Source organism: Mesoplodon densirostris, chromosome 8, assembly GCF_025265405.1.
Source record: "Mesoplodon densirostris isolate mMesDen1 chromosome 8, mMesDen1 primary haplotype, whole genome shotgun sequence".
NCBI classification, from domain to species: domain Eukaryota; kingdom Metazoa; phylum Chordata; class Mammalia; order Artiodactyla; family Ziphiidae; genus Mesoplodon; species Mesoplodon densirostris.
Window position 1 is genome coordinate 65,330,191 of NC_082668.1, and position 576,716 is coordinate 65,906,906.

The 576,716-nt window shown below is 37.3% G+C and overlaps 1 protein-coding gene and 1 pseudogene across 4 annotated transcripts in view; both read right to left on the reverse strand.

Annotated features, from left to right (window-relative positions):
• ZEB2 (zinc finger E-box binding homeobox 2) overlaps positions 1-10,834 on the reverse strand; it is a 130,073-nt gene extending 119,239 nt beyond the window's left edge. For 2 of the 4 annotated variants that reach the window (XM_060107379.1, XM_060107376.1), the window contains exon 1: positions 7,875-8,138. In XM_060107379.1, coding sequence (XP_059963362.1) covers positions 7,875-7,947 — 73 coding nt within the window. In that variant the 5' untranslated portion in view covers positions 7,948-8,138. Of the gene's footprint in view, positions 1-7,874; positions 8,139-10,590 lie in introns of those variants that run through there. The other 2 variants (XM_060107377.1, XM_060107378.1) reach the window with 2 other exon arrangements.
• Positions 10,835-554,329: 543,495 nt separating this feature from the next.
• Positions 554,330-555,176, reverse strand: LOC132495342 (exosome complex component RRP43-like; annotated as a pseudogene).
• Positions 555,177-576,716: the final 21,540 nt, after the last annotated feature.

Here is a 576,716-nt window from a genome sequence, read left to right on the forward strand (position 1 = left end):
ATATCTCTGCTAGTTTTGCTCTTATAAGTGAAATCTGTCACAATGACTATCGCAAAAGCCCCCCCTCCCCACTTTCCAATTATTCACTCTGCTGTTTGAAGCGACCGCACTTCCAAAGTTGCGTGTGTGTGCGTGTGTGCCCACATTATATGCTTAACCTAATTGTTGAAGAAAAAACTGTTGGTATCTTAAAAGTGGTTTCAGAAAGGAAAAAAAAAAAACAGACAAGACAGTTTAGGAGCAAGATAATGTAGCTGAAAAGTTGTCACGAGAGGTTTCTGCTCTTGCTGTGGTCTCATTCAAATACCATTAACTGCATGTTACTTTTGCATGTTGAAAATGGAGGCAAATAGCAGAGTAAAACCTGACAGGTTCGCCTGCAAGGGTTTAAACAGTTCCCAGTAAGAAGGAGCCCTTTAGGCATAAACTTTCTCTCTCAAGAGAACGTGAATACCACCAACCCCTCCCTACAAATCTTGAAGCATCCAGTTTGAGATACAAAAAGGCTGTCATCTCACAAATGTTAAACATACTAAAAAAATCTGAAAAAAAAGTATGAAGAAGGTGTGAAAAACGTGGCACTTTACAGCCCTCAAAGCTTTTTAAAATAGACCAACTTTTCCCCCTAAAATTCTTTTCAGAGATTTTTTTTTTTTCCTTTTTGGCTCATTTGAGAGTTTCTTTCTTGGCTTTTTTCCCCTTTCATTTGAAAATATGAATTATCATAAAAAGTCAGGGGGAAAAATGGGAAAGTCTTTTCCAGTTTTCCTGAAGATGTATCAGTGCGTTCAGGCTGGGTGTAAGCAACTTCTCCCTTTTTCTCTGGGCCAGACACCCATCATTGAAAGCAGACCAGGGCCTCTGGAGACGCTCCCCCCTTCTCCCCTCCTGAGCTCTCCAGCTCCCCCTCCACCCCCAGGGCCCGCGCCCGCCCTGGCCTGAAGGTAAACAATAAGAGCCAAATACTAGGCAGCACTCCAGAGTGGGAAGTCCACACACCTGACCCAAGTCTAACAGGCTTCTGGGGGAGAATCTGATCCTTCTCTGACACTTTTTACCTCAAGTGTTGAGCGGGTGGCCATGAATAGTACAGACATGCCATCTTGTAACACTATATGCCTGTCAGGAGGGACAGGGCCTGGTTAAGCATCAACTATATAAGGCTGGTAACTAGGGAAAGCCCAACAAACAGCCACAAACACCTCACTTATTTTACTCAGCTACTACCCTCTCTTTCTCTCTCTCTCTCTCTCTCTCTCTCTCTCTCTCTCTCTCTCTCTTTCTTTTCATCTTGGCTTTCTGTGGCAGAATGCAAATGGAGCCTGCCGGCGGTGAAAGGGCTGAATTGTGATTAAGAAGAAGAAGAGCTCCTTTCTTTGTTCTCCCCTCAGGGGATGTTTACTGGGAGAGACACAGCGGATCAGATATGAAAGGCATTCAGGTCAGCATTGATGTGAGCGAAAGTGAAATCATACCTAAGGCATTCAAAAGACCGCCGTGTCAGGGGTTCAGCTAACGGTGCAGCTACTGTGTGTGTCTTCCCGGAGAGGCAAAAATCTTTTCACAGACTGGCGATTTTTTTTTCCTCCCCAATTTCCTTCAAAATTATAAAAGTCCTCCGCCCCCACCCCGTGTTTACCTCCCACCAGATGCCACAAGAGTTAGTATTTTCTCTCCTTATGGACCACACGCGAAATCAGACCAACTTCTAATAGCTGTATTACCTAAATGAACCAGCCAGGCACCATCTGAACTGTGAAATCTTTTTTTTTTTTTAAGCAGGTGTATTCCTGCGTGCTACATACATGCATAATATGTAGGGGAGAACTGCGTGAAGAGAAAAGCCAAAACACACACGCGTGGATGGTTTTTCCTCTCACCTCCCTCAGAGGAAACATAAGACACACACACACACACACACACACACACAGTATAAAAACAGTACAGAACACCTTAAAACGAAATTCTTTATTTACTTTGTAACTAGGAGTTACACTTTTCCTGAGAGCTCTCACTCTGACACGACTGTCACCCAAGATGAAAGTATTCGGCACGCAGCTATTAAGGCAAAGACTTCCACAGAGTCTACTGATTATTAGTGCTTGCCTTTTAGAAAAGGCTTGATGAAGAAATACTTGGATCTTACTTTTTAAAAGTTTACACTCCCCACAGCCCAAATAGTCATTCAATAGATTTTTTCCAACTGGTAAGCTGATGTTGTTGGCATAAACAGAGCTATGTAAATGTATACAAATTCACAAATCACAGCAAACATACAAGGAAGAGGTGCCTAGATGTTTCAAGGCTTAAAAATGAAAAGGAAAATCACATTTCATCTTCTGATTGCTAAAGAAAGAAAAGAAATAGGGAGGGGAAATAGGACTATATTTATTGGTTTTAAATCATCCTTCCCTCTGCTCTGAATTATTTTTCTCAACCTTCACATCTTGCCTAAAAAGCATATTTGGGCTTATGTTAACATCTGCTTTTGTGGTGACATTTAATTCTGTATATTTTCAACTAGTGTTTCTGCATCACAGATTTTCCCCCTTTATCTCTTTGCTCTAAAAAGACAACCAAAGAGCAATCAAAAAGGTGTCTGACTTGGCCATTCAGACAATTGCCCCCTTGTGGGAATGCGGGAATGAATGGTACAGTGGACACCCCAGCACCATTGACGTTATAAACATGTAAATGAAACACATTAGGGCAGACAATCAATTGTCTGTGAGCATTGCAAACCTGCACTCCCTCTCTCTGTGACAGGCACAAAATAGTGTCTACCTTGGGAAGCCACGGTGCTGGAGAGGAAAAGGACAAAGAGTTCTCTTTCACACGGAAGAAAATGCACCTTTAAAAGCCTTGGAAGAATGCAGATGACAAAAACTGTTGTAAGGAAGAGAATCTCCCACATCTTGGAATAAACGCGGCACTGCTTAGAGAGCTAGCAACACCCTCCCTTCCTACCTTCAGGGTAGACACACATTTTTCCCAGGAAAGATTCTTAATACGGCATTAGGGTCTTTGATAACCTCTTGGAATTTTCTTTACTTTGAGTAAATTAAGCAAGCAAGAGAGGAAGCACCTGAAACATATGACATAGCAGTTTACTGGGGAACATTAACCTTGGCTTTATTCGTATTTGGAAATAAATGCTTGAAGATGTGAATTTATCTTTATGTGGCAACAGAGAAATAATGTAAAGTTTAAAATCCTTAGCCCACCCTTACCCCGGGTGGAGAATCACTCTTTGGATGCCAGCAGGCTGCTGGCTCTGTTACGAAGGAAGGCATGTTTCTACCCCAATTGCCTGAATTTTTACAAACCAAAATAAAACAAATAGATCAGTTTGGATACATAGCCCCCAGCCTAGTGTGCGTGCAGCATGACAAAACTTGCAGATGCTCTTCACAGAGAGAAAAGGATGGAGACCGATATCTTTGGAGCGCCCTCAGAGCTGGTACCTGCCACATAAACTGCCTCTGAGTGCTTTGAAAGTCAGCAAAACAGCCTCCTTATAACCTCATCAACTTTATAAGAAAGCTACTTGCAAAAGATTTCCACACTCGCAAGGAACACCAAGTCTGGACCGACTGCAATCCGAAGGAAACTTCCCTGCCTCAGAGTGAACTGAGGGGCTCTGACTCACGGCTGCCCCATGCCAACTTCACCTCTCAGAAAGGAGAGACAGGAGCCACATCCTGAAGAAGGGGCTGCTTGCATTTCTTTTCCTTTTCCTTTAATCATCTCTGAAAAGGGAACAACTTTTCAGTCCTCCACTGCCTCTAAGCATCACCACCAGCGCTTCCACTCCCTTTCAGGAAGTGGTTAAGGGAGTGAGGGCTTATCTTAAACAGGGATAATCATTTCTGCTCATCTGATTGTTTCTCCTCTAGGATCTAAAGCCCTGAAAACATCCAACTTTATCCCTTTTCTTTCCCACTGAAAATCAGAGACCAAAGGCGTTGGTAAAAACCTCCCCCACTCTACCATACAATGCCTAACCCTTTAGCTGAAATTTTGAAGAAAAATCAAATTTAACTTTTCTTTCTTTCTGCCATTTCCTCTTCCCCACCACTCCTAATTCAGTGTTCATTTAAAAGACAACTTCATTCCCTTTTCTGAAACAAGCAGTTTCCGGGTTTGATTTTTGTGAAAACGTGCAATGTGTCTGTGTGAGTTTTTTTCAGAGGCTGATGCTGGGAGGTGATGGACTGGGGAGGAAGGCCCATCTTCCCAGGCTCCACAGGAGGCAGGAGGGTAGCCGGAGCATCCCCAGGAGCCCAAGCCCGAATCAGGGGCTAAAGCAACAAACTTTGCAAGTTACAACCGGGCCGCCCCAGTGGCAGGCAGCCGCCGGGCATCTCCCGCTCCTAAGTGCTCATTTCTGCCTCGAAGGCTGTGTGGAGATAGTGGGGTATAATCAGGGGAGTGAAAAGGGGGGCTGGGTTTTCCCCCTCCTCTCCAGCTTCAGTGAAAGTATTACAAAGTGAGTCAGGCGACTGAAGATCATCTGACTGAACTTTCTTGAAACCGACACACATTCTTGTCTTCGGGCAACTTGCTTTTTGCCTCCTTCCCCCTCACCCCTCTCCCCCTTGCCTCCTGCACATCTTATTTTCTGGGAAGAGATTTCATCCTTTCCATGTGGGGGAAAGGAGACTGTCCGCTATGGATTAACTTGGCGCTGGCACTGTCTTTGCCAGGCATCTTGCTAGCCTGAGAATCTTGAAGGCTGGATTTTAGATTCTTGTTTCTCTCTTTGTATATTTGTTTTCCTTGAACTGCTTCCTTCTCCTTTGCTTTTTAATAATTGCATACAGCATCGTCTTCTAACCCACGTTCTTGACCAGCCTTTCAAACACACACATACTGCTTTACACGTTTTATCTCCTTGTCGCCTTAGTCTATATATACACTGTTGACTTCATTAAAATTATATAAAGTGCCATTCTAGTTTCCTGGATGACCATCTCTCTCTCTCTTTTTTCCCCACGCAGCTTCTACTTCTATGATTAGTAGTACCATTATTCCTTTCCAGGAATTTCTATATGATTTTGATAAGTATCATTATATTTAGTGTTATCAGCAAAGACACAAGCTCAAAAGTGACATCTTTTCCATGAATCCAGGAAAGAAGAAAAATCCACTCAGTTCAGATAAATCCTAGCAATTCCCAAAGGGAAAGGCACTGGATACGTGCTTGATGAGAAAGAAAATGAAAAAAGAGGGGAAAAAACTCTTCTACCTGCTTCTCAAAACCAGGACATTGCTCAGTCAGATTAATCCCAAAACAAAACACTGACAAGTAACCAATACACAGCATGTTTTCCCACAGACTATTGGGAAATAATTATTGCTGTTAAATGTGCAGGGTCTGGGCTAAGTGCCTTTAAAATGTGCAATTCAACTTTCCACTTCGGAGTGCTGAGGCTTCTCCCAAGTTAGTGGCTGGGCGGAGGGGAAATGGTGTCCATTTCTGAGCACCAAGCAGTGTCCACGGCTGAGCACCTCCCTGGCACTCTGTTCCACCTGCGAAGCCCCCAGCAGGCTTCCCCCTCTGCCAGCCCCCGCCCCAGGGCTCCCAGGAAGCCTGGAGCATTCTGTTTTTCCAGACCTGGGCTCTGGCCCGACTTCACTGCAGAGGCCAGGCTGGTCAACAGTGGCAAAATCCCGAAGGGGGCTGGAGGAGGCAGACAAGAAGAAACAAACATTCTAAATAGTCTCTCCTGCAAAAGAACACTTCTGGGAACCTTGCTTTAAGTCTTATTTTCCTTTCTCTCAAAAAATGACTGTTTAACATAAGAAAAAGAAAAAAAGCCTCCTTGACACCAAGCTTTTGTTATCCAGTTGATCAGCAATGTGCTTTAGATACTTGTAAGGGGGGGAAAAAGCCCCACAATAGACATTGATTTTAGAAAATCAATAACCAGCATTTAATAAAAGGAACAGAGGAAACACAAGAGAGAGGGGGGCACTAGGTGTAATTTTAGTGTCTACTAAATTACCCAGAGATGGGGAAGGGGAGGTCTCCAGTGTAAGGACCACCTTAAATAATGCCAGACACTAGAGTGAAGAAAAATTAAATTAAGAGAGAGAGGGAGGGAGAGAGAGAGAGAGAGAGAGAGAGAGAGAGAGAGAGAGAGAGAGAAAGAGACTTAAAAAGAGGCAGCCTGAACTGGATCTTGGGGAAGCAGCTCGGAATATATTATTGTACTTGTTTTTTTGTAATACTAAGCCAAGCAAATAGATCAAAGGCAGCACAAAGGGAAAAGGCAGGATAACATAACGAACACTTTCTGACTAAAATTCCTCTATCACTCCCCCATATGGCTCGACACCTCTACCACAACAAGCAAAAGACACACACACGCGCACACGTACACGCGCGCGCACACACACACACACGAAACCTAGAGAGAGACAGAGAGAAGCATCATTTGTCTCTAATCAAAATTCCCTCGTCTTTGTGTTTTCTCCTTCCAGCGCCCCTCACTGCGCCCCCAGCAGCCCCCTCCCGGGCCGCGCAGCTCAGGGGCAGGCCGGGGGCGCACACAACTGTCTTCCCTAGAGGAAAGTTGCTCCAAGGGAGCCCCGGTGGTCCCCGCGAGGCGCGGGCTGGGCTTGCGGGAGGCCGGAGGCCGGGCCGGCGCCGCGTCCCCGCGTCCAGTTCGGGAGCGTCAACGCGGCCCCGCGCCGGGTGATCAGGCTGAGAGCGAGGGGAGCGAGAAGTTTCCTTTCCCAGTCTGAGCTGGCGCTAGTTCTCTTGTTTGTTTTGGGGGGTTGGTTTAAAAAAAAAAAAAAAAACTCAGTATCCTCCGTCAGCTATCCCCGGCACCCTCTCCGGTCCCCAGCTCTCTCCCCTCCCCCAGGCGCCTTCTGCGCTCTTGCCAATCACTTTTCTCTTTTATTCCCACGATTTTGTTTGGGGGTATTACCTAGGGGGTATCTCTCTCTCTGTGTGTGTCTGTCTCCCTCTCTCACTCTGTTCCTTTTCTGACTCTTTCTAAGGTGGACCTACTAAACTGTCACGCCTTTGATCTCCCATCTCTGCTCTGCGTGTCTCCCTCGCACCCCGCACCTCCTTCCTCCTTCTTGACTCAGCCTGGATAACGGACTCCTGACCATGTCGAAACTGCCCAGAAAAGTCTCCCTGCGCTCTGCGACTCCGCCAGCCCCCGGCGCGGGGCCAGCGCCCGCTGGAGAGGAACCACCCGCCCCTGAGCCCGCGTGGACCTCGCCGGACCCCGCGCGGGGCCGGCCGAGTCCCTCCCACCCCGGGGTCCCGGCGCGCCCGGCCGGGCCCCGCTGCCCGCGGACCGTTACTTGGCGTACCGAGAGGCGGCCGGGCGACTCCGGCAAAGAAACTTTAAGCCTTGCCAGAGGCACAGCCCCGGGCCCCCTCTCCCGCTCTCGCAGTCCCTCTGCCACCCCCGCCCCGCCCCCGCCCCGGGGATCCCGCGCGACCAGTCGCCCGGGCCCCCGCCCTGCCCTCGCCGGACGCTCACGCAGCCCGGCCGGAGAGCCGGCGGGCCGGGCGCTGGTGGAGCTGGAGGCGGAGGCGGAGGGAGGGCGGGCGGGCGGGGGCGCAGAGGGCGGCGAGGGTGGGGGCGCTGGGCCCCGGCCGGACCCCAGCGCTCGCAGCCCCCCGGCGCTCACTTTGCCCGGCACTTCCCCAACTCCCCCCCCCCCCCCGCCCCGTCCAGTCGCCGCGCGCGCCGAGCTCCGGCGCCGGCCGCGGAGAGAGGCTCGCCCGCGAGCCCTGGGCGCCCGCCGCCGCCGCCGCCTCGGTTGCTTTTCCCTTTCCCCCTCCTTCTCCCCGGGTCTGGAGCCGCGGAGCGGCCCGGAAAAGTTTGGTTCGGGCCGCTTCTTACCGTTTTTCCTCCTGGGATTGGCTTGTTTGCGCCTCTTGCACCGGGGGCCATCCGCCATGATCGGCTGCTTCATTGATAAGAGCGGATCAGATGGCAGTTCGCATGGACTCGGCGCCCTGCTTCGGCAGCACGCAGGCTCGATCTAGCAACCAAACACAGCGACAATGTGGGCATCGCCCGCGCCCATTGAGACGCGCGCGGGCCGCCCAGGGGAGCCGGGCCAGGGCCCCGGCGAGCACCCATCCGCGGCCCCCCCCCAACGCCAAAGCGAAACTCCGGCGGCCCCCCTCCCCGCCTCCCACCCCCAGCCTTGGCCCCGAGGCGCTTTGTGTTTGTTACTGTTTGGTGTGTTGCACCCGCGAGGGGATCAGAGAGACAAGAATTACATCTTCAAAATGAGTCATAACTCCTGACCGTATGAGGGAATGCACACGGCGGTACAGTAAGGCTGCTTGGCTCAGGGCTAGGCGGACCTTTTCCTCCGAAAAGTCCTCAGCCCGGCTCGGGAACTTGGGGTGAGGCGAGGCTCTCTGTAGCTCTCATCTTGTCTCCCCCCGCCACTCACCCCCCCCTCCCCATTCCCCCGAGGAAGCAAACAAACAAACAAACAAACAACGCGAAACAACTCCCGGATGAAGCACACTCGGTCAAATTGATAATAGTAATTATAGGAAGCCCACTCGCCCCGCGTCCCCTCCCCTCCCCTGTCGGAGTTGATCGAGGCACTGTCTCTTCCTCCCCCTCACACCCCCGCCCCCAAATTAGGATTTCCCGTTTCACGCCGCAATAAGAAATATAATTATAAGCCTCTTCGGACACTGTCCCTCCCCCCAGCAACCCCCCCCCGCCGCCGCCGCCGCCACCTTCGCCGCTTTGACAATATTTACTTATTTCCCCCCACCTCACTCACACCCATGCTCCCCCGCCCTAGTTCCCTTAAAGAGTTCCAGGAGAAAATTTTCTCCCCTCAAGAAAGGAAAGAGAAAGTCCAACCGCTACACGGCAATACTTTTAAGCTCGACTAAATGATCGTATCCTTTTCTGGCTTCGAAACTTTTGTACCTAAAAATCGAGAGAGGCGCTGCATTTTTTCAGCTGAAACTGTCAAAACTTGGAGAAGGGGAACCTCGGAGGCAGGCAGGAGAGGAGGAGAATCCTGCAACTCGGTGGAGGTTGGGAAGATGCTGTGCCTCGAGGATTAGTTTAAACAGGGGGCTATAAAAGATGTAACAGATGCAAACTGTAACACAAGGGCCATTAACCCCTTCTCTGCCGAACACACTCAGTCCCCACGCCCCGCACCTATTGTCTCCTGTGCTAGAAGCTTTGCGGAAAACCTGGAAAGTGAGTATCAGTTTCCACACATTTGCTGAGAGGGGTGGGGCTGGGGGGCGGCAGAGAGAAGGGGAAGTGGATGATTTAGAAAGCACCTTGAATTTAACCTAGGCATAGTGGGAGACTTTTAAGTTTGACACATTTTGTTATTTCTTGGCTTTCCTATGGATTTGAAATTGTTGGGGAAAATCCTGAAATAAAGCAGTGGTCACACAAGTGTCTGGGAGGAAGCAGCTGGCCTGTCTGTATTCATGCTGAGACTTACACACGATTGCATATAAATACATGTTTAATAAAGTAAGCTGCTAGTTTTATGAGCATGTGTGTGTGTGAGGGACAGGGCATTTGTGCTGTAAACTTTAACTTTGCCTGTTATTTCTAACTCTGGAGTTAGTAATCTTACCTTCATCATTATAGGGGGAGCAATTAAAATATATAAGAAGGTGGGAGATAAACACATTCATGTTAGCCGGGCTCACCACTGCTCCTGGGAACTCCTGCTCTCTTTCTCGACTTTTCAGTGCCAAAGTGTGGAAAGGGATATTTTCGTGTGTCTATGTCTCCGGTGAAATCCATGTCTATATCATTAATACTTTGCCACTTGAAATACAATTTCAAAAGTTATCCTTCATTTACAACCCTAATATCCTGACGGCAGTTTTCTTCCCAGCTGTAGTGACTCCCCCCCTCCCCACTTTGGTAAACGACTCAAGTTCCATGAGGACTTTCACTTCTTTATTTATCATCACAGAAGTGAGGTGTTACTTCACATACATACACACACAAAGAATGAAATAAAGAAATGAAACTCGCTAAGCAGACAAAAACAGGCAACTTTCTACTTAGATAACAGCCTTCTTCAGTGGGAAAGGTTGGACTGCCATATCTAAGAGAAAGACTTGCTCCCGAATTTGGTAGGTTTGTATCCATCAAGTTTTGTAATTATTAACAGGTATTTGCCAAGTTCTAATTGCTGAATACAATGAATTGGAATTAGACATGAAAATAGAGCAGAATCTCTCCCCTTGAAGAGTTTTTATTCCAACCACATAGTTCTCAATAAAACTTTTCCCAGGCTGGGTAGTAAAAGGCACCTTTGGTTACCTGAATGGGCAGGTACAGGGTAAATTATTTGGGGGAGGAAAAAAGGAGAGAAAAGGAAGGAGAGAGAGAGGGAGTGCAAGAGAAATCGAAGAAGTCACTCTTGGGAAAAGCTTTCCATAAAGGAGCTAAACCCACCTGAAATTCCTACCCACAGACACTCCTCCTCACTTCAGACTCACATCCCCACTTAAAAGGAGAAAACCGTAAAAGGAGGGTGGGGGATGACCATGCCGAAAAGGAATAAAAAGAGAGAAAAGGGGGAAAAAAAAAAACCTACCTGCGAAGTCTTGTTTGTAGTTTTGGCCAGAAATGGTGAGAAGAAAAAGCATGAAGAAGCCGCGAAGTGTGGGGGAGAAAAAGGTGGAAGCGAAGAAACAGCTCCCGGAGCAAACTGTACAAAACCTCGCCAAGAGTGTCGGGAGGCAGGACCGTTATTCCTGCGGAGCAGGTTAGAACTGATCTCTTTCGGCCACTCCAGGAAACACAAACCTGGGGACGGACTGACGTGTTACGCCTCTTCTAATGACATTTTTTTCTTTTTCTTTTCTGTAGGAGAGAGAGAGACCCTGAAACACGCGCCACCTATCTTTGTGGGGAGGGATAATTGAAGCGCCCTGAGCGTGAGCATCATGTGAAAACGTGATCGCCAAGTTTCTCTCTGGGAAAGGATCTGGGATAGATTATACCTTGAAGTCTCCGCAAACGCTTTAGTGGAAGAAATGAAATTCCACCTCCCTCCCTTCCTCTCTCCCTCCCTCTCGCCTCCCTCCCTCCCTTCTCCACGCCCCCCCCCCCCGTCAAGCCTTTGGCATCATTATCCTCATCACTAAATCCTACAGAGTACAGGGCGGAAAACGGTGCACACCATTCACAGAACTGGAGAACTCTAAGGGGCGAAAGTTAAAGGGAAAGATCCCGGTTCCTCAATCCAGATCGCCTCTTCTTATACAGATGTCTCTAATGACCGGATTTGAGATGCACATTAAATTGTGTGGATTTCTCAGCACGGCTTCTGGAACTAAATTTTTTGCCCTTTTTCTTAATTTTTTTTTTTTTTATCTTTTAAGATGCCAGAGCCAGGAAAAAAAAAAAAAAAGGTTCATGTGAACTGCATTTTAGGGCGTGTGTGTTGCGGTGTGTGTGTGTGTGATGAATTTCTGGATTGGATCCCAATACTAAAAAGTGGTTTGGCATTTTTTAAAAGGGTCTCTTAAGTAAATTAACATAGAGCGCTGAGTTGCTGAGTTGACCGATCTCTGAATCTCTCCACATCTCACGGAGACCTCACTACAAAGTGAGGGAGTGGGTGTAGGGAGACAAGAGGAAAAGGAGAAAGGCCATAGAGGAACTTAGCAGCGAAGGAAGATCACCATATTAAACAGCATGGGGTCTAAGTTTTGGAGTATATATTTTTTGATATTGCAATTAAAGTAAAATTAAAAAGAAAAGACTCCACCTTTGCTCTGAAGGGATTGGTTATGTAAATATGGAAGGGATTTCCTGGAGAATACAGCTTTCTACTGTATGGTTAATTAAATAATCACTCAAAAGCTTCCAACGTGACGCTTCTGTCGTAATCCAATCAGGTTACATAGGTCCTAAACAAGAAAGATATTTTCCACATCTGGAAGTCAGCAATTTAGCAAGTACTGCACATTATTAACCAATTCAGAGCCCACTTCCCAGGGGAATTTTTTTTGAAGTTTAAGTGTTCTTAACCAATGCTCTGCTGTTTTGTTAATCAAAAAGCTGGTTTACACTGCACATAATTGGAACTAATATAGAAGTAAATAAAGACAGCCAAATTTGAGGATGCTGAGCACAGACATTTATCGGAAAAGGAAGAAATCTCTTAGCCTCCAATGGTTCAGGCTCAATTTCTTAGAGAACTGTGAGGCTTTTTCTTCTTCTTCTTCTTTTTTTTTTTTTTTTTTTCTTTAAGAGTGAAAGTACTTGAGAACCTCAGAGCACAAATAAACTTTCAGTCCCACAGCCTTTGGGCTTCCTTGCAAAGGTAAAGGTGGAGGTGTCAAGAGGACTAAAGAACAGCCTCATGCCATTTTTTTCTGCTTTAATATTGTTAATATGTAACAGCCCCCTGTTTTCAGTCTGATGAAATCTGAAACAAATAAAACCCTGATCCAACATTAGAATTTTACTTATATGAAGATAAACTGCTTTGAACTGTGCTTTGAATGTGTGCCTAAAGCAAGACTTTGAATGCAAGAGTCATTGGCAATTGCACTCAGAGGAGGGAAAAGCCACCCATGGGTTACCACATCCACCCTCCCAGAGGTGCATGGCTTTGTGTTTTGTATGTTTATTGGGGGGGGGGGGAGCAGTAGCCACCCAGCATGACCACAACCAATTCTTCCTTTAGGATGCAAGGAAGTAAATTTTCACTCTTGGTACAGACTCACCTCTTTCCTACCTTAAGTATTTACTACAGTGAGAATCTCCTCCCCCACCCCATTCAGATAAATTACCTATAGAGGAGCATTCAAGACCATCAGTCTAAAATTTAATAATAAAAAAAGAAAATTAAAGATTTCCACCATGGATCAGGCACATTCTCAGTTTTATTCTTTACATTGCTTTAATATTTCTATCTCTATAAATATATGACTTATCAAGTTCCTTCTCTGAGATTTATTTCTATTATTAATATCCTTTTTTTCCTCTTCCTTCTTTTTCCCACTTTTTTATTAAAAAAAAAATTAGAGTCCAGCTTTCTCTAGAAGTTTGCTTTTCAGCATTTCCTCTCCCATTTCCAGGACAAAGGTGTCCCTTGCATGGAGTAATTCCAGGCAAGACCCCACCTCAGGACCCCAGGTAACCACTGGAGCTTACAGTCCAGACACACACTCACTGGCAAAACCTCAGGTCAAAGGATCCAATCAAACGGCTGACAAATCACTTCTCTTTATTATGTATATTATTGTCTGGTTACTTAGGATCTGACTTAAAAAAAAAAAAAAAGACAAGTATTTCCATGAAAAACACCTAATCATCTGATTACTCTGGGCTCAGTAATTGTTCAAGTGTCAGAAGACAGCCTCAACACTTAGCACTGAGAGTGCCGACGTGCAAGTATTTGAATTGGGGTAAAAAGCAATCTTTCAGGGTCCCATCAAGGTGGATATTTGGAGGGTGGCACGCGAAGCGTCCCCGCGAGGGGTGAGCGCGCCGGTGGGTTGCCCTCCGCCCCTGCCTGGCACGCCCCTGGCACTCCCCTCCCCATTTGACCGAGAGAGTTCACACCAAAGCAGAGGCGGTGGGATCGGAGGAAGCCGGAATATAAATTTGTACCGAACACTCTCTTAGTCCGAAGGCCAGGTCGGGGACAATGGGGATCGTGGGGTCAGCGGGATGCACGAGCGCAGGACGCAGGGAAAAGTCGAGAGAGGACTAGGAGCTGCTAGCTTTCGGCTCCTCACACAGCAAAGCAAGTCCTTGCAAATGAATCTCTCCTTCCCGGTCCTTCTTCCCCATTAGTAATCCATTTCGAGATTAGCGCAGACCAAGGGAATTAAAACAACAGATACATGCAAATGTGAAATAATATTGCAATCGACATTGAAGGGAGAAAAATAATTCTTTAGGGTTTCTTTGAGTAAAACAAACTGCCTCCCTCAGGATTCCCTCCACCCAGGCAGCGTGTGAAGATGCACTTTTGTTTTCCAGTTCCCACCAGCCAGGACCTGGTGCCTGTCCCCCCATTCACCTCTCAGTCTGTCAATTTCCTTAACTTTCACAGCCGCTCCCCCTTTCTCCCCTGCCCCCAGCTCCGCTTGCTGGCCCAGATGCCAGAAGAGATACAATGTTTCTGCCCTGAACACACAGCCTGTAGAAGGAATTCGAATTTGGCCACAGCTAATTTTTTTTAAGTAAATTCTGTTTATTCTGTACCATGTGGAGAAAATTTAAAAAAGGAACCTATTCTCTTTTTGAAACGGAATTGATCTTTCATCTAGAGGAATTATTTCGACCCTGTGTTGTTACACAGAAGGTGGGAAACTTCTTTTAGAGTTGCAGGCAAAGGGTGATAAGGGGGACCCCTGCATTGGCGGGGTGTGTGGACGGGGTGGGGGGCGGCAGGGGTCCAAGTCAAGCCAAACGGTTTTCTCACGTGCAAACTCGCAATCCAATCCATTCGGAGTTGAGCCTAGGATAGGAGGGGAAAGTCTATTAAAAAAAAAAAAAAATCAGAAGCATCTCTCTGAGAAGCCCTTTCAAACAAAATCAAAACAGGACCAGAGAATCTCAGACCGTCTCTAATATCCCTACTGCGAGGCCCGCGGGCTGTGGAATCTCGCACGTCACCTGGCCCCAGCAGGGCAGCCAGCTGAGAGGTTCATTTTATTTTATTTTTATTTTATTTTTTGAAGTTAAGGCTGAATCTCGGCTTCAGTGCTTTTTGGCAACGTCTCCACTGACAGGAACCAGGAAACTTCAGGACTCAAATGAGCGTCTTAATTTATTGATGCAAAACAGGTCTGCTTGTCGCCCCCAGTTCTCGGCGCGCTCTGTCCCCCACGCCCCCAGCTTCGGTCCCTTCATTTGATCTCAGGGTAAGGCCTCCGCAGCACAGGCGGAGGAACACGTTGTGGGGGGAGGGGTTCGGCCCCCGCCCCCCACCTCCCCCAGACCTATACCCGCCCGGGAACCCCGCGACCCCCGCCCCGCGGCCGGGTCAGCTGACCTGGCTCGCTCGCCGGCTCCCCGCCCGCCGCCTTGTTTCCGGTCCCCGGGGTCCGCGAGCTGCGCACGGAGCGGGAGCGGCCGCGGCCGCGAGGTGATGCTGGGGGCTGATTACCATGAGAAAGGCTGTGCCTGGAAAAGCCTCTTCCACGCGACTGTCAATCTCACTAAGGGGTGGGATGGGGGGGACGGAAAGGGGCCCTGTAGGAGTCACCAGAAAACTTGGAGTAAGTTGGATGCGACGCAGGCCCGAGGAGGTGGCTTTCGCCTCAACTTGGAAGGCTGTGGCGTTAAGGGCGCGGACGCCAGCAGCGTCGCCAGGGGATTGAAAACCCCAAATCCTTCCTTCCCTCCTTTCCTCCCTCTTGCCCTCCTTTCAGCCCTCCCTGACCTTTATCCTTATTTTCTTGAAATTCTTTCTCAATTGCCTTTCCTACATTGTCCTTTCTTTCTATCTGATATCTCGCTTTTGCAAGCCCTTATTTTGTTTCCTAACATCTCCTCTTCTCTCTCGCCCTGATTCTTTTCTGCCACCTTTATGTGTCCAGATTTATCATTTCGTTTTGAAAACACAATGTTTCATATGTAATTAATCTACCAGCAGGAGGTCAGGGACACCCTGACTAAAGTAACTCCCTTGGGTCATCAGAGGACAAGTTCGCCAGGTGTCAGTGAAAAGTAAAATAATAATAATAATAGTAATAAAATAAATATAAATCTATATCTCAGTAATCATAGTGGCTCCCTATTCTGAATTATCATATCAGCTCAAATTGACTTGCTTTTTTCTTAAAAGATATAATCTTCCTGGAAGAAAAATGAATAATACTTGTTGTAGGGAAATTCTTTAGAATTAAAGCAATGTGAAAATTTTTCTCATTTATGGTAATATTTTAGCAGGGCTTAACAGACTTTAGAAATTACAATAGGTAATTTAAAGAAACTTAAACTGTGCTTTTTCTTTTAATGACTATTTGGAAAGTGTAAAAAATTCCTAAAGCACCCCTGCCCCACACGAATCAATTCAGAGAGAAACATCATGCCCTGTGTTTTGTACATGCTAAGCAAATTCACAGCTTGAGTTGCTGGGTTGTTTTCTTCGCCAGGTTGCCCTATTGCCTAGCAGGTGAGTGAACACGGAGCTGCATATGTCATGAATGTGGCTATGGTTTTAGTTTTCCTTATTTTTTTTTCTGTCTTTCATTCATTTTGAGCATGTTGTTCTCCTATTAAAATTCAGAGTTTGCACTTGTTTGCAATTTGTTTACTTTGTTGGATTTTTAAAATTTGTTAGAAGTCAATTGAACATGTATATTAAGCCCTTTTTAGGCCAAGAAAAATAAAGATGCATTAGAAAGATGCTTTTTATGCTTCATAATTATTAATTGACATTTTATGATGAATAATTAATCATTTGAATAATTTTGGTATCTCTGATCTGAACACATATTTGCATATCTAATGCTTGATTTTAACTGTGGGTTTTTTTTTTAATTCATTCTCTCAGGACGAAGAAACAAAGTAACATTTTAATGTAAAATTTCTCTCTGGCACTTGTAAAAGTTTATTTATTGAGTTGTAATATTCTTTCCAGATATCCATAAAACTTCTTAACAATTTGTGAATCATTTATGCAGCAGTCAGATACAAATATGTGACAGAACTACAGTTAATGAGGAAAAACAATACCCTATGTAAAATCCAGTCACTCTCCTCCCCAAATGCAGAGGTGTGCACTAATTATGCACCATTTTTTCTTATTGGAATTTGATCATTGAACTTTTTGGTTATGTCTATTTACACATGTCAAAAAGTGAAAATTGAGGTAATTGACAAATAATTCATACCTGAATTTAAGCTAATTTTTTACTTTTACTTATTAATATATGGGCTGATTTAAAGTTATTTTTAAATGATCAAGCAAGCCTATCCCTGATATTTGTATACCCCTGTGTCAGTTGACGTCCAAAGAATCTATTTTGAATACTAACCCTGCAGGTTACTACCTGTGTGATTACCGACAATCTACTCTAAATTTGTTTGCTTAGCTATGTTGTGGGTACACTAATAGTGCCCATTCTTTTGAGTTTTCTTGAGAACTAAATAAAGTAGTGCCTGAAACTTCACTATAGTGTAGCTTTATTATTGTAATGAAAGGTTGAAAAAATAACATGGAATATACAGATCAATTGAGGACAATTTAATTAATTTTGACTAGTTAAAAACAGCTATTTACCTTTTAGTATCATTCGTCATTTTTCTGTTGAGAAGTGAGTGCTGTTATTAAAGTGAAGAAATAAAATGGAAAGCATCATAGGATTTTTGGCTGGTTTACAGTTCTTTAGACCTCTTCAAAGAATTCGTAGCCACAGACATGAAAATAAATAGTGTTTTTTTTTATTCTGTTGGTTAAGGAGTTAATTTATTGTATTCAATATGGTCATAATTTGGTTATAAATATCAGATTTCTTTTAGTCCAAATGTATGAACTTGAAGTTTCTCATGTTCTTTAGTAACATATTGTCTTTGACTGTAAGGGTTAAATGTGCAGAAGCTCAGAAGCGGTCTTGAGTAAGACTTGTGAGAAAAAAAAAGGGCAAACTTACAAATTTGGAGACCAGGAATTTGGCTGTCAGAACAGTATTTGTTGTAAGACCATTCATAATGAGCTGAGTGAGCATTTCCTTTTGGAATTGTAGTTATCCTGGGGTTTGCGCTAATTCCAAGTACCTATAGTGGGGGAGAAAATCAGTTTACTAATGGAAAATGAAATTCCTTAGTCTCTTAAACATCCAGAAGGCCAGATTTTCTTTTTGATGCAAAAGCTGAAAAGTCAATGCAAATGCTTATGGGAAAAAACTATTGCAATATTTAATCCCAATACTGACTTCTTTTCCTTGTTGTTTTCCTTAAGACTCCTCAAAACACTTAAAGGGTCCCTTAATTGTTTCCTTTCTCAAAGGATCCATTCCATGCTTCTTTCACGTTGAAACTACCAAAAGGGCCATTTGGACATCAGCCTAGGGGCTCAGAGTGACCTGCGCCTTTTTCTGTTTTTCCTTTGTAAAGGGCAATGGGACCAAAAACTGTTTTCACCTATAGATTGTTTTGTGACCTGGAAATAACTTCATGCTGCTTTGTGGTCTTCTTTAACAGTCCTTATTCTGTTAAAAGGTCAAATTATAAATCTGGAATGTTAGTTCTAATTTTGCACCTTTCTAAAAGTGATTTTTATTTTTATTTTTGCAGTCATGTTTCAGGGACTTAAATATAAAAACCTTACTCTAAAAAATTATTCTTTTCAGGATAATCACAACTATGAAATAATAATAGCTAAGAAAAAAACCTGCTTTTCTAGGCCTGGCAGTGTAGATGTGACCTAGAGAGAATCAACGACTTTCTCCAGAATTCAAGTGTCTGGTTCTTCACGGACCTTTGAATCTGCCAGATCCATCCTCCCGGCAGACGCCACATACAGGTGACACCCAATGTCTTCTCACCTTTCGCAGACATCCTTCTGAACCACTTGTGCCCACCCACTTTGCACACTGCATTGTGACCCACTTCCGAACCTCCTGGATGACTTGGTTAGTACTTGTTTTTCCATGTGTGGCTTATTTTGCCTTTTGGATCTAGCACTTAGGCTCATTTTTCCAGTTACAGTATTGGCTCAGGTAGAATGGTTTCTCTGGCTTTGTTGCTTCTGGCTTCCCAGATAAAGTGTCTTTCCTAGTTCAGTCTTCTCACCAGGACCCTTGACTTAGGGACACTCCCATGGGCAAGTTCCTGCTCGCTCACATTGGCCCCAGTACTGGGCCTAAGCACAGGACAAGTTAGTGATGAAGGAGAGATCATGATACAGGCATATCTGGAAATTGTTTTTTTTCTTGTATAATTTTTAAATTGCTTGTTGACTGGGAGCTGGACCTCAATGTATTTGACACCAGATTCTTTACATTCTCCTCAATTACAGCATATTATAGTGGCAAAGATACAGGCTTTGAAATTAGATGAACTGGATTTGACTCCCTGCTTTGTGAGTGCTAATTGTGTATTGAGGACAAGATATTAAGCCCCTGAGAACTTCATTTTTAAAATGAGTAAAAGAGGACTTAAATTTAAGCTGGCTGTGGTGAAAAAATATGACAATATATGTAAAATGCTACAGGGTAGGCATACCAATAAATAGGAATTCCTTCTCGTGAATTGCCTGGAAAATACATGAAGTTAAATTACAGAAAACCAGAGTGAATGTAGCATGTATCTTAGATGATACTTATTTCATCATTTTTAGTTATTTTAGTGCCATTTATTTAATTATTTTAATTACTTTATGATTTTATTAGGAATTGTTTAACTGGTTCTTGCATTTTACAGAAATCAATGCTTACTGAGAACAAAGTTGGAAGAGTAATATGGAATTTCTTAACTTGTAGTAGAAAAGGTGGAGTGCTCATGATTATAAGCATCACGATTCTAACCTCTGAGGTAAATAAATATACTTTACAATTTCATTATGTATTTCACACTTCTGTTTACAATTGTAAGAAAAAATATCTTTCCACCTAATTCTCCCTATATGACCTGGCATAAGAGGAAGCACTCTGGCAGCCAGTTTGGTGTGGCCAAGAAGTGTCAAAGATCACTCATTCAAGGTAAAAAGAAGAGGCCCTTAATACTGTCCAAAGCTCTATACCTACTCTTAACTCAAACGTCTGAAGTTTGAAGGAACTGGGAATGGGGAGGTAGAAGGGAAGGAATAGCACTGAGAAAGTTTGCCTGCAGGATCTTCTTCCCACCCCCCCAGTAGAGTGCTGAAACATCTGCTTAAAAAAAAAAAAAGGTAAGAATATGTGTATACTAAAGACATTGCTACACTCTGCCGCCTGCAGATTCAGGAGTAGGGTTGTGTCAGCAGCCCCTGGCATGATCTACTGTGTATGTGACTTTTCTACCCTATGCCCTAGAAAGGAGGGTGTCAGGGGAGGACTGGGTGGTGGACACAGGGAGCATATTGTTCCAATGGTTCTGCTACAGTGCAAACCAGGCTTCTTTTTCTCTCTCTGGAAGTAACTTTGCTACACACACACACACACACACACAAAAAAAAAAAAAAAAAAAATCGCTTCCTATTAGGTTTTTCCTTGGCCACTGTGGAACCATAGGTACGGCTCCTGTGAAATGGGGTAATTTTTCTGGGTTGAGGGAAGCTGGCTTACCTATTGTTCCTGGATCATGGCTAGCACCCTTCTAGACAAGAGACACAGAAGAAAGCTGAAAGTTCACAGACAATATGTGGCCTTTTAAAACAGGAATGAAAAACTAAAACCTTGTTCTTCTAAAGTTTAGTCTATCTATCTACTGTGTATTTGGAATTTCATTTTAGAGAAATCAGCATGATCCTGAGCTATATTATTACCTACCATCATTTAGCATTTATCTGGGATATTGAAAACTTATTTACAATAATTTGCTATAGTAGTTCTGTAGAGCTGATCTCTGTTGAAGTTTTGCTTCCGTTGGTGAGGATTCTCGTGTAGTTGTGGAGTTCAAGGCTAGGTGAAATATGCTTGCGAAGGTCATTTGAAATCACATTGGTCTTTGAATTGGGGGCAAAGTAATGCTTTTTACGATATTAAAGAAAAGTAACATCATTTGGAAAATTTTAAACCATTGCCTCATTTAGGATCTCTAAATAGTAATTTATTTGATGAAGGAAGGTGACCTCTCACCAATGTCTCTTTCCCAGTCCCCTGGACTAGTACCTATTATATAGGAAATATTTGTTGTTGTGTGTGGAGTCTGCCATTCATTAAGAAGCTTTAAAGGGATGTAAACTGATCTCCTATTTCGCACTTGTAAAGGCCTGAGATAAGAATGAGGATAGTGGGAATTCCCTGGCAGTCCAGTGGTGCTTTCACTGCAGAGGGTGTGGGTTCAATCCCTGGTCGGGGAACTAAGATCCCGAAAGTCAAGCTGCCCGGCTGAAAAAGATGTGAGGATAGATGAGCCTAGCAGGCAGGGACCATGGAACACTTAGACCGGCACAGCCTCCTTTTTGTCAAGTTATGTACCAGATTACATGATTAACACAAACTGTTTTATTCCCTTTCTTGTGTGTCAATTTTACACACGTTCTGAAAAAAAAAAATGAAGGAGCAAATGCAGAATTGTGTGTATATATTTGTCTTTCTCTTTAAATGGCTCTGATGAGTCTTTTCATGGTTTATTTTTAAGTAAATATATTAAAATTTAATAAGAGGTTTTCTCTGAAAAAGGAAAGAAATCATAAAGAAAAAATGGAGTAGATTAGTAAAAGTATGGTTTGCTTAAGAAGGCAGGTGTGTAGTTGTAATTTAACATAAATGATCCCCTCACCCTCTAATACCACACAATAGGTAAATAAAGAAAACAGAGAAGATGGGGAATTTTGTTTCGTTTTTCCATTTTTTTTGGCCATGCCTCGTGGCTTGTGGGATCTTAGTTCCTCGACCAGGTATTGAACCTGGGCCCTCGGCAGTGAAAGTGCTGAGTCCTAACCACTGGACCGCCGGGGAATTCCATCTCCTTCTTCAAATGGACAGGCTCCATCAGCCAGTGGGCTGGGTGTTTTTCCTGCCAGCAACTTCATTTTCATGTAGACCAGTAACTAGTTGCCCAAAGATACTGAGGCAAAAAGTATTAAGTCCTGATTATAATACTTTCCCCCTTCCTCTCTCTCTTCTTCCCTCTGCTTCACGTCCTATTTCTCACTCAGGGCCCTTACCTCTTCTTATCTTTCTTTCCATGCTTTCTATTCAGAGGAAAAACTACCTTTTAAAGATAGCCTTGTTCGCAACCTTCAAAAGGCTTAGCTTTTAAATAATAAGATATGACCCTAGGATTTGAGATTTCCACTGTGCTGCAGAAAATTACCTGGAGGAAACAGAATGTTTACCTGAAATTCGTTATGAGGAAGGACAGTTCAATACTGTTACTGTCTACCCACTGCCTAGCATAGAGCTTGGAACATGAGAGGCATTGAATAATGAAATGTCTTTTGGATGAATGAATGCATGCATGCATGAATGTCATGTAAAAAAGCCAGACTTAAAACAACAGATGCCATTTGTTCTACATGGCAAATAAGAGTTAAAAGGCTTTAATGTAGGTGCAAAAAGCACCGTGGTCACAAACAGGGTTTTGATATTATTTTTGAATTCTGAGTATAATATTTTACTTCCAAAATGAAATACCTAAATCATTTACCAAGCAATAGAGATATAACAGTCCCTCAGTCACTCACTTGCAAAGGAAATTTTCAATACAAATAAAATCATACATATTTATACTAGGGTAATTCAAAATAACTTCCTCACATAAGCACTGCTACGTTCAAATAAAATCTTGCCAACACTTCTGAGTACATTGCTTTAAAAAAAAATGCTCCCTGTAGCGTCCGAACTATTTAAAAATTTTGCCAGCTTCTTCAACATACATCAGTTATCTCTCTTCAAATCACTGACAAGAATTTAAAAACTGCTTCATCAGAACAACTGTTACCCTTTCTCATACTCTAGTGAGAACCTGATCTTCTAAAAAGGACCATATTTACAGCTTCTTCTGAAATTTTGAAACCATTTGGCTGGTATGTTTTTGCTACATTTTCTTTTTCTGATTTAATTACTGGGGACATTTGCATGAAAACAGGGGGATAGGGACATAAGATTTGTGTCTTATGAGTTCATCTGTTTCTGATGCTTATTCCCCACCTGAGATCAGTATCTATTTTATTACAATTGGGAGGCCAGGAACTAGATTGGAAAAGATGAAGATGTTGTTGGAGGTGAACTAAAGTTCAGAAATAGGGACTTAGGAGCTAAAGGATTGGTGCATGATATGATAATGGATTTTCTTCTAGTTCACTTATTTACCAGCAGTCATCATGTCAGTCACACATGCTGTTCCATTGAAAAGATCAGAAAATTGGGGAACTGCACAGAACTGGCGGGTTGATGCTACCCTAAGAAAATGCCCAGGCAGTTACTACTCTGTCGTAGGGGTCGAGAGGCATCAAAGAAAACAGTTTACGAGCTGAGACGAGGTCATGTATGAACTCTAGAGGCGGCCACTGAAAGTTGTGAAGGAGATAAAGCAAAATGCCCCACTAATTTTGAACCACCTTCACGAGGAGAATCAGAGAAGACTATCGGCGTGAATTCTGAGCATCTTCACTGGGAGATCCATGGGTATGTAGAACTGTACATGCTCAAAACTGAAGCTGTAATCTTCTCCTAACTTCACTTTCTCCCATGTTCGCCAGCTTGCTGAAGGGCATCACTGCCCATCCAGTCTCCTGAGCCCAAACCCTGGGTTGACCTTTGACTCCTGTCTTTCTCTTAACTTCCATAGTGAATCACTAAGTGCTAACGACCTTACTTCCACAAGTTCCTCAAATGTGCTCAGATCCTCCCCACTTACATCCCTACCCTGTTTCAGCTACTCAGCATCTCTTTCCTGAAAGAGGAAATGCCCAGCTCCTAACGGACTTTCCCATTTGTAGTCTTTCTTCCCTCATGTCTGTTCTTCATACCATTATCAGAGTGAGGGATTGATCTAGAACATAAATCTGACTGTGTCACTGCTGAGCATAAAAGCCATCAGCGATTCCCCATTACATACCAGCTGTGAACCTCCAACTCAGGTAACCCTAAGGATGTAACCCTAAGGATGGGTGTTTTAATATTTACAAAGAGTGTTTTGAAATAATACTACTTCAGCTTCAACGTTGTTTCTTTCCCATAGTTTTGGGTAAAATTGAGGAGCCAAGAAGCTGGGCCATGTTAATCTTGCCTGTCCCCAGGGTTTGAGTACCCTAGTGTGAGAAGCACAGTGCCAATGCGATAAACCACAAGTTCTTTAGAAAAGCACATGTGGTCCTCTTAGATGGAATGTTTTCTTTCTTCATCGTCTTCTCCCACCACTCTTCAAATGGCACATTACACTTTTATAATATTGTTTGCATTTTCCCCTGAACAAACCATGCTGTTTCCAATGTTAGGGCCTTTGCCTATACCGTTTACGCTATCAGGAATATTCCTTCCTGCTCCATTTATTTGGCTGACTTCTCTGTTCATCCTTTAACTCAGCACACATGTCATCTCCTCCTGGCCCTTCTGTGTCCTCATAGCATTTAACACTCTGCACTGAGGTCCTTCCTTTATGTCTTCTTTCAACTGGAATAAGGCCTCCATGAGGTCAGGGACACTGTCATCTTTGACTTTATACCCTATGATGGGCTGAATGTTGTGTCCCCCAAAATTAATTTATTAAAGCCCTAACCCCCAATGTGATGGTAATTGGAGGTGGGGCCGTTGGGAGGAAATTAGGTTTAGATGAGGTCATGATGGTGGAGTGCCCATGATGGGATTAATGTTCTTATAAGAAGAGGAACACAGAGATCATGCTCTCTCCTTGGGCATGCACTGAAGAAAGGTTATGTGAGCATACAGCAAGAAGGTGGCTGTCCATAAGCCAGGAAGCCAGTTCTCACTAGGAACTGAATCTGCTGGCACCTTGATCTTAGACTTCCCAGCTTTCAAACCCGTGAGAAATAAGTATCTATTGTTTAAGTCACCCAGTCTATGGTATTTTGTTATAGCAGCCTTAGCTAAGTATCCCCAACTCTTAGTAAGTATCTGGCACATACTGAACACTTAAGAGTACTTTTTAAACTGAATATGAATGTCATGGTACAAACTAATTTTTATTACTGAACGAAGAACTCCAAGCACATGCGTTTTTGTTTTTTTTTCACATGCATGTTTTATTGATAATGCGTTTAGCCACCAGAAGACCTTCCATGCTTCATATTAAGAGGAGACCCAAAAGACGGAAATTTCTCACTGCATTTTTGAATAACTTGCATTAGTTTAAACATGCATTTGCAAAAGTATTAAAATAACAAGACCTTTCACATGTAAACATGTTCAAATTTCGAAGCTTTTACATGTGCATTATTTTACTTGATTCTTATAATAAACTTTCAAGGTTGGCAAATATTTTTATCCCTAATTTGGAAAAGCAGGAAATTAAGATTTTGATGGAGTAAGACAGAATAATCAAACCTATTTTGGGAGTCCCAAGTATATTTCAGATATGGAAACATCTTTGGAAACTGGTAAAGGGCAAATCTTATTATTCTTATGTGACAGATGAGGAAATACGGTGTTGAAAGGACTGGCTCAGAGTCACATGGGACTCCTGTCAAAGTAAAAATTGAACCCAGTGTCCTGTGACTCTGTTTGGTCCTGATACATACATATATATATATATATATATGTATTAGAAAGGAAGCCATGGTCTTAAGAGAGCACTGGAAGGAATTTTTTTCTCCTCTTTTCCGTAACTGGTCTGTTACTTGTCTTTAGCACACAAAGACACCAAATCATAAACACAGTCATTCAAGAGAGTAGTTTGGAAGTGAAATTGGAAAATTAATTTGGCTTATTTGAGATAGGAGAGTAGGGGCAGCAGGGATCATATAGAGACTGAACATTTAAAAAATAATTTGTTCCCTTTGCCTTAAAGTCATAAAGTTCTTAGTTTTAAGTAAACATAATGAAACTATCCAAATATATGTTACCTGCAATTTTCCAGATTTTTTTTCTGATAAATGTGAGTTCTAAGAAAATGTATATTTCTTAGAGTTCTGCTGTTGAATGAAGGGCTGCTTCCAGTGAGAGGCTGTCTTTCACTTCTCTTCACTCAGGATTTTATAAAGCAAATTTAGCAGATATTCTTTTGAAGGGAAAAAAATTTCTCAGAAGTTAAAATGGTAGATAAAAACATATTATTTGATATATTTGTGCTTTACAATATAAGTATGAAATAATGTAAATGTGCTGTCTAATGCATCAGTATTATTAGCCAATTAATAAATTCAAATATGTGATGAATCACCTCATTTCCTAAGCTAATGGATTGCTTGACAGTTGCATACATGTATCATATATGTGTTCATTGCAAATGCTTATTAATTTCTGCTATGTGCTGGGCACCATGCTAGGAATAAGGGTACAACAGTGATCAAGACAGACCTAATCTGGGACTTCCTTGGTGGTCCAGTGGTTAAGACTCTGCACTCCCGATGCAGGGGGCACGGGTTCCATCCCTGGTCGGGGAACTGAGATCCCACATGCCACACAGCATGGCCAAAAAAATAAAAAATAAAAATAATAGTAATAATAATAATAATAAAGAAAAAAAAAGACAGAATCCTTGCAGGCTGGCAGGGAGGACAGACTGTGTGTGATGAATGCTACTGGGAGTATAGAAGTCAGACCCATCTAACCAAACGATGGCTACAAAATAAAGTGAAGGCGAGAGTAGATCTTCCTAATGCACAAAAGGTCAGGTCTTTAAAACCCATCAGCTACCACTGAAATTAGTTTAAATCACCTGTGAACTGTTTTAACCCTTCCAGGCTGAGCTAAATGTATCTTGGGACCTTGGAGCAGGCTGGGAGGAAGAGGGGATAAAGCCTAGTGTCAGAGTTTCAGGGAAGGAGACCGACGTTCCAATGACAATAGCTAGAGCTCTTTGGTGCCCAAAGCTCTCAGGAGACTGACCTCAGCATCCGGGGTTAATTCTGGTGGGGTGGTACTCTTCTTGCCAAGTATGAGGTAGTGTCTCTTCCTTTCTGGGGGTTCTGCTTCGGTTGTAATTGGACCCCAATCAGACCCATGTTGAGTCTCATGGACCAGCTCTGGCCCCTGACAGGAAGACATTATAGCAAGGGCTAGACAGGTTATCAGGGGAGTGGCCTCAAACTGGCGATCAGACCAGGGCACTTGTTTCAGGAGAGAACCAAATACAGGGACCACGTCAGAAGGAACTGGGCGTTTGGAGGCTGCTCCTTAGGGGGCTTTCGGGTTCCTGGATCCTCCCTAGGGGTAAGGCTCTGTGCAGCAGTCTCCCTCTCTCTTTCCTCAATACTCTCTTCCTGCCCCCACTGCCCCCTCTTCATCATCTATTTGTTTATATTCCAGTACTATATCTGTTATGCTCAAATGTTGACTAAGGCTTCTGTTTGCAACAACAGTTAATAGCTTTTGAATGTGGATTTGGCTTTTATTAGGAGAATATTATTTTCAGTAATTGTCAGTTCACTAGAATATAGGTAAGGCTTTGGATTTTTGCTTTGAAAAGTATGATGCTTGAGGTTAAAATGAATATAAACAAATAACGTTAATATTTTGATTTACAAATTGATTTTCATGGTTTTACATTTTTTAACCTAAAACAGAAAAAAGCTAACAAAACTATAAAGAAGTCTTTAGTGAATATATGAATTTGTTTCCTTAAGCGTCTTTACTCTTTACTTAAGATAACTAAGTAGGACACATACATATGCTGTTACCATGTAATGGAATAGGTCTTTAGAAATGGACCCAAGTAGACATAAGCTCATCATTTGTTTATGTTTTTGCTCAACTTTATTTTTAAAAAAATTACATTAAAAATGGAGCTTTATTTTCTGTTTGAATTTAAGTTCTTTCTTTAACCTCTGTTTTAAGTCAACTACTTACCACTTGGGCAAGTGATTTTGGCCAAGTCACTTAACTTCTTTGGGCCTTAGTTTCTACATCGATAAATATCAGATGATATCACCAAGCTAATAGGATCATGAATTAGAGCAAACAAGGCAGTGGGGATCCAAGTGCTTGTTAACTGCAAAGCGCTAATGCATGTGTTTGGTATACGCAGGTTATGCTTGCATCCTATAAATTAAAATTTGTTCTAAAACTCCACCAGTTCCTGAGTCAAGAAATGTGAAATGGCAACGACTAAAAGGGTCAGTGAAACTCTTGGCTTCTAACCAATCCTGTACAAAATCTTTCCTAACCACATATTTTGAAAGATGAGGAAAGATAAAGGAATGAAGAGAACTGCCCTTTTTCTCTAACCCTTAAAACATTTTTTCTTCCTAAGAAACTCAGTTATAGAAGCTTGAACCTAACTCAGTACTAAAGGTGGCCATTCAGAGGACTGTTTAGAATGTTGTATTAATGAAAGTGAGGTGCCATGAACATGTACTCTTATCAGACAGAGGTGGACATGATCAGAACAAGCTTGTTCACAAAGCCATTCCCTGTCCTTGGCCATGAGTCACAAAAATCTGATGTCTGGACGTGAAATGAAATGCTTCCTTGAACCAAAGTTGAAATTTGTGTGTGTGTGTGTGTGTGTGTATGTGTGGTTGTGTATTTAATATGTAAAGGAAGAATGAAATCAAGACATGAAACTCTTTCATTGACTCAAGTTTAGGGCCAAATTTTAATAACACAGCTGTCTGGATGTGAGACACTAATGAGAACATAAGGAATTCCTGGACAGAAAAGGGCTGGTTGGCCCAATGGCCTGTCTCCTTCAAGTTTATTGCAACACACCTCTCCGTGTTGTCAGCAAATCTTCCAACCCCTTTTGCCTACATAAACATGTCCCGCTGTCTCTTAAACTCATTTTTTCTTTATGTTTCACTCAATGGACTTACTTGGTAATTTGCAGTATTCTCCATATGCTGGGGGATCGCTGTATGAAATAGTCTTACATTATCACTACTTCTCAATTAATTACATAAAATATTCAAGAGTAAAATATTTTCAGCAGATAGCACTGGAAATTTGGAAGAAATCAACTGAAAAAACAAACTTACAATGCATTTAGAAAGAAACAACTGTTCTTTTGCTAATCTACGTTTTAATCTTAAAGATGTGAAAGTGGAGAGTGATTAAGGTGGGCAAACATAAACACTTTCTTTTGCTGTATTAGCCTCATTAACAGATTTCTTAGCAAGAAGAAAATGCTAGGCTCAAATGATATAACAAAGAAAAGGACCTGATGCTTTATTTTGGTTGGGTTAAAGCCATATTCCAGATAATATTTTTATTTCCTTAATTATATCAATATTTCAGGCATAAATTTGACTTGAACTATTCAAAACATTGAATCGGTTCTCTGAATCAGTGTAGAAATGATTTTACATCAAAAACTTTTTTTCCCGCAAACTTTCTACATGCCTAAAGACCAATGAGCTTGGGGCAAGTTCTTTGGTTGACTGTGGGACCTTCTGATTGGAAAATATCTTTGAAAACTTCCTTTAAGATTTGATCGGAGGGCAAGGAAGTGGAAATAACTAAAGGGTGCTGAGGAGAATGAATGATTAATGGTTTAGCTGAATATTTTACATTTTCATTTTTGAATGCCATTATTTTAAAATTATTTCAACATAGGTGTGTTGATGTGTGTGTAGAGATTATATGTCGGTTTTAGTCTTTTGTTGATAAACACATAAGGTAGCCATCTTGCCCCGGTTCGCCCTGGCATTTTCTGGTTTTAGCCCTGAAAGTCCCACTTCCTGTGAAATTTCTCAGCACCAAGCAAACAGGTAATTCACAAACACACATGAAAAAAATAAAAATAATTTGCTCCCAAGATTTGCTAAGCTTTTTGGTCTGCATACTCTTCAGACTCTGGGAACTCAAAAAGCAAAGTGCTACATTAGCATTAAGGATTTTGCTCTCTTGTTAAAACAGCCTACGTTAGGGTGTCAGCACCTTGGTGACTATGGTGAAAGATGACCCACTTGATTGTTTCTTTTAAATTGTTTCCAAGCTCAGATGCATGATAGCTTATTTAAAAAAAAAAGAACTGGAAAATATTTAAAAATCAAACCTATTTTCTTCCAAACTTTTCTCTTCCAAGTCCCTTGCTCTCCAGATGCGCTATAAGATACATCCTGCACCTAGCATGTTGAATGATCTCCAAAATCTCTGATGCCTAAGCCATGTCCTATTGTCCAGATTAAGGTAGGAAAAAAATGATCTATGTTGACTTATTTTGATCTTCTGTGCCTCAAACAGAGGAATTCTGTAAGTATTTTGTGTAAGTATGTTGCTGATTTTAAATTTGTGGATGGTGACTTTTGAACTTTCTCAAGAAGGAGGTCTCAGTAAAGAACATGCCCGAATCCCCATCTTAATGATTTTTAGCTTCAGCAAAGCCATTTACTGGATTCCCCTTCCTAACAACTGCTCTGCCAAGCATTGTATAAAATAGCATTCTTCATGGTTAGATGATCCTATGGAAGGTGAGCAAAAGATTTTAAGCACAGAGGAATGCAACCAGCTACTCGTTCAGAATTTCTCCATCTTTCACCTGCATGCTGTGTCTCTGTGGTAGCATCTTGTTGTGTGCATCTGCATGCGTGTGCTTGCATGTGTAAACACATAGCATTTAGCTACAGAACATGTCACAGATTTCTTTCCTGGTCACCATGCTGCATGACTGATCCATTTCATATGATGTGTTTAGTATGGTTCATTGCCCACTGGTCTTATTATTTAACAATTTGCATTAAATTGGATTTTCTATTTACAGGTGTAAATGGAAATTTTGGCTTCTGAGAATTTATTATTTACTGTCTAGAATGTTCTTCCTTGGATTAGCTCTGCCAATATTGGATTGTGTATACCTGGAATAAAGTTTGGGATATTTAATTAGAATATCATCATAATAGGAACTTGTTATTTTTATGGCTAAGCTTGAGCTACTGAGGCCAGATCAGTACCATTAGTCTAGGAGACATTTACCATAATTCTCTAGAGATTTTTTTTTTAAACATGTATTTTTCTTGATGGATCAGAGGAAGTTAAATTAGTGGCAATGTGTATAAGTTAGTCAAAACTCAAAAAGCTTGAAACCTTTATCATTAGCTGTAACATTTTGTTGATAACTGGAAATTTCTCACTTTGAACTCTTTTAGCTTCCCAAAAGCTCAGGGCACTAACACTTATTGACTGCATACTGTTTGCCAGGCTTTGACTATATGCTTTACCTATCTTGCTTCATTAAATCCTCAAAGTACAGTATCTTGTGAGGGGGGCATGGTGTTTATTTCCAATTTACAGGAAATGGACGCTTAAGAAAGATCACAAATTTGCCTGCACACATACCCAGTGAGTGATGGAATCATTCTGAAGCCTGCTTTCCAGGCCACTGCTATATTCTGGGTCAACTACTCTCAACTCCACAATGTTGCTCTCCTGCCACTGTCCTCACGTCCCAGCTCCCGCTCAACATCTCAGTGCTTCAGAACATGCTAGCACCATTCACTGCTTCAGGCTTCGGATGTGTTGTTCCATTCTTACCTTTTCTGCCTGACACACTCTTTTTCTTTTTAATTTTTTTTTTATTTTTGGCTGTGTTGGGTCTTCGTTTCTGTGCAAGGGCTTTCTCCAGTTGCGGTGAGCGGGGGCCACTCTTCATCGTGGTGCGCAGGCCTCTCACTGTCGCGGCCTCTCGATGCAGAGCACAGGCTCCAGACGCGCAGGCTCAGTAGTTGTGGCTCACGGGCCCAGTTGCTCCACGACATGTGGGATCCTCCCAGACCAGGGCTCGAACCCGTGTCCCCTGCATTGGCAGGCAGACTCTCAACAACTGCGCCACCAGGGAAGCCCCTGCCTGACACACTCTTAATTTTGTTTATGTTTTTCTAAATCAGCTCCAGCATTGGAATGGTCACTAATTGAGACTATCCATAATGGATCTGGCAGAGTCTGTCCAAACACCTAGGACAGCGTGTGTGTGTTTTAATATTTAAATTTTTAGCTTCTCTCTCTCTTTTTAAAACAGCCTTATTGAGGTATAGTTCACATAACATATAATTGACCCATTTAAAGCCAAGCCTACAATTCAATGGTTTTTAGTATATTCACAGATATGTGCAGCCATCACCCAAGTCAATTTAGAATCTTTTCATCACTACAAAGAGAAATCTTGTACCCTTTAGCTATCATCCCTTTCCACCCACCCCTCCATTTCCCTCAGCCCTAATCAACCACAAATCTACTTTCTGTCTCCTTGGATTTTCCTCTTCTGGACATTGTATATAAATGGAATCACATCATACATGGTCTTTTGTTACTGGCTTCTTTCACGTAACATAATGTTTTCACAGTTCATCCCTGTTGTAGCATGTATCAGTACTTCATTCCTTACCATGGCTGAATAATATTCCATTATGTGGATAGACCACCTTTGGCTTATCCATTCATCTATTGATGGACACTTAGGTTGTTTCCACCTTCTGGTGACTGTGAATAGTGCTGCTATGAACATTTGTGTATACAAGTTTTTGTTCGAAGACCTGTTTTCTGATCTTTTGGGGATATACCTACAAGTGAAATGGCTGGGTCTCAATTCTATGTCTCACTTTTTGAGGAACTGGCAAACTGTTTTCCATAGCTGTATTGTTTTATATTCCCATGAGCAATGCATGATGGTTCCAATTTCTCCACCTCCTTGCCAACCACACGTTCTTTTCTTTTTTTTTTTAACATCTTTATTGGAGTATAATTGCTTTACAATGGTGTGTTAGTTTCTGCTTTATAACAAAGTGAATCAGTTATACATAGACATATGTTCCCATATCTCTGCCCTCCTGCATCTCCCTCCCCCCCACCCTCCCTATCCCACCCCTCTAGGTGGTCACAAAGCACCGAGCTGATCTCCCTGTGCTATGCAGCTGCTTCCCACTAGCTATCTATTTTACGTTTGGTAGTGTATATATGTCCATGCCTCTCTCTCACTTTGTCACAGCTTACCCTTCCCCCTCCCCATATCCTCAAGTCCATTCTCTAGTAGGTCTGTGTCTTTATTCCCATCTTGCCCCTAGGTTCTTCATGACTGTTTTTTTTTTTCTTGGATTCCATATATATATGTGTTAGCATATGGTATTTGTTTTTCCCTTTCTGACTTACTTCACTCTGTATGACAGACTCTAGGTCCATCCACCTCACTACAAATAACTCAGTTTCATTTCTTTTTATGGCTGAGTAATATTCCATTGCATATATGTGCCCCATCTTCTTTATCCATTCATCTGTCAGTGGACACTTAGATTGCTTACATATCCTGGCTATTGTAAATAGAGCTACAATGAACATTTTGGTACGTGACTCTTTTTGAATTATGGTTTTCTCAGGGTATATGCCCAGTAGTGGGATTGCTGGGTGTTATCGTAGTTCTATTTTTAGTTTTTTAAGGAACCTCCATAATGTTCTCCATAATGGCTGTATCAATTTACATTCCCACCAACAATGCAAGAGGGTTCCCTTTTCTCCACACCCTCTCCAGCATTTATTGTTTATAGATTTTTTGATGATGGCCATTCTGACTGGTGTGAGATGATACCTCATTGTAGTTTTGATTTGCATTTCTCTAATGATTAATGATGTTGAGCATTCTTTCATGTGTTTGTTGGCAATCTGTATATCTTCTTTGGAGAAATGTCTATTTAGGTCTTCTGCCCATTTTTGGATTGGGTTGTTTGTTTTTTTGATATTGAGCTGCATGAGCTGTTTGTAAATTTTGGAGATTAATCCTCTGTCAGTTGCTTCATTTGCAACTATTTTCTCCCATTCTGAGGGTTGTCTTTTCATCTTGTTTATGGTTTCCTTTGCTGTGCAAAAGCTTTTAAATTTCATTAGGTCCCATTTGTTTATTTTTGGTTTTATTTCCATTTCTCTAGGAGGTGGGTCAAAAAGGATCTTGCTGTGATTTATGTCAGACTGTTCTGCCTATACTTTCCTCTAAGAGTTTGATCGTTTCTGGCCTTACATTTAGGTCTTTAATCCATTTTGAGTTTATTTTTGTGTATGGTGTTAGGGGGTGTTCTAATTTCATACTTTTGCATGTACCTGTCCAGTTTTCCCAGCACCACTTCTTGAAGAGGCTGTCTTTTCTTCGCTGTATATTCTTGCCTCCTTTATCAAAGATAAGGTGACCATATGTGCGTGGGTTTATCTCTGGGCTTTCTGTCCTGTTCCATTGACCTATATGTCTGTTTTTGTGCCAGTACCATACTGTCTTGATTACTGTAGCTTTGTAGTATAGTCCGAAGTCAGGGAGCCTGATTCCTCCAGCTCCATTTTTCGTTCTCAAGATTGCTTTGGCTATTCAGGGTCTTTTGTGTTTCCATACAAATTGTGAAATTTTTTGTTCTAGTTCTGTGAAAAATGCCAGTGGTAGTCTGATAGGGATTGCATTGAATCTGTAGATTGCTTTGGGTAGTAGAGTCATTTTCACAATGTTGATTCTTCCAATCCAAGAACATGGTATATGTCTCCATCTATTTGTATCATCTTTAATTTCTTTCATCAGTGTCTTATAATTTTCTGCATACAGGTCTTTTGTCTCCTTAGGTTGGTTTATTCCTAGATATTTTATTCTTTTTGTTGCAGTGGTAAATGAGAGTGTTTTCTTAATTTCACTTTCAGATTTTTCATCATGAGTGTATAGGAATGCCAGAGATTTCTGTGCATTCATTTTGTATCCTGCTACTTTACCAAATTCATTGATTAGCTCTAGTATTTTTCTGGTAGCATCTTTAGGATTCTCTATGTATAGTATCATGTCATCTACAAACAGTGACAGCTTTACTTCTTCTTTTCTGATTTGGAATATTTTTATTTCTTTTTCTTCTCTGATTGCTGTGGCTAAAACTTCCAAAACAGTGTTGAATAATAGTGGTGAGAGTGGGCAACCTTGTTTTGTTCCTGATCTTAGTGGAAATGGTTTCAGTTTTTCACCATTGAGGACAACGTTGGCTGTGGGTTTGTCATATAGGGCCTTTATTATGTTGAGGAAAGTTCCCTCTATGCCTACTTTCTGCAGGGTTTTTATCATAAATGGGTGTCGAATTTTGTTGAAAGCTTTTTCTGCATCTATTGAGATGTTCATATGGTTTTTCTCCTTCAATTTGTGAATATGGTGTATCACATTGATTGATTTGTGTATATTGAAGAATGCTTGCATTCCTGGGATAAACCCCACTTGATCATGGTGTATAATCCTTTTAATGTGCTATTGGATTCTATTTGCTAGTATTTTGTTGAGAATTTTTGCATCTATGTTCATCAGTGATATTGGCCTGTAGTTTTCTTTGTTTGTAACATCTTTGTCTGGTTTTGGAATCAGGGTGATGGTGGCCTCGTAGAATGAGTTTGGGAGTGTTCCTCCCTCTGCTATATTTTGCAAGAGTTTGAGAAGGATAGGTGTTAGCTCTTCTCTAAATATTTGATAGAATTCGCCTGTGAAGCCATCTGGTCCTGGGCTTTTGTTCGTTGGAAGATTTCTAATCACAGTTTCAATTTCAGTGCTTGTGATTGGTCTGTTCATATTTTCTATTTCTTCCTGGTTCAGTCTCGGAAGGTTGTGCATTTCTAAGAACTTGTCCATTTCTTTCAGGTTGTCCATTTTGTTGACATAGTGTTGCTTGTAGTAATCTCTCATGATACTTTGTATTTCTGCAGTGTCAGTTGTTCCTTCTCCTTTTTCATTTCTAATTCTATTGATTTGAGTCTTCTCCCTTTTTTTCTTGATGAGTCTGGCTAATGGTTTATCTATTTTGTTTGTCTTCTCAAAGAACCATGTTTTAGTTTGATTGATCTTTGCTATCATTTCCTTCATTTCTTTTTCATTTATTTCTGATCTGATCTTTTTGATTTCTTTCCTTATGCTAACATTGGGGTTTTTTTGTTCTTCTTTCTCTAATTGCTTTAGGTGTAAGGTTAGGTTGCTTACTTGAGATGTTTCTTGTTTTTTAAGGTGGGATTGTATTGCTATAAACTTCCCTCTTAGAACTGCTTGTGCTGTATCCCATAGGTTTTGGGTCATTGTGTTTTGATTGTCATTTGTTTCTAGGAATTTTTTGATTTCCTCTTTGATTTATTCAGTGATCCCTTGGTTATTAAGTAGTGTATTGTTTAGCCTCCATGTGTTTGTATTTTTTACAGATTTTTTCCTGTAATTGATATCTAGTCTCATCGTGTTGTGGTCGGAAAAGATACTTGATACGATTTCAATTTTCTTAAATTTACCAAGGCTTGATTTGTGACCCAAGATATGATCTATCCTGGAGAATGTTCCATGAGCACTTGAGAAGAATGTGTATTCTGTTGTTTTTGGATGGAATGTCCTATAAATGTCAATTAAGTCCATCTTGTTTAATGTATCATTTAAAGCTTGTGTTTCCTTATTTATTTTCATTTGGGATGATCTGTCCATTGGTGAAAGTGAGTTGTTAAAGTCCCCTACTATGATTATTTTACTGTAGATTTTCCCTTTTATGGCTGTTAGTATTTACCTTATGTATTGAGGTGCTCCTATGTTGGGTGCATAAATATTTACAATTGTTATATCTTCTTCTTGGATCGATCCCTTGATCATTATGTAGTGTCCTTCTTTGTCTCTTATGATAGTCTTTATTTTAAAGTCTCTTTTGTCTGATATGAGAATTGCTACTCCAGCTTTCTTTTGATTTCCATTTGCATGGAATATCTTTTTCCACCCCCTCACTTTCAGTCTGTATGTGTCCCTAGGTCTGAAGTGGGTCTCTCGTTGACAGCATATATACGGGTCTTGATTTTGTATCCATTCAGCCAGTCTATGTCTTTTGGTTGGAGCATTTAATCCATTTACATTTAAGGTAATTATCTATATGTATGTTCCTATTCCCATTTTCTTAATTGTTTAGGTTTGTTATTGTAGGTCTTTTTCTTCTCTTGTGTTTCCTGCCTAGAGAAGTTCCTTTATAATTTGGTGTAAAGCTGGTTTGTTGGTGCTGAATTCTCTTAGCTTTTGCTTGTCTGTAAAGGTTTTAATTTCTCCATCAAATCTGAATGAGATCCTTGCTGGGTAGAGTAATCTTGGTTGTAGGTTTTTCTCCTTCATCACTTTAAATATGTCTTGCCACTCCCTTCTGGTTTGCCGAGTTTCTGCTGAAAGATCAGCTGTTAACCTTATCGGGATTCCCTTGTGTGTTATTTTTTGTTTTTCCCTTGCTGCTTTTAATACTTTTTCTTTGTATTTAATTTTTGATAGTTTGATTAATATGTGTCTTTGTGTGTTTCTCCTTGGATTTATTCTGTATGGGACTCTCTGTGCTTCCTGGACTTGATTAACTATTTCCTTTCCCATATTAGGGAAGTTTTCAACTATAATCTCTTCAAATATTTTCTCAGCCCCTTTCTTTTTCTCTTCTTCTTCTGGGACCCCGATAATTCGAATGTTGGTGCGTTTAATGCTGTCCCAGAGGTCTCTGAGACTGTCCTTAGTTCTTTTCATTCTTTTTTCTTTATTCTGCTCTGCAGTAGTTATTTCCACTATTTTACCTTCCGGGTCACTTATCCATTCTTCTGCCTCAGTTATTCTGCTATTGATCCCTTCTAGAGAATTTGTAATTTCATTTATTGTGTTGTTCATCATTGTCTGTTTGCTCTTTAGTTCTTCTAGGTCCTTTTTAAACGTTTCTTGTATTTTCTCTATTCTATATCCAAGATTTTGGATCATCCTTACTATCATTATTCTGAATTCTTTTTCAGGTAGACTGCATACTTCCTCTTCATTTCTTAGGCCTGGTGGGTTTTTACCTTGCTCCTTCATCTGGTGTGTGTTGTTCTGTGTTCTCATTTTGCTTAACTTACTGTGTGTGGGGTCTCCTTTTTGCAGGCTGCAGTTTCATAGTTCCCGTCGTTTTTGTTGTCTGTCCCCAGTGGCTAAGGTTGGTTCATTGGGTTGTGTAGGCTTGCTGGTTGAGAGGACTAGTGCCTGTGTTCTGGTGGATGAGGCTGGATCTTGTCTTTCTGGTGGGTAGGTCCACGTCTGGTGGTGTGTTTTGGGGTGTCTGTGGCCTTATTATGATTTTAGGCAGCCTCTCTGCTAATGGACGGGGCTGTGTTCCTGTCTTGGTAGTTGTTTGTCATAGGGTGTCCAGCACTGTAGCTTGCTGGTCGTTGAGTGAAGCTGGGTGCTGGTGTTGAGACGGAGATCTCTGGAAGATTTTCGCCGTTTGATATTATGTGGAGCTGGGAGGTCTCTTGTGGACCAGTGTCCTGAAGTTGGCTCTCCCACCTCAGAGGCACAGCAGTGACTCTTGGCTGCAGCACCAAGAGCCTTTCATCCACACAGCTCAGAATAAAAGGGAGAAAAGAAAGAAAGAGAGAAAGAAAGGAAGGAAGAATGGAGGGAGGGAGGGAGGGAAGGAAGGAAGGGACGGAGGAAGGGAAAGCAAGCAAGAAAGAAAGAAGGTAAAATAAAATAAAAAAAGTTTTAAAAATAAAGAATAAAAAAAGTTATTAAGAAAAAAATTTTTTAAGTAAAAAAAAAAAAAAAAAAAAAAAAAAAAAAAAAAAAGATGGACAGAACCCTAGGACAAATGGTAAAAGCAAAGCTATACAAAAAAAATCCCACAGAGAAGCATATTATACACACTCACAAAAAGAGAAAAGGCGGGGAAAAATATATCTTTGCTCCCGAAGTCCACCTCCTCAATTTGGGATTATTCATTGTCTATTCAGGTATTCCACAGATGCAGGGTACATCAAGTTGATTGTGGAGATTTAATCCGCTGCTCCTGAGGCTTCTGGGAGAGATTTCCCTTTCTCTTCTTTGTTTGCACAGCTCCCGGGGTTCAGCTTTGGATTTGGACCCGCCTCTGTGTGTAGGTCGCCTGAGGGCGTCTGTTCTTCACTCAGAGAGGACAGGGTGTAAGGAGCCGCTGATTCGGGGGCTCTGGCTCACTCAGGCCGGGAGGGAGGGAGGGGTATGGATGCGGGGTGAGCCTGCGGCGGCAGCGGCCGGCATGACGTTTCACCAGCCTGAGGCGCGCCGTGCGTTTTCCCGGGGAAGTTGTCCCTGGATGACGGGACCCTGGCAGTGGCGGGCTACACAGGCTCCCCGGAAGGGAGGTGTGGAGAGTGACCTGTGCTCGCACACAGGCTTTTTGGTGGCGGCAGCAGCAGCCTTAGCGTCTCATGCCCGTCTCTGGGGTCCTTGCTGTTTTCCGCAGCTCGCGCCCGTCTCTGGAGCTCGTTTAAGCAGCGCTCTTAATCCCTTCTCTTCGCGCACCAGGAAACAAAGAGGGAAGAAAAAGTCTCTTGCCTCTTCGGCAGCTCCAGACTTTTTCCCGGACTCCCTCCCGGCTAGCTGTGGCGCACTAACCCCTTCGGGCTGTGTTCACGCCGCCAACCCCAGTCCTCTCCCTGCGCTCCAACTGAAGCCCGAGCCTCAGCTCCCAGCCCCGTCCGCCCCGGCGGGCGAGCAGACAAGCCTCTCGGGCTGGTGAGTGCTGGTCGGCACCGATCCTCTGTGCGGGAATCTCTCCGCTTTGCACTCCGCACCCCTGTTGCAGAGCTCTCCTCCGCGGCTCTGAAGCTTCCCCCCTCTGCCACCCGCAGTCTCCGCCCGCGAAGGGGCTTCTAGTGTGTGGAAACCTTTCCTCCTTCACAGCTCCTTCACAGAGATGCAGGTCCCGTCCCTATTCTTTTGTCTCTGTTTTTTCTTTTTTCTTTTACCCTACCCAGGTACGTGGGGAGTTTCTTGCCTTTTGGGAGGTCTGAGGTCTTCTGCCAGCGTTCAGTAGGTGTTCTGTAGGAGTTGTTCCACGTGTAGATGTATTTCTGATGTATCTGTGGGGAGGAAGGTGATCTCCGCGTCTTACTCTTCTGCCGTCTTGAAGCTCCTCCACATGTGTTATTTTCTATTGTTGTTGTTGCTGTTTGTTTGTAGCCATTCTAGTGGGTGTTAAGTGGCCTAACTAATTTTTATTATCGTTTTAAGACTTTTCAAGAAAGCTTTAGGCTTTTCTTGTTTGTGCTCTCAAGCAGCGGTTTACACCTCCCTTAAATTATTTGCCACTACATCCTATAATCTCTTTCTCTGCCCCTTTACCCTCTTCTTGAAACCAGGATGGGCAGTCTTACTCCTTTTGTATTTACAGGCCTCGGTAATGCTTGTGAATGAATGAATAAAGGAATGAAGGGAGTTGTGGGGAGAGAAGTGTTGGGAACTGACATTTCTTTATGATTACTGCTGTTGTGCCAGGTACTACTGCATAGTGCTAACATACTATCTCATTTAATTTTTATAAGGTTAGTAAGAATAAGGTGTTATGGTCTTCATTTTACAGAAGGAGAAATTAAATAAAAGGAAATATCTTGTCACCCAGTCACCAAGCATAGAGCCTGGCTTCAAACCCAATGCTCTCTGAATCCAAAACCTGTGTTGATTACACAACAACATGCCACAATAGAAAAAAAAAAAGACAATAGGGACCATTATATGACTACCTCCACTCATTGGATCCTTCCTGTGTGCCATATACCATGACGGCTATTTTTGAGCTACTATCTAATTTAATCATTTTAAGAATCTAGTTACTCAAACGTTATTATTGTTAGAGACAAGTGAAATAGTCACTGAAAAGTTAAATAATTTGTCCAAGATCAAACACCAGCTAATAAGCGATGAGCTCAAAACTAGGTCTAAGTGTAAAGTGTTTGTACTTCTATCAATGTAGGGAAAAATGCATCAAAGATCTGAAAGTTTACTTGGTTATCTGATGGGATGGGAAGTCAGTCAGGTAACCAGGCAACCAGAATTCCCAACAAATTTTTCCAAGTACTCTTGGTTTTCTTAATTGCCTCCAATCATGATTTTGGTGGTGTCAATATTTGGCTAAATCTATGTATAATGAAAAAAGTACTCTGTAACCCTAAAAGAATCTTCTGTTCACTGACTTACTGTGTTTTAAATCATCTTACCTATAATATATGTAAAGAATAGTACATCTGATTGACAATTTTTTTAGATAGTAACAAATTGGCTACTCCTGCTTTTAACAATTTGGTCATCCATCCATCCATTCAATATATATGCTACATAGTCATTTTTTCTTTTATTGCATAAATTCTACCTTAGAGCTATGTGAAATACTGGTAAGAATTCATGGTAAAGATAAATAAGAAACATTATAACAAGTAGAGAAGATTTTAAAGAAATATACTCTGATTTTATACTGATTTATATACTCTAATTTCAGAGTATCTTTCCAGGATTTATAGTAGATTATTAAATATTGGAAATCCTCTACATGGTCATGTTTTGGAGGCAGGTATAAGTGGAAAAGAAGATGCATCATATGACTTTAAACTTCAACTAATTTTAATCAATGTATTGATTAAAATTCTCAATATCCTATTTTGATGTTTCACCCATTCTTTTTGTGTCATGCTCCTCATTTCTCTTCATGCCTTTTTCAAGGTTTTTTTGTTTGTTTGTTTGTTTTGTTTTAGTTCAATAGAGACCTGTGTTACCATTTGGCATATGTCTCCCTTGTCAGTGACATCTTGGAAATTAAAAAAAATAATACCTCCCTCGCCTGCATCCACTCAGGTTGGCTGCCTGTAACTGCCCCGTGCTTCAAAATATGTCACCTTATTAAATTCTGCAAATTGTTCTGAACATTGTCTCTATAAATGTTTTGGAAGGGCTTTACTGTCAGGTCAGCTTTCTAAGGGCTAGAAATATGTCAGACCTGGCAGCCTTACCTTTATTTAAGAGCCAAAACACAAATAAGTAGATTACAAAGCAATCAATCAATACAGCATTGCAGGATGTTGCAGTTGGCATTGACCTCGAAGTTCGGCACCCTCATTTTACAGATGAGTAAGCTCATCTGTAAACTCTGCAGGAGCTGGGGTTTTGCCTTGACTCCGTTACAGCTGGCTGGGTAACCTTGGACATGCTGCTGTGCCTCAGTTTCCCCATGTGAAAGAGAAGCGCTTTCCCTTTCTTAGATAATCCCCAGGAATTTCCCCACTTCAAGTTTTTATGTGCCATGACAAAGGTGATATATTGTATTTGATACATTTCTAGTTCTCAAAAAGCTTCTGACCTCACACAGAACATTCCTCTCATATTTTATGGGCTCTCCGTATATATTCTTTAAAAATTGGGCACACTATCAATCCATAGTTATAGGCAAAATCATAACTTTTATTCACTGTTGAAAGAGTAAACAGACAAAGATCTTTTCCCCATTCAGAGCATTTCTTCACTTTTTTCCCTTCCTGGTTTGTTGTTGTAGGGTTGCTTGGGGATATTAGGTTACTGACCTTTGTTTTTCTTTCTACAAGAAGCTTTCACTAAAGTATTTGGGGGAGGGGGTGGTCATATAAGAAACAATGACTCTCACATGCAAGTAATTAAATGGATGTAAGGCAAGAAAAAAGTGGCACAAATTTGAATTAATTTTCTTTCTGAAAACTTGTGAAGCCTAATCTGAAAGTTGTGTGCCAGAGTGCACAGGTTTTCTGAGAATATTACCTCTCTTTCGTTACATGGTTACATGGGTAAGTTTAGTAGCCTTGCAAGGCCTGGGCAGACAAGCTTGGCAAGCTTGGCAAACAATCTAATCTGATGTTATGCACGCTTTTCTACTCAACTGTAAAAATCTATTTCATTCAGATACCACCTGCTATTCTTACGGCAAGTCTTTGGAATAGAGATCCTAAATGTGTCTAAAATATGTAATATGTCTGTGATCGAAATAAATAGAGACTGGGGTGACTTAACAAACTTGCTTTTACATGTGCTGACCAGCACGTGCAGAATTCTCAAGTAGGTTATGTTAGCCTTCCCACTTTCAATGCCTTTATGGATGTGGTGTTTATATATCCTAGATTTTCCAGGGCAACCCTGGGTTGTAAATATTCTGTCCTGTTGTTCCCATAAGTACAATCATACTTGTCAAGCTATGTGTCATGAGTTTTGGTTTGGAAAATATGGATGCCGTATGTCCATCAGAGCCTGTTCTTTTCTGGCCTGATACCTTACACTGTTGCTCTACCATGCTCTACCCCTAGCCCATTTCCCATTCTCATCTGAGGCTTGTTTCTGCTTCAGTCCACTTGCTCTCTCTGCCTAGTGTCTAGGGGGCAACGTGAAGAGTAAACTAATCTGTGCTAATGGACAAGCAGGAGAAAACGGGGTCAGGAGAATCTACACATCTAGAGTGTTCTCTCTCCTCCCAGGTAGCATAAGTGACACTCTGGAAATAGTGCCTTGGCTTCGCTTATCTGTAAGACAAAGTTGTTCTTTGGCTGGTTTGTGGGTGCAACTTTCTTGGAGGAGACAGGACCCTCCTCATTTCACTGCAAGGTTGGCTTCCTAACCTGTCAATATCTACTCTGTCCGCCAACTTTGCATATGTGTCCCAGATATGATGAGATCCCTATAACAGAAGGAGAGGGGTAAAAGGCCAATGTGCCAACTTTACTTCTCTGCCCACAATTATTTCTTCGGTATGTGTACACTGCTCACATGCTCTCTTTTATAAAGTTGGAAAGCAAAATTGTTTTATGACAATATTTGCTGAGACAGCAAGACAAATCTATGCCTCTCCATTGTTAAATCCCTGTCCCCACCCAACCCTGACTTAAAAGAAAAATTTTTTTCTTTAATGAGGAGGCTAAGTTTAACATTCATAGAAAGATGTTTAGGATTATTGGAAATATTTTGTAGATTTCATGTTCATTGCCTGCCATTTTCCTTTTAGCATAACCTTGTTATTTCTGTTTATTTTATGTGATTTTATTATGTAAACATAAAGATTTCCACTAACTATCCAAACAGCTTGCTTTTAAAATCTCCGCTAGGGGCTTCCCTGGTGGCGCAGCGGTTGAGAGTCTGCCTGCCGATGCAGGGGACACGGGTTCATGCGCTGGTCCGGGAGGATCCCACATTCCGCGGAGCGGCTGGGCCCGTGAGCCATGGCCGCTGAACCTGCGCGTACCGCAAAAACAAAACAAACAAAAAAAAACAACTCCGCTCAACCACTTTTATTTGTATCACCTTTTTTTTTCTTGTCTTGGTTTGGTACTTAACTGTGATAAATTTCATCTGCATTTCCTTTAACTCTTTAAAAACTAACTTCTCATTCCTCTCTGTTAAGCAGTTTACCTTTCAGAAATTCAATCAGCATTTTGGGGGCACTTTATATTATCTTAAAAAGCAACATTAGTACCTTGACTTTTCAGTGCTGAGAGCATTTGCTGAACCAGATGCTTTCAATATTATCTATTATTTTTAATCATACATGGTTAAGTCTCAAGATCAGTTTCTTCAGTCTGTGGACTATTTAGGAAACTAGAAGAGTGAGCAAGCACACGATGCCTTTAGAAACAAGATACACATTTAGTGTCATTATTATCCTAATCAATATCTGAGTAATTAATCTGCTTTATTATCAAATCCAGGCTTTCCTTACAGTCTATTATCAGTTTGTTGTTCCTGTTTTTTTATATCCACATTCAGCTAATTTAGTGCTGATACTGTAGAGTCACCTGGTCTCTTTTGTTAACTGAAATCTTCTAATAATTTTGTTTAACCGAGGCCTTGGTATGTATCAGATATGTTAACTTCTAAAATCTTAAGAACAAACCTGAAAGATTGGTATAATTATCCCCATTTTACAGATAGGAACATAAGTTTAGAGTGAGTAAATCATAATTTTTCAGTCTCACAGCTAGTGAGAATGAGGCTTAAATTCAAACCAAAGTCTGTCTGACTTAAAAACCCCCATTTCTAACCACTGGGCTGTAGTACTTCCTGTTAACGATGGATAAAGGTGTCTGTTATGTAAATCAACATAGTCACTGACAATGGACTTCCTTCTTTTATACTGAAATATCCATATATGAAAGCATTTAATATTAGCCTTGTCTGGGTTTCTTTTTTTATTTGAAAAATGCCAAAAGCACATCATATATTCATAAAATCATATAAAATAAGAACTGAAAAGACTTCCTCATCCTTCCAAGGTCTTACACTCCTTGGTGTGTATACTTTCAAAGTTCTCCTAGGCATATCTAGAGGTGACTCTATAGATACTTCCTTTTTAATTTTTCAAAGTCTTATCTTGAGGTTTATTACCAAAATTACTGTATCTTATTGCTTTCTGCTTGCAGAGGGAACATATAAAAATTTATTCCTCAGGAAAATACTGTAAAATATCTCATTTTTCTTCTTTTTTTATAAGGATTTTGAGAGTCAGAGTCTGTAAGCTGTGAATCAGTCAGGCAAATAGTTTTAAAATATTGACTTTTTTCTCCTGATATTTGCCCATTGTGAGACCATGGGGTGAGATATTTAGTCAAATACTTAATACTTCATACCATCTTTTTCTCTAAGTGGAGGGTTGGAGATTCTTACAGACCCTTCCCTCTTTTAGATCAGAAACTTCTTTTAAAAACATATTTAATATTGGCTCTTTGATGCTTCCATCCTCTACTAAAAATGGGGGTATTTTCCTAATGACCAAATCTGGGAGGCAAGGATGAAAGGGTAAAGGAAGGGTGGTCATCACTGCAGACATTCCAGGAACACTTCTTTGGCTCCTTTGAATCCTTCATAGTTGGTCTTGGGTAAAACTGCATAGAAGGTAGAGCTTGCCTTTGTCCTTTTCTTAACTAGGGCATTCTCCTTTCTGCCTTTGGGCTCCAAGTGAAGGCTGTAAACCTATTACATTTCCGGTTACATGCCAGGGCCTTTGTTTTCATGTCTTGTTTCTCTCTGCTGGACTATGTAAACCATGCAAGGCAGGGACCTTGTCTTTGTAACCCAGCATCTAGTTAGTTCTGAATCAATGGGTGTTAAATGAAGACAAACCCATATATGGGTGATTGGATGATGACAATTGCTGTTTGGACTCCCTAGAATAAACCACAGGGATTTTCAGTGAGGTGTTAACATTAGCCTGAGAAGCAGAGTGTGCTCCTGGACAGAACACAGGTTTGAAGTCATCACTCTCCCAAGCCCTCCACTTCCCAGGAGTATGATCTTTGCTGAATTCTGAGGTTTTTGGTTTTAGCTGCTCTGTCTGTGACATGGGCATAACATCACTCATGGCCTGTGTTGCTGTCAAGATTCAATGATAAAATGATACAACCTGCCTGGTCCTGATCTTCAGACTACATTGACTTATTTATTTACTTATTTCAATTTTTAAACATACTTACTGATGGTAAAGTACCCATAACATAAAATCAACTATCTTAACCATTTTTAAGTTCACAGGTCAGGATTGTTAAATACATTCACATTGTTGTGCAACCAATCTACTGAACTCTTTTCTTCTTGCAAAACTGAAACTAGATACCCATTAAACTACAACTTCCCATTCTCCCCTACCCCTGGCCCTGGGAACTACCATTCTACTTTCTGTCTTTGTGAATTTGACTAGTCAAGGCACCTCATATAAGTGGAATCTTACAGTGTTTGTCTTTTTGTGACTGGCCTATTGCACATGGAATAATGTCTTCAAGGTTCATCCATGTCATAGTATGTGTCAGAATCTCCTTCGTTTTTAAGGCTGACTAATATTCCGTTGTAAGTACATATAGACCACATTTTGTTCATCATTCATTCATCCCTGGACACTTGGGTTACCTCCACCATTTGGCTATTATGACTAATACTGCTATGAACTTGGGTGTATAAATATCTCTTCAAGACCCTGCTTTCAATTCTTTTGGGCATACACACCCAGAAGTGAAATTGCTGGATCACATGGAAATTCTATTTTTAATGTTTTGAGGAACTGACATGCTGTTTTCCATAGTGACTGCACCATTTTACATTCCCACTAGTGGTGCACAAGTGTTCCAATCTCTCCACAACCTCTTCAATGCTTGTTATTTTCTCTTTTTTTGATAGTATCTATCCTAAAGGGGTTGAAGTGGAATCTCATTGTGGTTTCGCTTTGTATTCTCCTAATATTTAGTTATGTTGAGTACGTTTTTACGTGCTTTTTGGCCATTTGTATTTCTCCTGTGGCGAAATGTCTATTCAAATCTTTTGCAGACAATATAGAATTTAAATTGATAGCAATAATAATATGATTACTACTGCTATGGATGATCATTCATTAATCTGATAATTTTTATGTGGCCTCATCTGTGCCAGAGCCCACTCTAGGAATTAGAGATACAACAGAGGGAAAAATAGACAAAAATTCCTCCTCTCAAGGAGCTTATGTACAAAATAAATGAGTAAAAAATAGAATATATTAGGAAATGATAAGAGTAATGGAAAAACCAAAGTGCAGAAGGAAGATAGGAATTCGGAAGAGATTGGGTTTTAGATAGGGTGGCTAGGAAAAGCTTCCCTAAGAAGGTGCGGACAGTTTTGAAGAAAGTGAGGTAGTGAGTGGTAGCAGTATCCAAGGAAAGAAATTTCTAGACAGGAAACAACCAGCACAAAGCCCCAAGGCAGAAGTATGCCTGGTGTCAGTGTCAGTGCCATTGGGCTGGCATCCAGGGAAAGGAAGGATAACAGAGAGGAGGGCTGAGGTAGGGGTGTGTGTGTGTGTGCATGCGCGCACATATGCCCAGTCAGGTAAATCTTTGTAAGATTTGCCAGATAAAATATAGATGCTCCGTTAAATTTTAATTTCAGTTAAACAACAAATACTTTTTAAAAGTACAAGTATGTCCCAAATATTGTGTGAAACATGCTTGTACTAAACATTATTCATTTAACTGGGCCCTTATATTTTTATTTGCTAAATCTGACTGCTCCTCGTAGGCTATTGTAATGACTAGCTTTTACTCAGGGTAAGATGGGGAGTAACACCATCTGATTTAGCTTTAACAAGGTCACTTGCTGCTGTGTTGAGAATATACCCTAGGGAAGCAATAATAGAAACAGAGAGACCAGAGAGGAGGATGTTGCATTAATCTACACAAGAGATGATAGTAGCTTGGACCAGAGTAGTAGCAGTAGAGGTGGTGATAAGGGGTCAGATTTTGAAGGTCATTATCAATTTTATACATGTGCTTCTCCTTCTAGGAATTTTAAAAGAGAATATCCAAAGCAGGCAATGTTTTGTCTAAAGGAATGACTCTTCATTCATCCAAAAAGACAATTATTTAGCACTTGTATTGTACTAGTACTGACACCGTACTAGATGCACACAGTTAAATAAAAACCCAATCTCAGGACTCAAGGAATTTGTAGTGTAGCTGGCAGAATTCCGACTATGTGCTGTCTGGGTTAGGGGAAATACTTGAGGCAAACATGGTTGGTATCCAGAAGTCCTATCAAGTAGATGGCATCCATTATCTTATAAGAAGGGTGGCCATATAGTTTATCATCCAAACTGGGATACTTCTGAGACTGAAAGGTTGTGTTACTAATAATTACTCCAGGTAAAGAGCTTCAAATCAGCACTGTCCCAGGCGAACTCAGATCTAAGGTCTTTGTACTCTTGAGGTCTGCTCCAATAGTGGTTTTGAGTACAGGTGGTGAGAAAGGGGCATAACATGTCACCGACTTTTAAACTTTTAAATGAATTCTCATGGTTTACCTATCAACCACAAGAAATAAAATATTTATTATCTAAAAAATTAGGAATAACATAGAGGCAAAATAAAGGAATATTGACCACAGAGCAAGATGTTTGTATGTTTATCAGTTGGTTTGCCATAGATTATCTGGATGTGAATCTGTAGTTATCCTTATAACAAATGTTCTGTTCACTGTGTAGGGAAAAAGCATGGTTAAGTGAAATTTGATCTGACTTCTTATAAAGAGTATAGAGAAAGCTCCTTATGCCTTCCTTTCTTTGGATGGTATTATTTTGGCTCGTCATGTCTTGCTTGTTGAAAAGTGCTTGTTATTCTTACTAAGTGACTTAAGGGTTTTTAGACATCACTATTATCCTTAGACCAATGAGGAAAAAGCATGTGAAGTATTTACAGCTTTATTGCAAGTTTTATGTGCTGGAAGTAAGGTATATATATCCTACCTTATGGAAGGAGTCTATTTTCTGCTACTGAATCAGGCCTGGGGGCCTTTTGGTCACTGCAGTGAGAGTGCTCATGAGTAAATGCAGATGCATTTTAGTGCATGGTAATGTGATTTTTAAAATTGTTCAAACAATCAATTTATTGTTGTCATCACATCTCTTCCGATTTTCCAGTGCAAATTTGACACCATTGTTCTTATTAACAATTAAAAAAAAAGTTTTGGCCCTCAAGTTTCCATTATAAGGGATGCATTCTTGAAGTTATCCTTACATTAAAATTCTTACTACAAATGAAGCCAGCTAAAAATGTTTACCAACTTGAATTGAGCTCATCATGTTTTGTTTGCTGAATAGTGTTTTGTGATTTCACCAACATAAGAATGAGTCTCCAAACTATTTTTAAAAGTAGAGCTTTTACTCTAAAGAAGTGCTTGCCTCATTTTCTTCGTGCTACTCCAAACAAGATGTTGTTTATTACTTTGAAACACTATATGTAAACCCCAGGAATATGTTAAATATGATTGAAGTCTTGGCTGTCTTTAACAAATTGAAGTTTCCAGAAATTTAGCTGTGTTTAAAAACCAAAGCCATGTTTTCAGGAAAGATTTCTATTTCCAAATATGTGGTTGCCCAAACCTTTTATATTTTCATGTCAAATTCAGCTGCCAAATAACACACACTGTACCTTAGCTATAATAGAAAAACACACATAGACTTCAGATTTTAAGAAGCACTGCAAGAACAACTATGATCATATTTCTTGAACTTGTGCTATGCATATGCATAGAAGTGTGTTTTAGAGTAAGCTCTGTAAGGCACCGGTCATTTATACTGGTACAGATTGACATGCACAGCACAAGATTTGTACCGTGTGACAACTGGTCTGGGAAAGTACAGGAATTCCTAGCCAGACCAAAATATGAGGTCAAGGAAGTCGCTTTTATAATAATAGTGGTTATCTGTTGAATGTGTGATCTGGCAGTGATATGATATTGACCATAGGCGATTATGCATATTTCTAAACTGGTTGTAATCAAGCCCAGAGTAAGAGAAATCCCCTAGTTTGTGATAAAAGGCTATTTATTGCCCTTTTATTTCCTTTATATGCTTTACTTAATCATTTATAAAAGACAAATTAATAGTGAATACTAATTTCATTTTGTGTTTTATTCTATATTCATTCCTACACGTTAGGGATATCTATTAATACATGCTCTTAATAGTTTTGGCACAAGTTCAATGTCAACGGATGAATGAGGTACTCATTTTATAGTCTTCTTAAGGGACAATAATGTGGTTCAGTGACAATGTGTCTTTATTTCTTTGGGGGCAGGGTTCTCTGATATGAGTCATAAGGGATAGCGACCTATTAGTTATTTTTTTCTCAGCTAGTGCAATGATGCAAAATTTTTGTTCCACTATAATGCATTTTCTTAGAATGGCATTATCAGGAATAGTGTATAGATTAATGCCTGAGAAACTGGTTGATCACACGGGACTATATTTTCCTTTATCCCTTCAATGTGACTGAAAACTCATATTCTATATTTTCATATCAATGACAATGTGATGACACAGCAAAGGAGTTATATTGGCTTGTTGCACACATCAACTGTAGTCTTCTTTGTGGAAAAAATATGTTTATTTTGAACAAGAAAAAAGAAACTTGAGCGTTTTAAGTATCAGGAAGGCTACGTTAGAGAGGATGTTGGCTGTCGTTGGCTGTTGTTTACCTACTCCGTGGGCAGAACAAGGAGAAATGGGATTGAATTTTAGTAAGACGGGTTTAAATTAGCCATGCAGAAGCACTTACATAGCACACCACAATGGGTTGCAATGGCTACCTTCTTTATTCCCAGGGACTCCTTCTGCTGTATCCACCAGGGCTCAGCACGGTGCCTGGCACAGAGAAGGTGCTCAACTAATATCAGATGAATAAAGAGAAAGAAGGAATTAGGGAGATGCTTATGCAAAACATAATAAGGTATTAATTTTAAGGTTTAACAGTGCCATTGTTTTAGAACATCTGCAAGGAAATCAAAATTGTAACTACTGAAGAATCTCCCTGGAATTTTAAAATGATAACAATATGCCATATTTACCTACACAGTTTCCATTTTTTCCTCAGACGTTTTTCCTTGAAAGCAGTACAGTATAAAGGATATGGGGCTGTCATATTCGCAGTAGTGGGCTGGGAGACTTCTGGCCCCAGCACAATTCACTACTTGTGGAGAGCCAGGGCTATTAGCTGCAGTGATTGCCTTCAAGAAGCCTCTGAAGATGGAATATTCTGGAGATGTTAAGAGGTATGCATTTTGTCTATTTCTGAAGGGTTTTTCCACTGAGTGATTTTTTTTTGTGTGTGTGGGTGAGAGGGAATGTGGTCAGTTATATATTATTCTTTCTAACGTTCAGCTGGACCTCAAGAGAGGATTTTATTTGAAAGATGTAAAAAAAACTTCAAGCAAGGAGCCAAGTGTAGCCACCAGACATTGAGTTCTGAGTGCTCAGAGAAGGTACCCCTTCCACCACATGTGGACTACTTGTCAGAGGACCGGCCAGTGTCAGATTCCAACCAGAGAAGGCCAGTCAGCATTGCACAGTGCCCAGCCCTTGGGTTGGGGTTTGGTGGCTCAGTCTCCAGGGACTTCTGTGCTAGGTTTCTGGTGAAGATGGTATCTGGGGCTGATATGGGTGGGGCCATCTCATTCATTAGGAACTGAAGGCACTCCAGAGCTTACAAGTTTCATGGGCCGAGGAAAATATTTAAGGCTTGATCACAATTATATTGGTTGCAAATTACAAGAAATACAAAATCCAGACTAATAAATACAAGCAAAATGCAGCGCTATGTCAGCTTCGAAGAGTATCGTAAAAATATCATTACATTTGAAAACAGTTTTTAGGTTAAACATTTTCACTCTGCAAGCCTTCTTCTATGTGCTTGATGATGGGTTGAAAATAGTTGATTATAAATTTGGCATATCACTTGAGAAACAAAATTATAAAGATTCCTTGAAATAAAATTATAAACATTGCTTCAAAATTTTTACAGCAAAATGATTGTACTTAATGTGGAACGTGAGTATATTTTAATCTGTTTGATATTACTGCTCTCTAGAAGTAATGGTACATGGGGTCTGCAGAGCATTTAAGCAGCCTCAAGTCTGGGAGACTGAGTGGGAAAAAGTATGAGGTTAGGTATACTTTAAAGGGTGCTAAGAGAACATTACATAGATGCCTAGCAATATTTCCTTATAAAGTGAAGTATCCAATGAGCCCCTTGCTTTCAATGAAATATTTTATGGCATGCAGACAGATAACTTTGAAAGCAATGGATCTAATCCTTAAGTATATTCTACTTGATAGCCAACCTGGATGAGGAGAAGGTGAGAATTTGACCTCGTGTAAATAATGCTGTGCAGTGCATCTTGTGATGTGTGCTTTTATGTTAAAATGCTTAAAATTGGTTTAATCTGTACAGCCAGGACAAATGCTCATTGTTTTCTAGTTGACTACACTCCTTTGGCATAGCTTGTGTGTTGGGGAAGGGAGATGACAACTCCAGTTTCAGTTGGAGGAGTTGTCAGTGAATGTACAGCTTTCTCTGGAGTAGAGTTATTTCTTAGCATACCCTGAGCTTTGCCTGATAATGTGAAATGACTATTTTAAAGTGTGTTTTATTCCTTACATAACCACACTGTTTGCACATCAACAGATAAGAGTGCCCGGGTGCTTCCATTCCAGACTGCTCTTAACATCCTAGAAGGGCTATATTTGTAATTCAGTGAGTCCTTCAGTGCAGGCCATTAAATTTTATTAATTAATATAGTTGTCTAGTATTTAGATAGAATAAATTACTCATTTTTTATTTCAGTACCTTGTATTCTTTTTTTTTTTATTTATTATTACTATGTTTTGAGGTATGCGGGCCTCTCACTGTTGTGGCCTCTCCCGTTGCGGAGCACAGGCTCCGGACGCGCAGGCTCAGCGGCCATGGCTCACAGGCCCAGCCGCTCCACGGCATGTGGGATCTCTCCAGACCGGGGCACGAACCCGTGTCCCCTGCATCGGCAGGCGGACTCTCAACCACTGCGCCACCAGGGAAGCCCTATTTCAGTGTCTTGTATTCTTAACACATGCTTCTAGCTGTGACAGACACTCAGGTGTACTTATGTAATAACAGCTTTAACTTTCATTTTATCAATGTGCACACGTTTTTGATGTCCTATTTCTACAGTGTTTTTAGCTTTCACACCTTACTCTTTTTTCCTTTCACAGAACGTTATGAAGTATTTGTTGCAAGTATTAGTTTCATTCTTGATAGATGAGGCAACTGAAGGCATGGACTATTGAAACTAGTTGCAAAGCCACAGTCTTTAGCTAATCCCTAGGGAAGGGCTCTCTCCAGATTTCCAAAGGAATTCTCCCACAGCCTTTGATGAAAAAAGGCAGGATGTAGAGTTTTAGTGATTAATTCTCCAGCTCCACGCTCTTCCCTGGGTTAGCCCAATTCAAAGCGTCTTTAGGTAGAAGCTAACCCACAATCCCCATCAGGAAGGGGCCCCAAATGTTTTGTCCACCTGTGTTTCCTGGGCACAAGATCATAATAATGACTAATAAGCATTCTTTGACTCAGTGAATGATTGAATAAATGAATGGGAGTAAAGGCTCCTAACAGAGGTTTGCCAATGGCACCTGGTACCCTCTGCAAAGCTCAGGAACAGTGGGCCTCTATCTGACCAATGACATGGCACAACCTGTGAGGACACCACCGTCAAAATGGCTCTCTTGGCCTGGGCTTATCTGCTCTGCCCGCTTCACTCGTTCCCCTCAGGGCATCTTGAGACCTGGGTCTGGTGCAGAGGCCACCAAGTTTTGATCTGTTACTCTGCATCAGAAGAGGTTAGGAAGCGTGAATCCTATTCAGATTGGATGAGGTAAGTGGAAGGGGGCTAAATGCCTCCCAGGTGGCGATGGGCTGGGCCTTACAGCAAAGGCATAGAGGGCGTTAGCCCTAGAGCTGTGCCTGTGCGGGACTTCTGCCCCGCATCTGCATGGTTCAGCATGCCTCTGCTTCGGCACCAACCACCCCTTCCTTCTGACCTTTCCCGGAGACAGCTAGCATGCTGTCCCCGCAAAACGGCCTTGGCTGAATTCTGCTGGGTGCAATGCTGCTGCCCTAAGGAAGGTGCAATAAACAGCCCCATGCGGTACCTCGCACTGCATGCTGGGAGCACGTTGCTGAGGTTACTGTTCCCTGGTCTCTACCGAGCCTTCTCAAGGAGGGGCACAGGGACAAATTTCTCCATGGTCTCATAACCAGGAATAATTGCATCTCTCCTGAGCATGGCTTTTTCTTTGTTGTAGGGAGACTGCAATTCATGTAATGGGTCATGTTTCCCTCTTTATGTAGCCTGCCTGAAAGCTCAGGTTCAAATTTACAGCCTACCCCCGGCAAGTATGTAGGCTTCCTTGCAAGAATTTTGTCTCTCTTATTTTCACTGTGTTTTTCCTTAGACTCATTTTATTCACCTATTTTAAATTTAGTTTATCTTATTGTATTGAATGCATTTTTGTCTCTTTGTATTTTGTTTGTTTGCTTCTTTAATAAACCAACTTAAATTCTTTTAAGAAAAAAAAAAAAAAAACAGGGTATAAAGAAAAAAAAATAAAGACCAGTGAGTTCATGGAACACCTTTCAGTTTTTAAAAAAATTCCCCAGGCCTTAATTTCATACCTTTTCCTCCTCTGATCTCAACATCAGTCCATCACTGTCTAGTGTCATAATCCCTTCTGGAATTTTGTTTTTAAGGAATTTGACCATTATATTAAAAGTAAAATGTTAACAGCTTATCCCTACAGCTGCTACTTTCTAGAAATGTGAATTTAGCTAAATTATTTAATCTTTTTCATTTGTAAGAAGAGTAATAATATTTATTTTGTCTGAAGGTTGTGAAGATTATGTGAAATACTGTTTGTAAAGTATCTAGTACCTTATTTGACACATGGTAAGCCTTTTGTTTAAAACAGTCTCATAAGTGGAAAGTGCACTGGACTTGGAATATAACGTCTCTGCTTTTTCACTCATTAGCTTATGACTTTGGGCAAATAAATTTCACTTTGAACCACATTTTAATCATATGTAATTTTATGGCATGGCTTAGAGAGTCCTTACAGTTCTGGCTTTACTATTATTCTTAGAATCTAAGGCTGGCCCTAAGTAACCTGTGAGAGTGTGCCCCCATTCTCTCCTCCCTAGAAATGGCATGGATATATTCACCTGGGCAAAGAAATGTCTGGGGAAAAGGGATCCAGATCTGAAGCAGGGAAACAAAACGGTCCATTGTGCTGGTCTTTATGTTCTTCGCTGGTGCTGATTATGATATTTGCAAGTGTAGTAGAGTCTTCTAGAATACCATGAATTGCTAGTGATTATAGTCCTGAATTCAAGTGGATTTCAAAATACATGCCATTATGGATGCTGCTCTCTGTAGTGAAATGGTGTGTAAACCAGTCGTTTGGTGAATACACGGAGAGGTAGCAGTGGAACAAAGGGAGCTACAGTTGCTGGTCAATGACCATGTTGGCCAATGACCACATTTGGTTCAGTCATGGAGTCAATCAAAACAAGTGTCTGTGTCCAAGATATGGTTTCTATTCAGGAACTAATGGACAATAGGAGATCTCCAAAGCAAGAGGGAACTCATTTATCAAGAAGATAAATAAGAGTTTGTAATAGATAATGTAGAAGAATAATCTACACTGAAATGAAGTTACACTCTTAACAATTCAAGGTGCAGGGGAGCTTTGTGGTTAAGAGCACAGAATTCTTTAGTGTGTGGCTTTGACCAAGTTACTTAATCTCTCAAAGCCTCAGTTTCCTCATATCTCAGAAGAATATTGATACCTCATATGGTTGTTCTAAAGAGATAATATAAGTGCCAAGATATGTTACTCATGGGTAACTATTATTATTAAAACTATAAGTACTATTACAAACCTCAAATTCACACTGAACTTCAAGGTTTTTCTACCCCTAATCTAATAAACTATACACACTACAAGAATAAATGTTAAAAATAAACCATTAGGTGATCCAATGGTTTGTTGGAGTAGAGTGCATATGCAGAGAAAAAAATTCTAATAAATGTTTGAATTAGTATACCATGTCCATTAGTTTTTGTCTCTGGGATCTCACTTTAAAAAGGTCACCATGTAGCCATAAATAAATAAATAAATAAAGAAAGAAATAAAATATTTTAAAGAAAAAGGTCACCATGTACTTTTGCTTTTGGTTGATTTCATTCTGTGTGTATAAGTTGGGATTATAAAGTAAAGACACTAGTTTCCATGAACTTCCCCCACTACTCTATAATCCCGTTTTTTCTACTTCTTTTGAAGCTTTCATGTCCTACCTTTGTGTGGGATAAATGTAAATTAGCTCAGCTTGTTTTAAGAAAGCATTATGACCCTGAATCCTGAAAACTCTTTATTTTGTAACGTAACTTTAAAAATGGTAAAAAAATTAACCCAGAAGAAAGTGAGTGTTAAGAGACTGTGGTACTACTGTTACAAAAACAGAGAAACCACTGAAAACTAGTCTGGTTTGGGTTCAAGTATTTTTGTCTCCATGAGCTTTAACTTTTGCTTGGTCCACTGAAAATTCAGAGAAATTTTGAGATTCTAAGTGGTAACAATGTGTGGTAGTTACAGCCTCAGAACAGAGCACCTGGGAGTGGTGGTTTTCTTGTGTATCACTGTTTGAATCTTTCAGAAGAGAAGTGAAATTCTATAATCTGAGTTTCATTGATTTATTTAATTTTGACCTTCATTTTATGTGCAATCTCTCCTATGTCAAGTCACATGCCGGTCCATTTGGATTTGAAAGTTTATAGATAATTTTGCAGGCAGTATTTTCATAGAAAAGAAATTAGAACTGAAACCTAGGATTCTGGCTGCCTGGCACTTAAAAATCAAGATACCCTTAATTCGGTTTTTAAAAGATGTTCCATATTTATTTATTGATTATTGAATTAATGCACTAGTTTTTACGAGTAATTTCTCTGCATTATTTTTTTATTTAAAAACTTCTGAGTTGTGGTTAAAAAACAGAAGATAAATTTTGCCATCTTAACCATTTTGAGTGTACAGTTCTGTAGTGTTAAGCACATTCACACTGTTGTGCAACAGAGTTCCAGAACTTTTTCATCTTGTAAAACCAAAACTCTAGACCCGTTAAATAATTACTCCCCATCTCCTCCTCCCCAGCCCCGATCAGTTCAGTTCTGAAGTGGGATATATATATGTTTTGTGATTAGGTCATTTAGGTGAATTGCAAACTGTAGGGTACTGTGTGCTTATTTGAAAGTATGGACAAGAGGCAGGCATGAGTGTTCTTAGTGGGTACTGCTATCTCAGAGCCTTCATTTACTTAATTGAAAGTGTTTAAATAATGCTCAGGGTCCTGGCTGGGAAATGAACATCATGGAAGAGGTTTAAGTGAAAGAAAGAACGAGTGAGGTCCTGACACCCTGGTACAAGTCTCCTCCACTTACTTAAAAAGTCAAGATGATGAGATCAAGTCATCTCATTGGCTATCTACCATCACTACCTTCATAGCTACCATGTACTAACATGATGGGTGAAATATGGCAAGATAATAATGATGATGATGGTGTTGATATGATGGTGATCATGAGAATAGTGATCACTCAGACTCATGGATGTTCCATCCTTCTATCAGATCTCTTGCCTGATAATGTTCCAAAGTTTGGAAACTGTGTTTGATGATACTCCTTTAGCCTCCACAAGGTTAAATTCATAGACCTCATGACCTAGAGTCACTTAAGACTTGGTTCTAGAGTGTTTCAGGTACGTTTTACATTAAACAAGTTTTTATGAGTCAATCTGGGAATTTAATGATCATTTATAAACTTGTTCCCTTGCTAAAAATGTATTTGGAGTCCAAAACAAATAAATTAAAAATTTTAAGGAAACGATCCTTTAAAGTAGGAAATTATCTCAACTTGTTCTTGTAATTCTATATCAGCATTTAATAAAATATTTTAATTTGGTTTTGGAATAAAAGCTATAGCTTAATTTTAATAATGGAGGAGAGCAGTAGGATACCTAAAAAAGGAACAGTATTGCATATAAGTTCTTTGAATTAATTAAATACAAAGTCATTTATATTTAGTTATTTGACTTTGAAATATAGGGTAAGTTTTTAAACTGAATTTTTTAACAATGCTTTTCTTATTTTGATGTTAAGATGAAGTTTTACATCTCTCAACTCACATATTTTGCCTACTCTTGGCTAATTCTGAGTGGTAGGGAGAGTTAACCTAAAAGTAAAAGTGTGTTTCAAGCAATCTACAAATTAGTTGACCCAAGCACAGATAATCAAGTACAAATGGTATTAGTACTACTTAGGTAGTGATGGGCTACAGGAAAATAGAATGAGAGGAATATGCAGTTTTGGTGAGCTATTTAACTGAATCTGGGAGCCAATATGCTTCTGAGAGTTTTTTAAGATCTTTCCAGTGGTGGAGTATATAGAGATAACTCCAGTATTAATTATAACATTGGCATATAACATCTCTTACCTCGTTCATTTCTTGTACTGATGAGCTGATTTGGTCTCTAAGCCTGGGTTCTTTTCCTTTCTTGAAGCCCCATCTAATTCTTTCTCTCTTTGTTGATAGGGACACCCTTTCTGGTTGGAGGAAGACCATTTTTAAGACAAAAGAATATGGGTGGCTGCACTCCTCTGCTAGGACCTACACCAGAGTTAATATGGTGAGTGCACTCTGGCCAGACTGTCATCTACAACTTGGGGACATTAACCAATATGGAAAGTGTCCAGGGATAAGTAGAAACGGCACCAGATTAGAAACCTAGGTGACTTGTGGATAGGTTTAAGGAAACAATAATAATTTCATCAATATTTACCAGCAATTGAATGTTTTCCATGTGCCAGGTGCTGTATGTATCATCTTGTTTAACCTTTACAAAACCTTATAAGGTAAATCTTCTGACTAATCCCATTTTGAGATTTAAAAAACCCCAGAGATTTAGAGAAGTTAAATCATGTTCCTCAACCTTATGCAGGTGGTAAAAGATCTGGGATTCACCCAAAGATTGCCAGACCCAAACACAAATATGTCAGTTATCCTGCTAGTGCTGCTACAGTGGTGGTGGGGATTTGAGACTTGGTTGCTGTACTTTGGGTGACCATTTTGCCTAGTTATTGCCAATTAGTTAAATTTGAAGTCCTTTACAAAGTTCTCCTTTGTTCTGCTTCCTTCCTCTTTTTTACGTCTGGTTATTTTCTTCGCTCTTCTCATATCACTCTCAGATTGGACACAAAGGTCATGGTTCCTGCTCATTCTCTTCCCTCACTGCAAAACCTGGATTAATTAAGACAGAGGAGCCAGAAATATGGTGACCAGTCAGTTTATCTTCCTGTGCACTTTAGCCCAGCTATCACGATGAATTTAGATTAGGCATGCTCAAGGATATACATGAGTAATAACTATAAGCTTTCTCATAGATAACTGTATTGGGTGTGTTTAAATGTACAACTCTGTTTTTCTATTATTATGTGATATTTCATGTTGACTTGTCAAACTGAAAAATACCCATATTGATTTTGCAGAAAGCTTCACATGTGAGATAAATGCACTCAAAGACTCCTCACAAGTAGCTCTTTGGAGCTTCAGATGTGAAATGGATCATTCCTCGATCTGTAATAGACCCTTCTGTGAAGCTCTTCAATCAAACCTGAGAATTCAAGGTGAAATTGAGGGGAGGATGGGAAACCCCTACAGGGGGATTTGAGTAAAGTGGCTGAGCGAAAACCTGGGGTACTTGCTGAGTCTTTTCATTTCTTTTCTTGAGCAGAGGAAGACTGTCAATCACTGTGTGACCTTACATGCTGTATGTGTGTAATGCCTGGGTACAACGAGACGAGCTGTAGAGGACTCCCTTTACACATCACCTTTGATTTCTTTCCATTTGTTGTTTTTTCCTGACAACCTTCAGGTTATTTTTAAAGTGGTTGTTTTATACAGATTTATTATTAGAGTTTCTCTTTCCATGAAATTATTTATATTGTTATAGTTGATAGGATGAATTTTTTATCTTTTGAGAAAAGCATTAATAATCTTTTAAGAAAGTTGTGATGTATGATAACTAGTTAGAAAGAATTGTATTTTGTTAAGTGATGATCCTGGTAAGTACATCTTATTTAGAACTCATGTTTGTAGATCATGTAATGACTTTTAATTAGTTTGGTCCCAGTAAAGCAATAAGACAGATTTACCCCTACTAAGGGAAACAGTATTCTTCTGAAATTAGTTTTTATGTCACATTTTTTATTTATTTGGGGGCACATTTTCAATTGGATATCTCTAGGTTAATTAAACGAAACTCTAGAATTTTCAATGGGCTATTTAGTTTGGGGGAGCTGTGAATCCTGACACCAAACTGAGTAATAAGAACTATGCTTTGGAATTTATGCTCAAATATAGAATATGTTTGATAATAGTTTTTTGTGCTGCAGCTGCTGTGAAATGATTGCTCTCCCATATCTGTGTCATAGCTTTTCTAAGCCACAGAGACGGTGTTGTTTGTAAAGTTCGAATATTAGTATAAACTTAAGAGCAGCATATTAATTGCCCGGGAGGTTTACATATTTGTTCTACACACGTGATTAAGGATCACGGCATCTTTTACAGCATGATTTTAGAGATGGAGAAAATGACTATTGTGAATACTTGCTACTCTCAGTTTCCTCTACAGCAATGCCCTTACACCTTTCTTTTTCAGGCATTTTGTAGCATCCTAAACAGAAGGATATTGAAGGGAGCTGATTCTGCTTTGATCCTTGTGCTTGTTGTCAAAGCGCTTGGGATTGAAGAGACTGTTGGCTACAATTGACTGTGACAATTAGGAGATGATCAGAGCCCTAGAGTGGAGCACTTAAAGGGTAATTTACATGTCAGTTTGTCGAATAAAAAAAAAGATATTCAGCTAAGATTTTTTTCCCTTCAGAGCCTTGTAAACTGCAATTTGTGCTCTGGTAAGAAAAACCTGGCAGAGGAGTTAGGATAGCCATTACCATTTGAAAAGAAGCAATCATAAGGCCGCTGCTGAGCCCTTTGTCCACTAAAAATGCTGATTTGCAGGCAGTGAGTGAAAAAGTGGAACCGTCACTAAATCAAACATAGGGCTAGGTAACTACCCCCCACCCCGGTGACTTTTTAATGTTGGTTAAAGGTGCTTTTTAAAAAACATACCTTAAATCCTACACTTACTATCATTATAACATTGTTATTGGTCATGAATGTTCTTGCCTAAAAAAATAATAAAAGGATGCATTGAGGAAGTGGTAGGTGGAACACGCGCCAACAGTCATTTGAAAGGCTAAAGCTGGCTATCAGTTGTATCTTATTCTTTTCCCTTTTGTACACCATCACAATTTCCTAGTCATCCTTTGCGCTATTTTCCCCCTACTGTATCAGTGTGCTCCTAGGTTTTTCCATTTTTATTTATACTCCAATTTTAAAGTAGGAACTGTATTTCTAACCTTCACATATTTAGCCTATTTGGGTGTATTTGGCTAAAAAATAATGTAGTTTCAGTGCATGATTTGCTATCCACATGTGGTCATCTCTATACTTTTCTATTAGGTAATCCATATAAGCAAGTAAACAAAAATAGGTAGAAAGCTAAAAAAAAAAAATGCCAGTAAATATATGCTGATCCATTTAATTGTCAAATAGAATTTTAAAAATTAGTTACTTCAAAAGCTTTTTTGTTTCCCCTCACCCACTGGAAATCATTAATAATAAAAAATAATAACATAGTTGCAAGATTTTCATTTGGATAATTGTCTGAAGAAAAAAGTTAATCTATCAACATAAGCATCCTATCCAGACATTTAAATTTGGTGTGTGTATTTCATTCAGATACGTATTAACTTTCAATGGCAGATACATTTTATATTCCATTTTTTGGATACTTGGCTATGGTGAAGGGCATTTGCAGAAAGACAGCCGAGGGTTAGAAATGAGTTTGTCTTTATTCTAAAACATTAGCCTTTATTGATGAGAGCTAGGAACATGCATGTCCTTCAAAAGCCAGAGTTTCCAGCAGCCAACTGCTGCTCTGGACACTGTATGTTGAGTTTTAAGGGTGCCCTTCCATTAAAGACGTTCACTACTTTCAAATAAGAGGGCTTTATTTCTCTTCATTTAGTCAATACCTTAACAACAACACATTTTTTTTTTTTCCAAGAGATGCCTTACAAAAGGAGTCACATTATACTTTATGGAGTTTATGAAAATCACAATAGTCAATGTGGAGACAGGTTGAAAGAAGTCAATAATTCAGAGGCAGATATGGGGTCTCCTGTCTGCTTTGCAAGGAAGACCCTGAGCTTTTTTGTAAAGTTTTTCAACTCTCTAGTTTTCCTGTGTGCGTGGCTCCCCTTGCAAAGAAGAGCATACAGCAAGAAAAAAAAAAGTGAATAAGTGCATAGGTTATTAAGTACAAAAAGGATAATGAGAGAGGGAGTCAGAGAAAGGCTGGGTTTCCTTAGCATGTGTCTGGAGAAGGCAGGCAATGGTAAATTTGTATCAAAAATCAGGCACAGCAGGAGGTGTTCATCTCCCAGGTAATGGGTAAATGATGAGCAGATGAGCCACCCTTACACTGATGTAAGTATTTTGTTCCAGCCAGTCACAATTAACTTTGATTTGTTTTTACTTTCCTCTTATAGGTTTGCATTTAAAACACTCTTGGAGCACTAATTGTATAAAATTCTGGTAACTGCACATTTTCTTTTTAGAGAGGTAATGAGTGAATGAATGAAAAGGCAGGGATTATTTGCCATTCTAAGCGGGGATTGTCAGAACATTTCTACTTGACTGAAATTGTTTTGGAAGGTGAGCTGGAACAAGAATCTTGCAACGAAAATGAAGTGACTCTGCATGTGGTTCTTGGGTGTTTCTCTTCATCAAAGAATTCCGCAGAACTGCTGAATTACAAGTTGATTTAAATTTTATTTATGAGAGAATATTTAGGTGAATCCAAAGAAAACATTTTAGAGTATGCATATTTGACTCTTAACAAGTAAATAGGAGTCTTTGAGAGCTCATTTGGAACTATTTGAAATGAGTTTTCCTAACACCAACATGGTGTTTTTTTCAATATACAAATTGCCATGTTCTGACAAAATAAATTATTGAAATGCTTTGAAAAGTTTTTGGAAATGTACCCAAGGAAACAATATGTAAATTGTTTGAGTTAATACACATGTCAATTTATCAAAATGCTGCCACTGATGTAGAGAATGTACTTGAGGACACGGGGAGGGGGAAGGGTAAACTGGGACGAAGCCAGAGAGTGTCATGGACTTATATATACTACCAAATGTAAAATAGATAGCTAGTGGGAAGCAGCCGCATAGCACAGGGAGATCAGCTCAGTACTTTGTGACCACCTAGAGGGGTGGGATAGGGAGGAGATATGGGGATATGTGTATATGTATAGCTGATTCAGTTTGTTATAAAGCAGAAACTAACACACCAAACTAACACACCATTGTAAAGCAATTATACTCCAATAAAGATGTTTAAAAAAAAAGAAAAAAAGAAAATGCTGCCACTGAAAAGTCCTAGAACCTTTAGCATAACGTTCCAGAACATTTACTGTCTTGTTTAAAGGAGCAGCTCTTTCTTTGTACTTGTTTGAAGGTGGCAATAGAATTACCAGGTTTAGCAAATAAAATTAAAGAATTCCTAGTTAAATTTGAATTTCTGATGAACAATGAATAATTTTTCAGTATAAATAGGTCCCATTACTCTTTGCATTTTATCTGGCGACCCTAGGTGGCACCCTGATTAGACAGACATTGCAACCATGCATTGAATGGTCAATTTAAATATTTATAAAATATAAAATGTCATTTATAAATCATTTTACCTTTCACTATCAGAATAGGGCAACAAACTTGCCCCTTTAAATAGAAACCACAGGACTTTTAAACTCCTCAATGCTGAGTTTAATATCCCCTGTCATTTTCCTAGGGCAAGCTGTGACTTGTCATTTCAAGCATATAGTCATTTCTGTCTGACTAATATCATGGAGACTTCAGAGAAGGTGGCTGAGGAGTCTGGCTTACCTACATTGATCAGCTCTACAGAGAACTGAATGATGCAGTGGGGACATATTTTTGCGAAGCCACATCTTGTCTTTTGTGGTAGTATTGTGACTGCATATACGCGTACTTATGTTACTGACCCTCCCAAGTTGGTGCCCATCTAGATCCTTCTGCCTGGTGTCAAACAAGCCAATAGAATGAGACTAAGTTTGGTTCAGAAGCAAAGGAAAGCTGTATTCTTGGATCAGAGAATGGAGAGGCGTGAGCTCCCGCTCTAGAGCCCATGCTTTCCCTATCAGGTTGTGGGTGGGGCTGCTTTACAGGCTTCTCGTCAGTGGGAGGGGAGGGGGTTGAGTTCTCCCGGGGCGCGCAGCTGTGCGGCTCACGCTCCAGATGGCAGTGCCGGGCGCAGCGTCTCTGCACACGGCCCTCTGCCGCCATCTTTAATTGAGGGTCGGGCTCCGCGCCTGCGCACGGTCTTGAGCTGAGGCGTCTAGTGCGGCCATTTTGCTCTAGGAACTCTGGTCGGAAGGGCCGGGCGCGAGGCCTCTGCACACAGCCGCATATGAACAAGTGAAACTAGACCAAGGACAAAGAAAAAAAAAAGGTTAGGCTTTATTTTATTATCCTCTATTTTTATTTCTGGGTGACACATATGTATGTAAATATGTATGTATGACCAAGTTTGAAACTCTTGTAATTCTGATCCTGGTAGCATCTTCTGGGAAGGGAAAGATTCAATGCACTGTTATTTCATATAACTTTGTTCACCGTGACCTAGTTGCCATGAAAATAGCCAGGCGGGAACTTTACTCAGTGCTCTGTGGTGACCTAAATGGGAAGGAAATCTAAAAAAGCATGGATATATGTATATGTATAACTGATTCACTTTGCTGTACAGCAGGAAACTAACAACATTATAAAGCAACTATATTCCAATAAAAATTAATAATAAATTAAAAAAACTAAGCTAAAACTTCCAGAAAATGAGATATCTGATTTATCTTTGGGGCCAGCATTTATTTTTGCTAGTATCATTTCTGTCATAGTTCAGGCTGCTGTGACAAACTTCCATAGACTGTGTGGTTTATAAACAACAGACATTTATTTCTCACAGTTCTGGAGGCTGGGGGTCTGAGATCAGAGCGCCAGCATTGCCAGGTTTTGGTGACAGCCCTCTTGCAGGCCGGCAAGGGGCCATCTTCTGCCTGTGTCTTTGCATTTTAGAAGGTGGAGAATTCTGGTCTCTTCAGTCCCTAATAAAGGCACTAATAATCCCATTCATGAGGATGCCACCCTCAGGATACAATCACCTCCCAAAAGTTCTACCTCCTAATATCCTCACATCGGGAGTTAGGATTTCAACATACGAATTTTGGGGGACACAAACATTCAGTCCATAACAATTTCTCACTGTCTTGATGCTTTTTATGGTCTGTCAGAAAGACTTTGTAGCAGAAAAGTTTGGAGCCCTGTTTCCTATCCTCCTAAGGCCCCTTCTAATTTCAATTATAGCTTCAGTGGACAGCTCCTCACAAGCCCAGGCTTCCAGAACATTTTTTTGAGTCTTCCCACTTTCTGCCTCAGAGCCTTCTCCAGAACTGCAGAAGCATGCTGGATGCTTCCTCAAGCTTAGCATGGAAACGTGGGGGAGTTAACACCCTCAAGGGCAGCTCACGGCCGATGGGAGGCAGAAGTCTGTGGAAAAAAGTTCCAGCTTCCTATCTTTTAGACAGGCAGTTCTGAGAGGCACTCGGCATGCTTCTCAGAGGTCCCATCTTCAATAGCAGGATCTTATATCCCCTCATGGCACATTATTTGGCTTTTCCCTCAACCCTGCTTCATCCTCTCCATTTCCTCATCATTTCTAGGGATAACTAATTTGCATCCATTCCTTGTTTCAAGGTCTGCTTTCAGAAGAACTCTAGCTAAGACACCTCTGATGCTCCTTTCCTCCCAGCCACCACAGTTCTCTCCTTGCTCTAGGTTCAGATATTTTGCTTCCTTAGGTTACATCAAGGCTTCCTTTTCTTATTTTCAGAGGAAGAGAGTTCTGCCACTGTACCTACCTCGAAAACTGTCATATCAGTTACCAAGCACACATGCACATTTAACTCACCAGAACTCTCCTTTACAATAAAAACCACTTTTTATCAAACACCCACTACATGTGAGGGCATATGCTAAGGGGTTCTTGAATACTGTTTCATTTAGTCCTCAGCATGTTACCGAGAAAGAATCAGTATTTCTATTTTACAAATGAAGAAACTGAGGTGTGGAAAGAAATTAAGGGATTTCTTTCAAGACCACAAAGAAGCTAGTAAGTGGTAGAATAAACACTGTGTTCTGATCTATCTGACTCCAAAGCCCATTCTTTTTCTTTTTTTTTTTGGCCACACCATGCAGCTTGTGGGATCTTAGTTCCCTGACCAGGGATTGAACCCGGGCCCTCGGCAGTGAAAGTGCTGAGTCCTCACGACTGAATCAACAGGGAACTCCCCTTTTTTTCTTTTAATTGAGGTTTAATTTACTTACAACATTCTATTAGTTTCATTTCATTAGATCATTTCAGGGAAATGATCACCATAAAAAATCTAGTCACTATCAGTCACCATATAAAGTTACAAAAAGTTTTTTTTATGATGAGAATTTTCAAGATCTACTCTCTCAGGAACCTTTGAATATGCAGTACAATACCATTGACTCTAGTCACCACGGTACACACCACATCTCCATGACTTATTCATTTTGCAACTGGAAGTCTGTACCTCCCAACTTCCTTAACCCAGTTTTCCCACCTCCAACAACCTTCCCACGTGGTAGTCTCTACTGTTTTCCATATCTTCGGGTTTTGTTTTATTTTGTTTGTTCATTTGCTTTGTATTTTATATTACACATAAAAGTGAGATCATACAGTATTTGTCTTTCTCCGTTTGACTTATTTCACTTAGTATAATGCCCTCAAGGTCCATTCACATTATTGCAATGGCAAGATTTCATTCTTTTTTTTATGACAGAGTAGTATTCCAGTGTGTGTGTGTGTGTGTGTGTGTCTGTCTGTCTGTCTGTGTGTGTGTGTGTGTCTGTCTGTGTCTGTGTGTGTGTGTCTGTCTGTGTCTGTGTGGGTGTGTGTGTGTCTGTGTGTGTGTATCCCACATCTTCTTTATCCATTCATCCTTTGAAGGACTCTTAGGTTGTTTCCATATCTTGGCTATTGTAAATAAAGCTGCAATGAGTGAATATACCTTTTCTACTTTAAGTAATGATGCAGTGACTATAGGAGTGCTTATATCTTTTCCAATTAGTGTTTTTTAATTCTTTGGATAAATACCCAGAAGGGGAATTGTTGTATTGTGTCATAATTCTATTTTTAATTTTTTGAGGAATGCTTATACTGTTTTCATAATGGCTATACCAATTTATTTTCCCACAACAGTGCACAAGGGTCCCCTTTTCTCCACATCCTTGCCAACATGTGTTATTTCTTTTCTTTTTGAGAATAGTCATTCTAATAGGTGTGAGGTGATATCTCATTGTGGTTTTAATTTGCACTTCCTTGATGATTAGCCATGTTAAATGTATTTTCATGTGTCTGTTGGCCATCTGAATGTCTTCTTTGGGAAAATTTCTATTCAGATTTTCTGACCGTTTTTTAATTGGATTTTTTTTGCTATTGAGTTGTATGAGTGCTTTATACATTTTGATATTAACCCTTTATCAGGTATGATTTGCAAATATTTTCTCTCATTTCAGTAGGTTGCCTTTTTGTTTTGTTGATAATTTTCTTTGCTGTGCAAAATCTTTTTAGTTTGATATGTCCCACTTGTTCATTTTTGCTTTTGTGCCTTTGCTTTTGGAGTCATATCCAAAAAACACTGCTAAGACCTATGTCAAAGAGCCTACCATCTTTTTTTTCTTCTAGAGATTTTGTGGTTTCAGTTTTTGCATTCAAGTCTTCATTTAGAGTTAATTTTTGTGTATGATGTAAAACAGTAGTTTAGTTTTATTCTTTTGCATGTGGCTGTCCAGTTTTCCCAACACCATTTATTAAAGGACTGTCCTTTCCCCATTGTATATTCCTGCCCCCTTTGTCAAAAATTCATTGACTATATATGTTTGGATTTATTTCTGTGCTCTCTATTCTGTTCTATTTATCTATGTGTCTGTTTTTTATGCCAACACCATACTGTCTTGATTACTGTAGCTTTGTAATGTAGTTCAAAATCAGGGACCATGATGCCTTCAGCTTTATTTTTTCTCAAGATTACTTTGGCTATTCAGGGTCTTTTGTGGTTTTATAGAAATTTTTGGATTGTTTGTTCCATTTCTGTGAAAATTGCCATTGGAATTATGACAGGGATTTCATTTAATTTGTAGATTGCTTTGGGTAATATTGATTTTTAACAGTATTAATTCTTCTAATCCATGAGCATAAAATATCTTTTCATTTATTTGTGTCTTTCAGTTTCTTTCATCAATTTCTTGTAGTTTTTACTGCATAGGTCTTTCACCTCCTTGGTTAAATTTGTTCCTAGGTATTTTATTCTTTTTGATGCAGTTGTAATTGGAATTGTTTTCTTAACCTCTTGTTCCGATAGTTTCTTGTTAGTGTATAGAAATGCAACAGATTTTTTTTTTTTTTTTTTTTTTTTCGGTACGCGGGCCTCTCACTGTTGTGGCCTCTCCCGTTGCGGAGCACAGGCTCTGGACACGCAGGCTCAGCGGCCATGGCTCACGGGCCCAGCCACTCCGTGGCATGTGGGATCCTCCCAGACCAGGGCACGAACCCGTGTCCCCTGCATCAGCAGGTGGACTCTCAACCACTGTGCCACCAGGGAAGCCCAACAGATTTTTGTATGTTGATTTTGTACCCTAAAACTTTGCTGAATTTGTTTTATTTGCTGTAACACTTTTTTGGTGAAATCTTTAGGGTTTTCTATCTATAAAATTATGGCGTGTGCAAATAGTGACAGTTTTACTTCCTCCTTTCCAGTTTGGACATCTTTAATTTCTTTTTCTTGCCAAATTGCTCTGGCTAGGACTTCCGATACTATGTTGAATAAAAGAGGCAAGAGTGGGCATCCTCGTCTTGTTCCTGATCTTAGAGGATAGGCTTTCAGCTTTTCACCATTGAGTATGATGTTAGCTGTGGGCCTGTCATATATGACCTTTATTATGTTGAGGTATATTCCCTTTATACCTACTTTATTGAGTTTTTATCATAAATGGATGTTGAATATTGCTGAATGCTTTTTTCTGCATCTATTGAGATGGTCATATAATTTTTATCCTTCATTTTGTTAATACAGTGTATCACTTTGATTGATTTGCTAATATTGAGCCATCCTTGCATCCTGGAATAAATCTCACTTGATCATGGTGTATGATCCATTTAGTGTATTGTTGAATTTGGTTTGCTAATATTTTGTTGAGGATTTCTGCATCTATGTTCATCAGGGATATTGGCCTTTAATTTTCTTTTTTTTTTCTTCCTTTTATTGTGGTGTTTTTGTCTGGTTTTTATGTCAGGGTAATGATAGCTTCATAAAATGAGTTTGGAAGTGTTCCCTTCTCTTCAATTTTTTTGAAGAGTTTGAGAAGGATAGGTATTAAATCTTAAGTGCTTGGTAGGCCTTCACCAGTGAAGGCATCTGGTCCTAGACTTTTGTTTTTGGGGAGGTTTTTAATTACTGATTCAATCTCCTTACTAGAAATTGGTCTATTCAGATTTACTATTTCTTCCTCATTCAGTTTTGGAATATTCTAGGAATTTATTCCTTTTTTTCTAGGTTGTCCAGTTTGTTGGTATATAATTGTTCATAATAGTCTCTTGTGACCCTTTGTATTTCTGTGATATCAGTTGTAATTTCTCCTCTTTCTTTTCTGATTTTATTTATTTGAGCCCTCTCTCTTCTTTCTTGGTGAGTTTAGCTAGAGTGTTGCCAATTTTGTTTACCTTTTCAAAGATCATTTCTATTGTCTTTTTAGTCTCGATCTCATTTATTTCTGCTCTGAGCTTTGTTTTTCCTTCCTTCTACTAAATTTGTGCTTTGTTTATTCTTTTATTTTTAGTTCCTTTAGGTGGAAAATTAGATTGTTTATTTGACATTTTTTTCTTTCTTGAGATAGGCCTGTATTGCTATAAACTTTCTTCTTTGAACTGCTTTTGCTGTATCCCATAGAATTTGGTAAGTTGTATTTCCATTACCATTTGTCTCAAGTATTTTTTAAAAAATTCTCAATTTCTTCATTGACCCATTGGTTTTTTGGTAGCCTGTTGTTTAATCTCCACATATTTGTGATTTTTTTCCAGTTTTCTTCTTGTAATTGATTTCTAGTTTGATATCATTGTGGTCAGAAAAGCTGCTTGATGTGTTTTTAATCTTCTTGAACTTATTGAGACTTGTTTTGTGGCCTAACATATGATCTACCCTGGAGAATGTTCCATGTGCATTTGAGAAGAATGTGTATTCTGCTGCTTTTGGATGGAATGTTCTGCATATATCTATTTCTGTGTATATCTATCAGGCCTGTCTGGTCTAATGTGTTGTTTAAGGCTGATATTTCCTTATTGATTTTTTATTTGGATGATCAGTTCATTGATTTAAGTAGGATATTGAAGTTCTCTGCTATTGTTGTATTCCTGTCAATTTCTCCCTTTAGGTCTCTTAATATTTGCTTTATATATTTAGGTGCTCCCATGTTGGGTGAATAAATATTTACAATTGTTATATCCTCTTGTTGAATTGAACCTTTTATCATTATGTAATGCCCTTCTTGGTCATTTATTACAGACTTTAAGATCTATTTTATCTAAGTATAGCTACTGCAGCTTTCTTTTGGTTTCCATTTGCATGGAAAATCTTTGTCTACTTCTTCACTTTCAGTCTGCGTTCTTATATCTGAAATGAGTCTCTTGTAGGCAGCATATAGATGGGTCTTTTTAAAAAAAATCCATTCAGCCACTCTGTGTCTTTTGAATAGAGAATTTAGTCCATTTGCATTGAAAGTGATTATTGATAGGTATGTACTTATTGCCATTTTGTTAATTGTGTTCTGGCTGTTTTGTATTTCCTCTCTATTCCTTTCTTCTTCTCTTGCTATTTTCCCTTGTGGTTTGATGACTTTCTTTAGTGTTATGCTTAGATATTTTTCTTAATATCTATTGTGTATCTATTTTAGTTTTCTGCTTTGTGGTTACCATGAGGTTCACATATAACTGCTTATATATATAACAGTCCCTTTTAAGTTGGTAGCAAGTTAAGTCTGAACAAATTCTAAAACTCTACACTTTTACCAACCCCCTCCATGTTTTATGTTTTTGATGTTACATTTTACATCTTTTTATTTTGTGTATCCCTTAACTGATTATTGCAGTTATAGTTATTTTTAATCCTTTTGTTTTAACCTCCATACTAGCTTTGTAAGTGCTTAATCTACTACTTTTATGATATGTTTACCTTTGCTAGTGAGATTTACACTTTCATATGTTTTCTTCTTAATAATTAATGCCCTCTATTTTCAGCTTAAAGAAGTCCCTTTAGCATTTCTTATAAGGGCAGTTTAGTGGTGATGAACTCCTTTAGCTTTTGCTTGTCTGGAAAACTCTTTATCTCTTCTTCAATTCTGCATGATAACCTTGCCATGTAGAGTGTTCCTGGTTGGAGTTTATTCCCTTTCAGTATTTTGAATATATCATGTCACTCCCTTCTGGCCTGCAGAGTTTCTGCTGAAAAATCTTGTGATAGTCTTATGGTGATTCCCTTATATGTAACATTTTTTTTCTCTTGTTGCTTTTAAGTTTCTCTTCTTATATTTAACTTTTGACATTTTAGTTGTAATGTGTCTTGGTATGGATCTTTTTAGGTTCATCTTTTTTTAGAATTTTCTTGGCTTCCTGGATCTGGATGTCAGTTTTCCTACCTAGGTTAGGGACGTTTTCAGTCATTATTTCTTCAAAGTTTTCTGCGCCTTTTCCTCACTTCTTCTGAAACTCCTATAACACAAATGTTATTTCACTTGATTTTGTCCCATAGGTCTCTTAAGATATCTTCACTTTGTAAAATTCTTTTTTTCTTTTTGTTGCTCTGTTGGGTGAGTTCCACTGCCTTGTGTTCTAGGTCACTGATTCTTTCTGTTGCTTCATCTAGTCTGCTGTTGAACCTCTCTAGTGTATTTTTCAGGTTAGTTATTATACTCTTCAGCTCTGTGACTTCTATTTGGTACTTTCTGTATCTTTGTTGAAGTTCTTACTGTGTTCATCCATTCTTCTCCCAAGTTTCATGAGCCTTTTTATGACCATTACTGTATACTCTTTAATATGTAAATTACTTATCTCCATTTCATTAAGGTTTTTTCCTCAGGTTTTATCTTGTTCTTTCATTTGGAAAATATTCCTCTGTTTCCTCATTTTGGTTGACTCTGGTTTGTTTCTATGTATTAGTTAAAAGAGGTATCTCTCCCAGTCTTGAAGGAGTGGCCTTGTGGAGGAGATGAAACTTATCTTTCAACCTTGCCCTATCTCTTGGTTGTCTTTTGAACCTTTGTGATTGTCTAAGTAGCCTGATTTGTTTTTGATAGGTCCCAGTTGTTGAAGGTGTGCCAAGACCTGTCAGTGTTCCAAAAAGAGGAATCCCAGTCAGCACCTATTTTCAGGCTGATTGGAAGCCAGACTGCCAGGCAGCAGCATTTAAAGTATGCTAATATATGCACTCCTGTGGGACCACAATCGTAAATCCTCCTGGCCTCTAGTCCACGTGATCAGGTGTTCCCTGGGCAACACTTGCAAAAATTAGGGCTTCAGATGAGCATCTAAGCTCTTTTCTGGGAGGTACCAGCAAGCTGTAGTGAGGCTGAGGGCAAGTACAAAGGTGGTGTTCCCCAGCCTACATTTCCTGAGTGCACTTCTGTGGCCTCTAGATGCATGGCAAATCTGAAGCCTGTGCCTCAGGCTGAAGCTCCAGGACAAGTAAATAAGCCCTTTTTACAGAAGGGATGGGGGTGTGTTTCAGTCTGCTCTCTGTGCAGTGCCCTGGGGGTGGTCGCCTGCCAAGAACTGTCTTCTCTGATTGTTACAGAGAGTCCCGTGGGACCCAGGAATGCAATCCCCCCTGGCCACCAAAGCTAGATGATCAAGGACCATCTCTTATGTGAACTGTGTGTGCCTGACAGCTTTAGCAAGCTAGTGGGAGATCATAGGACCAGGGCATACCTGCTAGCTTTTGCAGGGCTGCTAGAGAGCACAGGGTCAGGATGTGTCTGCTGGCACTACTCAAGGTAGAGGAAGAGCACAAAAATGGTACCTACAAGCTCCTCCATCCCCAGAGAGAGAGTCCCAACAGGGCCCTGCTCCCCTAGAAGATGCTTTAGGATTATCAAATGAATCTCCTTCACGTATAGTCTAGGTGCTTTTCAAACTGTTGCTTTTGTGCTGGTCCCCAAGGCAAGCCCTTCAGGAGAAATATCTCAGTTTCCTACAGCTTTGGTTTTCAAATCCAGGCATTTTGGGGGCTCATCTCTCCGTTGCAGATCCCAGTGGTTGGGGTACCTGGGGTGGGGCATGAACCCCTTGCTCCTCAGAGAGAAGCTCCAGATTTGTGAGATCCCTCCTGACTGTGGGTCGCCAAGCTGGGCATGGGTTTTTTTTTTTTTTTTTTTTTTTTTTTTTTGCGGTACGCGGGCCTCTCACTGTTGTGGCCTCTCCCGTTGCGGAGCACAGGCTCCGGATGCGCAGGCCCAGCGGCCATGACTCATGGGCCCAGCTGCTCCGCGGCACGTGGGGTCTTCCCGGACCGGGGCACGAACCCGTATCCCCTGCATCGGCAGGCGGACTCTCAACCACTGCGCCACCAGGGAAGCCCTGGGCATGGGGTTTTTGGCGAGACTTCGTCTCTGCCTCTCCTACCCATCTCCATGTGGCCCTTTTACTGTTTGTTGTGAAGGAACTGTTTAGCTAGTTTTCAAGTCTTTTCAGTGGGTATTTTTCCATATGTTAGTGTAGATTCATTATGTCCGTGAGAAGAGGTGAGTTCAGGATCTTCCTACGCTGCCATCTTCAAAGCCCATTATTTTAACCATTACACTATAGAGCTCACCATACAAGGCTCTTAGAAGTTAAAATTTCTTTATCATGTACCAATATGAGTGGCTAAAGAGGTAATTGGTTAGGAAGTAGAGATGACAGAGTTGGTTTATATCAAATAAGGCAAAATCTTTTAAAAGCTTCTGCTCTTTTGTTCAGGCTTTTTGTGCTAGCAGGATGAGCCAAGTGTCATGGTTTTTATACTGCCAGGAAGCTCTGGGGCCATGGATGAGATCAGAAGTGTCATGATAAACAGTACAAGAAAGCCCATTTGGGCATAACCGTGAAGGCCAACCCTTTCGGAGGTGCTTTTCATGCAAAGGAAGTTGTCCTGGAAAAAGTAGGAGTTGAAACCAAACAGCCAAATGCTGCCATCAGAAAGTGTTTAAGGGTCCAGCTGATTAAGAATGGCAAGAAAAAAAATCATCTTTTTACCCAATGATGGTTGCTTAAATTTTATTCAGGAAAGTGATTTCTGGTTGCTGGATTTGGTTGCAGAGGTCATGCTCTCCTTGGCGACATGGAGTTCGCATTGTCAAAGTTGCCAATTTCTCTCTTTTGGCCCTCTGTGAAGGCAGAAAGGAAAGACTAAGTTTTGATGGTGAAAACATGGTAGTAATAAATTTTCATATGCCAAAAAACCCCCCAAAAGCTTCATATACCGACATATAATTGAACAAAAATTTTGAAGTACTGGTTCCACTGTGAGACCTGAGGCTCCATAAATTTATGTCTATTTTGATTTACAGTGCTTTGCACATGGTAAGACTTGGTAAATATGCATTAAATTAATTAACTGGAATATTGTAGAATATAGTTTAAATTGACTTCAATGAACTCAAATTCTTAGTGATCCACTTTATTAAACAATTGACTTTAGCATCTTTTAAGATGATTTGTTACTTGAAAAAAATTAAAATTCTAGTAGTATATAATTTAAGACAAATTGTTTAGAACAGTGTTATAACATGGTTCTCAGTGAAATATGGTGACTCCAGTTAATTTAAAACTCTTGGAGGCAAAGGGAAGTGAAAAGATTCTCTCTGATGTTACAATAGGCACATAATTAGAGGTCTGGGAGTGTTAGAGTGCAAAGGTCACATGTAGTAAACATGACTTTCTGTGGAGACAGGAGAGGCCACAGAAAAGCCACACAACATCTATTCTCCACTTGGATAAGGGTGGGAGAGTTAGTAACCCTTTTGTACAACTTAGCTAGAGGGGAATGAGGACCCATGGCAGGTCTTCTGTGTCTGACTACCTATTTGACAAAATAATGTATTTACTAAATATCAGAATTGTGAACTCCTTAGGAGCTGACAACATTTTGGGATCAATTCTATAAACCCCACATATTGATCCTGTTGTGTCCTTTGATGTAGAGGTAGGAGCTTACCCATGCAAATTTTCCCTGACTTTTTATTGATAGAACTCCAAATTCTTTTCCAATTTCCATGCAGTTAGGGATCCAACTGTATGACAGTTTCTAAAACCTTCATGACGTTGTTAGTTTCATAGAATGAGAAAGATGAGCATATGCAAAAGATGAGATTGTGCTTTGCTGGTTACTGTTGGTTTCTTAAGGCAACTATAAAAACTGGTAGCCCCTGAAGAGTGGAAGTAGAAACTAGTGCAGTCCTAGTGTTATCACCACTGGCAGAATTAGCTACACCAAGGAAAAATAACAACATCAGATGTAACTCGGTCTTTCCTTGGTCAGCAATGGGAGCTAGGTAATAAGCAAAAGTAAGTTTTGTCTATTGGATTTCAAGACTGTAAAAAGGAGTCTAATATTCTGCCATACAATATGCTGGACGAGAATACTGTAAGACAAATTCAATATAAACTAAAGGAACTTCAACATGTGTATAAATGTCTAAAATTCTACCCAAAAGATATTTTTAAAGTTCTTTTTACATGAGAACCAAACTTCTCCTTGCCTAAGGTTATGTTACTTTGATTGGCTGAATTTTTTTTTTTTTTTTTGCCATGCCCCCCAGCTTGTGGGATCCTAGTTCCCTAACTAGGGATTGAACCCAGGCGCTCGGCAGTGGAAGTGCAGAGTACTAACCTCTGGACCACCAGGGAATTTCTCTGATTGGCTGAATTTTAATGGATAATTATAATATAAATAACAGAAAAGAACATGATTATTACATATTTAGTTATATAGCAATTACTATGTCTGAATCCTGCTTAGGATTAGGATATATGAATCACTACAGCTAATATATAGATAAACATAAACTAGCCAACTGACCCAGTTAGAAAAATTAGACTCACATACACCTTTACATAACTAATGCTAACAGTGGAAACAGACTCCATCCAGAACATTTCTTAGAACATATTTAGGAAAGTCCAGGGCATCTTCCTTCAAAATGCCTAAAGCCATATCTGATACTCAGTGTCCCTATATTTAAGCTGTTCTTTGGTTAACAACACTCAGCCAGCTTGGAGGTGTTGGATAAATATCTTAAGTTGTAAAGATGTACATGTGAATTAAGAAGTATTCAGTATCATCATTAGGCAGACATCTGAGACTTTTAACTTTCATTGGTGGAAGAATTCCCTTCTTTGTACTAAAGGCAGTCTGTTGAATGCATACCCTTTCATAGCAGAGAGAAACATATTTTCTTCTTACACATATATCACCTGTAATTGTTGGCAGAGTTGTGACTACTGCCAGAAATTAGGGATAAAGGTGACAAGCCATGGATTCCCACCAGCTACTATTCAGATACCCATGATCCCTTTGGGAATTAGTCCAACATGCTTGTGAGATAGCCATGCTTTCTCACATTTAAATCTGGGGCTCAGGAAAACTGCTTCAGCTCTGTGAAGTAAGGATGACTTAACTTGGGAATATTCACTGTTCTCCCCATTTGGAAGCATGTCTGGAAGATAATAGTGGGTAATAAACTTCAAGCTTTAAAAGGTTGCCCTTTGGACTACCTTGCGTATCAATATTGACTTTGATGTGGAAAAGCTCTCTGGTTCTTCCGTATATGAATGTTAAGTGGCATGATCAGGATTACAGTGAGTGTTCTGTCACTGGATCTCTCTGCTAAAGAGACAGGCAGGGACCAGAGTAACATACAAGGTCCCTATATTTAAACTGTTCTTTGGTTAAGTAGCACCCTTACATAACTTCTGCTTGGCAGTGGGGGCCTGATTATATTATCACGTAATTAACTTATTGAGTAATAGTCTAGTGATCTTAAACAGGTGTTGAATTTATATGCAGGCAACAATTTAGGCATTGGGAGAATCTATTTTATTAATTTTATTTTATTATTCACTTATTCTCTAAGCGTGATGTTCTCTAAACACTGTATTATTGTATAATATGCTACTTAATATAGTACTTAGTGAATAAATGACTAATAACATAAAATTAGCCCACTATAATTAAATATTACAAAATGTGCAAACAGAATGGTTTGGTAGAATAAAGCAAGCCTCAGAAAACATGATTTCCAGGAATACTCTAGTTATGTGAACTTGAGTAGTCATAATGCCTCTCGGACCTCCTTTTCCTAATATTTTAAATAAAGAAATTGAAACAAATGATTTTAATTTTTTCCATAGATCTTTATGTTCTATGCATTTGTTGAATGATGATTAGAACATAACTATGTAATAAGTGCTAAAATTGGGAGGATATACTTTCATTTTTCTTGACTGTTCCAAAGTTCTTTAAGTTTAATTTAGATAGAGTACTAAATAAAATTTTCTGTGGAACTCTAAGAATACATTAAGCCTTTGACTAAAACTTTTTTTTGATGGATAGGCAACAAATAATTAAGAATTTATAAAATGTTTTGGCCTTATTCACATGTGTCAAAAATCCAGCAATAAAAATGAAAACTTGCTTTATTTAGAGAAGAGTACACAGGCTTTTGTTAGTTCCAGGATGATAACAAGGTGTTAGAATCACAGAATGTAGAACTGCAGATTTATGTTTGGTACACTGCCAGAAACTACAGGGTTGAAAGAACATGTCGATTTATATATATTCTCAAGATTTTATTATCCAGTCTCAGGCTGTTTGACTGTTTGCTGGGATTCATATTCTATTTCTAATTCTTAACCTCAAACTAATTCTTAGAAGAAAAACATTATTGACTAAAGGTTAGCTGTGGAATTCAGTAGGTTCTGAATATAGATGGTAAGAAAGGTAAAAAATCAGGAAAAGTTAATTTGTCTGACCAAAACTAAGAAAAAATTAATTTCAGTATGTCATATGTTTTCTGGAACACTTAAAAAAACATACTCATTCAAGTCTGAAAATGTGCTCAGAATTTATTTTAAATAATCAAACTATTAGCTTTTATATTTCACATCCATATCTTCTTCATTGTTTTACAGTCTCTGCATCTTTGAGGTGAGTCACTTTTATCAATATTTCTTACCTGAAATGGCAAGTTAATATTATTGATGGTGGCAATAAGTTGAGTTGATTATCCTGATATCTCCTACTGAGCAGATTTACAATGCTATTAATAATGTTCTTTGGTAGTTAAATGTTTTAGATTATCTTCTTATAAATACATTATCTTCTTATAAATACATATCCTATACATATTGTACATTTCCAGGTTATCATAATTTATAACTATAAACTATTTATCACTATAATGTATCAATAATAAGGTAACAACTAGTGTTTATACTATGCTAAGTGTTTGCATTTTCCAGAGGTTCAAATACCTAAGGGATCCAAGGTGGGACCAAAAGAAGGAATAAAGGAGACAATTCTAGACTCTAAGTAGAAAATGTTCAAAAATTGCTCTGCTATCACATTTAAGGAGAAAATATGCCAATAAGAAAATGCATTTTTTTCAGGATTAAATCGGCATTTGTTACTTAATAGCATTTGTCATTTTCTAATTTTTTCATATGTAGCAAATTAATTTCAAATCATTTTGCTCTTCCAAATGCCTTTGTGAATTGTGTTTCTTTTTTCATATTCTTTTGGATAACATTTGAGAAAAAATAAGACTACAACAGTCATTGATTACAGTCAGGATGGAAGACATTTGTAAGACCAACGAACAGGTGGAGTATGTATGATGGGAATATTCACTTTTTGTACCACCATTTTGTAGCTGTTTAAAAAAAATTAGCAAATGGTGGATATTGTTTCTTTACAAAAAATGGTTCTGTACTGGATCCATCTGCGAAGTATAAACATGTCATCAGCACTCATTTTCCATCTCCAAAAAACATTCCCCATGTCCATATTTGATTTTCAAGTGCATCTGTGCACTGATGGAAACCCTCCCAACATGCTGCCACACAATTGCAAAACCCACACGTTTCTGTCTTTGAATCAAGCTTTCACGAGAGCCTGGCCTCCCCTGGGTATAAGCTTGTTTTGAAGTTGCAAAGATCCCTGGGTGACCCCAATGAAAGAAACTTCAATGTCCACGGTAAGGTTAAGTTATTCCTTTTAGGAAGATAATCTTGTCCATGAAGTTTTTTTCAACTTTGTTCCAAAATTTTTTTTGTATCTTAGAATCTCTCTTTTTGTGCCCACACTATACTTACCTAATGATTAGCACTTGCACGAATGAGTTTCTCAATGACTAAATTCACATTTAAGAAAGTAAGTGAAGATCTCAATATTAGTTTGATTATTCAGAAACTTTAGGCAGAACAAGCAGGGAGTTCATCTCAGAAAGTTGAAGGACAAGCATCCTGAATTCTACGAGTTCCTAATGTTATTGATAATCACATAATCTGAAAGAATTTAGAACTTCACTGGAAAAATTTAATCTCTTCATAAACACACATTCAGAAGTGAACTCCTTGATAAAGAAGGAAATTTTATTTTACCTCGTTATTTTCCCAGTGCAGGACCAGAGTTACCTTCGCTATAGAGCAATGGAGTAAGCCTTGCCTGTCATTTTTAATCAGGTTGTTTTAGGTAATTTTTGTTATGCTCCTCATTACTGAATTGTTTATCAATAGGTGCAGCAAGTGTCACTAGCTTTTCTCATCAAACCAGGTCTGACAAAGCAGCACAGTGCATGGGAAAGAGGCAGCTAGGTGAAACTAATGCCATAGATGTTTGATTCATTAGGAGCTTATTGTTAACGGGGATGTCTGATTGTAAAGGCTCAGTCAAGCAAAAGAGTGCAGAGTAATCAGTCGGATTTATAGTTTGCAGGGCTCAGAAAAAAATCAACATAAACCTTGGATATAGTAGAAACAGAAAAATCCCCTTTGGGCAGCCCTAACCTGGAACCAGCCAAATAAGGTCATGCTACATGAAGGTTTCCTGTTAGGTGATGGGAGATAGAGGCGGATTAGAGCCATATGGCATGGCCTATCATACCTTCTGACTTAAGATAACAAAGCCAAGCTTTGTGCTTAGCTGTTTTTGACTGACATCATCAATTTTATTTTATGTTGGTCACCTCCGGTAACAGGAAAAAATGGCCTAGGGTTGATAACACATGCTTTTTTTTTCCCTTTTAGTATTAAGATGCCTAGAAGCTAGTTTTGTGCTGTTAAAAATTTCAAAGAATTAGTAGCTTACTCTTCTATCACCCATCCTCCAGCAACTGTCAGCCCCCTTCCCCCTTGTTTTCAGTTTGTACCTTGCAAATGAGAGTCAGCCTTATTCAGAACCAGATGTAAGGCTCCTAGAGAATGAGCATAAGCTGGTGTACTTTAAGCCTAATGGGAAGTTTTATATGCAAGGGCCTTGAACTGATTAGTATAATTCCCTCTTTAATACAGCTGTCCCTCCAGATTAAGGTAAACCAAATGTTGCAATCAGAGATTAGTGTACCTTGCCAGTTATTAACATCCCCGGTGCTCAGCAAGCACGTCAGACGCTAATACTGTGTATTTATTTGCCACTTCCCCACTGTAACTTGAACTTCTGCACCTGTCAAAGCATTCCAGTGAAGAGAGTGGCATTATTGGAAAGCAGAAGTTTTATACCTGTACACCTGTTTTGTTTTGTCACAGCTTAGATTTTCTTTTGGCTTGCCAAGACTGCCAGGTGCTTTAATCTGCTACTCTTCTGGTTTTGTAAAGAAAGACTTTGTGTGCTAAATCACATTTGTTACTTTCATATGCTTGCTTTTATGCCACTGGAGAGCTGCTCACCTAAACTGGGGGCGTGCGTGTATCTGTGCATGTGCCTGTGTATATGTGTGTGTGTATGCTTTCTTTTACAAAAGAGTAAATGGGTGAGGTTTCTTTCCCAGAAACACACACCTGTGTTTTCTGTGCTCCTCAGCTTCTGCAGTGTCTTAAGTCACAAGGTGGGTCTCATGGCTGTAATATATTTGGCAGGATATCCTGCCTTCTTGCAACCCAGATATCAAGAAAGACAAAGTCCTGCTGTCTCAGAAAGATCTGGCTGTGTTTCTTTCCTCAGCCCGCACCCGGGGCTTGCTTGGACTCTAGGGCCAAGCGTGTACAGTGAAAGCACTAGAGAAGCTTAGGACACTACCCAGCTTGTGTTTTTGGTAAACTTGGTCCAGGCACAGTGCTCCCTGCTCCTTTTTCATCAGTGTGGTAGATGGGCCAGCAAGTAAGGGAAAATCACGGACAACTTGAGGAAGAGCCCTCACACTTGTCAAATAAAAGTGATTTTTATCAGCATCACTTATTACTCAGAGATTGAGAATCAGAAAGTGCTTTCTGTGAAACAAAGCATAGTTTGCTAAGGAGACCCTGGGGTCAGCTCGGGTCTGATTTTTTTTTTTTTTTTTCATCTGTGGGTTTAAAGCACGTAGCTGTGCTCTAACAGAGCAATCACCTGATGCCATCAGCAGGGCAGCCCCAGTCCTCTCCCCCACCCCCAAATTTGTCACAGACAGGAAGGAGCCACAGTTTTCTAGCTAACCCATGACACTGGAAGCAGCTACTGGTTCAGGGTGTTATCAGCACCGGGGGAACATTTCTCTTGCTTGCCCTCCTCTCCCCCAGTTCCATCTTGGTGTTTGCGCGTTGATTGCCGGGTGCAGAGTTTCTACATATTATAGCTTAATTGCAGACTTTTTAAAAAGACAAAAATATGTTCATGTCTTAGGAATTATGTCTTGCAGGCTACTAAATATGCTAATGCAGCACTAAGCAGGGATAAAGTTCTTGCCATACCCCCCAACAGTTGTGTGGAACCCGCTGCCAAGCGATTGTTAATTGTGAAGCACAAGCAGGCTTTGCAATCCATCTTAATTGTCATACTTACTTCAGGTTTCGTGATAAGGCTCGATGTTCTGTTTAAAGTGACAATGTTGACAGGGGGAAAGGGTGTGGGCCTGAGCCTGTGGTTCTGAAGGGGTTGCATGCTCTGACCTGCCGAAGGTTGATATGGACGGTCTGCGAGGGGATTTTAGTTGTCATGGGGTCCCCAGGCGGTTGAATGGAGAGACTGTCTGTCCTGCTTTTTCCTGTTAGGATCCTGACACGTGGAGCATTGATGAACTCAGCACAACGTTGAATGGGAGCTTTTTGGCAGCTGAGACACTGGGGCTAAGCTGCAGGTCAGAGATAACACCAGTGCGGATCTCCTCCAGCACGCAGTTACTGCGCGCTTTCTTCCCTCCTGAGTGCAGGAAATGGCTCACGTTAAATACGCTCACTTTTCAGTTTTCCTTTCTTCTAAAATGGAGCTTGACAGATTGGACTTTTCAGCTCCCCCTCTTTTCACCACCTCTGCTTTCTACCTCAGAAATACTCTTCAGGAAGCAGGAGTTAATCTTGGTGAGGAAACGATAAGGTGATGCTTGATTTTCAGGGGAAAGCAGAAGGATATGGCTGCCTTGTTGCTGCACATAAACTTATAACTTCCCACCTTTGAGGCTTTTCCCTTCAGTACATCTCTTCATTACAGACCAGAAGAGGAACAGAGCGAAGAGCCTACTACTCAGATGGAAGTAAGAGAGCCCTATGTGGCTTTAAATAGCATTAGAGAATAGGAAGGACACATTTGGGAGGGAATGCTGCTTTTTAAAGAGGGGCCTCTCCAGTGCCCATGTGGCCCTCTGCCTGAAGGGTGCATTGCTGCTGGCACCAAAATGCTTCTGCATCGTTTTACATGCAGCTGAGTTGTGCAGGTTTCTGAGATGTGGATAACAAAGGGAAATTGGCAACAAGAGTTATTTAATAATCTTTTGCCAACATGCTGTATTCACAAAAGTGATGTGAAAAAATGCTATCTAGTTTTAACCTCTGCCCTAACCGAGGACCGTCAAAACTCCGTTTCAAGGAAGGGTATTCGAAATTGATTCTTGTATGGCATTGACTAGTGACTGTGACACTAACAAAACTAATAAATTGAAACCACCCCCAAACCAAGTCAGAATTTGACTTGGGGTACATGTGTATAGCCAGTGAGGTCTGAATGTTTCCTTTTTTCTCTGATGAGTACTCAGTGCCCTTTAAAGCAAAAAGGAGGTGTGTGAGGTGTGTGTGTGTGTGTGTGTGTGTGTGTACACGTACGTGTGTACGTGTGTACGTGTAGGTAGAGGGAATAGGATGTGGAAAGGGAGATGAGATAGAGAGTAGGGCATGGGAATGGAGAAAGCTTTCTGGTCAGTGTTCAATATACATCAGAAAATAAAAGGGTTGTGGGTGGAAGTGAGAGTAACAGTAGAGTCCCAGGGCTAACACCTTGGAACAAGCAGGGTGATGCTGCCCTTTGATCTTTGTCACCTTTCACCAACTCTGTGCACCCTTTTTGTCTCATGAGGGCATAGAAACTGAGAGAGAAAAAGAGAGAATGAGTGAGTGAGGTGTATAAGAGCCAAATAGGATGAGTTAATAACCCTAAGGAGAATAATTCAGGTTTGGAACTCCTTCAGAATTTGCTCTGATGCAAGGTAGTGGCATCAGGCCTTCCATAATACAACAGTTTTCCACTCCTCTCCATCCAGTTGTACTATGTAGCCTTCTTTGAGTGACTGGGACTAGGTTAGTCTTGGACTTATTCTAAACACCTCTCTGGCTACTACTGATGGGGGCCTTCCAAGGACCTTTGAATTTCCCCAAATTTAACTTTAGAGAGAGTAGCAAGAACTGGACAGTCTCAGGAACCCAAAGAAATAGTGGATGTAAAATGTTCAGTACAGTTGCCAGCACATAGTAGGTGCTGGGTAAATCCTCACTACTCCTCTTTGAAGAATGAAGCCAGTTGAATTTCTTGTAGAATGCTTCCTTTGGCTGTGTTTTCAGTTGTAGCACTGCCTGAGGAATTGGAGAGCCTGGAAGGGGCTCCTATCCTGAATGGATGGTTTAGGTTGGACTGTGTTTTCTATCTGCTTTGTCCAGATCCGGTGTGAAAGTTTGAATTGACCCAAACCATTTTAATCCTAGATATACCTGGTGATTGTCATTGTTGTGAGGCCAAAGGGAAATTGATACCTATACAATGTGATTTCAAGAGCCTGGAAAACCCGGTATCCTCCAAGTGTCTCTCCAATTAACCATGGCATTTGATAACATTCCTGATATTTCTGCCAGTAGAGCAATTCCTTTGAGTGAGAGCATATTTTCTTGATATCCCTCTTTATGGTACAATTATGACGCCTGAGAGAGGCCACCTTTTGTTATGTGAATACTGTTCATTTCTTATTTACTATCTCTGTGATAACTGGAAAGAAACTGGTTACAAATGACAGCTTTGTTAAGAATAATACAACTCCTTGACCACAGAATGGGTCAAGGAAGTTACTAGGTTTTGGGTTGTATTCTACCAGATAATTTCGAATCAAGATATACAGATACCAGGAAAGCTTCCAGTCAGCTTTGTGAGACAAACTGAGCTTAATTTTGGGTCCTTTCTCATTTCTAATGACCCTACAAGTGAAACTGCCTGTTCCCATGTTGTCTTGGGCTATCCAGACTCCTTCACCTTGCAGATGGTAGGTTAGGAATTCTCAAACATTTTTCTACTCCAGAATGTATGTTCACACATTGGACACTTCCATGGGTATGCCTTGATTGCAGCACAATAGGCATTCTATTTCAAACCCTTTCTTTAAACATGTCTCCTTTTCCTGACATTCTTCAGTGTCCCCTTGGGAAGGCATACTCCTTTACCTTTGTTCATGTTCTCTACCTTCACATCTTATCACTGTATAAGAGTTGCTGCCTTAAATGATATCCTAATTATATAGATGCTTTTTCTTTTTTCACATAGTTTATGTGCCTTTGCCCTTTCTCTAAGAATCTTACTCCCTGTCAGTATGTATGTGTGTGTGTATATGTTGTGTATGTATGTGTATTTATGCATACACATATGTGTGTGTATATATATATATAATTATTTTAACAAGAAATAAGTCCATTCTATATGCTTTGCCGTAGGTTTAGGTTAATGGCTGCTTTAAACAGTGAAGACTGTTAAAATCACCAGTGTGTCTTCTCTTAGTTGGCTATATACAGTTGTCCCTTGGGATCTGCAAGGGATTGGTTCCAGGACACCCCCCCAAAAAAAAAACCCAAAAACTTCCAAGGATGCTCTTGTTCTTTATACAAAACACACAGTACAATGAATAGAGTAGGCCCTCCCAATCCATGGATGCAGAACCCACGGATATGGAGGGCCAACTATAATCTTAATCCTTTAATTTTTCTTCATGTATCACAGGACTTTACCCTTGGTTTTTTTCTTGGTTTAAGAAGTATGTGTATTATTTTCTTTCTGATTCTGCTAGTCTTACATACTTATTGTAGAATGTTTGGAAAATTATGGGTCAGAGTAAACTCACTCAAAGTCCCACCAACCTAGAGTTAACCATTATTACAATTTAGTTTGTATTTTTCTACCTCTTGGCTTATTGTTTTAGGTATTGAGAATGTATGGGTCACTCTATAATTGTTAAATTGTTTTATTCTTTCCTTTTCAGACTTTAAACTCTTCAAGTTCTCTTCATTCCTTTTATGTTGATGGGTCCCAAGTGAGACCAATATAGTACTTTAGTATCTAAAGCTAGATCTGACTTGTATTCTGGGAAGGTTAGCTCACAGCTTCCACATACTGTAATTTGAACTTCTTAATATGCATTTTCCTGCTCTGAATCAGTGATTTATTTTTTGATCTTTGTTAATACTTCTTTTCAAGCTTGAAACAAAAGAAATTATCTAAAAATAACCAAAGACTATTATCCAGGACTTTAAAGGAGCATGAGCCAATAGGTTGACACCTTTGATCCTTAGGTAAAAAGTTACAGTTCTTTTGTTGGCTTTCTGCAAAAGGAGGAAGTAGGGGCAAATTACACAGTTGATGCTATTTTATGCATGAAGGAACCTACTTTTGACAGCTAGTAAACAAGTTTCACCATTTTTTTGGTAAAGTAGCTCATTCATTTAACTTCTATTGAGCTAACCCCTACCATGTGGCAGGCACCTGTTCTAGACATGGGGATTCAGCAGTAAATAAAAAGAGCAAAATCCACCCTGTGGGAGCTTACTACTTAAAAATAAAGTAGTTAAACTGTTTAACTTCCTACTTAAATTCCCACTTAAAAAAGTAATTGCATTCCATTTCCTAAATTCTGAGTCAGTTTTGAAGCGTGTGGGGAAAGAGCTCTATTATTATGATGTTATTATATCAAATAATAATGTCTTTTCCTTCCAGAGCCCTCTCTCACTCATTACTCTCTAAGTCCCAATTTTTCAGTGGCAAAAAGGCAAACAATGCAGTGGCAAAGACCAATTTCGATGAATTAAAATAAATGTCCTCAATTTTAACATAGGTTGTTTTGTTGAGGCTGGAGATTAAAAACAAACAAACAGGAAAGGTAAGAGTGGTTTTCTTACAACGATTTTGAGATGTAAATGTGGGATACAAAATTAGGAGATGTCCTTTACTTTCAGTTAGAGCTGAACAGTTTTGTATTTGAGATTATGGATTTTGCCACTAAGTTAACTTGAATGCTAAAGGAAAATAAATATTAGTAGCTAAGCAGAGAAAAAAATGTAGGAGGCAGAAAGACATAGGCCAAAATTTTATTTAATTCAAATGTGTAATCCAGGGAGGCTCTACTAGGTGCGAATAAAGAAGTGTGTAGAAATTAAGAATCCAAGCAGAGAATGGTTATCTCAGTGGTTTTATTACCCACTTGTTTCAGTTTGAGTGTACTTTAGGTAGTTTGTCAGTCAAACATCAAGAGAGATGAATTTTACAGATAGAATTGGAGAAGTTTTTATCAGAATTCAGGATGTGCCATAGGCAGTTAGATTGTAACATGGAAATACTGAGAGTTTAAATGGATGCTACATGAGAAATTATCCTGGATTCTTGAGTTTGTGTGTAAGAATGGAGTCTTTGTTACTTTTTTTTAGAGGTTGATGGGAAAAGTATGTTTTATAACTCAACCGAGAAAAGAAGAGTGTGTATTGGAGACAAGAACTTGTGCAGTTAAATAACTCAGTCTGTGGAATAGAATATAGCTGCTGACTAGTGGCTGAAGACAGACTGTTAGCTGGAAGGTTGACCAGATTATTCACAAATGCTGAAAAACTCAAAAGAAGAAAGGAAAGAAAAGAAGGAAGAAATTAAGGACAGAAAGGTGAAGAAAGAAAAAAGCAAATGAACCAGAGAAAACTGCAGTGGATTATATTAAAGCATAATTATTCTGGAGTTTTGAAACCAGCTCATCACCAGAGAAAAATGACATTCTTTAGGCAGGGTTGTGTAATTCACATCTATAATTATTGGGATATAAGATAATCTAGGAACAAAGAATATAATAACATTATGTTTACTAGAAACTATGGGAAATCCTTTCTAGCTTAAGTGGTACTTTGTGAAGAAAGATGCAAAGACTCCAAGTTTATCTTTTAATCTAGTTTTTAATGCCTATTTTAGCATGTCGTACTTAGTTAAAAAGAAAGTAAACTACAACTGACCCTTGATTGAGTTTCAAATCCACATTCTTTCCCTTTATTTCTCCACTAGACACTGTCCTTGTCATATTTCAAAGCCTTTCAAGACCTACCTGCTTATTGAAGGTTTTCCTTCTTCTATGAGATGAGATACCTATAGAGATATGTATGTTTTTTATTATTTATTATGGTCATGAGTGTTGTCTTTCTTGACATGTAAGAGAGCAGAGATAGTGTGTTCATATTTCAAAAATGTGTACAAAGCACGCAGCATGGTATGCTGCATCCACGTTTTGTCCAATAAATATTAGTTGATTATTGATGAGAAGGCACATATCACTAATAAGAACCTCCTGCTAACACTAGGTCTTCAGAAGTCTGAAGAGTTTTATGAGTTGGAATGATGCCCCATTGGGATAATTCCTTATGTTTAGGATAAATAAAGAGATAGTATTCCTTTTTAAAATCAGCATCACTGATGGATTTAGTATGATATATACATTACTAGTATTGATTATTTTGGAGTTTCTTAATTCAGAAAATTCAAAACAAATGAAAATATAGACTGTATAATATATATACACAGCATATATAGTGTGTGTATATACATATATATACACACAGTATATGTGCATACTGGCCAATATGCAATTTTAAAATAAGAAGTGAAAAGATAGTATTTCTACTTTAAGAAGAATCAATCTATTTGGGCAAAAGAAATGAAAATCTTTAAAATTGTTTACTTTATGTTCAGCCTTCATTCATCACTAAATATTCATAAAATATCTACTAAATACAAAAATGAAAAAGGCACCACTATATCCTTAGAGAGCTTTTAATCTGATGGGTTAAAGACAACCACACACAAAGTAGATTGTTATTTTTACAGGAGAGCCAAAGAATGCTGAAATGAAAATAGCAAAAGTATCTAACACTGAAGAGCCCTTATTATGTGTCAGACTTTATATGTTTTAGGTGTGTCATCTCAATCCTCAGGCCAATTTTATGAGTTATAGGTACTCTTACTTCCTCCCTCCCCACCCGATAACTTTCCAGATGAAGTAGTAGAGAACTATACATATTAATAAATTACTCAAAGGAACACAGCTAAGACAAGGCCGAGGTGGGCCTGTGAGCTGAGAGAGCCTGACTCCATAGCTGGAAATGTTAGCCATTATACTCCACTGCCTCCTAGGGGATGGGGGGAGAGGAATCACCTCTGACTGGGGAGGGGTCAAAAATGGTTTTTTGAAAAGAGGTCTTTTGATCTGAGTCTTAAAGGATTGGCTGGATTGTGAGGCAGGTAGAAATATTAGGAGGAAATGCCAGTTAGAGAACAGTTGTGGAGGGAGCAGAACTCAGGCTTGGGTAGCACAGAGTTCGGTGGGGCCCTGGGGATACGCAAAGGATGCAGTTGGGAGATGGGGCAGTTGGAGGCTGAAAAAGAAAAGAAGGCCAAGGAATCTGATCTAAATCCAACAGCAAAAATAGAGCAACAGATTTATAATAAAAATGGAAAGAATGGATATTAATAAGAAGTAATCATCATGTGGAGAGTTTCCATCAGCAAAGTTTTCTTAGAGGAGTTGGATTTTAAACTAGGATTTGAAGTTGATGGGAGTGGAGTAGAAAAGCATGCCAGCAACCTAGAATATTGTGATTTAAATAGAACTCTAGAACATAAGAAAAATGAGGAAAGCTGATAAAAGTCCATTTTTCATGCTTTCAAGTACTGCTGCTGGACAAAGCTGAATAGGTGAATTTCCACCTCTCGCACCTAAGAGAGAAGGAATAGAAGTATTCCTCCCAATCATCTCCATCTCAGTTAATGGCTTACCATACACTCAGCTGTTCAAGTAAAAACATGACAGTTATTTCTGATCCCTTTTCTTCCTCTGACTCTAAAATATATCCTGAATCTTCTGTGCTTTGATTCTTCATTAGACTCCCCAGAGAGCTGACACTCTGCTGTTGGAAAGCTTCAATCAGATAAAGTCACTTCTTGTTTAATATTCTCCAAAGGCTGCCTATTGCATTTAGAACAAATTCCAGCCTCCAAGTCCCTTAAATTTCCAGGCGTACCTTATTTTGTTTTTCATTATGCTTCAGCCTTCCTGCCTTCTTTCTGTCTCTTGACTGACCAAGCTCATTCTCACCGTAGGACATTTTTCCTTTTTTTCTTCTTTTTGACTGGCTTTTTCTTCCAGCAGAAAATTAGCTCAAATAAATATCCTAGTCTTAGAGAGCTCTTCCCAGGACAACCAACCTGAAATATTATGTCCATGACTATTTTCTTCCCTCACTTGTTAGGAAGCAGGCCAGTCTCTCCAGGAGAATTTTGGCTCCAGAGGACAGGACTTGCCTTGTCTTATCCAGTGCTGCAAACTCAGTGCTCAGCAAAGTGCTTTGAATGTAGTTGCTCAATAAATATTTGTTAAATGGATGAAGAATGAATGAAAAGAATGGGAGAGAGGATGGCTTGAGTAATGGGTAGAGCTTATGTTTTATCCAATAAATGAATTAAATTGTGTAATAAATCATGTGGATTTAAAAAATATATATTCTGTTTCAACAGTTAACCAGGTTGTTTTCTTCTTTGCATGTCAGCTTATTGATGTTGGGTAGGTGGACTAAAAGCCTCTTGTGTTGCAGGGGGAAAACAATCTTGAGGTTTAAAGGGGGAAAAAAAAGGTCTTAGTTAATCCATAGGGTGGGTGAGAGCTCAGCCAGAACGCTCTTTGGAATCTAGACAATTCAGTGACAGTAACACTCATAGTACAAGTGTTGGGGAGGTCACATGAGATGAGTTTGTGACATGAGCAATCACTCCTGATGTGTTTGATTTTTTGACACTATTTCATGGTGACATTTAAATTTGAATGGGAAATGACCTCCTTGTTCCCAGTTCCTTTCCTAGCCAGTATAGGATTGCTCCTTCAACAAATACTGGTACGTTTTGTCCAGTATAGTCCTCCAGTATCTTAACAGATGAAGTTTATGAATTTATTTTCTACTAGAAATAGTGATTTCAAAACAGGGAAGAGGTTGTAGGAGCTATTTATTTTTGCTTAAAAAAAAAGGAATACCTTCCTGGCAAATAAGCAAGTAAATAAGCAAGCAGTCTCAACAGCTTTCTTGGAAGGAGTCAGCCGCTGCAGGTATGGTAGAATTCCTTTGGCCAACCTTAGCTTCCCCGGGCTTTTCTTACACTTGTGTTGGCACAGTTGGTGGAGTTTATTATTAGTGGTCTGTCCTACAAGCCATTCATTCATGGAATATGGCCCTGGGAGGGGGATCTTCATGTGAAAATAAAATTGTCATTGTTTTTCATTGGCTTAGGAGGCATCTCACATAATGAAAGAACATCCCTAAATAGAAAGACCTCAATTCAGAAGAAAAGAAAGAAAGGTGAGGAGAGAGAGAGATGTCCTCCGTGGAATCGTGGAACTGAGGAATTCAGATTTTGTTTTGTGCAATGCTAGTTGCCTTGCCAGTCTCAAGCTGGCACTGTGGGCTTGCTGTAGCTGCTTGCTGTAGAGCCTGAGCTGAGGAAAGGAGACAGTTTGCTTCGGTTTTATTGCTCAGCCTCACCATGCGTCTCAATATGTTTTTGATTTTTGTATTTTAAAAATAAGGTGAATGATCTCAAAAGGAAATCATTACAGGCGATTTTATTCTTTGCTTTTTCTAATGGACAATTAAAAAGCAATCCTGGTCCTATTCCAGAGATTTTCTCATTTCTTAGTATAAATGTAATTTAGGCACATATAATAGTTCAATGGTATTATTAGATATTATCGTATTTATTTTATTCAGGAAAATGTTTGACACACCTTATTTGTATTCTTTTGGAGGAAATGTCCTGGAATGGGTTTTGTCCTAGTTCCTTTCTGTGCCTCTCATAAGGTGTGTGTTAGAATTCAAGTTCTTAAGAGTAAGAATAGCATTTCTTTTTTTTTTTTTTTTTTTGTTGGGGGGAAGGCATAATGATTTTGAGCTTTGAGGAGTTTCAATGGGCTATTGTTGCTTGTTTTTTTTTTTTAAAAATGTTCCAGCCTACCAAGTCCCACTGTGACACACTCTCTACCTCCAATGGCAGATATTTATATTTCAAATTAAATAAAACAATAATTAATTTTCTTTTGAAAAATTTTTGGAATTTTGCTTTTTCAAGATCTATGAGGTAATTGGAGATACCCCAGGCTATCACAAAACCAGGGCTGGGAATCACTGCTTTAATGATTAGCACTTTGTAAGCCTTCAAAAAATATTAAAACAGGATAGATTGTCTAATTTCTGGTGGGTGGATTCACTTTAATATAATGTAATGTGTTAACAAATGCTCAGAGAGGAGGTTGTGGATCCAGAAAGATGGCTTTTGCAGAAGGCTTTTATACAAATTAATTCAAAGAATAACAGGAACAGTTGTGTAATGGGGCAGAAGGAATAAGGTGACTCAATTAAATGATAGAGAAATCTCCAGGAAAATATTTGGCTCACATCAACCCAAAGTAACAGTAAAATTCTCGTTGTGGAAATCGATAATCTTGCAATAAATGCAAAATAACTTCAAGAAGGGATTTTTTAGTTAATATTTTTATATGATTGGCTGTGTACCAAATATTGAAATCAAGTACTGCTTTTCTTTACTTTAAGAATGATAAAGTTCTCTCCTGGGTCTCTAAAGAGAATCTTAAAGGAGAAGGATCAAAAGAGTAATTTGCAAATAAATTCACCTGTTGAATTTGTGCCTGAACTTACTATATTTACCTAATTCATTTTTGGCTTTTGCTTAACTTGAGCCATGGTGACACACTGAGAAATTAATGCCTAGTTCTCCTGGGTTGCTAGAACATTTGTACAAGGCAGTGGTGAATAAGTAAGGGTAGTGTAAGCCCTAGGGTTTGGGTCCCACTCAGTAGGGGGTCTTAGTCATTGCCCAAAGAACCATTGTGTGGTCTAGCTAATTGGTACTGCTAGCCTATTGTTATTTCATGGATCCAGGAAAGCAGTTTGGTTCCTTTCCACATTCAGAGCTGGGCCCAACATACTAGTAGTTCTGGACAGAGAGAGTTCAGGATCCATCAGTTTGATGCCAAAACCTAGATCAGCTTTGTGGCTTTCGAGATGGATTAAGGACATTTTTGCAGTGTTCACAGATACACGATTCACAGACCTACAATGGTATAGGCAGTTTGAAAAGAGATTTGAGTAAGTAAACAGGTAGACTGAGAGAGGATAAACAGCCCTGAAAACACTTCTGTTTTGTCTTTTGGCAGGGATGTCTGCTTTAGGCTTCCTGAGTTTTTTTACCTGGTGTTCTGCAGGGAAATTTGCATTCCAAAAGATAGGTTAGGCTGCCTTCCTGCTTCTGAAACTTCTAGAAGGTGTTCTGATATAATAGGTGTTTCCCCAGCTTTTTTTCCTGGAGATAATCCTCCATTACCTGGTTTATACAGGTTCTATCTGGTTAACACTCCAGTAGTCTTGCATATATTTTCCTTTTCACTTTTTCTGAGGAATAAGGGTCCTTACTTTCTTTTAAAGAGGATATCTATTATACCTAAATAAAGCAGAGAGAGAGAGAGAAAGAAGTGTGTAACATTATTTTGAAAAGTATCCCTTTCATTTTAACCTTTCCTTAGCTTTACCATCTAGACCTACAGATACAAATACAGGTGAAGAACCACTCAACAATGATACTGAGTTCCTGAAGGTCCCGGACTCTGCACACTTTTCCCTTTTTCATTTTTTTCTTACTATATTTAAATTTTCATTCATGTAGTTTACCTCTTAGCTATCTCTTATTCTTTAATTTATACTTCGCATTTTAGAACTTGCTTGGAGTGTACAATACGTTTCAAACTTGAGAGAACAGAACTAGATAAGTTCATGAAAAATAGCCCCTTCTTTCTTATTCCAGAATTATTTAGAATGGGAGCAGTGGAACTTTTTGGATCAGTCCCGTTCTGCTTTGGGCTACCTAGGCTTTCAGTCTGTGGCTCAGTTCATTGGCACCAGATGCCAATAGTACCAAGGTCAAAGGTTTGATCCTCACTTGGGCTCGTTTGCTGCCAATTTTTCCAACAGGTTGTATGGAGGTTGAGTACAGTCACTATAGAAACACTGGTCTTAAAGGAGATAGGTGAACACATGAGTGACTAGATGAAAATTCAGCCCCATTCCTGGAAAAACAAAGCCTGGGCCCTACTGTCATTTTTGCGTTTGGACAGAATGTGCCACTTAAAATGTGAGCTTGTTACTCAACCTCCCTGAATCTCTGTTTCATCATCTGTAGAATGGAGATAAGATTTGCTCCCTTTCTACCTCACCAGGATCTGTGAAGATTAGATAATGGCTGTAAAGTCCTTATACAAAGGTATAAACATTATTATAAACATGGAGATTAGTCAACAAGTATAAAAAATATTTTAAGGACCCCCCCGAAAGTGTATTGCCTAATAATTTTTGAATCAGTATTAGTAGTTTGCAGTTTAATCCATTCTGAACTTGGCTTAGCTGCAAAAAGTTCGGTGTGAATGTTTCACCTTTTTATTTATAATGTAAAAAAATTGATAGTGAACATTTATATTAATAAAAACAAAGTGGGCTTTGAATCTGAAACAGGTCTTATTTAAAAAGGAAGATGAAGGCGAAGGTCTCTAGCAACATATGTGCCACTGAGGAATATTTGCATATATTTGATGCTTCAGTGATTTTCACGGTATACCTTGGAGTTTAAGCTGTAGCAAAGAGCCAGTGCCATTGCTCAGCACCATAGTTCGCTCTCTCCAGCTTTATTATGGCACACAGCGACAACTTCATTTTTAGCATTAAAAAAATCCTCTTCACTTAATTCAGACAGTGACCTGCAGGCCTCATTCTGACTGAAGGAACCATTCAGAATACTTCCAGACAAAAGCAGGGCTTTTTCCTAGCAACCAGATCAAAGCCAAATCTCCCAGAATAGCTCCCTCCCAGGTTTCCTTTGGCGCATAGGTTCACAAGGATTCTAAGGCTTGTGGTATCCAGTTCAAACTACTCTTTCAAACTGAAATGGAAAGGAAAACTCCTGAGGAATTTTCGCAGACTCTGAGAACTGGCGAGCATTGCAAGAGCACTTAATCTTGGGAGAACACGGTGGTCATTTGGAGCATCCCTAGCTTTGTTATTGCCTGCATCTGCATGTACATTCTGTCGGACTCCCACAGAATGAAGTCTCTGTTTCCTTTCTGCCAGTACCTAATATCAGCTATGCCCAGGAGCCGGCTGATGAAGACTTCCTGTTTGTTTTGAGTCACTGTTAGAGTGATAAATATACTTTAGCTTTCTGCTTAGAGAGGAAAGAAACCAGCTGCCCTGAACTAAAGAGAAAAATGCAGAAATTCCACTGAATGGCCCTGTTATCATGCAGTTTCAAGGGCAGCATCAAAATGAAAACTATAAGCTTGAGCAAAGTAAATAATTTCCATATTAAAGCATCTTGCTGCATGCATAGGCCTAAGTTGTTTGTCTTTAATCATTTAGGCGAACGATGAATTTTTCACTCTTCTAAGACTAACTCAGCAATGTTTAGAAGTTTAAAAAAATGTAAACTTACACTACAGAGTAATGGTGAGCTATATAAATAAACAATTACAGTTGTGGTTTTTTGATCTGACCACAAGCTTTTAATGCCATTTTTACATGAACATATAATGCTTCTGGATAAACAGTAATGTTTACATTGTCCGTGGCATCCACTGTTGTATTGAGTTATTTACATACATGATTATTTGGATATAGAGTAACCCAAGAACAAAAAGAATACTGTAAAATTATTTAAAACAAGAACAACAGGAAATCCTTTATAGCTTAAATAGCACTTCTTAAATAAAGCTGTGGAGTTTTTATGTTTTGATTTCATTTTTGTCCTTTTATTTTAAACAGGCTTTGGATTTGATAATTAAAGTGTCCTTTGAGTGGAATTTGTATTTTAACAGTGAATTAAGGAAGCCTTGCTGATCTGAATGCCTTGACCACTGCATTCTGGCTTTTGTCTTTTTTTAAAGCTCAGTTTAGACTTGACTTCCAGTAGTTATGAATTGGAAAAGATGACAGCCACTTGTGTGTACTTGAAGGGTGTATGACTTGCTTATTTCTTTCCAATAGCTATGGTGTCTTAAAACAATTTCTAGTTGTAAAAGAAGAATTTGCTAATAATCTACAGTTAGTCTCTTTGTCCAGGATAAAGAAAATGTTTAATAAAATTTAAAATAAAGTTAGCATTAACACTTTTATGCTGTCAAATTAATGATGCATATATGGAGGCAGGATGGTGTGCATTGGTCTTATCACAATGCATCTGGTCATATTTGTAATTTGAGACACGAAAATGCACCAAAATATTGTATATAAAAAAGGTTCCCTAATATGTTGCAGTCAATGGCTGGAACATCAACACAGTGGCTTCCTGGGTGAGAGAATTACAGTGCTGAAGGCTTGATGGAGACTGGGTTCTTATCCTTTAACAGCTCACATTAAGAAAAAATTCATGCGATGTTGGCAGCTTGTAAAGGAAGACAGACATTTAGAAATGTCCAGAATATTAGTTAAAACAAAGCCAAATATACTAAATATTGTTTTTACTTTATAAATATGTTGTAATGTGTGTTTTTAAAAAAATATTCTCACTTTACTGACCCAAGGAAGTTGAGAAGAAAGCATTTTTAAATATGAAGGATGGGAGGCTTAAAATACTGAATCATATGACATATTTTCTGTCATAATGGAGACCTGTATGTATATGAACTTAGAAAGAATAGAATCAGAGAGTGGATGGTATTAGGAGAAGAGGGGAAAAAATAATGAACCCAGGATTTTTTGTGGGTAGGAAAGAAGGGTATAAAACAAATTTATCAGATAAATGTATTTACAAAGGTAAGTATGCCAGGGGATAGTTTCAGTGGGTATATCAGCCTCTCTACTTTTTAAAAAAAGAGGTTAAAATTAGATAGAAATACATGAGATAGTGGTTTAGGTGAGTTTTTTTTTTTTTTTTTTTGTAAAATCTGTTATTTAAAATAAATTGGAACTTTAATGGGTGGGACCTATCACTTACCAAGTATAAAAAGGCGTGAATAAAACGCCTTTTACCTTTTCCAGTGCTATTGAATGTCAAATATCTAGTGCTGAAGTGAAACTATTATGGTCAAGTTGGTGTTGCCAATGTCAAGCCACCATTCTTCTCAGCAATAGTAATTGCTTAGATTGTTCAAAACTAGCTTTAGTTGTGATGGCACATTTGTGATCCAGCCTTAAGGAATGGATCTGTAGGGATTCCACTCACTGATCACCAGCATCATTTCCTCATGATTCAATAAGAACATAAGAATCACATCTTGTATTACATATTACACAACCATTTACAAAATGCTTTCTTTTGCAATGTCTTGCATGATCCTTGGTTGTATCTGGTTCTGGTTGTAAGTGGGAACAGTAACAGTGTGTCATCTGTCCTGGGCCAGATGACTCTGGCACCGTAGTTCCTTTTAAGGGGGCAGAAATATTCCTCATGCTGCCTAACAGCATTTCAGGAGCATATGCTTATGAAAGTGTTGCTTCAAACCTGTATTTTCAAGTATAGTAACTTGCGCCAAAGTGAAATGAAACTGTGTTCCGTAGTTAAGCCTGTATCTCTCTGAAATTATCATGACACCACATTCCTGATCCTAGGAGTTTGGGACAGTTCTATTGAAGAAGGTGAAGAATAAGCATGGAGAATAAGGGCTATGGGAATCATTTGTCATCTGAATAAAGGGTTTTTTAAAAGAATGCACTTATTAGAAGAAATGGGGTTGGGAAGGGGGTATGTTTTTCACACCTGTTTTCTCACTTCTGAGGTGATAAGTCCAGCCCTCACAAAATAAAATGGCAGGTTTCACACTAAACCCACCCAGGCATATTCCTCTAGTCTGCTAACCCATTTATTGTTTGAGAATAAAGAGGCAATAAGATCTCTTGCACAAACCAGTGGTTGAAAGAGGTCAAAGCAAAGAGAGAGACCTTTGCTTTGCCTGCCTGTCTTCCAGATGTATGTCATCTTCTGTATAACATGTATGGATCTCCAGGGCAATGTACGAGGTCTCCAATAACTTTGGCTCTAAATCAACAATCTTCTTCTTTGTCCTATTCTTGATCTTAATACTCAGTGAATTAAATGCCTGAGTTCATGATTTTACCAACTGAGCTCTTACACAGTTTATATATGTCTTAGATTCTCTTGGCCACCATTTCTATTTTACCTCAGTCATTCATTGACATGAAGATAATTTTTTTCTCATCATCTCTCATCTCTCAAAATGGCCTATCTGATCACAGCCTGGAGTCACAGAATTTTATAAATGGAATTAACCTCAGAGATCATGTAGGGCACCATCTAATAACCAACTAACAGAACTCTTGATTTACCAACCCTCAACCCTGATCTTCACCATTTTTCTCCAGCTCAGTAAACCTCATCTATGTAGGTGTTGAAAAGAAAAACTTCTGGGACTTATCTTTGATTCCTTATTACCTTTACTACCCTATATACAACCCATTAGTAGATCTTATCTTTTTGCTATCCTGACTATATCCAGTATTTTTCCAAGAGCCACCATCACTTCTTGCTTTGATGTAGTAAGAGCCTGAATTTATCTCCTTGTTGCATATTCTCTCACATTTCCCTGTATTTTCTACATATTGCTTTCTCAGACCTTGTTTACTGATTTGCTCTTTTTGTGATTTTTTGGCTCTGCTATCCCTCACGAGGATGTAAGTTTCAGGAGAGTGGAGACATTGGGTACAGAGTGAGCTCTGTAGCACATATAATTGTGCCTGCTACATCATGTGCTTTCAATGCATATTTGTTGAATAAATTAATCCTCTCCTACACAGATTGGAAATATGGGTCACAATCAAGTTAAGCAAATTTCTTAGGCTCACGAGATTAGTTAGTAAATCTACAACTAAAACTCAGGTCTCTTGACTCAGTCTAAAGCTCTTGTCATTGGACCATATTGTGGTTACTGTAGTTCTTACTGTGTAAGACTGTATAATATAGACTTAAGGAGTGCAGTCTTCCTTGCTCCTGGCTTATAATGTGGGGCTGTCTGGAAAGTTAGTGAAACTAATTATAAGATTAACAGCTAAGTGCCCTGGCTAATGTCCAACACAGACCTGTTGCACCAAAATCTACTCTTCAACAAAGTTTAAGCATACCATCTAGTGAAGGTAATTAGCTTTAAAGACCTGTACAAACTTTAGCTTTCTGGGTGATCATTCAATATCACTTTATTGTAATGTCACCTTCAAATATAGAACCATTTAATTTTTAATGTACTTCATTTTGTCTCTAAGAAGTATGTATGTTTCCACCTTCCAAAGGATGCTTTTCTTCCTATACTTCTGCTTTGAATCCAATTTTTCTAGCTTTTCCTGAAGGCTTGTTTATTCAAACAATTGCAGGCTCTTTCCCACACCCTTAGCTTTTCCCTCTTCATTGCCTTTGAGTGGTAGTATACATGCTTGAGAATCTGTAGACCTCAGTTTGAACAAGACTCTCTCATTTACTCGCTGTTTGACAGTGGACAAATTACTTAATTTCTCTGAACCTTGATTTCCTCACCCTAAAAATGGGGATAAAGAAGGGCAGTTGTGTAGATTAAATTAGAAAATGTATGGAGAGAACTCCCTGAAACAGAGTATTCGCTAAATGGTAGCTACCAATATTATTACAGAGATAATCACACTTCCCTTATCTGAAAAAAAACCTTAACATAAATGAAAACACCACCCCAAAGTCTCTCAGCTCTACTATCCCTAAATAACCCATCTTTGCTCATCATTTATATTCATAGCCAAAATTCTTATAAAATATACTCTATATTTATTCCTTTTCCTTTTTCATAATATTGTTGTATCTGAACAGACTGAGAAATGTGTGTTATGTAGTGTCAAATGTTACACTTTTGATTTTTCTATGCAAACCGTGTTATTATTAGAGATTTTCTATTTCTCATATATCTGTGCTCTTTTATTGCATTAGGAGGGCCAGACTTTCAGAGAATGAGCCAAAGTTCACTAAACTAGGGTTAGTGGCACCAGAGAACTGGGATTTTCTCCTAAATGTCTCACAATCTTCCAAATATTATTGGAAGAACCATGGAGGTGATGAGAGGTGTTGAGTACCCTAACTGGGAGATGGGTTAGTGGACAGAGTTCTAGTCGAGATTCACATAGTTAAGAATAGATGGGGGTGTGCAATTACTTGAGGTAGACCCACATAGAAATTTAGAAAGAGCTAAATTGTTGATATAGGGAATATGTCTCAAGAGGAAATAATCCCAAGGGTGATGTGCCATTTTCTAGAGCTAAGGGTAGTACTGGATGGTGAGTCTGAAGGAGGAGCTTCATAGGAAGTTATCGGACAGTAGTGAGCTAGCCACCATCACGAAGTTACTTCTAGGAAAAGTGACAAGTGAGCTGTCCTCTCCACACTGCCAGAAAACCTTATCATAGATTGGGCAGGTCTGTCTATGGAGAGCGGCTTTATCCAAGGACCATGAGGAACACTGGACAGCTGACTCAGGGGGATAGTAATGATAACTTACTAGGTTTATTTATTTTCTTTCTTTCTTTTTTTTTTTTTTGGCTGCACCTCGCGGCATGCTGGATCTTAGTTCCCTGACCAGGGATTGGACCCAAGAACCCTGTATTGGAAGCGCAGAGTCCTAACCACTGCACCTCCAGGGAAGTCCCTGTTTTCTTTCTTTCTTTTTCTTTTTTTCCCCAGACACGCAGGCTCAGCGGCCATGGCTCACGGGCCCAGCTGCTCTGTGGGATCCTCCTGGACTGGGGCACGAACCCGTGTCCCCTGCATTGGCAGGCGGACCCCCAACCACTGCGCCACCAGGGAAACCCTCTTTCTTTTAATTAAAAGAACAAAGTAGCCCCAATTCCTGCAATTGTAGTTTCCAAGTATCTGCTTTTGGACTCAAAACCAAAGACATGAAAAGCTTCTACAAATTCACCTGGGTTCTCAGTGCCACAGTTGTCTCTGGAAAAAAGGAGGCTCCTCAAAAATAAACTCAAGCAACATCCCAGGCTGTGCTCCAACCTACTGCTCTACCTCCAAATGCTTAATACTCTACTTGGTCAAGGAAGAACCACCAGCTCCATGTTTACTCAACCCATACTTGGTGAATGAAATATCTACCACATCTTTTCTCCTAAAAACAAGTACATTTTTTTGAGAAAAGAGTTTTAAATATTTTATTTTAGTTGGAATACTACAAGAGGCCAGTTACCGAAAATTAAATTGGTTCAATCTTAATCAGACTAGGTTATATCCAAGACTTATGTGAAGTGCCATAGACATTTTGAGGCCTCTGAGGTGCTTGGTATGTATTCCCTCAAGGGTTTTACTTACAACTAGGATGAGTTTGCTTGAATGGAGTATCTATCTCCTTTTATTGTTTTGTATTATATTTATCATCTTCTTATCTTCACTATGCGCCAAGCAGTTTTCCGTGGAATGATTTATTCTAATAATTAGAAGAAGGCAATATTCTTTTGGTGGATGACTGTTTCGTCTGAGTTATAAAATACAATTTGCCTTTTTCTTTGTACCATTGTTCCAGAAGAGATTCATATTTAATTAGTTTGAGGTGTACTGTGGCTTACCTTTGTCTCCAAGTAAAAGATTTTTCTTGTTCAAAATCAGATGGATTCTGAGTTGACAAGGTAAAAAATCTGCAGTAAGAATAAAAATGCTAAGATTTTCCATTAAGAAGTTGCTTCTAAGATGCTATAATTTAGCCCTTCAGATACTGAACACCTATTAAGAAATGCTAGCTTGCATTATGTTAGATGTAAATTAGGTGACTCACTTTCTCCATCTCTTTCTCTATATTTGTTTTTAGTACTGTTCTAAAGCAGGAACTAGGACCAAATGAAATTAAAGTATCTTTTTAGTTTGATTGGACTAATATTCTTCAATGAGCTGAGTATGACTCACAGCCTGTCCCCTTTTTATTAGTAATTAAACTGAGACACTGAAAGATTATGTAAACTTATAACAGCAGATTAAATATCAAGGCTGTAGTCCACTGAATAACATTGCTATGTTTAAACTGATACCTTCAATATTGTCCTCAGATAATTTAAATATTTGACATTATAGGATAGTCCCCCAAAAGCGGGGTAATTAAAAACAACTGTTGTATTTTACTTTCATTTTTGTTGGAAAGGGGTTTTCACTTTGAATGGAAAAGAACTTAAATAATGTGCCTGTAACATTTTTTGTTTTTGCTTCATTGACAATTGCTTCTGTACCATGGTGGTAGCTATTCCTTCCTTATTTAAAAAAAAAAATCTGTTTTGGTTTTCTCTTAACCAAAATAATTCATGTCCATTATAAAAAATTTAGGAGGTATAGAGAATATAAAATGAAGAAAATTGGAAACCACAAACAATCCCACAAGTTAAAAATAACCATTGTTAATGGTGCACATTCGTCCAAACATTTCTTTTATGTATGTTATAGGCACATTTTAAAAATGTAAATCCTACTGTAATTAAAAAAAAAAAGTCATTTCATGTAAGAGTACATATTGACTATATTTATGTCATTAAATATTCTTTCACAACACCTTTTATCTTGGCTGCACCATTATTTAGTTAATTAATCCCCTTTTATTGAGCAATTAGGTTGCTTCCCATCTTTTAAAGACTACAGATATGGTTGGCACAAATATTCCATGTAGCTAAATATTTGTTCATACTCTTGATTATTCTTTTAGAACATACTTCCAGAAGTGGAATTGCCAAGTCAAAATATATATGGATTTTAGGCTTTTAGTTCATGTTAGTGCCCTTTTCTTCAGAAAGATTGTACTAATTTGCATGCTAATTTGGTTGTAGCTTATCACTTTCGTATTTTTAAATCTTACAGCTATTTGTTTTGTGGCAACCAAACATACTGACTGTGTGGTGCTCCAAATTGGTAAAAAGAGGGGTCAAAAATAATTGACTGAATTCTACCATGTCCTGATTATTTCAGTTATATTAATTTGGCATAATCCTTTCCCTTGTCTGTTCTTGGCTAGTTTATGCATCTGGATCCATGATATGTTTTACTATTCTGCAAGAAGCCTCAAATAAATTGAAGAAGGGAGCCTGTCAGTTGCAGTCTAATATGGTGTATTAACACTCAACCCAAATTCAGGCAAATGACATCCATTAATCATTGGCCAATATAAGAAGAAAGAATTGTGATGATATTAACCAGAAAAAGGTTCCAGAATAACTCTGAAGCAGACCATGTAACCTGTTCCCCCAAGAAGCTAACATACAAATAAATTAATGTGCTCACCATTGAAACTGACAAAGCTTCCAAAGCTCAACCAGGTTTGCTGCTCAGATGACATTGGTAGGAAGAAGGCCCAGACATAATTTCAACTTTTAATTTTCTCGTCTCTTCCAAGCTTATTTTTTTTATCTGCAAATTTTATAGGTGGAGTGTGGTAGAGATTATGAATCATTTACATGTTTTAGATTCTAAATTTGTCAAAAAACAAAAATTGATAGTGGTATTTTCTTTAGTGTCTATTAACCTCTCTATAAGGCATAAAGTCTACTCATGACTCGTGTACCAACGGAGAAAAACAATTCAAATATCAGCTGTTCCCCCACTTCCACCCCTAAAAATGTTTCTAGCCTCAAAAAGGAACTTAGTTCTCGGCAATTTTAGCCTAAAATGCTTCTTCAGCTTTTCTTAGACTCTGGCCATCTCAAAATGCAAGTGAAGACAAAATTGTCCCATAAGATTAATTTTTGGTGATTGAACTTACATCTTTAAAACTAAGCTGTTTCACTTCCTTATGAAAGAACAAATTTCTTGAAGATAGGTTTCCATTCCATGTTTGTAATCCATAAAATGCCTAATCTTTTTACTAAATTTTTTACTAAATGTTTTTTTTTTTTTGGCCACGCTGTGCAGCTTAGGGGATCCTAGTTCCCTGATCAGGGATTGAACCCAGGCCCTTGGCAGTGAAAGCTCGGAGTCCTAACCACTGAACCTCCAGGGAATGCCCATAAAGTGCCTAAACTTTGATATGAATTTGTGTGGCGTGAGAATGTCCTATGTTCCCACAAAAGCAAAATATTATTACTACTAGTAACACATTGTAGTGGAGAGAATACCTAGCTATGCAGAGGTCAAAATACCCAGATTCTCCGTCAGGCTGTACCAGCCTACTAGCTGTGTCACCTTCGGCAAGTTAATAAATCTCTCTGAACTTCAGTTTTCATAGTTATAAATTATGATACAAATAAATTTTCTCCTTATAGAACAGGTTGTTTAAAGATCAATGGAAATGAGAGAATAGAATATTGTGTAACCTGACTAGTGCATTTCAAATAAAAATTATTATTAATATTAATATTATTTTGAAGACATATGTTATTGCTTACCTTATTACAATTCTTATTTCCCAGTGTTTGGGTTGAATTGATAACCTTACTTATGTCAGCCCTCTTTGTATGTAGTACTTTATCTTAAAATTTTGTATCTAGAGATTTTTAAAATTGGAAATGATATATATACATATATATATATTTTTTTACTGTATTTAATTATTTTTCTTTCTTTCTTTTTGAATTGCAAGATACTTGCAGAAAAGTGCCCAAATCATAGGTGAAGAAGCACATGTAAGCAGCATCCTAATTTAGGGTCCCCTCACACAGTTTTCAATCTGCTATGCAACTCTCCCTGTCCTAAGGGGACCAGGACCCTGGCTTCCAACACTATTATTTAGTTTCCCATGATGTCATGCTGAAATGGAGTGGAATCAGGGCACCTACTAAGCTGTGTGACATAGCAAATTGCTCAGTCTCTTGGCTTCAGTTTTTATCTTTGAAAATAAAGAGGTTGAACTTTGAAGGTTTTTTTTCCATCTTAACATTTAATGATTCTTTTAAAGGGCACTCTATTTATCTAGGTTAGTACTATTTTTGTACAACATCTTCTGTGGTTTGTTAGCTCAGTTGGAGCTTCACAGACGCCATGTTCTAGATGAGAGGGGGCCAGTTAACTTTTTCCTCTACCGTGAATGTAAGCAAACCCATGACCTAACCCAAAATGGTCCCAGAGGAGTCGGTGAAAGGGAATGATGAACCAAAGGACCTGAGGGAACTCCACCTCTCCTACAGCACTGGAAGAGTTACCTCAAAGCACTCTCCTCTACTTGGTGCTTTGGGCACCATCACAACACATGAAGAGCAGAAAATTCTCTATAATTTGATTGTCTTGGACCCACCATTCAGTTGTGGGATGATTATAGACTTCTGCCACTTAGCAATTAAAATATTGTTTGGGTGGCAATATTTACTTCTTAAGTAATAGGATTAACATTTTTTTGCCTTAGTAATATATCTAGCAGGAACCTGTAGTTCCATGACTTCTGTCCTCAGAAGCTGAGTGAGATGAGGAAGAATGAATTAAAATAACTTCCTTCAAAAGTCAAAACAGTAAGCATTACCACCTTCCTCCACAGTCTTGTGACATGGGCTGTCCCGTGGGTTGAGTGTTCTGTAGTTCTAAGAGTCTCCTAGCATGAAGGATTTATTTAGTTGCTTTTATTTTATAATCTTTCCTGAATGATTTCTTCAAAGGGAAAGATTCATTTTTACAGTAACCAAACAGATGAATGAATGAGAACCTACTTTCCAATAGGCCCAGAATCCCAGGACACTATGCCCTTGATGGAAAGTGCAGAGATCTCCAGGACTCAGGGGACATCTTATCCCAGTACTTCCTGTTCCAGGCTTCAACAGGACCCATGTCTTTACCTGTGACCCACAGTACTCTCTTCCCAAGATGTGTATGTGGTAAAGTGAGAACTCAAATTTCTTTTTTTTTTTTTTTTTTGAGAAACACCAGATAGAACCACATGGCCCAAAGGGACCATAATAACTTAATTGCTCCCAATCACGGTGCCTCCAAATACATTTGCAGTTCATGGTCATGGCTTCCCAGGATAGGGGGCATGGTGAGCCACAGGTTCATGATATATTTTGTGCCACATCTTGATCCAACTTTAGGAAAAGTGGGAGACACTGTTCCTCCTGTAGACTGTTGCCGACTGTGACTTTCAGCTCCTCCTGCAGGGGAAACCCATACTGAAGGGGGGATGGGCATTGTCTTCTCTGCAGCCTTGTAGGATGAGAATACATTCTGCTTACCTTTGTGAAAATTGCTTAAATACAGTTACACTCCCAACATGCATTTCCCCTGCCTCCTCCAATGTTAAACAAGAAACCCAACCCCCAAATCCAAACACCAGACAAGTAGCTTGAAAAATGAAAATAAATTTTCCAATCCAAAAGCCGTGTGCTTCTGTGATTGAAAATCTTTCTCTTAGCGAGTGGGAGTTGCTTTCATCATTGCTGGTCATATGTTTTTGTTTTTCATTTCTGGTGGAGAAGTTTTCTAGGGTATTTTTCAAACTTTCCAGCTTAGCAAAGCATTGGCTAAAATTGAAAAGAGAACTAGGCGTTGGGTCGGAGGCAGCATTAGATTTGTTCTTGGGGGGGTGGGGGGGCAGGTTGCTGACACAGCGAAAATAAGACAAAACATTTGAAACTTCTGGCTTTGTACTTCTCAAATGCCTCTTTTAGAAATCGCTTAAGTCGTTATTAACATCCACCACCCACCTTCCCTTTTTGGTCCTGACATTGGGTAATAATAGATAATGTTGACATATGTTCCCTGCTGGTCAGAAATACTATACTTCTGTGAAAGGTAACATTTTCAAGCTATGACAAAATGTATTTTACTTGGACAGAACATTAGTTATTGGACTAATCTCAGAATGTGGGCTGTGGGGTAAAAGTTTTAACATTTTAGTTGTGGAAGAAAGTTTGTTGGGAGAGTAAAAGCATCAGTATGGGGTGTATTTAGCTTTCACCATTTCTAGAGGTATTGGCTGGATGTCAAACTCTTATGTCCTTAGGAATGTAAAGGAAACATTCCCAGTATGTATGAAGAACAGCTGTCCATGGACACAGCAACTTTTCAAGATGATTAGACCCAATTTTACTGCAGTATGGATTATGGAATCAAAAAATATTTTTCACTGTGTACCAAAGAATTCTGTTTTACGGGCCAGTTTTAAAGCTTTTAACTGCGTGAGACATATGCTGCGGTTCTGTTGTTTGTTCTCCATGTGATGTACTCTGAAATATGTAAAAATAAAAAAAAGTAGAGAGAGAGAGAGAAAAAAAAAAGCATGCAAATTCTTCTGATCAAATGTGGTCCTCAAAACTACTTTTGAAACTCATTTAGGGGATGAGTAAGGAAATGCCCCAGCTGGCTTCCATGCTACTGAAGTCTGAACAGCCCTTTGCAAAACTGGAAAAATTGATTTTGTTTTGAAGGCTCACACAGACTATAGTGTTGTGGAAGTTGGAGAGAGTTTTTTATTGAATCTGGTCCTTTGTGTTTTATGACAGTCTGAATGGGTGTTAAGATCCATGAATAAATCTCTTGCCATTTCTGAAATTTCTGATATAAACATGGGCTCCGTCAATTTGTTTTCTGCACAAATGTCTTTCAGAATGTTAACAAACATGGCGCATTGATGGATGGGCTGGCCAATGGGAAAGCAGTCTGCTTTACTTGGTAGGGCATATTGGTACGATTTCTTTTGTTTCTCAATACTATGGCCATTAAAACAGTAGGGGCTGCTGGGAGGTGAGGTGGTGGTGGTTGAGAGTGAGGACTTCGTGACAAAGAAGAGTCAGTTCAGGCTGTTGGGGAAGTGGTGTTAATGACCTTCAATTGAAAGTCTGGCCAAGACACCACATCAAGGGGATTGTGAGATGGCCCTTAGGAAAGGAATTAGTTATCTTCTTTAGTGCCCCAGGTGAATCACTGGGACGAACATAGGTAGTGAAGACAAGAAGATATTTTTAAAATATTGTTTTCCTATATTCTGCATCAGTTTGTGATTTTTGATTGTCCTTTAAACTCAAATGTTAAGTTGATAATTCCCTAAGATTAGTTTCCAAATAAATACTGTAATTTAAAACAAGCAAGTAAAAAAAAAAAGTCTCCACTTTTATGATAAAAATTAGGTCATGCACTTTATAAACACTTTTGAAGAAACAATCAGGATTGAGTTTCAGGAAATGTTACGTTCCACAATTAATGGTAGTGAAAAATTGCATATTGTATAAAGTTTTCTAATATATAACTATCATTACAGCTATCATTCTGAGCCTAGTGTTGGGTTTTCATTTTGAAACACAAGTCCAAATCTTAGGTCTAAATCTTATTCTTCAGATATTTAATGCCCAGACTAGTGCTGTGATGGCTCCTATTTCTTGCATCAACAAGAATTTATTATGTGGTTAGACTGCCAAACAACATCTAGCCTTTACTTAGTTTGTACATAATTGCCCTTCTAGGGTGGTTATTGGGTATATGGAGCCATTCCCTAGCCATATTCTCCCCTACACACTGCCCTTCATGGAGACTTGGTAAAGGATCTGAGTAGTCATTTTGGTTGAATTTATATTTATGATGAAATCAACGAGCTAATGGGGATGCTTCATGGGAGATTTTAATACACTCTGTTTTTGGCATTATAAATTGGGCCAGTTACTTGATGTGTTTCTCTTTGTGGGCCAAATTCTGCCCTCTGTTTTTTACTTGAGATTCCCACTGAAGTAGTAATTACCAAGTGGAAGAATACTAAAAATGTTCGGCCAAATTCTGTTCTAAGTTGCTATCATGTAACTCCCAATGAAGTTAATTACGACTTAGTAAGAACTAGTGCTACAGAGTCTTAAGGGCTTTGGAACTCTGTGATCTGCCATCCAAGACACCAAGCCAACAATCCGCCTTTAAATATCTCATTTTAAGAGGCGAATTGACTCCGTTGAAGGTAAGAAACGGCTATGCCAGTAACTACATATGTAATGGGCTTTAAATAGTAGAATTTAGCATCTTTGAACTTCAAGAAGTTTGGTCTTCTTTCAGTTTCCCTCTTTGAGGGAGAGTCTGTTTTATAGAACCTTTAATTCTCTCTTGCTTTAGAGTCCATTTGTATGAATTACCTCCTGTCCCATTCTCTGAGCATCCCTTAACTGTAATAATATGTAATTTTTATTTCCATTAATTGTAAAACATTTGTTTAACTCATCACTGCTTAGCTATTATTTCCTGGAGCTAAACATTATCTTCCTTAAATACAGATATTTATATTATGCATAATATAATTCCTGTCATAAGAATTCATTATAACTTTTCAAAATACTTTGGCTCTCATTTAGCATGTGTATCAGTTTAGCCTTTTATTATTTTTTTAAAGGAAAAAAAGGGCCCTGCGACCTATTGTATTTGTAGGCTTTTGTCATTGTGCAAATAGGGTAGAAGGGGTCGGCCATTGCCCATGGTTCAGTGTGAGCAGAACATACCACACTTTGGACCATCTACTGGATTGTCTCAGGTTAAGATTTATATGAAAGTTGATATGTAAAGATGCCTAGCCTCTGGGATCCTCTAGTTTGTACCTGAGGCCCTGGTAGCCCAGAGAGTATCTTGAGGTATGTATAAAGAACCAGGCAGGTCAGGGAAGATGGTGGATAGTGACTAGTTATGTATCCTGTGGGAGCTCAAAATTGAGATTGGATTTACATTAAAAGCCTCTTTAGGATAGAGCCAGGGAAAAATCAACTTATGCTTAGAGTAGCATGTCTTTTTTTTTTTTTTTTTTTTTTTTAGTAGTATGGTTTTGATAAGGATGATTTTAGCCTCCTTCAAGATTATCCACGTTCAAAGCTGTCTTTCTGTATGTTGCTATCAGCGCTCTCTGGGCAAAAGGGACATTGAGAATTCAGTTTCAAAATTAGAAGCACAGGATATTAGGGCTAGAAGGAACTTCCTTTTTCCTCCCTCTTTGTTCTTTTTCTCCCTTCCTTTCTTCCATCCTCTCTTACTCCCTCTTTTTTCCTTCTCTATTTATTGAACTCCTAGTGTTTGGCAGGCATCGTAATGACCACTGGGTATAAACAAGGAAAGCCACAGTTCCTGTTCAGAAAAAATTCACATTCCAGTTGGGGTGATGTTCAAGAAAAGCAACAATTATAGAGGGTATCTTACATATGGGAGCACTAAGGAAGGATACCCAGGGTGTGCCACTGAAAAGATTATGTTGTACTGCTTTGTAATTAAACATAAAAATAATGTTAAACTATAAAACCAGTACAATAAAGACCAGCAAAGTTTTTATTTTACCCAGTGTATTTTATTGCTTTCAAAAAAATCAAATGGTTTCAAATTAATTTTTTTTCTCAGTTTTTTGGTGCCCCTCCTACTTAGTGCCATTAGCATATAATGGGCCTATTAGATCGTTTAGCAATGGAGACTCCTGATCTAGGTTGGGCTTTCATGAAAAGACTCCCAATTGTAGGCAAAACTTGAGTTGAATCTTGAAGAACGTGGAGTTACATTGTGATGGAGTTGGTGAGGTGCCCTGGCTGGGAGTAGGAGAGAGTTTAGGATTTGGGGGATGGTATGTGTTATGGGTAGGTAAATTCTCTGTGAAAATGCATTGAGAAAAAAAAATGGTGCCCACGGTTTGGTGTGGGTGGAGCATAGAGTAGACATTTGTGGGAATTAAGACCTATTATAACATGTTGGTGAGTTTGGAACAATCTGGAAGAAATGAGAGAACACTGAAAATTTTGACTAAGAGAACACTAGATTCATACTTTAAAATGAATAACTCATTTGACAATATTGAGAAGAGCCTTGGAGAAGGGGTTAAGGCTGGTGGTAGAGAGATCAGTTAGGAGGCTATTGTAACATTCCTGGCAAATAATGGAAGACCTAAAATGATATTTCAATGGTTGAATCCCCAGAACATATGAAAATTTAAATAATGAGAATGAGAGAGGGGAAAGCTCTCAGAATGACATTCATGTTTCTGGTTTTTTGACTGGATGGGCAGAGATTTCATTCATTAAGATTTTAAAATTAGGAGGACCTTCTGTATAGCATAAGGAACTATGTAAATATCTTGTAATAACCTATAATGGAAAAGAATCTGAAAAAAAAAATATATATATATTCAGATATATATGTGTGTATACATATATATATAGCTGAATCACTTTGCTATACACATGAAACTAACACAACTTTATAAACCAAATATACTTCAATTTTAAAAAAGATTTAAATATTACGATTAGAAGCATACTGATAAAGGGAAATGATGTATTCTGTTCTACACACCTTGAACCTGATTTCTTTCTGGGACATTGAGAGGAGAGCTCTGCTGATTTGGCCTAAGAGAAAGACCCCATACTTCAGAGCCAGGAAGTTGGGGCTGAAAGGGCTTATGAAGGCTCCACCTGTGCCATATTAAGGTACTTGGACTTTATTTTTGTCGTTTCATTTATTCATGTTTAACTCAATTTACTCAGAGTTGGCAAATATATGTGGTTTGTGAGTTAGTTAGCATTGATTATGAAGTACTCTTATCAGACATCAACACTGAGACTTACGCTGAGCTGACCCAGCAATTTTTTATTTCTGTGGCAATGATCCAAGTCCTCTGCTCTCAGGTAAATATAGAGAAACCCTGCTGTTGCCCATCACCTATGGCCTGATAGATGGTGGGACCGATAGCGGGGTGGGGTGGGGTCCATTGTGGAAATTGGATCAGTAGCAAATGATTACCTTCTGTTCTAATGTAGGTCCAGCTCTGTATAATCTCCACATACTGGTCCTAGATAAATATTTTATTGAAAGAATAGGAGCTTAGGAACAGGCAAACAGACCCATTGTTAGATGAAGGGTGTTTAGTTGGGGTCCATGATCTGCCGGAGCCAGAGAATGGTTAGGAATATGCTCCTTGGGATCAGCTCAGATTTGGAGTCCCAGCTTGAACACACAGCAGCTGTTAAATCAAACAAAAAACCAAAATCAAAAAACAAAACTTTGTGCAATTAAATTTCCTTATAAGCAAACAGGGATGAAAGTATGTACCTCATAAGTTTGTTGCTGGGATGAAATGTGATAGAGCATAATACAGTGCTTAACAAAGTGTCTGGTACTTATTAGCATGCAATAAAATTAGTTAGTATTAGTTAGTTTTATGGATGGATTTCAGGGAATTTGTGGAAACCTGAAATTGTGTGCACTGTTTTGTGATAATGTGTGGAAGTACTGTTTTTTTATGGGGAGAGAATATAGTATGGCTGTCATTGGAGTCTCAAAGGAGTCCATAACTTAACAACAATAATAACCAAGATTAAAAACAAAAAAACAAAGTAAAGATAAAGAAAGGCCATCCTAGACAAAGTTGTTAAACAGTTGCTTTTAAAAAAAATAGAATTATATTTTAGGGCAGTTTTAGGTTTACAGCAAAATTGAGTGGAGAGTACAAAGAGTTCCCATACACTCCTTGCCCCCATACACTCACAGCCAGAATGATACATTTGTTAAAACAAATGGTCCTACACTGACACATTGTTATCACCCCAAGTCCATGGTTTACCTTAGGGTTCACTCTTGGTGTTGTACATTGGGTTTGGACAAATGTTTAATGACATGTATCCATCATGATAGTATTATTTAAGAGTAGTTTGACTTCTCTGTGCTCTGCCTATTCATCCTTCTTTCTACTCCTCTGACCCCTGGCAACCACTGATCTTTTTACCATTTCCACCGTTTTGCCTTTTCCAGAATGTCATATACTTGGAATCACACAGTATGTAACCTTCTCACGTTGACTTCTTTCACTTAGTCATATGCACTTAAGGTTCCTCTATGTCTTTCACGATTTAGTAGCTCATTTCTTTTTGGCATTGAATAATACTCTATAATGCAAATGTACCACAGTTTGTCTGTTTACCTACTGAAGGACATCTTGGTTGATTCCAAATCTGGCATTAATGATTAAAGATGTTGTAAACATCTTTGTGTGGGTTTTTGTGTGGATGTAAGTTTTCAGCTTATTTGGGTAAATAGCAAGGAGTGCAGTTCCTGGAACAGTTCTTTCCCCCTAGTGTTTTATAACCCTTTGCAACCATCTTTTCCCAGCAAACCTTCCTGATACCACCCATCTTGCTCAGAGAAGTCTATTTTATTCTATCATCCTTTCATCTTCTCCCTCCTCATCCAGGTGCTAGGGCCATACCACTATCCAAGGCAGTTCATGGTCTCTACTAGTATCCAGTCTCCCTAAGAAGAATTCCACACTGAATACTTTTTATCCTTTTTTACCAACCCACTGCACTTTCTACCCTGGGTCCTATTCTCTGTCATTCCAGATCTTTGTTAAGGAACTGAGAAACAAATTCCTCCTAATGAGTTGATGGCTGGTATTGTTATTCCCACAAAGTATGATATTTACATTTTAATAGATCAGACTTTTCAAGGCAACACTTCTAGATGAGGTGGGAATGTTGGAGTGTATATGTAGGCCACCTGGCCTATCAACAGTAGAGATGTTTTTGGGTCTGGAGGTCTTTATGGACTGCTGAAATCCCATTTTATGATTGATTATTTCCTCTGTCTTGATTAAGAACCACACCTGTGAATTTTCATCCTTCTGCAGCTACTAAGACTTTGCTAAACCTCAGGAAAGTAATAAATTTACTTTACCTCAGTTATTCTTTCGGCAAAATGGGAATGACTGTAGACTTGCTGCCTAGGAATTGTATATAGTTTGATTCTTTTATTTTCCCTTTTATTTAAGGCACATGGAAGATGGAAAGTGCTAAGTGCTCTGAATTTTAATATGAGATTTAAAGTACAAAATATCACTGCATAATGACAGATCAGATTTTTCAAGAATTCCCTGTGGGGAAGTTAAACTTCCATTTATACAGTGAAAGTAATATTTATCTTGCCCCTTAATGTTATTTTGTAAAATCTACCTTAAAATAATACAAATCAGCAAAGCTTTCTTCCTTAAGAAGAACTTCTTAAAGGGAGTGAAAACATAGTTGTAACATTACTTTTTGTGTGGCATGTGAAAAGAAAATCCTGGAAACACATGTTTATTTTTTTCAGTTCCTGACCACTGTGTTTGGAAAAACTGCCAAGTGTGACTTAAAACTTGCAAATACAGTAACTTGCTTTGAAATTTGGACCCATAACGTCTTGGGCTGTTTTTTGTAGAAGGGGAATTGTTATGTTAACTTTGACTTCTTCTGATCACGTTGCTTCCCAGAAATCAGTTGCATGCAGATTAACAGAACAGATTCCAATGAATGAATACACTAAATATAACTGACAGTACTCAATATACAAATACTGAATGTGGGACATTATCAATTCTCCAAAGAAGTGCTCTTTATGCTTTTATACAAACGCTTAAGAACAGACTTAAAAAGACGTTGAAAACTTGCCAAACTTTCTTTGTGTTTTGAAAGCCCACATCAAGAAGGGGTAGTAAATAGTTGTTGAATATAGGAAAAAGGAAGCTATTAGCATTGTTTTCTTTTAAAGATAAAAAGACAGTCCTAAGGAAAAGCTTCATAATCTTTGAAATATGAATATGTTGTTTAATCAGTTTGAAACAAAAGACAACTTTAAATTTATGCATCTGTATAAATAGACAAAATAGCTCATTACCTGCTAATTAAAAAAAAAAGGTAACTGGCTGTTTTATTGAGGAAGTATTTCAGGACAACCATTTCTACTTTATGGCATTAGACAAGTCTCAGACAGAGTGAGATAGAAATTAGTTTTGAATTTTCAAAGCTAAAAAATAGTATATATATATATTATAATCTAGCTTTGAAAAAATATAGTGTAAATACATCTAAATACATCTGTCTTTGTTTTTTGAAATACAGTAGCTAAACTTTCTTTTTCAGAGATGCAATATACAAATATATTTATTTGTGTGCATGTGTGTAAATAATATTTAAGAAGTATCTGGGGCTTCAGCAGCAATATTTTTAAAGTATAACTGACATACAATATTATATTAGTTTCAGGTGTACAACATAGTGATTTGACATTTATATACATTATGAAAAGATCACCACAATGTCTACTAACCATCTATCATGATACAAAGTAAACACAATGTTATTGACTATATTTCCCATGCTGTACATTGCAATACAATGAGCTATTTATTTTATAACTGGTAAATTGCACCTCTTGATTCCTTTCACCTATTTTGCCCAATACTTAACTCCTCCTCCGCTCTGGCAACCACCAGTCTGTTCGCTGTATCTGTGAGTCTGGTTTTGTTTTGTTTGTTTTGTTTTTTAGATTCTATATATAAGTGAAATCATATGATATTTGACTTTGACTTATTTCATTCAGCATAATACTCTCAAGGTCCTCTCATGTTGTCACAAATGGCAAGAGTTCGGTCTTTTTTTATGACTAACATTCCATTGTATACATGTACCATAATTTCTTTATCCATTCATCCTTCCATGGACACTTAGATTGTTTCCATATCTTGGCTACTGTAAGTAATGCTGCAATGAGCCAATATATCTTTTCAAATTAGTGTTTATGTTTTCTTTGGATAAATAAATACACAGAAGTGGAATTTCTGGATCGTATGATAGTTCTAGTTTTAATTTTTTGAGGAACTTCCATACTGTTTTCCACAATGACTGCACCAATTTACATTCCTATCAACAGTACACAAGTGTTTTGTTTTCTCTACATCTTTGTCAACACTTGTTATGTCTTGCCTTTTTGATAATAGCCATTCTAACAGGTGGGAGGAGATATCTCTGGTTTTGATTTGCATTTCCCTCAGTAGTAATGCTGAGCACCTTTTCATATGTCTGTTGACCATCTTTATGTCTTCTTTGGAAAAATGTCTATTCAGATCTTCTACCCATTTTTTTAATCAGATGTTTTTTTTCTTTCTTTCTTTTTTTTTTTTTGCTATTGAGCTGTATGAGTTATTTATACATTTTGGATATTAACCCCTTATTGAATATATGATTTGCAAATATTTTCTCTCATTTCACTAGGTTTCCTTTTTGTTTTGCTGATAGTTTTCTTTGCTTTGCAGAATCTTTTTAGTGTGATGTAGTCCCACTTGTTTAGTTTTCTTTTGTTGACTTTGCTTTTGGAGTCAAATCCAAAAAATCATCACCAAAACCTATGTCAAGGAGCTTATAACCTACATATTTTTCTAGAAATTTTATAGTTTCAGTTCTTGCATTCAAGTCTTTAATCTATTTTAAGTTAATTTTTGCATATGGTGTAAGATAGTGGTCCAGTTTGATTCTTTTGCATGTAGTTTTCCCAACCCTATGTGTTGAAGAAACTGTCTTTCCCCAGTGTCTATTCTTATCTCCTTTGTCATAAATTAATTAACCATATATGCATAAGTTTATTTCTGAGCTCTCTATTCCATTGATCTCTGTGTCTGTTTTTGTGCCAGTGCCATACTGTTTTGATTATTGTAGCTTTGTAATGTAGTTTAAAACCAGGGCATATGATACCTTTAGAGTAGCCAATCTTCCAACTTCTCCTTCTCAGCTCATCATTTTTATCTCATACAAACTGGCCTAGCAAGTATTAATATATTATAAAATTTTCATTTTATTTGCAGACAAACATGACTGCTGCACATTTTTTACCAGCATGATAATATAAAAATATTTGTAAAATTCTCTATGATTCAACAATGGCATGATATGCTGAATTTCTAAAACCTGAGGGGTTGCTGATTGATGATTTTTCTCTGTGTAACAAGAGAAAACTTAAAAAAAATAATACTTTATAGTTTACTAAACATTTACATGTATTATCTTATTCAAGCTTAAACAACAGCCCATACAGCAGGTATTATTATTATTTTTTAACATCTTTATTGGAGTATAATTGCTTTACAATGGTGTGTTAGTTTCTGCTTTATAACAAAGTGAATCAGCTATATATATACATATAACCCAATATCTCCTCCCTCTTGCATCTCCCTCCCACCCTCCCTATCCCATCCCTCTAGGTGGTCACAAAGCACCGAACTGATCTCCCTGTGCTATGTGGCTGCTTCCTACTAGCTATCTGTTTTACATTTGGTAGTGTATATATGTCCATGCCACTCTGTCACTTCATCCCAGCTTACCCTTCCTCCTCCCCATGTCCTCAAGTCCATTCCCTATGTCTGCATCTTTATTCCTGTCCTGCCCCTAGGTTCTTCAGAACCATTTTTTTTTTTTTTTAGATTCCATATATATGTGTTAGCATACAATATTTGTTTTTCTCTTTCTGACTTACTTCACTCTGTGTGATAGACTCTAGGTCCATCCACCTCACTACAAATAACTCAATTTCGTTTCTTTTTATGGCTAAGTAATATTCCATTGTATATATGTGCCACATCTTCTTTAGCCATTCATCTGTCAGTGGACACTTAGGTTGCTTCCATGTGCTGGCTACTGTAAATAGAGCTGCCATGAACATTGTGGTACATGACTCTTTTTGAATTATGGTTTTCTCAGGGTATATGCCCAGTAGTGGGATTGCTGGGTCATATGGTAGTTCTATTTTTAGATTTTTAAGGAACCTCCATACTGTTCTCCATAGTGGCTGTATCAATTTACATTCCCACCAACAATGCAACAGGGTTTCCTTTTCTCCACACCCTCTCCAGCATTTATTGTTTGTAGATTTTTTGATGATGGCCTTTCTGACTGGTGTGAGGTGATACCTCATTGTAGTTTTGATTTGCATTTTTCTAATGATTAGTGATGTTGAATATCCTTTCGTGTGTTTGTTGGCAATCTGTATATCTTCTCTGGAGAAATGTCTATTTAGGTCTTCTGCCCATTTTTGGATTGGGTTGTTTGTTTTTTTGATATTGAGCTGTGTGAGCTGCTTGCAAATTTTGGAGATTAATCCTTTGTCAGTTGCTTCATTTGCAACTATTTTCTCCCATTCTGAGAGTTGTCTTTTCATCTTGTTTATAATTTCTTTTTCTGTGCAAAGCTTTTAAGTTTCATTAGGTCCCATTTGTTTACTTTTATTTTTATTTTCATTTCTCTAGGAGGTGGGTCAAAAAGGATCTTGCTGTGGTTTATGTCATAGAGTGTTCTGCCTATGTTTTCCTCTAAGAGTTTTATAGTGTCTGGCCTTACATTAAGATCTTTAATCCATTTTGAGTTTATTTTCTGTGTATGGTGTTAGGGAGTGTTCTAATTTCATTCTTTTCCATGTACCTGTCCAGTTTTCCCAGCACCACTTATTGAAGAGGCTGTCTCTTCTCCATTGTATATTCTTGTCTCCTTTATCAGAAAAAGGGTGGCCATATGTGTGTCGGTTTATCTCTGGGCTTTCTATCCTGTTCCATTGATCTATATTTGTTTATGTGCCAGTACCCTACTGTCTTGATTACTGGAGCTTTGTAGTATAGTCTGAAGTCTGGGAGCCTGATTTCTCCTGCTCTGTTTTTCTTTCTCAAGATTGCTTTGGCTATTTGGGCTCTTTTGTGTTTCCATACAAATTATGAAATTTTTTGTTCTAATTCTGTGAAAAATGTCATTGGTAATTTGATAGGGATTGCATTAAATATGTAGATTGCTTTAGGTAGTAGAGTCATTTTCACAATGTTGATTCTTCCAATCCAAGAACATAGTATATCTCTCCATCTGTTTGTATCATCTTTAATTTATTTCATCAGTGTCTTACAGTTTTCTGCATACAGGTCTTTTGTCTCCTTAGGTAGGTTTATTCCTAGGTATTTTATTCTTTTTGTTGCAGTGGTAAATGGGAGTGTTTCCTTAATTTCTCTTTCAGATTTTTCATCATTAGTGTATAGAAATGCAAGAGATTTCTGTGCAGTAATTTTGTATCCTGCTACTTTACCAAATTCATTGATTAGCTCCAGTAGTTTTCTGGTAGTATCTTAAGGATTCTCTATGTATAGTATCATGTCATCTGCAAAGTGACAGCTTTACTTCTTCTTTTCCAATTTGGATTTCTTTTATTTCTTTTTCTTCTCTGATTGCTGTGGCTAAAACTTCCAAAACTATGTTGAATAATCGTGGTGAGAGTGGACAACCTTGTCTTCTTCCTGGTCTTATAGGAAATGGTTTCAGTTTTTCACCATTGAGAACAATGTTGGCTGTGGATTTGTCATATATGACCTTTATTAAGTTGAGGTAAGTTCTCTTTGTGCCTACTTTCTAGAGGGTTTTTTATCAAAAATGGGTGTTGAATTTTGTCAGAAGCTTCTTCTGCATCTATTGAGATGATCATATGGTTTTTCTCTTTCAATTTGTTAATATGGTTTATCACATTGATTGATTTGCATATATTGAAGAATCCTTGTATTCCTGGGATAAACCTCACTTGATCATGGTGTATCATCCTTTTAATGTGCTGTTAGATTCTGTTTGCTAGTATTTTGTTGAGGATTTTTGCATCTATGTTCATCAGTGATGTTGGCCTGTAGTCTTCGTTCTTTGTGACATCTTTGTCTGGTTTTGGTATCAGGGTGATTGTGGCCTTGTAGAATGAGTTTGGGAGTGTTCGTCCCTCTATAGCAGGTATTATTATTCCCTTTTTACAATGAGGAGAAAAGATAGATAGAGAAATTAAGGGTGGAGGTGGAGATTCATTTTCTCTCAATTTTTTCTTTCTCCCCAAGTTCCTGCTGTCTTTTACAAGCTACAAATAAATAAGCAAATAAACTCATATTTTAAAATCACCACCTCTGTCCTCTCTTGGAAGAATTCAGAACGAGGAGGCTGCACTTCCTGTTTATATTATTGGCACTTAATAATAGAAGGAAGAGGGATTTGTCTGATTGCTAATATAACAAGTTCAATACCCACTGGTCCACATATCTTTTGTAGGGTTAGTATGTTAAGCTTTATTTCACACATGTTATTGAAAATTTTAAATGCATATGGATTACCTAGGCATCTTATGAAAATACTGATTCCAACTCAGTAGGTCTAGAGTGGGGCCCGAGTTTGCATTTCTAAGAAGCTTCCAGGAGCTGATGCTGCTGGTCCATGAATCATATTACTTTGAGTAGTGAGGTCCCTAAACTGTCTTGCCTCCTTTCCCTAGAGCTGCTCCCTGCAGGTATACCATGTTCTCCCCTTTTCCTCTGCATGGGAAAGATTTACAGTTTTTCAGGTCTTCTTCCTGTCATAGGTGAATGAGTTTAATTCAGGGGTTGGTGATAAGGAAGGTGCAGAGTTCCTGTTTTTCCTTCGGGAGAAGCAGCGTTCTCCAAGCACTCTACTAGGAATAAAGTGAAAGTATTAGAGCTCCTTCTGTCCTCCTGTCCCAGTTTTCAATTGGTTCAGAACTGGAAGGAAAGAGGACTTTATCATGATCAGACTCGTAGTATATTTTTCAAGAATCTTTTTTTGTGTCCTCAGTAGTTTATATTCTAGGGGAGAGAAACAAATAGTAAACAAACAAACAAACAAATATATATGGTAGATTATATGAGGGTTTCAATTTCTTTGGTAGGGTGGTCAGGCAAAGTGTAACTGAACAGGGGACAGCTGAAGATTAAGTAAGATGATGAGAGTGAAAGAGTCTAGTTTAGTGCCTGATTAAGGGCACGAGCTGAAAAATGTTCCTTTCCCTTCCCTCTGCACACCTGAACATATTTGTCCCCTGTGTTCAAGGCTGGGGAGAGTGTTTCTGTTTATAGGAGGCCACACGTGCCATGTCTCCTAAGTTATACCTTGGAAGTCTAATGGCAGTTGGAAAATCTTTAATTGGGACTTTACCAGGTCCCTTGGCCTTTTAGCTCCTGTATGACACAGGACCTTTCCATAGAAGTCTGTCATCAGTGACTGATGACTGTCCCCCTAAGGAAATTCAATCATTCCACCAAATAATGAAAGGGGAAATATCGATATCTGAAGGTGTACTGTTAAACAAATCAGGAAAAGGCTTCTAGTTCCTTTATTAATCGCTATTCTCCTGAGCTCCTTAGGCTCTCCAAGTTGAGAGGGTGAGTTCTAGAGATTCATGGATGAGTAATTTGATGGAGTGCATTGTACAGTGCCTGGCACATAGGATAATATTTTTCAATAAATAAGAGTGGATGATTGCATGCTAAGTAGACATTAACTGATGAGCCAGGCACGTAAGCTCCCTTTCTCATCCTGGGCCAGTCTGTCTAAGGACACTCTTGGGAAACATGGTGGTGGTGGTGGCAGCAGGCAGTATGTTTCTGGTCTAAATGAGTGACATGCGTTTGTTGTTATGATCATCACTTCTCAGTATCAGCTTACTATCAGTATGCATAACTTGGTCTTCAGGGCAGACTCTATTCCAGTTTTCTGTAATTGTACTGTAAATTAGACTTGCCACACTTCACATGGGAGTTTCACAGAAGTCATCAACTAGTCACCAAAGAACTTATTCTGAAAACCACTGTAATTGCTATTTGTTTTAGGATTGACTCTTAGCTATTTGAATATGTCTTTCATTTTGTTTTCTTTATAAATGTATTACACATATTGCTGGGTCAACATTAAAATCATCTACAACAAACTGAGCTAATTTGGCATACTCACACACAATGTTTTAAAATGGATGAGCTCTGAATTTCTAGTTCCAGATCTGAGATGGTCAACTGAAATTATGTTGACTCCCTCTTTGGCTTCTTCATCTATAAACCAGGCATAGTGTTTTATTCCTACAGAGGAGGCTGCGACCATCAATTACGTATTTGTTGTAAAGGGCTTTGATAGCTTGAAAGAATGACCTTTTATAAGACAGGATACATTGTATTTATCCTTACAGTATTTTCTTGGTTCTAATTATAACTTATTTTTTTCCAACCATAGAAGGAGAACGGAAAAGGGAAAATGTGAGTACAGAGAAAGTGGCACTGATTTCCATCACAAAAAGAGATTCTACAAAGCTCTGGAGGAAAGTCACACCACAGCATAGGCTGATCCTGGGTGAGTCTGGTGTCAAATTTAAATATTGCCTTGAAGTAAGAGAGCAGGGACTTTTTCAGAGCAACTACTTCAGACTAAAAAAAAAAAAAGTCAATAGTTGGTATGTGTTATTTTATATTTGTAAACTTAAAAATTCATAGGATATCACAATTAGAGGAGGCTTTATAGATCTACTTTAACTTAATCTTTTCATAGATAAGGAAATAGAGATTCAAAAAAATATTTATAAACTTTCCCTAAACTACCCAGTGAATTGTTCTCCTGATCTCAGTTCAGTGGTCTTTAGTTTGCATATGACTGGGTTGTAGGATACTATAAGCATTATTTTTCAAAAAACTTAATAATATTGAGATGAATCCAAGTAAACCAAGCTGAGACTTTGCAATCTATTTCACTGCAGCCTGTGAAAATGACTTTGATCTAAGCTTCTCTAAGTGAATTTCTGTCTGTGTTATCAGTGCTTAGGGCCCCTGTATCTTAGTGTTCTGGGGTTTCAGAAGTGGACTCTGGTTAACTTAAAAACAAATAAAGAAAAATAGATAGTAAATAAAGTAAGGATGTTATTGGAAAGATAACACAGAAGAAAAGAAGAGACTGAAGAATCAGGGCTCAGAAAGCTCTGGACAAGCATAGCTGCAGGGATTCAAGTAGTAGCACCTAATGGAGAGTCTGCTTACTGCCCCAGGGGTAGGCAGAGAAGCTCCAATTGCTCCTACATCTTGTCATCCCAGGAAAGCTTCATATCGCAGAGTCAGAGGATCTGACTAGTCTAGCTGAGGTAATGTGTCTGCCCCATGGCTTGGCATGAGGTGGGTTGGTAGGGACTGAGTGGGACATTTTGATGGACAGATTGCCAAGACCTGATGCATAGGAAAAGGGAAGCTCCCAAAAGGGAAACAAAAATGAGCTGTTGTTACCAAAAGAGGGAGGCATGGATTCAGGGCAAGAGAAACATACATATGTGCTGGAATCCATTTCATTACCATAGATAGGAAAGAATGCTGTGTGTACAAATTTTTACTGTGTAAAATGACTTAAAAATATTTTGGATGTTGGCATTCAGTCTTCTTTTTTTAATTTTAATTTTATTTTTGGCTGCGTTGGGTCTTCTTTGCTGTGCGCGGGCTTTCTCTAGTTGCAGTGAGTGGGGGCTACTCTTTGTTGCGGTGCTCAGGCTTTTCACTGCGGTGGCTTCTCTTGTTGTGGAGCATGGGCTCTAGGCGTGTGGGCTTCAATAGTTGTGGCACGTGGGCTCAGTAGTTGTGTCTCGTGGGCTGTAGAGCACAGGCTCAGTAGCTGTGGCACGCAGGCTTAGTTGCTCCACGGCATGTGGGATCTTCCCGGACCAGGGCTCGAACCCATGTCCCCTGCATTGGCATGCAGATTCTTTTTTTTTTTTTTTTTTTTTTTTAGTTTCTGCTTTATAACAAAGTGAATCAGTCATACATATACATCTGTTCCCACATCCCTTCCCTCATGCATCTCCCTCCCTCCCACCCTCCCCATCCCACCCCTCCAGGCGGTCACAAAGCACCGAGCTGATCTCCCTGTGCTCTGCGGCTGCTTCCCACTGTTTATCTACCTTACGTTTGGTAGTGTATATATGTCCATGCCTCTCTTTCGCTTTGTCACAGCTTACCCTTCCCCCTCCCCATATCCTCAAGTCCATTCTCAAGTAGGTCTGTGTCTTTATTCCCGTTTTACCCCTAGGTTCTTCATGACATTTTTTTTTTTTTAAATTCCGTATATATGTGTTAGCATACGGTATTTGTCTTTCTCTTTCTGACTTACTTCACTCTGTATGAGAGACTCTAGGTCTATCCACCTCATTACAAATAGCTCAGTTTCGTTTCTTTTTATGGCTGAGTAATATTCCATTGTATATATGTGCCACATCTTCTTTATCCATTCATCCGATGATGGACACTTAGGTTGTTTCCATCTCCGGGCTATTGTGAATAGAGCTGCAATGAACATTTTGGTACATGTCTCTTTTTGAATTATGGTTTTCTCAGGGTATATGCCTAGTAGTGGGATTGCTGGGTCATATGGTAGTTCTATTTTTAGTTTTTTAAGGAACCTCCATATTGTTCTCCATAGTGGCTGTACCAATTCACATTCCCACCAGCAGTGCAAGAGGGTTCCCTTTTCTCCACACCCTCTCCAGCGTTTATTGTTTCTAGATTTCTTGATCATGGCCATTCTGACTGGTGTGAGATGATATCTCATTGTAGTTTTGATTTGCATTTCTCTAATGATTAATGATGTTGAGCATTCTTTCATGTGTTTGTTGGCAGTCTGTATATCTTCTTTGGAGAAATGCCTATTTAAGTCTTCTGCCCATTTTTAGATTGGGTTGTTTGTTTTTTTGCTATTGAGCTGCATGAGCTGTTTATAAATTTTGGAGATTAATCCTTTGTCAGTTGCTTCATTTGCAAATATTTTCTCCCATTCTGAGGGTTGTCTTTTGGTCTTGTTTATGGTTTCCTTTGCTGTGCAAAAGCTTTGAAGTTTCATTAGGTCCCATTTGTTTATCTTTGTTTTTATTTCCATTTCTCTAGGAGGTGGGTCCAAAAGGATCTTGCTGTGATTTATGTCATAGAGTGTTCTACCTATGTTTTCCTCTAAGAGTTTGATAGTTTCTGGCCTTACATTTAAGTCTTTAATCCATTTTGAGCTTATTTTTGTGTATGGTGTTAGGGAATGATCTAATCTCAAACTTTTACATGTCCCTGTCCAGTTTTCCCAGCACCACTTATTGAAGAGGCTGTCCTTTCTCCACTGTACATTCCTGCCTCCTTTATCAAAGATAAGTTGGCCATATGTGCGTGGGTTTATCTCTGGGCTTTCTATCCTGATCCACTGATCTATCTTTCTGTTTTTATGCCAGTACCACACTGTCTTAATTACTGTAGCTTTGTAGTATAGTCTGAAGTCAGGGAGCCTGATTCCTCCAGCTCCGTTTTTCGTTCTCAAGATTGCTTTGGCTATTCGGGGCCTTTTGTTTTTCCAAACAAATTTTGAAATTTTTTGTTCTAGTTCTGTGAAAAATGCCAGTGGTAGTTTGATAGGGATTGCATTGAATCTGTAGATTGCTTTGGGTAGTAGAGTCATTTTCACAATATTGATTCTTCCAATCCAGGAGCATGGTATATCTCTCCATCTATTTGTATCATCTTTAATTTCTTTCATCAGTGTCTTATAATTTTCTGCATACAGGTCTTTTGTCTCCTTAGGTAGGTTTATTCCTAGATATTTTATTCTTTTTGTTGCGATGGTAAATGGGAGTGTTTTCTTGATTTCATTTTCAGATTTTTCATCATTAGTGTACAGGAATGCCAGAGATTTCTGTACATTAATTTTGTATCCTGCTACTTTACCAAATTCATTGATTAGCTCTAGTAGTTTTTCAGTAGCATCTTTAGGATTCTCTATGTATAGTATCATGTCATCTGGCATGCAGATTCTTTTTTTTTTTTTTTTTTTTTTTTTTTTTTGCTGTACGCGGGCCTCTCACTGCTGCGGCCTCTCCCGTTGCGGAGCACAGGCTCCGGACACACAGGCTCCGCGGCCATGGCTCGCGGGCCCAGCCGCTCCGCGGCATGTGGGATCCTCCGGGATCGGGGCACGAACCCGTGTCCCCCGCATCGGTAGGCGGACTCCCAACCACTGCGCCACCAGGGAAGCCCTGGCATGCAGATTCTTAACCACTGTGCCACTAGGGAAGTCCTGGCATTCAGTCTTAGTTGATACTTTTTACTTGCTCATTTCTCTAATTCCAATTATACTTAGACTTTCATATCCCATTCAAGTCAACTAGAGAAAACATGATAAGTATAATAAGGGTTTTATTTAGTTTGGTTATAAGTATTCATTCACTTGGTCAGTTCATTTATTCAATACATATTTATAATACACTTTGAAAATACAGGATTTAATTTCTGTCGCTGAATTGGCAAGAGGCATAAGCAGAGATTTTCTTTTTATTAAAATAAATTACACAACAGACTGAACTAGTGGCTTTCAAGCAGTGCTCTAGAGTGGCTACAAGTCCCTGGTGGCCTTTGTCGGATGGTGGGTAGAGAGCCAACTGGTTGGACCTCAGTTCCTCTGTGCCTTCACCTCTCCCCATCTGCTCTTGCCTGTTTCTCTCCCAATCCTCTCCACTTACTTCAACCAGAAGAGTTTCAATGTTGTTTGTTGGGTATCTGAACAAGGTTTTCTTTAATGAAGAAAAAAGCTTGAAAATTAGTAAATAATGTTACCATATTAGCTGTTAGCATACTTATTAGATGTATTTAACAAGTAACTTCCTAGTCCTAACCCTTCTTACGGAATACATCTATCTAGTCATGGAGAGCTCATCTTCCTAGTTAAAAAAAAATTTTTTTTTGAACCTATCTGGAATTAAAGAATAAATAGAGAATGTTTGCTGTGGATGAGGCTCTCTACTACACTCTTTGGGGGAATAATAAGATAGATAAAAGACAGCTTCTGGGCTTCCCTGGTGGCGCAGTGGTTGAGAGTCCGCCTGCCGATGCAGGGGACACGGGTTCATGCCCCGGTCCGGGAAGATCCCACATGCCGCGGAGCGGCTGGGCCCGTGAGCTGTGGCCGCTGAGCCCGCGTGTCTGGAGCCTGTGCTCCGCAGCAGGAGAGGCCACAACAGTGGGAGGCCCGCTTACTGCAAAAAAAAAAAAAAAGACAGCTTCTTAGCTTAAGTTAGTTGGGAGGACTAAGCAAACATATAAAATAGTAAAAGGCCAACAGAAGAACTGTTACAGTAGGCAGATTTAATACTCACAAACTGGATCACATCATCTCCATCTAGAGGGAGTTATGGGGGAGAAGGCCTTCTCGATGATGGCATATTCAGTTTCGGTTTAAAGTTCTATGAGTCTAGGGATTTAAAAAATATATCAGAACGTACATTTTTCTTATGGATGATTTCTGCATCTCCAAGTTATCCAAATTCCTGAGTACCTTTTGGATTTTGGGGCAAATATGAAAACAATATTTAAACTAGTCTCATATAACTTCTCTTTCTTTAATCTGATGTTTCTAGATCTGAAATGAAAAGCAAAATCACAATTTTATTTTTGTATATGGAGGGTGGAATGTTTTTATTTGGATTGTTAAGAAGAACAATGTTAAATTAATAAAAATCAAAATTGCACAGAAAATTAGAGTTTTTGTAGCTACAAATTTTACTTTGAATTTGATCTCTGTCACTGCCTGCTGGGTGAAGTCTGACTCTATGGTTTTCCATTATGTCTGTGTTTGAAGGCTTGGTTCTGTCCTTCCTTTATTTAATATATTCCTAAAGCCATTTTCCAGTGAAATCCTACCCAGTGAATTGACTCACATCAGAAGAATTCCAGAAATAAGAACCATCACGCCCTTTCTGTCATTGATGTAATGGTGTTTTTCAGCTTTAATAGTCATGAGCGATATTTTGGCAAGCAACTGAAATAACCCCAGTTATCTGATTGTGTTATTGACCACTACCTTCCAAGGGTTACCTCAGGGGAAGGGACATTATTTTAGGAACATTCTTTATTTTTTAACTTGAGGATGTTATCTGTTAACAAAATACTAGATTAAAAGTCATGAGAACTTTTTCTGTTTTAGAGTGTATCTAAAGAATACTACAACACATATTTAACACACCAAGTTCTAAACATATGGATCTCTTAAAACAGACTGGTATAAACATTTTGATAATTCCTGGAGCTTGTCCTTTTAAGATAGTTTTAAATTGTGGGATTATTAAAATGTTTACCATCTAAAGTGGCAGCATTGTCTTTAAGATTTAAGTTCATAATTCTATATGTGAATTTTTTCTAGAAATTATTCTTTCCTAAAAATTGAGCTAAAATTCTTAATTTCGTTTTCTTTGCTTCATATTAAATATAGTTTGTAAAGCTCTCCCTCTCTTTATTTTGCATATTTTGGAGTTCTTCTAGGAACTCTTTTTTAATCTAGAATTTTCTTCTAGGAAATATGAAACGGCAAATATCTTAGGTTATAAGGTAGTTCTGCACATTTTGCTTAGTTTCTCTCCTCAGGTAAAAACCGTCTTTCTATTGATCTGGCAGTTTGATAAGCTTACCATTTGGCTGGGCCTGAGGTGGGTTTGTGCAAAAGCAGATTGGTGTAGTTAAAATAATCAGTGTACCCCTGTTCTACCTGGATGTCTGGGAGAAGTGCCAAGAGAGTTCCCAATATTTCATTCAGAGGCAGAGTGTATGAAACTGTCAGTTTTTTTTGAAGGCCAATTTGACTGTGCCACGTTTCTAATGCTTTCTTCATTTATCAGGAAATCAACTCTAGTCTTCTGACTTCATATTTTGTTCTAGTTTTAGTTTAAAAAATGTCTTTTCTAGAAGGATTTTTTTCTCTAGGGAAAGAAAGCTTTATATTGTAATTAAGGTTTAACTACAATTGATTAAAACTGTAAATATCCCCATTTTTGGTCAGTGTCTAAGCCAAAGTATTGTATATATTTTATCAGCAATAAGAAAATGAAATATTTATCCTCAAGGGAGGCAGTGAAGATCTGATCAAGAGTTAAAAGATAGTAATCATCTGAATAGTAATTACCATCAGGAATGCTAAACTACCTGAAAAGAATCCTTTGTCTCAACCAAAAGTAAACTACAAGCTCACTCATGGTGGATCATATTCAACTGTTTTTAATGGAGCATAGGGTTTAAAAGCAGAAGCTCCGGAGGTAGAAAATTCTGAATCAAATCTCACACTGCCCCTGATGTGCCCTGTGATACTGAAACAGTTATTTCATCTTTTGAAAACTTCAGTTTTCTCATCTATAACATATTATAATGATACCTACTTCATAGAGGGATTAAAATGTTCAGCACAGTATCTGATTCAAATCAGAGTTCATTAAATGCCAGCTCTTACTATGACTACATTCAATTTATTTTGCATCATTATCTAAATGTATTTCACTGTCACAGAATCTTTTGTCACAAAAATGTTTTGCCTGTCTGTCAACACCAGTTATGAACATGGTGGCCAGTGCCAACTGAATATTTTGATATATTAGGAGTTAACCTGTAAAATCACTTCTAATTCCACAATCAGAAGTTGCTATGATCTGAATGTTTGTGTTCTCCCTCGACTTTATACATTAAAATTTTAAGGCCCAATGTGATGGTATTGAAGGAGGTGCGGCCTTTGGGAGGTGATTAGATCATGAGGGCAGAGCTCATATGAATGGAATTAATGCTTTCATAAAAGAGGCCCCACAGAGCTCCCTAGTCCCTTCTGCCCTAGGAGGATACAATGAGAAGTCTATGACCTGGAAGAGGTCCCTCAGCCTCCCATCCTGTCACCCTGATCTAAGACTTTCAGCTTTCAGAACTGTAAAATATAAATTTCAGTTGTTTATAAGCCACCCAGTCTATGATATTTTGTTATAGCAGCTCAAATGTACTAAGATAGAAGTAATCACCATTAGAATACTTGCAAATTTCATTACCATTTTTTGGTGGCTATATTATGTATTTATTGTTTGAAAAGTGGGCCTTATAATGTGTACCTAGCTTTTAGTGTTCAGCATTGTGTTGTGAGAATGGTTTCCTTAGATAGTCTTCAAAAATCACAATTTCAAGTGACTATATAATATTCTATTATACAGGATAATAAGAATGTAACTTCTTTAAATATTTCTCCATGGTTGAATATTTAGGTTATTTGCAATTTTTGTTCATTATAAATAACACTTCCATAAACATCCTTCTATATACATATTTAAGAGTGTAATAAATGCATTCAAATATATGAATATTTTAAAGGAATTTTAGATATTCTAAATGCTTTCCTGAAAATTTGTAGCAATTTACCTACTGTCAGTATTGCCTCATAAATTTGTGAACCTCAAATCAAGACTTTCTTTTTCATTTTGACCTGTTACTCCTATGTAATAAATGGGCACATTTTCACTAATTTCCCTCATAGTTAACACACATACATAATCTGTCTTGGCTCCTTATGACATTTAACTGCATATCTTGAATCACATTAAAGTTTCAGTAGTCATAATTCATTTCTGAAGAACTTTTAAGTGGCAACAGAAAAAGAAAGGGCTTAAAAAGAATTATGTTATTGGATTTAAGAACTATATGGATTTAAAAACGGCTAATCATACAAAAAATAGAGAAGCCAGGCTATGGTATTTGTATTTTCTGCCCTCATTTCAAAGGTGAAAGACAACCAGAAGGAGAGACTGGGTCGTTGGTATTTATCCAACTACTTGGTCCTTCATGTGGGGTATGTCTTCTCTGCATCATTATTCACAATTATCTTTTCAGCCAAAGTATGTTTACTGGATGTCAGGTTTAATGCACATGCGGCCAGTGGAATTTATGTGAGAGGAGCACATCACACATGTGGCCTGAGTCTAGGATTCAGTCACTCATTCTTTAAATATTTATTGAGGACCAACTGGGTGCTAGGCCCCATTCTAAGCACATCAGTGAGACAAAGAGATGAAAACCCTTACCCTCTTGGAACTTATATTTTGGTAGGGAAAGAGAATAATAACACAAGAAATCCATTTTATGATACATTTGGAAGTAATTAGTGCAACAGAGTGAAATAAGGCAGGAAAGGGGATAAGCTGGGATGGCAATGGAGGTAAACAATTTTTAATGAGTAGTTAGGAAAGGCCTCCCTGACAAGATGACTTTTGAGCCAAGCTTGAAGAGGGTGCAGATGCCTGAGGCAAGTTTTTTCCAGTGTGTCTGCCCCTGGGGATTCAGGCATGTCTGGTCCATTGGGAGACTGGCTCCACAAAAGTCTTTGTGAAGAGGGTTCAAGAAATCTGAGAGAGAACAGATCCTAACTGAAGAAATCTCTGTGCATTATGAGCTTGATCCGTGAGTGACTGAAGATGAGAAGAAAGATTGTACGTGGTGGTTCATATTTAAATCGGGTCTGGACATGTCTAGGAAGAATTTTGCTGCCCAAACAACATTGAGTTATCATGGAGTATATCACAATAGGAGAGACCCCATCTCCCCTTCACCACAGACATCAGAGCAGAAAGGATCATGCTGCTTAGGGTGCAAGACGAGAAGTAGCAGTGGCCATCATGCTATGAAATCCCCTCAGGGAACTTGGCCCCTAGCACTTGAACTGTCGATACTGGTAGGCTTGTTGTGTCTCTTGGGACAAAGATCACCACCTGTAAAGAACTACTGTTTTGCACCAAGAGAGTTGGTGGAGCTAAGTGGTCAGAGGGGCAAGAATCTTAAGTTAGAGACAGAACATAGTTGAACATGGTAGACGTTGAAGGAACGGAGCACATGGGAGACATCCCTTGGGAATTCCCAGAAATATGTGTGTGTTCTTGTGGTTGGGGGTGCTTTATAGGAGGTCAAGGTCTGTCAGAGTAACTTATGTATGAAATTTATTTTAACTTAACTGTCAATTCAGGCAAACATTGGATAATTTCTTGACATTGTTTCAGTATTGAACAAAAGTTTTGGCATAAATGCTTTCTATTAATTTTTTCACTCTTTAGCCCAACAATACTGAAGACCAGCTCATCAAGTTAGCAACAGGAAAGATAAACTGTAAAAGCCAGTACTAATTTCTAGCAGGGAAGTGTGACCAACACCACCAATCTGAATTTAGCAAACTCACCTAGATAAACTGAGTGTGAATGACCACAACTCTTATACACTGTTATTTTTACCTGGTCATTTCAAGGCCAGGTCAGCAAGAGAGACTTAGGTCAGAGACGAAGGATTTTATTATTCACAACTCAGCAAGCAGCATATTTGGTGCCCTAAAGCCCCCTTTCTGACTGAGTAACATAAGAGAGTGAGGTGATAGCTGCATATGCAGTTAAGTTGTAAAAGGATAGAAATCTTTAGGGAATTCTTAGGGATTTCTGAGCACCTAGGGAATCTGAAAGTTTCACACTGGGCAACCAGCTTGCTGGCCCACTGCTTTAAGAGGGAGAGAGTATCTCTAGCTTCCATGTTGTTCACTATACAGATGTCCTTGCACAGATGGTCTGGAACAAAAGAAGTGCTTCTGCTTGCCAGAAATGCAGAAAATGAGAGACCTATGGAGAACTGTCTCCAACAACATCCACCACTGGTTGTTTTTTTTTTTTTTTTTTTTTTTTTTGCGGTACGCGGGCCTCTCACTGTTGTGGCCTCTCCTGTTGCGGAGCACAGGCTCCGGATGCGCACGGGCCCAGCCGCTCTGCAGCATGTAGAATCTTCCCAGACTGGGGCACGAGCCCGTGTCCCCTGCATCGGCAGGCGGACTCTCAACCACTGCGCCACCAGGGAAGCCCCACCACTGGTTTTAAGGAAATAACCCAAGAATTGAACAACAAACCTAACACCTTCTGCTTTTTGAGACTACATCTTGCCTGGAAGAAACTCTGCCACAAGTAATACATTCTCAAATTGCCATGACCTTTGGACTGTTAGCCACATCTTTTGGGGCAGTGTGGCCTTTTCTTTTGTGCTATTGAGGGACAGCCCCTGTGGCATGTATCTCCAGCGTGCTTCAGCCACTGTTACTGTAGGTGAATGCCTTGTAAAGAGTGGCCCTCGCTCGTTATTTTCTTTCACATACTTCATCTCCTGTTCTGCAGGACCAATTGCACTTGGTCACAAATGGGTAGATCTAGCCATCTGGTTACCTAATGTCCTGGGGTAGAATCTGAGATGAAGTAGAGATTGTTGGAAAGGACGTCTGATGCAGTGGCCAAATCATAAACTCTAACTCCATTAAGTCCTATTTTCATATTGAATAGGCAATGAAATTGTATTACCTGTCTCTACAATGGAAAGAAAAATCAATATGTGCTGTTTCTTCATGTAATAAATGTCCTTCTCTCTCCTCCCTGCTGTTGCCATCCAACATTTTACGTTAGCATGATAAGAAACATTGCAAAGTGTGGGATGGGCCTGGATCTTCAGAAGGTGATTTCTCATGCCAGTTAACGAATATAGTGTTTAAAACAGCATTTGTCATTTAGCATTATGGGTGAAAAGAGTACATAATCAGGATAGAATAAAGCAACATTACATTACTGAACAAAATTTTCTTTGACCACTTCCTAGGATGTCTGGGAATTGTAGTCAAGTGTATATTATATAATAGAAAAAGTGCTAGACCTGGAGTTCTTGAAAATTAGCTTTGTGGTCTTGATTAAGCCACTTAACGTCTCTGACTCTCAGATTTTGATATTTCAAATGGGGAGAATAATCTTTGGTCTGTTCTACTCACAGATTCATAATGTTTATTAAAATCAACAATGTACTATATGCATATGAAGGTGCTTTGGTAATCAAGCCTGATCTAATTGTAAAATGGTATGGCAATATTTAAAGTAAAGTAGAACTTTTTTCATAATACTGACATTGAGGAACAGGATTAATATTACCTTGAGTTTCAGTTTTTTTGCAACATAGGGAGTATAATACTGTTGATAAAACAGCAAAATCTCTGCAAGAATCAATGAAATTCTAGAATATATCAGGGCAATCTAAGCAACAACTTTCCTATATTGTTCTTACTTTTCACTAACACATTTTTCTTAGTTGCACAATCTCCAATTATAACCAAACGGTAACCAAATAGTTTATTCAGATTTCTGGAGTGTCCTCTACACTCTCTTCGTCTTGACCTTCTCTGATAATATCACCCTCAGTTTATGACTTTAATAACATAACATCACATCATAATCCTAATGTTTTCTCTTTTCAACAACTGGGAAATTTTAATAGAAATCAACAGACATACTTGGGGTGGGTAGTAGAAAAAAGAGCTTTGTCTCTACATGTGACTGGAGCATTCATGGAAACTGACCTACAAAGCAACCTACAATATCTGCTTTTGTTATAAATTTCAAAATAAAACATGGGTCCACAGTGATTCCATAGATTTTAGCCACCAATTCTGGGAACGAATTCAGTTACCACTAACTCACTTATCACTAACTTATGTAAGTTCTCATCTTGAAACTTATCATGGTTGAGACAAATATTTCTAGGATCAAAATTGAAAGCAGGTAGATGCCGTGGTTATGTAGCTAAGAATATTAAATCTGTCTGAATTGAATACACGTTGAGGTTACTGAGATTTGGTTCATTGAACAACTGAGTGAAATACATATCATAGTTCAGATATGACTGCACACTTGGAATTTCTTTTAGCAACTGAATAGGTGCCATGTATGTGTGTATGTGTGTACATGTGTGTGTGTGTTTGTGGTAGAGCTACTCAGCATGGTTAGTGTAAGACTCATGTGTCAGTTCTTTCCTTGAATACCAAGAACCGATGGTCTAACTGGAGTGGTATCAGACAAATTGGAGGCAACAAAGGAGAATGATATAGAAGGTAAAAGAAAGCTGAGTGGAGGATTAGGTTGAGTCCTGTTTCCTGGATAAATTTAGGTTAGTCAAAAGCATTCCAGGATATCTGTTTGCTAATACCCAACTTGGGCAGGTCTGAGTCATTCTTTTAAACATTATTTAATGCCAAAACTAACTATTCTTGAGGTTACCAACTTTCCTGAGCAATGGAAACCCATGATGGTATATGTGAATGGTTTAAATTGGTGGTTCTCATATTCTAGCTTGCATCAGAATCATCTGGAGAATCGTTAAAGCACAGATTCCAAGATTTTTATTCAGAAGTTCGGGGGCAGAGCCTGAGAATTTGCATTTTTAACACGTTCCCAGGTAATGCAGATACTGCTGACTGGGGCAAACATACTGTGCTTGATCCACTGGAGCCACCCTATTACCATGCATGTGCTTTGTAATTGTCCAGTCAAATGATATATTCAAATCACTATGAGTGAGCTCCCTCCTCACCCCTCCCCTCCCCCTCCCAAATAATAAATGTGTGTGCAGTCAAGTAGAGCTCTTGAAAGTGATCAGTGGAGAATCATGGAAATTAAGTCCATGCCCAGAGGGGCTACTCCTTATTTGATAAATTAGCTGGTTTATTTTAAAACAAGCCGCATTCTAGGGCCTGTGGCAGAGACTGTGAACCACAAGGTCCTGTAATGAGAAAAATGATGATAACTCACCACCAGATGCTTATCTTCACTTTTCAGTATATTATGTGGAATAAGGTGGACTCAGAGAAGGAGTTAAGAAGGATCCTGAGCTCAGAGTGGAAGGCCCCGATGCCACGCAGTGCATATTCCTTCTCATTCTGCAGCACACTCCAGAACTTTTCATTCAATCATTTACTCATCCACTTACATATCAAGCAGTTATTGAGTACCTACTATTGATACATGCCAGGAATTGGCCCAGATGCAGGGATTACAACTGGTAACAAGATAGACATAGTTTCTGCTTTTGTGGGACTAACCTCTTAGTGTGGGTGGGAGGAAGGGGAAGAGAGAGATAGAGAGAGAGAGAGACAGAAAGAGAGAGAGGGAGGAGGGAGGCAGGAAGAGAGACAGAACATGGGCAAATAAAGAATAATTCAGAAAAATATCACATAGCAGTAAGTAAAACAGAGAAATAAAACAGTGATTTGTTATTAAGTGACGGGTTACAGAGTGGCTATTTTGGATTGGATGGTCAAAAAGGTCATTCTGAGATGACATGTAAGCTGTGAGTTGAATGACAAGAAAAAGCCAGGTATGTGAAAGATCAAGGGCTAAGAGTCTTCCAAGCAAGGGAGCAGCTAGTGCAAAAGTCTCAAGGTGGGAGTGAGCTTGGCAAGTTTAAGGAATGGAAGATCAGTGTGGCTGGAGCATCATGGACCAGAGAGTGAGAGATACCAAATGATGTTAAAGGACAGGCAGGGGATATTTGAGAGTCATTGATGTGATTTAGTCATAGGTGTGATGGAAAAAGACATTGGCTATTGGTAATATGGTGTGACTGGTATAAGGATGCAGTGGACAGAACATCCTACAGGATAGGGGAAAAGCAGAAGCAGGAGACTAGTTGGGAATCCATGATAGTACTATAGGGGAAAGATGATGGTGGCGCCGACCAGGTGTTGTGAGTTGGTAAGTCATCAGATTCTGAAGAAATGTGGTCAATTAAGTGTTGCTGACTTTTTGAATATGTGTGTGGGGATGTGCATTAGGGAAACAAGAACTATCTCCAAGGTCCTTGCCATTCAATAACATGATTCGAGGACTAGCAGCATCACATCATTTGGAACTTGTTATAAATGCAGAATCATAGGCTATGACTCAGACCTGCTGAATTAGAAGACCCCTCAGGTGACTCATATACACATTAAAGCTTGAGAAGCCTTGTGTTAGATTATTGTCTTGATCTCCAGGGAGAATAGTGCTATTTACTGAGATGGAGAACCCTGAGGCAGGAGTCAGTTGGGGTGAGGTAAGGGAATCAAAATTTCTCTTTTATGTGTGTGAATTTTGAAACATATATATGACATGCAAGTGGAGACCTCAAGTCACAGTTGGTTACATGTGTCTGGATTTCTTTGGAATGGTCAGGGCTAGAGATAAGGATGTGGGATATGTTAGTATTTGCATGGTGCTCACTATCCAATGAATGAATGGACGAGCTAACTAGTGAGAAGGTGTAGACAGGAGAAATCCAGGAATGAGCTGGGCACTCTAAAGTTTAGAAGTCTATTAAGAGGAAGAGTTAGTAACAGAGACTGAACAGAGGAAAGCCATGAGAGCATAATGTCATGGAAGCCTGGAGAAGAAAATATTTCAAGAAAAAGAGAGCAGTCAACTGCATTGAATAGTGCTGAGAGGCTGAGTAAGAGAACAAGGAAAAGAGCATTGGGTTTGGCAACATGGATGTCAGTGATGACTTTGGCCAAAGCAGTGTTAAAATGGTGGGAATGGATATCTTTTGAAGTACACAGAGGAGAGAATTTGAGATAAGTGAGTAGAGACAGTGCTTACAGATGACTATTTAAAGTAACTGGGAAGTAATATAGTTTTGTTTACTTCATTGGTGCTCTGAAACCAGTGATCACTCTTGGTATCTCCTGCCATAGCTGAACTCCTAACGTGTCCTTCCAGATATGTAGAGCAGAAAGTATAAAAAATCCTGGTCACTGCCTTCAAACAACTCATAATCTAGTGAGAGATAGATGCACACAAGTAATTCAATGCTCTGATAACTTTATATTAGAATTATTAAGATTTATGGGCTGGGAAGAGAGTTAATATTTTTGCTTGCATTCTGCTAGGCACATTGCAGATATTATCTTATTTAATCCTCACTATATTCCTTTGAGGTTATCCCAATTTTACTGATGGGGAGATAAAAATTCAAAGAGGCTCGGGACTTGTTTTTGTGTAACTAGTCAATGGTGAGGCTAAAATTTGAAACTCAGGTCTGCTGACCCCAGAGCTATAATCTTTGCAATGACATGTTACTTTTCACAGTGGAAAAAGAGAAGAAATAAAAATTATGCTTAGCAAAACTGTGAGTGGTCTTTTACAAATTGGAATACAAGGATTCCTTACTGTATTAATACAGTAGAGTTGCATCTTATGCAGTGTTTAGGGGTAAAATTCCAAATGGTGAAAATTATCCTAAAAAATTTCATTATAGCACTCACATGTGCCTGGGAAATGCTCACATTATGAGAACCATTTAGGAATTGAGGTCAGCTGAAGAAATGTCAGACGTTTCCGTTCTCACTCAGGGAAATACCATCATTGAGGAGACTCGCCTGTAATACTATTATTATTATTGGCTGTGTACATATGGCTTCATTAACATCAGTTAAATTCACATATTAGACAAATCTAATGAGTTAGTATTAACTGAAAACTTACTATGTATGGTCAGTGTACTAGAAACGTTTCATGCATTTTCTTTTTTTTAAATTTAATTTAATTAAAAAAATTTTTATTAACGTATAGTTGAGTTACAATGTTGTGTTACTTTCTGCTGTACAGCAAAGTGAATCCATTATACATATAGCCACTCTTTTCTAGATTCTTTTCCCATATAGGCCATTACAGAGTACTGAGTAGAGTTCCCTGTGCTATACAATAGGTCCTTATTAGTTACCTATTTTATGTATAGTAGGGTGTATATGTCGATCCCAATCTCCCATTTATCCCTCCCCCCGCATCCCCCCGGGTAACCATAAGATTGTTTTCTACATTTCTAACTCTATTTCTGTTCTGTAAATAAGTTCATTGTACCATTTTTTAAGGTTCCACATAAAAGTGATATCATGCAATATTTGTCCTTCTCTGTCTGACTTACTTCACTCAGTATGACAATCTCTAGTTCCATCCATATTGCTGCACATGGTATTATTTTGTTCTTTTTTTATGGCTGAGTTATATTCCATTGTGTTTATGTACCACATCTTCTTTATCCATTCCTCTGTTGACGGACACATTTAGGTTGCTTCTGTGTCCTGGCTATTGTAAATAATGCTGCAGTGAACATTGGGGTGCATGTATCTTTTCAAATTATAGTTTTCTCCAGGTATATGCCCAGGAGTGGGATTGCTCTATTGTTAGTTTTTTGAGGAACCTCCATACTATTCTCCATAGTGGCTGTACCAATTTACATTTCCACCAACAGTGCAAGAGGGTTCCCTTTTCTCCATGCCTTCTCCAGCACTTATTGTTTGTAGATTTTTTTTTTTTTTTTTTTGCAGTAAGCGGGCCTCTCACTGTTGTGGCCTCTCCCATTGCGGAGCACAGGCTCCGGACGCACAGGCTCAGCCGCCATGGCTCACGGACCTAGCCGCTCCGTGGCATGTGGGATCTTCCCGGACTGGGGCACGAACCCGTGTCCCCTGCATCGGCAGGTGGACTCTCAACCACTGTGCCACCAGGGAAGCCCTATTGTTTGTAGATTTTTTTGATGATTGCCATTCTGACTGTTGTGAGTTGATACCTCATTGTAGTTTTGATTTGTATTGCTCTAATAATTAGTGACGTTGAACATCTTTTCATGTGCTTTTTGGCCATCTCTATGTCTTCTTTGTAGAAATGTCTACTTAGGTCTTTTGCCCATTTTTTGATTGGGTTGTTTGTTTTTCTGTTATCGAGCTGCATGAGCTGTTTGTCTATTTTGGAGATTAATCCCTTGTTGGATGCTTCATTTGCAAATATTTTCTCCCCTTCTGTGGGTCATACATTTTCTTTTCTTTTTTTAAACATCTTTATTGGAGTATAACTGCTTTACAATGGTGTGTTAGTTTCTGCTGTATAACAAAGTGAATCAGCTATACATATACATATGTTCACATATCCCCTCCCTCTTGCATCTCCCTCCCACCCTCCCTATCCCACCCCTCTAGGTGGTCACAGAGTACTGAGCTGATCTCCCTGTGCTATGTGGCTGCTTCCCATTAGCTATCTATTTTACATTTGGTAGTGTATCTATGTCCAGGTCATGCATTTTCTTATTCAGATTTTAATCCACACACTAACCGTATGAGGTAGGTATTTTTATCTCTTTTTTTGCTGATGGGAAGACTGACTTTCCTAAGATCACAGAGCTAACAAGTTGAAGAATTACTTTCCTAACTCCAAATGACTCCAACATGAGTGTGCCTTCTCCTGTTCACATGGTCTTCCTGGCTTGCAGTCTTCTGTCCCAGCCAAACAGATCCTTACAGTTAGTTAACTCACAGGGCCCCTTAACCATGTGACCTGCTCATTCCTCCCCAGCAGTAGCTTCCCCCTTTATCTCCACCACCTACTTTCACTCCTTTCTTAGTAAAGGCTCCCCTTCCTTCTTAAGCCACTGCTGAAGCTCATTAGTATCTATGGATCAGCTAGGGAATTTGTATTACAGAGTCTGTAAGGAGGAAACAAACTCCTCCTGAAGTCAGAGAGCATTTAGAACCATGTGACCTGATTTAATGTAAACACAATAACCACATTCTTGTTAAAGATTAGTTCTTTGTCTTTCAAAGTTGTCAGAGCAACTGTTTTAAAAGTTTAGATGTTTGCAAGTACCATCTAAAAGACTCAATAAAAATACTGCTCAGCTCAATTCAGATATAACTTAATATTTTTATTAACATAAGCCACCTTTAAAGATTATTTGCAACTTTTGTTCTTCCAGTCCTCTTCCATGGCTCTCTGGATAGTGCCCTATTTCTGTAGCCAGCTAATGGGCATTTGCCACTCCCCTTGCCTGATTGGATAATGCAAACCTGAATTTTAGGGGTTTACCTAAGGGATTTTTCTCCAGCCCTCTTTGACTCTCTCCTGGCTTTGAATGTTAATTCTCTATCTCTGGAAATTGCCCTGAGCATTGTGAACAGCTACTGTCTTCCAAGTCTCTTTCTTGATGGAAAAGAGAAGTCTGTGATGTGACTTAATTCACTTCTTTCAGGATCAAAGTGTAAGACAAAAGGGAATCAAAGGTGAGGAGTGAAATCAGAGCCTGGTGGACAGTCTGGAGTGACTTTTCCATCTTCATTTTTTAATTCTTTTATATTTGAAGCTGGAAGAAGGCAGTGACGACAATTATATGTGGTTGTCCACCTGGTGAGGCTTGGCTTGGAACAATTCTGAGACACTGTATTAGGCTAGATAGGCTAGGTAATGCAGTCACAAACAATGCCAAAATCTTAATGGTTAACAAAAATAGTGTTATTTTCAGTCATTCAAACCTTCTGCTGGTTCAGGTATCTCTACAGGTGTTCTCCATGTGGGGACCAAGCATTCCAGGCTGATCCATCTCATGGCACTTTTCTTAAGATAGGGCTTCGAGGTTTGTCTAAGCAGAGAAAGAGAGCATTGGGAATTGTGCATTGGCTCTTGAGTACTTCCTCCCCAACGTGACTTTTCTATCTCAATCTATTGGCCAAAATTAGTCATAGTTCCACCCAAATGCAAAAGGGGCCGAGAAAAATAGCTTTCTGTGTGACCAGGAAGGGTTGGAAAACCAAGGTGGGCACTAGCAATATCCATTACAGACACCTTTGGATGATGTTTCTCCAAGCTTCATGTTCTTAGACATTCAGATGCTGAGGTATATGAGGTACGGCCTAAGGTGTAAGGGTATGTAGGCAGAGGGGAAAACTTCTGTCTTGAAGACAACACCAATGTCTTTGTCCACAGCCTGAATGATGAAGTTCCAAAAATTTTCTTGTATGCCATCTTGGCACAAAGACTTAAAGAAAAACAGACTAATCCCCTTATAGCCATGAGTAAATAAATACACTTTTATGGGATATTTTACAAGGTAACCAAGGACTTTGAATTGAAGGCCTAGATCTGGATCCCCTTAGGTATAAAATAGGCAACTGTGGATTTTTATATTTTTAATTCTGCTTTTTCCAAGGTTTGTTGTAGGAATTAAAAACTAAAATTGAGTCCAGGCAGCAATAATGAATCAGAAAGGGGATGAAGAAAGTTCGGGTACAGACTCAGTGGATAAACTATAGAGCTGTGAGTCTTCTCTGAGGGGCAGTAATGGAATCTTTCATTTAACACATCTTCTTAGTTTGTTATCCTGGGAGCAAGTTTGATACCAGTTTCTAATTATGGGAATAGTGATCAGGCCCCAATGCCTTACAAACATCGTATGTATGTGTGTACAGTCTCACCTCTAAAATTTCAAGGTAATAGAAAGTAATCTAATTATGTGGATAATTAAAAACAACCAAAGTGCAAGTTTAAAACTTGTACTTTTATGACTGCAAAGCAGGCTATCAAAATGACAGCGTGTCTGGATGGGATCGTTGCACGCACTCAGATTAAATGAGTGCATTAGTTGATTGTTTCTGGTATGAAGATAAGCAGAGAAAAGTATAATAATGTTGGCATTTAAGTGGACCTAATTAGGCTTCAAGTTTAACACTCCATTAAGATGAATGGGAAAGGGTCACTCCCTGTTCAAGCTGTGGTATTGTCTTAGTGTGTCTGGATCTTGCCTCTGAAGACAGCAGTCTGTCAGCGTACGTTCTCACAGTCACCCCTGTAAAGCAGACTAGAAATGTAATTCTCCTAAAATTAAATCTCAGGTTCTGGAGGCCACAGTAAAATCCACAGGGAGATCTTAAATCTTCAAGTTCTACAGCTGTATTAATCATAAACAACAACAATAGCTATGATAATTCTTTCAGTTATCTATAGGAACACTCAAGTGCAGACTTCAGTGTTTCCTGAATATAAACTGGTGAAACTAACAACCTTCAGTTTACCACTGAAGGACCCTGACCATGGGAAGGGTGAGTGACTTGGATAAAGTTACAGAGCATGTCACTGGTAAAGCCAGAAATAACATGGAGGGACTGTTCAGTTTTTGTTGCAGTAGTCTGTCATCCATCAGGGAAGGGGAGTAAGGAACAATGATCTTATCTACTAAACCGAGGGTACATGCATTTGAAAGAAAACCTAAGAATCTAAGGGCAGCACAGCCCAGTAGACGTGTTTATAGGGAGATGACCGGGGAAATTCTGCCATCCTGCCATATGGAAATAGTGTGTAAGTAGGAGAAAAGTTTAGTCATGCCAATGCCCAAGGTGTATGGATGTGGTCTGAAAGTTATGACACTTGGGAACCACATTCACAGTTGTCACCCAAAGAGCCACAGGGTCACTGTATGCCTTTTAGTGATTGGATTCAAAACTAGATGTCTGGAGATTGCATAAGGAGAAGCCACATACGGCTTGAATTGAGTAGTCGGGTAAATGGTTGTCATAATTTTCCGATTCTTTGGAAAGTAGTATGGCTACATCTCCAAGCACAATCTCAGGACTGGTAACTTGTAATTCTGGTTATGCTATAGGCTTGCTGCATGTCATTGGACAAATAATTTTCTCTTGCTTAGTTTCAGTTGTTTATTTTTTGAAATTAGTAAGATGAAATTTGGCCTGCTTATCCAAATTCTAGGTTTTGTAGCTGTGTTATTCACTAAGATTTCAGAAAGGAAGTTCTGCTGTACAGCTGGTGCCTAGATAGACCCATTACTATGTCCAACTTTTTTCTAAATGTGAAATTATTGTAAATTTTGGAACTGTTTAAATGGGTTCAATAATAATAAAATAATGGCAGTATTTTTTTATTAAAAATAAGCCATCTATAAAATCATTGATCTTAGCATTTAGGAGTTGGATGGAAAGAAGTATAGTTCTCTGAGTCAACTTCTTTCAACATGATAGGATCCATTATTTCAGATCCCTGACTCATGATATGCCATTGCTTGAACATTTCTAATAATTGGAGAGTTGAGAATGGGACATTCTTTCCCAGTTCTGGTCATGTTGGGTTATTAGTCCTTCTCACTCCTTGAAATATTCTATACCAATTGATACTAATCTTGACTCTGAGAATACAATGTCTATTCCATCTGCTATTTGATAGCTTTCAGATATCTGAAGCAAGTGATCATGTTAATCCCTTGGTTTTCTCTTCTTTATTCATTATAAGGCATACAGAAGTTTTCATAAACGTCGTTGCTTCAGAAATGTCCCTCAAGCTTTAATATTTCATGAGGATTCAACTTTGCTTATAAATGTTCTATGTTATGTTATTATATTTGATTATTCTCACTCATTGAGAACAAACAAATTAGTATTTGGGATGTATTCTTTTTCACAATATATTTAATTAAATTTTTTTGTTTGTTTTAGGGAAATCTAATTAATTTGGGTTTATCCTAATTAATTTAAACAATTGTTTACTTGTAGCTTGCTTTGCTCCAGAATTAGTCATTTAATGCCATTTCCAATAATGAACTGATAAGATAAAAAACATGGAAATGGCAAAAAATAAAATGTAGAAAAATAAGAAAGAACTGGGTAGAGTTCACTATATAAAATACACTTACAAGGTTATTATATACTTATTTTTGGTGAGTCCAAATGTGATTTTGAACTTGCTAACAGCCAATTCAAAGAGAGAAATAAGACCAGTTACGAGACTAATAACATCTAAAATGTCAAAAAGGCAATTGGAAAAAAACTCAACAATTTCTCATACTGAGTCCTGGGAACATTATCTCCTGAGTTCTTAGAGCGAAGACTGTCTATAATGAAGTAAGAATATCTCCAACAGCATTTTTTTTTTTTTTTTCTTTTTGCAGTATGTGGGCCTCTCACTGTTGTGGCCTCTCCCGTTGCGGAGCACAGGCTCCGGATGCGCAGGCCCAGCGGCCATGGCTCACGGGCCCAGCCGCTCCGCGGCATATGGGATCCTCCCAGACCGGGGCACGAACCCGTATCCCCTGCATCGGCAGGCGGACTCCTAACCACTGCGCCACCAGGGAGGCCCTCCAACAGCATTTTTATAGTGAATTCCACAACAGATTTCATAGGGTTTTTCCATGATAAAGTGATAAAATTTCCAAGTGCAAGTGCCTGGTACTTAGTAAGAGCTTGTAATGGGTGAATTGTGTCCCTCCAAAATATGTTGAAGTCCTAACCCCCCATACCTCTGAGGGTTACTTTATCCGGAAATATGGTCTTTACAGATATAATCAGGATACAGTGAAGTCCTACTGAATTCGGGTGGGCCCAATCCAATATGACTGGTGTCTATAAAAAGAGGAGAAGAGTCACAGACACAGAGGGAAAACGGCCATGTGAAGACAGAAGGAGAGATTGGAGTTGTGCTGCCACATGCCAAGGAATGCCTGTGGCTATCAGGAGCTGGAAGAGACAATGAAGGATCCCGCTTTAGAAGTTTCAGAGGGAATGCAGCCCTGCCAACATGCTGATTTTGGATTTCTAACCTGCAGAACTGAGAGAATGAGTTTCTGTTTTAAGCGACTCAATTTGTGATCCTTTGTTATGTAGATAGCTCTAGGAAACTAATATGGTACTCGGTAAATATTTACTGAATGTATGGATACGTTTTATGGAACAGTTGACTGATGGGAAAGGGCTACTCAGAAATTTAGAGACACTGCTGTGATCAGCTAAGAAAAAAAAGATTGGCACAATTCCACCAGATATATTTATATCCATTTCTATTTTTACTAAAGTTAGAATTACTGCATAGAAGATGTATTTATTGGGGGGGTTATAATTAATAATCCATTATCAGGAGGTTTAATGTGTAGATTTGACCACTACCATGAGCCATTTTATTTCCTATGACATACAACTCTTCTTAGAGCTTTGTGCAGTGTCCAGCCTATAGTAGGTATTTGAAAAATGTATATAGGAATAAGATATATAGTAAATTCTATTATTACTTGATAAATAATGAGGGTAGAGGAGGGTCCTATCCCCAAATGCCATTATTTTAAAGGGGACGTATGGCACATATATTTTAATTAGCTATGTCACAGGAATCCTGTTATCTCCCCTTGTGAATTTTACTAAGCAGGGGTGTTCCTGCTTCTTTTTCATTAGTCCTTTTCTCAAAACACATGCCCGTGACTTCAATCCCTATCATCTCCAACTATCTTCAAGAAATCAAATAAATCAATGACTCCCTAAACATTGAGAAGAAAAGAAAATGAAAAATGATCCAAGAGGAAAAACAATGCCCTGATTCTGGCTGGAACACAGTCTTCCAAAGTTGTTGCAAGACCAGTTTCAGTCTCTTGAGTACTGGCTTCCCCTCCTACTCTCTCCTTAAGGCAGTCAAATGTTGTGATAGGATAAAGGTAGAGAGACTCATGGGTCATAAGCCCACCACAACCTATGAAAGCTCACCAAACACGATGAATAGCACACATGATGAGCTAGTTTAGAAAAAAAAATCCATTTTCTTTTCAATAACCTAATATTTTATTTGAAATGGAAAAACTTGGGAGAATCATTGAACACCTTTGAATTATGATAACCTTCAACTTACAAAACGGAGAGGAAGTTGCTCAAGTTTTAAATACAAGAGGCATCATTCGGGACCTGAAAAGAAGAAGAAAAAAACCCAAACAAACAAATTAAAACAAAACAAAAAAGAAACCCAAAAACGTGGTGGGCAATCTCTAGGGGACCTGTGGAAATGTGGAGCAATTGAATGCTCGCGTGTTTGCAAAAAGTTCTGTTCTATTCATCCTTCCTAGGTTCATCCCACCGGCAGGCAGTTCCACCCCTGTGAGGAATATAATGGAGCACAGTCTCGAAGCTGCTCTGCCTGTAACATTCACAGGTTCTCTCTCCCCCCAAATTTGAGCTGAGGCACTTTTCCTTTCTAAAGAGCAGCATCTGGCCTCTTCGTGTGCTCATTTGCATGCCAATACTGGATTGCTCTCCCAGCGCACAGCTATTTAATAGTGGTGCTGGTGTCCGAGCTCTGGGAACAAACGAAATGGTTTGGGTGTGCTTTTGTGTGCAGTGCGGGTCGTTGCTACAGTGTGCTTATTAAGAATAGTACACATTCATTATAACAAGATTGCTCTTTTGCTCAGGGGCCATCATGGCACATTCTGTAAATGAATTAACAGTAGCATGCATTTGTGTATTATGGGCCCAGAAGATGCATTTGTTTATTAAATAAATCTGCAACACAGAAAGTATGGTTGAAAAAAAAATCTAGAAAATAATCAGCGTGCGCATGTACAGTAGCTATTTGTTTGTGTTTTCTTTTTTTTGAAACCTCAACATCTTGGCGAGTTTTCCTTCTTTGTTTCTTTTAAATAACCAGAGATCACAGGCCACACTATACAGTAACAGCCTGCAAATATTGATGTAAAAAAAAAGGAAACCAAATTTAAGTTACAGAAGCACAAAACATTTCCAGAAGTGGTATTGTAAATAATCATGTACCTTTAAAATGATTAATATTATGGTTCTTTTGCATTTCTTTAAATTCTTTTGTTATTCTTAAAATCGTTTGTCTCTAAAAATCACTATTTTTATTGTTGGCTAAAATTTTGCATGCATCACATATATAATTTTCCCCATTGAGCTTTGATGTCTTTTGAAATACAAACTCTGCTTTTGGGGCATTCAGCTAATATTGATCCATTTATTTTCAACCTTTTAGCTCAGGTATAGCTAGTATAATATATTAATAAACATGAATCAGTCTGTTAGATTTTATTCCTGTTAACTAATGATTTTTTAAAAGCCCAATGGCAGTTCACAATTACACCGAGAACTCAGATTATGTTTTAGATGTGGCTATTCTGTATTTCTCTCTACTTATATTATGTATCTTGCTGTCTTTAATATGTAATCTGATATGTTGTACACTTGAAGTATAATGGAAAGAAAATGGAAATATTTAAAAATATGAAATGCTAAAAGTGTCTAAAGCCACAGCATGGATAGTATGAAATTTATTAAAATGAACTGAGGGAAAAAGGGAAGAAGAAACAGTCATATTCTCAAATTTTTGAAATTCTTATGTTATTCAAAAGATGAATGTCTTTTAAAAGGAAATTGGTTTCATATTTGATTTCTTGAAACTTTTCTTATAAAATCCAGGGGTACTAAGTGAAATTTGCCAGAATATTTTAAAAAGGAAAGCCTGGTAGAATGAGTGGATTAGGACTTCATAGATTTTGGGCTTAGCTAAACATCTGTGACACTATTAAATATACCCAGCTAATTACTACATCTGCAAATAAAAAATGTGTTTTGTAAGAAACATATTTCTTACAAAATATGGACTTCTAAAAGATATTCTATATGCAGCAAAAATACATAGCTGATTGAAGCAGGATAACACTTTTCGCCCACATGGAATCTTAAATACTTAGCATTTTGTCCTTAAAGAAGTAATATTCTGTTCTGCTGTACATTGGGGGGAGAACTCAACCATTGTAACAATTGATTTGATAATTCTGTAAGGGAGAAGAAAATATTTGAAACCTAGTTTCTTTTCTTTCATCTTTTTTTTTTTTTTTTTTTTGGTAAGAAGCTCTATTTTCCAGAGCATTTTATTTATTCCGCTGCAGCTTTTAGAGAGGCCAGCCAATCAGAAAGTCTGTAAGGGCCCAGGCCCAGACTCAGCGCTGAGCTCCAAATGCGATTCCAGTCCTGACAGGGGGATTATAGGAAACAGATGACTTACGCTTCTAATTTGTGGCCTTAAATTGCAAACAGAATTTCAGGAGTCGAGCAGAGTAATAAATGGCAATAGAAAAAGCCACACACAGCCAGATCAGTATGTGGTGGTTGTAGGTTAAACTAAATGGGAAGAGACAGGTTATGATGGTTCAGTGTATTACAGAGAAGAAAGTCTTAAATTACCAGTGCTGAGAGGTATTGCTCCACGGCAGACAGCATTGCATTGTGCAGTCCACAGATATCCCAAGCAGAACAATAAAAAAGCAGGTTTAACATAGAACCTGTTGCTGGAGGAATCATTTTTTTCCCCCCTCTTTTAGAAATAGAAGCGGTGTTTTATGTTTGTTTTGACCTCTGCTGTATACTTGGCCCCATAACATCTGTTTTCTACCATTGCCATTTTTCACACCAAATTAAATGTCGAGGAGTCAGATAAAATAAGTTCAAAATATGTCCAAATTATTTTTGTGGACTTGCAACAAATGTCTCAGTAACTCTTTTCACACGGAACGATACCATTTAAATGCCAATGTAGAAAGTTATTTTCCTTTCAACATTTTAAGAGCTAAAGAAAGGGATTTCGAGGTGTACTTAAACTTGGGAAATATTGCATTGGCCTTTTTGGTAACTTGTATGACTGTTTCAGACTTGCTTTAAGACTATTCCATCATATAAAGTTATGTGCATTTGTTGGATAAAAACAGGAAAATTGTTTAACAACGACATATAATAAAACTATTATTCAGCTCTGCTTGAAACCATAAATACCAGTTAGAAGCAAAAGAGATCCACTTTTTATCATGTGGAAACCAGTAGGTATCTGTTTTCCTTTTTTCTTTCTGTGTGTCTTTGTGTGTGCCTGTGTGTAAGAGTAAGAATTAAGATGAGAATGACGTGAATTTCCACTGTTATAAGAAGTCTGGCTGTCTTAAGTCTGTGATATGAAAATTTAAAAATGGCATTGCATTTGCAACTTCTGATCCAATAAATATATTGATGGAAGTAAACTATCTTTCTTTGAAAAGAATAACACCTTCTTTTAAGATCCAACTTATCTCTGTGTCAGAGATTGGCAACTAATTCATGATAAAGATTGATTAAAAAATAATTACCCCATCCTATATTATTTATTGCCAATATATCAAAGTAACACATTTCTTTCCCTAGTGAATGATAGAAACAAGGCTTACTTTAGTCCACAATGCTGTGCTTGAAGTGAGGCCAAGTAAAATCCAAAGTTTTTCTTCCACTTTCCTTATGAACAAGAAATCTGTCACTCTAAAATTCAGATATTTTAACTGCTATGTTAACTTTAAACTTGAACGTTTTGTTTTATATGCTGAATAAAAACTGTTATCTTGCGAGTAACCTGGGGAAAAACAAAGTATTTTTGTTGTACTATTAAGCAGGTCGGTTGATAATCATTGAAGATGACTGACTAAATAGATTTTGATTAATCACTTGCAGAAACTGTGCTTGTTGGAACCACTTTGTATTCTGTGTCATGGTAATATCAATGTAGGTTATAGCTATTTCTTTGTAGATGATGTGTTTTTTGTTTTTAAATCACCTGGCAAAAAGAGAAAACAAACCTTAGTTGAAAGCTTTTGTCTCTAAGAGAAAACTCTTTTCATGCCTGTCCTTTTTTTTTTTTTTAAAAGAAATGCTCAATTATTATTTGTGTCATAGTGGGAAAACTGGGTCTCTATAGGCCCTGAACCTTTTCAAACAGGAGATAGCTTTTGTTTTTGTACCTCATCAACACCTATCACGTAATTAAATCTGATATTTCTGGCTAAAGCAAAATGATTTGTAATACTTCTTTGGAGTTTACTTAATTAGTTTCAGTGTCTTTTGTGTGGTAAATGTGGTGATATTTTATAAAACAGAGCTGAAAAAGGAGGAGGCAAAATGCAATCTTGCAAAGGATGGGAAAGATGGGAGGTGAGAGGGAGGGCAGACCAGTATGACCAAACCATGAAAGCAAGGTGTAGTTCCAGCGCAAAGGCTTGCAGGCTGGAGTCATTCATTAGTTGAGATCATCAAGCAGATCTGACCTGGAAAAAGGCTTCCTGTCAAATGTAGGCCTGGGCATCTGTCAGGGCCTCAGATTCTACACCTTGATCAGCCCAAGACACTGACACCATTTTCTTTAACAAACACCAACAGCCTTTTTCCTCCTTCATTTTAACATCTCTCCGGGGTTGGATTCCCTTTCTTCTCCCGCTCTGTAGAGAGTAAAGGGAGCTTGTTAACTTGCTTAGGTATTTTGACTGCCGATGCTCTTTGTCCACTTGCCTGTGGTAACAGTGTCAAAGCATAACTTGGTATAATTGCTATATTTGCAGTCAGAAGAGTGTTCTGTATTTATGTTCAAGCTGCTGAATAAAAAGGAAGTGTCATTTTGGAAAATCCTGTAAATTATCCTCAAAGTTCAGGCAAAATATAATGTGTGGTATACCTGGTTTGTCTTGTTTTCATTGCCAAGATACAGAAGAGGAAAATAATGGGGCTTTAACTATGTCAGTTAAATTCCTGTGTTCCTTATGCTCAGATTGGAGAACAATCAAATAAAATTAAACTTAAAAATGAAAGCAAAAGAACTGGGATCTATAATTTAAAAAGTAACTGGAAAGCATTATAATTTTTAATTATCCATTGTGTCACAATTTATACACAGTATGGATTAGAAATGACAATTTGTGATGGACCTTCATTTAATAAAGACATGCATAATTTACAGACATTAGCAGTTCCCATTCTGCAAGTGGAAATTAGGCTTGTAATGGGACTTTATCCTATTGATAGGTAATAATAGATGGCAATCTAAAAACCAAATTTATTATAAGGTGAACTTTTAAAGAGATAGAGTTGTATTCACTCTGTATTTTGTATGTTTTCAAAGAGTCATTATGATAGGAAAAACTGCAAAACGGGATTTGTGGGGGTTTTTTCCCTTAATATATAACTATGTGAAATTTGAGGCAAAGAGTGATGAGTGACAGAAAAGTATGGATATCCCTCTGGCCTTTTCCACACAAGATGCGTGTGTGTACATCTTCAAGGATGATCCTTCCAGAATGAGTGCCAGCTGAACATTACGTAACACCGGGAGGCCCAGGGCTGCCAATGCTGACATTCCTTAGTCTGAGAAAAATCATCCTTCTAGTTAAGTAGACCCTCCCTGTGTCTCACTAACTGTACAAAACTGCATGCTGCTGGCAGATAATGGCTTGTAATTAGTGTGGCAGGCAGGTAATGACTTGAAATCACCTTCCAATTGTTTGAGTGTTTGCTCTGTTTCAAAACCCTGGGTGAGTAGGAAAGTCATGGGGGACTATAAGGATATGCAAACAGAGAAAAAGGGGAAGAACACAACCAGGGAGTCTCTTTCTGAATAGAACTTCTCCCCAATTGTTGCTTATTTTACCCCTAGGTCCTCCCTGAGAGGCTCTAGAAAGGCATCGAGAATTGGCAGGTGACTTTACCTGCCTGCTGCTCCTGCTGGGAGAGATGGTGCCCATTGAGAAACTCATTGCTGTTTTGGAATCAAACCAGCCTTCTTAGTTGCAGCCTCTGCACTAGAAAGTTGGGATGGAGAGAGGAATGGCAGCTCAGCTTGTTAGAATAGAAGCACGATTTACTGAAAGCCAGATTTTGCTTCCCTGTTACAACCTACTTCTCTCTCTTTCATGAGCCTTCCCCAAATTCATGGAGAGCTTTTGCTGTTGAAGCAAGAAAAGCTGAGCCAGGAGCCTGTGCAAAATCGAGACTAGACCACTTCTCTAAGGATCCCGCAAAACATTTAGACCAGTGCTTAAGGCATAAATATGCGTACAAGCTCCAAGAGAGTAACGATTGAACATACTGAGAGGTGAGCTGGACAGTATGTGGCCACAGCCAATTGCTAGAATGTGGGTCCAGGGTGGCTAGATTTCCTAAATTCTTGAGAGAAGCCAGAAATCTGGAATTTTGTGGAAAAATATCCCATTTTTAAAGCATTGAAACTAATTTAAAAGATGTAAACCTTTGTGTGAGTGAAACAAAACAGTGGCCTGATTTTAGGCCACAGCAGCTAGTTGGTAATTTCTGTTTTAAATTAATTCTTCTTGGTGCCTTTTCTTTTTGTCATCTTGTTAGATTAGTAAAAAGGAAAAAAAAAAAAAACCCAAAAAACAAGGGCAGACTCAAACATGCAACAGGTGTTACTTGGCTTTTACAATTTTCTTGTGATCGTTACATGCAAACGCTTGGAAAAGAACTTCTTAGGAAATGGCCCACACAATGTCTGCCTGGCTTTGAGCTTTCCCTGCGCTTTGAGGGCTCCTTTTGGGCCAAACGTGTGGGGCTCTTTCAAACTTACTTTCAGATGAGCCTCTCTGAGCCCTGACTGACTGGTTCTAATAAGTCATTATTAAGGAGAATCCCCTGACTTCTCTCAGGCAGCAGTCCCAAAGGCTCCAAAGAACATAGTTTAGGAGGTGGTAAGGCCTGGATTTCATTTGATCTGGTCTCTGCCTACTTACCACCACCTCAACCCTAAGTAAGCCATCTATCAACTCAGTCTCCATTTCCTAGCTGGTATGGTCAGGATTAGAGAAAAATGCTTAAATTATGCCTTTTATTAATCCTTTATATAACATAGATGAGTAGATTATTGTCATGAGACTCAATAGCCAGATATGTACTTTACACTGGTTAAGATCCAACTCATAAATACCCTTTATATTTACTTGAATTCAAACCCTCTATGCTTTTCTAGAATATTTAAAGAAAACTAGTAAATGTTCTTGATAAAATTCACTTTCAGTTTAAATAGTATCATATAAAATCATGTTACAACATCTAGAACACTGATGTAATTATACGATAAGCTTTTAAAAAGTTGGAAATCTGATTAGAGTAAAAGAAGTCTAGCTTTTCAATGTAATATCTGAAGGGAGAACTTGGTCTGATTTTGGGGCTTGGCCTACTGGGCAAAATGATGAGAGTGATTTTGTTTTAAGCCAGGTTATTATACATTTAAATATGAATAAGAATCATCTAGCAGATCAAGGTTAATAGAGACTAGTCATACAAAGAGAAAATTTATTAGGTTTGTGTCGGAGTGACAGCAATAATGGGTCTGGTCACTCTGAATATGCAAGACTAGACGAGAAAGAACATGCATAGGTGTCTTGTAGTCCAAGTACCAGGTTTTATGGGTGGCCTCAATACAGTCTTAAAAATGATCATGTCCATATTTCAGATTTCTTTTCTACATGCCCTTACTGTACTTTTATAAGAGAGGTTTCTAGCTATATAGTATCAAACTGAAAAATTACTTGCTTCTTTGTTAGGTGGGGTTTTTTTGGGGGCAGAGAGGTAATATAAGTAGTAAAAATGTTATTCTCAAACTGAAAAAGGAAATTGAAACTATATGAAAGCAAAAATGTCACTGGCCTAACTTGTCCTTTTCCAAAATGTTTTTTTTCAATATAGTTGACTAAACAATTTGTGGACACCTTTATCCTCTTTCTACCTGCAATCGATTTTGTATATAGGTTGTCTTTAAAATGAAAATATTAAAATCAGTCTCACATTCAGCTGTTTGGTTCCAGTTTTTAGATTCTGCCTTTTCAGCTGCATAGTAATTAAGATATGTGTCTTAATTTCTTGGAAGTTCTTTGAAGATTCTTTTTTCAAGGTAAAAAATAATCCGGCACCTAAATTGTTTGAAGATCCAGTTTAATTTAGAAAGGACAAAACCAAAACATAGGTATAGAGAACTATAAATATATCTGAATGTATCAGTTGAATTACATGGGCTAAAGATTGGAGAAGTTATGTTTTTTAATATACCATTATTATTTTTGAAACATCTGACTATAACAGAAATGACTTAATAATATACTATGATTTTTGCATAGTCTGATGGCTACAGGTACTGAGATATTACTCGTCTTCCTCATCTGTTTGCTTTTATGCACGTTCATATCAGTATTAAATAGAATATTAAGTGATAGATTTAGTTTTCCATAAAGTAGGACTATAATAGAATTTAACCAGGGAAATCCAAACACACGTTATAAACAATTAAGTATAAAAATCGCGATACTTTGGTGGTTTATCAGCATGAAAATGAAAAGCTAGCTTATCATAACCATGTACAATCATCAGTCCTGTGTTCCATTAGGAAAAAATCCCCTTGAGGTCAGATAAATTATTTTGCTAAATAAACAGAATTTTCTATTTTAATTTGTGAAAACTTAAAAACTAGAGGAATTGATATCACGCTTTCAAAAGAAAAATTTAACTCATTTACATGCAGGTTTTTATGAATCCCTGTCAGAATTTGTGCATTTTTTCAATTAAATTATTTTCTTTTAAAAAGCTAGCTTCAGTGGGGGTTGGGTGGGAGGAAGCAGGCAGAGGGAGAGGGTACCTCAAGAGGCATGAACATAAATTGTCTCAATTTCTAAGAAATGTGGGTCTGACAATCACTTAAGACAATATAGTTGATATGGCTATCAGGCCGAACTCTTTTCAAAAGAATGTTTTTATAGAATATCATTGTGACACTTTGCTCAGATGGATGTCTTTAGCAGTATTTGATTAATGTAATGTAATAAAAGAGATGCACACCAAAGTGTCTGTACATGTCTTGTTAAGTATGTTTGATTCATTATATGTGGTTCTCAGTTCTTTCCTCTTTCCGCAGTTCATTTTTTATCATTTCAATAATATATCTATAAATATGAAAAAGTTGGCACTTTCAAAGTCTTTGACATATATGGCTATTAATTCATAACTCTAAAAAATTGTATCTTTCAACCTGTCATTTTACAGCTTGTAGAGTTTATTACAGTAAGTAACCTGTGTTAGAAATTAGATTTTGAACTTCAGCAAGAAGATAAATAAGCTCATGAACAGAAAAGTGAAAGACACCTAGACATAGTTCTAAGATAGAATCACATGAAAAGATCAGTGATTAAAGATATAATTTTAAGCTCCCTAAAGATAGCGTTGAGGTTTATGTTGGTTACTAGTTTCCAACTTATTTTGTTCTCCAACTCCAGATATCAAATACTGAACAGGTTTGTAATTAACAAAGCTATTTAAATTCAGTTTCACGATCATCTTTGTTGCAGTGAGTTAATGGGTTAAAGTTTGTAGTTTATATATCAATGACACAGATGGTTTAAAGCAAAGATATTCTGAAAGCAAAATAATAGTAGTACTTATTTATACATACATCTCGGTGTTACTATTTTAACGAGAGTAAGCCCTATAAGTTAAATGCTATTTTACTTCCATTTTACTGATGAGGAAATGAGGTGGGGGTAACATGCCCAAGATCGCACATATGCTAAGGGGCAGAGCTGAGCTTGGAACTTGGAACTTGGAAGTCTGGCTCCAGAGCCTTTGACCTCCTATAGGGAAAGCTAAACTCGGAATGTTTTCGCCTTGGTGCCTTTGGTCCTGCTTCACATCCTCTACTGCATAAGTAACAGCTTGGCCCCCTCCTTCCCCATGTTCCTTTCGTGGGTTCAGTTAAAAAAATAATGGCCAAACATTAGGATAGCAAGTCTGAAGTGTTCCACGTAATGAGCTCTGACTCACGGATGATTTGGGAGTTTAGGGTGCCATGTGTGAATAAGCTTGTGGCAGGGACTGAGGGTGAAGTCTGAGGACATGGTTTATGTTGGAGCCTCACCGTATTCTGGTGACTCATGTACACTAAACAGCAGAGTCATGAACATTTACACACACCCAATATCAGGTTTACTGTGAGTCTGTTCTCCCACAGCCGTTTTACAGCCCTCTCTACAAAGCACAGAACTTATTTGGGCCTTTTCACTGAAGGAATAAAGAGGAATTAAAGAACAGACAGCCCCAAGGTCCTGAAAGTCCCTTCCTGGGGAGATCCGTCCTCCTCTGGGCTCTAAAAGACACTCAGATGGTACTCCTGCTGCGTGCAAGGAGTGGGTTTGGGGTCAGTTAGATGGAGGCCTAGTTCTTGGCAATGTCTTCACCACATCTGAGACCTTGGGCAGTTCACTTATTATTCTTGGGTATGATTTTCTTGGAAATCTATAAAACTTATAGAATGGGATAGGAGCATTTTTATGCATTTGTAAGAAATTAGCACAGAAGAAATTTTATTATTTTCAGCTGTCACTTAGGCAATTGCTTCAGCTCAGGGATGACCGATGCCAGAGCATCGATTAAGGATGTTAATTTTATTCATCTTTGTATCTGTTTAATGTCAAGTGAGAGGAAGAGAGGGTTTAAAATGTGCCCTGGCAATTTATTTTTACACAAGGCTTTTCGAAACTAGAAATAAAGTCAAGGAATCTATGCAAGGACTAAAAGAGAGTTAAGAGAAAAGAAGCATTCGATATTGTAGGCTCAGAGCACACGTGGCATCTTCCAGGCCAGGAGAAGGCATGGTCCACCCTACACTGCTCACAGAGTGATCTCTTTGGGGCTCAGAAGCACCTTCAAGCCTCTGAGCTCTTCTGCTGTAGCAGAGACCTGCCGTTGTTTATTATCAATGCCATCACTCCAGGCCAGGAAGAAGAGGTGGCCTTAAGGGAGACAACTAGCTTGCTGAGGATTGTACGTTTGGGGGACACATTGGCTAAAATGAATCATGAAATTATAGTTCTGAGTGATCCTCTGTTCTTGGATGTACAGAATTGGAGAGGAAAGCTGTGTTTGTCATTTTAGGGTGCTCAGATCTGGCACTTCTCTTCAGTATGTGTTTTGGGCAGGTCCCATCACTGTTCAGAGCCTAACTTACTGCCCCCTGGAAATGAGGGGGTTGGACCCAAAGATCTCTAAGACCCCATTTGAGCTTGTGTGCCATTGACTCTGGACTTTTCTATATAAACACTAAGTAAATTAACAGTAACCATGGAGAAAGGCTGTGTCCTTGCTGATAACTGTAAACGTCCATGATGTCAAAATGCAGGATGGTAAAAAGTGAAGTTGAAAAATGAGGAAGAGGTGTGACAGGGTGTAATATAAATATTTTTGAAGGGTGTGCACTTTTTAGGCTGCCTAAGGTCGGGTCTGAAAAATATATGTCTTCTCCTAGCATATTTCGGAGTTGGCCGAACTACATTTTAGTTGAGAACTATCTCAGCCAGAAAGAGAGAGGATGATAATTAAAGCAAAAGTAGCCCCACAGCTCAGATGACCCCTTTCTCTGGTGGAGGAAATCTTTGGATGGTTGTTTTTCTACTGAGCCTTTAAAAGAGAGCTCTAGACTTACAAAAGGAGCTAAGAGCCCTTGTAGAAGTAGGTAGAGAGGAACAAGGGAAAGAGAAATGACTTTTCTTAAAGTTTTAAAACTTATTATTAAATTCATAAATTAGATCAAATTTATTATTGAATTTTATATAAGTCTCAAACATATATAAAATATAACGAACAGTATAATGAATCTCCATGTTCCCATCGACTCAACAATCAATTTATGGCCAAGCTTGTGTCATCTATCTCTTTACTTAATCTTGTTTTAATAAGATTGTTTAGAAGCAAATCCTTAAGTAATTTCATTTGTAAGTATTTCCAAATGTACCTTTAAAAGTTAAGAACTCTTTTTATTAAAAAGGCAATTGCAATATTATTAACACACCTAAAATTTTAACCAAAAATTCCTGAATATTATTCCATATCAACTCAGGGTTCAGATATCTCCAATTATCTCATATTTTTTGTCTAACAATTTATTTGAATCTGGATCCTGATAAGGTCCACAGATAGCTATTGGTGAATATGTCTCTTAAATGTCTTTTAATCTACAGGTTTCCTTCCTTCATTCTTTTTTTGCCCCTTAACATCTATTTGGTGAAGAAACTGGGACACTTTTCCTGTGAATTTTTTGATTTTAATGATTAAATTTTCTGTGTTATCTTTTGACATGTTTCTCAGTTTCTTCTATTTCCTGTAAATTGGTACTTTAAGGCATGATTAGATTCACTTTTTTTTTTTTGGGGCAACTTTACTTCATAGATGTGTAGTGTATTCTTATTAGGAGGCAAACAATGTCTCATTGCCTCCCTTTTCATGATATTAGTAGCCATTATTGATTATTGCCTGGATCTCTTAATTTATTACAGGCGGCAATATGTTAATTCTATTAATATAATTCCTTTAAATCCAGTAGCTTAAAATATTTCTATTAAGAGAAACTTTCCCTATTTGATTACTCTGAGGAAATTTAGTTCATAATTATTTGTATGTGAGACTTAGAATAAATAATGGATTTAACCCTTTACATACTAGATTTCATGTTATTTTCTAGCATTGTTCAAAGGTGACCAACGAGAGCTATGTGTGTGTGTTTTTTAAAATTAATTAATTATTTATTTTTGGCTGCGTTGGGTCTTTGTTGCTGTGTGTGGGCTTTCTCTAGTTGTGGCGAGCGGGGGCTACTCTTCCTTGTGGTGCGCGGGCTTCTCATTGCCGTGGCTTCTCTTGTTGCGGAACACCGTCTCTAGGTGCGTGGGCTTCAGTCGTTGTGGCTCGCGGGCTCAGTAGTTGTGGCTCAAGAGCTCTAGAGCAGTAGTTGTGGTGCACGGACTTAGTTGCTCGTGGAATGTGGGATGTTCCCGAACCAGAGATCGAACCCGCGTCCCGTGTATTGGCAGGTGGATTCTTAACCACTGCACCAGCAGGGAAGGCCCTATGTGTGTGTTTTAAAGTTATATTACTTTGATTCCATAGATTTAAAACTATTTGAATCATAAACTTTTAAGTCATATGGATGTAGGTTTAAATCCTGGCTCTGCCCTATTACACCAGAAAAAAATCTTTCTTCTTTTCTTCCCATGGTTAAATGCTAGTCACTTTGGCTCTCTTCTGCAGTTAGACTTTAACTTTCCTAACAAGGTTAAAAGCTCCCCAATGCACAATTACACACTCATTTGCGTGGATGTTTGTTTAGTGCCAGATTTCTTAATGGACTGTAAGCTTCACGTGGGTAGGGAACATGTTTTATTTTAATTGAGCATCATATTCCCTTCATATGCACAATGCCTTGCAAATTGAGTTTGCCTGTAAATATTTGTTTATTGAATGCTGAAAAATGTGGCAAATTGATCTCCCTGAGCTTCAGTTTTCTCACCTATAAAATCGGGGTAATAACACTAGTGCTATGAAGTTATTGTGAAGATTAAATGAGGCAGGGGGTGCAAGACACCTGATCCATGGTAGGTATTCTCAAGTGGTAGCCAGTTGTATTACTATTTCATATCTAATGACCTTGGATACTTCAACTCCACTTGTGAATTCTTTGCTGATATCTCTGTCTGAAAGCATTGCCTGAGAAACAAGTAAAAAAAAAAATGTCTGCTTCTGTTTGGGACTGCGAAGTCAGATGACAGACTTACAGCATTTATAGAGCTCTACAATGTTCTGAAAGGGGGAAGAGAAAGGAACACCATTCAAGACTCCTGCCTCCAAAGTATTGTGGAGGAGACAAGGTAATAATTGGGAATAATATCAAAATGGTCATGAAGAATTCTGTGAGCCAATTAAGTCTGGTGAATGGATGGAAAAAAGTCTCCAGGAATGTTGGATTATAAAGGAGGTGAAGAACATACTCTGGAGGAGTCTGAGATTGGAAGAGAAATTCTGAAGTTAGGATTGGTCTCATTCTCAGAAAACGAAGTTGCTCCTTTAGGAAGGCTGACTAAATGTTCTCACAATATTCACTCGACTAAAAATATCTCTTCCACTGGCTTGAGATCATTCAGATCAGAGTCTATCCTTATGCAAATGCTAGAACTTGAGATTTTTCACGCTCACACCACACTGTGTCCCAACTGCGTGATTTTGCTCAGGCTGGGCCTTCTCTGGAATGCCCTTCCCACCTTCTTTCTCACTTCCTATTTCTACACCAGGTCAGGTGTCACTTCTGTAGGATGTCTTTCTCAGGCCCTTACCCCAGTCCACTGGGTGGGCTAGGGATTTGCATTTTCACAAGCTCAATATACTAATAGCATGGAAGCCAGGAGACCAATTTGAAGTATCTAGGGAATAGTGATGGACTATGACATGTAGATGATGAGGGCCTGGGGCAGTGAGTTTGGAGAAAAGAGAACAGGTGAGAAGCAGATTTAGTAGGTAGAATTGATAGTGCTCGAGTACAGTATTTTATTTGAGATGGATCTTGAGCATTCACCACATGAGTAAAACAAAATGTTAGCCCATTAGCACAGTGCAGACCTCAGGATTCTTATATTATTTGGTGTTTACAATCGCCCTTACTCCTGTTGCCTTCCATAAAGCTGTGTGACCTTGACTTTTCCTCTATGTTTGCCCAGTACATCCTGTACATATCCCTATGGCCACATTTACCACACTGTTATGTTTGCTGACTATATCGAACTATGAGCACCCAGAGGTAACAACTCTCTTATTTATTTTCATTGTCTCAGCAGAATGCCCAGCATATACTTAGTGCTTAAAAAATAACAACTGGATGATTGGGGTCTTATCTGACGACTTGTACATTTCAATTTGGAAATGATATTTAGTTACCCGGAAGGATAGAGATCGGTAATGTGTTGACATATGAACCTGAGTTAGTATACCCAATTGACCTCTTTTCAGGAGCAGGAACAGAGTGGTGGGGAGTTGGCACAGACAGCAAGCTGATTTTGGGTAGGTCAGCAGTGTAAACTAACTGTCAGCCCCGGCTGAGGGGCAGGGAGAGAGGAAAGATAAACTACCTAGTTTGTATTCTTTTTTCTTCATATGGTCCCTATGTGAAAGGTGGGTAAAGCTAGAAGTGTTTAGAGAATAGTGATCTGCCTTTTAGTCTTTCTTGACTAGATCATGGAAACTGAGCAGAAGCAAACCATATAGAGATTAGGTGGGGTGGGCAATTGTTGGAGAGCTTTAGAACATGGACATATGATAGGGGTACATGTAGAAATGCATAAGTCTTTTCAGAAAAAAAGCCATCTTATCTTCACAGTGTTTTGTATATTTGCACAGACAACTTGCTCCTTTATCTGAGTTCTTAAAACACTCAGTTATGTGCCTAAGAGAGACGCTTTTTGACATAAACAACTATCTACCTGGGGTCAGAATTTCTTAACAGATAAGACGCCCTTGTGCTCAGGAAGGAACTTCTGCAGTCAGATAGTGCACTAAACTTTTATTGTTAATATGGGAAGAAAGGCATGCATCGGAATAACAGGAAGACCCGCTCTGGTGTATCTGAATATGACGTGGGGGAGGGGTTGTCATTTTTATCAGGCAGCAGTTCTTGAAACATGGACTGTCCTAGATTTTATTGCTTTCTGAAATTGTTAGTACCATGGCAGAGATTAAATGAAATCCAGGATTATTTTAGACAGTGTTAGAAATGAACAATAAAATGTTTCTCATTAAGAATCTGACTGATCTTGTTGTATTTCATAGGATTTAGCGCTTGTCGGTGTTTGTCCAATTAAATGTCTTCATACATAACATGTGTTTCTTTCCTGGGTGGAGGGTTGGGCAGGAGTAGATCTTTTTCTGTGAAAAAAATTTTTTTTGTTTTCATGTTTAAACGCATAAAATTTCATAGTTATTTTCCAGTAGCTCTGTATACGCTAAACAAGGTTGTTATATAAAGATTTATAAGTGACATTTTGACTTCTGATTTATATGTAATCTTAAGAAATTATACTAAGTAAACTTTCAAATTATACTGACTAGGAAGTTGGATATTCTTCTCAAAAGGAAGATAAAGATTCTAATTTCTTTTTAAACATAAGTTTTTGTGTTATGCCTCAGTCTTACGGCAGTGAAGAGATAAAATAAAAATGCCAGTTTGAAGTAACTTTTTATATTTTTTATTTTCACATCCTAACAACACAGAGATGATTCCTAGGAAACCTCATTTCCCTGACAAGTCAAAGATTTACCTTTGTGCTTCTTATTTGCTTTTAAAAATGTCAGTGACTTTTATTCTTTTTTTTCCCTTTTATCTCCAAAGTCAATTTAACTGCTTAACCAAATACTTCTTAATAGTGTTGATAAAGTCTCATTATTATTCCCTGTAATAATTATTTCTTTAGGACCGGCAGGAAGTCTGGTATTCAACATGGTTTACAAACTCAGTGAGATGGACGATTCACAGAAATGCCAACTGTGGTTGAGACTAGAACAGTGTTGTTCTGCTCTCTTTGCCTTATTATACATTTTTGTTTCCTTATTCCTGTCAAGCAGACTTCCCCTGAACAGTTTAGATGGAGACTCTAAGGGAGGTGTGTTTTCAGGAAGACTTAGTGGCCACATTGGAAAGAAGTCTTAGTGCGATACGGCAGAGGTCATTATAACATGGCTTTGAGTCTCAGAATTCTGGAGGAAGTAGGTATGAGGTGGTGGCAGAGAAGGAAAGATACTGAGGTGTTTCTAATACAGGCACAGGAACATGTGGCAATAATACAATATTACTAAAGTTTTCCTCTAGAATGAATCATTGCCAAATATAATTTGAAGCTTTATGCAGCCCCAGAAAATACCAATTTCTATGATTTTTATGAACTTGCACTTTGGAAAGGTTGGCAAATTGATTGACTGACAATGAATAAGTGCATTCAGAATTCACAGTTGAAGCTCATATTGTGGCTTGACTTTAGCTAGGTGTGATACACATGGATGTCTTTCCAAAGGTTTGATTTGTTAAAAACAATACTGAAATAAATTGACATATAACTGTAAGTATTCTAGGCTTAGCTAGGAGGCAAATTTTGCATTACAGTTCAAGAATAGGCAGTAGCTTTTTAAACCCAAATCAAGTATCTAACCACCCTAAAGAAATGTTTTGTTGTGAAGCTGGAAAGATTATGTATAATATTCTTTAATTTAATTAGAGACAGATGTACCTCTGGTCTAATAAGCTCCATATTGTTAAATGGCAGTGCTAGCAATCTCCCTTCATCAGCATTATCCAAAATTTAATCTTAATGTTATTTTACTGAATCTATGGTGATATTTGTTATTTTTTGTTTTGTTTTGTTTTGGGTGGTAGCTGGGGTGTGTGGAGGAGTGGATGCTCAGAAGACTGGGGGCCAGTTTGTAAGAATCTCCAAAGATTCAGGAAGCTTTGCAACTTTAAACAAAAATCAGAATAGAGAGACTGATACCTGTTTCCATATGAATTTTTTTCTATCAGTATAAAGTATGATAAAGTATGAAAAAAAGCAAAGTTTGGGATACTTTTGTGAGAGCTTGATATTGTAGGTGGAGATATGTCAGATATTATACTAATTTAGTCTAAGTACTCTAACACTATGAAAGTAGATGCAGATAAGCTATCTTCTCTAAAGAGATCATAGATAAAATAATACTTGGAAATGTCCACATATTAGCTTAACTTTTCACTTTAGAGATACCTTATTGTACAGACAAATAATGGTCTGTACAATAAGGTGTAATGGTGTGTATTTTACTTCTAAGAATTTGGTGACCAAAGTACTTTGCCTTCTCCCTCATGTTCTGATAATAAGATTTCATATTCTGTGAACATTTTACATTTCTCAATCCTCTGAACCTATGAAGAGTCCTCCTCCCTTACCTCTCAACTCCCCTGAGATAATGCTATGAAGGAGAAGTTCAGTTCCTTCCATAGGCACTGCCCATACCATACGGTAACCTTTGTCTCTTCCCACGGGCTCCAATTGGCTGTTTGCAGGAATCTATGGAAGAATCCACCACGTTCAGTGGTTATTTAGTAATACTGAAACACCACTTGTCTATGGCCCATTTCAACTGTCCCATGATTCTTAGGAAGGCCCTGGCCTCCATTTTGAAAACAGAAAATAAAACCACAGATCTATGAAGGTCAAAGGGGAAGTGAAGAAAGCTATAGCGATTGTTAAGACATGGTAACTTCTTGTTTAAATTACATTATCCCCACTTATATTGACTCTCAGGTAGACACTCTAATGACTTGTGATTTTGTTGAGTACTTTATGAAGCAGCAGAAAATGGCAGACCTTGCAAACTCATGAACAGAGAGAAAGCATCAGTATTGGTAATCAGCTCAATAGAATAAATAAATGGGAGTTGGGCTATTTCCTGGAGGTTTGAGTGCAGATTTGACAAGGCCAGGAAAATGGATTGCACTCCAGTGAGAACTAGTTTAAACTTGAATTGAGAAAACTCCACATTTCTTCCTTGTTGAGTCCTGTGAATAGAGAAGAGCCTAAGAAAGGAAAGTAATTCAGAAATAGGGGTTCGGAGAGTAAACTGAAGATTTCCATGGGAATAAGCTGGGTTTTGTTTTTTTGTGACTTTTTTTGTGTATGTGTGTGTGCCACTTTTAAGCTATTGCTTTCAGTTTGCTTCAATGCAGTCACTGAAGTAGCTTAGAAAGAAATCTTTGATATGCCAGATCAGCCAAATGTTTTAAAATATCCTTTTGTGCCTCCATTTATAATGCAAATAGTAAGTTGGCATTTTGGGTTCATTTCACCATCATCTCTGAAGTAGGTTAACATACACAGAGTGAGGAAGTGAAGGGAGTCCCACAAGAGAGCACATCTTTGATAGTTCAATAATAGTAAAAAAAAAAATGTATTTAGGTCTTTTCTAAATACCTTTTACTTCCTAAGAGTATAAAAAATGAGAGGAAGAGATCTAAGAAGAATAAATTGTGGTTGCCCTCTATGTTAGCTGAATGATTAAAGATATCGTTCTATGAATTACCCACTACTTAAATATTCCTAAGTCTAGCCTTTATGAGCTCATAAAAACGACTTTGCTTATGTGTCTAGGAAAGCCAGTATCTTTATATACTGTCAGAACAGAACTAACATACTGTTTCAATATAAGTTTGAAAACCAGCAGATATTTTGTTATATAAAGCAAGCTGGGCAATCACCTTAAACCCACGTTTACATTTTAGTTTTATCATATATAAACATTCCCTCGCTGAAATAGTTTAAAAAAGTGGTAACCTATGTTTGAGAATGATGGAAAGAGACTGAATTCTTGTTGAAATAGTATTACCACTGTAGTGTTTTATTCAGGAGAATCTCCAATCTTTTTCCAGATATACTAAAAAAGCCAAAATTAATTAACGTCAGAAACGAAAATGAAGGTTGGCAATGATCATACATCCATGCTAGCAGAGGGAAGGCTGGGAGTCCTCTATAGTATATAAACCCGATTCCACTTTCCTGTGTGAATTCCTCTGTAAAGCCTCTCATGCATTCTGAAGTTTCAGAATTTCTTCTAGGCAACTGATGTCAAAATACATTTTCTGACAAATATCCCCCAAAAATGCAACCAAAAGCAATAATATTTCAGGAAGCTTCAGCTGAAGTGTGAGTAATAACCTCTGGATAAACAGAAGTTTTACCATCTTCTGTTTCATGATTGAGCTTTTCAAATGTAAACAATTTACAAGGAAAAAAGTGGGCCATGTCAGATTCGAGAAACAGAGAGAAGTTTGACAGGAAAACCAGGGTTGTGCTTTGTCAGGAGAGGTAGTTAGGACATGCCTATGACTCTAAACTGTTTAGATATATTCTCATCTTTGAAATCATCATTCCTACCCTTCCCTCCACCCCCACTCCCCTCTCCTCTCTTCTTGGGCACTGGCTTGGACTTCTTTGCCTTTGCTTCTCTCAGGGACCTGAGTTCTCAGTTCCCTCCCATTTTCCCCCTTCTCCTCTCATTCATCTTTCTGGACCCTTCTCTCTCTCAGGCATGTTGAGGAACCATTTCCTCCCAGGTGCCTTCCTCGCCTCAGCCTTGCTTAAGTATCTCTCATATATATTTCATAATGGTTATATTCTAGTAGAAAAAGTCTCCCAGTGACCCTTTTTCTTTTGTTATCTGACTTGAACTAAGTTTTACAATTCCGATTAGAGACAAATCTTTATTTTTCTACATTGCCACTCTCGCTGCTGTCTCATTTAACACAGCTGGTGTAAAAGTGATCAAATGCTGAAACTGTTAGCATATCAAGACCCATTTGCAGAAATGATGATGAAATACTGTGAGAAAGCATGCTGTATAATGCTGTAGTGGATGCTGTTGGTACCCTGCCTAGATCCCCTTCAGTGACTGGTGCTTGCTCCCCACAGCTGCTTTGGGTGTGGCTGGTAAACTTACAGCTGCCTCCTCTGGAGAATTGCCCCTGGCCAGTGACTGTCAGGAATGGGGGAAGCTTGCAAAGGCCAGCTTCTTGGCCTCAAGGTGCACCGAATGCTGTGGTGTGATTTGTGCTCCAGACTTTCTCTGTGCATCAACTGAAGCTGGTCTCCAGCTGAGCCCACGTTCTTGCCTGGTGTTCTTGCCTTCTTTCTTCCCTCTCCTTCAAACACTCCTCCAAAGAAATCACTTGAACAAGAATTCCTATCCCAGTCTCTGCTTCTAGGGAAACTCACCTAAGACTTACACTTTTAAAATAAAGAAAAATCTTAGAATTATTTGACCAAATCTCCAATATATGAGAAATGACTAGTTTTAAGACGGACATTGATAGAATAAAGCCTTAGATTTGGAAAAATAGAATGAAAACTTAAGATATTTTCGGTTGTGGCAAAACTTAGGAAGTGTAGAGACATTATTTTTTACCTCATAAAAAAAGAGGAAATGCATTTTAAGGAATTGCAAATATTCAAGATGTTATTAGCCTAGAGAAATCCCATGAGTGGGGCTGCGGCAGTCTCCTAAATACTTCCCGGATGACTACTACTTTATAATTTCCAAAGTATTTTCTATTACATGACCTTAAGTCAATCTCATGGCAGGCATGACAGGCAGGGATAATGATTAGCTCCATTTCCCACATGTGAAGACTGTGTCTTAAAGAGGTTAAATGACTTGGCTGTTATCTCACAGGTAGTAAGTACCAGATCTATAGCTGGTGTTCACACCTAGGTATCTGTGTGAAATATGAATAAGATTTACTGATTAATTCAAACCACGTTCTTAGGTTTATCACAGGTTGGAGCTTCATAATTCTGTTATTAAGTCTATTAGGGCTGTCTCAGTGATCCACCTACTAATCTAGAGTTAATCTTGGACAAAGTGGTCAAATTCGTATTAAATGTATTTTAGCTATCCATTGATATGTAACAAATTATTCTAAAAAATAGCAGCTTTAAACAAAGTTATTATTCACAATTTCTGTGGGTCAGGGATCTGAGGGTTGCTTAAGTACTTCTGTCTCAAAGACTTCTCAGAACTACAGTCAAGGTGTTGGCCAGGATTGTGGTCTCATCTAAAGGCTCAGTTGAGGGAGGATTAGTTTCTAAGCTCACTTGGGTAGTTGTTGGCAAGATTCAGCTTCTGGGGAGCTATTGAACTGAGGGCTTGATTTTCTCACTAGCTGTTGGCTGGAGGCCTTCCTCAGTTCCTTATCACATGGCTCTTTCCACTGGGCAGCTCACAATATGGCAGCTGACTTCCCTCAAAGTGAGCAGGGGAGAGAAGGCAAGAAGGCACAAGCAAGGTGGAAGCCAGAGCTTAATCTTGGAAGTGACATTCCATCACTTTTACTGTGTTTTGTTGGTTAGAAGTGAGTTACTAGGTCCAGCCCCCTCTCAGTGGGAGAGAATTACACAAGGATGTGAACGTCAGGAGGCAGGGGCTGTTTGAGAGGCTGTCTACCACAATGGGTCCCTTGGCTTTCTCATGTATGAGACCCTGCAGCTTGATCCAACCCCTTCTTTTCTCTATAGGGAAACATTGGATGATTTTCAATATGTTAATTTCATGGGTGTGAGCATATGTGCCTAGTTCAATGCTCTTCTCACTTGTTCTTCCTCCCACCCACTCTTTAATTTCTCTTCTCCTTTTGCTCTTCCTTTCTTGCTTCCTCTGCCCTCCTGCTTCTATCTCTACTCACTTCTCTTTCAGACTCCCTGTTTTTCTCTCTCCTTCCTTCTCATCCTGTCACAGTTACCTTCTTTCCAAGAATATAAGTTCTTTATATCTTTCATGCTGCTGTGGCCTTTATTGCTTCTCTATCTGCTCATAAGGGCCATGGACAACCAGCAATTTTAGATGCTGGCTTTTCCATTTCTAAATAAACTGGTTTAATTGGACTATTGGGTCTAGTCTTTCTTCTGTCTCCATGGAGTGAGACAACATAAAAGGGCAGGGTGATGGTGGATTTCTTTTCTATTTCTCCATACATAATGTCAGGACTCAATTATATCTAGTGTCCAATCTTGTGTGTTTTACGTTAATTTTTTTTTAAAGTTTTCTTTAGAATTAAAAGTATATATTTATTTATTTAATTTTTTGGGGGGCTATGTCGGGTCTTAGTTGCGGCACACAGGGTCTTCGTTGAGGTGTGCTTCATCTTTCGTTGTGGCACGTGGGCTTCTCTCTAGTTGTGGCTTGTGGGCTCCAGGGCACGTGGGATCTGTAGTTGTGGCATGCAGGGTTCAAAGTGCATGGGCTCTGTAGTTTGAGGCACGTGGCCTCTTGCATTGAGGCGTGCCAGCTCAGTAGTTGTGGCACGTGGGCTTAGTTGCCCCACAGCATGTGGGATTTTAGTTCCCTGACCAGGGATCGAACCCGCCTCCCCTGCTTTGGAAGGTGGATTCTTTATCACTGGACCACCAGGGAAGTCCCTTTATGTTAAATTCTTTAAGCACATAAGATGATGGTGATGATGATGACAATGATGCAGGCCAAAGTACACTATTACATCACTTATCTAAAATGACTTGTTTAGCTCTTGATGGCAGGGACAGCAAACTTTATCTCTATTTCCAGTATCTGGAACTTTTTGAATGAATAAATAAATGTAGTACTATAGCAGAAGTACAGTAGATTGGATAGGTTGGCTATTTCAGTTACTAAAGATAGGGTGGAAAATGTTTTTTCCAAATCTTATATGAAACTCAGAAAAAATGTTAATGGTGTCTTTCTATTTTTCAACAATAGGAATTGCTCTCAATGAAAAGGGACTATTTGACCCAGCAGAGAACATATTTCACACGTGGTGAAGATGTACAGTAATTAGCCTGTTTTGGTCTAGGATGACTGATAGTGATAGTTTTATGATATTAGGCAAAGTTTCTTGGGGCAAAACATGATTAGAATATGTCCAACTTGACGATGTGTATGGTAAGCCTATTGGCACATAGTAACCAATTTCTTTGCATGATCTACTGGCTAGAAACTTCACAAGTAGAAGTCAGATTATTTGGAAAACAGTTGTTTAGTGAGTTAGAATGAATGAAATCTTTAGTGAGCACAGGCATCAAATTCTGTCCTGGTTTGTTGCTTGTCATGCCCTATTCTCCATCTGGGATGCCCAAGGCACTCTTTTTCAGGACACTTGACCTACCAGTTATATTTCAGAAACTACTGATTTGGTGCTTGCTGATGGAGTTTAGACGCTGAGGAGTCCAGCTGCTGGATTACATACAGACTAATGACCCATCAGATGCTAAGGGCAAAAAGCTTAAAGTGCACTAGTGAATTAAACCACAGTATTGTAGGAAAGGAAGAATTTATTACATCATTAAACTTAATTCAGTAAGTTTTGCTTCTTTAGATACACTGCACTGAGGGAAAAGTAAGAAATTAATTTTAAACAAGTGTTATCACTTTCTTCCACTTTCCCAGGTAAAGGATATTCACGTGAAATTAAGAGACAGAGTATTTCATTGGGATTAGAAGAAAGGCATTAGGGCTTCCCTGGTGGCACAGTGGTTGAGAGTCCGCCTGCTGATGCAGGGGACATGGGTTCGTGCCCCGGTCTGGGAAGATCCCACGTGCCACGGAGAGGCTGGGCCTGTGAGCCATGGCCGCTGAGCCTGCGTGTCCGGAGCTTGTGCTCCGCAACGGGAGAGGCCACAACAGTGAGAGGCCTGCGTACCACAAAAAAACCCCAAAAAACCAAAAAAAACAAAAATGTCATCAATAATCAAGATTGATGTTTAGAATTTAATCTGAAAGTTAGAATGGGCACAAAATGAAAATCAAAATGGAGTTGTTTTGCTTCAAATCTAGGAATTATTATGATATGAAGAAAATTCTCAGTTTAAAGATTACTATAAAACATAAAAATGTAACATATTTGATATTTAATCTTTCTACATATACACCTCATGATTGCTTTATAGCAATAGATAAAGTGCTTATAAATAGTACCTTAAAGATTACTGAGGAAATTGCTGAGTGTTTGTACCTTTTGTCATTTGTGAATCAAAGTAATCTGACAGTCCTCCCAGGGGTTCTAAAATGAATTCCAGCATTATAGAGGTAAATGGTTTTTAAAAAATAGATTTATCATATCTATAATGCCAGTTCTAATAATGGAGAGACTCTTAGTATTTGTATTCTAGGTAATAAAATATATTTTCTATTAGTGATTTTTATTTAGTGTTATAAAAGAAAGAGTTCAAATTCTCAAAGAACAGATTTTGATCATTGTTTTAACTGAATAAATTCCATAGCAGATGGCTTATGTCAAAGTAAAGAAAAAAATACTATGAGGTAGGTCTGTGTCCAAGGGACTAAACATTGTAATTTCATTAGAAATCTATCCTATCTCAGGATATGCAATATGCTGTGCTCAAGATGAACATAGAAATAATAACCAAAGCAGCACTTTTTTTCTTTTGTTCATTCATTACTAAAGGTGACACTTTAAAAGAAATTTTAAAGTAGGGTTTTAAAGCCAATATGATTTGGAATTTTCATTTTTCTTTCCTTCCCTCCCTCCCTCCCTCCTCCTCCCTCCCCCTCCTTCCTCTCTCTCTTCCTTCCTTCCTTCCTTCCTTCCTTCCTTTCTTTCTTTCTCACACTGGAGTCACAAGGTTTGTTTTGATTTTATTCCTGAAATTATTTTAATCTTGGAACATTACCAGGAATAACAGACAAGAATTTCCACCTTCTAGTTATTCAGCATGCTTAGTATACAAGTAATTTTTTTTAAGAATAGCTTTCCCTTATGGTGGTCCTAAATTTCAAGGTAAGGCACACACCTTGGGAGGAAAGAAAAGCTGAGAAGGAAAATTCATCTGCCCTTTGTGGAGCTTGCAGTTTTCCCAAAAATATCCCACTCCACAATTCTGGGATGAGTATCTGGCCTGGTTTCTCTGTCAATTGCTTCTTTGCCAAGAATGGAAGTTTATAAAAAAAAGAATGTCAGACCAAGGTAACTTTGGCTGTCCACAGAGCTTTCCTAAAGAACCATTGTGTGACCATTTGTGGAGTGTGCGAAAGGAAACCAATTTCTATTCATACATACTATTTTATACATCTCTCATATATTAGTAAAACTAGGTTTTTGCCTGTAGCTATAAAACCGTGGTGTTTATACCTACTGAATGAGTTTATTGCATGGGTTAATTGCATAAAGGTTTATAAGCTCCTAGAAAGTACATGAAATATAGAAAGACATTCTATATCCTATATTAATTTTTTTGTTAATTTAGTGCTTCTCAAATTTTAATGTTCAAAATATTCATCTGGGGATCTTATTCAAATGCACTGACTCAGTAGGTCTGGGATGGGGCCTAAGATTCTGCCTTTCTTTTTTATTTATTTTTGGCTGCGTTAGGTTTTCGTTGCTGCGTGCAGGCTTTCTCTAATTGTGGCGAGTGGGGGCTACTCTTCGTTGTGGTGTGCGGGCTTCTCATTGCGGTGGCTTCTCTTGTTGAGGAGCACGGGCTCTAGGTATTCAGGCTTCAGTAGTTGTGGCACGTGGGCTCCGTAGTTGTGGCTTATAGACTCTAGAGCGCAGGCTCAGTAGCTGTGGTGCACAGGCTTAGTTGCTCTGTGGCATGTGGGATCTTCCCGGACCAGGGATCGAACCTGTGTTCCCTGCATTGGCAGGTAGATTCTTTTTTTTAAAATAAATTTATTTATTTTATTTTAATTTATTTTTTTGGCTGCATTGGGTCTTTGTTGCTGTGCACGGGCCTTCTCCAGCTGCGATGAGCGGGGGCCACTGTTCACTGCAGTGTGCGGGCGTCTCACTGCGGTGGCCTCTCCTGTTTCGGAGCACGGGCTCCAGGCGTGGGCTTCAGTAGCTGTGATGCACAGGCTCAGTCGCTCCGCAGCATGTGGGATCTTCCCGGACCAGGGCTCGAACCTATGTCCCCTGTGTTGGCAGGCGGATTCCCACCAGCGAAGCCCTGGCAGGTAGATTCTTAACCACTGTGCCACCAGGGAAGTCCCAGTGCTGCCTTTCTAACAAGCAGCTGGATAATGTTCGTGCTGCTGATACACAGATTGCACTCTGAGTAGCAAAGTTGTAGGTAGTGATTTATCTAGTCGTGAAGTGACTATAGCGTCTATGAGGTCTTAGCCATGATTGTCTTTTACTGATATCTAGAAGCCAATGAGAGATGAGCTGTATAACGTCATTTTATATGTATTTCTTGCCCATATACTCTCTTGAGGTCTGAAGGAATATATGATGCATCATAGGAATAGCTGTGACATGTAATCCATAATCTAAAGTTTAATCCATAATCCCACTAACCCTTCAGGTGATTCCCATTTGCATTTTGGCAACCATTAATGCATTTGGGAGAAATGGGTGTTTTGGGGGAGTAAAAATTTGTTTTGTAAATTCAAAAAATCTTTTCTTGTTTAGACTAAAAAGTGTTTTCATAATGAAGCCTACCTGGTAGTCTCTAGGAAATCTCTTAAGAATTCATTTCAGGGAAGGTATTTAGTGAGGTACAGTGCTTGCTATGCTCAGCAACAAGTTGCTGCAGGAACATTGGTTGCACAATTATTCATCCTTTTACGAGGTTTAACCTACTGATGAATGTTGCCTGTACCATTATTGCAGGTATGTTTACATTATGATTGTGAACATTGTACATGAGCCTTTTCTCTCTCTCTAGGATTTTCATCCATTTTTCCTGCTGTTACACATGTCCCCAGATATCAGTAGGATCTTATCTACTTGATTTATCAATAGTATCTTTTCTGGAAGTGTGTTTTCTCTCTCATTCAATTCTCTTTAGCTCCAGCCTGATTGTTCTGGTTGCTAATATAGTAAACCAATAGTAAATCTGGAAAAGTAAACCAAAGAAAACTTGTGAAACAATAATATTTATTAGTCTGATCCTGAGTCTCTAATGATCACTGAATATAAAGAAAATCCAGCTGGGAATTAAGATTTTGGAATGATCACTTTCTAGAAACAAAAACTATCATTGCAAAAGCAAAGGGAAAAAAACCCCCAGCAGCTCTACTACTTTGTTTCTTGACTAATCTTAAATTTACCTTAAATATATTGTTCTATGACCAGCCCCTCCTACCAGTTAACTAGTTCAAATACCATGGTAGAGTTATAGATTTTTCTCTTGTATATTTTGCACATGGTAATAGATGACCTGTTCAGGGATGTGGCTGACGTTCAGAAGACTGTCATGGATAAAGAAGTACTATCATGTATATATGTCATTGTGGTACACTCATGTACCTCATTCATTGGCAGCAGTCTTTGACCCTTACTTATGACCAGTTTAGTCTTCTAGCTCAGGAATCTGGTTTCCTGGCTAACATTATACAAGAAGCAACAAGGTAGAAGGGAGTAGAGATTGCTCTAAGTAGCATGGCAGCTTATGGAAAAGGAGAAGATTTTTTTTCTTTAAAGTCTACAAAATGAGATACAAAAATGGAAAAAGAATTTGTAATCTGAAGTATTTTCTCTGGGGACAAATAGCCCTCCATATGTCAGATTTGTATTACAACATAGTTCAATCATAAATGGTCATAATGGTGGCCTAGAGTAGTCAAGAAAGGCTAAACTTGTTTTTGGTTTACCCTGTCCTAGCAAACCATTTATGATACAATTTAGAAAGATTTCAATGAAAATTATATAAACATTTGATAATGAGGCTTTATTTCTTAAAGAAATATACCTTTTTTCCTTGGTTATGCCAGATAAATCAAGCATTAATTTGATTTTAATTTGAATTTTTTCAATATAAAAAAGAAAATAGATTCTGAGTGAGAAAGAGGGGGTTAGAAATTTGAGTTTCATAGGTGTTATAACTTTTGATATATATTCAAACTTTGTGTGGAAAAGTAAAATTTATTCTTGTCCTGGGAAATGAAGTCAAGTGCAATTAGGGAGTAATTCTGACTAAAAGTCTGAGTTTATAAACTCCAAGTGCTTCAAAACTGACAGACTCTGTGAGTTAATATTTATCCTGCACCTTGCTACCTTCAGATGAAAAGTAGCACACAAATATCAAGAACTGTGAACTCTGTGGAATTTTCAGTTCTTACAGTTGGCTAACAGCAAAACACTCAGTGGCTTATTATAGAAAGTGTTCCTCTTGCAGGCCCACAGCAGTACTGGTTTATGCTGGTGTCTGAATTCATTAGTAAAATCATTTCTTACCTGTTGCCTTTCTCAGAGTCTTTCTGAATTTTAATATGACCAATGAAATGGGCTATCTTTCAGTGTAAAGTATTCTGGCAGAAACTTTATGTCTGAATAGCCAGAGTGAAAAGTGTATTTGAAATCCTATCAGATGAATTTTTTACAGAGAGTATATACCACAAAATTCTGATTACATAAAACTTGAGGTTTTGCCTTGACAGTGTGCCTGACTCTGGTGGTAGCTGCCCCTTGGAGGTAGGTCTCTAAGGCGTGTAATATGCCTTTCTTTATATGTCCAGCACAGGCAGGGAAAGGCAGCTCAAAAGGGTGTTCACTAGCTGGTGTTATTGGGAATGTGGTATTATCCACATTTTTTGTTTAATTGCAAGATAATCCATAATGTACTACACTGCTCTGAAGGCAAGATACTACATAGAAAAGCTTTCTTACTTCTGGAACTTCTGAAATATTTGTATTAGTTATGTTCTATTATTATTTTTAGAAATCTAGCATTTTAATGATCACAAATCTACCATGTAGGAAGGTAGTCAATCCAACACTGAGCCAATGAATTTTGATAGCACTCTCATAAAAATAAGATGTAGAATTATCTGATGAAGTCAGTAATCAGAATAAACTAATAATGTCCTCTCTCTCACCCACACTCACTCATTCCCACAGTTACACACAGGCACATGCACACATTCACACACACTTGCAATCACAAACACACTGATTCTTGCCCCCAAATTCACAGAGAAAACAGAAATTTTAAAATTCTCATGAGAAATGACAAATTTTTTTAAGGTACATACCATATTTTAATTAATTAATTAATTAATTAATTTTTTGATCACAGATCCAAATGATAGTGTTTATTTATTTGTTTATTTTTTGCTAATAAACAACAGAAATTTATTTTTCATAGTTCTGGAGGATGGAAGTCCAGGATCAGGGTACCAGCATGGTTGGGGAGGGCCCTCTTCTGGATAGCAGACATGGCAGAAGGGGCAAAGGGACTCTGTTGGGCCTCTTTTTTTTTCTTATTATTACTTATCTATTTTATACATATTAGTGTGTATACCCAATTCATTCCACCGCCAGCCCCCTCCCCTGCTTTCCCCCCTTGGTGTCCATACGTTTGTTCTCTACATCTGTGTCTGTATTTCTCCCTTGCAAACTGGTTCATCTGTACCATTTTTCTAGATTCCACATATACGTGTTAATATATGATATTTGTTTTTCTCTTTCTGACTTACTTCACTCTCTATGATGGTCTCTAGGTCCTAATTTTTAAGAAAAGTTAGATTAAGACTATAAGAAGCTAATAAGTAATTGATAAGTTGAAAGTGCTTGTATAAATAGAGGTTTAAAGACTAGACCAAAATGTAAATAATTGCTAAGTTAGTAAGTGTAAAAATTAACCTAGCATATATGGCAAATACTGCCTCATTCTCCCCTTCCCACCTCCCTCACGCTGTCCCTCACCCCACCCATGTGGTATCATACACAGAAGTTCAGAGAATTTTTGTTGTCTTTGCTTTAGAGTAATCTGCAGATCATGATCCTTTCTGACTACAACTTTTGACATTAAAAATTTTTTTCTTTCTTCCTGAAGACCTTTCACCAGCAATATTTGAATATAGAGCTGTTGGTCTTCCAAGCTGTACTCTTATCTGTATTTTTGTCTCTGAATCTTTCCAACATTGTCATGCTAGTTCTTGAAGCTTGGAGTTACCCAGGTGGTGGTTATTAACTGACGAGTCATGGTTCATGGTGAACAAGCTAGGTCAACAAACTTGTTTTTCATCATGGCTGGTTGTAATTTGAAAGGGAGCTTGTTACCTATTTGATAATGCTTCACTGAGGTTCACCTATTTCAGGTAGATTAATAGCTTGTTCAGGGATGAGGAGCCTAGGGGCCCTGTTGTAACTGTGTGCTGTTAGGTTCAAGGTTCAAACTTCAGAAAGTATAAAAGTCCTTGTTTTTCTTCTACCTGTTTGGCAGTGCGTGCCTTAGTGAACTTTTATACTTGGTAACACTTGAACAATCACAGGTTTGAGATCTTACCGTAATATTAGGAACTGTGTTATATAATTAAGAAAGAGATGTGCTCTGGTAGTACTTTCCAGATTAGAAGACTTTTCAATTTTGAAGAACATGGGGTTGGTGGAGATTTAAAAATATTCATACAGTTTCCTGATCATTCACCAGGAAAAAAGATTCAAAATCTCTCGAAAATGGAGTATTAAATTTCATGCAAATCCTGATACCACAGGTGGGTATTAGATTGAAGTAAATAGACAAGAAAAGGCTGTTCATGTTTGGACCAATTCATGATGGTGACATATCAGTAATTCCTTAAATGAATGTCTACATAAATACATTTATAATACATTTTAAAATTTGTAGTAAATTATTAACTGAAAAAAACTCTTTTTTAAAATTAACGAGAGGTTTACCACATTTGTTTTCTTTTAGTTATTCATAAGATAGATCCTTGGACACAGGAGGTGTATCAGCTAGCTCTGTCCATATGGAGAAAAAAAAATTCAGGATGCACTTGCTTCATAACACGGTCCTTATGAATCTCAACGTAGCTGAAGTTCCCGCTCAGATTTTGCTCCTGAAACATTTAAATTCAACAGTACTATTTAAAGATTAAACCACTGTGGAAATATTAATGATGTCTCTGTACTGAAAACAGCTTGGCAATCTCTTAAATTGATAGGTTTCTAAAGAAACTCTCCATTTCAAATAAGGATCTGATGTTTGGATCTCCTAACTGGTCTGAAATGTAGTTTACCTTCATAGATTGGCTATCTAGGAGCTTGTAAACAAATTCATAAATTTGTCCTGCTGATTATAGTGTTGGCAAACACAATGGCTGATCATGTTATAAATGTTTATCAACACTCGCACTCACCCACCTGCTAAGAGGTGCTACGCTTTAATGAAATTGTTTGAATATCAAGGCTGGTTGCTAAGATACAATGTTCTTGTTACTAGGGATGTGATGCTTGCAGATTTCTGTTATCAAATAATGATTAGAGATGTGCTAACCTCAAGGTGCTCAGTGCAGTGAAAGGTTTACCGAACTACAAATTAGTAAACTGTCTGCTTGAGCAGGCACTGGCAGAAGAAACATGTGCCTCATCCATACATGACTGGCATTTTAAAAGAAGACAAGAGAGGACAGGGACCATGGCTGTGAATGACGGGTCCTTGAAAGTTTGCCATGGAAGGTTTACGTACTCTATTGCCCAGCGTGATAAATCTTTAGCTAGCTGGGGAATTTGTTGAAATCCATTTCGATAACTCCCTTTCTCATGAAAAGTCGATTCTTTACATTTCCTTTTAATTGGTTGTTTTGGAATTATTAACATTAAACACATCATATCTTTTTGTGAGAAAAGTGTAATCCTGCAGAATGGAGATTTGAACATGAACACATTTCAAAAATAATGCCAGGTTTAAGAGACTTATTGGTGTAAATGTCATAGTTAGTATAATAAATTCTGCAAATAATAATGCACAATTTTTTCTATTGAAAATTAAATCTGCCAGAATAGCTAATATAATATAATATACCATCGTGTAAGTGTTGAAATGTTTCTCTTTATTTTCACATTCCCTCAAACAATACAGTGGAGATGGACAAAGCTGAGCTGTCTATATTAGTCTAATTGTTTATCTTGCTTAAGTAGAATCTGAGTTGCAGTGTGGCATCTATACTGGGGATACTTTGAGCACAGCACTTTCAGGTTGAAAAAATTTCTGTGATTTTATGACAGTCCCTGGAATTCCCAAGTGCTGTGCTCATGACTAGTAATATTTCAAAAATGTGTGGGCAACAGTACTTCTGGTGTCATGTGTAACTTTTACTCTTGTTACTTTATAAGAAATTTCAATTATTAGGATCACAGATCTGATGGATATTTAATTGACTCATGAAATTTCCCTTAATAAAAGTTGAAATTGTAGATATATTTTAATAATGAAATTGTTAAAATAAAATGATAGTCCGATATAACATCTGGCCTTCCTTAGATCATTAATACCATGAGAGCAGAGACTGAGTCTGTTTTTCCTGACCATTGTATAACCATCCTCCAGAAGAGTGCCTACATAAGACAGATACCTTATGAATAAATGAATGATACATAAGTCCAGAAAACTTTGCTAATATCCATAGCAGATACTTAAGAGTTTATAAGTTAAATCTTCCTGACTTTGGTATAGAGTACAAAAAGACCCAAAGAAAAATCTGATAGTATCTTACCTTTGTGAAATAGATTTTATACATCCCAGTTTTACAGATGAGGAACATAAAGTTCAGAGGAAGAAGATAATGAATGAATTTTGCAGTGTCACACAACTAATGTGAAGCAAAGTTGGACCTGAAACTCAGGTCTTTTGTAAGTCTAGTAGTATTTCCAGAACACTAGCTGCCTCTCTGATAGTGTCAGAGCTGATCGGGGAGCTAACAGTTAAGTTGATATGGATGAGAACACATTTAAATGCAGCAAATATAAAATGCCTACTCTGTGCCAAACATACAGGTAGTCATGTGAAGGATAAAAAGAGAGTCCTTGGCCATAGGAAGTTTTCAGTTTATTTGTTGAAATAGGATATGCTCACTTTTAAGAACTTGAGGACTAAATATGAGTTCCAAGGAAAACATTTAGCCTGAGCATGGAGAGAAAATTCTCATTGTGGATGAAGTTAGGAGAGGGCACTGAAGGCATAGGTGTTTCGTTAGGAGATGTGGCTCTGTTACTGGCAAGATCTGGGTTTGAGTTCTTCTGTCATATACTGGCTTCATGAATTTGGACAAATTCTTAACCTAAATATTATTTTGCTGTTGTTATTATTATTTTCTTATGTGGATTAAATTAGTTGGGTAAGGTAATGTGCTTAGCACATACTAAGCAGTCAATAAAAGTTATTTCTGAGATACTCATTGATTGTGTTCCTCAGAATAAAGCTATATTACACTTGTTATAGCCCCCAAATTGTTTCTGAAGCTGAAATTTCACCTTTCTAATGAGGTACTTACCTCATTTTTATACTGTCCAAGTTTGGTTCAATGAAACTGATTCATATTTGTTAATTAATCCAAAAGAGATGTTGCAAAAACCTTCCCATGTTTTTATTTGAAGACTTTTGGGCTTCAAATAGATTTATACGCTAGCACATGGTTAATTATAGTTGTACAGGGACATGTAGAAGTTTCTTGGGCAGGAGTGTGCTGTCATGGTAGGAGTGACCAGTGCTGGGTGGGCTTATCTGGAAGAGATTTTTTCTTTTCCTACTCAAAGGGTTCTTATGAGGCTTAAGTGAGAAACTAAATCTGAATGTCAAAAGTGGTATCCAAAGTCAAGGTAATTCAAATTATAATGTTACACCTTATCCAAGGAGGAAGAAGTAGAAAAACAAAAAAACAAACCTCTTAAAATTTTCAGGACTGTAATACTTGCCAGTGACACCATATGTATTGACTTTTCTTGGAAATTAACTGTTGTGGTATTCAGCAAAGCATCTCTCCATTTTCTGCTACTTCTTTTATCATAATTCAATGCTGCTTTCTTAATTTCTGAGCCTTCTTAATGTCTGCACTTGCAGAGTATTTTATCTTTAGTCTAAATAAGAATACTAAATATTTGGCCTATTGGCTCAGAAGCCAGCTTGTCTAAGCCAAAAATTGTCTCTACTGTCTAATTTTTAAGGCTATATTTTAAAATGCTTCCTATTCACCAGTGAGAAAATTACAAAATGGACTATTAAAAAAACATGAGGTTTATGCCACTTAGAGAATGTATTCTATGCACCCAAACACCCATTGTTCATATTTAGAGATGCCCCTAAATATAGATGTACTAAACTACCTACATATAATTCAGATCATGTCAAAGCACAAACCCCTCTCAGTGTGGGGTAGTATGAGCACTTTGTTATCTACAGCAGCTGTTACCTCTTTTTGAGGAGAAAAAACCTACTCCTGTTTAAATTTATGTTACATTGAGCAAGTTGTATTGCTTGCGATTATATGTGGCTCAGCTGTGTCACGTGGCGTGACCTGCTCTAACCTGACTTAATGCAATCCACATGTTGTACTGAATGACACACATTAAAACATTCCACTTCTCCATGGAACTGTGTGAGCAGGTGATTTCTCTAAATGGCAGACACTCCCATGCTTGTATTTTAAACCTCTACCACTTTAGCTAAAAATATCTTCAAAAGCCCACCCAAAACATTTCCGTGGGTTATTTTTGCAAATTGTTGGGTGACTTAAAAAGAGCAGGGAGGGATGCACAAGGGGAAGTTTTGAATTATTTACATAATTTGATAGGATGGTGCCTCGTTTAAAAAATGCACTTGGTGGAAATCACAAATTTATCTACTTCACATAATCGAGTCGTAGAGAGGGGACCTAATTGTATGATTATTAACTTGCTGCTTCTTGGATTCCAGCAAGTTGACAGTTCTATTTCTCATCAAACTAAAAAAAAATATGAAAATGACTATGTCCCAGCAAACAGCCTTCATAGGAATGCACACTATTTTTACCAATATATTTATTCCTCTTTGACAACAATGAGCACCATCGGTCCTGAATTCAACTTGAAGTGTTTGGTCATCAGTGATACAACTTTATATTGGGCCATTTAGCCATTTTCACCGGGTTCCCTGAATGACCAGTGGAACACATTGGTAGCACATCTGGAGCAGAGTATTCCTTTGTTATTAAGGAAACTGACCAAATGGGGTTTTTCCAGCATTGTTGCTCTAGTTAAGTGAGGCAACTTGCTAGGTGTGTAGCTCAGAAAAGAGATCCTCAGAACGCAGGTCTGGGAAATGGACATGCTGCTCAAATCCCAGTTCCAGCACATACTAGCTGGGTAACCCAGTGAAAGTCACTTAACCTCTCTGAGCCTTTCCCTCTTTGACAAAATGAGATGATAATATGTACACTGAGGCATCTTTTCAAGAGGAAATGAGCTAAATTCTGTGAAGTGCCCTGTAAAATGCTTGGTATTTTAGGAGGCATTCAAAGCAACTGAGCTGTTATTAGCTTTGTTAAGTTCAGTTAGAGAAAGATAACCAACAACTAGCCACAAGTAAAGTGAGTAAAATAAATTGACACGTTTACAAGATACTTCAAGGTCCTTTTTGCTTCTGTTTTTCTAGAAATATTTGGGACCCCAGTGTACTTCACAAATCAATTCTTCTGGACACTAATTTTCTGAGATATTTTGTTATGGGCTTTAGAGCTTTGGCTTCCTTTTCCTTTAACTGATTAAGAAGACTGTTTATCAAAAGTATTTGAAAATATGAAAGACCAGAAGGCTAAATGCTACAGCAAAGGCAAGAAAGAAAACACTTTCTTACCTAAGACTTTAATTTTCATGATATAATGTATACATTTTTAACCTAGTGTTATCAAGATCTCCAACACCGTTTGACTCGATGAAGGCAAAATGTCAGGTTATTTGATCCTGTCAAGAAAGGTAATGATTTCTTGGTAGAGTATCTATTAATGATTGAATAATTTGTCAGCTGTAAAGTGCATTTGTACCCAGATGTGTCTGTATTTGATAGGGCATAGGAGATAATACAGCAAAAACATAAATCTAGTGGGTTAGATTTGGTTGCTATTTGACATAAACATTGAATGGGAAAATGGTTCTACTGTACTGGAAAATTTACTTTTTGCCTGTAAAGAGTAAGATATAACTAACTTAACAACTATGGTTACTTCTTTCAAATAGCGTACACAAGTAAAAGTGATATGTAATGTTCTCCAGTCATCCCGAGGACACGACTTTACTTATCAATCATGATTTTCTCTTCCTGTGTAGATGAAGTTAACATCTTCTCTGTTCTTACTAGTCTTCCATCTTTTCTTCTGACTTTTGGGGGACTTGTTTTCTTTAAGTTAAATATAAGTGTTTTCTGCTTTCCCTCCATTGTTAAGTTTTAAGTTGCTTATTTTTTACATTTATATGGCATGTTCTAGAAACAAAATAATTCTTGCACTTCATCTAATATGACAAAATAGAAACTGAGCATCTGGATCAGTTGCTGACCCATAGTAGATGCTCAGTAACTTCACGTTGGATGCATGAATGGGTGGGTAAATGAAACAGTGAATTAAAGAAAGCAAGTATGAAAGAAAAAATTGGTTTGTAATGAATGCTATATGCCATTATAGTTGTTTTTATACCTCTCACAGTTATTTGTTGTGCTGCCTTAATTTTAAGGTTCACTCATGGCACACCACTTTAAATTAAATATAGGTATTTTCTAAATTAATAATAAACTTCATGAAATTCCCATGCAGAATTTTTTAATCCATCTCCACTGCAATGCACGTGGATGACTTAAGTAAAAGCTGCAATATTAGGAAAGACAGGATGGTTGGCAAGATGGAACTGACTTTGACACAAGTCTTATATGGAAACCTGTTATTGTACTCCTAGGGCATCATGTAGAGGTGGAAGTCTAAGTTTTAGACTAGGGAACACTGTGATTTTTGCTAACAAACCGTGTTTACTGAAACACATGTGTTAAATATATCTGGGTGGACTGGTGGGGGTTTGCTTTGGGAAGCTGGCTATAATTTGAAAGGAGCTTCTGTTAATGTCTGTGTTTTCCACACTGCATCTGCTGGACCTTATCAATGAAGTGGAATACACTGAAGGGAGAATTGTGTCCCAGTGGAGAAAAACTTGAGTAAGCCTGGCTGCAAAAGTACATGGCCACAATCATAATCGTTTTTTTTAGAAACAAAATTTAAAATAATATAAGGGTAAGCATTTTGTTTAGGTAGCATTTAGTCTAAACCCTTTCTTTTACAGATGAAGAAACCGAAATGTACTGAAGTTATATTACTTGCCTAAAATGGCACAACTAGTTTGTTGTATAGAATACCAAATGAGGTCTCTTGACTTCCAGTCCAGTGCAATTTTTGTACATGACATCAACTCTTAATTTATTATAAAAGAGTCAAGTGATACAAATTCAAGAAGATGGAAATGTAATTAGCATGACATAGACAGCATTTTTAACAGTGGTGAAGCATTTGCACTATACTTATGACATACCAACACTGAGGAGAAGAAAGATAGGGAATTCAGGGAAAACTAAAATCCAAGAAGTTATAATGTGATTGGGATTGAAATAATAGTCTACTTAGAAAACGGTTCAAGAAAGGACATACCCCAAACTAACTTACGCTCACAGAAGCCAAGTTGTGCAATTCACATTGAGAGAGGAATGCGCTGGTGGGGAAGTGAGACTTCATGTAGAAAATGGCTTTTGAAGGGAGAGTAATGTTTGCATAGTTAGGGAGGAAGAAGGATATCTAATTAGGGGGGAAAAACCTGATGTGAAAGTGTGTGTAGCGTAAATGGGGCTGTTGCAATGAGATTCACTGTTGGTGGACAGCAGCCAAAAGCTTGGAAAAGGGAAAATAGGTTTTGGTGTGTAGGGATAGGCGAGATTAAACTATGTGGTATGTTGGGAAGAGCATAGACTTCGAAACCAGAGAGACCTGAGTTGGAAGTAGCATCTGTCATTTAATAACTTGACAACTCTGCACAAGTTACTAAACTCTCTGAGCCTTGGTCTCCTCATCTGCATAATGCACAGATTACCCACAGGGTTGTGTCAGTGAGATAACATATAAAGTGTTCAAAGACGCCCCCCCCCAACACACACATAATATTTGTGTGGTAAACATAACCCTTTATCTTCTTTCTCCTTTGGTTCCTCTAAAATGTATGACACACAGTTTTAAGAAAACTGATTCATTCATTTAACAAATATATATTAACTGTAGATGATGAGTCAGTCACTATGTTGGTGCTGAGAATATTGCAGAAACAATGAAGAGAACTGTCTAAGATCAGGAGTATATTCTGTGACAGCACTATAAAGAGTGAATATAACTAGACCACATAGCTAGAGAATACACAACCTTCATCAAATTAACATCCTGTCCAGATGAACTAAGCTAAGTGTTGATATTACTCTGTGGAGAGAAATATTTGATTGATCTTTTATTTTAGTCAAGAATTATGTGCAGAGCATGACACAAGAACTTAGCTGAGAACTATCTGCAGAGCATGACATAAGTACTACATTATACATCCAGGGGTGATATTTAACAGTTCCAAGTATATGGATTACTTTTATGGAACAGTCAGCTTTATGGGCACTTAAACGTCTATGAGGTATATCTTTGAGCATTCTTTGGTTGACACAATTCCACTAAGTCTTGCTTCTTGCTAATTGCAAAAGTGTGCATAAGGAGGTATGACTTGTGAAGGGTCCTATCTACTTTGAAAATTTTCTTTAAGGAACTTGGACAGAAAAACATCAGTTCAAATGGCTTGTGATAATGAGAACAAATCTGATTGAATTTTAAGTTTTCCTAATTCCACAAATTAGCCCAGTCTCTCTCTTTAGGCCAGTTAATATCAGGCTATATTTTATTGTTAATGCTGCCTGTTCTATGGAATACTCACTGTAAGCATGCATTGGCTACATCATTTTGGGATGGCAGTTTAGGGATTTGGAGGATACCTAAAGCTTGTTGATATGGAAAAACACGGAACAGTTTTCTCATGAATTTAGAAATACTAGCTTCAAGGTACTTTCAATTATTTTCATCTATGGCTATGAACCTAGGTTTTCATAAATCAGGGCCTATTATATAATCTTCCTCTTTTCTATTTAGAGTAATGAAAATGTTTGAATGCAATATCATGAAATAGACATTAATGCAATCCTGCCAGAAACCAGCTTCTTTCATCAAAAGGCTAAAACTTAAGTTGTAAATGTGACTTACTTTTAAAAATATGTGAATTAAGAATTTCAAGAAAGGTAAATTAAAACAAATTATAAGATAATTATAATAATTGAGGAAACCTTAAGAGGTCACGTTTCTTTTGTCCATATTATTCAATGTCCCCTGTTTTAATGGTGTAATACCTGGTTACTCAAGGTGAGGCATACCTGTGTGAAGGTCTTTTGGCTCTGCTTTGTGTATAAATTCTGTATTTTTCAGAAGTTGCAATATGATTCTGTGTTTGATAATTTGGTGCAATAGGCATTGTTGTGGTAAGAATCTTGCCCTTGATGGAAAGTAATGAGACCACATTTGTTCCTTTTTCACTTTTCATTTGGAAAATGTAAATGCAGGTGGTGTCTTGGTTCTTGGGGGCTTTAATCTATGGTTCTGTGTGTTGAAGTAGTCATTGTCAGATTTGAGTGTCAAATTTTCAATTTTATTCAAAGATTTTTTTCAGGCACATGGCAGACACTTTTATATCTTGTCTTCCCAGAGTTTGTTTTTAATTGGGGAAGGGCTTGGCTGATGAAAAAAATATTTTAAAGTGCATTAATGGACTAAATATTCAACTTTATTAATTTTTCTTTTAATCTCGAGATTGTGCATGGTGCTAATTCCTGGACTGAGCAGAGAGAAGAATCTCTCCATTTTTTGATTGCATATATTTTTCCTTGCTTACCAGTGTTTTTAAGATATATTTTTCTCATAAAGTTTTTTTTCCTCTTTCTCAAAATTCTCTGTATATATTTTCTCTTCACTTTCTAATGTCTTCTCTACCAGATATCATATAGTTACTTACCGTACTATGGGCGCCTCACTTTTATTCAATCTACCTTTACTGACACATCATTGTAATTAAGAGAAAAATATTTAGGAATTGCCTGTGTCCCTGTAAAAGAAGGATCAGCTAGGTTGTGCTGTGTAACAAAAATCTTTAAAGTTCTAGTGGCTTAAATAACAAAGTTTTATTCTAATTCACACCTTGTCCATCACAGATCAACAGAGTGGTTTTGCTCATTTTACTCAGGAACCCACACTGATGGAGCCACCGCCATCTTGAACATTTCTAGGCTTAATACAAGAAGAAAGAGAGGGTTCTAAAAGGTAGTGAAGTAGAAATTAAATATTACACTCTGTAAGTGACACATCACTTATATTCACAACACATTGGGCAGAACTAGAACTAGTCATATATTTCTATAAAACCAGTGGGGAGGAGGAAGTATAATCCTATCTTATGCCTGGAAGGGGTTGGACTGGAACTACAAGTACTATAGCAGGAAGCTTGCCAGGCTGCCTTTGATCTTAGTTGAAGTTATGAATCACAGATGGAGGGACAGAGAGGTTTGGCTTTGTTCAGCAGTTGTGAAGATTACTGGCACCTGACAATGTCTACCACATAGCCAGTTAAATTACTCTGTACCATGGACAGTCTAATTTGGACTCCAAGTACTTGGCCCCATTCTAGCTTAGTTCCAAGCGTAAACGCAGGATGACCTAATGATGATAAACATAGGCTTTGGAGCTAGAATCCTGGATTTGAATCCTCAGATCTGTCTTTTACAGTCAGTATCTTCTTTGGAGAGTTATTTAATTCTCTGAATATTAGTTACTTCATCTTCAAAGTAAGGATGATTACAACAATAGTAAACAGGTTTATTGTCCACACCTTTACCCACCTGGCTGAAATGTAAGCTCTGTTAGAGCAGGGATATTTGTCTGTTTATGTCAGTGAACAATTTCTAATTCCTTAGAACATTGTCTGATACATAAAAGGTAATTAATACATCCATGTTGAATGATTAAATATATGTATAGGATTTTTATTAGCATCAAATAAGACCATGTATCTGAAGTCTATTATAAAGTGGCTGGTACATATTTAGGGATCAGTAAATGGTAGCTATTACTTTTAAAATTCTGGAAGGAAATTAAGAAATAAGTTGAGGTTTGCAAATAATGGGGAAAATCTTTCCTAGGTCTGTTCATAGTAGAATGTATTTCAAGGAAGTTCCAAAGATAGGGTAAACTCTGGTGGGTTTGGAGGTCCAATTTTATTTTAAACTAAAATTCATTTCTATCCTAGAGAACATCCAAAATATGAAATATTTTTATAACTGGCATTGTTTTTAACTGTCTGACATAATTTTGTAACTTTTCCTGGGGTCAAGACAAACTGTCATAGAGTTGCATCTGTTGGGACTTCTCTGAGGCCTATGGGGTTGACATCTGTAGTGCCAGGTTTCATAATTCTCCCTACAATAATCCATTCATCCATCCATCCGTCCTTCCATCCATCCAATTAGTAAATATTTAATTGAGTGCTACTTCATGCCAGGGAATGAAACTTTCCTGTAAAGTTTCCTCTTATTATTATTTTATTTTCTAATAAGTTAGCAGAGGTTTTAACTTCAGTATTGTTAATGATAATTGAAGACCTATAGTTCAGATTACAATAGGACTCTTCTGGTAACCAGTGTCATATTATATGATAGCACATTCTTGTCCACAGAACGATAATGTATTTGGAACAGTTTTTTAGGTAAACTATACTGAACCAGAGAGCTAGCAAACATTCTAGCAAACACGAGGTAATTATGATACCAATATTCCAGTTAGCATCACCCATAGACAAAGGGCCTGACTTGATTAGCCCCATCACTAAATTTTTGGTGCTACGGGTAGCTAAATGCCATTTCAAGAGTTTAAATTTGAGGAATTCTAGGAATGTATTTTTCCTTTTATTCTGAATATTTTTGGATGTTTTGGCACAAAAAATTTCTCTGCTGTATTTATTTATGATACTTCTCTGTTGGGAAACAATAATCTTTCTGCTTCTTAATCTAAATCGAACTGTAGTATACCAATAAAACAAGTCACAACATACAAAATAAATTTTCTCTGTATAAATAATTAACTCTTTAAGATTTATTGGCCTTTTTCTATTTCCCCCTTTCTCTGAGTGGTGTAATCCAAATAAAATGTTGCATTTATTCTCACCTGACAAAATATTCATAAAAGAGACCACTACCTTTGAATTTGGATTAAGAAACTATGAAGAAAACATGGTTATGAATGTTGACCTTTGTCTGAGTACTACCTAAAGCCTATTAGCTGAAACCAATTGTCTGCAGGGAATCTTCTTTTACTCTACCTTTATTTTTGCTATTTGGTTTTTGTTAAAACTTTCATTGACTTTAAAGTACTACATAATGATTTTGAAACAAACAAAAGTGAGTGATTAGTTGTATTTTCACCATGTATGTGCTATGATAAGTGAACCAGGACTTGACTAGAAAATATTGTTGGATGATATGAGTGGCTTTGGAAACAATGAGGGCAATCCGGGAAGAAGATTCCCTCTGTCCCAGATGAGCAGATTTTGCTGCTGTAGAAGTCAGATTTAGAATTGTGATTTTGATCTTTTATGGTTATTTGTTGCTCTGTGCCTTGTGGAGATGAAATGTATCTGTATCAGTCCTCAGGGTAAACTTGCTGCCATGTCCTTTAGTTTTTCACGTGTCCTAGGACAGTAGGTGTATCTTGGTTTTGGCTTTCATCTAGGCTAGAGTATTCCAGCAATACTAAAGGAATTCTGGTGCCCAGCTAGAACTCTGAGTTTACTGTGAGATGGGTTCTATTGTGAATATTCTAAAAATCCCAAATCCACAATGATGCACAGTAGTGTTCTTAGAAGAGGTAGATCTCTGATGCTCCTTTTACCCTACAGAAAAGTTTTAAAATGGATTATCAAATAAAAGATTGCTTGATGTTTGCTGGAGTGTCACTTGAGGGTGGAAAAATAAATCTTTGTGCCTTGGCTCATTTGATAATAAATTCCTCAGTTCAACAATGAAAACACCTTAGCCTCTGAGGGAAAGCCTCATAGAAATCACCAAACATTAGCTGGTTCAGGAGTTCCCAAAAACCAGTGAAGGATCACCTCCATTTTGTGATAACATTTTCACTGGATGGTGTCACACATACGTTTTAGTGTAAGGCCGACAAATTGTTTTCCTTGAGAAGATCGTAATTTATTTTGAGATCATGCTCTTCTTTCTTTTTTTCATGTAAATATGTGCTTTCTTTTATAAGATGATAATGAGAATAGAAGGTAGAAAAGTAAAATTTTTAACCATTTAGGTCTCTTAATTTTTGCTTAAAATAAGCCAATTCTTAAAATTTAAAAGTCTGGGAACCAGTGAACTGAACAACTTTAGATCTAGAAGGGGCCTCTTTGTTCTAACTGTAGTCATACTACTCTCTTCTAATGTCGGGGGTCGACTGTCTTGGTGAGTCACATATGTCATCACCTGTCCTAGCCCAGCCTAGCCAAACAGTATTGGATGGGTTAGAGTTCATATTTATTGTTTTTAAAAAAACAAGTTAAATTTGACTAGAACAGCAAGCCCCAAAAGGATCCGAACCAACAGGAACTGACATGGCCTTTGCAGTCGAAGTGTCAGCATTTGACTGCCTTGTGGAATTAGATACATTTTAGTGTTAGTGTCAGGGTTTTGAGTAATTCTTATTTTCTAACCTGGATGCGTCCTTGAGTTTTTCAAGGTAATATTCCTTTTGATATTAAACAGTAGTTGAGTATTATTGGAAGTTGTTTCATTCTACTTAAATGATAGCACTTACTAGCTAGACTTACTAAATAAACTCTAGAGAAAGATGTAAAACTCTATTTATTTATTTTATATTTTTAATTGTGTGTCAACTGAGGGAATTTGAGGAAATTTAGAAACAAGTGAATAAGAAAATGAAAAGCATTTACACTCTCATTTCCCAGAAATGACAACTGTTAACATTTTTTATACACCCTTTTGGTCTTCTTTGTGCATATTTTTATTAACTTGGGATCATGTAGTATGTAACATTTTGTGATCTGATTGATTTTTGCTATTTTACAATATACAGTAACTATTTCCTTTATCATGTATCAATCTTCAGCAATATGATTTTTAATGGCTGCATAATATTCTATTTTACAATCCCATCTTATTGGATATTTAGTTTGTTTCCAATGTTTCACACTTGGAGATGATGCTTTAATAACCATCCTGTATCCATTTTGATTTTTTTTTTTTAGTATGGCTTCCAAGAAGTAGAATTACTGGGTTAAAGACTATAAATATTTTCAAGATCTGAAGAAAGATTTAAACATTTTCTGAGAGGGGATAATAAAAATCAGGTACTGTTCTCAGACATATAAATCACAATCCAGATTAAATGTCTGGCAAGCAAATATTCACATTTTCTACAGGAGATTCTGGGAGTCTGAGAGAGGGACAATGTAGGGAAAGAATAAAGAACTGAGTTGTAATGTCAGTGTGACCAAATAGGAATGTGGGAGAGCAGAAGAATATTGGCTAGCTGGTCTTTCAATAAAGTTGGAAAATGTTGACATAGATAATCACCGTTGGCAGTGATATCTATATTAATTGGATCAAGAACTAGCCCAGAATAAATAGTCCAACAAAGTGGACACAGGATTTGTTAGATATTGACTGCCTAACGTTAAACTTATATACTTAAAAAAAATTAATTAATTAATGGCTGCATTGGGTCTCGTAGCTGTGCGTGGGCTTTTCTCTAGTTTCTGTGAGCGGGGGCTACTGTTCGTTGTGGTGTGCAGACTTCTCATTGTGGTGGCTTCTCTTGTTGTGGAGCATGGGCTGTAGGTGCATGGGCTTCAGTAGTTGTGGCACATGGGCTCAGTAGTTGTGGCTCACAGGCTCTAGAGTGCAGGCTTCAGTAGTTGTGGCGCATGGGCTTTGTTGCTCCGTGGCATGTGGGATCTTCCCGGACCAGGGCTCGAACCTGTGTCTCCTGCATTGGCAGGCAGATTCTTAACCACTGTGCCACCAGGGAAGCCCTAAACTTATATACTCTTAAGATTTTTTTTTTTTAACCTGTCGAGTTTTGGTGTTTCACACAAAATATAAACTACAGGTTTGTGGTGTTGATGGAGGGGGGCGGGTAGTAACTGGGTTCAGTTGATAAAGGTTTTATTCAAGAGGTAACTGAAGATAAAGATGGATGTCAAATATTAGTTTTCATGTAATTTATATCTTATTTTGTTGTGAGATTTTAACCTGTAGGTTTTCTACCTACATCTTAACTGGTGAAATATGATAAGAGTGCCACATGCTGACTAAGCAACTCCACCATCCACTGCTCTGTGTGCAATCTGATCACACCTCTGGCTTTGTGAGCTGTAGCCATGGCTTTCATTTAAATTACTAGACTACCATAAATCTGATTTTGGACTGAATTTCATGTGTTTAAAATACTAAACCACTATTTACCACTCCCTAATGAAAAGTCATCATGGCAGTTCAAAAACTTATATTTAACTAAAGGTAGAGTGAAATTAAATAGAAGTATATCATTATGAGAAAACAAGTGCAAACAGAGCTCAAAAATGTTCACTCTGTTCTATTCAATAAACAAAGGGGAAAATTTATCATGAGTTTATTTTAAGCACCTTTATTTGGGATATGTTTGAACTCTAAAACTATATTTATAGCCTAACTGACTCACATTCCCCTCAAATAGAATCTCCTCTTGAAGGTTTCCTAGATCACCAGGAATAAATAGCCACTCATTTCTCCATTCAGCCATAAGACCCGATGCATAATACTATCAGTGTTTATCTTCTATTACTTGTTTTCAGGTGTTCCCTTCCAATTAGGCTGTGAACTTGGCAAGATCTGGCTCTGAGTCTGTTATCTCTGTCTTCCAACGTCCTGGTACAGATAGATATTTGAAACTTGTTTATTGAATGCATGCTACATATGGAGTTTGGCAATTTAGTAAAATACAGAAATCCAAATGCACCTGAATTACAAAAATGTTCTGTGGTTATTTTTCTTTCATTTCCTATCTATTTTCAAAGATGGCAAGTATAATACTCCTCAAAATTTCAATAATGTTCACTACAGTTTACAGGTCCATGTCTAGGAATGGGGGAGGGAAAATGAATAGTACCATTAATAAATATTTATTGGAACCTCTCCATGGTACAGAACACTCCACTATCCCTTTAAGATACAAAAGTAAGAGGAATGTACTTCAGGAATAAAAAATCTAAAAGAAAAAAAGTATGGCATTTCTCAAATTGTGTTAAGGGCTTGTGCTGTTTTTTTCTGACAGCCACAACAGCAGCATCATATGTCTTCCAGGGTTGCTGCAGCACAAAAAGATAGAGCCTGGGGATATCAGAGTCTTACTGCTTTGTTCCAGAAGTGATACATGTCACAGTCACTCACAGCTCATTGGCCAGAAGTAGCCACATGGCTTCAACCAGACTGCAAGGGAGAATGAGAAGTCTGTGCATGTGACAAAGAAGGACAAGTCCTGGGCTTCCCTGGTGGCGCAGTGGTTGGGAGTCCGCCTGCTGATGCAGGGGACGCGGGTTCGTGCCCCGGTTGGGGAGGATCCCACATGCCGCGGAGCGGCTGGGCCCGTGAGCCATGGCTGTTGAGCCTGCGCGTCCGGAGCGTGTGCTCCGCAACGGGAGAGGCCACAACAGTGAGAGGCCCACATACCGCAAAAAAAAAAAAAAAAAACAAAAACAAAAAAAAAGAAGGACAAGTCCTGGAATTGGTAAACACTAACTTCAAAGACTAAAACTGAAACAAAATTTTTTTTTTTTTTTTTTTGCGGTACACGGGCCTCTCACTGCTGTGGCCTCTCCCGTTGTGGAGCACAGGCTCCGGATGCGCAGGCTCAGCGGCCATGGCTCACGGGCCCAGCCGCTCCGCGGCATGTGGGATCCTCCCAGACCAGGGCACGAAACTGTGTCCCCTGCATCGGCAGGCGGACTCTCAACCACTGCGCCACCAGGGAAGCCCTGAAACAAAAATTTTTAATAAATTAAAATTTAGTTATAAAAGTGATAAATACTCATGTTAGAAAATTCAAACAGTATGAAGGAATGCAAAGTGATTAACAAAATCCTTCCCCTAACCCAAGTATCCCCAATTTAGCCACTTTTAACAGTTTTGTGCGTTTTGGAAATTTAAAATTTTATATATATACACATATATTTTACTTTTTTCTCTGTTTATAAATCATACTATAGATGATACTAAAATAGGATTATACCATAGATCATTGACACTTTTTGTGGAACATTTTCTATTCAAATAGTCTGTTGTGAACATCTTTCCATTCGAGCATATATGGATCTATCTCATTACTTTTTGTGGCATCTAATGGCAGGGTTTTCCATTTGTAAAGCTAAAATCATATATAGAGATTGTTTGGTCTAATGCTGATAATGATGATGAGGTGGAATTAGAGGAGAAGAAGAAGAAAGATAGTGATATTTGATATTAGTTAAGTGCTATTCCATGGGTCAGGCTCTGTGATAAGCATTTCACAGGCAGTATCCCTTTTAATCCTCATAGCTTTAGGTGGGATGAGGTAGGCAATATTATAACCATTTCACAGAGGAGGAAACTGAGGCATAATGAGGTTAAGAAACTTGCCCCAAATCATACAGCAAGGAAGTGACAAGACCACACTATGATTCATTTCTTCCTGGATCCAGAGCTTGTGCTCATAACCCTGGGATATATTGTCTCTCCAGGGTATGAGACTTTAAGTCTTGATGTATATTTCAAAGTTACTTTCTGAAATTTTAACACCATATTAAAGTCCCAGCAATAGTGAAGAATACCTGTTTCCCACACCTTCATCAACCCTGAGCTGGTTTAAACTTTGCCATCCTGACATGTAAATACTGTGTTGGTTTTTGAGGACCTCCAGAGCTATGAATTGGAACACAGACAGAAGCAAGAAAGATGCTAGACACTTCTGGGAAATGATACTTGTTTTGCAAGAATCTCTTGCATTCATACTGTCTGAGAGGAAGGACTTGACAAGATGATTAATTGTGCATTTGCTACTCATTTGAAGCAAATTTCCTTTCCAGTGTTAGCATCAGCCAATCCTCAGCCATTCACAGTTACATTTTTGTTTGGAGGATTTAGGGCAAAGAATGAGAAGAAGCATTTTCCTGGTTTCTAAAGGGTATTAATTATGAGTTATGAGAGTGGATATTGAAGGTAATGTGTTGTACTGTGCTATGACTTTGTACTGAAAGTCACATGAAAAAGGTATCAACATGTTCCTTAGTTCCCTGTGTGTGTGTGTGGTATGGAGGCAGGTTCTAGAGAATAGAAATAGGACCATGGCAAAGGTCCATCTAGCCAAGTCTGAGGGCAGTGTTGCATATAGCAGTTACTTATTGAGTACTTACTATATGCCAGATCCTATGCTAAGCACTTGAAATACAATGAGAACCAAAAGAACTACTGTCCCTATCCTCACAGAGTATATAGTTTTCAGGAGAGATCAAAAAAATTAAATTATACAACTAAATATCTGCTGAGTCAAGGGACCACCTAGTACATAATACTATAAGAACCTATGAATAGTCAGGAATGTCCTCCATGAGGAAATGATGTTTGAGTTAAGATCTGAATGAAGATGAGTCATTAAAGTCTTCTCTTTTGGGAAAGATCACATTTGCCATCCTTAGGGGATCTAGTTGAAGACAGATCAGATAGTGCTGGTAGCCTTATTATCATTGTCCAGCAAGAGACAATGATGGCTGAGGTTCAGATGTTGGTGGTGGGGATGGAGAGGAGACACATTCAAGAAATGTTTAATAGAGAAAATCAATAGAGCTTACCGATAGCTTTGATTTGGATGGTAGGGAAAAGAGCAGTGTCAAAAATGAAGCTAGCTTCCTGGCTTGCATACTTGGTGGTGTCTTTCTTAGCTATGGGAGTCACTGGGATAGCACTGAGTTTGGGGGAAGTGCATTATGAGTTTGGTTTTGGACGGATGGAACTCTCAGTGCCTTTGAGACATCGTGAAGACAGGACTCTTATCTTTCTTATTCACTGTTGTATCCCTAGTGCCTAGAATATTGTCCTGCATTTTGATATGTACTAAGTAAATATTTTTGAAGTAATTTCATGATGACATGTCTTTTCAATTATTTAAGTTATTTTACCTTTCTTAATGGCATTTTAACATTTTATTCATGTAGATTTTACACAATTCTTAATGGCTCCTTTTTTCATAATGTTTCATCTGTTTTGTTGCTGTAGTTAACATCAAAAGCAACAGGATTCCTGCCCCCCATGATATTCTCTAAGGTTATTTTTTTCTATAAAAGAATTTTATTTTTTAAATTAATGTAACCAGCTACTTCATTCTCAGATTTTTCTAGTGGATTTTTTAGTCAATTCTCTAGGTTCTTTTAGTTATAGATTTCATTATATGAAAATAAAATAATTTTGCCTCTTTATTACTTCTGAAAAATACTTTTAAACATATATTATGTCATTTATTCCTTCTCATAACCCAAGTTCAAAAATTCTGATGAGCTCGTTTTCCTAGGTAAGCCAGCATGCAACTTCATAGTAGAACAAAGTTATATTCCATTTTGTTAATGGATTCCTCTAAAAAAGACAAGTTTTAAAACATTGTGTCTTTCAAAATTTAGTTATGACACCTCTTTAAGAAAGATTAAACATAAATGATGAGACCTTAAATCCTGTAAATGAAGTCAATGCCTGGAGGCATATTCATTCATTCATAAGTACTTAGTGAATACCTAGTACATACCAGAAACCATTTTGTGTTCTCTAGTTTTTAACCACTGTAAAAAAAAATAAAGGTAAAAATCCCTGCCATGATGGAACTTACATTCTAGTGAGGATTACAGACAATAACTAGGACAAATAAAGAGAACATATTGTTTGTTAGGTAATGAAAGGTACCAAGGATAAAACTATAGTAAAGGAGGAAAATATAAGGTGTCATGGAGGGATGGTGAACTGTTAGATAGGACGTCTAGGGAAGGCCTCACTGAAAAGATCCAGTTTAGACAAGAAGAAAATGAGGGGCACATCATCTAGCCATCTGGGAGGTAATTCCAGGCAAAGGGGCAAACTTAGTGCAATGGCAGGACAGTGTCTGGTTCATTTTAGAAATAGTGCTGTGGCCAGTATGCCTGGAGCAGAGAGATGGGGGAGTAATCAGAGAGTTCAGAGAGGTAATGTGTATGGAGGGGGGTGGAGTGGAGGCAGATTATATAGGACCTCGTAGGTCATAGTAAGGACTTTGGCTTTTCCTCTGAGTAATACAAAAAGCCATAGGTGGGTTCAGATGGAAAAAATAACAGAATGTGGCTTATGACTAAGGAGGGTCACTCTACCTGCTCTGTTAAGACTGGACTGCTGATGGGAAAGGAGACATGTTAAGACCTATTTCAACAATCCACACAAGAGATAATGGTGGTTGGGTGAAGTTTGTAGCAGTGGAGGTCATGAGAAGTTGTTGGATTAGGGACATATTTTGAAGGTGTAATCAATAGGATTTCCTAATTGATTTGACACGGGGTATGAGAGACATAGAGAAGCTGATGATGCACCAAAGTTTTGGTCTGAATAACTTAAGGATAAAATGCTCTTAACTGAGTAGACAGTGGGAGGATTGCTATTTTTATTTTGGAGCAGTTTAGTTATTAGGAGCTCCATAGTGCTATTTGAGCAGTAGGATTTTAAGGATAGGCAGAGGGGTCTTACAGGGGTTTACCACTGCATTCCTTCTTCAGTTCTGACCCTTAAGGCTCCAACCATGGCAATGCACTGATGAATGGGTGGTATTCAGGCAATCAGGCTGAAGAAAATTGGGGAGAAAGAAGATGAGGCCAATCTCACACTGGGCAGGGGAAAGGGAAGAGAACCTGGCTGTTTGCTCCTGTGTTAAGAGATTTAACTATATGTGCTTACCATGTGGCATTTGTTACCAAATTACAAAATGCATTATTATTCATAGATACACCCTTTATAAAGACTGAGATTTATATGCCATTTTATTTATTTAGCAAGTACTTATTAAGCATTTCATCTGTGTCAGTTTCTATGCCAGGATTTGGGGCTACAGGGAAGTATAAGATTTGACCTTTACCCTGAAGCAGCTCACAGTCTGGAGGGCAGATATACATAAATAAACAGTGAGAAGTATTATTACAGAAGGATGGTCCCAAGCTATGAGATAAGAGAACAAGGGATGATGAACTGTTAGGTGAGCTGGGCTGTGTATTTTTCCTTTGCTAATTAATTCTGGGATTCCATTTTATTGGTATTCTTATTTTTCCTTGTGAATCAGGGGTTTAACTATGAAGAGATTGCAGGGTAATGTATCATAAGACTCTTCATTGCCTGAGCTGAATTTCCTTCAGGACTTGCAAAATCTTGGGTCATGGGATTCCAACCTAAGATTTAAAAAAAAGTCCAAGGTTTCTGTTCCTTGTTTGTAATTCTCCTAAACACAATTATCTAACTTCTTCTCCAAGTGCCGTGACAAAGCAAAGTTTTTTCAGTAGGGGTACCTATGTGTAGATTGAATGTGTTGTTTATGGTCTTCATTACCAGGTGCTTGAGAAGAAGCAAGACTAGTGATATTCAGGAGTGAGAAGTTCAAGGAGAATTCTTACTGGTGGTGGAGAGCTGAAGATACCTGTATATTTTGTACTTTTATTGTTCATCCCTTTGAAAGGGCTCTGTGAGCACCATCATTCATTCCATGGTGTTTATTTTCATAGAAATTTCCTTTTCTGTTTTTTGGTGGATACCAGCAGTCCAGTGAGGTTCAGTAGACTTGACTGTTGGTTGCCATAGGACGATCACAACTTTCTCAGCTTCTGTAATAAGATACTACTTGAAAGAGACCATCCAGCTTTCTACCTTTAAATTTATGCAGGTGTAGCAATTGCTTTGAATTCATTAAAAACAACTTGTACAATTGTCTTGTGAGCCTAGAATGGTCTCATCTTTGAATTATTTTCTTTTCAGGGTCTTTTTATTTCTATAGTCAAAAGATAGAGAAAAGAAGCAAAAAATGGGGAAAAATAAAATGATTAAGAGATATTTGTTTATTTAGCTGTTTGACAATTGTTTTTTAAATGCCCAGTTCATATGGGAATCACTTTGCATGGTTGATTTGTGAGGACCAAGAATTAGGTTTGTGCCTGGAGTAGGTTAAGAGGAGACTTCACCCCACTATGTGTTTAGGGAAGTGTGACTTTGCTTCAGTGCTCTACCACCCTTATGGAGCCCACACCCCTGCAACTACCAAGAATTATAGAAGTAGTGGCTTAATGTTCTTCCTACCCAAAGTTCTCCTCCTACCATATCCTCATCTGGCAGCTAGTCTGTGACTTCTGCTATACTTTCCATTCAATCTACCTAGCTTGGCTAGAATCCCTTACTTAAGGTTTGTTTGTGATTACTTCTAATGATATCATTTTGCACTGACAACAGCTAAACTTCTAAAACATTGAATAGGGCAGGAAAGGGCTAGATCAAGAAATCAGGTATTTTAAAATATGTAATAATATTATTTTTTTCTGATTACTGGTGAACCTGGGATATATTATAAACTAAACTGGGTCATGTTGCACATGGATTGTTTTTACAATAAAGTTAATTTAAAATCTTCTACTTTTTATTTCCAATTTTTAATCTTAGATATGTTCAGGATGTATTCAGCCTAGTTCAATAAACAATTATTAAGCTCTACTACGTGCCAGACGCTATGCTAAATGCTGAGTAACAAACATGACAGAGGCATGATACTGGCTCTTCAGGAGCTCATGCCCCAGTAGAGAACATTGGTGTGTAATAATAACAACTGTTACAAAAGTCACCATGTTTTAGACATCTACGTTGTGCCAGACACTCTCCTTGAGATTTTTCATCCATTTAATCCTCACAATATGCATTCAAGGCATATATTTAATTTCCATATATAACAGATGAGAAAAGTGAGGTTCAGTGAGGTCTAATCACTTGCTCCACGTGACAGGAAGTGGTAAACAAGGGTTTATATTTGGATTATCACAATCCATGATCTGTGTTCGTACCATTATGATACACTACTTTCTGGTACGAGAAAACATGCTTTAAAGCAATGTGAAATGGGTTGATGTTCTCTCATGTCTACGTGTTGTCATTAATTAGGAGTAAAATTCCTACAGAGTATTCTTACTGCATTTTGTTGTTATAATTTAAGAGGAAAAAAATAAATTTGAGTTGCTCCATTTTCTAGAAAAAACAAGACGTGAAGGTGAAATATTTAGCAAGCATATAAGATTTACAGGGAAGTCATATTTGGTAGACTATATTTAATTCAGTGGTATTTGCCACTGTTCAGAATGTTTTGTACCTCCTTTTCGAAACTATTTTTAGATTCATTTTAATTCCTCATAAAGAGTTCATTTTATTATTTTTTATCAAAAAAGAAGACTTGATCAATTTGTCAGTAGACTTGGCTCTGGGGATGAACTTTGGATGTTTGCAGAAACCAAACCCACCTTTTAAAGAGGACAATTTGCCACAGTTGAAATTCAAAACAATATGAGAGAGGTTTTGATGGCAACTTCACAGTCATTTCTTAAGCAATCAACAGAATCAATGTAAAGTTTTCCAAGATCATTACTTGAAAGTGGACAATACTTACTTATTGCTATGAGCTGTTATATTTTTAATGAATGATTACTTTATAGTTTTGTATCATACAGGTAGATTCACTGCAACGAAGTAACAATTTAAAGAGTTCTACTTAACTTGTGAATGTGTTTCTTTTAGCTTCACCTTTCCTAGTCCTTGTCCATGAAGAAGAGACTAGCCATTTCAGGCAGCACCTTCCAAAGGATCAAAATTCAGTTTTAAAAAAGAAACAGGGAGGCAGCAAGAGCGCGAACAAGAGATGGAAAGAGAGGGAGAGATCATCAAAATGAGGAAGTGATTCCTCTAGTTATCAGAAACAGGAGCAAAGTAACAATAGCTGAAATTCACCTCCCCATGGGGGAATGAATCATCAAAATAACCGGTGGAAAACAAGGTTGTGCAACCTTGACCAGCGTGTGTCACCGGCTGGTGGAATTTTTAGAAAGGCAGCAGTTTGGGTTCATCACTGCGGTTCATGATTGCACACACCTGTTTTGGGTATGGATTTTGCAACCCCCCAAAAAGGGGAAACTGAACTCACTGCTCCTCCTGAGCTGTGCAAAAAAGCAGAAAACCACAGCTGCTTGAGCAGTTAACAGATATCAGTAAAATACCCATGTTACATAATTAAGGATAACGTTCTTGAAGCATATGGGCCGGAGGTATTCTACTCTCATTAAAACTTTAGGTAGGAAACAATTTAGCATATTCTCACACATTTCTAGGGTTGAATTCTATAATAAATGTTTGTAATTAGGCATGCTGTAAACATTTTATTAAATAATACATGAAGAAAATGGTTGGTGAAATATAGACGGCCCTGCATTTTGTGTACAATGACACGGAGACATCAAGAAGAGACATAAAAGATTTCTTCTCATTGGCTTGATAACTAGTCACTCTGGGCAGCTTAAGTAAGACTGGATGAGGTTTCATTCGTCAGAACAGCCTGTCTGTAATCTTAAAGAAGTAGCAATTGATTCTGTTTTTTTTTCCTCCATTAAAAAAAACCCAACAAAACATTATATGTAGGCTGGTCTTCTTTGAACTCCTGCTCCTGAACAGAAAGAAGTGCTTTTGACCAGAGCAATGGAAAAATCTCTTGCACTTTATTCTGGCAAGAATAGAGGTCAGCTTGATAGGGGATAATAGGGCTGGATAGAGCCAAACAAACCTAAATCAACATTTGAAAACTTCTGCCTTGGCCAACAGGTGCTGTTATTTATAAGTTGGAGAGGAATAAGGGAGGGAAGTCTCCTGAGAATCGCCAAGACAGGTGTTGGGTCCCTGAGGAAGTGGTAGGAAACATGCCCTTGAGATGATATTAGAATCAGGAAAGAGATTCTTTCAGTTCTGCAGCCCTGTTTGATATTCAAGCCAGGTGACTAATGGTCAACAATTCTGATCTAAATGGAAAAGTGTGTGATCTATGGAAAATGAGCTTGTATGATCCCAGGACATTCTCAAGGGAAGAATGACAACTTTCTGAAGTCATTAAGGTCAACTAGGTATTTTGTTTTCTAATGCGCACAAATAAGAAATCTAGCAACAGAATAAACATGAAATTTGGAATGCCTTCTAGAACATACATGGGGAAACTGGGCAAGATTGACATAGATTTTACTGATTTGTCTGCTTAGTAGGTAAATGGGGTTGCCAGTCTGGCAGTTTGCAGTGACAATAAATCACCACTAGACATTTTATTTAAAAATTGACACTGGCTTGAGGGATGTAAGGGATTGTCAATTTGCTTTTATTTGAGGCCAGGCACAATCATAACACACACAGGCTACCTGGAAACTTCAGCCCACATGCAGAAGCATGACTCAGGTCTCTATGGCTATATTTTTGTATGCTTGGAAAGTGCAGAGCTAAATCAGAGTCTCAGGATCCTGACCAGAAAGATCCTGGCAGACTGGCACAGCCTGGAGACATCCCTTTTGGAAACCAGTTTGGTTCTAGAATTATGATGTAGGAAGGATATCATAGATTTAATGTTGGACAGAAAATTTGGTGGTTTCCTCTTTTATTGGTGGTGGTAATGGGGGGGACCAGCAGAGCCCATGCAGAACAGACAACTTGTGCATTCCAAAATCACTCTATTATTAAGGAACTGGGTAGCTCTCTATTTTTTTCAGCCTAATCTTGCTTCAAAGTTTACTTTTAAATTTTGTGGTAAATGGAGTCATAGTTTTCAGACTAAATATACTGAAGTAAGGAATCATGCAACCACTGTTCTCATGTAAGCAATGATAGATGTTCTTTCTTTGAAAATCAGTGTAATTAAAAGATGACAAAAATGGAGAAAAAGGTTACATTGGACCCTTATAGCTACTCTAGTAGAAATGGTGGAGGTGAATTTCCTTCCTTTCATTTGTTTCCTAATTCCCTGAATATTCTTCAGAGCTTCACAGTATTCCTGCACAAATTATTCTGATTTAAGTATGTTTAAGTATTCTGAAAATATGAAAGTTAGTGTGCCAGGACAATTATATTACAAATAAGCTGATTTACAAATTACTAGTCTTTCTTCTCTGTTTACATATGATATTTATCAATCTTAATTGTCCTGCGTATTTTGTATCATGCAAATTATTAGAAAGGATCTGGTTAAGATAGAGATGTATTGACTTAACTTCGGTCTCATGAATAATTCAATTTGTTCACTTTCTGGATATATCCAGTTTGCTGTTGATGCTGCAAATATTTGAATTGGATTCGACTTGTCCATCAGAGATTTCCCCCCTCTCTCATGGACTTCATATATGTAATTCTGATGACATTATCTACCAAAAAGTAAGAAAAATATGTACTTCGGTTTCTGCTTGGTAAAGTTATTCAAAGAGATACAAAATGTCAAAGCAAACAAGGAAGCTACACCAGTGATGTGCGGAAGCAGTTGGCAGTTTTTCTGTATTTGGGACATGGGAGTACTTAGACATTTGTGGCATTAATTACATATAAACAACTGAAGCATCAAATATCTGACCTGATAGGATTTTTCTTTGTTTTAAAATATATAATATTAGCTCCTTTACTAAATATTTACAAAAGTTCTGTTATAAATGCAATAGGATCTGTGTTCCTTAGACCACAGTGTCTTACAAGCTGCCTGCTAGTAAATGACAACATTCATAAAATTAAAAAGAAAAAGAAGAAAAATGAGAAATCCCCCAAAGCAGTAACTTTTATAAAAAGTCCCACAATTCTGCCAGTATCCAATGCCTGTATTAAATGTCATGCCAGTAAATCTTTACTCAAATAGATCAAGATGCAGCATATATAAGACTAAGGAAGAAATAAATTGTCAACATTTCTTGGTTAGCCTCCAAAATGATGTAGGTAATTAGCAGGTGTTTATATTTTTTGTTTTGATTTTCCCACAGGTATTCATTTAACAGTATGTCTTGGAGACAGTCATGTAAAGATTTTCATCTTGGCATGTGTCTGTAACATTTGTTTGACTTTAATATGCATGTTAATTCAGAGTGAAATATTCTGAACTGGATTTTATCATACTTGAGGGCCCTAAAAGCTTAATATGTGAATATTTACAGCACCCTGGGTTTTCCAGCTAAGCTGTTAATTTCAGAGCAGTTAAACTTCAAGTTTTTACCTTTATTTTTTTCTCCTCCTGCTTGAGAGTTATTATGGGACATAAATTGTGTGTGTGTATATTGTGTGTGAAGACAGTGTTAACTCACTTTGTGGAGATCATAGTTCTAATCCTATTTTCACTATTTTGTTCAAAAAAATCCCTTTCTTCTTTCATCCTGAAGTTTTGCGGTGGATAACATAGCTTTAAAAAATTAAGATATGAGACATATTAGAGCTAAAAATAATTCAGGGGAAAATAATATATATATATTTTAAAAGGTATCTTATTCTCCATGAAAATAAAATGTCATTAACATTCATTGAGTTCTCTAAACATAAAAGGGCACATGCATGCACATACATTTTCTCACTTGCTCACTCAATAACTAGCAAAAATAGTCTCTGCGGGAAAGAGCTGTAAGACTGGTGCCAGCTTCCCCAACATATCCAAGAATTTCTTTATTTAGAACCTCCCATGTGCTATTTTTTAAAATCTCTGGAATCTCTGGGATTTTCCCATCCCGCTACATGCTTGAGACGTTTCAGAGCATGGTAACCCCCTCTTGGAATCCTCTAACTCTTCTGTTTTATTTTTAAAGCGTGGGCAACATTAGTGTACAGGGAAGTGACTGTTCCTATGACAAAGAAGGATGAGATTCCCAGTGTGTATAGCAATACCTCTGAAGAGCATTGTTGGGTGGAGAAGCAAACACCATGAGCCACTAAGTCTTCTTTTAAGGGGCCCTTGAAAATCATGAGATTTTAAATCAAGTGCTCTCTCAGAAGGTGAGAAGAGCCATGCATGGCAACATCTATAGAACACCTTGTGTAATCCTTGAATGTTCATTAGGTAACAGTTGATCTGTGCCAAAAGCTCAAGATGTGATTCATGTCTAGTCTTCTCTTTTTCAAATTTTCTTAGATATGGTGGACTTGAATTTTGGTAATGCATTTACTTTCAACACAAGTATGGCAAATTGGCTCTTTTGGGACCAGACCGTGATAATCTCTGACAGAATTATTGTAGTATTGTTCCCTTGCATTATATGGGTAAAACTATTAATGTATATTTAAAAAGCATATCATATTTGCATATGAAGTTTCTGATATAAACACACGACCTCCTTTGCAATAAAGAACAATGTGCAATTGCAGAAAACTCCTTTTCACTTATGAACGTCTCAGTCTGAGATTTACACAAACCACACTTTTGTTTGACTCCAAAATGTGGGTGCCAAATGAATCTACTGCACTAGGCTTATGAACACTACTGCAACTGTGCAGCTACTATTTCTCTGCTGAGAGAATTGTTTCGGCAGATAAACCATCTGGCTTGAAACACAGCCCTCTTTGAAAATATTCCCCATTATGTTAGGTCTGAAACAATGTGTACAACTATGCTCCAGTGGAGGACATGTTAACAGAAATTCAATGTCAAACAATATCTGCTCTGTAATCTTTTGCTAAATGTAAAAAAGAGGTAATCAAAATGCAAGATTTTAATTCTTTAAAGAGTCATTGTGAATGTGACATAAGATGAAGAAAATTCAGGAAAATATTTAATAAGGAACTATAATAAAAGAGTGTTTAACATACTGACTTTTTTCTTTAAGGATCACCCATGGAAAATGTGGCTTCTTTTGTTATAAGTGTCATGAAGATGGCACATTAATGCTTTGTGTTCATTCATTTTCTTTTTATTATTTTTCTGTTTTACTATTTCTTTTCTGTTTTCAAATATGGATTAATTATATATGGTGGGTGAATTGTCGGAAGCCAGTATTTATAGCTAGAGATCCTGAGGTGAAATTGGGTGACTCAATGTGACTTATGAGTCAGGAACACTATGGAAAAACTAAACAAATGATATTGGGTGGAGAAAATTATGCAGTGGGAATAGGTAATATCTATTACCAGCTAGAGGAAATTTGATAGAAGTTTTAAGAATCCAAGCCAACAGTGTTATTATTATGGAAGAAAGCTAGAGGGAAATGAGAGATTTTAAAAAAATGTATTATCGGTTCAATTCTATTTAGGGTGATATTAAAAGAGAAGACTTGAGTGAAGTTATGAGAAAGTTGTAAAAAAGTTAAGCTGCCTGAGTTTATGAGATCAGATAAATCTATGGTGGGTGTATTTGGGCCATTGGTGGGGGTGATTGTAGGAGCAGTCAGCATACTACTGAACTGAAGTGAAACTGAGCTAAGTCCTAGGAATTACTACAGTGTATGTGAAGTGAGAGAAAGTCTTAGGGAACAGAGCTAACTGGTCAATTGATGGGAAAGATTGATGCCATATGACGATATGAGGCTAAAAAAATATGGTACATCGATAGGAAGCATTGACTTTTTCCCCCCTTCATCGCAAAATTCCCTTGTACATTAAAGATAGTCAGTTAAATTTTTTTTAAATTAAATGGAACATAGCTCTGGTTACTTTGTCCTTCCACCTAGCTTCTTCCTTCCCCACTCTGGCTTTAGCTGTGCAAACAAACATGTCTCAACAAAAATCTCAACTTTTGATTTACAAAGAACTGTGCTGCTTATTTTTTCCCAGTACCTCTAAGATGAGAAAACTAAAATCCACAGAGCTTAAGTTACTTTTTCATTTTATAATTGTATTGTACTGGTTAACTAGGAACTTGTGTTAATCAAAGGCTTCCTTACTCATGCTCTGCATCCAAGGTGATTTCTGAGTAATGGGTTCCAGTAAAGAGGTCTGGTAAAGCCACATGAATTGACCAAAGGACCTAGGAGGATCCCCAAGGATCTATGACCTGTTGTTAATAGGTAAACAGAGATCTGTCAGTAAGTGGAGGAAGGCTCTTTCGAGGGTTAGGATGGTGATTTCTCACAATCATCTTAGAAAATCTTACAACTGCCTACTGCATGGGAGCCAATATCAGTGACCTACCAAAAACAGAACTGAGGAAAACTTTTGGTCAAGTCTGATTCTACCACTGTTTCCTTGGGAAAGAGATAGGTTCCCTCTGTATGCTGGGGAATATACTATCCAGTCCTGAAAGTGCTGGGATTTTTCTCAGTCCATTCAGGGCCATTAGCTGTAGCAGTCACTCTATTAAGTTATATTGTGTCTATGTTTATGACTAGGAAGTGAACCCTGGATTATTTCTCTAACAGGAAACGAAACAATCAGCAGATTAATGTATGGACTTCTACGAAGTCTTCTTTGGTAAAGGTTAATTAGCACCCTAATACTAAGGCCTGCTGCTGTGGGGACAGTACTTAACACATGGGCTTCTGTTTGCATTTCCCAACTTTTTTTTTTCTCACCAATGCCAGAGTCACACTGTCACATGGTAAGGACAAATCTTTGTTGGAGAGAAATTGAGGCATTGTTAAACATTAAAAGGCCATTTGATTTTGGGGGGAGGATCTTTAATCTTTCTTTCACAATTTTATAGATTATCTGTGGTGTCTGTATGTGTCTGTGTGCATGTGTGCATGTTAGATTGTCAAGGGTCTGACAAATTTTAAAAGTTCACCGGACACATTTAGATATAGATAGAAGATGAATCTTTAATTTTTAAAAGATGAAATTCAAGTAATTTTCATTGGAAAACAGAATGTGACTTTAAAGAGGATCAGAATTTGAGGAGATAATTATTTGATGGTATATAAAATTGGACTTCTCAGTATTTTTGGTAAGCATTTTAAGTGAAGAATTTATGAACTGAAAAGACAATTATCCCAACAATCATAGTCCCCAGATGGGATTCTGAGGAAATCTGAGGAACTCTAGTCCCCACAGGGTTGGGTAAGGGGACAATGGTGAATGATTTACTTCTTTGTTGCCTTGTACAGTTCTTCAGGTAGAGGGTGTCTCCTGGCCCTTCTAAACTTGACAAAGAAAATCAATGCGACAGGTCCAGGTAGTTTCCTTCCCTGTCCTAGATGAAAAAAACACACCCCAGAAATCCAAATCAGTCTTTTTAATTTAATGGTCATCACCATTTACCCAAGTAAATGAAGTAATAGTTGTGGTTCTAAAAAACATAAAACGAAAACCAGCCCACTGATTGCACTGAGGTGGGCAAGCAACCGGTGCTCATGGCAGGTAAAGTAGATTAATAACAAGCCACCCCTAAGAAGGTTTAGGCTCTTACTGTCAGAGGGTAATAATTAATGATCAAACGTTAATGGAGATACTGAGCTGTTGATGTCATTAATTCAGCTCAGTGGAGCCAGTTCTGCCCAGGACCTGCCACAGCTGTCACTGAATTTGCTTAATTATTCCAGGGCCTTCAGGCTCTTTTTCTTTCATTTTTTTCTTTACCCTTCCCCCCTCCCCCCACCCTGCCCCTACTAACTCTAGGACATTCTGTTTTCACTGACGCAGAATTATGAAGAGTATCCTGCTCCCTGGGCAGTGCCAGCCCCAAAATACGTGAACACCCAAAGGCAACAAAGGAGACCATAACTTTTTACTTAGATGAAAAGATGGAAAATGATGAAGAAAGACCCATCTTTAAATAGCCTGATTGTGCTGATATAATTTTGGGGTTCTTTAAGGATTTGGATGTCGAAAGCGAACTCTGAGCTGAGTAAAATGTCAAAGTGCTCACCCTCTCCCACAATCAAACAAAGAGAATATAGAAAAAGTGGCGCAAGAGTGTTGGTAAAACATAATGTCGTACAATCATTCTTCCAAGAGGGAACCAGAAAGTTAGCTTTGCTGGGCAAATTGAGGCAAGGAAAAACATGGTGAGGGAAATGCCACTATGATTAAAATTCAGTTGTAGGAGTATATGAATTTGCCTGCTGTGCTTTCAGAACCTTTTTGCATTTCCTTAGCTTTGTGTCTCTTTTATCTACTGCGCCGCCTTAAGTTTAAGGAAAACCATTCTTTGTAAATATCATTTGAAGCTTTCTCCCTCTGGCCTGTTCTAATAATCACATTTCTCACTACTGTTTCCTAATTGGAATGGGGTGTTAATTTGGATTTTAAAGACCCCCATCTTGCAAAATTGAAGAAAACTAGTTCCTTGGCTTCTAAGTATACATTCTAGTTGAGATGGGTGTTATGATGTCAAACTAGGCCAATGGTCTTGCGCCTCAATGCTGGAATTCTGCTGGACTCCTCTCCCCACCGAAGCACTTAAAAAAATGTGAGGCACTACAACAATTTCAAATCTTTCTGCACATGGTGATTTTAAATAATTGAAGCTCTTCAAATTTTTATGTGCCATCAAATTTGGAAGTGATCAGTCCTGAGCATGTGCAGTATACTATGATTTAAAATTATTAGAGTCCCTCCAATTTATTGTAAGTGTCTCAACTTGAGAGTGATAGGGGATCCTGGACTTTAGCAGTTCACAGTGGTTTAAAATGATCACTACATTCAGATGGTATAGAGGTAACTGGAATTCTGGGCACTTGTGTACGTTTTAAAACTCATTGTTGAAATGACTTATTTTTTAAATTCAAAAGATATTATTAGGCCACCAGAAGAAGGATTTAAATAAACCACTTAAAATGCACCATAACACAGTTTTACTTTCATTGCCGTGAGTCCCCACTGATGACCTGAATTTGATCATTATCGTAAAGTCAAATGCCCAAATTTGGCAAAGAAAAGAACTGTTCTTTTCTAGCTCATGCACAAAAAAGAAATGTATTCAGTAAAAACAACTGATGTGCCGTGGTGACAACACATAGAGTCTGTAGTCTATTTTTACAAATTATACTGCTTTTGCTTTAAACAACAGGAGCTTTTTGAACTATTGCATAAATTACTACTTATTTTTTTTAACTCTGAAGTGTATTAATTTGAGTTTATATTACAATGCAACAATTCTTATTTTTTTATATTTTATTGAAGTATAGTTGATTTACAACATTTTGTTAGTTTCTGCTGTACAGCAAAGTGATTCAGTTATACATATATATATATATATATATATATATACCCCTTTTCATATTCTTTTCCATTATGGTTTATCACAGGATATTGAATATAGTTCCCTGTGCTACATAGTAGGACCTTGTTGTTTATCCATCCTATATATACTGGTTTGTTTATTACTTCTAATACATGCTCAAATTTGTTTTTTATTTAAATATTTCAAATAAAGTACTTTTATAAAAGTATGTTTGACATGGTCAAATTTGTTTTCTATTTAAATATTTCAAATAAAGTGCTTTTATTAAAGTTTATTTAACTTAGATATTCATAGTATATCATCTCTGAGATGAAATATATGCATTAATTTTAAGCCCTTTGTTTGTTTTAGATATTTGGATACTGAACCAAATGCAAAGGTACATAATTATGAAATGCACATGATGGAATCCTCAGATGATTTACTTGGTCACTTGACAGTTATTAAACATTCCTAAGATCTTTTACCAAAGGATATTATCTAAGTGGGAACATTTAAACATTTGTTGAATGCCCTGATGCCAAGATTCTAAGATGTAAGGTAGATTTATGGTTCAGAAGTTAATAATATATAAGAAGAAATCTAGTCATTAAGAAGTCAGCTAAAATTCTTAACATGTTTTATTTGTACCTTTGAAAGCCACGTGGATGCTCTTTTACTTGATTTAAACGAAAGTGACAAAGGTGAAATTCCAGCATATTCCTCAGTCACTTCCCTTCCTCAGCAAATGTTTTCCTTTTGATAAAAATTAGGGTAAGTTGATTATGAATTTGATTTTTTAAAACAAAAACCTAGAGTTGATATTTGAAATATCCTGGCACATGAAAACTTTCCGATCTTATAAACTAGCTTTACAAATCTCCATATTTTTATTATAGCAGAAATTTAACAGGATTAGAAACAGAAAATTCTAATAATAGAAAATATGTTGTATTTGGGATTTCTGTAACCCTAGGGATTTAGGGTCCTGAACTATGTAAAGTCCTACATTTGGTATAGTAGTCAACTTTTGCCCTCAAATTTATTATTAGTTTCTAAAGTTTGAAATTTTTTCTTATGTTTATATATTTTTAGTCCCCACTATTACATTGCTCTTTGGTGCTATTGATAGGCAGAAAAAAGCTAAGAAAAGTTTGTTCAGTTATTTGTAGCTGGGCTAAATTAAGAATATGTCAGTAGACTAGTATCATTCTATTAAAGAATTGAATTAAGTGCTATTTAGTTCACAGGTAGAATGAGCACAATTATATCAAATTAGCCTATGTTGAGTACATATGAATGCCTAGAATTGCCTAGTCCCAAAGCATAGCTATACCAAAATAAAGTTCTTGCTTTTAGCTATACTAGTTTTGGAGTCCTTAGGAACGGGAAAGTTTATTGAGAAAGACTGAAGTGCTATTTGTGCTTAAACTCTAAATCTTTCAGTAAAACAATTCAAATAAACATCTGATATGTATTGATACACCTTTTAAAATAAAGAGTGCTATTATTCCATGTTTTACTATTGCCTGCAGGGACAGCTGGTGTTGTTTTGGAAACAATAAGGATATTAGTTACCATTTAAAATATAACACACAGAATATACAACTCTTGACCTTGAGAGGTTTGAAGGGAGATTTCTCAGGTTAAAACTCACTGACCTTTTCAATTGTTTTGCATTTTTAGAGAAAGATCAATTTAGTAAATACTTTTCTATTACATACAAAATAAATCCCAGGAGAAAAAAGGGATAATTTAAGAAATATAACCATAAAAGCTTGAGGTGTGATATAAATTATACATATATGCTCTGTAGGTGTAACAGAACTTTTAAAGAAAGTCTAAGGGAAATAAATGATCAATACATTTGACCTCATAAAAATGAAAATAAATAGCTACCTCTGTACATCAAAAATATGAAAATTGAAAATACAAACAACAAATAAGGAATATTTCTATAGGTATCACAGAGGAGATAATATCTGTCATACAAAAACGTTTCACCCAAAAATATGAAAAAAAATTAAATCCTCCATAGATATAGAGGAAAGGGTAAAAAACAGTGAAAATAAATTATAAGTGGTTAACAAATTTATGAAAATGAAATTTGATGAAATAGATTATATTTAATATATCATCAAATATAATAAGTAGATTTAAATTAATATAGTTATAAGAGAAAATATCCTAATTATGAACTGCAAACATTAAAAATACTCATTCATTCATTCAATAAATGTTTTTGAGTATCTACAGGGCACTATAGCAAGTCCTAGAGATATAGTGATAAACAAGGCATTAACAGTCCAGTCTGGAGAAGCTTGCAATCTTGAATGGATTATAGAAAGTAAACAGGCACACACAGGGTGGTGTGACAATCACTTTGCTTTCTAAAGAGCAGGACCATGGACTTGGGGAACCAGGTGAATCTTCTCAAGGGAGTGAGGCTCAGGTTCAAAAGTGTAGTGTAATTCTCCTCTCTTTGCTTTTTCTCGAAATCCTCATTCAAATCCTTCAGCAAACCTGATTTCTACCCTCAAAATACACTGAGAATCTGACTACCCTCCTCCATTTCTATCACTCTGGACTAAACTTCCATCAATCATTTCCTAGAATATTGTAATTACTTCCCAGTTGCTCTACCTACTTCCATTCTTCCACAGTATGTTCTGTTTTCCACCCGGCATCCAGGTACTTCCAACCTGTACTACCCACGACCCTGCAGAGTTTCACATCTCTTTCAGAATAAGACCCAAAGCCTCTATGACCTTCCAGATTTACATGAGCTGCCCCAGGAGTCTGTCTGATCTTAACTCCTCTATTTTTTGCCTCACTGCCTGAAAATCAGCCCTTCCATCCTTCTCTTCCACAAACACACTGAGTGTTTTTGTCCATCACCTCGTGAGCTTTGCACTTGCTATTCTAGAGATGTTTTCCTCTTATATAAAAGTAGAACACTGCTTTCTCACTTCATTCAGGGTTCCGCCCAATGATCATATTATCAAGAATTCTTCCTTGACCTCCTATTTAAGATGGCAGTCTCTGTCTCATCTATGCCTTTACCTTACTTAACTTCTCTTCATATCATTTATCACTTCTTGATATATTTCTTTTTTATTATCTGTGTCCTCACCAGAATGTAAGATTATTGAAGTCATGGACTGTATCAGTCAAGGCTCAACCAAAGAAGAAAAACAAGTAGGACATTTTCTATCTATCACCTATTTACTTATTGTCTGTCTATCTGTCTATCATCTGTCTCTCTCTCTCTAGCTCAAGGAATTGTGTCAGGTGATTGTGGGAGCTGGCTAAGAAAATTTGAAATACATAATGCAGGGCTTCATGAAGAAAAGATCATGGTCAGTATGAAATTCACAGTCACAGGGTTAAATTGCTGTTCACAGGGAGAATTTTAGATTTATTGAGGTATGATTGACAAATAAACATTGTATATATTTAAGGTATACAGCATGATGATTTTCTATACCTATACAATATGAAATGATAACCACAATCAAGCTAATTAACACATTCATCACCTCACATGGTTACCTTCTTTTTTGTGGTGAGAACACTTAAGTTTTATTCTTTTAGCAAATTTCAAGTATCTAGTATAAAATGCAGTATTATTGACTATAGTCTCCACTCAGTACACTAAGTCCCCAGAAATTATTCATCTTATAACTGAAACTTTGTACCCTTTAACCAACACCTCCTCATTTCTCCAACCCAAGCCCTTGGCAAGCACCATTCTATTCTCTGCTTCTGTGACTTTGACTTTTTTAGATTCCATTTATAAGTGATCTCATACAGTATTTGTCTTTGTGTGTCTGGCTTACTGCACTTAACATAATGTCCTCCAGTTTCATCCATGTTGTCACAAATGGTAGGGCAAAGGACCTGAAGAGACATTTTTCCAAAAAAGACACAAATGGCCAACAGTTATATGAAAAGGTGCTCAACATCACCAATCATCAGGAAATGTTAATCAAAACCACAATGAGATATCTCTTCATGCCTGATAGGAGGTCTGCTGTCAAATAGACAAGTTATCAAGTGCTGTGGGATGTGGAGAAAAGGGAACCCTTGTACAGTGTTAGAGGGAATGTAAGTTGGTATAGCCATTATGCAAAACAGCATGTAGATTTCTCAAAAAATTAAAAACAGAATTGCCATATGATCCAGGATTCCCATTTCTAGGTATTTATTTCAGGGAAATAAAATCACTGTCTCAAAGAGATGTCTGCATTCCCATGTCTATTTATTACTCACAATAGCCAAGATACGGAAACAACCTAAGTGTCTGTTGATGGATGAATGGATAAAGAAAATGCAAAAATATAAAATGGCCATAAAATGAAGGAAATTCATTGGTGACTACAGGTCTTCTAATGGATTAAATCAGCCCACCCAGATTATCTGGGATATTTTCCCTTATTTAAATTAACTGATTATGGATCTTACTTATATCTTATATCTTACTTATATACTTATATCTTATACTTCCTTTACATCAGCAACCATATTAGTGTTTGGTTAAATAACAGAGGACTATATCCTTGACAAACCGACACATTAGGAAAACTATCACATTGGAAAGATCGCATGTGGGAACAAATGGGGCAACAGACACAAAGCAAGTTTACAGTCACTCAGAAGATTTTCTCCATGGACCTCAGCAGTTTCCTCATGAGAAAAACTGGGGGAAGGGGAGACAACTGAAAATAGTCCCTCTCAGTGGTTTAGGTGTGAAGGAGATGACTGGCCGCTATTGGGGGAGGGCAGCAAGCACAAATCTGCCTTCCTGCTCCCTTCCTTCCTACGAAGGAAAAGCCTACCAGGATGGAGCAGCAAATCCTCTCTTCTATGTACTAGTATTGCTTCTGGGGGAAAAGTAGAAGCAAAACTTGTCTGTTCCTGGAGGAGGGATAGGAGACAATCTCTTAGGAAGTGAGCAGAAATCTATTGCTGTTGGAGGAAGGGTAGAAGCAAAAACCCCTGACTCCTACGAGGGCTGCTGGAATCTAGCTTGGGCCCAGAATCTTATATTTATAACAAGTAGAGATCTGCTATTTCTGGGGGAGAGGGGAAAACTCCCATCCAAATACAACTACAATTACAAGGCAGAGTTTTGCTGCCATAGGTGGGAGGAGTAGAAATGCTAAGAAGGCCTAGGCATAGAAAGCCTGTCTATGACTGAGGTTGGACCAGGAAAGAGAGAACTTCCCTGTCTTCTCCATGAGCCTGATGTTGAATAAAAAGCAACATCAATTTACTACTAAAGGAGAGACAGGACATGGGAAGAGCTCCCAGGGTAGTGTAGGTTTTATGTTATGCTGAAAGCTGATGGGAAAGCAGGAACACTGAGAAGAACCACTTAGTACTCTAGCCCTCGCTCTGAACCCAAAGTGACATCAGTCTACTGCTAGAGGAATGTGAAAACTGAGGTATACTGAAGTAAATGTTAACTAGCAACAACAAAACCACAAATCAGCTCAACTCCTGACTAGATTGGCTCACAGTCCCATTCTAATCACTTCATAGCAGAAGATGGATGTTCATTTCTAGGCGTAAATACCATTTCCTTCAGTCTCTACTGTTCTTCTACATAATGTCTAACATTTAATAATTAAAAAATTACAGGACATATGTAAAAATAGCAAGAATAGACAACCCTTTGTCAAGAGATAAATCAATCAGCAGAATCAGAATTGAATATGACACAGATGTTCAAACTATCAGAAAATGATTTAAAAATAATGATTATTAGTATGTTAGAAAACTGGTAGAAAATGTGGAAAATATGCATGAATAGTTGGGAAATTTAGTAACATATGGAAACTATAAGAAAAGGTCAAATGGGAATGCTGAAAGGAATCATAATATCAGAGATGAAGAGCTGATTTGATGGACTCATCACTAGACTGGACACAGCTGAGGGAAGACACACTAAAGTTGAAGAGGGGACAACAGAAATTATCCAAGCTGAAAGATGAAGAGAAAAAAAAGAATGAGTAACATAGTTGAACATTAAAAGTCTGTACAACATCAAGTAGTCTAATGTATGTATAATTCCAGAGAGAGGACGGATAGAGAATGGGGCAGAAGATATATCTGAAGTGACCATGGCTGAGAGTTCCCCCTCCCCCCAAAGAAGTAAGAGATGGAACCACAAATTTGAAACCTCAAAGAATGATAAGAAAGATAAATACCAAAATACAACAAAACTAAACCACACCTAGACAGGTCAGAGTGAAAGTAATGGAAACCAAAGACAAAGAGAACATCTTTAAAGAAGCTAGAGAAAAAAACATTGCATACAGAAGGAGAAAAATAAGGATTACACCAGAATATTCATCAAAAACTATGCAATCCAAAAGCCAATAGATTAACATCTTTAAAGTACTTAAAGGAAAAAAAAAAACTGTCAACCCAGCATTCTATACTCAGAGATGTATTTCAGAATGAAAGTGAACTAATGATAAAGCTCAGAGGAAGAGCTCAGAGAATTTATTGCCAACGTGCCAGCACTCTAAGAAATAAAGAGGAAGTTCTCTAGGATTATAAAACCCAATGGAAACTTGTATCTACACACATACACAAATAAAGAGCAGAGGTAATGATATAAACTAGTTAAATTTAAAAGATTTTAGAATTTTTTTTTTTTTTTTTTCGGTATGCAGGCCTCTCACTGCCGTGGCCTCCCCCGTTGCGGAGCACAGGCTCCGGACGCGCAGGCCCAGCGGCCATGGCTCACGGGCCCAGCCGCTCCGCGGCATATGGGATCCTCCCAGACCGGGGCACGAACCCGTATCCCCTGCATCGGCAGGCGGACTCCTAACCACTGCGCCACCAGGGAGGCCCAAGATTTTAGAATATTTAATAATTTTAGAATATAATAGGCTGCCTAAAGCAAAAGAGTAAAAATGTATTTTTGGGAGGTATAAAAGATGTAAAAATAGATGTTTGACAAAAATAACAAAGGATAAGAAGAGGGAATTGGAAGCATATTGCTGTAAGACTTTTATGCTAAACATGAAATGGTATAACATTACTTAATGATAGACTGTGATAAGTTAAAAAAAATGTATATTGTAAATCCTATGGCCAGCCCCCCCAAAAAAGAGGTATGACTAATAATCCAATAGTGGAGATGAAATAAAATTATAAAAAATAATTGGCTAACCAAAGAAAGCAGGGAGAGAGAAAAAGTAAAGAACAACTTGGAAAGAGTACATCTAACAAGATGGTAATTTTAAACCAACCAGATCAATAATTATTTAATAGGATATAAACACATATACTTTTACATTTAAAAGACAAATTGATAAAAACAGCAAGACCCAATTATATGCTACTTATAGGAAATGCACTTTAAATATAAAGATACAAATAGTTTAAAAGTTTAAGGATTTAAAAAGATATAACATGTAAATCCTAATCAAATGAAAACTATAGTGGTATATTAAAATCAGATAAAATGTATTTTGAAGCTAGAAATATTACCAGTGATAAAAATAGACATTAGATAATGAAAGGTTCAAGCTAAGAAGAAAACATCATAATTTTAAATGTACATTCACCTAATAATAGAGCTTTCAAATATGTGAAGCAAAAAATGATAGACTTGAAAGGAAAAATAGACCAATTCTCAATTCATTTGAAGATGTCAACACTCTTCTCTCAGTAATTGGTAGAAAAAACAAATAGGAGATCAGTAAGGAGATGAAGACATCAACAATATTCTGGGCTGTAAAATAAACCTTAACTCATTTTAAAAAATTGAAATTACACAAAGTAGATTCCAGGACCACAATGGAATTAAACTACAAATCGGTAGTGAATGATGTATAGAAAATTCGCCAATACTTGAAAATTAAACAATACTCCTCTAAATAAATCAGGTGTCAAAGAGGAAGTCCCAAAGGAAATTAGAAAATATTCTGAATGAAAATGAACAGAACATATCAATATTTATGAGACAGAGTCAAATCAGTAATTAGAGGGAAATTTATAGCATTAAATTCTTGGATTGGAAACCAAGAACAATTTCAAAACAATAATGTAAGCTTCACCTTAGGAAGGTAGTAAAGAAAGAGCAAAACAAACTGAAACTAAGCAGAAGGAAGAAAATAAGATAAGAAAAGAAAAACAATAGAGAAAGCCAATAAAACCAAAATCTGGTTTTCTGAAAAGGTCAAAAATTGTTATAAACCACTAGGCAAACTGATTAAGAAATTTTAAAAGATACAAATTACCAATATTTGGAATGAGAGGACATCACTACAGAAAATTCAGACCTTAGTAGGACAGTAAGGGGATATTATGAACAACTTTATGCCAATAAATTGATAACTTAGATGAAATGGCTAAATTTTCTCAAAAACATTAACTGTCAATGTTTACTCACGAAGAAATGGACAGCCCTGGTGTGTCTGTACCTATTAAAGAAATTAAATTCATTGTTAATCCAAAAACAAGAATTCCAATTCCTTATTCTTATTCCAATCTCTTATTCCTTTATGGTTTCATAGGTGAAGCCTACTAAACATTTTTGGAAGAAATAATACTAATTCTGTTTTAAATTTTCAAGAAAATAGGCAAGGAGGAAAACTTCCCAACTGATTTTATAAGACTAGCATTATCCTGATACTAATAATTGAAAGAAAAAAAATAAAGCAAAACTACAGAGCACATTCTTTATTGAACATAGGCACACAAATCCTTAACAAAACTTGGAAATTAAACCCATCCATATGTATAAAAGATAATACCTTTTGACCCAAGGGGAAGCAAGTTTACTTCAATATTTGAAAATCAGTCAATGTATTTACCATATTGAAAGACATATTGAAAGACAGAAGCTGTATGATCATCTCAATAGATACAGAAAAAATATTTGACTATATTTAACATCCATTCATGATGAAATTCTCAGGGACTTAGGAATAGAAGAAAGTGTCCTCAATTTCTTTAAAGGAATTTATTAAAAAACTACAGTTAATATGATACTTAATGGTGAAAGCCTGAATTCTTTACCCCTAAGTTCTGGAACAAGTAAAAGATGTCTATTTTCACCACTCCTATTCAAAATGATACTGGAGTTCCTAGCCAGTGTAGTAATACAGTAAGAAATAACAGGCATACAGATTAAACAAGAAGAAATAAAACTATTCCCATCTGAAGACATGATGTCCACATAGAAAGCCCCAAATAATCTACAAGAAAATTATAATAACTAATATGTGAGTTTAGCAAGGTCTCAGGATACAAAACTTTGCTGCATTTCTCTGCTTAGGAAATTAGCAGGGAAAAGTTGGAAATTTAAATTTTAAAAAAAAAGCAGTATCATTTTAAATAACATTGACAAACATGAAACATTTATGGATAAAACTAGAAAGACATTTGCATTATTTGCAAATAATGAAAATTAACAGCACAGTTGAGAAAAATCAAAGACTCAAATAAATGGGGTGCTATACAATGCTCATAGATGAAAGATGTAATATTGTTAAAATGTCAACTCCCCTCAGTTTGATCTAGTGACTCAATCTAGTGACTCAATGTGATCCCAACAAAAACCCTAGCAGGATTTTGTGTAGAGATTAACAGTTTGATATTAAAACGTATATGGAGAAGCAAAGGACCTAGAATAGTAAAAATAGCTTTGAATAAGACAAAGTGGATAACTCACACTTCATTATTTAAAATCTATAATTCTACAGAAACTAGCGAGTATACTTTTGGTGGAAGGTCAGACATATAGATCACTGGAGTAGGATGGAGACTGCAGAAGTAAGAGACATAGATGGCACGATAATTCAATGGAGGAAAGATAGTCTTTTCAATGTGTGGTATTGAATACCCCATAAAGTGCTGGAAATTAATTTCAACCTATTCCTCATGCCATTTAACAATTAACTAGAAATATATATTAGATATAAAGGCATAACCTAAAACTATGAAATTTCTAGAAGGAAACAGGAAAACTCTGTGACCTTGGATGAGGAAAATATTTCTTAGATAATACACAAAAAACAAAAATCATAAAAGAAAAAAACAGATAATTGAGATTTCCTCAATAAAACTTCTCTTGTTCATCATGTTAAGAAAAATGAAAAGATTGGTTTCCAATTGAGAAAAAGACATATACAAAACACATACTTGGTAACGGAATTGTATTTAGAACTATTGTATAAAGAAGTCTTACAACTTAATAATAAGTAAACAACTAACCAAATTTTAAAAAAGGCAAATGAATAGTTTACCAGAGAAGAACTACAGATGGCAAATAAACATATGAATTGATTTTCAACATCATTAGCTAATAGGGAAATGCAAAATAGAACCACAATGAGATACAACTGCACACCTACTAAAGAGATTAAAAACAAACAAACAAAAGACAGTACCAAGTGCTGAAAAGGATATGGAGCAACTGGAACAGTCATACGTTTCTGGTGGGAATGCAAAATTGTGTAGCTACTTTGGAAAACAGTTTTTAAATTTTCTTATAAAATTAAACATATAGTTTTTATTTGACTTAGAAATCCCACTCAAGGCATTTACCCAAGAAAAATTAAAACATGTCTACACAAAGCTGTAGGTGAATATTTATAGTAACTTTATTCATACTCTCTGTAAACAACAGTAAACAACGTTTTCTAAATTTCCATCAACTACTGAAAGTATAAACAAACTGTGATACATCCATACAATGAAACATTACAGCAAAAAATGAGCCAAGTACTATTTTTGTGTGTGTGTGTGTGGTACGTGGGCCTCTCACTGTTGTGGCCTCTCCCATTGCGGAGCACAGGCTCTGGACGTGCAGGCTCAGTGGCCATGGCTCACGGGCCCAGCCGCTCCGTGGCATGAGGGATCCTCCCAGACCGGGGCACAAACCCGTATCCCCTGCATCGGCAGACGGACTCTCAATCATTGCACCACCAGGGAAGCCCGGAGCCAAGTACTTTTGCAACAACATAGATGAATCTCACAAGCCTTATGTCTAGAGAACAAAGCCAGATACAAAAGCAAACATAACTGTATTATTCAATTTATATGATATTCAGAAAAGGAAAAACTGCTGGGACAGATAACAGAGCAGTGGATGCCTAGTCTTGGGAATAGGTGAAGAGATTGATTATACAGGGGGCACAAGGAAATTTATGGAATGATGGAAACATTCTATATTTTGTGTCTGTTGTTGGTTACATAACTGTAACTCACAAAAGTAGGTACCTAAAAACCTGATGTTAAAAAATACAATTAAAATATTAAAAACTACATGAAGCTAAGCAATAGTTTAAAAATACACAAGAAACTCAGCAAGAAAATCTGGAGTTCTTGAAGCAAAAACTAATCAATATTAGAAATTTAGTTTTCTCCATTTGTCAGTGTCCAGATATCTCTGAAATTGTATCTGTTTGGTTCATCCTGCAAAGTTCTTACTTGCTTTGCAGCCATTGGTTTGAAAAAGAGTAATGACAAGAAGCAGAACAGAAAATAACTTATATTTTTACAAGTGATGATTAGAAGTATTTATTCACCAAGTGGGACCCCATGATTCAGTTCTTTCCACTGGAGTATATCTGTTAGGGTGAGAGAGAGGATCATTAAAGACATGTCTGATCATGGTGGGAAATTACAAAACTTCCACATTTTCTTATTCTGTGGTCTCTTATTAATAACAGCTATTATTTATTTATTTATTGCCAGGTATTTTATATGCATTCTTTCATTTATTTCTTATGCATGGCAGGTATTTTTGTGTCTATTTTAAAGATGAAGAAATGAAAAATTTGAAGGGATTATGTGACTTGAATATTGTCATGTAGTTAATAAATAATGAAGTAAAGATTCAAACACAGTCCACAGTCTACACTTTTCTCATTTTACCATGTGTGTGTTTATCTATTAGTCGACTGTGTTGGCCTTTGATGCTTTGGTGACCTTTCTTGCTCCATTAGCTTTGGTGATTGCCAGCACACCATCCTAGTTCTTAATCACCTTATGCTTGTAATTCTGCAATAAGATCCTAGTTCATTTTCCTTCTTCAAATGCCTCTTCAATCCGTTCTATATACTTGTATCTCTATACTTAGGATTCTAAAGCATCCATTCCATCATGACATTTTTGAACTCAAATCTGTAATCTCTCTCCTATTGCATTATGTCCTTTCTTTTCTGCTTAGCTTTAAAGACCTTATATAGTCTTATATTTTATTCACACTTGTATTTCAGTTTCCTCAGAAGCACACCTCACCCTGGTCAGGTGAATCTCTCTGTCCTCAGAAGTCAGTCTTGTGCTCTGATTCTTGTTCTTCACTCCTCATTCTGTGTCTACCTTCTTTTTCACCTTTTTGCCTCTCCCAATTCTGTCCATCTCTCCAGGCCTATTTCAAGTCTCAACTCTTCCAGTACGTTTGTCTTCTCCAAATTATACTCACCTTTTCCTTTAAGAACTCCAAATGCATTTGGTATTTGTTTTCGGAATGGACAGTTAATTGTTTCAAAAGATTTTAATGGTTTTAAATTAGGTAAAATGACAAATTATTAATAAGCATTTTCATAAAGCAATTACTATTGCAGATACATCTTCTGACCTACAAGGTGTTTTGGAGGGATGAAAAATTTGATATCCGAGTGTATTTTAATCAATATTGGAATTGTGTATTCTGAGTCAGTGGTAATGGGAAGCTATTATATCTTCTATGGCTATTTTTTAAAAACAGTTTTTGGTTAATAAACTCCTTGGACCCAATACTTAAGAAAACAGTGCCCATAGTAACTAGCACTTTGTAGAATATGATTGACACGGAAGTAGGCAAAAGTCTGTGGTCTTTTCTTCCTCTATTACTGTTTATAAATTCCTTAAACTATTTCCCAATTATTAAAGGTTATTCTAGCAAGACAGGTGCATTTAAAATCACCTGGACCTTTAGAGAAATAATTCTACTTTGATTATAAATCCAAAGTTCAAGTCATTTCTCTCATACTTATTATTTCTAAGACCATGTCAACTCACGAGAAAAATCCTATCATTATATTACAGTTTTTGCTATGATCTTTCTCCTGCCATCTCTCTATTCCCCAGATTTCCTGTACTTAAGGACACTATGGATGTGGTCCATGGCTGGCACCAGTGTTCTTTCTTGAAAGAGGCTAGTGCTGACACTAGACATGCAGGATATATACCCACCAGGCACTAGTAATAAAAAGTTTACCAATCCAGAAGAAAGATGTGCAAGCATGCCCACATTTTAAGCTCATTAAACATCTCCAATTATTTTACAAATGGCTTGTTTTCAGTAAAATCCCAAGTACTTTCTATCCCAAGTATTTCCCTCCCTTAATTATTTTTAAATGATGTCAAGGAAATTTCATCCATATGTACTTGCTTTCAGTATATTCATTGAGTCAACTATTGTTTGTAAAGATTGATATAATATTGTTCCCTTTCAAAAGTAGGGCCCAGAAATGCTTTTAAAATATGTTTCTTCTGCTATTTAGGAACTTAATTTTTGTTCAGCCTTGCTTGTAACCAAAGGTTTGGGTTACAGTCAAAACTAGCACTTTTGAACCAGCTTTGAATTTCTCCTTCATTCCTGTATGTTATTTCCATGTGGAGATGCATGAAGGATACAACTGGAAACATTTTCAGGTTAGGAATAGCCTTAAGTAACCCACTACTATTTTACTCTCCCACTCAAAATTTACAAGGTCATTTGTAACTGGAGTAAACATTGCTCCTAACATATTCCTTACTGTTGAATACTTTTTCTCTTCATTAATTTTTTGGAACTCTGTGCACAGTTAGGCAAATATATTATATAAAATACACCAGAAACATATGAATGAATAATAAACAAATTAAAGTTATCACTCTAGACTTAGGACTTGAAACTATTTTAATATTTAAACTGCTGTACCATATCTACTAAATAGTTACTGTGTAAAATACAAAGAAGAGATATTTTTACTATGAAATACATTTATTGTAAAATTATCAATTTATATTATTTTAATATATTAAAGGAGAAAAAGTTAAATGGTTCATGTACATGCTAGATAAGGTTTAGATATCCACTTAAATTATTCTAGGTGAATAAAATAATCTGATCTCTTTCATCTTCTAAATAAATGATTGAAAATGCACTTTTCTTTTGACATCATGTTAATATAATGAAGGCCCTGAAATTATACCTGTAGTGATTTTTGCATTTCAAGGTTGTGGAACTTGTCAACGTGGTTAAAATGTGTTATTTAAGCTCTAAACTATCCAGAAGACAACTCACAGCTAATTAGTGCCCTGTAGGGGAACTTACTATTTAAAACTTCTCCAGGGAAGAAAAAGTCCCAAAACATATTTCCATGGATGAAAGAGTTGCCCCCTAGTGACCTGATATTATGGGAAATTAGAGAAAGTTTATTTATGCTAAATATGATGGTGAGTTGCTGAAGGTATATCTGATTTTAAAATTGCAGCTTGAATTCTGTCTGCTCTGAGGAAGAGCTGTGTATAAAGATTTTTGTTGTGCCTCAGATTTTCAAGATTTGTTCTAAATATGAATGTACATACTATAACAGCTTTGGTGGAATTATTATAATCTACTAGGTAAATGGTATTATTTAAAATATTCAATTTTTACTTTAAGGCAGATTCTAATACCCCTAAATAAAATAAGTGTAGTGAGTTGAATCAATAATAATCAGCAGTGTTTCAAAGTACTTGATGGTATTTGCATAATCTGCATTTCAAAAAGTCCCCAAGTATGCTTTAGAACATTTACAGTCTATTATGCCATCTCCTTGCACTTCTATAAAGAATTTCTTCCATTAAAAAAAACTGTTATAAAAGGAAATTAACAACTTTAAATAGTACTCTTAGAGAAGATATCCAAAGCTGGGAAACTCAAAGTGAAGGCTAACACTTAATTCCTCACTTTTTCTGCTTATTCCTACGTGTTGGAGGGATCTCAGATCAGTATGGTACGAGCCATATGCGCTGTAATAATGAGACACAATGGAACAAGTTACGGATGGAGTGTCAGCTTGGCATCCCCCTCCCCAAACTCCATTCTCCCCTGTTTAGTGCAAACACAGAAGAAAAGCACTTTTTAGGTGTATACCTATTATGCTTTTTGGTGCATTGCAGTCCCAGTTGCCTTGGTCATAGTATCAGATGACTTAAAATCTCTATCTAAAAAATGAAATAAAGCTCGGTCATCTGGGAGTTAGCATGTGATTGCATTACCTGGTTAAACATGTTCAGCTGAATTATTAATTTTCTGTCTTGTTAAGTACTGGATTCGTGGCTGGAAGTGAAAATGCATGCAATGTAAAAATATGCTGGAAAACCATTGTAAAACCATCATTAGGTCTCAGTATTGCATGACTTCTTATGAGACAGAGTGACACGTTTCTTAAAACAGGATCAGCTGTCATTTTCACAGGTTTATCCAAATAGTTTATATTGTAAATTATATATTCTAAAAAATTAGATGACAGAAGGGGCATCTAATTTATATACAACAAATGCTGACCAGATAGGGGCACATTGTACCTGTCTTAGAAAAATTGCTCGGTATTAATCATGGACTCTTGGTGCATGTTGGAAAAATCTTTTCTGACACTTAAAAAGTTTACTAACCATTGAGATTTATTTTATATTGATCAGTCATGGCTTCAGTTTATTAGTACTTATTCAGCTTCACTATATGGTAGTTATGCCGTTGAGAGTGATAAAAGGTTTATGAAGGTGAGTATACAAGAAAGGAATAATTATTTGTTGTTTGCTAATATCTTTGGTACATTCCATATTATCACAGTATGTTTTTCAGTTACACTTTTAAAGTTTAGTTTAGAGTAACAAATATGAAAACATTTATTAGAGACATAAAATAGAGTCAAGTGAATAATAAATTTGCTCTTTCTTTCTAGAAGATCTATTAAAGTTTGTATAGTCCTACTTTCTATACTACGAATAGAGTTTCTGTTTTAATGTTATAAAAAGTTAAACTGTCTCCCCTCCCTTTTTATTTTTATTTTTAATAGATCTTTGTTGGAGTATAATTGCTTCACAATACTGTGTTAGTTTCTGTTGTACAACAAAGTGAATCAGCCATATGCATACATATATCCCCATAACCCCTCCCTGTTGAGCCTCCCTCCCACCCTCCCTATTCCACCCCTCTAGGTCATCGCAAAGCACCAAGCTGATCACCCTGTGCTATGCTGCTGCTTCCCACTAGCCGACTATTTTACATATGGTAGTGTATATATGTCGATGCTACTCTCACTTTGCCCCAGCTTCCCCCTCCCACCCTGTGTCCTCAAGTCCATTCTCTGTGTCTACGTCTATTACTGCCCTGCCACTAGGTTCATTAGTACGATTTTTTTTTCTTTTTTTTTTTAGATTCCATATATATGTGTTACCATAAGGTATTTGTTTTTCTCTTTCTGACTTACATCACTCTGTATGACAGACTCTAGGTCCAATCACCTCACTACAAATAATTCAGTTTCATTTCTTTTTATGGATGAGTAATATTCCAATGTATATATGTGCCACATCTTCTTTATCCATTCATCTATTGATGGATATTTAGGTTGGTTCCATGTCCTGGCTATTGTAAATAGTGCTGCAATGAACATTGTGGTACATGTTTCTTGTTGAATTATGGTTTTCTGAGGGTATATGCCTAGTAGTGGGATTGCTGGGTCATATGGTAGTTCTATTTTTAGTTTTTTAACAAACCTCTATACTGTTCTCAACAGTGGTTTTACCAATTTACATTCCCACCAACAGTGCAGGAGGATTCCTTTTTCACCACACCCTTTCCAGCATTTATTGTGTCTAGATTTTTTGATGATGGCCATTCTGACTGGTGTGAGGTGATACCTCATTATAGATTTGATTTGCATTACTCTAATAATTAATGATGTTGAGCATCTTTTCATGTGCCTCTTGGCCATCTGTATGTCTTCTTTGGTGAAATGTCTATTTAGGTCTTCTGCCCATTTTTTAATTGAATTGTTTGTGTTTCTGATATTGAGCCCCATGAGCTGTTTGTATATTTTGGAGATGAATCCTTTGTCCATTGTTTCATTTGCAAATATTTTCTCCCATTCTGAGGGTTGTCTTTTCATCTTGTTTATGGTTTCCTTTGCTGTGCAAAAGCTTTTAAGTTTAAGTAGGTTGCATTTATTTATTTTTGTTTTTACTTCCATTACTCTAGGAGGTGGGTCAAAAAATATCTTGCTGTGATTTATGTCAAAGAGTGTTTTTCTTATGTTTTCCTCTAAGAGTTTGATAGTGTCTGGCCTTACATTTAGGTCTTTAATCCGTTTTGAGTTTATTTTTGTATATGGTGTTAGGTAGTGTTCTGATTTCTCTTTTACATGTAGCTATCCAGTTTTCCCAGCACCACTTATTGAAGAGGTTGTCTTCTCTCCATTGTATGATCTTGCCTCTTTTGTCATAAATTAGGTGACCATATGTGTGTGGGTTTATCTCTGGGCTTTCTATCCTGTACCATTGATCTGTATTTCTGTTTTTGTGCCAGTACCATCCTGTCTTGATTACTGTAGCTTTGTAGTATAGTCTGTCAGGGAGCCTGATTTCTCCTGCTCTGTTTTTCTTTCTCAAGATTCCTTTGGCTATGTGGGGTCTTTTGTTTTTCCATACAAATTGTAAAATTTTTTTTCTAATTCTGTGAAAAATGCCATTGGTAGTTTGATAGGGATTGCATTGAATCTGTAGATTGCTTTGGGTGGTATAGTCATTTTCATAATACCGATTCTTCCAATCCACGAACATGGTATATTTCTCCATCTGTTTATGTCCTCTTTGATTTCTTTCATCAGTGTTTTATAGTTGTCTGAGTACAAGTCTTTTGCCTCCTTAGGTAAGTTTATGCTTAGGTATTTTATTCTTTTTGTTGCGCTAGTACATGTGATTGTTTCCTTAATTTCTCTTTCTGATTTTTCATTCTTAGTGTATAGGAATGCCAGATATTTCTGTACATTAATTTTGTGTCCTTCAACCTTACCAAATTCATTGATTAGTTCTAATAGTTTTCTGGTGGCATCTTTAGGATTTTCTATGTATAGTATCATGTCATCTGAAAACAGTGACAGTTTTACTTCTTCTTTTCCAATTTGGATTCCTTTTATTTCTTTTTCTTTTCTTATTGCCATGGCTAGGCCTTCCAAAACTAAGTTGAATAAGAGTGGGGAGAGTGGACATTCTCGTCTTGTTCCTGATCCTAGTGGAAATGCTTTCAGTTTTTCACCCTTGAATATGATGTTTGCCATGGGTGTGTCATATATGGCCTTTATCATGTTAAGGTAGGTTCCCTCTATGACCATTTTCTGGAGAGTTTTTATCATAAATCGGTGTTGAATTTTGCCAAAAGCTTTTTCTGCATTTATTGAGATGATCATACGGTTTTTATTCCTTAATTTGTTAATATGGTGTATCACATTGATTGATTTGTGTATATTGAAGAATGCTTGCATCCCTGGGATAAATCCCACTTGATCATGGTATATGATCCATTTACTATGTTGTTGGATTCTGTTTGCTGGTATTTTGTTCAGGATTTTTGCATCTATGTTCATCAATGATATTGGTCTATAATTTTCTTTTTTTGTGATATTTTTTTCTGGTTTTGGTATCAGGGTGATGGTGGCTTCGTAGAATGAACTTGGGAGTGTTCTTCCCTCTGCAATTTTTTGGAAGAGTTTGAGAAAGATGGATGTTAGCTCTTCTCTAAATGTTTGATAGAATTCACCTGTGAAGACATCTGGTCCTGGACTTTTTGTTTGTTGGAAGATTTTAATTACAGTTTCAATTTCATTACTTGTGATAAGTCTATTTATATTTTCTAATTTTTCCTGGTTCAGTCTTGGAAAATTGTATCTTTCCAATAATTTATCCATTTCTTCATGGTTGTCCATTTTATTGGCATATAGTTGTTTATAGTAGTCTCTTATAATCCTTCGTATTTCTGAGGTGTCAGTTGTGATTTCTTTTTCATTTCTAATTTTATTGATTCGCGTCCTCTCCCTATTTTTCTTGATGAGTCTGGCTAAGGGTTTATCAATTCTGTTTATCTTCTCAAAGAACCAGCTTTTAGTTTTATTGATCTTTGCTATTGTTTTCTTCATTTCCATTTCATTTATTTCTGCTCTGATCTTTATGATTTCTTTCCTTCTACTGGCTTCAAGTTTTCTTTGTTCTTTTTTCTCTAGTTGCTTTAGGTGTAGTGTCAGATTGTTTATTTGAGATTTTTCTTGTTTTTTGAGGTGAGATTGAATTGCTATAAATTTCCCTGATAGAACTGCTTTTGCTGCATCCCATAGGTTTTGGGTCATTGTGTTTTCGTTGTCATTTGTTTCTGTGTATTTTTAAATTTCTTCTTTGATTTCTTCAGTGATCTCTTGGTTATTTAGTAGTGCACTGTTTAGCCTCCATGTATTTGTGGTTTTTACAATTTTTTTCCTGTAATTGATTTCCAAACTCATAATGTTGTGGTCAGAAAAGATGCTTGATATGATTTCAATTTTCTTAAATTTTCCGAGGCTTGATTTGTGACCCAAGATGTGATCTATCCTGGAGAATGCTCCATGTGCACTTGAGAAGAATGTGTATTCTGCCACTTTCGAGTGGAGTGTTCTATAAATATCAATTAAATCTATCTGGTCTATTGTGTCATTTAAAGGTCCTTATTTATTTTCTGTTTGGATGATCTGTCCATTGGTGAAATGGGGTGTTAAAGTCCCCTACTTTTATTGTGTTACTGTTGATTTCCTTTTCATGTTTGTTAGTATTTGCTGTATGTATTGAGGTGCTCCTACGTTGGGTGCATAAACATTTATAATTGTTATATCGTCTTCTTGGATTGATCCCTTGACCATTATGTAGTGTCCTTCCTTATCTCTTGTAACTTTAAAGTCTATTTTATCTGATATGAGTATTGCTACTCCAGCATTCTTTTGATTTCTATTTGCATGGAATATCTTTTTCCATCCCTTCACTTTCAGTCTGTATGTGTCCCTAGGCCTGAAGTGGGTCTCTTGTACACAGCATATTTATGGGTCTTGTTTTTGTATCCATTCAGCCAGTCTGTGTCTTTTTAGTGGGGGCGTTTAATCCACTTACATTCAAGGTTATTATCGATATGTATGTTCCTATTACCATTTTCTTAATTGTTTTGGGTTTGTTTTTGTCCGTCTTTTTCTTCTGTTGTGTTTTCTGCCTAGAGAGGTTTCTTTAGCATTTGTTGTAAAGCTGGTTTGGTGGTGCTGAATTCTCTTAGTTTTTGCTTGTCTGAAAAGCTTTTGATTTCTCCATTAAATCTGAATGAGATCCTTGCTGGGTAGAGTAATCTTGGCTGTAATTTTTCTCTTTCATCATCTTTTTTTTTTAAAATTCTTATTATTTTTTTATTAGTTTCTGCTTTATAACAAAGTGAATCAGTCATACATATACATCTGTTCCCACATCCCTTCCCTCATGCATCTCCCTCCCTCCCACCCTCCCCATCCCACCTCTCCAGGTGGTCACAAAGCACCGAGCTGATCTCCCTGTGCTCTGCGGCTGCTTCCCGCTATCTATCTACCTTATGTTTGGTAGTGTATATATGTCCATGCCTCTCTTTCGCTTTGTCACAGCTTACCCTTCCCCCTCCCCATATCCTCAAGTCCATTCTCAAGTAGGTCTGTGTCTTTATTCCTGTTTCATTAGGTCCCATTTGTTTATCTTTGTTTTTATTTCCATTTCTCTAGGAGGTGGGTCCAAAAGGATCTTGCTGTGATTTATGTCATAGAGTGTTCTGCCTATGTTTTCCTCTAAGAGTTTGATAGTTTCTGGCCTTACATTTAGGTCTTTAATCCATTTTGAGCTTATTTTTGTGTACGGTGTTAGGGAATGATCTAATCTCATACTTTTACATTTCCTGTCCAGTTTTCCCAGCACCACTTATTGAAGAGGCTGTCCTTTCTCCACTGTACATTCCTGCCTCCTTTATCAAAGATAAGTTGACCATATGTGCGTGGGTTTATCTCTGGGCTTTCTATCCTGTTCCATTGATCTATCTTTCTGTTTTTGTGCCAGTACCACACTGTCTTGATTACTGTAGCTTTGTAGTATAGTCTGAAGTCAGGGAGCCTGATTCCTCCAGCTCCGTTTTTCGTTCTCAAGATTGCTTTGGCTATTCGGGGTCTTTTGTTTTTCCAAACAAATTTTGAAATTTTTTGTTCTAGTTCTGTGAAAAATGCCAGTGGTAGTTTGATAGGGATTGCATTGAATCTGTAGATTGCTTTGGGTAGTAGAGTCATTTTCACAATATTGATTCTTCCAATCCAGGAGCATGGTATATCTCTCCATCTATTTGTATCATCTTTAATTTCTTTCATCAGTGTCTTATAATTTTCTGCATACAGGTCTTTTGTCTCCTTAGGTAGGTTTATTCCTAGATATTTTATTCTTTTTGTTGCAATGGTAAATGGGAGTGTTTTCTTGATTTCATTTTCAGATTTTTCATCATTAGTGTACAGGAATGCCAGAGATTTCTGTGCATTAATTTTGTATCCTGCTACTTTACCAAATTCATTGATTAGCTCTAGTAGTTTTCTGGTAGCATCTTTAGGATTCTCTATGTATAGTATCATGTCATCTGCAAACAGCGACAGCTTTACTTCTTCTTTTCCAATTTGGATTCCTTTTATTTCCTTTTCTTCTCTGATTGCTGTGGCTAAAGCTTCCAAAACTAAGTTGAATAAGAGTGGTGAGAGTGGGCAGCCTTGTCTTGTTCCTGATCTTAGTGGAAATGGTTTCAGTTTTTCACCATTGAGGACAATGTTGGCTGTGGGTTTGTCATATATGGCCTTTATTATGTTGAGGAAAGTTCCCTCTATGCCTACTTTCTGCAGGGTTTTTATCATAAATGGGTGTTGAATTTTGTCGAAAGCTTTCTCTGCATCTATTGAGATGATCATATGGTTTTTCTCCTTCAATTTGTTAATATGGTGTATCACATTGATTGACTTGCGTATATGGAAGAATCCTTGCATTCCTGGAATAAACCCCACTTGATCATGGTGTATGATCCTTTTAATGTGCTGTTGGATTCTGTTTGCTAGTATTTTGTTGAGGATTTTTGCATCTATGTTCATCAGTGATATTGGCCTGTAGTTTTCTTTCTTTGTGACATCCTTGCCTGGTTTTGGTATCAAGGTGATGGTGGCCTCGTAGAATGAGTTTGGGAGTGTTCCTCCCTCTGCTATATTTTGGAAGAGTTTGAGAAGGATAGGTGTTAGCTCTTCTCTAAATGTTTGATAGAATTTGCCTGTGAAGCCATCTGGTCCTGGGCTTTTGTTTGTTGGAAGATTTTTAATCACACTTTCAATTTCAGTGCTTGTGATTGGTCTATTCATATTTTCTATTTCTTCCTGATTCAGTCTTGGCAGGTTGTGCATTTCTAAGAATTTGTCCATTTCTTCCAGGTTGTCCATTTTATTGGCATAGAGTTGCTTGTAGTAATCTCTCATGATCTTTTGTATTTCTGCAGTGTCAGTTGTTACTTCTCCTTTTTCATTTCTAATTCTATTGATTTGAGTCTTCTCCCTTTTTTTTCTTGATGAGTCTGGCTAATGGTTTGTCAATTTTGTTTATCTTCTCAAAGAACCAGCTTTTAGTTTTATTGATCTTTGCTATCGTTTCCTTCATTTCTTTTTCATTTATTTCTGATCTGATCTTTATGATTTCTTTCCTTCTGCTAACTTTGGGGTTTTTTTGTTCTTCTTTCTCTAATTGCTTTAGGTGCAGGGTCAGGTTGTTTACTCGAGATGTTTCCTGTTTCTTAAGGTGGGATTGTATTGCTCTAAACTTCCCCTTTAGAACTGCTTTTGCTGCGTCCCATAGGTTTTGGTTCGTCGTGTCTCCATTGTCATTTGTTTCTAGGTATTTTTTTATTTCCTCTTTGATTTCTTCAGTGATCACTTCGTTATTGAGTAGTGTATTGTTTAGCCTCCATGTGTTTGTATTTTTTACAGATCTTTTCCTGTAATTGATGTCTAGTCTCATAGCATTGTGGTTGGAAAGGATACTTGATACAATTTCAATTTTCTTAAATTTACCAAGGCTTGATTTGTGACCCAAGATATGATCTATCCTGGAGAATGTTCCATGAACACTTGAGAAAAATGTGTATTCTGTTGTTTTTGGTTGGAATGTCCTATAAATATCAATTAAGTCCATCTTGTTTAATGTATCATTTAAAGCTTGTGTTTCCTTATTTATTTTCATTTTGGATGATCTGTCCCTTGGTGAAAGTGGGGTGTTAAAGTCCCCTACTATGAGTGTGTTACTGTCGATTTCCCCTTTTATGGCTGTTAGTATTTGCCTTATGTATTGAGGTGCTCCTATGTTGGGTGCATAAATATTTACAATTGTTATATCTTCTTCTTGGATCGATCCCTTTATCATTATGTAGTGTCCTTCTTTGTCTCTTCTATTAGTCTTTATTTTAAAGTCTATTTTGTCTGATATAAGAATTGCTACTCCAGCTTTCTTTTGATTTCCATTTGCATGGAATATCTTTTTCCATCCCCTTACTTTCAGTCTGTATGTGTCTCTAGGTCTGAAGTGGGTCTCTTGTAGACAGCATATATATGGGTCTTATTTTTGTATCCATTCAGCCAATCTGTGTCTTTTGGTGGGAGCATTTAATCTATTTACATTTAAGGTAATTATTGATATGTATGTTCCTATTCCCATTTCCTTAATTGCTTTGGGTTCATTATTGTAGGTATATTCCTTCTGTTGTGTTTCTTGCCTAGAGAAGTTCCTTTAGCATTTGTTGTAAAGCTGGTTTGGTGGTGCTGAACTCTCAGCTTTTGCTTGTCTGTAAAGGTTTTAATTTCTCCATCAAATCTGAATGAGATCCTTGCTGTGTAGAGTAATCTTGGTTGTAGGTTTCTCTCCTTCATCACTTTAATTATGTCCTGCCACTCCCTTCTGGCTTGTAGAGTTTCTGCTGAGAGATCAGCTGTTAACCTGATGGGGATTCCCTTGTGTGTTATTTGTTGTTTTTCCCTTGCTGATTTTAATATGATTTCTTTGTGTTTAATTTTTGACAGTTTGATTAATATGTGTCTTGGCGTATTTCTCCTTGGATTTATTCTGTATGGGACTCTCTGTGCCTCCTGGACTTGATTAACTATTTCCTTTCCCATATTAGGGAAGTTTTCAACTATAATCTCTTCAAATATTTTCTGTCCCTTTCTTTTTCTCTTCTTCTTCTGGAACCCCTATAATTCGAATGTTGGTGCGTTTAATGTTGTCCCAGAGGTCTCTGAGACTGTCCTCTATTCTTTGCATTCTTTTTTCTTTATTTTGCTCTGCATCAGTTATTTCCACTATTTTATCTTCCACCTCACTTATCTGTTCTTCTGCCTCAGTTATTCTGCTATTGATCCCATCTAGAGTATTTTTCATTTCATTTATTGTGTTTTTAATTGATGCTTGATTCATCTTTAGTTCTTCTAGGTCCTTGTTAACTGTTTCTTGCATTTTGTCTATTCTATTTCCAAGATTTTGGATCTTTGAAGTAGAATCTTGGATCATCTTTACTATCATTATTCTGAATTCTTTTTCAGGTAGACTGCCTATTACCTCTTCATTTTTTAGGTCTGGTAGGTTTTTATCTTGCTCCTTCACCTGCTGTGTGTTTTTCTGTCTTCTCATTTTGCTTATCTTACTGTGTTTGGGGTCTCCTTTTTTCAGGCTGCAGATTCGTAGTTCCCGTTGTTTTTGGTGTCTGTCCCCAGTGGCTAAGGTTGTTTCAGTAGGTTGTGTAGGCTTCCTGGTGGGGGGGACTAGTGCCTGTGTTCTGGTGGTTGAGGCTCGATCTTGTCTTTCTGGTGGACAGGTCCACGTCTGGTGGTGTGTTTTGGGGTGCCTGTGGCCTTATTATGTTTTTAGGCAGCCTCTCTGCTAATGGGTGGGGTTGTGTTCCTGTCTTGCTAGTGGCTTGGCATAGGGGGACAAGCACTGTAGCTTGCTGGTCGTTAACTGAAGCTGGGTGCTGGTGTTGAGATGGAGATCTCTGGGAGATTTTCGCTGCTTGATACTATGTGGAGCTGGGAGGTCTCTTGTGGACCCGTGTCCTGAAGTTGGCTCTTCCACTTCAGAGGCACAGCACTGACTCCTGGCTGCAGCACCAAGAGCCTTTCATCTACCCGGCTCAGAATAAAAGGGAGGAAAAGTAGAAAGAAAGAATTAGTAGAAGAAAGAAAGAGAGAGAGAAAGAAAGGAAGAAGGAAAGAAAGGAAGGAAGGAAGAAAGGAGGGAGGGAGGGAGGAAGGACGGAAAGAAAGAAAGAAAGGAGGGCGGGAGGGAGGAAGGAAAGAAAAAGAAAGAGTGAAAGGAAGAAGGGTGGGAGGGAGGGAGGAAGGAAAGAAAGACAGACGGGAGGGAGGGAGGAAGGAAAGAAAAAGAAAGAGTGAAAGGAAGCACAGTGGGAGGGAGGAAGGAAAGAAAGAGAAAGAAGGAAAGGCGGGGCAGAGGGAGGGAGGGAGGAAGGGAAGGTAGGAAAAAAAGAAAGAGCAGGTAAAGAAATAGAATAAAGTATAAAATATAGTAGTGTTATTAAAATTAAAAAGTAATTATTGAAAAAAAAAAGGGACAGTTAGAACCCTGGGACATATGGTGGAAGCAAAGCTATACAGAGGAAATCTCACATAGAAGCATACACATACACATTCACAAAAAGAGAGCAGGGGGAAAAATCGAAAATCTTGCTCTCAAAGTCCACCTCCTCAATTTGGGATAATTCATTGTAAAAAGAGGAAAAGGGGGAAAAGTCTGAAATCTTGCTCTCAAAGTCCACCTTCTTAATTTGGGATAATTCATTGTACAAAGAGGAAAAGGGGGAAAAGTCTTAAATCTTGCCCTCAAAGTCCACCTCCTCAATTTGGGATGATTCACTGTCCATTCATGCACTCCACAGACGCAGGGCACATCAAGTGGACCGTGGAGCTTTAATCTGCTGCCTCCGAGGCTGCACAGAGAGATTTCCCTGTCTCTTCTCTGCTCTCACAGCTCCAGGGTCTCAGCCTTGGACCTGGCTCCGCCTCTGCGCGTAGGTCGCCGGAGGGCGTCCGTTCTTCACTCAGACAGGATGGGTTTAAAGGAGCCGTTGATTTGGGGGCTCTGATTCACTCAGGCAGAGGGGAGGGAGGGGCGCGCAGTGTGGGGCGGGCCTGCGGCGGCAGAGGCCGGCATGACGTTGCACCAGCCCGAGGCGCTCCGTGTGCTTTCCCGGGAAAGCCGTCCCTGGGTCCCGGGACCCCGGCCGTGGCGGGGTGCACAGGCTCCCCGGGAGGCGGGGTGGACAGTGAGTTGCGCTCGCACACAGGCCTTGTGGCGGCGGCAGCAGCAGCCCAAGCGTCCCACGCCCGTCTCCGGGGTCCGCGCCTTTAGCCGCGGCTTGCGCCCGTCTCTGGTGCTTCTTTAAGCAGCTCTCTTAATGCCCTCTCTCGCGCCCCAGGAAACAAAAGGGAAGAAAAAGCCTCTTGCCTCTTCGGCAGCTCCAGACTTTTCCCCCGGACTCCCTCCGGGCTAGCCGTGGTGCACTAACCCCTTCAGGCTCTCTTCCTTTCGCCAGCCCCAGTCCTCTCCCTGCGCTCCGACTGAAACCCGTTACCCGAGCCTCAGCTCCCAGCCCCGCCTGCCCCGGCGGCCAAGCAGACAAGCCTCTCGGACTGGTGTGTGCCTGAGGGCACCGATCCTCTGTGCCGGAATCTCTCCACTTTGCCCTCCACACCCCTGTTGCTGTGCTCTCCTCCGCTACTCCGAAGCTTTCCCCCTCCACCACCTGCAGTCTCCGCCCGCGAAGGGGCTTGTGGTGTGTGGAAACCTTTCCTCCTTCACGGCTCCCTCCCACTGGTGCAGGTCCCATCCCTATCCTTTTGTCTCTGTTTATTCTTTTTTCTTTTGCCCTATCCAGGTATGTAGGGAGTTTCTTGCCTTTTGGGGGGTCTGAGGTCGTCTGCCAGCGTTCAGTAGGTGTTCTGTAGGAGTTGTTCCACGTGTAGATGAATTTCTGATGTATCTGTGGGGAGGAAGGTGATCTCCGCGTCTTACTCTTCTGCCATCTTCCTCCGCTCCCCCTCTTTCATCATCTTAAGTATATCCTGTCACTTTCTTCTGGCCTGCAGAGTTTCTACTGAAGAATCAGCAGATAACCTTATGGGGATTCCTTCGTATGTTATTTTTTGTTTTTCCCTTGCTGCTTTTAATATTTTTTCTTTGAATTTAATTTTTGTTAGTTTGATTAATATGTGTCTTGCAGTGTTTTCCTAGGGTTTATCCTGTATAGGACTCTCTGTGCTTCCTGGACACTTGTGTGACTATTTCCTTTCTCATGTTAGGGAAGTTTTCCAGTATAATCTCTTCAAATATTTTCTCAGACCCTTTTGTTTTCTCTTCTTCTTCTGAGACCCCTATAATTCGAATGTTGGTGCATTTAGTGTTGTCCCAGTGGTCTCTGAGATTGTCTTTAATTCTTTTCATTCTTTTTCGTTTATTCTGCTCCTCGTAAGTTATTTTCACCATTTTCTTTCCCAGCTCAGTTATTCATTCTTCTACCTCAGTTATTCTGTTATTGATTCCTTCTAGTGTATTTTTTCATTCAGTTATTGTGTTGCTCATCTCTGTTTGTTTGTTCTTTAGTTCTTCTAGATGTTTGTTAAACATTTCTTGTATTTCCTCAGTTCCTGCCTCCATTCTATTTCTGAGATTCTGGATCATCTTTACTAACATTACTCTGAATTCTTTTTTAGGTAGATTGCCTATTTCCTCTTCATTTATTTGGTTTTGTAGGTTTTTACCTTTCTTCTTCATCCATGATATATTTTTTTGCTGTCTCAATTTTTTTTCCTTTTTTTTTTTTTCTGTGAGTGACATTGTGTTCCTGTCTTACTAGTTGTTTGGCCTGAGGCTTCCAATACTGGAGTTTGTAGGCTGTTGGGTAGAGCTAGGTCTTGGTGCTGAGATGAGGACCTCTGGGAGACCTCAGTCCGATGAATATTCCCTGGTGTCTGAGGTTCTCTGTTAGTCTAGTGGTTCGGACTTGGAGCTCCCACTGCAGGAGCTTCGGCCCGACCCCTGGCTCATGAACCAAGATCCCGCAAGCCACGGGGTGTGGCTGAAAAAAAAAAAAGGAGAACAATAACAAATTAAAAAATAAAATTAGACTAGGAAGCTAACATATATGTTAGAAAAAAAATAAAATAAAAATATAGATGATACAACAACCAGAAGGTAAGAAAGAACCACAGTAGTAAAAATGAGGAGGAAAAAAAAAAAATGGTGGAAAAGGCCTTGGCTGTGTAGGCCAGGGCCTAAGCAAGGGAGACGTTTGGGTGGTGGGGAGGGCCTATGCTTAGGACCCACAGGGCTGGAAAAGACCCTTGGGGGTGTGTGGGGTGGGGCTTAGGTTCAACAGAAAAGAAGGGGCCCAGGCATGCCTCCAGCCTCTGGTCTCAGAGGGCGGGGGACCCCACCTTGGAGCCCAGCAGGCTTCCTGGGTTTGAGTAGGTGGGGCAAATGCCTTCAGCTCCTCTCCTGTTCCTCCCAGTCCTGGAGGGTCCCTCCCACCTGCCTGTCCTGATCTCCCTCCTATGTCCCCATGACCCAAACGGCCTGGAGTGGGCTTTGGAGGGCAGGAGATCAGCCTGGGAGCTCAGCAGGCTCCCCATGCCCAAGTGGGTAGGGCAAAGCCCTCCACTCCTTCCCCACTCCTGTAGTCCTTGAGGGCTCCTCCCACCTGCCTCTCCTGTTCTCTCCTTGCCTCCCTCCCAAGTCCCCAGGAGCAACCCGGCCCGGAGGGGACCTCTGAGGGTGTAGGACCTGGCCCGAGACCTGGGCAGACTTCTCTAGCTGATTGGGCAGGGGAAACGCTGGGCCCGCACATTGCTGATCCGAGCCCCCAAGGGTCCCTCCAGGCGTGGGAACCCCTACCCCCTCTCAGCCACCCCTCAGGGGTGCCGGTCCTGTCTGGCCTCCACTTCTCCTCCACCCTCAGTTCCCCCCCATCCTACTGGTTTGCTTGGGGGTTCTTCCCATCTCCTTGGGTGTCTCCCCCACCAGCATCTGGCAGGCACCCTACTTGTGGGGAGATGTGAACTCTGCATCCTCCCACACCACCATCTTCTCCCCTCCCTTTTTAACTTAGGAAGTTGGTCAGGTTTTTAGGGAGAACAGTCTAGTAAGGAAAAAAAAGACAAAAGTCAACTCGCTAGTTAGCTTTCTGGACACATTACATTCTAAATAAATACTTTTTCAGTATCAAAGAGCAGAGTTCCACTTACTAATAATGAACAACAGTACACTTAAATTATTGGTAATGTTTGTGAATAAGCTCATTTTTAAAGGTCAGCAACCTGCCCCCACACCCCCAGGTCATTAAATATATGAAGGTCAGTATTATTGGACTGTAGAGGGAGTTAGAAATACTTTTCTACCTCACAGATAAAAATAGCAGAAACATACTTGAGAGGGTCATCAAATTTTACTAGTAGTGATTGGATAAATCATCTTCATCTTTCTGAATTTCAGTGTCCTCATAAAAAGGAGAAAGCAGTATTTACTTTTAGGGCTGGGAAGAGGATTGCACTGGCACTTTACCCATGTGCGAAATAAAGCTCATTGAGTATTAGCTAATATCGCCATTATGAGCATTATCACTGTCACCACCTTCATTTTAATCATTATCAACATTAGCCTCACCGTTTATGAATGTTGGGTTCTATGGTCACTTAGGTAGTTGTTCTTTGGCTGTTCAATATTTTTAGGGACTATCCATCTTCATTTAATAAGAGTTTCCTGAATTCATAATTCATTAATTAATTTGTTCAACAAATATTGATTTAGCACTTACAATATACTGGAGCAGGGACTACCAGACCCTTCACTGCCCTCATGGAACTTACCGTATATATAAAAATATATACTTGATCATCATGCAGATAATTTCCTTATTATAACTGTACTAAGTGCCACAAAGTACAGGTACGGGGATGTTGTTATAAGAGCATATTATGAGGGGTTTGGTCTAGTCAGGGAAGTCATGGAAGGCTTTTCCAAGGACCTGATATTGAAACCGAGATCTGCAGGAAGAACTGACTGAGATGAGAGGGAAAGAGTGTTCATCAGAGGAGATAGCATTTGAGGCAAGAAGGAACCTAGTACGTTATGGGAACTAGAAAAATGTAGGTATGCCAGAAGCAGACAATATGGGAAGGAGAGTGTAGGCGATGTGCTAATGAGCTATGTAGAGGAGATGGCATTAAGAGCCTTGGTGTCTACCTAAGAACAGTTGGAAACTACTGAGGTGTTCTATTCACTGAGTGACATAATCAAATTTAGTTCTTTATTTACTTCCTTTACTCTAGCTTTAGTGGGGCTTTAGTTTGAATGGGGCAAGATGAGAAGTGGAAAGACCAGTTAGTGAGACTATTTTGATTGTTTACATAAGATATAAGGTAGCTTGAATGAAGGTGGTGGCACCAGAGATGAACAGAAATAGATGACTTCTATGGAAAATTAGAAGGAAATTTTATTGGAGTTTCTGATGGATTGGTGATATGGGGAAGAATTGGTGAAGAGAGCTGTTAAAAGTGGCTCCCAGGTTTCTGACTTGCACAACTGGATCATTGTTGGTGCCATGAGGAAACATTGGGAGAAAACAAAATTTAGATTTGAAAACTACTACAAGATCAGTTCTGAATAATTTACATATGTGATTCTGTAAGAGAGCTGAGTGAGCATGCCAAGGTAGTTGGTTACCTTGAATGGGAGGTCTAGATTGAAGAGTTAAGTTTCTGATTTATCTCCATAAAAATTGTATGGGTTTCAAAAAGACTGTGTGGAAAGAGAGTGTGTAGTGAAAAGATAGGGTAACTTAACACAAACAGTAATGTCCAGGGAGAAGAGAATGGTTCTGCAGAGAGGAATAGTCAGAGTAGAAGGGAAACCAGAATGACATGTTATGGAAGCCAAGGGAAGTGGGTGTTTCAAGAAAAGACTAGTAAAGAGTGGCACATGTTTTTCTAGGGGTTGAGTAAGATGAGGACTAAAATATGTCAATTATATTTACCAATTTTATTTATGTTAATTAGATCTTTATCATTGGTAACTTCAGTGGAAGCTGCTTCCACCTACCTGTGTGTGTGTGTATGTTGTGGGAAGGGAGCTGCAAAACAGTGGGCTGGGCTGATAGCTGAGAGGGAGATGAGAAAAAACTATTTTATACAACTGTTCAGAGAAATTTGGAGCTATTTTCAAGGTGTTTATGGTTTTGTGTCTTTACTATGGACATTTTATAAAAATCTCAGAGGTGAAGTCTGATTAGTTTTTTTCTCTCTTTTAGGAGTGTTCCACAGTGAAGGCCACTGTGATAATTTGTTAGAGCTTTATTTTGTTTTATTAAAAAAATCATCTCTGACAATACATATGTCTCTAGAATTGCCACTGAACTAATCATGTGCAGACTGAATTTTTAATTTTTTCCTATTAATAGCCAATCCCAATTCATGATTAGATCAACTGTATTTCAGGGTAATGAACTATTCCATTTGTGAATCCATTTGGTCATTTTTTAAATAGGGACATAAACTTTATGTCCTGGTGACTCATAGTACTATCACAGAAGTCACAGGCATAAGCTCAAGTTGATCACTTGGAATTGGTCAAATCAATTATTATTATTGGGCACTTACTTTTAGACACACTCCGTGGGCTTTTCTTACACTTTGGTGTATTTTTTGTAGTATATTTTGAAAAAAAAAAAAAAGAAAAAGAGAAAACAAATATAGAAACACCTGAAATGAATGATGAATGTTTCTTAAAATTCTGTAACTTATTTTTTTCAAATTTGGGATTTCATAAAATTGAGATTTTAAGAGTTGAGGTTCATAAAACATGTTCCCCCTTAAATGGAATCATTACTTTCCAAGAGAAAATTTACTTGAAAATATATCTCTTCCTTGACTAAATGGAAACCTAGGTTAGATAAACAATTCAGGTTTCAAGTTTAAAAGTAATTATTTCCCTACTTCTGGGTCTGTCAGGCCTACCAGGGGAATAAAATTCAACAACAACAAGGATTTGTAGCAGCTCAAAATTTCTGTGGTGCCCAGAGCAAACAGAAAGATAGAGTGTAAGCTTCTCTTAAGAGGAGAACCCAAACCATTTTTGGATTTGTTCTCCAGCTCCTTCCTTCCCTGGAAGGAAGCAGCACAGAGATGTGATGCTGCAATTTCTAGCACTGTTAAATCAGCAGGGATATCTGTAGCTAATGGTTATGCCTTTCTGTTCTGCAGTTTGATTAACTGAATGGGCTGTACTTTCAGTGCTAATGACTTGGGAAAAGAGAGGCAGCCTACTGGTCCCCTCATGAAGAATGATGTTAGATCTCACCATATGACACAAATATCTTGATTCCCTGCTTCAAACCGGGGCAGTGCATGCCTACAAAATTCCAGTGACTGATGGAAGTGTCCCACAAATTGTGGGGAATTTCCCATAATGTCCTGCAAATTGCAGCAGAGTTTGTGGGAAAAGTAGGAGGAAATGATCTTCCTGCATAGGGATAGCTCACGTGGGAAGGCTAATACACAGGTTCCCGCAAGAATGGAGAAATACATCTGGTACATTTTTGAAGCACATCATGGAATGGTTATTTTGTATCTCAATTTTACACATTGGAGAAATATTTGGAATGAATGCATTTCTAATACATGACTCTAGATTCTGTGTTTATACATTGCATCTTTTTGCTATTAAGAAAGTTTCTTTCCAAAAGAATGGTCATAGCCTGGGCAATACTTGCATATGGCTATTTCTCCAAACTGTAGATTCTTAAAGCAATTAGCATTGACATCACGAGTAGATGGCAAGCTAGTCCTAAATGCATCAGCTTTTAAAAGGGCGTTCCCCAACAACTTAATTGGTGAAAGTGTTAGTATAAATTAAAACATGTGGGAAGACGGTATGTTTACACTTTCCTCCTAGGCAATAGGAGAATAAAATATGTTAGTAAATAAATGAACTTTCTATTGTCCACTGTTAGTATCCTTCTGTTTACTTCTTCTGTACAAGATGGAAATTAGATTTCTAACAGCAGTTTTATTCCTGTGACTCTACAAAAACTTTGTCATTCCCCAAGTAGGATGAATTTGATAAGTAATCATTTATCCTTTTTGTGCTTGTTCCTTCTGAACAAGGGCAACTGCTCTCCACTGAACACTTTTACCCTCCCAAGCTGAGTTTGACATAATTACTGCACTGGAGCTAAGATTCATAATCTGATTGCCAATGTCAACGGAAATGAAGGCTTTCATGAAAAACAAAACCTGTTAAGTATACTCAAGGCTCAGCATCAATCCCACTCATGAGTAATTAAAACACCAATTTATGATGCATTTGTCTTTTACTGGTAAATCTGGAAATCCTGCAGATTTTTTTCTTCAGACATAATGCTTGAAGGAGAATAAACTCTAAGGACAGTTACACAGTCTCAAATTTTGGATTAGGATTTAATTCTACAAATAATATTTTGAAGTGCCTGCTATGTGTGAGGTAGGCTAAAATAAACTAAAATAGTTTTTTCATATTTAACATTTCCTTAGTCCTAAGTTAGAAGGAATCTTGGTAACTTAAAGTGGTTGAATTCTCTATTGATTCTTTTTGCTTGTATCTGAGGATTTGGTTCAAGGTTGATCCTTAGAGGAGGGAAGAAACTCCAATGTTCTTTGTACTTCTTCTGTCTTAGGCTCTGTGCCAGGAGCTTTATTTATTCCGTTCATCAACCCTATGAAGTAGGTATTGTTACCTTCATTTAAAGATGAGGCTTATATACATGGAGTGACTTGCCTAAGGCCACACAGTCATTTAATAATAGAATAAGGGTACACAGGAGAGCCCAGAAAAAGAAGCACAATGCCTGGCTGAGGAGGAAACAGCTTCAGGACCTTGTCAAGACCTTGTCAAGTTGTACCAGTAGGAGTCTGTGTAGCATACATAAAAGTAGTTTCTAAGGGTTTTAAGCTAAGTTGCCTTTACCTGGATTTTGGGATTCACTGTGTTGGCTCAACCACCTAGGAATGATGTAAATATGGTGAATTGAAGGCTAGACTCAATGGTGGCCTAGAGTCAGTGAGGAAGAAATGCTGGAGTTCCCCTGGAATGTTGTGGTGAAAGGAGTCCAAAGGCTCAGGGAGGTGTGAATGTTGGGATGAATATATTATACACAATCTGCTCAGCTACCCACTCTCCCAAGAGGAAACCTTCTTCACCTGAGCATTCAGAAATGTATTGATAAGGAAAAACTCCTTATAAGTGGCTGTCCTCTGCAGGCTGGTGATCATAGTAGGAGAGGCTGCTAGGCATAGTACGAGAGGCCCTAGACTTCTAGATTTCAATGGAAAAATGGGACCACAGAATAGTAGAGGCCACATGTCAGTGCTTAACTAGCAGACACAATAGGAGTGCAATATCTTGTTAAGCTGCAAAGAGAAAGTGGCAATCAGAGTGTTTGACCCACAGGGACTTGTGGCAATGATTCATCTATCATGGAATCCCTAGGGATGAAGTGGATGTGCAGTTTACTGGATGTGTGTTGCTTCTCCTATGCGGAAAAAGTCTGGTGGGGAGAAATTTGACTCAGGTCACCAAGGTGAGCATTCAAGTCCTCATATCCAATTCCTAGACCTAGCTCACAGATTTGGAACCACGAAGTTTGTGGTAATTTGTTACAGCAGTGATGAGAAACTTATACATGGCAAAATGCAAAGTTACAGAGAAAAACAGGTCAAAAATCTTTCTTGGCTGTGAAAGTTGGTAGAAAAGTGAGCCAACAATTAATTTCTCTGTGGATCAGTACAAGAGCATGTATATAATTTCAAACAACAAAATCTCTTTCTAAGGAGAGAGGAAGAGAGGGAAGATAGAAAGATAGACACTAATCTCAGACACCTGATTGGAGGGAAATGAAGAAATGAAGAAAACTTCTTTAAGAAATGACAGTTGAAGATGAAGTTTGGGTATTTGGTTATAATTAAGGATAGGAATCTGAGAATTGCTGTATGGACACATCTCTGAAAGATGGGGTGTGTTTTAAAAAGGTAAGAAAACACTGGGCCAATTCCTGGAGAGTAGTATGTTTCTCTAGAAGAAGAAAGTCTCTTTGTTGCTTTTATTTCAATCCTTATGTCTCCCAGAGGATTAGTTAGGTTCAAGAATCTAAAACTGATTCTAAGAGGGGGCTGGAGAGTCAGACCTAAGGCCATCCCGGTCAGGTCTCGCTCATTTTACTTCTCACTCCTGCAGTTGCAGTAACTTTTACTTCATTTCTTTGGAAACTCTCTTCTCTTTCCACAAGACAAATAGACCTCAGGCTTTTGTCCTGGCCTAGGAATGCTGGGGCAGGTGGCTTAAGTTTGGGGACAAATACTCTCACTGTTCCTTTCGGAAAAGATGGTCTCAAAACCAGCCCATATTGTAATCTGTGGTAAAATCTAAGATTTTAATGTGGGGTTAGAAGAATTGTAGGCCATTCAGCATGCTTTAGTTTATCCCTCTGTTTAGCTTCTAACTAGGAGAAAGGAGACTTACATTGGTCCAGCCCAGCTGACTAGAGTTCTGGATCTGCTTAGTCACTGGGACCAAAGTCCAAGTTAATAATGATGGTTAATTTGCCTTGCCGTTTTTATTTATACATGTATTTATACATGTATTTATTTATACATGTATTTCCATGGGGACATTGTGAGGATGAGAGGTGGCTGGTACACGACAAGATTTACCCATTTCTGGGTTTCTATATTAACGCCATCCTTTAAAAGCCCCCTCGCCACAACATCTAAAGTGAGGTACAATGTGAAAATTTTACTTTTCCTTTGTCAATGTCTAGCTCTGGAGTATTATGAATTTTACTCTGGTTTGTCCATTTTAAGAAGAACAGGAAAAATGTGCAGAGAAAAATGATGTTTTAAATTTGCATATTGAGTTTTTTATTCATAATAGTCTCATAAACATGAATAGTGCTATAGTATGTTTACCATTTAAATATGCTTTTAAGATTAAAACAATTCATAATGAATAGAGATTTCTAATCTTTATTTGCTTCATATAAAATTATATCATGAGATATAAATGTATAAACACTTAGAAACATTTGATCTGTTTTTATTCATACTTGAGTTAAAACCTTTCTTAAAGTTAAAATTTCTACTCTCAGCGTATTTCAGTTTATTGGAAAAATCTAAGGATATATTTTAAAATTGTGCGTGCAGTTCCCTCTCATAAGGTTGTATTATGCTTCATGCTTCATTTTAATAACACCTAGGTATTTATATCTTGAAAGCTTTTTGAGAGAAGCCTTTCCCTACACTAACCTCCAAAGTTTCCAGGATAAGCATTGTTTTTGCCTTTTTAATTTTGCAAAAAACAAAGTGGCATTCCTAATCCACTTGATGACAAAAACTATATGATGACGAGTATAACTTCTACACACACATTTAGGGAATCTGACTTCCTCACCATGGTCTCTTTCTGAGACAAAGGAAATAATTTGTCATTTCTTTCTTTTTTTTTCTTTAAGATGTTAGGGGTAGGAGTTTATTAATTAATTAATTAATTTTTGCTGTGTTGGGTCTTCATTTCTGTGCGTGGGCTTTCTCTAGTTGTGGCAAGCAGGGGCCACTCTTCATCGCGGTGTGCGGGCCTCTCACTATTGCGGCCTCTCTTGTTGAGGAGCACAGGCTCCAGACGCGCAGGCTCAGTAGTTGTGGCTCATGGGCGTAGTTGCTCCGTGGCATGTGGGATCCTCCCAGACCAGGGCTCAAACCCGTGTCCTGTGCATTAGCAGGCAGATTCTCAACCACTGTGCCACCAGGGAAGCCCAATTTGTCATTTCTTAAAGAAGTTTTCTTCATTTCCCTCCAATCAGGTGTCTGAGATTAATGTCTATCTTTCTATCTTCCCTCTCTTCCTCTCTCCTTATTGGTCTTTCCTCCATCACTCCCTTTCTTTCCTTCCTTTCCTTTCCTTTCCTCCTTCCTTCCTTCCTTTCTTCCTTCTTCCTTTCTCTCTTTCTTTCTTTCTCTCTTTTTCTCTCCCTTCCTTTCTTTCTTTCTTTCTTTCTTTCTTTCTTCCCTTCCTTCCTTCCTCCCTTCCTTCCCTTCTCCCTCCTTCCCTCCCTCTCTAACTTCCTTCCTTCCTCCCTTCCTTCCTTTCCTGTCTCTCTCTCTCTCTCTCTTTTTTGGCTGTGCCACATGACTTGTGGGATCTTAGTTCCCCTACCAGGGATCAAACACCCAGATCCCCTGCAGTAGAAGCACTGAGTTCTAACCACTGGACCACCAGGGGATTCCCATCTCTATCTCTTTCTTTAATATTTTTTCCATAGACAGCCCCTTGATCTAAACTAATTGCAAAGTAACAATTTTTATGAACTTAACTTAAAAAAAAAACTATTCAGGGTTTCCAGTTCTGAGTCAGATGGAGTAATACACTCCAACTTGTCACTCACAGTGAATGTAGCTATAAAACCTGGACAGAATGTATAGAACATCTATTTGAGGATCTTACTATAATTTGAAGTACCACTGACCTGACAGTGAATTTACCAGTTTTTTACCTCCAGTATACCCTAGCCTGGATTCAAGTAGTCCAAGACATGGAAGTAAGTATCAGACTAACAGAGAGAACATGGGGATGAAGTCTTCTAGGTCTGGTTTTAGGAGAAAGAAAGGGATCTTTTGGTAACAACAGTGGTGGCTGCAGGGGCCCACATGTGCTTCAGACCTTGAGGGACATGAACATTTAATACTTTGTTTTCTTTCTCTGTCCTCTTGCTGCTTGGTCCCGAGTGCACATGTAGTCACAGGAAGTTTGTGTCAGGGTGGTTAACTAAAGCCCCAGATTTCTGTTGAACAAAAAAGGGAGTCCCAGTGTATCAGAAAGTATCAGAGAGATCATGGTTATATAAGGATTAGGAAAGCAATCCCGTGAAATTATTTATGAACTCCTTGACTCACTTGAGCTACATATGCATGGATCTAATTGTAAACAATTTACCACGTACTTTGAGAATGGAACTAATTGTTGGGCAATTGCTCAGGTCCTAGACTGGCCACTGGGTGGCAAACACACAAGACAGGTGTAAATAACACTGCAAAGGCATGGAAAACTGGAATGTACTTTGAAACCACAAATGGCTAGTTGGAACATGGGGCCTGAACCCAAGTGGGTTTATTGCCTGCAAAAGCAAAGTATCAACAATTTGCATGGGGTTTAAGCAAGACCTAGAGTCTCAAAAGGTAATGTTCAAAGTGTTTGGAAAATAATGGATAATTAATTGGCAAACAAGAAAGAACCCAGGAGAACACAATTCACATGAGAAAAGACAAAGAACAGACACCAATGCTGAGATAATTAAGATGTTGGATTATCTGACGAAGACAATAAAGCAGCTATTGTAAAAGTGCTCAAAGAAGTAAGAGTGAACACTCTTGAAGCAAATGTACAGAAAGTCTAAGCAAAAAAGATGTAAAGAATTACCAAACGGAAATTTTAGAAATAGAAGTATAACAACCCAGACTCTGCCAAAAAAAATAAATAAACAGAAAACCCCCAAATAAGCAAACAAACAAATGAAAACCTCCATTGTATGGGCTCAAGAGTTGATTGGAGATGAAAGAGGAAATAGTGAACTTGAGGATAAATCCATAGAAATTATGAAATCTAAGGAATAGAGAAAAAAGAAACAGAGCCTCAGGTCAAAAACAACAGGTCTAACATTCTTGTTATAGGAGTCCCAGAAAGTGAGGAGAAATAATGTACTATAGCAAAAAATAGTTGAAGAAATAATAGCTGAAAATTTCCCAAATATGCTGAAAGACAGAAACTTAAAGATTCAAGAAGCTCAGTAAGCTCCAAACAGGATAAACTCAAAGAAATTCAAACTGAGAAACATTGTAATTAAACTGCTAAATACTAACAACAAAGAAAAAATATCTTAAAAGCAGCCAGAGAAAAATAATGTTTTTCTTACAGGAGATTCAAACAAATTGCAGTTTTCTCATCAGAAATCTTGGAGGCCAGAAATAAGTATATGAACATTTTTGAAAGAAATGTTGAAATGCTGAAAGAACCGTCAATCTAGAATTCTATATTCAGAAATAATATAGTTCATGAATGAAAGTGAAATAAGAACATTCTCATATGAAGGATAACTAAGAGAATTTGTGTCCAGAAGATCTGCGCCACAAGAATTGCTTAAGAAAGTTATCAAACAGAAGGGAATTACACCAGAAAGAAGCTTGGAATCAGTGCAATGAAAGAAGAGCAAGAAAAATTGTGAATATTTGGGGAAACATAATAGATATGTCTTTTCTTGAGTTCATTAAAATATTGTTGAGAATCAAAAGCAAAAATTATAACATCATCTGAAGGGGTTAGCAATGAATATAGATGTAATATATAAAGCCACTAAAGCATAAGGGGAGGGGTAAAGGAATCTGGTGATCTACGTTATACTTCAAGTGGTAAAATATTGATTCTAAGTAAGCAGTTAAACGTTAAATATATACTGTAATTCATAGAGCAAACACTAAAAACAAACAAAATATACAAAGAGTAATTTAAAAAATGAATTGAAATGGAATACTAAAAAAATTCAAATAATGAAAAAGAAGGCAGGAAAAGGACAACAAAGTTTGCATTATCTCTTAAAGAGGAGGACACACTTCTCCACCAGGACAATACAAGAAAATAACAGATCAATATCTCTTATGAATATAGATGTCAAATCATAAACAAAATATTAACAAATCAAATCCAGCAATGTATAAAAGAATAGTTTAATATGATCAAGCAGTATTTATTCCATCCATACAAGTTTGGCTTAGTATTTGATAATCAATCAATGAAACCCATCTGTGGTATAATAAGAAATATATATATGTCTTTGTCCCCAGTTCATGGCACAGTGCTCCTAAAACCCTTGGAATCTCTGAAGTAATAACTGTATCTTCAGTATCTTTTGTATGCTAATGAGATGACTGGTGGCTGGAGGCCCCTAGACAGCTTTAGGATGGGGGTTGGTCACCAGACAAAGGCATGATTAGAAGGTTGAGTCTTTATAGGGGCTGGAAATTGAGTTAATCACCAGTGGAGAATGATCTAATCAATTATGTCTAGGTAATGAGACCTCTATGAAAACCTCTAAATGACAGGTGTCAGAGAGCTTCTGGGTGGGTGAACACACTGAGGTGCTGGGAGGATAGTGAGCTCAGAAAGGATGTGGAAGCTCCACACACTTCCCTTCTCCTCCCATACCTTATTATCTCTTCCATTTGTGTATTCTGAATTGTAGCCTTTATAATAAACCAGTAATAGTGAGTAAAGCACTTTCCTGAGTTTGGTGATCCATTCTAGCAATTTATCAAACCTGAAAGGTCAGGGATTGTGAGAACTCTTGACTTTGTAGCCAAGTTGGATAGAAGTGTGGGTACCCTGGGCACCTAATTCTTGTGATTGACATCTGAAGTGAAGGCAGTCTTGTGGGACTGAGCCCTTAAACCAGTGGATTCTGATATTAACTCCAGGTAATTAGTGTCAGAATTGCATTGAATTATAGGACATCTAGTTGGTGTCTGGAATGTTGGAGAATTGGTTGGTGTGAAGAAAAACTCACACACTTAATGCAGAAGTTTTGTGAGTAAAAAAGCTAAAGAGCATTTATTAATAGTCTAAGGAAAAAAATCATATGATCAGATCAGTTAATGCAATAAATGGATTTTTCAATATTTATACCTAGTATTTAAAAGCTCTCAGCAAGTTAGGAATAGAAGGAAACTTCTTCAACCTGATAAAGGACTTCTACAAGCTAATGTCATACTTAATAGTGAAAGACTTGCGCCAGTAAACATTTATTAGAATGGAAAAAATAAAAAACACTGACAATACCAAGTGCTGACAAGGAAGTGGAGCAACTAGAAGCCTCACACATTGCTGGTGGCAATGCAAAATGATACAGTCATTTTGGAAAATAGTTTGGCAGTTTATTATAAAGCTAAATATACATTTATCATATGACACAACAACCCTACTTCCAGGTATTTTTCCTAGAAAAATGAAAACTTATTTTCCCACCAAAAGTTGTACATGAATGTTTATAACAACTTATTCATATTGGCCCCAAACTGGAAATGACCCAAATGTTCTTGAGTGAGTGAATAGAAAAACATTCCATATATTGAATTACTACTCTACAATACAAAGGAGTCAATTATTGATGCCAGACAACTTGGACGAATCTCAAAGGCATTATGCCAGGTAAAATAATTCAGGCTCAAAAGGTTACATACTGTTTGATCCCATGTATATGACATTCTCAAAGTGTAGTAATGGAGAGTAGATCAGTGGTTGTCAGGGGTTAGGAATGGGGGCAGTGACCTCAAAGGGTAACATAAGCGGGATTTTGAGGTGATGGAACTATTCTGTATCCTGATTGTGATGGTGGTTACATCAGTCTGTTCATGTGTTAAAACTCATAGAACTGTACATCTAAAAGTCAATTTTACTTTACGTTAATTTAAAAAATAACATAAAAAGCAAAAAATAAGCACACAAATGACAGGCTTAAAATTAGAGTGATTTTTTTCAACAAGTTGCTGAAATTATCAAAGATGGAAGTTGATTATAAGAAAATGAAAAGTTTTAGAAAATTCTAACCAGAAGGATCAAGATAAAAGTGAGACTTTACCAAATTCTTAAAAAAAAGTTTAAAATCAAATCCCATTACATGAGAGCCAGATGTGTAATAATACTAGATGCTTGGTTGAGAAAAATTGGGAGCGAGTGTAAGGCAGTATAATATTTTTTTAAGAATGTAGTAAACTTATGGTACTCATATTTCAACCATTAGTAAGTCTGAAAAAAATACAAAAAGGCTAAGATCTTTTAGCGATGCTAAACAATACTGACCTTGGGAAAGAAGCAAGAGTTTGGATGTATGCATATATATACAAATTTCTTTAAACTTTTATCAAAGGAATCAATGTAGAGACTCAAATTTAAAACTGTATAGTCAGGCTTATAATAAAATGCAGTAATCCTAAAACCTATCACTTTTCACTCTTAGTTATGATTTTTAAAGGCAAAACCTTTGCATTCTAGTTTTTAAATCTTAGGAATGTTATTTACATATTTCTAAATAGTTCGGTTATATTTCTATTTTTTCCCTATTAACTTTTTGATATAATAGCTAAGGATTTAGACAATTTATATTTTATCCTTCTCCTCTCCCTCCTTGTCTTAGTCTGTTCAGGCTGCTGTAATGAAATACCCTAGACTAGGTAGTTTATAGACAACGGAAATTTATTTCTCACGGTTCTGGAGGCTGGGAAGTCCAAGATCAGGGGCCAGCAGATTCAGCATCTAGTGACACTCCACTTTCTTGTTCATAGATGGCATCTTCTTGTTCTACCACACATGGTGGAAGGGGCTAGGGAGTTCTATGGAGTCTCTTTTTTAAGAGCTTCACCTTCATGAAGGTGAAGGTGCTTCATAAGCACCTCCCGAAGGCCCCATCTCCTAATACCATCATCTTTGGTGGTTAGGATTTCAACATAATAAGTTTTGGGGAGTCATAAACATTCAGACCATTACATTCCTAATATAATTATATTCACAACTCTGCTCATTTCTGTAATTTCAAACAACATATTAAACCTTAATATCTTGTCACATCATTAATAGACAGTATCACTGGCCTTTATTTTGTAAGTTGTGGCACTGTCCTTTTCTTTTACTGCACCTCACCTTCTGCTACCTCTGATTCTATGTCAACCATACTCTTATTTAAAAGATATTTATTTATATTAGCGTAGATTTATGAATTCTTCTTTTGAGTTATAATCCATTAATATTAATTCGATGGTCAAATTTAGCTAATGAGAGCCCCTTGAGTTGTCCTTTTTGATATATATTCATCATTCTTTGAGGACTTCCTATTTTTTGCCATGCTGAAATGTTTCAGGCTCATCTTGCACTTTTCCTGATGCAGCCTGGAATTCTTGGAGCATGATATTTGGAAATAAAGTTCACGATACTAACTCTGCTCATTATTCTTAGTGTGTTATTGTTTCTAGGTTCTCTCAATAGTCATAACTAGAAAATATATGTATGTATCTCCCTATAGATATATATACATGCATACATATATGCACATATATTTATTTTAATATACATGTGTTTATATGTATATGCATATTTGTATAAAGGTATGAAGATATGTATATACATTATAAATAAAACATCTTTATATATAATATATAATTATAAATGCACAGATATATATGTTTTTACATATATATTTAAAACTATATATGTAAAAATATATTTTACATATACATTTAAAACTATCCCAGTTCAACATCATAGATGTTACCTTTACTTTTATATTTTTGTACTTTATAAGATTTGCTTTCTATTCTGTAACCTTTGTAACAGAAGAAGTTGTCTTCTGTGTTGTACATATGTTGATTCTAAAAATTGGAAAACAGTGAACACATTTTAGATTGTTATTGTAGCTTAATTATTCATTGTAGAGACACATAGTACTTGTTAGGATCATTTTTATTTCTTCACATTTACAGATCCAATGCAGTTATCTCTCTACTATTCAAGGGAGGTTTTCAGGGCTAAATTAAACAGGTTTTCTCTTTTACACCCTCCACCAATTAACTTTATTAAATCTTCAGGTTTTCCCCTCGTCAGTGATAATACTGATTACTGCCCATATCCTCTCGCACTCAATTCCCTCTGAGCATCCACTTTTTTTAGCCATTGATCTTCCTGCTCCAATTTGGCCTGGGAGTACACATCAATGCTATTCTGAATTAAATCCACTGTTTCCTGAATCTTTCAGGTGTTTTTTTTGTTTTTTTCATTTTGGTAAATGTATACCCTAAAAAGGACCTAAACATTTTCTGAATGTTTGAATGTTGGGAAAATGTCTTTATTTTTTCCTATGATAAATTGACCTTTTTTGCATGGTTATAAATATTAGATTAAAAATACTCTTCCAGGGGCCTCCCTGGTGGCGCAAGTGGTTGAGAGTCCGCCTGCCGATGCAGGGGATGCGGGTTCGTGCCCCGGTCTGGGAGGATCCCATATGCCGCGGAGCGGCTGGGCCCGTGAGCCATGGCCGCTGAGCCTGCGCGTCCGGAGCCTGCGCGTCCGGAGCCTGCGCGTCCGGAGCCTGTGCTCCGCAACGGGGGAGGCCACAACAGTGAGAGGCCCGCATACCGCAAAAAAAAAAAAAAAAAATACTCTTCCATTGTCTTTTAGCATCTTGTAATGCCAATAAGAAATCTGATACTAACCTGATGGTTGTTTCTTTTTAAGTGACTCTGTGAACATGTTTAGGATCAAATCTTTATTCTTAGTGTTCTAACTTTTCATACTAGTGAGTCTAGGTGGGGCTACCTTTTTATTCACTTTGCTGGGCACATGGCAGGCACTTTCAGTCTTAGTCTTGACAGCTCTAAATAATATTTTCTATTATTTCTTTGATAATTTCCTTCCATCCTTTTCTTCTGTTCTTCCTCTGATCTGTGTTAATCAGATATTGGAATTCCTGGATTAATCCTTTAAAATTCTATGTTTTCCTCTCATATTAACTATGAGAGGACATCTTTTTTTTGTTTGTTTTACATTCCTCTAATTTTTCTGCTAAAACTTCTAGGAACTTTTTTGTTTGAAAAAGTTAAAAAATTTATTTTGAAGAGCTCTAATTATTTACCTGTTTCTTTTTTATATCATTCTATTCTTTTCCTTTTTAAAAAACTAAATCAAGGCCCTCTTAGGCTATTAATTAGTGTTCTAACACACCTGGAATAACTGCCCTCATTCCCTCCAAAGAGATCATTCATTCTCTTTTGAGAAGAACTGTTTGTCTGTCTTTCCTGGGGGATGAAAATGCCCACTGCTGAAAATTCTGTGTGTAGTTATTTTTGGAGAGCATCATTCATCAGTGCCCTCTACCTTCTGGCCTACTATCTTCTCCTCCCTTCCCTTCATCCCACCTACAGTTTCTGAGTTCAGACTTATTGAGATTCTGCTTTGCAGATTGTTTTTCTTCTAGATGGCAGTTCTTTTTGTGCATATTCTAGGGTGTGGTTTATGGCCATATGGCTTGTCACCTATTTTGTTTTTGCAGGTATATTATATTCTGTTGTTATTTACATGTACATGTCCCCCACTTTTTGACATCTGTTGAATCACAATGTCTCACAATTGATGATGTTTTAGAACATATTAAACATGTATATTACTTTTTTTAAAAAAAAGGGGGTCTCAGGTAAATAGGTAATTAACTCACATGCTCTGTGTACTATCTTGAATCAAGTTCCTTTGGTTTCTGTGTTTTGAATTTCCTAGCAAAACAGGTAGCCATGTATTCCCAAGTCACGTTACTTGGTGCTTTTGTCTTGAATAAAGTCTAACACAGTGTAGTATGTTTAGCACTTTTTTATGTTATTATTTATAAAGAAGTTAAGAGATACTAAAATAGAATAATTATAATATATAGAAAGTGATCATGCAGATAATGATAAGGAAACGTTTAAGTAAATGAATTGAAGGAAAAACTTATTTCTCCTCATTAGTATGATTTCTGAAATTTATATTATGAAAAAGAAAAATTCTTGAGAAGTCCCAATCTGGGACAATTATGGGTTATAATTCCCTAGAGTTGCTATATATCTAGATCTAGATCTAATTTCCTTTGTGAAATAAGTTTGAGAAACATGATATGTGCTTCTTTTGGAGGGTAATAAAATTCATTAACATGTTAAAGACTGAAAAGTCTTGTAATTAAGAGGCCCATTAATATTGCTTAATCCAGTATATTCCAACTTTATATTATAGAGGTTTCTTTTTCAATAATTTGTAATCTCACAGTAGAATTCATGTTTCAAGAAACATTTTTGGATTATGCTGGCCTAATGGAATAAATAAAAACTTGGTTTCTAGTCATGATCCTGGCATAAAATAATAGTAAGGTTTTTATTGTCATTCCATATTTTGTTCCTGTCTTCTAAATACTTTGTTAATTCTCTGAATTCCAAGTCTAGAGACTCTCTTAGGAATCTCTTTTTATTTCTAGTTTTTCATCTTTCCTCATATCACTCTAAAATTATTTCCAGAATTCTTTGTGTTCTTTGATACTTAAAAAAATTCTTTGCATTTTCCCACTGAATTCATCAAACATTTCCATTTTATCTTGCTTAAAGTATACTATATTTTGGAAAGTATATAAATATACTAGTTATATGAAATAAATTAGTAGGCAATATTTCTTTGATACATTGGTTGTTTTCTATTAAAAAAAAGAGAAAATGGGTAAAACAGTGCAAACGAGATGCAATTACATGACCCTTGTCATCTCACTGCCTCTAGCAGAGAAAAGTATTCATTTTGTTGCTTTTTATTTTCTGAAAAGGTATTAGGCCTTTGCCTCAAAGGTGTAACATCAGAATAATAAGACATCCTCTTTTGACTTATATCTGACCTCTGCATCCTACTCATTTTTTATTGAGAGTCAGCTAAATAGGTTGCCAGATATTGTGTCTCTTAGGAAATTCTTCCTGGAATCCTGCAGTAAACTTTCAGAGGGAAAAGGCAAATAAAATCAAATTTTCTGGTGGAATGCTTAATACAAGTAATATATTAGTAGCACTTTTGACATTTTTCCAGAAATTTATCAGCTATTGATACAGACACATTATGCTGTCTTTAAATTGTTAACTGTCCTCAATTAGTTCTAGTTAGTTTGGGCTGAAATCATTTTGACCAGACTTCTTCAAAATAGAAAAAGGGAATACTCTCGTATCCTAAAAAGAACTAATTCTAATATAGCTTTAATTTTTTTGTCTTCATATGTGAATGATCAAAGTAATTAGTGATCATAAGTGGTTCAATAGTTTATCATGTGATGTCAACAAACAATAGGTCAGAATGTGACAGAATAACTTATTTGCCATTGAGTAGCAATATTTTTTTGTGCTGTGGTTACATTGTTAAGCAAACTAAAATAAGCAAATCTTCATGCCAGGGTCTTAGTTAATGTCATTTTGCTTGGCTGAGAAAATCTGAAACATCTCTGAGAAGACATATTTTAAGACAGCATTAGGACATGCATATTTTTAGGATGCTAATAAAGCCTATCACCCCCTTTGGTTTTAGCTGCCAGAAATTATGATTCATAGTTCTTGATAGCGAAGAACAGAAAACACTGTAAAGGGAAAGAAATTCTAACAGATTGCTCAGGAATGATTTCTGAGTGTCAGTTAATCAAACATTTCTATTTAATTCCTTCAGAAAAGTGCACATTTCTGTTTTGAAAAATGGATCTAGAAAAATCTTTATTTTTGCTTTCTAATAGCCCACAATTACTGATCAATTCCTAGTACTATTAAGAAAATAGGATTATGAAAGAATATGAAGCCTTATAATTATTTACGTGAACAAAAATGACACAGCTGAAAATTTGCCTATGAAGAACGTTTCAAAAGAACAAAGGATGTGTGTGTGTGTGTTTAAAGATTCTGGAGTCCAGTTATATTATTATATTGTATTATTTCTATTTTTCTTATTCTGAAGAAAATGTTAGCCAATTAAAGAAGTACTTTTAATAAATTTTTTAAACTTATTTTAGAATGTAAAATTTCAAAATATATGACAACATTCTGAATTAGTTGTATTAAGCTAGAAAGCTTTGGAATAATTTAGACTTAGGGGTTGAAAAAGAATTACTTTCTATCATTATAATTGATAGTCAAAGTGTTCTGCATCGAATAACAACTCTTGCAGAAATCCTAAGTTATGCATGGTTTTGATTGTGATAATACATTTCTGGTGCTACTGCTTCTTTATTAATGTTGACTTTACTTATGACATGGTTTTCTCTCAAATTCTAGTTGTGTGAACTATTATTACCTTTTTACCTTAAGAGATTTCTACTCCCCTTTTCTTATTACAACACATTTAGAAATATACAGGGATGTAAAGAGAATTGTCACTGAGAGCCTTGCAGTGTGATGGTTATTTAGCTTTTGAATGGGCTTTTACACAAAAATAACTGTTTTGTTATTTTTCAGGTATGAGAAAGCATCTCACTTATAAAGAAATCCCCTCTTGTTCAATTGATCAGTCAATATTAAAAAAATGCATGTGTTGGATATTGCAGATTGAAGTATGCAAAGCATTTCTGTTTTAATTAAAATTTTGGAGGAAAAACCCATTCACATGAATTAATATCAAGATTTTTAACAGGTTGCATAAATGGTGACAAAATTTAAATATTTGTATTCAGGAAGAATATGGAGTTACTTGGTGAAGATCACTGCATATATTAAATCTTTCAACATATGCTATAAATATTAAAGATCTGTGGCTATTAAATTACGTGAAAGCAAATGACTCATGAGTAATCACAAATACCTGTTCTGCTTCCACTTATCACTTGTTTTTTAAAAAGTAGCATGGAAATGAAATGCAAACATAACATAAAAGAGTATAACTTCCTGTTAAATGATGCTTTATCATATAATGGGATATTATAGCCTAATTCAATACAGGCCTAAACCAACATTTAAATTAAATGAGAATTCCTGAAGCCAGGAACCTCAGTACTCTGAAGTGCATGTTGTTTATATATCTCTCCAAAAGTTTCTGTTTTCTTTTTTAATTGTTCCTGTGGAAGAGCAAAAGACTTTAGATGTAAATTGATTTCACAAATCGTAGAAGTCAAAAGATGCAAGTAAATAGTGTTAAAAAATAGCACAAACTTGTACAAAAACCATCTATAGAGCTGATGAATGAAATGAAATAAAATTTGGCTCTGTTAGAGCTTTCATTACCAATCAAATATATCCTTGGTAATTCTCATCTTTTTGTCTTTTTTTGGGAGGGTCCTCGTCACCTCACCTGTTTGCTTTTTGATCTTTTTTTCATCTGAATCAATGAACAAGGAGTGTGCTTCTTTCAATACACTGTGAAGGGGAAGAACCACTCTCTGGTTCTTTGGCCACATAGATACTTTGTTACTAAGAAGTGAGAGTGTAGCAGCCACAGGGTCATAGAACTTCAGAAAGGAAGAAGCTGTGCTGCTTGGAGTCCTAAGATGCTCTCTGAGGAGCCTCAGAACTCCAGGTCTCCCCAAGGTCACTCAGCTCTAGTGTTTTTCACATATTGGCCTCCAATTCCGATGATGTATGTGAAAGGATTCCACTGTTTAGAAAAAAACTGAAGACCTCCAAGTACAACCTGTCATTTTGTAGGTGAAGAAATAATCCTTGAAGTTCAACTGACTAGGGAAGGGTATTGAGGTGCTAAAGGGCCTCACACTTTTCAAAGTACACAAAAAGGGAAGTGACACTGGCAAACTCTTCAAGAATAAAACTCACATCTTCTGCATTTCTATTTCATTATCATGCTTGATCCCTAGCAGAGATTAGATCACTCCCCAGAACACAGGGCAAATGAGCGGTATGACCAGGAAGGGACTTGCGATCATTTTGAATCTTCGTTTTTGTTCGGTGCTCTTTCTGGTAAGCTAGTGTATGACATATTCACAACTTCTGAAGCAGGAGCAAATGATCTTATTTGAGGGTGACAAGGGTCTGGTCTCCTTTGATACTTGATTCCCAACTGAATGGAGAAAAATAAAAGATGTTAAGCATTGGGGATTCTCTTCCTCGTCTTCCCTCTCTGCCTTGGGCTAGTGCAAGGCAGTGATCTTGGGAAGACTTGTCTGCTTTTCAAACCTACACTTTTCCTCCTTTGAGCTGTCCTAAGGCTAGAATGGGGGATGGCATGTGGATTGTGGGGAGTGTTAGCCGGCTTTTTGACCACAGATCTGAAGCCTAGTTCTCTAATATGCCTTATTGATCTCTGGCTGGTTGTTTTTTGTTTTTGTTTTTTGTGTCTTATTTTTCAATTGGTTTTGAATCCAGGGGGAAATAAAGCAGTTACTTAACTCTCTAAAAAACCCCATATTCATGTTATTCAAACATGATATAAAGGATGGGAAAGATTCCTCAAAGAACTAGACAATACCAATACTACCTCAATCTGTTCTGCAAATGTACTGCATATTTCAGAGAATGCACACCTTAAGAAAAATAGTCTGTATCTATGTTCTTTCTGAAGGTGATGCTTTTTGACTGGTTTTCCCAGAATATCAGTGTGTTTGGATCTATCTAATTGAAGACTTGGATGATGTTCCTCCACCCCTTCCTGGCTCAAGTCCAATACCTGTAAGTCATTCCTGCTACTGCTCCCTTTCTCACTCCTTCACCTAATGAATTACAAATTCCTGTCAATTTAATATTTAAAAGAACTTTGGAACCTATTGATATCTCTGTATCACCTGCCTTTACCTGATGCTAATCCATTATTATCTTTTCTCTTCTGGTGGAGTTAATCTTCACTGTGATAAATTCCTAATTGGTCTTCCTGCTTATTGTGTCCTCACAAATCCATTTCCCACATAGCAGTGACAGTGATGGAATCGTGTTAGTCTACTACTTAAATTTCTTCAGCGGCTTCCCGTCATGCAGAGAATAAAGTCCAAGCCTCTTGCCCTGGCCCCTCAGGCCCTTTGTGCCCTGATGCCTGACCAAATTCTCCCACTGCATTTTGGCCCCTCTCTCCAGCAATGTCTGCACTTCAGTCACTCTGGTTGTCCCTGATGGCCTACACTCAACTCCTTGACTGTGTTGAGTTTTCACTGCCTTAGGACCTTCTTATACCTGTCTTGCCTAGAAATCTGTTTTCCTCCTGCTCTTTCTCTGAGCTCTTTTGAGAGCTCAGCTTAATGATCACTTCTGAGGTCTTTCCTGAACACTCAGTCTAAAGTAATTTCCCCCTTTTCTCCACTGTTCTTTTATAATAATACTCTTTTATTACATAGCGCTCATCAACATCTTACATTTATTTGTGTTTACTTGTTTGCTTTTAACCTGAAGAAAGCTCATCTCAAACTATTGATTAAATAATCATGTCCAGTTAATAACAGGTAAGAATATTTATATATGTATACAGGCATACCTAATTAACTTATGTACAGTTATAGCTAGAGTAAATATCTTGTGGTAAAAGCTCATTCTTCTTGTCTAGAATACTGGTGACAGTCTCAGGAGTGAACAGAGCAAGATCTAGGTTTAGACCACATCCTTTTCTTTGCTTGTCATTTTGGTGAGTGCCTCATCTGCTTCCAAGTCTTGCCCCATCACCGATCAGAGCTGAAGCCATCTACATCCATCAACTTCTACCTACACACAGCCAGAATCAGCGCTGCAGCAGCCACTGCTAGAGAGCTCTCAGGCTTTTTGGCTTCCACTGTGCCAAATGAGTATTTCAAATACAGGGATTTCTGTTATATGTGCATTGTGCTGGACATTATGTTCTTGTTACTAAGTGTAAAAATTACACATTATTGAAAAAGTTAGAGGTGACACGCTCTGCTAGTACCTTCTGCAAAATTCCTATTGTCTGTCCACACCCATGAAAGCTTTAGGTAGAGGAGTTTTACAGTCCTTTCTGACTTTGGGTTATGAAGAAGGACATGTTTCTGGAAAGTTCTCTTTGTCAGTTAAAACCCTTTTCCTGTATGAGTGGTTTAGCTCCTGATAACTGATGTCACTCTGGAAATAACAATTTCCTTACCAGAGCCCACAAATTTAGGATAGGAATTTTCACTTAACTGTTTCTGACCTATATTGTTGATGTATATATTTTTTCCACATTCAGGAACCAATGTTCCAAATTAAGATGAAAACGAAGTGAGAGAGTGGCATGGACATATATACTCTACCAAATGTAAAATAGATAGCTAGTGGGAAGCAGCTGCATCTCATGGGGAGATCGGCTCGGTGCTTTGTGACCACCTAGAGGGGTGGGATAGGGAGGATGGGAGGGAGACGCAAGAGGGAGGGGCTATGGGGATATATGTATACATATAGCTGATGCACTTTGTTACACAGCAGAAACTAACACAACACTGTAAAGCAATTATACTCCAATAAAGATGTTAAAAAAACAAGCTGCCTTGACACACGCAAGTTTGATATGGTCCAAAAGGCTCAATTTCTTTCAGACAGATTCTGAGGCTGGTGAAATGAGGTATCATTTGGCCATTGTTAAAAGCTAGAAATCTCCTTTGTAGAAAAGTGGCAATTTCTTTTTTCTCTTTCTTTTGTTTTAATATTAATTAGTGTCATTTTATTTTTTTTATTATTTATTTATTTATTTAACAACCTAATTGGAGTATAATTGCTTTACAATGGTGTTTTAGTTTCTGCTTTATAACAAAGTGAATCAGCTATACATATACATATATCCCCATATCTCTTCCCTCTTGTGTCTCCCTCCCTCCCACCCTCCCTATCCCACCCTTCTGGTGGTCACAAAGCACCGAGCTGATCTCCCTGTGCTATGTGGCTGATTCCCACTAGCTATCGATTTTACATTTGGTAGTGTATATATGTCCATGCCACTCTCTCACTTTGTCCCAGCTTACCCTGCCCCCTTCCTGTGTCCTCAAGTCCATTCTCTACTAGGTCTGCATGTTTATTCCCATCCTGCCCCTTGGTTCTTAATGACCATTTTTTTTTTTTTTTTTTAGATTCCATATATATGTGTTAGCATATGGTATTTGTTTTCCTCTTTCTGACTTACTTCACCCTGTATGACAGACTCTAGTTCCATCCACCTCACTACAAATAACTCAATTTTGTTTCTTTTTATGGCTGAGTAATATTTCATGGTATATATGTGCCACATCTTCTTTATCCATTCATCTGTTGATGGACACTTAGGTTGCTTCCATGTCCTGGCTATTGAAAATAGAGCTGCAATGAACATTGTGGAACATGACTCGTTTTGAATTATGGTTTTCTAAGGGTATATGCCCAGTAGTGGGATTGCTGGGTGGTATGGTAGTTCTGTTTTTAGTTCTTTAACAAACCTCCATACTGTTCTCCATTGTGGCTGTATCAATTTACAGTCCCACCAGCAGTGCAAGAGGGTTCCCTTTTCTCCACACCCCCTCCAGCATTTATTGTTTGTAGATTTTTTGATGATGACCATTCTAACTGGTGTGAGGTGATACCTCATTGTAGTTTTGATTTGCATTTCTCTAATGATTAGTGATGTTGAGCATTCTTTCATGTGTTTGTTGGCAATCTGTATATCTTCTTTGAAGAAATGTCTATTTAGGTCTTCTGCCCATTTTTTGGATTGGGTTGCTTGTTTTTCTGATATTGAGCTACTTGAGCTGCTTGTAAATTTTGGAGATTAATCCTTTGTCAGTTGCTTCATTTGCAACTATTTACTTCCATTCTGAGGGTTGTCTTTTCGTCTTGTTTATGGTTTCCTTTGCTGTGCAAAAGCTTTAAAGTTTCATTAGGTCCCATTTGCTTATGTTTGTTTTAATTTCCATTACGCTAGGAGGTGGATCAAAAAGGATCTTGCTGTGATGTATGTCATAGAGTGTTCTGCCTATGTTTTCCTCTAACAGTTTTATAGTGTCTGGCCTTACATTTAGGTCTTTAATCCATTTTGAGTTTATTTTTGTGTATGGTGTTAGGGAGTGCTCTAATTTCATTCTTTTACATGTAGCTGTCCAGTTTTCCCAGCACCACTTATTGAAGAGGCTGTCTTTTCTCCATTGTGTATTCTTGCCTCCTTTATCAAAGATAAGGTGAATGTATGTGCGTGGGTTTATCTCTGGGCTTTCTATACTGTTCCATTGATGTATACTTCTGTTTTTGTGACAGTACCATCCTGTCTTGATTACTGTAGCTTTGTAGTATAGTCTGAAGTCCGGGAACCTGATTCCTCCAGCTCCATTTTTCGTTCTCAAGATTGCTTTGGCTATATAGGGTCTTTTGTGTTTCCATACAAATTGTGTAATTTTTTGTTCTAGTTCTGTGAAAAATGCCATTAGTAGTTTGATAGGGATTGCATTGAATCTGTATACTGCTCTGGGTAGTATAGTCATTTTCACAATGTTGATTCTTCCAATCCAAGAATCTCTCCATCTGTTTGTATTGTCTTTAATTTCTTTAAACAGTGTCTTATAGTTTTCTGCATACAGACCTTTTGTCTCCTTAGGTAGGTTTATTTCTAGGTATTTTGTTCTTTTTGTTGCAGTGGTAAATGGAAGTGTTTCCTTAATTTCTCGTTCAGATTTTTCATCATTGGTGTATAGGAATGCCAGAGATTTCTGTGCATTGATTTTATAACCTGCTACTTTACAAAATTCATCGATTAGCTCTAGTAGTTTTCTGGTACCCTCTTTAGGATTCTCTGTGTATAGTATCATGTCATCTGCAAACAGTGACCGCTTTACTTTTTCTTTTCCAATTTAGATTAATTTCTTTTTCTTCTCTGATTGCTGTGGCTAAAACTTCCTAAACAATGTTGAATAATAGTGGTGAGAGTGGGCAACCTTGTCTTGTTCCTGATCTTAGTGGAAATGATTTCAGTTTTTCACCATTGAGGATGATGTTAGCTGTGGGTTTGTCGTAAATGGCCTTTGTTATGTTGAAGTAGGTTCCCTCTGTGTCTACTTTCTGGAGGGTTTTTATCATAAATCGGTGTCGAATTTTGTCGAAAGCTTTCTCTGCATCTATTGAGAGGATCATACTGTTTTTCTCCTTCAGTTTGTTAATATGGTATATCACATTGACTGATTTGGTTATATTGAAGAATCCTTGCATTCCTGGGATAAGCCCCACTTGATCATGGTGTATGATCCTTTTAATGTGGTGTTGGATTCTGTTTGCTAGTATTTTGTTGAGGATTTTTGCATCTATGTTCATTAGTGTTATTGGCCTGTAGTTTTCTTTCTTTGTTACATCTTTGTCTGATTTTGGTATCACAGTGATGGTGACCTCATAGAATGAGTTTGGGAGTGTTCCTCTTTCTGCTATATTTTGGAAGAGTTTGAGAAGGATAGGTGTTAGCTCTTCTCTAAATGTTTGATAGAATTCGCCTGTGAAGCCAACTGGTCCTGGGCTTCTGTTTGTTGGAAGATTTTTAATCACAGCCTCAATTTCAGTGCTTGTGATTGGTCTGTTTATATTTTCTATTTCTTCTGGTTCAATCTCAGAAGGTTGTGCTTTTTTAAGAATTTGTCCATTTCTTCCAGGTTGTCTATTTTATTGGCATATAGTTGCTTGTAGTAATCTCTCGTTATCCATTGTATTTCTGCAGTGTCAGTCGTTACTTATCCTTTTTCATTTCTAATTCTATTGATTTGAGTCTTCTCCCTTTTTTCTTGATGAGTCTGGCTAATGGTTTGTCAATTTCGTTTATCATCTCAAAGAACCAGCTTTTAGTTTTATTCGTCTTTGCTATTGTTTCAGTCATTTCTTTTTCATTTATTTCTGTTCTGGTGTTTATGATTTCTTTCCTTCTGCTAAGTTTGGGTTTTTTTCTTCTTCTTTCTCTAATTGCTTTATGTGTAAGGTTAGGTTGTTTATTTGAAATGTTTCTTGTTTCTTAAGGTAGGATTGTATTGCTATAAACTTCTCCCTTAGAACTGCTTTTGTTGCATCCCATAGGTTTTGCATCGTTGTGTTTTCATTGTCATTTGTGTCTAGGAATTTTTTGATTTCCTCTTTGATTTCTTCAGTGATCTCTTGTTTACTAACTATTGTATTGTTTAGCCTCCATGTGTTTGTATTTTTTACAGATTTTTTGCTGTAATTGATATCTAGTCTCATAGCATTGTGATTGGATAAGATACTTGATATGATTTCACTTTTCTTAAATTTACCAAGGCTTGATTTATGACCCAAGAATGATCTATCCTGGAGAATGTTCCATGAGCACTTGAGAAGAAAGTGTATCCTGTTTTCTTTTGGATGGAATGTCCTTATAAATATCAGCTAGGTCCATCTTGTTTAATGTATCATTTACAGTTTTTGTTTCTTTCTTTATTTTCATTTGGGATGATCTGTCCATTGGTGAAAGTGAGGTGTTAAAGTCCCCTACTATGACTGTGTTACTGTTGATTTCCCCTTTTATGGCTGTCAGCATTTGCCTTATGTATTGAGGTGCTCCTATGTTGGGTGCATAAATATTTGCAATTGTTATATCTTCTTCTTGCGTTGATGCCTTGATAATTATGTAATGTCCTTCTTTGTGTCTTGTAATAGTCTTTGTTTTAAAGTTGCTTTTGTCTGATATGAGAATTGCTACTCCAGCTTTCTTTCGATTTCCATTTGCATGGAATTTTTTTTTTTGTGGTACGCAGGCCACTCACTGTTGTGGCCTCTCCCATTGTGGAGCACAGGCTCTGGACACGCAGGCTCAGCGGCTATGGCTCATGGGCCCAGCCGCTCTGCAGCATGTGGGATCTTCCCGGACCGGGGCATGAACCTGTGTCCCCTGCATCGGCAGGTGGACTCTCAACCACTGCGCCATCAGGGAAGCCCTGCTGAATTAGTTTTTGATAGTTTGATGAATATGTGTCTTGGCGTGTTTCTCCTTGGATTTATCCTGTATGGGACTCTCTGTGCTTCCTGGACTTGGGTAACTATTTCCTTTCCCATATTAGGGAAATTTTCGACTATTATCTCTTCAAATCTTTACTGAGTCCCTTTCTTTTTCTCTTCTTCTTCTGGAACCCCTATAATTAGAATGTTGGGTATTTCATGTTGTCTCAGAGGTCTCTGGGACTGTCCTCAATTCTTTTTTTTTTTTTTTTTTTTTTTCTTTACTCGGCTCTGCAGTAGTTATTTCCACTATTTTATCTTCCAGGTCACTTATCCATTCTTCTGCCTCAGTTATCCTGCTATTGATTCCTTCTAGAGAATTTTTAATTTCCTTTATTGTGTTGTTCATTATTGTCTGTTTGCTCTTTAATTTCTCTAGTTCCTTGTTAAATGTTTCTGTATTTTCTCCATTCTGTTTCCAAGAATTTGGATCATCTGTACTATCATTATTCTGAATTCTTTTTCAGGTAGACTGCCTATTTCCTCTTCATTTGTTTGGTCTGGTGCGTTTTTACCTTGCTCCTTCATCTGCTGTGTGTTTCTGTGTCTTCTCATTTTGCTTTGTTTACTGTGTGTGGTCTCCTTTTCACAGGCTGCAAGTTCGTAGTTCCTGCTGTTTTTGGTGTCTGCCCCCAGTGTGTAAGGTTGGTTCAGTGGGTTGTATAGGCTTCCTGGTGGAGGGGACTAGTGCCTGTGTTCTGGTGGAATAGGCTGGATATTGTCTTTCTGTTGAGCAGGTCCGCATCCAGTGGTGTGTTTTAGCGTGACTGTGACCTTGTTATGATTTTAGGCAGCCTGTCTGCCAGTGGGTGGGGTTGTGTTCCTGTTTTGCTAGTTGTTTGGCTTAGGGTGTTCAGCACTCTAGCTTGCTGGTCATTGAGTGGAACTGGGTCTTGGCATTGAGATGGAGATCTCTGGGAGATTTTCACTGTTTGCTGTTAAGGGGATCTGGGAGGTCTCTGGTGGACCAATGTCCTGAACTTGGCTCTCCCATCTCAGAGGCACAGTCCTGACACCCAGCCAGACCACCAAGATCGTGTTATCCACGAGGTTCAGAATAAAACTGAGAAAAAAGAAGGAAAACAATAAGTAAATAAAATAAAATGAAATAAAGTTATTAAAATAAGATAAAAAATAATTATTAAAAATATAAAAGAATTAAAAAGTAATAAAAAAAGAAGTATATATAGCAAGAAGGGAACAACCAAACCAAATAACAAGTCCCCCAATGATAACAAGTGCTAAAATCTATACTAAAAAAACAACATGGAAAAACAAAAAAAACAGAACCCTAGGACACATAGTAAAAGCAAAGCTATTCAGACAAAATCACATAAAGAAGCATACACATACACATTCACAAAAAGAAAAAGGAAAAAAATATATATATCATTGCTCCCAAAGTCCACCACCTCAATTTGGGATGATTCGTTGTCTATTCAGGTATTCCACAGATGCAGGTACATCAAGTTGATTGTGGAGATTTAATCCTGTGCTCCTGAGGCTGCTGGGAGAGATTTCCCTTTCTCTTCTTTGTTTCCACAGCTCCTGGGGTTCAGCTTTGGATTTGCCCCTGCCTCTGCATGTAGGTCGCTCCAGGGAATCTGTTCCTGCTCAGATGGGATGGGGTTAAAGTAGCAGCTGATTAGGGGGCTCTGGCTCACTCAGGCCAGGGGGAGGGAGGGATACAGATGGGGGGTGAGCCTGTGGCGGCAGAGGCTGGCGTGATGTTGCACCAGCCTGAGGCGCTCAGTGTGTTCTTCCGGGGAAGTTGTCCCTGGATCATGAGACCCTGCAGTGGAGGGCTGCACAGGCTCCCGGGAGGGGTGGTGTGGATAGTGACCTGTACTTGCACACAGGCTTCTTGGTGGCTGCAGCAACAGCCTTAGCGTCTCATGCCCATCTCTGGGGTCTGCGCTGATAGTCGTGGCTCACGCCCATCTCTGGAGTTCGTTAAGGCGGTGCTCTGAATCCCCTCTCTCGCGCACCATGAAACATAGGCAAGAAAAAGTTTCTTGCCTCTTCGGCAGTTCCAGACTTTTTCCCAGACTCCCTCCTGGCTAGCTGTGGCACACTAACCCCCTTCAGGCTGTGTTCTTGCAGCCAACCCCAGTCCTCTCCCTGGGATCTGACCTCTGAAGCCCAACCCTCAACTCACAGACCCCACCCATCCCGGCCGGTGAACAGACAAGCTTCTTGGGCTGGTGAGTGCTGGTCGGCACCGATCTCTGTGCGGGAATCTCTCCACTTTGCCCTCTGCACCCCTGTTGCTGCACTCTGCTCCGTGGCTCTGAAGCTTCCACCCTGGCACCCACCATCTCTGCCTGTGAAGGGGCTTCCTAGGGTGTCAAAACTTTTCCTCCTTCACAGTTCCCTCCCACTGGTGCAGGTCTCATTCCTATTCTTTTGCCTCTGTTTTTCCTTTTTTTCTTTTGCCCTACCCAGGTATGTGGGTATTTTCTTGCCTTTTGGGAGGTCTGAGGTCTTCTGCCAGTGTTCAGTAGGTGTTCTGTAGGAGTTGTTCCACATGTAGATGTATTTTTGATGTATTTGTGGGGAGGGAGGTGATCTCCACGTCTTAGTCTTCAGCCATCTTGAAGGTCTCCAAGTGACAATTTCTTAAGGACCAACTCCATTGTAGACACCATGCTAAACATATAATATATTAAAATGTAATGCCGATGCAAGAAATAAAAAGAAAAATATGGCTGTCCATGTCCTTTGACAAGAGGATAGAGTTGTGCTTTATATTTTAGTGAAACTTCTCTATCTTTGTAAAGTTATATTAAAAGCTTATGTCAGTAAAAGTTTTGAAATGAGGAAAAGCAACGTTCATGGTTAACAGCATGTTTTTCAAGCTGTCTCAACAATGAGTGAGTCATTGTGGAACTGAACAGAGTTCAGTCTGGTCCTCAGCCTCCCAGTCTCAGAAGCCTGATTTCAATTGCATACCAAGAGTGAATCCGTTTTTCAGCATGGCTGATGTGGAGTCAGAATGCTATCTTATCAATTTAGAGTGAAAAATGTAACTCACAAACCAGCTTTATAAGGACACTTACTCACTTTGGGCAATCCTACCTGGGCATCTAATTTATTAACAGTAGTGTGGTTGCTGAGCCTACAAGAAGAAGGAGAAGGGGAAGAAGAAGAAGATGAGGAGGAAGAGGAAGAAGAAAGAATCAAATAATACATAGATTTACATTGGTGTATCCCCTTCCACAACAGGGATGGAATTTTCAAAGTTTTTGGCTAAGTATTTGCCTTTTCTAGACAGAGCTGGATAGCACTGCCAATATATGCCTCTGCAACTTTTTTTTAATGTTTTGGTGACCGACCAACTCAATTTTGAATGCACTTTTTTTTTTTTTTTTTTTTTGCGGTATGTGGGCCTCTCACTGTTGTGGCCTCTCCCGTTGCGGAGCACAGGCTCCGGATGCGCAGGCCCAGCGGCCATGGCTCACGGGCCCAGCCGCTCCGCGGCATATGGGATCCTCCCAGACCGGGGCACGAACCCGTATCCCCTGCATCGGCAGGCGGACTCTTAACCACTGCGCCACCAGGGAGGCCCTGAATGCACATATTTTTAAATCTCTGTTAAAACAGTCAATTCAAGTACAATTAAATATTGCAGAACTTGGAGCCATTACTTCTTTAATGTGGCTATATATGTCTTCTCTGGTACATTGAATACAGATATTAAATTAAATTTCTCAAAATTAAAACTGGGTGTCAAATATTGAAAACACTGTGGTTAAGAATACTGTGCGGATCAGCATTAAATAATCATGTGTAGACTAGCTGTTTAACAGTGTCTTTTAGCCAGTCACAGAAGGGAGGAATGTTGGAAATAAAAACTAAGAAACTAGACAAAGAGGAAGAGGGGTTAAAGATAAGGACTGTTGTTAAAGGGCTGCTTCTTAGATTCCATTTGGCTGGGGCACATTGATGCTCATTTGCCTGCTTCCTGCTTAGCCTGGACAGAAGAGAGGGTCCTTGTTTGCAATAAATCTGTAAAGCTGGGCTGCTGTTTTTCCAGATAAAGTACCTTACTACAAGCTTTTGATCTGAATATTGGATGAGAAATTTTAAAATTGCCTAATTTAATTTAGAATTTTTGTATTTCAGCTAGCTAGCCCCCATTAAATACAAATATTGTTTGGTTGACACTATTTGCTTGATTTATTATTCTCTTTTACCTGTACAGAGGCCCTGTTGGAGATTTCTTTTTAAGCACTGGCTTCTTATTGTGAGTTGTGTCTCTAACACTAGAGGAGGGAAAAATATCCTGCAAGATTTTCTTGCAGCATAAACCATTCTGAGGACCTTTTAGTCTTTGTGGATGATTTCACAGAATTTAAAGTCTGAGATCACTATGGATGCAGGGCACTGGAAAATTGGGAGAAACTCAACTGGGTATTTGCACTGTCATTCCCTGAAATGCACCTGTGGGTTTGAAATCGTTATTGAAAAGAGTGGAAACAGGTCAATTAAGAAAGAAACATTTATTAACAGAACCAATAAAGCTATTTTTGCTCTTTACTGGAGATCAAAGTACTGTTAATAAAAAATCGAAATAAATTAAAAGCTAGACCATTTACAATTAACTTAAAGTCTATAGTTTAAATCTGGAGTATGCTCATTTGCAGGATGTTTTCAAAGTTTTATATTGAATCAGATGGCTGTTTTTTAGACTTTTGAAATGAAGAATGTGCCTTGGAATCAACAATCTGAATGTAATTGTGAAGGCAAAAAACAAGATCATCAGGTAGTTTTATCGATACACTCTTCAGTTTGGTAATATATACTTATCATGTAATAGTAAATTTATTCTGAGATAAATTTCTTTCTTCGTCCTCTTCCTCTTCCTCCTTGTCTTCTTCTTTTTCTCCTTCTCCTTATTCTTGTAGCCTGGCAGATCAGAGGCTTACATAATTATGGATTGTAGAACATGAACAAGACAATTTTTATTCTCATTGCTCTGAATGTCATAATAAATGCTCTCATAAGATAATGGAATCTGCCATTCTTTGGCTAAATATATAAAACCACACACTTTGGCTAATATATAAAATTACAATTGTATATAAATATAAAAATCACACACAATATACCATTTAATTCCCATACAATGTGGAAAAACTTTAGTTTACAAGACTGACTGGCCCCGGATTCTTATTACAGGTTAAAGGTTGCTGCCTGAACTTTTTTTTAAAAGTAAGCACACAAATAAATTTTGTTTAAAACAAAATAGAACAAAATAATAATAAAAAGAACGCTGGCATTACCTAGATGGCAGTCTTTGAGAGATATGACTCTTCTAATGATGCTAACTTTATTGCAAGCTCTGGTAGAACTGTGAGCTCTGAACTGGATGGAGAAATACTCCTTTCAGATTTGTCATGAATATGCTGGTTGCCCTTTAAACAGGCTGGATGGAAAGCTCTGTGCAGTTATCAAAGAGAAGGAAAGCAGAGTTTTCTTGGAAACTAGGCAGGAGACTAAATGAATGCCCTCAGAACAGTGAATCTCAAATACTGGCCAATGGACTCAAGCTGATCTGTGATGACATTTTCACTAGATTGCAGTGAAATTAGATCTTCAAGAAAAAAAATAAGCTTGTCATTAAGTTTATTCTTTTTAAAGAATTATTCTTTATTGAGAGATTCTGTACTTCCTACTTTTTTGTTTATATAATGATGTAATGATGATAGTGGATATAGTTTCATTCCTTTTATTTAATATTTTTCCTTGAAAAAATTAAAAAATATAATGGTAACTATTTGCTTTCTAACATTTTTGGGGATTTTTATTGATTCAAAAAATTTCAGAGTCTAGGGAGTCCAAGATTAGGAGAACGTTAGCCTGCTGTGTAACAGGTTCTTAGCTTTATTCTTCTTTCTTAGCTTTTACTGTGACGTTATGATCATTAAAATTGGTAACTCTGGCCTGATTTTATCTGAGATTAGAAACCAGATACAGGGGCAATTTTAAAGCTATTTAACATTACCCAAAGCTTAAGAATTTTTTGTAAAGTTTGGCCAATATAATTATGGCCTAAGTATTGTTAACAGAGGGCCACTGTCAGATTCTGGAAGTGTCTCATAAACAAATATTACATTTTATACTGGCACAGTTTGTTTGTTTGTACATTATTTATGCTTAACTCTGACAAGTGATAGAAACAAAGTGGATTCTGCACCTTTTGAAAACATGTTGCCCAGTTAACAAGAACATTTTTGGTAGTTTATATGCCAGAGCTAATCTGGGTTTCCGTACCTTGCAAGCATACCTCTGAAGACTAAACCCTTCCATAATTTTGGTAGCTGTTGTACACATAGCACAAGCTCAGGCTAGAGATGGCTTCTAAAACTATGTGAATGTGCTTGGGAACTGTGACATGTACTACTTACTAAAATGGACTAATATTAATATAATAGACATAAAATTCCTGAATATTTAGATAAAAGATACTTTCGAGTTCCTGTAAATCAGCATTACCCAAACTAACTTGTACAGCAAATTGCTAAACAATCTAAATTCTGTACGATAGGCTCCAGATATGGCATAGATGAGAAAAAAGAGGATGTGAGTGGGAGGGGGTAAGCTCAAATAAAAATTTTGTATTATTATTCTGACCCAAACTCCATCTGCTTACCAAGATGGCTATTTTTCTAGGAGGCTCATTTTATAAAGCATTAAAAAATCTTCTCTACTTCAATTATTTTATTTAATAATAGGTTATATTTAAAAATTTAATATCCACCTTTATTTTTAATAGATTTTAAAGGTATATCATATATAATTATCATAAATTCTTAACAATTATCAAAAAAATCACTTAGTTTTATTTTACTAAGGATGTAGGCATGCAACTGATAATTATATGTCTAAATATATATCTATTTCATACAACCATGGCTGCACATTAGTATCAGCTGGGGAGTTTTGAACCACACTGATGCCTGGGCCCACCAGGTATGGCCCTGGGCCCCATAGTTTTTGCAGCTCCCCAGGTGATTCTAGTAGCTTGGAGAAATATAGGTTCTGTCCCTAAGGCAGGTGCTTCTGAAAAAGGTGACTACATAAAGAAAGAGTTTTCTTACATCTTATTTGTCCTTATAAAATTTATTTCCAAAGATTAAATTTAAGATGTTTATTAGTGCATTTCCATGGAAAAAATAGGAAAAAAGGTATTTTTGAAGGGAATCTTGGTACTTAATTTCTTCCACATCCTTATAATATCCTCTTCATATGTCACCTCTTTACTTCCTTCCATCGCTTCTAGAGCTGATTCCCAACTCCCACTACTGTTAACCCTCATCCAGAAAGGAGCTTATGTCTGCCATTCTGAGTGGGCTTTAACATTTTTGCATATATGTTCAATTCTTTAAAATCTGTTGAAATTCAATAAAAGACTAGGAGACATAGGAATGATGCCAGGAGAGTGTGTAGTAGGTGGGAGAGAATCTTTCCCCAAGAGGCTGGAGGTATTTCAGGATTAGACTATGTATATACATATGTATGCATTTATGCATATAGTATATACACATATATGTGCTATAGATGTTCTTTATGTGTATAGTATGTGCTATGTTGTGTTAACAGGCGTGTGGGAAAGGACAGTGTGACAATGTGTCTTTCTCTTTCACTGTACTGTGTGCTGCTCAGGATCAGATATCTTGATTTATTACTTTGTATCCTCAGCCTTGCCCAGTGGCTAGCATATTGGTGCTCTGTAAATGTTGGTGGCATGAATGCATGTTAAAAAGAGAGAAGGAGAGGAAGAAAGAAAGGAATAGGATGCATTTAAGGTGGCATTCAACATGATAGGGCAGAGAATAAATAGTTTTGATGTTTTCAGCTGTACATAGGTAGAAGGCATGCTTGTCAGGTCAGGAAAGGGAGAAAGGAGACTATTCAGCAAAGCCTGGCCCTCGGGCTCACATACATAAAGATCCACAACCTAGGATCCCTTCTGTCTTCAAAGGAGCCTCATCCCTTCACATGGTGGGGCGAGGAAGGAGTGGGTAATGGGTGGAGAATAGAAATCTAGATCTGAAATAGCTTCCCTGTTTGTGGAAATAGCTTTTCAGTATCCCTCATATTCCAGTGACTGGGGAATTGTACTTCTGTTTTTCTAGAAGTCTTCTTCCTAAGATTGCTTAGGAGGTAGGATGGGAACTACCGGTTTGTAGAAGAAAAAGCTTTACCTTTGCAGTGGCCTAAAGAACAATGAGATTTCAGGGGATACTTGGATTCCTGCTTCTTGGAATTAACAAACATTCTGGGGCTGCCCTGTAGGGAAGAAAAAGAAAATGAATAGAACGATGCTTCAATTAATTTTTCTCTTGGTCATCTGTCTTTTCCTGTTTTATTTTTTTGCTTCTTATTCTTTTGCTGTTCCTCATATGTCATAACATTATTTTGAAGCAATATTTAATAAATGATAAGAAATTACTTTCAGTGACTTGACAAAATAAAATAATGTGCTTTCCCTCCCTGAATTAACTAGATAGGTTACATTTCTTAATAACAGACAAACTGAGGCTGGTTGCAGAGTTTTTAAAGTTATCTATAATTTTATACATTCTTATATTTTATTGTCATAATTTTATATTTAAAACATCTTCTGGTTTTATAATTTGACTTCTGTTTTTCTTTTGACAATAATTCAGTGTATGTGTGTGGGTTGGTGTGGGTGTGTGCACATATACCTTTTATCCCTGAGTACTGTCAAATGTTCTTTCTGAAAAAGACATCATGTTTTCCTCCATAAGGTTATTAACATTTTGTATTAACATTAAGAAATGTTTCCTCTCCACAATTAAGTATTAAAAGTCACCTGTGCTGGTTATATTATGACTGTCCTTCCAGGCCACCCTCTCCCAGGGCGGCTGATTGCAAGAGCTACTCTCTGCCTTCTGGTTGGTCTCTGTCAAAGACTGACAACAATGGTGAAGCAGTGGGTGGGAGGAGCATGAGGTCAGAGTATTTTTCCTCCCAACTCCTTCCATGGTGAGTGGCTGTGGTTGCCTGTGACCCTCTAGCAAAGCCACAGGCCCTATCCAGTAAGGGGTCCTTTGCACTCACTGTTCTGTGAGCCCTGGTAACCATCCTTCCTCTTGCCTCTTCAGGCCTCAGGCTGTACAAGTTCTCCAGTGTTGCTGGCCCTGGTGCACCTTACTCCTGAGTAGTCCCCTGCTCACATTTTTATAAAGGGTCCTTTTATTAACATCTCCTCAGTCTCCAGGCTTGCATGTGTCATTTTGCTTGGACTGTGATTTTGCCAAATACACCACCTCAGAGCATTTATCCCAGACCCCCACTAAATGGTCGAGGTGTAGAGAACTAAATGCTGTTTTTCATCCTTGGTGGGTTTGGGGAGAAGTCTGTCTCTTGCTTTTGGTCTTTCACTCTTCCTTTTTCTCCAGGAAGGATTTTAAACTTTTAGCTCCTCTTCAACTTGCCTCAATTGAAAGTGTTTAAATATCAACAGATTTCCAGGGACATGGAGAATATGAAGGAATGTATGCATTCTTAGACCTATCCTGGTATGGGCTTCATGGTATTTTAGGAGAATAGATTGAGATCTGAAGGTCCTGACTTTGTCTTAAAGGCAGACATAAATAAGTTGTTTCTGCTCTGCTGTGTATTCTCTGAGATAATAAAAGTATATGAAATTCATGGGGGAAAAGCCCATTTTTTATTTTTTCAAGTCACTAAAAGTAATTTCTTATCATTTATTAAATATTGCCTCAAAATAATGAGTTTGCTTTTTTCTCTCTCAAACTTGGATATGCCTATCATTTACTTTTCACCTATGATTTTGAATAAGTTTGCATACTTGCGTACATATCATACTGGTGAAAGTAAGTTGTTCGGGCTTCCCTGGTGGCACAGTGGTTAAGAATCCGCCTGCCAATGCAAGGAACACGGGTTCGAGCCCTGGTCTGGGAAGATCCCACATGCCGCAGAGCAACTAAGCCCATGCACCACAACTACTGAGCCTGTGCTCTAGAGCCCGTGAGCCACAACTACTGAGCCCATGAGCCACAACTACTGAAGTCTGTGCACCTAGAGCCAGTGCTTTGCAACAAGAGAAGCCACTGCAATGAGAAGTCCGCGCACCTGAACAAAGAGTAACCCCTGCTTGCTGCAACTAGAGAAAGCCTGAATGCAGCAACGAAGACCCAACACAGCCCCCCGCCCCCCCCAAAATAGTAAGTTGTTCAGTTTTTGTTTTTTTTTCCCTTGTGAGCAGTTTGGATTGACTTTATCAATCTTTAAAAGAAAAAAACAATAAAATCAATTAAATACAAATTTCAGGATATTTCTTTAGTGGAAATTAAATACTTTATTCATATATTGTGTCTTCATTTTATTTGAAAACCTAAAATTGTAGTGAAAGCATGGAAATAAATGCTACCTTTTAATCTATTGTGAGAGATATGTAACACATTGACAGATGAAAACAACTAGGGACTATTTTATAAGCCTCCAATCATCAAATAAGTGACATGTTTGAGTCAATCAATTTAAGAGGTTACTGGTTCACTGATGAAACCATTTGAAGAAAATGTGCTGTTTGATGTTACAGAAGCCAAAAGCTGAATAAATGTGTCATCTGTTTTTCATTTTAATTTACTATTTCAGAAGTATTTACTGTGTATTAAAAAATCTTTTTACCCTTTCGAATCTTTTGGACAACCTGGAAAAATTCGGAACAGTTTAACATATATCTATAAAAGCACATTCTCAGCTATCTTGTTCATATGTGATATTAATCGCATTATATATCAACTTTTTAATTCATGTAAGAAAACTATTTTACATTTAGCTGCTGAGTTTTAAATAGAATATACAAAAAAAGAAAAGATAAAGACTTCTAGTTCAGAACAAAAATTAATAAAAGAAGTTTTTTTTTTTTTAATTGTACATTATAAATCAATCTGAAAAGTGTTTCTAGTTTGGAACAAAAATATCTGGGAGCATGTTACCTTTAAAAAATAAATATGTTTTAAAAGGACAAGCTTTGTGTTAAGAGATTATTATTTTGTGCTGTTGTCCATGAGAAAATGTTGCTAGATTAAGAGATTCTCCTAATTCAATTCTCCCTCCAACCCCTATCCTTCCCTTGCAGTTAACACCCAATGACTGTTTTTCCTTTTCTCATTTTTTTTAACCTCTCTCTTGTCCACAAATTGCTTTTTAAAAATATCCCTCTCTTCTCTCCAGATGCTCTTCTCTCTCCTCTGCTCTCTGCCCCCTCACCCCAGACCACTCCCTCGAGCTGGATCCATCCAGTCCTACCTCTTGACAAAGCTAATTTCTTCTTCTCAGTTTGGCTACTAAATCTTACATTCTGCCCTAAACAGGCTACTTGTGATGCCTCTGGATATCCATTTAAGCATATCCACATGCTCTAAATGCCACCACTCCTTAGTTCACTGATTTTTAGCCAGAAGCAGGGGTGGGGGTGGGGGAGAGGGAAATATCAATGCCTTGCTTTAAAGCTACTGTCTTCTACTGGTTTTCATTAAAGGGATGGGAGAATTAAAAGTAATATTTCTCAGGTTTTCTTGAGTTGGTTTCTAGGAGTGAGTGTCTTTACCCAGCCAGGTTCAGGCAACAGGGATGGAAAGTGATGAGGAAAAGCAACAGGGGTGTTGGAAGTCTCTAAACGGGATCCTTCTAGAAAAGAAATAGTCCTGCAAACAGGAGATGTGATTACATAGGCTTAATTAACAGTTCAAAGTATTGAGGAGGACTTATCATGGTAGGACGCATGTTTCTTGTTCTTCAATGAGTAAATGACCCATTCCAGTGCATGAGCACATATCAGAAGCACATGGCAAAGAAGGAGCATGGTGTTGGTAGATCTGATCAAAGTTTTTCAAAACTGACTCCAAGTATTTGATGAAGAAGATTAACATGGAGAGAACTTACCAAACACATACAGCATAAGAGTCAAGAAACCTTCTAAGGGACTACAAGGCTCCAGCGTGCCCACATAAGGAATATCGTTAAACAGAAAAAAGACAAAGACAAGAATACATATCTAAGTGCTGAGTCTGTAGAATAACTGAACTGCCGATTGATGATTTTTTTGTTCTATTTTTAATATATACACCAGAAGATGTTTTCAGTTTTTAAAAGCAAACAAAGCAATGAGTTTGACCTGGGTTCTAACTGTGTAACTCTCTTAAGTGTTCTGAAAGATGTCTGGACCAGAATTGGTTAATTAGCGCTTTGTGTTGCACTGTTACATATGACCTAACCAGAGGTAAAAAGGTTTAAAGGTCTCTTGTAACCCTGCAATGCCATTTGTAACACAAAAATAACCCCCTTTCATTGCTAGCATGCCACTGTAGCACGCAGGTTATTTTTTCCCTTCACTGCAATAAGGGCAGCTTTCGCATCAGAAGAATTCTTGGCAAATTAATGCGCTACCTCTTGGGCTAATTAAATTAGAAAGGATCAAAAATACAGAGCGGCTTTTGTGGTGGACACAATGTCGTGCTTCATGCATCTTGCTCAGAGAGGAATTTCTGCCATTTAGCCCCCTTTGCCTCTAGCAGTGTTCTGGACTCTCTAACACAGTCAAGTTCCTAATTTGCCTCAATGAGAGAGAATTATTAACTGATAATAAGAAAAGGAGCATTCACAGCTCCAGGCTGGGCTGTGTGGAAAAGGGTGATCTACCCAGCACCTGAAGTGCATGCAATTTTTATTAATTCCTGCCTAAAACAATGCATTCAGGAGTAAAATTGCTGTGCAGATGCTAAAAACAATTACGCCTTTGATTTGTTCATTCTAAAAATGTGAACTACTTTAGCTCAAATATAACCAGATTAAACAACTAAAGCAGTTGCTCACCTCTCATTTAAATCTAGTTTGGATTGCAGCAAGCATGTTTTATGTCGAGAAGTTGCCACTGCCACTTAAACTGATTGTTCCTATTGAAATCGCTGAGTGCACAAGTGATTTTGGCAATAATTAATATTGTTGTCTCTATATTGTGGTCCTTTGTTTGGAGGATGACACTGATGATGGTGTTGCTATCTTTATGGGCGTTAATCCCAGAAAGAGAGATATAGGCTCCTGCAATCAATCCTTGTATGACTACGTGTTTCCTTAGACTTCTGTGTTTTGCTGCTGTTTATAGAGTCTTTTGTTTGCAAGTCTGTCACTTTGCTTCCTAGGCATCATGGTAGCTTTGATCAAAACAAGATACCTTCATTTCTACTTGCTGCAACATCACAAACAGCCTATTGCTTTCCAGATATCATGTCACAACAATTGGAGTTCCTTCAGTTGTTGTTTGCAGAGTTTCTTCTGCTGTTCTTTTGAGGGTGACTGTATGTTAGTGAACTTTGCTGTCTTCCAGGTTCCGCATGTCTACAATTCACAGAGCTTGGGAGAGCCTACATATGTAACAATGTTAAATTGAGTGCATGTCTTTGTATATGAATAAGGAATGTAAATGTGTTTGTTAAAAAAAAGATTGAAAGAAGTGTTGCCAGTTGTGCCAGGACCATTATTCTTATGTAGATCCTTGGCTTGGTCATAATTTTTGTTGATTTAAACCGTTTGTCAAAATGAAAAAGTCTCATCATGCTATTGTTTTGTATGTGTCTTTTATTCATTTTTGAGCCTCCTTCAGATGTAATAGAAATTAGTGATTGTATTTGGCTATGCTGTTTGGATCTTTTACTTTTTAAGAGGTTTTCATAGTATATGCAAATGCATGATCTTGATCTGCTTCAGTACTTCCATGGTGAATTGCTGTCTTTAAACTGTGATCAAAAATTCCCTTCCTTGTGTGTAGCCTGGACTCATCTCCAATTCACTGGTGGAAAATTCAAGAAACATTGGTGATATATGCAGTATGTCAAACCAATGATTTTTCTGAAAGCTAGAGAATATTCTAATGTGATTTTCAAAATTTCCTGTTTGAATCCCCAAACATAATGGGCAGCAAATTTGTTGTATTTGAATCTGTTACCCTGCTTTTTCTTCCCTATCGTTCTTTGAGTGCTAGAAAATTGTTCTAAACTAGGATTATCTATTTTGATCTCATTGGTCATTTAACTTTGTAGTACTAAGAAAATCGAACTTCTTTCACTCTAATTCATGCTTCCTCTTTCACTATTCATCTCAAGCACTACCAATATTCATCTTGGATTATTTTGTGTCACACTCATAACATCTCCCCTTCAATTCATCTAGAATTTAATTCATAGAGTAAAAAGATTTGTAATTGTTATATACTAAAAAAACCTTGGTCTGGTATTTGCAATTTTTATGCATAATATTTTAATTACTTGAGAATTGATATCATGTAGTATGTTTTCTTTTATTGCCCATAACATCTAGCTTGGCATCCTCTAAATATTCAATAAATTCCTTTTTTTTAACCAAATAGTTTCTTTAATGGGTACCAGAGATCAGTTCTATTGGCAATGTTAATAAATGTTTGTGTAAAAAAAAAAAAAGGTGTATAAAGAGTCTTATCTTATTTAGCTAAGAATTAGTTTCTAAACTGAGAATATAAGGAGAAGATTGTGGTAGACAAAATTACCTTAAGAATCCTTTCTTAGGAAGCTGCCGTATTGGAGACCAATGGATCCTATTTCCTCAGTCCAAAACAGCAAGATTTTTCTCCAGTACTGGAATAGATAATATATTGTTTTTTGCTTGAATATAAGTGAGTAGTTGGCTTGTATTTAGGGTCCATATTGTAGAAAATAATGGTTGTTTGAGTCACACTCACTGCTAGAAGCTGTTTAATATATGAAAGGCACATGAGAACTGAGAGTGGCTAAAGGAAGAGTGGCTTCATGTCTCTTATTTCATGCTCATTCTTTGGAAATAGCTGGCAGGATTGTCTTGATACGTAAATACATCTTTCTTCATTTATTTATCTTTTTGGCTAAGTTATGTATAGTTGTAATTCCATTACTTCAGTGTACATTATAATGTTACTCCGTTGTGTAATTTCTCTCATGCCAGACAAAATGCTTCCTGATACATTTTGAAGCTGTGTTCAGTGCATGGACCTGGCTTGTAAATGCAGTCTTGGGGCTCTTTGAATGCTAAATCTACTTTGCCCTCTTTTGTCTTCATTATGACCAGCTTCATATGGTGAACAAGATATAATTGACATATAATCCTTCATATGGAAAGTATGTCACTCTTTTAAATTCCAGTGTTGTTAAGGAAAGTGCAGTTTAGGGAGACATGTATCTGTCAGACCAGAAGAATCTTTAACAAGTTTTCTCACTGTCCTCAAGGAGTCCTGTAGAATTTTCTCATTGTTCTGTGAGAAAAACAAAACAAAACAAAACAGGTATGTGGTCAACCTCCTTGCTTCATGCCGAACTCTAACTTTGTTGTTAATATTTGTCTTAACTCTCACAAAAAGCTGGCATCCTAAAAGTCTGGAAAAGACTCAGGGAGGGAGAGATCACATGTGCTTCCTAGGAGACTCCTTATCTTCAGAAGAGAGATCTTAAGGTGTTGGGTTTTCAGAATTTTATGGCATTCTTTTCCTTGAAGATTATTTTCACTAATTTATGGTTGGCTTTAAAATGACATTATTTTCACTAATTTATAGTTGGCTAAGTTGACATTGATACTGATAAATAGATGTTCTTAGGACAAACTACTTTTATAAAAAGTTTTTTTTTTAGAAAACATATTTTAAAATGGTTCAAATTTATCTAAACCTCTCATCTTCACATAGTGATTGCATGTGAAGCACACACACTTTTACCCATACACACTTTTCACAATGTAATGCATATTCTTTCATAAACGTTAACATTAGGTAGGTGGACTGTATGAAAGATGCCAGTTCTTTTCAAAATGACGCTTGTAACATTTTAAAGCAGTGCTACAATCTAGTCTTGGTCTTCTCTACTTTTAAGCTCTTACTTTCCCTGAACATATATTGGGCCCAGAGAAACAGAACATGCCTATTTTCTTTCTAGTATATGGGAGTGCTGTGTTTGAAAATATCATCTGTATGTGCTTTATTTTTATTTCAACCATACGTGCTTTTATAAGTATTTGAAAAGCAAATATTTTAAAGATTTGAAAAAGAAAGAAGGGAATATATGTGAGTTACAGCAGCCCCAGGGTAACAGTATCTCACACACTAATGATTCATGTGGAGTTTATGTGTCTATTTATGCTGTCATTTATTTGGGGGAGGGGTTGCTAGAGAAAGAAAGCAGGGTATAGCATATTCCTAAATACCAGTGGTTTCTGAGGAAAAAAAAAAAAGAACACCCTGAACATTATCCTTATTTAATTAGGAGCAATCATTACATAATTATTCACATTAATTCAGTTTCTTTCAAATGTCTTACACTTATTGGCACTTGCTCTTTTTTCCCTCTTTGTTCTAAAAGGAAGGCAGGGTGTTGTGTATTAATTGAAAGGGAAAAGGTTTATTTTCTTTTGAAATTATACAAAAATATTCACATTTGGGGCCTGGGGTCATGTGGTGTCTGATTTTATACATGATCCTGGATTTTTCTATAATTATTCCACACTCAGATAAGTAATGATGTCTTTAAAGAAGGCAGAAAACTTGAACTTGGATCTCTCTCCTATATGTAGGATTTAGATCATCAGAGTCTAGATTCTGACTTGGAGGAAATGAGTGCGTCATCTAAGAGCTGTGTATGACGATACAAAACAAAAATTATATGGAGACACTGCTAGTGAAGCCAGAACTATAAATGAGTGAAGGGTGGTAAGAAAGGATGAAACATTGTTAAATCAACATACCGAGGTATTTTTACTTAGTCACAGATTACTTATTCACATTGTTTACCCAGAAAATTAGGTTTCTAAGAGATAATGAAAATAAACAGTTGTTTTTATTTCTATGTATCCTAATAAAATCCAGAAAATAATTACACTAACAAGCCATAGATTAATTTTCAGAACTCACTCCCTTTACTGGGGGTGTGTGAACACTGACATACCTGAAGGACTAAAGGGAGCAAAAGTTAAGGAAATTAATTGAAAAATTATTAGTTCTTACCATGCAGGGGCAAGAATAAATTAAAGCAGATGCACACTGGCAACTTTCCTTTCTACTTTTACCCACACATCCATTTCTTTGCCTTTTGCAGTTAAATAGAAAAGAAGGAGAAAACTATTTCCAGGTGTCTTCACTCAGTCTCTCAGTTTCAGAAATATCAGTATATGACTTTACTACTGACAGGGGACAAAGAAAGAGGATATCATCTCTTCTGATCCTCTGTTACAAATATAGTTACAAAATGGTGTAAAATAGTTCTATTGAGTTCCAGATTTGCGACTACAAAAAATTGGGTATTTCTTTCTTTTTCTCTTTGCTTGAAAATCAAGTCCACCCTGTCTTGACCACATAAATAGAACAATTTTCCTCTGTGAACTGCTTGATGAGGCTGTGGCCAGATTCATATAAATGTCATAAAAACAGAGTACAGAATGGATTATTTTATGATTAAGATCTGTATGGATCTTTGTATGAATGCAACGTGCTTTGGCAGGGTTCTGCTGCACGCACACTACTTTTAGTGTGTGTGGTGGAAAAAATGGTCTGCCACACTGTCACTTTATTGTCTTTCTGAAAAGGAACAAAAATCACTGGGCTCCACCAAAGGTTATAGCAATCATACAAAGGTTTGGTCTGCTAACCAGTACAGTGTGTGTTCTATTTCCCTTTGTGATAATAACGAGAGTAAGATTCAATAAAATGCCACAATATTTCTCAGCACTTTGTCATTAAATGACAGGTTGGCATCCTATTGTAATCACAAGGTAAAACTTTCCTGTTCTCTAACTGATGTAAAAAGATTCATTTTTCTTTCCATACCTTTGATTGTGCCAATGAGATGATATCTTTCTGTATCTTACTTTTTCTCTCTTCTGTTCAAATCTTTTAGGGGAGAGAGAGGCTTCATTCAGATTTAATTTTTTGAAACATCAGACAAGCTGCTATCAGCACGTGGATGCCAAGATGGCCCTTTCATAAAGAATTGTGGTTTAAGAATTTCAACCAAAGGATTAATGTATTAAAGTGAATAATAGCATCCAGGCAGTAGCAAAGATGATGATCAGAGTTGGTGAAAGAGAGATTATTGATCATCTGTCTCTATCAGTCACAAACAGAGAGGAGGAAAGCAAAAGAGGAAAAGGAGATTAAAGAAAATGAAATATAGTTTAGTAATGCCAGTTGATTCTGTTGCTAATTATATATCCTTGGCAAGAAGCCTTTGGTTACACAGTAACGCTCCACTTATCTGGTGGTTAGATTTCCAGCAATCTTTACCACTCAGAACACAACTGAGATCCTGGAATTGTACCTTGCAAAGCTTTGACTATGTAAAAATAACTTTCTTTGTTGGAAATGTTCAGCTATCTCCTGGAAAGTTTACTGAATTACTTTTGGGTATACATTTAAGATTGTTTATTTAATATACGTGGTTGTCTGGATATTTTTAAGGCACTTTAAGTTCTTACCCAGGTTTTCAAGGAAGTAGGTAATAGGGAGGGGCCAGAAAAACTTTGGGAAAGGAGAAGGATGTGCAAGTTGGCATGCTGTAAAACATGAATAACCATTGTTTGAAAGACAACAAAAAGTACTTTAAGACAGAAACTACTAAACTGTCTTGACCACTTAGAAGAGGGAAAGACAACTCTCAACTGTGGAACTCAAGGAAGTCTTCATGGAGAGAGGTCATTGACATAGGGCATGGTGGGATAGCTGGGATTTGAAAAGGTAGGAATTGGAGGATGGAGATTTAGGAAAACATGGAATAATAAGAGGAAGGCAGGAATATTTGAAGTCATTAATGAAGTGCTGAGACTAGCTCAATGTGGTTAAAGTATAACATGAATCTAAGGGAGTTGTAGAAAATAAGTTGAAATGAGAAATAAGGACCAAGCTATGGAGGGTATTGAATGCCAAATTAAGTCACTGTGAATCGTAGCATCGAGGTAGTAGCAAAAATGATGATCAGAATTGATGAAAGAGTGTTTGTCAATCATCCGGCTCTATCAGTCACAAACGAGAAGAAGGAAAACAAAAAAGACTTCACTGTAGGCATTTAGAACTGCTTAAAGTGTTCAGTTAGGGATGATAAGATGTCAGAGTTGTGCTGTAGGAGGTGGGGGTGATCAAGGAAGGTACCCAGACTTCTGGCTTGTTTGTCTCTAGAAGTGGTGGTCTCATTACCAAGTGGGAAACACAAGAGGACAAGCATATTGGAAGAGTGGAGACTGGTATATTTTGTATGGGAAATGCAGTGTTTGAGCTTATGCGCTGCCAGCAGATGGCTAGCCTGCTGTGGGAGATCATGAGACTGGGGAGGCTGGAGAGAGATTTGAAGTCAACTAGGCAGAGGAAAAGGCAATTCAAAGGTAAATGTTATAATTTAAAGATTGGATAGGGTTATTAAGGTGTAGTAGGTAAAGAATGAAACAATAAGGAATATGGATAGATCTTTAGAATCCACATTAATGAGAGAACAGTCATGGGGGAGACTAAGAAGTGACAAAGAGTATAGCTATGAGAAAGGAGGCCGGTCATAGACTGTAGCATCATGGAAAATGGAAAATGAACAGTATAGAGGAAGGGGAAAAAGAATCAACACACTGAGTATCATAATAGATCAGAACTGAATGTACACAATATTGTTTAATCTTCCCAAGCATCCTAATAGAGATATAGTCTTACATTAATTTTACAAAGGAAGAAACTGATGTTCAGAGAGGTAAGGTAGCATGGCCAAGGTTACACAGCTGAGCTGCAGTTTGAGCTCAGGTCTGTTCAACTCAAAGTCCATGCTTTTGCACTGTTCAATGTTGCCAACAGGTTGAAGCCTATAGGAGAGGAGAAATGGCTGTTTGATTTGTTGACCTTCAGAAGAGGTGTGAGAGCAGAGGCCATATTTTAAAAGAATAAGAAATAAGTGGGTAAGAGATTCAATTTAATTCATGTACCATTTATTGGGCACCTGCTGTGTAATGAGGAACTGTTCTAGCTGCTGGAGCCACAAAGACCAGCAGGACCTGGTCCTTGCTGTCAAGGAGCTTGCTGTCTGGAAGGAGCAAAACATACATCTAGATTATTTCAATATGATACTGTATCTGCTTTGAGAACACAGCTTACACTTTCAAAAAGTAGAAAGAAAGTATAATAAAAAGCAAAATGAAGGCTTTTTTCTTTTTATGATAATGTACATGTGAAGATGTTTGTAAATAGACGGAAGGACCCAGTGGTGAAGAGGTCATTGAAGATGTTAAAACAAAAACAAGGGCAGATGAGAGAGGGGTGGGACCAAGGACATAAGAGGTGGGGTATGTGAGTATAGTTGTCTTTTTTAAAAAAATTATACTATAGTTGATTTACAGTGTTGTGTTAATTACTGCTGTACAGCAAAGTGATTCAGTTATACCTATATATATGTATATATATATATGTATGTGTATATATATATGTATGTGTATATATATACATTCCTTTTAAAAATATTCTTTTCCATTATCATTTATCATAGGATATTGAATATAGTTCTCTGTGCTATACAGTAGAACTTTGTTGTTTATCCATTCTATATATAAAAGCTCACATCTGCTAACCCCAACCTCCCAATCCATCTCTTCCCCAAATCCTTTCCCCTTGGCAACCACCGTGTTTCTGTTTCTATTTCATAGATAGGTTCCTTTGTGTCATACTTTAGATTCCACATATAAGTGATATCACATGGTATTTGTCTATGTCTGACTTATTTCACTTAGTATGAAAATGTCCAGTTGCATACATGTTGCTGCAAATGGCATTATTTTGTCTTTCTTATGGCTGAGTAGTAATCCATTGTATATATGTACCACATCTTCTTTATCCATTCATTTGTCGATGGACATTTAAGTTGCTTCCATGTCTTGGTTATTGTGAATAGTGCTATGAACATAGGGGTGCATGTGTCTTTTTGAATTACAGTTTTGTTGGGTATATGCTCAGAAGTGGGATTGCTGGTTCATATGGTAAATCTATTTTTAGTTTTCTGAGGAACCTCCATACTGTCTTCCACAATGGCTGTACCAACTTACATTCCCACCAAGGAGGGTTCCCTTTTCTCTGCATCCTCTCCAGCATTTGTTATTTGTAGGTTTTTTTGTTTTGTTTTGTTTTGTTTTTTGTGGTACACAGGCCTCTCACCGTTGTGGCCTCTCCCATTGCGGAGCACAGGCTCCGGACATGCAGGCTCAGCGTCCATGGCTCACGGGCCCAGCCACTCCGTGGCATGTGGGATCTTCCCAGACTGGGGCACGAACCCATGTCCCCTGCATTGGCAGGCAGACTCTCAACCACTGCGTCACCAGGGAAGCCCTGTAGGTTTTTTTAATAATGGCCATTCTAACTGGTGTGAGGTGGTACCTCATTGTAGTTTTGATTTGTGTTTCTCTAATAATTAGTGATGTTGAGCATCTTTTCATGTGCCTATTGGCCATCTGTATGTCTTCTTTGGGGAAATGTCTGTTTAGGTCTTCTGCCCTGTAGTTGTCTTGAGGAAAAATTTTAAAAAAGAGGGAATAATCTGATATTATCCATGAATATATTTAACAGAAGCCTTTCGTATGCATACTTTATGGAAAAGAACTAGGCCTGAGAACATTAACTTAATATTTTGTGTGTGATTAATATTTCTTGTGAGGTAGACTGCTTTACCATCTTTGGCCACCTTTGACTTTCCATTTGTCGAGGCCATAAACTTTGGGCAGTCAAGACCAAAGTGGAGAAAGACTTTTTCATTCTGGCTTATTTTCAAACAAGAGGCAAACAGACAGATCTATAAATTGTATAGAAAGAAATCCATTTTGTTTAGTCATTACTGTTCTAAGTTTAAGGCATAAATACTTTCAGTACATTTCAATACTGTGATTAGAGGCTACAAAAGCTGTCCCCAAAACAGCAGTGTCTTCCTCATCTTCCTCACCTAAGAGGAAAAGCAAATTTTGTGTTGTTGTGCTGGAATAACTTTAGTGGATTATGTCATCTCATTGTTTAATGGCTGTACAGATCTGTCAGAAATCTTGTCTTCATAGTGTTCTCTATAAGCTGTTCTCCTTCCTAAATTTTGTTTTACTTTCCCCATTCACCCATACATTTACAGTTTTTCTTAATAGGATTCAGGCTATGCTCTATGATAATGTAGCCCCCCCTCTCATTTTAATTTTTTTTGGTACATTACCATTTCTTATTAACATCTCTACTTCTGGAAAAAGAAAGATTCAATATTGTGTTTTGCTAGAGCAATAAATGCTATTGCGGCTTAAAATGGAAAGATATGTGTGAAACTCAATGGTTTCACACCTGGTTATTACTAAAAAGGCGCCTAAAAAGAATGATTTGTTTTTCCTAATTTTTTAAACTTTTTATTTTATATTGGAGTATAGTTGATTAACAATGTTGTGATAGTTTCAGGTGTACAGCAAAGCGATTCAGTTATACATATACATGTATCTATTGTTTTTCAAATTATTTTCCCCTTTAGGTTGTTACATAATACTGAGCAGAGTTCCTTGTGCTATGCAGTAGGTCCTTCTTGGTTATCCATTTTAAATATAGCAGTGTGTACATGTCAATCACACACTCCCTAACTATCCCTTCCCCAGTTTTTGCTAATTTTTGACACATCAAATATTAAATAAATAATTTATACTTCTCATTGGTATGTTTTTATTAGTTTGATCCTAATAACAATGTAAAAATATGTGAACAGTTTATTTTTTAATCATACAGTAATAGTCCTGTGGTCTTCAATACCAATAATCACAGGTTTGTCAACTTACTAGAAATGATAATGATGACTTTATTTAGAGCTATGTTAAGGGGAGTAGGCTCTTGACTTGATGAGCCTAGTGTGGTTGTTCAACTCTTATTAGCACTACTGGCACTCTGTGACTAAATATTCTTACATTGAATTGAGATTAAAAGCACCCACAAATCTGGTGTCAAGAGAAATATATGCTATTTTGTAGAAAATGTAGCAATATCTTTGTTAACCCAATATTTTATGAAGAGTATAATGTTTGGTCATTAACATCATCATCTTTCTTTACCACCAATAGCATTTTAGCAAAATCGACCAATAGTTTATGGATTTGCTTCCAGACATACAGAAAAAGATTCAGAGGCCAACACTGATTTATAAAAGCAACAAAAATCTAACAGTGAATTCCAAAAATAACAATGACATTTTATTTTATTTTCTGACAATGTTTGCTTTATAACCTTTGCCATTTCAACCTCTGATAGGGTTAGACCTCCCCTCACCCAGCCAAAATGACCCGCAACCCACAGGTTATAAAGTTTTACCCCATATTTTGAAACTCACGTTATGATTTTGGCCTTTTTTTTTTTTTTCTGAATCATACAACTGTGGTCCACTCACATTTTATCCTGGTACTATAATGCTATAATTCAACTCAACAGAGTGCTATAATATCTACCATCTTTACCATGTATGATAGTTTTCTTTTTTTCATTCCTTTCTTCTTGGTTTCAGTGCTGTTTAGATCAGGGATGTTTTCCCCCCTGTTTTTCCAGTTTTCTTCACAGTCTTCTCAATTATCTCCTTTTTACTTTTCATTTTTACTATTTCCCTCACCCATGTTTACTCATATTATGTTCTTCAATGCAATTTTATTTAATAACACTCTAACTATATTAGTGCCACATATTCTCACAGAGTTAGGCAATTCTCAAAGTGTGGATTCAAGAGAATACTCATTAAAAAAAAATCAAATGCCTGCTACTGTGTTGGTTGCTGGTGCTAATTTTCCTAACTCCCATTGTTTATAAATATCTGACACTAGATGAAGGCAAATATATTTAAATAACAAATTTCTTCTCAGAATTTTTTAGATTGGAACTCTAAGAAATATTTCAGGACCATACTAAGAGGTTCTAACCATGGACTGTGGTGGATGTATCAGATTGAGGTCCAAGGGCATGACCACATCATCATGGCAATAGTTTAAGTTGTTAAGAAGCTCAAGGACCAACAAGTGAGAAAGTAATTCTCCATCAAGATTGCCAGCTGTTTTTAAGTGTTTGGAGACCAAGATGAAGACCGCAAGAATCAGTTGCAGATTGTCAAAGCAATGATGCAGAAGCCTACCATTACCATTACGAGCCACAAGAGGTGCAATTGTGTTTCCTGTGATGATGGAAAGCTTGGGTATAATTAGCTTGTGGACATTTCTAGAATTCGAAACTTTTTTTAGGACAAGAATTATCTGAATATATAGCAAATGAAATAGTGTCTACATTTGTGAGAGAAAACTGAGATAAAAAATTATTTGCACAGTCGTCTTGCTGGCTCAGTCTTAATTAGATTTGTGGGTTATACAGTAGAATTAGTAAAGGGCATATTGTGAAAAAGAAATTTAGGAAACAGAAACTTCTGCTTCAAAAGGTTTTACTTTGGAGCTGAATATAGATATGTGTTTTTCTATTGGCAAAATTTAACAAGGCAGAAACATCTATCAGAATTCTTGTTTTACTCAATATCGCTAATTATTAGAGAAATGCAAATCAAAACTACAATGAGGCATCACCTCACACCAGTCAGAATGGCCATCATTAAAAAGTCTACAAATAATAAATGCTGGAGAGGGTGTGGAGAAAAGGGAATGCTCTTGCACTGTTGGTGGGAATGTAAATTAATACAGCCACTATGGAAGGTCCTTAAAAAAATAAACTAGAATTATCATATAGTCCTTCAATCCTGCTCTTGGGCATATATCTGAAAAAAACTCTAATTCGAAAAGATGCATGCACCGCAATGTTCATAGCAGCATTGTTTACAATAGCCAAGACGTAGAAGCAACCTAAATGTCCATTGACAGATGAATAGATAAAGAAGATGTGTTATATGTATATATACACAATGGAATATTAGCTTTAAAAAAGAATGAAAGAATGTCATTTGCAGCAACATGGGTGGACGTAGAGATTATCATATTAAGTGACGTCAGACAGAGAAAGACAAATATCACATGATATCACTTATTTGTGGAATCTAAAAAGTGATACAAATGAACTTATTTACAAAGCATAGAAAGACATAGAAAACAAACTTATGGTTACCAAAGAGGATAGCGGGGTAGGGAAGAGAGCTAAATTAGGAGTTTGGGATTAACATATATGCACTACTATATATAAAATAGGTAAATAACAAAGACCTACTGTATAGCACAAGGAACTATAATCAATATCTTGTAATAACCTATGATGGAAAGAACCTGAAAAGGAATATATATATATATATATAAACTGGATCACTTTACTGTACACTTGAAACTAATGCAATGTTATAAATTAACTATACCTCAATAAAAATTTTTTTAAAATTAATGAAAAAGAATTCTTGTTTTAAATCTACCTCCATTCAAGGCAGTTGAAGATTATGACAGTAATCTGAAACTTGAACTATTTGCAAATCTGTCTAACCTTGGAATAGATATATTAATTCTAGAAGAATGATATATCACTTTGATTCATCTTACTTTAGTATCTTTTAATGAATTAGTCCCTTTTTATTAAATGACAAAACTCTTACTTTCAAAATGACAAATAGAATCCTGGCTTAAGGTGGATGGCTATTAACATACCCTTGCCTAAGCAACAGAATTATACATATTCTTCCCAACCATATGCTCCTAAAATAGCCTTTCTGGACTCCACTAGAAGATTCAGAGTATGGTTCCAACAGGAAGGTTATACATAAAGCAGTAGTTAGGAATATAGGTTTTGGACTTGGACAGAAAAATGTTCAAATACTAGCTCTTACATATACCAATAATGCAGCCTTAGAAAAAAAGCCAAGTCATTTTTTCCATATAAAATATGAATAACATTATCTAAAGTTGTTGAGAGGATTACATATGATAATGCCTACAAATTTCTTAACACGCTACCTGACATTTAGTAAGGATTCAAGAAATAATAACTAATACAATTAGAATTGTTGTTAGGTCTTAAGTTAGTCTGGTTTCCTGTGACTCACACAAAGTTTCTTTTTTTTTTTCAGACACAGATTTACCATTTAGTGAGGTCAAGACAATCTGGAATACCTGTGTTTAAAGAGGTTGGTTGAATTTACCATGAATGATTAGACATACTAGGCCCAGGTTGGCTCTCATTGTGTGATGTTAGATAATTATCCATCCATTCATATAGTGTAATTCTGTTTTCCTAAGATATAGGCATCTTTTAGATTTTTAAATAGACTGTGTGTGGTCAATTTTACTATATTTTCGTGGTCAGTGTTTACTGTATTTTGGGAAGCATGGTGTTCTTGGTGGAAAGACATACTGGTCTAAGAATGGCATTGAATATAAGTGGAGAGTTCGATATTTTCACTTGGGACACATAGGACCATCTTGTGTAAACTTCTTATCTAGTAGATGATATAGTTGAGGTACAGAGAAATAAAATACTTTGATAAGATGGCTAGAGCTGTAACTGAAATCCAGGACTCTTGACTTTTGGTCCCATAGTACACTATCTCTTTACAATTCTTATTTACTTGAGGACTGCATGGAACATCTATTTAAATGTGTCCAATGTGAAAATTTCTTATATTGAATACTATTTCCAAAAGACAAATGGTATGTATACTAGTCTTATTTGAGACACTAGAGATAATATCCAGTTATTAGAAAAAAAGTGTTTGACTTTATAAATTCCCATCAAAAGAAGTTTTAATGCTTAGTAATGAAAAGGTCTTCTCCACAGCCTTGATGCTACTATCTGGGTTATTCCTGACTCATTTTTCTCATTCCAGCTTATATTTCAAATCATTCTTGGTTAGTCAGTACTTAGGGAATGCTAAATGTCTTGAAGGTGCCATCAAGCATGGTTCCTTCAGTTTACCTGGAGGTAACCCAATACCCCAGCTCACTGTGAAAATTGCCATGACATCGCTGCCCAAGCTCTATATTCCTAGAATAAGTAGTGAATTTGAGTTTCCATTGCTGTTCATTTAGTGCCTAAAATGAATGAACACAAATTTCTTATTCCTTGAGTTGAATAGTAATGGAAAAAAATACTTAAGTAGACACCTGCTGAAAATAAAAGGTCCATACGTAGGGTGGATACATATTTCTGGGATTTTATTAGAGGTTTGACCAATTTTGACTTCATTTGTATCATTTTCATGTTAACATAATATCAAAAAGATAGTTGAGGGCTTCCCTGGTGGCGCAGTGGTTGAGAGTCCGCCTGCCGATGCAGGGGACACGGGTTCGTGCCCCGGTATGGGAGGATCCCGCATGCCGTGGAGCGGCTGGGCCCGTGAGCCATGGCCACCGGGCCTGCACGTCCGGAGCCTGTGCTCCGCGACAGGAGAGGCCACAACAGTGAGAGGCCCGCGTACTGCAAAAAAAAAAAAAAAAAAAAAAAAAAAAAGATAGTTGAATAAGTGGAAAATATAAATCAGTGTACCTGGCTATTTACACTGTGAGAACAGAAGTGTGATTAATGTGCTGAATAGTGTTGTGTAAAACCAAACTATTGAAATCACAGATGATTTGAGTTGGATTAATATCTTGTGGTTTTTTTTTTTTTTTTTCCTGCGGTACGCGGGCCTCTCACTGCTGTGGCCCCTCCCGTTGTGGAGCACAGGCTCCGGACGCGCAGGCTCAGCGGCCATGGCTCACGGGCCCAGCTGCTCCGTGGCATGTGGGGTCCTCCCAGAGCGGGGCACGAACCCGCATCCCCTGCATCGGCAGGCGGACTCGCAACCACTGTGCCACCAAGGAAGCCCTGGATTAATATCTTGAACCTATATTTTTAGTCACTTATTGGGGGAATGAGTTATTTTGCCCATCTTACTGATTTACAAGGTTATCAAGAACTATGACAATAGAATAGGAAATTTTCTTAAGATTGTAGAAAAATTGAGACAAATTGTTTTAGTCCTATCAAACTTATGTTAATAATTTTTGAGTGCTTATGTATTTTGTAGAGTAGGTTTGCATTTTCAGATTAGTTGTATTATTTAGAATGAGTTTTCAGTGCCATGCAGATTTCATATGGTACATTGCATTCTATAATAATGTCTCCCACTTCATGACTAAGAAATCCACATAAAAGCCCCATAAATCACATGAGAAACTGTTGTAAGCAGTCTCACATTGGATAGGGTATTATTCATAATACTAAATATTGTGACTTGAGGCCCTTCAAGATAGTTCCTCTTCCAAGAAAAGACATTGTCATACATTGTGATCAACACTTCAAATACAAATTCCTTTAATATAATCTTTGTAATAATCTAACAAGGTAGGACTTATGCCCATTTTATAGAAAAAGGAAATTGAGGACTGGAAAGGTGAAGCAAATCAGGAACCATCCCAGGCCAGTCTGATGCCAGAACCTGTTCTTAATCAATGCACCAGATTCTTTGTGTTACAGGTATAAAGTCTTAACTCCTTCTCCTCATTTTTCATAGGCTACTTTTACGCTCTCTTCTACTTAGCACTATAAGTGAGCTCCCATCCTTCATTTAGCTTTCTTGAATTAGCAGGCTAATTTATTACTTTTGAACCTAGCTCTGATCTTATTGCTCTCAGGACACTCAGGAACCTTGGGTTAGAGTTACCCTCTACTTGTGGGGTTTTTTTGTTTGTAGTTTTAGTTTTTTGTTTGTAGTTTTAGTTTGTAGTTTTAGTTTGTGTGTTTTTTTGTTTGTAGTTTTAGAGATATTGATCATTTTACTGATTAATTTACATTTGGGGAGTCAGCATGATAAAGTAGCAAGAGCAGAGATATTAGATTAAGGTCAACCTGGATTCAAATCCAAGGTCCAGTGCTTACAGCATCATCACTTCAGCTGAATTTCAGTCTTTTGGAGCCTTCCTTTCCTAGCATAACAGGATTTCTATAAAGATTTAGTGAAGGAATATATAACAGTATAATCTGGAAGATCAGTTTTATTTCTACCTAACTGGTTTTAGGCAATTATATAATTTTTTTCTTATTACTATTTTAAAAATAATATCTTCTTTATTATTTAACATTTAATACTCATTCTAGCTCTAGATGCATAATCTATATTGTGGTGTGTTTGGGCTAGGGACTTTATCAGAGTTTTTGAGGATGTTAGAAATGTAACTGCCATTAGAACCATGCCCAGTATGACAGAGAAATTTACTGTTCACAGAATTTTCAGGTGTTCTCCATGTTCCCTTCCCCTTCTATAAGTCAACCAGTCCCATCTGATTCCTTCTGGCCAACGAGCTGGGAGGGGAAGTAAAGAGGTAAAAAACATTTACGAGCTGGTGTGTGGTTCTTCAGCTCTCTCTTTCTCTGATGCAGTAACCTAAATATGGAATGTCCCTGTTGACATAGTTACAAGATAGAAGTATCCTGAATCCCGATGGCATCCGTTGGAAGCTACTAGACCCCTAAAGGACTTAGCATGAACAATCACTAAACCCTTATGAATTATGCTGAGATTCTGTGGCATGTTTGTTATTGTAGCATAGCCTAAGCTAACATGACTAATACATACAGCCTTTGGAGGAGTCTGTTTTTTTACATGGTAAGGATACAGGTAACTAGAAAATATTAAGAAGAGTTGCAATAGGTTACCTAAGTAATCCAAGTAGACAATTAACAGAAAAAGTCATTATTACCAGTAACTAAATAACTCTGTGGTTCTATATAGAGAGAAAATTCTTTTTTTTCTAACATTTTAAAAGAAAATGTTTTGTCACTGAATATTTTTCTGTAGGTTTAGAGATTGATTCAGACCATCCTATGCTTGATATAAAACTCTTCAATAATAAAAGAAAAGAACCTCAACTAATCTTGTCATTCCAAGTCAGGTCATTGCTTTGTAATCCAGGATTCACATCTCTTATATTGTCAGAAAAAAATATTTTGAAGCGAGTGGAAACTCAAGAGTAGAACTGTCTGCTACTGAAGATGGTCTACAAAGACAATCAAATTTACAAAAAAAAAAAAAAAAGATTCACGGAAAGTTTCACAATTCAGTTATTTCACTTACCATAATGACAAAATCAGATCAATGACCCAGCAACCCAATCAACATCGTAGCAATTTTCCTATAATTGGTTGACTAACTTGCATGGCTACTATGTCCAGTAGGTCCACTGCATAGTGGAATGATTTAACTCTTCAGACTCTACTTACTTATTTGCCAAAATATTTGTACTTGATAGTGTGGAAACACAGAAAAATTTTGATTTTATGTTCTGTATGATTTGATTTAGAATTGTGGTTGATAAATGGATGACATTTAAAATATATGTGGGATTCTTACTGATTATGTTAATTTGATGAAGTTTTTGTTTTAATTGGAAAGGTCAAAAATGACATTTCACATTATTCTTTAATTACACATTCTATGCCTAAAGGTTCAATAATTGCTGTTTTGTTAGTGATGATATGATAAATGAGCAGGAGAATGGCAGAGTGGAGTACACCAGAGTGACAGTTGGTCTGGAAGTCAGGAGTCCTGTGGTTTGCTCCTGGCTTTCTTAAAATGCATTTTTTTTTTTACCCCAGCGACCTTGGGCTGGTCATGTAACTGTTCTAGGCTTTATTTTCCTTACCTGTAGAGTGAAGATACTTCTACCCTCAATCCTTAAACTCATAGGGTCAGTGTGAGGATCAGAATAGCTGATGCATGTGAAATGACATACAAATGTTATATTTACATTTATTTAAACTTGTGGACAGATATATAAACAAATATTTATTTCACAAGTTAATTCTCTTGGTTCTTTGCCTTCCAACTTGGAACACTAAATCTGTTCTTCAGTCACGTCTTGTGGACATTTCCTGACCTTTCACCCCATATGCAAATCTTGGCCAGATGCTCCTTATCTGTGCTCCAGAGAACCCTCTGCATAACTGTATTATAGCACTTACTGCATTACATTGGCAGGACATCTCTGCTTGTCTCCTCCACTAGACAGTGAACTTCTTGAGAGCTGTGGCAGTACAGTTTTTATTTATGTATCTCCCATTCCCAGCATAAAGCTTGGCACATTGTCGATACTCCTAAATGCTTACCAATCTGATCATAAAGCTTGGAGACACTATGATGACTACTGTATTTTTAAACAAATATTCTTATTTAAAAAATATGATTCCACTTGGCTGGTTGACAATTTACAATAAATATGACTTTGCAATTTTTAATTGGAAGCCTTTTAATTTCTTAATTAGCTTCATACAATTTATGTTACATCTAGTAGACAGCAATAAAAGAGTATTTTTTTCTGCTTCTAATATTACTAGAAATATTTTTTTGTAAAACATGAAAATTCTTTGCAACTTTTTCCTTTCTAAGTTCTATCGAGCAGTTTATGGAATGGCAACCTGCCAAACGGTGATCCATTTTCTCAAAAACATCGTTTGAGACCATGCCAGCCAGGCACACAGAGCTTATCTACTGCATCATAGTACAGTCACATAATTCGTGCAAAATTATGTTTGACATTAAATTATAAACCCTGAGCGTAATAATAAAAAAATAAATAACCCTAAAAGCAAATTAAAAATATGTTTTCACTGGAGCAGGTTATTAGCCCACTGGAAACTTGATCTGTAGTAGTCAATCCATGGGCATGCTTCCATTTCTGGAGGGGTTTGAAGTTCCTCTCTGTCCAGAGAAAAATCCCTAATTCATGAGAGGAAAATTAGCTAATAAAATAATTTTTCCTCCTCAACTGCTCTGTTGATGAAAACATGTCCACTGCAATCATAGAAATGAGTGACTTTTCAAATAAAGTAGTTTGTGTTGCCATAAACAGAAGGATGGTAGGGCCATTGCTGTTCTTTGCCAAAGGAAATGGTAGCCAGCTGTGTCCGGCTTTTTTTTCCTCTACTGCAATATTCACATAAATAGTCTCTTCTTGGGACTGAAGTAGCCCAAATGAGATCCCATCAAAGAGAATGTGGGTTCCTTCTGAGTCTGCGCATTCTAAAGCCTTGCTTGTTAGTTTAAAAAAAAAAAACCTTAAAGTGCTGGAAAAAAATACTTTTATTTGATTACACCTAGTATTTCAACTGTTGTAATTGTTTTTACGTCTCAATTGGTTTCCTTAGTTGTCTGACAGACTGCTAATTATAGACTGAGATGTTGGTGGTGTCTAAATGGTCATTCTTAGATTTCGGTATACAAATCCAGGGATTTATTCACTGGTTAAAGCAATTCACTGCAGTCCGGGCTGCCCTAAAGCTGAGATTAAATTATTATGTAGGTACCTTCCATGATAAACCACAGTAACAACCATGCAATAACAGCAAAGCTTACCTCCAACTTATTTATTTATGAGATTTAATTTTAATTGGTTTTCATATAAGTATAATATTTTTCCTTGCTTATTTGTAGTTAAAAATTAGTATTGTTGTTTTTGTAATTAAATATTTATTTTGCATCTGTATAAATGTTTATAAAAGATAACTTGTATTCCTTTATAAAAACATCAAAAAGGGGTATGTTTTCTTTAATATAATGAGAAAGAAAGCCCACGAATCAGACAGACTGCATCTGTAGGGAAGATGGAAGACTACATTTCACCCAAGATGACATTTCAAAATGACTGCCAGGTAACCCACAAAATTGTAATGCGTCCGCTACCAAATTCATTTTAGTATTGGGAATTAATTTTCCAACATGGTTTTGGAAGTAAGAGGTGAATTAATTATTTCAGGCACTATGATATCACTGAAAGTCTGAAGTTAGAGAATGATTCAGATGAACGTGGAACCAGTAAAATAATTGGACTTAGTTCCTTTATCTTTCAAGGGCTCTTTTACATGACAACACAATATTCACACTGCTCCAAGGGATACCTTTGGCACTTCTACAATTCTAATTTCTTTCCCTGCTTACTAGTTCATTGTTGTTTCTTGGAACTCAAGCAAGATGGGGGCGGGGATGGAGCAGAGCTTGGTGTCTGTCTGCCTTCCTCAAGCAAACCCCAGGTCCCTTGTTAGTGCAGGGAGCATTTGCAAGTTTTCCAGAGAGAGCAATTGCTCTTCTTAGCAAGGAATGCAAAGCTTTGCTAGGAATTCCAGTGGGATTCATCACTCTGGAGGGGTCTGAAGGTGAACTCAGGCTAGCTCACCGGGGCGCTGGGATTGATCATACACAGTCTCCTGGAGGAGCTGCACGGTTAGGCCTGCGATGCAGGTCAGCAATAGACCAGGAACAGAAAAGAGAATCAGGTGGTTTAAATCTTCCCAACAGACAAGTGTGGAATGCCGTCAAGCAATACAAGTTTGCCCTTGATATTAGAGATCCGAGAGACTATTTTAGCAGGGAAAATAAGTCCCAGACCTTCAGAAAGGAATGAAATGACAGCGTGAAAGGCAGCATAATGTCTCTACAAGCAGTTACTTTTCCTCCTTTTTTTCCTCTTTCTCTGAGTTTTCTGATATACGTTGTGTTTGTCTTTTAAAAAAAATTTTCTTTCATTTTTCAGAACAGAACTAGATTTGTAGGCATATTTTATTATTTGATTTATTTGTTTATCTGATAATATTTGTTAAGAGGTTCGCACTCTGTCAGAAATTTTTTTCTTTCCATAATAATGAGTGTAAAAGGAACTTCAGCTGGTAAGGCAGAGATAATTTTTAAAAAAGGTAGTAGCTTAAATAGCACAGATGGTTTTTCTGGGGCCACAGCTTTCCTCAGCTTCAAGTCTACTTGGTCAAAAGATCAGTGGCTATGACTTAGTGGCACTTATATTTGGTCTTTGAGTTCCAGATTGAACATCTCTCCTCTGGCCAGATTTTATTACCATGTAATAAAATAAAATCCAAGGTACTTAAACTCTTTTTAATGAGGACTACCAAAATATTTTTAAAGTTATTCTGTGACTCTCCCTTTCTCCTCTCCATATTTTAATGAGTCTTGGAGGAAAAAAAATGAACATTTAGACCATGTCTATACAACATTAATACAACGATGGGAGCATAAAAATTTAGATCAGCAGTCATGTCAAATATGAAAGGAAGTAACCAAGGTTTTCTCTTCTTTCTTTTTCTTTTTTTTTTCTCTTGCTGAATTGATCAGATTAACTAGGTGTTTGCCCCAGAATTAAGGAAATTTCATAAAAGTAAACAATATCACTTATACACCAATTCTCTTAGTCTCTTTTTCTCTTCAACCTTGACCATTTGTTAATTCTAACCTTGCATCTGGACAACAATGTTCCCTTGAAGAAAACAACAAACAAACAAATGCCAAATTGCCAATTCCAGTATTTTTTTGAAGATTGCTTTTTGTAAACTGGGGAATTGATATGAAACTAAATTTATTTTTTCAATATGAAACAAAATTTATGACTAGAGCACAGGGTTTGGATCCTTTGTTGATACAAGAAGTAAACCTTATATGTACAGAGACACATATATGCTCATTTAAAGAAGACTGTCAGCAGCAAGTTTGTTGTTTTTTAATATCACATTAACTACTTGTCTGCATGGTTATTCTGTTGTAGGCTTCCTCTACACTATAAAAATATAATAAAAAAAAAACTAGGGCGATATCATGGCTAAATCAGGTAAAGGTACTTTAACTGAGTTATTGAATCGAGATGAAAAGTTTTAAAAATGATTCACTCTTGACTTTTTCAATGAGAAGCAATATGGGCTCTTCTTCAGGCATTCTGCATGCAGTTATTTGAAGTTGCACTAATTTTGTATCAGATAAAGAAAATTACACATATCTTCCCAAACCAACACACACAGCAGAGCACACTGGCTGTGTCTCTTGCTAGCATATGGTATTCATCATTAGCAGTAGCGGCAGCAGCCACCTCCTTCAGTTGAATGGTGGAAAATAGAGCTCCAACTCAAATCTCTGTCTGCTTGCCATAGCTTTTTCCAGTTAAATTGGTACCGCAATCTGTATGGTTTCATCACTCCATTGGCAGTTTAATATAAACATCTGTTTCCAGTCTTTTATATCCTATCTGAGATTTATTCAGTCCCTCTGAGTTATCTGTCCTTTTCTCCTTCCCCATTTATTTCCCTTGACTTCTAAATGATGTTATATTTTCCAATATTTCCTTGATCTTTTGCTCAGATGTGTGCATCATTAAATATATTTAATTATCATTTTTTTTTCTTCTGGAGCCTGAACTGTTTGTTTATAATCTGTTCTCTCCTGATGCATTATGAAGCTCTTTACCCTCACAGTGGAATTTTCCTTGGAAATAAAGTAGCATGACTCCAGGTTGCAATGATGGAGGTGATTAGTTCATTGTGATTGGCATCAAGATCAAACTGTGAAGGATTTTATTCCAGTTTTGTCTATTCTCCACCCATATTTTGCATTTACCCTTTTACAATGCAAGGATTTGAAAGTCCTAGTGCTCAGGATTCATATTATTTTGCTTCCTCTTCTGTTAAATTTATAATGTTCTAAAGTAAGGGCATTTCCTGCAAGGTAATAATCTGTGGTAGAAGCAGAGACCCTGAATCAAAGACAGTAGAGTCTTTTAATTTAACTATTGGTTAAATGTCAGGAAATGTCCGGCCCAGAGGTCATTATTATTAAGTCAAACAGAAAGCTTTTATTTTCCTATCTCCTTGTTATTTGGGAAGCTGTTCATAAAGATTGATGCTGTGTAAGTCACTAACCACAGGGAAATGGAGGAATTCTGTAAACAAATGGCAAGCAGAACTTTGTTCTTATTGTCCCATTAAGCTTAATATGAGGTGTTAAATTTAATGAAATGTGGTGAGTGAAGTGTTATTTTCCTATTGGTTACTGTAAGTCATTAACAAGTAAGACATGACTAGTACTGAAAATAGAATACTGTATCCATGACAACACAGAGTTAGGACAGCAATTACTTAATATTTTTTTGATTTATTAATTTCTTTATAAGTGGGAGAAACAAGAAGACTCTTGAGCTGGGCAGTTAATAGTCCAAATTAGCTAACATTTTTAGCTATATCATTTATATAATCATTTAGTCATTCACTCATTCCTATAAACATTTGTTGAGGTTCTACTATATGGTAGACACTAAGCATACAGAAATGGGTGAGACAGTTTCTGCCCACAGTTGTTCATGGTCCAATTAGTGCAGTGGTTCTCAAATGAGGGTCTCTGGACAAGCATCATCTGCCTCACTGGGAACTTGTGAGGAATGCAGATTTTCTAGGCCCTTACCAGACCTATACTGAATCACATACACTGAGGTGAGACCCAGTGATCTGTGTTTTAACCAGCCCTCCAGGTGCTTTTGGTGCTCCCTAAAGCTTGAGAACCACCAGTTGCATGAAGAAATTAAAAACTTTTCAATTAATAATATCTGGTTTTATATCCAAAATGATTACAGAATAACAGAACACTTCCATTTAAGAGAGTTATAATTCCATAGAACTTCAGAGATTCCATAAATATTTATCCTTTAGGTTTATGGCCAAGAAGTATTGGACATAGACTAACTTCACATGATTGATTAAAAATCCTAACAACAAAAAACCTAATGAATATCTCACAGATTCCATGGATCTTGGTACGTCTCTTCAGTGATCCTATTGTTTCATGAATATTGAAAACTATCCTTTAAGAGAGAAACATATATTGTAAGACGCTTGAAGAGTCACTATCATATTTATAATAAAACCTTCAGTTTACCATAATGTTAGACAAATAACTGTTCAATAAATGTCCAGCCCATTTGTGGATTTAAATCTTGAAAAAAAATCACTTAACATTTCACTTACTTCTTCTTTTGCGAAATGAGGGTAGAAGTAGGGCTTGTGACTTACGATGCTCTCTCAGATCTTTTCCAATCTGAATATTTTGTTATTCTTCTTTGGAAGTCTGTGTTTGTTAATATAAGTTCCCCTCAGATGAATATATACACACACACATATATACACTACATATATGTACATCTAATCAATTTTTCTTTGTATATTTATTTATTCTCTCTATTGCTTATTAAGCCTTGATCCTTAGTACAATTATATCTTAGCTTTTCTGTACAACTATGGCCTCAGATCTTTGCCCACTTGGAACTGCATGTGTGTTCTCTCAAACCATCACTCTATACCCAGAACTGCCTTTTCTTGAACAGACACAAGATACCTCACCCTTTCACTCTTAGGAGTCCATCTAATTTTGTGAAGCACTCCAATGAAAATAACACCTACCACTTCGGGCTGTTAAACACTTATCTTTTCCCTCCCTTCATCCTGTTGATCTTGAGTATATTAAGATGAGCACTTTTATTCCTTCCTTGCTTTTAATTATAACTGGTGACATGCTTTATAAACTCACAAAGATAATATTTCATGTAGGGACATCCCACATTTTGGATAGAAACATTTATAACAATTGGACACCAATATGAAGAGTAAGTTGCATTGCAGGTAGGGTAATAGATTAGATCCATGGTTTTATATAATGTCAAGTTATTCATGGTTCAGGTGTGAGACCTGTGGGTCCTGTTACCTTTATTATCTGCTATCGTTGAAAACTGTAGCTCTACAATCATCAGCCATTTCAAGATGAAGATGTTGGTATAGTCAGTATGGCAGAGCCAGAGTGGTATACTGTAAAAACATTATTCAGGCTATCAGACCTGGGTTCAAATTCTATCACCACTGTTCACTTGCTGTGTGATCCTAAACAAATTAAATGACCTCTCTGAATCTATTTTCTCAAATGCAAAGTAATGAAAATAATCCACATGTTGGGTTTGCTGTGAGGGTTAAGTGAAGTAATATTGGGAGAACCTATCGCAGGGCCTACCACAGGCCTGTTCAACATATGTCTATATCTGTGATCCAAACCTCTACCAAGAAATAAAAAACTGCCTATCTATCTCTCCATATGAATTTTACCCCAAGCTCTTGTATTAATATGCTGAAAAATAAACTCATTCCACCCCTCTCCCCATAACCTACTGCTCCTATATTCTATGGATAAATGGTGTTGCTACTCAGACATTGTCCCAAATTGGAAACTCCCTTCTCTCTCACTCCACACATCCAACCAGGCACTAAAAGCAGATGTTTTTCACATCTCATATTCATTCCTACAGCTAATTCCTTAATTAAGACTCAAAACACCTTGCTTGGGTCATAGTATGGTCTCTAAATCAGCCCTCAATTCTCCATCTAGGGTGTTGCAATTCATACTCTTTACACTGCTGCCAGGGAGATCTTTTAAAACAAACATCTTAAACATGTTATTCTCTTGTATAAAATCATTCAATGATTCCCTGTAACTTTTTCGATAAAATTCAAAGTTTTTAACATGACACGCAAAGTTCTCCCTAGTTTGAAAATCAACTATCCTTCTCCATCCACCATGACCCCTCTCATCATTGTTACCCATGTCTCTACAATCACCCTGAATAAGAGATTTTTTTCTCTATTCGGGTTCTACTAAAAGCAGAGCCTGAGGCAAGGACTTGGTAGCAGGGAGTTTATTTGGGTGGCTATATAAGGAAGCAGGTATGAGGGAGGAGGAATAGAGTGTTGGGGTGAGGGTATGTCAGTGAAGTCCCTATAATGGTCAATAGAGCTTCATTCCTTGAAACCTCTGAGAAACCTGTAATACTCCCAGAATTGTGAGAACAACAGGCAGCTGAGTCATTCTTCTACCATCTCCTGTTCCCCACTGTTTGAAGGGTGCCTTTGGGTGTAACACCCCAACCCTTTCAGGCTCCATTTGTGCAGAAGCTAAGTGACTTCCAGAACTTCAGAAAAGTCCCTGAAGTGGGAAATGCTTGAGCGGTATGCTAGCTCTGAGTTTGCACAGAACTGTGTATCACAGCTGTAGCTGAAATCACGGATGGGCTAAGGGGACACGACATCAGGCAACGAAGAGATGGCTCCATCATGCTGCGGTTTTCTGCCTTCACATGAATTGTTCCCATGTGCCTAAATGTCTTCATTCCTCCTTCTTCTTCAAGTCATATAATTAACAAATACTGATCTCTCAAGTTGTAGTTCCAGACTTGGCTCTGCCAGGATCTCAAGTATTAGCTTTCTCTGATCACGAGTATTATCTGGAAGTCTTTCTTCTTAACATCCATAGCATTCAGGGTGGTGCTGCACCATGCCACATATCACAATAAATGTCACTTACTCTTTTGCTTGTGCCTCTAGGATAGAAGCACCTTCAGGGTGGGAAATGTATCCTACTTGTCTTTGCTGCTATTTATAGTACAATGCCTGGGTATTTTAGAGCTCGAATCAATATTTGTTGAATAAACGGAAGCATGAATGAAAACGAATCCCCCAGACTATTCGTCATAAAATATTATTCCTTATCATATCATTTCTCATCAAAAATCATCCCTAACTGTACCCTGCTGACACATAATGACTAAATTCTTTAACTTGACTTTCCCAAACTGCTTTTCTAGCCTGATTTCCCATTACCCCCATTTAATAATTTTGTGATTCAGACATACTACTCATTCACTGTCCTTTAGAAGCCTTCTAGATCTCTTTCCTCATGCCTCTGGGCACACTATTCTGTCTTTTTTTGAGTGTATGTCTTACTCTTACACATATTTTGAGGCCAGTTTAAACCCTGTTTTTCTAAAAAAAAAAAAACAAAAAACAAAAAACCAACCAAACAAACAAACAAAAAAATCCCACTTCTTGACAATTAGCCTGTAGTGGTCATTTTCTCTTCTTTGAATTCTTGCATTTTTAGTTGTCCAGTGATCACTAATAACATTGCCATATGTATGTCGTCTGAGTGTACTGTATCTCTTCAATTGATCTCTATGTTTCTTGAAGTCAGATTCCATTTCTTATACTTAGTTTGGAATGAGATTTAATTCTTGGTATCTAATCCAGTACCTAGAATGGGCCCTCATATATATATTGCAAGCTCAATACTGTTTCTTTATGGATACACAGACTATTCAGACATATACTTACATATCAGTCATTTCAAACACACCTGTGACTCTGGTTAGTCAAATTAGAACTGCATTCTGCTAAAATCAATGGTCTTGAGCTGACTGATGGGGCAAAGCAGATAGAAATTTGATTAAAAATTTAGCAGTGGGAAAGAAAGTATCATTTAAAAGTGTTCAAGAAAAAGAGAGACCATAAAGGGGGATTATCTAACAAGGCAATCAAGAATATCTCCTACAACAATGAAATTTTGCTGAATATAAAAATAAACAGAATATAAGTTTATCTTTGAAAAAAGTTTAAAACAGTACTGAAATTTATTATCTTAACACATTTATTTAGTTTTATAATGTTTTAATGAGGGAAAGTGAGATGTGGTTAAATGATCTAAAAATATAGCCAGTTATATGGCTACTGCATTCTATAAATTATTAATATTTAAAAGATAAGACCTTTTAATTTTGAAAGAACTAAAAACAATTAGGGGGATTTTTTTTTCTTTTTTCTTTTTTGTAGAGGAAAACTGGGAGACTGGGGGTTTATGATTGGTACAGATTTGTACTGTAATACATTTATATACTCATATTTTTTATCACCACTATGTATTATTTAATACAAAATACTAAAATATTGAAAAACATTTTCCTTAATTTTCATCCCTTCACAAAATGGAAGCATGAATATGGATGTGATGATATGGCACTTTAACTTTTTACTCTTTGTGAGTATTATTTAATATTGGACCAATTATAAAATATGGAAATTAAACATTTTAAATAGACATTGGTTAAATCAATCAATAGATCTGAACTAGGAGACTAGGATGAATGATAGCAAAATCATTTGTTAATATTTAATGAATTGAACAGACCAACCTTTGTTTAAATTATATTTTATAAGCTTTAATTATAATTCTGACTTTTCAGCACAATATGGTTTTCAGGTAAATTCTGTGGGGTTACTTGTTTTTCTTTCTTTTTTTTTTTTTAAGATGATAAACTCAAGCAGGAGATTTGCTTGTCATATGTGAGCAAAAGAAAAAGGAAAGGATTAAACAAAAACTGTTTCTTTCCCCACAGGGCTACCTTCCCGCTAATTCTTCCAACATTAATACAATGTAGCTGACTACGTTATGTTGTTACTAGGTTGTGTCAAATCAAGAGAATAATTGGACATTAAGATTCATCTCTGAATACATTAATTAGATGATTTCTTTATTTCTGTCATAAGTTACTAATGATTTCCTCTCCATAACTAGGGAAACTCTGAAGAACTCATTATTCTCTTGGGATTCTATAGCTACCTTAAGATGATTTTCAGTGGATGTGGTTGTTCTGGTAACAGTAGACTCTATATTAAGTTCCAAAATTAAAATTTCAAAAAGAAAGGGTACTATTTAGATTTAAAATGTGCACCCTTTAGGGGGTTATTTCTTTTCAGATGGAATATGTTCCACAACAGTGGTACTTATGGAGAGACATGGGGACCCCATGAATACTAATATGCTCATCAGGATGATCATTGAAAACTCACATTTTCTCTAAATGCTGAGATTCTATAAATACCTCCTCTACATGTAGAAGACATGGGCCATAATTCTACTAAGCTCAGAGGTTTTGTGCCTTGCTGCACTGGGAACTCATTGGGAGCAGATTCTCTTTCTTATTCACCTTTGTGTTCCTAGTGCCTTGCATAGTATAGGAGGCACTCAAATATCTGTTATCAGCTGATTAATAGAATCAATCTTTTTTGAGTCTTAAGTGTATTAAACCAGAAATTATCTGAAGACTTTTCCTGTTGTAATATTCTGTAAACTTTAAGCAGGCATCTTTCTGTAGACAGTAAAAACTTTTCAAAAGTTTTTTCAATAAAAACTTTGCAAAGAATTTACCCTATCATAATATTTCAAATTGCTATAATTTAATGATATTTCCTATAAATAAAATTTCACTTGAAAATGATAAAAAAATGAATCAAATGCTTTACCTTCTTCATTACATCAATACATACAGGTGAAACTCATCAAATCTTAATCCCATGGAACAAAAGATGGGGTGATGAGCTGAAGGGGTACCAACATGGAGTTCAAATCTGATAACATGAGAAAGGAACTCCAAAGACAAACTCAGCCCCAATCACCATTTAGCCTACTTGGACCAGTCCTTGTATGACTATTTTTCCTTCTACCTTTGGCCCATGTACATTGGTGCCATTTTCCACTTAACACAATAAATATTGTCCCAGAAGACATGAGTATAAATTGAATTTTTGTAAATTAGATCACAGCATTCAATAAAGGGTTATTGAACTACAGCACATCCTGTGTTTCAGGGTATGTGGGTAGAACCAGACCTTGACCTCACACATTTATAAACCAGTGAGAGAAACACACAAGCGTGCGGATGATGATAACATGAGACGTGGTACTACTGAAAGGAGCAAAAGACGCATTCCTCCTAGGACTAGCATGGAATGATCTGGGAAACTGTGCCCTTTGAAATGCCTTGGGACCCAACAATAAAAAGAAGTAGGTTATGAATACTCTTCAAAGTTCTTTTGTTTTCAAATAACAGACTCTGAAATTTACCTATAGTAAGTTTGAGTTTTCTATATGTATACTTTTTTCTGTGTAATGGGTTTTGCCAAAGAGCTAAAAATCAAGTGACTCTTAAATTTTTAACAGAACAGGAACTTTTACTGCTTCTGCTTACTGTCTGTTGTCCATATAGAATTGTCTGTGCTCCTGAAAGCTGCCAAATATACTTCCATTTTTTACATAACCATTATAGGTAAAGACGGAATGATGGATTTCTTTCAGTGTCTCCTTTGAATTGACAAGCAGGATCACTCTGTGTCAAGGAGATGTAGTTGTTGCTTTTCTATTAATAGTAAGTTACAGTATTATAGGTGTTGTAGCAATTGGTTAAGCAAACAGAAACAATTATATGAATTTGACAATAATGTTCCTCCACAATTTTATTTTACCTGTTCAGTTCAGGTAATGAAAGTAGCATGCTAAAATAACTCAAAGCAAGTTTAGATTTGACTACTGGATGAATTCTTTTGCTGAGTATTTTTGACCGCATACTACATTCTAAGCATATAGAATGTAGAGCCCTGGAGATAGGGATAAAGAAAACAAATTCAGTCCATGCTCTAAGAATGGGTTTAAAGCCTGTTAGGAAAGACATAGATTAATTAAATAATCACACAATAAATGTGGAAAATAATAAAAGTACTAGTCATGAAATACAGTTGAATGGTTTTAAGGGTGGGTGGGTGTGTATGTGGGTAAGTGTTGTCATGTGATCATATTTGCATTTTTAAGTACTCTGTCTGCAATGTGATTGGTATTGCCAACAGTGGATGTAAGGAGACCAGTTAGAAAGTCCAGAAAAAACATCAATGCTAGTTTAAATTAATGTAATGCCAGTGATTATGAGAGAAGTAGACAGTTGACCCAATTACTACTTCAGTAAAGGATTTAAAGGAATTTAAGCATTACTATTTATCAAGTGTCTATAATGTGTCAAATGCCCTTTTAGGTGCTAGGGATACAAACATGAACATGTTAAAAAAAAATCTCTTCCCTCAAGAAGCTCCCTGTTTGCTGTGACATTTCCAAGTATGATGAACTATGCATTCATATCATAGAAAAAAAATAAAGTAGCTAATGTCAGATAATTCATATTAACCATCATTTACCTTTGCTGTATATTATATAACTTTCACTCTTGAGGATTCTTCAAGAATCAACAGAAATAATGCATTTGAAAACAAAGCATAAATATAAGGTGTTGTTAATTTCCTCTTTATAGCTTCCTAATAATATCTAGCTTAGGCTAATATTTAAATAAATTTTTGTTTCCTGAGAATACAGAAATTGGGCCTTATCTAACAAAATACCATAGACAGGTGGCTGGATGGCTTAAACAACAGACATTTGCTTCTCACAGTTCTGGAGGCTGGGAGGTCCAAGATCAAGGTAATAGCAGATGCTGTTCCTAATGGGATGAGGAAGGAGGCTCTTCCTGGTTTGCAGACTGCCACTTTCTTGCTATGTGTCACATGGCAGAGAGAGAGTTCTGGTCTTCCTTAATCCCGTCATGGGGGCTCCACCCTCATACTTCATCTAAACCTAATTCTCTATCATCATTTTTTGGGGGTTAGGATTTTAACATATGAATTTTGGGGAAACACAAACATTTGGTCTATGTTTGCTAACCAGAGCATGCTAACCAGTAACAAAATAATTTACCCTGGAATTTGTTCCTGGTAACAAAGAAGGTGACAGACAAATGTTTGGATTACTGAATTTCTGCTAGTGGTAGTACCACTGTGGTGCCTGCACTGCTTTCAGTCAATTAAATTAGAAGTAAATTAGAGTCTATGTTATTTTATTTACTTGAATTCCGGGTTTTTCAGGCCATTAAGATTTTCTTTCCTAATGTTTCATTGTATACAATTTTAAACAAAAACAAAAGTAGAGAGAATAGTAATGGTAATGATTCCCTTATTTCCACTACCACCTTCAACAAGTATCAACATTTTAACAATCTGATTCCATCTATTCACTCTATTTTTTGTTTTCTCTGGAGTATTTTTAAACAATTCTAGACAAAATGTGATTTCACCCATGAATACTTTAGTATGTTATTTCATCTGATAAGGCTTTTTTTTTTAACATAACCACCTCTACTTTGCTAATCAACCTAACAAAATTAACAAATATTTCTTAATGTCACTTAATACTGTATTCAAATTCCCCCATTTATTTTCAAGATACATTTTTTATTGTTGGTTTACTCAAATCAGAATTCAACAAGGTTCACATAAATACTGTACTTGGTTGTCATGTAGGTCTTTCTTATTCTGCAGAAGGCGTCTTCCTTCCTCTCTTCCTCCCTTTTTTCCTCCCTCCCCTTCTTCCTTTATTTTCATGCAGTCCATTTGTTGGAAATACCAGTCATCTGTCCTGGGAAAATTGGACATCCCTTGAGCCAACAGTAAGCTTGTTCCTCTGTCTCCTATATTTCCTGTAAATAGGTAATTAGATATAGGTCTCATTAACAACTTAGCTAAAGCTTTTCTGAAAGCATGGCTTGCAAGAAGGACCCCAGTGCCAGTGCAAGTGGTTTATTTGGGAAGTGACTCCACAAGACAGGAGAGAGGGAGTAGGGAGAGTGGGCCAGGCAGGGCAAGACCAGTTAAGGTTTTGTTATCAAGGTGCCTACTGTAGACAACAGGGGTCTATTCAATGGGGACTTCTGGGAAGCTTAGACAGCACCTCCCAAACTTGCCACTGGCTTCCCTTTCCCCTTGGTTGAAGGTTTTCCTGGAAGCTGGGTCTTGCACACAGTGAGTCGGAACTATTCCCCAGAGCTGCAGCTGAGATCAGAGGTGGGCAGAGGGATGAGATGAGCACCAGAGGCTTTTGCTACTCAGTCTAGAATATTTCATATGTGGTTCTGTGTATGCCTTTTGTGTGAGGCATGTAATGACCAGGTGTCCCACTTTAAATAATTCTAAACTTGAAAAGTCATGTCAGCCTTTTAAAGTTCCTCAACAAATTTTCAGTAGTGATTTTATGTTCATTGATGGCCATTGCCTGTATGCATCATTTCTTTCAGAGTTGCGAGCTGGTGATTTTTCTAATTTCATCATTCTTTCTGTATTTACTTGTTGGGATTTTTCTAAAAGAAAAACTTTCTTTTATTAACCATTTAGTTACCTCAGAGTAACTAAAGACAGATAAATTCTTGATACTTTTCTTCCCCACTTCTTTTACAAATCAATTTACAGAGTAATGAGTTTGTGCCCTGACAGCCTCCAATGCAATCCGTTGAATCTTTTTTCTTCCCCGAACAGTAGGGAAGCATTGCCATGCTATTAAAAAAATAGTGGGATGAGGATAGGTTTTTGGGTTTTTCACATGATTAACAAATTATTAGGCTCTCATGCTTAGTAAAGGGAATAGAGGCATAATAGGGTGAATGGATAACTCAGCAGTAGGCAGGAGACAAGGAAGGCAGAATCACTCCTGATCGTAGTGCAAGATAAGTCAATGCGGTAAGGCAAGCAATGGTCTTGGTGTTTGCAAAACTCACAAAGAGTAGCTTGCATAAATTGTGAAGTATGAAACCCCAGATTTCTGCTACTGAGGTGCATTTTGGAGCTCTTGATTCTGAAAATAGAAGCCTGGATCTTTTCAGTCCCGTTTTCCTAAAATGTTTTATAAAGGAATGTTAAAGACTATGAACAGTGCTGCCAAATTAAACTGCAAGTCAGTTTATCTCACAGCTAAGTGGGGTCACCAACTCCCTCAACTTTGCCTGGGATTTTCCCAGTTTCAGCACAGAAAGTTCATCCCAGAAACCCCCTCAAGTCCTAGGCAAACCTGAATTACTGGTCACTCCATCAAAAAAGGATCTTTTTACTGAAAAGATGTTTATAACCTATGACCAGTTTTGAGGAGCATGTATGAGATTTCCTTAGTTTGCTGGCCCATCCTGTTATTTCTCCCTTTCAGAAATTCTCCTTTGTGACCACCAGCACATGTTTATAAGGGACTAAGAAGGAAAGGCTATGTTCTCTATTCAAGGAACAGAGAAAGTGAGGTCACCAGGCCACATGGGGATCAAAACATTGCTGTTAGCATCATTAACACCTGTTTTAAGTTAAGCTGAAAACGAGGACTGGGAATAAAGATTTCTGCGTAATACTTTTGTATTCATATTAGTTGTATTTTGCTGGGAAAAGTAATCTTTTGAAAAATCATTTTCTTTTAGACTTGAAACCCAGTTGACAACATTGCTAAAAACATAAAACTCAGCTATCATCCCACGTTGCATATTTGTGGAATCTATGGTCCTGCACACATTTTTGTACCTTGTCCTGGTAAATATTTCATTTTATAATACTTTTATGTAATCAGTTGGCTCTAATTGGCTAGTGGCAATTATTTTGACATACAAGAATTTTCCTTTCACCATCTGAATACCTATTTATGGGCTCAAAGTATCCTTCTATGACCTTACTATCCTACATCTTATCTAGTTACCATTTTTATGTGTGCTTTTGTCCTACTCTGATGTGGTGCAACCAGACAGATGTATTACTTCCATCTATTGAAATTAGCCAAACATTGGGATTTTATTCTCTTCAGATCAAGCATATTCACAGATGGGATAAAAAGAATGATTCAGTTGCTTCTCAGAATCCCTACCTTAAGGATTTTCAACTGTGGCTGTGACTAGGACAATTTTAGCAAAAGCCATGTGGGAAGCATGTAGGAAATTTTTAGTGCCCAACATGCAGACGATAGGAATCCAAGGTGTAATCTAAAAAGGAAGATAATTAACAGTCACGTGGGTAACTTCAGTTCATATTTTACGGACAACTTTGGGAACATTGACTCATGAAAATGGAGCCTATGTACAACACAAATTACATTTCTGAACATCAGCCAACAAGTATATCAACAATCTGTTCCAGAGGATGAAGAGCTATTGTTGCTTTAGTCTTCACGTTCATTCGTATTCTCTTTTTGATGGTACAAATATAAATAGTGCCCTTAAAAAAAAATTTTTTTTAAATAATACCCTTTTAAAAAACCAGAGTTTAGTTTCAAAATTGGTTGAAGTAGATTTTAGATTCTCGGGGAGCCATGGGAAAACCAGCACACCTCTCTGAACTCAGGTTTCCTCATCTTTAAGTGAGTGATAGAGATGACTGCTCAGCTGGCCTCACAGGCTCTTTATCAGGATCAAATGGGATAATGTAGAAAAGATAGATGGATTTTAAAATAATAAACACCAACCAAATGTTAGTTATATTTATAGAGCTACTATTTCCTAGGATTTGATGGGTACCTTCTATTTGTTGATGTATTCTTCATAAAAACCATGTCAAATTTTGAAAAATACTCAATAACATATTACATAATGACTGTCACAAGGTAAACAGTTAATCTATTTTTAAATTTATTGAATCATATCTCCATGTGTATTTATTTCTAGAAAGAAAATAATCCACAATGATATCATATTTTATTTATCTGGACTTTAGACTCTGGTTGGCATTTTCAAATATTCTATCTATGGATGTTCTCTTCCTTTGTACTGAACTATTTTGGGAGAGGAAAAAGATTTTGTGTATTCCTAATAATACAAATTTTACTGCATAAAATACCACTGAGCTACTGTCTACTGTTTTAAACATTTTCCAAGGAAAAATATTTCATCCTGGATTAAACTAGGTGTCTAAATAGATTGATTCTTACCCTGAAGTCACTGAAATAGCATTTTAATGCCACTTTCAAAATATAAATTTTGATGTGGTTTTTGAAAGGTGAAACGAATAAAATTTTTGAAGCTAAAAATAAAGGAGAGACTGTGACAATCATTTTAATACAAAAAATACAGATACACTCGCTCCATTTGTTATTTTCTAATTTAAATAATATAGTGGTTACTGAGAGACATCAACAATATTTTTGTCAGGTTTCATTATGCACAGATGACAATTATCAGATATTTTGGAATGACAATATAGGGCCTTCGAGTAGATTTCTTTAAATTTGTTATAAGTGCTTCCAGTCCTGTTTGCTTTCTTTAGGTTTTACTGCATCAGGGGAAAACAGACCTCTTTCTCTTGTGACAAAGAGAGAACCCAGGAAGGGGCAGTTTTTTCCCCTCACAGGTGATGGAGTTTGTCTAAAGAATGCAGTGGATAATAGCTGGCTTGTCTTCTGAACAGATGGTGATGGTCTTGTTGCTAGGATAAGGCCTCAAGAATTTAGTTTTTAATTCCACATTTTTTGCCTCAGTGCCATGAATATCCCTAGGTTTCCCAAGGCAAAACAAACAAACAAACAAACAAAAACCTACACAGGAAGAGTGACAGAGAGAGAGATGGGGCAGCATAGCAAAGACTGAAGCCAGGTCAATAGAGGCTTTGGGGAAAATATCTGCTCAGCTGTCTGCAGTCACCTGGGTTTGAAAGGCAGGCAGGAAGGAAGATTGGTTTGGCAGAAGAACTGGGCCTTTTGATGCCTCTGATACCACAGAGAAAAATACCCATTTCTTCCCATTAGAAGTCTGTTGACTTTCCTAATTAAGATAAACATGTTTCTGAAAGAGTTAGCTCTTCCAGCATGACATTTATAAAAGCAACTAGATATACACACAGGAATGTTTGCCAAGAATTTGGGCTAATGGTGGTCTATGAAGCATTTTACAGAAATATTTTTAAATAGTTGCCATATCTAAAAGTGAGCAACTTTCATTCCCTCCAGTCAATTAACCATCTAATTTCAACTCTAGGAGATAATAACTGAAGTATTTTTTTATAAATGAGTGAATAGTTAGAAAACTGTTAAACACATAGCTCCAAAGCATGAAAAATATATTTGTTTTAACAGCTTTGTTCTCTCTTTTTTTAAAAACAACTTTATTGGAGTATAATTGCTTTAAAATGGTGTGTTAGTTTCTGCTTTATAACAAAGTGAATCAGTTATACATACATATATATATATATATCCCCATATCCCTTCCCTCTTGTGTCTCCCTCCCTCCCACCCTCCCTATTCCACCCCTCATGGTGGTCACAAAACACCGAGCTGATCTCCCTGTGCTATGTGGCTGCTTACCACTAGCTATCTATTTTATGTTTAGTAGTGTATATATGTCCATGCCACTCTCTCACTTTGTCTCAGCTTACCCTTCCCCCTCCCATTCTATAGTAGGTCTGTGTCTTTATTCCTGTCTCGCCGCTAGGTTCTTCATGACCAATTTTTCTTTTTTTAGATTCCACATATATGTGTTAGCATATGGTATTTGTTTTTCTGTTTCTGACTTACTTCACTATGTATGACAGACTCTAGGTCCATCCACCTCACTACAAATAACTCAATTTCGTTTCTTTTTATGGCTGAGTAATATTCCATTGTGTATATGTGCCACATCTTCTTTATCCATTCATCTGTTGATGGAGGCTTAGGTTGCTTCCATGTCCTGGCTATGGTAAATAGAGCTGCAATGAACATTGTGGTACATGACTCTTTTTGAATTACGGTTTTCTCAGGGTATATGCCCAGTAGTGGGATTGCGGGGTCATATGGTACTTATATTTTTAGTTCTTTAGGGAACCTCCATACTGTTCTCCATAGTGGCTGTATCAATTTACATTCCCACCAACAGTGCAGGAGGGTTCCCTTTTCTCCACACCCTCTCCAGCATTTATTGTTTCTAGATTTTTTGATGATGGCCATTCTGACTGGTGTGAGATGATATCTCATTGTAGTTTTGATTTGCATTTCTCTAATGATTAATGATGTTGAGCAGTCTTTCATGTGTTCATTGGCAATCTGTATATCTTCTTTGGAGAAATGTCTATTTAGGTCTTCTGCCCATTTTTGGATTGGGTTGTTTGTTTTTTTTGCCATTGAGCTGCAGGAGCAGCTTGTAAATTTTGGAGATTAATCCTTTGTCAGGTGCTTCGTTTGCAAATATTTTTGCCCATGCTGAGGGTTGTCTTTTCGTATTGTTTAAGGTTTCCTTTGCAGTGCCAAAGCTTTTAAGTTTCATTCGGTCCCATTTATGTATTTTTGTTTTCATTTCCCTTTCTCTAGAGGTGGGTCAAAAAGGATCTTGCTGTGATGTATGTCATAGAGAGTTCTGCCTATGTTTTCCTCTAAGAGTTTGATAGTTTCTGGCCTTACATTTAGGTCTTTAATCCATTTTGAGTTTATTTTTGTGTGTGGTGTTTGGGAGTGTTCTAATTTCATTCTTTTACATGTAGCTGTCCAGTTTTCCCAGCACCACTTATTGAACAGGCTGTCTTTTCTCCACTGTATATTCTTGCCTCCTTTATCAAAGATAAGGTGAATGTATGTGCACTGGTTTATCTCTGGGCTTTCTATCCTGTTCCATTGATGTATATTTCTGTTTTTGTGACAGTACCATCTTGTTTTGATTACTGTAGCTTTGTAGTATAGTCTGAAGTACAGGAGCCTGATTACTCCAGCTACGTTTTTCTTTCTCAAGATTGCTTTGGCTATTCGGGGTCTTTTGTGTTTCCATACAAATTGTGAAATTCTTTGTTCTAGCTCTGTGAAAAATGCCACTGATAGTTTGATAGGGATTGCGTTGAATCTGCAGATTGCTTTGGGTAGTATAGTCATTTTCACAATGTTGATACTTCCAATCTAAGAACATGGTATATCTCTCCATCTATTTGTATTTAATATCTTTCATCAGTGTCTTATAGTTTTCTGCATACAGGTCTTTTGTCTCCTTAGGTAGGTTTATTCCTAGATATTTTATTCTTTTTGTTGCAATGGTAAATGGAAGTGTTTTGTTAATTTCACTTTCAGATTTTTCATCACTAGTGTATAGAAATGCAAGAGGTTTCTGTGCATTAATTTTGTATCCTGCAACTTTACCAAATTCATTGATTAGCTCTAGTAGTTTTCTGGTAGCATCTTTAGGATTCCTATGTAAATTACCATGTCATCTGGAAACAGTGACAGCTCTACTGCTTCTTTTCTGACTTGGATTCCTTTCATCTCTTTTTCTTCTCTGATTGCTGTGGATAAAACTTCCAAAACTATGTTGAATACTAGTGGTGAGAGTGGGCAACCTTGTCTTCTTCCTGATCTTAGTGGAAATGGTTTCAGTTTTTCACCCTTGAGGACAATACTGGCTGTGGGTTTGCCATATATGGCCTTTATTATGTTGAGGAAAGTTCCTTCTATGCCTACTTTCTGGAGGGTTTTTATCATAAATGAGTGTTGAATTTTGCTGAAAGCTTTCTCTGCATCTATTGAGCTGATCATATGGATTTTCTCCTTCAATTTGTTAATATGGTGTATTACATTGAATGATTTGCATATATTGAAGAATCCTTGCATTCCTGGGTTAAACCCCACTTGATCATGGTGTATGATCCTTTTAATGTGGTGTTGGATTCTGTTTGCTAGTATTTTGTTGAGGATTTTTGCATCTATGTTCATCAGTGATATTGGCCTGTAGTTTTCTTTCTTTGTGACATCCTTGTCTGGTTTTGGTATCAGGGTGATGGTGACCTCGTAGAATGAGTTTGGGAGTGTTTCTCCCTCTGCTATATTTTGGAAGAGTTTGAGAAGGATAGGTGTTAGCTCTTCTCTAATGTTTGATAGAATTTGCCTGTGAAGCCATCTGGTCCTGGGCTTTTGTTTGTTGGAAGATTTTTAATCACAGTTTCAATTTCAGTGCTTGTGATTGGTGTGTTCATATTTTCTATTTCTTCCTGGTTCAGTCTCGGAAGGTTGTGCATTTCTAAGAATGTGTCCATTTCTTGCAGGTTGTCCATTTTATTGACATATAGTTTCTTGTAGTAATCTCTCATGATCTTTTGTATTTCTGCAGTGTCAGTTGTTACTTCTCCTCTTTCATTTCTAATTCTATTGATTTGAGTCTTCTCCCTTTTTTTCTTGATGAATCTGGCTAATGGTTTATCAATTTTGTTTATCTTCTCAAAGAACCAGCTTTTAGTTTTATTGATCTTTGCTATCATTTCCTTCATTTCTTTTTCATTTATTTCTGATCTAATGTTTATGATTTCTTTCCTTCTGCTAACTTTGGGGATTTTTTGTTCTTCTTTCTCTAATCGCTTTATGTGTAAGGTTAGATTGTATATTTGAGCTGTTTCTTGTTTCTTAAGGTAGGATTGTATTGCTATAAACTTCCCTCTTAGAACTGCTTGTGCTGCATCCCATAGGTTTTGGGTCATCGTGTTTTCATTGTCATTTGTTTCTAGGTATTTTTTGATTTCCTCTTTGTTTTCTTCAGTGATCTCTTGTTTACTAACTATTGTATTGTTTAGCTTCCATGTGTTTGTATTTTTTACAGATTTTTTCCTGTAATTGATATCTAGTCTCATAGCGTTTTGGTTGGAAAAGGATACTTTATATGATTTCAATTTTCTTAAATTTACCAAGGCTTGATTTGTGACCCAAGATATGATCTATCTTTTTTTTTTTTTTTTTTTTTTTTTGCGGTACGCAGGTCTCTCACTGTTGTGGCCTCTCCCATTGCGGAGCACAGGCTCTGGACGTGCAGGCTCAGTGGCCATGGCTCACGGGCCTAGGCGCTCCATGGCATGTGGGATATTCCCAGACCAGGGCATGAACCCATGTCCCCTGCATCAGCAGGCGGACTCTCAACCACTGCGCCACCAGGAAAGCCCATGATCTATCTTTGAGAATGTTCCATGAGCACTTGAGTAGAATGTGCATTCTGTTGTTTTTGTATGGAATGTCTTATAAATAACAATGAAGTCCACATTGTTTAATGTATCATTTAAGGCTTGTGTTTCTTTATTTATTTTCATTTTCAGTGATATGTCCATTGGTGGAAGTGGGGTGTTAAAGTCCCCTACTATGATTGTGTTACTGTCGATTTCCCCTTTACTGCTGTTAGTATTTGCCTTATGTATTGAGGTGCTCCTATGTTGGGTGCATGAATATTTACAATTGTTGTATCTTCTTCATGGATTGATCCCTTGATCATTATGTAATGTCCTTCTTTGTCTCTTGTAATAGTCTTTGTTTTAAAGTCTATTTTGTCTGATATGAGAACTGCTACTCCAGCTTTCTTTTGATTTCCATTTGCATGGACTGTCTTTTTCCATCCCCTCACTTTCAGTCTGTTTGTGTCCCTAGGTCTGAAGTGGGTCACTTGTAGACAGCATATATATGGGTCTTGTTTTTGTATCCATTCAGCCAGTCTAAGTCTTTTGGTTGGAGCATTTAATCCATTTACATTTAAGGTAATTATTGATTTGTATGTTCCTATTACCATTTTTTATAATTGTTTGGGGTTTTTTATTGTTGGTCTTTTCCTTCTCTTTCATTTCCTTCCTAGAGAAGTTCCTTTAGCATTTGTTTTAAAGCTGTTTTGGTGATGCTGAATTCTCTTAGCTTTTGCTTGTCTGTAAAGTTTTCATTTCTCTGTCAAATCTGAATGAGATCCTTGCTGGATAGAGTAATCTTGGTTGTAGGTTTTTCTCCTTCATCACTTTAAATATATCATGCCACTCCCTTCTGGCTTGCAGAGTTTCTGCTGAAAGATCAGCTGTTAACCTTATGGAGATTTCCTTGTGTGTTACTAGCTGTTTTTCCCTTTCTGCTTTTAATAATTTTTCTTTGTATTTAATTTTTGATGGTTTGATTAATATGTGTCTTTGTGTGTTTCTCCTTGGATTTATCCTGTGTGGGACTCTCTATGCTTCCTGGACTTGATTAACTATTTCCTTTCCCATATTAGGGAAGTTTTCAACTATAATCTCTTCAAATATTTTCTCAGTCCCTTTCTTTTTCTCTTCTTTTCCTGGGACCCCTGTAATTCGAATGTTGGTGCGTTTAATGTTGTCCCAGAGGTCTCTGAGACTGTCCTCAATTCTTTTCATTCTTTTTTCTTTATCCTGCTCTGCAGTAGTTATTTCCACTATTTTATCTTCCAGGTCACTTATGCTTTCTTCTGCCTCAATTATTATGCTATTGGTCCCTTGTAGAGATTTTAAAATTTCATTTATTGTGTTGTTCATCACTGTTTGTTTGCTCTTTAGTTCTTCTAGGTCCTTGTTAAACGTTTCTTGTATTTTCTCCATTCTATTTCCAAGATTTTGGATCATCTTTACTGTCATTATTCTGAATACTTTTTCAGGTAGGCTGCCCATTTCCTCTTCATTTGTTAGGTCTGGTGGGTTTTTGCCTTGCTCCTTCATGTGCTGTGTGTTTCTCTGTCTTCTCATTTTGCTTAACTTACTGTGTTTGGGGTCTCCTTTTCACAGGCTGCAGGTTCGTTGTTCCCATTGTTTTTGGTGTCTGTCCCCAGTGGCTAAGGTTTGTTCAGTGGGTTGTGTAGGCTTCCTGGTGGAGGGGACTAGTGCCTGTGTTCTGGTGGATGAGGCTGGATCTTGTCTTTCTGGTGGGCTGATCCACATCTGCTGGTGTGTTTTAGGGGTATCTGTGGCCTTATTATGATTTTAGGCAGCCTCTCTGCTAATGGATGGGGCTGTGTTCCTGTCTTGCTAGTTGTTTGGCATAGGGTGTCCAGCACTGTAACTTGCTGGTCGTTGAGTGGAGCTGGGTCTGGGCGTTGAGACAGAGATCTCAGGGAGATTTTCTCCGTTTGATATTACATGGAGCTGGGAGGTCTCTTGTGGACTAGTGTCCTGAACTTGGCTCTCCTACCTCAGAGGCACAGCCCTGATGCCTGGCTGTAGCACCAAGAGCCTGTCATCCACACGGCTCAGAATAAAAGGGGGGGAAGGAAGAAAGAAAGAAGGAAAGAAAGAAAGAAAGAAAGCAAGCAAGAAAGAAAGAAAGAAAGAAAGGAGGGAGGGAGGAAAGCAGGAAGGAAGGAAAGAAAGAATGGAAGAAAGGAAAAAAGGAGATAAAATAAAGTAAAATAAAATAATTTAAAAAAGTAATTAAAAATTTTTTTAAGTAATAAAAAAAGAAAGAAACAAAAAAGAGAGCAACCAAACCAAAAACAAATCCACCAATTATAACAAGTTCTATAAACTATACAAAAAAAGAAAAGAAAAGAAAAGAACGGACAGACAGTATCCTAGGACAAATGGTAAAAACAAAGCTATACAGACAAAATCACACACAGAAGCATACACATACACACTCACAAAAAGATAAAAAGTTAAAAAAACATATATCGTTTCTCCCAAAGTCCACCTCCTCAATTTGGGATGATTCATTGTCTCTTCATGTATTCCACAGATGCAGGGTACATCAAGTTGCATGTGGAGATTTAATCTGCTGCTCCTGGGGCTGCTGGGAGTAATTTCTCTTTTTCTTCTTTATTCGCACAGCTACTGGGGTTCAGCTTTGGATTTGCCCCTGCCTCTGTGTGTAGATCACCTGAGGTCCTCTGTTCCCGCTCAGACGGGATGTGGTTAAAGTAGCAGCTGATTAGGGGACTGTGGCTCTCTCAGGCCGGGGGGAGGGAGGCGCACGGAATGTGGGGCGAGCCTGGGGCAGCAGAGGCCAGTGTGACTTTGCACCAGCTTGAGGCGTGCAGTGTGTTCTCCTGGGGGAAGTTGTCCCTGGATCACGGGACCCTGGCAGTGGCAGGCTGCACAGGCTCCCGGGAGGGGCGGTGTGGACAGTGACGTGTGCTTGCACACAGGCTTCTTGGTGGCTGCAGTAGCAGCCTGAGCGTCTCATGCCCGTTTCTGGGGTCCACGCTGAAAGCCGTGGCTCACACCCATCTCTGGAGGTCCTTTAAGAGGCACTCTTAATCCCCTCTCCTTGCGCACCAGGAAACAAAGAGGCAAGAAAAAGTCTCTTGCCTCTTCTCCAGCTCCATACTTTTTCCCGGACTCCCGCCCCGCTAGCCGTGGTGCACTAACCCCTTCAGGCTGTGTTCACAGAGCCAACCCCAGTCCTCTCCCTGGGATCTGTCCTCCGAAGCCCGAGCCTCAGCTCCCAGCCCCGACCCGTCCCGGCGGGGGAGCAGACAAGCCTCTCGGGCTGGTGAGTGTTGGTTGGCACAGATCCTCTGTGTGGGAATCTCGCTGCTTTGCCCTCCACACCCCTTTTGCTGTGCTCTCTTCCATGACTCCGAAGCTTTCCCCCTCCACCACCCACAGTCTCCGCCCGCGAAGGGACTTCCTAGTGTGTGGAAACTTTTCCTCCTTCACGGCTCCCTCCCAGAGATGCAGGTCCTGTCCCTATTCTTTTGTCTCTGTTTTTTCTTTTTTCTTTTGCCCTACCCAGGTACGTGGGGAGTTTCTTGCCTTTTGGGAGGTCTGAGGTCTTCTGCCAGCGTTCAGTAGGTGTTCTGTAGGAGTTGTTCCATGTGTAGATGTATTTCTCATGTATTTGTGGAGAGGAAGGTGATTTCCATGTCTTACTCTTCCACCATCTTAAAGCTCCTCTCCAACAGCTTTATTCTTTTATTGCTAATTTACTTCAGAGAATTTCCTCGTGTAATTTTCAATAAAATGCTCTTATTTTGAAGTCTTCTTTATTGAATGCAAGAGCTATGTATATGATTATAGGCCAATAGTCTAAAAGACTTGGGGATGCTGAACACTCAGCTGTGAGTGAGGGTGTCTATGTGTTACGACTGGATTACCTGCCAGGTTTGTCAGATCATATGCCTGATTAGTCAGTTCCATCAAATCCTCCATTTTGTTGCATGTCCTCCCCCAGCCCCCCAATACACACTGTAACTGACGTTAATCACTTGTCTCAGAACTCTCTGGATGTGACTTTAATCATTCAATAGTTGACCATATGATTTTTATGACTAATGTGACTGTTGGCATTGTATGCAAGTCCCCCACTTAATCTGCGTCTCAGCATAAAATGTTAACATGTGTTTGCTGAGTCTCTACACTCATGTTCAGACTAAGATTGGGCACCTGCTAGTGCTGAGAAATCTACACCTCACTCAAAATTGTTATTGGGCGTACTGCATTGAGAGCTGTTGCTGAAGCTTGTATTACTTAGACTGAGAGTAAAAATCACATACTATTATTGTGTTTCAAAAGGGACCAGTCACACTCAGGTTTTATACTAGCTGCTTTGGAGGGAAAGGATGCCATAGGTTCTCCTTTGCATACCTCCTGTAACCTTTGCATTTATGACCCACTGCAATTCTGCGTCCCCTGACAAACCACCCAGTGTTTTAGGGGCTCTTGTTGTAAAATGGCCTAACATTTGTCTTTTTAAAATCCCTACCCTCATCAAAATTACCTGTTTGGTATTATACTCCCTCAGGGCCTTTAAGTAAACTATCTGTATGGTCTGATTGATTTAATTCAAGGTAAGTTGTTAATGACTTATTAATGGCTTCATAGGTAATATCCTTGTTTTCTGGTAAAGATTTTTAACGACAAGCAAAAATAACGACTAGTGATTAGAATTCTAAATGCTACAGGAAAAATGGTAATAAGAACATGGGGCATGGAACAGATATTTTTGGCAGAAATGCTTTTCAGTATTTCTCAACGCATGTCATGTAAATGGCTGCCTTTTCTACTAAATGACTGACCAGCTTTGTTTTAGAGAATTTTTGCCATATTCAACTGTATGTGTGTCTGGAGATGTGGTAGACGCCATAATCTGGCTCTTTATTTCTACTGGCTAAGGCATGCTATAAAATGTGTCCTCCAAAAAAGCAGACTTCATTTAAATAACCGATTGTTTTGGAATTGCCCAATTACTAAACTATTCATTTGGCCAAATTTACTTTAAAAATTTATTTCCAAACTTATTTGCATGGAGACACAGGCATATTTTATCTCAAATTAATTTATCTCAAGTTTCATACTCCAAACATTAGATCTTCACAGAACACATGTCCTTATACAATTTGCATTCATCAAAGAAGTGCATGATTGAGTTTCACCTGATTGTGCAAGTTACAAGTGAATCTGATGTATCTCTCTGTGTTTTCTTATTATTTCCAGTTTTAATAAATAGAGAAACAAAGGCATTAATATTCAATTTTAAATGTAGAAAAAACCACAAGTATTTTCAAATAAAATCCCGTAATTCGCTGTCCTTTAAATTTAAGTAGTTTTTATTTTACGATATTTTTCTCAAAGTATTTCACCTTATGTTTATTTCCAAAATTCCATGGGTGTATGTGTATATCTGTATATGCTTTATATTTGGACAGCCAGATTTTTTTAAAAGACCATCATGTTGTAGAATTATCAGATCCCCAGAAAGCTGGCTTTAACAACTGTGAAGTCCTGTTGAATGTGGCCTTAAATCTCTCGCCACCCCTTTTAAATATACAGAGCTCATGCTGGAAGCAGACTTTAAAATGCTGATTTATGACTATTCCCATTTAACACTTTCATGATTTGAGTGACCACTAAGGCATGTTTGAAACCAAAACGGAAAAGTGAAAGGTCATGGCTGTTGTTACAGAAATCTTGTTGGGTTCTGTGGGACCAGTTATTTCTGATTAAGACATTTCAATTGGCCAAGCTTATCAATGGGCATCAAGTAATGGATTTGCAAACAGGCCTGCTTGGAAGAGGGAAAAATTAAGGCTGGAGAAAATAATCATAGGTTTCTTTTTTTTTTTTTTAAGCACTGTTTTCTCTACATGTATCACTTTATTTCTTGATTTTAATGAAGTGTATATATTTTCTGACAGCCATGAAAACTATGTGATATGAAGAGAAATGCCACTGTTCTCATTGGATAATTTCCTATCAGAGCCCATCAGGGGGTCCAGGCATTTACAATGAAGATCAGTAATTGTACTATCCTGCTTGGTGGTAAGTCATTCAGAAGGGAACAAACTGGGAAAACTGAGCCTGCTATTTTTTGGTGAGCGCGTCGTCAATCTGTTTAAGTAAACTTTGGTATTACCCAGAAGATTGTTCTCTCCTAGTTATATTGCTAACACTGTGTTCAAATTGTGTGAACATTCTGTCTTAAATGAACTCCACTGCATGTAGATTTTGCAGGGATCTCTAAACAGAGGGTGGTTTCATTATATACCACAGTTATGGATATTTTATATACAGCCCAGTAAGTTAAAGACAAAAGTTTTTTTTTTAGCAGTTTAATGAAAGGAGTATAAATTTATGTACAAATATAAAAAGTATAGAGAAAAAATGAGGATATTACTTGATACTGTATGGTTTTATATCTGAGTATAACAGTCACCCTCCTAGTTTATTTCTTGGCAATCCCTAAATAGCTTAGCACTGTACCTAGCATAGGATAAAATAAAAAACTGACTAATATGATGGATAGAAATGGATTATATCTAATTACAGCCTGTTTCAAGTACAAAAAATAAAAAGAGCAGATTTAGAAAAGATGTTTGGGGGAAATTTGGGATTAGAATAAAAACAGGAAGTCCATTGAGAAAGTTAGCATTTTATCCCAAATCAAAATTCTTCTGATTCATGGGATGTGGACTAGCTGGAGGGAAGGAATGACAACGATAAGATAACGGGACAAGTTGCCTTTATAGTCTGCAATTCATTGACTTCATAATTATATATTAGAGAATAGGATTTCAGGGCATAGTGCACTGAACAAAAACTTTTGAGATTATGACTAAGTAAGCTAGATTCTGTGAGTATTTGAAGCTACTCCCTGAAGTTGTGAAAAGGAAGGAATAGTTCTTCCTAGGGTGCTTAACCAAACTGGCAATTGGGTACATGGAGAATCTGACTCAATACAAAAGAGATAACACACACCATATGATATGTTATCTGAACTATATGTTCCCTATTTTCAGTACCATTTTGAAGGTTATGAGATTGATTCACCCTCTATCTTGTATTGCTTTTATCTTTTTCTAGAGAAAGGGGAGATCATTATATATTACTGAATGTATTTGTTAGTATATTCTGCATGTAAAAATCTAAAATCATTCTTAATGCTTTAAGAGGATGGATTATTTTTATTTCACTGCCTACAGATTATTGACATCCTTTCTCTATTTCAACAAATGATTTTGCTCTTTGCTCTAAGTTCAACACTATAGAGATAAGGATGAGAAAACTGGCAAAATAGAGAAAAAATAATAAGCATATACATACCCTCTAGAAGAATACACTTCAGATCCTAAACAATTTTATCCATGATGGTGCAAGAGCTGTTTTACTCAAACAAAATCCAACCTCATTCAGTCATCTTTCTCTAAGCCTTAGAACTTGGCTATGAAGATTATGATATTTGGTAACTCATTTGAACAATACCCAAAGGGCTTCTTTTAACTTTGTAGAGAGCAAAGGTGGAGAGAAGTGAGAAGAACATAACATTCAACACATAGTTATTCGGCAGGCACTGGGCTAAGTACTTTCAAATGCCCTTTAAAAAAAAATTTACTCTTTATAAGAGGTATCCAGAATAGCTAGCTTGATCCCCATTTATCATATGAAAACACAGATTCAGAGAAATTGGATTACTTGCACAAGTTCACAAGGGCAGGGACCATGTCTGTTTTTTCCTCTCTCACTACACTCTCTCTTAGGACCTAGCAGTGGTTGGCACCTCACTAGTACTCATTACACATTTATTTCAACTGACAGTGAATAAAGTTCCAAAGCCTATTCTTTCCTCATTATTGTTATGGCATCCATACTCTGAAATAAACTATATACTATTATTGAATTGTGTTAGCTTTGACTATACATTATACAGAGTTTGCTTTATTTATTATTATTTTTTTGTATACTTCAGTTAACCAGTATGGTTTTGGTGATAGCTATAAGCCACTCCTCATTAGAAAACTGGAGAAACCCTTAGCCAGTAATTGTCTCTGTGGCTCATATTCAAGTCTGGTTCCATCTGTTCAAAATAAATTACCATCCAACGGTAAGCTGCCCCTCAACACCATAGGATCAAAAGAATCTGGTCAGCAGATCAGAAAATACTTTTGGCTGGCTGCTTTGACCCATAATCCATTTCTCTCCCAGCTCCCCATTGTCCAGTGTAAGTCAATGTGGATATCGTCTCCTCAGGTTTCCATAGGAAGAACCAGGCTACCTAGCTTTTCATCATATTCTGGGGTGTCTCGTGTACACAAAGTTTCTCCATTTTTTCTCTCCATTAACCTCTAAGTTTCTTGTAGTCAGAGATCATATCTGAATGTTTTACTACTGAATTAGCAGTATCTAACTCAGCAGCCAGTCTGCAATACTTACTTAATAGCTATATTCTGGTTGAATGAAAAAATTCCTTGCTCATTGGCTACTCTTTACTGTTGGAAGGTTTCAAGCATGCCCTGTTCCTTCTCCTAAACTTAATTATATGCTACCCCTTTCACCATGTGTATTAGTTTGCTGGGGCTTCCACAACAAAATACCACAGACTGGGTGGCTTAAACAGAAGAAATTTATTTCCCCACAGTTCTGGAGGCTAGAAGTCTGAGATCAAGAGGATGGCAGAGTTGGTTTCACCTGAGGGTCCCTGTCTTTGGTTTGCAGCTGGCCACCTTCTTGCTGTGTCCTCATACGGTTTGTGCCTAGGTCTCCATGTTGTCTTTGGCCTATTCTGTTCTTATAAGGACACAAACCATACTGGATTAGGACAACCCCCCATCCCCATATGACATCATTTTACCTTAATTACCTCTATATAGGCCTTATCTCCAGATACAGTCACATTCTAAGGTATTGGGAATTAGAACTTCAACATATAAATTGGGGAGGGGGGCACAATTCAGCCCGTAACACCATGGGGTGGAGTGGGAGCAGAGAGAAGCTTCAAATGCCCCCTTCCCTAATAATTTTCCCTTATAGGTGGTAGAATAGAAATTTCACCCCTATCTGAAAATATGAGAACTGGGGAACCAGTATTTTTCTCCCCAGATCTCTCTCCCACAAATGTGTGAAATGCAAAGGATGTTAGGAAATAAAATTCTCTTTTAATGTTAGCAAGTTCTGTAAGTGCTCCTCTCAACATGCTTGCAAATTACCTCTAAAAAGAACTTTCAACATAATAATGCTTTGTGCCTATAAAGGTCCACAAAAGTCTCTAAGTCTATGATGGAAAGGTTATATAGATTTTCCTACTTTTAAGTAAGATAAAAATGTATTTTAGGTTGTGTGTTGCCTGAAAAATACCCTGCATATCACTCACAAAGTAGTTTCTTTATTTTATAATTTCTATGTTAGTTTGAGTAAGGGTACTGACCTCTTGATGTGATCACCAGCCTAGGACTATTATATGAGCAAGAAATAAATTTCAATCAGGTTTATTTGTTTTACTGGTTTGCCTCATCTAATTAAAACAGAAATTAGTATCTTGAAGTATATTGCTGCCATATCAAAAACTTAAAATACAGGGCACTGACTTATAATAGTTGAGCAGCAGAAAATAGGGAAACAACTATTGGGGAATGGAAAGATATTGGAGGTCTATGTTATGCAGTAGCTAAATATTTGATAAAACTATTGGCTGCAACAACCTGCAAGGCAGATATACTGAGCCTGCTAATCTAGGAAAAGTGGTTAGAAAGAGCAAGAATGTTTGTGTGTTGCTCTTTGCTGCATTTGGCATAGCATTACAAGGATGAGATGAGCTCAGGAAAGGATAGGCTAATTTGTAAGCATAAATGGCCACCTAGGAATGTAAAGGCTAACTGCTTCTGTACTCCAAAATGTAGGCTAAAGACTTTGACTGTCAAAGTCCCAATAATGCTTCTCAGTTAAAAAAAAAAAAAAAAGAAAGACTTATTATAGCAAAGATAAAATTAAGCATGTTGGTAGTTCTACTTCTGGCATGACAACATGAGGAGCTTCTCGGATCTTCTCCCCAGTAAAACTGGAGAAAATTAAAAAAATAAGATTAAGGTCTCTGAAAATGACCCTATGGACATACAGCAAATGAAGAAATATTTATCCAAGAAAATCTACTAAAATTGGTAAGAACTGTGAGATTATGTGGTATTTGAACAAAGACTGGCAGCCTCCCTCTGACTCTCATCTCAGGGAGATAGACACTCTACCTGAGACTGCTATAGCCAAGAGCACACAGCTCCTTTTCTCTTCCAATTCCCAGTTGGAGGGTTATCTTCCTGAGAGGGACAGGTCATCAGCATTTCTTATCCTGTCCCAGCAACCTGTTGTTGAGGCTAAGTGCTGGGCAAGTGTGGCTAAATGAGTCCCCTTCATCTTTCCAGCTTCCACTCATGGGAGGCTCTACCTTGGATGCAGCACCACTGAGAGCACTGTGGTCATGATGGCCTTGCCCTGGCTCATGGGGTGGGAGTTTCCACACTGAGAGAGGCAAGTTAAGGAGATTTGGAACTGTTGCCTTCCACGCTTCTCTACTTAGTGCAAAACTCCTAAAGTAGAGTTGTTGTTCAGAGAGAACATGTCATTGTCTTCCCCACCCCACTGCATGGCTCAGAGGTTTTTCTGGAGATGGGGGCAGAGAAGCAAGCCATGGAACTGTATCTCCAAACTTCCCCCCAGAGTAGTTGCCTTTATTTGTAAAGTGTGGAGTTGTGTGGAGGAGTTCAAGTCTAAGGGCACTCTAAAAAAGAGAGTGGAAGTTGTAGTAAAAGGAGATTGTTAGATTCATTCCAGATGTAAGCTAAATTGTAGGCTGGCTAGTTTACTGGAGAGAAATGGGGAAAGAGACAGCTGGGAAGAGCCCCCCTGGTGTCAGAACAAATCCCAACACTGACCTAGGAACTCTCCCTTCAAAGAGCCTGACTTGATTGGCTTAGCATGTGAAGCAATTTATGCCCCAGAACATTGTTGGAAACAGTAGAACAATCAGCCAGAAATTAGTGGAGCTTAACAGTGTGGTCAGGGAAAAGATAGTCAAAGATAGCTCTGCCAAAACCACTGTTATTACAGGGCATCCTGGGGACATACCCAAGTCTGTGCCCCTTCAGAAGCAACAACAGAAGCTTCACACTATGTGGGGGTGAGGGCAGATAGACTTCACTAAAATAATCCGGCCAGTCACTGAACACCCAAGTAAATAAATTACAATAGTAAGACCCAGGAGAGCCAAATGCTTAAATTTGCTATAATATATGATCTAAAATGTTTAATTTCCAACCAAAAAATTGAGACATGCAGGCAATCAAGAAAGTATAACCTGTACACCAGAAATAAACAGGTAACAGAAACTATTGTGATAAAAACCAGATGTTGGATTTAGCTGTCAAAGATTTCAAAATATCCATTATAAATATGTTCAAAGAATTAAGGAAACCATGATTAAAAATTAAAAGATGACAATGATTCATCAAATGCAGAATATCAAAAAGATCTAGAAATTATAAAAAAAGAACCAAATGGAAATTCTGCGATCAAAAATTTTAATAACTGAAAATTTAAAAATTACTAGAAGGGCTTGATAGTAGAGTTGAAACTGTCAGAAAAAAAACCAACTCACAAACTTTTAGAATGACAGAAATTATGCAATCCAAAGAACAGAGAAAAAGAACGAAGGAAAGTAAACAGTGCCTCAGAGAAATGTAGAACATCATTAGCACAACAACATATACCTACTGGGACTACCAGAAGGAGAAGAGAGAGAGAATAGCAGAATAAATATTTGAAGAAATATTTGCTGAAAATTTCCCATATTTATTGACAGATATTGATATACACATCCAGGAAGCTCCATGAATCTCAAATTAGATAAACACAAAGAAATCTACAAATAGACACATCACAGTAAAAATTCTGAAAGGCAGTGACAAGGAAAACATCTTGAAAGCTGCAAGGGAAAAATGACTTATCATTTACAAGGAAACCCCAATAAGATTTAGAGCTGACTTTTCATGAGAAACAATGAAGGTTGGAAAGCAGTGGGATAACATAGTCTATCCTTTCTCAAAATCAAGTGTTCAAAGAAAAAAAACCTGTCAACCTAGAATCTTATATCTAGCACACTTATCTTTCAGAAATAAAGGCAAAATAAAGACATCCCCAGATAAACAGAAACTGAGAGTATTTAGCAAAACTGACTTGTAAGAAATACTAAACGGATTTCTTCAGGCTGAAAGCAAGTGACCCCAAACAGAAGTTCAAATCTAAAAAAAATAAAGCAAAAATGATCACTGGTAAAGGTAATTATGTAATCTTAATAGACAGTTTAAATGCATATTTATTCTCATTTATTTTCTTGACTGACTAAGGCAATTATATAAAGTCATATGCATATAATGTGTTGTTGGGTCTATAACATAAAGAAATGTAATATATTTGTCAATAATAGCACAAAGAGGTGGGTGAGAGTAAAGCTGTAATGGGCTAAGAAAATGATTCCAGATGGTAACTTAAATTCACAGGAACAAATGAAGAGAACTAGAAATGACAAAGAAGAAGGTTAACAGAGCAAATGCTATTAATATATACTTGCTCTCCTTTTTCCATTTATCTTCTTTAAAATATATAAAATTATATAAAATATAATGGGTTTGTAACATTTATAAATGTAATAGATGTATAAAAATAATACCCCCAAAATGGGGAAAAGAGAATATAGCTATATAGGAGTAACATTTCCATATCTCATGGAAATTAAGTTAGTATAAATCTGTAGCTGTTTCTGATAAGAGGTATACCACAAGCCCTAGAGCAATCATTAAGGAAATAACAGAAAAAATAATTTAAAAAATCATTAAAAAATTAAATGACACCAAAACCATGAGCAGCAACAAAACAAATAAATAAATTAGACTTCATCAAAATTAACTTTACAGAAAGTGAAGACAAACCACAGAATAGAAAAAAAATTTGCAAATCATATATATGATAAGGAATTTGTATCTAGAGTATGTAAAAGACTCTTACAACTCAACAATAAAAAGACCACAACTGAAAAATTGTCAAAGGAGCTGAATAGACATTTCTACAAAGAAAATATGCAATATCAAAAAAAGCTTGATATCATTAGTCATCAGGGAAACACAAATCAAAACCATAATGATCTACCACTTCACGTTCACTAGGATGGCTATAATCAAAAAGTCACATAATAATTGTTGGTGAAGGTGTGCATAAATTGGACATACACTGCCCAGTAGAATACACTGCTCATACATTACTCATGGAAATATAAATTGGTACAGCTATTTTGGAAAACAGTCTGGAAATTCCTCAAATAGTTAAACATAGAGTTACCATATGACCCAATAATTCTACTCAAAAGAAATGAAAACATGTCCACAGAAAAAGGTGTACATGAATATTTATAATAGCATTATTTATTATAGCCAAAATGTAGAAACAGTTCAAATATTCAACAGCTGATGGATGGATAAGTATATGTGACATATCAATGCAGTGGAATATTATTCAGCCATAAAAAGGAATGAATGAAGTACTGATACATACTTCAACGTAGCCTTGAAAATATTATACTAAATGAGAGAAGTCAATCACAAAAGACCACATATACTTTCATTTTTATGAAATGTGCAGAATAGGCAAATCTATAGAGACAGAAAGTAGTAATTTACTTTGAGCCAGAGGGATGGAGGAGTTGGTATATGGTAACTGAAGGGAATGAGATTTCTTTGTGAGGCGGTGGAAATGTTCTAAAATTGACTGTGATGAGGTTGCACATATTTGTAAATATACTAAAAACCATTGAATTGTATACTTTAAATGGGTGAATAGAATGGTATGTGAATTATATCTCAAAATAATTAAGTGGATTACCTTCTCATTTAAGCCTGTTGTTCTGATTTAGATGACCCAAAGTCATTGCCATTAGGTTGAGAGAAAAGCATGAGAGGTAGAAAGCAAAATGAGTTAATAAACACAAAAATTTAAGTAAACAGAACCATTCAAGAGGCCCAAGTCTTAAATCTGAAAGAGAATTTAAGTGGTTATTACTGACTCAGGGAACTGACTGGAAACAAATATATCAGAAGCCAACTAATATTTTGAGTGATCTGTATTGCTAATAAAACAATAACTCCAGCCTTGCAAAACTCTGTGATTGTAAAACAACCCTCAGTTTCCAAAACTTATATTAGCAGGAAATGAGGAGTGATGTTTTGACCTCTGAAAGTGAGTACATTTTTCATTGCTCACTTCAGATATAGGCATGTAGGATAATGGACAAGGAAAAGTATCCCCGATGGTGCAGCGAGGGTTATGGAGAACAATGGGCACAGTAGCTTCTCCCAGGGAGTTAAATCAGGGTCTTGAAACTTGCTGAACTCTCATGAATTGTGGCTTCACCAAGTCTGTCCAGCAGGGTTTCAGCATTGCTATGGATATGTGGTTACTGTCTGTCTACCATTTTCCTCTCTTCACAATTAGAGTCTTTTTTTTTTAATCCTTTATTGCCCCTCCCCACTCCATCCCCACTGGTAACCACTAGTTTGTTCTCTGTATCTGTGAGGCTGCTTCTTCTTCTTCTTCTTCTTTTTTTTTTAACAACTGGAGTCTTTATTGGAGTGATTTCTGCTCTGCCATTGATGCAGAGGTATATATGGGGGAGAGGAAGGATGTGTCTTCTTGTTTCATAGCTCATAGGACCACAAGAAACCACTTCAGGTTTGAATAGAAAGAAATATAATAATGCAGTGGCCCCTGGGCTTTAAGTGGATTGTCTCTTTCCAGTATATTATTGAATGTGTTCTATGTGTAGGGAGAAGGGTAAACATGACTATGGTGACCAGAAGTGCAGACAATGGCAGAAATTGCTAGGTGTTCAAAAAAAGTCCATAGTCTTCTCTTCTTTGTGATCACACAGCTACAACATTTTCCAGCCTCTCTTACGTTTAATTGTGATCATGTGATAAGGTATAACCAATAGAATGTGGGTAGAAGAGAACGTGAATCCTATCCAGGCCTATCCAGTGTTAAAAAACACTGCAAGCTCTTTTCCATTCTTTTCCCCCTTACCTACTGGCTAGAAGGGAGACGATCCTCATGGTGACCTTAGAAGCCATGTATAGAACATTACAGAGCCTCCATCACCCCAGGCCCTTGAATGACTACATGGAGAAGGGCCTTATCAGTTTTTTTACTCAGTACCATTATTTAAATAGCAAAAGTTTTCTTGAGTTTGTACCATTACACAATTTCAGTCTTTTTTTTTTTTTAAAGCAGTTGGCCTCCACTGACTGACTAATATAAATCTCATCATTGAATGCCTTCCCTCTACCTGCTGAGTATAATAAACTGTGCTTATTGGCTATTCCTTTTTTTAAAAAAAAATTGAGTCATGTGTACTCTAAGTGGTGGTTTCAATGACTACTCATACTACTTATATTCTATTCAAGGTGGGTTTTCCCCTCTTAAGTTTTATGTCTTTCTCTCCTTGTATTTGATCTTATTGGTAGTTTTATTCCTGTAACTTTTAGTTGTATGTGTGGTATATCTGTAACATGGTTTTAAATATAATGGGAAACATGAGGAATCTGCTAAGAAGTTAAATCAGAGGTATATAGACTGGGAACATATGCACTATGGCTATTCTATATGTCTTCCCTACTCCATACACTTTGAAAGTTAATTTTTTTTTTTTAATGAATCTACATCAGGGGATGTCTTTGTTCTTTGTGTGTGAAAGGAATAAAATGTATTTAAATCTGTAGTAGTCAATCTGGAGTTTTAGAATTTCTTTTTTTTTTTTTTTTTTTTTTTTTTTGCTGTATGCGGGCCTCTCACTGCTGTGGCCTCTCCCGTCGCGGAGCACAGGCTCCGGACACACAGGCTCCGCGGCCATGGCTCGCGGGCCCAGCCGCTCCGCGGCACGTGGGATCCTCCGGGATCGGGGCACGAACCCGCGTCCCCTGCATCGGCAGGCGGACCCCCAACCACTGCGACACCAGGGAAGCCCAGAATTTCTTAAAGCTAATTTGGATTACCATCCAGTAAAATTGATTGCTAACTGCAGAACCAATGACTGTAAGACCCAACAGTTTGGATTGACCATGATCGTGTAGCCTATACACGGCTTTAATTTGGTCCCTGTATCATCTTGGTAGTAGTGTTTCTTTTATTCTTTTCACCTTGCATGTTGAAAAAATTTTCTAGAAAGCATATTAAAAAAAAACCCGGAGTGTTACTCATTTAAATAATTTATTTTTCAATCAGGGACATCAGTTTGATGATTAATACAATGCATTCATTTTCTCCTTTTAAGAAACCTGGAACAAACATGCTTGCATGGTATATATATATAATTCATTTAGGTGTTGAAGTCTGAGCCTACATTTGTAAGAGAAAATTTCAAACGAGCCATAATTAATATGTCACTTTAGGAGGAGCAGTGGGATGAGGGGGTGGAAGTAAATGGATCTACCTGATGTTCTTGCAGTGTATGCGTGGAAAGGAGAAATTAAAGTTAATGCACAAAGAAAGGACCAGCTTTGCAGAGACCAGCTTTCTTTGAGTTCACGCCAAAGTAAATAGGTATATCTGTGGATATCTCCTTCTGGAGGTGTGGAAAGTGTAGGTTAAGTGTGATGGACTGCAGCCCATTTCATGAGAGGAAGTTTGAAGAGTCCATTAATCTGGAAGGTCAGTCTTGTTTTTCTCAGTTCCACTGCCCTTTACTGGGTGAAATGTAAAAAGTTATTTAGCATTTTTAGCTCTCAATTTCTCTGTTGAATGAGGAGAACCAACAGCAGTCCCCTTCTACCTTGCCTATTAATATGAAGTGATATATTGAAGGCAGAAATGTTATATAAACATATATCATGCTCTATGCTTTAATCTGTGTATCATGATATTGTGACACCATTATCACTGTCATAGGGATTTAGTGTTTCAGTATGAGTAAAAAGGCTCTCTGGGGGTCCTTTCAGACTGATTGTCAAGTCTTTTCAGTGAAATTTGGTGAATTTGGTTCTTTTCCATACACGCAGGATCAGGAAGGGCTTCCATTCTGTCCCTGTGATGAAACTTATCTGAGTGACTCTAAAAAGAAAGCAGTACTTTTTGGACTTCTGGTCAGGACCATCACTAAAGGATCATGAGGGAAGAGTCTCCTTTCTTTCCTGGGCTTGGCTCTGCAGCATTGCCCTCATACATTGCTTTCCTATACAAAGCTATTACTGAACACACATTGGCCCAGTAAATCAATCCAAAAAGAAAAAAAAAAAAAGTATGAGCCCTTTGAGGAATACTATTTGTATACGGTCTGGCAAATGATACATCTTCTAGCTAATCCCATAATCTAATTGCCATGGCTTTTCAGATAATGTGAGGGCTTTGAGGTGAAAAAGATTGGAGCTGAGAATCAGGAGGCTTACTATTCTTGGTGATCACCTCCTTATGGAGGGTTGTGTCCAGTTAAGGTGCCCTTTTAAAGAGAGACATGGAAGAACAGTGGGCCTAAGGGGAAGAGAACAGGTAGTGAGAGAACTTGACAACATATCCTTTCAAGGACTGCTATTACAGTTGAGGATGTTTAGTCTGGAAATGAGATGCGTTATGAAAGCAATAGAAGCACACTGCTAGTGTAATATGTTCCAGAGAAGAAAATGAAAAGACAACAACAAAAAAAAGTGAAGACAATGCAGAACCAGAGGATATATGTTATAGAAGTGGAATTTGGTTGAATACAATGGAAATAAACCCATTAATATCTAGTGTTGCTAAATTATAGTATGGAGGTCAAGATCACAGAAATTATTCTAGATGACATTAGTAGTTGATTTATTAAATAAGTTTGAAAACACTGGGAAGAAAGTTTAATTACTTGAGTTGCTTGAGTAAAATTAAGAGTGCAGACTCAGGAATCAGAGGAACTGGAATTCCATTCTGGGCTCCATCATCTACTAGGTAGATGTCTTTGATATATAATATCTTAAAGTTTTTTTTTATTTTTAATATCTTTATTGGATATACTTGCTTTACAATGGTGTGTGAATTGTGAATCAGCTATATGTATACATATATCCCCATATCCCCTCCCTCTTGCGTCTCCTTCACCCCTCTAGGTGGTCACAAAGTACCAAGCTGATCTCCCTGTGCTATGCGGCTCCTTCCCACTAGCTATCTATTTTACATTTGGTAGTGTATATATGTCCATGGCACTCTCTCCTCGTCCCAGCTCACCCTTCCCCCTCCCCATGTCCTCAAGTCCGTTCTCTATGTCTGTGTCTTATTCCTGTTCTGCCCCTAGGTTCTTCAGAACCTTTTTTTTTTTTAGATTCTATATATATGTGTTACCATATGGTATTTGTTTTCTTCTTTCTGACTTACTTCACTCTGTATGACAGACACTTAGGTCCATCAACCTCACTACAAATAACTCAATTTCATTTCTTTTTATGGCTGAGTAATATTCCATCATATATATGTGCCACATCTTCTTTATCCATTCATCTGTCAGTGGCCACTTAGGTTGCTTCTATATCCTGGCTATTGTAAATAAAGCTGCAATGAACATTTTGGTACATGACTCTTTTTGAACTATGGTTTTCTCAGGGTATATGCCCAGTAGTGGGATTGCTGGGTCGTATGGTAGTTCTATTTTTAGTTTTTTTAAGGAACCTCCAGACTGTTCTCCATAGTGGCTCTATCAATTTACATTCCCACCAGCAGTGCAAGAGGGTTCCCTTTTCTCCTCACCCTCCCCAGCACTTATTGTTTGTAGACTTTTTGATGATGGCCATTCTGACCGGTGTGAAGTGATACCTCATTGTAGTTTTGATTTGCATTTCTCTAATGATTATTGATGTTGAGCATTCTTTCATGTGTTTGTTGGCAATCTGTATATATTCTTTGGAGAAATGTCTATTTAGGTCTTCTGCCCGTTTTTGGATTGGGTTGTTTGTTTTTTTTTGCCAGTGAGCTGCAGGAGCTGTTTATAAATTTTGGAGATTAATCCTTTGTCAGTTGCTTCATTTGCAAATATTTTCTCCCATTCTGAGGGTTGTGTTTCCATCTTGTTTATGGTTTCCTTTGCTGTGCCAAAGCTTTGAAGTTTCATTAGGTCCCACTTGTTTATTTTTGTTTTTATTTCCCTTTCTCTAGGAGGTGGGTCAAAAAGTATCTTGCTGTGATTTATGTCATAGAGTGTTCTGCCTATGTTTTCCTCTAAGAGTTTGATAATGTCTGGCCTTACATTTAGGTCTTTAATCCATTTTGAGTTTACTTTTCTATATGGTGTTAGGGAGTGTTCTAATTTCATTCTTTTACATGTAGCTGTCCAGTTTTCCCAGCACCACTTATTGAACAGGCTGTCTTTTCTCCACTATATATTCTTGCCTCCTTTATCAAAGATAAGGTGACCATATGTGCATGGGTTTATCTCTAGGCTTTCTATCCTGTTCCATTGATCTATATTTCTGTTTTTGTGCCAGTACCATCCTGTCTTGATTTCCATAGCTTTGTAGTGTAGTCTGAAGTCTGGGAGCCTGATTCCTCCAGCTCCATTTTCTGTTCTCAAGATTGCTTTGGCTATTCAGGGTCTTTTATGTTTCCATACAAATTGTGAAATTCTTTGTTCTAGTTCTGTGAAAAATGCCAGTGGTAGTTTGATAGGGATTGCATTGAATCTGTAGATTGCTTTGGGTAGTAGAGTCATTTTCACAGTGTTGATTCTTCCAATCCAAGACCATGGTATATCTCTCCATCTGTTTGTATTGTCTTTAATTTCTTTCATCAGTGTCTTATAGTTTTCTGCATACAGGTCTTTTGTCTCCTTAAGTAGGTTTATTTCTAGGTATTTTGTTCTGTTTGTTGCAGTGGTAAATGAGAGTGTTTCCTTAATTTCTCTTTCAGATTTTTCATCATTAGTGTATAGGAATGCCAGAGATTTCTGTGCATTAATTTTGTATCCTGCTACTTTACCAGATTCATTGATTAGCTCTAGTAGTTTTCTGGTAGCATCTTTAGGATTCTCTGTGTATAGTATCATGTCATCTGGAAACAGTGACAGCTTTACTTCTTTTCTCATTTGGATTCCTTTCACTTCTTTTTCTTCTCTGATTGCTCTGGCTAAAACTTCCAAAACAATGTTGAATAATAGCGGTGAGAGTGGACAACCTTGTCTTGTTCCTGGTCTTATAGGAAATGGTTTCAGTTTTTCACTATTGAGGACAATATTGGCTGTGGGTTAGTCATATATAGCCTTTATTATGTTGAGGAAATTTCCCTCTATGCCTACTTTCTGCAGGGTTTTTATCATAAATGGGTGTTGAATTTTGTTGAGAGCTTTCTCTGCATCTATTGAGCTGATCATATGGATTTTCTCCTTCAATTTGTTAATATGGTGTATCACATTGATTGATTTGCATATATTGAAGAATCCTTGCATTCCTGGGATAAACCCCACTTGATCATGGTGTATGATCCTTTTAATGAGCTGTTGGATTCTGTTTGCTAGTATTTTGTTGAAGATTTTTGCATCTATGTTCATCAGTGATATTGGCCTGTAGTTTTCTTTCTTCGTGACATCTTTGTCTGGTTTTGGTATCAGGGTGATGGTGACCTCGTAGAATGAGTTTGGGAGTGTTTCTCCCTCTGCTATATTTTGGAAGAGTTTGAGAGGGGTAGGTGTCAGCTCTTCTCTCAATGTTTGATAGAATTCGCCTGTGAAGCCATCTGGTCCTGGGCTTTTGTTTGTTGGAAGATTTTTAATCACAGCCTCAATTTCAGTGCTTGTGATTGGTCTGTTTATATTTTCTTTTTCTTCCTGGTTCAGTCTCAGAAGGTTGTGCTTTTCTAAGAATGTGTCCATTTCTTCCAGGTTGTCCATTTTATTGGCATGTAGTTGCTTGTAGTAATCTCCATTGATCCTTTGAATTTCTGCAGTGTCATTTGTTACTTCTCCTTTTTCATTTCTAATTCTGTTGATTTGAGTATTCTTTTTTTTCTTGATGAGTCTGGCTAATGGTTTACCAATTTTGTTTATCTTCTCAAGAACCAGCTTTTAGCTTTATTGGTCTTTGCTATCATTTCCTTCATTTCTTTTTCATTTATTTCTGATCTAATCTTTTTTTTTTTTTTTTTTTGGCGGTACCCGGGCCTCTCACTGTTGTGGCCTCTCCCATTGTGGAGCACAGGCTCCGGACGCGCAGGTTCAGCAGCCATGGCTCACGGACCCAGCCGCTCCGCGGCATGTGGGATCCTCCCGGACCGGGGCACGAACCCATGTCCCCTGCATTGGCAGGCGGACTCTCAACCACTGCGCCACCAGGGAAGCCCTCTGATCTAATCTTTATGAATTCTTTCCTTCTGCTAACTTTGGGCTTTTTTTGTTCTTCTTTCTCTAATAGCTTTAGGTTTAAAATTAGGTTGTTTATTTGAGGTATTTCTTGTTTCTTGAAGTAGGCTTTTATTGCTATAAACTTCTCTCTTAGAACTGCTTTTGCTGAATCCCATAGGTTTTGAGTCATCGTGTTTTCATTGTCATTTGTTTGTAGGTATTTTTTGATTTCCTCTTTGATTTCTTCAGTGACGTCTCGGTTATTTAGTAGTGTATTGTTTAACCTCCATGTGTTTGTATTTTTTACAGTTTTTTTTTCCTGTAATTGATATCTAGTCTTATAGCATTGTGGTCAGAAAAGGTCCTTGTTATGATTTTAATTTTCTTAAATTTACCAAGGCTTGATTTGTGACCCAAGATATGATCTATCTTTGAGAATGTTCCATGAGCACTTGAGAAGAAAGTATATTCTGTTGTTTTTGGATGGAATGTCCTATAAATATCAATTAAGGCCATCTTGTTTAATGTATCATTTAAAGCTCATGTTTCATTATTTATTTTCATTTGGGATGATCTGTCCATTAGTGAAAGTGGGGTGTTAAAGTCACCTAGTATGATTATGTTGCCCTTGTTTTCCCCTTTTATGGCTGTTAGCATTTGCCTTATGTATTGAGGTGCTCCTATGTTGGGTCCATAAATATTTACAATTGTTATATCTTCGTCTTGGATTGATCCCTTGATCATTATGCAGTGTCCTTCTTTGTCTCTTGTAATAGTGTTTATTTTAAAATGCCTTTTGCCTGATATGAGAATTGCTACTCCAGCTTTCTTTTAATTTCCATTTGCATGGAATATCTTTTTCCATTCCCTCACTTTCTGTCTGTATATGTCCCTAGGTCTGAAGTGGGTCTCTTGTAGATAGCATATATATGGGTCTTGTTTTTTTTTCCTTCAGCTCATCTATGTCTTTTGGTTGGAGCATTTATATTTAAGGTAATTATCAATATGTATGTTCCTATTACCATTTTCTTAATTGTTTTGGGTTTGTTATTGTAGGTCTTTTCCTTCTGTTGTGTTTTCCCCCTAGAGAAGTTTCTTTAGCATTTGTTGGAAAGCTGATTTGGTGGTACTGAATTCTCTTAGCTTTTGCTTGTCTGTAAAGCTTTTTAATTTCTCTGTTGAATCTGAATGAGATCCTTGCTGGGTAGAGTAATCTTGGTTGTAGCTTTTTCCCTTTCATCACTTTTAACATATCCTGCCACACCCTTCTGGCTTGCAGAGTTTCTGCTGAATGATTAGCTGTTGACCTTATTGGGATTCCCTTGTATGTTATTTGTTTCTTTTCCTTTGCTGCTTTTAATATTTTTTCTTTTTATATAATTTTTGATCATTTGACTAATATGTGTCTTGTCTGGTTTCTCCTTGGATTTATCCTGTGTGGGACTCTCTGTGCTTCCTGGAGTTGACTGACTATTTCCTTACCCATATTAGGGAAGTTTTCAACTATAATCTCTTCAAATATTTTCTCAGTCCCTTTCTTTTTCTCTTCTTCTTCTGGGACCCCTATAATTTGGATGTTTTTGAGTTTAATGTTGTCCCAGAGGTCTCTGAGACTGTCCTCAATTCTTTTCATTCTTTCTTCTTTATTCTGCTCTGCAGTAGTTATTTCCACTATTTTATCTTCCAGGTCACTTATCCATTCTTCTGCCTCAGTTATTCTGCTATTGATTGCTTCTAGAGAATTTTTAACTTCATTGCTTGTGTTGTTTATCAGTGTTTGTTTGCTCTTTAGTTCTTCTAGTTCCTTTTTAAACACTTCTTGTATTTTCTCCATTCTATTTCCACGTTTTTGGAGCATCTTTACTATCATTACTCTGAATTCTTTTTCAGGTGAACTGCCTATGTCCTCTTTAGTTTTTTAGTCTGGTGGGTTTTTACCTTGCTCCTTCATGTTTTGTTTATTTCTCTGTCTTCCCATTTTGCTTAACTTACTGTGTTTGTGGTCTCCTTTTCACATGCTGCAGGTTTGTAGTTCCCATTGTTTTTGGTGTCTGCACCCAGTGGATACGGTTGGTTCAGTGGGTTGTGTAGGCTTCCTGATGGAGGGGACTGATTCCTGTGTTCTGGTGGATGAAGCTGGGTGTTGTCTTTCTGGTTTGTAGGACCACGTCCAGTGTTGTGTGTTGGGTTGTCTGTGAACTTATGATTTTAGGTAGCATCTCTGCCAATGTGTGTGATCATATTTCTGTCTTGCTAGTTGTTTGGCATGGGGTGTCCAGCACTGTAGCTTGCTGGTTGTTTAGTGGAGCTGGTTCTTAGCGTTGAGATGGAGATCTCTGGAGAGCTCTCACCGATTGATATTACGAGGGGCCAGGTGGTCTCTGGTGGACCAGTGTCCTGAATTCGGTTCTCCCCCCTGAGAGGCTCAGGCTTGAAACCCAGCTGGACCATCAAGACTGTGTTAGCCACATGGCTCAGAAGAAAAGGGAGAAAAGAAGAAAAAGAAAGAAGGAAAAATAAATAAAATAAATGAAGTTATTAAAATAAAAAATATTATTAAAATAAAATAAAAATGTAATTTAAAAAAAAGAAGAGAGCAACCAAACCAATAAATAAATCCACAATTATAACAAGTGCTAAAAACTATACTAAAAAGCACAGACAGAACTGTACGACAAATGGTAAAAGCAAATGTATACAAACAAAATCACACAAAGAAGCATATACATACACACTCACAAAAAGAGAAGAAGGAAAAAAAATTATAAAAAAGGAAGAGAGCACCAAATCAATAAACAAATCCACCAGTGATAATAAGCTGTAAATACTAAACTAAGATAAACATAAAACTAGAAACAAATTAGATGCAGAAAGCAAACCCCAAGTCTACATTTGCTCCCAAAGTCCACGGCCTCAGTTTTTGGATGATTCATTGCCTATTCAAGTATTCCACAGATGCAGGGTACATCTAGTTGATTGTGGAGATTTAATCCACTGCTCCTGAGGCTTCATGGAGAGATTTCCTTTTCTCTTTTTGTTCACCAGCTCCTGGGGTTCAGCTTTGGATTTGGCCCCACCTCTGCACGTAGGTTGCCCCTGGCATCTGTTCTTCTCGCAGACAGGAGGGGGTTAAAGGAGCAGCTGGTTAGGGGACTCTGGCTCACTCAGGCCAGGGATGAGGAAGGGGTACGGTAGTTATACTTGGAATGCGGTGCGAGCCTGAAGTGGCAGAGGCTGGTGTGTCATTGAAACAGCCTGAGGCATGCCATGCGTTCTCCTGGGGAAGTTGTCCCTGAATCACGGGACCCTGGCAGTCACAAGCCGCACAGGCTCCTGGGAGGAGAGGTGTGGGTAGTGACCTGTGCTTGTACACAGGATTTTTGGTAGCTGCAGCAGCAATGTTAGAGTTTCATGCCCGTCTCTGGTGTCCATGCTGATAGCTGTAGCTCGCACTCATCTCTGGAGCTCGTTTAGGTGGTTCTCTGAAACCCCTCTCCTCGCACACCCCAAAACAATGGTCTCTTGCCTCTTAGGCAGTTCCAGAGTTTTTCTCAGACTCCTTCCCTGCTAGCTGTGGCTCACTAGCCCCCTTCAGGCTGTGTTCACACAGCCAACCCCAGTCCTCTCCCTGGGATCTGACCTCTGAAGCTGCATCCTTAGCTCCCAGCCCCCACCTGCTCCGGTGGGTGAGCAGAGAAGGCTCTCAGGCTGGTGAGTGCTGGTCGGCACCAATCCTTTGTGTGGGAATCTCTCCGCTTTGTCCTCTGCGCCCCTCTTGCTGGGCTCCATGGCTCCAAAGCTTCCCCCTGCCCAACCCTGGTCTCTGCCAGTGAAGGGGCTTCCTCCTTCATAGCTCCCTCCCAGGGGTGTAGGCCCCGTTCCTGTTCTTTTGTCTCTGTTTTTTCTTTTTTCTTTTGCCCTACCCAGGTGCATGGGGAGTTTCTTTCCTTTTGGGAAGTCTGAGGTCTTCTGCCAGCATTCAGTAAGTGTTCTGTAGGAGTTGTTCCACATGTAGATGTATTTGTGGGGCAGAAGATGATCTCCACGTCTTACTCCTCCACCATCTTGAAGGTCCGCTGACATTTAATATCTTTAAGCTTAATTTTCTCATCTGTAAAATGTAACTGATAACAGTGTTTACTGGATAGGGTTGCTGAAAGTGTTAAATAAGATAATGCATTGAAAACATTTAGTATTGTCCTGGAATATAGGAGGTGATAAAAAAATAAATAATAGCCATTTATTTTTATTGTTAGTTATTACTATATGACTTTCAACCTGAACAATTGTATATGATGATATTCAAAAAATGTTGCAACAAATTTTTTTCTATAGAACTCCTTCATATAGCTAATACTTTGATTTTTTTTCAGTAGTTAGAAATGTTTCAAAAAGTGGTTATTAATAAATCAATATAGTTTGTATCTTATAAGATATTATTAATATTATGCTACACTTTTTGTTTGTGTCAAAAATACATTTAACCCTTCCTTGAAAAAAAAAGGGGGTATTCACAGAGTAAATGTTAGGGATGAGCATAAAGGAGACTATCTGGTGGAAATTTAATTAACTTTTCTTCCTTTCTATAACATGTCAGGAATTTGTGTGTGCATTGAGACTTCCTTTACCCTTCACTCTTAGTTTTTCTCTGTAGCAAAGTCTATTTTATGACAGTGGATTGTTAGTAATTAATTATGTTGTCAATTACTTGTTCAACATTAACAAGTCACTGAAAGTTTAAGAAATTAAATGAACATAGGATTTTTTTGTTGTTTTTGGTGGTGTGAAGTTTTAAAATCCCACCTTGTCAAAAATTAGAGCAAGTAGCTTGAGAGTTTAAACAAAAAAAAATTATCCAGGGGAAATTCATAATAACTGTAAGTGTCTAATGAATTTAATGCCATTCAGTTTGCATTCACATCAACAGGTTTAATTTTATAGGAGTTTGCAATTTATGATACAGGAGTTGCAATTTCTGTGAGCTCATTGAAAAATCTTTCTATGTTCTGCTTTATTCCCCTCTCTTTACGTAAATTTTGGTGTTACAAAACTGTTAGTCATAAAAAGGCATTTATAGGGCTTCCCTGGTGGCGCAGTGGTTGAGAGTCTGCCTGCCGATGCAGGGGACGTGGGTTCGTGCCCCGGTTCAGGAGGATCCCATGTGCCCTGGGGTGGCTGGGCCCGTGGGCCATGGCCGCTGAGCCTCCGTGTCCGGAGCCTGTGCTCCACAGTGGGAGGGGCCGCAGCAGTGAGAGGCCCACATACCGCAAAAAAAAAAAAAAGCATTTATAGTTCATATAATTTTCCTTTTTCATTTTCTTTAACAATTCAGCTTTAAAAGTAATAAAACCCTCCCTTCTGCAAATCTTCTATCTTTAGTTCCTAAGGGAAGATTAATTTGTAAATATGATAATGGATTTGTATAATATTAAACTTTCCCAAGAAGAATTACATTACTTTATATGAATGAACACATCTATCTCATTCAATTTATAAACTAATGGCTGAAAATCCCAAAACTGTTTCCTACTATGTGTCTTATAACTAAAATGACTGCAGGCACAGCCACCAACTTGGCATTTCACAGCAAATTTATTGGATGCAAAAAAATTTTTAGTCCCTTTATTGAGTTTTCCTCATTTAGCTGTATTTGAATTCTAGCTAATAAAATGCAAGTCTTACAAAAAGGTGAAAAAGTAAACACACTGCTCAAAATAGAAGCAATTTCTAAACAGAAAGTAGACTGAAGAGAACAAATGCTTAGTTTAAATGTGATATAGCAGTAGGGATGCTGTGATGGATATACTCCCATAGCTAACATTAAATCAGCAGGTGACTTGCTAGGTTAGGCAATGAGCTAAGGACTCAGTGGTTCACTTACGTAGCTATTACGGATTCACTCTGATATTATGCGTGAGAAACTTAGCTCCTCCTGATCGTGGTTGTTTCTTTACTGCATATTTTCACCAGCTAGGTAATGCATTGCATAAATTACTTCCTGGAGTGAGGCTAAAACACCTTAGTGTTCTGCCAGTATTGACATTAAGAGTGATCACTGCCTGTTGTTCCTAGGCAATGCCCTAAGTTCTGAGTGAACTTGGTATGACTTGGACGTCTCCCTCTGAGTGACTCAGTGAGAGCTGGTTGGACTCATAGCAGAAATAAGCAGGAGGATAAGGGTCTCTAAATTGAGAATTAATACTGATAGTCCTATAAATAGGCCTAACAAGGAACTTCTTGGAATTCTGATAATTCATCCCAATAATTAGATACTCTTGTTTTCATAAAGGTTCTCTATTAGCAACTTGAAAAAAATCCTAATTCAAGGGAAGATTACAGTGAAGGGCAATTGTGGCAATCGTCTTATTTTCTATTTCCCAGAGGTTATATTAGGAAGGACTTGGGCATTGGGAAGGGAAATGGGACCTGGTTCTCAGTCCCCACAAAGGTAAGAAAACAGCTATAGAAAATACTTTAAAAGAATGTGGTGCTTCAACTTATTTTGTTCTTAAAATCTAGGCCTTTACTTTCTATATTTTTGTTGACCTTTATTATGTGATTTAGGGAAAGTGATTTAAGTTCTTTCTGCATTTATTTTGTTAGCTGAGACCAACTGACTGCCTCAGTGTATGCCAGTGATGTGGATTGAATTTGCTAGGTTGTTTAAATTGCTTGCTGTAGGAATCTGGTTTAAACTAGTTTAAGGTGGGTGGTAGATGGGAAGGAAGAATTTGTTTGGGTAACTGAAAAGTCCAGGAATATAGCTAGAATCAGACATTGCTATATCCCAATGCTAATATATGCCACTAGGGACTGGTCTGTTTCCATCTCTAAGAAAGGAAAGTTCTACTTTCCTTTTCTTTGTGCTTTATCGTTAGCCACCTTCTACCTGTGGCCACCAGCTAGTCCAGTCACACCTTGAGTTTCTCTTTTACCACAGTCCTAGCAAATGCTAAGGCTCATTGCCATTCATTGTACATCATGGATCATGTGCCCACACTTGGAGCTAGATGTGAAGCTCCACCCAATCCCCAAAGACTGAGTGTGGGAGAATGATGAGTACTTAGGAGGAATTTGGATGATAGTTCTAGAAGCAAGAGATGTGTGTGATGTGCAGGCACCACTACAAAAAGAAGAGGCAAGACACGATAGATAGCTAGGAAGATAATCCAAGTAGTAAGATCACAATGGGAGTCATTTTGCTACCTCATAAAGAGTACTCTGGGCATTCTTTGTTGGAGCCTTACCATTCAAAGTAATATGGTTGATTGAAATGTTGTTCATGTGGGTATAGATGTATCTGGAAAAAGAAGAGTATCCTTGGCTTATGAGCAGTTTTGCAATGTTATCTATAAGTTTTATTTCTTTAAACTAGAATGCATTTCTCCAAAAGCAGGCAATGTGTTATAGTCCTTTATTGTACTTCTCTAAGAACACAGCCTAGCACTGGACATAAAACAAACGCTCAGTATATACTTCTGATGGATTCATCTCAGCTGTTTGCAATGCTTATCACACTGAAGGATTTCTGAGATTTTTCTCAAAAACCCATCCTCTCTGAGAGCTCCAGTTGTTTCCCATCTTTCCATATCACTTGAAGAGTCTGAGTATGTCCTTTTAATGTGCCTAGAGGTTTCTGTGCTTTCTATCACACCACCAATGCTCTGTCTGACAGAAGCTTGGACCATGGCTGCTGTCTTTCCTCCATGCCCAAGGGCTGTGCTGTGCAAAGTATTGCTTCATGCTGCTTTCCTGATCTGCTTTGCATGACTGCCTGGAAGAAAGTACTTTTATGGATAATCCAAAAGAGGGAAATATATTGAACATTATTTTGCTATAGCATATTATATGGATTACATCCATTTAAAATACTGTATTATGGTGAAATTGTACATAGAGCAAGAGTTCCTCAAGTCTTAACCAATGGTCAGTTAGTTTCAGAGCATATGTGATACAGTGTAATTAGAAAACAACCAAATAATTAGGATAGTTTCTTTAAAAGATAGGATTTTAGTGTTCTATGAGAGTTCTTGATTTGGTTTGTGGTGAGAGTCTTAGAGAAAAATATAGTCCAAGGATAGAAAATAGATTCATCTTGTGTGCCAAATTTGATCAGTTGGTGGTGGTTGCCTGGAGTGCTGTGTTAAGAAAGAATTTATGGCTAAGTCCAGGCTCAGTGGGGAAAAGTGCCGGGATAGAATTCTTTATTTCTGCCACAGTTAAAGAATGGGATAGTAGCACCATATGTACAGCATATTTGCAGACTCAACCCAGTCTCCCATTTTACAAAATCAATTACTAGAGAAATTAGTCCAAGATCACATTCCTAGTTAGTAGCAGAGCCTCATCTTTTTAGTTCAATCTTTCAATAGTTGGTCAAAGGCTATTTCCATATGGATTAAATGAGATAGGCCTATAAAAGCAGTCAGAATAAAGTCTGATAGATCATCTAACCTCAGTAACCATTAGCTGAATGTGACATTTTAATTAAATTGTACATCTCTTTATTAACCAAGGAATCAGCAAATATTTATCAACTATGTACTATGTGCTAGTAAGCATAGTACTTGGCACAATTGACTTCTCAATTTATTTCTCAGAGGTTGGTCATTCTTCTACCAGAAGGAAGGAGCTGGATTGTGTCGTGATTCATCTCTACAACGTTGTTTTGTTTTTTCATTACCTACCAATTTTGTTCCCTCTTTGAACCCTGAAGTCTATTACCCATACATAGATGAGGGAGAAGTGCACATATTTCCACTAATACCATCCTGTGTGTATTGCCCATTTTCCTAAAAATGCACTACCCTTTGGACTCTATGATAAATCTCATGAAAATGGAATTATATTTAAGGAAATCAGCAGCATATTATGGACCTGGTTTTTAATAACAGGTGTCTAACGTGTGCATGCGACTTGCAAAATATGCTGATGCAAATGGGTGATTGCATGTGCAAAAATACGCAGATTAATGTTCAAACAGATGTTCAAATAATTTCCCATTATTGCATGCCATTAGCTCTTTTGAATGCACAACTGCATATTTGGTATACAGATATGTTTATATTGTTTGTATTTCATGTGTGCAATTTATACACATCTTTTCAAGGACTTGTCTCCATCGTGTCCTTAATTGGGAAGCCTTAACCTTCCAAGGCATTCTCAGTTCTGTGATACAGTTCTCTGCAGGAAGGGGAAAATACTATGGCTTACACTTAGAAAACTCAATATCACCAGAAGATAAATGCTAATTTTTTATGTCTCTTTTTGTTAGAAATGTGGTCCTTTCCTATCAATACGGCTTTTGATGTCAGTGTAATAAAATGTAAAATCTGTGCAGATTCTTAAACTGTCAAAACAACAGTGTGCACTTAACAAAACTTATCTAGCTCTTCGTAAGTGTTTAATTTTTTTGTTTTGCTGGTTTTTCTTACATCTCCATTCCCGCGGTCTTATCAGTGCTCACAGATAACCCCACAAAATATATTCTTGATTTTGAGGTAAGAGAAACCTTGGCTTATGATGAACTCTTTTAGAGATTTTTTTTTTTTCTGGACAATTTTTGATAGCAGATCAAAAAATAGAAAATAAAGTATAGTTAGAAACTCATTTTTATACCAACCATTTTAGATGATTTGCTCCAAGCTGCTGTATTTTATTACTAAGTTGGTTTAGTCCATTTCTAACACAAGAAGTTTGTATATATCATTGAAAAACTAAAATTGAAAAAGCTTGATATAGTTCGCTAATAGTTGTTCCTAACATCACATTTTAATGTACTCCATAACATGCATTTCTAAAATAATATTTCACTATATCGCCATTCCCTCAAGCCAAGTTTTAGCATTATTTTGTTCAAAATCTCCATATATTACTTTAGTAATATGGCATTCTATTCTGACATCAATATTTCCAAATTCTCTCACAAAGAAACATTGAAATGCATACTGAATACCCCTCCTCCTAGAATCAAAAGGTGTCTATATATTCAAATAGAATTTAAATACCACATAGCTCAGAAAGGGGTGAGAGGAGGAAGAAGACACTCAAAGAGATTACTTGTGTGTGTTTTTTTAAAAACATATGGTGAATCGTCTATTTTTTTTCCAAATGGTAAATCTTAAAGTACATAGTTGTATTATACACTGATGCAATTAAAATGGGGGTGATTTTAGTTAGGTTGTTATTACTCTAAATGTAGTTAAACATAGAGGTTATATTGGAAAATAGTATTTGAGATATAGTATTTCCTATGTAATCTCTAAAGAAAAAGTTGTACATGTTTCAGTGCTGAAACCTGAAGCAGAGCACAGATAAGAGTTAAATGTTTCTTCTCCTCTTTTGAGGTCCCCTCCCCTCCAATGCTACTTATTATTAGGACTTCCGAAACATTAAATCTAAGGTTCATCAGCTCACATCTTCCAGCCCGGCCTGTCTGTGGACAGGACCCTGTCTGTCTGTTTCCTCTATTGCACTATTTTGTTTGTACTACTGTAATCATTTTGCTGGCCCAGATCTGTGTGGGTGTGCTGGCAGCTTTACAACAAAGTTACATGGGAACAGAGTTAAGGTTGAATATTTATTAGAAGAAGCCATCTGGCGTCAGGCTGTCTGTACAGGGGGCTGGCTTCTTTAGCAGGCTCTCCTCTTTCTCTGGAGCTCTTCCTCTCTTTCTCTCTCCAGCTCCCTCTCCCCCTGCTTCTCACTTCACAGCTCTGAAAACGTTGACTCTGCCTCTCTAGCCCATTTACTTTGTCCTTTGCATTTGAGTTCTTAAAAAAAAAAAAAAATTGCCAGATCGTTCCGTTTCTTTAAAAATGTTTCTCTTTTCTTGGTGGCAGCTTGTTACTTGTTTCCACAATGACAGTACCCACAGAGGGTCACCAGTAGAAGGCAGCAGGACCGCCACAATGGAACAGCCGCTTCCTATGTGGGCTTGCAAGTTGCCTTAAACATCCATTTCCTGTTGCTGCCTTTCTTTCTTACCAATAGTGGGCAAACTAACATAAAAGCACCTCTCTTTGTAGCCAGGCTACTCTCCACAGAAGCAATCAGATGCATTCTTAGAGACTAAGTAGTTCCCTTAGCCTCCTGCCATTCTAATCCAGTTCAGCTGGCTTTAAATTTTCACTACACTGTGTTTGAGATGCTTAGTTTTTTCATTTACCATTTTTGTGTGAGTCAATTGTTCATTCTCCTCTTCTGTGAATGCCCCTCTTGTCTTTTTCATTGTTGTAGCTACAACTCTCTCTGCCTCTGCCCATGGTCCCCCTCCCCCGGACCCCCACCCACCCAAACACAGACCCTCTGCTGAGAGCCTCCCCCAGTTTACGTAGTTTGTCCTGTAGCTGTAAGTGTGCTGCACAAAATTGCTACGATCACCAGCCTGCTCCAACGATGCTCGTTTTAAAACATGCACGGTATGTAACCGATGAAGCCAGTGGGAAGGAAGCTCATGAGCCAATGATCACCGTTGCACTTGAAAATCCATTCAGACGTGGCAACAAGAATTTTGTGACTGCAAAGGGGGCCCGTTGTTCCTGCTTTGCTTCTTGTGGGATAGCAGCCAAAATCTGAGTTAGCCTCAGTTAAGTCCCCACATGTGAAGTTTCTCCCCCCTACCCTCTGCAATGTGGGAAACTGCCCAGAGAGAGTTACCACAGTGCTATGGAGGGGAGGCCTTCTGTAAGGCTGGGTAAACCTGCGGCAGTGCATGTGTCCTGATATTGGAAGGGTGGTGGTTTGTTTGCTCAGTTCCCTACTTATCCAGAGTACAGGAGTTATCACAGGAATCAGATGGGAGAAATTAAATGATCAGTGCAGCATTTAAAACCTCTAGTGCAGATGGGCTATTAGGAATTTAAAGAGTTTAACAAGCCTGAATCAAAGTCAGTTTAATAACTACTGTCTCTGCTCCACTGTACCATTGTAGGAATGGATTTTTTTTCCCCCTGAACATGATTTTTCTTCATTTTCTCAGGTGGGATGTGGACTAGCCAGTCACTTTAGTAGAGAACCCTTATTTCAGGCAGCTTCAAATGCCTCATCATTTCTGAATGAGTTTCAGCTCCAGGAGATTTCAGTGCTGGAAGAATTGCAATGAGCTCTGAAACTTTATCCCTTCTCAAGACTCTTCCAAGTCACTGGGGAACTCTGGCTTCCACGGGTAATGGTAATCGCTCTACTCACTTATAGAAGGGAAGGTACCACCTCAGGGGTCACACGACAATACCAGAGAGGTTAAATCAACTTCCAGCCGAGGTTTTACAGATACGTTTGGGATCTTGGAATGATATTACCATATTATTGTGCTTTTACTCTTGTTTCTTTTGGCTCAGAGCTGGGGGAATGGTCTTGTGTAATAGATTTACCCAGGAAAGGCTTCACCTGATCTGAGCAATACCGGGTTCTAATGTCACCCCGTTTTGATTTAATATATAAGAAATGTTTCAGAGAGAAATGTTGGTATTCTGAGACTTGTATTTATCTTCAGTTTTTGAAAGACTTATTCAGAAAGAGAATCCAACACAGTATCTCAGGGGAGATGAGCATGGAATGAGAGTAATAGCTATTAAAATAAGAGAGGCACTCAGGGAAATGACTGGTCATTTGATGCTTTTTTTCCTTCAAAAATCTGCCAAATAAAAGAGTTACCTGATTCATATACCATTGGGAGATCTAATTGTGCCTGTGTTTAAGAACATATGCATTTGCCTATGTTTTTCTACAAAGCTTTAATTAGATCAAGAAATAGCTTTAACCTGAATGGTCGCCCTAATAATCAAATTTAATTATGGATTAATCATTGACAAATTATAATGAAAAAATAGCGTTGTATTTCATTTGATGTAACTCCTTCTAATTAGAAAAAAAAGGAAGGGGTAAGAGGTATAACACCTGGTAAAATTGTTATATAACGGTTCCCAAGACTTTCTTTAAAAATGGATTATCTGTTATTAAAGGATAGGTATGATTCCTATTCCCAAGGCTTTAATAATATTACAGAGGAGAACAACAAACCATATACTAACAGAAATACATGAATACAGTGACTAAAAAGTATTAAATATTTTGCTGTCTGTAGATTTATTGATTTGCTCCTCAGTATTTGAGTACTTGCTATATGCAGGATACTGTGCCAGGTGTTGTGGTGTATTCTAAGCTAAATTGATACAATCTTTATCGTTAAGGACATTTCAATATAGCTTGCGAAAAAGGCATTTTCACAGAAAATAATAGATAGAAGTCAGTAATTGTCATAAGAATGATTAAAACAAAGAACTAGTGGGGATGGCCAGGGAGGGCTGCACTGTTATGGTGATACTTATGCTGGGCTTTTAGGAAGGGTGTTATCAGATTCTGAAAGGGCAACTCATACACACAAAGTGGTTCATCTTCGAGCAAAGGGAATCCGTATAGTAGCAGTGAAAAAAAAAGAAGGTAGGACTGGACTGAGAAGATCTTGAATGCCAAGATAAAGAGCATTTAACCTGAGTGACAGTTGAAGTCATTTGAGTAGGTAGTGATAAAATTATAGTGATGTTGCAGGAAGATAAATCTGGCCATGTTTTGGTAGCAGGTAGAAGGAATTTGAGTAACAATGAGAGTATTACTTCTATGGGATCAGGACAAGTCACACTAAGGTAAGGGTAGTTATATCAGAATTCAAAAGAATGAGAAAGGAAATGGAAAGATATAGATAGATAGATAGATAGATAGATAGATAGATAGATACATAGATAGATACAGGGCATGGACAACTGGATGAGTAGGAACAAGACAGAGATGCAGTCTAAGATATTTTGAGCTTGGTATACATAAAATTATGGGAAAGTAAATAGATATAGAGAAGTCATGTGATGAAAAAAAATTTAAGGGCAGGGCAGGGTGAATATTTTGATTTTAGATGTGTTGAGTTTGAGATGCTTGAAGAACATCCAAGTTGCAACTTCTAGCCTGCAGGTGAAAAAAAAGAGGGGATATGATTCAAGGGAGAATCAGAAACTGATCTGTGAATTATATGCATAGAGGTGATAACTGAATATGTGAAAATGGATAACATTTTCAAGAAGAAGAGTATAGAAAGTGAGAAGAGAATAAGGATCAGAATAGAATGTTGAGAAAATCATCTATTTAAAGAGTGGGAGGAGAAAGAAGAACAAATGAAGAACTGATTAGAAAGCTATCAAAAGATGACCAAAATCAACCAATGTAGGTAGACCAAGAAGTAGAACAAAGATGGAGAAAACTGAATTTGGAATGGACTTACCATGATCTGAGATAGAGCTGGCTCAATCAATGTATTGGAATGGGAAGCATTTTGCAAAGGATGTATGGATGGCAACAAAGTGAGAAAAGAAATACTGACTGCTTTTCCAAGAAATCTGGCAGTAATAATAGGTGGGGAAAATATAGGCTAGCTCAAAGGAGTAGGAGAAAGTAATTTTTGAATAGGAGAGATCTGAGTTCATTTGTGGGCCAAGGAAAGATTAAAAATTCAAGAGAGATAATAATAGAACAATGTCTAAAACGTGCCTTTGAGGCCTTCTCATATTTTTAGGTGAAAATACTTATTTCCCTATTATTCCAAAGAATTAAAAACTGCATAATATTTCTTTTGATGTTAAAAGTAATACACGCTCATTATAAGCAATATAGAAAAGTATAAAAAAAGGAAAAACCAACCTATAGTTTTCCATCCAGTGATAACCTCTCTTACCTTTGTTGTATGTGTATCACAAAATTATGATTGTACTATATGCAACTCTCACCTTGTTAATTACCCTTAAGGCTCTTACATTCTTTAAAAAATTGAATTTGTCTAAAGAATATATAAGCAACTGTAGGGAGATAGCAACATTCATTTAATCATTCTTATTGTTGGACTTTTAGGTGTTGCTATTAAAGTTATGATATTTACATGTATAATTTTCTCATCAGGATAGGCTTGCTAGAAGTAATCCCAATAATAAAAAAAGTAAACATTTAAAAACTTTTGATACCAATTTTCCAACTACACAAAACGATTCCTTACAAAGAGTAAACGCTCCACAAATATTTGTTGAATGGATAGATGAATGAACAAATAAAACTGTACATGTACTAGTTAACTCTCCGAACAACAGTGTATTCGTTTGACTACACCATAACAGACATGGACTATTGAATTACTCTTATCTCTTTCTAATTTTGACAGGCAGAAGGAGTATCTTACAGTTCCTTTTCTTTTGTAATAAGAAAGTCTGTACTTTGTTTTTTACATTCTTATTAGCTTTTGTACTACTTTTGTCACCTGATCATGTAATTAGGTTTTAGGTTTTACTTATTGATATGCATGAGGGATTCATATACTAGTACTATAATTGACATGTATAAAATATTTTCACAGCCTATTGTTTGCCTTTTAATTGTGTTATTTGATGTGAGAATTTCTTTTTAATATTTTGTGGTCAATTTTATTAATGGAATAAATATATAATTTAGTTTTAAAATTCCAAATAGTGAATTAATTATTAAATAATATTTTTCCCACTGACAGATTAGGTCACCTTTCTTGAATGTTATGCTTTTACACGTGAATTATGATTTGCTCCTGAGCTATCTATTGTGTTCCATTTTCTGTCTGCTGATTTTGGGGATAGTTCCATTTTTTAGTTATGATGTTTACATAATACCTCTTAACATCTAATAGGAAAAGTGTCCTATCATATGCCTGCATTTTTCAAATTTCCAATTCCATTTTCACCTATCTGTCCTTTCACATGCATTTCAGAATCTTCTTTTATTTCAAGTTCAAAACAAATCTAATTGGGATTTTGTTCTGAATACAGGATATTCTGGCTATTATAATATCCAGGAAGGGGACTATCTTTTAATTTATTCCAAACTTTTATATGCTTTAGCAAACCTTAAGTGTTTTCTTTATTTAGGTCTCGTGTTTTTCATATCAAGTTTTTGTTATATATTTTATATTTTTGTAGTAATTATAAATAAATCATTTTTATTTCTAAGTGGGAATTAAATACTATAGAAATACTGTAAACTTTTTTTTAAACATCTTTATTGGAGTATAATTGCTTTACAACGGTGTGTTAGTTTCTGCTTTATAACAAAGTGAATCAGCTATACATATACATATATCCCCATATCTCCTCCCTCTTGCATCTCCCTCCCACCTTCCCTATCCCACCCCTCTAGGTGGTCACAAAGTACTGAGCTGATCTCCCTGTGCTATGCGGCTGCTTCCCACTGGCTATCCATTTTACATTTGGTAGTGTATATATGTCCATGCCACTCTCTCACTTCGTCCCAGCTTACCCTTCCCCTTCCCCATGTCTTCAAGTCCATTCTCTACGTCTGTGTGTTTATTCCTTTCCTGCCCCTAGGTTCTTCAGAACATTTTTTTTTGTTTTTTTAGATTCCATATATATGTGTTAGCATACAGTATTTGTTTATCTCTTTCTGACTTACTTAACTCTGTATGACAGACTCTAGGTCCACCCACCTCACTACAAATAACTCAATTTCATTTCTTTTTATGGCTGAGTAATATTTATTTGTATTTGGTCTCTCAGCTTATCTCTTTTATTAATCATAATTGGAGATTGATTATAATATTATACTACATATTATATTCCATTTTATATTGCACTACTCAAACTCACACACATACATTCATATATATATATATGTCATATATAGTTGAAAGATGTGACCCCCAAAAGGTACGAAGTCCCTAGGAACACATCTCTCAACTGTATACCCCCAGAAACTAGCATTTTACTTGCTACAAAATTACTATGTACTAAGTGTAGTAAGTGCTTAATCTGCCAGTTCTTATTTCATCTTCATACTAGTACATGAAGAAGGTATTACTCATTTAACAGCTGAGCCGACTGAATGCCAGAGAGATTAAGGAACTTGCCTGTGCTTGTGTAGCTAGAAAATGAACAAACAGGTATGAAAACCCACCTCTGGCTTCAAACTACTGTACTGCATGTGTGCCCAGTAAGTGTTTGTTTACCTAAGTATTGGATGAAGGAGTGATGGAATGAATAGAAGATGTGGGTTCAGATGGGATAAAAAGCACGAGACAGTTGAATTTTGAGAAATATTTTATGCTTTTCCCCATAAAACTGGAGAGATGGAGGCCAGAGAGAAAAGATGACATAGTGATAGTTTTGAGATGGAGGAAATGGAATTTAAGGATACATATCAATCACATGACCTTATTCTTCTCATTAAAGGAAGAAATGGAGTCATGGTAGGAGAATGAAGTGAATTGAAGCAGGGTTGAAGATTAAAGATGGAGAAAATGGTTTGGAACAGCTACTATGTGACTATTATTGGCAGTCCAGAAGAGATGAATGGGAGGGTTTCTGAGCAGCAGAGAGGATCCAAGTGAGGTTTCAGAATGATGTTCAGTTGGTGGGATCAGTTGGTGGCACTTTGTCATTGAACTAGATCGCATGTTGACCAAGGAGCTAGGCAACGTCTCAAAGATACTAAAGAAGGGGATAATATGAAATATGAAGTGTCCTATTTTATACGTCCCTGCTTCTAGCAACCTATGCTTTCTTGCATTTTAAGTACTGGGTATTTCTCTAATTTTTAGCAATGAGAAAAATCTCCTGAATGTACCTTACATACACACATACATACAAACAGACATACATAGTACAAATAATATATGCCCCTAGATATTTAATCTATATTTTATAACCTATCTTTTATTTTTTACCCTTCTCAGGGGAATATAATCTATAACCTTTCTTTATAGTCAGTACGGTAGCTTAATCATTGGCTAGTTTTCTTTCAAAAAGATTATTGCTTAGCTAGCTTGTCTGTAAATCATTACTTAACATCTCTTTCAGTTATCTGGGTTAGATTATAGTTCAGTAAACATGGAAAACATGCTGAAATTAAAGAGTAGTATAAAATTTTACTACTAACCATTTACATTTTTATGGCAATGATAGTATAAAATACCTATTATCTCATCATTAGTATAAATATGTATCTAGCTTCTTATTCAGTGTTTTCACATATACACAGACACACACACCCATATGATTTAACTTTTTATTTTTATGTTATGGCAAGCTACTCAGTACCAGAAATAATAATAGCAACCTCAAATTAAGAAAGGTCAGGGCAAAATGACTTAGTTTTATGGAGCAGCCCAATATAGACCACTGAAAGAGCAGAAGCTACATGCCCAAAGATGCCACATGACAGGATAAAGAATTAGAGGCCAGGCAATATGGACACTGAGAATGTACTTGGGGTATTTCTGAGAGCAGAACATAGTGACTACTTAGAAAACTGAGAATGTGTTAATTAAATGAGTTAGCCATTTATTCCGTCCTCTCACTCCATGTATGCCTAGGAAAAATGGCTCAGAAACTGTCAGCATGATGACTGACCAATTGAGTAAACTACCATGAAATTGCAGTTGAGAAATCTACCAATTAACTCTTTCTTGTTTCAGGAGGTGGAAATGTGTCAATCAAGGAATGTGACCAAGGGTTCCTATACATGTATTCTGCTATTATTTTCAGTTCTCAATTCAGGACAGAGATTATAATTTCCTTCTTAGTTTTGCTGGAATGTTGCACTTACACTCACTTCTAATGCATGTACACATTTTACACAAAACATGCATGTTTTAATTATTTTTTTTCATGTAACTAACATTCTGTTTTACAACAGTCCTTCTATAAAACATTCACTAGTATTGCCAAAAAAGGCATGTTGAAGAAGATATGATACTTGCAATAGAGGGATTTAAATGATTCCCCAGCTCCTCAAAAAAAAGTCCCAGCTGTTTAAATCAGGCAGAATCACACGTAGTTTACGAATTAGTGCATCATTTAAACCAAACCATTTTTGTTGCTTTTTGCTTGGTCAAACAAAATATTTTTGTGTTTTCTTGACTTTTTCTTCTCAGCACTAATTCCTTCAGGCTGTTGTTAGTTCACCAAGAAGAGAAACAACATGCTTTAGCAGAGATTTCAGTAAAGAACTAGCAAGACTTTAATGTCTAACGATGAAAAAGCTCAAGTACTTTATAACGATATTATACATTATTAAGATCATTTGAAAAAACCCTATATACACTTATATAATGAAGCATTTAACATTTTTAAATGGGCTGAAGCATTAAGTTTTGGAAACTAATTTGATATTTGAATTACTTATTCTGCAGGAATTGTATTTAAATTAATTTTTTTCACAAAATATTACAGCTGTATTTTAATAAAATATGGACACCTTGCTGTTTTAGGTTCATACTCAGAATTATAAACTTTTACTATTTCCTTTGAGGCTATGTTACACTTCCACTTAGAAACATTATAAATTATCAAGTATTTGGAAGTAATAATTTTAAAAAAATGGCTTTTTATAGAGTTACAGTTAGCTAAGTAAAATTTGTTACTTTTGCTTTTGGATAATTTTAAATGGATTTACGTTTTTCATATTAGGTGCTGATTCTAATGTGACAACATTTATATATTGAGAGTACATTTATTTCATGCTGATAAACTTCCCCATCTTCGAAAATGTGTTGTTACATTTTAGTAATATTGCAATTTTATTACCTTGGATGAGAGAAAAGTAACTCCTTTAATCGCTTTCAAGATAATATGGGATTTTGTCTGTTTGGATCATATAAAGCAAAAGGAAAAAAAACCAGGGAGGAGGGTTTCTTTGACCTTGAATTTAAAAGTAAATAGGGTAACACCTGATAAAAGACAAAATCTTGGTGTTTCAAAATACATCTCACAAATTTATACTATGACATGTTTGTTTGTGGACTCTAGCATTTGATATAATGTGTGCTCTGGTTGGACTCTGCAGGCTGTTTTTACTTTTGGCTTTTACATTCCACAGAACTAAAAAACCAGCAGGGACAGTGCTAATTAATTTATAATGTTTTGTGTTTCTGAACAGTGTACCTCGGTAATTAAGTGAAATATTTATGATGAATTATAAAACAATGCAAATTCATTTGTTTGCCTGAAAGCTAACTTGTTATTCATTTAGATTGATCTTTGGAAAGATTCTTTAAATTGAATCGTAGTATGAGGAGGAGTGATATTTAGAACAGGGACAGGTGAGATACTATGGATGGCTGTGTTCAAATATATTATGTTACATTATGTCAGAGAAAGGGTAGTCATAAAAACTTTGACCAAATTGATAAAGAAGTTCTTAGTTTCCCCTGAGGAAGAAAATAAATTATAGTGAGAGTGGATCAATAATAAATTGTGAAAAGGAGATGTATGACTCAACTGTTTTCTACAGTACTTGACTGAGTCCCAATTTAAAATCTTGTGTGTGTGTGTGTGTGTGTGTGTGATGATCGAAGTATAAAAAAGTAATAGTCCTATGTGCTGTTTTTATAATAAATATTGTAACCAGTTTTCTTTATACAACACTTAACTTGAATTTATCTCAGTCTATATTAAATGAAAAGTCTGCTTTACTCTTAATGCCAGTGACTACACTTTACTTATTCCCCCAGAGGAAACTGATAAGGTTTATGGTGTATCCTGTGCAAATAAAATACAGTATCTTCATATTCACAGGTAGGAGATTGAAACATTTACTTTCCTTGGGAACAAGGCCACATTTTTCTCATCTTTCAAATAACAGTAACTTCAAATGAACTCTTGCAAACTTTACAAATTTAGTTAAGGCAACTTTCATGGTTTTTTTCATGATGATGATCATCAAAGTTATGACTGACATAGTGCAAAACACCCAACAAAACTTTGATGCAAAACCAAGGAAAGAGAAAGATGTTCCAGCTAATGGCTTGTCTATTTTCAAAGAAAAAACCTTCTGAAGTTATTTTGTAGGAAATACAGTAGTTACACTTGTTACATTATTCTTAATATAATAATAGGATTGTGAAGATTCATTTTATGCACTTATTCACATTAAACTAAGTAATACCTGGTATTGGAGAAAATATGTTCACAAATAGTAACATGGTATTAAAGACTGTAATCATAATTACAGCTAACATTTATCACAATTATTATGTGTCAGGCACTAATCTACTCCACAATCCTATAGGTGTAAGTACTTTTATTTTGCCAATTGAGGAAACTGAGGCAAAGAGCAGTGAAGTACAATTTGTAAGGACAAATCACTTGCAAATGAAGAACCTAAGTTGGAATCCAAATAATTTGACCCTAGAGCTTGATAATTTGTCCTAAGACACCATTTTAAAATTTATGTTTCAGGTCTATGTCAAAACAAAGTAAAAGAATAAATGGTAGTCTAGACCTGCACTGTCCAATATGATAGCTGCCAGCCACATGTAGCTATTTATATTTAAATTTGAATTAATTAAATGAAATAAAATAAAAATTTAGTTCCTCAGTCACATTTCAAGAGCTTGATAGCTCCGTTTGGCTAGTGGCTATCTTCTGGATAACACAAATATAGAATATTTCTTCTTTTAATTGAAGTACAGTTGATTTACAATGTTGTGTTAGTTTCAGGTGTACAACAAAGTGATTCAGTTTTATATGTATATATATTCAGTTATATATATATATATAAAATAATATATATATATATATTCTTTTTCAGATTCTTTTCCCTTATAGCTTATTATAAAATACTGAGTATAGTTCTCTGTGCTATATGGTAGGTCCTTGTTGGTTATCTATTTTATGTATGTAGTGTATATATGTTAATCATTTCTACTGGTGTAGAAAGTTCTGAAGCACAGCACTAGTTGAGGGTAAGGACTTTGAAATTAACTTAAAAAATATGTTTTCTTTGGTGAGTTATTAAAAAAAAGAGTACACCCTACTCATCAGTAACATTGATTGCTGGACAATTTATCACTCATCTGTTGACACTTTTTGCTTATTAAATAATGAAATAATCCAAGTCATTAATTAATTCCTATTAAAATTATTTTTTTTAAGTTATTGAGGGCTTCCCTGGTGGCACAGTGGTTGAGAGTCCGCCCGCCGATGCAGGGGACGCGGGTTCGTGCCCCGGTCTGGGAGGATCCCACGTGCTGCGGAGCACCTGGGCCCGTGAGCCGTGGCCGCTGGGCCTGCGCGTCCGGAGCCTGTGCTCCGCAATGGGAGAGGCCACAGCAGTGAGAGACCCGCGTACCGCAAAAAAAAAACAAAAAAAAAAGTTATTGAAAAATATGATCCTGTTCAAACATAAAGAATATCAAGATAGCATTAGTCTTCCATTGAGTCAATGGTTGAATAGACCATTTTCTACTGCGTAATTTGGAGGTGTCTATGATAGACGGTTTCCAGTACAATCCCCAGTGAGTCCCTCTCCTGGCATTCATGTGTTTGTGCAGTCCCCTGTCACGTTATACCAGGATTGGTCTGTGTGACCGTGGAAGTGGTGGTATAGGACTTTTGAAATTAAGTTATAAAAGACATTGCAATTTCTGCCTTGGTCTTTTTCTCATTCTCTTTTTTTCACTTGGATTGATCACTCTGGGGGGAGTAATTTTCTATGTCATGAGCAGCCCTATGGAGAGGCCCATGTGGCAAGTAACTGAGGCCTCCAGACAACAGCCAGTGAGAAACTCAAGCCTTTGCCTGCAGCCATGTGAGTGAACTTTGATACAAGTCCTCCTGCTCTCATTATGTCTTCAGGTGACTCTAATCCTGCTAACGATCCTCAAGAGAGACCCTGAGTCAGAACCGCCAGTTAAGTTGCTCCCACAATTCAGATTCTCAGAAATTGTGTGAGATAGTAAATGTTTGTGATTTTAAGCCTCTGAGTTTTTAGGAGTGATTTGTTACATATCAATAGATATCTAATACAATGCCTGATTGGAAGTTATAATTGAATTTAATAAATTGTTATTGTCAAATAAGTCATTGGTAAATTTCCAGAGGATATAATAATGAGGGAAAAATAGCCCCTGCCATCAACTTACTCAACAATGACTATAATACATGTATAATAGGGTAAGTAAGGTGAGTGAAGGGCAAAGTTCTCTGAGTAATTCCAATGTGCGTGTAGGGAAGGGGGTTACATCTAGGTGGGTGGATAAGAAAGCCATCCATAGGTGTATGGTAGCTAAACCTTGAAGGATGGGTAGGGATTTTATAGGAAGAGAAAGAGTACAATATGCAAGCATTCCTTATGTTGAGGGCAGTGTATAAAAATGCTGAGAAATTATGGGTGTCTTTGGTTACAGAACATGGTCCAGATGGATAAGTAAAAGGGACATAGGTCCAAAGAAGATAGCTGAGGCCTTTTGGAGAAGAGTTAGATTATCTGGTGAGAAGTTCATGTTTTCTAAGGCCCATTAGGAATTCCAGATTCCTCTGGTAGGATTATGGGCTTCTGGCCTTAGCCGCAGGCAGCTTCCTTTCCCACTTAGTATCCTTCATGGGCAGCACATGATTGGAACCTCTTTCCAAATATATGTGTTAATTTGTTTGTTTATTTGGATAAGTATGTCAGTAAAGCTGTCATGACTATCAAAAAAGTTGCAATTTAAGGACTGGGGAGTCATTGAAGTTTGAACTTTGCCTGGCACCTGAGCAAAGACTGGATTCAAGGAAGAGAGATGGGAGGTCAGGTGATATGGTAGAAGGTTATGCTAGACATCCAGAGATGGTGCAGACCTGAACTGGTGCCAGCATTAGCAGTAGAAAAAAAGACATCCAGTATTAAGGACATTGCAGAGGGAAGGTAGGATTTGACACCACGATTAAATTTAATGGTTTTGGGAGAAAAACCAAAAAGCTAAAACATAGATATGGGCTTATCAACTTTTTACTTAAACAGCTGTCATCACCCTAAAAAATTTCAAAATTCCTTTACCTTTCCTGCAAGGGCCTTCACCTCCACCCCTATATTTTTTGTCTTGTCTCCATTCTTTCTCTGCTCTGAGTATACCAGGACATTTAACAATTCTGGAATGTGTCAACTTTTCTCAGGCTCTGCCTTTAGTTCTTCCACTTTGAATGGTTTCCCCTCCTTGTCTGCTTGGCAAACTCCTCCTCTGCTTGAATGCCCACCCCGAGTATGACCTTTCTTCAAAGTCAAATTTACTGCATCTTCATGTGTTACACACTTTATCCATAACTTCTCTGTCAAGTTTTGCATTGCTTTGCAGTAATTTTATTAAAGCTTACATGACTCCCCAGCAGAGCTCAGAGACCTTAATGCTTAGCACAAAGTGACACTCAATTATTTTTCAACTGCATTGAAATAAGAATAAAAAATAGTTAATGGAGGTTTTAAACCTGAAGATTGAAGGTCAAGGTTGATGATGAATCCCATGGTTGATGTTCCCTGGTGCTGGCTACCTCTTTCATTGCTTTATTGAAATAACCCTCCTGGAGGCCTTGTTCTTAATCTCCCCTTGTGTTTTTTTCTCAAATGCCACACAAGATAACCCAGGGACCACAGGCTTGTCTGAGTTCAAAGCCAGTGTTTGTAACCACCAAACTTCACCACCATATCTCTAGCTGCCACCACTTGATTTGTACTTGGTTGGAACTGACCTATTCTGAGTCTGCTCACCAGCCTATCAGCTATACACACTGAGGGGTGAATACTTGTGATTAAAATGAGGTTATGCTGTGGTTCTCTAGCTACTGCTCATTTGTCTTCTACTTTCTCCTCCGAGATCTTGTATATTACCAAAGTCATTTTGTTCAACTTGACAGTAGTCCTTAGTCATAAAAATGACACTGTGCATCTAAAGAACTGTCCCACATAGGTGAGGCACTGGGCTGGGTCTGTAACACTGAGAAAAGGAAAATGAGATAAAATATTGAAAAAAACCTACAAATAAATCATCTTAAAAAGATTATAGTTCATTTAGAAGATACTTTACAGAGAGGAATGTCTGGAAATGTTTTACAGTGTCAGGAAAGAACAATTCGGATGGTTTATTTTGGATGGCAGGTATAGATGAATAAATTCAAATACCTCATCCATTCAGTAGCCTCCATTTGGTAGTGGAGTAGAGAGGTCTTTGATTTTACTTTATTTTTTTCCTTGTTGTTGTTCTGTCACGTATAGCTAAACAGAAATTTGAGCATCTTGATGCAAATTTGAGAGTAGCTTTGCAATTTAGCAGCTTCTTTGAGCACAACCAGGTACCAATCTTTAGTCCAAGTACTAGCAGGAAGGGGCTACAGGGATGAATAAAATTTGATTTCTACTCTGGCTACACTTACAGCCTGTGGGGGTAGCAGTTCTTCTCCTGAATCTTAAATAATAAAAAATCGTGAGGGCATGCATGCAACTCAAATAAAATCAATATTTATTCTTTAACTTCAGTCCTTACCATATGCTAAAATTTTAAAGAGAGCACACTGTGGGGTGAGGCTGAAGTAATTCGAAACAGGACTTACTACTTGTAAGGGTGCTCGCCAGAGAAGTGAGTTTTGACTTGGAATGCCACAGAATATTCCATGCTTTTTTTGCTGCTGTGGACTAAGAATTTCTTGCCAGCACCCTACAGGTTTAGATTTAGGCAACAGGTATAAAGATGACTGTGAATTTGGGGATGGCAGTTTTGTATGTGCACTGTTCCAAAAAAGCTTTTATTCGTTTGCTTTATGCTTATGGATAGGAACGTCCATCAGTTTTCAATGAGTCAATGTGCGAATCTTGCCAAGTGGGCCAAAGTTCAGCGTGCTCTGATGCAGTCTTACTAGGCAGGCTGGACTCTGCCCACCGTAGGCAGAGGTACCCAGCGTCACGGGAGCCAGAGCCACAGAACAACACTGTATTCTGGGAGAGGTTGCAGCCTGCTTTGCATTCAGAAAATGAAGATTTGCACTTGGGGTTTCAAGAGAAAAAAAAAAAAAAAGGATGTGAAGGAAACAGAATGAAATGGGAGCAAAACGTTGGCAAAACTCAAATTGCATTGGATTTATACTTATTGGATTTTTGAAGTAAGCTGACAAGAAAAATTACCTTCATTGCAAATCACTGAAGGGCTTTTCTATAGAATAAACACACTCACAGAGAAGAGCTAATTCAAAGGAAGCTTCAGTATGTTAATATAATAATTAAGCAGTACAGCACAACAGGCAGCCCATTTCCAAGGAGCTCAGCATGCCTCAGGTGGGGTATAAGGTACAATGCTAAAGGCTAAACAACTTTAACCACCTGAGATTGGCTATAATCATCTTAAAATATGATATGAAGTGAATATTGCCCTCGTTGGAAGGTATTTACTCATGCAACTAAGGGGAAAGGACCAAATTCTCTGTATTTTGTGGGCAGTCTTTAAGAGTTGAATTATTGGAATCAACCTCAAAACTTGGAAACTTCAGTGCTTCTAATTGGAGCCTGTATTTTCCCATGTTCTTGGTGGTCTTTTTCCTTTTCTGACTGTCTCGTCTTCTCATCCTTTTATTTGAACTGTCCACTAGCCAAATTATTTCTGTTTGGAAAACTCATGTACCTCATTTGGTTTATTAGTAATGTGTGTGTGTTTAAGGTGGTTTTGCTAAAGCAGCTAATTAGCCTGGAACCTTCATCTCCCATGAAGCGGATTAGGGCAGTGCTTCTCAAACTCTACCTTACACGAGAGTCATCTCAGTTCTTGTGAAAATATAGATTCTGATTGAGTAGGTTTGGGGTGGAGGCTGAGATTCTGCCTTTCTAAAGAGCTCTCGGGAGATTACAATATAAACAGCAAAATCTATTAGGTCTTTTAAATATCAGAGAGCCATTGTGATGGTAGGAAAATAAAGAAGGTAAAAAGACCAGTGTTTTCAAGGAGTTGACTCTCTTTTCTGGTTGTTGATCATTGTCTGATAATGAAGAAATGGCAGACTAAGAACCATGAACTTACTGGGGCTTATGAATAAACAGATTAGTCTTATTTTGAGGCTGGGTGATATAGCTGAAGACAAGAGAATTCCTTTCTGTTATAAATGACAGAAAAATCTCAAGTCAATGACATATTATTGCTTTGGGGCTTTGCTAACAATTAAAGTTAAGTTCAAGTAAGTGGTGACTAGAAATAGATTAAGACGAGGTGAAGATTCTGGTTTTAACTGAATGGGTGGAATGACTTTTGTACATAGTTAGTATTTACAGGCACTTGATGCTTTCCTCTCCTGTTTTGGCATTCTGTTATACTTGTGGATTTACTTTGCGCCCTAAAGGTAACGTGAACATGAATTCCATAAATCCATAGTAAATGAAACTGGTGAGAAAAATAAGACAAATGCAATTTTGCTGAACTCTCTGTAAATGGAAACGAATGATGTTTTTGTTCGACTGTTTATTTTGTCTTATTTTGTTTTTCCAAACAAGATGTGCCTGGGCGGGAAAGTGCTCCTAAGTGTCCTGAGTAGTCCATGTGAAACACCCTGACTTTCCAGCTTCTCATTTGCTGCAGTGTTTCATTCTGAACATTTATTTATCATTAATGATGGGTTGGTCAACATGAAGTCCTAAGAAGAAATGATTCTTTCCCAAAATGCTTTTAAGATTGAATTGGCTTGTATTTTCAAGTTTGCCCCCAAGTTTCCTAAAAGTATTAACAACTGTCTGAGAAACTGAAGAGAAGTATGGACTCCCATATTTGCTAATTTCCTCTCGGACGTATTTCTTGGTTCTGGTATCTGGTTTTCATCCTTTTTGCATCTGCTTGGTTCAGTTCTTCATGATCCCTCATTGGATCACTGTCCTTTCATGACATATAAAATTCGAAGGAGTGTTGTTCTTACTGTAGTCTATGTGAATGACATGCCCATGGAGTTGTGCAGTGCACAGCCTGTACAGCCTTACACAAGGGCACTTGCCCTGACAGTAGCTTTTACCCTTCTAGAAGTGACCCCTGCACAGCTTCTCCAAGGCTGTTATTATAAAGCTCATAAAAAAAAAAAATCAGTGGTTAATTAGCTCCCCATTTCCCTCAGGCCAAATACTTTACCATGGCAGGCAATTCCATCCCAAACTACCTCTGCAGTTTCATCTCCTGTCATCCTATGTAAGTCCAGGTTACTACCTGCTTGTTTCACTTGGTTGGCACCTGTTCTACACATCTTCCTTTGCACGTCATTCCCCCCCATCTAGAATTTTACTCAGATATCTCTTCCTTTATGAGCCTTCTCTAATGTTGCTGGACAAAATTAATGACCTGCTTTTATTTTGTTTGCACTTCCGTAACTATTTGTTTATATATGTATTTTGCTGATTACAGTACATTGTAATTATATTTGTGATTATTACTACAAACTGGTTCTATCTTCAATTTTTCATTTTTATAGCACCAGAAGACAATGTAGCTCTGACATCTGACTTTCCAAGGTTGACTCTGCTAATCAGGCCAGTAGGTCTGTGGTCCCTTTCCTTACTTGATACTTCTGCATATGACATCTTTTCCTACTCTGTGCTGGGCTGCAGTGGTCAGGGTTCTCAGAAAGAGGAGAAAGAAGAGGAGGTAAGAAGGCTTTGATCCATCATCACAGCCCTTCTCCAAACCTCTGATGTCCTCAAGTGCCATGTGACTTGGTACATGGTAGATAATCACTATTATTGACCACTTTGATAATGACGATAAAAATGGTAACATTTGCTGAAGGTAGGTTCTTATTATCAGGCATTAAGTAGTTCTGTGCATAATCTTCTTCAATCCTCATCCAACCCCAGAAGCTAATAAAGTTTACATTTTCTGGGCTATTCACTTACAACAGCTCCTTCCAAAGCCCTGTTTTTAAATTTATCATTAAAAAATGTATAGTTCTCTTTTACATTCTAAGTAAACGTTACCTTTCATACCTAATATTATATTAATAATTTTGTATACTTTTTTTCTTGAAAAAGGCTTGCAAAATTGTATTAACTTAAGGCCCCACAGAACCTAGACCTGCTTTGCCTTGCCCTATTAGGTAGATACTGTAAAACCTCACCATAACACCAAAAGGGTATTCAGAAAATTTAATCACAGAAATTACAGGTTTGCATTACTGCAAAGTTAATGAACAACAATACTTTTCAGGTGGTCTGTTCTGTGATAAAAAGCACAAAACTTAAGAAAGTGAGACACGTACTGTGCACAAGTGACAACACACTGACCCAAGATAGTCCCAAATGACCACAAGCAATCACTGATGAAATCCCAAGCCTGTCTGGCCCACCTTCGTTTGAGAACAGAGACTTGGTGAAGACTGGCAACCAGTCACTGGCAGTGTGATCAAATGTGAATGTTCATATAATCAGGATTTTACTTAGTTTGTATATTTACTATATGAGAACTAAGGATCAGAGAAGTTAACTAACTTGCCCACAGTTACACAACTAGTAAGTGACTGAGCTGGGTTCCAAACTGAAGTCTGTCTCTATGAATATTTGCTGATTTATTTTAACATCTAAAAGACAAATGGACAGAGAACATTATCACTGACTTCTTTCCAATCCCTTTGGCAGCTCTCTCTGGAATCCCTTTACCCAACCTTCTCCTCATGGCCCCAGGGAGAGGTGAGGTCTGTAGAACATCATGATGGAAAGGTTGATTGATACCTGTCCTAGTTGTTTTCTTACTTCCATTCTCCTGTTTCAGACTGCCAGTCAAACTTTAGAATTGGGCTTGCTCATTTATTTGTTTACTCTAAAGGGTAAGTCAAATTGCTAAAATTTCTTGCAGAATAAGTCTTTGATCTACACATACCCATCTGGTCTGTGAGTCTTGCCACATTGTTTTGCTTGGGGAGGTGGGCTCCTTTATCTCTCTCTGCTGTTCTTTCTCCTACTTTGTACCAGCCTTGTTTTGCAGGCTCTCTCTACATCAAGTTTTGTGATGGTTAATGTTATGTTTCAACCTGACTGGGCCACAGGGTATCTGGTTAAACATTATTCTGGGTATGTCTGTGAGGAAGTTTCTGGATGAGATTAACATTTGAATTTGTAGACTGGGTAAAGCGGATTGCCCTCCCCAACCTGGGTAAGCCTCATCCAAAGTGTCAAAGGCCTGAATAGAGTAAAAGACTGTGTTAAAAAGAACTAACCCTCTTTCTGCCTGTCTTAGAGCTGGGACATGGGTCCTCTCCTGCCTTTGGGCTTAGACTTAGACTGGAACTTACATCATCAGCTCTCCTTTGTCTCTAGGGCCTTTCACTGCATATTTAAAGATTTCTCAGCCTCCATTATCATGTGAGCCAATTCCTTATAGTAAATCTCTTTCCCTATCTTTATATACCTATATATGTATATGTTGTTGGTTCTGTTTCCCTGGAGAATCCAGACTAATACAGATTTCTTTGACCTGGGCTTTGGAAACTGGCTAAGTCTGCCTAAACACACACCTCTCTCTAGCATTCTTGCAGGCATTCCTGACCAGGCAGGAGCTGGCAGCATTCATCTTTGGTAACACCTGTGAGCCAAACTAGGCACACATAATCTAGTAGGATTTTGCCAAGGGATAAGGTGTTCCCTTTATGGGTGGTGTCTCTTTTCTGAACCAGCATTAAGGATCAGCTACAAAAACAAATTCCAAATCAACATTGTCTTGGAAAATCTAAGATACTTATCAACACAAAAGCATTTTCCCCCAATAAACATCAATTGGCCTAAATTTAGGAAAGTTCAATTTTTTGATGGAAATCTTCCTCAAATGTGCTGTATCTTCTTTATTTTCTTTAATGGGGTACACTAAAGAAACTCTAATAATTCCTTAATGATTCAAAATCACTACAGTGAACATAATTTAGATTATTCAGCAATAACTTAGGGATGCTCTCACTGTAGGGCATCTCTATGTTAATGCAGAATGAAATAATTGCTATTCATATTTATTGTAGTGTTGGTCATACTTAGTGTAGTGATCGAAGTTCCTACATAAGTGACTCCAGATTGTTATGCAGAGTTGTAATCATTTTGTCTCATTTCTCAGTCTTTTCCTTCCCTGCAAAGCTGTCAGCTATTACTCCTTGCTTTCTTTAGTGAGCCTGTCTTTAACAAAGGTTATTCCACTCCCTCTAGGACAGCATGTCTCAATGGGGACAATTTTACCCCCAGGGGACATTTGGTGCCATACGGTGACATTTTTGATTATTACAATTTGGAGGGGGATGCTACTGGCATCTAGTGGGTAGAGGTCAGGTTACTAAACCGCTTACAATGTACAGGACAGACTTTTAGAACAAAGAATTGCCTGGGTCAAAATGTCAATAGTGCCCAGGTTTAGAAACATGTTCTAGAATTGTGGGAAAGTGAGTAGGCTCTAAAGGAGGATCCAGAAGTTTTGTCTAATATTTTAAAAAATGGTCTGTATTTGTTCACGGTCATTGGTAAGGTCTGGGGACAGTTTCACTTACTTCCAACAAAAATATTCTCATGGGTTGAAGTCCTTTGACCTCAAGCTGAGTGAGGTATTAATATTTGCCCTTAAATTAAGGTATTCAACACTTGTGTGTGCACACAAACCACTTTCTTTTAAGGAATATTAGCTCACAATTTTTTTCTATTCTGTAGTTGTTTGGCTCAAATGCTACTGCTACCTAAAAAAAATATCACTGTTGTATAAATATTGTAGTATGTAGTATGTTTCTAAGGGATTTTCAAATTTCTATTCAAAACCACTTTTATGCTAATAGCAACCTAATTGTTTAAATCACAAGACATGATTTTCTGCTGTGATTTGATAGAATTAGAAAAATTGGTGGCCAACTGATTCCCTTCCCCCAACTTTTTTTTAACAACGTTCTTTGGGGACACATGATTTTGACCAGAAAAATGGTAAAATGTCTATAGTGGCATAGCTCTTTTTAAAGGATATTCTATTGAAAGTCAATTGACTAGCTGCAATCTTGGCCTTCTTCACCCCCTCTCATAGGTTTTCCAGTAGTTAGAGGTCACTGACCCTGAAGGAAATCTCACTGCCTAAGATTTGGGGCTGCAAATTGCAAAAGTTCTGACCTCTCTTAATGGTCTCTATGTAGGAAATAATTTCTTTCAATTTTAGAATAAAGACAAATCCTGTTTACTGAACTCTAAGCCCAATGACAGTTTATTCTGCTTTACTAGATTAGAGAGAATATTTGCTTAAATAATTTTACATAAAGATATAAATCATTCTTCTATGACTATATAATATATATCCTACTATACATCTTCACATATAGCTATGCAAAAGATAGGGAAATACTTTTTTTCTAACAATGCATATTTGACTGCTTTGACTTAATTCCCATTCATTTTAACAATTATGTACATTTATTTAGTGCATAAAAAGTGTAACAATTAATATTGAAGTGTAAATGAGTTTGCATATTCTACCACTGTTTTATTCAAATGTAATGTGTCAAAATCAATTTGATATGAAATGCAGAGTGATAGATGAGAGTGATAGATCTAAGGTATGTACAGTACAGTATGGGATTCTGTCAATCTCCAAGCAGCATTTCAAAAGAAAAAGTATAATATGATCTTTAATATAGGAGTTTCTTGATGCACATTGAATTGATCAGATACTATTAATTGAGGTAATACATACATTTAGAGAGGAAAACTGACCTATATGACTTGTGCATATAATTATATCACTTCTTTTGTTTGCATGAAAATTAAACAAATCCTGAAGTAAAAATAATGCAATAAAACTGCAAATAATTTTTCAGTACTCTTGCTACTATTTTTAATTTGATATTTTACAATCAACGTTTTCTAGTTTTTATTTTCCTTTGGAAAGTTACTATTTAATTTTGCTCATGTTTAAGATTTTCAAAGGCTGTTCTCGGTGTTTTTATATATTATTTATTGTCATTTTTAAATAAAAAAGTATTCTTTATATGTCTGTTGTGACATTTGCAACTTTAGAATAAGAAAAAAATTACTTTTGATTGTTCAGTTCTCAGAAATCATACTGCTTAATATAATGATTTTATTGTTGAGTCCTCTAAGAAATAAGCAAAAGTAGGTAGGGAAAGAGTAGAAGATTTCTTAGTTTGTTATATCAAATGTGATTGCATATAAATAGAGTATTTTTTAACTTAGAAATTATAAAAATTTTACTTGAAAAGAAAACTGTCATTTTTGTCCATTGAAAGAATTTCCAAAGGTGAACATGCAGGAAAAGATTAAAGGAGAATGGAAATAATTGATGGTCCTTTTGTAAGTTTTTAGAGAAAAAAACACATATATTGTCTCATGAAAAAGTTTTTTCTTAGAAAACTGCCCTTATTACATTTGAAAAAATTATTGTCATATGAACACATTAATCCTATTGAAGTGTTCAGCTAGTTTTCCTGTAGTTGGAGAAACAAATCTATTTTGAATAAATTTTTTTAACACTCTTCCCATCTTTATATACATTTTCTTAGAAGTCATAAATGAAGCATTTTTTTCCTGGAACAAAGCTCTACCAGAACTAACAATAAAGTTTATTTTGTGAATTAAATCTCTTTCTAAAGTGCTAAAGTACAAAGTACTGATATTTTAATGTGAGAGTCAAAACTTTTAGTAATCATTTTGCTTTTATATTCCCTTTTCCTAATGTGTGTCTTTTTAACTACATTTTTTACACAGAAACAAGCAGTCGTTTTTTACTAACTCTCCACTCTCACCAAGTAAGATATACTTAAGTTTAACATGGCTGGAAAGTATTGATATGAAATTAAAATATTGTGTTTGTCAATGACAGAGTCCCTTCTTCTGTTTATTCAAGTGATTTAGAACTTTCCCCTTTTCTCATCATACTTAGATTTCACATCAGATACATAGTGGGAAAAAGCCAATCTCTTTTCATTGTTGCCCTCAGTGCTATGAGACACATTCTCTGTGATGAATCCTGAGCCTGGGTTTCCAAGCAGGGCTTACCAAATTTTAAGATTCAGCCTAAAGAGTACGAATTTAGATGCCCCTATTCATGTTAGCTGAAAACTTCACTGTAAAGTGAGTATATTGCACATCTAGAAAAATCTGCTCTGAGCTTCCCTAAGACGATGCTGAAATGCTGCATTATGAATTCCAAAATGAATTAATGAAGACCAACACTGGAGATGAAATGTATATGTGTGCGTATCACAGCTAACATGGCAACTGGAATACAAAGACTTTTTTTTTTTTTTTCACATTTTGCCAGCCATAGCATAAGCTTCCCACAGAGGAGGGGATTAACAGCCTGTCTCCTTTGGGGTGTGGGGGGGGGAGTATGAGAGGAATAAAATGTAGAATCTGCAAATGGAGCTCTGAAACGATGTAGTTAACGTTACATATGTAGTCTATTATGGTAACTGGGAACATGTGTATCATAATGTTGGGCAAACCAATTCTAAAAATGGGAGAGAAGAACAAAAACTGACCCCCAAATTCTGCTCAAATTGCATGATCCAAACAAGATGCACTGTTGGGAAAGATTTGATAAAATACTATTCTCTCCTGTCTACCACACCCACCCCTACCCTTTGCCCCCGCTCCATGCTCCCTATCCCCCTTATTTTTTTTAGATCTATTTTTCATCTTTCAATTTGGATAACTAGTTTTCCCTATCATGCTGGAGTGCCTGTATGTCTTTCAGACTTTGCTAGGTTTTTCTGAATCCATGGCTAGCTTTAAACATCATAAACTTGAAATATTACCCAAGGGAAAAAATAAAGAAAATCCTTTGACATTAAGACCTGAAAGAATACAGGAGACTGGAAGACATCAAAACTGTTAGTCCTGAGGAGATACTGACCATGCATTTGGCACCTTGATCCCTTACATCACTGGTTAAAGCCGCTGATGCTGTTTGTGTTCAGGTGTTTGTAGTACTATCTGGAATGAGTCATTCAAAAGGGAATATAATAGGGAAAGAGGAATAAGTGTAAATGTGAAAATGATAGCTCAATCCCAGGCTAAGGAGTTAAGTTCAGAGAAGGAACTAAGTGGTAGAAAGTTAGAGCACGTAAAGGAATTAGACCAAGTATTAAGAGAAAGAAGGAACCAAGAGTTTTAAAATGCGAATTGGAGAAAACATGGCAGGTAGTACACATTTAGGGCACAGAGGCGCCGATGGAATAGAGTTCTTTTGAAACATCCAAATTTATTGACTTTTGTGGGGTTTCATATTTTTATTTTCATCTCATTGATTTGATGACTTTTGTTTGTTTAGCCTTTCATTGTCTTCAGCTCATTACTCAGCTTAGGATGTAAGCATGTCTTGATGTAATACACTTCAAAAAATTTGTCATTTAAATCCTTTTTGGTGCCATTGCAAACTGCTGTTGTTTTAACCTCAGCTTATGAGAACCCCACCTCTATTTCCTGGGGGTTCTAGAGCATCAGCACATAAGCAGGGATGTTTTTAAATCAAGGTTAAGGTGGGGGAGAATATAGGTTGTAGTCTGTTTATAGATGAAAAATTAAATGGAGGGTGAGCACTTGATATTATAGAATTGTTCACCTTGTCAAATACTGCTCAGAAAGATGGAGAATAGGTAAATCACAATTCTTCTTTCCTTCCTTCTTCTACTTCTACCCCAATAGCTCTAGCAGATATGGAAATTTACAGGACAAATGCCAGATAATACTTGCCAAAGGGTAAAAAAAAAATAGAATTTCTAACTCTAAATCCAAATGGTTAAAACTGCTTGCCAATCGTCTCTCTAAAATGTCTTTACAACATTCTTTCTCTCTCTCATTCTTGTAGCTAAGTGCAGGCCTCCTTAACTTCCCACTTTGCCAGTTACATTGCATCTTGCTGCTGCAGTGGTTCCCGTTCCTCCCTTCTTTAGCTTTTCCTCATTTTAATTCCTTTTATGAATGTTTGTCAACTTAATATTCCTGTGAAATTTCTTCTACAATGTAATATATGGCATGTACTATATTAGCATTAAAAAGTCTCCAAAGTTTCAAAAATTTTACCAGATATTAGCCAAATATCCTAAATATCCTTGATACTCAATGCCCTCTTATAATATGACTGTACCTTATTTATAAACTTATCTCCAAATATTTACTTTTAGGCTCTCTTACTCTAGTCAAGTGGCCTCACTACTATCTGAACTCAATTCATAATTTCCCATGCTGTGTCTTTGCTTTCATGGTTCTAGGTCTAACAAACCTGTCTTCCCTACTGTTATGTTCAGTGGCACCATGCTCTTCCAAGACCCTGTATTCTAAGATGTTTTCTCTAATCCTTCTAAGTCACCACTTCTGAAATTTTTATGTTTGTATATATTTTGTGTCACACCAATTTCTATCTTATAGTATAATTCTCATACAAAGCTATATTTGAATCTGTATTTTTATCTGCTTCTATATCTGATGTGTCTTTCTCAGCTCCATTATTCAGTGCATAATCCTTATGTGCATGGTCTGGGTAAGATTTACCTTTATATTCCTACTGCTCATTGCCTGATGCATAAAACCCCTCAAATATCTGTTGAGTGACTTAATAAATATGCTTAAGAGTTTAACGCTTGTGTATCTTAAATGCATTCACACCAGTTTTCCAGATGATTCTAGGTGCTTGTTCTTTCTTTATAAACACTGTCATTTGCCCATGGTTCTTGGTCATCTAAACATCCTTTTTAGAAAGCCGTTATCTGGAAAGTCACTTGGAAATTCTGTGTTTTAACTGTTCCAAAGGTGGCATCAGCTTAGTTGTATCTCAATAATTCTACAGAAAAGTTTATTTTTTCATAGAAAATAAGAAACTGATGAGAGCCTTGGAGAGGATTTCACAACTCTGTTTAGTAATCTAGGAGTGTAGAATCTCATAAAAATTATGTCATTAATTGCTAGAAGGGAAATTATTATTCTTAGTTGTGTGTAATAAGAGAAACTGATCATTTTGATATCGTGTAGACAAAAGAAAATTGAAAAAGTTAAGAAAATATCCATACCACTGTGGTCACACAAGATATTTGTACTAGTAGGTACTAATATTTGGACTGAGGAATTTTGGCTTGAGTTAGCTGATTCAAAGCCACTCTACGTATATGAATTGAGACTATAAATTTTGTTAATAATTTTTATAAATAGTACCCATTTTGTTGTATTAAAATACATTTGGGTTTCTGTTGCCAAAATGGATGTTTGAAAAATGCTTTAAAAATTAGGCAGAATTTGAAACAATCAGGGTGTTAGTAACTGGGGGAAAGAATTGTGACCTGTCTCATAAACTAAAGCTTAAAAATTTGGTAAAAATCAGTAGTAAATTAAAATCAGGTATTCCTGTCTATCAGAAGCTGCTAAGGTGAATGTTTTCAATATGGTCTCTTTTTTTTAGAATGTACAATCCTTTTATCTTTATTTTTGTCTTTCCAGCTTGGTTGAGATATAATTGACATAGAGCACTGCATAAGTTTAAGGTGTACAGCATAATGATTTGACTTACATACATCGTGTAATGATTACCACAATAAGTTTCGTGAACAGCATTTTCTCATATAGATACAAAATAAAAGAAAAAGAAAAAAGTAAAAAAAAAAAAAAATTAGGCAATGTTGTCTTTCATATAAATAGATGCCAAGCTACTGATTTGGCCAATTTTGTGATTTATTTCACAGTTTACAAAATATTTTAACTTAAATTTCTCATTTAATTTAATTTTCCAAATAACCTTATGAGATGGGTGAAATTAATTTATTTCACATGTGAGAAAACCACATTGTAATAAAGAATGTAGGTTTTTTGTTTGTTTGTTTGTTTTTTGCGGTATGCGGGCCTCTCACTGTTGTGGCCTCTCCCGTTGCGGAGCACAGGCTCCGGACGCGCAGGCTCAGCGGCCATGGCTCATGGGCCCAGCCGCTCCGTGGCATGTGGGATCTTCCCGGACCGGGGCACGAACCCGTGTCCCCTGCATCGATAGGCGGACTCTCAACCACTGCTCCACCAGGGAAGCCCAGAATGTAGGTTTTGAATACCCAGAGCTAGCTGGGTGCAGAGATATAAGATTTCAGATATTGGATTCTAAGACAGTGTCTTTCAAAACACCGTTCACGTTGGGCTTCCTGGTGGTGCAGCGGTTAAGAATCTGCCTACCAATGCAGGGGACACGGGTTCGAGCCCTGGTCCGGGAAGATCCCACATGCCGCGGAGCAACAAAGCCCGTGCATCACAACTACTGAGCCTGCGCACCACAAGGAAGAGTAGCCCCCACTCACCGCAGCTAGAGAAAAGCCTGCGTGCAGCAACAGAGACCCAACGCAGCCAAAAATAACTAAATAAATAAACCATTCACTTTATAGCAGTACACCATATATACTCAATAAATATTTGTTAATCAATAAATATTATTTAAAGCTAAGTATAATCTTCTAGAATATGAGTATATCCAGCACAAAATTATATTACTGAGTGAATACTAGTGGATTAAATTTATGTAATAATAATTATGCAGATGGTGATTCTTATAGTAAAGTGTATAATTACCTGTTTTACCTCTATATAAATTTTATATGAAATATGACATACCTTTGAATGATTCAGATACAGGCCCTCTTTGGTCCCAGTAATTTCTCTAGATCTTTCACTTCTAATATCAATAATATGTGATCTAGATGATGAGTAGCATTTTTATATGTGTATGATTGATAAACTCATGGATTTTCTAAGACATGATTTTGAATCTGTTTTTGAATATTAGGTAACACTGTATTAATAAGCGATTCCTTATTTACTGCTAATTTTGTGATAATTATTTATTAATTGTCATATCTGAATGCTTCCTTTACTTTTTTGTGTGTGTTTCATTTTATAATAGCAGTGAAACACTCTGGGCCATGCATTTCAGCATGATGATTACACCTCACAGGTGGCTAAATCCATTTTAACTGCCTTTATCTCTGGATTCTGTAGCTCACCCACAGTTTTGACCATGATAACTTTTAAATTGAGAGGTTTTATTGAATTTTAATTAAGGACAATGCTAAGATTGCTGCTCTAAATTTAGCAAACCAGAAAGACATTTTAGTTTTAGCAAAATAAGTAAAAAGGTCTATGGAGGGTAGCACAGAACACAGGTCACAAATTGCACATTTATTTTAAGATATTGGTTAAATTCCTAGTATCTTCCAGGAGCTGAACCCTGAGTGAATAGTCAAGATACAGTTGTTTGTTATGACAATAATTCCTTATTTCTGTTAACACCAAGAAAATTACTCTTTTAGTATTTTAGATCCCATATTTACAAAATGGAAACAACTAAGTAATTTTCAAGCACATGCTGTATTTTATAGTTTTTTCATAACATTTTACAGTTAATGGGCATATGTAACTGCTTTCTCTATGCTTAGAAGTACATTTCATTCATTAAGGCTGTGAAAACTCTCTAGCTCTTATAGGTATTAGCATTTTCGTATATGAAGCTCCCTTTCCAATATAATGTAATTTTCCAGACCCTAACATATTGATAGTTGTATTTTCATTATCTGTTGATTGAAATATTACAAAGTAATAGTAAGGCTAGTATAATTTAACAATAATGAATTTGTATTTTATTAAACAATAAATACTCTACATATTTAAAGAAATAGTTAATACGTGTAAGAGATATACTATTTTGTTAATCCACAGACAGTGTTTTGTTGCCCGTGATCCACTGAAATAATGAGCTTTTCAATGGGGAGTAAAGATGCTGAGAATTGCAGCTATAGAAAATATATTACAGAACTGTCTCTTTTTTTAGTGGTTAAAGCCCTCTTTGTTAGATGCAGCATGGCTTAGAGGTTACATTGGAATCAGACAAACCTGGGTTCTAGTCTTGGCTCAGCATCACTTGCTGCATAATAAAAGATGAATAAGTAATTTAACTTCCCAAGATCAATGTTCTCATCTGTAAATTGGAGAGATTAATGACACCCACTTTAGTGGGTTGCTGTGAAGATTAATTTACGTTATATGTAAAACAATTAGCATATTTCCTGGCACATTCTATGCATGTAGGGATGTTATTGTTATTATCATCATTATTATTGTTCTTGTGGCATTAACCCCCTAAAACCTCACTATAAAATAGTGTATTTCAATAGTTAGGGTTGGTATATATGCTAATTTTTCACTGAGATTGTGTGCCTATAGTATGCAGAAAAAATATGAAAAAGTGAACAATTCAGTTAATTAAATATAATTAACCTTCATTAGTGTTTCCCTTATTATATCCTATTCAAGGTTGTTTTGGAAACAGCAAAACAATTTGCAACATTCACATAACCTAGTAAGTTACAATTCATTCAAATTTTAAAACAATTTTAGGAAAGAGTAATAGTGTGTCTAAAATTACTCTAGCAGTGAAAGACTGGAGTCTCTTCTAAGAATGTAGGAGGGTACTTATTCAAGAATCTAAACAACCTATAGGATCATCTTCCCTCACTAGACTGATTCATTTCTCAAGTGGCTATTGTTTAAACAGTTTCAAGGTTTGTATTTTTAAGATACAGTAAGTTGATCTAAAATTGTATCTGTGCCTCCTCCTTACATACCTAGCTTGCTCATGGAGCTGGAGGTGCCACCAAATAGGTTTCAAACGGAAACAATCAGTTCCACAAACAAGTGTGGAAGTGGCCTAGTTCATTCTGGACCAGGCTCCCTCATTTTAGTGTTGATAAAACTCAGTGTACACAGTGTTCTTGGGATAGCTTTAGTCGTGTGCTTAACGGAGGGCTGGTATATCTGGTGTGCCTTGGCAATGCATACAACAGTAGTAAATCAGGGCTCATATCTCATCTGTTATGGCTATGCTCACATGCATCCGTCAGAAAGAGACAGTAGAGCACAGAGTCTAGCATTTAGGAGAAGCACTGATTTGATGAATTAGGAGGAGTGACTGTAGACATCAAAGTGAGTTACCCATGGAGAAGTTGGAATCCTCATATACTGCTGGTAAGAATGTAAATGGGCAGCCAATATGGAAAAACAATTTGGTAATTTCTCAAAAGGTTAAACATAGCCATTGGTTATATACCACCCCTAGGTATATACCAAAAGAAATGAAAACATATGTCCACATAAAAAATTATAGTCAGATGTTCATAGCAGCATTATTCATGATAGTCAAAAAGTGGAAACAACCCAAATGTCCATCAACTGGTGGATGCACAAATAAAGTGTGATGTATCCATAGAGTGGAATATTATTCAGCAATAAAAAGAAATGAAGTACAATACATGCCACCCCATGGATAAACCTTAAAAGCAGTATTCCAAGTGAAAGAAGCCTGTCACAAAATACCTCATATTGTTGGGTTCTGTTTATATGAAATGTCCAGAATAGGAAAATCCATAGAGACAGAAAGTAGATTAGAGGTTGCCTAGCAAGGAGGTGAGGTAGGAGGAAATGAAGAATGAGTTCTGATGGGTACAAGGCTTCTTTCAGGGGCGATGAAAATATCCTAAAATTAATTGTAGTGCTGGTTGCACAACTCTGTGAATATACTAAAAAAACCATTGTACACTTTAGATAGGTAAATTGTATATGTGAATTATATCTTAATAAAGTTGTTATGTAAAAAAAAGAGTGAGAGGCACATCATGTCCATGTATCCCACAAATATTCGTGGTTAGTTTCATAAACCAGATTATTATGAGAATTTTCAGGTTTCAAGTTTCAAGTAGTTGAAACAGGCATTTTCAAGAACAATATTCATTGAAATGCATCAAAGCATAAGTGTACTCCCTGAAGAAACACTTTAACTCATGAGTTTAAATAATAACCAAATTTAATTCATTCCAGGTACATTCTCATTAAAGAAACTGCCGGCCAAAATGTTGAAAAAAACATTTAGCTACTAAGTGAACAAATTAAACTCCTTTATGATTTAATTGCACCAGTGAGTATTTCTTTCTGGAATGTGTTTCTGCTTTGATACATTTCAATACACATCATGAATTATGTTGAATGATGGCATTTCAGAATGTGTGTGAGTATGTATATGCATATGTATTTTCAAAGTGCATTTAAAATGTTATTTAAAATATGTATGCATGTGTACATGTGAACATTCCAATTTCTATGTTTATGTGTATGTATACAATACAGAAATACATATTCCCATAAGTCCCATGCAATGTAGTAATATTGTGAGATGTATATTTGCCAACTAGTTGCAAGCATTAACAGAAATATTCTCCCTCTGTCTTCTCTCCTTTCCACTCCATATATATATATATATATATATATATATATATATACACACAAATGTGAATGTGCAAATATTTGATAATGTTTATCACGTGTTAGATCTACAGTATTTATATGTGGCTATTATGATCATCATGCATATTTTGAACCACTGAAGCTCTTTTGTGGAATTTTTAGTGCTTTGAAAATACACAGCATTTCAATTTTTGATGCACACAGATTCATGGCAGTGATTATTGAAAAGGAATGACTATAAAAATTAAAAGAAAACAGAATTCAGCCCAAAGCTTTTCATAGTCTTTCAAATCTCAGTGCAATACTTTTCGGTTAATTGTTTCTTTCTCATTTTATTCTCTTACAATGTAAATGTAAAAATTAAAATTTATTCCTCCTACCCTATTGATAATCTAATGAGAAATGAGAATGCTCCCTTCTGAAAGAGAAATTATTTGAAAAATCTCTGAAATTAAAAAAAAATATTTTCTTTGTGGATTCACACATGCAAAAGTCATACCTCTGCTTTGTTTGTACCTGATTTTTGCTCTAGTAAGCTCTGGTTGTGTGTTTGTTAAAAATAGTCTGAAGACTCATATCACCCTCAGATTTTTTCTATAGGTGAATATCACCATTTATATCCTTTTATTCTCTTGTTCCTCCTAGAACATTCCCCTTCCTCTGCCATTCACATCACTCAGAGAAAATTATTATAATTATTTACTTTTCCACAAAACATGTATAAGCATCACTTTCCTATACCTCTAGGTAGGATACATGACTATAGAAGGGAAATGGCAAATTACACTGCTGAAATGTAGCAGACAGGTAGGATTTTTAATAGTATTTAACCAGAAATGAGGAGGCAGCCCTATGTCTGCCAAATGGGAGTTTTGTTTTCAGTTTTTTTTTTTTTTTTTTTTTTTTTTTTTTTTTTTTTGGTATGCGGGCCTCTCACTGTTGTGGCCTCCCCCGTCGCGGAGCACAGGCTCCGGACGCGCAGGCTCCGGACGCGCAGGCTCAGCGGCCATGGCTCACGGGCCCAGCCGCTCCGCGGCATATGGGATCCTCCCAGACCGGGGCACGAACCCGTATCCCCTGCATCGGCAGGCGGACTCTCAACCACTTGCGCCACCAGGGAGGCCCGGGAGTTTTGTTTTCAGTTTAAGTACACATTGTCACATATAGCACCAAGGGACAAAACATATACTAGAAGGAAAAGAGTGCCTTCTCCAGGGGGCGTGCAGAATATTGGCCTGAGCAAATAGATGTAATACACAGACTCAGAGCTGATGAGCCATAGCTGTACAAAAGGAAGGATGCTGTCCTTAGGGCCAAATCATTTACAGAATGTCTTAGAGGAAACCTGACCTCCTTAAATATACCATGGCAGACGTGGTATTTAGTGAAATATGAGCATCACAAAGAATAAGAATTTTCTTACAAATAACAAGAAATGATACACAAGACCAGTGCATATTAGTGAGGGTCAAGGAGAGTGGGAGGCTCAGAAGTAATTGAACAGGTGGAAGCAGAGATGTCCAGCCTGGAACAGGAATAAGTCTTTTAGCATTCATCCCAAACCATTTAGACTATCACTTAGATTGCTGCAGAGGATTATGATTTGGACAATTGTATGTATTTTTCTATTTCCATGAATTTGTTCCAATCATTTTCATCTATTACTTTGTGTCTTCATAAAGTGGATTGATATCTGGCCTTAAGTGAGCCAGATTTAATTATTCCTCATTGAGCGTCTGGTCCTCAGAGTGAACAAAACAAAAAACATGATATTGTCAAACATTGTTTCTGCAGCACCATTTGCACAGAATGTCTTCCCTCCACTTTCTCTACTTGGTGAACTCCTACTCATTTTTGAAGACTCAAGTGAAATACTACTTACTCTCTGAAGTCTTCCTTGATGGTCCAGCTGAATTATAATACCTTCCATCAGGAACCCATAATTCTGACTATATATATATTCTCTTACAGCAGTTAACACTTTCACAGATATTTATTTGGACATGAGATTCTTTAGAGAAGGGGATCTCATATTAATTTGACACCTGTAGTCATTAGCACTGTGCCTGAACATGCCACGTAAAGGTGGAACCAATAAATGTTATCTATTGATTGTCTAGTTTGAGCTTAACATAAAATTCTCCTTCAGAATTTCACTAGATTTACCTAATGTTAAATTTATTTAGTCCTAGCTAATATTCGTTTCTCCATCCTTTCTGAGCTTCATTTAGAATAGAGGAGGAGATGAGGACCTCAAAGCCTAGTAATTCATCCAACAACTTTTGATATCTTAGAGTAAACTAACAATGTCAGAACTCTCCTACATCTTGGACGTGGGTTGGAGAGAATTACTCCTCTGTCCCTTGTGATCCTTCCGTTTCCTTGTCTTGTCTGTTCACAGGGAGAGTTCCATCATACCTTAAAATCAAGGGTTTTGGAGGCATATTTAGCTCATTCTTACCCTTTTGTAGTACACTCTTCATGAGATTGCTTGTCAAGTAGCCCCCACCCTGGCACCTTTTCCAGAAATTTTCCTCCACTGACCCACCCTCTTCCACATGGCTACAGCTTAGTCTAGGGATAAGCACTTGGACTAAGAAATCTCTTTCTAGAAATTTGGATTTGGAACCTCAACCTGGTTGAACCAGGTTCTCTACTGTCATAAAAATAAGCCATATGGCCTAAGAAGCCGAGGAAAGCAGAAAAATAGGGAAGAATTGAACACATGTGCAGAGAAGAGAGATGAGAGAGAAAGACAGAGAAACTTCATACTTGTGAGTCCTTGATTGCATTTTTTCCTTGAGGCTGAGCCACATTTCTAGCCTTTAGTTTCACAAGACAGCCTAGTACCTTTATAATAAATTTTCTTTTTGTATAGGTAGCTAAATTTGGGTTTCTGACAGTTGACTACAAGCATCCTAACTAATTTGCCTTTGCATAACATAATCATTTTGTTGACAAATCATAGTATTTTCCTTTTATAATCTATCTTGTATTCATATCCTTATACCTCTATGGCTGCCATCTTAGTGTAGACACTCATAAGCTCCCTGGAATTCAGTCACCACTTCTCAGTATTCCTGATTACAGGAGCCTTGGACTTCATGACAGTGCTCAGAAGCAGGTGGATCTAGGCATGTATCACGATGTGACAGCATTATTTCAACATTAAAGCGAGTGATATAGATTAGATAGATAGAAAAATAGATAGATAGATGTAGGCATATAGATAGAGATGTCATCCTTTTTATTTACTCTAAGAAGTGGCCGTTGGGAAAACTAGTAACGTCCTCACTAGTGTCATAAACCATGGAAGTGTTATCCCAGGGAGCAGGAGATGTTATTTAGGCCTAGAAGAGCAATGGATGTACCTGAAGGCAGAGGTAAAAGAAAATAAAAAATAAAAAAAGAAGAAGCCAGTGAGGTAGTATGGGCTACAATAAGGAAAGTAGAATATGAGATGGGTGAAGCAGAAGGTCAAAATCACATGAGGCACTAGTTAAGCAGAAGCTGACACACATGTGCTAGACAAGAGTAGACCTTGAATTAAAGCAGAGACACTTAACTGTTTTACACGGCACTGTGGTATAAGTGGGGCTGGAAGTGTCTTTTTATTTCCTGTTACAAGTAAACAGCTATGATCGTTTGTCAGCTAACTCTTGATCACTTTAATCATTTATTTGGTCAATACATTTTAATTGAGTTCTGGTTGTATATCAGGCTCTGTTTTACACTACTGTAGAAACACAGTCCTCACTCCTATGGGGCTCACAGTCTAGAAGGGTAACAATGAATAAGTACTTAGCAAATAAATCTATGATCACATATTATGACGACTGCTGCAAGCACTCTTGAATCCCCTATTGAATTCCTCTATATCATAACGCCATCCACCATTTCCTTTTGAAGTCAAGTATTTCAGGCCAGAGATTAAATGTTATATTTGTAAACAGTCAGATACCAGTTCATAAAATTCAAAGAACAACTTCTAAAGTAAGGCACATTATTTTCCCTAATTAATAAATCAAGTAACTCTTCATGTATTCTCTTGCTTTTGAGTGATTTTGGTTGGAGAGGAGAAGTGATGACATGTGAGCATATGGGATTGACCTGGCTTGGCTAATAGGGAGAGGGCAGGGACTTGACTGTCTGTATCCTAGAAGTGCAGGCATCTCAGCATTGTCCGAAGAGGGAGGGGTATTATGCCTTCTAAGAAACCCATACTAGAAAGTGATGGAATCCATTAATGTGAAGTCTTTTTTTTTTTTTTTTTTTTTTTTTTCTTTTTGCGGTATGCGGGCCTCTCACTGTTGTGGCCTCTCCCGTTGCGGAGCACAGGCTCCGGATGCGCAGGCCCAGCGGCCATGGCTCACGGGCCCAGCCGCTCCGCGGCATATGGGATCCTCCCAGACCGGGGCACGAACCCGTATCCCCTGCATCGGCAGGCGGACTCTCAACCACTGCGCCACCAGGGAGGCCCAAATGTGAAGTCTTAATGCTGAATATTCTTAACAGGGATTCATGGGACTGAAACGTGATTGTTCCTCTGGGTTTAGGGATTTCATAAGGCAGGCAAGGACAGGGTATGCCCAGTTCTACCAGTGCCTCAAGGCTCACCCTCGTTTTTGTCACTAACCCAGCCCTGTGAGTACCATCCTAGGTCTACCTGGATGGACTCTGTTCTGTAAGATGTTTTTCCAAGACAAACTAAATACACAAAATGCCAGGGCACAACAATGCAATTTATCTGTGAAAAATTTCAGATCTGCTCAATGAATAAACTTTGAGTTTTAAAATCAAGGCAACTGGTGTGCTCAAATAATTAAATAATTAATATGAGCCTGGGTAAGGAGCAGAATGAGAGCGAGGCGTGGGAATAGATGTTCCCCAGTCCCCAAAGGCAGATCAAACAGGATGCTGAGCAAGAGATCAGAGAAGCAGCTAAAAGTCCTTACCTGTTGGTGAGGATGAACTGCAATAGTTTTTTGTTGAGTCAGCCTACATGTAACCTGGATTTTTCCAGAAATCTTTAGTTTGGTATCAGTTATGTGGCCCTGTGTCATTTTGGTTTGCCTACTAATTACTACCTCAGGATTACTTTTCCTGTCCTTTATGATTATTTCTAAAATGGGAATTGAAAGTCATGACACAAGCTTGCCTTTATCACATGTGCAGTCTCATCATGTGTTCAGCCTGAGCAGAGACTAATTTCTCACAATTACCTAGTCATTCAACCTTTCAATAAATGTATATTGATTGCCCAGAGTAGGGGTAGGCAAACTATTGCCTACTGGCCAAATTTGGCCCCCTGACTGTATTTGTATGGCCCATAAGCCAAAAATAGTTTTTACATTTTAAAATGGTTGAAAAAACATCAAAACAAGAATACTGTTTTGCATCACATAAAAATTACCTGAAACTCAAATGTTAGTGTGCACTGCACGAATAAAGCTTTATTGGAACACAGCCACACCTACTTACTTATGTATTGTCCATCCCTGTTTTTTCATTACAGCAGCAGAGTTGAATAGTTGCCACAGATATTGTATAGTATTAAAGGCCTGAAATATTTATTATCTGGTCCTTTATAGAAAAAAATTGTTGACCATGGCCTGGATTATGCCCATAACAATATGCCTCCAAAATAGGTTACCAACAAGGACCTACTGTATAGCACAGGGAACTATTCTCAATATTTTGTAGTGACCTATGAGGGAAAAGAATCTGAAAAAGAACATATATATATATATATATATATATATATATATATATATATATATATATATATATATATATATAAACTGAATCACTTTGCTGTATACTTGAAACTAACATGATATTGTAAATCAACTCTACTTCGATAAAACAACAACAACAACAACAATATGTCTCCATCTGGGGATAGAAAGACAAACATCAGGAGCCCTGCACCTCAGGGGTTCACAGGCTAGTGTTCTGATAGGAGTGAATCCAGAGTGCTGGGAGAAACCATGCAGGGACCTGTAACCCAAACTAGAAGAATCATGGGAAACTCTCAGCATCAAAAATGCCATCTCTGAATGATGCGCAGTGCTTTGATATCCATTTGGAAATAAATCTGTTGGTCCCAGAAGAAAAATCTTTTTAACTTCCTTGCCAGTATCTTTGGTATATTTTGGTAGTTTCAATGCAGTCATGGATTGGTGAGTTAATAGGTGGCAATTAGACATGGATTGAACATCTTATATACTTTTTTCCCATTGGGCTGCTATTTAAAACTTTTATTACTGATATTCATAGAAAACGGTAGCAAGGGAAAGCTTGTTCTGATGCAATTCAGTCAGTTTTGGTGGTTCATTTTGAATCAAAATTGAATCAAACAAATAATGATAATAATGAGCAGATGTCAATAGTTTTGGTCACATCAGTCCTAGTAGCATTGATCCTTAACTTGGGCAGCCAACAGAAAAAGGCTTTCAAAACACTCATGGTCATGTTTATGTTTGAATCTCCTAGTATAGAACAGGTTAGGAAATTCACCTTTAGAGTCACACAGACATGGATTCCACTTTTTACTTGTTCATTACTTGCTGTGTGACTGTAGTAAATTACTCCCTAACAAATCATTCCTTCATCTCTGAAGAGGAGAGAGTGATTATCTCTGTTTTATAGGACTGTTGGGTTGCAAGCATGTAAGGTGGTTAGCACAGTCCTTGACATATAGTAACACTCTGTATATGTTAATCATTGTTATCAATAAATATTGCCAACATAAAACAAAAGTCAAAGATGTAAATAGAATATAAAGAATACTTGTCTATCCTAATCTCTAGTTTCCCAACAAGGACTTCCTGTAAAATGTCCACTAATCTGCAGTTTGCCTAAAAATCTCGCTGGTCATAGGAACCATCTAGACATTTTTTCAAAAATATAATTCTTTATGTTTATTCTGATCTTTTGAATAAGATATCTTGGTGATAGCTCTGGGAATTTGCATTAAAACAACAATAAACAAGCACAGACCTCCTCAGGTAGATAAACCACTCAACTCCTTAGAGATGTTAAGGTTGTGAAATTTCTCAATAAATACATAGAACTGTTGTCCTTCAGAGTGAAATGTAATTTTGAAAAATATGGGAAATGTGTAATCTGAACAGAATAAGTCAAAGTATTCATGGTAAACCAACATTTCAAAAAATAGAAAAGTTTTGTGGTTCATATATGTAATTTACGTAAGGCAAGCCTTCCAGTGTATATTTCATATTGTCTTTCTTCTGATTAAAACCAGAATTAGCCTTTTAATATATTACAGTATGTTTCTTTTCAGTTAAAATTATCATTTCTTTTTACTTTTCTCACAAGTGTTACGTTTTTCCCTCATCAAAGCATCCGCTTTTATTCTTTAGACAAAAGCCCCACGTTTCATAGACATGAGCTAAGAACAGTCTTATTGAGAAGAGAGAAACATTTAGAATAATAGGAGTTGTTACATGCACAGTAACAAATGAAATACATCTTTTGTAAATAACTCCCACCAGAAATCTTATATTTCCAGACATCTACGCATATACCTTCATATAACAACTTTTGTGTTCGTAAAACATTCATTGAAGGCAGTTCTGCAGTTTTATAGAAAAACAATGTGCCAGGGATGCAAGAATCTTGCCAGTTCTGTGAAAAATGACACCAATTAAAGCTTAAATTGCTTGTTTTCTCATAAGGTACATATTTTCATAACTTTGAAATCAAATAATTGCTGCTTTTATATTAAATACAATAAAACAAAAAGGATGCTAGTTTAGAGGAACTGCTACAAACATTTTAATATAATTTTCCCACCATTTAAAGTCACAAAATATGGAAAACAAGTCAAGTATGCAAAGTTCCAAGGAGATAGAGAAACTCCTTCAGATTATTACATCATTTGTCTTTTGTGTCAGGAAATGTGTATATGATTTCATTGTTTGATTAAATGCCAGAAAAAGGCACATTGCTCTTATCTAACTGATTACAGATTTTATTCATATGAAAAAGTATTTGTTAATGCTTCACCATTAGGAGAGTTTTTTCTTTTTTCTTTTTTTTTTCAGTTCTAAACATGCATTTCCAAAAAAAATAATCTTCTAACTTCCCAGGCTTTATTTCTTTATTTTACATTAACAATACATGGTACTCAAATTTCCCAAAGTAAAACCCAGTCCCTAATGATTTCATATCTGCAAACTGAGCAAACAATTCCTTTCTGACTGGGTAGAGTGAGTGAGTGTGTCTATGTGTGTATGTGTGCAAGTTCTGAAATATGTCATATCAATTTTCAAAGATGTTAAGGAATATAGTTATTACATGTTGAGATATCTAAAATAAAAGATGTTTGATATATGTCTCTGGGACATTACAAATCACAGAGGAAAATACAGTCTAAAATCTGATTCAAGTATTATAAAAGAATGTTTTATTTAAATACCTTTATATGACAATTCTTATATATAAAGCTGCTACATACATATATAATTAGAATTTATCTGCTTATTCTAATTTTTAGGCACACATAAAATACTGATTAATAAATTTGTGATATTTATAAAAAATGTAAAACTGCTGTCACATTGATGCTTATATTTGTATATGGGGGTGCCTGAGTGACAGCTATAGTTTCAGAGAGAGATACCATGTGCTTTTCATGGTATAAACTAGCTGTCTGCATTAATAATAAGCTTGTGCTGAAGCCAATTTGAGGCTACATCGAGGGATTTCAAGGTCATTTGCCAATGGCCTGGCCTCCATTAACTTCTTCAGTGAAAGTCCCAATGATCCTTATTTTGGCCTCGAGTGTGGGTTATCAGAATCATCCCTCTTAATATTTCCACATAAATAGCTTGTTTCCTTAAATAGTCATTATATTCAGTGGAGACAGTTTCTGAAATCTTCTCAGTTCAATAGAAAAATGCATTTGGAAAAGTCTGTTATTTTAAAATATATCTATATTTGGAAAAAAAGACTTTAAGAATGCTTTGAGTATTTAATTAGAAGACATTAAAGACAGCTAAATGTTCCCCTATCATGGGGAACAGGAAGTGATATAAAACAGTGAGATTTCCAAAATATTGTTTGCTAAAAGATGAGTAAGAAAGGGGAGTAAGTAATTATGCTATGTTCACATACATATGCTAACTTCTTTTTTTTCCAAAATATTGCAACTGCTTAACATGTTAAATAAAAAAAATTGATATTACCCTCTTGAGTTTCTTCCTTTACCATGCTCTTTTGGAAAAGTCCCTCTTCCACTCCACGAAGTTGTTATTTACATTAAAATGTGTAAACAATGAAGCACTTTAACAAAGAGGGCTTGGAAGTGATTGGTGAGAAAGGCTAAAGAGAAATAGATCTTATTTATTGTGTTATTTAAACCTGAGTTACATTATACCATCTTACATTTAAGAGGCAGCCTGCTCATGCAAGCAAGGGTGTCTCCTGCAACGAGACAAAGATTAATGCCATGTGTACTGATGATGCTCCACCACAATTCAGAATTCTGTGGCGCCATGACGCCCCTGTTTTATATGGTGGTTTGCCAGGAGAAAATTACTTAAACCAATTGTGAATGCATTCCTTTTTTACTTTTTATACAACCACATTTATGTAAGTAAATAGTATAATGAATATTTTTGAAATGATCCATCATTTTGAATTCACCTAGTTTGTATAAAATGCAACGTACAGTTTTTCTCTTGTGAGAAAGACTTTCACATGGGAATGTTCAATTTTTTTTCCCCCATGAAAAAGATTTCTCATAGACAACCAACCACAACTGGAATAGATTCTTTTAAACATATTGTAATGCGAGATTTTTCTTCAGCTGGAGGGTGTTTTCTTCTTTAAATTGAAAGCCGTTGTTCCTCAGAACTACTATGACACTGTAATGCATGATGTGCTAGTCACTCTATATGCAGAAATTGATATGCTTAAAATACGTATTAAATATTGAAATGTTATGTGATACGTGAAACTCTTTCAGTGTCTCAAGTTTGCGAACTTGGTAACTGGGGTTACCTGTTGCAGATACACATGGGGATTGCAAAGAACTTAGGGGACTCCACGTTGAGAATCATATCTCTTTCTTCTAGATTCAGCCTAACTCTTTGGTTAAAGATGGCGAATTTAACAACCAATAATTTTGGGCCAGTAATATGTACCATAAAACCATCACTTCTCAAATCCAACAATTAGTCCAATTTATTCATGAACAGCACAACAAGACAGTGAATGTTGAAACTAAAACTTATTTCATTTCTCCTTAGAGAACAGTTTCTTCCCAAACAGAACTGAGATCATTTATAGGAGGCTTTTGGTAAAATGGTTTTCTGGATTTGTTAACTATATTTTTACAAAGCTTACTTTAGTTTTATCATCCAATGGAAATGTGCATTTATGTGCAAACATATTCATACATTTTAAAGTAAGCATTTGCTTATTGTTCTTTTAGTAAAAGTGTTAAAATAACATGTCAACATTTTGAAGGATAATTTAATTTCTTATGTTTTATATTTCTGACTTAACAACAAAAATATAACAACTGTTTCACTTTTCCCTATTTCTCTTGAACGAGTCTGCTTATTATAGTTATTACTCAGTTTTAAAAATTCTATAGAATGAATAATAGTATCTAATTTATAGGAATGTTTAAGAATGAAATAAGACCTTTTGTATAAAGGACTTTGCAAAGTGCTTAACACATAATAAGTCCTCCATGAATTTTATTCTTTTCCCTCATTTGCTTCCTTTCATCACTCATTCTCGTTCTAGATATGGGAATAATGGCTGGGATGACTTCATATTGCTATTTTGAGCCAAACAGATCATGCGATTCCTCTCATGGGATATGGCCTAACTACCTGATATCTCAGGTCCTTTGAGCTCAATATTTTGTCCTAGAGAAACACTAACAATTAATTCATTAACTCATTGAATAAATATTTAAAGGGGGCCACTCTTCAAGGAGCTGGAGACTCAGTGATGTACATATAGACATAGTTCGGGATCTTTGCCTTTCTGTTTCTCAATTTTTAATCAATCTCCCCTTCATGTTCATTAAACTTCTTTGGATTTCCTTTAACATTTTTTCTTGCTTTCATCTTATTAAGATGAAATTGTATTGGAGAATATAGGTTCATGTGAGAGTCCAACACTAGAAAAGGATTTTGAGCATCTAGTATGTTTTATTTTCAGTGCTAAGCACTCTTAACCCATAAGTATATATCTCAGACTTTTGTCTTCTAAGAATTTATAATACAGTTGGGGGTATAAGTCAAAGGAGAAAGAAATTCTAAATGCCATGCCATAATAGCAGTTGACAAGGTTGCGTAGGTGTGTTATTTACTATAAAATTTCAGTCATATTTTACTTCCCCCAGAAGTGGTATGGTCTATACCTCATAGAAATCCAAGTTGATCCTCATTGGAATTACATTTGAATCGGGATAAAAACTTTGCCCTCAGTAAAGGGTCAAGCATATGTGAACAATCAATAAATACAAATCAAGAGAAAAAAAATGTTTAACTTGTACTGTCTTCCATGAGCTCAACACAGGGGGTTTGGATATACAAATCCTTTGTTTTCACTAAGCTTTAAAACTTGGTGATTCCTTACATGTTAATCCTAATGTTTCTCATTCACTAGGTATTAATTTATATTACTGTGACTGGGCTAGAGTCTTTATTGCATGGTGAATTTCTTATACACCTTGGTACCTCTCATCTTCTAGCAAAATGGTTTGTACATAGTAGTAAATAAAATTAAACCAGGGAACTAAGGGAAACAGCTTAAGTATCCTGCATTTCAGAGTAAAATAGGGGATAGACTGAGGCTAGATCTCAAGACTGCTGAATTCCAGACTCTTGCTGTAGTCATTAATTGTGCATGTATTATTTATCTTCATCAATCTAGTCTTGCAAAATGAGGTTTTTATTGACCAAGTAATAATATTTGTGACCATGCAAGATTATCTCAGAACTTCCAGAGGAGTCATACTGATAGGATGGTCTCAGCCATTCCCAACCAGACCTCCGAAATGCAACACAGTTTATTGGGTGTGAGAGACTGGAGTGAGCTCATAATCAATGTTCACTCTCTCTGTCCTTCACGAACAGTAAACATCCCATAGCAGTCAAAGTGGTGTGGACCCTCAGAACATGAACCAAATCTCTCTTAGCTCTAGTGCTGTGCTTTGTTCTCAGTGTTTGTCTTTATCTTTAAGCTGTCTGGCAGTTTGGCTACATTTGTGCAAAGAAAAGGTATGCACAGTTGATTGAGGACAAGGGTTTCTCTATAAATGAAATCTGCATATACAGCATGTTTGCTTTCAAAGTCTTTGAAACATTAACATTTTATTCATTGTGATATACAGTTTAGCAGTTTGGAATATATGACTGTTTGGAGAATGCCTTTAGAAGTTTCATGATTGTGCCATGTATTTTGTAAACATGAATTTCCCAAGATTTGCAAGAAGGTCACGGATTTGATCTATGACCTTGATGTCATGATAATTTTGGCAACTTTTCCATGCCCATCCCTTGAATCTGTCCCTCTGCTCATGTATAACCGCTTCAGTGTTGGCTCATCAAATGTGCACAGCCCTGCCTCTTTCCTGTGAGAGTAAACATTTCGTCAAATAAAAACAGTTTCATGACTAGGGTTTCCTTGGCCAGAGTTAAAATAAAAGCTTTCCCCTTATGTAATTAAGGCAGAGACAATTGTAGACATGTTCTAAATCCTTAAAATGTTCAAACCTTCTACAGTCCCCATGTGCCCCATTGGAGCCAAAGTCATCTTAATTATGTATTCTAGGTGGAAGGCAAAAGACCAAATCCCTCCTCATGCGGACTTCAAAGTCTTTCATATCTCATCCACATCTCCTTGGTTTTTCTTTCATTTAATATTGTGTTCCATCATCATCCTTAAACTTTCTATTGACGTACCACTTTTTATTTAAAGAAATAGAAATTGGCCAAATGAATCAATGATTGATACTATTTCGCCCCAGTGCCCAAGTTCCTCCCTGAGAGCAAAACACTCCATGTTAGTAATAATTTATTGCTTCGTTGCCTTAGTCAAAGATATTTCTAGGGAGAGTGAAAAACCTAAGTTTAGGGCAATCTGATTGTATGCCCAGTGGCCCTGCCCCTCAACAATTCTTATATATGTAATACAATTAAAATAGCATCCAAAGTAGCCTGTAGAAATTAGCTATTAAAAATAACTTGTGAATAATCTTAAAGGTATGTGTGCATGGTGGAGAGAGTATGTGTGGGTGTGTGTATTTGTGTTCGTGAAGAGAAGGGAGTAGGGAGTCGCTGATAAATGGGTGTATAGAATCAGTGAGAGCCTACTGTGTCTGAGACAGAGTTGTGGCACTAGAGATGTGGTAATACAGCCATGATCCCTAATCTCTTGGAGCCTGTAGAAGTGGGTGATAGAAGCTGTATAAAGATAGATTCAGATTTTGATAAATATTAGAAGGAAATGAAGCAGGGCAATTACAAGGAAAGAGAAGGACCTCTTTTATACAGAAAGGGACTCTCTGAAAAGGAAGCTGAAATTATGAGATGGAGCCAATCATGTAAAGAAAAATGGAAAGAGGCCTTCAGATGAGAAAACACTAAGCACAAAGACCTTGAGATGCGAAAATAATAGAACGTAGTAATTTGGGGTGGGGTATGCAGAAGCGGGGTGTGTGTGTGTGTGTGTGTGTGTGTGTGTGTGTGTGTGTGTGTGTGTGATGGCTTAGTTACACTTTGACTCTCACCGGCTCTTGGACCTGTCAGAGTCCTGGCCAAAAAAAAAAAGAGATGTTTCACTCAAACTGATTAATTCAGGATTTTTTACAAAGCTGTGGGCAGTGTTTAAGGAAATGAGCAAAGATTGGGCAGTACCCAGTCACTAGAAAGAAAAGGGAGCCTTTACAACCTATTCCTAAAGAGACATGTAGAAAGAGAGGTTACCAGAGCTCAGAGAGGGTATTTATTTATTTATTTATTTAACATCTTTATTGGAGTATAATTGCTTTACAATGGTGTGTTAGTTTCTGCTGTATAACAAAGTGTATCAGCTATACCTATACCTATACATATATGCCCATATCCCCACCCTCTTGCATCTCCCTCCCACTCTCCCTATCCCACCCCTCTAGGTGGTCACAAAGCACCAAGCTGATCTCCCTGTGCTATGCGGCTGCTTCCCAGTAGCTACCTATTTTACATTTGGTAGTGTATATATGTCCATGCCACTCTCTCACTTCATCCCATCTTACCCTTCCCCCTTCCCATGTCCTCAAGTCCATTCTCTACGTCTGCATCTTTATTCCTGTCCTGCCCCTAGGTTCTTCAAAACAATTTTTTTTTTCTTGGCTGCTGACTGGAGCTGTGATCTGCAATAGAGTAACAAAATCAATACTCAGGGATCTGAAGGGAAGGGAAGGCAAAGAGGGCAGCTAGGGCAATAAATACCTTAGCCCCAGTCTCCTCTAGTCCTTGGATACTCTGCTGGTAAACCCATACAGAAGCTGCAGAGCAAACGTAATTTGTTGATGCCACCCATTCTGGTCACTTCCCAAAGTACAGAGCAGGATTGAAAAGGATAGAGGATAAGTATGGAAAGACTAAGAAGAAACAGTTCAGATCTATTTCCACTTTCCTCTGCAGTGCTAGGCGCTGAGTCAGTTGGGGGTCTTCCAGAATGCAGAGTCTAAGGGGACATCACAGGAACTCATCATGCATTTGGATGACTCTGATATTGGTAGACCACATGGTAACCTAGTGGTCAAGAAGTTGTTCATGTTTCCTCCTAAATAACTGTGTTGCTGGGTGACTTAAGTGAAGAATTACGCCCCATGAGCAGAATAGGTAGCCTCTTTTAGGGTCACTGTCTACCAGTAACTAAATATCTCTCTAATTTGTTTCTAATTTTAGGAGTGAAGCCTTTTAGAAGCCCCAAACCATAGGGTAGTAAAGTATTATATGTAACTTTTTTCTTACTCATTTCTTATTTGAAATATACTTAAAGTTTTAGAAAAACAAACTGACATGATTTTCTTCTGAGATTCCATTTTGAATTTAGCCTCACAGGTAACTACATCATTTAATAATGCAGCAGTAAAACATACAAAGGAAGATACTAATACAGAGATACCAGGGTACTATGATTCTTATACAACTTCTTGCTGTGTCCTCACGTAGCTTTTCCTCTGTGGGAAAAGAGAAATTTCTGGTGTTTATTTATCTTCTTATGATACCAGTTCTTTCAGATTAGGACCTTATCCTTAGGACTTCATTTAAACTTAATTATCTCTGTAAAGGTCCTATCTCCAAATATAGTCACACTGGGGGTTAAAGCTTCAACATATGAATTAAGGGGCAGTGCAAAATTCAGTTCATAATAATGAGGAATGCTGTAATAGATTGCTAGGGTTACCTTACCATAACAAAGTACCACAGACTGGGTGGTTTAAACTACAAAAACATTTTCTCACAGTTCTAGAGGCTACAAGTCCAAGATCAAGGTGTCAGCAAGGTTGTTTATTCTGAGGCCTGTCTCCTTGGCTTGCAAATGGCTGTCTTCTTCTATTGTCTTTCACATGGTGCCTCTGTGTGTTGTTGTCTGTATCTTAATCCCCTGTTCTTATAAGGAGACCAGTCATATTGGATTAGGGTTCACACTAACAACCCATTTTAACCTAATTATCTCATCAAAGGTCTTCTTTTCAAATAGTCACATTCTGAGGTGCTAATGGTGGCTAAGGCTCCACGTAAGAATTTTAGGGGGGAAGCAATTCATCCCACAACAAATGCTATAGGACATCTGTTGAAAGAAGATTTCAAATTGTCTGGCATCTGGGAGGAAAAGTGTTTTGGGCCATCCCACCACCATATTTGCTGAAAATCATATTTGCTCTAAGCAGAGAAAGGAGGTAAGGTATGGGAAAAATAGAATCCTTTTTGTACCAACGTTCCCCCTATACTGTTGCCCCAAAGCAATGGTTCCTAATTCATGACTTGATCATTGAACAGCAGCTGTCCCTCCCCTCCATCTCCCCATCTTCCACACTCTAAATCTTGCAACTTATTTGAATTTTTGGTTTGCTGCAAATAGTGGAGCATGGAAAATAGTCACACTATGATACCTTCTTATAGCTGGCTGTACTCATTCAGCCTACTGAATTCAGCCTCAGTAAGTTGCCACTGAACCCTGGTGATCTTAGTGCAATGGGAGAAGTAAAAAACAAACAAACAAACAAACAAAAATACTCACTACAAAAAGACTGGAATCAGTTTGTACCAGCAAGAAATATGAATGCCTTTCAAAAATAGGGTCCCAATAGTGCCATAAAGTGATTATATATTTAACAGCTCAAGGTCCTGCTTTTGGGGGGTGTCAAATGGTTTTATACCTGGCTCAATATGACTTCTGTGTTTTGGTATCAGTAGGCACTCATTTTCAGTTTTTATTGCAAGTAGGATGCAAATCATCCTGTCAAAATATTTAAGGTTCCTCTTTTATATACTGGTCAGAGAACAGTGCTCCCCAGGAAAGAACATAGTGATAGTTGGGTATGCTGGAAAAATGACTAACGACTGACTTTCTTCAGTGGGGGGAGTTGGCTTTTAGTTTTTACCAGTTTCCATGGTGTAAATATCTGTGCCATGGCCAACTTCAAGCTACCACCATGATGTCACTCGTTTCAGGGCTGGGAGGAGATGGACATTATCAGCTCTGGCAAGTGGTGCAAGCTGACTCCAGCATACCCCTGGCAGTAGGTGGAACCAAGAGACAGAGCCCTCAGGTTAGAGCTATACCTAATCATTCTAGGTGGAAATAGGCATGAACAATCTATAAAGCACAGTCAGGGAAGTTTAGTCCCATATAGAATTTTGCTGATGATTACTCAAATAATGCAATGATAAAAGCCATCCTTTGGGCAAATAAATAAACACTGGAGAAGAATTTTCAAAATTAATTATGTGGACCTTAGAGAAAAGAGCAAACTCTGTGGTATGTAAACTGAGCAACATAATGAAAAGATTTAGACTAGTTTGGTGAAAAAATTTTTCTTGATCACAAAAGATTTTCTTTTTTGGGAGGGGCGGTGGGTAGGTGAAGGGAAGTGCTTGCTTTTTATTTTTTATTTATTTTGTTCTTGAGAACAGACAATGGGATCAGAAGACAGTATCTGTCATTTAAGCATGGAAGTATATAGAGTAAACTATATACATTTTTCATCTCAGATGGTGAGACTAATCATTCTCAGCAAGTCATTTTCTTTTTCAGAAATAAAGAGCCCACCTGGATATTGTTACGTAGGGCTTCCTGGACTGAATTGGCCCTGCCTGCCTATTTAGAGTTAAGGTTCCACATCAAAACCAAAGCCACTCCCTCTTCCCAGTATCCTTATTTGAAAAATTTTTCTTTTCTTGTCAGGATGCAACACACATTGTGTCTGAGAGTTTCATCCTCTATGTTACTAAAACCCAGAGGGGAAAAGAGGCCATCATTTTCTGTTTTGTTATTAGCAGGACCCTTTGCAAGCTTTTGATGGAGAGGCTTGGACACAGGGGTGGCAGTTCAGAATGAATAGAGAGATGGCTGCCTTCTTTGCTTCTTCTGTAGCTCAGGTGCTCCCACAGAGACTCTCTATTGTGTGCCCCACTATGTGAAATGGCTTCAGTGATGGGCATCAGGGAAATGCCTCTGCTTCAGTACCTCGTGGTACCTGCTGCCGCTTCTATCCATCGACATGCCATTTGGAATAATGATTTGTCTACATATTCATCCAGTTTAATTTTAAATAATAATGTTCAAATCAATAAAGTGGAGTTTCATAGACAGTAATAAACTTACTTTAACTTCTACTCTATAAACCCCAAGGCTGCTAGGATGCTGTATAGAGTATCATCATATGCTTAATCTGAATTTCTTATGTTAAAATAAATATATATCTGTTGTGCTTAGATACATAACATATTAAGTAACAATGAACATTTATATAGTTTTTATATATTATGGAGTAGGTTTTATAGACTATGAAGTATTTTCAGATTATATTATTTGATCAAAACAATAACTTGCTGACTTTGACAAGAATTATCTCATTAATTTCATTTGTTAATTAGAAAGCTAAATTTCAGGAAAATTAAGAAATTTCCCTAAGGTCACATGGTTGGTAAGAGAAGGAACTCAAACCTGTGTCTTCTGACTCTAAATCACTATAATCCATGTTCTTTTTAAAAATATACAAGGGCTTAACATACTTAACTTGAAAGATTGCTCAGAATTTAAAAAAAATTTTTGTATTTCAACCAGAGGCCCTTTAAAATCCCATTCCCTCTCTGTGTTTATAGACCTCTGATATTCTTATACATATCTTTTTGCTTTAAAGAAAAGAGATTATTCAGTTTTTTCTCAAAAACCTCTGCTTGAGGTTTGACACAGGCTGTTACTTTATTATCCAAGAAAACAATTTCGCAAGGTTTTGGAATTACACAGAACATATAAAAATACTAAAATGTATATTTGCCTGATAGTTAGAAGTTTGCCCCATCTCAAGGTTCACCTAGGGCTTTAGTCCTCCTTCCCTCCCTCCCCTCCTTCATTCCTCCCTTCCTTCCTTTCTCTCTTTTCTTTTCTTTCTTCCTTGCTTCTCTCTCTCTCTTAATGTTGGTTCATTTTGAATTTACCGGGTGCTTGGAATGTATGAAGTATGGATCCAACATTTCGTTTTAGATGATTATCCAGGTGTCCCAGCAGTATTAATGGAGTAGTTCACATTTACCCATTGATTTGGGATGTCATCTTTATCATAAACTAAATTTCTTTATATATTGAATATTTTGGGATTTATTATAATTTTTTACTGGTCTGTTGATATTCATGTGATCCTAATGTACTAAGTTAATTATTGAGGATTTAGAATATACTTTAACATATTGTAGAGCTAATTTACCTTTATTCTTCTGAATCAGGTTTTTCCTGGATATTCTTATGTATTTGTTTTTCTATTTGGATTTTATAATTATCTTGCCTAGTTTTTAAAACAAAACAAGAAAAACAAAACAAACAAACATAAACAAACACAGGAAAACCCAGTAAGTTATTTTTGGAGGATGGTACATAAAATATATGAGTTAACCTATGGCAAATTGGTGTTTTATGATGTTGGGTCTTCTAGTCCAAGGTAATGGTGCGTCTTTTCATTAGTTAGGGAATTCTTTTTTGTCCTTCAGTAGCATTTATAAGATTTCTTTATATGGGTCCGGCAAACTTTTGGGGTTATGTCTAGGTATGTTTTTGCCTCCATTTTTATTCTCTTTTTCATTTCTGTGTGTCAGTACCATTCATTGAACTTTAATCGTACTGTTGATATTAACCATTCTTCTTTTGTTCCTACATCTGGTGTATTCCAATAAGTATGATGCTAAATTGGGGAAAGAGATATATTTTAAAATGTTGAGGTACTCATGTGTTTTATTGATATTCTAGAAGCCAAATACAGATAAGTAAATTTTTATAAATTTACTTAAAATTTAAAAATCTTTCATGGCCAAAAACAATATATAAAAGTGAAAAGGTAAACAAAACTTGGGGCAAGTACTCTCAAACTCACATTGTAGAAAAGGGACTGGTGTCATAAAGGTATTCTAGATATCAATGATTAGAAATACCAACAATTTAAAAGAAATATAGACAAAGATTATGAAAAGAAAATACATCTTTGGCTCTTTAAATATATGACAATATGCTTGATAACACCCACAACAAGAGAAAAATTAATTAAACTATTTAGAGAACCATAGTTTTTCACTTAGGGTTTTCAAAAGTCTAACAGTTTGTTAAAAGTACCTGCTGGTGAGGCTGTAGGAAAGTGGATATTTGTATGACACTGCAGAAGGCTATTTTGCTGTATCCATTAAAATCATTAATGCAAATATCTCCTAATTCATCAAATTCACTTCTGGTAATTTTTCCTATGGATGTTCTTGCATATAGTCAAAATGATGTATAAACAGATTATTCATCACTATATAGTAATAGTAAAGGAACGAGCTAAGTGTCTGTGTAAATTGTCTCGAATAAAAGACTGGTTAAATAAACTAAGGGACACCTATACAGTAGAATACATACAATAGAATACTTTGCAACTCAAAAAAGAAATGAGAAATCTCTGCACATACTTATATGGAAAAAAAGCAAGGTTCAGAGCAATAAGGAGCTATGTTTTGCTTAGAAAGGGGAGAAATGAGAACATATACCTGTTTGTACTTTTACAAAACTCTGAAGGGATAGCAAGAAATTCATGACAACTGTTACCTTTATGGGCAGTGGTGTGAAACGAAATGCAGGGGGGACTGATCTGGGAAGGAAAACTTCACTGTATATTTTTTAAATGTACTTTTAAAATTGTTGAGCCATATGAATGTATTATCGATTCAAAATTGTATTTAAAAAGACAGTACAAATGTATTTGTATTTTTCAGTGTGTTTCCTAAATTTCTAAGAATACAGGTTTATAATAGTTGTTTTTTTTTTTTTTTACCTGGGTAGACCTTAGGGTCTTTTGGCTCCATCAAAACTGAAAAAGAGAAAAGAAAATAATCTAAGGATTATGACTGAAGTTCCATAAAAGAGGGTGAATGAAGGAAGACCTATCATAGGATGTCATAGGAAAGTATTCCAAGTAGAAATAGGGATTTTCTGTTTATAAGATTCTTTGAAAGAAATCCAGTTGAGTTTGGAATCATTGCATTTTTTTTTCTTATTGATTTTAATTTAATGTAAAAAAATGATTGCTTATATTCAGGGGTTTTCATAAATTCATAAATAATACTCAAAGTTGATCTTTAAAAAATAACCTTACCTGTCTTAAAAGAAAGTGCAGACCATGCCTAAGATGCTTTAGGTAGTGAGTGTGCTCTCCAAAGCAAAGTTCCTATAAAGGCAGAGGAAATCCTCAGTTGCTCTATTCCCACCTCTTGGATTGCTTACCTCTGAGAGTGCCATTCTGTGGAGAGAGAATGCCTCCAAAGGACACAGGGCCTAAGGGAGGACCATGGGTTCAACAGCAGTTCTGGGGCTTGTTCTGATGTGCTAATCCAGTGACTGCTTCTTGGCTCTGCCCATGGCCTTGGCTCTGACTCTTGGCTTGGATATTGGGCCTTGGCTTGGTTAACTCTGTGACTTCTGGTTCTGAACACTGGCTGTGACCCCAGAATAAATACTTGCAGCAACCTCATTAGAACTCCTGGTCTGTGGTTCTGTCCTGGTTTCCTGGCCCCAGGCTGCTTCTCCAGTGCCAGCTCACAGACTTGAGACTTTGTCCAGAGCAGTATGGGAAAGAACTGTAGTAAACTGTGAAGAACTATACAAATGTAAGAGACTAATACAATTATTTTGATTCAACCTTTTGACAATGACACTAATAAGGAACTCAAGTGTATGGTGATAAGACAAAAATGCCCAAAGCCTTTGAAGATGCATATCAAGGACTGGACAAGAGGTTCTTTACTTCTCAATCTATATTGGAAGGAATTAGCTTAATATATGCACAATGTATTTATCCATTAAGAAAAAAAATCTCATCTCTGAAGCTTATCTACTGTACCTGATTCTTTGTTGTGTTTCAGGCTATGTAGCCAACTTCCCCCGGGTGCCTCCATGAAGAAGTCTGTTAGGTAACTCAAATAGAATGTGGTCTAAACTGAACTCATCCTATTCTCTTTCCAGCTTCTGCCCCTCAGCCTTCTGTATTCCTGCTTCTCTTGTGCTCTCTAGCTCAAGGAGTGGTACCATCATCTACTAACTGACCAAGTCAGAAACCGTGGAATCAGCCTTGGGTCTCCCATCCTCATCTCCAACTAACAAACTTTCAATTTCTTCTGTCTCTCTTCTATTGCAAGCCAACTTCACCTCTTCAAGGGACAATTGTAACAGTCTCCTGGCTGGTCTCTTTGCTTCCAATCCTGCCTCCACTGTAGTATTGTATGGAAAAGAGAGTGATATTTTTCTTTTAATACATCTTTATTGGAGTATAATTGCTTCACAATGCTGTGTTAGTTTCTGTTGTATAACAAAGTGAATCAGCCGTAAGCATGCACATGTCCCCATATTCCCTCCCTCTTGAGCCTCCCTCCCACCCTCCCTATCCCACCCCTCTAGGTCATCGCAAAGCACTGGGCTGATCTCCCTGTGCTATGCTGCTGCTTCCACTAGCTATTTTAAAAATACACATCTGATCATGTCACTATTTGGCTGCTGTTTCCACCACTCGGCATAGCCATTATTCTTCCATTGCCCAGAAAGGTAATTTAGGTTAATTCCTCATATTTAAGTCTAGATTTCAAAACCTCTGGCATGTTTTCTCAAGTCTCAACCCCTTTAGGACTGACCTAGTTGCCTCTTCTACATGTTCTCATGGAACTCCACTTCCGCTATCAGAGAGCTTATCACACTGAAATATCATTGCCAGGTTACTTGTCTGTCTTCTCCAAAGACTATAATACACAGTAAGGGTATGGAAAATCTAGTTTTTATTACTTGTCATATTCCAAATTCCAACATAAACCAAGAATACAATAGGTATTCAATAATTATATGTTAAATGATTAAGTGAATGAATGCATAAACATTTAAAATGAAATATAAAATAATTTAATTATGAAAATAAGGAAAACATCTGTTTAGTTTTTAAGAATGGTCAATTGAGTGAAAGAGACATATAGCTACACAACAAAAAAAGACTCAGGGTAAAATGTAATAACAGATTAACAAATACAAAGATGGAGAGATGAGGAGTTTACTAATTCAACCCTAGGTGAGGTAGAAAAGAAAAAAATACAAAGAGAAGGATGTGCCCTGTGTCTGTATTCTCCAAGAAACAGACACACACACACACACACACATACACACACACACACAGACGTGCAAAGGAGAGGGGGAGAGAGAGAGAGAGACAGAAACAGACAACAACACACAAAGATTACTAGGTTTCTTAGGCTTAGGAGCTTTCATGTAAGAAATAGGTGTGATGGATATACTTAAACTTTTTACTACTGTAATTATTTGAGGGTCTGATGGACAGAGAGTTAACACTTTATTGAAGTTTTGCAGTAATAGAAATGAAGGGGCATTACTTTTTGGCAGTTGTACAATAAGGTTAGGTACAATTAGGTTGTGCCCAGGAGGTTCCCCAACTCTAGGCTACCCCTCTAATAGTGAAGATTTTACTGTTAAAAAAATGCAAATTTGCATTAAATTACTGAGCACAGCTTTTTAAATCTGACCTTTGGAGTACTAGCAAGAAAGGTTGCAAAATTCCAATGGTTCTGCCCTATTATGATTCATCTTTACCTGATTAAAAAAAATCTTTGCATATAAACTGGATATTTCTTATTTATTTGAAATATTATTATTGTATTACATATTTTTTATTATATAAGAAATTATTGGACATCATTTTTCTACTCAAGACCCTTGAGTTAAAAGAAGTTGAGCCTTAGCCAATCTTAACTAGATCTCAAGTTGTGGAGTAGCCCTGGCAGTTACCAGGGTATCAGAAATACAATTGGAGTATAAATACAGCTTTTCTAAACTTAACCTTGCCTATTATTATCTTCTTTATTTCTGTTAATGAGGAAATGCTACTTCTAGTCTAAGAAAGTAATGGAAACAACTGTTTATATCTCCATCCTCAAAAGTCTTCTCAATAACAAAAGTCTTCTTAGTAACTCCTTTATATACTTTTTGTCATGTGTCTGCATCTGAATTTATCATAATCAATGTCACATTGTTTAATGAGATACAAATATTGACCTCATTGCCTTTAAGAATAGTGGCGAAAGAAGACATCATTATTAGCAAGTTTGTATTAAAATTGTTTTTCATTATCTGAAAAACATTACACTATACATTACCCATTAAACTATAGGGCACGATCTCAACTTGGGCAAATGGACATTTGGGGCTCGATAATTCTTTCTTGTGGGGGGCTGTCCTTTGCATTGCAAGATGTTTAGCAGCATTCTTCGCCTCTACCGGCTAGATGCCAGCAGCACCCCAGCCTCAACTGTGAAAACCAAAACGATATCCAGACATTGCCAAATATCCCCTAGGAGGCAAAACTGACCCTGATTGAGAACTACTGCTCTGAGGTTTGTAGCTTGTTTTCAGTTGTTTACCAAAACTTTATACAGTCCAGGCTGTGTGGCAGCTGCTTAAAAAAATTTTTTTTTGAATGAAGAAATAGAAGTCCTCTGTCCTCCCTGCATTTTAAATAGATGTCACCAGGACAAAGAAGTTCCGAGGGACTTGCTATGTGCTCAGTACTACTTTAGGTATGGTAGTTGATGCAAAGAAGTGCACAGCTTGGTCTCTGGGCTAAAGAGGTTTTTAATCAAGTTGGAGTGAGACGATCAATATTCAATGAATATGAGACTAACAGAAGGCAGAATATATTGGCAGTGAACCAAAAGACAGAGTGGTTATACTCTAAAATATATGGCACAAACTATGGTGATATTACTGACCTTTTGATTTGATGTTCCCTTGAAGGTTCTGTGACCTATTTTGACATGTGAGCAGTGGTGAAATGCTGGTTTATTAACTCGAAGCTCTCTGCTATGATATATAATAACAAAGAGTACAGTAAGAAAATATTCTGTTTAAACAAACCAGATCACTTTTACATGGGACAGCCAAGCCATGCTGCAGAGGAGGCACAGAGCCTGGTTATGTTAGTAACTGAGTGGTAACTGAAGAAGACAAATCTAACCAGGCATGGCAAGTCCACGGCTGACATGTGAGCTTGAACATTTAGAATGAGGGCATGGTAATGGAGATCATACAGTGTTTTTCCGCTAACATCAGACCTTAGCTATTTAATGATTATAAAACTTTCCTAACATTTACAAGCTTCTAAACATATTTCTTTTCTTTTATCCTGCACAATTCCTGCGACCACTGAAATAATTTAAGTTATGTGTTTTTGTGTTATCTAAGTAACATTCAACACCAAAACAAAAAATCTTTTCTTCACTTTTAACCATTAAAATCCTGGTTGGATAGTTTGTGTCAGGTTTTAATCTCCTGAAATTTTTACTGCGATTCATAATGGATCTTTGAAGGATAAGATATGGTCCATTTCTTTAATATCAATTTCATACTAGAAAATTTTCCAAACTAAATAATCCAACTAATTTCAAAAATCTCATATATTACCTGCAAAGTGCCCTTTTTAAAAATAACCATAGAATTTAATAAAGACAAAGGACTTCAGTGAACATTAAGTTTATGAATGTTACTATGACTTTGCACAAATAATTTAGCATTCTCACCTTCACAACCTCCAGCAGAAGATTAAATTCCGTCCCAACTTGGAACTAGGGGTGGCCACATGACATGTTTCCACCAATGAAATGTGAGCAAAGAAGTGTTATTCCTGGGCAAAAACTTTAAGAGGCGTGATTTTGCCTTGTCATTATGACCAGCTATATTCCAGATAGTGATAGCTCTATTATTTTCAGTCTTGGAGTGAGGTTAATGACAAAGCAGAAAAGTGACCCCAGCTGACTTGCACAGAACTTGTGGAGGAAAGAAAAAATAAATTTGTTGTTTAAGCAACAGCTACAAATACAGCCAACAAATATCAATACAGGAAGTGAGATTTGATTTGTTAATTAACTAAATGATTAACCGAAATAGGTAATATAAAAGGAGCAGCAGATTTTGAAACAATATACTGAGTATGGTTTTGAACAGTGATTCACATATTGGTGGTATTCAATAAACAGTTAATTCTTGTGCAATCCACTGCTGATCTATCCTTAAAGAGTCAAAATAACCAGTGAAACTGTATATCAAAAATATCTATATATCCATTTAACTTGTATCCAGCAGAGAAGCAAAAATATTGTGCTAAATTACTCAATTTTCAAGAGAACCTCAAAATTATGATTTAGTATATTTCAACGTTATGTAGGATCATAGAAATTTAACATCACCTATTTTTTTATTGGATGAGTAGCTGTGGTGTAATTTACTAGATGCATATGTGAGCATATCAATTTTGAGGTCTCAAATGCCAAACTACATTTAAAACCACAATGACCTTACATTGTGTTTTTCTTATACTATAATTTCTATACTTTATCTCTGCTACCTGAGCAGTTAAAGACTACATACTTGGAGTGGTATATTACAATGGTTCTTCTGGCTTTTTCACCAAACAATATTTCTTGAATCCTATTATATTAAAAGCAGTTGGAGAAAGAACTCCTGGATATGCTATTAAGTATCTGTTGCTCTTAAGAAGTTTAAAATGTAGATAAAACAAATTTTATTTAGGGTGTAAAAGTCAAATGCAAACTGTGCTAGCATGGTCCTGTGTTGATTGGGCTGAGATTTATGTTATAGTTTCTCTTTCATTCTGTTGGAAGATGATAGAGGGATTTCTGCTATAACACTCTTTTTGAAAACATGAATTTGTTCCAACATGATTAATATATTAGAGAACAATTTGCATAATGCAAAATTTGAACTTACTTATGCACAATTTTGTCTACAAGAAACACAAGGTGAATGAACGTTGAAAACTGCACACAGTAGAATCGAACTGCATGGAGATACACAAAATACACACACGCACATACCTCAGATATTCACCAGCTACCTTGTTCATCTCATGAGTTATGAGCCACACCTTTCCACACCTAGTATTACAACTTTCTGTCTAATTTCATGTAGCTCTCCTCTCCCCCCTTCACAGTAAGACATGAGCTAAACCCTTCTGAGGCCACCAGCATAAGCAACCTTCAGGTCTTTTTCAAGATAAAGTGACATTTACTGTAGTATTTATGTATTTCTTAAACATATATCATATGTAAAACTATGCTACCATTTTTATTAGGTTTCTTTTTTCTTAATGAGTCACTGACAAAAGTTTCTGAATGTTGTACCCCCAAATCATTTCCCCCATAAGTCCTGTTGTTTTTATTGCATGATTTTTGCATATAACCCATTACAGCAAAACTGATTGTACATATGTCTGCTTATGTTGGTTCAATATCAATAGCAGGAATACTGATAGTGCTAAATCTGTTGGGGGATTTAACACTGGAGGCTGTATAAAAGCTAAAGAATGCAGCACTCTTCAGTATTTCACTCTAGTACAGAAATATTTAGAATTCTTGGAACATTGCACTTATCTCTTATAAAAAGAATTCAGACATGTCTGTAATGATAGTATCTTTCGCAAGGAGCAATTGTTTCCCAAATATATAGTCAACTATCTCATCTGGGAAGGATAAGGTCTTCTTGGACAATCAGCAAGTTCTCAGTTTAACTGGGCCAATTATTGTCACTTTGTATATTTCCTTTTTAGCAATAAAGTGAACAGAGAATGAGGTCCATTTTCCCTACTCATTCATTTATTCATATTTTTGGCAAATATTTATTGAGTAACTGCTGTGTATCATGCACTGTTCTAGATATACTAGACACTGTGATAAGAGAGACCAAATTCTTACCCTTACATTGCTTATGTTAACCATAAAAATTATAAATACACAATAACATGAGTAATCAAAGAGAGTTAACAGTAGATTTCTTCTATGTCTTTGGTTTTGGACTGAGTTTGTGGGTGGCAAGCCTTCAGGATTAACTTTTAGTTTCATTTGTCCCTGACACAACTAGATTTAAGTAGTTGTTCTCTTATAAGGGAATGCCAAAGACAAGTCTTCTGAAGAAAATGTTCTCAAAAAATTGTTTGCTACTGGAATAATAAACAGGTCAACTAGACCAGGTTGTAGATATGTGGCCTGGTGCTGTGTACCCTGGGTGTGTGGTAGAAAACTGCAAGAAAGACTTGTTTGGCTTCTAGTGGTTTCTAAATTGAATTAATCGAGCAAACATGTCAACTATTCACATTAAACTATTAAAAATTTTGATGATGTTTTTGTTCCTGATACAAATTTAGTCAAACTCATTTAGTCTTAGAGAAAGAGGCTTAACTTCTTTTGTTTCTTCTAAATATAAACTTGCTTTCTTAGTTGAGTTATCCAAGATCTTTCCCAGTCCTCCTGGCTCCCCTTTTTCTTCCTGATTTCCTTTTGTTCTGCAGAGGGCTCCATGCCTTGGGTGAGGTTCTGAACTACAATAGAGGAATAGGGGGCCTTTGTGGTCTGTTTTGAGCACTACGAAAATGTACTGAACAAGTTTTACTTTCTTAGAGTGCTATATAGTTGGATTTTTTTTTATGTGTCTAAGAAATGGAAACATTTTGTCTCATATAAAAAAGAAATATTTTTATACTGTGCTCCACTCACAGACCACATCAGAGGTATTCTAAGAATAGAATAGATCAAATATATTTTATGGAAATATAATGAGAAAAGGATGTGTTCCCAAAACTCACTCTGAACAAAGGAATGCAGCATAGTCAGAAATACTTTAATGCTTCTAACAATTTTCTCATGTGAAAGGCTGAGGAACAGCCCTGGTTTGAAGAAATCTCCCACTTCTCCCCAGGCTCCCTGAACTTGAGATCAGAACTAGGAAATCTATACATTGTGAAAAAGAAAATGTATGGAAAAAGTGACTTGGGGCATTAACCAAAAAGGCATTTTTTGAAAGAAGAAAACATCAATATGAAACATTTTGTCATGTTTCATTTCATTGATCATATATTTATTTTATGTATTCCAGAATACTGAAGCTTAGAAGTAACTGAATTTCTGGGGATTCATATTAGATTTGTCATTCTGTGTTTGAGGGAACTTACTGGGAAACCAAATATATTATAATCATTTGCTTTTATCATCCTGTTCTATCACGTATACAAAGAATATTAAGACTAAGTACATTGAACATATATCTTCTCTGAAAAACAAAATACATCATAGGCTGAATTTATATACTCAAATGATAACATTCTTTTCATAATAATAATCTACAGGTATTCAAGTAACTAAACTTACTGGCTTTATTAAAGTCACCTGACCAGAAGTTATATTTTTCTAATCAGACTACATAATGCATTTTAACAATATGTTAGTTTGCTTTAAAATTTTTTCTAGCTGTTACACTAATGCAAAAGTGTGATTTTCTTGCTTTTTCAAGATTCTTTGTTCCATTTTATATATTCATATTGATTCTTCTGCTGGAGTCAGTGTTACCGCCAAATGTCTGTATTGTCTTGCTGAGTTTATTTTGCTTCATAATTTTTCACTTCTGAGATATTCTAAATTGAGCAATAATATTCAGCCCTTTTTCACCCCTACCTTGTGTTTTCTCAAAAAATATATGCATTCTCAATGGATTACTGTTTATTTACTGTACATACTATAGTACAGTCTGAAGGGACTACAGAGTCCCATGAAAGAAAAGTCATCATAATATTTATGCATTAAACACACATATTCATGTACATATATCTATTTTTTTAAACCCAAAATGCATATGCTATCATGCCCCAAGGTAGCAATAACATATGCAGAGAAAATTTATGCGGTTCCAGGCTGTGAACAGGATTTCTAAGAGCTACTTCCAGAAAACATTACCCCCCTCCTCGTTCTTCAATCTGTCCACTTACTTCACTCTGTAGACCTCCTTTCTCTTCCTAAATTGACTAGTGAGCTGGATGAGTTAGTCTAATCATTTAGGTTTGCCGTTTGGTGACTTCTGAGGAGTAATGGAAACATTTTTAGGAGAGGGTGTGTGTGTGTGTGTGTGTGTGTGTGTGTTTCTTTGTATATTGTTTCCCTTATAAAGTATTTGCAGGATGGATGCACTGCTTAAATAAACAGAGTACCTTTATTTTTAAAAAGTAGAATAGTGTACTGTTGAGGTGCATTTTTGTCAACTTAAATTCCTCTAGTTATTTTCCACTAAAAAAAGCAACAAAAATTATGGAGCACTGAAAAATAACAACAAATTTTTAAAGGATAATTTTTAAAATCTCACTTTTAAAAATCTCCTGAATGAGGAAGGAATATGTGCCCCGGAAATCTTACTGTTTTCATTATATAACAGGAAATGCTACAGGATGATAAAAATGGTAAGAAGTAAATTGTGTTGTTTTGAAAGATATACATTCACAATGTTTGTGATATAATGTTTAAAGTATTACATTATATACTAATAGTTCTTTACAGTATTGAATATTTATATAATATATTTATAATTTATATGTACATATATACTTTATATATGCTTGTGTTATAAGCATATGATATATATTTTAATATGATATTTTAAAACATTGTTGTATATTATTTAAAACATGCTAACTGCACTAAAATTCTTTTCTTTGGGGACTTTTCCCTAAGTTCTGATGGACCATGAGAGACCATCTGCATTGGAATGTCATAAAATGAAAATGGAAATAAGATTTATGAGGTCTTACGGGGAGGGGGAAGGGTAAATTGGGAAGAAGCCAGAGAGCGGCATGGACATATATACACTACCAAATGTAAAATAGATAGCTAGTCGGAAGCAGCCACATAGCGCAGGAAGATCAGCTCAGTACTTTGTGACCACCTAGAGGGGTGGGATAGGGAGGGTGGGAGGGAGATGCAAGAGGAAGGAGATATGGGGATATATGTATATGCATAGCTGATTCACTTTGTTCTAAAGCAGAAACTAACACAACATTGTAAAGCAATTATACTCCAATAAAGATGTTTAAAAAATTAAAATAAAACAAAGCAAAACAAACAAAAAGATTTATGAGGCCTTGAACTCTCATATCACTTGTATTTCTTGTCTTCTGTCTCCATTTTTCTATCAATAGAATGGACATGAATTAAAGCATGTACATTCAAGATCCATTTTAATAAAGTGATGAATTAAAAAAATAATTTTGTCCATGATGAGATTGCCCATTCTATTTTTTATGTTAATTCTTAGTAATAATATTAAAATAGAGTTAAATTTTGTCATTTTATAATTTTTCCAGTTTGGTTCATTTTAATATACAGAATTTTATCCAGTCTCATTTGGCTACTCATGTTAGAGTAAACACCAATACCCATGCCATGTCTTTCAAGGCCTTGACCTGGCCTCCTCTGCTTCTCAGGTCGCCTCTCCTGCACTCTTCCACTAACTCACTCTGCCTCAGCCACACTGGCTTGTTATTGTCCCTCCAACATGCCAGGCAATATCCATCTTGAAGTAGGGCGTTCACTTGAGTGGTTTCTCTGCCTCAAATATTTTCCCCCAGACATTCATTTGGGGGCAATATCTTATATCCCTTACTTTCTTCCATTCTTTGATCAAATATCACCACTCAATAAGTCCAACCCTCATTACAGTATTAATGTTTCTGTTAGCTCATTCTCTTTCCACCCTAGCGCCCAGATCCCCTTTAATCATTCAACATTTTTCCCCATAGTGCTTATCACCTTCTAATATACTAGATGATTTACATCTTTATTATATTTATTGTTTATCATTCCTTAAAGACTGTAAGTTACACGAGGCAGGGATCATTGTCTATTTTGCTTGTTCATTCAACTGCCCAGATTTCCTCTTGGTATGATATACTCAATCATATTCATTGAATGAATTAAATGAGTGAATGAATGAATAAGCAAACACAAAATAGCTCTTTTCAGTCATTGTAATGGCTTCCCCATCTCATCATGGCAATTTTTTTCCTCTGAATATGCTCCAATTTATTTGCATTCCTATAAAAATAGTATTCCACAGTTTTCTTGATACAGTTTGATCAATTTGAAGTATAAAGGGAAAATCTATTCTATGATTTTGGGCACTGTCTTCCTAGTGATTCTCTTTTGAGGTAAACATGTCATATTGTTGATTCATAGGGAAATTGTAATTAAGTAGAATACTGAAATATACATTTGTATAATCTGCTCTTAAGTTTCATGCACCTCATTCCATACTTTTGTGGTTGATTTTATGGATATAAATGTTGGAATTTGCATTTATTCACTTTACATTAGATTTTGTTATAGTAGACACAATTGTTACAGGTTATCAAGACGTTCACCTCCTTCATTCAGTCACTGAGTAAATATTAATTAAATATATACCTTGTCCTAGGCATAGATACACAATAGAAAGTGAGAAAACTGAGAAGTTTAGCAGCTCTCTTGGAACTTACAATCTTGGGGGCGGGGGTAGGCATTAAAATGTAATCACAGTGCAAAATAGAAACTGCAACAGGAGGTTCTCCCACAATAAAAACATGAAATAGGTGGTTGGATCTGTCTGTAGAAAATGACAGTTGGTTTAAGATCTGAAAGATGAGTTAACTAATGAAGGGAGAAGGAAGAAGTTTTCTTTCAGAGGTGATAAAGTGGAGAAAGTTTTTGTAGCATAAAGCAGCATGATGTGTATAAAGGCCTGAATGAAGACCAAAGTACCTGAAGTCAAGGCTGTGCAGGGGGGTTGAGTGAAATGGGGTGCAGGTGGGACCAGATCCTGCAGGGTCATGAAAGCTGGGTTAAAGAGTTTGTCTTAGATGGTCTTACCTGTCTGACATTTAGAGGTTCTTGGAAGCAAACGTTTTGTCCACTCTATCTAAAAGTGGTATGGTTGTGTTTAAGCTTCCTTATTGAACTTAGTTATTCCATATAAGCTTTATTTCAGTTAAGACACAATCACAGCCTTCAGGTATATGGACCCAAGGGAATAAGAAGATGGAGGTTAGGAAAAGTCCGGTAATAAACAGCTCTCCTTTATCACCTCTGAGGATAGCACAGTGGGGAGTAATTGTAAAATGCAACAGAAAGTTGAATACAGCCTGAAAGAAGCACATTTTTTTGTTTTGTTTTCTCTTTTTTTTTGGTCTTGATTTATATTTATAAGGTAAGGAAGAAGAGTTGTTATAAACCTCCTTCCATTTAAAATCAGATGTTCCCTTGCAAATTTAGAATTTAAGCATCTTTGTTGTTCCTCTTGTTTAAATTTTCTCATCCTGAATGTTAAGGGCAAATATAAAGAATGTAAAAAAGAATGACAAATATGATTAGATATTAATTTAATTCAACCTGAGTGTACTATTTCAATATCCTGGATATTGTCTGGTAATAATTTTCTTTTTCAGTACATCACTCCACCTCCACACGTGCTTATTAGCAGGAAGTCTACTGTAGGGAGAGGTCTCTTCCTACCACTTGAATTGTTCAAGAAGCTCAGGGTCTTGGCTGATATAGAAGTGATGTGGTTTGGATATCTTGCTTCCCAAAGTTTGTTTCTGAGAAAACTGCAAAGTCTGAGGCTACTACCTGCCATTTGGTTAGGCCCCATTTGTCAAGGCCCCTGCACAGCTCACAGTGGTGATATGTGCTGAGGTTCCAGAGCTATAGTTGTCTTACTTCACATCCCTATAGATACTCAGTAATTGTTTCACAAGATAAATCTCCATGCTTTAGGGGCCAGAACATGATGAGCTTTCAGTCTTCTCTCCACACTGTTAGAACCAGTCCTTCCTGATATCTCCGAGGCCATCTCATAGAGCTAGAACAACCAACCCATACTTCTACTTTGTTCCTGGAGACATCTCCCTTGTGGTTATTGGCATCAATTTCTCTCTATAATCTTTGGTTCCAGTCACCTTGTTCTCTGCTGCCAAATTTCTTTAACTCTGGGTCTTCAGTAATGGGTCAGGATCCCTGAGTTCCATTTACCATTCTTCATTCTTATGCCAGGAGCCTACTGTCTCTAAGCCACCCAAACAAAGCAAATGTTTTCTTAAACCCTTCCCATCTATTTTCAAAATTAATAGAAGCCCTTCAAATGACCTTGAAGAGCTTAAAATCTACTTTTTGTTGACACACTTAGGTCCAGCCTGGTAACTGGGAATGAGCATTCAGGTTTGTCTTGCTTATTTTACCAACTCAAAGGAAACAATTGCAATTAGAGATCAGGATGCATGAGAACCAAGATTTTTATGTTTGGTACACTGCTCTATCTCCAGAATCTGGAACAGAATCTGATATAAAGCAGGTATACCTTTATCTGTGGAGTTAATAACTAAAAAGATGATCATTCTGGATAAACTGATTAGTTATAACAGAATTGTGGTTACAAAGTACCTTACCAAGAAGTACACAGTTATGATTGGCTTAAAGATTTCATTTAAAGCTATTTGATGCAGTTTTGGAACAAGAAATAAATGGAGAGGGTATGATGATGAGAATGGGGTAGGAGCCTGAGACAAAAAACTAGACTGTTTCTCAGAAGTAGATCACAATAAGAATTTCACTTATAAAATATCTAATTCTCTTTCAAATAAATGATGAAAAACAGTTCTCATGTTAACATAAAGCAAACCATTTGTTCTCAATTCTTCATACCCATAAAATAATCTCAAAATATCCTGATATGCCCCCCCACATGCATATATAATGTGCATGTCTTCCACATAAAAGTGTATATTTTAAAAATAAATTAGATTAAAATTAAGGATAAAAAGCAGAATTTGATAGAATAACAGTCAAACAGTTACTTAATTGTTCTTTCTGTAAAAAACAAAGCAATGGAATATTCAGGATAACTATGTACTGCATTGATTTCATATATTTGATTTTATTACATGGACTGTAACACTTAATTAGGTAATTTGTATCTTAACCTCCAAAGAAGGCATACTGGCCTAATGGGTACATAAAAAAAGGATTAAAAAAACCCCTACCTAATCATGTAACTAATGATATACTAAACCAACATATTGGGAACCTAATATAAACCACTAAGATTTCTCATTTAAAAGATAGCATCCTTCAATATTATGTTCTAGTACTTTTATTTCCTTCAGATGAAAACCATTTTTGCTTATGGAACAAAGTGGAAAGGCATAAAAATGTGAATTTACTTACATCTGTCGCATAAATTTAAATTCCATCATGCAATTAACATTGGTACAGATTGAAGAAGAGGGCATTATTTGTTTTTAAATTCAGTATACAGTGACATCTCTTTATCTCAGATCATTGGCTTTTATTTTAATCCTAAAGTAATATTTAATGTTTACCTTAACTTTGAATTTCTCATTTGTTCTCATAGAAATCTGATATTTATTTAAATTAATTTTTATTTATATAATTTATAAGTCTGTCCAGAGAGCAATTCTTGTTTTAATTCCCAATCAAAATTTCTGGTTTTCCCTTGTTTGAACAACATCAGTGTTAATGTCACTTCTGCATAATTCCTAGAGATTTCCTTTCATCTAAATAATTCCCAAGAATAAACTGTGATGTTTCTTAGTAGGAAAAGAAACACAATTATGTTGTTTGTCTTAAGAGTTTCATAATGTAGAAACAGAACAATTTACTGGCTCACAATTTAGGACTACCTAAAAATGAAATTCTGAAAACATCATAGTCACTTAACCCAGAACAGCAGAGGGAATTAAAAATTATATTAGACTATATACAGTATTTGCTTCTGGGCATTTGGGAAAAAAGGTATTCTAAATCTAGTGAGAGATTTATTAAAAGGCCAAGAAAGTAAGGTAGAGATTCTTTTAAAGACCCAGAGAATGTTTTTTTAGAAGTATTTTTGGATACTTTTTTGGATTGCCCATACATGGTTCACCAAGGCAACCAATCTACTTGGCTTACTTAGTGCTACTCATCACAGTGTCAATTTGGAGTTCCTCTTGTCTCAAGATGGTCAGACCCATCACACTTGGTTGAAAATACTTGCTGAATTTGGACTTTGAGTCAATCAAATGTTTAAGTCTCAAGTATCTTTCTATTTTACATTTTGGAAAATGAAAATTGAAACTCAAATCCGAACCATTTTGGGTTATCTTTTAAGGAATATTTGCTTAATCTGCCCAAATAAGTTTTCAGCATTTTGGTGGTGGAGGGGTTTTATACATTGTACACCTTTGGATCCCTTAATAGCAGGGAATACTTTGGTTGAGAACTTCTGTATTAAAGTAGATGCAAAGAGACTTAACCTCTGACCTTGTATCTTACTAGCCATGGGACTATGGGCAAGTTACTCAACCTCTCTAAGCCTCTAAGCCTGTAAAATGGGAATACTAGTAATATTGGGCTATAGGTAGGATTAAGTGAGATATTAAACTTAGAACAGTTCTTGGCATATGGTCAGTAGGAGATATTATTGGTAAAAATAGTAGGTATTGTTATCACTACTACTTTTTTTTCCACTAATACTATACAATACTATCTGTTGCTGGTTCTCCATAAATGTGTAGTTATGTCATAATGATACCTAGGCAAATATGGGATTTGGGGCATAAAGTGAGAAAAGGACGAGATCATGGCCATAATTATACTAAATTATTATGTCTCCATACTCTGGAAACACGGGATTTTACAGAAGTATAATATTATATAAATATAATCCAGATATGGTTGACCTATTCAGTTCTTGCCCTGTGTCCATTTTGAAGGAGGTCTCAGTCCATTAACTCATCCCTCCCAAACCCATTTGAACTTCACAGTGCTTTGGAGGCAATATGGAATTTTACTGAAAATTTCATATGGGGGGGTGTTGAAAAGGTATATTGACAGCACCAACCAACATGGGAAAAAATGCCCATCAGACATCTCTGTTCTTCCGAGAAAGATAGCTCATCTCCTCATCTCCTCTCAGTATGGAATTCTCTTTCTCTCAAATCCACTCTCTTGCCATAAGAAATTCAGCTCTTTTTTCAAGTCCATATGTCCCAATCACTCACAAAGCCTTCAACTGACTGATCCAACCCCCTTTAGAAAATATTTATAGATCACCTGTTGTTTTTCCAAATAAGTTCCCTGTGGATGGGTGCCTCATCCTGATGAGTGCAGCAAAGTATTCCTTAGACAAAGACTAGCTCTTCTTGGGAGGATATTCTGATATTAAGAAAGTTGAAATTTCCTCCATGTCATTACTTATAGAGAATACTGTCTGAAAATATTTTATTTAAATTTATATAATATGTATTGAGCATTTATTCTGTACAAACCACTGGATAAAGTGAGAGGACAGAAAGGAAACTAACAATGTCTGTCTTCTTATCTGAGGAGAGACAGAGATATAACTAAAAAATACCAAAAAAGGGGCAGATTTCAACAAATAGAGTTTTAGCCTGGGACATGGACACAACAGAAGGAAATTAATCTTAACTGGGATGATCCTAGGAAATAATAGTGTTTTGTTTTGTTTTGTTTTGTTTTGTTTTTTTGTGGTACGTGGGCCTCTCACTGCCGTGGCCTCTCCCGCCGCGGAGCACAGGCTCCGGACGCGCAGGCCCAGCGGCCATGGCTCACGGGCCCAGCTGCTCCACGGCATGCGGGATCCTCCCGGACCGGGGCACGAACCCGTGCTCTGCGCATCGGCAGGCGGACTCTCAACCACTGCGCCACCAGGGAAGCCCGGAAATAATAGTTTTGATTGTTTCAAAGTTTCTCTATCCTAAAGGAGTGAGTTGAATTTTGATTTGTGAATGTTGGGGTCAAAATGTGTTAAACAGACGCGCACGCGCACGGTCCTCTCCTCGCCCTCCAGCACCGCGCCGACTACGGCAGCTAAGTTTTCCAGCTTCTGGGACAGACCCCTCTGGTACCAAGGGAAAAACTGTAGTTGCCTGGCCCTTACTCCACCTGCTGGCTCTCCACCCTTAACCCTGTGCCCGGCTCTTGGCTCTTGCGGTCCGTTTGGAAGCCCGGCGCCCGAGGATTCCCTACTCCAGCACCCGGAAGGCCTTCCTGAATTATGGCCTTAACCTTGGTCCTGAACCATGGCTCTTCAGAGAGACCTGGGAGAAGATGAGTCCCTCTTCTACTGAGAAACACATCGAAGTGTTGGACACTGGGTGGATGGGCTAAGCCTGAAGTGAGATTGCCAGATTTATGTCCTTTCTAGATGAAATGTGGATCTTCTAGCAACAGGAGAGTGTTTACCGAGACTTCCGGGTAAGATGGCGGAAGAGTAAGACGCGGAGATCACCTTCCTCCCCACAGATACACCAGAAATACAGCTACACGTGGAACAACCCCTACAGAACACCTACTGAACGCTGGCAGAAGACCCCAGACCTCCCAAAGGCAAGAAACTCCCCACATAACTGGGTAGGGCAAAGCAGAGAGATTCCCGCACAGAGGAGCGCTGCCGAGCGGCACTCACCAGGCCGGGAGGCTTCTCTGCTCCCCCGCCGGGGCGGGCGGCGCTGGAGCTGAGGCTCGGGCTTCGGTCAGAGCGCAGGGAGAGGACTGGGGCTGGCGGCGAGAACTCAGCCTGAAGGGGGCTAATGTGCCACAGCTAGCCGGGAGGGAGTCCGGGAAAACTCTGGAGCTGCCGAAGAGGCAGGAGACTTTTTCTTCCCTCTTGGTTTCCTGGTGCGCGAGGAGAGGGGATTAAGAGCGCCGTGTAAAGGAGCTCCAGAGACGGGCGCGAGTCGCGGCTGAAAGCGCGGAGCCCAGAGACGGGCGTGGGACGCTGGGGCTGCTGCTGCCGCCGCCAAGAAGCCTGTGTGCGAGTGCAGGTCACTGTCCACACCGCCCTTCCGGGAGCCTGTGCAGCCTGCCACTGCCGGGGTCCCGGGATCCAGGGGCGGCTTCCCTGGGAGAACGCACGGCGCGCCTCGGTCTGGTGCAACGTCACGCCGACCTCTGCCGCTGCAGGCTCGCCCCGCACTCCGTGCCCCTCCCTCCCGCCCGGCCTGAGTGAGCCAGAGTCCCCGAAGAGGCTGCTCCTTTAACCCTGTCCTGTCTGAGCGAAGAACAGACGCCCTCCGGCGACCTACACGCAGAGGCGGGGCCAAATCCAAAGCTGAGACCCAGGAGCTGTGAGAACAAAGAAGAGAAAGGGAAACCTCTCCCAGCAGCCTCAGAAGCAGCGGATTAAAGCTCCACAATCAACTTCATGTACCCTGCATCTGTGGAATACATGAATAGACAACAAATCATCCCAAATTGAGGAGCCAGGAGTCAGTGCTGTGCCTCTGAGGTGGGAGAGCGAACTTCAGGACACTGGTCCACAAGAGACCTCCCAGCTCCACATAATATCAAACGGCAAAAATCTTCCAGAGATCTCCATCTCAACACCAGCACCCAGCTTCACTCAACGACCAGCAAGCTACAGTGCTGGACACCCTATGCCAAACAACTAGCAAGACAGGAACACAACACCACCCATTAGCAGAGAGGCTGCCTCAAATCATAAAAAGTCTGCAAACACCCCAAAACACACCACCAGACGTGGACCTGCCCACCAGAAAGACAAGATCCAGCCTCATCCACCAGAACACAGGCAGTAGTCCCCTCCACCAAGAAGCCTACACAACCCACTAAACCAACCTTAGCCACTGGGGACAGACACCAAAAACAACGGGAACTACGAACCTGCAGCCTGCAAAAAGGAGACCCCAAACACAGTAACATAAGCAAAATGAGAAAACAGAAAAACACACAGCAGGAGAAGGAGCAAGATAAAAACCCACCAGACCCAACAAATGAAGAGGTAATAGGCAGTCTATCTGAAAAAGAATTCAGAATAATGATGGTAAAGATGATCCAAAATCTTGGAAATAGAATAGACAAAATGCAAGAAACAGTTAACAAGGACCTAGAAGAACTAAAGACGAATCAAGCATCGATTAAAAACACAATACATGAAATAAAAAATACTCTAGATGGGATCAATAGCAGAATAACTGAGGCAGAAGAACGGATAAGTGAGGTGGAAGATAAAATAGTGGAAATAACTGCTGCACAGCAAAATAAAGAAAAAAGAATGAAAAGAACAGAGGACAGTCTCAGAGACCTCTGGGACAACATTAAACGCACCAACATTCGAATTATAGGGGTTCCAGAAGAAGAAGAGAAAAAGAAAGGGACTGAGAAAATATTTGAAGAGATTATAGTTGAAAACTTCCCTAATATGGGAAAGGAAATAGTTAATCAAGTCCAGGAGGCACAGAGAGTCCCATACAGAATAAATCCAAGGAGAAATACACCAAGACACATATTAATCAAACTGTCAAAAATTAAACACAAAGAAATCATATTAAAAGCAGCAAGGCAAAAACAACAAATAACACACAAGGGAATCCCCATCAGGATAACAGCTGATCTCTCAGCAGAAACTCTACAAGCCAGAAGGGAGTGGCAGGACATACTTAAAGTGATGAAGGAGAAAAACCTGCAACCAAGATTACTCTACCCAGCAAGGATCTCATTCAGATTTGATGGAGAAATTAAAACCTTTACAGACAAGCAAAAGCTGAGAGAGTTCAGCACCACCAAACCAGCTTTACAACAAATGCTAAAGGAACTTCTCTAGGCAAGAAACACAACAGAAGGAAAAGAACTACAATAACGAACCCAAAACAATTAAGAAAATGGGAATAGGAACATACATATCAATAATTACCTTAAATGTAAATGGACTAAATGCTCCCACCAAAAGACACAGAGTGGCTGAATGGATACAAAAACAAGACCCATATATATGCTGTCTACAAGAGACCCACTTCAGACCTAGAGACACATACAGACTGAAAGTAAGGGGATGGAAAAAGATATTCCATGCAAATGGAAACCAAAAGAAAGCTGGAGTAGCAATTCTCATATCAGACAAAATAGACTTTAAAATAAAGACTACTAGAAGAGACAAAGAAGGACACTACATAATGATCAAGGGATCAATCCAAGAAGAAGATATAACAATTGTAAATATTTATGCACCAAACATAGGAGCACCTCAATACATAAGGGAAATATTAACAGCCATAAAAGGAGAAATCGACAGTAACACAATCATAGTAGGGGACTTTAACACCCCACTTTCACCAATGGACAGGTCATCCAAAATGAAAATAAATAAGGAAACACAAGCTTTAAATGATACATTAAACAAGATGGACTTAATTGATATTTATAGGACATTCCATCCAAAAACAACAGAATACACATTTTTCTCAAGTGCTCATGGAACATTCTCCAGGATAGATCATATCTTGAGTCACAAATCAAGCCTTGGTAAATTTAAGAAAATTGAAATTGTATCAAGTATCTTTTCCAACCACAATGCTATGAGACTAGATATCAATTACAGGAAAAGAGCTGTAAAACATACAAACACATGGAGGCTAAACAATACACTACTTAATAACGAAGTGATCACTGAAGAAATCAAAGAGGAAATTAAAAAATACCTAGAAACAAATGACAATGGAGACACGATGACCCAAAACCTATGGGATGCAGCAAAAGCAGTTCTAAGAGGGAAGTTTATGGCAATACAATCCCACCTTAAGAAACAGGAAATATCTCGAATAAACAACCTAACCTTGCACCTAAAGCAATTAGAGAAAGAAGAACAAAAACATCCCAAAGTTAGCAGAAGGAAAGAAATCATAAAAATCAGATCAGAAATAAATGAAAAAGAAATGAAGGAAACGATAGCAAAGATCAATAAAACTAAAAGCTGGTTCTTTGAGAAGATAAACAAAATTGATAAACCATTAGCCAGACTCATCAAGAAAAAAAGGGAGAAGACTCAAATCAATAGAATTAGAAATGAAAAAGGAGAAGTAACAACGGACACTGCAGAAATACAAAAGATCATGAGAGATTACTATAAGCAACTCTATGCCAATAAAATGGACAACCTGGAAGAAATGGACAAATTCTTAGAAATGCACAACCTGCCAAGACTGAATCAGGAAGAAATAGAAAATATGAACAGACCAATCACAAACACTGAAATTGAAACTGTGATTAAAAATCTTCCAACAAACAAAAGCCCAGGACCAGATGGCTTCACAGGCGAATTCTATCAAGCATTTAGAGAAGAGCTAACACCTATCCTTCTCAAACTCTTCCAAAATATAGCAGAGGGAGGAACACTCCCAAACTCATTCTACGAGGCCACCATCACCTTGATACCAAAACCAGACAAGGATGTCACAAAGAAAGAAAACTACACGCCAATATCACTGATGAACATAGATGCAAAAATCCTCAACAAAATACTAGCAAACAGAATCCAACAGCACATTAAAAGGATCATACACCATGATCAAGTGGGGTTTATTCCAGGAATGCAAGGATTCTTCAATATACGCAAATCAATCAATGTGATACACCATATTAACAAACTGAAGGAGAAAAACCATATGATCATCTCAATAGATGCAGAGAAAGCTTTTGACAAAATTCAACACCCATTTATGATAAAAACCCTGCAGAAAGTAGGCATAGAGGGAACTTTCCTCAACATAATAAAGGCCATATATGACAAACCCACAGCCAGCATCGTCCTCAATGGTGAAAAACTGAAAGCATTTCCACTAAGATCAGGAACAAGACAAGGTTGCCCACTCTCACCACTCTTATTCAACCTAGTTTTGGAAGTTTTAGCCACAGCAATCAGAGAAGAAAAGGAAATAAAAGGAATCCAAATGGGAAAAGAAGAAGTAAAGCTGTCACTGTTTGCAGATGACATGATACTATACATAGAGAATCCTAAAGATGCTACCAGAAAACTACTAGAGCTAATCAATGAATTTGGTAAAGTTGCAGGATACAAAATTAATGCACAGAAATCTCTGGCATTCCTATATACTAATGATGAAAAATCTGAAAGTGAAATCAAGAAAACACTCCCATTTACCATTGCAACAAAAAGAATAAAATATCTAGGAATAAACCTACCTAAGGAGACAAAAGACCTGTATGCAGAAAATTATAAGACACTGATGAAAGAAATTAAAGATGATACAAATAGATGGAGAGATGTACCATGTTCTTGGATTGGAAGAATCAACATTGTGAAAATGACTCTACTACCCAAAGCAATCTACAGATTCAATGCAATACCTATCAAACTACCAATGGCATTTTTCACAGAACTAGAACAAAAAATTTCACAATTTGTATGGAAACACAAAAGATCCCGAATAGCCAAAGCAATCTTGAGAACGAAAAACAGAGCTGGAGGAATCAGGCTCCCTGACTTCAGACTATACTACAAAGCTACAGTAATCAAGACAGTATGGTACTGGCACAAAAACAGAAAGATAGATCAATGGAACAGGATAGAAAGCCCAGAGATAAACCCACGGACATATGGTCACCTTATCTTTGATAAAGGAGGCAGGAATGTACAGTGGAGAAAGGACAGTCTCTTCAATAAGTAGTGCTGGGAAAACTGGACAGGGACATGTAAAAGTATGAGATTAGATCACTCCCTAACACCATACACAAAAATTAGCTCAAAATGGATTAAAGACCTAAATGTAAGGCCAGACACTATCAAACTCCTAGAGGAAAACATAGGCAGAACACTCTATGACATAAATCACAGGAAGATCCTTTTTGACCCACCTCCTAGAGAAATGGAAATAAAGACAAAAATAAACACATGGGACCTAATGAAACTTCAAAGCTTTTGCACAGCAAAGGAAACCATAAACAAGACGAAAAGACAACCCTCAGAATGGGAGAAAATATTTGCAAATGAAGCAACTGACAAAGGATTAATCTCCAAAATTTATAAGCAGCTCATGCAGCTCATTAGCAAAAAAACAAACAACCCAATCCAAAAATGGGCAGAAGACCTAAATAGACATTTCTCCACAGAAGATATACAGACAGCCAACAAACACATGAAAGGATGCTCAACATCTTTACTCATTAGAGAAATGCAAATCAAAACTACAATGAGATATCATCTCACACCAGTCAGAATGGCCATCATCAAAAAATCTAGAAACAATAAATGCTGGAGAGGGTGTGGAAAAAAGGGAACACTCTTGCACTGCTGGTGGGAATGTGAATTGGTACAGCCACTATGGAGAACGGTATGGAGGTTCCTTAAAAAACTACAAATAGAACTACCATATGACCCAGCAATCCCACTACTGGGCATATACCCTGAGAAAACCATAATTCAAAAAGAGACATGTACCAAAATGTTCATAGCAGCCCTATTTACAATAGCCCGGAGATGGAAACAACCTAAGTGTCCATCATCGGATGAATGGATAAAGAAGATGTGGCACATATATACAATGGAATATTACTCAGCCATAAAAAGAAATGAAATTGAGCTATTTGTAATGAGGTGGATGGACCTAGAGTCTGTCATACACAGTGAAGTAAGTCAGAAAGAGAAAGACAAATACTGTATGCTGACACATATATATGGAATTTAAGAAAAAAATGTCATCAAGAACATAGGGGTAAGACAGGAATAAAGACACAGACCTACTAGAGCATGGACTTGAGGATATGGGGAGGGGGAAGGGTAAGCTGTGACAAAGTGAAAGAGCGGCATGGACATATATACACTACCAAACGTAAGGTAGATAGCTAGTGGGAAGCAGCCGCATAGCACAGGGAGATCAGCTCGGTTCTTTGTGACCGCCTGGAGGGGTGGGATAGGGAGGGTGGGAGGGAGACGCAAAAGGGAGGGGATATGGGAACATATGTATATGTATAACTGATTAAATTTGTAATAAAAAAATGTGTTAAACAGAGAGAATTATTTAAGAAAATGCAGGGAGAATTATTTAAGGGATGTCATGTAGATGAACTGCAGAGACTTTAGGGAATGGAGAAATGGGAGACAGAAAGAGAGTCTGTAGAAGGCTTGAGATAAAATCATGCAAGCTTAAGGGAACTGAGTCATAAAGAGAAACTATACAAAGTTTTTGAATTACTTTATGACAAGCAGGTTAGAGAAAAATCTGCAGTCAAAAATTCAAGTTAATAATATAATAAAAGCTTTTTTTCTGAATTGTTATTATGTTATTGATCTATGCCTATGATTTTATTTAATCCTCACACACTGTATTATTTCCATTTTACCAAAGGGAAAACTGAGACATAGAAAGGCAATTTGTTCAAGAGCACACAGTAAATGCCCAAGATGTGGTTTGTTCAAATTTAGGAATTTCTGATTCAAAATTTTTGGTTTATATTTTTTCCCTTATCAGAAAGGAATTACAATTAATCACAGAAGTAATGTGATTCTTCACTTGCACAACTGGAAGTGAAAAGAGGGGAAACTGATTTTAAGAATAGTGTAAAGGGAGATTCTATGGATTTGTAAGATAGACTAGATGAAAAGGGTAAGAGAAAGCAAGAGGCTCGTGGGCAGGAAGAGAGAAAGAGGACACTATTGCCACATGTGCCCCAACTCAGGAGGAATGCCTTGGCCAGAAACCTAAACCTGGAATTCATTCTTAGAAGGAGATGATCAAAATGGTATGAAGGGATAATGTGTTGGAGAGGGTGAGAATGCACGGAAGAGTGACTTAAGAGAAGGAAAATGAGGCAGCATCTCCTAGAGCCAGAAGGGAAGTCAGATAGGACAGGGCAAGAGATGAAAGCACATCAAGAAAGAAATGATGGGTTATTAATAAGCATGGAAAATATACAAAATGCTGCAAAGTGACCAAGTGCTTATGAACTGGGCAACTGGGGAAAATCAAGTCAGTTCTTGAAGCTGAAATTTCTCGGAGTAGCTGTTAAAGAACTTGTTAAAGAAAAGGTTGCTGTGAGGATGAATGTGCTAATACACACATGCAAAATGCTTAGCACAGTGCCAGGCACATAGTGTGTGATCAATGAAGTCAGCTACCAGTATCATCATCATCATCATCATCATCACCATTAATAAGAGTTAAAAGAGGCACCTAAATTTGATGACTTACAGGTTTTTGGTGACATTTTAAGTAAGTACTTTCCATACTTTGCGGGGCAGAAACAGATTACAAGAGGATGAGAGTAGTAGAAGAAGTAGAGAAAGAAACCCTAAGCTATTTAAAAAAAACTTGGCAGTAAATGTGAGGGTAGAGGGCAGTGACTCAATGGGGGTTATAACTGAGGATGTGTTTTTCTAGGATTTGAGTGTGTTTTTACTCTGAGAGGAAGGAGGCAATAGAAAGGGAGGAGATGAGAATAACTGAGAAGAATAAGCTTTCAAATAGATATGCAGGAAATGGTCCATTTGAAGGGATGTCAACTTTAGCAACCTCGTAAAATTATTTGACAATGCATGTTTTACATGCACAGGTGGGGTGAGTTACAGAGTAATATGATGGGTGTAGCCTTATTCAGTTATTCATTTGTACAGCTTAATTTCTGATGTGGAAATTATATGGGAGTAAGTTTCATAACTAAAGCATTGACTGAGTTTTTAAAAATTCTTTAAATATCAGTGATGCTAAGGAGAGGTCTCAAAGAATTCAAGATAGACTCCTGATGGATCCTGCAAGAACATCACTGATTTGACTGTCGAGAGAGAGAGAAAAAGAGAGAGAGAGATTGAAAGAGAGAGAAATATCTCATTTCTCCCCTTGTGCCAAAGGACATGAGAGTGAGTAAATCTTCACAGGGTATGAGATTGCAATAAAGACGTGTGCAAATTTAGATGGAAATTAGGCATGTTCCCAGGGCTCCTGGAAAATTGCCAGCATAACGCTCAAGACATTGCCTTTATAGACTATGTATATATTTATTTCTTTGTAAATCCAGTCTATAGTGTTTTCTGTTTATGATTGTTCCCAAGGACATTCTTTCTCCAAGCATTTCTCTAAGCAGATATTCACTCAAAGCCAGTTTTCAAACCATATCAAATGTAATCAGTATTTTCTGTGAATTTCTCTCTCACTGATATTACTGTTTTGTTTCTTATAATTTCTGTTGTACAATAATCATAGTAAAGACCTATCAAAGATGCATAGGCATGTGTATGGGGTAATGTCAAATATGGGAAATTAACAATATTAATTATTTTGCCTGTCCATCAAACACACTTTAAATGTACTCTTGAAATATTTTCTGTTTTACATTACAGTTTAATTCCTCAATGTTCTTTGCATTCTAAATATTTAGAGCTTGAATTGTTTCTGGAGAGCACAATATGATAGTATAAGTTGAAATGTAGGCTATTAATTGTTGAAAAGATCAATGCTATTACTTTCAAAATATATCAATCTATTTTTCTTATGTTTTCATTTTACAAATTTCAAAATCATGCTAAAGTAAAGAATCTTATACAATTCTGCATTAAAGAAGATTGCAATGAATTATAGTTTCCCTGAAAGACACAAATATGCTTAAATCAGTGACTTACATGATTTTTTTTGGATGATTTTCTATCTTTACACATAATTCTAAGTTTCTTTAAAGTAATGCAAGTTCTGAATATAAAGATTTATTATCCAGAAAAAAATAATTCATTTTGAGACTCCGTAATTATAAGACTGGAGAATATTTAGTTTGGGACATATTTAAACTCTCATGACTTTACTAAATACATGAAGTAAAATATTGGGCCCACTTAATCTATGTTTTTGGTCTTCTTTGTAATTCTACAATATTCCTCAGAATGGAATCACTGGATAGAATAGTTATTTATTAATTTATATTATATGTTTATTTTATTAAATATTTATACTACTCCATTAATATTGTAATAGCTTTTCATAAAATAAGATGGGTACCCTCCACATGCATTTTATATTCCTGTTTTCTGAATTTATAGCATATTTTAGAGAATAAAGAAAGCATGTTGGTTAGAGATTTGGAAAAAGGGCCATTTTTTAACCATAGAATCAACTCTGGGCTGGAAGTCAGACCACTGGTTCTTCTGGCTCCCATAACCAGCCAAGGACCTCAGGCAAGGGTGGGAACCCATTTCTAAGTGGGCAGAGGAACATCTGTCTTGCATCCTCTATCTCAGAGGATTGTTTTCAGACTGCAGCAGGAGTTTGTAAAAGTATTTGGAGTAATTTTAAGAACATGCATTTTTTTAACCCAAATAAATAACATTTTATTATATCTTTCTAATTGCTCTGTTGAAATAATGTTGTTACTCTAAATTTCCTAGAATGTTTTAAAATAAAGATTAAGTACTCATATTATACCAGTTCTAGTTTCTGAGATATTGGAGCTATTTTGTACCCTCAAGATTTTGGTTTAAGACTTATATAAATTGAAATGGTAATAAACTGGGCTTATCTTTCATTTATTGGTGCTATTAGTTTAGCACAAGCAATTAGTTATCCATCTTATCCATCTTATCCAGTTGTAATGCAGAAATTTAATGAGGAGTTTAAAAATAGAGTTTTTAAATGGGTGTGTTAGAGTCCATTCTCAGTTCCCGTTTTAGCACAAGGTGGTACACTGAGATTACTTCTGGTGGTAAAGTTACCTTGTTAAGTGATTTGGAAGGTGAGCTGGCAATAAATTTGGGTCAGGTAAAAGTCTAAAACTGAAAAAACGAAGGATCACTGAAAACAGCAACAAAAACAACAAACTAAAAGACTAGATATCAGCAAAGTACTTAGATTAGCATTTTGGCAGTTGGATAGGTGCCCTTCTGCTAGACTGGCCTTCTTTCTTTCATTCCTCATATCTCATCTCAGATCTCATTCCTCTCATCTCATCTGATGTTGAACATCCAAATCAACATCATTCTTCCTGAAAGAGGCTTTCCATTTCTAGGTCTCTTCCTCTCCAGTTTTTATTGCTTTTAGCGATAGATAGGTGTATATAGTTTAAAGCATCAAATAGTTCAAGTTCGTTAAGGTTGCTCTTCACTTTCCCACTTTCTTTTCCTAGAAATAATGAATTTCAACTCTACTATCTCTGTATTCTAAACTATATCTAGTTATTTATTTCTCAAATGTTCAGCTCTAGGTACTTGTTTCCCAATTACCCCTGAAAAATGAGATTTAGCTCTCTTTCTTCCCCATCATTCTTCTCCACCCACATGAAAATCTTGGTTCTTCTTATCCTCCTATTCTCAAATTTTATAATATTTTAAGTCAGATCACTATATAGTGTTTATATTATTATGGTTATGTAAACGCTACCCACATCTGAGCCATATATACATAATATTTACATATATATGATAATTCTTCCTCCCCTTTTTTTCTTCTACTTAGTTTTTCTACTAATAAATTCTTACCACTATTTCTATTCCAAACTCATCTCCAGTTGATGAAGTCTCTTCCTAGTATGTTGAGAGTATCAGGAGTGTTCTTTTTTGTTTTTTAATGTCTTTTTTTTTTAACATCTGTTTTGGAGTATAATTGCTTTACAATGTTGTGTTAGTTTCTGCTGCATAACAAAGTGAATCAGCTATATGTATCCATATATCTCCATATCCACTCCCTCTTGCGTCTCCCTCCCCCTCTCCCTATCCCACCCCTCTAGGTGGTGACAAAACACGGAGCTGATCTCCCTGTGCTATGTGGCTACTTCCCACTAGCTATCTATTTTACATTTGGTAGTGTATATATGTCAATGTTACTCTCTCACTTCGTCCCAGCTTACCCTTCCCCCTCCCCGTGTCCTCAAGTCCATTCTCTACATCTGCGTCTTTATTCCTGTCTTGCCCCTAGGTTCTTTAGAACCATTTTTTTTTATATATTCCATATATATATGTTAGCATACGGTATTCCTTTTTCTCTTTCTGACTTATTCACTCTGTATGACAGACTCTAGGTCCATCCACCCCACTACAAATAGTTCAATTTTGTTCCTTTTTATGGTTGAGTAATATTCCATTGTGTATATGTGCCATATCTTCTTTATCCATTCATCTGTTGATGGACCCTTAGGTTGCTTCCATGTCCTGGCTATTGTAAATTGTGCTGCAATGAACATTATTGTACGTGACTCTTTTTGAATTATGGTTTTCTCAGAGTATATGCCCAGTAGTGGGATTTCTGGGTCATATGGTAGTTCTATTTTTAGTTTTTCAGGGGACCTCCATACTGTTCTCCATAGTGGATGTATCGATTTACATTCCCACCAACAGTACAGGAGGGTTTCCTTTTCTCCACACCCTCTCCAGCATTTTTGGTCCGTAGATTTTTTGATGATGGCCATTCTGATGAGCGTGAGGTGATACTTCATTGTAGTTTTGATTTGCATTTCTCTAATGATTAGTGATGTTGAGCATCCTTTCATGTGTTTGTTGGCAATCTGTATATCTTCTTTGGAGAAATGTCTGTTTAGGCCTTCTGCCCATTTTTGGATTGGGTTGTTTGATTTTTGATATTGAACTTCATGAGCTGCTTGTATATTTTAGAGATAAATCCTTTGTCAGTTGCTTCATTTGCAAATATTTTCTCCCATTCTGAGGGTTGTCTTTTCATCTTGTTTATGATTTCCTTTGCTGTGCAAAAGCCTTTAAGTTTCATTAGGTCCCAGTTTCATTTTGGTTAAGGACATCCTCTAAGAGCTTTCTAAGAAGAAATACATGAAGAAAAATGGTGTTTGAGAGTATTCATGAAAATGTCTTTATTTATGTGAGCAGTATTTTGGAATAAAATTCTAGGTTGGATAAATCACTTTATTTTTGAATTTTGACAGTTTCTTTCTGCTTTCTTTTATTTTTCAGTGTTGCTGTTGATCCAAAGTTATTTAAATTTCTTCTTTGTTTTTTCTTCCTAGAAGCTTGCAAGAGTTTCCCTTTGCTCTCCATATTCTGATATTTCATGGTGGTTTACTTGCTGTGTATTTAATGACATCTTTTATCATAAGCATTTGTCATTCTTTCAATCTGGAAGCTTATGTCTTCCATTGATGAATATTTTCTTGAAATACTTTTTGGATGTTTTCTTCCCCTTTGTTCTCCCTCTCTGTCTGTCTGTCTGTCTGTCTCTCTCTCTTTTAAACTCCAATTATTTGGTCAAGTCCATTGTGGACCACCTGGACTGACTCTCTAGGTTTCTTATTTTTCTTCCTTATTTCCTGTCCTTTTCTTTATTTTCTGAGAGGTTTCCTTAACCTTGTCTTTGATACTTCTTTGAGTTTTAATTTTGGCTTTCATATTTTTAATTTTTAAGAGTACTTTTTCTCTGAATGTTCCTTTATAATAGCTACTTATTCTTGGTTCATAAATGCAGTACCTCCTTTTACCTCTTTGAGAATATTAATTCAAGCTGTTTGGGAAGGATTCTTTTTTCCTCTTGCATAAAATATGTTTTCTCAAATGGTGCTGCCTCCTTTCTGGTTACTTCAGTCTTTCTTTCTCTTGTTTTCACATTTCTTTGGATGCCGAGATATTCTTAATTATCTGAGAATACTTAAGAATGGGACAGTAAAAATTTTCTAGGAGGCTTTGAGTATGTGAATGGGTTGGTTAACTGTGGTTCCCTCTGTCAGGTTACCTGGCTGGGGCATTTCATTGAGGAGCATTTGTTGTCAGAATCTTTGGGTCTTCTTCTCCTGGGTTGGTATATTTCCCAGAAAGATAACTCCTAGTCTCGTGCCTAGAGAATAGAGGAGTGACTGCCAGCATTTGGGGAAGCAGAGGGCCAGCCCGTAATGACACTATAATTCTCCCAGTCATCCAGCCTTAAAACCTTAAAACTCTTCTAAACTATTGTTCTTCCTTTATTCATAAATACAAATTAATAGCTGTATCCTATCTTCCCACTCTATTGCAAGGTATTTGTTAGCAGGACGCAAAAGTTAGAGCAACGTGGTAGAGTGGTTAAGAGCATGTAATGCAGAGCAGGGCTTGAATCTTTTTCTGTCATTTGTTAGCTGTGTGACATCTTTAATAACTTTATCATTTCTAAGTCTCAGTTTTCAGCATCTCTCGGGATTTCTTCCAACCTAAAAATTAAAATGACAGTTTGTTTTTCTGAACAAGGAAACTTTCTGTGTATATTTTACAGTTTTAAGGCTTTAGATTCCTATATTTAAAAAATTAGACAATATTGGGAATTCCCTAGTAGCCCAGTGGTTAGGACTTGGCCCTTTCATTGCCAAGGGCACAGGGTCAGTCTTTGGCCAGGGAACTGCAAGCTGCAAGGCTAAAAAAAAAAAAAAAAATTAGATTATTTAAAAATTCATCTTCCATTTTGATGTACCACAAATCACTTTTCCCTTAATACTTGTGTTAACCATATACAATTTTTAATTTAGAACTGATAGTTTTTCTCACTCCATGAATGACTCAGCCTTTGCTTCTAAATATGCTAGTCATTTATGGATATATCTTTGAGTTTCCAAGGTCTTTATGAACTACTTATCTTTGCTTTCACTTAGGAAGTATTTTTCTTTGGGTTACATTTATCTCCTAGAACTTTTCTTTTACTAGTGACCTGCATAATGGAGTTTTTTACATGGTCAATAGTTATTCATTTTACTCTTCCTTAACAACTCTGAAAACCTTTCTGATGAATGAAATTATAGGAAGTGGTGTCAAGTACGCATATAAAGTTTAGCTGTTCCATTCATCAGCAGTGTGAAGTAACAGTAATTAGAGCGAAATTGCAGTCTATGGGAAAGTGTTAGGTGTGGCCCATCATCAATGGAGGCAGTATAGTGCAGTGTCAAGTGTAAGGGAAGCTGTGCAGAGTGTTTTGTCTTTGAGAAGGATTCAGGAATTGGTTACCATACTCTGTTTCTTTTGTAAATAGGCCATAATGAAAGAAGGTAGCGTGATGTAAAAGCATTTAAGGTTGTTCAAGAATGAATTGAGGCTGAGGGATTGCTTCCACAATAGCACCAGTAAAAAGGCCCTTTTCATTTGAGTCAATGGGAGTTTGAAATATGTGAAGACAGAACTCTTCTTTTTTACTGGCAAGTAGGATACTAAAATATTGTTTGTTTCTTGGTGTTTCACAGCATTGTGAGAATTGTTGGTTTAAAAAACCTCTCTTCAAAGATAAATAAGATGATCTGAATTTGACTGTGGTCAGGGAAAGTTTTCTGAGGTTAGATTGCTATTTAGAGATAGCTTTTCACCTTTATTTATTTATTTTTAAAACTCCCACATGCTTTGTAAATAAACTTTTTTGAAATTATACCTTAAGTGCCTCAAAATTCATTCGCTAATTTATACTATCTATGAAAACACAAGACTTTAGCTCTTATTTTATTTGTGATTAGAATGTGAAGATCTGTGCTTTGCAGTGCAGATAATCTTGGTTTCTCTTACCTGTGATTTAAATGCACTTTACTTTTCTGGAGACAAAGCAACAATTACATATTTGAAAGACCTTCCTTTTGTGTTATCTTTCTTGTTTACCTAACAGAGTAGTACATTTTCCAACTCTAATAATTTTCCTGTATATTAAGTGTGGTTTACTCTAAAAATCATAGAGCCATAAAATGACAAAGGCTATCAGCTCATAAGCCAAACACATTGGAGTGACTTAGCATAAATGAATGTATGAAATTGTGGATAAAAATTGTCTGGTAAAAGGGTAGTGTCCTCAGATCTATGCCTGTGTGCCACAGGTCTCTCACCCATATTACTTGGAGGTGATTCTCCCACTCAGTATGTACTAGCTCTGATGGCATGTCTATGTCTGTCTGTGTGTGATTTATAGTTTGAACTTTCCTGCTTAAGATGGTTACTCACAAGGAAGAGCTACCTTAAAGACACTGTGATAGAAACAGCAACTTTTTCGTTTGTTTCTTTTTAGCTTCTAAGGATCTTGTAAGATTGAAACATTCTTTTTTTTTTTTTTTTTTTTTTTGTGTGTGGTACGTGGGCCTCTCGCTGTTGTGGCCTCCCCCGCTGTGGAGCACAGGCACCGGACGCACAGGCTCAGCGGCCATGGCTCATGGGCCCAGCCGCTCCACGGCATATGGGATCTTCCCGGACTGGGGCACGAACCCATGTCCCCTGCATCGGCAGGTGGACTCTCAACCACTGCGCCACCAGGGGAGCCCAGATTGAAACATTCTGGATTTATTTTTGTCCTTTCATCTATTTCTATATGTATATATACACATTCACACAAATATATGTATAGATAGATATAGATGCATAGATGTCTATCTATCCCTGCATTTAGGTATCTATCTATGTATCTACATATGTATCCATCTTATTGACATATATATGTATATATATATATTTAATAGCTATTTATCTATCATGAGATTTTTTATTTTTTACTTTTTTGGCTTATAAACAACCTGATGTTTACTTCTTAATATATTTCTCTTTTTCTCCATATGTTTTTCCCTTCTGATAAAATTATATATATAAGGTATATATATAATTATATAATTGATCAATCAATAGATATTATTTTTATTTTATACCAATGAAATCACATTATGTTTATTTCTTTGCATAACATTTTACCAAAATCCCTCCAAGACAACTGGTACAGCTCTAACTAGTTATTTTTAAAAGTTACATATTACTCCATGGTAAAGATGAACCACAGTTTATTAATAGGAGCCATTGCTCCTATTAATAGTCATTCATCCCACTCCCAATCAACCTCAGTTTCAGCTATTACAAATAATGCCTTGTCACACATACTTCTAAATACTCTTGATTTTATTTCTACAGGATAGATTAGAAGAAGTGGAATTCCTGTTTGAAGTATATATGTATATTTTAATTTTAATCATAAAAATTAAAATTTCTAGAGGAATTACACTTACTTTTTTAAGAGTTTGCCATTCTGATGGATGCAAAGTGATATCTCATTACTAAATAATATGTATCTCCATAATTGGCAGTTTGAAAAATAAAATGTATATATATATATTTCCATTTGGAATCATTCTTGTGTAAATTGCCTACTAATCCTTTACATGTTTTTTCATAATAGGGGTGGGAGTATCCTCTAAGTTGTCTTCAATAATCCCTGCCTCATGACATTCATGCCCCTGTGTAAACTTTTCACTTTATGCACTGGATTTAGTTATTAGCTTCTAACTGGTAGAATACAGAAGAAACAATGGGACATCACTTCTGAGATAAGGTTTAAAAAAGGCTGCATTCTTTCTTGTTGAGTACTCTCTCTTGCTTACTTTGAGTTGTTTACCCTATGGGAAGTCATCTGCAAAGTCATGAGGCTGCCCTATGGAGAGGCCCATGTGACCAGGGAAGTAAGCCTGCTGAAAACCATGTAAGTAAACTTGAAAGCAGCTCTCTTCTTCCTAATTGAGACTTCATGAATTCATAGTGTCCAACAGCTTAACCACAACTTTATGAGAGATTTAGAATGAAAGAACCTAGCTAAGGCACTCCTCGCTCCCCAACCCACAGAAACTGAGGAAATGAATATTTGTTATTTTAAGTTCCTAAATTTGGGAGACAATTTGTTTTGCAGCAATAGATAACTACTACACATAAGGTTCTTATACTTTTCTCATCAGTTTATAGCTGCTACATTCTGGTTATTTACCTACAACTTTTCATAATCTTTGCAAATATTTTTTTCCAGGTCTAACATGTGCATGTTGGCTTTATTTATGCTACCTTTTGCTGTATTACTTAAGATAAGTTTGCATAGTCAAATATTTTCTCTTTCCCCCCTTTTAATCTTTTGGCCTAACACTAGGTAAAATGCATGACATTCTGAATTTTTTCCTATGATTTTTATTGTTTTATATTTTACTCAAATCTTTAATACATATGGAATTTATTTTATAAAGCATTACTGGTATGTTATATCTCCTGGGGAAGTCCTCTAAGTTTGTTAGCTCTTTATGATTTTTAGGTTTTTGTATTTTTTGTTCTGTATTTTGGGGTATTTCCTCTACTTCATTTTTCAGGAAAATTAGTCAAGTCTCATCAGTAACATATTCATCTTCAATGTATATATTTTACTTCAAAATTTGATAACTATGTTTTCTATTTGGGTTGTTTTCTCTTAATTTTGTAATTGAATCATTTCATGTACACTTAAAGTTCGTTTTGTGGCAGGTAAATTCATCAATCTCCATCTGCAGTTCTGTTTTGCCAGGGACTGCCTAGTCTAAGTGTTCTACTTTTTTCCCTCTAGCTGCTGGTCCCTGAGGACCAGCTTATTGTTCTCCATACCCTGTGGTGCCAGCTTAATTTTTGGTAGCCCTGTGCAATGGCAATCCCCCACATGATGGAAGGTTTTGTAGTCTTACATTTGCAAGCTTGTGGTGTTCTGCTGGTGAATGCTGTTCTCCTTTAGGACAGCAAATCCAAGCGTCTTCATTCCTAGTCTTCTCAGAAGTTCAGACTTGTAGTCTCAGTGGTAGGGAGAACTCAGTTTAGCAACTCTTGGCTTCTCTTTATTCTGGGCAACCAGCCTTCTATAACCACTTTTTCTCCCTGAGGTACATCGATCTTTTATACCTGCAGAAGTGACATGCCTGCTGGGCCCAGCAGCTGCTCAGTTCTGGAATACTAGTTGATATTTTGATTAGAGTTGGGGAGATTATAACAGTAATGCATGTCAGATGTCTTCTTCCCAGCTTTTCTCCTCACTCCAATTCTAACTCACCATGATATGATTTTCATGTAGTCTATATTACTGTTCAAGGTTATAAAATTGACATTGTTCAAGACAACCATAAGAACAAATCAATATATGTCATTTGCGACCACTGAACCTGGTAAATTATAAATGTCAAGTGTATATTCCACTGAAAGGGAGAAGGGAATCCAGACATTTGGGAATTAGAACTGAAAAACTTAGACTTCCTTTTTCAAATTTAAATTATAGTATTTTCTAAAGGAATGTGATGTGGGGGTTGTGGATTTTATTCTTCTTTTAGTCATCTACAAGAGCTTTTAATGGGTATGCTTAAAGAAAAGAAATACTGAAAAAAATAAAGTAACCTGTCCAAGAAGTTTGAGGAAATTGTGATATAATTTCCATGAATCTATTACAAAATGACAAGGAACAATGAAGCAAACTTCAAACTTTAAGTGAAGGTGAACTTCACTGCAAGTAATTTTTACTCAGTTATTCTTTAAATTGACAATTCAATTGAGGTGGAGTATTTCATCAACAACTTAATTATATCCTATAATTTCCATATATGTTTGTTTCAGATTAATTCACTTGTGAGTATTCTACTAATAAATATAAAATAACTTGCTAAATGAGTAATACTAAAAATGTGTGTAGGTTAGTTCTGTGGTTATCAAAGCAATATAAGTGTACAAAGATTACAATTAGTAAATGTGACAAGTATTGTGGTATATTTCCCAATTAAAGTAATTTTAAAACAATCACAAAATCATGAATTAAGGAAAACCCAGACTGTCAAAGTCAATCTATTCTTTTAGGTGGATTACAAATCTAGTAGGTAATCCTCTAGGCTAGAGGATTATGTGCGGCAAGGTGATGCTTCTGCTCATAGAGCAAATTAAGACTTGAGAAACAAAACAAAACAAAGAAGTGTTGCTTCTATAAATGGTCTTCCTCTTGGAAATCTACACAAACAAAAAATATTTTAAAGTGGTTTAAGCTGGCAGTTTAGGGGCTAACATCAGGGAAATGATAGCTAATGTTGTATTTTCAATAGAGAAATGTGCATCTCATACATTCTGCTATATTGTAGCAATGCCCACAGTTGTTTTATCTTCTTGATATACTGGGTTTTTTTATAAATATGTAAAGTGCTTCTTTGTCTCTTGTAACAATCTTTGACTTAAAGTCTACTTTTTCTGATATTAGTATAGATACTCCTCTCTTTTGGTGACGACTTGTATGTAATATGTTTTTCTATCCTTTTACTTTCAACATATTTGTGTCTTTGGATTTAAAGTGAGTCTTCTGTAAGTAACAGATAGGTGGATCACGGATTTTTTCTAATTAATTCATTATGCCAATTCCTGTCATTTAATTAGTGAGTTAATTTCATGTACATTTAAAGTGAATACTTATAAGGAAGTACATGCTTCTGACATTCTTAATTTATCTTTTACATGCCTTATATGTTTTTGTTCCTCAGTACCTCTATTCTGCCTTCTTCTCTGTTTAGCTGTTTTTTTCTAGTATTCTAATTCCCTCCTCACTTCCTTTTCTATATTTCCTTTTGTTATTTTCTTAGTGGCTACTCTTGAGAATACAATTAATCTTCTAAATATCTAACAATTTAGTTTGAATTGATGGCAATTTAGCTTCAATAGTATAAAAAAACTCTTCTTCCTTACAGTTCTATCTCCCAATACCATTTTAGGTTGTTATTGTCACAAGTTATATCTTTTTACATCATATACCCATTAACTTAGAGTTATTATTTTATGCATTTATCTTTTACATCATATAAAAAAAGAAGTTGTAAACCCAAAACAAAATAATGCTGGCCTTTATATTTTCCTATGAAGTTACATTTACTGATGTTATTTCTTTGTATGGCTGTGAGTTGCTGTCTAATGTCTTTTAATTTCAGCCTGAAAAGACCACTTTGACATTTCTTGTAGCTTCTGTTCCCCTCAGCTTCTGTTTATCTAGAAACGTCTTAATTCAGCTTCATTTTTCAAGAATAGTTTTGCCAGACATAAGATTCTTGGTTGACGTGGTTTTCTTTTTCCTTTTAATCACTTTAATATGACATTCTCCTGCCTTGTGGCCTCCATGGTTTCTGATGAGAAATTGGCTGTTAAACTTATTGAAGACCAGTTATACAAGACCAGCCATATCTCTGTCTTGATGCTTTCAAGAGTTTTTCTTTGTCTTTCAACAGTTTGATTATAATGTGTCTCTGTGTGGATCTCTTTGTGTTTCTCCTAGTTAGAGTTAGTAGAGTTTCTTGGATTTGTAGATTAATTTCTTTCACCAAATTCAGGTTTTTTTTTAAACCATTATTTCTTTAAATATTCTCACTGTCCCTTTCTCTCTCCCTCTCTTCTTTTTCTGGGACTACCATATTGTGTATGTTGATGTACTTGATGGTACCCCACTGGTATTTTAGGATCTGATCATTGTCCCTTCATTCTGTTCTGTCTCTGTTCATCAGGCTAGATAAATTCAATTGGCATATCTTCAAGTTTAGTGATTCTTCTGCCTGCTCAAATCTGTGTTGAACCCCTCGAGGGAATATTACATTTCACAATTGCATTTTATAGCCTCAAAATTTCTATTTGAATCCTATTTATGTTCATATCTTTGTTGATTTTCTCTATTTGTTGATCCATTGTTTTCTCTTTAATTATTTGACCATGGGTTTCTTTAACGCTTTGAGCATATTGAAAAAAGTTGATTTAAAGTCTCTCTGTCTAGTATGTTTAAGCTCTGGGGTGTCTCAGGTATGGCTTCTGCCAAATTCTTTTCATCCTGTGAATAAGTCATACTCTTGTACTTCTTTGCATATCTCATAATGTTTTCTTGTAAACTGGGCATTTTGCATATTATAAGGTGATAACTCTGGAAATTAGATTTTTTTAAAAAAAAAATATTTATTTATTTTGGCTGTGCCAAGTCTTAGTTGCAGCACATGGGATCTTTTAGTTGTGGCATGTGGGTTTCTTAGTTGTGGCATGCGGACTCTTAGTTGTGGCATGTGGACTTCTTTGTTGTGGCATGCAAACTCTTAGTTGTGGCATGTGTGGGCTTCTTAGTTGTGGCATGCAGACTCTTAGTTGCAGCATGCAGACTTCTTAGTTGTAGCATGTGAACCCTTAGTTGCGGCATGCATGCAGGATCTAGTTCCCCAACCAGGGATTGAACCTGGGCCCCCTTGGGAGTGTGGAGTTTTACCCGCTGGACCACCAGGGAAGTCCCTGGAAATCAGATTTTAATCCTTCCCCAGAGTTTGCTGTTGTGACTTTTTGTGGACTACAGTTGTCCATTTGTTTAGTAATGTTTCCAAACTACTCTTGCAAAGACTGTATCCTTTGTTATGTGTGGTCACTGAAGTCTCTGTTCCATTATCTCAGTAGTCAGCAGTGACCTGATTGGAATTTCCTTAAATGCTAAAATGTAGTACCTTCTTTGTATATTAATCACTTCTCTGATTGTTGTAAGGTTTTCTATTAGCATGCAGAGTTTCAAAACAGTTAATTCTTTAAGGTTTTGCCAGCTTAATGGTTGCTTCCATGGGGGAAAGGATCCATGGAGCTTCTTTCTTCACCATTTTTGGTGATGTTACTCCTTGCCAACATTATTTTATTCACTTTGGGGGAAAATGAATTAGGTGCTACAATTTCATTTTCTCATATTCTTTGTTTATTACTATATACGTTTTTAGAAACTTTTCTCTTATGATTTCCAAGAACATAGGCTCAAGATGAACATGTAGATGTGAAATGAAAGTCCATGTTTTGGACTCTGTAAAACTATTATTCTTTCCATAGATGTAATATTTAATCTAATTAAAAATAATTTAAAGGAAATTGTCATGTTAAAATTAAGTTTAATAATTTCCTGTCTTATACTAACAAAAACACAATTTGGAATCATCATGGGAATAGCCTTCTGGGTAATTTTTTTTCCTGTTTGTTTTGGGAATTTTATAGTCTTAAAAAGTTTTAGACTAGCTTTATTCAACTCTTCATTCATCTATCAAATGTATTTGTTTCCAATAATTGATTTTAGTAATATGAATTTTATTTGTTGCTGATGTTCTGGTAGTCTTATGGAATTGAAAACTACTTTCTCTCTATAAACTGTAGTTTTATAATGCTATCTATGTAACTAAAGAAATAGACTAGCACATTTGTCAATATTAAAGAAAGTGTTTTGCAAAATATCTCACAGAAGTTATAAATCTTATGATATGAAAATTCTGTTTCTAAAGAAAAATGTTCAAATACAATCCATGATATATATTGATATCATACTGCTTGACAAAAATTGTATAATATTTATAGAAAGTGAGATAAACCTGTATAAGAATATAATTAAATCTTTGTTTATCTCTACCATAAAAGTGCCTTAGGGGGAGCTAATTTAATTTCAAAAAGTTGAACTTTAAAAATTTTTATACACATCAATTTTACTATATTTAAATATGAAATATGATAATGATGAATAAACTGGCATGAAATATTCTGCTGGTGCTTTTGAATAGTGTGTCTTTAATGTGGCAACTCTTAACAGTTAAAGGAACTTTGACAGTTAAATAATCCCTCCACCACTTAAGTAAAACAGGATTTTATTATTAAGTACATTGCCTGGAAATGGTGTGCTTTTTTCATTCACACTATAAACAGTTTTGTTAGATTGGTAATCCTGCTTGTCAGATTTGTTCACTGTTTGATATTAATCAGTAGGTTTATAAAAGGTACAGCACTGGACTGAAATGAACAGAAAATACATTATAAATAATGTTACCATAAATCACGGAGAGTCAGACACCTCTAACTCTGAGGTGTATAGACTATTTTGACATTTCGTGGGTGGTTTGATAGTTTGCTACTAAACCAAAAGTTTAATAGCAAAGCTACTGTCCATTTCATTACACAACTATTAGAATTGGATCTCCCACTATAAATTTGTTAAAATTTCATGGGATATCATTTTTTTGAGTATCTAATGCTTAACTTTTAAAAGTTTGTATTCTTCTAAAATATGCACAATAAAAATGCTGTAATTATATCATAAATTACATAACTTTAAGTCATAAGCAGTTATATCACATATGTCTTTATCTTCTTTAAATTTCTTTCTATAGTTCAGAAAACTTTCAGACCTCACTTTACCTGAATATGCAACTGTGTATTCAAAAGTTTTATTCACCAAAATGTGATTTGTTTAACTTTCAAATGTTGGAATTGATTTGGAGCTGGTTTTATAATTTTTTAGGAACTCCAGGCTTTAGAATATGTACTATCCAAGGGGTTGTTATGAGGAGTCATTAAATTAACAACTAGTTAGCATAAATGATGGAAAATGACTCATGATAATTGTGTATAATCCCTGGGTGAACATATAGGTATCTTTGCTGGTTTGGCAAATAGGTCTTCATTTCCAAAATATGTAGATTACAGAAATGAATATATACATATTGACCAAAAGCTCTTTGGCCTAAAATGTTCTTTGACTTCTCAGTGTTCACTGGCTCTTTCCAAGCCTTCCAGCTTTCCCCATGGCTATCTGTTCCTCGTGCTCACAGTTTCAAGGGGCTGGCAAATTTGAAATGTTTTCCATGCTAAGCTAGTGTTTCCAAGTTGCACAAGAATATTGTTTGATTCTGAATTCTTCTCTCCTAGTCACTCTCTCCTTTCCTTCTGAGGCCCTAAATCTTGATATTTTCCTCCTAGATGAGACTTTGCTCTGCCATGGCATTGGCCAGATTTCACCAAATGCTGGAGGACAGTGGGGAACCCAGAGTGACAAGAAGAAGAAATTATGTCCATTTTTGACAGGAGTCAAAACTAGTTAGTCCTGAGTCTACAATAGGAATGAAGTCCTTAATTTGTTGTTTAATGTCTGCTATAATCCTTAAATTACTAGCATATAAATATAAATGAGATGTAGGCTTTTAAGGCTTCTACACCACTAACCCTTTCACTATCCAGTGACAGAGAACTGAAGAAGTCTTCTTAACAGACCTGATTTACAGTGTATTTTCTTTGGTTTTTCTTTTTATGAGCGTGTGATTGCTGGTAAAATTGCAGCCAAGCAACAGGTATTTCAGAATCTGTTTAGGTGTGGCAGCTGCATGAACATGTGAACTCAGAGTCAGGAGTTGGAGGCCTGCATTACAGTGTGCATTTGGAACATGGCAGTAAAATATATTCTCAGATACATTAGGGAGTTGATCATATGTATGATGAGTTGTGAGCCAGAAAACCTGGCTTCTGCTCAAGGATTCACCATTACCTCTATGTTCTCCATGAGTCTCTAAAACTTGTGGGCCACAATTTCTTTTTTTTTTTTTTTCCTTTTTTTTTTATTAGTTTCTGCTTTATAACAAAGTGAATCAGTCATACATATACATCTGTTCCCACATCCCCTCCCTCATGCATCTCCCTCCCTCCCACCCTCCCCATCCCTCCCCTCCAGGCAGTCACAAAGCACCGAGCTGATCTCCCTGTGCTCTGCGGCTGCTTCCCACTATCTATCTACCCTACGTTTGGTAGTGTATATATGTCCATGCCTCTCTTTCGCTTTGTCACAGCTTACCCTTCCCCCTCCCCATATCCTCAAGTCCATTCTCAAGTAGGTCTGTGTCTTTATTCCCGTTTTACCCCTAGGTTCTTCATGACATTTTTTTTTCTTATATTCCATATATATGTGTTAGCATACGGTATTTGTCTTTCTCTTTCTGACTTACTTCACTCTGTATGACAGACTCTAGGTCTATCCACCTCATTACAAATAGCTCAGTTTCGTTTCTTTTTATGGCTGAGTAATATTCCATTGTATATATGTGCCACATCTTCTTTATCCATTCATCCGATGATGGACACTTAGGTTGTTTCCAGCTCCGGGCTATTGTGAATAGAGCTGCAATGAACATTTTGGTACATGTCTCTTTTTGAATTATGGTTTTCTCAGGGTATATGCCTAGTAGTGGGATTGCTGGATCATATGGTAGTTCTATTTTTAGTTTTTTAAGGAACCTCCATACTGTTCTCCATAGTGGCTGTACCAATTCCCATTCCCACCAGCAGTGCAAGAGTGTTCCCTTTTCTCCACACCCTCTCCAGCATTTATTGTTTCTAGATTTCTTGATGATGGCACAATTTCTTTATAATTAAAAAAGCATTGCACTCTATGGTTTCTCAAGTTCCTTAATACTTTAATAGCTATATGATAATACTGAATATGATATGTCTTCACAGTAAATGCCAATAAAAGCAGAAGCTAAACTATGAAATGGGGAGAGGAGGCAGGAAGCAACTATTCTTTAATTGAAAAAACATATTACATATTATGCATAATGATAGAAAGGGGAATAAAGGAAATAATAGACCAACTACTTTTCTAAATGAGCAAAATGTTTGCAGTTTTTAAGTTTATTCCTAAGTTACAGGACTTCCTTTATAGGATTTATGCATGACATGAAACTTCTAGAAATACACTAATTTAGTTTGCCTTTCTTTGCTCTTATTTTTATAAGATCAAGAATATTTATTATTAATATTAATCCATTAGTGGAGATTTTTATTCAAAGGTTTAAAAAGTACACCAAAGTATTACCTGGGCTAGATTCATTTTAGGAGAAATCATAAACATGGAGAACCATAATCCTGGTGTAATGTAGGAATCTAATTAAGACTAATGAGGCAACATTAAATTTAATGTATGATGCCTTTTATATGTCTCACCATTAGAGCTGCAGCAAGCTGTTTATCAGAGTTGATCTTTGGTGACTACTCCCCTACAGGCATTCTTCAGAAATCTATGTTTAGGCTGGCAGTGCTGGGTTTGCAAAGAAGTCAACACAAAAGTAACCATGAAAAGTCAGTGGACAGTTGGAATCATCTGCTGGTGGACTCAGCTGGCCAATAAATCCAGATATGTTTACGCTGTCGAAAAAGTTCTCTTAGGTTTCAAGGCCTCACTATTGAATTTAGGAACACTGAGATTCACAGTCAATGACCAAAGAACTTAGTCCAATAGAGAAGAGAAGCAGGACAGAGCAGGTAGCAGAGAGGAAGAAGAAGTGATGGTTTAACTGGATTCCTAAGGTTTAGGGCCATTACTGATGTGGAGGAATTGAGGATCTGGGGAGAAGAATCTTTCATGCTAGAATTTGTACAGAGGTTAGCTGATGTGCATATAGGCACAAGAGAAGGGGAACTAGTTCCCAGGAATCTGGAATTAAGAGTTTCACATAATATGATAAACATCTACAGTAATGTCTAGCACAACAAATTACAATAACTGATGTTTATTGGGGTTGCTTTGTGTGTACTAGGCAGTGTGTTAAGTGCTTAATATGTATTTTCTCATTTCGTTCTTACAATAACCCCATGAGGTAGCCATGATTATTGTCCCAATTTTACATGAAGGAACATTGAGGCAAGAGAGATTTAGTACAGACTTACACAGTCAGTCAGTGGCCAAGCAGAATTAGAACACAGGAATCTGAATCATGGCTCAAACCCCTAAGACTAGGGAAATGGGCTTATATTTTCTTATATTTTTATATAAGCCCACATGTGCTAAGATCTGGCCTATACCCCCTGTTGCAAAATGACAATCCCTCTTATTTTAAATTTAAAAATCAAAATATCTATTGTAATTTGGCTCTTTAAATAGAAACCTGAAGTTCTCTGAGCTTGGGTCATGTTGCCCTGAAACTTTTATAAATGGCTTATAAAATTGCAACCTTTCTAGATGTGGGATGATTCTGCTTTATAGAGCAATGGCTTATCCTTCCTAATTGTTTCTGTGTGTTGACATACAGGCTTTGTACAAAGTTTCTGGAAGTTTGAATTCATAGCCTTTTGGATCCTGCTGGTCCCCAGGGGATAGTGATTCAGCTTCATTGATGGTTCAGGCAGAGGCAAACCATGTATATCCACAGAAGACCACGGCCCAAATTCACTAACTGACTAACTAACAATATTAAGTTTGGCATTGTGGGAATTATAAGATTGATGCTCAGAAGGGAAGAAAACCCACTTTTTTGCTGCTTTCAGTCATTCTTTGTCTACCTTAACTCTTTATAGTCTTTCTTTTTCTTCTGGCCCAACATTGCTGTGAAAATTACCACTTTAGAATTAGTAAGTAGCAGAGCTGAGAGTTAAACCCAGGCCTTGTGGCTCCTGCACCCACATGCTTTACTACTCACTGCACTGCCCCTTACCCTGAGAGTTACTTTCTTTTGGTAAACTTGAAGGTTTTCCCTTTTAATTGCTTTGGTAACTATTAAGCTAGAACCTTTTAAACATGCAAGGCAAACTGAAAAACTTGGTTAGCGTGAAGGTGAACGAATCCTCTCTGGACAGAACTACATTGTTGATAGAGTTCTAGGTCACACTTTTCAATGAAGTACATTATACAGAATAAGACCAATGCTTGAGTGGGTATGAATTATAGATTAGCTTAAACATGTATACTTTGATTTAGAAACCATAACAAAAGATCTTTTCTTTATGACGAATGTAGCTTACAGGCATTTGCACACTATGGTGACAAAATGGAAAACTCTAAGTCAGTTGGTTAATTCACTTTCTACATGCTAATGCAAAACTAGAAAGATGAAAAGCACAAGTAATTTCTAAAATATCTCCTCATAATTTGGGATGGGTTACCTGCCTGTCCTTTTAAAACAAATGCTTAAGTAAGTGACTGTCCAGTGGTCCCACTAAGGTTTCTCAAATGACATATATCCCCTCTCCTTTTCTGGACTGATGATTTCTTTAAAAGCCATTCTCCAATAGTTGTTTTGCTTTCTCTGCTTTAATGTGGTCTGTGGAGTTCATTAGATCCAGCGTGTTAATGGCATCAGCTGGGTTTAGGTTTCATTGCAGCTGAACCTCACCATTGCTAATCACTTAGCTAGCATATGCCGATATCATGGTACCTAATGACTCCTTCTGCAGTGACTACTTTATATTCCCATATCTCCCCTTCTGGAAGACCAAAGTAACATTGATTATCAGTGTGAGCTGAAGAGGGTGGGAACACTGATGGCTTCCTCTCTCTTAGACAACACAACATATGTACTTGGTCCAGGGTCTTTCAGCTTTGCTGGGCATTTTCAGTGATCCGTTTTCATCCCCTCCTCATTCCTGTCCAGGTCATATGTTTGTCATATGAGGCAAAAATCAGGGGCTTCCTTTTCCAAAACAGTATAGAAATTTTTCCATTTGCTGCTCAGTTTTTGCATCCAACATTGTCTAGGCTTTGAAGTGGCACAGCTCAGAGTCATGTTAGTTTGCTTTCTGCAGTCTCATTGCTCCCTGGGGACATTGAGTGAGTGGGAAAACGTTGCAGATATATAAGGACAGTATATTTCTCTTCAGAATTTTTGGTATTCGGAGATAATTTTGATCTGTTTATCTTATTTTTGGTTTTCTTTGATATTTGAGACCTGAATAAAAGGCACTGTCCAGTCTTTTTCTCTGTTCCTTTTCTCCTAATGTCATTACAAAGGGAAAGATGAGGGCCTAACATTGAGGGGCTGCTGGCTTTCGGGGGGGGAGGCGGTGGGCAGCAGCACAGTGTGATGGCAGAGAGAAATTCCGCTTCAAGGAAGATACTGCCCAATTTTTTAAACTTAATAGGATTAGTCATGGGAACTATTTTTAGCAGAAGTTCAACTTTATCCATGTATTTTAATGTGGGAAAATTGTGTCCTTTTCCCTCTGCTAATGTTTGATGTATTCCAGCCCTCCTGTGAGCATGTTTGAGTATCTTAGGGGATCTGGAGTGGAGGAGAACTTCCTCTCGGATTCTCTCTGTTTTCTTTCGTGAAAATGACATTCCAAAGCTGTTTCACTTTCTGACAGGAAATGGAGCCTTGCCAAAAATGATTAAAGTCCGAGAAAGCATAACAGTTCCAAAGCTGCAGCCGTGCTTTAGGAGTCCTGAGTTTGACATGGTGTCAAACAAATGTGAAATATTGTTTAATAAATTTGAATAATTCAGAGATAGGAAAAAATCATTCTTGGCTTATAGCAGTAGTGGTTTGAATTAAGTATGTAAAAGACTATCTACATCTAATAAATTGAAATAAATACCTAAATACACTTATGTAAGGTTAGCCTAGCCTATGACTTTATTCCATTATACTAGTTATATGTGTGAGATGAAAGTCTTGTTTAAAATACATGTAAGTTTTAAAGGGTATACATTTCTGCATTGTGTAAGGGAAATGACTTCTGCTTATGTGACCAAACCTGTGCATAAGGGATAATTTTTTTAAGTTATAATTAATTCAAATAAATTCATCCATAAAATCACTTAGACTAAAATAGTTTTGTTTAAATAGACTAAGTAATAATTGAAAACTTTAGTCAATATTTGGAATCATAAGCCCAAAGGCTTTTTATATAATAGCAGCCTCAATTATTTCACTGACAATCCTAGTTAAATTATTTTCCCTTTCCACCAGAGAATTATGCATTTATGTAGTTAACCGTGTGCTCCCCCTTCTCACAAATAAAACTGACCAAGAAAAAAAGCATCTCTCTCAAATCAATAAAAAATACTACTTAAAAAAACTCCTTGATTAAAAAGCTTATAAAACATGATATGTTTTTAGATCCTTTGAAAGACAGTTATTAAAATAAACTAATTTTATTATTTATTCTTTTCACTCTTTTGGGTATATATTTGGAATATATGTTTTTAGTGCAGAAAGTTGAAAGTTTTCTGTATCTACTCACATTCGACGGACACTACAATTCATGACCACTTTTTAGACAAGTTAAATTGATTAGAGAAGTCATTCAATGTCATTGAGTACCATTTGTCACTTCATAAACAGCTACAATCTGCTGCCTACAAATGCAGAAGGACTGCCAAATAAATCACATCAAATGGTGGGAGTAGACAGTATCCCTTCATCTATAATTGGTACAGCCTCTCCTGTCACGTTTGTTCATTCTTGTGATTCTGGTGTGGATTGACACTGACATGGAAAAGGCAGCCACTGTCAAAGACGTTAGAGAGTCCGTGTTACGGTGATGTACCTGCTAATAGATATCCATCATAATATTACATTAATGTCACCCATGTATCAAACGTACAACTTAAACATCTAGATATCAGATGATATGCCCATGTGGTTCTGTACTAACAGGAGATAAACTCTTTGACTTCGAAGGGAAATTGATAGATGCCAGAGGAAATAACATGGTTAACAGATCTATAAGAAAACAGTACAAACATAGCTTGCATGTGCTGTTTCACTGGACATAATTGTAAAGCTCTATCGTTTACTTTCAGTCACATTTTCGTAAAATATGATCAGTAAATATATATGTTTTTGCTAATTTCCAAACAGCTTCATTTTAAGAATTCTTTTTCTTTCCTTGTCAAGCAAAAAAATGGCCCCTATTACAATTAATGCTTTATATTATGTCCCAGGTTTAGGCTTTAATGAAAATCTGCTTTCTTAGGATCAAAACTCTTTCTCCCTGCAGTATCTGCGTGTGTGCAATGTGCACCTGTGTATATAAGCACACGCACACATACACGCAGGCTTCTGTATATATTATACCATACTGCCACACTAACATTAAAAATTAACATAAATTAATGAAGGCAATATACTTCCATAATATCAAGTCTTTAAACACTGTAGACTCTAGGGAGATGGAAATGGACCTCAGTTGTTGCTGAAACATCTCTAATATATTGAATTCCACTATGCAGAGATAATGGCCATGTCCACATGACAAACTGGAAAAGTCAGTATTACATTAGAAAAGCTTTGTCTTATTGGACTTTTACTGTTTGCCAGGAGCTTTGCAGATATTATCTCTTCCCATTTCACAGTAAGTAGGAGAGGTGAGTATTTTTATTCTCATTTTCTAAGTGAGGAAATGGAGGCACCAAGAAAATAAATAAGGTGCACAGTATCATCCAGAAAGAAAAAGAACTAAGATCCTGGGGTTTAGGACCATCTGGATCCAAACCCTTTGACACAATGATATGCCCTCAATCAAACTTTGAGAACTCAAGAAAATCTTTGAGAGATGAACATACAGTAATAATGCCAACAGAGAAAGGAGGCCAATTAGGATTCTCTGAAAAATTTCCCCTGTCTGAAGTACCACGTTACTTGATCTTGGGAGCAGAGGTGTCTGCAGAAATGGAACATTCTCGATGTAAACTCAGGCTTGGGCTTGCAATACCCTTAGCCTCCCTCACTGTAGCATCCAAGATGAAAAGCCTGTCCAGAAGAAAGTGGATAGGTGTGGGACTGCTGGGACTCACAAAGATGCTATTTACTATGTGTATTAAAAGAAGCCAGTCATTCCAACAAAAGATTCTAATTTTACTGTTTAATTGGCCAGAATCTTCCACATTTTTTTTTTTTTTACTTTCTATGAAGAAAATAGCCCTTGGAAAAATGCAGGAACATTTTCCTTAGTAATGAAGGGAATTTACAAATAACTATTGGAAGTTATTTGTAGGGTCTGTAGGGTCTGAAAATGAAGGGTCTGCTTCATTTTCCTGAAGGGGTTTATTCCCTAGAAAAAGTTGGATTCAACTGGAGACCTGGAGAGGAGTACATCATAAGAAAAAAGTTGCTGCAGCTTTTTTGAAAAGATCCATTACTAGAAAGCATGATTTTTCTGTAGGTTGATTCAATTAAATTCTATCAGCCATACTTGTTGACATGGAATTTGTTTTAAAAAGGTATACTAAACTTATTGTTCTTTTCTAATAGATAGTCAAAAGGAAACAGACATGAATTCATTTGAAAATGAGTTTGGACAAATAAATGGCAGAAGTAATTCTGGTTACTTGATCTGAGTTACAAAAAATGGCATTCTCCTATTGATAAACAATGCAGAATTGACCAATATCCAAAGCGGGCAGCTTTCATGGGACTATGCTCATTGTCAACAAATGTTGGGAAAAGGTCAATGGTTAATTAAATAATCCATCACCTCAAGATAGAGAGTAGTTCTCAACTCTGACAATCAGTGACAGGAATATTAAAAGGTCAAGAAATGAGTTACAATATATTCTGTTTTGTTATGTATTTATAAAGATGTGATTCTATTAAAGAAGTAGAGGGTAGAAAAGGTTCATATCCTACTAGAAACATGCTTCCTAAACAAATACATTTTGGATTATTTACTGATACGAATACTGTGAATTCTCCTGGAGCCAGAGGCTTCTTTGAATTTTTGTACTTTTTGAAAAAAAATGTTTTTTATAGAGAGTGTTTTGTCTCAATACTTGAAAAAGTACGTGAGGTGTAGTGGGGGTCAGGAGAAAAGCTTTTTTTTTTTTTTTGAGAATTACTTTCACTGGGGCTTGGTAATTTCAAACCGTTATTTGCTTTGTAAAAGAACATCTTTGCAAACGTGGTAGCTTTTAACTGTGGGCTGCACTTTCTTCCGATGCTGGATAACTCAGTCACTCTCAGAGACTAGTAACATCTCCAATTTCCTTACATCAAGTCCAGAAAAACCCTTTTGTAAGTTAAACATGCTACACAAACCTGATATATCGATTTGACCTAATTTCCTTTTGCCAAGATTGGCTTCCTCATTATCCTTTCCAGACATTCGTTGTTCTTGTTGTTTTACAATGGGAATTCTTAATTAATTTGGGCTGCCTTATCTAGCAAAATTTCTTTCTCCATTATCCTCCCTTATTCCTTCTTCCTGCCCCAGAATGCCATTGATTCATTCCGAGTTTTCAAGCTTCAAGTGTAAGCATTTCTTTTTTCTGTGCTGTAGGTTGACTAAACAAGAGCCTACTCATTTTTGTCTTTCCACCAGCCTTTCTCCTTTACCTCTTGTGGCCAAAATATGGAACACAGACAACTAAAAGAGGTACCCCAGAATAACTGCTTTCCAGGAAGCCATAAATCACGTGTGATTAAAGTAATTGGCAACAATAGAAAGAAAACATGTTCCTGTGCTTTGGCTCTTTAGTTTTGAATGTGAGAGGAAACTGGTCACCAGTTGAGATCACCACAGGTTGACGAGAGATAATGCTTTATTTGAATAGAAAAATGAAGCCTCTTACTTGTCCCTTGAGAAAGTGGGTCTTGTCGAGTAATGGTCTATGGCCACGTCACTGTGCTGAAATGTTCATTTATATGGCTTCTAAATGAGGGGTGCTTCGCCAGGGACTTTGACCCATGACTGTGCATGGCTTTACCCCCTTGCTGTCTGGGTGAGTGCTGCTGTTTCAAATATGGGCAAGTGTTATAAGATTATTTTATCTCTTACTGTAAAGCGTTTTGAGAGATTTTGTATGAGAGGCAATATAAAAATATATTAAATTGAACTATGGCTTCACCTCCCCACTTTTTAGTGCTGAAACCTTTAGAGCAAAAAGTGCAGTGCTGGGCTTCCCTGGTGGCGCAGTGGTTGAGAGTCCGCCTGCCGATGCAGGGGACACGGGTTCGTGCCCCGATCCCGGAGGATCCCACGTGCCGCGGAGCGGCTGGGCCTGCGAGCCATGGCCGCGGAGCCTGTGTGTCCGGAGCCTGTGCTCCGCAACGGGAGAGGCCACAGCAGTGAGAGGCCCGCGTACAGCAAAAAAAAAAAAAAAAAAAAGTGCAGTGCTGTGACAAAGGACAAGATTAAGACGATGTCAGGAAAATGGTCAGCTCTGGAGAACCCTGACCCTCCAGGAGGGGTGTGTGTGTGTGTGTGTGTGTGTGTGTGTGTGTGTGTGTGTGTGTGTGTGTGTGGTGTTAGTTGTCACATTTGCCTATGTGTTAGTTTAAACCCTTTCCACAACTGTGATAAATCATATTTGTGTCCTTAAGTTAGTTATTCTGAGTCATAAGATATCCAGAATCTACTTCCAGTTAATGCATTTCTATGAAGACAAGAAGACTTCTTAATTACACAAATATCTCTTTTACATAACATATCACTGTGCATTAAAAGCCCCCTGGTTAGCCTCCGAAAGGCGAGGTCTGAACCATATCATATTACTTTCAGAATCCACAACTGCAATAATTTTTCTTTTAAAATAAAATAATCTTGGCTTAGGGTAATAGGTTTTTCCTGTAGAAATGTGATTTTGTATTTTATGACACCGAATCAATACATTATTTTAATAAATGGCTCTTGGTTCACCAGAAGTGCTGTATTTTGACAATATCAGCCAACCTTTTCATTTGTTTAAGCAGGAAAAGTAGGGTGCCAAAATAAAGCTACTCCAGAAGAATGTCTCAAGAATGTTTATGAAAACTCGGTTACAGCTACATGTATTAGAGTTAAAGCATAGTACTAATTTGTCATGCAGAATTCCAGGGAAGTGAGTAATTTCTGTATTTCTCTAAATGCCGGTGTTTCATATTCTGAGGTAACAATTTGCTTGTAAATATGAAACTAGCAACATAGACTGTAATGTGACAAAAGGTATCAGAGATTTGTCATTATCTGGCAATAGTTATTGGATATATTTGCTGCCACGCTATGGCATTTCTCATAAAAGTAAGTTGGGGAATGAAAAGATTTATCACACCAGGCTCTATGACAATGGGCCAGAACTTTTAATGAATTAGATGATTTACTAGAGGTTAGAAACGGCTACCCACACCCTGTCTTCACAACACAGAGGTTTCCTTAGCACACCTCACTCTTATCTCCATCAAGGCTCTCTGAGACTGTTTATGGATAAGCAGTTCAGTCCATGGAAGATCAGACTTTTTTCAAAGTTGTGACCACACTGACTATTAAGTTATCAAAATACAGAGAGCAAATCTCTTCCAGGACCCAGAATCTTTCTTGCTTATAAGGTTGCAGAGAGCTCTCCTCTGTAGATTTGTTGTTTATGACTCCTTTTTATCTCAAGCTCTCAACAATATTTTTGCTTAGTGAGTAGATTATCCCAGGTATCCTGGGGATAAGTAGGAATATTATTGTCTCCTGGCAGTACATGGTGCCTCTGGGGCCTGACAAAATGAATACCCTTTCAAAGGTGCTTATTATCTTAGGATGGCACAGAGACACTCATAGTCACTCATTTTTGTGTTCATTCTTTGTGGGACAGTGTGCTCTGGTTCAGAAGGGGCACTTTCCTAACCCAGAGTTAAGGTAACAGAAATATATATATAATATATGCACACAAGAATGCATATATTGGCATTTCTCTTTCAAATGTTTCATTTCATAGAAAATACAATTGTACTTAATAATTTATATGCAGAAGTAGAAACAGATCTCAGGAACAAGACAGGAGGGAGAGATGTATTTTGCAGTTTATCAAGTTACAGGTCCTAATACCATATTTTTACTTCTACCCTGCAGTAGACTGAATGTTTGTATCTCCCCCAAAATTCATATGTCAAAACCCTAATCCCCAGTGTGATGGTATTAGGAGGTGGGGCCTTTGGAAAGTAATTAGGTCATGAGGGTGGAGCCCTCATGAACAGGATTAGTGGCCTTATAAGAAGAGGCATGAGAGAGATGATGTCTCTCTCCACCCTGTGAAGACATAGTGAGAAGGCAATCATTTACAAATCAGGAAGAGGGCTCTCACCAGAACCTGACTGTGCTGGCACTCTGATCTTGGACTTCCAGCTCCCATACTCTGAGAAATAAATTTTTGTTATTTAAACAACCTAGTTTATGGTATGTCATAGTAGCTGAACTGACTGCTTCCCTCCACCTCCACAATTGTACATATTTTCCATTTAGACCATGACTCCATTTCTTTTTTTTAATTTTAATTTAAAAAAAATTAAGTATAGTTGATTTACAATGTTGTGTTAGTTTCAGGTGTACAGCAAAGTAATTCAGTTACATATATACATATATATGCATACATACACACACACACACCTATATATTCTTTTTCAGATTCTTTTACATTATAGGTTATTGCAAGATATTAAACATAGTTCCCTGTGCCATACAGTAGGTCCTTGTTGTTTATCTGTTTTATATATAGTATTGTGTATATGTTAATCCTAAAGTCCTAATTTATCCCTCCATCCCTTTCCCCTTCAGTAACTGTAAGTTTGTTCTTCATGTCTGTGAGTCTGTTTTGTAAATAAGTTCATTGGTATTATATTTTTAGATTCAACATATAAGTGGTACTTCATGATATTTGTCTTTGTCTGACTTACTTTACTTAGTATGAAAATCTCTAGGTCCATCCATGTTGCTTCAAATGGCATTATTCCATTCTTTTTTATGGCTGAGTAGTATTCCATTATATATATATATATATATATATATATATATATATATATATATATATATATATATATATATATATATATATATACCACATCTTCTTTATCTATTAATTTGTTGAAGTGCATTTAGTTTGCTTCCATGTCTTGGCTTTGGTAAATAGTGCTGCTATGAACATTGGGGTGCATGTATCTTTTTGAATTAGAGTTTTTGTCTTTTCTGGGTATATACCCAGGAGTGGGATTGCTGGATCATATGATAACTATATATTTAGTTTTTTAAGGATGATTACTCCATTTCTAAATGGATTAATCAACAGCTAACATTACAGCCTGGGGCTTTACTGTATCACCTTTGTTCTCTTTTTCCCTCTGCTATACTTATGCAATGTCTCTGCAGCTACTGTGCATACATTCGCTGTGCACCAGGACACAAGATCATTTACTTTTGCTCAAATATGCCTAGTGTTTTTATGACTATGAATGGAGATTCATGCTGATCTCTAAGAGTAAAATCTCTTTCACCATCTCTGAGTATTGAAAACCCACTCATCTTCAGTCCTTCCATAATCCAAGTGGCGGAGATTAGCCTCAATTTTCCATCTGTGAAATGAGGAATATATAGCATTCCCTTTTATCATGATTTTGGCAATCAAGTAAAAATGTTTGATACTCTAGTAAAATGCCCTGGTGTTCTTCAATTAATCACTTCTCTGAGAACCAGGAATATGTTGTACTCAAAACACTCAGCCTCTTATTATGCATGCATATGGAAATATCTTTTTCTCTGCCTGTAGGCCTTGAGGAAATGCTGAACATTATTTATATGTATATAAATACCTAATACTTATAATATACTGGGGGCTCTAGACTTAGTGGGAATTTAATAAATATTTTTTAAAATGGCCTGTCCCATATGTTCAATGTCCCAAATCTTCCAACATACATCTTGGACTATTTAGACCAGTACCAAATTGAACTTGGTATTAGTCCAATTCACCAAGTTTATTCTTGCTGCAATGCACCCATTACAATAAATGCTCCTAGTTGCTACCTTTGGACATACTCTGCCAAAGAGACATGATATATGAAATACACCAATGTCACTTTTTAGTTCTTCATGACTTTCTTACAGTAACACCATCCAACTGTCAAGTTGATGAAAGCCTAGAAATGGAACTTCATTTACAGGCTCTCCTGGTGCTTATAGATCATACATTTGCTGCTTCATTTGTAGCAGTGTTTGTGCTGGTTTGTCTGTATTTCAGATAGCAACACCATGAGCAAAATATTCATACTCTGTGGTGTGAGGGATACTTTACTTCAAGTGGCTTCTCTGATGCCAAAGGTACCATTTATGGCACAGAGAATGAAGGAGGCAATTAAAATATGTCACTTTGGTATTGCCACGTGCCAGCTGACATAGCATAATGTGACAGGCACACAAAAGAACTGTAAAATGCAAGACTTCTGAAGATGTGGTGGGCTCCTTTATCAGAATTTTAAGACTGGTTAAGATAAACTGTCTTTGCTTATTAATGGAGAGATTTGACACATTCCAGAAGCTGAGCTGTAGAGTCTCCCTTTTTTCTCCATATCATTTAAGCATCATCTTTGATATCAACTGACCAGCTAGTGGACTAGGAACAACTTTGCCTTTTCAAAAATCTATATAAAAATGCCTCAACGTTTTTTTGGGTATATTTATATATCCACAATGTATTCTTCCCCCTCAGAGGAAGCTGGCCTCTTCAAAATGTGTATGGAGACACAACTTTTGTATTGGCAGCTGAGTGTCCCGCTCAAAACCACACCCTGCAAGGCAGTGAGCAAGAGACCAGAGAATCCGCATGACGCCATCTTTAGATTGAGGTCACATGGCTCTGAATAAGCCTGCTCTAGAGCTAGTAATTTTAGGTTTAAACATTCGCCAAATTGAGTTTCTCCAAACTGCATGTACCTTTCACCTCTGCCAATCAAACACAGAAGTTTAAACTATATGGAAGGAAAAGAGCAGCAGATCCCCCCAAATATCCATTATGCTTATATTTTGAAGAAAGAAATGGAAAAAAAATTTTTTTTTAAAGAAAGGGGTAAAGTTCGCCTCTCAGGCAGGGGCTTTCAAGTTCTCATATGTCTCAATGAAAGCCAACCTAATTAGTATAAATCAGAATTTTGTATTATAGACATTCGAGTATAATGAGTTCTATTATGACAGATTGCAGTAGGTAAGATATATGCTATTCAATGGAAAAAAATAAATATGATTCATTTCTTCATTAGAGGATGCTTATTTATAGTGCAATATATATCTACCTCCACTTTGACATTAAAGTTTTGACGGTTTTTTAACTATGAAATTTGATATTGTTGTGGCAGCTGCACTATTCAAATGATAGCTGCAGTACAGCTGCTATCAATGAGGGAGATTTATTGCTTCCCTACATGGATAAGGATATGTGCATATTTACTTTTAGTTTTATTGCTGATGTCCTGTATTTTAATGACACAAGGTGAGATAAAAGAACATTATAATCAAGAAGCCCTGCAAATACAAATGGCATACTTCTTATGAAACTTTGTTTTAACTGTATACAAATTCCCTGTCTTTTCTTTCAGTGAAACAGCCTAAATTGGTAGAGAGCTTATACTCCTGCAAGTTCCCTTATGCTTGTTTTTGGCATTTCTTTCACCAAAGACTCTGGATAGGAGAAGAAAGGAAAGGAGGGGAGTAGACAAGATAGGACAAACGAGAAAAGAGAAGAGAGGTGAGTGAGTAACGTAAAGTAGTTCAAATAATTTTGTGTGTGTGTGTGTGGTAACTAATTACTGATGGAGGGTGGTTGATTTGAAACTTGGGATTCAACTTCAAGCCAGTTTGGAAGCACATAACTTGCTGCTCAATAGACAATAAAGAAAAGGGATTGAAAGTTGAAAAACTTTTTTTCCAACTGATTTTGTCTCTTACTCTTTTTCTTAATATTGTCTTGAACCAATAACCTAGTGACAGATGGGTAGAATTCACAGTTCTTAGCAGTTTTGATTAGATCCGATAAGCATTCAGGTCTATTTGGTATTGAAACAGAGTTGGAAATCACATGAAGACAGCCTTTCTCAGAAAAGTCCCATTACTTGGTAGTTTCTGATGGGTTGAAAGTACTGCTAGGAGGGTCTTTGGAGTATTTGGGAATTTCTTGATCGATATCAGGCAACACAGAAGTGCCTGATGTGCTTTCAATGGTATTAATGACATTCTTTAAGACAGAGAAAAGTTTTGATGTGTTCTTTCATTATCCCAAATCCTTGAACTTTCCCATATACTCATTTCCTCCTCTCAATTTTTTTTTTTGTTTAGACTTGTGGGTTTAGAATGCTATTTTAATTATTCCTATTTAAACACTAATAAATCTATGAAATTAGCAAATTTATGCACCCTACAGCATATGAGATAAAAGGAGACCTGTTTTGATCTATCAATTACCAGAGAAGTATTTTATAGCTCTCAAAATTTCATCACATACCTATTAGAAAATAAATTGGCAGTTCAAAAGTTGTTGAGTAAGGAGACCAGGTTATTTTACCTGTACTTATAGAAAATGAAAAGGCAGATTCCTGCTGTCTCTTTCCTCTTTTTCTCAGTCATCTGGTAGCATTGTTGGTATTTTAAGCTAATTTGATGTTTTAGGTACTCACTTTTGCACTAGAGTCCTATGTGGGGATTGTTCTTTACTCTTTAGCCATATGTAAACCACATTTCCTTTATATATTTATCAGACTGCAACTCCTAAAAAGTTCATAGGTGTCTTTTTAACAAAGTCCAAATTGCTGCCCTTCTGAATTAGACAGTTTGGGTACATGAATTATTGTTCCTGTAATAATTGCTTGCAACTGAATAACACATGGAGACCATCTTCGATAAATATAGAAATAACTGAGTTTGCTAAATAGTCTTTGCATTATTTCATTATAAAGTTATGCCAGTCAATTAACTCCAGCATGTGAACACATTATGCACCAAATACTGAAATGAAAACATGAGGATCTTACAGCCTTGAATGATTTGATACCTGTTTTGTGGGGGATAGTGGGAGGGGGGTACTCACTTACCTCCTTATTTCCTTATGCATAAATGTCTTTGTTCAAAAATACTTATTAAAAATATGAGCAAAGCTCCAAGATAACTATTTTTTAGTACCAGTCGCCCTACCCTCCATCACTAGCCCCACTTCCCACCATATAACCTGGCAACCAATGATAGATTTTACTCCTAATGGATATTTTACCCAGATCCATTTTAAAGATTATGGACATATGGGTTCTAATTTTCAGGTGTTTTCTAAATAAACCTTTAGTGTGTATGTGTGCTTATGGTAATTCAGTTTTCTCATTGATGTGAAAAAACCTATAAAAATGTAGAATTTCACACATTCCCATTTAGATTTTAATATTAAACATTATAAGTGACAGCACTTATCAAAAGTATGAAATTTTACTTTGAGTTATACAGATGAGAAAACTTCTGGTGAAGAGAAAATCATCACATGAATAAGATTACAAATAAATTTAAATTATTTTTGTCAAGTGCTTAAGCATATTTTATCCTAAAATTAGTCTTGTCCCTTGATTAAAAGTAATGACATCTTTGCTTCAGTAAACTTAACATAATAATAATAATTATTATAATAATGTAAAAGTAATAATTTGCTTTTCATTTATTTATTTTAAATTCCGTAGCCTAAAGATGCTGCAGGAACTTAACTGATTGATGGATTGATTTCAGTTTAATTTATGCTTCCTCAGCACACTTGGATTGATCATTTTTGATAGGATCACCTGATCGCCAGTTATTTAGTAACTGGAAATTTGAGTAAACCATCATATATCCAATTTTAAACTTTGAAGAAGTTTGTAAATGGTCCCTCTCTAAAGTGGGCAGGTAAAGTTGAAGGATTAAAATTTTTCAAATTCATTTTCATTGAGGATGTGGTGTCCCTTTTCTCATGGAGAAGAATGGCTGCATCATCCTTTGCTTCCAAGTAGTGACTGCATTTGGGGTTGGATGGGTGAGAGGGTGGTGGTATGAAGAAGTAATTAAGAAATCTGGTCCTGTATTGGGAATTCGAAAGCATCCTAGCATGTCATTCCTACAGCAAACCTAGAAAATAGTATGATTGGACATGTTAAGTACCTGAGGAATAGAGAAATTAGGTAAGTTGTATAAGGTCACCCAGCTATATGAGGCACAGTCAAAATGCAGGAGCTGCCAGAATAATCACTGAGACTGTAGACAAACGTTCTCCAATAGATATATGCGAGCCACAGATGCAAGCCTCATATATAATTTTAAGTTTTCTAGTTACATGCAAAGAGTAAAAGGAAACAGGTGGAATTAATTACAATAATATATTTTACCAAATGTACCTTTTTTTATTTCAAGATATGATAAAATTACTATTAATATGTTACATTTTTCTCATACTGTACAAAATTCAGTGTGTATTTTCACTTACAACATGTCTCATTTTGAGCTAGTCACATGTCAAGGGCTCAGTAACTCTGTATGGCTGGTGAGTACCATATTGGACAACATAGCATTAGAGTCCTTGAGAAACCAAAAGTGGCACACACAGTATTGTAATTGATTAACTAGTAATCATTGTAATGAAAATGGCCAGAAATTCCAGAGAAAATGATCCTCCTGACATAAGCATTAATTTAGGGCCATGCTGGGGTGGTTTCGTTAGGGAAGAACATATTTCCTAAGGGAAAATGCTACCTTGATAAATAAATTAGAGCACAGAATAGCACAGAGATGTTCAAGTCTGCTAGCTGGTGAAGCTCAAGAGACATGGTTTCCTGGCTTCATAATCTTATTAATTCAATCAACAAAGATTGTTAAGTGCTACTGTTAGGAAAGGATCGCTACCTGAGGTGCACGGAAGCCAATACTATGGCACTGGCTTTTGAGAAAAGAAAGACCTTTATTGTGAGGTCCACTGGCAAGGAGACAGGAGGCAGGGCTCAAATCTGTCTTTCCTATCCAGGGTTCAGGGTAAAATTTAAGGAGTTAGGAGAATTTCATACTTGGAAGCTGACTGGCTGGTCTTGAATCAGTAATCAAGCTACTTGGGCTCCTGAAAGCCAGATTTTTCTTATTGAAGGATTTGCTTTGTAAAGAGCTCTGGTGGCAACATTTCTATTCTTTGAGTTCTGTAGACTGAAGACTCTTGTTCTGAGGTCATCCTGGAGACACATATTCCTATCTTGCTTATGGGTAGTGATGTCTCTGTAAAACAACTCCAGGCTTGATTAATCAACAACCTGTTTTAAAGAAGCAAAACCAGTTTAAAGTGGTCAGTGTTTTATGTGTTATTTCACTACTGTCTCTGAACTGCACTAGGTATTAGAAAATAAAAACATAAATATGATGTCTGTCTAGCCCATTGTTCCAAGAGGTCTGCCTCCTAGCCTGTGATATGCCAACATATACATTCAAAGAGAGAGGACAAGTTTTTTTAAACTGGACATCAACAAATATTCAAAGGGACTGAAGGACCATACCAGCTATACCAGCTAGCTCAATGCCAGAGACATTATCTGTATGTACAAAAGGCAACCAATCTAGCAAAGAAAAGCAGTAAAAAAGTTCATCTAGAAAATGACCAGGTCCAACTGTTAACATTTGGCCTTCGTGGCTGGGAAGATTTTAGAGTCTGCAAAAAGGGATTGGCAGTGAAATAAGTTTACCTAAAAAGAGGATAGAGGATACAGGTGTTTAATGGCTGGTGTAATTAATCAGTAGCTCTGCTTATAATTTAACTATATTGGTTTTTAAGTTCTTTTTAAATAATTGCTTTCTTCCATGTGGATTTCCTCACCCAATAAAATGAGAATAATGTGCATCTACCTCATAAGGCTGCTGTACAAAATAAATTAATTAAGAACATGTCTCTGGTATATCATGGCCTGGGTTCAAACCTTGGATCCTCCTCTTACTCTCTGTGTGATGTGGGATGAGTTACTTACCTTCCCTGTTCCTCAGTTTTATCACTGTGGAAGGAGGTCAATGACCCTTTCACTCACTGGTTTTATTGAAGATTAAATTAATCAATATATGCAAAAAGATTAGAATATTGCCCAGCACCTAATTGCTTAGTGGGTATTAGTAATTATTATCATTATTATTAAAATTACCTGGGGAAATTTAAATAATACACTTTCCAAGGTTCTATTTCATAGCTGCTGATTTGGCTTCTTGGGAATCTCTAGTGCTGCGAAGTTCCTCAGTGGGTCTGAGGACCATGGAGTTTGGAAACCACCCTGATGGATGGAGGAAAAGTATGCCAGAGAAGTCAATCATCCTCAAGGTGAGTTGTCAATCACAACAGCAGTGATTTTGCCTGGGCCCCACCCTAGCATCACCAGGAGATTTTAAACACCTGGACAGCCCCCAGACCAATTAAATCAGAATCCGGAGGTGGGTTCCAAGTATCAGTATTTCAAAAGCTCCCGAAATGGTAGCACTGCATAAAGAGGGTCGAGCACCTATGAACTAAGGTATGTTTAAATTCCACATTCTAAATGTTTTTTTTTTTTTGGAAAAATGCTTCTAAGGTTTAAGATGATGGCAAATTGACATAAAAAATAGCACATTAAGTAGAGCATTGTGTAAAGGGTACTTAACTGACCCAGTGTTATCTTTCGCTGCCCTTTTTTATATGGATGAATAAAGACAGATAGGAGTTAATTGCTCTTCAGTTAGATCGAGGTCAGTCTTTTGTACTAAAGTCTTAGAAGTAGGTTAAATAGGAAGGTATTACTTGCACTACTGTACTTAACCTTGACTTAGGTCATTTAATGCAGTGTTTCTTAAACTTAGTTGAGCATAAGAGTCACCTAAGAAGCAACTTCAAACATAGATATCTCAGCCTCACCTCAAAAGACTTTTATTTGGGCTTCCCTGGTGACGCAGTGGTTGAGAGTCCGCCTGCCAATGCAGGGGACACGGGTTCGTGCCCCAGTCCGGGAAGGTCCCACATGCCGCGGCGCGGCTGGGCCCGTGAGCCATGGCCGCTGAGCCTGTGCGTCCGGAGCCTGTGCTCAGCAACGGGAGAGGCCACAACAGTGAGAGGCCTGCATACCTCAAAAAAAAAAAAAAAAAAGACTTTTATTTGATGGGTTTAAGATAGGACCCAGGAATTTGAGTTCCTTGAAAGCTTCCCAGATAATCCTTCTGATATTATTGTCATTTGCTGTATGTAGTGAATCACGATACTAATGGTGGCAAAATTGATGCTGTTAGTAATCAGAAAATGTTGGCTTAATAAAAGAAAACCAGTAGTTAATTGTTTCCCCTCTGGCATACAGTTAGCTAAATAGACCTGCCCAGGCCATGACTTATCTAGAAAATGACTGTTTCCTATCTCCTGTTTGGTAATTGGTATCCAATAGGATCAAATATTATGAACAACTTATTAATGACAGAGAGCAATTTCTAGGCACTTTGTTATATAATTAATTCTCACCACAGTCCTTTGGGTAAGAAATATTGCCTCCATTTTACAAATTGGGAAACCAAAGCCTCAAATGGTTAAATAATTTAGTTGCAATCATATAACAGGTAAAAGTAATGGGACCTGAATTAGAATCCAGGTCTATGTAACTTCAAACCTATGCTGATAAAATTAGTGAGCATCAATATCCAACGAATGCTGCTCCTAATAAGAATCAGTGGCAGACAAAAATAACCAACCCCCAATGTAAATATTTTGATATGTATTCATTCTAAGACGTAAATTAAAAAATAATTTTCCTGTTATGTATGAAGTCTGAGTGGTGAGAAAATAAAGGTTTTTTTCTTTTTTAATTTCTCTAAGCAGTTGGGCTTAAGAGGCTCTCTATATGCATGCCCCTAATTTCATGTGTTTACAATGAATGTGATCATCACAGTCAACCAAGACAGACCTCTGTGATGAAGAATGGCTGACTCCTTTAATAAGGTGTTTCAAATGACTATTAAGTAAGTCCTTAAGGAGCAGCAATTTACACCCTCAAATAAGCTTTGGAGTCAAATTTAGGAAAAAATAGGAGAGAGTTTTCTAAAAGACCCATAATATTTCCATAACCTTAAGGCAATATAGACTGACCTTGCTCTAACAACGAAATTCAAGGGGCAAAAGATGCTCCAAGTGATAATGAGAAGGAATGATATTGCAAGTTCTGTTATCTGAAAATATATTTTTTAACTTACTCTTTGCTCCTTTGGACATTTTGAGTCTGTTTAGGCACAGGCTTGGTCTGTGGCATTGGGATTTAACCTTCCTGTAGTGAATCAGATGTCCTTCCTTGTGCTCCAGTAGAACCTTGTGTCTAGTATCATTGCCAGCCTAGTATTCAATAGTTCATCTGCTATCTAGGCTTGATCACTTTTGCCAGTGTCTAGCTCACAGTCAGACATCTGGCTGGCTCTCAGTAAATGTCTGTTGGAAGAATGAGTTGATGGGATTTATGGAATGAAGAGCTTGGAAGTTTGCAACTGAGCCATGATTTTTCTAATCAGATTCTTTACTCAGCATAGAGTTCTTTGAGCCTTGTTTCCAATCATCTAGTAGCTCATGGAATGACTACATGCTATTGAAAATTTTTTTAATCCCTCAAAGGAGCAGTTGGTTGGATTCAGGTGTCTATAACTTATGGGTAGGCCTGAAAACACTTTCAATTTAAAAAAGAAAAGTATCTATTATTCTGACTTTTGATAAGAAGTTAAAAACATACCCGAAAAAGACACTGCAGTTGGAGCTACTATAAGGAGTTTAAATAGGTATATACATGGCTTTGCATTAGAGAATAGCACTACTGTTTGACAGGCTAAAAAATGAAGAGCAAGTAGCAACAGTGGCATATGATATATTCAAAAAGACTGAAAAATGTATTCCTTGACCAAATGGTGTAAATTAAAGTAAGCTGTCAAATTGACAGCTCAATCATGCCATCTTCACAGTAACACATACTGTACCGCGGTGGAAATTGTTTCAATTTTATAGAGAAATTAAAGATGAGATCTGAGGAAAAATAGCCTGAAATGCCTTTTTTGCAATTTTAGAATCATCATTAGTTTCTAGAATCCACTCCAAACATAGCCAGAAGAATAACCATAATAAATCATGATAATTTATATCATAGCTTATTTTGGGGAAGTAGCACCAGATACACTTCATACTACTTACTCAAACTATAATTATTTTCATTAAACTATAAAATTGCTTACAGCAGATTTACTCTAAACACATAAAATCATATCCTTAACAATGAGTGCTACTAGACCACAAGTGTTCACAATAACTGAAGTCAAGTGTAAAATAGCGGTCCTTGATTTATCCTTTTTAATTATATATCTTTGTAGACATAATCAATGTACTTTTGTGGGTTTATAATATATTCCTTTTTATTTTGTTGAAACATCCGACAGGCTTATTCGGTCTCTATCCTGTTAATTAAAAGGTAGTATCAAAAGAAACTTACGAGAATGATGTCAGGTGCCTATTAACACAAACTCCCAAATAGTTTTCATCTGTCAAGAGTACAGATTAATCCAGAAATGAGGGATCTGGGGAAAAAGCTGATGGGTTTTGTGCTTTGCAAAATGGGGAGCTGATAAGAAAGGTGGTTGAATAATTGAAAATTGAGGAGATCTAAATATTGCTCTGCTATGAGTGATATATTTCATACAAGATAAGGGAAAAACTAGGATATTGAAAGCAGTACATTTGAAATTGTATACCTTCCAATATTCTTGTTGTTACCAAAATATATATTTACCAGTTACCTCTATGGCTTTTTTTTTTTTTTTTTTTTTTTTTTTTTTGCCGTATGCGGGCCTCTCACTGTTGTGGCCTCCCCCGTTGCGGAGCACAGGCTCCGGACGCGCAGGCTCAGCGGCCATGGCTCACGGGCCCAGCCGCTCCGCGGCATATGGGATCCTCCCAGACCGGGGCACGAACCCGTATCCCCTGCATCGGCAGGCGGACTCTCAACCACTTGCGCCACCAGGGAGGCCCTATGGCTTTTTTTTTTAACTGCTATCTTTGTCAACCCACGAAATGTTTGTCTTTGGAAACTTTGTTCCACCCTATGATATCCAGGAATTTCACTTAATACCTGTGGTATGTTTTTTTGAGTAGAAGAGAATATGATGCTTGATGGTAGGGAAAATGATATTTCTTAGAGAAAAGCTTATCAGTTGGTTCTTTTTGCTGAGAGTCCTACTCACTGCCATCTATATAGATATATATATACATACATATATATGCCTTGATGTGTATATATGTGTGTATATATATATATATATATATATATATATATATATATATATATATAATTTGGAATCATTCATAATAAATCAGTTTGTTCCTTGGTCAAATTGTGTTTCTATTTGAAAACTACTGTCTTGAACACATTTTTTTGAAGAAATAGAAACAAAATTCAGGAAAAAAATCTGTGTTAATATAACTCAAGTGAATGTGTGAAAATTAAATTTAATGTAGCTTAAATATCACAGGGCAGTGCAATTTTCATCATTAGAGGTGGTGATGAAGAAACCTACAAAAGTTTGAATAGGAAACAACAGTATATTTAAGTAAATTTGGTACTTTTTGGGTAGCAATTGGATGATAGGCCTAGTCTTGAAGAGATATTGGCTATTTTGATGTTATAGATTATATTTCACATAATATAATAATTCTAGTTTATTGTGTATTATTTTATCTGCCTTATTTAATTTGGATTTGTATCACTTGAAAATGACTGGTTGTATATAATTTTGTCTTACAAGATACAAAGGATCAGCCTCAATTATGAGTGACTTTCAAATCATATCCATAAAATCAGATTAAAATGCTTAACCCTGTCTCAGATTCTCCAGATAAATTGACTTTCAAAATCAACAATTTAGTGATATTTGAGTATTTTAGTCATAGCTCTCACTTGTAAATTTAAAGATAATTTTAAAAAGGCATTGGTATTGTATCCTTGTATGAAAGATTAATTTATTGTGTATAATTTATAAAATATATGAATAAAATGTTTTCTGCTCTTTCCCTACCCCTCTGGTCTCACCCTCATAGAATAAAGATAATGCTAAATGGATATGACTCAGATTAAACTCATGCAAGTCAGATGTTTTCAGGCATTTGAGTAAAAACAGAATGCTTTGATCTAAAAAATTTCCAGAAGTACATTATAATAGACTTATACTAAATCCCTACTGTGCATACAAATAATACTAGAGTCACTAGGGGTGAATGATTCACAGCTAGTGAATGGTATCTTTTTATATAGTCACCTCAAAATATATATTAGTTAAAACTTTCCACAAGTGACAGAAAATGGAATCTAGTCCTGAGGTGCAGTTGGTTTCAAGCTTAGTTTGATACAGGGATTCAAACTAAGCTCTAGGGACCTAGTCTCTCTTAATCCCTTAGCTGGACCCTGCTTCTCTCCATGTTTTGGTTTCATATTCAGGTTCAATGTGTGTGAGCAAGCTGGCTCTCCAGCTACAGTCTCCCCACCTCACAACTCCATGTTGGGAGTGGTTGCAAGAGTGCTGAGACTGAGTCACTCTGACTAGACAAGCTTCAGCCATGTGTTCACCTCTGAACCAATCATGAGGCCATTGAATGGGTGCTCACCTTGCTTAATGCTAGGTCACATGCCCGTTGTTGGATTCCAGCAAAGAGCATCACCAACATCACATGAAGTGCAGTGTCTCCAAATAATTAGGGAGTATTGCTGGAAGAAGAGGAAGCAAATGCTAAGAAAGCACACACATTAGCATCTGTTTAGGCATTTATGGAATGTTAGCCTTACTCAAGATGTTTCTGGAACTCTTAGTATGGAAAGCATATGAATCATTCCTTCAAAAATGTCTTATTATTCTATATTTCTAGTACATTTTCTATTGAACAAGATTTTATAAAGTTTAATTAGCCATCTCACTCGTTAGCCCTGCTGTGACTATTGATTAGTTCCAAATAGAAACTGTCTACATAGGAAAAGAGTTTGCTCTTGTTGAGTATATTCAAAAGAGAGCACCAGATATTCTCATGTTAATTCCAGAAGCTCAAGTCTGAATATATTCTGGTAAAATATCAGTATCATTGGCATAAATGTGTAATATTCCAAGTTGACTGCCTTGAAAGAGTCCACACTAATTTGGAGATAGATAGATAGATAGACAGATAGATAGTCTGGTTTATTTGGGTACAAAATATCCCTCTAGAGTGGTGTGGTTATAAGCGTAAGCTTTGGAGCTTGATTACCTGGGCTTAAATCCCAGGTTAGCCACTGTGTGATCTTGGAAAAGTTATCTAGGCCCCCTCTATCTCAAAATTTTCATATGTAAAATAATAAAAATAACAATTATAATAATATGTATTTCATTGGATTGTTGGAGATAACTTTGGTCTTGGGCAAACCTCTGCTCATTGCTAGGCTTTAGTTTTTTCACCTATAACATGTTTTCTTGTAGCAATGAAATTGGATTACTTTATAGGTAATGATACAATCCAGAATAAAACAGTGGCCAGAATCGGCTTGGAGTTAATTAAGCAAGACATCCCAGTAGATAAATGTTTGGAACATGGTTTTGAAGTATATCAGGGAAAAAGATTAGTGGAAGAAAGAGAAAATAATAAGAGGGTTTTCCCAGGTGACGCTAAGTGCAGGACAGCAGCAGTTGAGGCATAGAGGTAGAATTCATTAAATAATTTGTTTGGGATGGCTAACTTTGTTTTGGTCAGTGTATTGAAATATATTGTGAAATTATAATACAGTTGACCCTTGAACAACATGGGTCCACTTATACGCAGATCTTTTCAATGGTAAATGCTACAGTAGTATGTGATTGGTGATTGGTTGGATCTGAAACGTGGAACCAAGGATATGGAAGAAGCTTGGCTACTGAGGGTGGACTCTAAGTTACAGTGGGATTTCTGACTTCGTGGGAAATGGGCAACCCTAATCCCTGTGTTGTTCACAGGCCAACTGTAGCTGAATAGAGAAAGGCATGAAGGATTCTTTTACTACACAGTATTGAAGCCCTGGCTTAAGATTTTTTAAGCAATAAGTTTCTCTAAATCTGTGAGTAGGGGAATATGTGGTATTTGAGATGATGACAAACATTTTGAAACAATTTACACATAGCAGCTTTTCTAGAAATGTGTGTTGCTTTGAAATTCACTGAACTTAAAAATAGGTACTCCTAGTGGTGGGGTGATGTGATGAATTGGGAGATTGGGATTGACATATATACACTAAGATGTATAAAATAAATAACTAATAAGAACCTGCTGTATAAAAAATAAATAAATAAATAAAATTCAAACAAACGAAACTGAGCACTGCACCCAGTCCTTTCCAATCTTTTGAGTGACTGGACTTTATCATTAAGGAATCTGGTTTTATTTTTTCCCCGAGTTCACAAGTGTAGTATCTCTGGGGTTTTTTTCTGTTTGAGAATGTCTCTGATGTCTTTACACTTGTAGGTCAACTTGGTCTATGACCTGTCCCACTCCCAGGGGTACAGTTCCTTGGTGTCCTTGAAACTGCTTCCCCAATTCACCCCAGAGGCCCAGATAATGGCAAGCCCCGATTCCTCCTGCCTCCTTGAGAACAGGAGGAAGGAGGGAAGGGTTTCTGTTCCTAGGAATGTTTCCTTGACTTTTCCCTGAGTTTGCCTAATCACCACTTAATCAATTCTCTCCAAATTGAAGAACGAGCTGAAAATATGTTCAGCAAAATGTGAACATGAGTCCAAAGGCAGGCAGAATGGCAGAGTTGTCACAAGCCTGAGCCTAAGCTCTGGAGTCAGACCACCTGGGTGTGCATTTCAGCTCACTCCCTACCAAGGGGCCCCTACCTTTTTTGTGCCATGTGTCCCTTTGGCAGTCTGATGAAGCCTGAAGACCCCTTTTTCAATGTTTCTAAATGTCTAAAATAAAATACATAGCATTACAAAGCAGGCCAATTGTATTAAAATAAAGTTATCAAAATATTTTTAAATGTGATGATATAGTAATATACAAACCATGAGATCTAGAAGCACATCTAATAACTATTGTCATTTCAAAGCAGTGATGAGTGTAAGCAATATTTGGAGAAATTTGTGCAGCAATTGTAATGTGATATGAATATACACGTGATTTCTATTGGTGAAAAAGTCTATGGTACAACAATAATAATGTAGCTCTTTGCATACATTTATGACAAAGAAAGGCTAAATGTCAGCTAGAGGTCAATGAAGTTAAAAAATCTGGGTTTCTTGTCAGGTTTGAAGACGTCCTGAATTCTATATAGGAACCCTTGATGCTACCAGGTCCACAGCCTTGGGCAAAAATTACTTAACTTCTCTCAACCTTAGTTCCCCATCAGCAAAATGGGGGTCACAAGAGTGGATAGTATAACTGGTAGCATTAGAGGTCCTTATATAAACGAAATGGTTCATGTAAATCACCTACTGTAGCTGGCACAGAGAACACTCAATAAATAGCACCATTATTAAGGATGGTAGACTTTTGAGTACTTATATTTCATGTTCTTCATTTAAAAGTATTGGATAAATTATGTATTGCTGAAACACTATATGAACATTTGTTATTTTTATAATCATAAAAAAGTTACTTTCAGTTCAGAAATACATACAGCTAGCAATAAAAAAAGGTACTAAGTTGGATTACTAAGACATCTTGCTTCTCTTGACAAAATGTCATTTTAATCATATACACTGGCCTTTACTTTTTTTTTTTTAAACATCTTTAGTGGATTATAATTGCTTTACAATGGTGTCTGCTTTATAACAAAGTGAATCAGCTATACATATACATATATCCCCATATCTCCTCTCTTTTGCGTCTCCCTCCCACCCTCCCTATCCCACCCCTCTAGGTGGTCATAAAGCACCAAGCTGATCTCCCTGTGCTATGTGGTTGCTTCCCACCAGCTATCGATTTTACGTTTGGTAGTGTATATAAGTACATGACACTCTCTCACTTCGTCCCAGCTTACCCTTCCCCTCGCTGTGTCCTGAAGTCCATTCTCTATGACTGCATCTTTATTACTGTCCTGACCCTAGGTTTTTCAGAACCTTTTTTTTTTTACATTCCATATATATGTGTTAGCATATGGTATTTGTTTTTCTCTTTCTGACTTACTTCATTCTGTATGACAGACTCTAGGTCCATCCACCTCACTACAAATAAGTCAATTTTGTTTCTTTTTATGGCTGAGTAATATTCCATTGTATATATGTGCCACATCTTGTTTATCCATTTATCTGTCAGTAGACACTTAGGCTGCTTCCATGTCCTGGATATTGTAATTAGAGATGCAATGAACATTGTGGTACATGACTCTTTTGGAATTATGGTTTTCTTAGGGAGTATGCCCAGTAGCAGGATTGCTGGGTCATATGGTAGTTCTATTTTTAGTTTTTTAAGGAAGCTCCATACTGTTATCCATAGTGGCTGTATCAATTTACATTTCCACCACCAGTGCAAGAGAGTTCCCTTTTCTCCACACCCTCTCCCGCCTTTTTTGTTTGTAGATTTTTGGTGATGGCCATTCTGAATGGTGTGAGGTGATACCTCATTGTAGTTCTGATGTGTACTTCTCTAATGATTAGGGATGTTGAGCATCCTTTCATGTGTTTGTTGGCAATCTGTATATCTTCTTTGGAGAAATGTGTGCTTAGCTCTTCAGCCCATTTTTGGAATGGGTCGTTTGTTTTTTTGATATTGAGCTGCATGAGCTGCTTGTAAATTTTGGAGATTAATCCTTTGTCTGCTGCTTCATTTGCAAATATTTTCACTCATTCTGAGGGTTGTCTTGTCGTCTTGTTTATGTTTTCATTTGCTGTGCAAAAGCTTTTAAGTTTCATTAGGTCCCATTTGTTTATTTTTGTTTTTATTTCCATTTCTCAGGAGGTGGGTCAAAAAGAATCTTGCTGTGATTTATGTCATAGAGTGTTCTGCCTGTGTTTTCCTCTAAGAGTTTGATAGTATCTGGCCTTACATTTAGGTCTTTAATCCATTTTGAGTTTATTTTTCTGTATGGAGTTAGGGAGTGTTCCAATTTCATTCTTTTACATCTGGCTGTCCAGTTTTCCCAGCACCATTTATTGAAGAGGCTGTCTTTTCTCCATTGTATATACTTGCCTCTTTTATCAAAAATAAGGTGACCATCTGTGTGTGGGTTTATCTCTGTGCTTTCTATCCTGTTCCATTGATCTATATTTCCATTTATGTGCCAGTACCATCCTGTCTTGATTACTGCAGCTTTGTAGTGTAGTCTGAAGTCTGTGAGCTTGATTGCTCCAGCTCCGTTTTTCGTTCTCAAGATTGCTTTGGCTCTTAGGGGTCCTTTGTGTTTCCATACAAATTGTGAAAGTTATTGTTCTAGTTCTGTAACAAATGCCATTAGTAGTTTGATAGGGATTGCATTGAATCTGTAGATTGAGTTGGGTAGTATAGTCATTTTCACAATGTTGATTTTTTCCAATTCAAGAACATGGTATATCTCTCCATCTGTTTGTATCATCTTTAATTTCTTTCATCAGTGTCTTTCAGATTTTTCATCATTAGTGTATAGGAATGCAAGAGATTTCCATGCATTAATTTTGTATCCTGCTACTTTACCAAATTCATTGATTAGCTCTAGTAGTTTTCTGGTAGCATCTTTAGGATTCTCTATGTATAGGATCATTTCACCTGCAAACAGTGACAGCTTTATTTCTTCTTTTCCGATTTGGATTCCTTTTATTTCTTTTTCCTCTCTGATTGCTGTGGGTAAAACTTCCAAAACTATGTTGAATAACAGTGGTGAGAGTGGACAATCTTGTCTTGTTCCCGATCTTAGATGAAATGGTTTCAGTTTTTCACCATTGAGAATGATGTTTGCTGTGGGTTTGTCATATATGGCCTTTATTATGTTCATGTAAGTTCCCTCTATGCCTACTTTCTGGAGGGTTTTATCATAAATGGGTGTTGAATTTTGTCGAAAGCTTTTTCTGCATCTACTGAGATGACCATGTGGTTTTTCTCCTTCAGTTTGTTAAAATGGTTTATCACATTGATTGATTTGCATATATTGAAGAATCCTTGCATTCCTGGGATAAACCCTACTTGATCATAGTATATGATACTTTTAATGAGCTGTTGGATTCTGCTTGCTAGTATTTTGTTGAGGATTTTTGCATCTATGTTCATCAGTGATATTGGCCCGTAGATTTTTTTCTTTGGAACATCTTTTTCTCGTTTTGGTATCAGGTGATGGTGACCTCATAGAATGAGTTTGGGAGTGTTCCTCCCTCTGCTATATTTTGGAAGAGTTTGGGAAGGATAGGTGTTCACTCTTCTCTAAATGTTTGATAGAATTCGCCTGTGAAGACATCTCGTCCTGGGCTTTTGTTTGTCGGAAGATTTTTAATCACAGTCTTAATTACAATGCTTGTGATTGGTGTGTTTATATTTTGTATTTTTTCCTGGTTCAGTCTCAGAATGTTGTGCTTTTGTAAGAATTTGTCCATTTCTTCCAGGTTGTCCATTTTACTGGCATATAGCTGCTTCTAGTAATCTCTCATGATCCTTTGTATTTCTGCAGTGTCAATTGTTACTTCTCCTTTTTCATTTCTAATTCTATTGATTTGAGTCTTCTCCCTTTTTTGCTTGATGAGTCTGGCTAATGGTTTATCAATTTTGTTTATCTTCTCAAAGAACCAGCTTTCAGTTTTTTTGATCTTTACTATTATTTTCTTCATTACTTTTTCATTTATTTCCTATCTGATCTTTATGATTTCTTTCCTTCTGCTAACTGGGTTTTTCTTGTTCTTCTTTCTCTAATTGCTTTAGGTATAAAGTCAGGTTGTTTATTTGAGATGTTTCTTGTCTCTTGAGGTAGGATTGTATTGCCATAAACTTCCCTCTTAGAACTGCCTTTGCTGCATCCCATAGGATTTGGGTTATCGTGTTTTCATTGTCATTTGTTTCTAGGTATTTTTTGATTTCCTCAGTGATCTCTTGTTTATTAACTAGTGTATTGTTTAGCCTCTATGTGTTTGTATTTTTTAAAGATTTTTTTCCTGTAATTGATATCTAGTCTCATAGCATTGTGGTCTAAAAACATACATGATGCAATTTCAATATTCTTAAATTTACCAAGGCTTGATTTGTGATCCAAGATATGATCTACCTTGGAGAATGTTCAATGAGCATTTGAGAAGAAAGTGTATTCTGTTGTTCTGGATGGAATGTCCTATAAATATCAATTGAGTCCATCTTGTTTAATATATCATTTAAAGTTTGTGTTTCCTTATTTATTTTCATTTGGGATGATCTGTCCATTGGTGAAAGTGGGGTGTTAAAGTCCCCTACTATGATTGTGTTGCTGTCGATTTCCCCTTTTATGGCTTTTAACATTTGCCTTGTGTATTGAGGTGCTCCTATGTTGGGTGCATAAATATTTACAATTGTTATATCTTCTTCTTGGATTGATCCCTTGATCATTATGTAGTGTTCTTGTTTGTCTCTTGTAATAGTCTTTATTTTAATGTTTATTTTGTCTGATACGAGAATTGCTACTCCAGCTTTCTTTTGATTTCCATTTGCATGGGATATCTTTCTTCATCCCCTACCTTTCAGTCTGTATATGTCCCTAGGTCTGAAGTGAGTCTCTTGTAGACAGCATATATATGGGTCTTGTTTTTTTTATCCATTCAGCCAGTCTGTGTCTTTTGGTTGGAGCATTTAATCCATTTACATTTAAGGTAGTTATCGATATGTATGTTCTTATTACCATTTTCTTAATCGTTTAGGTTTGTTATTGTAGGCCTTTTACTTCTCTTGTGTTTCCTGCCTAGAGAAGTTCCTTTAGCATTTGTTGTAAAGCTGGTTTGGTGGTGCTGAATTCTCTTAGGTTTTGCTTGTTTGTAAAGGTTTTAATTTCTCTGTTGAATCTGGATGAGATCCTTGCTGGGTAGAGTAATCTTGGTTGTAGGTTTTTGCCTTTCATCACTTTAAAAATGTTCTGCCACTCCCTTCTGGCTTGCAGAGTTCCTGCTCAAAGATCAGCTGTTAACCTATGGGGATTCCCTCTGATGTTATTTGTTGATTTTCCCTTGCTGCTTTTAATACTTCTTCTTTGTATTTAATTTTTGATACTTTGATTGATATGTGTCTTGGTGTGTTTCTCCTTGGATTTATCCTGTAATGGACTCTCTGCACTTCCTGGAGTTGATTGACTATTTCTTTTCCCATGTTAGGGTAGTTTTCAACTATAATCTCTTCAAATATTTCCTCAGTCCCTTTCGTTTTCTCTTCTTCTTTTGTGTCCCCTATAATTTGAATGTTGGTACATTTAATGTTGTCCCAGAGGTCTCTGAGACTGTCCTCAATTCTTTTCATTCTTTTTTCTTTATTCTTCTCTGCAGTAGTTATTTCCACTATTTTATCTTCCAAGTCACTTATCCATTCTTCTGCCTCAGTTATCCTGTTATTGGTTCCTTCTAGAGAATTTTTAATTTCATTTATTGTGTTGTTCATCATTGTTTGTTTGCTTTTTGTTCTTCTGTGTCCTTGTTAAACGTTTCTTGTATTTTCTCCATTCTATTTCCAAGATTTTGGATCATCTTTCCTGTCATTACTCTGAATTCTTTTTCAGGTAGACTGCCTATTTCTTCTTCATTTGTTTGGTCTGGTGGGTTTTTACCTTGCTCCTTCATCTGCTATGTATGTCTCTGTCTTCTCATTTTGTTTAACTTAATGTGTTTGGGATCTTCTTTTTGCAGGCTGCAGGTTCGTAGTTCCCCTTGTTTTTGGTGTCTTCCCCCAGTGGGTAAGGTTGGTTCAGTGGGTTGTATAGGCTTCCTGGTGGAGGGGACTGGTGCCTCTGTTCTGGTGGATGAGGCTGGATCTTGCCTTTCTGGTGTGCAGGACCACGTCCGGTGGTGTGTTTTGGGGTGTTTGTAACCTTATTATGATTTTAGGCAGCCTCTCTGCTAATGGGTGGTGTTGTGTTCCTGTCTTGCTAGTTGTTTGTCATAGGGTGTCCAGCACTGTAGCTTGCTGGTCCTTGCGTGAAGCTGGGTATTGTTTTGAGATGGAGATCTCTGGGAGAGCTTTTGCCATTTGATATTACAGGCAGCTGGGAAGTCTCTGGTGGACCAATGTCCAGAACTCGGCTTTCCCACCTCAGAGGCACAGGCCTGACCTCTGGCTGGAGCACCAAGAATCTGTCAGACACACGGCTCAGAAGAAAAGGGAGGAAAAAAGAAAGAAAGAAAATAAATAAATTAAATAAAATAATTAAAATAAAAAATTTTAAAAATTATTAAAATTATAAAGTAATAAAAAGAGGAAAAAAATACAAAAAGAAGATAGAAAGAAGAGAGCAACAAAACCAAAAAAACGAATCCACCAGTGATAACCAGTGCTAAGAACTATACTAAAAGCAAAAAACAAACAAAAAATGGACAGACAGAACCCTAGGACAAATGGTAAAAGCAAAGCTATACAGACAAAATCACAGAAAGGAGCATACACCTTCACACTCACAAAAAGTGAAAAAGGAAAAGAATATATATATATATATATATATATATATATATATATATATATATATATATATATATATAAAAGGAAGAGAGAAACCAAATCAATAGACATCTACCAATGATAATAAACTCTAAATACTAAACTAAGATAAACATATAATCAAAAACAAATTAGGTGAAGAAAGCAAACCCCAAGTCTACAGTTGCTCCCAAAGTGCACTGCCTCAATTTGGGGATGATTCATTGTCTATTCAGTATTCCACAGATGCAGGGTACATCAAGTTGATTTTGGAGATTTAATCTGCTGCTCCTGGGGCTGCTGGGAGAAATTTCCCTTTCTCTTCTTTGTTCGCACAGCTCCCAGGGTTCAGCTTTGGATTTGGATATGCCTCTACGTATAGATTGCCTGAAGGCATGTGTTCTTCGCTCAGACAGGACGGGGTTAAAGGAGCAGCTGATTCGGGGGTTCTGGCTCACTCAGGTCCAGGGGAGGGAGGGGTATGGATTGTGGGCCGAGCCTGCGGCAGCAGAGGCTAGCATGATGTTTCACCAGCATGAGGCACACTGTGTTTTCTCCCAGGGGTGTTGTCCCTGGATCACGGGACGCTGGCAGTGGCAGGCTGCACAGGCTCCCGGGAGGGGAGGTGTGGGTAGTGACCTGTTATTGCACACAGGCTTCTTGGTGGCTGTAGCAGCAGCCTTAGCCTCTTATCCCCATGTCTGGGGTCCGTGCTGATAGCCACGGCTTCTGCCCATATCTGGAGCTCATTTAGGTGGTGTTCTGAATCCCCTCTCCTCGTGCACCCCGAAACAATGGTCTCTTGCTTCTTTGGCAGTTCCAGACGTTTCCCTGGACTCCCTCCCAGCTATCTGTGGTGCATTAGCCCCCTTCACGCTGTGTTCATGCAGCCAACCCCAGTCCTCTCCCTGGGATCTGTCCTCCGAAGCCCGAGCCTCAGCTCCCAGCCCCCACCTGTCCCGGTGGGTGAGCAGACAAGCCTCTCAGGCTGGTGAGTGTTGGTCGGCACTGATCCTCTGTGTGGGAATCTCTCCGCTTTGCCCTCTGCACCCCTGTTGCTGCGCTCTCCTCCATGGCTCTGAAGCTTTCTCCCCACCCCCACCCCCATCTCCGCCAGGTAAGGGGCTTCCTAGTGTGTGGAAACTTTTCCTCCTTCACAGCTCCCTCCCAGAGGTGCAGGTCCTGTCCCTATTCTTTGTCTCTGTTTATTCTTTTGCCCTACCCAGGTACGTGGGGATTTTCTTGCCTTTTGGGAAGTCTGAGGTCTTCTGCCAGTGTTCAGTAGGTATTCTGTAGGAGTTGTTCCACATGTAGATGTATTTCTGAGGTATTTGTGAGGAGGAAGGTGATCTCCACATCTTACTTCTCCACCATCTTGAAGGTCTCTCCTGCCTTTACTTTTTAAAAGTTGTCGATCTTCCATACTGAAACAGAATTTTAGGAAGCACGTGTACTTCTTTTGCAGTTTTTATCATACTGTTATTCTCTTTACTGTATTCCCTTTTAGAGGATGTTCCCACCTATTAGAGAGGAGCTAACTTAGACATAATTTAATTCTCAATAAGCTTTGGTATAATAACTGCTCAGTAAATATCTGTATAATTAAGGATACCTCTTATTATACCTTGCCCCCATCTAGGACTCTCAAGAGATGAAGTTACTTCTAATTTAACTGAGGTTATTCCCTGAATACTAACTTTCCTGTAGTGCACATATATTTTTTAGACACCTTTTGTTTGTTTTTTTATCCTTTCTCAAAAAAGTAGGTGAACATTACTTCTTCTTATGTTAATTTCCCTATTAGTCTCGTTCCCTGTTCATATCATATGATATCTATGAATTTGGAGTCCAACTTCTGCTCTCTTTACCATAACCTGTTAAAGATCACCACTCCTAAGGAAAACCAAACATTTATGTATGGCATTAATGGTAAGTACAATTAAGATCATAATTGCATGAGACATATAGCTGAAAATAGAGACTAATTTACAGCATAATTTTAAGCAGTTGATAGGATATAAAATGGGAAAGCTATTTCCTTTGAGCACAGGGCTGAAGATAATGTAGAGATGTTTAAGAGGTTTGGAGAATTTAGCCATAGTATACTACTTGGCTCTGTAGTGTAAAATATTTATGTACTCATTACATCAATAGGGAGAGGTAGATACTACAATAACAAATAGCCCCCAAATATCAGGAACCTAAAACAACAAGGTTTCTTACTCTTTTGTGCCGAATATGAATTACAGGGCGGTTAGAATCTGCTTTGTGGTCCTCACTCTGGGTTTAGTCAGTTTGGGCTGCTATAACAAAAATACCATAGACTGGGTGGCTTAAACAGCAAACATTTGTTTCTCACAGTTATGGAGGCTGGGAAATCTAAGATCAAGATATTGATAGATTCAATGCCCTGTGAGAAGCTGCCTCCTAGTTCATAGACTGCAGTCTTACTGCTGTGCCCTAACATGGCAAGGGAGCTCTCTGGGGTCTCTCTTATAAGGGCACTAATACCATTCATGAGGGCTCTACTTTCATGACCTAATCACCACCCTAGAAACCCACCACCAGCTACTATCACATTGGGGATTAGGTTTCAAAATATGAATTTTGGAGGCATACAAACTTTCAGTCTATAGCACCAGGATAAGAAAGCACTGTGGAACACTCCAGTTATTGTGGCAGAAAAACAGAGAGTACATCGTATATTATGCACTGGCTTTGAAAGCTTCCTCATGTCACTTCCATTCACACTTTTTACTTTATTATTTTCATTAAGGCTATTTTTAGGTTCACAGAAAAATTGACAGGAAGGTACAGAGATTTACCATATAGTCCCTGCTCCATACATGAATAACCTCGCCCATTACCAACATCCTCCACCAGAGTGGTACATATGTTACAGCTAATCAACTTATATTGATACATCATAATCACCCGAAGTCCATGTTTACATTATAGTTCACTCTTGGTGTTGTACATTCTATGAGTTTGAACAAATGCTTAATGAAAAATATCCATCATTATAGTATCTCACAGAATATTTTCACTTCTGTAAAAATCTTCTGTGCTCCACATATTCATCCTTCCTCCTCTAACCCCTGGCAACCACCGATCTTTTTACTGTCTCCATAGTTTTGCCTTTTTCCGAATGTCATATAGTTGGAAGCATACAGTGTGTATCCTTTTCAGACTGGCTTCTCTCACTTAACAATGTGCATTTAAGATTCCTCCATGTCTTTTCATGGCTTGATAGCTCATTTTTTTGGTACTGCATAATATTCCATTGTCTGGGTGTACCATAGTTTATAAATCCATTCACCTACTAAAGGACATCTTGGTTTCTTCCAAGCTTTGACAGTTATGAATGATACTTCTATAAACATCCGTGTGGCTGCACCATTTTGCATTCCCAATAAAAATGAAAGAGAGTTCCTATAGCTCCATGTCCTTGACAGCATTTGGTGTTCTCAGTATTCTAGATTTAGGCCATTCTAATAGGTTTGTAGTTGAATCTTATTGATGTTTTAATGTTTCTTTCTCTGATGACATATGATGTGGTATCTCTTACTTGCCACATACTTTTTTTCACATGATTGTTTTCCATCTGCAAATCTTCTTTGGTGAGGTGTCTGCTATAGTTTTTGGCCAATTTTATAACTGGGAGGTTGTTTTCTTATTGTTGCCTTCTAGGAGTTCTTTGTATATTTCAGATAACAGTCATTTATCAGATGAGTCCTTTGTAAATATTTTCTCTCAGTCTTCAACTTGTCTTCTCATTCTCTTGATATGCTCTTTCACAGAACAAAAGTTTTACATTTTAAGGAAGTCCAGTTTCCAGCTCATTAATTATTTCTCTTATGGATTGTGCCTTTGATGTTATATCTAAAACATCATCACCATACCCAATGTCATTTAAGTTTTCTTCTATGTTATCTTTTAGGAGTTTTATAGTTTTGTGCTTTACATTTAGGTGTGTGATTCATTTTGAGTTAATTTTTGTGAAGGGTGTAAACTCTGAGTCTAAGTTTTCCTTTTTTTTCCACATGTGGATGTTCAGTTTTCCTGTCACCATTTGTTGAAAAGACTATCTTTGCTTCATTTTATTGCCTTTGTTCTTTTCCCAAAGATTAATTGACTATATTTATGTGGGTCTATTTCCAGGCTCCGTATTCTGTTCCACTGACCTATTTATCTATTCTTTCATCAATATCACATTGTCTTGATTACTCTAGCTTTATAGTAAGTCTTAAAATCATGTAGTGGGAGACTCCAACTTTGTTCCTTCAATATTGTGTTGGCTTTTCTGTGTCCTTTGCCTCTCCATATAAACTTTAAAATGAGGTTATCAACATCCACAAAATAACTTAGTGGGATTTTGTTTGGGGTTGCACTGAATCTATAGAACAATTTTGGAAGAACTGACATGTTGATAATATTGAGTCTTATCCATGAACATGAAATATCTCTCCATTTATTTAGTTTTTTTTAAATTTTCTTCAGAGTTTTGTAGATTTCCTCATATAGATCTTGCACATATTTTGTTAGATTTATACTTAAATATTTAAGTTTTTTGAGTGCTAATATAAATGGTATTTTGTTTTAATTTCAGATTCTACTTGTTCATTGTGTATATAGGGATGTGATCAACTTTTGTGTATTAATCTTATATCCTCCAACCTTGCTATAACCACTTATTAGTTCCAGGGAGGTTTTTTGTTGTTGTTGATTCTTTTAGATTTTCTACATAGATGAGCACATCATCTGTGAACAAAGACATTTTTATTTCTTCCTTTTCAATCTGAATACCATTTATTTTATTTTCTTGTCCTACTACATTAGCTAGAACTTCCAGTACAACGTTGAGAAGGAGTGGTGAGAGGAGACATCCTTGCCTTGTACCTAATCTTAATGGAAAAACTTTGAGTTTCTCACCATTAAGTATGATATTAGTTGCCATACATTTCATAGTACAAAGTAAGTTGTGTGTTTACATCTGTTCCAAGGTGGCAGCAAAGTGCAGTCTTACCTTCTGCCAAGTAAGAGACTGGACATATTTGGTGAAAAGTAAAAATGACTTGTGCATTCATAAGAGAGCAAAATAATTTTTAAACCATTAAAATTACGATTTTTCAACCTTAAGGATCTACATATTTAAGTGAAGCATGGAAGACTCAATTTTGTAATGCAAATGTTTGCATTACCTTGATCCAAAATTTTTTTTTTCTATTCCATATCATCTTGAATACAATTCCATCTCCATAGAAACTGGTACCTCCCTGCAGACTTTTTATCACTACCCTTTTACATGAGTATTATTGTAAACAGTGTTAAATGGAATGTCTCCAGCTGCTTCAGAATTTTGTATGAGGAACCAAAGCTGAGAGGAATCGGTGGCAATAAGTGGCCTGCCTCATAATCCAAAAAGGACATAGGCAGCACACCCTACCCATCCAGCCCATGTAAGCAGATGACTAGGTATTGAAATGTATTGAATGAGTGGTAAGCTGTAGGCATAGAGGGAGAGTGTTTTGATTTATCTTCTTCTTTTCCTTCTAAACCTGCTGAGAAAGACTATAAGAAAATTGCTCATAGACACTGGAGTATCTATCAAAAAAGGAGACTGACATTTTTCTCTCCTCATGAAAGCTTGCTGAGTCCTAGAAGTTCATGAGGCTCATGCTTAAAGTAAAGGAACATTCTTAAGAGAACCTCACGTGTATATCATGGAATTTGCTTAACGTTATGCAAACACAGAATTCTGAGTGAGAAATACCCGGAGCATCCTCAACACAGAGCAAGAAAAGATAGCAACAGCAAGGCAGCCTGCACCATCAGTGTTTTACATGACAAGGATGTGCAAATATTCCATGGATCAAGTGGAGGCCTCAGAGGCCTCCTGTGTCATGGGAACTGCACCCGTAAAGAAAGTGTTGGGCAGACAGCCAGGAGCAAGAGAAGAGAGAGAAAAATGTCAACCATAGAATGCTTGTCTGTCTTAGGAAACCTCTGGGCAATGGGGGCTCTGCAGAATCCCCAAAAAGTACAAGGATCGTCATTTAAGCAGCTGTCCCTCACACTTTCACCTCACCCCTATTTCCTTGGAGAGCCCAACAATGTTGAGATGCAAGGGAAACCCGAACTAGCAAAATAGCAGAGAGAAAAGCAGAGGGGCAGTGAAAGTGCCAAACAAAATAAAAAGAGCTAACTAGCTGTCTTTCCCTATTGCGGGACCCAAGCCACAAACCAAGATTCAGGTAGGAGGAAAGAATTACTTTAATTTGGATATGAAATTAATATTTTGATCTAGACTAGATTTTAAATACTGAAAGGGATCAGGTGTCTGTGGGATTGGTCTTCAAAGGATAGAGAAGGGAAAGATTATAGACTATGGTGAGATGGAGTGGTTGATGGGAAAAATAAAGAACTTTCTCACTGAGACAATTCCTGAATACATGTATCTATTTCTCATGTCATTCTCTCTTCCACAATATATGAAGAACGTGGTGCTAGGCTGAGGGACTGAAGGATTTGGGCTTGGCATGAATAGGGACTGGACTGGCCTACAGGAAGAGGGACCCAGATGCAAGGTGATCTGACAGACAATGTCCATGTGTGCCATGTGTGGAACTAAAATTGAAAGCCTGTCAGGCAGTGCAGGTGAGGTGTCAAACCAAAGGGGAGAAAGACAGAGCCTAAGCAGAGAGCAATAAGATGAAAAATGGGAGCACCAGATCTGGCAGAGGTTTCAAAGTGAAGATGGGAAATGAGACATTGGGAAGATTTTGGTTACTGGCACATTGTATAAGCACATTTTACACTGAGTCCAGTAGCCTTACCTGTCAAGATTGGGCAAGCAGCTTGGATACCACCAGGAAAATCCTCTTTCTATTTCTGGCAATGAAATTCTACCCATTCCTCTGGGACAGCTATAAAGCTGCCACCTCCACAAATACGTTTGCCTGCATCTTCCCATATTTCCTGGCTGGAAATTATCTCTTTTCCCTTGGACTCCAATAACATGTTGATATTTACACTTACATAATCATGTCCCTATGTTTCCCATGTTCCATGGACAGTCAGGAGGGTCAGCAGTTATTTATACACGGGAAGTATTTAGGAAGTATTTGCTGGGTTAATATTACTGTGAAAATAGAATTCACAATTTAGAATAATTTCGAGCCTCATTTTTTAAACTGCAAAGAAGTTGCAGATGAAGTCAACATCAATAAGTCGTATTTATTAAGCAATCACATTTACATATTGATGTGATAAGCAGCATGCCAAATAAGTTAAATAAATTGTTCCCAATTCTCTGAGAGCAACTTGCAACCTTACGATTTTGTTAGGTCCAGAAATGGATTGACTAGAAATACATGTGGAATGCTGTGTAGTCAAGAAAATAATTTACAAGAGGAGGAAGAATGTTTGACAGTGTCCAACAGTTAGCAAAAGATAAGATGATAGGTAGTAATACAATTTAGTTGTGGGGTAACATAATAAGAAATTATCATTTTTTCCTTTGAGCTACCACAAACAGGCAGCACTGAACTTGCAGGCAGAAGACATACTAACCTTTTTCATATTCTAAATTTGTTCTTGCTGGTAAATGTTGAACATAGGCAAGTCACTTACATCGTTAAGTTTTCTTTTTTTTTTTCCTCCTGTAAAATGAGAGTATTGAACTAGATGAGTTCAGATCTTTTAGCAGTAAACATCTTTTTCCCAAACAAATTCATGTTCAGAATTACACTGTAAAAAATAGGTAAAACTGGATCTGCTATGGCTGAATGGAGTATTGAGTCTAGGGGATACTGGGCTGCAGTTTCTGCTTCCCTGCAGCACCTGTAACTGACTCTAGACCTTTACAGATCCACATAATACAAGTAGAAGACCTCTGGTGCAGACTGCCTGTTCCATTTGTTTCTGCATTCAGATTCTATATTTTGCAATGAACATTTCCTTATCTGCATAGAGTAAAATGTACTTTCCAATCAATTTTCTCAGTTAATATTAAGAAAGCAAGAATGAGATTAAAGAAAGTTTAATTCCTGAGCTAAAGATATAGAACCTGAAGCACAGAAAGGTCACGGACATGTGTTGGCACACTCACCATCCTGGATCTGTAAATATATTTGCTCTTTAGGGTTCACTTTACTTGCTGGAACTTCCTGAAAATTTTGTGAACTTTTCTTTTCCATTTAGTTATATATTTATATAATGGGGAAATCTTGGGACTTTATTGATGTTCTAAAATGGAAACATACCTTATGAGTATATTTGTGTACTCAAGTGTTCATATAAGATGTAAGTAGAACAACCAGCATCTATTGGTAGATCTACACTATAGAGGAGAATAGGAGTTCTTGTACCAAATATTCTTTAATATTAATATGCTGAATTTGATAATTAATATTTCAAAACATGTCTGGTTATCTGAAAGAAAGAAAAAGAGATAGGTGAACAAATCTCATTTGAAAATATGGTCTTATACCTGCATTTGCTCAGGCTCTCAGCCTGGACAATTTTAGAGTAGAAGAGGGATTATGGGAATTAATGTGCCTCCCCCAAAACAACATTTAAAAACTCTTTACTTTTGGTTGACTATTGCCAAAAACCGTGCTCCTTCCTGTACATTCTTTTTGAAATGGGACACACCCCAACATTATGAAACCAAACACAGAAGAATACTGCTTGTTCTCAAACCAATTGGAGGAGGACAGTGTTTAAGTCATCACAAATATTGTTATAACCAGAACAATGACATTGACATTATCATTTGATCTTTGGGCCAAGGGTGAAATTAATGTTGTATGCTTAGTCCAATGGATGACTGGACGGAAGTTTCCACCACGTGCACTTAAAAGCAGTGGTGTCCTCTCTCACTTCCATTTTACCTTCTGATAAGTGAAAGGACTCTCATAAACAATACTGGCTTCTCGAGGACTAGAAATAGCAGAGGAGGTTCAGAAGTTAAAAATTTAGCTTAATTTAGAGATATTTTGTTCTTCCTTGAAAACAAAGAGACAAATACATAAAACCTTCCAATGGTATCAACATTTTCAGTTGATATCGGGCAAACATTGCCTTCATTCTCTCCTAATGTCATGCTCCTTCCATGATCAAATAAGTTCTTTCACATGCCGGGAAAATATATTACAATATGGGTCCTTGGAGATTGGCCAGATACAGCTCTGGCGAATAGTTACTGTTCCCAGTCTGGGTTACTCTGCATTCATTATTTTCTTCATGAAATTTCTCTACTTGTGGCTTGTTACTTTGATAAAGAGGGTAGTACAAAATAAATGTGGATGCCTTCCTAGGTTATACATTTTCACTTTTAACTTGTACCTCCCCAGATCATCCCATGAAAATATGTGAGATGTAGCATACTCTCAGGTTGGATTGACAAAGGCACGCATATATCTGTGCATTGTTTGCACATGCAAGCTTTTGATTTTGTGTTTGCTTCCTGGCCAGGCAGAAGCCAGATTTCGGTGAGGAATCACTCATATTTGTACTCAAGAAAGCATGAGAAAGAGAGGTGCTACTTTGGTATTTCCACCCTCCTGTCTCAAGCTAGGAGCTTTCAAACTGAAAATACATACCTGGAAATTTGTAAGAACCAATGTTGATCAATAAGCAAGTTTTGCTGGTGATTATTATTGAGTTGGGTAGAAGTAGTGCTCTTCTGAGAGGCTTTAGATGGATATTTGTTTATTAGAAAACCAGTTCAATCTGAATTTCAGAAATCAGCATCACTTTTATTTTTAACTATAGTGACTGTAGATGGAATAAATAACATGACTGAGGTTGCATTTTACTTAAAATATGCATTAAGATGAGATTTTTCCTTCCTTTTTGAGGTAGTTTGGTATATTATTCTAAAGTTGGAATAAAATATTGATGTCATAAATTTTGTCATTTTTATAGTTTAATTGTTCACATTATTACAAAGGTAGTCTTGGGGGGAAAAGAACCCACCTTATACCACCTTGGCAGTCAGTAACAGCCAGAACTGATAACCAAGCTTCTTTAATATGGCTCTTCACAAACCTTGGTAGAGATTAGGAAGTTGTTGGAGTTGGAGAAATATCACTGGAGGCTCTGGGAGTTTCTTCTGAAGTCCTTCTGAATTAGCAGCTAATGGGGAGCTTTCTCTGATAACACTATTATAATCAAATGCAGCTGGATGGAAATCAACCACAAAGGAAGCTCTTTTGTTTATCATTACTTCTGACTTTGTTAGCAGATGTTTTCGAAGTACCATAGTAGCCAGCTTAATTTGTCTCTGTGTAATGTGAAGCAGGTAAACTTTGATTAATAAACTGTCAAGTACATTCCTTAATTTCTTTTCCGAAGTTTTCTTCTGTGACTCTTACATAGCACATATGTCAAATCCGGAACACGCACGGATAAACATTCAGTTTCTTTTTATATATGTCAGGCCAGCTGAAATGGAGGTGTCAGTCGGCGGTGAGCTGGCTTGTCAAATGTTCAGCTTGAAAGCTGCTGTAGTGTTATCGCATGTAAGTAGGCTAGTGAAAAAGATAAACACATATGGCATATATGTACCAGGCTATAGAATGACAGCTCTCTCAGTTGTAGTCACTACTGGCTTTCCATAAGGGACTCGATAATTTTCAGTAAATTGGATCTTTTATGGGTTTAAGCATTAATTCATCTATTTAAAAAGGGTAATTTTGACATATCCTTTGCTTATAATAAATGTCTCCTCCACTTCTTAACAGACAGACTTCCTCACCACCCACTTTGTCTGTTCAACACAGTCTAACTCCAGCATCTTTACTCAGAATGTACTTTCTACTTGTCTCCCATACCAATTTTCCACAGTGCCACTGTCCCATCATTTAAAGAACTCTTGAAAATTACATCCTTCCTTCTAAATCTTTCCCACATACCTGGAAAGAATGTGTTGTAGTTTTTTAATTGGCTCAACAAAGTTTAAATATACAGCATTCATGATTTACATTGCATTCATTACTAATACAACAAAATTCATGTGTCCTGTGATTTTGCACTTTCTTTAAAATTAGTAGGTGCTCAAGATAAAGTTCTAATATGTCTGCATGTCCTTTGATTTTTGTGTCCATGTCAGTGTTTTCAGTCGCACATTGTGATATCTACATCTGTTTTTAATTGCCATAATACCTAGCACACTACTGAGTATTTCATATGTACTTGGAAATCACATTTTTTAAAATGCTGATGCTATGCCACCAGTTATTTATTCAGTTATTTATTCTAAAAGTTTATTTCTAGGGATATGTGTGTGAGTGTGCATGTCTATGTATAGGATTGTGTTCTCACCTATTTGCCGCAAAGAATTCATAAGGGCTCAAGTTGGCAGACGAGATGAAAAAAACTATATCTAACTCTGAAGTTCTCTGTAGATAAGGATAGGGAAATGTAATCGTTGGCACCATCCTACTTCCCTCTCTTTAAAGCCATGGTTGAGTTTTAAAAATGTAGGCAGAGGGGAATAGGAGAAGCATGAGACTTGTGACTCAACAGAGCTGAGACTGAATACAGACACTGCACCCTACTAGTCCTCTGATTCTCAACTGTAAACCTCAGAACAATAATATCACCTAGTAAAAATTAAAGATAATTTATCTAAAGATCCTGGCACATACTAGGCCCTCAGTATATACTAACCAATGCTATTAGAAATTAGAAATGAGTAATATACTATTTCAGTAGAAGAGAAAAAAAAGTTAAAAATGGTCACTTTTATATGGAACAGTCTGAGTGGTCCTCTGTTCTGGTCTTCACTAATGATGTTCAAAACGTGTTAGCACACCAATTTAGATATTATTTCATGCAAAACTAACTTAAATATTAAGTTATAACTAAAAAGAAACTGAAATTCATTAATATGTATGCAGTATTTCGTGTGAAAAAATAACATCTTTCCATGACCATGCTGACTGTACATTCAGCTCCTAACCACCAATTGTCATTTGATTAAAAATAATCCATCTCTAGCAGGTACTCTTCTAATTGAGGGACTTTTCATGAAAACTTCATTAAATTCCCACTCTCTACAAAAATTTTTGAAATAATTGTCCATATTAGAAATGTTAGGATAATTAGTTAAATCACAATCTTAGCTTGGTATGTAGTGAGGACCAAATGTGTGTCAGTACCTTTATGTCAGTTTAGAACACTTGAGAATTTTGTCTGGATTTTTTTAGCCTTTTAAGCATTTTCTCTAATGGGATTCTGTCTTTAGATTTCTTCTTTTGGGGTGAGGAGGGCAGGGCTAGAGTCACCGTGTTTTAATAGAACTGCAGATTAGCTAATTTTGAAAAAAATTCTCCTTAAGATGATTGCCCTTGAGGAAAATCCTTCATATGTGAGTAACTAGCTTTATTTTTTCATTTACTCTGCTAGAGAGTAGAATTACCTGACAGCAGTTTGAAGGAGAATCATGTGCTAGCTGTGAAGAAGTGTGGCTTCCAAACAGTGTGGCACATGCTTTCTGGAAAAGTCTGCATGATGACGGGTCAGAGAATTAAGTATTGGGGCCATTCCATGTGATTCTGATTCTTGGCTCTGTACTTTGAGTTATCTCTTAAGATGACAAAATTCATACAACAGATTTAAAAATATCTAGCATAATTTTTGCATCCTTTAGGATGGGGAGTGGGGGTGTCTATGGGGTCCTATTCTTCACTTGAAAATAGGTGAAATTAAATCACATGTGCCTTTCTCAAAGCCGGGGGTCATGGACATCTATTGTGCCAGGGTGTGGATTTACTCTGAGATCTAGAGAAATTATGGTGCATCTTGAAAATCATTCCCAATGGTTTTAGTGTTCATTAAGATGATGTGAATGAATGTTAGTGTTAGGTTATCAGAAAATTTGTGGGTACAACTGGTAAAATAATGCTCTTTGAGCAGCTGACAATAAAATAACATTATTTAAGCAGGATGACTGTATCACTATCACTGGATTGTGCAACTTGATGGGTTGAGAGAGTCAGAATGGATATTGCAGTTTCAGAGACTGTCATTGTCTTGGTATTCGCGGAGTCCTTTAGAGTAATGCTACTTAGAACGTGCTCAGGGAGGCATTTGTAAGTGAAAGAAGAGGAATATCTAAAACTCTTGGTATAAGGAGAACTGAGGCCAGGTATACAGTAGATCTCAAGGATCTTGGGGTAAGTTGCACTCTTTTTGCAATTAGGAAGGTCTTCTACCGGGTGCTACTGAAAATGGATGTCTGATGCTCATGATTTTTATTGTGATGTCTGGAATATGAGGGGTTTGTTGGGTGTGACTCAGGGAGAGCCAGGGGAAGATGGGAGTCGGAGCTAGAAGCCAGGGGTCTGCAAAGGTGATAAGGATTCTGTAAAAGGTGTCTGTATAAATCAGGCAAATCTGGCTAAAGGAAACTGCTGGAATGTGTGCAACTTGTTCCTTGTGTTCAAGAGAAAAAATGTGTCCAGATGTAAGGAGACCAATACGAGAACATAAGTGAGTCAAGTCATGCTAATGGTAATATTTCTGGTGATATGTGTCTGCTTTTAAGTTTCCAGAAGCCCTGACGCTGACTTCGGTCCTGTCAGCTTATCTCTTAAACTGTTTCTGAGCCTTCCTCCTTTTGCTCTCAGCCTGTAGCACTCCAGGAGACTGGGATGAACATGGCAGTAACCTTGTTGATGCCTAAGATTCCAAAGTCTCTGCTTCTGAATGATCTGTCAAAGGACGAACACTTCTAAGAAATGTCCCCCTTCTTGAAATTAAAGGGAGAGGGAGAGCTAATTTGAAGAATTGCTTCCTAGACTTTTATCTATTTCTGATTTTCACCCAGCATCTTTTTGAAAAGTTTCCTCACAAATGTCTGCAAAAGAAAAATAGAACAGATGATGGAAACTGATGACTAGAGTCAGCTGTTCCCTAAAAGCAGCAATAATGTCAAAGTGGTAACTAGATAATCCATTCTGTTTTGAGCTTTGTCTATTTTTCTTGTATCTGAATTGTCACTTGGTTGTCTCTTATTTATACTTCAGTGAATGGTTCACAATGGGTGTATGTGTGTGTGGAGACATGTGAAAAGTAGCTGTACTGTAATATTTATCATTAAAGAGCTGCCTTTGTTTCATTTTACAAGCATCACATTGATGATTTGAATAATAAAGCTGACTGGCTTACTCACTGAAGGTTACTTCCATAATGGAGCAAATTTATGTACCGAGGTTCTCGTTTTCTTTATTAGATAATTGGACAAAATACTGAGAAACTGCTACTAATTGAGCACTCATTCCAGCTTTTGTCTATATTGAGACTAGACAGGTTTTCTGATGTTTGCAAAAGAATTAAATATCCACCCCCTGCAACAGCTTGTCTCATCCCAATATGTTTTCATTAACTTTAACTGAGTCCCTGGGCTTAAATGTGGTTTATCCCAGAATTTTAACACTCACCTTTTATAAGAATCACATATTGGAGGATGTTTTCATTTTAGGAAAAAAGTGTGATCAAAGCCAGGTCATGTGTTTCCTTCTTTGAGGCAGCAGGGGCAAATGGGCAAGGTTCGGATCAAATGTTTTTGCTAGAATGACATTCAATAGGTAACAGTTGCCCTGAAGCAGGGCATGAAAGAGTTAGGGGGAAGAATAATAGAAACTGGAAAACCTTTGAAAATCCATATAATATTAGATATTTTGAGAATCAGCAGTTGAAAAAATTCATTTATAGGAAATGCACAGTAAAGCATAGATATGCTATTTCAGTAGAAGCCCTACTTCCCCTCCCACTGCTGCTATTCAAATTTGGGTCCTCACAGTTGCTCTGTCTTTGTCTTTTAGAGTAGCTACCTTAAAGTACTCTTTGCCTACACACAATGCCTTATACTTCAAGTACATCTTTCACAGGACATCCAGGTTAATTTTCTTGAGGCACATCTGATCTTGTTACTGTTATGTTAAAAAAACAAACAAGGGCTTCCCTGGTGGCACAGTGGTTGAGAGAGAGTCCGCCTGCCAATGCAGGGGACACGGGTTCGTGCCCTGGTCCGGGAAGATCCCACACGCCGTGGAGCGAGCGGCTGGGCCCGCGAGCCATGGCTGCTGAACCTGCGCGTCCAGAACCTGTGCTCCACAATGGGAGAGGCCACAACAGTGAGAGGCCCGCGTACCACAAAAAAACAAACAAACAAACAAAAAAACAATTCCCGAAATTTAAGATAATAAAGCTCTAACTCATAGCATAACATTATTTAACCCTGACCTACTTTGAAGACTTATTTTCTAATACTCCTTATGCATTCAGGTTTTCCACAAACTGGATTAACTACCTGTTCTTCTCAAACAAACCCCTATGTGATCTCACCTTGGCAAATATGCTCATTCTCTTCCTGCAATCTGTAGTCCTCACCTCTTTGCATTTCTACCAGTTGAAATTCTACCTATCCTTCAAGGTGTGCATACTCTGGCATACAACCTCCAAGATGGCCCCAGTGATCTTGCCTTTTAATATTCATGCCTGTGTGATTCCCTCCCCTTGAATGTGGGTGGGACCTAGTGACTCATTTCTAATAAATATAGTATGGCAAATGGATGTCACTCCTGAGATTAGATTACACAAACACTGTGATTTAGTTCTTGCTCATTCTGCACTTTTGTTCATTTACTCTGAGGGTAGCTGTCATCTTGAGAGCCATCCAATGGAATGGCCCAGATGGCAAGGATCTGAGGGAGGCCTTCAGCTAATGACCAATGAGAACTTGAGGGCCCCAATCCAATAGCTAGAGAGGAACTGAATCCTGCCAGCCACCATGTGAATGAGTTAGAGGCAGATCCCCATTAGAGCCTCCAGAAGAAACTGCATCCCAAATGGCACTTTGATGACAAGCTTGTGAGAGATCTTGAGGCATGGGCATCAAGCTAAGCTGCACCAGGATGTGTGACAGAAACTGTTGAGATGACGAATGTTGTGTAAACCATGAAATTCAGGGGGTTATTTGATATATAGTAATAGGTAACTAATACAGATTTTGGTACCAGCAGTGGGTTTAAACTCCTGTAACCTTCTATAATTCTTCCAATAAGCACTACTATCTCTATTTATATGTTCCTAGAATGCATTGTGTGTACTGGTATTTCAGCACATTTCAAATTCTTCCTTCTTTTATTTTCACACATATATGGCTTTTCTCATGCACAAAACTATAAAGTTGCTTGAGGTCAGGGTCTATGACATATTCATCTTTGAACTCCTTTCCCCCAGGGTTTTGGCAACAGATTTTATGTAGTAAGTGCTCAATAAATATTGTTGAATTGAATCGAGTGAATATACTTATTTATACTTTAATGCCAAAGTTAATAGAAAAGGACAATTGACCAATTCATGTCTAAAGATTTTACAGTGCTTGAGTTTTGTCAAGAATTAGTGGGTATGAACTCTAGTGGTTTATTTAGGGACATTTTCCCAAATATTCATTTCATTGAATTATAAGAAAAACATGATTTTGATGAACTTCCTACAAATTTCATTACTATTTTTCTAGGTTAAAATATAAAGAGTCAGATTATGTTATATGACAGCCTCTACTAGACTATCAGGATTGTGAGGATGTTTTAGACAAAAATGGTAGCCACCTGGATAACTTCATAGCATCAATTTCTCTTTAGGAGTTCTATACTCTTTACAAAGTAGTTCATTGTAGACATTGGTTTGCTACCCTATGTACTGATTGAAAACTCACAAATTACTTTTTTTTTTTTTTTTTTTTCTTTTTGCGGTATGTGGGCCTCTCACTGTTGTGGCCTCTCCCGTTGCGGAGCACAGGCTCCGGATGCGCAGGCCCAGCGGCCATGGCTCACGGGCCCAGCCGCTCCGCGGCATATGGGATCCTCCCAGACCGGGGCACGAACCCGTATCCCCTGCATCGGCAGGCGGACTCTTAACCACTGCGCCACCAGGGAGGCCCCACAAATTACTTTTGAGATTTGGTACTGCCATACAGTAGAAACAATGTTGGTTTTGGAGCAAGACAGTTCTGGTTTGAAGTTTAGCTGAACAACTTATTTGCTATTTGACCTTGGGAAATTTACTTAGTCTCTCTGAGTGTTTCACATATGTTGATATTGATAGCACAATATACTACAAGCCATGACTTTTGGGGAATAATTGAGACTACATATATAGATAGATAGATAGATAGAGAGAGAGAGGGGGGGGGGTGTCTATATATTGAGATACTAAAATATGTATAAAATAATTTAGACTATGAATAGAGAGACTGTAAATATCTCTAAAGAATTTACTACAGTATATGACAACTAGAAACTATCTAAAGAATTTACTACAGTATATGACAACTAGAAATTATCAAGTAAATAGTAGCTGAATACCAGACAATCTAGACTATCTTGTTCACAATATTGAATCATTCCTTTCACTTCTGCTTTATATTCTCATAGAGTCCATGGCTCTACTTCCCTTTGTTTATGCTGACCCTTAGACTGAGGAATATCTCCCTCATTCCATCTGTGATTTTACTGACTTACAATTGCTATGTGTGCATTTAATCCTTCCCTTCATTTGGTCATCCATTCAACAAGTAAAACTGGGACCACATCAGAAATAGGAGACTCAGTATTATGACTTCTTTGAATTCTTGGTGCATTTGATTATTTGAAGTAATGACTTGATATGTGCAATCTGCTAACCTATACTGTTAGATATCACTTAATGTGGAGGAAGATTTGTTATAAGCAGTCACTTTGTAGTTATTCAACCTTGATTCAGTTTCCTACTGTTTCTCTTGCTAGTTGTGTGAACTTGAGTGAATCACTTAATTTGATTATCAGTTTCCTCAACCGTAAAATGGGTGGGATAATGGCACCTCATAGGGCTGCTGAATTGATTAAATATCACATTTACTATAACATCCTGGGCACATTGTCTGGCATAGAGTGTTCATCAAAATTCACTTATCATACAAGTGTAACATGCACATATCTTGGTTCACAAGTTTCACGTATTCAAAATAATGCAAATGTGCATTATAAACTGCAAAACTCCTTACAAGTGTGGGGGGTCATTTTTAATAGTATCTAGAATTGAGACTATTTCTAACACCTCATTAAATTCACAGGACTAGGGAAAAGGCCGTGTAATCAATACGTGGTCAATAAAGGTTTCCTGTTGCATATGATAATGTGTTGATAAGACACCAGGCAGACCTCATTTAGCTCTGAACAAGCTGAGTCCTTAAGGTATGGGTCAGCCAATAAAGTGCTCAATCACCCTCTCGGCCAGTGAGCACTAGCATCTCATAGTGTTTACTTTCCTTTGTTTATTCTTTCATGGCCTCTTATATGTCAATAACATCCTACTCTGCCACCAAAGATATTTTGATTCCCAGCAAAGAGTTTGATTCTTTTCCAAAGGACAGACAAACACAGGGTTATTTTCATGGTTTGAACATACGCTGGATATTATGACAGGTTACAGGGGCTAGGCTCAGATGGATGGAAGGATCGTGCTCTCCTTAGAGAAACTGTTGAGTGCGCTGGGAGACTAAAGACATTGTTCTGTGAGCTCTTGTTGCATGTTGATTTTAGAGGTTGCAGTCATGGAGATGCACAGCTCAGACCTTCAACAGAGCCTACTGCCTGGAGCAGAGTTGAGTGGAAGTCCTAGCTGTCCCCTCCATGAGAACACTGAGGCCATGCTTCGCTGGCTGCTCGCACAAATGGCTGGCATGGCCAGTGTTGGCCTGTTTCCTGAGACTCAGGACTTCTCCCTTTTGACGTGGCTGAAACTTTCTCAGAAGTGTTCTGTGGTCTGAGGGCCTTACTATACAATTCTTCCTTTCCTTCCTTTCACAGGTATCAGACCAGACTTATGATCTGAAATCTCTTCCCATCTACTGTTCCCTTCCCTTTTATTCACAAGAAAAGTTTAACTCACTCCCCCTGTCAAATTTTGCATATCAAATCCTTCCTTGGCTTCCTAGGAGTACTGACACAGTTGGTAATATGTTACCATATTGGAAATACAGCTCTATTCAGTATGAATGCCATACTGGCCTAATATGAAGCTCTTCTATCCTGTGTGCTCATGTCTCACAATCTGTGCCCTTGCACTGAACAGAATATGCCTATAGTGTCTGTCATGAAATAACTTGTACATTTAATAGGACTCAGATTTAAAATTTGTATCTTTGTAGATGCATATTTATTTAATATGACTACATGTTTTTACACATTAACCCATCAATTAGCAAGTAATCTCCTTGAAGGCAGTAGTGTATCCAATTTATATCAATTTGTGCTTTCACCTCTGACATTAAATACTTTTGATACATGACAAGAACTATGTACAAAATGAATAATTCCATAATGGATCCAAGAATGATCTGTGAATATTCTGACCAAGGTTCAAATCCCAGCTGTGCTGCTTCCTGTTTGTGTAATCTTGGTCATGCTACTTTTGCCCTCTTTGAGCCTCAATTTTCTCATCTGTAAAGTGAGTTTTGTGAGGATGAAATGAGAAAGTATAACGAACATACAGTCTTTGGTACAGTTAGCCATCTACATATGGTATTAAGAGTTAATAAACTTCAGAGAAAATTAATGTTAAATATTGTTGTACACTGCAAGTTTCCCAATAAGCATATTTAATAGCAACATGTACTTTAACATATACAAATGAATTTACACAACTTTTCAGGATCAAAACTTTGAAGAAAGTTAAGTTAACCTTTATACTAGATTCTGCCTCTTAGTGCTTACTTAATATTTGTTATCCTGCCAAAATATTATTTATTAACATTAATATAATTTTATTTAATTAAGAATTATAAAATTATACTATAGTTTTATTTAATTAAGAATTATAAAATTATAATATAATTAAAAAGAATTAGAGTGGTCTTTAATTATTTCAAAATGCAAACAGGATAGAAGAAAGCTGATTTCCTGTCCTGCCCCTAGGTTCTTCAGAACCAGTTTTTTCTTTTTTTTTTTTTGATTCCATATATACATGTTAGCATACGGTATTTTTCTCTTTCTGACTTACTTCACTCTGTATGACAGGAATAAATACGTAGATGTAGAGAATGGACTTGAGGACATGGGGAGGGGGAAGGGTAAGCTGGGTCGAAGTGAGAGAGTAGCGTTGACATATATACACTACCAAATGTAAAATAGATAGCTAGTGGGAAGCAGCCGCATAGCACAGGGAGATCAGCTTGGTGCTTTGTGACCACCTAGAGGGGTGGGATAGGGAGGGTGGGAGGGAGACGCAAGAGGGAGAGGATATGGGGATATATGTATGCATATAGCTGATTCACTTTGTTGTACAGCAGAAACTAACACAACATTGTAAAGCAATTATACTCCAATAAAGATGTTGAAAAATAAATAAATAAATAAAACATACTGACCCAAGTGAAGAAATTTACTCCATAAAAATAAAAGCACCAAAATACAAAAAAAAGAAAGCTGATTTCTCAGGTGAGTTTCTACTCTACAAACACTCATTTTCATATAGTCTTGCTTATCTTATGGTTTTTGTAGGCTTAGAATATTCGAAGTGAAGAGCTTGCAGTAATTTGCCCAAGGCCTGTTCTGGTGACTGTTATGAAATGGGAGGCAACGATTTTCCTTAGCTTACCTATCCCCCATATCTTATCTTCTCAAGGCTGGGCTCCTATGTCTGCCAAGGTTACAACTGGCTGATCAGAATGAGTTGCCATGTTGATATGTTAAGGGATAAGATTGAGGACAGTTCTCAAGGCCTTTCTTCTCTTTCAGGGTAAAGTACAGTTTAACAGTGACCTCCAGAAGACGAGGGCCTTGGTTTTGTTTTCTAACCTAAATATACTAAGTCTCTAACATTTTTTCACTGTGTAAGAGCAAACCACTGGGGAATGTATTTTGGGTGTGTGACTACTTTTGTTAGCCCTGAATCATAGCAGAGGCAGCCACATCTACTAATCACATCAGGGTGAGCCTGTGGTTTTCACTCTGATGATATCGGAGCGTTTAATATTGCTTGGAAACACATCCTAATTCCTACAGAAACTGGAGTTTTTGATAACTGGATCAAAAGACATGTGTGATTTCTGCAAAATGTCTAGTCCTCTATTCTGTAGTAGTGAAAACATGTTCTTCCTAAGTATCCATAATCTTTTACTTCTTATGGTATATAAGCCTGAATTATCAAAGAATTAATTAAGATGTCCATGAGTGATAAGCTGCAGTAAGGAGGATTCTGATTGAGGGGGTATTAACCTACCATGTAAACTTCTTGACAGCTGAGAAAAACACTGAACCAGGAGAAGATGTTTTGGTGTGTTCTCTGCATGGACACAGGATGAATCTTTAAACCATAGCAAATAGAAGTGATAACTTTCTGTGTTCATACATAGTTTTTTAACAGTGACTACTGACAAAGTTCTTTCTGTTAGCTAACCCAAATATTTTATGCTGCAGTTCAGGAGTATTTTTCTTGCTTCCATATATTTTAAGTACTTTTTGATTTATAGGAGAAAGAATTTTCACATAGTCCTTCGCCATCTGCCTTTAATTTGCTACTAGAATACCTCTGCCTTCCACTGATCTACTTCCTCTTTTATGGAGCTGCTTTACTCTGCCTCACCTCGTAACCCTAAATTCAATTCTAGCTTTGCTCTCTGATTAGCATACAGGAATGTTCATATGAATATACTTGATAACTCTAACCATTATGTGCAAACAGCCATCAAACCCTGATGATATTAGCTTCTGAACTTGCACAATTCTATTTGTATTTCTCCATCAGCAAAATCACCAGCTTAGAACACACTTTTATCACTCTTATCCAGAACAATGGGGTCTCTGAATTTCTGTTTTCCTGCCCCCCCCACTGATAAACACTTTTGAGCCTTTGCCTCCAGTTTATTTCTTTTAAAAATGAACTGTTGTATTAATATGTACATTACAAAATGCATGCCAAAAGTTGACAATTTTTGAAGGAAAAATAAAAATAATTAGATATATATTTCAATCCCTTTTCTCTCCAACTGAATTGTCTTGTATTCTCCTTGAGAGAAATATATCCCATGCACTCCTTTTTGGAGACTATTGTCCTCAGGTATGACAGGAGTATTTTAACATGTGCCCTTCCCTTTTAATTTGTTCCCTTAAATTCATCTTTACTTAGCTGTCAAGGTGATTCATATGAAATGTGTACTTGGCCCTGTCACTCTGCTGTGTAAAGTGGTTCAGGGGCAATCTCTCCCAGGATGAAGTCTAAACCCTCTTGAATGATGCTTTTCACATCCCTTTCCCTGGCTGCCTTCCTATCTTAATCTTTCACTCTTCTTTACTGAAGACTTCCCATTTTAGTAACTTGAAATTGCTTGTACTTTAGGTGTATACATCTTACTTTACATCTCTCAGTGCCTTTGCTCATTCTGTTCCTTTTGCCTAGAATAAGACTCCTATTCTTCTTGACTCATCATTCAGACTCATTCTTTAAAATTCATCCCAAACATATCTGTTTCTAAGAATCCTTCTCAGGGTTATTTTAACCACTACCTATTAGAGGCATAGGCAAATGTCCTTTTGGGTTAACAAAGGCCTACTCTAAATGTTAGCAACCAGAGGGAGAACCGAAAAAAAGCTGCAAAATTGAAATGAATAAATGTTTAATTAAATACTTAAGAACATAACATGTCATTATATCAGCCAATCAACTGCTACTGCAACCCAACTAAATATTTTATAGTGTATAAAAATTACATTCATTGTGATGTGTGGCAGCATTTTAATAGGTTTGCTATGACATGGACTGGGACCTCAAAGACGAGTAGTGCATTGAGACTACTAATATAATAAAATGTCCTTGCCCTTTTTGTGTTAGCATACGGTATGAGAAAATGTCTCTTAGATCACTTAGACTTTATATTGAAATGTTCTCATATGTCTATCTCTTCCATTTTTTCCAGGATATGGTAATCATCATTTTAGCGTAAAAAGACCATATATCAGCATTTTTTTGCTCCTTAGTATTTTATAAAACAAAATGCTGAGCATTCAAAATTTTAAATAAGAAAATAAAATGAAATATTTCATTCATCTCAAGTATAAACATTTATAAACATATTATAAAGCACTAAGTAAAATTCAAATTTATAAAACTATACATACGTTTTTATTCCAATATAGCAAATTAAAGTGATAGCTGAAAATTATTTAAAATAACAAAATATACAAAAGGAGACATATGTATTAAATAAAATTGTGAGAAAATAGTTGATCTTTTAAAAATAATCAGTCTTATAGGATAAGACATTTCAATGCTTGAGTTGAAAATGTGTTCATAAAAACGTTTTTTCAGTGGGTGAATTATTTCTAGATCTACACCACTTGGAGAAATATCAAGGAGATAAATATAAAGCTGAATATATTCCTTTAATTACTTCATCTATAAATAAAATCGTTTTTGTTTGATAATTTTGGAAGAGCACTGTAGGGAATTCCCTGTCGGTCCAGTAGTTAGGACTTGGTGCTTTTACTGCCATGGCTGGGGTTGAATCCCTGCCTGGTCATGGAACTAAGATTCCACAAGCTGCACAGCACAGCCAAAAAAAAAAAAAAAAAAGGGAAAAAAAAGAAAAAAGAACATTGTAAACTTTTCTGCAACTTCATCCAACCCTTTCATTAATAGCCATATGTAGCTTTGTTTCAAAGAAAACATTTCTAGTGCATCTTTATTTCCTTTGTTTTCATTGCATTTAGGTGGAAAATTCAATGCAGGGTTACTTTATCAATATCAATACTGGCATATTTGAGTTCCATTTGCTCAGAAATTCTTCGTGTTAGAGTAAGAATTTGTCAACTCTTATTTTCTAAGTCCTATAGAATGCTATCGAGTGTAATGAAATTTTAGAATAATAATTTTAAGTGAGAGTGCCTTTATAGCATTTGTGATTTTAATGCTGTATATACCTCCTGGGTAGAGAGGATGTTCATTCAGCAAGTGATTTCATCATAAATTGATAAATTTTCATTGATGCTGATCTCGAGAGTTTCTTATATTTGTTCATATATTTACTTTTACCAAAGAACTTGATGTTTTCAAATGGATTTGAATTACTGTCTAGCATCCTTTCATTCCAATTTGAATGATTCCCTTTAGTATTTCCTGCTGGGCAGTTCTAGTAGTAATGAATTCACTCAGCTTTTGTTTATTGGGCACTGTCTTAATTTCTCCATCAGTTTTTCAAGGAAAGTTTTGCTATATATAGAATTCTTGGTTGACATGTTTTTTCTTTCAGTATTTTAAATATGTCATCCCACAGCCTCTGGCCTGCAAATTTTCTGCTAAGAAATCTGACAATTTTATTGAGGATCCCTTGTACATGATGAGTCACCTTCTTCTTTCTGCTTTCAGAATTATTTCTTTGTCTGTTGAAAGTTTGATTAGACCATCTTCATGTGGTCTTTATGAATTTATCTTACTTGAAGTTTATTAAGCTTCTTATATTTGTAAATATATCTATGTCTTTTGTCAAATTTGGGAAATTTGGGCCAGTTACTTCTTTAAATAAGTTCACTGCATGTTTTTCCTCTCTATTCTCCTTCTAGGACTCCTGTAATGTGTATACTGGTCTGTTTGACAGGTCCCATAAGTCCTTTAGACTCTGTTCACTTTCATTCTTTTTCCTCCTCAGATTCAATAATTTCAAATGATTTGTCTTCATGTTCACTGCTTTTTTCTTCTGCTTGATGGACTTAATATTGAACTCCTCTTGTGTATCTTTTGATTCAGTTATTACAGGCATACTAGAAGATATGGGTTTGGTTTCAGACCACAGCAATAAAGCAAATATTGCAGTAAAGTAAGTCACACAATTTTTTTGGTTTCCCAGTGCATATAAAATTTATGCTTATGTTATACTGTAGTCTATTAAGTATGCAATAGCATTATGTCTAAAAGGACAATGTAATACCTTAATTAGAAAATACTTCATTACTAAAAACTACTAACCATAATCTGAGCCATCAGCAAGTCATAATCTTTTTGCCGGTGCAGGGTCTTGCCTTAATATTAAAGACTGCTGGATGATCAGGGTGGTGGTTCGTGAAGGTTGAGGTGGCTGTGACAATTTCTTAAAATAAGACAACAATGAAGTTTGCAGCATAGATTGATTTTTCCTTTTACAAATGATTATTCTGTAGCATGCAATGCTGTTTGATAGCATTTTATCCACAGTAGAATGTCTATAAAAATTAGAGTCAATACTCTCAAACTCTGTCTCTGATTTATCAACTAAGTTAATGTAATAGTCTAAATCTTTTGTTGTTATTTCAACAATCTTAACAGCATCTTTACAAGGAGTAGATTTTATCTCAAGAAACCACTTTCTTTGCTCATTCATAAGAAGCAACTCTTCATTCATCCAAGATTTACCATGAGATTGCATCAATTCAGTCATATCTTCAGGCTCCACTTCTAATTCTGTGAAAATTATCAAAATGCAACACAGAGACAAAAAGTGAGCAAATGCTGCTGGAAAAAAATGGCAGCAGCAAATAGACTTGCTTAATGCAGGGTTGCCGCAAACCTTCAATCTGTAAAAATGCAATATCTTCAAAGTGCAATGTTGTGGAGCACAATAAAATGAAGTATGCTTGTATATTTTTCAGATTCAGAATTTTTGCTTCCTTTGCTCTTAGTCTCTTACCCTCAAGTGTCAGTGGGTCAGTAGTCCCCTTATGGTTTTCACAAGTCATGCCTGTTGCTGCCTGCAGATTTTTCTAGCCTTAGGTCTGTGCCACTTCTGTCCTTCTGTGCTCCAAATTGAGCAAAACATAGACCAGTCCCTCAGGCAGCTTGGAGATAAGTTAGAAAGTTGCAGGTTTGGCCCACTCTGTTCTTTCCAGGTCACTGAATGGGACTGGAGACTGATTAGACTGCTGCTTCCCCCAAACTGGGTGGGGCAAGGGTGAGTTAAAAGACCATGAATTTCCTACCATTTTGTATATGGCCTTTTCTTGACTGGGCATTAGCTTGGTTGCTGTACAACTTTGATTTCCAGATTGCCTATAAAATTATTTTAGTCAGGTTCAAGTTTTTTATTTAGTGTTTTCATAAGAGAATGAGGGCCTGGACCTTCATGGTCCACCATCTTGCTGATGTCACCAATTTTAGAATTTTTAAAATACCATAATAGGGATTTCATTTGGAATAGCCCTGGTCTGAATTATTTGGCATTGACTAGTATAGTTGCTTCCTTGGACTCCAGTTTTATCCTCTGTGGCTGATTTTTTACATGACCTTTGATGTAGTTAGTCCAGTGGGGCTTCAATATCTTCCTGCCATGTTTGATTCCTCTAAAAGAAACTTTCAGAACCGTTAACTCTGGGCAGCAGCTCTCCTCTGGTCAGAGACTATTTTGAAGAATTTTTGTTTATCTTTCTGCCAACTGAAGAATAAAGAACCTGTTTAGGCAGAGACAACTACCTGCTTCAGAGGATTCTTCTCATCAGTTTGCTTTTCTGTGTGGGGAGGTATGGTCAAGTGGAGATAGGATAGGGTAGATGGGGGAGCTGCAAGAACAGATTAGGAAAAGGGCCTAAGTGGACTTTAGGTGAAGGTTTCAGGGATGGGGTTTGGGAAGGTCAGAGAAAGGGGAATAGTGAGCAATGTTATTGACTTATGTCCAAAATAATGTTATCTTCCCCATTCCCCCCTCACATTCTTAATACTACAAAATAATGTGATCTACCAAAAATATTGTATGACAATCTGATTCATCTTTACATTCCCAGTATCGAATAGGCTATATCAAACACTTAATTGGTGTTCAATATATGTTGAACTGAAATGGCAATTATCTAGTTTTAAAAATGGCTCTGAATGGTTCTTTAATATATACCTTTCCCACAAGAAAGTTTTTTATTCCCAAATAGTGTTACGTGAGCCAGCCTGTCCATAAAAATACAACAAATACTTAAGGTTAAAATGCATATAAGATATTTAAAAATGCATGTTACTTTCATCTCTGTGAAGTATGAAGGAGATTATGGGGATGAGAAACACTATTTTTTCTTTGAGATAAAAATTTCTAATTCTTCTCTTTATTTTCTCTCTTAACAAACCAGTCAATCAGTTAAGTAGTTATATTGAGGATGTGTTTGCACAGGATTTTACAAGGTGCTATCAGACATATTAAAAATGTTATAACTCTGGTCCTAGGAGAACAATACATTATGCCTACTCTCATCTCATTAGGCAATGCCTTTATTTTTTCTAAATGGGACTCTATTATCTTAAACTTATTTTAGCTTTTGGTGAGTGAAATACGGAAGAAGGTGGAAGAATAACCAAATTTAATTTTCTTTTGAAAGGTAGCCTTCTGTATAGAAATGAGCCTTGCACTTGACAGCAGAAGATCTAAGTTCTAGTCTTAGCTCTTCTACTCCCCACCGATGTGGCATTATTCAAGGAAATTTGACTCCTCATTTCCTTATCTATAAAATAAGGATAACCACAGTTCCCTTATATACCTAACAGAATTTTTAGGGGATCCAAATGAGAGGATGTGTGAGAAGATACTATAAAACGTGAATTCTTGCAGCAGTCTTTCCTTTGACCCTCCCTTTTGTTCTATTCTCTCTGTTGGAAGAAACAGACACTCAATAGATTGGGGGGCAGAAATTGGCAGCAATGAATGCCCAAGGTTGTAGCCCATGGAGGGCATGGGTTGCCAACAAATTTTTATGCATTGGAAACAGGAATGTTTGGAGACCTTGTGTGTGTGTGTGTGTGTGTGTGTGTGTGTGTGTGATATTACATCATATCCTTACTCTGCTCATAATTGTCCAAGGGTTTTTCAACCTACTTAGCATAAAATCCAGAGTCCTTCCTATGGCCTTCAAGATCCTTTCTTGTGCTTCAAACTTATTTTCCCCTCACTCCTCTCCATTCCTATGTCTTTGTTGTTTCACAAACATTCCAAGCCCATTCCTCCTCAGGGGCTCTGTATCTCTACTCCTCTTTCTGTAAGGCTCTCAATCCTGAGAGTTGCATGACTTAGACTCTCTCTTTATCCAGGTTTCTACTCAAAGATAACCTCTTCCAAGAGACCTTCCCTGATCATCTGTCTAAAATAGTATCCCCTGTCTCTCAAGTCCCATGACCCTACTTTATGTTTTTTTATAGTACTTAATTCTACCTCTCTTTGTTTTATATATACACTTTTTATTACTTGTATTGCCTACTAGAATGTAAACTCCAGGATGGCAGGGGCTTGCCTCTTATTTTTCCAGATCTATATTCAGTGCCCAGCACATTGTAGATGCTCAATGAATAATTATTGAATGAATAAATGACTGGCTGAATTAATGAACAAGTAGGAGTGTACATCCCATGAACACTACATAAGATTTGTTGCCAAGTCTATATTTTTAGAAATGTTAACTCCTGTTGTAAATTAAACACCTGATCACAGTTAATAGCACTTAGCTTTTCCCACTTTTTGTAACAGTCCACTCTTTTGCTCTTACCTCAAAAGCCTGGTTGAATTCTTTTAAGCCATTGCTCTGAAAGCATTTGTATATTTTTCTAAAGCCATTTAAGGGGTCAGAAATAACTGTGCATGAAGCACTTTTAGCATAGCTTACAAAGTTAGCTTTTGCAATTTAGAATTCTTGTTAGATAACTCAATGTAGAAAAATGTATTCATTTATATCAGATTGTTTCTATCACAGATGATTTTTGAAGATACTTTTCAAGTAAGTTAAAATATGAAGTTATAGCAAAGTGACAAGACACAGATCTCTGAAAAACAGAAATCCAAACTGGGCTCATATGGAACTCAGTGGGCAGTTTGGCTGGCAACATCACCTTGTAGGCAGTTAGAGGCAACTCTATATATGAGGCAGTGGTTTGGTTGCTGGCACAGCTGTCGAGGTTGAGGAAAACAAAACTAATTGTAATTAGTGAGATTCCAGATTTTTGTGGTCTAAACACTTATGAGAGTAACTGCCCTAAAAGCAGAGGAAAAATTAGAGAAAATGAGAAATTATAGAGACCTTAGCACAGTTGTGTTGGCTCTGACTTGGCTACTACAGTACTGAGTTTTGTATTACTGCAGTAATTTTTAAGCTATAGGATATGGTAAATTGTGCTGAGATACAAGGGCAAGGATCAAAGGAGAGAAGTCTATAATTCTCTATTAGGTAGACACTGAATGTTCATAAAATATGTAGTTAAACAGATGCAACTGTGTTTATTCCTTAGTTAAAAGTAAAACTATAGCAATGGCATCTGGAGATTTTACAAAGGGAGGAAGTCACCTTCAAAACTTATTTTAAAAGTTTGTAGAATGAAAGGAGAGATATCATGAAAATATATTTCTTTTGTAGTCTGGGTTACTATCTTCTTAAATTTGAGAACAGTTTAATCCCAGGTTTGGCTAGGAAAATATTTACCCTAATTTTCTTTGTTTGATTCCTTCTTGTAACAAAGATAAATAACTTTGAAAGAAACATTAACCTGATATGCTAGGAAGTTACTTTCTGAGCTCTGATATAACAATGGAAAGCATTGCTGTGAGCCAATCAGGTTCTGCCTGTGGAGATGTTTTTGTTTGCAGCACTTCACACATACTTATTCAATAAAGTTTTTGTTTTACTGACATTAGAAAATAGCGTACTGCATTATGCTGTGATTTTGAAGTGACAGTGTCAGTGGGACTAGGGTAAAAGATTTGAAGTGGATTGAGGCTGAAAAATAAAGCTTTTTATTTGCTTATTCAGAAAGGAAAGTTAAATTTACGATTTTTTTACACTTCTGCTCCAACAACTGGAAAAACAAAAACAACCAAAACAACAAGAGAACCACAGCAAAACCAAACTTGTGTCTTCCTTGCACTATTTTTAGTGAGAGAATGTCATTCCAAGTATATTTCTATATTTCTTGAGGAAATAAGAAAATTGTCACAACTTCTTATGCCACAACTTATGACAGGCAATACATATTTAATACTCAATAAATAATATAGCTCAGTCTAGTTACAACTTGACATTCTGAAAATGTAGTATCTATTGAAACAGGATAAAGTGATATCTACCACCCAAAACAGTGTCTGTTATTGTGATAAATCCAAATCACAAAAAAATTTCTTATTCACAGATGAATTTTGTACTTAAAGCTTAGACTTTGAAAGGGTAGGGCAACAGGCATGATAATAAACCTACTACAGTACAAACTAGCTCTAATTCTGCCCCTGGTGTTCTGATTTGGTGTGCCATGGAACATCTGTGGGGCTTCATCTTCTTCATCTAATAGAATGAGGGGATTAACTGCAAAATTTCTAATGTCTTTCTGTTCTAACACTCTGTGAATCACATTGTTTCATAAAATAGGTACAGTAAGTCCCTGACATACAAATGAGTTCTGTTCTGAGAGTGCGTTCATAAGTCCAGTTTGTTTGTAAGTCCAACAAAGTTAGCCTAGGTACCCAAGTGACACAATTGGCTATATATACTGTACTGTAATAGGTTTATAATATTTTTCACACAAATAATACATTAAAAAACAAAAAATAAAACATTTTTAGTCTTATAGTACAGTACCTTGAAAAATACAGTAGTACAGTACAACAGCTGGCATATAGGGGCTGGCATCGAGTGAACAGGCAAGAAGAGTTACTGACTGGAGGAGGGAGAGGAGGTGGGAGATGGTAGAGCTGAAGGGTCATCAGCAATAGGCGATGGAGGGAAAGCTGCAATTTCACTCACTCCTGACGTTGATGGCACAGGTTCTGGTTCCTTGCTGGATTTATCTACCCTTTTGAAAAAATGATCCAGTGATGTCTGGGTAGTAGCTCTTTTTTTCTCATTGTAGATGACACGGTAGCACTGGATTGCATTCTGAATGGCTGCTGCAACCTTTGTGTACCATTCTAGGTTTGGGGCTTGTGCCTCAAAAACTAACAGTGCCTCCTCAAATAAAAAAAATCCCCTTGCCGTTTCCTGTGTCATGCATCTCTTCGGTTCTTCAGTTACTTCTTCTTCCTCTTGTCTCTCTTTGTCCTTTCTCTGGGCCTCCAATTCCATCAGGTCTTCATTAGTAAGCTCCTCGTGTTGCACAGCAAGGAGTTCAATGAAGTCGTCCTCTTGCAGATCTAGTTCCACCTTCTTGTTGAGGGTCACTAAGTTGCTGAAGATCTCATTGGACTCCTCATCCACATCCTCAAATCCATGGAAATCGTGAACAAGCTGCAGGCAAAGGTTCTTCCAAACCCCATTCATGGTGAAGGCCGTATCGTCATGTGGAGCAAAGTCAATGTTTTATGGCCTTGTAGATGTTATAGTCCTTCCAAAATTGTCACAGGGTTGTTCCTGATTCATCACTCACCTTTACTGTCTGATGAAAAGTGTGACGTAAATAATATTTCTTGAAAATCACTATAACTCCCTGGTCCATAGGTTGGATGAGTAATGTATTTGGTGGCAGATGCACTATTTTGATGTTGGGATGAAAGTCGTCCATGTATGGGGGGTGGCCCGGAGCATTGTCGAGCAGCAGAAGAATGTTGAATGGGATGTCCTTCTCCAAGCAGTATTTCTCTACCTCTGGGATAAAGTGGTGGAAAGACCAGTCCTGGAAAATGGCCTGTGTAACCCAGGTTTGGGGTTACTCTTCCACACAACAGGAAGAGAGCCCTTGGCTATGTTTTTAAGGGCCCTTGGGTTCTCTGAATGATAAACTAAGAGAGGCTTCAGCTTCATATCGCCGGAAACATTGCCATCAAACAGCAGAGTTAGCCTATCCTTTGTTGCTTTATAGCCTGCATCAACTTTTCCTCCTTACTGATGTAACTTTGGTCTGGCATCCTTTTCCGGTACTGTCCTGTCTCATCCACATTAAAAACCTACTCAGGTAAATATGTGCTCTCATCAATAATTTCTTGAAGTGTTTCAGGAAATTCCTGGGCAGCTACTGTATCCGCATTTGCTACCTTGCCGCTTATTTTTACATTGTGAATGTTGGCTCTCGCCTTGAACTGATGAAACCAGCCATGGCTGGCATTAAAAGATGCGCCCACTGATTCTTTGCTGTGATTCTTCTTCAAGTTTTCATAAAGTCTTTTAGTATTCTCTTCAATCAGCCTTAAGCTGAGCGGGACTCGACTCTGATGCTGATCTTGCGTCCACACGTTGAGAAGTTTCTCCATCTCTTCCATCACTTCTCCAAGCTTCTTCAATATTATTGTTGACATCATTGGCACAGCAGACTTCACATGTTCCATGATCTTGTCCTTATTCTTTAGAATTGTGTCTATGATTGAACTATTCATATTATAAGAATGAGCGACACCTACCATCTTTTTGCCTTGCTCCACTCTCTCAATTATTTTCACTTTTGTTTCCATCGTTATCGCTTGGTGCTTCTTAGCAGTACCAGCTACATCACCACTGCCTTTACGCTTGCTTCCGGACATCCTGGGCTTAAAATAAAGATACTGTACTACTGTACTCTATACAGTACTGTACAGTAAAGTACACAAAAGCACAACCACTTTTAGAGGATGCATGCACCTGACAATGTAAGCCAGACAAGTGAACTAACTTAGGTAGCTAACGCACGTTCACATCTTTGAAATTTCGCAACTTAAAGGTTTGTATGTAGGGGACTTACTGTAATTCAAACCCCATGGCAGGTCTTTTAATAATATGTCAATAGAATTTTGTTCTTCATGTTTGTGTGTGTGTTTGTGTGTGCGTGCACGCTCATGCATGTGCAAACAGCTTGTAGCCTGAAAGTTATTATTCAGTAAATTTAGAGTTTTTAATAATATGTCAATAGAATTTTGTTCTTCATGTTTGTGTGTGTGTTTGTGTGTGCGTGCATGCTCATGCATGTGCAAACAGCTTGTAGCCTGAAAGTTATTATTCAGTAAATTTAGAGTTAAGATATTATTGACTTTTGCACTCATGGAAGGGTGGATGAATGTAGTTCTTCTAACAATGCTCCCACAGTCTGTTTTTTCTTCTATCATAGCACTCATGTTATTTGGTAGTTATTTTATATGTCCTTGTCCTCTATTAAATTTGGCTGATTCCTTCCATTCATGACATGATACAATTTCTCCTGTTAAAAAACAAAATCCAACCAAGTAAATTTAAAGATCAATTGGCTTTATTCAGTGATTCACGAATCAAACAGCATCCTATCTAGCAAACGGAAGGGAGCTCCAAGGTGCTACAGAAAGAGAATGGTTTGTAAAGGCAGAAAGTGAGTGGGATAAGGAAAAAGAGTATTTCAGGCAAAGTCACCTTCCTTTGGGAGATGAAAGGGAGCTATCTGGCAGATTACCTCAATTGTGCTGACCAGGACATTTCAGACTGACTGGTTAAGATTGCATTCCTGGGGAAGTTTGAAATTGCGATTAGGTCGGGTATTAAGTCTTGATGTGGGATGTGGACTTAGCACAAGTGACTCCATTTTGGGCCTGTTGTCTCTTTTTTAACACTCCCACATTGAAAAATAATTGACCCATGGTAATACTCATCTTATATCATTCTTTCTCTTCAGATCCAAGAGTAATATTTCATACTGTTTCACTACTTACCTTCCTTATTTTTCTCATTACTAATTGAGTCACTAGTCATTTAAAAACAAAAACAAAAAAACAAACCAAAAAACCCTTCTCACTGGCATTTGTCCCTGTCAATTACACCCTACCTTGTTGAACTTAGTTCCAAGGCATTCTCAATATTCTTTGCAGGCTTCCCAACTTGCAGCGAACATGAGACTTTGTTGTTTTCTGGGAGTTGAGTCTTGACCTCTTCTCTAACATTTTCTCCCAGGCTTCTAATTCATACTTGAGTTCCATAACCATTAGCTAACCTCTGTGTTCCAAATTATCCCCTGTAGTCAGGTCATTGATCCTAAACTCTACCTGCCTTCTAGTTAGCTCTACTCAGATACCTCACTATCACTTGACTCAACATGTTCAAATAGAACCAATGGTTTTTCTTCCCCAACATGCCGAATCAGATATCTATAAGCTTACCAGGTTCTTTTCTCCAAACCCATTGATAGTGCTTTAGTTTAGACTTTTATCACTTCACACTAGAGCTAGTATATTTGTGTTTTATCAGTATTCTCTGTTCAGTTTTTCTCCCTTCCCATTCAACCACCACAGTGAAGTCATAGAAATTATTTAAAACTAGAGATATGACCATTATTTTTCCATATTTTACCTATTTAAAACCTTTCACTATTTGCTGTTGCCTTACAGACAAGTCCAAATATCAGGGCATTACAGGCTCTTTCTTTTCTGTACCTACTTTTCCAAATTCATCTATTGGACATTCCCGACTGGCTCTTAGAAGCTGCCCCATAGATGTACATACTACATATAATTCTCCAGACATGAAGTGCTATTTTATATCTATATCCCTACACTGTTTATTTTCCCTGGAGTGTCCTTTACCCATGATGATCAACCTGGTGAACTCCTCTTTATCCTACAAGACCCAATTACATGAACCTTTTGTGATATTCCCCATAAGCACAATTGATGGTTATCTCCTTGAGTTTCCTGTGCCTGTTTCCCCATACCTTGTCCAGACCTCATTTATCTTCTGTTTTTAACCATTTTTAATTTATATCCAAACCCCCTGTACCTAACACTCTTCCTGATAAATAATAATTACTCAATACATGTTGGGTTAAACAATGAACCAAATAAGCATCCCAGCAAATAGAGAAGTATGATTAATAATGCAACAATATTTGCTGAGGATTTTGTGATCTTTTCTTGAGGCCCTTTTCTCCCCATAAAAATAATCTGTGAATAAAAGAATAAGCAGGGGATAGTTGGTATTAAAATCTTGAGGAATAACGTGGCTGTCGATTGGAAAAGATCAAGAGGAGGAAGCTGGAGTATTTGGGGCACTTCTGAAGGGGAGATGGAGACCATCTGGAGAGGAGGATGCTGCAGGAATGAGTGCCAGGACATAGATAAAAGTGAATGGAAAGGAAATGGTGGCTGAACAACATCAAAGAGGCAACTCTACTGCAGAACTGAACAAGTAACTGTGTATTCACTCTGGCAGAGATACAAGTAAGTGGCGTTGGACAATGTATCCTGATGGTTATGACAAGGACTAAAAAATGGGGACATAATTTGGCTTATGACAGCTTCCTTCACTGTGGCTGGGCTTACGTGCTTAGGACAAAATAATACAAAACAACAGGTTATGTTCTGATGTTTTCAATTTATCTTTTTGTGAAAATGTTTCTAAATGTGTGTTTTCTACTTTAAATAACACTGACTTAAACTACTAATTTAAAGTAGCCCCTAGTAACATGTTTAACACTTTTTTCTTTTTAGAGAAATTCATCCAACTATTATAAGTACATTAAGAGTGTTATTTAAGATGATATCTCTCTTTTCTGAAAGCAATCATTTGCATGTTTTGCTATGCATTTTTCTTAGCAGAGCTCAGGTAGACCTGTGTGTGGACAGGAAATTCATTCATGACTAAAACAAGACACTGTATTTGTTTGACTTATGAGAAAAGTCATAAATGCAAACATCTTCTTCAACCATTTGTTTACAATTAATTGCTAATGATAGATAGAAAGCTTTGAGAACAACAGGAAGTAAAAATAATGTAGGAAGAAAAAAGAGAAAAGAATAGTGTTAATAATAACAGTCGCAGATGGTTAGCGTTTTCCCAGGAAAACATTGTTTTAAATTTCTGTTAAATCTTGCCAGATTTCGGGAGATTGTTTGATCTTAAGTAGAACATGTTGCCACTACTTCAGTGATAGTAAATGCTGCTGAAACATTTGCAAAATAAAGATCAATACAATGGAAATGCATGAACTTATATGTTTAGGTGATAAATCCTTAAGTGCCATAAATAAATTACTTTTTTTTTTTTTTTTTTTTTTGCGGTACGCAGGCCTCTCACTATTGTGGCCTCTCCCGTTGCGGAGCATAGGCTCCGGACGCGCAGGCTCAGCGGCCATGGCTCACGGGCCCAGCTGCTCCGCAGCATGTGGGATCTTCCCGGACTGGGGCACGAACCCGTGTCCCCTGCATCAGTAGGTGGACTCTCAACCACTACACCACCAGGGAAGCCCATAAATTACTTTTTGTGTGGTTACATTTCCAGAAAATCATGTTAGATCCTTCAAAGTATTCACGCAACATCCATGATCTGAGTTGTGACATTTCTTGGATGGAATAAGAATTACCCAAAACCCTTTCAAAATGCATATGTACATATGTATTTTCCTTTATATACGTGCAATTAAGTCCTTCCTTGTTTTATAAACAATGAAAACAAAACCAAGTAATAAAAGTCAGTAATTAATATTGGTGGTGATCTAGATACTGAGAGACTTTAATCGTGTAGTTGAAAGGAAATGTTTCAATATGTTCTGGAGATGCTTGGCTGACTCAGTACGTCGTTTCACATAGTGGTGAAATGGTGATCGGTTTACTGTCGTGTTATAGTCGGACATATTTGGCTTTTTATTTAAAGAATTTTAGAAAAAGATGTGATAACTCTCCATCTCCAACTTGAGGAGCTGTTAATCAATGAGAATATGGTACCAAAACTAATTAGTGTTCATGTGTGAGTAGTAACAAATAGCAAATATGGAAAAAAAAAACACAAACTCAGGGGCTTCCCTGGTGGCGCAGTGGTTGAGAGTCCGCCTGCCAATGCAGGACACACGGGTTCGAGCCCTGGTCTGGGAAGATCCCACATGCCACGGAGCAGCTGGCCCCGTGAGCCACAATTACTGAGCCTGCGCGTCTGGAGCCTGTGCTCCGCAACAAGAGAGGCCGCGATAGTGAGAGGCCCGATAGTGAGAGGCCCGCGCACCGTGATGAGGAGTGGCCCCCACTTGCCACAACTAGAGAAAGCCCTCGCACAGAAACGAAGACCCAACACAGCCATAAATAAATAAATAAATAAATAAATAAATAAATAAATAAATAAAAAGAGCTGGTGACACGTACGTGCACCGAGACAGTGCGAATTGGAGAAAAAAAAAAAAAAACCCTCAATACGTTACCAGAGTAATTCAAGGTAAACTACAAATAAAGGATAATTGAGACAGCACCCAATTTAAAAAAAAAAAAAAAACACAAACTCAGCAACAAAAAAACACTGCCCAGTAATCTTTTGGCTATTAGTATAGTGCTTTCTATTGATAGGAGTAGAGGGTGAGTATTTTGTCACCTTTCACTGTAAGACAAATTCTACTTTGGCCTATTTACAAATCCAAATAAAAACAATAGGTTAGTACTGTCTATGGTTTTGGACACTGATTTATTAAAGAGTATGAGGAAGAATCTAAAACAACTTTAAAAGCTGTTTTAGAGTAAGAGGGGTTATTCTACAGAAATTCTTTGGAAGTTGTCCCTCTTGAATTTACAGTCACAAATTTATATTCCCTTTGTGATCTAAGTGGAAATGATCCATCTTCTGTTCAAATTACTGGTCAATATGTCAGTCAGATCAAATGCCACTTCTAAAATGCTAAAAAGTGCTTCTGAGGAACGGGAGATTTCTTTAACAAGACATAAAGTGCTTTTTAATCCATTTCTTACTTGTTAAAAGCATTGTGATTCTTACAGATTGTTCTATCATGATGTGATGATGTGGTTTTAATCCTTTATGAGAAGGGAAAACACATTGTGGAATTCTGAAATAAGTTAAGAACTGAGTCCGGGTAGCCTCCTTAATAGAAGCCCTACCCCAAATCTGGGGTAATAACATAGTCCTTCTGGAAAAACTGTGACCAATGAAATGGGGAAGATTTTAAAGGAAGACTATAAAAATATTTGAGAAATTCTTTTTTTTAATGAATTAAGTTTTTAAAACTTGCTTTTGACTTCGAAAGAATTTGGTTTCTCATATTCTAAATCAAGTCTACCAACTCCAAAATACCAAACCAATGACAGCCATGGGAACACCATGAAAAAGCAAAGATAATATTGCCTCGTGGAAAAGAATGTTTTATTTTTCATGTGAAAGTTAGTTACCTCTGAGAGTAAGAGTGAAATTACCAATCTTTCCATGTTTCCAGTTACCTCATTCATTCCAGTATTTGTTTACCAGTCTTTCTTCCCATTTGAGTATAATGACCACATCTTTGATTAAATTGAATTCAATTCCACTCATAGCTAAATGTTAGAGGTACTACAATGAGCAAAATCCTAATAGTAGTGGGAAGGGATAGAGACTGAGGTTTGAGGTAGTGCCAAGGTCATATGGATCTGCCTGCTGCATGGGGAATGAATTGGAGAAGGGCAAGTAGATTACATACCATACTATTGTACTCGTCTACATATGGCATGATGGTGGCTTGGATGAATGTGGTCGTATTGGTGATGGAATTGGAATTGAAAAAGATTTCATGTGTAAAGTTGTAAGACATGTTGAATTGGATATGGGGGAGGAGGAGAGGGTGTGATAATGAGTGTTGCTTTGTATTACTCAGTAGTTGGGAGAGAATATTGAAAGTGGATGAGGTTGAGGGTGGAGAAAATGGGGATAAGAATAGTAATTTAGCTTGGGGCATTTGGGACATGTTGAATCTTTTTTTTACCTTTATATTAAGACTCCATTCATATAGTCAGGTCTCAGTAAAAGGTAAATAAATGAGTGAATTAGTGAGGATATGACCCACGTTTATATATTTATGACATCATCATGGGAAAAAACAAAACAAAATTCTACTTTTCTCAACATGTCATCACTCCTATTTAAAGCCATAGAGATATTTCATCATGGAGGCTTTCTCAATTAGAATTTATATATGATTCTCTCAACAAAGTAAAAAACTGAATTCTCTTTGCTTCTTGTCTTTAAAAAAATATCTTCTTTACTGTCATTTGATTAATGGCCCATATATGGAGGTTACTTCTTACAATTGCCAATAGTCTAATAGATCACGATAAGCACTTAATTTTGAGTATTTGGGTGCAAGAAGTTCCAAGCATGAGTAGAAAAACTTATATTTTTTAGAATTTCCTTCTTTCTTCCAGGGAATGTGTGGTTTTGCTTTATGAACCTTACAAGAGCCTTCTCTCCTTTATCTCCAAGCCCAGTAACTAATCTAAGAAACTTGACAGCATCCTCCTATCCCCTGTCCTCACCCCCACCCATGAATTCTCTTTTAAACAAAAAATGAATCTAAAAACTACACCAAATATATTTGACCAAGGTTGGAAAAGAATGTTAATTCTTTGGTTCTGTAAATGCTAGCAAAATAACTGAAAATGTGTGGTAATTATTTGAATACTACATTAAAGAAACCTGATTTGAAGATCCAGGTTGTCATTTCCTACTGAATTATGTACAAGTTCCTTGGCATAGCATTTAAAGCTTTCTACAGCATGCCACAGAGTGACTTTTCTAACTTTACCCTTGTCTAATCCTCCCTAAACCTGTGCTCCAGACAAACTAGACTTCTTTTTTTTTTTTTTTTTTTTGCCGTACGCAGGCCTCTCACTGTTGTGGCCTCTCCCGTTGCGGAGCACAGGCTCCGGACGTGCAGGCTCAGCGGCCATGGCTCATGGGCCCAGTCGCTCCGCGGCATGTGGGATCTTCCCGGACCGGGCACGAACCCATGTCCCCTGCATTGGCAGGCGGACTCTCAACCACTGCGCCACCAGGGAAGCCCCCACAAACTAGACTTCTTGTCATTCCCTACCTTTCCTAGTACTGTTCTCTAGACCCAGAATCTTATACCAGGTCACTTCCCTTCTTGCTTTTCATTTCCTGACCATCTCCTATTCAAAGCTCTCAAAATTTTGATTACTTTTTTCTTTTAAGGCATATCTCAAATGCTAGCTTCACCTTATCAGTGCTTTTAAAATTTTTCTTAAAGCATTTTTAATAATTGGCAGGCTTATCTTATACTTTAACCTTGTAAAGTGCCTACTCATCCCAGCCTTTCTTATCATGGTTATTGTAGTGACTAGTGCATATCATGTAACCAATAAATATTTTTTAGTTAAGTTGAATCATCTCCACTGATAGTCCCTTTTTACGTTAGTTAGGCATTGGGAAATTATTCAAATCACGAAATCATCTTGTTTGCATAGACAAAGGTACTGCACCAGGCTCTCCCCATTATATTGCCTCATTAGGCCTCATTCACCAAACATGAGTTGAACACCTACTAATTGCAGTATTCTGTGTTACTCTGTCCTGGAAACAGGACCAAATATAATTACATAATCATGCGTCAGGAAAAATAATTTCTTAAATAAAATAATTAGACTAACTTGATATCAATTAAATCTTGTCCAAGTAAAGAGTGACTATTCAGCTTTGTTCAATCTCGTGTATGCTGATAACGAGAGTTAATCCTTCCACTTGAGAGAAACAAATAACACATATCTAACCCATTTATTCAATAACTTTCTCAACCAAATTTATAAGTGAAGAAAAACTTTTCTTCTCAGCATCTTGGTTGTTTTGCAAAGACACTTCCAAGGACCTGGTTTCAGGGTCCCAGATTTTAGGTATGTTTCTCAGGATTGGTTATAAATAGGGCAGAAGTACAGCTGAAGTCCGGAGGCAGCAAACAATTGTGGAAAATCTGTGAAGTAATGTTGTCCTTGCAACATTTTCCAGCCTACTTTTCAGGACCCATGGGCTGCAGATAAGCATTAGGTACGTGTCCAAAACAAACTAGTGTTTTTAAGACATGGTCCATCCTTGGTGTAACTTTCTCACAAATAACTAACTTAATAAAAATCTGCTCCTTATTCATCATTCAGAAAGTTAGGTGTGCGCGAACAAACTGGGTATGTGTGATCTGACAGTTCACTGTTTTAATTTAAAATTTCCACCCAGCATTGCGTTTACAAAATGACTGCATGATAATATGTAAGCCAAAAAAGTATAAGAAGTGCATTATGGGTAGGAGTTTATTTCTGTTATTCTTTTGAAATATTCAGCTGGTATTAAAAACAGATCTTTTGGGCTAGAACAACAGTGGTACAGGTAGACTTCTTACTTTTGGAAAAGATCTGGTCTTTAGCTTATGGGAACCGAGCCGAAGCAGATGTGAAAAGTTCAACTAAAGGAAGAACAGATTAAACGCACTTTTGTGGTTGAAAAACCAAAACAGATGTTATTATTAAACCACAAAAACCTGGGTGCATTTAAGTAACACTAGGTGTCTGAATTTTAAATATGTATTTGAAATAATTAAAGCATTTAAAGCTACACAGACTTGTGTGCCACTAAACTCTTAATCTTCAAAGCAAGGAGTTTGCATGTTAGAAAAAAAAAACTTTCAGGAACATTAGGTCTCTGTCATTGTGCTTGTCATCTAAAAATGAGAAAGACAGCATCTGACAATGAAAAACAAAGCCTTTTGGTGATTTTAAAATTATTTTTTTCCAAAGCATTTTGAAAACATTTATTTACCTAATCTTTTATTGTCTTTACAGAGAAACTCAAATATCTAGAATACTGTTGTTACAATGTAAATCTTTGAGAAGGGAATCCAGTCACAGAGCAGAATTAGGATGATGCCAATATATGAATTCACAGACCATTGGTCAACTAACTGGAATCCTTCCCCCACATGTGACGGCCTCTATCATGGGATATAAAATGGTGTGAGAAAGAAAATCCAAATAGGAATTGTCCCCAATGGCATGACAACTCTTTGATTTTTAATTTTGGATTTCTTAATAACTTTATGTTCTAATATGCCACCTCATCCTCTTCAACTCAAAGAGGCTAGAAGTCTGAGTCCAGAGGACACAAAGACCAGGTGTTATCCTGTGAAAAATCCTGTGCTAGAGAAAACCCAGCAGAGAGAGAGGGTGGTAAAGGACAGGTAGCAGTGATTTGATTCATAGTTTTATCATTAGTCAAATTTCATAGCCTTTGATCATTAATCTAGATATGTTTCACACATTAGGCCAAAAGGGATGTATTCAGCTAAAATGGACATTAAGGATATAATCTTTCACCTCTATTTGGAAAAATGAGTGTTACTTGATGTGGGATGATTTAGGAGAGAGCTGGGAGAATGCCAAGCTTCTGTATCATGTAATCTTCAAGTGCTGGAAGTGGAAGAGTCTCTATTAATTATCCATTCCCATTGGAAGACCTCTCTTTTCCACTTTGGGTCTCAAGTTGAGAGAAGAAATGAGGTGACTTCTAAATTGTCTGGGGCATTTTTTCAAACCACATATGCTTTTTCTCTCTATTCTCTCTGTGTGAAAATTTCAAAATGTCTTTGAGATGATTCTAACTCCCACCTCTCATTCCCTCACTCTGCACCAACGACCTGACCTGAGCCCCTGTACCCTGCTTGACACCCCACTTCCACCCCGGCACCTTGAGAATCATGCATAGTTTTTTAACTTTCTATGTGGGAATGACCACTGCTTTAGTTTAATGCCCAGAAAGATTCATGATATGGCCAGACTGTTACATCCCCTGCATAGTTTGTGCAAGAACTTGTACCATCATATTGACTACATATTGGGCTCATAACGTTCAGATCTACTGGGTTAAATAAAATATATTATCACAATTAATTTCTTTTCTATTTTTAAATGTGGCTACTAGAAAATTTTAAATGACTTATGTGGCTTACATTTGTGACTTATATTTCTGTTGCATAGCTCCGTTCTATCTGGTAATGAAAGAGAGATAGAGAGAGGGAGAGAGAGAAATACATGACTGCTTAGGGAAAATAACGTAATGCATTTTCTTACTTTCAGCAGTACTCTGTCCTTAGCAGCAACAGTTTTGACTATGTGTGAATTTCACTTAAAAACAGGCTAAGCAGTTAGCAATCAAGAGGGTAAGTAATCAAGAAAGATCCCAGAGCAAGCATCTCTCGGGTGGCTGGGCCAGTAACAATGGAGAGGAGAGATGGCAGCTCAGCAGGATGCATATGACAGGATGTCTCTGCCTGGCCTCTGAGGACCATGTATAAGGAATAGTCAGCTCTGAATGACGTGACACTCTCCAGGAATGTGTATTCCAGGTGAGACCTGGATGTGGATAATCCGATATAAGGAGTTCTTTTGAAAAATTGTGTAAGACAGAACGTGAATAGAGAAATGAGAATACATGGGAGGGATGTAACTATCTAACAATTAGAAATCATTGATTAATTCATTACTTAATTTCATAAATATCCATTGAGCTTCTATTGAGGCCTATTGGAGCCTTTTTTAAGATAGTGGGGAGGAAACCAAAGAAACAAAATCTCTATCTCCATGATTTTTGCATATAAAGGGAAATAGAAAGATGATAAACAAGTAGACAAATGGTGAGTGCATCAGGCTTTTCTATGAACAGAAAGAAAATAGAGCAAGAGGATAAAGAGGGAGGGCGTGTCGATTTAGCAAAGGTATTTAAAGAATCCCTTTTTGAGGAGGTGGCATTTGAGCAGAGATCTGACTGAAGTGAGAGAACAAATCATGTGGGTAACTGTGGGAAGATTATTCCAGGCCAGGATAGTAGACATTCAAAGGCTCTGAGGCAGGTGCTGTGTGGGTTGTATCTGAGGAATAACAAGGGCACCAGTGAGGGTTAGAGAGGACAGACAGAGAACCTTGTAGGAGGTGAGGCTACAGAGGCGATTGGGATCAGATTGTGCTGGACCTCAAAGGATAAGGTAAGGATTCAGAAGTTTATTCTAAGTGAGATGGCGAGCTTCTGTAGAGTTGTGAGCATAGTACTGATATCATATGGCTTCTATTTGGAAGAATTCCTCTGACAGTAAGTGGAACACAGATTCTAGTGAAGCAAGAGGAGAGGTGACTGGTGAGGAAGCTGTCTGCATAGGCTAGATAAAAGTTGGTATTAGTTTATACTTAGATGGCTAGGAGTGGAGGTAGCTAGAAATGGTTGAATTTTGAACATATTTTGAAGTTGAATCAAAGGGCTTCCTGGTGTGTTGTATATGTGGGGGGAAGAAAAGAATCAAAGTTAACTCCAAGGTTTGGGCCTGTGTAGTTATAAAAATGAAACCACCATTTATGAAGACAAGGAAATGTGTAATAGACAGTAATAGGCAAGTTGTAATTTATAAGATATCCACTGAAGGGAAAGCTAGAAATGTACAGCTAGCAAAATAATAGAAGAGAGAAATAAAATGATTAGAATATTTGATTAATCAAAAAGAAACTTCAAGAAAAATGTATAACACAGGTAGATCAACTAGAAAGCTAATAACTTGAGGGCAGACATAAACCCAAATATCAGCAATTTCTTTCTATGAAACTAAGATGACAGTATGTTTAACAATATAAATTGAGAAGAAAACCCTGGAGGAGGAACAGATAGGAAAGAATGAAAATTAGAATTCAGTTTTAGATATGGTAAGTAGAGATGATTAGTTACCACTTGAATATTGAAGTCTGGAGTTCAAGAGAAAGGTCGAGGCTGAAAATGTCAATTTGAATCACCAAAATTTTCCAACAGTTAAGAGTCTGCATCTCAGAGTCATGTTTTAGTAGTGACTAGGTGACCCATTAAATGTGTATGTAGAAGATATGATTTAAAAGAGATTCAAACACCTTACTGATACTTGTATTAATAAACTTATAAGATTTCTTTCCTTCTGGGATTCCATGTACTATCAAGAAAGTATTTCAGTAAGAGGGATTTCAGACTAGACGGTTGCTACAGTCCCTTCCAAATCTACAGTTCTACCTTTATAATGATCATGAATCCATGGTCATTCCAGGTGAACCATTTTATTTCTCCACAATAAAAAGTTCTTTGTTTTATTTCATTTAAATCATATGAAACAACTATGAAAACTACTAGATCTTAAACTCCTTTTAAGCAACTCCAAGTTGCCTTAAGACTCATTCATTTACCTTGATAAATGCCACTGAGGCAATCACTGATAAAATTTATTTTGCTAAAATTTTATTATGTTAAAAATATTTGGAGACTTGGAAAAATTAGAACAGGGAGATTCAGATTTATTTTTTATCTGTAACTTTTATTATCACCTTATCACTACCTTTCTAAATGTATCCTTAAAAATTAAATTTAAAAGTGCATTCCTACTGTGTAGTTGTTTTTTTTTTGGGGGGGGTGGTACGCAGGCCTCTCACTATTATGGCCTCTCCCGTTGCGGAGCACAGCCTCCGGACGCGCAGGCTCAGTGGCCATGGCTCACGGGCCCAGCTGCTCCGCGGCATGTGGGATCTTCCCGGACCGGGGCACGAACCTGCGTCCCCTGCATCGGCAGGAGGACTCTCAACCACTGCGCCACCAGGGAAGTCCTGCATAGTTGTTTTTGATTAGCCTATAGATTATCATTATTCTAACAGAGTTCTTACCATTATAGTTCTTGATTTTGGGTTCATCTTCAACAGGTAGACTTTTTCATGTAAATGTATGTATTTGTCACACTGAAATTAACTGACTGATATTTGGAACTGAAATCCACAAGTTTATATTTTGATCTGTTGTTACAGTTCTTTGCAATTCTAGATTGTTGAGATCTGTTTGTATATTGACTCTGTGTTCCAACATGTTAGTTCTCTTTCAAACTTTGTTATTATTAAAAAAATGAATTCATTTCTTTCTGCATCTCTTAATCTAAACCATACCCAAAAACTTTGAGCAGAGATAAGAGAACAGAAGCCCACATCATAGCATGCCAAATATGCTTCTTAGCTTGATAATGATAAAGTGACTTCAGTTGCATTTCACTAGAGATGAATTTAACTTACATTAATTCAATTGTATTCTCTACACAATACAAATAAGAATGGGGAGGATCCAGAGAGGTAGAGAGAAAGAGACCGCTGTACATAATCGAGACTCTACTTCCCTTCATTCTCCTCAATTGATGTATGCCTGGTAGTTTCAGTTCTCATAGGATTCCTTGTTTTCATGAAGTTCTTTGTTTGATCATTTTGTCAGTCGATTGTGATTCTAGTATTCAAAGATTTCAGGGAGATATACAATGTGGTTTGTAAACATGAGCCAACTACTTCATCTAATGCTCAATCATAGAAAAAATTATTAGTTCCATAGCTAGAGGAAAAACTGGCTGTGTTGTTTTACTAAGGCACGTTAAAAACTATTTCAATGTTAACTACACAGTATTATTATCCTACAAATAAAATATGAAAACTTCAACAAGATACAACTCCCCTTAACTGTACCATGATTTAATTCAAAATCTCCATCTTATCAATGAAGATATGATGTATAAGTTTTGATGGGAGTAAAGATATAATATTATTTTGCTTTTTCCTACTCTCCCAAACTGAAAACATTCCTGTAACATGAAGTTAAGTTATTGAAATGTTATTTATTACCTGTAGATATTTGCTAGCACCTAGCTTTCCCTTTTTATTGTGATTGTGAATTATTTTTTGTGTACATTTAGCTTTCAATATTTTCTAGAATTCCTTTAAAACTGGGTAGATTTTTTTTCACAGATTCAGATATTCTGGCATAAGCATAGACGGTGGTACTAGATACTTCTTAAGAGGAATTTTTAGTTCTCTCACCCTGCAAAATGCTTAGCACTAGCCTTTTCTATCTCCACTCATGCAGTTCTTCTTCTCCACAAGCCATGGTTCATTCTGCCTTCAAGACCCTGGCAAAGATTCATTATTTTCATAAAGCTTTCTCTGAACAATAATGTCCTATGCTAAAAATTTCCTCTCATAACGTTTTCATCACGTAAAATAATCATTCACTGTTAAAAAAAAAGTTGCCTTATAATTATTCATTCAATTATTATTACTATTTGTAAATATGCATTAAACTTACTTTAATTCAGGTGTCATTTTAGGTATTGTGAATACAGCAGTAGCAAAATAAACATTCTTATAGTCTAATATAGTTATAAAGATCCTACATTCAAAAATGTATCCACAATCAAGTGGACTGAGGTTTAAGACAGAGAAGTCCTTGATGCCATAACAACATGCATGTGGGTCCCTTCCCTGGCCACACATTGGAACCACCCATAGACCTTATAGAAAAACAACTATGTTTTGGTCTTGTGCCCATGGTCAAATTTACCTGGTGTAGAGTAGACCTGAGGCATGAGTAGTCTGACAGTTCCCCAGGTGATTCTGATTTACAGCCAGGGTTGAGAACCATTGGTCCCCTAGCTGAATGCCTGCTGGGAAGCCTTAGTTTATAGGGTACTGACACATGTCCCTCTGGTCAACCATCAGTACCTCACTGGACTCTTCAACTTTTCACAGAAGATAGTAATAGTGAAAGAAGTTTGAAAAAAGATCTGGTTCATTTTAGCCTCCGTTTTCTTGTGGGATCTTTGGTGTCAGTAAGTGACAAACCTGTGGATTCTCTGCTATGCAGCTGCTGGGAAGAGCAGACTCTGAAATTTTTTATCTATAACTCAGTTAATAAACTGAAGACCAGGCATCAGTGATCTTCATGCTCATGGAAACTGACTAGCATTAATTTTATTTCCTTCACCCACCCCACATAGAAATGTGATGCTCTTTAGGCTCTATCTCCAGCCTTCCTTCAATTTTAAGGATGTTTTTCTGGGCCCAGGTGCTTTAATTTTTTAAATAAAAAATGAATAAGTTCTGTGTCTACTCTGGGTAAAATAGACAAATAATCTTACTAGTTAGCCAAATATACACTTCTGAAAAAGAAAATAGAGGCATTTACTGTCTTAAGTCAGGCTAAAAATATTATTTAAGGTACATAGGTAATTGACAAAAACAAGTTTTCCCTCCATTCACCTTTTATCTGGATAATTGCCTAATTTTCCAACCCTTCATTATCCTGTCCTCCTAATTTTGCTGCATACACAACCTGGCCTTACTTTTTGTAGTATTAGCTTTTTTTTTTTTTTTAAACTAGGTACCCTTCAAATGTTAAAAAAGAGAGACTGTACAATTTGCATCACAACTTAAAACTATTAGAAAATAGCAATTCAGTAGTTGGGACAATGCATTTCAAAACACCAAAAGATAACAGGTTTAGAGAAATTGGCATATGTTAGTGATTATGCAATCACTCATTTCCCACAGATTTCTTTTTATAGGAAACTTTGGAAAATCCCAGAAGAACTGACCGAGTCATTTAAACCACAACAGGTTCCTTTCAACATCAAAATCATGGGTAGGGGTGGGAGAGGAATAGTTTTCTTTCTTTTTTTTTTTTAAGGCATGGACAGCCTGGTTTTGAGTGTGCAAAGCTGTGGCTTCCCCTCCTGTAGACGCCTTCTGAACAGCAAATCTGACTTCCTCTTCAAACCAAGGCATCCTGAAAACATCCAAGCAAAGGAAGCATTTTTTCACCATGACATGGGAAAGGGCCACAGAGATCCAAGTGGAAACGGACATTTCATGTGAGTGACTGTTTCTATCCCAGCCTGGCTTCCTGCCTAATTCAACAGACACTTAGGTGGCTGAAGGGGGAAATTTTTGTTAAAGTTAATCCAGCTCTGAATTGGACACAGAGCCTTTTGACTGGTGGCCGAGTTCCTTGTGCTAGCTGGCAAAATTAGCAAATTTTTCTTTTAGTTGTTGTTGTTGGGTTTTGAAAATACTTCATTTCCTGGCAATAGTTTTTTTTTTTTTTCTCTAGTAGATAAAGGGAAAGATCTCTTCCATCTACACTTCTATCACCTTAGAAGCTATATTCTCAACCAGGCAGGATCCCCTGAAGACTCACTCTCACTCTCCGTGGCCTCTTGACAGCTGGCTTATAACCAAGTGGTCTCAGAAAAGTCCTCCCTTCCCTGATTGTGTATGTCAGTGGGGGTCTGTTTGCTGTCATAGGAAGGTTCACCTTACATGTATGACCATGACAGCCGTGTGTGTGTGTGTGTAAGAGGTAGGCACAGTGCCTAGTTTTAAGCTTTTAAGAATATTCAAAGACTGATTAAGAAAATTAGAGATTAAGGTGGCACTCCTTCCCCTGTTGCTCTCCAGGAAGCCATAAACATTCTCATGTTATGGGCCACATATCATATTGATGTAACACACACCACTGTGTTGATCAAAAATAGACAGTCTTCTATACTGGTGGCAGAGTGAATTGACACAATTTCTTTGGATGGCATTTTAGTACAAGTCAAGAGCTTTAAAAATGGCACATCTATACTTAAGAACTGATCTCAAGGAAATGTTCATAAATGTACAATAAGATTTATTAGCAATGACTTTTATTGTAAGATGAAAAGTGAAAACAACTTAAGTGTCTAACATTTAGGGAAGGTTAATCAACTAGAATATGTCCATTTAATGGAAGATTTTGTAGTTATGTTTTTAAAGAATATCCACTGATAAGGAGTAAGATTTGTGATATAATGTAGAGTAAAAGAAGAATAAGAAATTAATACAGTTCAGTGACAACTTTATATAAATATATATGTATAATAGCATAGAGTAAACAACTATCAGGAAATATGCCAAATTGTAAAAGTGGTTATCTTTGTAGCTTGGCATTTTAGGTAGAATGGTTGGATGGATGGATGGATAGATAGATAGACAGACAGATAGATAGATAGGTAGAAAAAGCATTTTATTATATATTAAAAATGTTTACCCAATCTGTAAATATTACAAATTATTCACATATCCACATCCAGCTGCATTTAGGAAAACATCATCTTTGTTTCATAAGTCTAATCTCCACAGAATAGAAGTAGCTTAAAAATATATAAAAAATTCTAGCCAGAGAGGTAAGAGACCACTTTCCTCTCTCTACTTTCTCAAGGAGAAAAGATAAGTACAGAGAGGTGATCTTTTTCAGCAAGGTTGAAGTTACTTTGTGATAAAGTCCAAATAAGTCCTAGCCCCAAATTCTTTCTGATATGCAACAGATTGATTTTATTGTTAATGTTGTTCTTTCTTTGTTTACTGTAGGTCATTGATTTTGATTAGCATTTGAATTATTTGGTTGGAATATTTACCTCCCAAATGTTCATCTGTTTCTTGATATCACAAGTGTTTGATGTTCTAAATTCAAAAGGGTTGTCAACAATATTAACAGCAACTTACACAGTGTGTAGATGATGTCTGATAAGTGTTGGTATGCAGCAAGACCTTCTGTCTTAGAACCTGTTGCTATTTATGCATCTGACTTTTAACATGGATAATTTTGAGTTAGAGACTGTCTAATGAAAACTGCAAGGAAAATAAACCAAAGTTAATGATTTCCAGTTCAGTAACTTTAAGTAAGATATATATTTTTTCTGCACCAGGAATAGAACCCTGTAAGAATTCAATAAATACTCATTGATGGAATTAGTAAATGCATGTTTTCAGAAACATTTACCTGATAGTATAGAATTACATGTAGTTAGAATTGGCAGCAATATTTAATAATTCACACAGGTCCTAACTTAAATGGTATGATAAAATAATACTTCCTGAAGCACAAGAGTAGATTTATTTTGGTGTAAACTTTTCCTTTTCCCCATGTATAGCTCTTATGCTGCAGAAATTAACTGTGAAAACATCACATAGTACCTATCTGGTATTATAACCTTCTCACAATTCAGTCAGTGAGTATTCACACTTTCTAAGTAGAGAATGTTTAAGGTAATGAGTTCTGAATAATATTTATTAACTATATTTTAATGACTGAACCTTTTTATCAAAAATGTTAAAATCTTTTAGAAATCACTTTATAAATGTGGTTTTAATTCTTTTACCATATTCATAGGCCACTGGTTTCTAAAGAAAGAAGATTAAATGATTCAGGATTGGGGAAACAAATCACAGTGCTAATCTTCAGTTTCTCTTCTTGACGTGGCCACTAATGTCTAATCATAGAAGCACAGGCCCCATCACAGTACTGTTTTCATTAGTGTGCTACTGAATTATTTGTCAGTGATTGGAAATCTGGTGTAAGAAACACACCAATCTTCAGCACTTTCAGAAGTGGACTGGCTCTTCTAAAATAGTTCACAGAATTGGCTTCATGAAGAGCTACAGAATGCCATCATATAGAAGGAATTCAAATGTAAAACAGGAGCCTTGGGAAGCATGTATAGCCTTATTTTCAGAATTCCTGGAATTAAAGATTCAGGATTCTCTATGACATGGACTATTGAAAACCCAGAGCAGGATTGGTAGACCTGTCCCAAGTGGTAGAAGGGGTTTAGTTTGACCATAAATTCTCTTTAACATTTTAGGAAGTATTACTTAAAAGCCAGGTTTTCAGCTTCCTTTGATAAATTGAAGGATCTGGTAAGATTGAATTTTCTTCCTCTCAAGGCACTAGTCAGCTTGTCCTGGGTAGAGAGAGGCTGCCTGTTTCCATGAGGCAGGTGCCCTTCACTGGCTGCACTCCTCCTCTGACCTTCTGCTTCACTTGTATAATAATATATTTCCTGCTTGATCAGTATGGAAATTTCATTTTTTTAAATTACTGTCAAAGGAATAAAGCATTACTGGTGCTTCCTTCTTCCCCAGATATGTTTTGTAACTTGACTCAACATTGAATCCCATGTTGCATTGGAAAGGATACTGAAATATCAATAGGTAAGTATCTTTTATATCCTTTAAAGTGTGAATTATAGACTGTCTTTATTCATTTCGTCTCTTCTTTTTATTTTTAAGAAAATGATGCAAGGCTTCTTAACCAGTTTTTCATGGCTACTGCAGTTTTTACTTTTCTCTCTTTTTTCCTAAATTCTTAAAACATTTTTTTATCTCTAAGAATTTAGCTCTTAAGTTTGGCACTATTACATTGCTCTAGAATTCAGTTTAATTCAATGTTAGATATTTTTTCCATGAAGGGCAAGGATAATGCCTTTTACTAATATTACACATATTACTGATATTTTTACTAACATAACTAATGGTGTATGTAGGAATATTAATTTGCTGATATTCCTAATATTACAGAACCTACCGAATCTGCTGAGTGCATAGCAGATCTGCAAGTGTATTCATTGACTGAAACAGTATTTCCACTTTACTATTTAACCTAAAACATTCATTTTCTTCAGCATGAAAACAGTATATTGAACTGTAACATATCACCCATAATACCTAGCAAGTCAAATAATACAAATTCCTCTTTCATGTACTCAGGAAAGAGTATTTCTAACAAATGCATAGTACAAAATATAAGTTCCTGCCCTGAATTTCTATTGCCATATACACTTCTTCTTACTACTACTGAGCCAATGTTTTCCTCTTTTAATTTCTCTATTAACTTTAATTAGGCTCATGAGTTTGCTGGCCAGGTGGGTTTTCCCTAAACACTCACAACTCTGTTTTCCAGGCTAGGAGTAGAATTAAGTTAAGCTGCAGATTTGAGGCCGATTCTAACATTATAAGCTGTGGAAGTTTCCAATGCCACAACTCATTTCATCCACTGAGGATTTCAGCAGGCAGCGCTTTTAATAAGCCAGGCTCGACATTTTTCAAGGAATACTTTGGGATCCATTTTTGAAAGCAATATTGGTTATAATTCCACAGCTGGAAGATTTCCGAGGAAATAATGTTTGTCCTCTTGAAAACATGCTTGGTCCATATGGCATAAAGAACATAACAACTCTGAGCCACCAATTCTAAATTTTACTGTAACATATTTCTAATATGTAATTTTCTGACAGCATCATCATGGGCACATGATAGAAGAATAGTAGGATTAATTCCAATTCAGTCTTTTATTTTCTTTCATTTTATTTTGTCTTCTAGGAAAGATAAACTTGCCTATGTTACTTATGTATTTTAGTGAATTAAAATAGATTTCAGTTGTAACTTTCTCATGAAAAATCTTAAAAACAGAAGAGAACAGAGCTGAAAATCTTCCTGCGATCCTATAGGGCATTAGATCGACTCAGGTACTGGCTGCTGGTTTAATAAAAGGATAGGATTTCCATTTACTCCAGGCTGGCTTAATGTATTGATCTTAGAGTGAGACAGTCAGAATGAGTCAGGAGCCAAAGAATACACTTTATAGACACAAATAATCGTAAATTCAGAATGTCACCTTTAGGCAGAGGCATTTTTATTATTGTTAGTGGAGCTGCTGAGTAGGTTTGATGTTTTATTCTCTTGAGGACTCAATGTTCCCGAGTCCTGGAGCCCTGTCTTTATCAGGCTCACAAGGAGGGAGCCCAGCCAAACTTGCTTCCTATACTTCTCTATGATTGATAGCAGATGGCATGCTTTAAAATAAACCTATCCATTAGCAGTCCTCAGTGTTTTTACTCAAGGCATTTACAACTGTCTCAAGCAGAAAACACATTCACTCCATGAGTTAGTTTCAGTCCACAACAGCTGTACAGGTGCAAATCTCTCATTAACTCTTAAATAGTGGTGAAATAAACAATGGCTTTTTCTCTGACTTTATTTAAGGGAGGATACTTCAAAGCTGCTGTGGAATTACTCTCCTCCACAACAGAGCTTCAAAGGACAGTTTTATTAAAACTGAACAATATTATGCAATGATATGCTAGTCCAAGGAATGTACATATCATGTAGTGAATGTTATAGTTTAAAAGTTTGTTTCTATGCACACAGATTTAGTGGTAAATTACCAGGCTCTCAGGAGTGTTTGTGAACAGGGAGAAAAGAATGAAGATCTCATCAAGGGTCCCTGGCAGTGCTCAGGTTCTGCTTACACACACCTCTACTCAGGCACAAAGTGTCCCATCCTCCTCCTCTCCCCCTCCCATTGCAGAGGGAAGGTAGGGCTGAGCTTTCACCAGTAAGCTAAGTTAATGGTTTGTTTTTAGGCAGCCATTTGAATTTCCTTGCCTATTGGTAGTTAGACAATAGCAACATCATTTTTAAAGTTACCCATATTGAACACTTGTGAGATGGTTGGCCTCAGGATTTCGATCTGTGCTCAAGAGGAGAAAAAAAGCTTTGTAGTTTAAAAAGTCTTGTTGTTAACACTGGCAAACACCTAATGACACTTATTTTGTTCCAGGTATGGGTTTCAAATCTTACAAAAATGAATTTCTTAAACCTTATCAACAACTTGAGAAAACTACTATCACTATCCCTAATTTTACAGATAAGGAAGCCACTCTGCTCTGTTATCTTTGTTCCAATTAAGAATGAGACCTTAACCATAGTATTTCCTGAAGGAAGGAATTGAGAGAATGTGTTTTAAAGCACACTGCCTGGGTTCAAATTTTTGCTTCAGCCTTTACTCTCTGTATGACTGTGCACATGTCATTTGATGGTCCTCTGTCTCCCTTTTCTCACTTCTTAGCTTATAACTCTACTTTGGGCTAATAATACCTACCTAATATGGTTGTTATGATGATTGAATAAATAAATGTATGTATAATGCTTAGAACAGCTCCTGGCACTTAGGAAGTGTCATGTAAGTTTTAGCTATTGTGCTGTCAGCACCATCATTACTAAAGTTATTAAATTGACATTGAGCCCTTAATATAAATGAGTCTTCTCTGATTATCTTCTACATCTGGGACTCTGTGTTTTGAAAAATTTTAATATCCAAACAAAACAATTCATTTGTTTTTATTTAACACTTTATTAGTCAAACACATACATAGTTGCCAGTCAGAGACTCTTATCAGCATGAAGTAATAAAAGTTTTCATACAAAGTTGATAAGATTTTGCCCCAAAGTAATTTGACACTCTAGCTTTAGCAGCCTTATTATTGGTGAGTGTGTTATTCCCTTAGGCCTTCTGAAATAATGAAACTGGTTAATGGAGCCCCTCATTACCTTCCATGGGTCCCCATGGGCCTATGCTGCCATGATAGGTAAACCTGAGCGAAAATATCTCTTCAATGGGCAGCTGGAGAAGCCAAGCAGTAAAAGTCATAAGATATACCCTATGACTACCCCATCCCTTGCTACTTTTTAAAAAGTGTTGTCTGCATTAAAGGATTTTCAGAGAAGGCTCACATAATAGAGACTTGCCATCGATTTTCCAATGCACACATAGTACAGAGAGTTCTGACAAATATGGTGGAAGAATCCAAGTGCTCACGAGGCATACATTACAACCCATCCTCTTGGTTTCTGCATGTTTCTTCACCAGGAGCCTTTTGTAGACATTGTTTTCTCGACCTTGTTGAGTGCACTCAAGTTTTAAAATAAGTATATCTGTATACGAGGTGAAAAAACCTAGATTATATGGGGAAATTTAAGTGAAGAGCAACACCTGTTAGTACTGCATTATTTTATGTTTGTATGGATATTAGATATTCAGTTATGAAAATGGCAACAACTATTTGCTTACCTGAAATATTTCATTTGAGTTTCTAAAAAGTAATTCTATATAGGGTGTGGTTATAGAAGGTAAATGATGGGCCAATGGATATTCCATACTGCTTGCTGTAAGCTTTGAGGGACTATGGCTAATAGTTTGAGATTACTCAAGGGCACCATGGTGTGCATTTTCGAGGAATTTGGAATATTAATGGTTCCTCTACACTTCGTTGCTAGTTTTAGTATCACACTGAATGGGATTAAGTCAGTTAGATTTATAAACTCTCTAAACAGAGAGAAAGAAGGCTAAAGAATTTGAAGCCTAGGAAAAACAGTACACTTATCGGATTTAATGTCTTAGAGAAATTAAGTTTTAGTAAGAAATTATTTTTTTTCCAGAAAGATAGATATTAGGGGCTCGAAAACATTTAAGAATATATTTAAGTATTATGATTTTTTTGGTAGAATAAACTAAGACTATATTATTATAGTGTAACTGGATATTTGTCATATCTATTGTTGAATTCCAAATAATCAGAATTTGGAATGCAATTGGTAGAAAGAAAGGGCAGGGAACTTGACATCAGGATACCTGCATTCTGCAAAGAAGACCAACCCAATATCAGTCTACCCTTAGGCCAATCACTCTAGCTCTTTATTCGTAAATGTAACCCCATATCCCACCAATGCCTCAGATTCCTCAGCTGTAAGTGAAGAGGGTTATACTGGATCAGAAAATCAAATAAATAGCAATTGGGCTTGGATTTTCCTCTCCCACAGCCATGACAGGCAGCAATAATTGATTACAGACTCTTCCCACTGAGCCAGGTGAGGCCTCCAAATTCTCAAAGCAGTGATCCAAGCAGCCTTCCTAAGGTCTTCATCACTCAAAGTGAACTTGAAATGAGACTTGTTGGCTATGTTAGTCCCTAAAATGCAAAAATTCTAGATTAATAGTGTTTTTCACCATGAGGTGGTGTCTATGTTTAAATGAGCAGATGTGTTAAATGGAGAAATAGGTATCTTGGTGAGTATGGCATAAATGCTGGTTTTTTTTTTTTTGTTTTGGTTTGGTTTGTTTGCGGTACGCGGGCCTCTCACTATTGTGGCCCCTCCCGTTGCGGAGCACAGGCTCCGGACGCGCAGGATCAGCGGCCATGGCTCACGGGCCCAGCCGCTCCGTGGCATGTGGGATCCTCCCAGACAGGGACACGAACCCGTGTCCCCTGCATCGGCAGGCGGACTCTCAACCACCGCGCCACCAGGGAAGCCCAATGCTGGTGTTTTTATATCGCCTTCAACTGCTGCATTTCTATGCAGAATGCTTTCTTTTAAGGAAATTTTTACATCCTCCCACACTGATTCATTCATTTATCATTAAGGTTTTAAAACTGCTGAACCTGTTGTATTCCTTTTGTTTTTCACTTGGCCCCATATTCAATATAACCTTAAAATACTTTCTGTTAGTTTATACCCATTCTATGTCCTCCTAATCTGATCCAAAAATTGTTCCTAATACTCTCTTCAATAACTATTTATCCTTTGAGCCCCTTTTTTTGTTATTTTGAAAACTTGTTCTAGTTTTGCTGAAAACTTGACATTTGAAATCTCGCAGTGGTGTATATCTGTCTCTATCCCTCTCTGGGGTTTGTTTCGCTGGAAAGTTTTGGAAGTTGAGGTTTATTCCAACTATGGCCCACAATTGGGTTCCTCTGCATTATTATTCCTGTGTCAGATAGACAGCAATTATCCAGAGCTTTCCGATGTGAATAGCAGCTTTTGTAAATTCAGGAAATTATCTTTAGTTTATGAAACTTTGATAAGTATGGAACCTATTATATTATCTTAAATAACAGCAATTTCTTAATAATATGTTGAGTTTAGTACCACTCCTTATAATAATTTTTCTTTTTAATATAGTTTCAGATGGAGAAAAAATACTATCCCAGTTCAGAATTTTATGCCTATTATACATTTTAATAGCATTTTACATTTTGCAGAGTGCTTTGTAGATCCTATTACTAGTGATTCATTAAGAAAATGTGGTCATTTGGATATGAAGATGCATTAGCACTTAGCAGACAGATTTTGGGGCTTCTCTGACTCCACTATGATTTGGGTAACAATGACCAGTGGCCCTGTTTCTCTACAATCAAGCTTTCATCTCTGTAAAATGGGTACAGTAATGCTAATTTTGTTTGTGTGTATGGTAAAAAGAAATATTATCCTAGGCTATTTGCCTTAAGCTCTTCAAGAGAAGAAAGCTTTAAGTAGAATGCAGAGTCCTACTTACTGTGTCATCTAGGACAGTTTCCTACCCTCATGTTCCCTTTCTAACAGGGAAATAATGAAATTGTCTATGAGCCAGAGGAGTGGCTGGATAGTAACCAAGGATTTGGGTTGAATCCCTGGTGGTGTTTGACATTTGTGTTAATCAGCTGGCTTTCTTGTCACCTGGAGTAATAAGTTGGATTTGTATGTTCAGCACAATGAAACAGGCAAACATTTTTAAAATGTTGAACGTTTAGCAAATTAGCAGTTATAAGACTTCATATCCAAAGGCAATAAAGCATTGTTATACGATTAAAAATAAACAGAATTTACATTGATGATAAATATATAATTTAACTTGAGGAAAATGTGAGCAAATATATTAGCAATAATTAACACGTATACTTTAAATATTTTAATTGTTTTCCAAACTATTTTTTATTGCACATTTACAACAGGGCAATCAGGGCTTTAATCAGCTAGGTTCTTAATGGCTGGCTATCAGATTTGATAAAAATCAGGTCAAAGGCTTGCTGGTACAATTTCTTCTTTGAGAAATCTTCTTGTGACTATTCCCAGGAAGATTAACAAACAACAGCAACAAAACCACTTTATAATAAACAAAATAGTAAGATAACTTTATATGGAACCTTTATTTTCAAAGGATCCCAGAATGCTTATAAACTGTTATTCAAACCATATCCAGGAATCACTAAAGCATGGCCACATTTTGGAGCCAGAAGGAGAGCTCAAATGTTAGTTGAAGAGGATGTTCCTGCTCTAGAAGGGGTGTGGCTTGCATGACCTAATAGGGGTTTTCTGGCTCTAATTTCTGCAGTGCTGCGTGGGTGGAATTCTTGTGCTTTGGAGATGCATAAGACGTGTCTGTATTGCTGCGGAAGGTGGGAAGTGAAAGAGAATATGGTAGTGGAAAGAGGCAGCATGGGAAATGGACTGTTTATGTTCCTGTCACCAAGTGGCAGTGACTACAGCACAGTCACCAGTTTTTAGGGCTCCCTGACCCTGGGGTCGAATAACTCTGTCCCAGGTGCCGTTTGAACAAAGTTACTTTGGTTGCCAAATGAAAAACTATTCTATGGGAATTTTTGCAGAAAAAAAAGTAATAACAAGAGTCAGGTGGCTCACATATAGAATCATAGAATATTAGAATAGGACGGACCCTAGAGATGATCTAGTCAAAAACCTTTATTTTATCTTTGAGAAAACTAGGACCCAAAGAGGAGAAGTGGTGAGAGCACAACCTTAGATCAATATCATCTTCCACTGGAAGAAATCTTTTTTTTTTTTTTTTTTTTTTTTTTGCGGTATGCAGGCCTCTCACTGTTGTGGCCTCTCCCGTTGCGGAGCACAGGCTCCGGACGCGCAGGCTCAGTGGCCATGGCTCACGGGCCCAGCCGCTCCGTGGCATGTAGGATCTTCCCGGACCGGGACACGAACCCGTGTCCCCTGCATTGGCAGGCGGACTCTCAACCACTGCGCCACTAGGGAAGCCCTGGAAGAAATCTTAGTGATTAGCTACATCTCCCACACTATTATGGAATGACTTCTAAAATCTTTCTAAAAGTTCTTTCAGCAATTTTGTTGACTGACAGGTATTTATGACCTCAAAGAGCAACAGCTCCCATTGTTGGAATTTTCCGCTTAGGAACATTCTTCAGAATATCCACTCTTTCATATCTTTAATACACATTTATTGAGTGCCAATCATGTACCAGGCATTAAACTAGGCTTTGAAACACAAAGGAAAATAATACTAAAACAATAGCTCCTGATATTTTTTGGGAGCACACTGCATGTTAATTACCATGGGCTTTACAAGTTTTCACTCCTTTACTCCTTGCAACAAGGCTGGGAAGTGGAAACTCTATTTTCCCCAGTTACAGGTAAGGGAGAGAGTACAAGTAGCTTGCCAAAGAGAAACAGCTGATAGGTGGCAAAGCAGGAATTTAAGCCAGGGGTGATGGTTTTAGAGCCCATGCCCTTAACTCGAACACCATGCCACTCTTTAGGGAGCTGGCTAAACCATAAATGAGCAATGCAATAATTGATTCTTATTAGAGTTAAATAAGGAGGGTTCTGTAAGAGACTTAGCCAGAATGGTCAGAGAGGACATCTTTGAAGGGAATAATTATTCCTAAGAAAAAATCATGAGAAGAGTCCTTGTCAAGGGAGGAAAAACTCAATGGCCTCCCCAGCAAGGATGGGAAGAACCTGATGGGTTTTGGAGCCCAAGCTTTCTTCCTCTAAAGTTCTCTAATTTAGTTTTACTCTTTAAGCTACCCAGAGTAAAGAGAACCCCTCTATCATATACATTTGTTTTGGGATAAGTTAGGTTCTTTTTCTTGAAGAGTATTATATAAACCACTGATCAAATGAAAGGTAACTGGTAGTACCCACAATCACAAACCCTGTAAAAGGTCCATACTGCAGACTCTTGATTAATAAACTACCCTGCCTCCTAGTAGAGCAGTGAGAAATCACTCTTATCTACCACACATATCAAAGATGGGCCAGCTTATTAAACATATTCAAATGAAAATATATCCTGCATTATACCTCAAAAATACTATATAACTTAGAACATGCTATAAGAAAAAAATACACATTCTATCAGTATTGATTATGATCCTAGCATAAAATCGTATGCTTTCAAATAGTAGTATTGATTTGATCTCCTCCAGATAGCCTTCAAGGCCAATGGATTAAGATGGTAGTCACTTAAGAACACACAATGTGTTCATTCTTCATGCTAGGTTTCCCTCACACTGTATTTCTTTTCCTGAGGGATGGGACTGGTAGTCTCTCAGCTAAGAGTACCTAGGCTGGCACATCAAAAGTAGACCAAAACACTCTATTACCTTAGGATAAGAACAAAGGAGAAAAAAAAAAAAAAAAACAAAGCTACTTAAGGAAGAGCTAAAGAATTTCCCAATAAGGGGTATTTTTGAAATTAAATATTTCTCTATGCAAGTTGACATTTAAAATGCATGACTTAAGAGAGATCCGAAGAAAATTGTGAGAAACATAACCTTAAATATTTTGGATCACATTTCCGTGAATTATGCAGCATTTGGGCACAACTCTGAGGAAACAGAAACACTCTGGGGTAATGATGAGTAGTTGTATGCACTTTATGTGAGCATGTATGCACACTAACACAGTTATAGTTGTGGTATTATGTACTCGATATATAGACTATGTCTATGTACAGTTTTTTCCGTGTCACATTTCCATCCCTGGGACTAAATGTTGGCTGTTTAGAATTTGTTTTTATGAATGCTTCCATGCTGAACTTATGGATCATAGTTATTGGAAAGCACAAATGTTGTTTTAATTCTTATGGGCAGTCAAATGTCCTTTGAAAAGTCACCCTGGGCCCATCCATAGAAATGGCATGTTGTAGACTGGACAGAACAAAGCCCCAAAAGAAATAAAGTGAAACCATGTTATCATTGGCTTCCCTTTAAACATATTAAAAACTCTCAGAAGAGATAATCTACAGTACGGAATAGCGCTGTGCTGGCCCAGGGTGTACAGGATGACCTAATGGGTCTTTTCCATCTCTAATTCCTGTGATACTGCAGATCTAAGAGATGGAGCCAGTAATTGCTTACAACATAACAGATTCCTCTCTCTCTCTCTCCCTCCCTTTTTTCCCCCTTCCCTGGAGTTCAGCAGAGAATCTCTTAAAATAAACAAAAACTGTGAGAAACTAAGAGAAGTCAGGGACTGGCCCACTTTTTAGAGGCCGAATGTGGAAAGTATGAAGCGCTGATTTGACTATGAAGGCTGGAAAGCAGAGGGGCCTGAGCCGTTTATACTACAGGCAGTAGTTAAAACAGGGGAAAAAAAAAAAAAAACTTGAAAAACATGGGTGTAACCCTGGGCTTTGATAAAACTGGCCTTTCAGCCCCCTCTTGAGATTTGCACATCCCCAAGGGAAGCTGTGGTTTGGAATAAGATCGTGCATTTAATTTCACTCAGAGAACTTATTGGACTTGGCACCAAAAGAAAGCATTTGCAGTATATTTTTTGTCATGATTAGTGGCCCCCTCACCACAACATTTGATTATTTTGGAAAGGGAAAAGTTAAATCCTTGTAAAGTTGTGATTTACAATTTTCGAGCATCCAGGTAGGGAGCATGACTTCTGCCAGCTTGATCATGGGATCCACATTTTATTCTAGCTCATTGATGTGAGAAAACAAAACAGTTCTGTGGGGGAAATAGACTTGGAAGTATATCCCTTGATTATCCTGGGAGATTTTCTCTCCACACTACATCTTCTCTCAGTCACATTGACTTTGGTATCCACTGGAACTTGTAGCAAGAAACTGGCATGCAGCTGGTTTACTTTTCATTTCTAATCCATAGTACCTGGTATTTATTTTTATTGTTTAGTTTGTTTGCCCTTACAGTTATGTATATCTTGAGGCAAAGGAGTTAAAAGGAGTTTCTTATATTATACCTGAAAACAACTTTCACTGGACATTTTTTCTCAAGCTTTACAGTTAAGATTGGAGATCTTGTGGGTGTCTTTACTAAAGTATGTCCAAATAGCCAAAGGCAAAGGGAATGACCAGCTGGGTAGCTGATGAATATTTTCCTGGTAGATGTACAACTTTCCCCACAACTGTGATGCTTTATCCTTTAACATTAAGAATGCTGTTTGTAGAGGTGACATTCCTTTGAACACTCAGCGTTCTGAAATCGTGTCCTGCCGCAAGGACTCTCAAGTAGGGTAAGTCTGAGCATCGATGCTGAATAACAGCCAGGCTAATTAGATTCTGTTCTGGTGTCCAACACTGACATACAGTCAGTCAAGTCTTGAAATAAATCTTGAAGTGGAATTAATAATAATAAATTCCACTTCTACTTTTGAATATTTTGGTCTATTTCTAGTTGGATTTGTGCTTGTTGGAAAACCATCTCTAATGTTTAGGCAGGGAGTTCTCACCATGCTTACTAAGTGAAAGCAATTTGCTGAATAATGTCAATGTAGCAATGTTAGTGGTATTGTTGGCAGAGGGAAAACACTTTTTCTCTCATTTTGGACTTGGACAGGAGAGAAAGATAAATACAAGAATTCCATTGGTGTTTGGGAAGTACTATACTTGTCCCAAGTTGAGTATGGTGGTTAAGGGAATGGATGAGTAAGGGCAAAGAGCCTGGGTTGTAATCCCAGCTGGCTGTGTGACCTGGGGCAAATTGTTTTTCTTCTTTAAGCCTCAGTTTGTTCATCTGTACAATGGAGTAAGTAAAACTACTTATTTTGGTTGTTGAGGGGATGGAAGGAGTTAATATAAATATATCATTAATAGTGTAATGATTGGCACATGATGAGAATTCAACAAGTGTTAGCTATATGGCTGTTTGATATTGACATCATTAGCAGGATATTTCCTGGTTGTGTATTGTGATAAATTTAGATTCAGCTTTCCCCGTGGAAGTAAGATATGAGATCTGCTTTCTGTTTCCACTCTCACTGATTTAACCACAGTGAGTCAATAACAGTTTTCTTGTTTGTCCCCACCTTTGCAAAGCTATTGTGAAATTTGAATCAAGACAATTTATTCTGTATTAATGAGGCATCTTTCAGTTGTCAGTGACAGAAAACCAACTTGAACTTTCTTCTATAATTTCTCATATTTCTAGGAATTCTGACTTCTTTTTTTCCTCTTCTCTCCTGCCCTCTCCCCTCCTCCCTCCCTCCCTCCCTCCCTCTCTCTCTCTCTCTCTCTCTCTCTCTCTCTCACACACACACACACACACTCACACACACTTTTTTTTTTACTCTCTCCCACCACTCTCCAAGATTTACTTTCCTCTCTGATGGATTCATTCTAGGCAAGCTGTCTCCACATGATGGCAGATGCCCTGTAGCATAGGTGATCTTACAGCTAGCAATCTTAGAGGAAACATATCAAAATGATGTGGCACAGAGACAATTCCCATAGTGAAAGCTAGATTTTCCCCCAAATATTGGTAATAGATGTAAACTCACAAGTAACTACTTGTGGCCAATTTTTCTCTACATATGCTCTTTATATATGAACAATTTTGTAATGCCCTTGACTAAAATAATGCAACCTTCCTGTATATTATAAACACATTTACTCCTTCCAAAAGAGATAAAACTCAAATCTCACTCTCTTACTGCATCCCAGGTCCAAGTTCAGAATCTTTGAGGGATGTGTATTTGCTCAGAGTCTGATGCAGATGTAGCAATTTCATGGTTCATTCACTGGGTGCTAAATGGTATTTTCAGTTACCTTCTCCACAAAAAATGGAAGAGGAAAAAGAGGATAAATCCATTAAGACTACCATTTAGAAAAGAGGAGGGGAAACAACTTACTATACAGTGGTCAAGATTTGTTGGAATATACCATATTCTGTTAGACTAGATCAGCAGGGTCTCTTCCTTCTGGTGGTGGAGAGGATTCCATGGTCCCCAATCTGGCTGCTCTGAGATCTGCTCTGAGAGATGTCCCTTGTCCATTGTTTATCATAACCTCATCTGAAAGGGTGAAGGTTCTCCTGCTGTGACAAAGTGATTGTCAGCAGCTCATGGCATCCTCACATGGTATCAGTGCCCTGGGGATTGACTTGGGGATGGACCATTCCCCCAGAACTTCAGCTGCCTAACTTGGAGTTTCTTTGATAAACACCATTAAAACCTCAGGAGGCTATTTGTCTGTTGTTTTACTTTTTTTTCTCTAAGAGTTTCACATATTATTGATTCTAAGATGCACATTTTTTTTTCACCTTTTAACATTGTGGAAATTGGGAAGTGTGTTGCAATCAGTAGTAGCTTAGATTAGATAAAATAAAGGAGTTTCTAAAACCAGTGAATGACCGGAGTCAAGGGCTGGATTGTAGAACCTGTTCTGGGGGTTTCTTCTTTTAGTAAGAGTCTTGGTGTGTGTTGCCCACAGCTCCCCTGCTGCCTATGCTGCTAAGAAACACACTAAGGAAGCCAAAAATTTCTACACAATTCACTGGTTAGAGTGGTGGAATACGGAGGGGCATAATGGACAAAGTCAAACACATTATCATACCCATGTATTATCTTTATGATTTTTTAAATTTGACTATTTGCTGCTACAGTACCTCTGATGTTCATCAGTGCTGTTTACCTTAGTACTGTCATCTCAGATATCTACTCCATTCTCTTCCAACACATCTCTTGATACCACTTGCAGAGACACAATCGAAGTTGGATTTGACTCACATGGTTGTGATCAAATCTGGCATTTAAGCTTTTTACTATGTGCTAGTGAATTATGTCTCTATTCATAATTTCTGCTGAAGTATTAAGTTGTCATTTGCATTTTTTAAAAAAATTAACATCAGTACAATCCTCATAGTCTTTTGCAGATTAAGTGTGTTCTCAGACAACTATTAGATTTAGTATATTTCCAAGGAACAGAGCTTAGTCTCATTTGTGACCTAGGTAATTTATCAGTTTTCTCTCCATCCAGCCCTCTCAGTTCTTTGTCAGTTTATTGTGCCCACATCCTTTTCAATCTGCACTTGAGTAACTCAGACCTCCCTGTTCCTTAAAACACACCTCTATCAAAACCTCCATCAAGAAATAGGGCTGGTATTAATTAGTTTTACTTTGGTATGACTTAAAGTCAATCCTAGTTGTGTTTTCCTTTTACACTGAAATAGGAACAGTAAGGATATTTCTCACTGAGCAGGCTGGAGAGTAGGCTTCCCCCTTTCCTCCTCAAGTACGGCTAGTGAAAATATGGCCCACACTGATTAAAAATAAAATTGAGTTTAGAGGACGGGTTAGATGAAGGTCTAGAACTATGTTTGCCAAACTTAATCATAAAATTATCTGGAGCATTAAAAAAAAAAGTTTCCTGGGCCCTGTTCCAGACTCATTGGGTCAGACTCTCTGGAATAAGGTCTTGAGAATCATTTTTAATGAATTCCCCAGGCAGTTCCTGTGTTCAGACAAGTTTGCCTAAAATAAGCCAATAATGGGAGGGGGTATAAACAGAAGAGAGCACAGTGGATGCCACAAGACACTACATGACATGCAAAAGGTTGAAACTTTGATGAATCTTCTTCAAGTACACTCATAGTTGGTATAACCACTGAAACTGTTTTGTTCCTCTTAGAGTACATTTTTCCTATGTTGTAATCTTTAATATATCCAAAAGGTAGGCGGTTGTATGCAGTTTGAAACCAGAGAGAACAAATGAGACTACATCTCACAATATATGAATGTGAGGATTCTATGGAAGCAGGACACATAACCAATCTGTGCACATAAACAATCCCTTGGTCTCATCTCATTTATCTCCCACTGAGTAACTTTACTCCAAATTTAGCATTTTTTTGCTTTCATTTCTTCATATACTTTAATCTTTTAAATTTTTATTTATGTACATATTTATTTATTTATAATTTTCTCCAAATTTATTGAGGATTGACTGACATAAAATTGTCTATTAAAAGTGTACAAATTGATGATTTGCTATACACTGTAGAATGATTACCAAGATCAAGATAATTAACACATCCATTCCTTTACATAGTTACTCTTTTTGTGTATGTGTAATGAGAATGCTTAAATCTACTCCCAGCAACTTTTAAGTATACAATACTGTATTACTAACTATAGTCACCATGCTGTTTCTTAGATCCTCAGAACTTATTCTTCTAACTGAAAGTTTGTACACTTTTACCTATATCTCCCCCTTTTCCCTGCCCCCCAACTCCTGGCAACCATTCTGAGAGCATTATTCTAAGTGAAATAAGACAGACAGAGAAAGACAAATACTATATGTTATCACTTATATGTAGAATCTTTTTAAAAAAGCCAATTTCTTAGAAACAGAGAATAGAATGATGGGTACTTTAATATGAGATGATTTTGCAAGTATTTTTATTACTTAAGTGAATGGCAAATTTACAGGTAAAAATGATGAATACCATGATATACATGATCTTTTATAACTTTGTACTATTTAATATTTTTATACAAATATAAGCTTTGTATATTCTGTACAATTAAAAGTATTCTAACATAACTGCTGAATTAAATCACCATCTACATAGGTGACATTGAAATGGTTAAGATGAATTCCTTTACATAATTTAAATAATGCTATGCTGCAAATATCTTGGGAGAGGGGTAAAACTACAATAATAAAAGATTTTGACAAGAGATATATTCTAAAGTATAATGGTCCCTTATTTAACTAGACCTTTCTATAAGAAGTATTCAAACCACTAGTGATTCATCAAAAATTTCTAATGTTAATTATTGAATTCATATCTTTTAGATGGGGTGTAAATTGGCTTAGGTACTTAAATTCTATATTCCATTTAGTCTCTGCTTTGTAAATCTGTGTCCACTTACTAGTGGCATTTCTGTTGGCCTGAAAAAAGAGACCAAACTGCTCCAGGTCTGAGATCATCAGTCCTGTGTCTTTCCAGATCTCCTTGTGTAAGTATTTGTGAACCCAGCAAAGAGAAAGAGTTAAGCCTATTCTCCTAGTTGGCAGAAACTTGGTAGTTTAAAATTACATACTGACTCTGGTGTAGAGACACAAGAAATTATAGAGCAGACATTGTCCAGGACAACGTATAATTTAAAATGTACTAAAGAATGTATACCGCATGGCAAAGTAAGTGAAGTGCTTCTTCAAATATAAGTGTTTTGCATAGAAAGGCAGTAATTATCCACTCCTAGGGAAATGTTTGCATTCACTCTAAATCAATATTTACTATTCATTTCTTGTGTTCAACAAAACAGGGATTTAACTTTTTTTAAATTTTAATGAAACACTAAGACTATAATAATTCTACAATGCAATTGTCTTGATATGAAATATTGATAAATGGTGTTGCTGTTTTGAGAAAGAGCAGTGTGAAATGGAAGGGTATCCCTATTTGTGAAATGTTACTTTGGGAACATTCAATTCATACTCAGCCAAGCAGGGCGACTCACCAGTTTTCAAAGATAACTTAAGCTGTCTCCTTGGTAAGGCCCTTAACTAGGATCATTCAGATGAGTCTTTGCCCTTATATTTTTTCCTCTTTTTCCTAACACAGACTTCATGATAATGATTCTGTTTCAGCTCAACTATTTCCTTTTTGAGGTATGTGTGAGTGTGTGTATGTGTGCGTGTGTATGTAAAAAACTCTTCTATACAACCATTTTTTTCTGCAGGAGGAAAAGGTTTCTTTCCTCCTTTCCCCTCTCAATTCCTCCTGATTATTTAGTTCAAAAAAACCTCAAGGAAAATGCTAGAGGGAAAAAATAAGAAAATAGGACACATGAATACTGTATTCTGAGACAAGACTGAAAGTCTCTGGCATATTTTTATTTATAGACCTGTGATCTGATTATTCTATGACTTTTCTTTGGAAAATGACTACAATTTTTTATTAGAGTCTAAAAAAGAACTGGACAATATGCCGATATCTTACATTACAACATGAATACCCTTTATCTAGGCAACAGAAACAATAATGGCTTTGCCCCTGACTTTCAGGTCAAAGCAGAGTCCTTTAGTGCCCACCATTACCTTTCCAAATGCTACATAAATGCCCAAGTTTCCTTATATTTCTGTCTTCCACTTCTGTGTACAGTTTAAAACCCAGTGTATTCTGTTCTTCATTTGCTTTTGTTTTTGTTATTATTTGGGGGCCAAGGGGACATCTTTTTGAAAATCCCACCATTCCCATGAGGTTTTTCAGATTTTATCCTGATTAGCTTATTTGCTATTAAAATTTAATCAGTATTATATTTTCAGATGCACAGCTTCTGTAGTGTCCCTATATTATTTAAAATGAGATTTAGAGCAGGACGGGAATTAAACATAAAATATATACCTTTGCCATCTCATCACATAGTTCATGTGGCTTCTCTGCCTATAAAATATTCGTGTAACAGCAGTGTGGGGTGGGTCTGTGCTAAGTTCCTCTCTGCGCCTTCCTACCATTCATAATTCATACAAGCTCTTTGAGTGAGTTACAGTTTGGTATGCACTCTGGGGACAAATAATATCATTTATGTATTGTGACTGCTACTCTACTCTATCTTCCTTTTTATTGACAAGAAACAAGGGTGTTGCTTGTAGTTTTGAAACTAAATGGGGTGCAGAAATCATCCTTCTCTTTCTGAGAAGGCACCTTCTTTCTGCAGGAAATGCTATTGTAAACTGTACTGTTATAAATGGTGTGTTAGTTCTCAAGATATTCCTTTCTCAATGTCTGAAGTATCAAAGTGTTACTTTAGCATTCAGTGGAGAAAGTCATTGAAAAAGCGGGCGGTTAAGGACACGTTCCTAAAGTCTGGAAAATCAGTGGGACACTAAAAAGGGAACTGAAGTGGACCGGAAGGAACCTCTTGAGGGTGATTTAAAAAAACAGACACTGATTATGAACAGAGCTTTTACCCAAGGAACTGGAGAGGGCCAGCAAACCCATTCTACTGCACTCCAGTTAAATGTCTAGTAGTTGAGATGTTTTCTGCACAGCCCATAAAGGATAATGAGGAAGGCTTTGATAGCTTTAAAGAAAGTTGCTCTGTGGCCTATCACAAAAACATGATCTGAGTGTAAGTGGCAAATGCTTGCAGACCCCAAAATGAAAAGGGGCATTGTCAGTTAGGTAAGACAGTTATCTTGCTAATTGCACAGGAAAAGGATCCTGATGTGAGTTTGTACCAGAGGGAAAAATAAAAGCATGTGATGTCAGAATGTAAAATCTAAGATCTCATTTACTTAAACTGAAGTCTTCTGGAGACCTTGAAATTATCTGATTTTACCTCTACATGATAATTATTTAATGTAGGTCAAATTAAGGATTAACCTGCATTCTTAATTTTATTGTATCGTGTTTTTTTGGGATTATGAATTGTTCCTTATATTAGTTGGGGTTTAAAATATTATATTACTTCTCTCCTGTTGCAATAATTTCTGAGATTATTCTTGTATATCACCACCCCCCAACTCTAGCAAAGATAGACTTCATGAATAATTTAAAAAAGAGAAAAGAACATTCATGTGAAAGTATTTATATTAAGTTTGGTAATGAAGAAAACAAGTTTCATTAACTGTTCTTTTCATGGTGGCTTTGCTACTCTTAGGAAAAGTCTATTAAGAATATGGGCTTCCCTGGTGGCGCAGTGGTTGGGAGTCCACCTGCCGATGCAGGGGACGCAGGTTCATGCCCCGGTTCGGGAAGATCCCACATGCCGCAGAGCAGCTGGGTCCGTGAGCCATGGCCGCTGAGCCTGCGTGTCCGGAGCCTGTGCTCCACAATGGGAGAGGCCACAGCAGTGAGGGACCCACGTACCACAAAAAAAAAAAAAAAAAAAAAAAATAGTAACCCTAAAATCTTCTCCCAAGGCACTGGGGACACTTGCATTAACCTTGTATTCACTCCTTCAGAATATGGGATGGTTACATTGAGTAAGATCGTAGTTGAATACTTCTACTCATAGAAGTAAGTTGCTACATGGTTGATAGGCTAGTCCACCAAGAATGAAGTGATGCTTTCTTCTGGTTTTAGGCAAGAATTAATCAATCAGTTGATTAGCTTACAAACATTGATTGCACACCTTCTTGCCATGATACTCAAGTAAGTGTTGAGAGTTAGCTGAAACAGCACACCGACAAACACAATGGAGAAAGATAAGTACTCAAAGATTTTCTTTAATTTATGCATACTTCAAACAAAATTTAATTCACAGTAGAGCTATGTCCAATAAAGTGGACTTCCATAACATCAAATAACAATGCTTTTTGAATTGATGATCCGAGAGAATGGGCGATGTAGTTTCCTACAAGGAATGTCCTCAACCACTTACTGAAAGCTTACTGCTTATATTTTCATGGATGTACTGGTTATGATTCTGTCTTTATCCTAGCACTGCAGTCCTGGAAGACTGACTGAAAGATGGCAAAATGGGGCTCTAATTCAAAACTGGTCATCAACTTGGATTTGTTTCAGTTCCAGTGCTGTTCAGTGTGGTATCATTGATGGCTAGATGCCTTCTCTTATGATTATTCCACTTTCTATGTCAGCAATTCTCAAGTTTTTTGGTCTCAATAACCTTGTTTTACTAAAAAATTATTGAGGGCATTCAGTAATAGGGTGTGGTATCTATCAGTATTTACCCTAATAGAAATTTAAGCTGACATTTAAAAACATGTATTTATTAATTTATTTTAAAAAACAACCAAACCATTTCATTAAACTGTTTTTCAGAAAAAGTAATGACTTTTTCCAAAACAAAAATATTTAGTGAGAAGAGTGGCATTGTTTTATATTTTAGCAAATCTCTTTAATGTCTGGGTTTCATATTTGCTTCTTCATTCAATTTGTTGCCATATCAAATAGTGTGTAGCCATTGGAAAACTTCACTGTATACACATGGGAGAATGAGGGTTAAAAAGGCAAAAAATATTTTTATGCAAATAGTTTTGATTCGGTAGAATCCCTGAAAAGGTCTCAGGAATCCTCAAGTATCCTCATGTATTACAGTGTTGGTCTATAATGTGTTGAGGCTGTATGTCTATCTACCTACCTCATATGAGTTCAGTGCAACACCTGGCACATACTAGGTACTCAAAACTATTTCTCTTCCAATTATTCTTCTCCAGCTCAAAATAAATCTTTTAGATTTATGCTTTAGGGCTCAGATAGCTTCAGGTCTTAATGATCTTTTATGTGTACCTGAGGGAGAACATTCTCTCACCGTAGATTTCTCAGGACCACTTTTCTTTACCTTTGAAGAAGGTTAAGAAAGAAAAGGATAAGGAAGTGGGAATGGAAAAAAAATAGGTTCTTAGGATCCTTATGAGGGATGTAATTACATATCTGGGGTCCTGGATTTCTGTAATCCTTAAGTAGCCAATCCTAGTGGATTCTAAAATAGTTTCAGAAGCGTACTAATTTCAAAGCAAATAAAGTATTGATAGTGTGTTGCGTGGTACAGCTGAGGTATGATTGGAGGACACATCTGGAACCTGTTGTTGTTTCATCATCTGATAACTGATGCAACAGATCACAGCATATAAACATAAGTACCCTACTTTTCAGATAGATAACTCTATCTGTCAATGGTCAGATCAATCCAGTGTATTTAAAGCTTGGACAAAAACAAAATATTTTTTTACAGTTTGATATTGAGTTTTTGATAATGCCATGTTAAGATTCATTTGTTTAGCTAATGCTTATGGATCATCTGCTGTGTGCTATGGGTAAAGCAATGTAGAAAGAGATATGATTTCTACCTTCAAATGCCTTGCAGTCTAGTGAAATCTACCCATAAAACATGGTAATTAATGATACATAGTAATGAATGTTAGGATGTGGAGAAAATAAGATGTTTTAAGAACTTGTAAAAAGGGGCATAACCCAGTCTTTTAGGAAGAGTGAACCTTCAGAGGGAGAGATAAATTACCTAAGCAATGAGTGGAGCTGGCCTGGTTGGAATTCATATGAAACTGGGAAGATATGCCAAGTGGAAGGAGAGTTGAGAGAGAGCACAATCCATTTGCTGATGTGAGAGAATTTCAGTAGCTAGAGTGAGAAGTTTGTAGGCCAGTGAGTGAGGGGTTGGAAATGTAACAAGGAAGGGATTTGAAAAGAGCTTACATTTTATTTTGAGATTATTATGGAGTCTTCAAAGGGTTTTAACTAAAATATCATCACAAATAGGCTTGAATTTTGTCAAGTTCACTCTGGCTGCAGTTTGGACATAAAAACCAAGACTAGTGTTGTGTTGATCCTAGAAAAAGGGAATGGAGGCCTATATAGATAAGGCAGCAGCAAAAGTGATGACAGACAGTGGACACATTCTAGAGATATTGAGACCGCCGAATGAACAGGCTTTAATAATTGGTGCAGAGGTGGGGACGGAGTGAAGAGGAAAAATTAGTGTAATGCTCAGGTTCCTGGTATAAGCAGTTGAGTACTTTCATTGAAATAAGGATCCCAGTAGGAGAAATGTTTGAGTACAGATGTCAGGGAATGATGATGAATTCACTATTTTTGAGATATCCAAGTGGAGTTGTTGAATATTACATAACATCTATGGAATCCACTAGACTATGACATCCATTAGGTTAAAGTTTATGGAATTATGCATTTCACAAGATTATGGAATCCACTAGACTAACCATCATTAAATGGAAAACTATATTGCTTTGTTTCTCCATTGTCTATCATATATCTGCCTCATAGTAGAAGTTATTTATAGAATAAATGAAAAAACAAATGGCATGAATAAAGAAATATGAGGGTCAGACGAGAGATTTGGAATGACTAGCTAGATTTAGAAGTCATTAGCATGTGGGTAATAGTTGAAGTCAGGGGAGTAGTTAAAATAGCCCATGTAGGTAACAGAGGGTGAAATGAGAAGGGACATTAAAAAGTGTCTGGAAGAATTGCAACATATAAAGAATAGACAGTGGAATGAATCTGCAAAAGCTATAAAGAAGAGCCAAACATTGGAAATTATATCTATTAACGTTCTGTTTATAAGCAGCAGAGGCTGACTTTCTATTTCAAGCAAAATTTAAATTTACTTGAAGAATATCTGGACATAACAGAAATGAAGAGAAAACGGAGAACTAGTTTTGGAAAACAAAATGAGATCTGGGGAACTGCATAGAATGAACTATAACAAGTGTGATGCAGCAAGAATTGTGGGGTCTTCTGTCACTACCAGTACATGAATATGATGTCTAACCACCCCTACACTCTGACTTGATCAGGCATTAAAGTCCCGGGAGAAAGTGTATAGTTGGCTGAGTCCTGCCTACGGCACTATTTCCTGTGCTGGGGAAAAGAGAAGGAGGTTCTGGCCCTTCAGCTTCCTTGATGTGAAGCAACCATTATCTCCCACCAAAACTCCACACCAATGGAGCAGTCCCTGAAAGGGAAAGAGAGGTGCCCATCACAAGGGGAGGGGAATGGATGCTGGGTAGAACAAGAAATGACAAACATCATTATGAGACAAAAGATAGAAAACTGTATCCCTCTTCTAAATCGAGATAAATTTAGGTGAAAGAGAAAAGCAAAGACTTCTTCACTGGCAGCAGCAACAGGAGGTCATTGGTAACTTTGACAAAGGTAGTATGAACTGTGTAGTGCTGCTGGAAACCAGACTGGAATAGATTGGGGAGTGAGAGTAGGGTGACAGAGTGAAAATAGCTTGTGGAGAGAACCATTTCAAGAAGTTTAGTTTAAATTAATGCAAGAGAAAATTTGCTTTTATGATTTGGAAACATTCAGTATGGCAGAGAAAACAACTTTGCCCTTAAGTAGGGATTTTCTAATTCTGATGGTCAGGGAAAGAGTTTTTAAGACCGCATGACCCTAGATGGGTAAATTTCCCTATCTGGGCAATTACCATACATTAGAATTTCTTGTTCTTTTTGCAAGGCATCAGTAAGTTGCACAACTCTGTGAATTGCTTTGCTTTTGCCTCTTAAATTCTTGGCCACATGATTTATCACTTAAATGCTTCCATGTATGTTGCTGTTATATTGATACTTAATATTACTGTCTTTGTATTTCTCTCTAACTAGAATTTCAAACACATTGTGGGCAGGGAGCTGTTTCATTTCTCACAGTACCTGTCACAACAGTGGCATGAAATAGTGGTCATGCTCAGGGAATATTGATTGATTAGCTTATTGATTTTTAAGAACATTGACTGGAATGACATCTACCCACAAATCTTCACACAAAAAAGATTTTTAAACTGTTTTCCTTCTTGAAGTGTCATTTGATATCCCCTCTGGCTTCCTTTTACCATCAAAGTTGTTATGAAAATGAATGAAAAAAAACACGCATTTTTGCATTTTAAGATAGAATAAACTTTTAGATTGGAAACTTCCAAAACAAACTGAAACCAATGAAAAGTATATTTTACTGCTTTATATCTAAAAATGGCACTGCTCAATTTAAGCTATTTTTAAAACCTGTGTATTCATGCAGCTTGCATACCAAAATGAAAATTGGTGAGCTATAAACCCTTGAAAAACAGGGTTTATAATGGAAACAGTAATTGACCCTTAAGTACAACATCAAAAATACAATACTATATAATACAAAGCCCAGGGCTTGGGATCCCATCTCTGCTCTAACCTCAGACTGGCACACTAACCCAACACCACAAAGCCAACTAATAGTTATATTCTGAGATGTTTTCTTCTTACATGGCAGAAAAGTAGATATGTGATCCAATAGCCACATGCAGCTAAGCTTTGCAGGACCAGTACTCTGAATATCTTTAATGAACTCAGTACTCCAGAGCTATAACACTGTTAGCTAATTAGACTTGCTTGGAAAGACCATTCAATTAAAAAAAGAAAAGAAAAAAAAAACTGCTACTACTAGCTCTGAAGTTGTACTTTCTTGTACCATAAACTTTGGATGTATAACTTTATACCATGGGATTCAGTGAGGGTAGAGTAACCAATTGTCAGGAAAGCTCATGGAATTACCAAAAATATTTTCAAAATATTTAGAGTTGTCTTCAACTTTGCTCTAGTTCATAGATGGTCTAGTTTCCCATTTCCAAGCCACAGCTATCCATTTTTAATCGTGAGAAAATGCAATCTAAACTAAGGAGGAAAACAAAAGTATTAAACTTGACTAATGGGGTATGAAGGATAAATCCAGATTCCAGGTTATACCTGGATCTAGGCAAAAAGGGGAGTATGCATACTAAGGATCTTAACCTATTCTGTTTGTTTGTTTGTTTGTTTTTCTTTATGGGAGTGGGGCAAGGGGTTAAGGGAGTTTGTTGCTAAAGAAGGAAAGTTCAGAGATTCCTTTCATTTTAAAGTTGAAATGTGAGAGCATTGCCAGCTTATTCCTTTAAGAAGCTTCCCAAGAATTTGTCAGCTAAGAATAGTCAAGATTTTGCCTTTTTAAATGTCATCTATTCACACATATTTTTGATGAGTTATGTTTATCAAGGGACAGTTAGCGAGAGTCTCTGGTGTTTTCTTGTTGGGCCTTCTGTTTCTGTTGCTACCTTAAAAACTAGTGAACTTGATAAAATGAAAATGAGTGAAACATTACTGGCTCTGTTCATACTCTCTCTTCATCTATACCCTGTGACCAAAACACTAAGTGAGCTTGGGAGAGAGGTCCCTGGGAGAAGATTAGAATTGGGACAGGGTGGGTATTTTTCTCTGTGGGAGTTTTTAGAAGATTTTAGAAGTGACAGTGCTTGTTTTGGGATTCAGCAATTTTGATAAATGCAATTAAAATGTAGGGTTTTTTGAATAGTGATTTGAAAAACTGATGTGCATCTTAAAATCTCAGTGCTTAGAAGTTTATTTACCTATTATTAGAATTGTTTCATTTAATAAATCTGATGTTACAACAGAGCACTTCCATGATTTTTTTCATGTCTTTCTTCAAACACTAAGATCTATCTCAAATAACATCATGGTGTATACTACCAATTCTATTTACTCAATGTCATATCAAAGCATGCAGACCTCACCAACACACACTTTTTTTTTTCAGAAGAATGTAGTTTGATATTTATTTTAGTATAAAAGGTTTGCGCACAGTGTAACAAATACAGCTTTTACAAATCTGTTTTGAAAACGTGGTGGTTGTTTATTTGGGTTTCATACCATTAAGTACTTCATCCATCAGTTTTTTTTTTTTTTTTTTTTTTTTACTTCTTTATGTCTTAAAACTGCTTGGCTCATACAGTCTTGAAGTTTAGTTCCAGTTGGTCCACTTCCACCTGGTTTGTGAAGACAACATAGCTTGCCTTCCTCGTCCATTATTACTGTTAAGGTTGCAGTTGCCAGATGTTCCTCCTCTTCAGTAGGGTCAACTATAAGTAGAGTGTCATCAAATACAGCAAAGGAAATTGCAACCGATGAGTTCTAATATTCAAATAACTTCTCTTCTTTAAATGAACTTCTGCTACAGCAGTTTCTTCACTTATAGTAACTTCGGGCCACTGTACATTTTTTAAAGCTGCTAACAAAGCAAAGGTACAAGAATCCAAAATGTTTCCATCATGGTTGAGGCAAATGAGATCACAGTATAGAACCCAAGCAAGCTTTCCTGGAGAGATACATAAGTCCTCTTTCTAAATTATCTGTGAATTTTCAATGATATCTGTAATGAACTGGCTGGCCACTTGGGCCTCTTCTCCAGGAGGTCCAGACCGAAATCTCCAGGAACACCGAGGTGATAGATCCAAATTAGGAACAATATATCCTTTATCAGGGGCATCTGTTGGTGGTGCTCCAAATTCCACTTTAATTCCACAAATTACTGTAGTATTTCCCAGCTTCACTAAAGAAGAACTATCTGCAGTACCAATTGAACCTATGCTGACAGTTGTGGTTCTCAGTTCACCAAGTTCTCTTCCATCAGGATGGCAATTCACTTTCAAAAATCTCCTGTAATACTCCAGAGGTTCCACAGTTTTGAACCCAGATGCCATCTTCCACCCGTGGGTCCAACACACATATTTGAACACAAATACACACTTTCTTTATTTTCTTTTTCTGTTCCTTCTCTCATTCCTTATAATTCTTTCATACACTGAGTTTGCTTCACTGTATTTTAAACTCTCCATTAATTCTGCAGTTTTATTCATGGCTAATTACACTGTACATAAAAAATTATGAGGAGGGTTAAAGTGTTAAAAAATTAACTGATACTTACCCCTTTCTTTGAACCCTTTGGTCCTTTCCAGAAAATTCAGGGAAGAGATAACACATCAAAATGCAAAGTGAAAATAAGTAAAGTCTTAGCTTTCGGGTTTCAAGATCCTGCTCTTTGGGGAAAGTCAAAAGAACTGAAGGCATGGGCAAAATATTTGGAAAACTACCCAATAAGTAAAGAATCCAGATGTCCTCTTGCTCATTAGATAAAACTTCCTTGGGCTGGGGCATGAAGAAAGTTGGAAAATAAGCATTGAGGGTTTAGAATGGGTGGGTCCTCAAGAAAAGAAAAAGGCCCATGTCCCAGTGTCATTGGCTGACTCTAGGTGGGTGGGGAGAAGGATGCACGAGGGGAGGGAATGTGGGGCAACAATAATCTTTAGCAGGATTGCATCTAAGTCCCAAGGGGCTTACACAGAGCCAAGGCTTCAGACAAGGGCCCTGAGGATCAGGGTCACGGCCAGGAGGAGAACCTCTGAGTTGTCTGGTGACCTGGGCTTCAATGCCCAGTTCACACAGACATCTTGAGTCCTACCTGCCGAACTCATTCAGGTCTGGTGGCTTTCTCTGTCTTCCTTCTTTCCCAAGAACCTCTTGGATCCCTGAGCAAAAGATTTCTAGGCCTGTGGTCCACTGGGACACAGGGATCTCTGAGAGGCCCTTTGCCATCTTTTTGGCACAAGGGAACTATTCTGTCATGGGATGCAAAAAGCTCTCTGAACCAACTCGGGTCCACTTGCCTCAACTCACCTTGCAGCCTGCACTCTGCCAGCATCTCAGACTCCACATGGAGGGGGGCAATGGTCTCTCCACACTGGATTCCCAACCCAGTCTAGGATTTCTGTTCTTTCCTCATTTGGAGCCTGACCAGATGGAGGAGGAAGCAGGGAGCTGGAAGTCTTTCTTAGCTTTCCATGTATTATGCTCCAAGAAACTGTACTCTCAGCATAGAGTACAATCGTGGTCCTAATTCATTAATTTATACATTTTCTATTACCTGAGTTTTATTTTCCTGCTTCTTCCTGAGGACCAAGCTAAGACTTGTTTGGTTTATTTATTTATTTTTTCTTTAAGTTGTGGCATCCTTTCCTAGAGGTAAAAATTGTAGAAGGTGTTAATTAATTAAATCAGGAAGGTCCAAGAGCCCTGTGAAACTACATAGAAAATATGAGTTAACATTTCAAAATATCATCCCCCCACAACTATTTGTGCCATATTTATTTAATACTTGTCTCTCCTGCTAAAATCTAAGCTCAGCGAAGACATCATTTTGCCCATCACTCTTTCCCTAGCACCTTGTACATTGCCTGAAACACAGTAAATACTCAATAAATATTGTTGAATAACTGAATAAATAAAATGATAAATGAAATACCTAAGCAATTCTTGTTACTATTTTGTGACATGCCCCACCATTCCCTCAGAAAGGGCCTTACTCAGTTTATTTTATCCATTACTAGCTCTGGAAACTACTGGTTGCAACCAATGTTTAGTAAGACTTTTCTTTACTCCCTGATTTTGCAAATTTATTACTTTTTTAATGCAAAATTAGGTGAGATCCAGAAATGTAGAGTTCTTTTTAAACCACTTGATCTGAGTGTGTTTTGAATATGTATTGAGAGAAAGTACTTTTCTAGATTAATGGAGAATTTCCAACAGATTGATTGGCCTACAGTAGTTAATTAATTTATTTTTTTCTTGAATGTAACGATACAAAGTATACTGGGTTGAAATGAGAAACAGAGGACTCATGGAAACTTATTTTTTTCTGAGTATTATAAAGTAAGATTTTTTTGAAAGAATACGTTAGGTTTTAGGTTACTCTTGGCTCAAAGCAAAGATTTAAGGTGAATTTACCTCTGATTCTTCTGTGAAGTGCTCTCTACACTCTGTTTCAGTAACAATTACCTGCTAAAAATTCCTGCTCCCCAGGCCCTCGTACCTGCCTGTAATTCTCTTTGACCTAAATGGAGGTTAAATGTACGTTGCTGAAGGGAGAATTCCAGGCTCCAGAGAGTATCTCTCTTGTAAGTGACAGAAGTGTGTGTGTGGTGTGTGTGTGTGCATGCAGAAGCCACTAAACCATGTATTTTTACCCCTACAAGGAAAGTAAGTCAATTCTGGGAATTGAAAACTAGAATAAATATCTACTTCAAACTATATAGGACATGTAGATTCACAGAGGAAAATATTTCCACTCTAGTCATTGATTCCTTTAAAATAGACTGTAAGCTTCCTAAAGATTGTGTGTGTGTGTGACTACTAATCTGTGGAAAACCTGTGTAGTTAGACTCAAAATGACATAGACAGCAGCAAAAGAAGAGAGGTGTGTTTCCTGTAGATCATGTGGCATCAATGATGCTGTTTACTCTCCTTTACTGTGGGTCTAATTTGGACTTTCTTCTCAAGGTAAATATCAGTTTAGTCGTCCAGGTATAGCTTCATTAAATAATGTAAAATGCAACTTTGAAAAAACATTAAATACGTATTGAACACACATTAGATAAAACTGTAGCTAGTCAACCTGTATTAAGTACTTACTAAGTACTTACTGTCATATTTTCACTTTTCTTTTTAATAGTTCCTTGATTTAGTTGAAAGCTCATGTCCTAGAAAAAAATTGGGTGGAACACTGAGCAATTAGCTAATAAATTTAATTGGTAGAGGAAGTCAATCAACATGCTTTGGTATTTTTAAAATGGTTACTGAATATCTTCACTTCAGCTTAAGCAGAAAAAGAGGAATAACTTTCCTAGATATTTCTACTGATGTTTATATGTTAAGGATAATTCCAGAGGCTTCTTCTCAGTGTTGGGAAAAGGCCATTTGTTTGTTTTAAATTCCTGCATATCTTTTTGCACTGATCACTCAAAAGTGTACTAAATATTCATTCATATTTGGAATTCTTTAAATTGTAGAAGCAATCAGCAATAGTTTTTTCAAAGAAAAATAAAACAGTTACACGAGTGCCACATCAGTCTTGGGCAACAGATCAAATTATGGGAAGTTTGAGTTTGTCCTGGCATTGACATTTCTAAAGCTGCCACCATGAAGTATAACTTCAAATGCAGGTTTTAGCAAAGACCACAAAATACATATTTATATTGTAGTTTTTCTAACTCTTCCCTATTGTTACGGGCATTTGTCCTGCCTTTGAAATTTTGAAAAAGAAAAGCTAGGAAGAAAGCTATGTTTTTTGAGGTATGTATTTTAGGTGTATGTGGATTTTTTAAAAAATAAGGTGTGTTTTCCTCCTCCCTGTATTTCTTTCTTTTGATTTGATGCTTATAAGAGTATGATCATTTCAGGAGCACAACTGCAACCCTCATCATAAACTGAAAGGAGGTGTCACTTGTGGATGGGCTCTGTGAAAAATAAAAGATTCTCAGTGTCCTGGGGGTGCTCATATTCTTTCCCTTCCTCGGGGGATAGGTCTTAATCTTTGGAGTGGAGCCTTGTCAAATGTTATCATCAAGATGCTGCTAATGGATTAAAATCTCTTCCGTGTTGTTCATCACCTTCTTTTTAAAAATTTCCCTTCTTTCCTCTTCAACTCTCTTCCCTCACTTTTCCTCCTCCAGTTCTGTAAGTGTGCAAAAGCCAGAACTTCAGTCTTGGATAATCATGGCTTCTGGCATCTAGTGACCATTGTACTGTACATTTAAATGGAATGTAAATAACGTCACTAAATCTTCCAAACATGTGTCTACCTTTCTTGCTCTTGAGAGCGGGTGAAGAATGTTGAAACCAGAAGCTGTTATAGAGATTTGGCCTTTTCCCTAAGATATGAAGTTCAGGTATTCATATTGACATTTGTGATGGATTTCTAAGATCCATGCGTTATGTCTTCTATGTGGTGGAAGGAGAGAACATTTGTTTCGGCTGGAATATGACCAAATCTCATTAAATAAAGTTGAGTATATTCTTAGCCTCAATATGTGGTACTAGGAATATCTGCATTTATGATGGAATTTTTAAAATCTAACTTTAAAAGTATTGATTAAGACTGAGATAGAAAAAACAATTTTTGATTTATATTAGGAAATATTCATTTATTTTTGTGGGTGAATTAAATGCATATACCACCATCTTCCACTTATCTATATATATACTTTGAAAAAAATCTAGTTCATGTAGGTTCATATAATCTTAAGGAAAACAAACTGATATAAAATTCACATTTGAACTCAGTCTGGATACCATTTATTACTTCAAGTAAGTATTTGAGATTCTATTCTGGGGCTGACACTGTTCTAGAAACTAAAGCTCTAAAGGTGAGAAAAGTGCCTGTGGGATTTGTGTGTGCATGCGCACACACATGCACAAGTGTACATGCATAACAGTGAGAGAGACCCCTACATACAGAGCCTGCATTCTAGAGGGGACAGCATTCTGCAAAGGATTACAGAGATAACTATGAAAATATGAAACTGCCACAGTATAAGTGCTTTAAAGGAGAAGAAGGTGCTAGGAGACTATGGCCTAATTAGGAAGGTCAGGAACTACTTCCTGCCTGCAGTCAGGACTGAACTGAGATCTAAAAGAACAGCAGGTGTTCTTGCATGAAGAAAACTGTGGGACGGAGAAAGGAAAAGGGAGGAACAGTCCACGGAGGGAAGACCCAGTGTGGCAATGAAGAAGGTGAAATACAAAAAGCAGGCAGAGATCAAGCTATGTGTTGAAATTTGAACTTTCACACTAAAGGCAATGGGAAACCACAGACATTTTAATCAGGAGAGGGGGGAAAAGGGAACAGTATGGCCAGAATTTGTATTTTGAAAGGAATATTCTGGCTGCAGTATGGAAAACCACATTGACTGTACATGGGTACCTTTCATGGCAGGTTCCTGAAATAATCCAGAAAGAAGAGATGAGAGTTTGGGTTGGGATGATGGTGGGAGAAAAGAATAGGGCAGAAAGGAGTCACTGCATATTTATTTGTAATGCAAATGATATAGAAGCTTTGGAGAGAGGGCGTTTTACAAAAATGTCCCTGGGTTACTGGATGTGCCATTGGTGCTCAGTGGGGAAAGGCAGAGGTGCTGAGGAAGAGGGCCAGGATTAAAGGAAAACCACATGTTTGGTTTTGAGCTATTGACTTTGAAATATCCAAGTGGAAATATCCAAAGAGCAGAGGGCTACAGGCCTGAAGCTCAGAGGAGAGGTCTAGACCATTGATGTACAACCATACAGCTTTTGTGCGCTTTTGTGTGCACAACCGTAATTGGCGTTCAAACCCATGGACCACGGACAAGATTGCCTAAGGAGAGAGAAGAGGGAGAAGAAAAGAGGGACACAACCTGCCCGGGAAATTGCAATGTTTAAAGTATGAGAAAAAGGTAACATCAAAAAACCAAACCAACGGTCAGGAAGGTGGGAGGAAAAGAAGAAAGTCTCATGTTATGAAAGCTGAAGAAAGAGAATGACTCAAGATGGAAGAGAATAAAAATAAAACAAAATTGTTCTCTACGTGTCCTGAGGCGAGACTGAATTAACATTTCTTTATTGACTCTGTTAATAGTCGTGTATACTAAAAAAAAAAAAAAAAAAATCTAATGACACCATTCTGACTTGAGACAGATAAACAGAAACAGGAATGCAATGTCTGGAATCAAGTAAGTGAAGCTTGATCGGTGATTATTATATTTTGGGGTCACGAATAAGCACCATAGGGTTTTTTCTTCAAAGCACTTAATCTGGTTTGTAACTATAAGTTTGCCTACCCTCCTCCTCTCTCTCTCTCTCTCTCTCTCTCTCTCTCTCTCTCTCTCCTCCCCTCTCTCCCCCCACCCCCATCTCTATCTCTATGTCTATCTCTATGTATGTCTTACTTTCATTTTAAGGACCATGTCTAGTTTTTAACCATTGTGCCCCAGCATCTAGCATAGAGCCTACATGTACTTAGAAGGCATGCAATATTTGTTGAGGAACAAATGAGCGCATCTCAGTTGTGCAACAAAGGACAGAAAGCTCTGAATTAGGAAAGGAAAGACTTAGGTCTCTTGCTCCTCTGGGTCCTGTTTTATTAAAACATCTACGAGCCTCACTTTCTTACTATAGAAAACCGTATGCTTTGAGTGGAAGGTCTCCAAGATAATGTCTGATCTAAAGTTCCATGAATCTGTTTACCTAAATCCAGTGAAAACTTAGGAGCAGATTTCTCTGAAAACAAATGAACAAACAAGCAGCAAAAACAAACAAAAAACTAGCCTTTTGTAAAAACCTGTTGCTATCCAGGTTGACTTTAAACTGTGCCAATGAAATCTGAAGAAGGCAAACACCTTACTGATGTTGTGCCCTATCTCACAGCCTCTAGTGGTGCACATATGTGCCATTGCTATGGTGTCCAGTGGAGCTCAGGGGGGCCTGATAGTGTCTGACTTCAGAAGCATCCTGTTTCTCTTGCTTTCTGCCCTGGGCTTCTTTCCTGTAGCCTCAAAGTAAAAGGCTGGGCATTCATATCCTCAAGAGACCTTTGACCACTGGAGGGTGAAATCCATGAAGAAATACTCTCCTCTACACTGGTCTCAGATGGAAAATTCTGTGGTGAATTCTACATGGTTTTTGCAGGTTCCCCAAAACACTGAGCCCCAATTTCTACAGCAGTAGTCCACTCAATGATACTTTCCCTCCTCCTTTCCTGCTTTGCTTTCTCCAGGCCCCATCCCCAGTTGCTTCCTGGAGGGAATTTTCCAGACTAAACTACCTGGCCACAAACCTTTCTCAGAAGGCTGTTTTTTGGGAAGAACCCAAGTTAAGGGATATTTCTATTGGATCAGTATAGGCACACAAAGTTCACATTACCCAATTAAGATGTTTCTGAAACTTTTTAGTATAATTTGAATTGTTCTAAAGCAATATTTTGTTCATTGATTTACATTTCAGCTTTAGAAAGACTCTATCATTATTCTGTTATGAAACTTTAACTGGCATGGACTTGATTGTCTTTTAGTATCTTACCTAGGATACATTCCATGTTTTATAATGAACAAATAATCATTGTAAATAAATATTTAAATGTACCAGTAATGTGGTTACTTAAAAAACTATTAAGAATAAATAGTGCTTTGCTGGTAAAAGCACAATTGCTTACTTGCTAACATGTGTATTTTCATAAATTTTATCTTGGATTATATTTTGTTATGTCAGGTTTGTAAAGATTTGAATCCTTATTGCTGGTGCCCTTTATTTGAACTTGGAATTTTTTCCCCATTTTCATTTGAATGATAATGCTTTTCTCTGATCCACAAATATGTTAAAGTCAATAGTATATACACATAGATGTTTCTCTTTTTATTGGAAAAAAGGGAATTATTTTTCTTCTGCTGTTCCCTGAACCCATTAATCACAATACAATATATGATATTAATTATGCCTAAATGTAGCTTGCTTATATAATTTGTGAACCTCCAATAACTCAAGACTTTCAAATTATTTGTCTTCCATGTAGACATTTTGATTACTAAAACATTCCTAAAGCTAGAAGAAGGAATAATAACAGGATTAAAACTATGAATCACCTTTTGATTAAACACTCTGCAGTTTTTGTTGCTAAATCTTCACTCAGAGGATAATTCTAAGTCTCATTTGAACTTGTAGATTTTAATTCCATATTGATCGCCATAACCTGGTGAAAGCAATTCATATTCACTCAGATCATAGTTTGAATTTAAACTGGATGTTGATGCTTCGTTATAACAACAGTGGCCTCTAATTGTGCAGCTCTAATGGATAAGACTGAGGGAACAAAGTGGGCAGCATAAAGTGGACAGTGGCATTTGGTGACAATCTCCGTTCAGTCTTGAATTTGATGTATCTCTTAAGTTGACATGTTCACTCAACTCCGTCTCTATTGGAGTAACCTAGACTTCTGCTCATAGAGGCTTGATAGTGGTAATAGCAATCATAGATGCATATATAAATAGTTATATAAATCTTTCACATACATTATCTCATTTGACTTGAAAAAATATTTTTTGATGCGGGTGGAACAGGTAAAATTATTTCCACTTAGGCTCAGAGAAATGGTGTTACTTATGTCCAAGTTTTAAAAAGCTAATAAATGAGAACCAGGTGTTCTGGCTCCCGGTCCAGTGATCTTCCTGGTGTGTCCCTGTGCCCAGCATTCACTCACACTAGACCATTGTCTTCTAGTGTGGGCTTTGCCCATCTCCTGCTCTCATGGTCTTCTCTCCTCTACCTTTCTCAAAAAATGGTAAGATGCACACTGGGAGCTAATTTGGACCAGCTGTATCCTTTGTCTTATTACTCAACCTGAACTTTGTATATATTCTTGCTGTGACGGTTAATTTTATGTGCCCGTTTGGTGAGGCTATAATACCCAGTTACAAGATGGACTTAGTTGATATTTATAGGACATTTCATCCAAAAACAACAGAATACACATTTTTCTCAAGTGCTCATGGAACATTCTCCAGGATAGATCATATCTTGGGTCACAAATCAAGCCTTGGTAAATTTAAGAAAATTGAAATTGTATCAAGTATCTTTTCCGACCACAATGCTATGAGACTAGACATCAATTACAGGAAAAGATCTGTAAAAAATACAAACACATGGAGGCTAAACAATACACTACTCAATAACGAAGTGATCACTGAAGAAATCAGAGAGGAAATTAAAAAATACCTAGAAACAAATGACAATGGAGACACGACAACCCAAAACCTATGGGATGCAGCAAAAGCAGTTCTAAGGGGGAAGTTTATAGCAATACAATCCCACCTTAAGAAACAGGAAACATTTCGAGTAAACAACCTGACCCTGCACCTAAAGCAATTAGAGAAAGAAGAACAAAAAACCCCCAAAGCTAGCAGAAGGAAAGAAATCATCAAGATCAGATCAGAAATAAATGAAAAAGAAATGAAGGAAACGATAGCAAAGATCAACCAAACTAAAAGCTGGTTCTTTGAGAAGATAAACAAAATTGACAAACCATTAGCCAGACTCATCAAGAAAAGAAGGGAGAAGACTCAAATCAATAGAATTAGAAATGAAAAAGGAGAAGTAACAACTGACACTGCAGAAATACAAAAGATCATGAGAGATTACTACAAGCAACTCTATGCCAATAAAATGGACAACCTGGAAGAAATGGACAAATTCTTAGAAATGCACAACCTGCCAAGACTGACTCAGGAAGAAATAGAAAATATGAATAGACCAATCACAAGCACTGAAATTGAAACTGTGATTAAAAATCTTCCATCAAACAAAAGCCCAGGACCAGATGGCTTCACAGGCGAATTCTATCAAACATTTAGAGAAGAGCTAACACCCATCCTTCTCAAACTCTTCCAAACAATTTCAGAGGAAGGAACACTCCCAAACTCATTCTACGAGGCCACCATCACCTTGATACCAAAACCAGGCAAGGATGTCACAAAGAAAGAAAACTACAGGCCAATATCACTGATGAACATAGATGCAAAAATCCTCAACAAAATACTAGCAAACAGAATCCAACAGCACATTAAAAGGATCATACACCATGATCAAGGGGGGTTTATCCCAGGAATGCAAGGATTCTTCAATATACGCAAATCAATCAATGTGATACACCATATTAACAAGTTGAAGGAGAAAAACCATATGATCATCTCAATAGATGCAGAGAAAGCCTTTGACAAAATTCAACACCCATTTATGATAAAAACCCTGCAGAAAGTAGGCATAGAGGGAACTTTCCTCAACATAATAAAGGCCATATATGACAAACCCACAGCCAGCATCGTCCTCAATGGTGAAAAACTGAAAGCATTTCCACTAAGATCAGGAACAAGACAAGGTTGCCCACTCTCACCACTCTTATTCAACCTAGTTTTGGAAGTTTTAGCCACAGCAATCAGAGAAGAAAAGGAAATAAAAGGAATCCAAATCGGAAAAGAAGAAGTAAAGCTGTCATTGTTTGCAGATGACATGATACTGTACATAGAGAATCCTAAAGATGCTACCGAAAAACTACTAGAGCTAATCAATGAATTTGGTAAAGTAGCAGGTTACAAAATTAATGTACAGAAATCTCTGGCATTCCTGTACACTAATGATGAAAAATCTGAAAATGAAATCAAGAAAACACTCCCATTTACCATTGCAACAAAAAGAATAAAATATCTAGGAATAAACCTACCTAAGGAGACAAAAGACCTGTATGCAGAAAATTATAAGACACTGATGAAAGAAATTAAAGATGATACAAACAGATGGAGAGATATACCATGCTCCTGGATTGGAAGAATCAATATTGTGAAAATGACTCTACTACCCAAAGCAATCTACAGATTCAGTGCAATCCCTATCAAACTACCACTGGCATTTTTCACAGAACTAGAACAAAAAATTTCAAAATTTGTTTGGAAAAACAAAAGACCCCGAATAGCCAAAGCAATCTTGAGAACGAAAAAAGGAGCTGGAGGAATCAGGCTCCCTGACTTCAGACTATACTACAAAGCTACAGTAATTAAGACAGTGTGGTACTGGCATAAAAACAGAAAGATAGATCAGTGGATCAGGATAGAAAGCCCAGAGATAAACCCACGCACATATGGCCAACTTATCTTTGATAAAGGAGGCAGGAATGTACAGTGGAGAAAGGACAGCCTCTTCAATAAGTGGTGCTGGGAAAACTGGACAGGGACATGTAAAAGTATGAGATTAGATCATTCCCTAACACCATACACAAAAATAAGCTCAAAATGGATTAAAGACTTAAATGTAAGGCCAGAAACTATCAAACTCTTAGAGGAAAACATAGGTAGAACACTCTATGACATAAATCACATCAAGATCCTTTTGGACCCACCTCCTAGAGAAATGGAAATAAAAACAAAGATAAACAAATGGGACCTAATGAAACTGAAAAGCTTTTGCACAGCAAAGGAAACCATAAACAAGACCAAAGGACAACCCTCAGAATGGGAGAAAATATTTGCAAATGAAGCAACTGACAAAGGATTAATCTCCAAAATTTATAAACAGCTCATGCAGCTCAATAGCAAAAAAACAAACAACCCAATCCAAAAATGGGCAGAAGACTTAAATAGGCATTTCTCCAAAGAAGATATACAGACTGCCAACAAACACATGAAAGAATGCTCAACATCATTAATCATTAGAGAAATGCAAATCAAAACTACAATGAGATATCATCTCACACCAGTCAGAATGGCCATCATCAAGAAATCTAGAAACAATAAATGCTGGAGAGGGTGTGGAGAAAAGGGAACACTCTTGCACTGCTGGTGGGAATGTGAATTGGTACAGCCACTATGGAGAACAGTATGGAGGTTCCTTAAAAAACTAAAAATAGAACTACCATATGATCCAGCAATCCCACTACTAGGCATATACCCTGAGAAAACCATAATTCAAAAAGAGACATGTACCAAAATGTTCATTGCAGCTCTATTCACAATAGCCCGGAGCTGGAAACAACCTAAGTGTCCATCATTGGATGAATGGATAAAGAAGATGTGGCACATATATACAATGGAATATTACTCAGCCATAAAAAGAAACGAAACTGAGCTATTTGTAATGAGGTGGATAGACCTAGAGTCTGTCATACAGAGTGAAGTAAGTCAGAAAGAGAAAGACAAATACCGTATGCTAACACATATATATGGAATATAAGAAAAAAAAATGTCATGAAGAACCTAGGGGTAAAACGGGAATAAAGACACAGACCTACTTGAGAATGGACTTGAGGATATGGGGAGGGGGAAGGGTAAGCTGTGACAAAGCGAAAGAGAGGCATGGACATATATACACTACCAAACGTAGGCTAGATAGACAGTGGGAAGCAGCCGCAGAGCACAGGGAGATCAGCTCTGTGCTTTGTGACTGCCTGGAGGGGAGGGATAGGGAGGGTGGGAGGGAGGGAGATGCATGAGGGAGGGGATGTGGGAACAGATGTATATGTATGACTGATTCACTTTGTTATAAAGCAGAAACTAATAAAAAAAATGGAAAAAAAAATACCCAGTTACTTAAACCTAAATCTCAGTGTTGAAAGAGTATGGTTCACATCTACAATCAGCTGATTTTAAGTAAAGCAGATAACCCTCGATAATGTGGATGGGCCTCATTCAATCGGTTTAAGAAGCAGCAACTACTGCTTGAGTTTCTAGCCTTCCAGTTTGCCCTCTAACTTTCACACTTGCCAACTACCACACTCCTGTGAGCTAATTCCTTAAAATAAATCTCTTGATATAGGACAGGATGGGATAGGCTATACATGTAGATAGCCTATGTATGTATTGTTTCCTATTTGTTCCATCTCTCTGGAAAACTACAACTGATATATTTGCCTTATATTTTTTCTGAGAATATCAATTATCATACAGTTGTGCTCCACCTATATTTCCTGTTCCTTAGCTCTCTTTCTATTGTCCTTCCTCTTTACTAAAATTTAAACTTTCACTTATATTCTTGATTCTATAATTCTTTTCTGATTCATCAATCTTTTCTCTCTTGTAACACCAGTCTTTCCATTTCTCAGTCAGTGAACATAATCCTAATTTATATAACAAAATCATTGCCATTATCTGGCTCCCTTCATCCTTCCTATCAGTAAATGGGGAGCATTTCATATCATACTCCAAATATCTTTGTGGTAGTTAGGTAAATGCATACACACATATATAGACAAACTGAGTTTTAAAGAATATATTGTATTTTATTTTTGGTTTCAAAATATATTCCAACCTATTTATAATTTCACAGTAGAAGGTTAAGGAGCAAGGAATCAACTATGAGCTCTATCACAGTACTGACTTTCATAATTAGGTGTTAAAGACTTTGGTCCTTATGCTATTGCCTACTGGGGATTCTTAAGTAGGTAGGCATTTTTGGTTACCTACTGGAATTCACCTGGATATTCCACATGCAACTCAAATTAAACCTAGTTAAAACTTAACTCGAACTCTTTCACCCAAACCCTCTTTCTCTTTTCCTATTTCCCTATTTGGTTGTTGGCAATCTCATTCCCAGTTCTCAATGACTCTTGACTCTAATTTTCTTCACTAATATATCTCCCGTCTGACCCCAAACCCTGTCAGTTCCTTTCTATTACTAAGTGCACCATGCTGTGTCCAATTTTTACACTTTTTCACACTGATTCATTAATTTAATAAATATTTACTGAATGTGTAATCTTCATCAAGCGTGGTTGTAGGTGCCCAGGATATATCCAGGAATAAAGCAGAGAAGTGTACCTTGTTGAGCTTTCATTCCAGAAGGGTGAGACAGGTAATTAACAATTAATATAATTAATAAGTAAATTATGTATGTTAGGAGATGATGTTTTTCCCTGAAAAAAGATAAAAATAAAACAGGGCAAGCATCCTGGGAATTGGCTCACTCAATATTTATTTAATAAACATTTACACAAGTGATTGACTGAATGAATAGTACTTCACACTCTAGATTTGTCTTGTGTTCAGTGTCCTGGAAGAAATTAGTTATGTTTTTAAAAGTTCATCTGTTTGTTTGTTTTGGTTGGGTGAAGATTTGTTATTTGTTTGTTTGCTTCATTGTCTTTGGTAGAATAAATGGGTGACAGCTCAGAAGATGCAGACAATTTAAAATACCAAGTGAGTTGCTTAAAAAAAAAAATGTGTTTCTCTAATTTGCCTTCCCTTCCTCCCTCCCTCCTTCCCTCCTTTTCTTCCTTCTTTCCTTCCTTTCATTTAATTTAGCAACAAGTATGTAATTCCTACTATGATTCAAGGAGGTATGTCTCGCATTGGAGATACAAGGCTTATTAATAAAGAGCCCCTGAACTTAAGGATCTCACAGGCAGGGGATATGCATGCACAGAGGTCAAGGGAAGGCACCCTGGTAGGTGACAGCCAGGGTTCTGGAACTCTAATCTCTGGCTGGATCCTAGGTTATTCTGTCTCTAAGCCTCAGTCTTCTTTTCTGAGAAGTAGAGATAAGGACCTACTCAGAAATTTGTGTTAGGATTAAATGAGTTACTATTTGTAAACTGCAAAGAAAAGTACTTGGTATACAATAGTAAATTTTCACTATTTTTTTTTTTTTTATTGTGAGTATAACATGCTCTAGTAAGTTCAAAGTGAGAAACATGCCTGGAGATTATGGAAGCCTAGTTTTTAGTGAAGAATGAAAGCGAGACATGAGGAAGGGCAAGGACTATGTTTGAAACTTTCAAAGAAAACATATCGGAGAGCAGAGATATGGTAAAAATATATGGAAAAATGTATATGGCTGGCTGTAAGGCCATAAAAAAATACTGGAGTTTTTACTTCAGTGCTTAATCTAGGGCATTATCATTGGTGGATTATTTATCACAAAAAGTTATTATAATCTCTTTAAATTGTAACCATTAACTTTAAAGTGCTAATTCTTCAGGATTTGAGAAACTTGGAATTTATAATTTCAAAATTATAGCATTTTTGTTGATTTTAGTAGATTTTTAAAATCTATTCTACAAATTCTTAGGTTTTCTTACCTGTAAAATGGACTTGATGTTATTAAATCAAGTATATTATCATTTTAATCTTATTTCTAGTTAAATTTTCATGTGTTATAAATTCTGCTGGGCAAATATAGTATATTTCATGTGTTATATATAGTATTTCATGTGTTATAAATTCTGCTGGGCAAATATACTTAGGGATATAGTTGAGTTCATGCACACTTTCATAAAATGTGCTGTTACAACATTAATTTCAATAAATTAGACAATACATTGCATTGCTGAATTTCATTTGTTAATGTAGAACTGGAAAATAAAATATTGTTTCCTAAAAATAAAAAGAATAGTGATTTATTCCCTGACATAAAGTAATCCTAGCATACACACACACACACACACACACACTCACACACACACAAGTCCATGAAAGCATATATTTGTTCTCAAAGAGTAAAAAAAAAAAAAAAAAAAGATTTGGAAAAGAGGGCAAACTTGCTAGGATTTTAAATCAATATTTGTGTGACACCTTTTTATCTACTGCCTGGAAGAAATAAAAACACATTAAACTTTTTTAATAAAAGTAAGTTAGAGTAACTGAGAACATTTTCAATCACATCATAAAGATTTGTTTCAGACATAAACAATGACTTTCTGTGAGCTCTGCCCTGACATCTAAAGAATTCAAAATGACATTTGCTATCCAACAGGGATTTTCCTTCTGAAAACATAGCCCACTAAGAATCCCCAAACTACTCCACCTCCTTGGTTCCTGTGTAATGCACCAGGAAAGCATGAGAAACCGAAACTGGCTGGCTGAGGCTTGGTACAGGAGCCTGCACAATGGGGAGGCTTAAGAGAATTTTCCTGGATGCCCATAACTGCCACATCAGGACTTCAGATCCTGGCCCTTTTCTAGCCAGAAACCAGTAGGGGCAGGGGAAGGATAAAGGAGAAAACCACAGGAGGTGATCCAAGAAGCAAGTAGACCACATCCCCAAGCTCTACACAGCAGCCTATCAACATTCATTTGTTCACTCATTCATTCGACAGATCTTTGCGTGCTGGCATTGTTCTTGGTGTTAAGATAAAACAGTGAATATAGCAAAGTTCCTCCTCTTGGTCTAGTTCAGGAGACAGACAAGAAACAAAGAAATATGTGATAAATCACATGGCAATATATACTATGGAGAAAACTAAAATAGAAAGAGAAGAGGGAGTATTAAGGTGGGTTTAGACTTTCCAGTTAAAGTACAAGACACTCAGTAAAACTTGAATTGCAGATAAACAACAAATAATTTTTTAGTCTAAGTATGTCCCATGCAATATTTGGGAATGATTTTTTAGTATAAGCATTGTCCTCTGTAATATTTGGGGCATACTTATACTAAAATTTGAATTATTTGTTGTTCATTTGAAGTTAAAATATAGCTGAGTGCCACCTATCTCCAGTCCCTCCTGCAAATCCGGTAACCCTGTTTGAATTAGAAGAGGGAGAGGGATTCTATTTTTATATTGAGTAGTCAAGGAAGCCTTCTGATGATATGATTAAAGAGCAGAGACCTAAAGAAGGAAGGGAATGAACCATGAAGATATTTGGAAAAGTATCCATGAGAGAAAAGCATGTGAGTGACAAGGCCCCAGACTAGATGTGTTCCTGGAAGGCTAATGTAGATGGTGGGGAGTGAGAGATCGAGTAGCAGGTTGCAAGGGGATGGGCTCAGAGAGTTGGATGGGGACCCAGATCCTGCAGGGTTTTATAGGATAGCATAAGAACTTTGGCATTTACTCCAAATGAGATGAAAAGTCACTGGAAAATTTAGGTCAGGAAATGCTGTAGTCTACATTGAATTTTAAAAGAATACGCCTGCTAAGTGGGGACTAAAAACCAGGAAACCAGTTAGGGGTCAGTTACAATTTTTTTTTTTTTTTTTTTTGCGGTATGTGGGCCTGTCACTGTTGTGGCCTCTCCCGTTGCGGAGCACAGGCTCCGGACGCGCAGGCTCAGCGGCCATGGCTCACGGGCCCAGCCGCTCCACGGTATGTGGGATCTTCCTGGGCCGGGGCACGAACCAGTGTCCCCTGCATTGGTAGGCGAACTCTCAACCACTGCGCCACCAGGGAAGCCCTACAGAAATTTTTTAAAAAATGATTATGTTTTTTTGAGAGTGTAAAATAGCAATGGAGGTAGTGAGAAGTGGACTTTTTTGAGTAGATTTTGAAGGTAGAGCCCATAGGATTTATTGACAAACTGGATGTTTTGAGACGTGTGGGAGAGACTCAGGGATACTGGGAGTTTCCTCCCAGTTTTAAGACCTGAACAATTAGAATGAAAGAATGAAGCTGACATAGGCTGAGGAGAAGGCTGCAGAGGTTCAGGTCTCAGAGGGTGGTCTGGAGTGGGTTCTTTAAGGAGTTAGGTTTCCGGGGGCTTAGTTATTCGAGTGGAGATGACTGACAGACAATTGTACATGTACCGCTGGAATTTAAGGGAGAGATTACGAATGCAGATAGGTTTGTGAGTTGTCAACATAGAGGTGTCATATAAAGTTATGAAACTAGATGAAGTCACCTAGAAAAGAGAGGAGATCCAAGGATTGGTCCTTGGGCACTACTAAAGGTAGAGGCATAATAAATAAAAGAAACAATTGAGAAGGAACATTGAGAGATATTAAAGGAAAACCGAGCGAGAGTGGTGTCAAAGAAAGCAAGGGAATATTATGGTTTTAAAGAAGAAGGATAGTTACGTTAAATGATAATTGATATTTGGAACAATAACAGTAACAATAACCCCAAGGTCTTTTAACTATATTAGTTTCACTGAACAGAATGCAATAAAGGATGAAGCACATAACATGTAACATGTATCATGGGGCTTCTAATTCCATATTCCCTACTTTACCTCCATCTTTCTGGATTGGTAATACTCTGGTAAATAATTCGGCGATATAAGAGGACAAGTATGAGCCAATATTTGACATTTCCTGGCTCCTAGTTCACTCACTGTTTCACCCTCATTAACTTTCACCTCGTCCTGGACTATCTAGGTCTCCTGCAAACATATCCACTCATTATCTGAATCTCCATTTTTGGATCTACCACTTTTTTTCTTCTCTTTTCTGTGCACACCCCAAAGACTTTTACACTCTGAAATCAATATATGAATGCAGGGACAAGCTAAAGTTTGACGTTCTTGGCAATGCCTCCACTTATTATAGCTAATAATCCACCTTGGTTGGAAAAACATCTGAGGCATTTATTTCCTTTAAATAAAAAACTCATATTCTGTGATCTATTCCCTCAGTGTTCAGCTAGCTAATCTGAAAATCAAATCATGTGTTGAACAGCTAATAGCATAATAGCCTCCCTTTCAAAATATTACATTTTGAAAGAAATCTTCATAGCACATGGTAGCAATTAAAAAAATGTTGAATAATTTCTCTATGAGAAGTTAGGTATGGCCTAACAAGGTTGATAGGGAGATGGTCGGGGTAGGGCTCTGAAAAGTCATCCTCAACTCAATTGAAAGGGGGCAGTTGTTCACTTTCAAACATGGTGGTTCACTTTTTATATCTGAGAGGACTACCTTACTCTTTTCCTCAATTCAGACCAAATACATAACTTGTAAAATGTTTTGCGATTATTTTTAATCAGTGAATTTCTGCTTTATTTAGAAAAGACCTGTAAAATGTTTTCTCTACACATTCCTATACACTTCCCATTTACTTTGTTTCTTGGGTTGGTATGCAACAAGAAAATATTTGTTTAATAAAAAGAAAAGTTACAGTTAGAAGTTAAGTCGTGTTGTTCATGGTTGTGTTTCCAAACACAGCAAGCATAGAGTAGGATTGTCAAATATCTAGTGTGGAGTCTAGATGTGACCAGAGAATCGTTTACTAGACCCATCAAGCCACGAGGAAATCCTGTTCTGGCTCTGTGGTGTGTCTGTCCCCTAGTGTGGGGAATCTGCCCTGCTTTCAAGTTCACCTCTGACTAGTCAGTGGAGTCAGGCAACAGGACTGTGTGAGTTGCAAAAATTTCACCTTTGTTGAACCCAAAGACCTTTAGTGTCTGGGTTTTGTTTAAATAAAATCTGTTGCTGAGTTGCTTATCTGTTTCTTTTCAAATGCTCAGAACCTCACAAGTTAGCCTGCAAAATTGGGTTGAAAATTTGGCCAGATTTCTAGAACATCCACCCCTGGCATTCGCCAAAAATATCAAAAGAACAGCCTTTCTTGTGGTACTCGGGCTCCTCTGATTTCAGGCCCAGTTAAATACCAGGCACTTTCTTCTTCCTTTTTGGGTGGGAAAGTAGGGTATGAGAAAACTAGTCAGAAGACAGAATATGTAGACATTTAAAAATTTATCTTTTCATAGTTTCAAGTCTTTGATTGAAAGTAAGATAAACTAATGAGTTTGAATGTTTTTTGTTTGAAGTAAAAAGAGCAGCATAAAAAAATTGGAGGCAATCTCTGTGCCAAGACCAAATGGTAATTTTGTGTCCTGGCAGTTCAAGTTGTGGGTTGCTTTTCCACAACTGTGCTTCCACTGCTATTAGTCTGTTCAGAGTTCTACCCAGACGAGTGCCCACATAATCTAATAATGAGCAGATGCTCCTGCTGTCCACATTGCTCTTAGATGGTGATTTTGGCAGAGATTTAACTCTTTCATGATCCCAGGAGACAGTGGAATGACAAAAAAAAAAAAAAAAGAAGAGCAACCTAATGTCCTAAAACAATTAATGCAGCTTGCAAACTTACCTAATGTACAAAAAAAGGACCTGGATCAACAATAGTAGAAAGCCAAGAGAGAGTGGTGTCTTAGGAAGCTTTCTCTTTTGTTTTCTTCAATGTTTAAGGGTCCTGGTAATTATAATTCAAACTATCCAGGCTTTATTAGGGAGCATTAATTAAAGACACACTACACAGCTTGTCAGAGATACAATATTTCCATGTTGTGTATAATTGAGTGATATATGTTCAAAGTTCAACGTCTAGCAGGAAATGTTACCTGGATGGCCCCAGGAGTAAGGTTTTGCCTTTAGATTTTGAGGAAACAAAAATACATGTAGAATGATTAGGTAGCTAGACAATTCCCCCTTTAACAAGACATCCGTGGACACTTCAGGAACAATAGCTATTCCAGGAAACCTAAAGAATAAATTATGCTTAGGAATTTTGATCCAGATATGTCTCCATAGAGTGTAAATTGTGAATTTTGGTTGTGCTAGTTCAACCATTACCTCTTCTGGAATCCACCCCATAATTGTAGAAGAGAGAGTGGTGAGCTTCACCCTGTGGAACATGGCAGATCCTTAGTTTGATTGACAATGTACTTATTTAATGATTCAAATACTTTCTATAATTTTAACATAATAAATGAAAATACAAGAAAGTATCCCCCAAATATAATAAAATTTTCTTCCTACAACCCCAAAGGTGAACATTATTGCATTTGTTTGTTTTTTTCAATTTTTCACAAAACTACATATTAAATTTTTTGTTTTCCTATAAAATGGCATCATATACTACAGTTTTGTTTTCTGCTCTTTTGCACGTAGCATTTTATCTTGAATGGATTTATGCTATTAAATATTCTTAAGAACATGTTTTTCAGTGGTTGCATATTATTTTGTTATATACTGGACCACAAGTTATTAAATCATATCACACTTGAAGTAGTAATGATGACTCCAAAGTTCTACTATTATAAATAAACCACCTTTATATATAATTTTATGAACATTTCTCATTATTTATTTTGGAAGATTTTTTTTCTGTGTAAACATATTAAAACATATAGTAAATTTTAAGATTTGTGATGCATATTGACAAATTGTTGCCTAGAAACATATGCCCATTGTGAAATTCCATAGTCTGTTTTCTTTGCTTTTTCCTTACTGAGGCTTTGATGTTTCCTAAGCTTTGTATTTGTGTTCCAGTGGTTAGCATTATAATCATACCTCATTATAAGACCCTTATTCCCCTATTTTCCCAGATAGCATAGCATTTTTCTACTATGAATGTTCTCTTATCTATTGCTGCCTAACAAACCATCCTAGAACTTAGTGGCATAAAACAACATTTTATTATATCTCATAATTTTGTGAATTCAGGCAGGGCTCAGCTGGCAATTCTTCTACTCCATATTTCATCAGCTGGAATCACTTGTTGGTATTCAGCTGATAGCTTGGCTGATCTGAAGGTTTTAAATGATTTCACTTACATTTTGATGGCTTGGTAGAGGTAGCCAGAAGGTTGGGCTCCATTGGGACCCTCTCCCTTCCCATGTAGTCTTAGGACCTTAAGTGGTACCTCCATCAAGGTAGTCAAACTTTATGGCAGCTCATGGCACAAATAGTAAGTATTACATGAGGCCTAGGTTGAAGCTGAAAGCTTCTTATAACTGAGCTTCAACTTCAGAAGTAGTTGAATGATACTTCAACTGTCTTCTATTGAGTAAGCAAGTCACTAGATTCAGCCTTGATTTAAGGGGAAGGGAATTAAACTCTTAATAATAAGAGTAGACAATTATTTGTGGCTATCTTTAATCTACACCATCCAGTCTCTGGCTACAAATTATTTACTTTCTACAACATATGAAATACTTTCATCTCCTTCCAAGATCTGCAAATGTCTTACCCTCTTATTGTATTGTCATGCAGTCCAGGATTTTGTCATCTAAATTAGGTCTATGTGCTCTCTACTCCCACCCCCACCCCCACCCCAACATGCAATGACGGGATAAAGATAGAATCAGTAGATACTCTGATGGAAAATGGAGAACAGGAGGCAGTTAGAAGTCAATGGCTCACAGCAGTTCTGAAATTCAGCAGTGTTCATGGTCTAATTCAGCTCCC